General features: G+C 39.4%; 2 protein-coding genes and 1 non-coding gene across 10 annotated transcripts; 2 read left to right on the top strand and 1 right to left on the bottom strand.

Annotated features, from left to right (window-relative positions):
* Positions 1–106,278: 106,278 nt before the first annotated feature.
* Acsl (Acyl-CoA synthetase long-chain) lies at positions 106,279–379,496 on the bottom strand. 7 transcript variants are annotated; one of them, XM_067151294.2, is made up of 13 exons: positions 379,362–379,496; positions 327,376–327,455; positions 220,529–220,558; positions 207,680–207,818; positions 186,101–186,316; positions 177,200–177,377; positions 170,144–170,395; positions 169,855–170,052; positions 146,156–146,432; positions 134,540–134,712; positions 134,196–134,459; positions 132,891–133,166; positions 106,279–107,949 (listed from the first exon to the last, which is right to left on the bottom strand). In XM_067151294.2, the coding sequence occupies exons 3-13, from the start codon at positions 220,543–220,545 to the stop codon at positions 107,795–107,797; spliced, it is 2,145 nt and encodes a 714-aa protein (XP_067007395.2). In that variant the 5' UTR covers positions 220,546–220,558; positions 327,376–327,455; positions 379,362–379,496; the 3' UTR covers positions 106,279–107,794. The 7 variants fall into 7 exon arrangements, with proteins under 7 accessions (XP_067007395.2, XP_068084718.1, XP_067007397.2 ...); XM_068228617.1 differs by lacking the exons at positions 327,376–327,455; positions 379,362–379,496 and adding exons at positions 209,546–209,682; positions 284,437–284,488; XM_067151296.2 differs by lacking the exon at positions 220,529–220,558.
* Positions 234,187–480,410, top strand: icln (chloride nucleotide-sensitive channel icln). 2 transcript variants are annotated; one of them, XM_067151300.2, is made up of 5 exons: positions 234,187–234,281; positions 380,416–380,564; positions 424,011–424,178; positions 448,779–448,859; positions 478,786–480,410. In XM_067151300.2, exons 2-5 carry the CDS (start codon positions 380,534–380,536, stop codon positions 478,887–478,889), a joined length of 384 nt encoding a protein of 127 aa, XP_067007401.2. In that variant the 5' UTR covers positions 234,187–234,281; positions 380,416–380,533; the 3' UTR covers positions 478,890–480,410. The 2 variants fall into 2 exon arrangements, with proteins under 2 accessions (XP_067007401.2, XP_068084719.1); XM_068228618.1 differs by lacking the exon at positions 234,187–234,281 and adding an exon at positions 379,974–380,273.
* On the top strand, positions 371,051–371,127 carry TRNAS-CGA (transfer RNA serine (anticodon CGA)). Its single transcript has one exon. It is a non-coding gene; the product is annotated as a tRNA-Ser (tRNA).
* Positions 480,411–488,582: the final 8,172 nt, after the last annotated feature.

Genomic DNA, 488,582 nt, shown 5'->3' with positions numbered 1-488,582 from the left:
ATGCATATAACAAATGCATTGACAACAGACCGAAAAACAATTCGTTTAAAATTACGGAGTTACACAATACATTTTCTTATTTTGTTACTTTACCTTAACTTTTTCCAGGTGAAGTATCCGTTTTATAGCACTACGACAGTCGTCATCATCACCAGAGCTGTCACAGCAAATATCCTCGTCACTCGACTCCTCACTGTGGCTGTCATCTCGAAAATTTGTGGTGATATCATCCATGACTGTGTCCAATACCACGTCCCTTTTGTAATTGTCCTCTTGAAATTTTTCACACAAACCTTCCACTCCTGTTCGGTTAATTTATCCAGCTCCTCTTCCATTAAAGATTGGACTCAGCTAGTTTGAATTTTTTGTTCCTTGTAGGGAAACTACAGCAGTTTTAACATTTCCCCAAACCAGCTCTATGGGGGTGTATTGACAGAGGTAGGGTGGCAAGCGAACAACGGTATGACCCTTTCTGTCACCAAGTGTATCTATTTCGTACATTTTTGCCTTTGGCTTGACTAGTTTCAAAAGAGACAACAGCTCGACTCTGGTGTGATCGCTGTCATGAGGAATATTCCTAGGAGATAATCACGATATAATATCAGCTTTTCGTCTGTTCGTTGGAGGGATTCGTTCTAGCTGTACCGAATGGTAGCTGGCATTCTCAATTACAATCACTGTGTCTTTGATGTTCCTTTTGTCAAGAGCGTCTAAAAACTTCAAAAAGCACTCTTTAAAAACCGTAGCATTCATATCAGTGTGGTAGTCATCACTGGTTGATTTCACCTTTGGCCTGAAAACCAATTTACATTCTTGTAGAAAACCAGTGTGACTGGTACCTACGTGACAAACAATAATTCGTTCACCTTTCCTCACAGGAACTTTTAAAACTCTTGTACTCCCTCTTTCTTGCCAGATTTACCGGGCGAGTTGGCCACGTGGTTAGGGGCGCGCAGCTGTGAGCTTGCATCCGGGAGATAGTGAGTTTGAACCCCACTGTCGTCACCCCTTAAGATGGTTTTCTGTGGTTTCCCATTTTAACACCAGGCAAATGCTGGAGCTGTACCGTAACTCTCTTGGTGCCAGGCGATAGTGCGAGCACCCACCCTTTAAATTGCCAAAGCCGATCTGGTCGGCCTTTAAAAATCCAGTCGGAAGTTGCCAGAGCCGATTATATTGGCCGGCTTATAATTCTGTGATTTACGTCATTATGAGGCAACCTATAGTGACATGCATACTTTTGTTACAACCTGTAGTAAAGGGGCTACACTGTATTGTGTGCCTGACCTTGCTTTGGCAGTTCTAAGAGGGTGTTATAGCTTTCACAAGAGTCGTTTCCTGTGTTTACAAATACCGCTAACTGTTCAGTAAGGGATTGCTCCTTGCAGTGAGTGGATTTGTGACAGCAAAATGGCAAGTTGTTCACCTGATATTTTTCAGCAGGTATTGATGGTGATAAATTAATGCAGTATTTGGAATAATGCGAAGTAACGCAGATGATTTATCGGATAGCGATAGTGAATTTAGTTCAGAGTAGCAACGAAATTATACCGGACACGCCCGCGGAATCACCACAGCTAAAGAAGAGACATTTAATTGTTTCTAACGGCACTAAAGCTTCTCTGAATATGGTGGTAGATGAAACTAGTGATAACGAAGATGATGATGATGATGTCTATGGAGAACATTTTGTGGAAATTTGTCCCAATGAACCCGACAACATTCCTCAAGCTCCTGTCTCCTTCAAGGAACTTGTTGGACCTAAACACGCCCTCCGTCTGATTCTCCGCCCATATCATATTTCAATTTACTTTTCACTTTCTCTCTGCTAAACCTTATAGTCACATATAGTCCTCTATCTCACCCGGAGGTCATAGGTTCGATTCCCGTCCAGGTCAAGAATTTTCGCCTGGTCCTGAGGGTTGGTTCGAGCTTCACTCAATCTAAGTGACCCTAAGTGATTGCAATTGAGAAGATATCTGAGGGTGAGAGGGCGACCTCGGTCTTGTGTTTTTTTGCAAATATGTATATATTATACTAGCAGAAGTACCCGTTCTTCGTACGGGTTATCAGAAACTGGCTTTAGTTACTCATAATATCGGTGTGACTGACTTCATTAGATATTTATATCACTGGTGTATTTACTTAAGTACGTAGAAATTATTTGTCATGTTTGGAATTATAGTGTATCTTCTTCTTCTTTTCTTCATGGGGGCCTCTAAATATTAGTTCCTAATTATCGTCGACCGCTAAGATCTTTTGCTACCATGTTTTTCCTTCATTCCCACCTAGATATACCTGCTCCCTTCACAAAGCTGCAGGTTTAGTGTAAGTATACTTCCGCTAGATAGTACCACAAATATAAATATTATTGAATGTATTTGCTTGATCTGACATTTCGTAACTATTACAAATGATGAAGGAAATATGTGATGCATAAAATAAACTGCTATAATTATCAAGAATTATAAATCTCAGGGCTTGTCACTAATGTCACACATCATATAATGAATCTGAGTATAAATGTTGAGAAACTTTTATCTTGACAATTGTGTACAGTATATAGGTTGTTTTCATGATTACAAAGATCGTAAAAGTGGACCAAAATATCGGCACTAATTACATCAATGATCCTACTACTCCATGATTTGATAGAAAATAGTTTAAACTATAGGTAAGACTGCGTAAAAACGGAGGCTCGTCGGCAACCGCTGGTCGCTGTACAACGGAGATCTCTAGGACTATTATTTTTGTACTTCACTCCCTTTCCATCCCCACCGAAAGGAGTGCTATGAGTGTCTTACACAACAGTTTATTTTTTCCAGATTGTAAGTCATATGTGTATCAATTTTGTTTGGTAGCTATGCCCAAACGTACATGTATAATCTAGCTGCTGTAGAATCCTGGAGCTAACGTTGCCATGGTTACGGCCATTCATTTCTTTATCCGATTCCTAGAGCCGGGATAGTGTGGTTCCAATATCTCTAAAACGGTTCGTTTTAGGGCCTTAAAACATGGTTTTCGGGCCCGAAGGGTTTACCAAGTTTTGTTCTTTGCGTCAAGGTGTAATGAGCTTTGTCTCGTCCTTGTACGACAAATTCGATTTTGCCTATATTAGCCTATTATTTTTAATGTTTTTTTATCTCCCCCGTCGCCCCCCCCCCCTCCCCGCCCCCCCAATCAAATTGTTTTGAAAATAAAATACATCCTATGTTACTCACTGGCAATGTAGCTTTCTATAGGTGAAGTCGTTTTTAAAATCGGTTCAGTAGTTTTTAGTATCCGTTACAAACAAATATACAAATATTTCCCCTTTATAATATTAGTATAAAAGTATAGATTACATCCCTACACATACGGTTGCCATGAGGAAGGGCATCCAGCCGTAAAACAGGGTCAAATCCACATGTGCGACACAGTTCGCACCCACAACCCCACAGGTGGTGGGTAAAGCGATAGAAGAAGAAGATACTCATTTTAAAAATTCACCTGCTTTTTTATTCTTTCACCCCCTTAAATGGATTTTCCAAAAAGTGTGTGTTCATTTTTAAAGGAGATTCCAAGTACCGATTATAAAGTCTGTAACATCTTCATTTTTTGAGATATATGTATCCTCGTATAAATAAATCAACTCCTTCCTCACTTCTTTTCACCCCTCCCCCCTTAAGTGGATTTTCTGAAAACGAATTTGTGTGTTCTTTTATTTTTAAAGGGGATTCCAAATATCAATTTTCATGTCTGTAACATGTTAGGTTTTTGTGATTTATTGTAGATAATTTCGCTGCTGTAGAATCCTGAAGCTGACGTTGCCATGGTTACAGCAGTTCATTACTTTATCCGATTCCTGTCCCCGTAACGGTTGGTTTTAGGGCCTTGAAACATGGTTTTCGGGCCCGTAGGGCTTACCGAGTTTTGTTCTTTGCGTCAAGAGGATTAAATTGAGCTTTGTCTCGTCCTTATACGACAAATTCGATATTTTGCCTATATTAGCCTATTATTTTTATATCTCCCCCCCCCCGTGCCCCCCACCTCAAATTGTTTTGAAAATAAAATATAGCCCATGTTACTCACTGGCAATGTAGCTTTCCATAGGTGAAGTAATTTTTTAAATCGTTTTGGTAGTTTTTGAGCCTATTCGTTACAAACAAACAAATTTTTCCTCTTTATAATATTAGTATAGATATATCAACTTTTTTTTTTTAAATATATATATAATTCAAAATTATTTTTCTGCTATGTTGTCTGCATGTAGAAAATTTCTTGTCAATATTTGCCATACATCGATACATATTCGCGAATTTTATCGGTGAGTAAAATTGTCTTGTTTTTACTAGTGACATGTTTGATTTTTATTTTTTTATGTTTTTATTTTTCTCGTTCAAATTAGTTATTCTATAGAATTGTATTTAGAAATACATTATACATAATTACATATATTCTTTTGTATCGTAAATGATTTTTTTCAAAGTAGATATTGAGAGGAAGTGTGAAAATGTTTTTCGCTTCCTAAAAATAAACGTTATCTGCAACTATCAATCAACAATAATACGTTTTTAACTCTTTATATCACTCTAAACTAGTTGTTTATTCTATGCAGTCGATATGTAGAAAATATCATGCCGGTATTTGCTATACACCGGTAGATATACACAAATTTTAAAATACATGTATTCCCACTGAAAACGGCCTGGCACTTCACAGTAGTAGTGTGGAGGCGGAGCTCTGGCCTCTGAGCGGCTGACCAGATTGGCTCCTGGCTCCAAGAGAGTTAATTAAGGCCATGGCCGCTTCCTTCCCAGTCCGAGCCCTTTCCTATACCATTGTTGCCATAAGAGCTATCTGTGTCGGTGCGACGTAAAGCAACTAGCAAAAAAAAAATCATGCCAGATTCCCGTTGGATAGTAATTCTGATGAATGTAAGTCTCATCTAAGTGAAATAGAGGGGGCGAAGGGTCCTTATTCCTCAGAAGATGCGTTTTTCTCAAAACCGTTACTCTGGCTGTTACTATATCAGCTCTCTCCATTAAAAATCTTCTCCCGTTGTTTTTTTTTTTTTTATACTTCAACCCCATAGACTTCAGTATCCTTGACAATGAAGTAACTCCCCATTTAAATTTTATATCTCTTTCTAAATCACCATGTGATTTGTTCAGTGTCGGGTATTCACCCTTTATGTAATAACTGAGGAGAGTTCTTATTACATCTTTATGGAATCCGTCGATTGCCTTTGTTATACAGTTCCTTTTGATTCGTTTGTGTGGTGAAAGAAATGAGATGAAACTAGATGACTGGATACTGTCTCGCGTACTAACTTGACAAGCTTCCGACACTCTCTGCTGCACTTTTTTTTTTTTTTTGCTAGGGGCTTTACGTCGCACGGACACAGATAGGTCTTATGGCGACGATGGGATAGGAAAGGCCTAGGAGTTGGAAGGAAGCGGCCGTGGCCTTAATTAAGGTACAGCCCCAGCATTTTCCTGGTGTGAAAATGGGAAACCACGGAAAACCATTTTCAGGGCTGCCGATAGTGGGATTCGAACCTACTATCTCCCGGATGCACTGCTGCACCTTATACAGACTCACTAAAAGGCCATTATTTTCTGCTTCCTTTTGAAAATATTCATGAACATTGCTGATCATTTTTCTATCCTGGCTCCTTGTCTCCTTTCTCTTCGCCATTGTAAAATACATAGTGCAGTTATTACATACAACAACAACATAGAGCAACACAAATAGAAACAAACTAACGTTGCATCACATGCCACGAACACGCTAATCGAAGAATGCAGTAAAAGGACGCGGCAAGAATTGCACATAGAACAAGAATAATCCTAAAACAAACTCGTCAAACAAGCTCTTCGTAATACCCACACGCACGCTGTAAGACTACTCGGCAACACAGCCGTTCGTAGCACGAAGTGAACACGGCAAACTCCCCAGGCGACTGAGTAGTTCTCAGCGCCACCGCTAGACAATCTTTTGTCTGATTGGGCAGTGATATACTGCCCGCACCCCACTGCCCCTGACAGCATGTAGGCTACCCGCCATCAGAGCAGAAAAGACGTATAACTGAGTATATGTGATCAGATATTTGTAATTAGATCTGTGTAATATTCAGCAGGTATTTTTCTATTTAGACCAGTATCAACAAGAAAAATGTGCTTCAGGAAAGTTTGTTATAAATTTGAATGGCTGTTTTCAAAGGAGCAGTAACATACGAGCTGGTGATCTGTTCTTGAAACTAGAATGTACATAGATCCATGGCAGATGAGAACGAAAGTTGGCAAAATAAGTTTGTTAGAAGGATTAAAGAGAGTTGGTACAAGCAATTTAAAGGAATACTAAACCCAACTCTGACACTACCCTTATCACAATATCCAAAAGAAGTGTATTACTGTGGTCAGCAATTTTAAAGTAGGAAAAGGTGGGGGAATTCCGCCACCGTGTGCAGTACCGCCACCAGTTAAATTTGAATAACCGCGCGTCGAACATGTGCGCGAATAAGCAGACGACTACAGGGTATGCCAGTTTCCTGTAAGTAAATGTGTTTCTACTCAGAGATTAAAAATCTAAAATCGTCCTTTATCATCTTATTTTGTGACATCAAATAAACTGAGATAAGGGTAGTTTAAATTAGCAATTGTCAAATTACAGTTATATTTTATAAAAGTATAAAAGTATTTTATAATAAACTTTTGTTTTGTTCGATTTGTTGGTTAGGCAACATTTCGATTCAAAGATAGCCATGTGCTAACGGGGTAATGCCGCCACAGGTGGTGGTATTCCCCCCATGCAATATTTCAGTGGGCGCAATTATGTTCTTTTATTTTCAGCTGGCTCGGAATAGACTGAGAAGAACAAAAAAGGCTAAATGGACTGTGGAGGATTTGCCGAAAGGTATTAAAGCAGTGAATTGATGGCCAGTCTGTTGAAAGGTGTCTAAGATGTTCAACATACCCAGAACATTAGGAGATAGGCCCAAAGACAGTAAAGTAGAAAAACCTGCATTGGAGTGAAAACCTTTATTTTCTGAAGAACAAGAGAAAGAAATTCGTGATCACCTGTTGCTCTTATCACATGTTTTATGAATTTTCCATCGTAGAACTTCGTCGTCTGGAATTTGATCTGGCAGAGGCAAATGGGATTGCTCATAATTTCAAGCGGACAACAAAGGTCGCTGGTCCGGATTGGGTTTATGGTTTTTTTAAAGAGACATCCAAGGCTATCGGTATGTAGTTCTATCCATTAAAATTGCTGATGGCCGTTTTACCCTAATCGTATGGCGGAATTGCCCTCGTGCCATGGGCAATACCGCCATATTCACTGTTTCACGAACACACACTGATTACCTATAAATTCTGTATAAAAACTAATTATACGTAGTACTGCACAAACTATTTTAATAAGGAACTATATTTTGTTAAACTATATTATCACGAAGTGACATTATCCTTAAGGTGGTGCCATTCCCCCATCTTCCCCTACATATCAAGTATCATGCTGGAAAGGGCAGAGGAGACAACATTTTTATCACCACTGCAAAGAGAGTGGAAGAAAAATCAGCGTAGCTTGCTGGCTCTTAGCCATACAGCCAGGAATCTAGTGAGTTCAGCTTTTCCCTCTTTTCTCCAGACAGATGTAAGAATGGTGCCTCGTAATTGGCTTGCCATTTTCTTTGCATTCTCTTATTTTAATTACAGACATATTTGCCAAATGTATGCAGGCTAGCTCCTTAAAGAAATGACACAGGCTAGGCATTGACTGTACAACCTATACTGTCCTGCTGTCTGGCTCCATGGCTAAATGGTTAGCATGCTGGCCTTTGGTCACAGGGGTCCTGGGTTTGATTCCCGGCAGGGGCGAGAATTTTAACCATCATTGGTTAATTTCACTGGCACGGAGACTGGTTGTATATGTCGTCTTCATCATCATTTCATCCTCATCACGACGTGCAGGTCGCCTACGGGTGTCAAATCAAAAAACCTGCACCTGGTGAGCCAAACATGTCTTCGGACACTCCCGGCACTAAAAGCCATACATCATTCTTTCACTGTTTTGCTGGACAACATCCTTCTGGTGAAGATGGTTCATCTTGAGATTTTTACACCAGATAATTTCTAGTTAATATCTATTTCAAACCAACCTAAAATGGCTTAAAACTTTGTCTGGCCATTGTTTCTTAGATTATGTGACAGGCTTGTCTGTTATTGGAATTTGATTAACTGTAATTTAATGAATGCAGTTACTAAAGTTCAGAGCTTGTACTGAGTATAGACCCCTACTACCTTCCTATATGAAGCATTTAATATTTGATACAACAGCAAATACCTCTGTGCATTACTGGTTCTGGCTCTGTTTTTAGAGCAGGGTACTGAACAGTTCACTGTCTTCAAAAATTAATTCTTAAAAAGAATTGAAATTCATGAGTTGTAACAGTTCACTATCCTCGAAGAAGATGTGCATGGAAGGGATTTTATTCTGTATACTAGCTGATTTACCCGTGCTTCGCTACGGATTTCTGCAAAAGACTGCTTTTGCGATCTTTCCAACTGAACCCAACATAGGTCATTACAATAATGTCAGTAGGAATGTTAGCAATTAAAAGCAACGTTATCGTATAAAATACTCGATCAAATTTAAAACCACAAAAACCACACATTTTCTCACTTTTAACGACAGTAATACGTTGCCGATCTAACAGTTCAAATGACAGTCCTGGAATGACCTGGCCGCAGACAGTCCCGAGCACTCCTCTGCCATTATTCCTTTAATTGTGCACACTGTTCAGTCCAATCAGTGCCTCAGAGTAGGGATTGAATAGCTGGAATGCTGTGATGAAACAGTGTGTTACGTACCAGCAGTATCAGAAAATTTATGAACCAGAGGAATGGCACGTTAAAGAAGAGAGAGATCTAACTCCCCAGCTACTTTCCGCCAATATTCAGGCAGTTGAAGTTAAAAATTTCATTGTTCCGTATTGAAGAATATTACAGTTAAAATTGAAATAACTGATAAAGAGATTCAACCTATTCAATACAAAAGAATAAGAAATGTAGTGAATTACATTCCCATTTAATAATAGGTAGAAATGGTACCAGTTTCGACCCTAGTCCAGGTCATTATCAGCCGATTAAGACGAAAAACAATGCATAGGATCAGTAGAAGAGGCGATATAAAAATGAAATGGGGGTAGACACTGTAAAACTTAGACGAAGTAAAATGCAAATCACTCAAAAGAAAACAGTGCACAATTCTCTGAGCGGAAGCATAGCACACGCAGCGCTAGGCAAAGTCCCACAATGTTTACGAATAGCGGAGAACGGTTAAATGAGCCAGTTTTTAAATACTGTCAGGCATAAAGTCACATCACAATCGAACACGTACGAAGATCCTTAATCGTGCAGGAGTTGAAGATAAGTAGATCCATTGAAGCAACTTGCCAGCTCCCGGTGATCAGCGTGACACATTCAATATCAGGCACTGTGGTTTCAAATGCCAAAGTAAAATGGAGAATAGCTTGATGATCCAGTAATTTTCCTCGGTCGCGGGAAAGTATATAGATAAATATAATACAATTCAATATAATTGAATAAGTAATTGTGCTCCTATAGAATTCTTAGAACAGTTGACGTGAAAAAACAACTGTTCTAAGAATTCTGTGATAGAGAACTGTGATAGGTAAATAATCGAAACAAAAGTGGTAAGAAGTTGATTACACTTGGAATTATGTAATAAATGCATCGCGTCACCTTAATTACCTGAGAACAACACACAGTTCCAACACAATCTCCCAAAACAAGATCACACTTGATAGCAAATTAATTAATTAATTAATTTGTAGAAAATTCCAAAGAGAACGCCATGTTTCTGGATCATGATCACAAGAGAAGGCAAAATTTCCAAGGTATTGCCCCAAAAATATTAAAATAATTATTCACCAAGGCCCAGACACATCCACCCCAATCAACACTCCCCCAAAAAAAGGCAAAGAACCAACCCCCACAGTGGGCAGAAAACAATATATCATTGTAGGGGACCAAGGTACAATTCAGGGTGGTTGGAAATAACATGAACAGGGTGTATGGCATCGGAGGGTTGGTCATACTGAAAAATAATTTTATTACAAGTAATCATGTTCATATTGGTCCGTATTGACTATGTAACCTAATAACCTTTTTAGATTATAATATTTTTATGAATAAAACATCTGTTTTATTATTCTAATTTATTTTAGGATGACCCAATAAATGCTCACACATACATACTGTACAGTTCCTGTCTAAAATACAGTCTACCGGCGCCTTCGGAGAGCTGCGTGTTCAGTTCGAAAAAATATGATCAGGGCAAAAATACATTAAATATCTCAGGATAAATTATACGATGGGTATGTGAACGGGAAACGGTATCATAATTCCGAACTAAAATTCAAAATAGGGGGAAAGATGAATTTATTATCAAAGAAAACATTATTGAAAATCAAAAATAAACAAATTAATATGAAAACTTTAAAAAATATGGCTCAAATAAATACCAGAAATTCAATATGTGCCGTGCACATAATTAGCCCTAAGATTATTACAAAAAGACGGGCAATGTCCCGTTTCTTTTTTAAAATAAAAATATTTACAAAATAAAAACAACAACCTAGGGAAGAAATACACACTTCGCCTCGAGTCAATTAATTTCACAGTTCAACCACTACATATATAGCATCAAAAATACTACGTTTTTACTCAACAAAAATAAGAAGACGGCTCAGCTCTAATAATTCTTTTATATGCAACGAACTTTTAATTCAACAAAATAACATATACAAAAAATTAATATCTTAATGTCAAACGGACTGCATTCAACTTCAATTCTCTAATTTAGGATCGCATGTGAAACCAATATTACGAGTGTATAATATTATAGACATTAAGGAACCGAAGACCATTCATATATCAAATAAAGAATTTTATATTTTGACATGCAAAAATCTCCTTGTCACACAAATTAGTTTTAACCTAGCATAATAAGATGTTAAATTTAATTATAACATCATTCTATTGCCTGTATATAAGGAGTTAAGTATGATAATATGGTGTTCATTGTTTTGACTGCCAAGTTTCTATACACTTTCCATGCAGCTGATGATGGTGTTAAAAATTGTACACTGAAACATGTCCTGTAATTTGTTATAAATAATGTTGTAAACATCAGATAACAACATTGTAAACGTATTGAAAAGGTGGAACCTACTATAAGCTTATTTAATTGTGTCAACGCAGTTAAGTTCATCTTATCGAATCCTGTCGGATATCATTCAATTTACAGTTATAGGACATGCTGCGACAGAATAAAATTATGCTAAATCCGATCCATAATTAAAAATTATATATACAACACTTATCAACAAATCAATGTTCCAGGGTCTTAACTTATAGCTACACTGAATTTACTAACAGACCACTCTGTTACAAATTGGATGGTTTGAAAGCCTACTTCCCATATAAAATGAGCTCTGGCCTCATATTTAAGAACAAGTCTTTATCAACGATGACAATGACATGATCAGCAATAATACATGTATCACAATTCAATATAAACAAAACACTTCAAAGAAACCTGTAAAATTCATGCAAATAAAATAAACAAAACATATGTGTATTCTTTATCTGAAATACAAGCAATAAGATGGTAAACTCCTTCATATTAGAAAGAACACGGAACTCCTGGCTCAGCTGTTCATGTGTTGGACTTTCTCTTGACACGCCGTATTATAACTCAAGTGACACTTCTAATAACCCAGCTATGAAGCATCCTGCCTCGCAAGAAAAAGAAACTAACTAAACTAATTGGATTGGTAATTCCTACCTGAGAGATTCTAATACATCTGAGAACATAAATTAACGCTGCCATTCACTTCCCTATTCATTAAACTAACACAAAGCCTCGAACTCAACTTAAGGCATCACGATACACATTCATATGGCCTTAAATACATATTCCAATTTAACACAGCTATCATACGACATACAGCACATCTGGCCTAACACTTCGGAGTCCATGAGTTCGACTCTTATAGTATTAATGAACTTTCAAGGCAAATCAAGCCTCTCTCGCTTAACATGCAGCTAACACCATTATATTTCCCCCTTTTTTATATACCAGGCATCCACGTCCTGTATTAACACACATTGTAATCTCAGTATCAGGCTAATCTTGCCTTTTTCTCGTAAATTCATAACACAATACCAATTAGCTAGTCTTCTTTGCCAATCTAAAAGATACTAGTTCAACGGTGCACTTTCACGCTGGTTACAACTGCCATCCACTCCTGTAAAAATGCTACATGCTTTTTAAAAAAATGTTCCGTACTGAAATTTATCCCAAAACAAGCTTTAGGCTGTGCAGCCTTCTTAATAAAAGAGTCTAGATCTTATTACAAAAAAAATGGAATACACAGTTACCTCTTGACATAGCCTACATATCCTCATCTACACCTAATCATTTCCCTCTTTCCCATCTAATAAAAAGGAAATAAAATAATATATAAGAAACAGGGTTTAAACATGCATCTTCCCTGAAACATGACATTAATCTATAATAAGAAAACATAGCTCAGTCACAAAAGGACTGACATTTATAGCTAAACTACTATAGGATCGAATTAGCCTAATTTCTTCTATCTAAGCATGCCTAGAATTTTTGTTAAGATGAACTTATCTGGTGTTGTCTCAGCTTTTTCATGGTTCCAGGCCGCTATGTCTGCAAAATTATGCCATTATAGCAACAAACTGCACAGCGTTACCAAATACACTGCAGGTCCTTTCTTCTTCCATTATCTTTGAAATGTGGTGCTTCGTACACACCATTAAATTGAACCGAAACGATAACTGCGATTCGCACACATTCTTTGCATTACCAGACGCATACCGATCACAATATTTGCACTATACAGATGCAAATTACATATACGGGTTTGGAAATATCGATAGTAACTATCGTCTTAGTTATTGTCAAATCCCGTGCCACAACCACACTCTGACATACTGCATCATCATACGTGATCTTATATGTATATAGCAAAGGTAATTGCTTTATTACTGTACAATACACTTTCGTAATTACATTATAATCACTTGCATTTAGGTAATGTATTCTCATGAAATAACGTTTCAGCTTTTACAAAAATATGTATACTTGTTTGATTAAAAATCGTCACTGTAAAAGTTACTTTCATACAACACTGGCTGAATATAAGGAACACCGATCCGCATGGTTATCAACTTCAAGACAGAGTGAGCTTCCCATCTCCAGAAGCTGCTACGTTAACCAAACTTCCGGTATTAATAATATCATCAGGGATTTCACTGATGTGATGACGCCATGGCTCGGCCGCTTGCTCGGCAAAAGCACTGATTCAATAGGAATATATTTATTACTTTATTAGTTCAGAATTAAGTACTGCAACTGTCTACAGGTAGTTTTTAATGTCTAACTTGCTTCTATTTCATATCAAAAATGTGGAGTATGGCTTTATAACAGATTGCCTAATAAAATCAAGAGTAGTGCAGCACTGTAAATCTCGAAGTTGGTAAGTCGGACTTCATTTGTTCTGTAGATCCCTTCATTCCGCAATATCGCTTCCAGGGCTGTGATTGGTCTCTTTTTTTTTTTTTAATCGGCCGCTCTCAAACACTCTCGTAAATTCCCCGATTGAATCATACGGAATACCCGAGATGCTCGCTGTTGCTATGAAAGATAAGAAGTTATTTCTGAAGCCACGCGCTGCCGAGATACTGCATTACGCAACTTCTATATTGCACCATGACTCCTTCTTGTATTAAATGCACAATATTACACCATATTACCTAATTACTATTTGGGGCATATATGATATGGCACAATACAGTATCATCATCAATGTTATTTAGTGTCAAAAATTTCATTTTTAGGGTCCATATTGAATCAAGATTTACATTTAAAAATATTAGGTATAGAGATCCATCTATTCAATACTAAAAAATGTGATAATTATTACATCATCACATATCTTTATTTATTCACGTTTGTGGGGCCGGTTTCGGCAATAAGGCATGCCATCATCAGCCTAGGAAAGTATAACAAAGACATTAAAAAAGCTACTTTAACATAGGTTCTTAAAAATTATTTGTATAACTTACAGTATATCATTTTTAAAACCTATGTTAATGTAGTATTTTTAATGTCTTTGTTATACTTTCCTAGGCTGATGATGGCATACCTTATTGCCGAAACCGGTCCCACAAACGTGAATAAATAAAGAAATGTGATGATTTAATAATTATCACAATTTTTAGTATTGAATAGGTGGGTCTCTGTACCTAATATTTTTGAATGTAAATCATCATCAATGTATGGTATATACACTCACAATTCTAATCAACCATGAATGGCCACACTCACTAATTGCTGTCTATTTACAAGTCTCTCTTCTGTACACACACCAGATAGTCCCGGCCAGTTGGAATTACCTGCAGGGGCCTATTCCACAAAAGTATGGTCTTGTACATTACAAGTTACTAGTGTGGGTTCTTGTAATGTATGGAGTTGTACATTTCTGTTCCACAAAAGATTGAAGGTCTCTTGTATATTACCAGTGAATTGTTACAAGTTTTACAAGTGACAACATATCAATAAACATACTAAGCATAGCATGAATCAGCTGTTTATCTTCGTATTCCATTCGTTGAATTAGGTTATGCTTGCCTCATTTATCGTAATATCATATTTTAAGGTAAGTTATGCAGCAAAGATTCAAAGGACTAATATTTCTGTGAATTTCTTAATGCTACGATGTTAGTTTCAGTTTAATTCTTTGATGATAGGAAATTACTCCGTTATCACCCATTCTTTTCTTCCATAATCCTGGCATATATTCCACGATAGTCTCTCTCTCTTTTTTTTTTTCCAAGTTGCTTTACGTCGCACCGATACAGATAGGTCTAATGGCAACGATGGGACAGGAAAGGGGTAGGAATAGGAAGGAAGTGGCTGTGGCCTTAATGAAGGTACAGCCCCAGCATTTGCCTGGTGTGAAAACCATCTTCAGGGCTGCCGACAGTGGGGTTCGAACCCACTATCTCCCAAATACTGGATACTGCCACGATAGTCTGACATACCTTGGTCTGTCATTAGGAATCAGATGCCACTAATAACGATATTCGGCCGCCAAACTTAATTGTTACAAAATTGCAAACTCTGCATGATTTGTTAAAGTGGTGTCAAGAGAAACGAAGTTATTCATTTTGAAGGAAATAGAAAGGAGGAAAGATATTCCTTTTGATGCATTCAGTGAGAGTCTGAAAAAAGACGAAATAAATGGTTGGATGGAAATAATTTATTTGGGAAAAGCTCATGGAGCTTTTGAGGGGGAAAGTTGGACGTGTGTAAGAGATATTCTGCTCATTAATGATTCCAGGAATGTCCTTCTTGCAACATGTTTGTTCAGTATTTTCAGGCCAACGAACAATTTGAGGAAATTTTATATCATTTATTGCAGCTACCACATAATGTATTGACCTACAGACCGAAGATTTTGCCATCCCATTCATATCTGCAATACCATGGTACTAACCACCATTTCCTAGCCAATGTAGTGTTGTTAGTAACTGTTGTTTAGCAGAGAGAGATTTATTTCTGTTCATAGGATGTTTTGACCTATGCCCAATATCTATCAAAAGTTCTTCCACTTGTATTGTGCTTAACCTAAAACATTCAATGTATTCAAATACAGAGTTAAACTGGAAGTTTATTCTTCCCCTGTACAGATGGTAGTTTTAATTTCTATCATCATCACTATCACTATTGCTAGACCGCATATTTATCAAAATGTATCTGAAATAAGCATATTTAAATAGCACTAGTACATTTATATATTATTGTCCTTTCACTGGTAGAGAATACTTCCCAATTCACTAGTACTTTCGTGGAATACACCCATAAAAATTCACTGGTAATTTGTACGTATGGAGTAGTAAAGTACTGTACAACTGTAGAAAATTCTTTTGTGGAACAGAAACTCAGTTATTTGTACTAGTTACTAGAGAATTTACTCATAATGTACAAGACCATACTTTTGTGGAATAGGCCCCAGAAGGCCATAATCCTTACTTTAACTTCTCTGAGCCTAGTCACCTCATACAGCAGCTGTGTGTAGACTGCTGGATCTGAACACAGGGCTACAGGCCACTCAACACACAATGACTGTTCATTGGTTCAACTCCAGAGACAGCCCAGTAATTCAGAGAGTCGCATGCAGTGAACTAGTGATTGGCAGTCTGAGACGAGGTCTCGAGATTTCTCGAGACTACGGCAGGCACTATTTCTCGCGAGAAATCTTGAGAGCGTTGTCCCCGCATTGTGCAGCGAGCAGCGTGTCGTAAGCCTACAGGTAGTCGGAGCTGAATGCTGTTTGTGCCGAGTATGCAAATAGCCAACCACGGGCCTTCTCAATTTCATAAATACGTGTCAACGGCGTTCATTCTACTGAGGTCTATTTTGACGCAGTATAACATAATTATAAAGGATACACATTCTGGCATTGTATGCACTGGTAGGTACACGAATAAGTGGTTTAAGTACAGAACCTGATGACTATTGTAGGTACAGTACCTGGATACTAGAGGCGTGCATTATTCGAACTTGAGACGAGGCAAGATGCGCCTTGCTGCATATGCAACCACCATTACACATGAGTGGAATGTATAATCTAAAATGTTTCATTTTGGTCCAATTCTTTTGACAGGTAGGTGTACATCGTTTTCAGACCCCGCATTCAATAACATATGACCACTGCTTGTGTTTACCGATATTCGGGTGACAAAGGAAATAAGTCCTTACAATGTTATAGAGTATTCATGTCATAATTAGGTACTTCGATATATAACAGTGCAATGTAAAATTGTGTTTACTTGTACGCGACAACTTGAAGACGATGTCCGAAACGCAACGTAAGTCGTGGATGTCGGTTATTTGTAAGAGATGTCTCATAGCACAGCCCACTGTGTTGCTTATTCAAAAGAAGTAAAATACATCGGCAGAAATACTTCTGGGGTGATCCGGCACTTACAAACGCATAATATCAGTGAAGAGGAATCGTCACAGAACACCTACGGCCCGGTCTGAATCGCACGAAGCTACCCTGCCGACAACGATTGTGCAGCATGCAGGTAGGTTTACATCCTAATAACAGTTATTAACAAATTATACGGGTTATTCAGCTGAGAAGTCCACCTGACATAACTCGTGAACAGTTTAAGATACTGGCATTACTTTTGTTAATGGTATTAAGGAGCTCATTGTTCAACATGCAGTGCTTTCCTAGGCTTTTGAAAAAATTTATCGCCACACACGTTTCCATATGAGAACTGCTGATAACTATCAAATTACTGGGACGTCGCACAGCTCGCAGCACACGACAATTGGTCTCGAGAGCGTTGCCCATCACCCCTGGTGAAAGAATTGGTGCAAAGACGGGCATTTTAGATTATACGTTCCACTCGTGTAATGGGGGTTGCATATGTAGCAAAGCACATCTTCCCCGTCTCAGGTTCGAATAATGCACGCCTCTAGTACCCAAGTAGATGTACATCCTATCTACAGTTATTCACAAATTTTGCATGGTTATTCAGCTAAGATGTCCACCCCAAATAAGTCGTAAACAGTTTAAGACTGACATTATGTTTTCACTTTCATTAATGGTATTAAGGGATTCATAGTTGAACATGCAATACTTTTCCAGGCTTTTGACAAAATGTATTGGCTCACACGTTTTCATATGAGAACGTTATTTCACGCAATAACTGCCGATGATATACTATCAAGTTTACAGTGGTAGTTACTGGTACGTCGCATAGCTTGCACTACAGGTGGATCGGTGTCGAGATTCTCCCTCATAAGATAGCGACTTCCCTCGTGGACTAACGGCGTTCCTCATTTCACATAAACACACAGTACTCTCAGGTAGTACACATTCTTCCGTTTCATACGTCGTCTCCAACCCACCTACTCACTGGACTCTCTGACACCACAACAACCACAGCTCCTCATTCAGACCTCGGTGGGAACTAGCGACAGCCAACACCTCTGTCACCCTCAGTCCAACCACCGAACCCCAGCAAACTGAGTCTCACACTGACTGTACCACGAAGTCCAACCCGCGGCTAGCCTTTCTTTTTATAGACCCCTACGGGTGGGGATGCAGACGAAGAATACACCCATGGTATGCCCCGCCTGTCGTAAGAGGCAACTAAAAGGGGCGACCAAGGGATGATCGAATTTGAACCATGAGACCACTTGTAATTAGTACCATCATGCGAGGAACACCACGGATTGCCTTTATTTGCGAATAGTACCACTATGTTAGGTACACAATAGATTTGTGATTAATCGCAATAGAGGGTGAATCAGTATGTGTTTTACAGTACCTGTGATTAGTACCACTATATGCAGAAAACCACAGGCTTACATTGCCTGTGATTAGTGCCATCGTGAGAAACACTACGGGTGTGATTAGTACCACTATATGAGCAGCACCGTGGGTTTGCATTGCCTGTGATTAGTACCCACTAGGTCAGGAACACCACGGGATAGTACGAGTCCCTGTGATTAGTACACCTATGAGAGGAACTCCGTGGGTTTGCATTGCCTGTGAGTGGCGCCGTAATTTGAGAAACGCCATAGCTCTGCATTACCTGTGCGTATTACATTACCTGTGAATAGTACCACAATGTGTGGAACACCGTAAGTCTACGTTACTTATGATTAGTACCGCTACATGAGAAATACCATGGTTCTTACTTTCCTAGCGATAAGTACCATTATGAGAGGCCTTTGACCTGGATTTTGGACCCCTTTAGACAACAAGCATCATCAATTCAGGTTTGTGCTTTGGAAGCAGCCCCTTGGTCAGTATATACTATTGTTTTAAGATAGTTTCTGGGAATGTGGAGCATTGCGGATTTAATCCACACATTGTTTTAAGTTCATAATCATTGTTCATCATCTCTTTTTTTTTGTAAATTCTAGTCATTGGATTAATTTTGGAATTATTTTAAACTTTCAATATTGTGAGTTAGATCCGCTGATAATTTTAAATTCATAATCAGCCATTCATTCTTCATCATCACGTTTTGAATTCTGGTCAGTGGATGAGTTTTGGACTTTTAAATTTCATTACATTCCGTCTCATTTTGTAACATTGGGGGTTGATGACCTAAATATTAGGCCCTTTTAAACAACAAGCATGATCATCATAATCAACCTTTATATAGCTTGGTAATGGGAACTAGAACACTCGTGAAGTGGCTAGAGGCAGAACATTCCGGTTAAATCTCCAAGAAACTCACAGGTAAGTCAGCCGATGAGAACAATACACGGAAATACCAGCCATGCCTTCCAGGCCGGGAAGGAGCTCCCCGGTTGGCTGATTCACTAGTCCCTTCAGGAAGTACTGAAAGGGGCCACCACAGGCCTGGCACGTAACAATAACGTGTATTGATTAGCTGGTTGATCTACATTTTTTTCTCAAGAAAAATAATTGGAAACATGCCGTTGTCATTTTATCAGCTGCTGAAGATAGCCAATGAGATTGCTTTGCAGACTAATTCAAATGGGGTTAGTGCGGAGTTCATATTCAAACCTTTCCCCAGGCGAAGTTTTATTCTTCGACTGGTGCTCTTATTACATGTTATAAATCTCATTTTTGGTCCGTATTGAAAATTTTCAGTTCAACAACAATAAAGGTGTTTTAATTTAATCAACCTGTTCAATACTTTTATTTCCACTTATAGTGGTTACATAAATAGAATCACAGTTAAATGGGACATGTTTCACCCTCAATTAAGGGCATCTTCAGCCTAAAAACAATCAAGAGTACAACGAATATTAAAAGTAGAAGCTAAAAGTTTAGCCAGTTATTAAAATTTGGGTCATAAAAATGTGAAAAATGATACAATATATAAAGATGCTATTGTAAACACTGTCAATGATTAAACTAAAATCTTGTCGGAGACTAAAACTTCTTCCATTAAAATTCCAATTAAAACAGTTCATTTAAAATGTTAGTGGAAAACCAAAGTGGTAAAAATATAAAGCCAACGACATGAGGGCGTGAACATAAGCATAAACATGATTGTCATAAATATGTGTCCAAGGCCGCTGATGAAATTTGTCAGCATGAAGTGAGACAGAAGCATCAGTTGGAAAATTGTAAGTAGCCCTTAGCACCGTAGGTAATACTATTGGCTGAAACCATGCCAGAAAATGCCAGTAGATACTGAAATAATGTTTTCTGTAAGAGAAGGAAAAGGTGAAATAAGAAGTTGAACGTAAGGAGAGAATACGGATTACATAAATTGAAACAGATGAGGACTTACTGTTGGTTGAAAGTTGTTATTTGTTATCTACTGTTGTGTTGGTTGCTGCCCTTCTGTTGGCTCTGAGTCTGGTGTTGTAACTGTGCTGCAGAGGCGGCAGTGAACTCGTAGGGGAAGGAATAGGGTAGTGTGGAAGGTAGGAGAGGATGGGTGGAGCCAATTGTGACAAGGCTGACAAAGGGGCGGAGTCAACCGTATTGTTGGAAGTAGGCTTAATATCTGTAGGTATGGGAGGAGTATTAGAGTATGAAGAATTAAATATATTAGGTATCCTAAATTTATTCGAACTGACTTTAATAATTTCGGCATTAATTCATGTAACATACTAACGTATTCAAGAAACATAATTTTAATATAGCTTTCAGAACTACTAATACTAACCAGTCCATATTCTTTAATCATAAAAATGTTAATTATGATAAAAATCGTTATTTGGGATCAGGAGTATACAGACTCAAATGTACTCAGTGTAATTTTTCATATGTTGGACAGACTGGGAGAAGTGTTATGACAAGATACATGGAACACGTTAACTCGGAAAAACATAGGAAATACTCAGCGATGAGTTTGCATATGAGGGAGACTGGTCACAGTTTTGAATCCATAGAGAAAGACCTAGCGATAATTAGAAACATAGAAAAAGGGAGAATGTTGAACGAATTAGAAAGTTTATATATCTATTTAGATCAGACGTACAATAAGCAACAAAATCTTAATGAAACCACGGACAGTAAAAGTATGTTACATGAATTAATGCCGAAATTATTAAAGTCAGTTAGTTCGAATAAATTTAGGATACCTAATATATTTAATTCTTCATACTCTAATACTCCTCCCATACCTACAGATATTAAGCCTACTTCCAGCAATACGGTTGACTCCGCCCCTTTGTCAGCCTCGTCACAATTGACTCCACCCATCCTCTCCTCCCTTCCACACTACCCTATTCCTTCCCCTCCGAGTTCACTGCCGCCTCTGCAGCACAGTTACAACACCAGACTCAGAGCCAACAGAAGGGCAGCAACCAACACAACAGTAGATAACAAATAACAACTTTCAACTAACAGTAAGTCCTCATCTGTTTCACTTTATGTAATCCGTATTCTCTCCTTACGTTCAACTTCTTATTTCATCTTTTCCTTCACTTACAGAAAACATTATTTTAGTATCTACTGGCATTTTCTGGCATGGTTTCAGCCAGTAGTATTACCTACGGTGCTAAGGGCTACTTATAATTTTCCAACTGATGCTTCTGTCTCACTTCATGCTGACGAATTTCATCAGTGGCCTTGGACATATTATATTTATGACAATCATGTTTATGCTTATGTTCACGCCCTCATGTCGTTGGCTTTATATTTTTACCACTTTGGTTTTCCACTAACATTTTAAATGAACTGTTTTAATTGGAATTTTAATGGAAGAAGTTTTAGTCTCCGACAAGATTTTAGTTTAATCATTGACAGTATTTCCATTAGCATCTTTATATATTGTTTCATTTTTCACATTTTTATGTCCCGAATTTTAATAACTGGCTAAACTTTTAGCTTCCTCTGTTAATATTAGTTGTACTCTTGATGATTGTTTTTAGGCTGAAGATGCCCTTAATTGAGGGCAAAACATGTCCCATTTAACTGTGAGTCTATTTATGTAACCACTATAAGTGGAAATAAAAGTACTGAATAGGTGGATTAAATTAAAACACCTTTATTGTTGTTGAACTGGTGCTCTTATGCCGGTCTTAAGCTACGTGCAGATTTAACAACACCGCCTAGCAAAGCCCATTTGAATTTCCCTGTGAAATGATCTAATCAGCTGATTAAATAGCAATGGCATGAGATATCAAATTATTTTTTTCAAATTAGGTATCAGTATGACTAACCCTAATGCTTATACATCCGGTGCACATTGTTTCCGACCACCCTATAGATACACCCACTTAACAGAAAATAAAAGGAAGGTGACAGCCAACAATGTAAAATGCACAAGCAAAGTAAGTAAACATCTCAAGGCCCCACAGGAAGTTATGGCAACTCCCACCATCGTTATTTAAATAACTCATTTGTAATAAACAAAGCACGATGCAAAGGGGGAAAAAATGTAAGGTTAAAAATAAAATCCCATTACACTGAGAACGAAATGGATTAAAGCAGAGTTAACTTAAGAACATGATTTTAAAAATTTACTAATTTGAAAATAGTATTAGTACCTCATCATGGAGGTTCAATATAAGGAAAAAGATAACGAGCTTATCACCCAAAAGAGAAATTAAACCAGCTCTAACATGATCTTCTAGCACTTCAATACTTAACCAACAGGAAATGGGAAATGGATATAATAATCGAATCACATAATTTTATGAGGATGATTTACCTGGTTAAAACACTTTTGAAATTAAACATAGGACTAGTTAGACACCTGATGAAGTGTAATATGTTTTGAAACCACCAACAGGTCAATCTTTCACCATAATAAAATTCCACATTGATAATGCCAAATATAATTACAATTTAGAAAGATAAGACATGACAAAAAATAACGCGTAATAGTGGAAAACATTAACACTTCTTCGAAATAAAGGATAATAATCCATATAAGACGAATTCATCATCATCGTATTCTAAAGGCTAAACCTTATCGCCGCAGCCATAATGTCTATCTTGAGCCAGTCTCTTCAACTCAATGTAGGTCTTGCAGTTCATCTTCAGAAGCAGATTCTTGAAATAAGACCCTCTGGATCGTCCTCTATGCTGCAGAAAGTGACCGATAAATTTTATTTTCAGTTTTTCAATTTCAGTTACCAGGCTCCATTTTTTTCTCCTCTCTCTCCAAGGATTTCGATATTGCTCTTCATTTCAGTTCAACTTATCCTTTGCATTCTTCTCCAGATCCATATTTCAATTGCCTCTAGTCTTTTTTTTCCTGTTCTCCTAATGTCCAACTTTTGTAACCATACAGAAGCACGCTCCATAAAAAGGTTTTTGCAAAGGCCTTCCATGTTTGAATATCTGTATGTATGTTGACCTGCAGATGCTTTTTATTGTGAAATGCTCTCGTTGCCATTGGTATCCTTTTCATGACTTCTGATATGCTCCGATTATCAATACGGGAAAATGAAACTTATATCATATTAGACCATAACAGGAATGATGCTGTGCGGAACCAAGAGAGTGCCTCAGTGGTTACATGATATATGTCTTCGATGGAACCAGCAAAAGCTTGCAGAGGGCAGTCCTTCAGAATGTGCACGATGGTTTTCACTTTAGCACCACAGTCACAAGCTGGAGAGTCTTTCCAGCCCCACTGATTTAGAGCAGAAGCACTCCTTCTGACTCTGCAGCATATCCTGTTAAGTGAGGTCCAGGTGGAGTGAGGAAGGTTGAACTCAGGCAGCTTTGTAGTAGGATCCTTGATGTTGACAATGCCATGAGGGTGTGATTGAGACCATTCATGTTTCCATGTTTCATCAGGTTTAAAATGTGAATTAACCAATTCCTTTGCTGCCTTACAGGCAGGTTTCCATGATTTCAGTCATTTGTATCCTGATGTATTGGAAGGTAACTGTTCTTTAACATCCTGGTCCACAGTCTAACAAGGGTGCTTTGTCGTCTGATGTGAGGAGGCTGTATGTTGCTCATTAATGGTAACCATCGAATAGGAGTGGAGCGCAATGTACCAGATATAATTATCATTGTCTGGTGCAGTTGGGTATCAACCAGACTAATGTGGAAGCTATTGAAGATGATTCATATGAAGTGACATTTTTGAATTGTTGATAGAAACACCCTGAGATGCTGGCTGGGAATCTTGTACGTTGACAGTCCTGGACGCAGGAAGGACATAATGTATATAAGAAAACATAAAGGTCCAATAATACTGCCTTGAGTTATTCACCTACTCTAATTCTCTGAGTTCTGTTTTCTAGGTATATAGCTGCCCATTCAGTCACTCTTTTGTCTAGACCAATTGTACTCATTTTTGCCAGTAGTCTCCCACGATCTACCCTATCAAATGGCTTAGATGTAATTTCAAGAAATGAAATTCATTTTTTGGTTCCGTATTGACTGTATTTATTTATTTTGATTTTGGTCTGGGGCAGGGTCTTAAAAATATTGTAATGGGCCTCGTGGGCCAGTGGAGCATCATGAAATAAGGATATAGTGTCTGTTTTTGCCCAACACTGACTAGTCTTGATCACGTATTTTAACAGACCTACCGGGCGAGTTGGCCGTGTGCTTAGAGGCGCGTGGCTGTGAGCTTGCATCCGGGAGATAGTAGGTTTGAATCCCACTATCGGCAGCCCTGAAAATGGTTTTCCGTGGTTTCCCATTTTCACACCAGGCAAATGCTGGGGCTGTACCTTAATTAAGGCCACGGCCGCTTCCTTCCAACTCCTAGGCCTTTCCTATCCCATCGTCGCCATAAGACCTATCTGTGTCGGTGCGACGTAAAAGCCCCTAGCAAAATTAACAGACCTATATTTTAAGGATATTAGTATCGGATATGTCAAGTGATATTTTGTCCAATAAGTTGATAAATATTTTATGTCTCAATTGTGCTGATGATGGCTAAATAGAGCTGAAAATGTATACGTTATTATGTAATGTTTATTAATTAATCTGTATCATTCCTGGAAAGCCAAAGTATCGTAAGCGACAAACTAGAAGATGATAAAAGCGATTAGCAAGTTGAATACTTAGTTTAGCCAGTTTTGTTTTTAATTCTACTCCAGAAATGAATTTTTCACCTTATTATCATATTAGGTTACATATTTATTCAATCGTAGCGACGTCTGGTCAGTGTGATTTAAAGAAGTGCCGTGAACAGTCATATCATACCATTGTTGCCTCAGGGTCTAATTGCAGACGTATGGCAAGACTACATTGTTGGCCTTTATACAAGAGTGTAAAATGAAAAGTCTCAACACTGTTGAGTCCTCTGTAGGCAATGTGATAAAATTACATCAAATGATTTCCCGCCAAAAGTAACAACTTTAAAAAAACTGCCGCTAAAGAGAGTTCGACCCTCCAGTACTCCGAACAGCATTAAGAAGGTAAAGGATGCTGTCCTGAAGGAAAATCCACTAACTCAAAAACATTTTGCCAGCCATACATGCACATCTAAAGGTACAGTCTACCATTTAATTAAAGAAGATCTGAACCAGGTAAAGCGGCGTAAAGCACGTGGACATGCTTTGAAAGCAAGGGACGTTAAGGAATGGCTCACTAATGCCAGAAAATTACACGAAATCTATCTAGCAGGGGATAAATGGCAGTCAGTTGTTACCCTGGATGAAGCTTTGGTTTATTTGGATGACACCAATTAAGCCCCAGGCAATTTACTATCGCCCAAAAGGGCACTCAAATTTCGTCAAGGAAAACAAAAGTTTGCTAGGAGATTCATGGTAGTGGCGTAATATTCTACCCGGGGTAAACTCAGAATCCTCAGAGTGCAAAAAAAATGTGAAAATCATTGCTACCTATTTCTAGAAAAATGTCATGGACCCCTATTTTGACCAAGATATCCCTCGGCTGTATGGTGAGGATGCTCCAAATGTCTGGATCCATATGGATAAACCATACAGTCATACTGCCAGATCATCAGTCGCCTACTACGAGAGAAAAGAAGCAGAGACGTGTGTCCGTGTCATACCATTTAGTGACATCCCTGTCAAATCCCCGGATGCCTCACCAATGGATTTCTGTGCCTTTGGTCTCCTGAAAAGAGGGCTTTCTTTTAGACATCCTGCCAACTACTGAGGGTCTTTGGAAAGTGTGCAAGGAGGTGTGGGAGAATATTACTCTTCCTCTACTCTGTCGAAGTCTTCTACAGTGGAAATTGAGATGTAGGGCAATAGTTCGTGCCCCTTGCTATCACATCGAGCACAAACAGGTCTGGAGAAAAGGAATCGCCTAAGACAAAAGGTACGTCAAAATCGTCCAAACTTAAGTGGGGCCACCCTCCGTACACTACAATAAGAGAATCAAAGTGGTAATTATTCTGATAACAGTACAATATTTAGAAAGAAACATTTTTACCAGTCTGCCTCATCTGTTTGTGGTAATACATCACTGTATTGAGAGTCGTAAGTAAGGTTTAGATACTTTTCTTGTGTCGCCCGCTAATCTCCTTGTTGGACATCACCCATCAGTCGTCAGAAGTATATTCAGTTTCCACAGCAACTCACTCGCAGATTTATTCACAACTATTGTCATATCATGGTGTGTGGCCTTCAGCGAGACCTGGTGCAGATCTTTCGCTGTATAGGTGACCTCGATTAAAAGCCTTCAGTTATTTCTAATCTTCTTCCAGTTGAAGCCTAACTCTTTTACAATACTTCCGAAACTGATACAACCTCCTTGGAAACCAATCTTTTCTCCTAACACAGGTCATAATGTAGATATTGATGGAGTTGTAAAATTCATGGATTGTGTGTCGAAATCTTAAAAAATCCATTACACGCCTTTTTTGTTGCTTTGCTTTTCCTTGTGTACTAAATGAAGTTTCTTCAGTCTCATGCTGTCTCTGTTCTACTAATTCTATTTTTAAAATTTTTTTTTGCTACTTGTTTAAAAGTCACACTAACACATTGAAGGTTTTTGGCAATGTAGGGATGAGAAAAGGGCTAGGATTGGCAAGGTGGCAGCTGTGTCCTTAAGATACAGCCCCAGCATTTGCTTGGTGTGAAAATGGGAAACCATGGAAAACCATCTTCAGGGTTGCCGATGATGAGATTCCAACCCACTACCTCCCGAATGCAAGCTCACAGCTGCGCGATTACAACCTCATGGCCAAATTGCTCAGTTAAAATTCTCCTGGCCGTCCTCTAGAACACATTTATTACATCTGCTATTTTTTGTTTATTTTCAACAACTCCCTTCCATACTGTACTTGTGTTTTATTCTTTCTGTCCTCAGCTTCCTTCTTCATAAAACTATGAACACTGAACATTCTCTTGTGTTTGTCCTCTTGTTGTCGCAAACTTCAGTTTAGAATTTTCAGCAGCATCACTCACTTTGTGCACGAACGGTAGGAATATGTACTGATAATGAAACGATTTGTTTAGCTACTGACTGTGTGTCGATCACAAGAAGCAGTGCCTTCTCTTCACTTCTCACCCCTCTTCTTCATTCCACTAGTACACTAGCTGTCAATCAACAAGTGATAGGTCCGCCTGCAGGCTTTGCCTTATGTTTCAAGTCCCAAATTGATGTGTGGCAGTTATAAAACATGTACTACAGCAATGACTGACAACAATGATGAATAATGAAACTGACACATCTCACGTTCCCTCCAGAATTAAAACTTGTCACTTATGACAATCTGTACGCAAATTGTAAGATTCTAACTCAGGCGCTTAAGATGTAATGACTGGTGCTTACGATAACCTGGTGTTCTGTATATTACTGATGGTGGCTACGATAATTTCCTTTTTTACATTGTTTTTACCCTCTAGATTCATTTGACACTTACGATACTGTGCCAGCATGTGCAGTGGAGTCCGATTGACGTATAAACATCGTAACTTCAATTTTGACAAAAATGTTGCTTACGATACTTTGCCTTTCCAGGGACGATATGATTATAACACAATGTATTGAAAAGTTGGAAATTTTAATATTTTTATATTAGATAGGTCAATCACAATACAGTCCATTTGACCTCCTGAATCTAAAAATTGCTGGAACGCCCACGGATCTCAAGGCTCGTTTAGTTAGGTCATTGGTCCGGCTCCATGGCTAAATGGTTAGCGTGTTGGCCTTTGGTCCATAGGGTCCCAGGTTCAATTCCTGGCCGAGTCGGGGATTTTAACCTTAATTATTAATTCCATTGCCTCGGGGGCTGGATGTGTGTGCCGTCTTCATCATTAGAATTAATTATAGATAGGGCTCCATCCTCAAAAACACTTAGGTCGCCTATACGGCATCAAAATGAAAATTATTATTATTATTATTATTAGGTCATTCAAGGGAAAATGTCTGGAAAAGATTCCCAAGCTTTTAGGGCAACTTAAACCATGCAGTAGTGTCCTAGTTGATACACAATGGCACCATAGATACAGATATACTGTTGACATTTTCCAACCCAAGCATAAGGCTCCTGCAATCCGGAAAGATGTGTTATCCATAAAAGTTCCTATATTGGTTGAAGGAATGACTGTAAGCCAAGAGTTAGCCTCCTTCACTTGGTTTGTGCAAAACCTTGCTTGATCTACAGCTGTACAGTGTCATGGGATCAAATCAGTGTTGTGTGGATCCATACAGTGTTGATTATAATCCATTTTTTCAAGCCATCTAGACATGATGAAGGTAACTGAGAGTTGTTCAGAGTTGACCATTCCTGGAGGGCTTCTGGCAAACGGCACACCCCAACTTCATCACTGTGAATAGGAACTTGTGACTTGACAAAGTTGAAAGCTCCATAAGCTGAAGCAATAAATGCAGATAAGCATGCATCATTTGTTCTACTAATACCAAGCCCACCAGAAACTTATGGGCAAACTTGCCAAGGTCCTGTAATGAAATGTTTAAAATAGATTCAAGAGAGATTAATCATCTGTAACCTTAAATATGTTCGCGAATCAGTAAGTAACCTAACGTGGCTAGTACCTGGAGGCATCTCCGAGCCATGGGCATAGGAAAAACACATGAACAACTTCAGGTACCTGACATTCCTCTTGATGATTTAAATGAGTATTTCACAGAAGAGAAAGCTCAGTCTAATACACTTAACAGACCACACATAAATAACGTCCTAGCACCTCTCCCACAAAATTGCCCCTGCTTTGCCTTTCGTATCGTCAGCACTAATGATGTTAAATTCTTGTATTCTATTAAATCCAAAGCAAGTGGTGGTGATGAAATTCCTATTTTCATACATAATATTATTGGCGCTACTCTACCCGTTCTCACCCATATTTTTTATTACTGTCTCAAAAACGGCATATTACTGACAGTTTGGAAGTAGGCCAATGTAATTCCACTTCCTAAAAACCCAAGTTCGAAACTCCTATCCAATTTCGATTCTCCCTTCTCTCTCCAAAGCGTTAGAACGGTTGGTACATGCGCAAATACTGGAATATCTTCAGGCTCACTCTCTTCTTGACCCGCTTCAATCTGGCTTCAAGATGGGTCATAGCACAGCAACTGCCTTACTCAAAGTGACTGACGACATCGGACAAGCAATGGACGAAAGACAAGTGACAATACTCACACTCCTTGACTTCAGCAGTGCTTTCGACACGATAAACATCCAGACATTGCTGATGAAGCTCAGATCGTTTTTCGGTAATGTTGCTTTAAAAATTTTCACCGCATACTTTACAGATCATATGCAACGTGTTATAGTACAAGATACTGCTTCTCAGTGGTGACTCCAGAGGGCAGGAACCCCCCAAGGTTCTGTTCTTGGTCCCCTTTTGTTTGTCCTTTTATATTAATAACATCTCCTCTAAAATAAAGTATAATAGATATCACCTCTTTGCTGACAACCTCCAAATTTACTGCCACGTTAATATAAATGATATATTGAATGCAATAAGAGATACTAACTCCGACCTTCAACAACTCGGTGTGTACTCCAGTGAAAACTCTCTCCTCCTCAACCCCAAAAAAACTCAAACAATCATTATCGGTTCTCAGAAATTATTAAACATCATGTATAAAAATTATGCTATTCCTACAGTGACATGAAATTCCACCGTAATACCATTCAGTAAGGAAGTGAAGAACCTAGGTATGGGCCTGACTGAAACTCTTGATTGGTCTACACACGTGAGAAATACATGTAGAAAGATGTACGCAACGCTACACCCTCTGAAATGACATAAGGCAATTTTACCACAAGACGTAATGTTTGTGGGTTACTGTAGTCACGTCCTCGTTCGTGAACCATGGGCAACGGCTGAGTGGCCTAGTAAGTGGTCCTGAGAGTCGGGATACCAGTTGGTATGGAAAGGGAGTAGGCATCTCGGACATATTCTGAGTCCTGGACCTCCTTGTGCTCAGGCGGCTAGGACTATACAATCCACCGGTGGTCCATAACCTGTTAGAGGAGAGATCCTCAATTGGACTATGTGCAAGTAGGGTAGCATCCTGCTTCATCAATTTACCAAGCTCAGAACATTTTAAGCAAGCCTCGGACCTATGGGAGTAACGGAGTCCCACTCCCATTTGACAGGCGAGGGACTTCTTGGAAACAACTTGGTGAACGAAATGGAATTCTATGGGGAGTTATCAATATTAATGGGGCTTATGAAAGAAAGAAAGAAAGAAAGTAGAACTGGCTGAGTCAGCAAAAAGGATGCACCTGGATGTGCTAGGAGTAAGTGATATTCGGGTAAGGGGAGATAACGAGGAAGAGATAGGAGATTATAAATTGTACTTGACGGGTGTTAGAAAGGGAAGGGCAGAGTCTGGGGTAGGCCTCTTTATCAGGAATACCATTGCACGCAACATAGTTTCTGTTAGGCACGTAAATGAGCGAATGATGTGGGTAGATTTGTCAGTTGGAGGAATTAGGACTAGAATTGTGTCCGTGTATTCACCATGTGAGGGTGCAGATGAGGATGAAGTTGACAAGTTTTATGAAGCATTGGAGTGACATCGTGGTCAGGGTCAACAGCAAGGATAGAATAGTGCTAATGGGCGATTTCAATGCGAGAGTTGGGAATAGAACTGGAGGATACAAAAGGGTGATAGGTAAATGTGAGGAAGATATGGAAGCTAATGGGAATGGGAAGCGTTTGCTGGACTTCTGTGTTAGTATGGGTTTAGCTGTTACGAATACATTCTTCAAGCATAAGGCTATTCATCAAAGAAAGGACAATAAGTTCCACCTTTTTAATACTATATATTGTGTGAAAGTTTTACATTACAGTTAAAACATCACAACTTTTGTACATTCGGTACCGGTTTCGACAGATTCCCTGTCATCATCAGCCGAGAATAATTAAACAAAGACAAGTATAGATCATGATTCTTATGGTGTGATTACAATGGTGCATTAAAAATATACATTATATGATTAAAATAGTATATATATATATACACAAATAAAAGGTAAGTAAAATGGGAATGGTCATTATTCTATGAGGTGTACACCTTAATATTTCTAATTAAAAGGTTAATTTGTTAAAAGAAATTTTGTTCTTGTAATATATAATTAGGGCCTATAGTGAAATTTGATTGTAGGCTTAAATCTGTAATATTTTAACTTTTTGACCAGTCAATTCATTGAAGTTATGTAGCCATGTTTGACACATTAAAAAGGTAAACAAACATTTAGTCGAATGGTGTTTTATGTGGAACACCATTCGACTAAATGTTTGTTTACCTTTTTAATGTGTCAAACATGGCTACATAACTTCAATGAATTGACTGGTCAAAAAGTTAAAATATTACAGATTTAAGCCTACAATCAAATTTCACTATAGGCCCTAATTATATATTACAAGAACAAAATTTCTTTTAACAAATTAACCTTTTAATTAGAAATATTAAGGTGTACACCTCATAGAATAATGACCATTCCCATTTTACTTGCCTTTTATTTGTGTATATATATATATACTATTTTAATCATATAATGTATATTTTTAATGCACCATTGTAATCACACCATAAGAATCATGATCTATACTTGTCTTTGTTTAATTATTCTCGGCTGATGATGACAGGGAATCTGTCGAAACCGGTACCGAATGTACAAAAGTTGTGATGTTTTAACTGTAATGTAAAACTTTCACACAATATATAGTATTGAAAAGGTGGAACTTATTGTCCTTTCTTTGATGTAAATCTTGTTTCAATACGGAACCTAAATATGAAATTCTTAACGTTAAATAAGGCTATTCACCGCTACACATGGGAGGCTAGGGGTACCAGATCCATAATAGACTACATCTTAACAGACTTCGAATTCAGGAAATCTGTTAGGAATGTATGAGTTTTTCGGGGATTTTTCGATGATACAGACCACTATCTGATCTGTAGTGAACTAAGTATCTCTAGGCCTAGGGTAGAGAAAGTGAAATCTGTCTGCAAACGAATAAGGGTAGAAAATCTCCAGGAAGAGGAAATTAGACAGAAGTACATGGATATGATTAGTGAGAAGTTTTGAACAGTAGACAGTACACAGGTTCAGGATATAGAAAGTGAGTGGGTAGCATACAGGGATGCTGTAGTAGAAACAGCAAGGGAATGCCTAGGAACAACTGTGTGTAAAGATGGGAAAAGGCGAACATCTTGGTGAAATGATGAAGTGAGAGCAGCTTCTAAACGTAAAAAGAAGGCGTATCAGAAATGGCTCCAAACAAGGGCTGAGGCAGACAGGGATTTGTATGTAGATGAAAGAAACAGAGCGAAACAAATAGTTGTTCAATCCAAAAAGAAGTCATGGGAAGACTTTGGTAATAACCTGGAAAGGCTAGGTCAAGCAGCAGGGAAACCTTTCAGGACAGTAATAAAGAATCTTAGGAAGGGAGGGAAAAAGGAAATGAACAGTGTTTTGAGTAATTCAGGTGAACTCATAATAGATCCCAGGGAATCACTGGAGAGGTGGAGAGAATATTTTGAACATCTCCTCAATGTAAAAGGAAATCATCCTGGTGGTGTTGTGAACAGCCAAGCTCATGGGGAGCAGGAAAATAATGTTGGTGAAATTATGCTTGAGGAAGTGGAAAGGATGGTAAATAAACTCCATTGTCATAAGGCAGCAGGAATAGATGAAATTAGACCTGAAATGGTGAAGTATAGTGGGAAGGCAGGGATGAAATGGCTTCACAGAGTAGTAAAATTAGCATGGAGTGTTGGTAAGGTACCTTCAGATTGGGCAAAAGCAGTAATTGCACCTATCTATAAGCAAGGGAACAGGAAGGATTGCAACAACTATTGAGGTATCTCATGTATTAGTATACCAGGCAAAGTATTCACTGGCATCTTGGAAGGGAGGGTGCGATCTATCGTTGAGAGGAATTTGGATGAAACCCAGTGTGGTTTCAGACCACAGAGAGGCTGTCAGGATCAGATTTTCAGTATGCGCCAGGTAATTGAAAAATGCTACGAGAGGAAAAGGCAGTTGTGTTTATGTTTTGTAGGTCTAGAGAAAGCATATGACAGGATACCGAGGGTTAAAGATGTTCGCCATACTGGGGGACTATGGAATTAAAGGTAGATTATTAAAAGCAATCAAAGGCATTTATGTTGACAATTCGACTTTAGTGAGAATTGATGGTGGAATGAGTTCTTGATTCAAGGTACTTACAGGGGTTAGACAAGGCTGTAATCTTTCACCTTTGCTTTTCGTAGTTGACATGGATCATCTGCTGAAAGGTATAAAATGGCAGGGAGGGATTCAGTTAGGTGGAAATGTAGTAAGCAGTCTGGTTTATGCTGACAACTTGGTTTTAATGGCAGATTGTGCCGAAAGCCTGCAGTCTAATATCTTGGAACTTGAAAATAGGTGCAATGAGTATGGAATGAATATTAGCCTCTCGAAGACTAAATTGATGTCAGTAGGTAAGAAATTCAACAGAATTGAATGTCAGATTGGTGATACAAAGCTAGAACAGGTCGGTAACTTCAAGTATTTAGGTTGTGTGTTCTCCCAAGATGGTAATATAGTAAGTGAGATTGAATCGAGGAGTCGTAAAGCGAATGCATTGAGCTCGCAGTTGCGATCTACAGTATTCTGTAAGAAGGAAGTGAGCTCTCAGACGAAACTATCTTTACATCGGTCTGTTTTCAGACCAACTTTGCTTTACGGGAGCGAAAGCTGGGTGGACTCAGGATATCTTATTCATAAGTTAGAAGTAACAGATATGAAAGTAGCAAGATTGATTGCTGGTACAAACAGGTGGGATCAATGGCAGGATGGTACTCGGAATGAGGGGATAAAGGCTAATTTAGGAATGAACTTGATGGATGAAGCTGTACGCATAAACCGGCTACGGTGGTGGGGTCATGTGAGGCGAATGGAGGAGGATAGGTTACGTAGGAGAATAATGGACTCTGCTATGGAGGGTAAGAGAAGTAGTGGTAGACCAAGACGACGATGGTTAGACTTGGTTTCTAACGATTTAAAGATAAGAGGTATAGAACTAAATGAGGCCACAACACTAGTTGCAAATCGAGGATTGTGGCGACGTTTAGTAAATTCACAGAGGCTTGCAGACTGAACGCTGAAAGGCATAACAGTCTATAATGATAATGTATGTATGTATGTACGTAAAGATAAAACTACTCCAAGCGTTGATGCTACCAATACTTGATTACTGCAACATTGTCCTCATTGATGCGACCCGTGAACAAACCATGAAACGTCAACAAGCATTGAACTCTGGTCTTTGATTTGTTTTTAACTTGAGTTACAATGCTCACATAACCCCTAGCTACACATTTCTTTCCTGGCTGAAACCCGAGAGGCGACCGAAATTCCACGTACTTACGTTAATATATCGAACTCAGAAGGAAAAATCTACCCAAATACATCTCTTCAAAATTCCATTTATTATCCTCATTCCATAATTGTAACACAAGATCTGGCACTTCCCTCTCTATGCACGTCAACCACTCTTCAATATATAACAGATCCTTGGTTGTGGCTGGGTCATGACTTTGGAATTCACTCCCAGCTGCTGTCAGGAACTCAAGTCAATATCAAAATTTAAGACTGCGTGTAGAGATTACCTGTTGAATACCGCTGATTGTCCGTGTGATTGTTTCGTGTGTATGATGACGTATGATAGGTTGTCTGATTGTGGTTATTATTATTATTATTATTATTATTATTATTATTATTATTATAGTGTAATGTACATAATATTTAGCTTCTTACTCATGTACATGGATCACTTTTATGGCCATACTTATATTTCCACTTACTTTATTACTTATTGTGTTCTCTTTATGCATTGCTTATTTTTTCAGTTTGTATCTTACTTTTTCATTATGACTTTGTCTCTTATTATCCTTACACTCCGAATTTACTATTTTATTCTATTTTATTTGTTGAACTCTGCTTTCTTTCTTCATTATATGTTGTCCAAATCTGTAATTTTTAGCATATCTTTGATTTTATAATAGAATAGTACATTTCTTTTATAACTTATATGTATTATATGTAAATTAATTATGTGGTTAAGTGTAAGACAGGGCCACGACCCCTAACTTCGCCACTGCTAAAGTCAATAAATTAATAAATAAAAATATTTGAAGCTTTTCACAACTTCTAATTGACTTCCATTTACTTCAGTATTTCCTCTTCCTTCTCTATTAATAATAATGTTATTTGCTTTACATCCCACTAACTACTTTGATGGTTTTCAGAGATGCCAAGGTGCCAGAATTTAGTCCCTAAGGAGTTATTTTATGAGCCAGTAAATCTACCGACACGAGGCTGACGTAATTGAGCACCTTCAAATACCACCGCACTTAGCCAGGATCGAATCTGCCAAGTTGATGTCAGATGGCCAGCACCCCAACTGTCTGAGCCACTCAGCCCGGCCCTTCCTTCTCTTTTACCTCTCGTCATCGTCACTACTGTCTTATTTTTGTCCGCACTTATTTTCATTTTCATTCCTTTGTCTCCCAATTCCATACTGTAACTTTTTTGTTTTGTTTTTTATTTGCAATTTGCTTTACGTCGTACAGACACAGATATGTCTTACGGCGATGATGGGACAGGAAAGGGCTAGGAGTGGGAAGTTAGCAGCCGTGGCCTTAATTAAGGTACAGCCCCAACATTTGCCTGGTGTAAAAAGTGGGAAATCATGGAAAACCATTTTCCAGGCTGCTGACAGTGGGGTTCAAACCTACTATCTCCCAATTGCAAACTCACAGCCGCGTGACCCTAACCGCATGGCCACTTGTACTTCCATTTCATCTTCTCCCCGTATTACTATGTCGTCTGCAAAGAGTAAGGCCTGTGTCTCTTTGTTCCCATTTTTTGTTGTACACTGTAGAGTAGAGGGGATAATACACTTTGTTGTCGAAGTCCTGTTGCTACATTGAATCAGTTTGTTTGTACTTCTGCTCTGCCTACCTTCTTTTTCATCAATGCATCTCAGATCAGTTGCCATTGGTACACTGTCATATTTCTCAGTACCTATAAATATCATCACTAAATACTTCCTAAACTCTCATCTTTTCTCCTTCATGTTCCTTAATGCAAAAATTAGATAATAAGTTGATATATCTCTTCTAAACCTATTTTGTTCTTGCTCAGTTTCCTGTTTTACTTTCATCCTCAGTCTTCCCTCTAATATTCTCTCAAAGTTCTTTGCTATATGTGAAATGAGGGTTTCCCCTATAGTTGCTACATCCTGTCTTATCACCCTTCTTGAATACTGGGATTATCAGACACTTCCTCCAATCTTCTGGTACTTCTTTTTTTCCTCCATATCACTCGAAATAATCTATATATCCAATGTAACCCTACTGGTCCTGCTGCCTTTATCATCTCTGTAGCCACCTCGTCCACACCTGATGCTTAGCCACTTCTTCTTTATAACTCATTCTATTTCCAACATTGTTATGTCTTCATTTTTGTTTTCTTCCACCATTTCTTCATGTTCCTCCTCTTCCTCCAGTTCTATGAATAATAACAGTGAGATTATATAAAGTCTATAGTTTGAGGAAGGCTAAATCTACAATATTTCCATAACATACGAATAACAATTTAGGATTTCATTTTACTTAGTAGGTATCGGTGACAAAGTTGCCTAAAACTAGCAGGTGAGGCTCCTCTGACAGATGGGTAGTGTATTCCATAATCTACCCCATAATCTACCAGACTGAGCAATATTACATTTTAAATGCGTGGAAATCCAGAAACTCATACAACTAGACTGAAAAATCATGAAATTGAAGATATTTTTAGTAAAGACAATATCATCATGAAAATTAAGAGCTTTAAGTATGAATAACAGAATTTAACGAGAGTTAGGTTTATAAGTACATAGCTTAGCCTATAAGAAGAAAAATCAAAAGTTTGAAAAAAATATCTTCCTAGTACAATATAAAATTCACATAGTGACACAGAGTGACTAGATCCCACATCTGACCGTCTAACAAAGGAAACAGACTACAAGCAATCTCATACTAGATAAATGTTGGACTTCAGATAAATGTCGTGAGCATAAGCGCACATCCATAACCGAACAATTACTCTTGCGAGTCTCAGCATTGCCAGGTCTAATAATATGGTGGCAAGAATACGACTCACCCTATGAAATTGTCCCAGAGAAAAGAATGTACAATTTGCAAAAGGAAATAAACTTTTAGCACACCCTAACTCACAATCCAAACTTCCTACAATATAGAGGAATTCCTAGGATATAATAAAATATATGAGATGGAGAAATGAATAAATACAGGATAGAAAGGCTCAACAGCTGATCAAGGAAAATTTTCAGTTAGTCCATGAGATCCCATAATCTCCTAGTTAATTAGGAATTTAGATACTGACCAGGAACATTCCAAATGATTCCATACTCACGCAGACTCAAACCAAAGTACAGTAGATGACCAAGCCACAATACAATACATGTAACTCTCTAATAAAATTTTTAAGACAGAAATAACTTAAGGACAATGAATAGCTCTCCATCAACTCACATAAGAATGACACTATCATGAGCAAAAATAAAAGAACAACTCATATGGAAAGTTGACTAACAGAAATTTAGAATAACTGAGCAAAATACTACACATCAGTCAATTTAAATGACCACAACAATGGCAGCAGAAGCAAAATAATATCACGAGGAGAATCTTGCCACAAAGGAATAATCATCATTTTCATTTTCCCTTGTCCAGCTTCTGCCAGTTTGGGGTGTTGATGTGACTTCTCCACCATTGCCTCTCCTTCCACCACTCCTCTTCAGCAGTAGCGGCGCTATAATTGCGAATGGTCCCTCATTTCCTGATAAGGAAAGTTACAAATTTATTTTATAGGACAAGGTTGTATATTATTACAATGAACAGCAACAGCAATAACAATAATAAGTTACACAGTTTAGTTTTCAAATCTGAAAGGAATTGAAATAATAAACTTATATGGAACAAACACACACAAGGAATGCATATTCCAATTAAAGACGCTGACCGTCACAATATTAAGAAATAATCTCGTTGCTAGGACCAAATATTTTACAACTCAACCGTCCATCATAGGCCTACTTAGCAACACTGCCGAGACTTATAAACAGGCTCAAAACTTCAATATTTCGAGTTTAGATAAGTAGGCTGCCTGTGTTATTGCATCTTTGCTGACTACGGGGTTCTCAGAACTGGTTAATTCCTTTAAAAGCCTTGTTGATTGTTGTGAGTGGCAGCAAGGGATGGGTATTATTGAAACGGGTTGAAAACCCACTTTTTTCCAGAAATAAACTACTGTACTCTTATTGATGAAAGAAGGTCTTGCACTACGACGGTCTAAGTTTGGAATGACCCTCTGTAATACAAATAATACTGTGTTGTGTGCTGTAGCTTTATTAATATGTAACATCACTCTTCAGCTACTGAATTAAGAAACAGTCATGGTCCCCTCACAAGCCATGGGCCCCACCGCTCTGCTGGGTTCTTATCACCACCACTGCTCTTCAGTAATTTTATTCCAGTCCAGTTTTCCTTTTCTTATACTGTTCTTGACAGAGTCTGTCATCTTGTTCTGGTCCTTCCTCTTACCCTCTTTCCTTCTATCTTAGAATCCAACACCTGTATTGGTGTCCTTCCCTCCTCCATCCTCATAACATGTCTGCTTCTCCGTCCTATCACTCTATTTTTTCTAGCTCTATCTCTTTTCTGACCTCAACATTTCTTACTCTGTCTCTACTTGTCTTCCCTGCCATACTCTTCAAGAACTTCATCTCACTGGCCTGATATTTACTCTCATTTCTTGCTGCCAAAGGCCCAAGTTTCTGATGCATACATCAAAAGAGGAGTATAGTACATCTTGTACATTATCTCTTTACATTTCATAGAAACTTCTCTGTTCCACACTAAGTTCCTTATATTCAGGTAGAATGTATTTTCCGCTTGTACACTTCTGCTGATCTCCTTATCCACCCTTGCATCTTGCATTATTCCACTTCCCAAATATTTGAAGTATTCAACAACCTCAAGGTTTTGTCCCCTGATACTAAAGATTCCTTTTCCTTCTCCTTCTCCTCTTCTCTTTTTTGTTTTCTCCACACTGATTTTCATTCCATATTTCTCAATATTATTATTTAAAGCCTCTAGTTAGATTTTCACTTCTGTATTGTTGACTTCCGAGATCACTATGGCATCTGTAAATAACAATATTTTCATATCCCCTCCATATCTTGCCTTTGTTTCCTTTAGAATTTCATCCATAACCATTGTAAATATAAGTGGGGACAATACATCTCTCTGTCTTAGTCCAGTTGGTTTCCAAACCAATCTGTTCTCCCCACTGGAGTCTGGACAAAACTGAAACAATTCTTATACATTGCTTTCACTTCTTCCCTTGATTGCCTTCCACATCCTTTTTTCTTTCCAGGGTTTCCCCACACCTTTTCTCTATTAACACTATCGTATGCCTTCTCTTGATCAAGGAATTCTTCACCACATCTTTTCCATATGCTCACTGTTCTTCAATCAGTAGTCCCATGTTAAATATAAGGTCTATCATTGACCTGCCCTGTCGAAATCCATACTGCTCTTCTAAATTTCTTTCCACCTTTCCTCTTATCCTCCTTTCTATTATTCTCTCCAATACTTTAGCTACTTATGACAACACTGTAATTTCTCGATAATTGTCACATACCTTCCTACCACCTTTCTTAAATATTGGTATTATTACACCATTATTCCAATCATCAGGTACTTGCTTTTTTCCTCTATATACACCTCAGCAGTCTATATAAACAATATACATCAAAAGGTCCTGCTGCCTTTATCATTTCCACACATATTTCATTCATCCCTGTTTTAATCTGTTTAACAGCCATTTCCACCTCTAACATTGCAATATCACTCTCCATTTCTGGATCATCCTCATTTACCACTACATTCTCTTCTGAATTTTCTCACATTCAGGGGTTTATTGAAATAGTCTTTCTACATATTCTTATCTCCTCCAGGTCTGTTATTACATTTCCACTTTCTTCCTTCACTTGTTTTGTGTAGACTTCTTCATTTCTCTTATTCTTTATCAATCCATACAACATCCTTTTTCCACCATAAGATAACCACCAAAATAACACTGATGACGGTACTTGCTACTCTTGAATTTAACACATTATGATATGTCATTACCTGCCAGATCAATTTGCTTATTCTATCAACTTCTTCAGGATTCATTTTCACTCATAACACAAGTAAACAGTCAAACAATTCATGTATACTAATTGTCATGCGTTCAGTGTTAGAACAAAATTTACCAAATGCCAGTCGAAAGCACTGTGCACTGACATAAACATCCACAGTGAGAACAGAATAGCAACTAGGGAGTGCTACTTGGCTTAAAACACTAGAGGAAGGGTGCAGGGTAGATATGGTGGATGGAAAAACCTGTCCTACTACAATCCTAGACAGGATAACAAAAGAATGTGTGCGGTCGAGAAGACCACGGTGCAATATCGTGAGGGTTAAGCGCAGGGAATTTATTCTTCAGCCAAGAGGGGAACTAGCTGAAGCTTGTGCAGCAGGTAGGACGGTGAACATCAGAGCTGACAACTCTGAAGAAATTCCTGACAGACAAATAGTGGACTTGTCAATTCAAGACTAACTGCACTGGGAAAAAGTCATTTGTGAAGAGTCATGTCTGCACAAAAACTGCTTGTAGCAAATGCACAACCAAAGAAAACTACATATGCACTCATGTGACAAACTGTAAAGGCAGCAACACGTGTCAGAAATTTGTATTGTAATTCGTGCTAAATTTTTCATTTTTTCATTTTTCACTAAATATAATTCTTTAGATTTTTATATATTTAGTGATTTCAAACTCCATTCCTTAATCAAACATCACATGAAAGGAAGGTGGGTTATAAGTGAATGGAGAGTTGCTATAGTAGCCCCTGTGTATAAAGGAAAGGTGATAGACATAAAGCTGAAAATTACAGGCCAGTCACTTTGACATGCATTGCATGTAAGTTTTAGGAAAGCATTCTCTCTTATTATAGCAGACATGTTTGTGAAAATAATAACTGGTTTGACAGAAGGCAGTTTGGGTTTAAGAAAGGTTACTCCACTGAAGCTCAGCTTGTAGGATTCCAGCAAGATATCTTGGATTCAAGAGGTCAAATGGACCGTATTACAATTGGGGTTGTGTGGTCTCTGGTAAATGCAGCACGGGTGAAGTTTAAGGAAGCGGAAATTGTTATCAGAGGAATACTGTGTAGGATGGATACTGACTATAAGGTGATTGGGGATTTAAATGAGACTATGGAGTGGGTATGTGAGAAATTGGGAGTGAGATTTCTAGATCCTAATAGGTGGGTAGGAGATAGGGATCTGTGCTCAGATGGCCTTCACTTAAAACCACAGTGGTAAGTATAAGTTAGGAAATTTGTTTAGAAGGGTTGTAGGGAGGTACATTCAGGGAAACACGGGATGGTCTAGGGAGCGGTGATAAGGGTACAGGAATCTGGAAGACAAGTAGGAATGACATACAAATGTTAGTGTTGAACTGTGTGATATAATGGATGCAGAAATATTCTCGCGGAACTGGAGTGTGTATCGTAGAGATAGGATTGGAATGGTGGGAGGGGGAGTATTCATTCTGGTGAAAGAAGAATTTGTAAGCTACAAAAATAGTAAAAGATGACAAAGATGAAATTCTAGGTGTAAGGCTCATCTCTAAAAATAATAGGCAACTTGATGTCTTTGGTGTGTACAGACCTGGAAAGGGTAGCGCTGATGCTGATTCAGAATTATTTGATAAGATAATCAGCTATGTGAGAAACGTAATGGAAAGGCATGTGATTGTAGCAGGTGATCTCAATTTAGCAAATGTCAGTTGGGAAGGTAATGCCAATGACGGGAAGTATGACCAACAAATGGCAAATAAGTTAATATGGGAAGGACAGCTGATTCAGAAAGTAATGGAACCAACTAGAGGGAAGAATATTCTGGATGTGGTGCTGCTAAAACCATATGAGCTCCATAGAGAAACCAAAGTAATAGATGGCATTAGTGATCACGAAGTTGTTTTTGTCGTAGTTTAAAAAAATGTGATAGAAAGGAAGGTATTAAAATTAGGTCTATAAGGCAGTACCATATGGCTGATAAAACAGGCATGAGGGAGTCTTTAAAAAGCAACTGTGATCGGTGGAAAACCATAAATAAAAATGTACCTAAACAACCCCCAGCGGGTGGGGGGCGCACATGTAGGATACACCTGCGGTATCCCCTGCCTGTCGTAAGAGGCGACTAAAAGGAATGACCTAGGCGCGGACATGGATTGCGATTTGGTACAATGTGTTGGACCTCCTGTGGATGGGAGGGGCTGAATACATTCACAGGTAATCCCTGCCTGTCGTAGAAGGCGAATAAAAGGGTCATGTGGCCATGGTCCTCTCGTTATTTTTTATTGTTTTTGAGGGTAAGTTGTAGACCTATTCAAAATTTTTGATGTGCGTGCTGCTCAGAGATGGGCCTCCTACGTGTGCGACTACGCTCGAAAGCCCGCGTCAGTAACCACCTAGGAAACGGCGGGTGGGAGTGTCATGTACCCTTGCAATAGTATCCGCCTGACACCATAGGTTCCCGCACAGCCGAATGCCAGAAGGATATATTATTATTAATTTTTTTCTCTATATTTAGTGGTCTCTACACGCTATGGGGTACATGCTATTGCGGGTGACTGGAGAAAGGGAGTCCTAGTGCTCATTGCCTCAGCCATCCCGTATTAGGCATCGTCCAACATTGGACCCCGGGCAGTACCAGCTATGACCAGGTGGGTATTGCCTTGGCAGCTTGGTTCGGCTACAGAGACCCCTGATCGGAGTGCGTGGCATTCGAGGAGGATAATTTCGGGCATGGCGTTGAAACCACTTTCGCCTGCCTCCTTGGGTAATTCACTACCCAAGACTTTAACTTTTGATTCCCTAAGGGCAGTAACCTGTTGGGAACAAGCACAGCGTTTTAGTCTGGGTTCCAGCTTCCCTAGGTTCCTGGTTGCTACCAGAACCGATGGGCAAGATTTCAAGCTGGTCAAATCGATTCTTTTCAGTTGACTCATCAAAGGTGTATGCGGTGAACTTGAGGATCTAAAAAAAATGCGCAATAGTGGTTTGCTTCTGAAGACGAGCACTGTGCTCCAAGCAGATCGGTTGCTTAAGTGCGACCACTTTGGTGACATCCCTGTCAAAGTGGAAGAGCACAAAACCTTGAATCTGGTTCGTGGAGTTATTTTCCACCGTGATCTCGTTCTGAACACTGACGATGAATTGATGGAAGACATGAATCACCGTGGCGTGACACACACCCGGTGGTGCATTATGCGCAAAGTCAACGGCGAAGACGTTGCCACAGGTGCGTTCATAGTTTCCTTCAAATTGTCAGTGCTGCCAGAGAAAGTCAAGGTAACAACCTATCGTTGCGATGTGAGGCCCCGCCTCCCATGCGATGCTATCAATGCCAGAGATTCAAACACGTGGTATCTCGTTCGAATCAGTCTGTGTGTGGTACATCTGGAAGAGTAGCTCATGGCGCGGAGAAGTGCACAACTCCGTACAAGTGCACTAATTGCTCTGGTCTTCATTCTCCTGGAGATCGGAACTGTTCGACCTATCTGAGTGAGAAGAAGATCCAGGAGATCAAGACCCTGGATGGTCTTTCCTACCAGGAAGCGTGCCGTAAGTTTAATTATCTGAATGCACCAGCCAAGACACTAGACTCCAGCATGTTAGCACAGTCTCTCCCAAGTTCGTCATTTTCAACTGAAACACCTTCCCATAAGATAGCTGCGCCCAAGGCGGCAGTTGCTCCTATGAGCAACGCCGCAAAGAGAAAGAGCTCGAAGGTGGGAAGAATGCTTAATTTTTTAATAATGTTATTGACTTTACATCCCACTAACTACTTTTTCGATTTTCTGAGACGCCGAGCTGCCGGAATTTTGTCTCGCAAGAATTCTTTTACGTGCCAGTAAATCTACCAACATGAGGCTGGCATATTTGAGCACCTTCAAATACCACCGGACTGAGCCAGGATTGAACCTGCCAAGTTGGGGTCAGAAGGTCAGCGCCTCAACCGTCTGAGCCACTCGACCCGGTGAAGAATGCTTAAAAAGGTGATTAAAATCTTGTCCTGAACTAAAATATTGTTAAAAGTTTTTCTTCCAATCAAGAAGATAGAAATGTCTTTTAAGTCCCTTTCATTAACTTCTACTCAGAAGCATATTTGAAAAAGCACTAATTAACTGTTCACAGACTAATTACTTGAGATGTAATTAAAGTATAATTAAAACTTATTCTTAACTAAAATACTAATAAACACATATGTCGGCTTCCAGTTGAGGAGGTAAAATCTTCTTTTTCAAGTCCCATTCATGCTTTGCTCAAAAGTGTGTGGAAAAAGCTGATTAACTTGTTATTTTATTGCTAAAGGTGGATTCTTAGAATCTTGCAGCTTAGATGTTATTTGTTCATGAACTATATAATTGGGCAGCTTGTAACACGATCTGCAACCAGTAGAAAATAGGCAAAAAAGAATTAAAAACATTTTTTCCCAAAAGTGTTGGCATTTAGAATTATCTCTTAGGAAAAAAAGGAAGGGTATTTTGAATAGTCCCAAATTACCCGTTTGTGGATTTCCGTCTTTACTTCCCGCTATCTTGGATGTGGGTCTGTGCCAGACCCCAATACACGATTGGTAATAAAGAATTAACTCTCAAAAACACTCCTGTATGAATTACCAAGGTTGACAAACAATTTAATCAGAATAATTAGAATGACCACTAAAATACCTTGAAAATCAATGTTTAAACTTACCACCACACATATGATCACAGGTACGATAATTATCACATACTTAAAATTTCATAGTCTGAAAGGAGAACGAAAATAAGATTGCAACACGAGATAAATAAAGAAGGATAAATGCATGCAATCCTCGAAGTAAGTCAGAACTCTCAACTCTTTCAACAGATACATAAATCAGCTGGGTGACTGATAGCAGGTGTGAGTCAACACTGAGCAAGAACTTGACTTAACCCAGTTCTAGGAAACAAAATACACTCGGATCGAGATAAATTTAAACTAAATGATATATACAAAAATTTACCACTGGAAACTTTCAGAAATAAACCAACTTGAAAATGATACATGTACTGTAATAATGTAGCTTAAACCCTATGTTAATTTGTTTAGCAGAAAGCTTATCATCAACAAAAAATGTAATAAAACAGGAAGATTTTTTAAAAAAAGGATCGTGGCAAATGCCTCGCCTGCACATCATTAGCCATCACCAAAACAACCACTGGTTCAATCATAGTAAAACAGACATCTCAAAATTGTTTACTAACTTTTGGTGTATCTCTCAAAACAACATGAAAAGATAAATACCAATGGAGATGAGCGAGGTTCATGCATAAGATTTTATAACTGATTTTCTGTTAAAACCTACAAAAATTTGACTACCTCGATCAAGAGCTCAGGCATATCAACCATGCTCATAGGTACCAAAATGTACCATTTGGTAACATTATACACATGAAAAAAACAATAAAATAATAAACATTCAAACGAAACAAACAAGATACACTTAACAAGGACAACTAAAGGCAATGGGAACAGACAGAACAGGATGTGGAAGATGCAGGACAACCCTACCCAGGATTGTAACTTTGTAGTGCTCGATAATCAACTTAACTTTTGAAAAAGATTAAAAAGGAGATAGCCCACAAACATTAACGGGCACAGTTAACGTTGAAAATTAGCTCTACTGTTAAAATACACAAATTCATGGCATACTGTGATAGTCACACCCTCGCACTATATGTAGAAGTGAGAGATATTATTTTCAGTATTTTGTTGTTGTTGTTGTTGTTATTATTATTATTATTATTATTATTATTATTATTATTATTATTATTATTATTATTATTATCAGTTTTTCAGTTGTATATTTTGTCATTAATATTTGTAAGCTGGAAGGTGTCCATATGTGGTATGAGTAATTTGTTTTGTACAATGGCTGGGAAAACATTGCTATATTGAACTTGGAAAATTTGGATGAGTCATGTGTCTACCCCAGTGTTTGATGAGATGTACTTGTTGTTGTCATCAGGAAGTTCTATGAATCATGTGAATAGCCCAGAATCACATGAGGTTATTGAAGTTGTAGTCGGAAATCTCCGATGAGTCATGTGAAACACCCTAGAGTTTGTTGATCTTGTGATTGCCTTGTGACACTGGAAGAAATTCAGGGTGTGGTCTTGACGAGAGGATATACTCATGATTGGATGGCCAGGATGAATCTCGACGTATCACGTGAGAGCTGAGGTCTTTATATACTTCGACATCACAGCAGAAAGGAACCACACACTGTACGGGAAGGAAGTAGTGCGGACACACTGTACGGGAAGGAAGTAGTGCGGACACATTGTACGGGAAGGAAGTAGCGCTAACACACTGTACGGGAGTGAAACTGGATATACGGTACGGGAGTGACACTGCTGCACTATACTGGTCTGGACTTCAAACTTTCGTGGAACGTAGTCTTGTTATGTTGGTGGAAAGTGGCTGACCGACAAATTATGGAGTGCTTATGCATTGGGTATTGTAGCACTTGTGGCGGCCTGGTATTATATGTTGGTGAAAATCTCAGACTTTCCATAATTTATGTTCAGGAACAACAAGCGTGTGTTGCTCAAGCGAAAATATGTTTAAAATAAGTGTTAAAGTCAGTGAACATAGTATTCTGAGGTACAGTATCTGTGTGATATTATAAGTGCCGGTTATGAGAATCGGCAAGGCGTGTTGTTACAGAGACAGTGAAGGGTACTTATCCACATATATGTACATTGTTCAACGGACTTATCACAAATGGTGACATAGTTCTCGCTTTCGTTTTCTCACTGTTTTCATTGTTGTTGTAAATATGGAGTCTTCCAGCAATATTTTGTGTGTGTATTCTATGTATATTTTGGTGTGTTGATGAGATGCTCATTCACGGGTTTTATTGAGAATATACGTAGTTATTTTAGAATCAGTGGTGTTATTGATGAACCTAGGTGCAGTTCCTACCTATTTAGTCGTTTTCAGAAGGTTAGGTAAGGCCTGTAGCAGATGTACCAGTACGCAGCATTATGTACACGCCCTGGGAGATAAAGAATTATCATGCTCTATCTAAATTTGAGGGATCCATTCTGGTGAACTCTGGCGTCCATACAATGGACATTTCGATTAATTATTTTTATTAAGTTTTGAGTAATTTTATTCATTTATTTCAAGTATTTTATTTATTCAGTCATTTAGATTATTATTATTATTATTATTATTATTATTATTATTATTATTATTATTATTTTTTTTTTTTTTTTGCTAGGGGCTTTACGTCGCACCGACACAGATAGGTCTTATGGCGACGATGGGATAGGAAAGGCCTAGGAGTTGGTGGGAAGCGGCCGTGGCCTTAATTAAGGTACAGCCCCAGCATTTGCCTGGTGTGAAAATGGGAAACCACGGAAAACCACTTTCAGGGCTGCCGATAGTGGGATTCGAACCTACTATCTCCCGGATGCAAGCTCACAGCCGCGCGCCTCTACGCGCACGGCCAACTCGCCCGGTGTTTTTATTATTATTATTATTATTATTATTATTATTATTATTATTATTATTATTATTATTATTATTATTATTATTATTTATCAAACAGTTACAATACAAAATCTTTAAACGAACTGTTTCACTGTAGCAAATTAAAAAACACAAAATAAGGTAATAAGTACTCGGTATGTATTGTGCATATCACTTAACCTAACCTTATTTTGCATGTGTTAAACACTAACAGTTTTGTGAACTGACAGTGAACTGCAGCGAAGTGGTAGAACTTTGTAGTACTATCCCTGGACTTCTTGAAGGGTTTTAAAAATATTATTTGGTTGAACATGCAAATCCTACTTGTGATGGTATTCTACATCTTGTGGCATGTATTATCTCCAATGTTATTATGTTGTTATTTTGTTTGCCCTAAGGCGAAGATAAGTGCTTATCATTCTGAAAGTGTCACATGCCTCTTGTGCTAGTTCAAGGTTCCTTCCCTAGATGCACTAAAATGTATAGGCCTACTTTAATAGCTATCTTGGTGTCATTCTCTCTTAGAACAGCATGAAGAAATCATTAGTTCTAGATTATTTAATTTAGCCATCAGAGGGTTTCTTATCTTTCACCAGTTACCCATTGAATCTTCTTCACAGTTATGCTTAATTAATTTTTCTATCTCAACTCATCCAATCATTGTCCAAGTTTCATATTTAAGTCATAGTAAATGCACACTATATTTCCTTACCGTACCATAACATGGGGAAGTCACGACAGGTCCAGCAAGCCGGTGATATATTTAAAGTTGCTTTTAAGAAAAGGAACATTAAGCCGCATGGATATATCAGAAGACTAGCCAAAGGACTACGATTTGGAACACCGAGTGTTACAACATCAAGAAACAAAGTGGAGGAAATTGTGGATGTGATGGAGGAAAGGAAAATAGATATACTAGGCTTGTCAGAGACAAGGTGGAGAGGAGAAAGTAATAAAGAACTGAGGAATGGTTTCTGGTTGTACTGGAGTGGAAAGGAAGAAGGAAGGGGTAGTGGAGTGGGAGTAGTATTAAGAAAGGGACTGAAAGTGGAAACTAAAGGGATAAGTGACCAAATTATGAAAATATAAATATTTATAAAAGGAAAGAGCTTGGAAGTTCTTCAGGGATATGCCCCTTAGGTAGGTTGCACTCTGCAAGAGAAGGAAGATTTTGAGGATCAATTTCAGGAATAGTTAAATGGCCAGCGCATTATAGTCATGGGAGATTTAAATGCCCACGTAGATATGGACAGGAGGGGCTACGACAATGTGCTGGGACCAAAAGGTTGGGGAAAGAGGAATGATGAAGGAAAGAAATTGCTGGAGCTTTGCAAGAGGAATGGGTTGATGGTAGGAAACTCATGGTTTAAGATGAACGAGAGCCACAAGATAACGGTATAGCAGGGATTGGTCACTGAAATCAGTTTTGGACTATATGCTTTTTGACTGTGAGATGAAAAGGAACATCACAGATGGGAAGGTAATACCATCAGTGGCCTTAGAAAGTGACCACCGGTTGTTGGTAATGAATAAAGGCCGGATTATATGCACTTGCATGTTGCATATGCATTTACGTACTTAGCCCCTTTTCACCGGTTATTGCATATTTTAACTAAAAACTGGTGATAATGCATATTTTATGGGTATACACTCGAGCCTCAGATTCTGCTCGTTTGCGGGACCCGGCAGTTCTTAGATATTGCTCGCTCATGCACGTGTGCCGTTGGATCTGACTGAATATTTCTATCTTGGATCTGATTGGATATTTCCATAGGTTAGTGCTATAGAGTTTAGTGTAATATAGAATGCGTAACAAAATATAACAATAAACTGAGAGAATGTTAAAGAAATCTTTCAATTACTACAACATATTTCAATTACTACAATATTTTCAATTGAAATTATTAGTATATATTAGTCATTGATTTGTATTCCAGCATGTCAAGACAAGTCTTCATCTTGCAGGAATGCAAAAGAAAGGCCCACGACAACAACTTTTAACAGTGGCAAGTAACAGTAGCAGTGACTTAACCTCCAGAGGAAATGACAAAAATCGCTTTAACACAGATCTATGTGAAGCATTCATTGCAAGTAATATTCCTCTTCACAAACTTACAAACCCTATCCTCAAAGGATTCTGTGCAAATATTGCTTAAATCAAAATATACCAGATGAATCAACATTGCGTAAAAATTACATGCCGACAATTTATCTACATGTTCTGGAAGAAATAAGCAATGAACTCAAGGATAACATCATTTGGATTTCAGATGATGAAACTACCAACAATTGTGGCCGTTACATTGCTAATTTAATTGTTGGTGCATTCAAAAAAAAAAAAAAGCCTTCTTCTTCCTATTTAGTGGTCTGCAAAGAATTACAAAATGTAAATCTTTCTACGATTGCCATATTTGTGAATGACGGCATTAAAAAGATATTTCCAGTATCTTCTGCAGATGAAAGGATGTTGTGTTTCTCTCAAATGCTGCTCCCTACATGATCAATGCAGGAAAAGCCCTCCAAGTATTTTACACAAATATGATTCATGTGATGTGCTTCGCTCACGGAGTACATTGCCTTGCTGAAGAAGTATGATCCACGTTTGGAAATGTAAACAAACTGATTTCATCAACAAGGAAAGTGTTTCTTAAGACATCTGCTCGCATCAAGGCCTACAAAGAAAAACTACAAAATGTGGCTTTACCTCCCGAACCAGTTGTAACTCATTGGGGTACCTGGGTCGAAGTTGTGTTGTTTTACAATGAACATTTCAAGGCAATAAAAGGTGTAGTAAACAACTTTGATAGTGTAGAGGCTGTGGTAGTTTGTTAGTGCAAGGAAGCATTTAATATTCCAGTATTCAGAAAAACATTGCAGTCATTAGCAGTCATTTTTCTCATATACCTGCGAGTATTAAAAGGCTCGAAACTCAAGGTTTGGCGTTGACTGAATCTTTTCAGGTAATGGATCAATTTCATGTAGTAAACTCCTCCTTGAGGAAGAGGTATTCCTGAGGAAACTTAAAGAAAAGTTGGCAAACATTTTGAACAATAACCCAGGCTTTGAACCTTTGTGTCAAATTGATGGTTTTTTAATGGGACGGGTGAACTTTTGCCAGAAACAATAAGTGCCAATATAGCACCCAAATTCAAATACTGTCCAGTTACCTCAGTTGATGTCGAACGGTCCTTTTCCGCTTAAAAATGTTTTGAGCGATCGATGACACAATCTTACTACTGAACATTTGGAACAGTACCAGATCATTTCTGTTTACCATAGTAGCAAAATGTAAAATAATTTGTAAACGATACTTTTTCTGAATAAAAATTGCTGATAATATGTTGGTTTTTTTTAAAATATTAGTTATATTATATAACTAATCATTACTTTGTTTCTTGTTATTTGATGTTGCATATTTTCACAATTTTCATGCATATTTTAAGAATTTTTCATGCGTATTTCGAGCTTTTTATATTGCATATAATCTGGTCTTTAGTAATGAATCTCTGAATACTGAAAGAAAGAAAACATACAGAAGACCAGGCAAGGAAAATAAAAGTATGGAAATGGAAAGAGAAGGGAACCAAGGAAGAGTATCAAGAACTAATAAGGAGGAAATTACCAACAGACAAACCAAGGACAGGAGAGGAGGAAGTACTTTGGTAAAAGCTGCAGAAACATGTGGAAGGACTTGCGGAAGGAAGAAATGGAAGGAGACAGCATGGTGAAATGACAGAGTGGAAGAAGTAGTAGGGAAGAAAAATAAGACCTTTCGAGCATGGTCCCAGCAAAGAACACCAGAGACAAGAGAAAACTATATGAACAAATGGATGAAAGCTAAAAAAGTGGTTACAGAGGAGAGGAGGAAGTGGATGGAGAAGTGGACACAGATAATAAAGGAAGATAGCAAAGGCAGTTGGAAAATATTGTATGGAATGGTGAAAAATAAAAGAAAGAGTAGGCAGAGTGAAGTGGACAGAATAGAGGATAAAAATGGCAACCTAGTGGAGAAAAAAGAAGAAATTAAACTAATCTGGAAGGAATACTTTGAGGACCTCCTGAATGTGGTTGGATTAAGTGAAGAAGATTATATTGAGGAAACTGATGACAGGTGTGAGGAGAAAATGGAGGAGTTAATTTGGGCAGAAGTGGAGGAATCTGTGAAGAAGATGAAACTAGGAAAAGCACCAGGAGTGGATGAGTTAAGTGTGGAGATGATAAGAGTTGCAGAGGAAGTGGGTACACAGTGGCTATAGGGGATGATGCGGGTAGTGTGGAATGAGAAAAAAGTACCAAAAGATTGGAAGAAGGGTGTAATAGCATCCATCTTTAAGAAAGAAGACAGAAGAAAATGTCAGAACTACTGTGGTATAGCCCTGATGTGTCATTGTGCCAAGATATATGAAAAAGTACTGGAAAAGTGAATAAGAAAGTCAGTGGAAAAAATATTCAGAGAAGTAACAGTATGGTTTTTAGACAAGGAAGGTTAAATATTGACCTCATATTCACAGTGAGGCAACTACAAGAACAGCACTATGAGTATGGGGAAGATTTAGTGATGGCCTTCCGAGACATAGAGAAGGCATATGACAGTGTCCGTAGAAACAAGATCTGGGAAGCTATGAGAGCAAAAGCTGTAAATGAACAGATAGTGAAAAGGGTGAAAAATATGTATGATGGAAGCAAAAGCTGTGTTAAAGTGGAACCGAAAGAACTGGATGGTATAATTTAACAAATGGTGTAAAGCAAGGAAGTGCCCGCTCACCTCTACTATTTATAGTGGTGGTGGATGATATAATACAGAAAGCAGCACAGACCATTGGAGACAGGAGAATGAAAGTGGTGTTTTTCACAGATGATCTATTAATATGGGGAAACTGTGAGAAGAAGTGCAGGAACAGCTCAATGTGTGGGAGGAAGTTGTGTCATCTTATGGAATGAAGTTCTCAGCACAAAAGAGTGAAGTGCTGGTAATGACACAAAACAAGAACGAAGTGTATAATGGCATGACATAATGAGGGGAGCAGTTGAAAAGAGCTGAAAGCTTTAAGTACCTGGGAAGTGTAACTGAAGAAAATGGAGGAAACAGGATGGAAATCAATGAAAAAGGAAGGTGTGCAAATGGATTCTTTAAGAGTGTGGGAGTATTGATATGGAACAGGGATGTACCACTGAGATGTAAAGGTGTTATCTACAAGACTTATTTTGTGCCAATTCTGACATATGGATCAGAAACGTGGATGATGAAGGAGAGCAACAGAAGTAGAATACAAGCAGTGGAAATGAAGTTTCAAAGGTGTCGAGTAGGTTTAACAAGAATGGACAGAGTAAGAAATGAGAGAGTTCAGGAGATGGTAAATGAGGTACCCCTACAAGAAAAGATAGAAAAATCAAGGCTGGAGTGGTATGGACATGTTAAGAGAAAGGGAGAAGAAAGGATATCAAGAAAGATGTTAGAAATGAAGTTGAAGAGAAGGAGACCTAGAGGAAGACTGAGAGACAGATGGCTGAAAGGTGTAAAGAAGAGCTTTGAGGCAAGAGGAGGAAACTGGACTACAGTGAGAGAAGAAAAGTGGTGGATGGACAGAAAACAATGGAGAGGCTTATGTTCCAAGCAGACCCAACCTGTGGTTGGAAACTGCTCCAGATGATGTAAGCTAACAGACATTAAGGGGATTCTAAAAGCAAGACCAACCAATTGTAAATCTGTTTTGGAATTGAAGATTCCTTTCAAAATCAAAATCTCTTTATTTGCAAATAAGGTGTCTACCTCGGTGGCAAATGGTACACTAAAATACACTGACTGACAGAGTAAATGCAACACCAAGAAGGAGTGGTCAGAACTTTATGCCAATTGCAGGGTAGACTGACGTCACTGAGGTATGCTCATGATGTGAAATGCGCCGCTGTGCTGCGCACGTAGCGAACGATAAATGGGACACGGCATTGGCGAATGGCCCACTTCGTACCGTGATTTCTCAGCCGACAGTCATTGTAGAACGTGTTGTCGTGTGCCACAGGACACGTGCCATCAACGGAGGCATTTCCAGCAGACAGACGACTTTACGAGGGGTATGGTGATCGGGCTGAGAAGGGCAGGTTGGTCGCTTCGTCAAATCGCAGCCGATACCCATAGGGATGTGTCCACGGTGCAGCGCCTGTGGCGAAGATGGTTGGCGCAGGGACATGTGGCACGTGCGAGGGGTCCAGGCGCAGCCCGAGTGACGTCAGCACGCGAGGATCGGCGCATCCGCCGCCAAGCGGTGGCAGCCCCGCACGTCACGCCACGTCAACCGACATTCTTCAGCATGTGCAAGACACCCTGGCTGTTCCAATATCGACCAGAACAATTTCCCGCCGATTGGTTGAAGGAGGCCTGCACTCCCGGCGTCCGCTCAGAAGACTACCATTGACTCCACAGCATAGACGTGCACGCCTGGCATAGTGCCGGGCTAGAGCGACTTGGATGAGGGAATGGCGGAACGTCGTGTTCTCCGATGAGTCACGCTTCTGTTCTGTCAGTGATAATCTCCGCAGACGAGTGTGGCGTCGGCGTGGAGAAAGGTCAAATCCGGCAGTAACTGTGGAGCGCCCTACCGCTAGACAACGCGGCATCATGGTTTGGGGCGCTATTGCGTATGATTCCACGTCACCTCTAGTGCGTATTCAAGGCACGTTAAATGCCCACCGCTACGTGCAGCATGTGCTGCGGCCGGTGGCACTCCCGTACCTTCAGGGGCTGCCCAATGCTCTGTTTCAGCAGGATAATGCCCGCCCACACACTGCTCGCATCTCCCAACAGGTTCTACGAGGTGTACAGATGCTTCCGTGGCCAGCGTACTCTCCGGATCTCTCACCAATCGAACACGTGTGGGATCTCATTGGACGCCATTTGCAAACTCTGCCCCAGCCTCGTACGGACGACCAACTGTGGCAAATGGTTGACAGAGAATGGAGAACCATCCCTCAGGACACCATCCGCACTCTTATTGACTCTGTACCTCGACGTGTTTCTGCGTGCATCGCCGCTCGCGGTGGTCCTACATCCTACTGACACAGTTCAAAAACTCCAAATTTTCCACGTAGTGACATCTTCTGAGAAATTTGAAAATTAATACCGTCAATAAAGTTCAGACTTCCTCCAGCAGAGGAGTTTCAATTGGCGCACATTTTAAATTAGCGGCGTGGAGGTGTACCGCCCGGTACAGACCTCCCCCCCCAAAAGTTCCTCCAGGGGTGACACATGCAATTTGTTTGGAAAGGTCCAAGTTTTGATGTTGATATGGAGATTAATTGCAGAAGTATTTATAAGATTTTCTTAATATGGTTTGATTCAGTTTCAAAATTTTTGTTGTAACTGGAGAAGTAAAGTTTTTATGTTTTATAGAAGTTGAATTCGGAAGATAAACTTTTAATACTTGAAAGTGAAGAAAAATTTTGCAAGGTCCACCAAATATTGCTGTTGAATTCCCAAGTGCAGTAATTGCTGATAGTAATAGTTCATGTAGTTAATGTTGATTAAGTTGGATGGCCAGACCGGCCGTTGCAGCTTGCGTCCAGAGGAGGCCGCTCGGACCCCTCAAGTACCCTGAGATACCGCTCGCCCTCACTATGAGGGGAGCAGTGGTGTTGAAACACGCCACACCCGCGGTGAACATATACAGGCTGCGGGCAAGTAGCAGGTCGTGCGCCGCACATCAGCCTTGGCCGGGAGGAGAGCTCCGGCTCGCCGTGCACATGTGGTCCTCGCTGGGGAAGAGGGGGCCCTTCCTCTGACCCAGTCGCAGCACGGCGCTGCGCGGCTGCGGGGGCACTGAAACATTAAAGCTAGGCGGCAGAATTGTTGGACCATCATCATTTTTTGAGGGCACAGGCTTGGTGGAGAGGTTGAGGGGCCAGCGGCGTGCAGAAATCCATGGCCTTAATTAAGCCACTGTGTAGAGTGGAGCAGGAGGCGGGAGCGTGGTAATGGCCGTGGCAAGGACAGGATGGCAGTTTAACCGTGCGGGAGGGGTTTACAAAAAACTTACATATGAAACAAAATATTATAGAAGGGGCAGAATGCCTTAAAAGTGAAAACTCAAAAAAATATAACCTTCATATTCCTTTCACGATTATATGAAGCAAGTTAACCCAGAAATTACACCGGTTTCACCTGTGACAGGTGAACCCTAAATATCCTCTCGGTAGCTGGATTACTTAATAATAACGTAACCGGCGTCAGGAAATCGAGAATAACACACGGCCCATGAAATCTGGGGGCAAGCTTGCCCGCGGGAACAAAATTCTTGACCATCACTTGGTCGCCTACCTTCAAATTGGTGGGTCTCCGTCCACGATCATACCTTTCCCTAACCTTTTCATGAGACACTTTAAGATTGGCTTTAGCCTTCTTCCAAAGATCTTTAATGTTGTCCGGATCTATTGTCTCAGGTAGAATGTCACTCAGAGACCAGAGGTTAGAGAGCGGGGTGTTGGGAACAAACTTGAACATCAAAGAAGCTGGAGTAAATTTATGTGATTCATGAACCGCCGAATTCAAAGCAAAAGCTAACCAATGCAGGGACGTGTCCCACCTGGAATGATCTTCATGGTGATAGGCAATAAGCGCAGACCTGAGATTACGGTTAACCCGTTCAGCCAGAGATGGTTGAGGGTAATAAGCAGAAGTTGTCACATGAGAGATGGACAGGTCAAAGCAGAACTTACGAAATAAATTACATGTAAAAGCCTTAGCATTATCAGATACAATATATTGGCACGGACCGAAAGAAGCAAAAATAGAATTTAGGCAAGTAATGGTGGACTGAGCGGTAGCCAGCTTAGTCGGAAATAACCAGGAAAATCTAGTAAAGCCATCTACGCATACAAAGATGAACTTGTTGGCATTTCCCTTTGACTGGGGGAAGGGTCCTACATAATCGATATACAGGCGTTCCATGGGACGCGACGCTTGATGCAAAAACAAAAGGCCTACCTTGGTGGACATGGTGGGTTTACTGAGCAAACAAGATTTACAAGCTTTTACTAGTTCACGGATTTCACCGTCCATACCCTTCCAGATGAACATTTCACGAATCTTCTCACGAGTTTTAAAGATTCCAAGATGCCCTCCTAATGGGGTCTCATGATAGTATTTGAAGATCATAGGCACAAGAACAGCTGGAACGACAACCTTCATCATCTTATCATGCCTCGAAGGGCAACATAGAACACCATTCCTCAGAACATAAGGGACAACATGTTCCCCAGAAGAAAGGGTTTCCATTATCGGAGCCAGCGTCGGATCTTCACGTTGGTATTTCTCGATATCCCTAAAGAGCATGGGAGCATCAGTTAAGATGGCATTAACACCAGATAGTATGGACTCGGGAGGTGATGAACTGTCGACCGGTTCGTGGGTCTCGACGTCGTTGGAAAACATCCGGCTGAGTCCATCAGCGACAACATTTTCGGTACCTCTGATATGCCGGACATCGAATTGGAAGGCAGATATACGGATGGCCCAACGGGCTATACGACCAGTACGACGCGGCCTACCTAAGACCCAGCTTAAGGCTTGATTATCTGTCTCCAGGTCGAATTTGACATGTTCCAGATAGAGACGGAACTTCTCTAAGGCAAATAAGACTGCCAACCCTTCGAGCTCGTAGATAGAATACTTGGCTTCTTGAGCCGACAAGGTCCTAGATGCATAGGCGATGGGTCGCCTCCATAGTTCAGTCTCTTGAAGAAGGACTGCAGCTACTGCTGACGATGACGCGTCGGTTTGGACGATGAATTTCTTCGAGAAATCAGGCATAGCAAGTACAGGGGCATTACAGAGAGCTAATTTAAGATCTTCAAAAGCGGCTTGTTGAGAAGGTCCCCACTCGAATTTGATGCCTTTCCTACGAAGAAGGTTCAAGGGCGCCGCTCTATTAGCAAAGTTAGGAATGAACTTCCTGAAGAAATTCACCATACCAATGAACCTGGCGATACCTTTAATGTCATTGGGAGGTTTAAAATCACGGATGGCCTGTGTTCTAGAATGATCGACCGCTACACCATCAGGTGACACAATATGCCCTAGGAACGACATAGAGGGCTTAGCAAAGGCAACCTTGGACAACTTGACAGTTAACCCAGCCTTACGAAGGCGATCGAGAACTTCTCGCAGATGATCTAGATGTTCTTCAAAGGTCTCCGAAAATACGACGACATCATCCAAGTAGTGATATAAGTACTCAAATTTGATGTCGGAGAAGACCCTATCTAGTAGCCTAGTGAGTACAGCTGCTCCCGTGGGGAGCCCGAAAGGCACGCGGTTGTATTCGTGTAAGTTCCAGTCCGTGGCAAACGCTGTAAGATGTTTAGACTCTTCGGCAAGGGGAATTTGATTATAGGCCTGATTCAAGTCCAAGATAGTAAAGAACTTGGCCTTACGGAACCATGAAAAACAAGAATGAAGGTCGGGAAGGGGCACAGATTGTAACACCACCTTCCGATTGAGAGCCCTATAATCAATGACAGCCTGAAGCCTCCTTGGGGTTTCGGGACTAGAAAAATAGGTGACGAATACGCCGACTTAGAGGGCCTAATAATACCATCCTTCAACATCTGATCAATGATTTCTTTCAGAGCCTTCATTTTAGGTGGCGATAGCCTATAAGGTGGAAAACGGACGGGAATCGAATCCGTGACCTCAATTTTGTATTCAATAAGGTCAGTAACACCAAGAGTATCCGAGAACACCTCTGGAAATGACTGACATAATTTACGAATACTATCAGCCTGCTCCTCAGGTAGATGTCTAAGGTCTAACAACATCTCATCCTGGGTAGGCGAAATAGATGAACATGATACAGAATTACACTTTAACAAGGGAATTTTACAATTGGACGCAAATTTGAATGTGCACGACTTACTCTGAAGATCGAGCACAAGACCAGTGTGAGAAATGAAGTCCGCTCCCAGTATGATGGGGCAAGACAAGTGCTTAGCCACAAACAGTTTGGTTTTCCATGTGAATTTAAAAATACGAATTTTGACCTGTACAGAACCTAAAATTTCTAATGGAGATGAATTAGCCGAAACATATTGAACAGTAGATGAGCCATAGTCAGGTAATTTACAGACAGACTTCAATTTTGAATACCATTGGTCCGAAATAATTGAACAAACACTGCCTGAATCTAATAGAGCTGTTATAGGCTCGTTATTTAACTCAATCTTAAGAAAAGGAACAGGTGCGGGGGTATCCGCCGCAATCCTAAGACATTCTTTGGGGCATTCGAAAGATGGATTTGCAAATTGAACGTTCCCTGAATTCACGACCTTTTTGCCAGGGGCTGAGCCTTGAGAAGCAGAATTAGTCGACTCAGCCGAAGCCGCTAGTCACATTTTATTATTGGCATTGGTGGAATTTGCACCAGAAGTTGAGCAGGAGGGGGTGCTATTTGAGTTTGGGCAATTCTTGGTGATATGTGAGAAAGCCCCACATTTAAAACAGCCTTGTGATGAACCAGCTCCATTATTTGCCCTACTAGACTTGATCAGTGGACACTTATTGCGAAGATGGTCAGGTGACCCGCAAGCATAATATTTACGAGGTGTGACTGATCGGCGAGGTGGAGGCCGAGTATTACTAAAAGAAGGCGGGGGTTCTTTCGCAACACGCAAGGAATCAGCGTATCTCACTCCTTCCGCTGAGACGGCCAACGCTTCAAGTTCGGAGAAAGTTTGCGGGCACGCCGCGAAACACAAATATGACCTATAGGGTGGTGAAATTCCTTCTACAATAGCCTGTACAATCTGGTCTTCAGGAAAATGAAGAGCAAACACCCTAGTATAGAATTTAATATCTTGGATAAAATCTGCCAAGTTTTCATCCAAACGCTGTACACGATAATAGTACTTCTGAATGAGGGAGGACCTGGCCCTAGCCGGGATGAAGTTAGCTAGCAAGTGGGCGTGGAAATCCTCAATAGATGATTGCTCGGCAATGGCTCTTACTATTTTATCAGAGAGAATACCAATTGCATAGGGATAGATAATTTGCAAAATTTGACATGGAGAAAGAGAAAACACAAGGGCATGATCCTGAAATTCAACTAAAAATCTTAAAAAGGAAATTACTTCACTAGTGGTATTAACGGAAAACTTAGAGATACCTCTGAGCAACATTGCCAATGGCTGAGGCAAACTGCTAAACCCAGGTGACATAGTAGGTAAAGGTTTCAATGGCAAGGAAGTTAATTCAGAACGTATATTACTCAACGATGCACGGCGTTCAGACTCGTTGTCCAATGGGGCAGAGATAGTTTGAGCGGCAACGGTTATCCTATTGGCTTCTCCCTTAGGAGGCTCTTCCTCGCTACCTACATTCATCGTGGTGGGTTGATCAATTTTGGGAGGAATTTCCCCAGTTAACAATTGAGTGACCTTGCTAGATAACTCAGAAATATTTTCAAGTAGCGTACTAGCTTCCTTCTTCTGAACGTCATTCAACTTTAGAGACAACAGATCGTTAACTCTATTTGAAAAATGAAACAGCCTGGCTTGCACACGCTTAATTTGATTAGGAGAAGGATCATTTTCATCAAAAAAACTAACTACAGAGGCTAGCCCAGTAATATTCTCGACGATCGTGGAAAGAGAGTCGTCAATTTCTTTCTCTCCCAAGGTGGGGATGGAAATGGGCAATTCAAGGGACTCTCTAAGCTTGTTTGTGTCTACCGCAACCGTGCCTCCAGATTGCACATTTCTAATAGTCAATTCATAGATCAACTCCTCCTTGCGCAAGTAGTTAAGATGAAGAACATCGCGAGGGCCGGGCATAATGACAGAACAATTTTGAAAAACTCAAAAAATTCCAGCAACTGAGAAAATGGTTAGAGTTCGGATCAAAACACTGTTTAGCCGTCAAAAGGGGCTAAAATGAGACCCATTCAACCACGCTCTGCTACCACTTGTTACCGTGTTTTGGTGGTAGGTAGAGGTGAAAGAAGGTGCGGGGTGGTGAACAGGTCTCAAGCTACGAAAGTAAAATTAATTTAAAATTTAACAAGGTTATATTTTCTTTTCAAAATTAAGAAATAACAATTACGGCAGGTACAGAGTAGCAAGGCAACAACAGTTCCAATTACAGGATTTACAGGATTTGGGCTTCGAGCCCCAAATTCACAATTCTTGAGCAATTAGCCCGACTTTACTCCAAAATAAAATTTACCAGAGGGGCCGAAAACCCCGTTCATGTTCCAGAGCACTTGCTCCAAATTACACAGAAAAGCCTCCTCGAGGCATACAACACTTAATTTTCAAGAAAGAGCCCCTCGCTCTCAACTTTAAGCCTCTCAAAGGCCACACCAAACTCCACCTTCAAGTTGTCCTCTCTGGACATAGACACAGGGGTAAAATACCCAACCTACTGAGGTCTATTAAGTGAGAAAAGATTAATTACTTGACCTCTAAAATAACAATTTGAGAGGAGGCGAAGTTGCGCTCCTAATACGCTTTGTTTAAAACCTACTTGGCACTAGGCCGTTAATACAAGGGCTAATCCCATACTAAAGAGGTGACTTAAGAAGGAAACAATTTACATTAAGTCGAAGAAGAATAGGTTGAGAAAAATATAAGTTCACCTCAAAACAATATGAGTGGGAGCTCGAGAGGGTTAAGCACTCTCTATCCCAATATGTAGTTTAAAAGATAGAATAGATACAAGTTTCTTTACATTTTAAGGAAGGTTACATAATGGAAAAACTTCGGACCCGCCCCGAGAGTTAAACTGCTGAGCAAGCAAGAAAAGAAGTAATTAGTCGGCCATTACCTGGTTGTTGACTGTCGCCGAAGAAAGAGGCGCTTCCCGCCCCCTGCTATGTACTTTACACACTGAAAGATGGAACAGAAGTGGCCCGGAGACCCTAAAATCAGCAGTTTATATCCTCTCGCGGAAAGTTCGAGGCGTTAGGGGAATGAGAACACCCTCCCACAAAAACTTTATTGGGTAGGATACAGCAACATATTCAAGTTGGGGGAAGATACATCCGATTGGTCAGAAATTAATAAAAGAAATTCGGGATTGGCTAAATACAAAACAAGGGGAAAGAGAGGGGTATACAGCCAACTTAAACAATAACAGAAAGAAATTTAACAAGAAACAAACTTTTGAAATAAAAATTTCTCAAAAAAAAAAAAAAAAAAAAAAAAAAACAGTTCTTTCACTCCGCACTAGGGTGCACTATTGTTGATCTTCAGTAGTGTCCTCTAGAAGAGAAAGTTCACACTTCTTTCTACAAGTAAAACAAAAATACGTCGAAAATGACACAGTTCAAAAACTCCAAATTTTCCACGTAGTGACATCTTCTGAGAAATTTGAAAATTAATACGTCAATAAAGTTCAGACTTCCTCCAGCAGAGGAGTTTCAATTGGCGCACATTTTAAATTAGCGGCGTGGAGGTGTACCGCCCGGTACAGTTATAATAAACTAAAACCTATTGATTGAGCATGGACATGAGTACATAAACACATCAAAACACATATGCTACATCATAAGACACTAAAAATATAGCACATTAAACACATTAAAACATGGTATATTTTAAAAACGTCTATTAAAATTTGAGTTCATGTTGCGTTGCATTCATTCTTCAATCCTCTTGTAGTTCTTGTGTTGATTAAGTTGTATTAGGTGAATATCGAGAATGTTCTATGGCTGATATACTTTGTATTGGTATGTTATAAGAACTCTTGTCATTAAAATTTGAAAATTGAGTACTGTGGAATTCAACTGTTGATGTAGTCAGGTAAGATTTATATATACAGCAAGATAGGGTTTAATTTTAGAACAGTTGGTGGTGACACCTCTCTCGTGTACGCACGTTATATGGTTGTTATCTGTAAAGAAAAGCTAATATGAGTATAGCGTATGTATGAAGGAATGCCTGGATTTATGTGTGAAATGAAAAGAGTACTTACTGTTGTTGCTGTGGAGGTTGTGTACCGATATGTTTGGAGATTTGTTGTGTTCTGCTACGAGTACGTCTGGGGCTCATGTTAGCTGTGTGGAGGGATGTTGGTGGAGGGGATGGAGGAGTGGCTATTGTGAAGGTAGGGGCGGGGTTAGGTTTGTGATTCGTCGGTTTGTTATGACGTGTCTTTACTAATTTGAGATAGTAATTTTTTATTGCAGGAATGACTTTGTCAAAGATGATACTGGTTTTCTCTGTAATGTCGTTGATGTTATGATTGGGGTTAGTGTATTGATCCAAAGAAATATAGAAATCTTCGGTTATGTTGAGCAGGGGGCCCTTAGAGTTTATGTTTAATATCATCATGTCATTATTGATGTCTGTGAAGTTGTGCTTAGATTCTTCTACATGTTGGCCTATTGATGAGAAATGGTTGTGCTTTACTGCATTTATATGTTCATTATAACGGACGGTGAGTTTCTGCCTGTACGTCCAATGTAGCTTGTGTCACAGTTGTTACATTTGATGCGGTAGACACCTGATTGGTTGTATTTATTATTATTATTGACTGTTTTGGTGTTGTGTATAGTGTTGGTGCTGTTGTGTGTGGTTTTGAATACTATTTTCAGGTTGTGCTTCTTAAAGATATTAGTTATAGTATATATATTGGTGTTGTTGAAGGTAAATAGGACATAATCTTTTTTTGGTTTGGCTGTTTTGATTAATTTAGTTTTAGGTTGGGATTTTATTTTGTGGATGATTTTGTTGACCATTTCTTTGCTGTATCCATTGTATTTGGCTATGTCGTGGATTAATTTTAATTCATTATTTCGATCTTCTATTGTCATTGGGATATTGAAAGCTCTATGTATCATACTATAATAGGCTGCTCTTTTGTGTGTGTTAGGATGAACGGAGTCAATTTTTATGGTATTTAAAGTGTGTGTGGGTTTCCTATAGATCTTGTAAGATAAGTGAGTGTCAAGGTAATCCTTGTTGCTGATATATGGTATCATGAAATTTGAAGTAGTTATTGTTTAAGGCGAATTTAAGCAGAATCACGAATTCTTCTATTTCTAAGGTGCTCAAGTTACTATGGTTTTTTAGGTTAGATTCAATTATTTTGACTGTTTGTTTAATAGGATAATAAATAATATATAACTAATATAATATAATAAAACAAACTAATATAACAATATAATTATTAAATTATTGTCGTAATGGTCCACCTTTCAATACTATAATTTGCAGTGTTCTAAATTACATTAACTCGGGACTAGTTTCGGCCGGGGCTGCCCATCTTCAACCTTAATGTAAAACATCTAATAACTAAACAAATGTACATGCACACAATTGACATAAAACAAATGAAACAAATACTTGTATATACAAATTGACATTAAGTACTGGGATGAAATTATTTGTAAATAAAATAACTAGGTTCTAAATTCTTGCATCTTGAGTATGCTCATCATCGAGACTCTTTCATGTATTAATATTCACAGAACTGTTAGTTCTAACACTGCTAATCATTACTAATTCAATTGTAAATGGGAACTGGTAAATGTTGATCCCGTAGTCAATCACCAAATCTACTTGAGTGGTGTTAGCCATATACAAGTCATAGGACGCTGCTGTAAATAACCACCAGCTGACGCAGAACTACTAGACAGTGTTTCAACATCAATCAACGTAATAAAATGAGATGCTCTCATGGTGCTTGTTAAATCATGCTGAAATGTTGTTGGACATTGTCAGGGCGGCACATGAAGATGTGGTTAAAACAGATACATTGTGTCTGGTATAAAATTTGCAATTCATTGCGGTGTCCATGAAGTTAACCTGAATAAATTAGAAAAATTAAATTAATGTGTTAGTTAGGTGGCATAGGTTATATGAGACTTACCTCTCAATAAGGCATGTAGTGTGTGGCCTATTGTTGTGTGTGCTTCAGACTAACTGTTGTGAGATTCAAAGGAAAAGGAAGGGGCGGGTAAGGAGGGTGAGGCGGGGCAAGGGGAGAGGGGTGGGGTAAGGCGTGAGGTCGTGGAGGAGAGGGGAAGGTCGTCAAGGAGAGGGGGGAGGCAAAGGGGGGAAGTAAGGTGGGGCTGAAGGGTGTGGGAAAAAGGATGGCTGCTGAGGAAAGGTGCTATGAATATTATGAAAAACTGAATTATGACTTGTTGGTTTGACATTTCTGAAAATGGGAATTAGGAGGCTTTTCTGAAATTTCATTAAGATTATGATTTGGGTTGAAATATTTATCTAAATGTATGAAGCAGTTTTCGGTAATGTTAAGGAGGGGTCCTTTGTTGATGTTTTTTTGAGAATTTCCATATCTTGTTTTATGTCTGTGAAGTTGTGATTATAGTCATTCATATGGTGTCCTACAGCTGAAAATTTATTGTATTTCAGGGCATTTACGTGTTCCGAGTACCTTATATTAAAATTCCTCCCGGTCTCTCTGACGTAAGAAGAATTACAACTGTTGCAAATGATCCTGTATACTCCTAATTTTGAATAACTATTGTGCAACCGTAATCTTGATAATTACGCCTACAAATAATAATAATAATAATAATAATAATAATAATAATAATAATAATAATAATAATAATAATAATAAAACTGACACTTAATATGAAAAGGGACATCGTAAAATGACACAGAAGTGGCGGCTATACATCAAAACTTGGAAATACGATGGTAGATCATAAATACGCAAAATCAAACCAGATGCGAAGGAAAACTTACAGGCCTAATAATGACAACTAAAGAAGAGATTGTGGAAGGTGCAGGATCCCTATTAAGGTCCATGGGAAGGTATGACGTTATGGGGGAGAAAAGGTTTACGATAACTTACCCTTGACTAAGTACAGTATATTGAAAATAACAAATGAAAAATTACAAGAAACAAGTTAAATGACATCGCAACTGATACTTAACTCACAAACCAATGATGTTTAAAAGACTAACAAAATACAGTTCCACGAAACTGAAATCAAGACATACTTAGTAACTTAGTGAAAAACTCGGTTTAACATAGAAAGGTGCTGCTGCATTACAATGTATAGTTTAAAACAAATGTAGGTGAAAGAATAGATATTAGAAACAACAGGAATGTAGGGCAAACTCAGACACGTTGAATTTAAAACTTAGAAAATTACATTAAGCAAGAATATACCGAAATGCAAAAGGAATTAAATTAAATTTTTAAAAATCAGTAAACATTGAAAATAACACAGAAGTAGCACTTACCCATCAGGGTAGGGGTTTCTGAGGGGATACCTCGAGCACGACCGATCTCGAGGATGGTCAGATGGAACAGACGCCAAGAACTCGCATCATACACGCAAAGCCGGCAGACCGGAAATGGCCTAATCACAAACCACCAATCGGATACAAATTCCACTAGATTCCCGTTCTTTTTGCCAATTGAAAAGCCCGTTCTTTTGGCCAATACAATTGTATGACCATATATGGTCATTTCCTGACTTGCTGAAGCAAGAAGAATTGCATCACCTGTTTCAACATCGGTAACCACACGTGCAGTATAGGATGCCTCAAAATTAAAGTACCTTACAGAATTTTTTTTATCAGATTACAAGGTTACAATTTTTGACATACAGAATTTAAAAAAATAATTTTCAAATAATTCTTCAAGAAATTCTTCAAGTTAAAACATTCCAAATGTCTTTTCTTCATGCTTGGTGACATTAATTTAAATTATCAATTACATGAAATTTACATACAAAAAATCACTTCAAAATTAATTCTCACATCTTGCAATGTTCATTTACAGTTTCATATATCTTGATGTTTCCCTAAATTACATTTTTTTAAATTATTACAAACATATGTAAATTAATATTTCTTCCAGTTAGATAAAAAATAATCCAGCAGAGTCCAGAGTTCTTATTTCTTCATTTCTCACAATACAGCATATTACAAACAAAAATGAAATCCTGCTGTCCTTTCCTGATGACAAAAATGCAATCCTGCTGTTCTTTCTTGATGACACACCTGTCACATATTGAACTTGTTTATGGATGTGGCATTATGTAAGACTTGTGCATTCCTATTGTTAGTTATGAAAACTACTTTTACATCGTGCTTTTTAAAGATATTGGTGACTTTGTAGATTTATTCATTGAAGGTAAAGATAGAAAGGGAGGAGTTGTTTTTCTTATCTTTTTTTAGGTGGTAGAAGGGCAGTATTTATATTTATTGATTATTTTTTCTATAAAGAAACTGTTGTATCCATTGGATTTAGCTATATTACAAATAGTGTTCAACTCATTTTTGAGGTCTCTTTTAGACATTGGAACACAGAAGGCTCGGTAAACCATGCTGTCGTATGCTGCTCGTTTGTGAATTTGGAGGGGTGTAAAGAATCTTGACGGATTGTAGTGACTGTTTGGGTGGGTTTTCTGAAAATCTTATATCTTAAGTAGCTTGGGTGCCTGATAACAGGTATAAAAAATTTATTTTCTGTTCAATTTCAGATTCAAGTGTGAATTTTATGTGTGGGTCAATGTTATTTAGATTAATGAGGGTGGTAGCTGCATTTCTAATGCTCTCATCTATAATTACTATGGTGTCATCAACAAATCTTGCCCAGAAAAGGATGTTCTAAAAGTTATTATTATTACTATCAATTTTGGTGTGTTCCAAAAAATCCAAGTAAACCTCAGCTAAGATACCCAAGGCTGGCGATCCCATAGCCACTCCTTCTTGTTGATAAATAACATTATCAAAAATGAAATAGTTGTTGCTTATAACTGATTTAAGCATAGAGATGAAATCTTGTATTTCTAGTATACTTAGGCCACTGTATTTGCTTAAATTGTTTTGAATGATGGGGTATATTTTGGAGATTTGAATGCTAGGATACATGTTTACAATATCAAATGACTGGAGGGGATGAGTGGATTGGATGTTAATTTTTTTTAATTTATTGATCAGTTCTTTAGTGTTTTTGACGGATTTATTCGACAAGAAATGATAGTCTATATATATAAAATAAGAGTTTTGTTTGTACATTGCTCAGAATTTGAAAAAAAAAATGGTATATCTGTATTGGTCATGTCCACAGTAACCAGGAAATGCACTTTTTACTTTTCCGTAATGTCTGTCTGTCTGTCTGTCTGTCTGTCTGTCTGTCTGTACACGCATCACTAGAAAACAGCCAAAGAGAATTTAATGAAAATCGTTATGCAAAGTCGAGGAATAAGTCGCTACAATCTAGGCCATAAATAATATTATTCCGGCTGATAGAAATGGTAGCTTAGGGAAGGCCTAAAATTTAATTTTCAAATATTTATGTTTTTAGTAGTCCTATATTCATAAAAATGTGCATGAAAAGCTGAGGAATACATCGCTACAATCTAGCCTATGAATAATTTTATTCACGCTGAGTGAAATGGTAGTTTAGGGGAAGGTCTAAAATTTAATTTTTAAATATTTACGTTATTAGTGGTCCTATTTTATTGAACATTGGTATGCAAAGTCGGAGAATGAGCCACTACAACTTGAGCTATAAGTAATTTTATTTACACTGAGTGAAATGGTAGTTTAGGGGAAGGCCTAAATGTAATTCTCAAATAAATTGTATTATTAGTTGCCGTATCAATGAATAATACATAACCAAAGTTATAGAGAATTAAATTTCTGACCATTTATGTCTTATACATTTTTTCCGTACCGCCTATGATAACACAGATATTCATGAATTTGTATTTTTTTGCTAAGTCCATATCAACGCTGAGCCACGAGAAAATGTGTTAACAGAATTTAATGAGAATCAGTATATAGAGTCGGGGAATAAGAAACTATAGTCTAAACTATAAACAATTTTATTCATCCTGGATGAAATTGTAGTTTAGGGGATGGTGCCTAAAATGTAATTTTTAAATACCAATGTTATTGGTCCTATCGAAAAGTACTATATAAAAAGTTAAAGAGAATACAATTTCCGATCATTTATCTTTTATACAGTTTTACCCTACGGATTATGATAAGAGCGGTATTTCAGAGTTGGAAGAAAACGAAATGTGAAGGCCTATAATATCGAAAATGCATAACATTGATCAACAATAACATTACATTGACCATTGTTTATTGTGATGTTCGTTGTCTCTTATGCTGCCTCTCAACTCCGATAGATGGGATTACTGCTGCTTACCGACTACCGAGTATAACAGCCTGACTGAATATTGGCGGGAAATAGCTGGGGAGTTAGAAAACTTTCTTCTTTAGCATGCCATTCCTCTGGTTCATACATTTTCTGATGCAGCTGGTACGTAACACACTGGATCATCATAGTACTTCAGCTATTCTATCCCTACTCTGATGCGCTGTTTTGAATGAGCAGTGTGCATACTTAAGGCAGAGACTCACTTAGTGGTGGTGGTGGTGGTGGTAGTAGCAGTAGTATGGCCTGGTCTAGAATATCAATTTAGGCCTTTTCCAAATTATAGTACCACAATATTCATTAAATAACTCAAAATTCAACTCTGAAAAGAGCCGTTTCTTAAGAAAAGCTTTTCTCTTCATTTTTATTAAATTCTACATTCAATTTATTCCAAACTAGCAGTGAAGAGGGGGTTTCTCTTCTGGCTTGGAGGAAAAATTTGCCTTCAACTCAGATAGATTTTTCCGCCACCAGTGTAGGGAATTGATATTTTCCGACTCATCGGGTACTCCTAGGAAACAGAATAGTAATTGGGCATAGTTTTTGCCGTGGGAGTCTCCACTATTTAACCCTCTCCCCGCCGAAGAAAGCCGAAGAGTGTTCACAGATCACGGCTGTCTGCGGCTTGGTCATTCCAGGTCTGGAACTTTGGACTGTTAGATAGGCAGTGTAGTCCTGTTCGTTAAAAGGGAGAAAATGTGTTGTTTCATTTGAACAAGTATTTTGTAATATGAAAGCATTGCTTTTAATCGCGCCATTCCTATTAACGTCATTGTATGTTCATTTCAGTTGGGGAAACCACATCTGAGTATGTAAAAAGGCATTATCATGAAAACATCCCAACCTGATTGTGACTGATGGTATGAAATTGGGTCTACCATTACAGTAACAATTCCCTCAGTCTTCATATGAGAAAAGATGTTTGGTGATCTCCCGTCGTGTTTCTAGGGTAACGTTAAGAGCTATACAATTTAAAGACAATCTTGCTCACAACGTGTACACTACCAAACCTAGAATTCTGTATACAATGTAGAATTCCGTAGTGAAGCACGGGTACATCAGCTAGTTTATTCTTAAAAATCTTTGAACGAATTGTGATGCTTTGTGTAAATGTCTCAGTCTATAGTTAATGATCGGGGGAATGGGGATGCCGGTTTTGTGTATTTTGGTGAGGGCTTTGGCGGTGGGTACCTGGGTTCATATTAATTAATTTAGTTTTTTCTTGATTTGTCAAAAGATATGAAGTATTCTTGAGGGTCTGCTTAAGTTGAAGTTGGATTCTCCGGGTAGGGTCTTTGATTGTTGTAGAGAATGAGCTATCTTTAAAAAATTGATTTGTTTTGTTTACATATTCGTTCTTGTCCATTATGACGGTAGTGTTACCTTTATCTGCTTTCGTAATTATAAGATTATTATCATTGATTTTCTTTTTTTTTAGAGCACGTATTTGCTTTTGTGTGGGAATAGAATCTTTGTAGCTATTGTCATCATGAGTAAGGGGTGAATTACGGGAGTTAATATTGTTTTCTGGGTTGAGAATGGAGGTTAATTTTCTTCTAACTTCAAATCTTACTTCATCTTGTTTATCTGCTGGTAATTTGCTAATGGCTAATTCTGCTTCTACTGTTGTAGTGATGGCTGTGGTCAGAGTATTAAAATTGGGCCAATTGTGTTTAGGGTCCCTGGCTAAAATGGAATTTTTATCTTCATTCAGTGGTACTTCAGACAAATTTATGATCGGAGGGTGAAATTGATTGGGCATGTTAGGCCTAGTGTTTTTGTTGGTTTTTTAAGCATGGCTGTTGTTGAGTTTAGAATTCATTAACATATGCAGCTTTTTCTCTAGGGTTTGATGTTTCTTTGATAATTCAATAGATAATCTATTGTCAACTTGGGCTTGAATTAGGTTCCAGTGAGCATTCGAAAGTAAACATGTAGTTTTGAGGTGAGTCTCATATAATATATGGTTAAGAAAGGACTTTTTCTTGTACAAAAATTTGATCTCGTCTCTCAGCCAAATCTTACTTTTTTCTAGTTTGGGTTTTAGTAATTTGAAAGAGGATCGATGATTTTTAGATTTGCTTTTAAGAAAGTTTGGTGTCAAATTGTGAGCGATACACTGTTTGAGAAATTCAATGCCTTTGCCTATTTTGGCTATCTTGACTTTAAGACCTAAATATAAATAGGCTTTCTGTTTTGCCTGGTTGGCTACATAATCATAGGATATAAACTTCATGGTTCTGATCCGTATTGAATTGTAATCACAATATAATTATTAAACTAATGTTGTAATGGTCCACCTTTCAATACTATAATATGCAATATTCTAAATTACATTAACTAGGGACTAGTGTTCTGAGCAAGATTTGTAGATGACACCATAGTAATTATGGATAAGAGTATTACAAACGCAGCTACCACCCTCATTAATCAAAATAATATTGACTCACACATAAAATTCACACTTGAATCCAAAATTGAATGGAAAATACATTTTTTAGACCTAACTATTATCAGGCCCAAGCTAACCCAATCAGACAGTCACTACAATCCATCAAGATTCTTTACACCCCGAAATTCACAAACGAGCAGCATACAACAGCATGGTTTACTGAGCCTTCTGTGTTCCAATGTCTAAAAGAGACCTCAAAAATGAGTTGAACACTATTCGTAATATAGCTAAATCCAATGGATACAACAGTTTCTTTATAGAAAAAATAATCAATAAATATAAATACCACCCTTCTACCACCTTGAAAAAAAAGAAAAACAACTCCTCCCTTTCTATCTTTACCTTCAACGAACAAATCTATAAAGTCACCAATATCTTTAAAAAGCACGATGTAAAAGTAGTATAAAGCTCTTAACCCAAGATGCCCAAAATATCCGCAAAATATTTCTATTGAGGTTTGGGAGAATCATGTGGGCCATGTATTAAGTACAAGAGACACACGTCCTTGCAGTATTCTAGTTCAAACACCCACTGGGGAAGAAGACCTAGACACTGAACGGTTTACATTGAAAGAAGTAGAAGATGCTATAAACAGCTCCAAGAATAATAAGGCTTGTGGCAAGAATAATAAGGCTTGCGGTCTGGATAATATCTACAATGAACACATCAAAATTGCTTTCCCGACACTAAAAGTAGCAATAACATATGTCTTGAACCAATGCCTTCAGCAAGGAACGATTCCACGCAGCTGGAGAAAGTCCACAGTCAAAATGATATATAGAGGAAAGGGAAGCACTGAAGATCCAAATGCTTATAGAGGCGTCGCTCTCGAATGTACGATGCTAAAGATCCTCACAAAACTCTTATGTCAACGCCTGACTAGAGAAGTCGATTCCAAACTACCAGAAGAACAATTCGGTTTTAGAAGAGGGAGGAAAACGATTCAGACCATCAAGTGTCTACTGGATGATACTGAAGCAGGTACAACTAGAGCGGGAGGCAAGGTGTACACCATTTTCGTCGACTTCTCCAAAGCCTTCGACTCTATCAGCCGAAAAACCATAATGGAGAATCTAGACAGATTAATGAGAAGTAATGCAAGTCTCAAACGACTAATTCAGAACATACTGGCTTCAAATTGCACAGAAATTAGTGATGGAATAGTGAAGTCCAACCCAATTCCACAAACCACCAGTGTGCTACAAGGGGATCCACTAAGCCCAGTACTATTTATAATTGCTACGGCGGACATTATAGAATCCCTGAAGAAACAAGCATATATATGTATGCAGACGATATTGTGATTGCCTCGAGGTCCAGCGAGAAACTGCAAGAGACACTTGACGCGTTGGTGGAGTGGACAGGAGAATAAACTTCAGTTAAATGAGGAAAAGACAGTATCAATGACATTTAGGGAAGGAGGTAAAGCATCAGAGTTTCATATACATGAGAGACCTCTAAAGAATGTATCAAACTTCAAGTATTTAGGAGTCACACTACAAACTAGAGGAAATGTTTTCTCTACCCACATCAATGACAGGACAAATGCAGCAATCAGAGCCATCAACAACATACAGAATTTGAATAAGTTGTCTATCAAAACAGCCCTGAAATTATTTGACCTCAAAGTGTCACCAGTGATCACCTATGGATTAAAAATTGTATGGCCGCATCTAAAAATGAAACAGTTCGAGCAACTAGAAAAAGTGAAAACTACGTTTCTGAAAAAGGCACTATGTGTCTCGAAGTATACGCCTTCAAGGCTTGTATATGAGTTAACTCGCGAACCTTTCTACATAGAGGATCTCCGTTGTCACCTACCGCTACCATCTAAACCAACATATACACAGTTCATAGAGAAATTAAGAGCAAAGAAGAGAGACATATGGAGCGAATTTTACTCGATGGACGCAGTGATTTACAAAGACTGGCAAGGAGGAGGATATGAGCTCAGACACTTGATTACACGCTTTGCAGTACACGGATTTCTTTATAAGCTGTGTAAAACAAAGAAATTCCATCAACCAGACACAGACTGTGTATGTGAACGTTGTGGTAAGAGCTGTGAACGTTATCATGCCATGATGTGTACTTGATGGCGCGAATCGATGACAGCCTTCTGCAAAGATGACTAATGTTGTGTATTAATGTAAATATCGTATGGCCATTGGCTGCAATAAAATATATTATTATTATTATTATTATTATTATTATTATTATTATTATTATTATTATTATTATTATTATTATTATTATTATTATTATTATTAAAAGTAGTTTTCTAAACTAACAATAGGAACGCACAAGTCTTACATAATGCCATGTCCATAAACAAGTTCAATAGTTATTCAAAATCAGGAGTATACAGGATCATTTGCAACAGTTATAATTCTTCTTACGTTGGACAGACCGGGAGGAATTTTTATGTAAGGTGTTTGGAACACATCAATACTCTGAAATACAATAAATTTTCAGCTTTAGGACAGCATATGCATGACTATAATCACAAATTCACAGTCATAAAACAAGATATGGAAATTCTCAAGATCATCAACAAAGGACCCCTCCTTAACATTACCGAAAACTGCTTCATACATTTAGATCAATATTTCAACCCAAATCATAATCTTAATGAAATTTCAGAAAAGCCAAATATCCTTTTTGACCTTCTATTTCCCATTTTCAGAAATGTCAAACCAACAAGTAATAATTCAGTTTTTCTTAATATTCACAGCACCTTTCCTCAGCAGCCATCATTTTTCCCACATCCTTCAGCCCCACCTTAAATCACCCCCTTCCCCTCCCCCTTTCCTTCACGACCTCTCGTCTTGCCCCACCCCTCTCCCCTTGCCCTGCCTCTCCCTCCTTGCCCGCTCTTTCCTTTTCCTTTGAATCTCACAACAGTTAGTCTGAAGCACACACAACAATAGGCCACACACTACATGCCTTATTGAGAGGTAAGTCTCATATAACCTATGCCATCTAACTAACACAATCTCTCCTTCAATTCATTGATTTAATTTTATCTAATTTATTCAGGTTAACTTCATGGACACCACAAGGCATTCTTTCTGATTATATTAGACATGTTTGTGAAATTAATAACTGGTTCGATAGAAGGCAATTCGGTTTTAGGAAAGGTTATTCCACTGAAGCTCAACTTGTAGGATTCCAGCAAGATATAGCAGATATCTTGGATTCTGGAGGTCAAATGGACTGTATCGCGATTGACATGTCTAAAGCATTTGATAGGGTGGATCATGGGAGACTACTGGCAAAAATGAGTGCAATTGGACTAGACAAAAGAGTGACTGAATGGGTTGCTATATTTCTAGAAAATAGATCTCAGAGAGTTAGAGTAGGTGAAGCTTTGTCTGACCCTGTAATAGTTGAGAGGGGAGTTCCTCAGGGCAGTGTTATGGGACCTTTATGTTTTCTTATATATATAAATGATATGAGTAAAGGAGTGGAATCGGAGCTAAGGCTTTTTGCGGATGATGTTATTCTCTATAGAGCGATAAATAAGTTACAAGATTGTGAGCAACTGCAACGTGACCTCGAAAATATTGTGAGATGGACAGCAGGCAATGGTATGTTGATAAATGGGGCTAAAAGTCAGGTTGTGAGTTTTACAAATAGGAAAAGTTCTCTCAGTTTTAATTACTGCGTTGATGGGGTGAAAGTTCCTTTTGGGGATCATTGTAAGTATCTAGGTGTTAATATAAGGAAAGATCTTCACTGGGGTAATCACATAAATGGGATTGTAAATAAAGGGTACCGATCTCTGCACATGGTTATGAGGGTGTTTAGGGGTTGTAGTAAGGATGTAAAGGAGAGTGCATATAAGTCTCTGGTAAGACCCCAACTAGAGTATGGTTCCAGTGTATGGGACCCTCACCAGGATTACCTGATTCAAGAACTGGAAAAAATCCAAAGAAAAGCAGCTCGATTTGTTCTGGGTGATTTCCGACAAAAGAGTAGCGTTACAAAAATGTTGCAATGTTTGGGTTGGGAAGAATTGAGAGAAAGAAGAAGAGCTGCTCGACTAACTGGTATGTTCCGAGCTGTCAGCGGAGAGATGGCGTGGAATGACATTAGTAGACGAATAGGTTTGAATGGCGTCTATAAAAGTAGGAAAGATCACAATATGAAGATAAAGTTGGAATTCAAGAGGACAAACTGGGGCAAATATTCATTTATAGGAAGGGGAGTTAGGGATTGGAATAACTTACCAAGGGAGATGTTCAATAAATTTCCAATTTCTTTGAAATCATTTCGGAAAAGGCTAGGAAAGCAACAGATAGGGAATCTGCCACCTGGGCGACTGCCCTAAATGCAGATCAGTATTGATTGAAAAAAAAAAAAAATTGAATGTATTGCAAATTTTATATCAGACACAATGTAGCTGTTTTAAACACATCTTCATGTGCCGTCCTGACAATGTCCAACAACATTTCAGTATGATTTAACAAGCACCATGAGAGCATCTCATTTTATTATGTTGATTGATGTTGAAGCACCATCTAGCAGTTCTGCGTCAGCTGGTGGTTATTTACAGCAGCGTCCTATGACTTGCATATGGCTAACACCACTCAAGTAGATTTGGTGATTGACTATGGGATCAACATTTACCAGTTCCCATTTACAATTGAATTAGTAATGATTAGCAGTGTTAGAACTAACAGTTCTGTGAATGCTAGTAAGTGTTAGGTCAGGCACATCCTGCTGCCACATGAGACAGTAGACGGTACTACCTGCAGCTGCCTGGCCAAGGGTTGGGCGGCTGTTACCAAACCTAACAAACTAAGGGAGAACCAATGGCTATGGACAGAGGAGTTCACCCTTAGGGACTTGTTGAAGCCTTGTGTAGGAAATGACACATAAATTCAACAGAAAGCTGCTGCCTAGCAGATGCGGCAGGGGACTGCTAAAGGCTAAGGGAGATAACCCTGACAGAAAATCTTCTCTAACGTTAGGCCTAGCAAGTCAGTTGGAAAGTAACTGCAATTGCTTTCAACACTTATATGAGCCTCAGATGTAAACAAAGAACTCTGAGCAGATAACAGCACCCGCAGACCCATGCCAGATATGATGGCTTATAGTCAGATGTTTGGCCAGGCCTTGCGATTGTGCAACAACTCCGGAGAAGACAACATGCTCGAATAGGAACAAACAATGTACTGAATTTGACTGGGAAATGTGAAGAGTTAGTGGATATCATGGAGAGAGGGAAAATATCAATCTTAAGACTGAATGAAACTAAATGGAAAGGTAAAGGGAAGAAAGAGTTACGGAAAAACTATACCCTCTACTATAATGGTAACAACATAGAGATGAGAAATGGAGTAGGATTGATATTGGAAAAAGAGTTAGATAGTATTACAGAGATCCACTATAATAATGGGAGGATTATAAAGGCAACAGTTCACCTAGGGTATGAGAAGCTGATACTGGTGCAAGGGTATGCCCCTCAGATGGGTTGCAGTCAAGATGAAAAGAACACGTTTCTGGAATACCTAGAAGAGACCATCAGTGAAGAGAGGGTAATCATCGTTGGGGACCTCAATGCACAGCTCAGCACAGGCAGGAATGGCTATGAGTAGGTGCCCCACACACCCATGGGAGAAGGAATTCAGAAGGGGAACATCTCCTGGACTTCTGCATAAGAAACTTTTTGGTAGTAGAAAGCAGTTGGTTCAGTAAAAGAGTCAGCCACAAGATTACCCGATACAGCTGGGATGGACAGAGCAAGACGTTTATTGACTATGGCATTACAGATAAAGAAAGAAGTAGATTTGTGGCTAATCTCAAGGTGGTTCCAAGTGAGATCCTCAATAACAACCACTAGTTAATAGCAGCAGAGATTAGTAGCATTAATGTACCAAAGATAACAACCATGAAATTAACTAAAATTAAGGTGTGGAAACTACAACAGATGGAAAGAGGATCGACTATCAGGACCTTATAAGAAGACAACTGCCTACTCAAGAAGTGGAGAGTGGTGAGGTAGAGTGGACAAGATTTAACCCCTCGACGTACTTTGACGGATCTCTTTGTACTGGCTCTTGACTGCGCTCCGGTACAAAGACGGATCTCTCTGTCTGCACATAGTGTTTATTTCCGGACCTGCTCCAAGCTAGTTTCCTTTGTGAAAGGATTTGATATTAGTAAGGTAACCCCTTGACAGATGGAAGAACTGTTTTATTCCATTGATGTATTTGATAAACGCTTCTGTGCATTTATTCCGTGGAAAGAATGACCTGTATCTTTGCAACCTCATCATAAGCGAAATCATGGCTGTCTCCAAGTTGAATGATGAAGCGATTATAAGGGAATTTTTAGAAGAGAGTGGCATTGATATAGAAATAAGCGATGAAGAATTTAGTGAAAATGAATGTCAATTATAATCATTAAATTAATGTAGTAATGGTCCACCTTTCAATACTATAATATGCAATATTCTAAATTACATTAATTAGGGACTAGTTTTGGCTGGGGCTGGCCATCTTCAGCCTTAATGTAAAAATCTAATAACTAAACAAATGTAACGTACACATTTGACATAAAACAAATGAAACAAATATATACAAATTGACATTAAAAACTGGGATGAAATTATGAGTAAATTTGAAAATAACTAGGTTCTAACATCTTGAGTATGCTCATCATTGAGACTCTTTCATGTATTAATTTATATACACAGAACTGTTAGTTCTAATAATACTATCATTAATAATTCAATTGTAAACGGGAACTGGTAAATGTTGATCCCGTAGTTCATCATCAAATCTATTTGAGTGGTGTTAGCCATATACAAGTCATTGGACACTGCTGTAAATAACCACTAGCTGACGGAGAACTGTTAGATGTTGTTTCATCATCATTCAAAGTAATAAAATGAGATGCTCTCATGGTGCTTGTTAAATCCTGTTGAAATGTTGTTGGACATTGTCAGGACAGCACATGAAGATGTGGTTAAAACAGATACATTGTGTCTGGTATAAAATTTGCAATTCATTGCGGTACCCATGAATTTAATCTGAATAAATTAGATAAAATTAAATTAATGAATTGAATGTGAGAATGTGTTAGTTAGATGGCATAGGTTATATGAGACTTACCTCTCAATACGGCATGTAGTGTGTGGCCTATTGTTTGTGTGTGCTGCAGACTAACTGTTGTGAGATTCAAATGAAAAGGAAGTAGAGGGGAGGGGAAGGTCATGAAGGAGAGGGCAAAGGGGGAGGGGGAAATTAAGGCAGGGCTGAAGGATGTAGGAAAAAGGATGACTGTTGAGGAAAGGTGCTGTGAATATTATGAAAAACTGAATTATGACTTGTTGGTTTGACATTACTGAAAATGGGAATTGGAAGGTCAAAAAGGATATTTGGCTTTTCTGAAATTTCATTAAGATTATGATTTGGGTTGAAATATCTAAATGTATGAAGCAGCTTTCGGTAATGTTAAGGAGGGTCCTTTGTTGATTATTTTGAGAATTTTGTTTTATGACTGTGAATTTGTGATTATAGTAACATCAGTAACGTCAAACCAACAAGTCATAATCCTGTTTTTCATAATATTCACAGCACCTTTCCTGAACAGCCATCCTTTCTCCCACATCATTCAGCCCTGCATTAATTCCCCCTCTCCTTCACGACTTTCCCCTCCCCTCTCCTTCCTAAGCCAGAACAAGCAATTGACTGGGGAAAGATCAGAGACCTCTAGCAAGTTTACCAGGACAAGAAACAGAGTTTGAAGAGTAGTAGAGGAGGAGATGATTAAGTGCTGGAAGAAATTTACTCAAGCAGCGGCAGTATGAAACTATTGTTCAAAGTGCTAAATAGTGGTCACAGGATCACGTGCCCTCCCAATAAACATTAATATTGTAATTTTAGCTGCCTCTGTGGATCAGTGGTAGAGTGTCGGCCTCCGGATCCCAAGATAGCAGGTTCAAACCCGGCAGAGGTAGTCGGATTTTTGAAGGGCGAAAAAAAGTCCATTCGACACTCCATGTCATACGATGTCGGCATGTAAAAGATCTCTGGTGACACATTTGGTGTTTACCCGACAAAATTAATTAAATCTCAGCCATAGACGCCCAAGAGAGTTTTGGTTTACTCGGTCTGCCATCTAGTGGGCCTAGAGTAAAACGGAACGTCAAAATTGACGAGCAGACAGCCAGATGGCGTCAAATTGAAATGTCTGCACATGGTAGCTGAGGCCATACGATTATTATTATTATTATTATTATTATTATTATTATTATTATTGTAATTTTTACACCTCGATATATTAAACACAGGAGGAGACAGTTTTAATCTCATAAGGAAGGTGAATAGTACCTGAAACTACAAAATCTGTCTTCAAAATAGAGTGTAACATAGTATATATTAGCTCCCAGTCACAACCCCCACGTGACCGTAGAGCAGATGTTTAAAGTCCATGGTCTCCAAAAACATTGCCATTGACTATGTTTGTTGGAGAAAAGGCCTACTGTAATGAGATGGCCCAAGTCACAAGCAAACTGTGACCGAGAACGGTAGAAGCTAGTTCTCTAGAAAACAAAAGAAAGAAAGCTACACAGTTCACTGACTTGTATTTCCAAATGTGCTATTGTCGAAAATAATACTACAACCACATCAATGACTGCTGTGGAAAGAAAAAGGTATTTATTCACATTAAATAGATTAAAGACATTTCTGAGAAGGGCAATGGCAAGTGAGAGGTAAAAATGCATTAGTTATGATGGAGAGATTTGCTACAGGTGGATCTGACATAAGATTAATGATAAGGTAAGTCTAGGTGCGTTGAACATATTGTCTTTGAATGTTTATACTTGCATGTGTATTTTAGACTTATATATGTCTGTATTTAAAGTATAACGTGACCCTCGTACATAAAATTTCACGAGCCACCACTGATGATCAAAATCAAAAGGAATTTAGTTGAAACCTTCAAAAAAACAATTGAGGATCCTAATGGAAACCTGGCCAGGAAAGAAGAGGACATCAGAGAGGTTCTGATGAATCATTCTGATCACCTACTGAACAGGACAGAAGTAGATTAGAGAACAAAAGAACCAGCAGTTAAAAGCTACACAGAGGAACCTCCCATTACATGGGCAGAAACAGAAGCAGCCCTTAAAGCGCACAAGCATGACCCGCATGCCAATCTGTTGAGCAAGTTTCCACTGTGTTTGGACCTCGTGCGGACCGAGAACATCGTCTGTGTTTAGGTGTAGTGTAGTGTTTTGCATGCTACAATGGTGAATTAAAAATTGATCGTCGCCAGTTATTGTTATATGTATTTATTGCATCCCTTGAAAACAAAACGGAGAAAAGCGGTGGTGACAAAAGAAAACTGTATGAAGAGAGATGCAATGCTCAATTGTTAAAAACAATCGGACATGAAAGAGATGACAATTTAAATTTTTTTATGAGAATATCATCCGAGGATTTTGAATGGATACTGCATAGTATCAGGGCTATGGTTGTGAGAGAGGACACAACGTTTAGAAAAGCTATATCTGCCGAGGAATGCCTAGCTGTGACACTGCGATTTCTGGCTACAGGAGACTTTTAGACGAGTTTGCAGTACCCCTTCAAAATTTCAAAACAAGTCATTGGCATAATCATACCTGAAGTGTGCCAAGCCATTGCAGCCTGCTTAAAGGATTATGTGAAGGTATGAAATGGCGTATGGCTTTTAGTGCCGGGAGTGTCCAAGGACATGTTTGGCTCGCCAAGTGCAGGTCTTTTAATGTGATGTCCGTAGGCGACCTGCACGTCGTGATGTGGATGAAATGATGATGTAGACAACTCATACACCCAGCCCCCGTGCCAGCGAAATTAACCAATGATGGTTAAAATTCCCGACCCTGCTGGGAATCAAACTCGGGACCCCTGTGACCAAAGGCTAGCACGCTAACCATTTAGCCATGGAGCCGGACTATATGAAGGTGTTGTAATAGAACTCGTCCTTGGGGTTCCACAGAATGGGATACTTGTGGTAGTATCCCAGGAGGATAAGAGAATTATCCTGGGACAATTCCATTTCAACTTGAAATTATCTTTCACACTCTTCCTTCACTTCACTTGCACGAGTGAGATCGCATATGCATAGCGATAGCGGAAGCAGTCAGCTCATACTGTTCGGGCTACCCCACTCGTCATCAACCGTCCACACTGAGCACGAACAGAGCAAGTGGTCATTTTGAGGTACCGACAATATTTGGATCGGGCTGAGGCATGCGGATCCATTCGGTTCGCCCTGTACTCATCTGAGCAAAACTGGGCAATCACATCCTCATTCGGGACGAATGCTCAAGTGTATACGCAGCTTAAGAAGATGCCGCACGTGATTAAAACAGGAGTCCAGGGTTGACAGTGGCTACACAGGGTGCTCAATGCAGTTTGGAAGAATGACAAGGTACATGCTGATTGTAACAAGGGTGTCATTATCCCCATGTTTAAGAAAGGAAATTGCCAAAAATGCTCCAATTACTGGGGAATAACACTCCTTTCTCATGGGCTTAAGATTCTTCAGAAAATCTTAGAGAGCAACTTGCGAGTCATCTTCGAAGAGGAGCAGGAAGACTTCAGGCTTAACAGTTCCACAACATACCTAATCTTCAGTGTCCGTATGTTAATGTAGAAATATTGGGGAAAAGGCAAAGATCTGTTTATGGTTTTTCTTGATATTGAGAAGGCATATGACAGCATTGCAGGAGAGAAGATACGGGAATGCCTGAGAAAAAGGAATGTGCCGGAGGGACTGGTGAGGAAAGTTCAAAAGCTGAATGAGCACTGTACTAGCTGTGTGCGATTGGGTGACTGACATTCATCCTGGTTCCAGACCACAGGTAGAGTCCAGTAAGGCAGTGCACTATTCCCATTTTTGTGTATCACCATCATGGATGACATAATGAAGAACATCAAGAAAACCTATGGTGAATTAAATGTAATGGCTTTTGCTGATAACATTATGATCTGGGGAGAAACTCAGGAATGAGTACAGTTGAGACTCAATGAATGGAAGGTTAAGTTCCAAGAATTAAATCTCCAGATAAGCAAACAATAGTGTGCCAGGCTGAGTGGCTCAGATGGTTGAGACACAGGCCTTCTGATCCCAACGTGGTAGGTTCAATCCTGGCTCAGTCCAGTGGTATTTAAAATACGTCAGCCTCGTGTCAGTAGATTTACTGGCATGTAAAATAACTCCTGCAGGACAAAATTCTGGCATCTCGGAGTCTTTGAAAGCTGTCAAAAGTAGTTAGTGGTACGTAAAAGCAATAACATTTTATTAAAAATGGTAGTGAAGGCAATAAACAGAGAGGGATGACCAGCAACCATCATGCTAGGAAACTATCCACTGGAAAGTGCAGAAAACTTAACATACCTTGGCAGTGTAATATCTCGAGATACACTAGCCACAAAAGAGGTGGCAAATAGAGTGCAGAAGAACTCGAACTCTCGCTTTTACCACTAAGTACGGATAATCCTCTGGGATCCCGAAGTACCAACAAAATCAACCTATGGTATCAAAACCTACACCCTCACTAAGAAGGACTCATCAAGGTTGCTGGCATCCGAGATGAACCTAGATAAGTTAAGGATTGACATGGTTAGAAAGGAAGCTGGGATTGAGACATCATTGTTAGATCAGGTCAGCATGTCCAAACTGAGGTGGTAGGGCATGTAATGAGGATGGAGCCAACAAGGACAGCTTATGTTAATATAGAGAGACAAGTGGCAGGAAAACAGATGGTAGGAAGACCAAGAACCCACTGGATGGACATTGTCAAGATGGACATTGGAGATCGAGGAAGGACGTCATTAACTGCAGAACATATCTCAATAAGACAGAGTAGAAGAGGCTCGCCATCAGTACCTGGGAAACTGGAAATGTACTAAATATAATTATATATTGTATTGAATAGGCAGACCACTTGGTTATAATATTTATCTTAAATATTCACTACTTGATTATAGTCAATACGGGATTAGTATTACTTGAAATCAAGGTGTTAAAGCTTGTTACATGTAACCTCATAATCTGCAGGCCTTCAGGCTGAGCAGCGGTCGCTTGGTAGGTCACGGCCCTTGGCTGTTGTGCCATGGGGTTTGGTTTTCAGTTCTTTAAAAGTGATGAACCTCTTCTTAAAAAATACTGCACCAACATCCAGAGATCTTGAAATCTCTGCATATGAAGGAGTTTGGGCCTATCATATGATTAAAGAAAATCAAAGTTTCTGTGGAAACTACTGCTCCTCACAAGTAATTAAAGCCTATTTTCAGCCAAAATTTTCATGTGCCTGTACTAAATGTGAGGCCATAATTATGTCAAATGTTTGCACTAATGATGGGGAAAGATCCTAGGAAGCTGAGAATAACGGCCGAGAGGATTCATCGTGCTGACCGCGCGACACCTCATTATCTGCAGGCCTTCGGGCTGGGCAAGTGTTCTTCTCGAGACTTATGTCAAAGATATTGAGACTGATTCTCCTGTTATCTGATCTGTGCAATGTGCCAGTAACTGCGAGTGTAAGCTTGATAGTATATCATCAGCAGTTATTACATAAAATAACGTTCTCATATAGAAACGTGTGGGCTGATAAATTTTGTCAAAAACCTGGAAAACGATTGCATGTTCAACTATGAGCCCCTTAATACCATTAACGAAAGTGGAAACAGAATGTCAGAATTTTAAATGGTTCACGAGTTGAGATGGGCATACTTAGCTAAATAACCCTGTATAATTTGTTAACTGTAGATAAGATGTACACCTCACAGTTGTTGTCGATAGGGTAGCTTCTTGTGATCTAGACCAGGCCAGAGGTGTTCTCTGTGACTGTTCTCCTTCAGTGATATGTATTTTTAAGTGCTGGATCATCCCAGAAGTATTTCTGCTGACACATTTTACTTCTTTTGAAGAAACAACAGAGCGGACTGTGCTATGTGACATCTCTTCAAAATAATCCCACATCCTTGACTTATATTGCATTTTGGACATCGTTTCAAAATTGTCTTGTACATCATGATCATGATCATCATCATCATTTTACAGTTCCAGTTTCCCGGGTACTGTTGGCGAGCCTCTTCCATTCTGTCTTATTGAGATACATTCTGTTGTTAATGACATCCTCCAGTGTCCTTCCCCGATCTGCAATGTCCATCTTTACGATGTCCATCCAGTGGGTTCTTGGTCTTCCCACCATCCATTTCCCTGCCACATGTCTCTCCAAGTTAACATATGCTGTCCTGGTTAGCTCCATCCTTATTACATGCCCAAACCACCTCAGTCTGGACATGCTGACCTGATCTAACAATGATGTAACAATTCCAGCTTCCTTCCTAACCACATCATTCCTTAACTTGTCCAGTTTGGTTTTTTGAATTGTAGAACTAAGGAACTTCATCTCGGATGCCTGCAACCTTGATGGGTATTTCTTAGTGAGGGTGCAAGTTTCAATACCATAGGTTAAGATTGGTATGAAGTACTGATTGAACAACACCAGCTTTGATTTTCTTGGTACTTTGGGATCCCAAACGAGTGTTCGTACTTGCTGGTAAAACTGTGCGCTCTTCTGCACTCTATTTGCCACCTTCTTTGTGGCTAGTGTATCTTGAGACATTACACTGCCAAGGTATGTAAAGCTTTCCACACTTTCTAGTGGATGGTTTACTAGCACGATGTTCGCTAGTCGTCCCTCTCTATTGCCATCACTACTGTTTTGAGTTTGCTTATTTTGAGACTGAACTCCTGGAACTTAACCTTCCAATCATTGAGTCTCGACTGTACTTCTTCATCAGTTTCTCTCCAGATCATAACATCATCAGCAAAGGCCATTGCATTTAGTTCACCAGAGGTTTTCTTGATGTTCTTCATTATGTCATCCATGACGGTGATAAACAATAATGAGGATAAAGAAATAAATGTGTAACTGGATTAAAGCCACTATATATATTTTCTTAATAAAGCTGAGCTCTCTGCTAAATTGAATTGGCCTTCATCAGGGCATGTGAAGTTCTGCCTCCGACAGTGAGCAAAGGAATTTTCGAAGGAACATGAAAGTTATGACTGTGCTATCCACGGCCTACCCCACTAACTGGACTCAAGGATCATCGCGCTGTTCTGTGGTGGTTGGGAGGGAAGTTACTGATTCACCGCCCTCTGTCAACAGTTTCTTGAGTGCATCCTGCTGTGTCATGTTGGTGTTATGCATGTATTTCTGTAGTACAGGTCTCCATGTATTTGATAACTTGAAGTCGTCTTCCCTGTTGATGTTACTTGGGCGCAGCTCTATCTCTATGGCTTCCCTTACAGTCGAGCATAGAAGTTTTTTTACAGGTGCGATGACCTTCGCCTGGTCAAAGAAGATTTCATGGTCTGTACTGTAGAAATGTTCTATGGAATTCCCCGTGGAGGATGAAAGAGTGACATTCTTTACTGACCTGATGTGTTCTTTCACCCTGGTGCTAACAAGCCTTTTTGTCATGCCAATATATGAGCAACCACAACCACAAGGAACTTCATACATGCCCAGTGCTTCAAGATGTGGTTTTTCTTTGAATGGTTGAAACAGGGATTTGAGCTTCCAGTCTGTGGTGAAAACTGGAATTATATTGTACTTCCTAAGAATGCGCCCTATTCTATCAGTTATACCTGCCACATAAGGAAGGAATACTTTCTTCTTTTTACTGTAGTCCTGGTTGGTACTATCCCTGTTAGGCTCCTTGATCTTCACAGCTCGTGCTAAGTCTCCTGACGTATAGCTGTTTTTCTTCATGGATGTTGTCAGTTCTCTTAATGCACTTGAGTGGTTATCAGCGTCTGCAACATTATTCATCCTAGTAAATAACGTTCGAAGGAGAACTGCTTTTTGGCAGGGTTGTTGATGTGAGGACTTATGAAGGTATCTTTCAGAATGTGTAGATTTCTTGTACATTGCATGGTGTAGTGTACCATCGTTCTTCTTGTATTCTAACACATCAAGAAAAGGTAATTTACCTTCATTTTTTACTTCCATTGTGAACTTGATCTTACTGTTAATGGAATTTAGGTGCTCCAAATATTCATTTAATGTGTCCCTTCCATGTGGCCAGACCGAAAATGTGTCATCCACGTAACGATAGAAGCACTTAGGTTTCAATGGCACTCTAGGTAATGCAGCAGACTCAGTGTTCCATAAAAATATTAGCAGCCACTGGTGACAGAGGTGAACCCATTGCTGCTCCTTCTGTCTGTTCGTAATAATCCCCTTTGTAGTAGAAATAAGTAGATTTTAAACAAACTGCTGCCAGATTGGTCAAGTCCTCTGACAGTTACTGTCTGATGTAAGCAAGTGTTTCTTCTAGTGGTATATTAGTAAAAAGTGATGTAACATCAAGGCTTACCAGGATGTCACCTTCGTCCACCCGTGGCTCACGTAACTTCTGCAAGAAGTGTTTCGAATCTTTAACGTGATGTTCTGTCTTCCCTGTTTCTGGCTGTAATGGTTATGAAATATAGCAGGCTAACTCATGGGTCGCAGAGCCAATGGCACTCACGATTGGTCTTAGTGACACGTCATTCTTGTGTATTTTTGGGAAGCCATAAATGACTGGAGGTGCAGGGTCTGAATTTAGTAAGGTCTTCTGCAAGTGTTCTGGAAGTGTTGAGCTCTTCACTAGTCAAGTGACTTGTATATTAATTTTCTTAGTGGAATTCCTTACTTTCTTGTTTCGTACTCAGCTGTATTCATGACGACTGAAACATTACCCTTGTCAGCTGGAATTACAATTATACTATTAGCTTCTTTAAGCGCACCTTACATGTTGAAAATAAGCGAAGCCACCACGTCAAAACATGACCAAAGGTGAACTTAAAGAAGCTAATGAGTTTTGCAAAGACGAGAGTATAATTGTAATTCCGGCTGACAAGGGTAATGTTTCAGTCATCATGAATACGGCTGAGTACGAAACAAGAAAGTAAGGAATCCCACTAAGAAAATTAATACACAAGTCACTTGACTAGTGAAGAGCTCAACACTTCCAGAACACTTGCAGAAGACCTTACTAAATTCAGACCCTGCACCTCCAGTCATTTATGGCTTCCCAAAAATACACAAGAATGACGTGTCACTAAGACCAATCGTGAGTGCCATTGGCTCTGCGACCCATGAGTTAGCCTGCTATATTTCATAACCATTACAGCCAGAAACAGGGAAGACAGAACATCACGTTAAAGATTCGAAACACTTCTTGCAGAAGTTACGTGAGCCACGGGTGGACGAAGGTGACATCCTGGTAAGCCTTGATGTTACATCACTTTTTACTAATATACCACTAGAAGAAACACTTGCTTACATCAGACAGTAACTGTCAGAGGACTTGACCAATCTGGCAGCAGTTTGTTTAAAATCTACTTATTTCTACTACAAAGGGGATTATTACGAACAGACAGAAGGAGCAGCAATGGGTTCACCTCTGTCACCAGTGGCTGCTAATATTTTTATGGAACACTGAGTGCTGCATTAACTACAGCGCTATTGAAACCTAAGTGCTTCTATCGTTACGTGGATGACACATTTTCGGTCTGGCCACATGGAAGGGACATATTAAATTAATTTTTGGAGCACCTAAATTCCATTAACAGTAAGATCAAGTTCACAATGGAAGTAGAAAATGTAGGTAAATTACCTTTTCTTGATGTGTTAGTATACAAGAAGAATGATGGCACACTAGGCCATGCAATGTTCAAGACACCTACACATTCTGAAAGATACTTTGTGCCACACCAAGGTCTCCTTGGGTCGCACCATTCTATTATCGCATTCTTTGGCGATGTCAATGAAAACCAGTCTATACAGTGTTCCCTAATGTGATGTAATATTCACTTCTCTTTGACAGATGGCACTCTCTGACCATCTGAAATTGTCAAAGCATTTCTCTCTCTCTACCGAGCTCGATAGCTGCAGTTGCCTAAGTGCGGCCAGTGTCCAGTATTCGGGAGATAGTAGGTTCGAACCCCACTGTCGGCAGCCCTGAAAATGGTTTTCCGTGGTTTCCCATTTTCACACCTTAATTAAGGCCACAGCCGCTTCCTTCCAACTCCTATCCCTTCCCTGTCCCATCGTCGCCATAAGACCTATCTGTGTTGGTGCGACATAAAGTAGTTATCAATTTCTCTCTCTCGATTGATTATTCTTTTGCTCTCTCTTGGAGAGGCAACAATGTCTGGTGTGGTAAGGATTGAGACATTGGACCATGGCGTAAAAATGTATGAATTTAAATTTTATTTTGTGTGGAAATAGAGCATATGCTCCATTGGTGGAAAAATATCTAATTCCCTTCATGGGAACTTAGAATTTCCATTTGGAATTGCTAGGCAGGCATTAATTCCATTGTGGAGTTTTATCTCCTGTATGCAGTTATCAGACTGTGCCTGTTAAATAGGCTTCTGATAAGTTCACCTGCACACACCCCAGCGTCAGTGGGTAGGGTCTGACACATCCCACTGTGAAGAGTCTAGTGTCAGACCTAAGACGGAAACGCTGGTTAATAGAGCAAACGCCTGAAAAGCCATACATCGTATTTTGTGTAGAATTACTGTCCGCCCTACTGGACTCCCTGCCTTGAGTCAATATAGATTATTATATAGAGCCTACGGGTTCTGCTCTTCAAAATATAAGGTATTTATTACACATTGGGGTCTGTCATAGTTACTCTGATCTTGTGTTTTGATCTTCTGTTCTGCAGACTTTTATGTATTTAGCTCGATTGCAAACTATACAGGGTGAAGCAAAATTCGCGCACTCAGGCGTCGCAGCGCGACTCCTTACATGCCAGCCATAAAAAAATGTCTCTCACAAAAGTTCGTCCTGCGAGTATATCCGGGAGAAAAAAGGACGTTGAAGAGTGGCAGTCTGGCAACACTGTAACCACATGTAGGGTAACTACCTCTGTCAGCACATATTAGTCGTGCGGTACAATTGGTGCAGTGGATAGAGTTTTGAGTTAGCATGCAGGAGGTCGAGGGGTCGATCCTGGTTTGAGGCGTATGTTTTTTATTTCGTAAATGTAGTCCAAGTGGTATGGTATTTGGCGTCTTAATCATCAACAGCGATTGCAGCGAGTCCTCTAGAAACCATTTGCACTTACATACTACGATCCTAGAAATGCACGAACATTCGTTTTCATTGGTCAGCTTTGAAAGACGCCCTTTCCACGTCGTGAGCGTGAATTTATTCGCACAATTTCATCTAGTAGGTGCGTTACACCGTGTTCAGAGTTACTAAATTTTGTAAATATAGGATACATGTGACCTAAGAAACGGTGTCTTACTGTAATACAGTATGTAATGTCCGATGGAAATGAGCAAATATAAAAGTGCGCCTCAACCCAGGATCGAACCCTCGAACTCCTGCATGCCAACCCAAAACTCTATCCACTGCACCAACTGTACATCATGACTACTATGTGCTGACAAAGATAGTTACCCTACATGTGGCTACAGTGTTGCCAGTTTGCCACTCTTCAACGTTCTTTTTCTGCCGGATATACTCGCAGGACGAACTTTTGTGAGAGACATTTTTTTATTGCTCGCATGTGAGGAGTCTCGCTGCGACTCCCGAGTGCGCAAATTTCGCTTCACCCTGTATATATATATATTGGTTTACGCTTCACTAACTTTGTGTATTTTTGTTCTATACATGAGAATGGAAAGTGATACCGGTCAGTGTAACTGATGTACATGCATGTGGCTTCGATTTGAGACCCCTGATTATTTTTCTTCGAATCTTCGGCAGGCTGAGCTTGGTCGATATTGTTTTGGTTTGACGCTAATGCTATGCATTTCATGTTCACCTTTAAGTTAGGGTGATTATGAATTAGACATGTGGCGTGAACTGTGTGTGATGGTTAGGATTGTGACTGGATGAGCCTGGGCTATTTTGCGGCGATCCAATGTCACAGTCTGGGATTTTGTTCAAGCACAGGTGCCTGCGATCTTGTCCGTCATGCTATACGGGCGTGCTCGTATTGTGCCTTGACACTGACATTATACTGGGTTTGTTTCACTGTGGTCTCTATGCTGAGCGTGCATGTTTGTGTGGATTGTTTGTATAGATTTGTGTTATTTTCCGTCTCTCACAGGTGCTAATTTAGCTCCACAGTTATTCCTTTATTTACATTTGCTCTCTGCTTTAATTACCTGATTAGTTGTTTATTTTAAAGATTTTTCCTTTCTGTTTAGATGTGTTATTGTTAGGAATGCTTGTTGATCTCAGTAACTATGGCAACCTCTCATCCTCCTTGCTTTTGTTTTGTGTTATCTTCTGGTTTTGCTCTTTTATTTTGCTCTCTGGGGATGCAGTCTTTATGGAGCCGATTGTTGTGGCCCGTGACTTTTGAAATTATGATGGTGGCTCAAGTTTAGCATTAGCGTAGGTCCCCTTTTTGCGTGATATTCTTTTTTGGAGTGAGATGTGTTCTTTCACACGAGTCCAACTCTTTATTATGGAGAAAGGAATGCTTTATGTTATGAACTAATTCGTTGTTCTGAGAAAGATTGAGTTTGATTGCTAATGTATTTATCAAGCTTCATAACGTTACCACAGTAACCTTATTGATGTTTGTTGAAATGATGTGTGTGGTCACAAGGAAAGAGGACTGTGTGTATAATACTCTCTGGGACTGATTATGTATGTCAGTTCTTCTCTGCATTCCCTCTTTCTTTTGTTCTTTATTAATTTGCATTTTATTTGTGTTAATAAACCTTTTCATTTGATTCAATCTTTCACTGGGGGTTCATGCCTCTATTATCTCCTTCCTGTAATTTTAAGAGGCACTGGTTCAGTTCCAGGCAGTTTCTGGCCTGTTCCGACCAAGTCCACGGAGCTGAGGTAAACGAGCGGTGTCTTGATTAGCGTGGAATCACATGTGAGCACTTGATTTTGCACGATGTTACAAACCCGTATGGCACTCCACAGTAACCAAGTAGTAAGCCCCGATTATGAACGAGCAGTAAAACACTACAAGTAAAAAATACTCTTATATCTTGTTCGTGATGATAACACAAAAATAGTTCAATTTTGTAGTTAATGTTTACCTGTCTGATATTATTTTTAATGCCCTGAGGGGAATAAATTGAGACTTTATCATATTCATTTTTTACGCACTCATTCCTGGCACCTGGCTGGTGAAAATTTCTGGGGAGATCACTGACATCCTTTCCATCAATGGTTCTGTTCAGTTTCATTCAAGTAACAGAGGAGATGAGAAATATTCATGTTGTATCACAGTCACCTGAAATGGCTTCCTTTTAGCAGTTTTCACTATATCCACCCAATCATCAAATGGAGAAATTTCTTGTGGCTGGAGTGCTGTCTTTTCAACTAATCCAAATCCGAATCATTAGGAAGACAGGAACGTCCCAATTCAAGAAATTTGTGATCAATAATTTTGGTCTTATTGAGTTTTTAACATACTTCAGGAGACTTAGACCCATTTTTATATTTCGATTTTGTCCTCCACAACAATCTGAATACAAAGTAACTCTTTCGTGGTCCTTGGCAGTTGCTTCAAGATGTTTTACTACACATGTAGCCAATTCCTGCGCACCCCTTTCCACTTTGGTTTCATTCCAGATAAACATGTGGACATTCTTTGTATTGTATGAGTGACATCCAAAATTGTAACTATACCTATTTCTCCTCTTATATTGTACAAAGACACCAGTTTCAGAAATGATAAGGCCTTTTCAAGATCAAAAGTAATTATGTAAAGTGTTTCATCAGCTAAACGTCCAAGTGAAGCTCTTTATGCATTTCATACCCCTTTTCTTCCTGTCATCTTTTTCTAGGCCAGTAAGGTGCTGCAATTTGTCACAATACTGTGTCAGTATAGGGTTGCTTAAAATGAGGATTAAACTTTGACCTAAAGACATGTCGTAGTACTTCTTCATAGGAGACTTCATCTTTTTAACGTTCAATTCAGGGTGAAGAAATTTCCTATCAAGATTCTTCCTCCTAGAGTAGTGCCTCTGATAACATGGAAATTATGCAATGTGCCAAACTACATTGGAGTCCTCAATTTTCCAATATATATATATATATATCTGTGTTTACAGATATTTTGGTGAGGAAGGAAATAATTTCTTGCAATGTTCAAGAGTATTCACATCATATTAGGTAGATAATTTATTTATCCTGGTGAAGTTAGGGACAGCTGTCCGTCTTAACCAGTATCAAAATTATGTTTATAATTACATATTGAAAAGTAACCTATCATAAACTATGTAGAACTATTCAACTATACCTAACAGTAACTACTTGTACATTAAAATCACAAAAATCAAAGGGAAAGAGCACAATAATACACAAAAGGAGTACAGTTTTTAAGATATACATGCATAATAAAGTTCTAAAAATGAAAGAGAATTACTAAAAAATAGAATTATCTGGGAAATATAATTCTTTGTCCTGTAAGTTTCCACCCAACTTAAGAGAGGTACAGGGGAAGGATAAAGTAGACAAGAGGACAACAAAGTAGGAAAGTGATTATCTGATTGATTTGTATCTTTCCATTAGATATTTTGCGCATGCACTTTTAAATTTCTTGGATGCTGATATCCCTCTGACGTCTTGAGGCAGGTTGTTCCATTCACGAATTGCAGTAATTGAAGGAATTGCCATATGCTCAGGACTTGCGACTGGGTATGGTAAGGATATGCATGTTCTGAGCTCTTCTGTTTTTTTTTCATGGTGTAATAAGAGATTCCAAGATAAGGAGGAGAACTGACATTTAAAGTTCAGTACTTCAATATATGATGGTGCAATGTTTAATTGTGTCTAATTGTACGCGACAACTTTAAGACTATGTCCAAAACACATTGAAACTTGTGGATGTAGGTTATTTTGAAGAAATTCCTCATAGCACAGACCGCTATTGAAAAGAAGTAAAATAAGTCAGCAGAGATACTTCTGGGATGATCCAGCATTTAAAAACACACAATATCGCTGAAGGGGATTTTTTTTTCTCTTTTCGTGTTGCTATTTCTAGCCGAGTGCAGCCCTTGTAAGGCAGACCCTCCGATGAGGGTGGCGGCATCTGCCATTTGTAGGTAACTGCGTGTTTTTGTGGTGGAGGATAGTGTTATGTGTGGTGTGTGAGTTGCAGGGATGTTGAGGACAAAACAAACACCCAGCCCCCGGGCCACTGGAATTAACCAATTAGGGTTAAAATCCCCGGTCCGGCCGGGAATCGAACCCGGGACCCTCTGAACCGAAGGCCAGTACGCTGAACATTCAGCCAACGAGTGCTGAAGGGGAATAGTCACAGTGAACACCTCCGGCCCGGCCTGCATCACAAGAGGCTACCCTGTCAACAACTGCAAGGTATCCAGGTAGGTGTACATCTTATCTACAGTTAATCACAAATTCATCATCATCATCATTTCCCTTTATCCAGCTGTAGCCGGGTAGGGGCAAATATGGTTCCTCTCCACTTTCTTCGGTCTTTCCACCACTCCTCCTCCAACACTGTGTCCCAGTCCAGGTTTCTTTCTATAATGCTGCGTTGGATGGTATCCTTCCATCTCAATCGTGGTCGTCCACGGCCTCTCCTTCCTTGGATTTGCATTTCCATCACCTTTTTTGGCATTCTTTCGTCGCTCATTCGCTTTATGTGCCCAAACCATCTTAGTCGGCTCTTCTCTATTCTATCATTCATTTTTTCCACTCCAATTTCTTCCCGGATTTTCTCATTCCTTATTTTGTCTCTTCTACTCTTCTGTATCATACTCCTCAAGAATTTCATTTCGGCTGCCTGTATTCGACTTTCATCCTTCTTTGTCATTGTCCAAGTTTCTGCTCCGTAAGTTGTTATGGGTACGTAATACATCTTGTACATAGTATCCTTTGTCCCATAACATATTTCTTACACTATGATAGAAACAACTTCCAGCTTGAATCCTTTTACTAATCTCAGCATCCAGTCGAGCTTTCTCCATTAATTCACTCCCCAGGTATTTAAACGTTTCCACTACTTCCAGGGGCTTGTCTGCAAGTCTAATCTGACCTTTCCCTTCTTTCTCCCCTCTAGTCATAACAAGAGTTTTACTCTTTTCTACACTTATTTTCAATCCACATTCTTCAATCTTCCCATTCACCACATTCAACTGTTCTTGAACCTTCCTGTCGTCTTCTCCCCAAATCACAATATCATCTGCAAATAACATCATGTTCATTTCTCTTCCTCCATATGCTGCTTTTGCTGTTCTCATGATGTCATCCATTACTATTGTAAACAGGGTTGGTGATAGAACACTTCCCTGACTCAGCCCACTAGTTATTTTGAACCGACTTGTCCTGCCAACTTGTGTTTGCACGCAACTACAACATTCCTTATACAATGCCATGATCATTTTTATTAATCCCTGTCCAATTCCTTTTTGCACCAGACTGTCCCAAACTTTTGTCCTAGGGACACTGTCATATGCCTTTTCAATATCAATGAATGTCATCACCATATCATTCCCGTACTCCCAATGCTTTTCCATTAGTTGTCTCATAATGAAAATGGGTTCTATTGTTGACCTTCCACTTCTGAAACCAAACTGATTTTCATGTATCTGCTTCTCAATCCTCAACCTTATTCTACTTATTATGCAGGGCTATTCAGCTAAGCTGTCCACCTCAAGTTGTGAACAGTTTAAGATACTGACATTCTGTGTTCACTTTCGTTAATGGTATTAAGGGGCTCACAATTGAACATGCAATACTTTTCCAGGCTTTTGACAAAATGTATTGGCATACACGTTTCCATATGAGAATGTTATTTCATGCAATAACTAGACACGATACCATCAAGCTTACACTCTTAGTTACTGGGACGTCGCACGGATTGCAGCACAGGAGAATCGGTCTTGAGATTCTCGCGAGAGCATGGCCCATCGCTACTAATTTGAAATTTCTTCAAAAAATATTTCTTACACACTGTCACGGTTAGGTCTTGCATTCTGGAAGTATAAAAACACTCCTGCTTTCTGGCCCGTTGACCCACCCCTTTTCTTCACCCGGATCAACACAATTTGAATTAGTCCTCTTATAAACACATTCTGCCGAAAGAAATCCCCAAGAGCCCAGAAAGATCTGAAAATTTCTCTTTGCTCACAATTTATTTTAAAAGAACACTTACTTCGACCTTATTGTCTAAGGAGAAAGACCAAGGGGAAGACCAAGGAAATGCTGAATAGACTCAGTGAAATCAGATGTGGAGGAGAGAGGTCTCAAATGAGAAGACTTCCTGGAACAGAAGATGTATGCAGACAGGAAGAGATGGAGAGTGCTTGTACGCCACACCCAGGAAACTGGAGTTGGAAAATGAAAATTGACTTAATTCTACACAGCAAGTCAAAATTCTTGAATATTTTAGCAGGCACTTAATTTCCTGTCTCGTTTATGTAGGGTGTGTCAGAATTGAGAAGTCTTCATGGCATTTTTCATACAGTTTCATTCCTACTACTTTTACGCACTCACTGTGTAATATTAGCAGATTCACCTGAAATATGAATAAAACCAAACTGTTCTATGTGCATTTTTCTACAGAGTGTAAAATTAAAATCTAGTTCCACAAGTAAATATTAAAACCCTGCGAATTCTTAAAATAATTTAGGTATAACTTCCATTTTGTTTCCTAACCCAGCTTTTAGAACCTACTTAAAATCAACAATTTAGATATATACATGGGGGAAATTAGAAGAGGAAATCTCTGCCTTGTGGAGAAGAGGGATCTTCAAAGGCTAAGGGAGTAAACCCCAAAAGAAAATCCTCAGATGAGTTAGGCTTAGCAGGTCAACAGATGACTAAATTTGTACTTGCCTTCAACTATAACACAAGCCTCGGATAGAAGTTTAAAATTGGAAATGCTGATGTTCGTGCAAGTGTTAGATCAGAGAACAAAACCCAATTTGGAATAATAAATATTTTAACAATGAATGGGAAGGAAAATGAATTTATTGACCTAATGGAGAGATGAAAATTAGACATCCTGGGATTATTATTAAGTGAAGTAAAATGGAAAGGGAAAGGAGTGGATGGGTAACAGTAAAGAGAAAAGAAATTGAGTGGGATTTTTAGTGAATCAGAATGTCGAACCAATAGCTGAAGTTGAGTATGTAAATGAAAGAATTATAATAATGCACATACATGTAAACAAGGAACTACTGAAGATAAAGCAGGTGTATGCTCCACAGACAGGATGTACATGGAAGAAAAAGAAGAGTTCCTCAATGAACTGGAAACACATATTGTTGGAGATGGGATTATGATAATGGGAGATCTGAATGCTCCTGTGGGAACTGACAGAATGGGATATGGGAATGTTCTGGGCCCACATGGGTATGGCGATAGAAATGAAGGTGGTGAGAAACTGTTCGATTTTTGTATCAGAAATAACCTGATAATAAAGAACACATGGTTTATGAAGAGGAATAGCCATAAGATCAGCAGATATAGTTGGTATGGACAGTATGGAACATTCATAGATTTTATAACAACAGACCGAGAATGGGGAAGATACGTCATGAATACGAATCCCTAGTAAAAGTATGGAAGGTGATCATAGATTGATTGTGGAATTGAAACAAGTAAAACTCCCCAAAACTGTATTGAAGAAGAAACCAAAGGTCAGGATTTAGAAATTGGAGGAGGAGGAGGAGGAGGAGGAGGAGGAGGAGGAGGAGGAGGAGGAGGAGGAGGAGGATAAAAGAATGGCATTCCAAGATTGTATAAAAAGGAAGTTGCCTAACACAGAAATACGAAGTGGAGAAGAAGAGTGGGACAATTTAAGACAGACATTTGTGGAAGCAGCAATTGAGGTATGCAGGAAAAACAAAAGCAAAGGTTAAGGGAAAGGGAAAGGAGATACGAAATGGATAAGGAAACGCAAAAAAACGTATCAGAGGGATGAGAATAAAATAGAAAGGTTATATGTGGAATACAAAATATTTAAACTACAAGTAAAGAGAAGTATCAAGGAAGAAAAGGAGAAATGTTTGGGAGAGTTTACCAAAAAAATTGAGCAAGATAGTCGAGGAAATTAGAAACTATTATACAGAGTAATAAAATCAAAAAGAATAAATCAAGAAATAATCAAGGCATTAGAGAGAGAAGATGGATCCATAGTACATGACGAAAAGGGTCTTCAGAAGGTGATGGCGAGGTATTTTGAAAAACTTTATAATGAGGATGACTGCTCGGAGAAAGGATATAAATGGAAATAATAGATGGAGAAAAAGAGAACCCAATAACATGGTTGGGACTTGAATGGCCAGTGAAAACAATGACCAAAGGTAAAGCAAGTGGAAAATACTAATTCAATGCTGATATGATTAAGGCAGCAGGAAGCATTGGACTACAGTGGCTATTCAGAGCCCTCAATGCCGTATGGAAGGATGAAAGGATACCTGAAGATTGGCAACAAGGAAGCATTGTACCACTGTTCAAAGAAGGAAATAGGAAGAAATGTGAAAATCATAAAGGTATAACCCTATTATCACATGGGCTAAAAATAATGGAGAAAGTCTTAGATAAAAGACTGAGGGATATAATAGAAACACAGAGGAAGAACAATATGGCTTTAAACCAAATAGATGAACAACAGACTAGATATTTACAGTGTGAACGATAATGGAAAAACATGTGGAAAGGAGCAAGGAAATCATTTGTATTTTTGGATTTGGAAAAAGCTTGTGATACAGTTAAGAGAAAACATGTATGGGGAATGCCTACTGAAAAAGAATGTACCAAAATCATTAATTAACAAGATAAAAATGTTGTATTGTGCCATTTCCATGTGGAACGAGGGCGACAGTGTGAGTGACGACGGAGAACACGAGGCCCGGAAACATGGTGCCGGAACAGTCTGGACCTGCATTCATCTAAATACGTCGAGAACGTGAGAAAGTGAACGTGAAGACAGAGACTTTACACTCATTTTTGAGCATGAAGATGTGTAAAATTTATGTATATAATGTTAAATTTAAGCTGTGTGTAGATTATAAAGTGTATTATACAAGACAAAACCAAAGGGAATGCACACAGGATAATTTCATGTAAAGTAAAATATCGAGAGTTGGTAAGAGCGACGGTGGCGACACACATGTATCTACAGGCACTGTTATGTTCTTAAGATGAACTTGCACATCTGGATAATATACCTCTGCTCCATGTCTTTGTTCTAATGAGAAAGGCGGAATACAGAGCTTTGTCATTGTTGTTGGCTTGTTGGTGGCGTGCAGTCGATGTATGTGACGCTTGAACAAGGTCATTGTTAAAGCAAACAGATCGTGAGAATATATTGATGGAAGTTGAAGTGTATACAATCTGAGTCGTAAAAAGGAGTCTAAATATGAGACGTATATTATAAATGAGTGTCAATAGTGTTAAGTAGTAAATAAATACTAGCAGTTATACAGAGCCAAGTCATTACATGGAAACCAATGCTGTACTTGAGAAGTTAAGGTCAGCATCTTGTGAATAGTTACATATATCAAGGAGTATATGCATTGTTGAATATAATGATTCTGTGTGAATTTGGTAAACTAATGCTAGCTTATTTCATGTGTGTTCTACATGAGAATGTAATAATGGTTCCAAAAATGAATCCACATTATTATTATTATTATTATTATTATTATTATTATTATTAATAATAATATTATGGAGAGCTAAAATGTGAGAACGGGTTCCAGCCGAGACAATGGCGTGGTTACGCGGAAGGATTACCTAGACCATGCGCTGCCTACACCCTGGTCTGCAAATCAGTAATCGTCCACATATTCATAATGCTCTTTCATGGTTAATTTTATCACCTTTCTTAGTAGCTATAATGTAAGATAGTGTTAAGAAATGTCCTGAAGTAGTTCATTGAGACGTAAGAATAAGTGCAAAATAAGCAATTTGATACTGAATTATTTGGCATGTAATTTACATACACGTTTGGCGACACAGTGTTATAAATTTCACGGTATCATGTGCGTGAGTGATTATTTATGGAAGGGAGTCAACTTCGGTGTTGTTACATTATGTTTATCGTAATTACTGAAAGGTTTATGGGCTTATGCGAGCATATGTGACGTGTCAAAGTATGATCTAGGCATATCTATTGTGATGTAAATGCTGGTAACGCACAGGTAATGGAGATGTGATTTGTTGAGAGTAGTGAGATAGTGAACTTCGTGAATTCAAGGGCGAATTATTGAAGTAATTGATCGTAGCATGTTTATTATTATGATGAGCAAGAAACTACGGCATATCGTGGTATTAGAGAAGACACTGCGCCGGTAAGCAATACAATTAGTGTGAAGCTACGAGTGATAATAATAATAATAATAATAATAATAATAATAATAATAATATGAGATGATGTGATATGAATATATTTGTGTGTGCGCCAAGTGAATATTAAGTGCCTGCAATGTTGATAGTATGGTGGTAATTAATAATTCAGTGTGGTGCGATATCATGATATGCTAACGAAGCTTGTGGTGAGCTCACGTGTATTTAAATGATTTTTATAGTGAAATGTGCTGTGTAATGAAAGTCATGAAATTAATTTGAGATGTGGTAGTGAAAGTTCACCATGTAATTCGTCATGAAGAGCATGCCATTCAAATGTGTTGTGTTTACTGTGGAATCAAACAATGTTAATTAATATGCATGTTACATATGTAAGTGAGATTGTAATGTTGACGATTACTACCTGCGAGGCTATGTCGACTATTAAGATTCAATCTATTGTCACGACATGAATACCGTATTAGAGATTCACATTCCGTTATGATTTTCGGCTGGTACGGTAGCGATATGCTTGCGGCGTATAGGGAACTTGCCACACACATGGCTACGAGGATGCGCACCATGATATCCGTTAGGTTAAGAGTAGCACTTCATGGACATAGTAATTAATCATAGGTAGTGTGGATATCATGTGATGCTTTGATTTGATATGAGTATAAATATTTCTTGTTGATATATGTGTTGTTTCCCCATCATTCATGTCATCCATTAGTGCTAGGTTAAAATGATCCTTGAAGGTATGTGTGAGGATAGGCGTGGAGTTATTGTTAAGGCAAGCATCCTCAGCACAACATAATTTGAGTAGGATATAATAGTGATCATTTAATTCCAGTTTAAGTCAATCGATCCATGAAAAGGCATTATTGGCTGGACCCATTCGATGTAAATAAATGTAAAACTTATGTACGCCATGCATGGTATAAAATATGACACAAAGGTATCAAAGACAATGCAATTAAGCAAAGAATATTATCAAATAGGTTGCTTTATCCAGATAGAACATGTACAGTGAGATCTCAAAAATGGTTATCAATCCCAAGGTCAATATTAATTAATGGGTATTGAGAACTTTTGTTCATATTCACAACTAGCTTTTGGAAAGTAAGAATTATTTAAACCAATATCACTGCATTATGTTGGGGTAGAGACAGGTCAATGATTGGTTTCGATGGCAATGATTTCATGTGTTTGAAGGTTAAATGCATGCTTTGGTTTTGTATTAGCTTAGACATACTTGAATGAATAAACTGAATCCAATCCGGAATATTTCCATTCCTTCATTAGTAATTAGCTGTAAACAACCTTACCTGTAAATTCCAACCTCATGGTCACAATGAATTGTAAGATAGTTCTAATCTTAGAAACAAGGTAAGTGTTGTATGGATCGTACGAGTCATGATAATAGGGAGTATAGGCAAGATGTCGAACTGGAAACCATATTACACAGGCACGTCATGAAATCCGAGAGATACTCCACAAATTAGACTCAAGAAACCTGGTCGCCCAATATGATTCCCAACTCTACCTCCCACACCTGGCGCGATTCACCACCACTAGAGTTCAGGAACTCAAACTATCAAAGTTACGCACCAGTCCAGACACCTTAGCTAGCTGTGGCACTGTGACTCTCTGAAATAGCCCCCACAACGAGAAGAACCCGTCAAGACCCCAAGTATGCAAGTATGAAGAATGAGATTTCCACCTAATCAATACTTTATTACAAAATGTTTGAAGTTATCTACATTGAAACAGTACCGGTTTCGACCTGTAAAAAGGTCATCAGCTGTTGGTGAACCTGCTTAATAGCGATAGTACGTAAAACATTACTAAAACTAATTTAACAAGAATGCCTTATTCTAATGTAATATTACTTAAGGTATATACATACGGTACAATATGGGGCTTAGACTCATTGGAGTTCCATTCAAAAATCTGTGCTGTTGCCAACATTATGTCAAACAATATACATATGTACATACGGTGCAATAAAGGGCTTGGCTTGCTGGAGTCCCTTGAATGCCACACACTCCAAAAATTGTATAACAGAGGTTGAAAATACAGTTCCTATAGAATAGAGGATCACTGAGGTTTCGGTGTTAAGTTGAAACGTCTTTGCAGCATGTCGGCACTGAGACCAACCGTTGTGAATACACAATCAAGGTGCTTTGTTGGGCCGCAATTTTGCGGGGAGCGTGATCGACTGAGGTTCTGTAGGTTGTTCATTCTTATTGTATGATGTTGCTGATAAATACTAATTTCCAGGTTCCTTGTTGAGGCATGTCATGCTATGGATGAAGTTTTGAAATTAAAGAAAGGTTGATAGAGTCCCGTCTTATAATAAGACCCCAAGTGCAGAGGCTCATCCACGGGGGCGCGCAACACAACGGCGGGGTTCGATCCCGGATCACCGATGCCATGTGTGGGTATCATGAGTAAAAGCCGTATACAAGTGGGAAGTGGCGACTCAAACATTTTATACAAAGAAAGGTCTCAAGCAAGGAAGTGCACTGTTGCCATTATTGTTTATAATATTGATGAATGAAATCATAAAACGTGTACAACAGAGTATCAGTAATGATGAAGTGAATGGTTTGGTATTTGCAGATTATGTGATTTTGGGGAAAGGGAGAAAAGGAAGTACAAAGGAGACTGGACATTTGGAATGAAAATCTGAAGGAGTTTGGAATAGTAATTAGTAAAAAGAAAACTGAAGTCTTGCACTGTGGAAAAGAGAAAGAGAAGCTAAGTGAACATAGAATGGTTAGAGAATGTAGAACAGTTTACATATCTGGGTAGCGTTATTAATGGAAGTAATGAAATCAACCCTGAAATTAATAACAGACTAAGTAAAGGTACAACATTCTATCAACTCAGAGCTTCTATGGGATGACAAAAGTACCCAAGAGAACGAAATTAACATTATATAAAAAGTATTTTGTACCAATTGTAACATAGGGGCTAGAAACACTGGTAACTAAGAGACAAGATAGTAAGATCCAAGCAGTAGAAATGAAATTTTTTAGAACATCGGTTAAAAAGACAATAGACAGAATTCAAAATATTAAAATCAGAGAAGAGCTAAATATAGAACCGTTAGTACAGAACATACAGAAAGCAAGACAGATGGTTTGGACATGTAAAAAGAATGGGAAAGGAACGGGCAGCAAGAAGGGAATTTGAAAGAAGTTAAGGGAAAGAGACCAGTTGCAAGACGAAGAAGGTGGATGGATCAGATTTGGAAGGACATTAGAGAAGCTGGATTGCATGTGGCGGAAGTAATGGAGCAGGAAAAGTGGAAGAGGCTCATTGAACACACCCAGGCGACTGGAGTGGGACATTGATAACATCCATTTGCATTTTACCTTCATTCTGTTCATATTCGGATGACTTATCCTGACTGCGTGTTTCTTATTCTACCGGTACCTCTTCAGAATGTTCAATATCAGTATCTTCACTGCTTAAGTCCATGTTTCATATTAGCATGGACTTTCTTTACTACTGCACTGAGAAAAGGAGGGAAATTGAAACAGCAGTAGGAAAGTGCTGTACCCTGTGGGGAAAAAGGAGAACTATGGACTTAACTTTGCTTCTGAAAAGATGCTGCCTTGTGTACAGACATGCTGTTATCACAAATTTGCAAATTTTGGACTTGCACCCCTTTTGCTGAGGAGGGAGGGTGACATAACATCAGCAGTCTAATTGATAGATGCAACGAGTGACTCAAAAAATCATTTTGAAAGATCATTCACATCAGTTTATTCCTAGTAAAGTGGAATGCTCTTAACTTCACTGGAAGAATGTAACTTTATTACAAAAGCAAAGTGTAGAGGAAACTTTTGTAACATTCCATGAAAACTGTAATATGTAGATCTGCGATCTAAACAATCTACATTTTCCACTGGGCTTCATTGAAGCATGTTCCTATGTGGTCCAAGATTGAAAACTACGGTATGTTGAATTCATTGCTAGGCAAGGTTTCTTAGATGTGGATAAAGATATTGAATTATTTGATGAATTGCCATGTAACACAAGAAAAAAATAAATCTGGAATCTTTTAGTGTAAATAAATGGTTGAGAGAAATTTTCATTCATCTTAAGGACCAAATGTCTAGGCATCATCTTTCATTGGTCATTCAATACATACTTTTCCTCTTCTTCCTGAAGCACCCTTATTCAGGGAGCTCCTGGGTCAGGCTGTGAATTACCGACCTCCATCCACTTCTCGCACTTCCTTGGAGACAAAGAGATGCGCGTTGCTCTTGGGGTACTCTTTATATCTTTGTTCTGATCCATTCTGATGCTTACAATGTACAAATGCACCTGTAGAAAGGATGTTATTCCAAGTGAACAGAATTTGGAAAATAGAAAAATCTCACTTGAAAGTAAAAACTTTGCTTCAGTGCTTATTTTACTGGCCTACAAGATATTTGCTCGATAGTCCTGACATTTTACTCCAAGTATTTTTCAGAGACGGTGCTGGTGGCATTTTTCAGACATTTTAAATATTCCAAGTCTCACATCTGTAAGTGCAAGTGTGATTATGGGATTGCAAACACATAGCTTAGTCTAAGACAGCAAGATCATGATTGTCTAAGATCCTTGTGAGGAGATGACCAAAAGCAGAGATGACCCTGTACTTCAACATTTATCTTAGCATTTGTCTAGACGTGGCTGTCAAGGTAAGCTGTTTGAAATCGTGTAGGGTTTTCTCCTCTGCTCCTATGGAAGGATATGCCACAGAGTTTGGGCAGGTTGATAAAAACTCATTAATGTTGAGTTCTAATATTGGTACACAAGGACTTCGTTTATCCAGATTAAATGGGACCAGAACTGATTCGGATTATTGAAAATCCAGATAATCCAGAAAAAACAATTTTATATAATCTATTAACGTAAGTTGTACAGTAATACTTTTTTTCAATTGTATAAAAACAAATATCAGAACACTTTTCATACGTTTACGACCGTTTTATGCACTGAAATGAGTTTTTTCTGTTTTACATTTGTAAAATTATGACATTTGGCCAAAAAGGGAAAATTAATGACCGTTTTGGAAAGTTTAGAAATTTATCTTAAACAAAAAAATAATTTTGAATAAAGTTTAAATGAGAGAAATGCAGAAGATAACCCACTATATAGACTAGCATATGATCATTTAAGGAACAAAAAGAAAAACTTTAAGATCTTAAATTTACATAGTATTCTCATTCTGATCAACAAAATTTTATGTATTGTCCATTTTTACAACATTTCATAAGTTTTTTTTTACTTACTGATATGGTGTATCAGAACAGTACTACTTTGAATTGTAAAAACAAAAGATTGTGTTTTATTCTTTGATCTGACCACTGATGAAGGGAATGATTGAATTCCTGAAACATGTTTGGTTGAATAAATAATTTTCTTTCATTAATATGTGTATTAACAAGGCTGATTCAAATATAATTATTTCAAATATTTCTGTATTACATTTGTATAGCGTTAGCACGCAGCACGATCACGAAGAAGTTTTACTAACAGTCAAGGATTCTAAACAGGCTAGCAGTTTGTCCAGCTGCAATGTTGCCTCTCCAGAAGTCATTGTTTCTTCTGATGGAGCGCTGGTTTCATTTTTGAATTCAACATCAGTGAATTAATAATGCACTGCATTCAGAACCCCACCTCTGCCGTCCTGGGTATGGTTTTCCACAGTTTTTCATTCTCAATTCCAGGCGAGCGCCAGGACGGTACCTTTGATAGACCATGGCCGAATTACTTCCAGTTCCTGTCCTTAACTATCCTTGGCTGTGAAGATATTAAAGAAGAGTCTTCGCCGTAAAAGAAATTCTGTATAAGTAAAAATAAATTATTTTCAATCCGGATAAACCGGAGATCCAGATTAATGAGGGTCGGATAAATTAGGTTCTTGTGTATTTGTATATGCTTTGTTAAATGCATTCAAAATAGTTCACAAATCCTCCATATTGACCAGAACAGTATTCTTGTTTGTGTATTGAGTTCAGTAACAGAGGTCAAAGATACTAAAGTCTTGACTGTCTACTAACATGAAAGAATACCCAAAATCTATACACTATTTCCACACCCTAAACATGACTCTGAATATGAGAGAGGTAAGCGAGGAAGAAATTGGGCGTTGTAATATGCACTTAGATCATGGGATAAACAGAAGAAAAGTACATTAATTCATCCTGAAATTTATTGCACATACAAACATCTGTACATAAAACACTGGACTTGTATAAATCTATTTGCACTCATTATTTCTGAGAAGAATTCTAACTTTTATAGACCAAATATTCAGAAATAAGGACCTAGTACAATCTTCTCAATTGACATTTCAACAATTATGATATGGACATCTTTCATTCCCACATCCAAACATTTTTCCTCCCATAACCATCCCACACAAATGTCAGATTTTCATAATGAACTGTAAAATATGAAATATTTATAAATATTAATAGCACCAGCTACAGACATGTGAGATAATCCTATATACATATCTTCAATGATTCATGACCCAGTTTATGTACATAACATTGTCAGAAATAACATTAGAACTTGAAGTTATCAAAATACCATACATACTGTAAGAATATGTAGAAAGAACAAGTAATCTGAACTTACGGCTAACTTGTGTGAGAAATGTCCAGTTAGACGAGTACAAGAGGTACATGGAAGAGGTAAATCAAACTGCATGAACAACAGAACTAGCATTAAAAAGGAATATGCAATGTCTAGGAGCTACTCGAAATTCCATGTACCTGTCTTACTCATTAAAAGTCACTGGGAACAGCAATTAGAGCCTGAAAACATTCACCTCAAACATTAGGAACACATTGGAAATGTTTCATTTATACTATCTACATTATCAGAGAAACAGAACTACCAACATAATATTTATGAAAAGAATCTAGAAGTAACTTTAGGTTATGGCCTCTGCATTTCAGGTTATAACTTTATAAATTAAATTATTTACAAACATTTCATGTTCATTAAATAAATTTATACATAAATTTCTCAATTTTTAAACGATTACTAATAACAGAAAAAGGTTAATATAAAAATAGATATCACAATCTGCATTTCAGCATTTCTTGCATGATGTGATGTGAAGTACAGTGCAATTTGGTTCAATCCTATGAACCAATACAAGACTAGCTTAGAGCTAAAAATAGTCATCCAACACCACTGCTTCATATATACAATTATTCTCATGCACAGCATGAGCATACATTTAATTTCAGAGTCATTTCCTCTGAAATACAGACATTTGTAATATACTAATAAAAATAGATTAACTTAAAGAAAAAATGGGTTGTGATGGTTATTTCAAGCAAATCTTCACACCAATATAGAAGTCTTTAAATTCAGGTATTCCACAAACTAAATACAAATGTCTTTACACTAAACAAAAATACTGCTACCTGCTGCACAACACTTAAACAAGTAAGAAAAATGAACTTTCAAATCTCTGTTCAAAGGTAACAATGTCTTAACACTACAAATTAAATTTCAAAAAAAAAAAAAAAAATTTCCTTGTATTGAACTATTCACATCTTCTGGAGCACAGCCTGATGAATGACCACATTTCAAGTCTGTTCACACCTCATAAGCATTTTAGTTTGTCAGCGAATGGCCCGAAACCACTAGAATGTTTTGAAAGTGTTCGATAGGGCCTGTCCCAAGATCACGAAGCATACATACGGTTAATTTCATGTTGGTACCTTTCTTGAATGTCTTTTCTCTTTAGCTTGAATGCTGCTGTCACTAGACCCATATCTGGAGACCACACTTCAGTACAGAGTTTAACAGCTGCAGGAATTTCAAATTTCTCCAGCTTACCTGTAAGAAAGTACTGATTGTATGCCAAGTTAAGGAGACTCATTTTCATGCATTATTTTCACATTCAACAACAAGACATATTTTTAATACTTTTTGAAAAACTTTCTATAGATTCAAATAATTTTGTAATGTGTGGGGCAGAAGAAATTTAAATTCAAAAGAATACACTAAGTACACAGCATTATAAATTGTATGATATTCTTTTAAAGAATTATCTATAAAGATGCATAAGGAGAATTTTAACTTTCCCCACTTACAAATGAAAAAGTGACAAAGCAAATTTTTACATGTTCTTTGATATTCGATGTTCCAATTCACTATCAAATTTCTTCATAAATTTCCCATTAAAGGAAAAAAGATGTCATCCCCAACCTTAATTCTGTATTTTTTACATTTTTCTTCAGTTTCCATCTGAGAGCAATATCCATTATAAGGAATGTGGAAAGACAAGTTATAAATAAGTATAGAGTAACAGCTGCACTGGTTTGAAAATTTAGCAATATCTGAAACCAACTGCAATGTCAATATCTTTGCTTACAAAAGCTCAGGTACAGCAGATGCCTGCAGTTATTGCAAGTACTTTGCGTATTTTATAACTTGTTTGGTATTGAAGGTTCTACTGGCCAACTCACTGGGAAAAGCCTGTTCTAGCAGGGATAAATCCAGATGAATGCAAATTGTGCACCTTATACTTTAGTTAAATGAACTGTAATGCTTTTACTGGGTAGTGCAAATGCTGATCAACTTAATTCTGAAGGAAATTCACCTAGAAAGAAACTTTAAAGCCAATCTAAGAGGTGCAGTTAGTGGCTGGCTTTCCATTTCCAAGCTTTTTTTTTTTTTTTTTTTACACACAACTGGCTTTACGTTGCACCAACACAGGTAGATCTTACGGGGACGATGGGATAGGGAAGGAAGCGGTCGTGACGTTAATTGAGGTACAGCCCCAGCATTTGCCTGGTGTGAAAATGATAAACCACGGAAAACCATCTTCAGGGCTGCCGACAGTAGGGTTCAAACCCACTCTCCAGATTACTGGATACTGGCTGCACTTAAGAGACTGCAGCTATCGAGCTCAGTGAAAGCAATTCCAGGACTCTGCTAAGGGCCCCGTGGTTGCCAACCCAAGCTCCCAAGTTAAGAGCCCCTGGGGCCTCTTTTTGTGTCCACTTACAATAGGCAGGGATACCGTGGGCGTTATTCTACTGACCCCACCCACTGAGGGGAACATGGCTTTGTCTAAATATTGGCTGGCTCTTAAGGAAATTCTTACTATTTTAAGTCAACCCATGACTTTTGTTGACAACTCAGTACCTGATTATACTTCAGGTTCTACCTGCTAGAAGAACTCTAAAATTACATTTTTTTAAAACAGAATCTTCTTTAACAGTGGGATCATGAACGTCAATTGTCTCATTAAGTTCATAGAAAAATTTCAAGACAGAACTGAAAGGCAGTTTTCTATTTTCAGATTGTTCATTTTCTCACCCATGACTTAAGCATTTTAAGTCTTCATATTCGAACACCATTTGCTTTAGTAATACTACGGACAGACTATATGAAAATTTTTTCTTTTCTTTTATGGTGTTAATGAATTCATGCTGGGATTGGTATTTACTGTGAGTAGGGGCTGTGTGCAGAGGACAATATAATATCAGCATTGAATGAAAAAATTACAAAAGCTGAGTTGTATCACCTCATGTTATCCAGACAATGGTTAGAAATTCCAATCAAGGCTTTCACAGCCACATCAAATAAAATTGCAGCAATAAGAATATTATGGATGCTCTAATAACGCAAGAGGTTCTTACTGCTTGATTTCTTTAATAGTAAGAAATCCTGCTCATGCCAGTAGAAAGGGGAAGCATGTCTTCGGGAATATAAGAAGGAAGCAAAGAAACTCTTATGACAACCAAGTGTGAAGTTATGCTGAATACTCTTGCATTTGAAGTTAAATGCTTGACAATAGCCACAGCAGACTTCAAGAGAGCAGGAAGACTATGATTTCAAGAAAGCACATTTCAGACCAGTCTCTAAAGTTGTTTTTTAGATTGATTACATGAACCCTATGAATGGTACATTCGACACAACCAGTTACATACATACTGTTGTTACCAAGGACTAATGCTGCTTCTGGAAACTCCCATTATGAATAAAACACTACACAACACTTAAGTTTCTGTACAGAAGTGCAAAATAAGAGTATTCTCACTGCTTCTTGGGTTTATGTAAAGTGTTTCTTCATAACACTACACCAATGATAGCAATGGACAATAGCGCACACTGTGTGGTGTCCCAGGGAAACTAAAACTCAGATTTATTCTTCAATTTAAAAATATAATTTCACAAATTCCTTCTTTGAAAGAGACACCAATATTTGGAAAAGAGCTTCAATTTAAATTATTCTTAGTATAATAGGTTTAGCAGTTCCTTAAGAACTCTTATAAAAATTGCTGCTCGATTTAAACACTACTGGAACAGCTTACTATTAACTTTCTGACAGGCGTGCATATGCAGCATACAAGTATATGGTGAGCTGGTGGTATATCCCAGAAGCCAAGAGGGGAAATTCCCAATCTTAGCTATTCTCCCCTTTCTCTGAGCAGTCAGCAATCTCAGTCTCAACTGTGTAGTGAACCGACTGTTGCCTGTGTAACCTGAACCATCTGGGAGATACACGCAATCATTCTGGTAAGCTATTCTGCTTTCATCTGTTCCATTCAAATTTAGCATTAATCCAATTCTAATGAAGTCACAAGTATTGCCATATATTCAGAGGATTAGTTTGTTTCATAGTAGCTTCGAAAATAGCCGTATGTTATAGGCTAAGCATATGTGCGACCTTTCGTTGGGCTTTTCATCTTTCATTAAGTAAAATTCTTTCACAAATAAAATTTACTGTGTCCACCTATTCAATACAATTATATAATTGTTATCTTCAATACGGTACAAAATGAGATTAGTTACTTGTAATTTTAACCTTTCTCTGGTAATGTGTCGAACGAAAAGAGAATTTTCAATCTTAGCAATCCTTCAGAAGTAGGAGCCGTCAAGAACAAAAGTGACAAATATTTCTTAGATGCCAGTGCCAGGTGAAGAGCGTATCTTGGAAAGGAAAAGACAATTTGGAATCTGAATAGAGTGGGGAATCCAGCCAAGATTGTATTTTTTTGGTAGTTGCTTTACGTCGCACCAACACAGATAGGTCTTATGGCGGCGATAGGAGAAGAAAGGCCTAGGAATGGGAAGGAAGTGGCTGTGGCCTTAAGGTACAGCCCCAGCATCTGCCCCAGCCAAGATGATGGCCATGAAAACCATGATAGTGAAGTGTACAAAACCATCTGCAAGAAAAGTAAAGGTCATAGCCTCTTGGGACTGGCAGAAAACACCACTAAAATGAGGAAAGCACACAAACCATATATATTGCTCATGTATTAGGGGTCATTGGGCCTGTCAAACATGTCACAAATATCTTTGAAATGCTTATTTTCTCTTTCTATGATCCAAAGCATTGTGGAACACACTACCAAATATGTGCATTCCATAAAGGATCATTCTTGGCCAAATGATGCTTGAGAAACTGATGCTGTCGAAATGAAAGCCCTGTTCAGCCTACTCAGCTGGTATTTATCATGTCAATTGACTCAATCTCCTGGAATTGCGGAAAATGGATGACTTGCGACGAGTCATGAGTAAAGAGATTTAAATTTTTTATGAGATTCATTCAATTTAATGATAATGAAACAAAGGAGCAAAATAAAACTGACAGTTTGTCACCTGTGAGATATTTTTAAAGAATTGGCTGTGAACTGTCAAAAGTTTACTCGCTTGGTGAGAATGTTTGGAGAGATTTTGAGGAATGTTCATTTTTATTCAATACATTCCAAGCCAACCAAGAAAATTCAGGATTAAAATTGATGTGATTGTAGATGCCACAGTTTTCTATGCATATAACATGGAAATTTATACTGAAATAGCCAGAAGGGCCCTTTTCTGCCTGTAACAAACTAAGTGATGTAGTGAAGAGACTGACATCTCCCATCTTCAATGCTGGAAGAAATGTGACTTGTGATAACTGGTTTTCCGATTATATGATCGTGGAATTGGCTGGAAAAAAAAAAGTTCCTTTGTAGGTACCATGAAGAGAAATGAAGATCAAAATTCAAGCTGAACTGAAAACAAAAAAAGCATGCATCCTTACAAGTTTGCTTGCTTTCAGGAAGAAGCAAGACTTTTCTTAGGTCCCAAGGTGGAAGAGAGATGAAATACCAAGATCCAGTCTCCACTATGATGCTGCTATTGACACAAACCAAGATCAAGAAAAACCTGAAATGGTTACATTTTACAACCGAATGACAGGTGTGAACAATGAAAACTATGTAATGGGCAAAAAGTGATGTTTATAGCATTTATCACTCTTAAATGTCTTCTATCCCCTTAATCACTGTAGTTTCACAGCTCACAGTGATAATGTGGATTTGCATTTCTTAGATACACGCGTCCATCCACGCAACTTCCGAAGTAGCGCTTATTGGAAGTTAAGCATTTGCTATTGCATTTCATCTATTCCAGACTTCAGTGCACAGAAAACATCCTTAGGCAGAGCTGCCAATACAAAAGTGAAAAGTAAAAATTTATACAGTAAAGAAGAATTATAAATTTTGTAAGATTTAGACAGAGGCTAGAAGTTTGACATTGCAAAGAAATCTGATCAGTGTATGTACACTTTGCACACTACTATGAAAACTGAAAACCTACAACCTGCTTTCCAGTCATTGACCGGGTCAGGGATGTAATGAATGAAACATATATAGGCTGTTATTACAATGGGGTCGCCACTCCCAAGGTGATTTATATTAATGAGTGATAAATGCTATGAAATGATAGTGGAGAGTGTTGCTGGAATGAAAGACAGGGAAAACCGGAGTACCCGGAGAAAAACCTGTCCCGCCTCCGCTTTGTCCAGCACAAATCTCACATGGAGTCACTGGGAATTGAACCACGGTATCCAGCGGCGAGAGGCCGATGCGCTGCCGTCTGAGCCACGGAGGCTCTTGCACACTACTAATTCGAGTAAAATAGAGAAGGAAGTTTGATCTGATGTCCTTGATTTTAACAAAAATGAGAACTGTAGACAACAAGCAAATCGGAAATATACTTGTGCATGGTTGGGACAATTGTGAATAGGTGCAAGTGAATAGATCAATGCCATGTGTTCAAGCAAGATCTTCCATGTCACTTGCTTCTAAGGAAGCACTGGATGGTTACAATGTTTCAAAGAAAGAGATGGAATCATTCCCAGTACTGCAAGAGAGGAAGTGCCAGAAGTACAGGCTGGGTTTGTGGAGACTAAAGGAAGAACAAGAAGCTGCAAAAGTCCATGGTCCTAATGACTTCCTTAATCTCTATGGAACTGATTTTGAAACAATGCCAAGTCATAAATTGATGTTGGAGGGCAAAATGTATACCATACTGGTGAGAAGTTTAAAGAGAGAAAGAGCAATTCTGTGTTAAGCTCCACATGCACTGAGGAACTGCCTCTTATTATTGGGAAATAAAGGTATGCTCAAAATTATTTGAAGGAATAAGATTCACTACTATGTGAATACAACGATAATCAGAACTTAGGCAAATGGTCAAATTTATCACTTGTGCCCTTTGGAACAAAGTGAAAACCTAATGTTTTATTCTTTTAAGATTTGACTGTCACACTGACACAGGTCTTATAGCAGACAATCATTCTTCTTTTAAATCGAATATTTTAAGATGCATGAGAATTCTTTCAAGTGATGCTACCACTTAATTGCAACATCTATCTTGTAGCCTTTTATCACGGGATAATCTAGATGGCAAATTTGTTGTCGCAGCACAATGTATTGCCTTAAGAATCACATCAGCAGAAAATAGGAACCTAGTTTTAGGAGCCATGAAATGTTCAGGACACCAGAAAAAGCTTCCTTGCAACAGCTGTAATAAGGAAATTGCTTTTAAATTAGTGCAAGATTTTATCCATAAACAGGGATGAAGGAAAGTAAGACTCTCCCAAAACAGAAGAAATAGATCCAGACTTTCATAGAAAAATCAAATGCTTGAAAATGTGGACAATTATTTCATTAACAGACAGTAAGGCTATTGTGGACAAGGAGAACGTAAGAAAAATTATGACTGGTATAAGAGACTGGGTAACCGATAGGAACCCTTTTTAGAGGCAGCCCTGCCCAGGGAGTGGTGCCCCTGCCGATGCGATTCCCAGAGCACATTGAATGTGTAACATCTGGTAAAGGGTCCCAGCTCACGGTAACGAGTGAAGACCTCAACGGCAGCAAAAGCGGGGAATATGATTCAGTACAGTGGAGCTGGCGGAGAAAACCCAGTCCTCTGGGGGTAATACAGATTGAACCCACTGCCTTGTGGAATGAGGAGGGATCCTTAAAGGGTAAGAGAGTAAACCCTGAAAGAAAATTCATCACGTTAGGTCTAGCAAGCCAGCAAGAGCTTATTTATAGTTGCTTTCAAAACACATAAGAGCCTTGGAATTCATTTATCAACTAAGTTAAGATGCCAGCATGAGCAAACTCATGTCTGGGATGATTGTTTATGGCCTGATGATAGACAGGGTCTTTCAAAAATGCAAAAATCCCGGAGGGTACTGAAACCATACAGTGTCCTGTACAGCTCATTGAAATAATAGGTGCCTTTCTACCCTATTAAAATCACTTCTAAAGGTCGAGTCATTGGTAGGATAATGGGCGATGGGGATTGAGCAGCGTCCGGCCAGAATGAAACCCGCGAAAGATCGCTTGGAAAACAAAGGGAAGGTTGGACAGGAGCCAAGCTCCCGTGAAAAAGCCCTCTCAACTCGCAGACAGAGTTGGAGATATGATGCGACGCTACAATAGTCAAACACGCCCCAAGGTGTGGCCTAGTTCCCCAGGGATCCAAACTAACAGAAGGAACTTCCGGTTTTTATGCACGTTTCACGGGTGCCAACGTCGAATTTTGGCGCATAAAAATTATAAGATATTTTAATCCAGACATGGGAAAATTATGGGAAGCACACCAATGAACAGAGCTGAATTTTTTTGCGTATCCCAGACTAAAAATATGGAATACTTTACTCCAGGGATGAAAGGAGGTCACCAGATGTCCAGCCGTGACATATCGCAAACACATGTGAACGTGGAGCGTCCCCCAAGCTAAGAGTCACGCTCAAAGATGACTCCATCCCCCCCCCCCCAGATGACTAATTGAATAATTAAAGGCGGGAGTGAAATTACGTGAAAACTGCCGATCGTCGGCAGATCACATCTGGTTCAAATGAGATAGGAAAGAGAGGGTTACAATACGCACCATTTAAATGTTTTGAATTCCTGGGATGAAAGGAGCTGCTGTCCTTAATGAACTGTGAATCGCTTATGCCCATCGTCTTCCGGTGTGTAGACCATAAAGGCTGGGCTGGCCCTCACTGGAGACAGTTCCTAGCGGGTCGCTGCGAGGGGACAGCGTCTCACATAGTGCTCCAGTTTTTACAGTCCGAAACCTACTGACCGCATACTAAGACTGTGTTATTGTGTCCGTTGCAGCTGTGAAATACAAAAGCCTTTGTGAAGTGTAGACGGGAAGCCAAGCGAGCCTAGGCGAATGTGTCTGTGCCACATGTCAAGTAATTAAGCTGCGAGCATAATTTATAAATGAGTAGCGAGAGTTGGCTATGGACAATGCCGGCCTAAATGAATCGGTGATATTATAAATTGGGATCATCCAAAATTGCTACTCTAAGTCAGGGTTCTCAAGTCTCGTGAGCCACCCGCTTCATGCTGTGAAGGTACCTGCCTGTGTTTAGAACGACCTGCCCGTTTATTGTGTAAATTCTGTGTGTGTGTGTGTGTGTGTGTGTGTGTGTGTGTGTGTGTGTGTGTCACGGTAAACAGAGGACCGTGTGACGAGTTGTGGAGTGTTACCCCTTTGGATTACTCTACAATTTAAGCAGTGTGGACGAGGATCGAAGGACAGCACACCCAACTCCAGCGCCGAGGCCATGCAGCAGTAAGCTACGCCATGGGTCTCCCGTGGAAGGAAAAACCACGGCCACCAAACAGATGAGTGATGTCAAATATAAACTCTTAGCACGTCAATGTAGAACCGGTGGTAGGATGAGCTTTCCTTTGTAATACCAAAATGTTGTAAAATAATGTATGTCCTAATATGGAAATTTTATTGTTCTTGATCATGTTAATGTAAAGTTCAAGGGAGCTAACCCCCCTCCCGGATGACCCTTTTTGTTTTTTTCCTTAATGATTAGTTTATCGTGAGGGTTTCTTCTTAGTAATATGTAGAATATCCAAGCAAGTATGGGAAACAAGAATAGGAGAGTATTTGAGTTCCCCTAGGGGTGGTTGGAACAATAGTGTGGAGATCCAGGGAAAGCCATGTCTAAAGGTTGTTAGTTAATGTCCAAGATGGCTAGCATATATGCTGGGGAAACTCATGGGTCAGTCAGACAATGCATGCATAACTTACACACATAATGATGCAACAAGAGAGAAGAGATCCTGACCGAGAGGGGTACATAATTGTGTTATTTAGGTATAATTGTGAGGGACAGTTCGCGAGTTTCCCGCGATTCTTGATTATTTAACCACAAATGTGTTGGGTTTTCTTTTTTGTCTACAACTGGGACTGGGATGTGACCCAGGGAAGCCAGAGTCTTATGTATGGTAGGAATACACACACACACACACACACACACACACACACACACACACACACACACACACACACACACACACACACACACACACACACACAACTTCTGGGCGGTGAGCGGAAAGAATGAGAAGCATGGAATTGAGGAATCATGAGAGTCCTATGCCCAAGGAAAGAAGATATGCGATATGAGACGTAATGAGAGGGCCGAATGCCCCGATAGTTTTACAATGAGATGATTCGGAAGTGATGGTGCCCACAGTCGGCGCTCTACGTTAAGAATGAGAAGGTAAAGAATAAATGGGTAATTCTTGGGAATTCTGCAGCGTTTGTTGTTTGAGTCATCAGTCCATAGACTGGTTTGATGCAGCTCTCCATGCCATCCTATCCTGTGCTAACCTTTTCATTTCTACGTAACTATTGCATCCTACATCTAATCCTGCTCTAATCTGCTTGTCATTCATACCTTGGTCTACCCCTACCGTACTTACCACCTACACTTCCTTCAAAAACCAACTGAACTAGTCCTGGGTGTCTTAAGATGTGTCCTATCATTCTATCTCTTCCTCTCATCAAATTTAGCCAAATCAATATCCTCTCACAAATTCGATTCAGTATCTCTTCATTCGTGATTCGATCTATCCATCTCACCTCCAGCATTCTTCTGTAACACCACATTTCAAAAGCTTCTATTCTCTTTCTTTCTGAGCTAGTTATCGTCCATGTTTCACTTCCATACAATGCCACGCTCCATACGAAAGTCTTCAAAAACATCTTTCTAATTCCGATATCAATGTTTGAAGTGAGCAAATTTCTTTTCTTAAGAAAGCTCTTCCTTGCTTGTGCTAGTCTGCATTTTATGTCCTCCTTACTTCTGCCATCGTTATTTTACTACCCAAGTAACAATATTCATCTACTTCCTTTAAGACTTCCTTTCCTAATTTAATATGTCCTACATCACCTGCCTTCATTCGACTGCACTCGATTACTTTTGTTTTGGACTTGTTTTCATCTTGTTCTCCTTACCCAATACTTCATCCATACCATTCAGCAACTTCGAGATCTTCTGCAGTCTCAGATAAAATAACAATATCATCGGCAAATCTCAAGGTTTTGATTTCCTCTCCTTGGACTGTGATTCCCTTTCCAAATTTCTCTTTGATTTCCTTTACTGCCTGTTCTATGTAAACACTGAAAAGGAGAGGGGACAAACTGCAGCCTTGCCTCACTCCTTTCTGGACTGCTGCTTCTTTTTCAAAGCCCTCGATTCTTATCACTGCAGACTGATTTTTATACAGATTGTAGATAATTCTTCGTTCTCGGTATCTGATCCCTATCATCTTCAGATTCATAAATAGCTTGGTCCAATCAACATTATCGAATGCCTTTTCTAGATCTACGAATGCCATGTACGTGGGCTTGTCCTTCTTGATTCGATCCTCTAAGATCAGACGTAAAGTCAGGATTGCTTCACGTGTTCCTGCATTTCTTCTGAAGCCAAACTGATCTTCTCCCAACCCAGCTTCAACTTGTTTTTCCATTCTTCTGTAAATAATACGTGTTAAAATTTTGCAGGCATGAGATACTATACTAATGGTGCGGTAGTTTTCACACCTGTCAGCACCGGCTTTCTTGGGAATAGGTATAACAACATTTTGCCGAAAATCTGATGGGACTTCTCCTGTCTCATACCATCCTGCACACTAAATTAAATAACCTTGCCATGCTAGTTTTGCCTAAGGCAGTCAGTAATTCAGAGGGAATGTCATCAATTCCAGGTGCCTTGTTCCTATTTACGTCACTCACAGCTCTGTCAAACTGACCTCAAAATTGGGTCTCCCATTTCATCAGCATCAACAGCCTCTTCATGTTCCAGAACCAAATTTTCTACATCGTTACCTTGATACAACTGTTGGATATACTCCTGCCATCTTTCTGCTTTGTCTTCTTTCCCTAGAAGTGGCTTTCCATCTGAGCTCTTAATGTTCATGCACCTAGATTTCCTTTCTCCAAAGGTTTCCTTCATTTTCCTGTATGCAGCATCTACCTTTCCCAGGACCATACAGCCTTCGACATCCTTGCACTTCTTCAGCCATTATTCCTTAGCTACCTTGCACTTTCTATCCACTTGATTCTTTAATCTCCTGTATTCTTTTCTGCCCTCTTCATTTCTAGCATTCTTGTATTTTCGTCGTTCATCAATCAGGTCTAGTATCGCCTGAGTTATCTACTGATTCTTAGTTGATCTTTTCTTCCTTTCACTTTTCATGACTCTCCACTCTTCCTCTATAGTGTTTTTTCAGCCTTTTCATTTAGTCCTTGTGCAACATGTTCCTTGAAACAATCACTCACACTTTTTTCTTTCAACTTGTCCAGATCCCATCTTTTTGCATTCTTTCCTTTCTTCAATTTCTTCAACTTCAGATGGCATTTCATGACCAACAAGTTGTGGTCAGATTCCACGTCTGCTCCCGGAAAAGTTTTGCAATCCAACACCTGGTTTCTGAATCTCTGCCTAATCATAATGAAGTCTATTTGATACCTTCCAGTGTCTCCAGGTCTCGCCCATGTATACAGCCGTCGTTTGTGGTGTTTGAACTAAGTATTGGCAAGTACTAAATTATGATCAGTGCAGAATTCAACCAGCCGACTTCCTCTTTCGTTCCTTTGTCCCAATCCAAATTCTCCTACTGTATTACCTTCTCTTCCTTGGCCTACCACTGCATTCCAGTCTCCCATCACAATTAGATTCTCGTCACCTTTTACATATTGTATTAAATCTTCTCTCCTCATATATTCTTTCCATTTCTTCATCATCCGCTGAACTAGTAGGCATATAGACCTGCACTATTGTGGTGGGTATTGGTTTGGTGTCTATCTTGACGACAATTCTTTTACTATGCTGGTCGTAGTAACTTACCCGCTGCCCTATTTTCTTATTCATTATTAAACCAACTCCTGCATTTCCCCTGTTTGATTTCGTGTTGATAATTCAGTAGTCGCCTGACCAAAAATCCTGTTCTTCCTGCCAACGTACTTCACTTATACCAACTACATCTAACTTTAGCCTATCCATCTCCCTTTTCAGATTCTCTAACCTACCACAACGATTCAAACTTCTAACATTCCACGCTCCGACTCGCAGAATGTCAGTATCCATCTTCCTGATGACCGCCCCCTCTCGTGTAGTCCCCACCCGGAGATCCGAATGGGACTAGTTTACCTCCGGAATATTTTACCCGGGAGGAAGCCATCATCAGTACATCATTCATACAGAGAGAGCTGCATGTCCTCGGGAGGTAGTTACGGCTGTAGTTTCCCGTTGCTTTCAGCCGTGTAGCAGTATCAACACTGCTAAGCCATGTTGAGTATTATTACAAGGCCGTATCAGTCAATCATCTAGACTGCCGCCCTTGCAACTACCGAAAGGCTGCTACCCCTCTTTTGATGAACCATTCGTTAGTCTGGTCTCTCAACAGATACCCATCCGATATGGTTGTACCTGCAGCTCTGCTATCTGCATCATTGGGACACTCAAGCCTCCCCACCGCGGCAAGGTCACATGGCTCCCAGAGGAGGAATTCTGCAGTAAGATGAATAAACAAATGAAGTGGGCCATAGGTATGCGTCTCCGAGAAAGGAAGGCTGGCCGTGGTAATTGAGAAGAATCCAGCGTGGCCAATGAATGAGGAATAGTAGTACTAAGCGAATGACTTTTTTTTTAGTGTTTGCTCCTCGCCCTTTGCGACAAGAGAGATCCTGCCGTGCTATTGTATTAAGGCTCGAGGCTCTGAGCCGCCATACCGTGCTTGGTGGTTTGTATTAAATGGTTCGGCTAAGAACATTTCTGTCAATGATAATATCACTGTGATTTAGAAGGTAATTAATAAATGATTATGGATCCCTCCCCAATATCCGGTAATGAGACTGTAGCTAGTTTAGGGATTTTCAGGAATGTACCTCTCAGTCGGAGTCATCTAGTTCGAGCCCAGGTCAGATTGGGCTGAGGCAGAAGATACTGATAACCATGTTTTTCTTACAGGAATAGCCCCCTTTATGTATGATTTGTATATATGCGTGTGTTTAGTATTTAATGTGCATTTATTTTGAGTTCAAACAGAACCGATGTTGAACGTTGTTTTGTCTTTGTGACAGATAAGGGAAGTCCGGGGTTTTAGCTAAATGGTATGTGTGTTGTCTATGTACTATGTAAATATCTGATAATATGGAAATCATGTAGTGCAGGAACCGGTTAATTACGTGCTAAGAACAGGATGTACTATGTATAGGGACATCAGCTTATCTCACGGTGAGATAGACAGAATATTAAAGTGTAATGAAACGGTATGAACTAATGAGGGAAAGCTGGATAGTGGTCGCAAAACCTCAATTATACCTTTGTGCAGACGACCCCTTCAGGCGAGTCAAAATTTGAAGTGTCAATTATTTTCTTTTCCTCTCTATGCGGAGAAGTCATTGTATAGGGTTGTATATTTTTTTCGTATTATGTCCTATTTTGAATAAATTAGTATTCGTAACCCCCATTATATGATTCTTGTCATTTGTAGTTATGCTAAGCAGTATCCAGTAACAGTTGAACCCAGAGAATCCTACTTTCAGATTACATAAGGCTCCATTTTAAGTATTTGTTTTTTTTCCTTCTTTCGAACATACCACCCCCCAAGTGCTCGAGCTGCCGAGGCCAGCACAGAAAGTAGGAGGGGAGAGATTCAAAGCTCGTTAGGCAATTCGAGCTGCTCTTCACTCTAGTCTCATCCATGGGTGTTTACCATGTTATGTGGAGGCATTCTTATGCACAGGTCATCCATTCGAGGCCCAGAAGGGTGTAGTACTAACATGGATTGGGACCATCAACTTAGCGAGTCTCACAGGAAAATGTGAAGAACTAGTGGACCTCATGGAAAGGAGGAAATTAATGATACTGGGGCCGAGTGAAACCAAATGGAGAGGGAAAGGTATGAAGAAATTAAAAACAGTATACACTGTATCGGCATGGAAATAGATGAGGAAGGGTGTTTGTTTCATTAAGAGTAAACATCTAGAAGGAGTCTGACATTGTGTTAGCGAAAGAATAAGGCGACTGCATTTAGGGAAAGTAACTTTGGTACAGGTGTATGCACCTCAAACTGGATGTTGTCAAGAGGATAAGAACCAGTTTCTTGAGGATTTGGAAAAGTTATTAATAAGGAGAGTAATCATTATATGAGATGTGAATGCACAGATTGGAACAGATAGAAAAGGGTATGAGAATATAATGGGACCTCATGGATATGGTGGAAGAAATATAGAAGGTGAACATCTCCTTGACTTCTGTATGAGGAATGGGTTGGTGGTGAAAAATAACCAAAAGAGGAGTTCAGCAAGGAAGCACTGTCCCCACTACTGTTTATCACTTATGGACAATACAGGGTGAACAAAAAATTCTGCACGTGGTGGTCGGCATGCGGTTCCTTAAATACAAAGTAACGCCTGTAACATACTTTGTATTTATGTACATTTTCAATACGGACCTAACACGAGAATTTTAACCTGTAACGCGGTTCCTTGTCGAAATTCACGACAAAAGTTTATCTTGCAAAACCTAGTCCCACCAATAGGTTTAATAGAAATGCGAGTTAAACGAGGCTCTGGCAATGCTGTAATGGCGTGCAGCATGGCCAAGCACAGGTCGCCTGAACTGTGCTCTGCCGGAGCTGTCTCATTAGCCATAAATGCCGGTTGTGCAGACGCGCCGATGTCCGAGTCGTGTTCGCGCCAATTTTTTTCAGTTAATGTATCAAATTGTATCCAACGTACACCTCCACTATGCAATACACCATGTTCTGTCTTACCGTTACAGTTACCTTTATTTAAACATTCAAACATAACATAAACTTGTTACAGACATAAACGACCACTTTGTTTTGTCCATGGCACAAATAAAGCCAATACGTAGAACATTATAGTGGATACAGTAACATCGTCTCCAATGTGGTATAAAGAAACACAGTACAGTCTGTAGGCTACACTGGATTGCGCATTATGCTACGCACAATAATTCCATAGTGTACGTGCGATGTCCTGTCTTATCTTCACAGAGCTGGTATGTACACTTACGAGCAATGTTCCCTTCACAGCAGATGATCAAAGCAACCACCTTGCCTTTGCAAACACTTCGCCACTCGCTGGAGCATACTTTGCCAGACCCTACGCAACACACCTGCATCCACCATTGCCGATGCATAATGCAGGCCAGAACATTGGATCTCCACAACCAATCCATTTCCCTGGAAACGGTTCATTTAACCAGTTACGCACAGGCATTCCAAAGTGTGGCGGTGCACCATCATGCTGAAACCATAGCTGTCACCGAACACCAAGTGGAGCGTTTTCTAAAGCATCAGGCGAAGTATTGGCCAGAAACGTACGACAGCGGAGCGCATTCAACTTGTCCGGCAATAGGTAAGGGCCTAAAAGCACTCCTCCCACGATTCCAGCCCACAGTTTTATGCCGAAGCGTGCCTGAAAGCCACGTTCATGGGCGACGGTTGTGGTCAGACCAATAATGGCTGTTGTGATGGTTGAAAATACCTTCCCGAGTGAAGCTACATTCGTCACTCCGTATCACGTTCTTTATAAAATCTTAGTTATCTTCAACTTGTTGCAAAAGACATTTATAGAACTGTACTCGAATGTGGTCTTCTGGCTGCTGGTGTTGAGTTAACGTGTAATGATATGGATGCAGTTTTTCGTTGTGCAACAAGTCAACAACCCGTGTTAGATACCTGGAACTGCATTGCAATATCACGGGTACTTCGCAGAGGTGATTGGTGAACGGTTTCAAGAATGTCGACCTCTGTTTGTGGAGTATGTCTAGTCCTTTGACGACCTGTGTCCACTACTTGTGGACAAAGATTACCGGTTTCCTGCAGGCGTTGCTCAAGGCGACAAAAAACATTGGGATGGCGCCTTTGAGGGTACCGTACTGCATACTCACAAGCAGCAGCAGAAGCTTAGTTATTGGATGCACCCAACAGTAAAAGCATATAGATGTATTCACCATTTGTGTACTCCAACAGGAAGCTGCCCTACATGCACTTGACAGGACCAGTTATGGTTTTGCACTGCGAGGTTAGTCTACTCATGCATTCAGTTGAATGGATCACACTGTCGTGTTCGACTATTGTCGTGTGACAACAGGATGCTATGTTTACAAACGCAGTTACACGATGGAAACTAGGGACCTGACGTCGCACACCTAAAAGAAAAACTGACAGATTTGAGCCATAGCTCCACGGTGCATGTGAGTTTGATAACCCAGCAGTCTACTCGGTGAGCTGCGACGGCAGGTACAGTAGAGCGGGATGATGCACATTTCTGTATTACATTCCGATGCGCTGGAGGATGTGACAGTGTTGCCAGCTTCCTGTTTTAGATTTTTTTCCAACAGCACCAGATCAGATTTGGCTATAGAAACTTGTCTTGTGATGGGATGAGGAATCGCATGCCGACCTTCAAGTGCGGCATTTTTTGTTCACCCTGTAAAATGAAGAATGTGAAGGAAAAGTTAGGTGAACTGAACACAGTGGCCTTTTCTGATGATATGATTTAAGGGTGAAACAGAAGAGGAAGTACAGACCAGACTAGACATATGGAAATCCCAGTTCCAGGAATATAACCTCATCAGCGAGACCAAGACAGTGGCGATGGCTGTCAACAGGGAAGAGCGTCCAGCAAGTGTAAAACGAGGAGACCACCAGCTGAAGTGTGTGGATAGTTTTTCTTACCTTCGAAGTATAATCTCCAGTGATAATTTGGTCAGAAAGGAAATTACAGAGTGCAAAAGGGATCTGAATTCTACCAACAAGTAAGAACGCCTATGGAATGACTGTTCCAAAACTGGCCAAACTGATGATTTTTAACAGCTATTTCATACCAATATTGACCTATGGTATTAAAGCGTGCACCCTCACAAAAAGAGATTCATCAAGACTGCAAGAATCAGAGATGAAAATTCTTAGATCCACTATCCAGAAGACCAAGATGGATAAGTTAAGAAATGAGGAGGTAAGGAAAGAAGCTGGAATAAAGACATCCCTATTAGACCGAATCGGCACATCCAGACCACTGTGGTATGGGCATGTGATGAGGATGGAGCCTACAAGAACAGCCAGAATGAATCTGGAAAGACAGGTGGAGGGAAAAAGACCTGCAGGAAGACCTGAAACCCGATGGATGGACATGATGAAGGTTGATGTAGAATGGATGGTGGATGATCTCCATGACAAGTTTTATACAGACAGGAAGAAGTGGAAGAGGCTCATTAACAGTACCCAGGAAACGGACTGTTCAATGATGATGATTATGATGATGATGGTATAAGAGATTTAAGTGAACTGGTATCTGCCAAATTCAGGAATTACCATATTATTGAAAATAAATTTAAGCAATATTAACAACCGCAAGTATGCCGATTACCAATTTAATTAGAAAAAGGCTGCTGTTTTGGCAAAACATCCCTCATCTGCAGGGTCGGTTCAGGTCTGTGGTCTTAGTATCCTTGTTTACATGGAAGGAAATAGGACTACTGGTACAACTGGAAATTTCCTTCACTAATGAACAATACAGGAAGTAGCCGACATCATATGGGTATAAGTCACAAAATGTTTAAACAGGCAACTCTGTATACGACAATCTAAATTCTCATTTCACGAAAGGGGCATACATTGATTGTGATGATTCTGCTGCTCATTATCATTTCTTTGCTCCAGCAAGCCAGGTGTGGTTTTGTACGAGCTGCCTCAATTTTGTCCTGTCCATCCACAGATGGCGTTCGAATAGGTGACGCCCGTTTACATTTGTAATTTCAAGGTCCTTGAAAATCTGCTTCTCCCAAACATGAGGTCTTCCTCTGTCTTCCTAGGAACACTGTGGTCAAGTATGCTTGAAGATTCCTGTGGGGAGCCATTCTTTTCATGTGACCATTCCATTGCAATCTTCAATTTCAGGGCCTCCAGCACACTTCTTTCCAATCCAAGCTGCTGTCAAATATCCACATTCCTTATTTTATCCAGTTTTATTTTTCTGTAGACAAAAACAGAGGAACTTCATTTCTCATGCCTGAAGATGACTTTGTTGATCCAGTAAGTGTTGCTGCTTGCAGACCATACGTCAATATAGGTATACGATATATTTTGGTAAAGCTGCTCTTTGAAATGAACGGATATATTTCATCCCGAAGTATTTGACATACAGAGTGATAGAATTTGGAAGCTTTCTTTATTCTGTTGCTAATCTCTTGATGTACGGTATTATCCGAGGACAGAACACTAAGTACTGAAAGTTTTCTACAATATCTCTTCTCTCCATATCTCCAATTCTTCAATTAGCATCTAGGCCTACTAGACAACCACTAAAATTTGAGCTTCTTTCCTCTATCAATAACCATTATCTTTGTTTTGCTACAATTCACCTCCAATCCAGACTGAAGACTCCTTTCCTACCTGTTGCAACAATATTCAGCAAGTTCATTTTCACTGCTTGCCAAGAGGATAGCATCAGCAAAACTCAGATTCTGTGACATCTTTCCTCCAACTGACCGTCCACCATGCCAGCTGTCCAGAGCCGTTCACATATATTCCCCGTATATGTACAATAACAGGGACAATACAACCTTGTCTCACTCCTTTAGACACAATGAAGGCCTCTTGAGAAGCCAAAGTCCAGCTTGACTTGGATAGCTTTTTAACACAGCAGTTTAAGTTAGGAGGAATGTCCATTTCATGCAATGATTCCCAAAGCCTGCACCAATGAACACAAATGCTTTCTTGTACGAGGACGGTTTGAAAAGTTGTCGGAATCGCCGCTAGATGTCAATGCTAGAGCAACGAGGTTCCCGCCCAATAATCACACATCCTTTGTGAGTGAACACGTGGCGCGTCCGTGCTCTAGCTGCAGGAGTGTGGTAGTGACAACTCTTTGTTGTTCCCACGTAGTGATTTGTGACAATGGAAAAAACAGATTCGAGCAGTGATTAAATACTTTGTAAAGAAAGGTATGAAAGCAAAGGAAATTCATGCCGACTTTCAGAACACACGCGGGACTCTGCTCCTTCACTTTCAACTGCTGCCAAGTGGACCAGTGAATTTAAATTTGGTCAGGAGAGCTTGGATGATAAGCGTAGTGGATGGCCAAAAGTGTTACGACTGCAGAATTTATCACAAAAGTGCATAAAATGGTCATGGAGGATTATCTACTGAAAGTGCGGAATATTGCTGAAGCTGTAGGGATGTCTTCTGAACGGGTATATATTACATTTTAACCGAAGAATTGGGTATGAAAAAATTATCCGCAAGATGGGTGCCGCGGCTCTTGACATTGGACAATAAACTCACCAGATTGGAAATGTCCAAACAAAGTCTGGCCCGTTTTCAGTGCAACCAACAAGATTTTTTGCGCCGGTTTGTGACTACAGATGAAACTTGGGTCCACTACTATATCCCAAAGACAAAACAGCAGTCAAAACAGTGGAAACATGCTGATTCACCACCACCAAAGAAAGCAAAGGCAGTGCATTCGGCCGGAAAGTTCATGGCCTCAGTTTTCTGGGATGCAAAAGGCATTCTGCTGATGGATTATCTTCCTACTGGCCAAACAATTACGAAGCAATACTATGCAAACCACCTAGACCAACTACAAGAAAAGATACACGAAACAAGGCCTGGTTTGGCAAGGAAAAAGGTCATCTTTCATCAGGACAACGCTCCACCACACACAAGTGTTATTGCCATGGCAAAACTTCATGAACTGGGGTACGAATTGTTGCCACATCCACCTTATTCACCTGATTTGGCATCATCAGACTCATCTATTCCCCAAACTGAAAATTTTCCTCGGTGGACGGAGATTTTCTACAAGGGAAGAACTGACAGCCGAATTGGAGAGGTATTTTGCAGGCCTGAAGGAATCTCATTTTCGAGATGGGATCAAGGCATTGGAACATTGCTGGACCAAATGCATTACGGTAGTCTACAGGGAGACTATGTTTAAAAATAAAGGCAGTTCCACCGAGGTAAGATACTTAATTCTAGTACATTCCGAGAACTTTTCGACCACCTACGTAATCTAGAAAGCAAATCAACATTGATATATTGAATTCATACATCTTTACAATGAGCTGTTGCATGTTAAATGCCTGCTTTCTTGTACCTTGACCTTTAACAAAACCTACCTGTCCTGTATGAAGTTCTCTCTGGAGAAATGGCCTTAGGCGCTGGTGTATGATATGTAATAGAACTTTGCTGACATGCAAGACCAATTATTATGATTAATTACATACAGTCGTATCAGTACACTAATTTTAATTCAAAACTGGATTTCGGACTAAGGTCCATCATCAGTATTGAAATTAATTAAAACATTTAATTCCACACAAGCGTGTTGTCAAAATGAGTTAAAATAAGTTTTACAAAGTTAAAATGGTGTCCTGTTTAGATCAACAGTAAAATAAAGAGGAAAAAAAGTGTTAAAGTATGCAAACATTACATTTAAAATTACAATGATGATTTAAAAAGGTACGACATACCATAGAAAGGGCTGGCTAATCCTCACGCTCAGTTCAGAGTCCGAAAACCGGTTTTGAATTAAAATTAGTGTGCTGATATGACTGCGTGCAATTAATTGTAATAGGTACTATCATCAACACCATTACTGAGATGGCCGATATTTTATTATGATTATAATGCAAGACCAAAGCAATAGTATGATAGTTACTGCAGTCCAGTGTATATCCCTTTTTGTGTAAGGGTATGAATATGGAAGTAACCCAGTCTTGAGGGCATAATCCCTTATTCCACACTTTACTGAAAATGGATTGGAGTAAGGTAATACTCTTCATCCATACTTTCAATAATCTCACCAGGTTTGTCACTGCGAACAGCTTTGTGATTCTCTAGATATTGAACTGCCAATTTCACTTCTGTTTTCAGGATTGGAGGCTCATGATCAACACTGAGCTCATCTGATTGATAATCAGAATACAGTTGCATACAGCATTCCTGTTATCTTTTTCACTCAGAACAGCTTTTTAAAGCCGAAGTCCTTGGTTTAAATTCACATGTTATTCTCTTAACTTTGATGAAGAGATCACTGGTTTGATTCTGGAACTGGTTACTTTCAACGTGAACACATATTTAATGGATTTCCTGCCATCTAGTCCGTATTTCTTTTGTATGATATAGATGTTGATTCCCATAGGGAATCTGAAATATTTGTCCCGAATGAGTAAATTTATAATACCAATATAAATGGTCCGTTATTGGACATTATTAAACTTCCAGCCAACTCATTCCTGGGTGCCAGCGTTTTGCCCCTGTGTGCTAGGTTGGGTTCGTCAGTTGGTACCTAGCACACCTATCAAGACGCATGGCTAGTGCATACCGTGGAGGCCACTGCGTAGGCTACTTGAAGCCACCGGCAGTGCCAGTTTAGTGAACTGTATTTCTATCTGTTCTCTTCAGTCTCAGCAGCTGTTAAGTCTTGCTTTCTTTCTTTAATTTCAGAGTTTCGTTTGTCAACCAAGGTTGGTTTGTAGCAGGCGTGGAGGAAACTTCAATTGTACTAGTAATATTTGTTTTAAAGATACTCCAGCTTTCTTACACAGACCCTACATCATTGATGGAAATATTTTTTAAAATTTTTGCTACATTTAACAAAGGCTATTAATGGAATCTGTATTAATATGCTTTTTCTTCATTACTCTGAAGTTTAAGGCATAACTGAATGAAGAGGAGTACATACTGTAGATCCACAATCAGTTCCAGGATAGGTTTTGCTGTTCAATTCTTAAGATTTCCACCATTCTTTCGCTAATATAAGTATCTGGCTCTGAATGCAATCGCCAGGTGATATCCACATGTATAGAAGTCTGGGATGATTTTTGAACAGACTGTTGGAAACAACTAAATCATTACCAACAATTGTAATAGATTGCCACCTCTTATTTCTTGTACCTCGTATACAACAACCAATGTATGGTCCGAGATTATCTTTTTTTAGTGGTGCCGCCAATTTTGGCATTTAAATCCTATATATTCATCTTACGAACACTGGGAAAAATAATTCAATAATGACATTTATAGAAAACCCACATATAAGAAATGATTGAACATCCAGGCACACAAAAGAAAAATGTTCACCTTATATATGGAGCCCTTGACATCCTCTCAACATTTCAAAATGGAAGTAAGCAACATTTACAACATTGCATTCAATAATGGTTATGATAAAGAATTTGCTGACAAAAAAATTCATAAATTAAAAAAAAATAAACCCTCCACTTCCCTTGCTAAAGAACCAAAAAGAAAAGACCTTTCACCTATAAAATGTTTTCCAGATGACCAACCAACCTATTAAGAAAATTTTACTATTTCTTTCAAGCCTCCGTGGCTCAGGCGGCAGCGTGTCTCCCTCTCGTCGCTGGGTTCCATGGTTCAAATCCCGGTCACTCCAGGTGAGATTTGTGTTGTAAAAAGTGGAGGCAGGACAGGTTTTTTCCCCGGGTACTCCAGTTTTCCCTGTCATCTTTCATTCCAGCAACACTCTCCAATATCATTTCATTTCATCTGTCAGTCAATCATTGCCCCAGAGGAGTGCGACAGGCTTTGGCAGCCGGCACAATTCCTATCCTCGCTGCTAGATGGGGGGCTTCATTCCATTCCTGACCTGGTCAAATGACGAAACTGCCTGCGGATTTTCATTCACTATTGCTTTCAAAACTTGAAATACTAACTCCAATATTTTTTATAGCATACACTGTCAACAACATTCAGGGTGGTTGGAAACAATGTGAACTGGGTATGTGAGCGTTAGAGCATTGGCCATGCTTATAAATAATTTGAAAGAAATAATTACATATCTCGCACAGTTGTCATTTTATCAACTGCTGAAGTTAGCCAATCAAATTGCTTTGCAGGCAAATTCAAATGGGCTTTGCACAGCACTGTTGCTAAATCTGCATATGACTTAAGAATGGCTGAAGAGCCATGTCGAGAAATCAGCACCAAACACCAACGCACCATTGGTTTCAGCCAACTAGTGTCACCAAAGCGTATTTGCTTTGGCGTGATTCTATCAGCTCTGAGGTCCGTATTCAAACCCCTTCTCTGGTGAAGATTTATTCAGCTGGTGCTCTCATGCCAGTCAATTCTATGAATGAACATTGATTTTAACATGCCATTCCACTGTTTTTAAGGGACAATTTTAAGTCAGCCTCATGAAGGTACATATGTTTTTAAAGTATAATACATATTTCATGAATGTCAATTTATAAGAGGATTATTCTTTACCATTGTCAGCAGATGGCTTGAAACAAGTCTAAACATGCACTGACCAATTGTAACTCTTCAAGAATCAAAAGTATTGATTAGGTTGACCTTGATCAACATTTTATTTTCTAACCAATAACTGTCAACGTGGATCACAATGAAATTTGTAATGATGAGGCATGTGCAAGATTCCATTATACTTTTTTTTTTGCTAGTTACTTTACGTCGCACCGACGCAGATGGCAGATGGCAGATGGCGACGATCCATTATACTAGACACATTATGGCCAAGAATTTGTAGGTATGAAAGGAAGTCTGCAAAATCTGTAAATAGGCAGTAGGCAAGATGTAGCATGTCAAATGTGTGGAATTAATGTTCTTATTCTTTCTTTGTTCATATCTGCCTACGCGTATAAAGGACCACGTTATTTCAGCTGTCTTCTCTGGGCTTCGATCTTTGCCCAGTGCTCCTTCATTCGTTGCCGGTGTTGCTCTTTTCTTTCCTCCGTCCATGTCTTTCCCATCTTCAACTTTGGCCTTTCTTGAAAACCCTGGTGATCTTAGTTTCCTCCTGAGTGGGTTGTTTCATCTTCATAAGTGATCCCTATCTCCTGGAGGTCCCTTTCCACCTCTTTGAACCAAGTTGGCCGAGTCTTCTTATCTGGTTCGATAATCGTGTGGTTTTCATTCTTAGCAAGTGGCCATAAAATGCAATTCTTCCCCTCCACATGACATCAGAGATCTTCTGGATCTGAGTATACAGCTCATGGATAAGCGAACATTTATATTCATCTTCATCTCGGCCAAGAATTTTCTTTAGGATCTTCCTTTCTTTAATTTCCAATTTTTCTACCAAGCCTTTCTTATTCATAGCAAGGCATTCCGCTGTATACAAAGCCTCCGGTCTTATGACAGTGCAGTAATGTCGGTTTTGCATTCAAGGATATGGACTTTTTGTTGTAAACTTCTTTGGTAAGTTGATAAGCCATTTTCATTTTATTCATGCGCGACTCGAAAGAAGCTTCTCCTTCGGATGTTTGGTTCTATTCACTCATCAAGATGAACTTGCCTCTCCATTTGATTTCCCCCTGGATTATTATGAGAATAGTGAACACCAGAATGCTAGTTCTAACTAAAATGGAATAGAAAATATATTTAGCAAATTGTGATTTGTTAAACAGAAGAATGTTATAGGTAATGTGGAAAAGAGTGCTCAGTACCAAAGAGCATAAGTTTTTCATGGAAAAAAAAAAATCTATAGACTGCTGACAAGGAAAGCCTGCTGTTTTACTATCAGAAATAAAGCCTATTCCCTTTGTCACACTGGTTTCCATACTTTTGTCAGAGCTGCAGTAAATTATACTTATAAGAAGTTGTATTATTGTTTGACTTGAAGTTTTTTTGTTCATGTACGTTCAGTTTAATAAAACTAACGTCACAAAAATTATTTGAACCCCCTCCAGAAATTTATTTTGTTATAATGGAAGCAATTTCTTTTCAGTTATGTTACCATTTTCACATATTTGTTTTTTCCTACACTAGTTTTGACAAATTGGAAAACTTCAGTTGTAAATATTCATAATACTGACATTTGACTACAGCAATCTTTCAGGTGAGAAATTGAATACTGAATTTTAATGAGTCTGTAAGAGATTACATATGTTGCACTAACGTTAATAAGCAACAAATTACTCTCATACAGCCAGTATGGACCATTAGATTTGAGACTTAAAATGAACTGTCCAAAATTACTTCAGATATGGTAGGATGACTTAGCAGCCAACCTTTGATATACAAATTAAAAACTAGTTCCACTGCATGCACGATCCCTAATTTGAAATCTGTAAGAAATTCCTGAAATAGAACTTCAATTATTTATATTAATTTAAACATTTGCTCATGCCAACATACTTTTCTTTCCATGCTCTTCTATTTCTTTTATCACAGCCTTCTCCATCTCAGGGTGAGAGCACAGTTGCTCAAAGGGTAGATCAGTCAGCCCTATCCTCTTAGCAAGAGCCTCTAACTGAGCAGGACTGGGCACTATCAGAGCTACAGTGTAACTCTTTGATGAATCTCCATACACACAGATGTTCTCCACCAAAGGAGAAGTCTTGAGCTCTGCCTCCACTTTGCCAAGTGAGACGTACTCTCCTAATTGAAGTTTCACCAAATCCTTTTTACGATCTGTAATAAAAATGGATAAATGACAATTATAAGCATAAGGAATACAAAATTATTCAGCAGGGTAATATAAAGAACAAACAGGAAGAACTAATATATCACAGTAGGCAATTACCTATATGTGAAAATACTAAACTACATGGAATTTAATGATATATAGAAAGATAGGAATGCCAAGGAACTCATAATGGAAAAAACTAAATGAAAGGTTGGTGCATAAAGAGGGAGAAAGGACAAGGACAATCTCTACACAGTCATACACTACCATCTTCAAATACTTCAAATAGATTAGGCTCTCCTCATCAACCCAAGTTCTAGGCACATTTCCTCTCATACCTGATGAGCTCATATCTCAGTTTCATCAGGAGGGCAAGCTCGACAGATCTTCAGTTTTGATGTGGAAAGTGTAGGCTGACAAGAAAGCTGGATAATCACAGGAGAAAGAGCCAATGTATTTGAAGCCTGGAATGTATGAAGATATGGAGATTATTCTTGTCTTTCAATTTCTTCTTTTTCCCCACATTAACCTATCAGAGCTTTTACTATTTTGTTCCTTTCATTGCTCCTGTCTTTCTGTATAGACAATTTGCACTTGTTTATATCTTTCCATTACTTGGAAACTAGATGAAATGATTTCCTTTATACTTAAGAGAGTTCAGTGTACGAAATTCCATTACACTCCGAATTAATGAGCTTGAATGAAACCTTGTGTTGATTTAGTGTGGAAGGGTTCATATACAGAACAGGGAACTAAAGCAATCAAATGTGGACTTTAATAACTTTCACATTAGCTTTTCAGGAAAGTATGTGCATGAACAAGTTATTAAGCTATAAAGAAGAGATTTTGACTAGAAGTATCAGATGCCAGCTGAGCTTATTGGGCATACAAAGTACTAGTACTTGCATGCAACTACCTTGAATAATATGAAACATGAAACTTAAAAAATAGTGATGTGTTTCATATTGTATTGTATAACTATGCACTTAAAACTTTTTTACGTATGTTTAATAACAATGAACAAAATTAATCACCAATGATTTTTATAACACCATCAGGATGGACTTCTCCAATATCACCAGTTTTAAACCAACGTCTTCCATCTTCATCAAAGAAGTCTTCACTTGTCTTCTCAGGCATTTTATAGTATCCTGGCGATATATTTTCACCTCCAATGATTATTTCTCCTCTGGGATATGGTTTATCTGTTACCCTGTAATTGCCTTCTTCCCAGTCCACCAGCTTGATATCGCACACTGTTGTTGGAGCACCCACTCTGCCGAATGTTGTATCATGTTCTACACAGAAGAAGTTATACTTAGTAAGTAAGTAAGTAAATATTCACAGAAAAGAAACAGATGTGAAATAATGTACCTACCATCCATAACTGTCGCACATGAGGTAGTCTCTGTTAGCCCATAACCTTGAATTACTTTTACACAAAGACACACTTTTATAAGTTCATGGGTATCTGGAGAAAGAGGTGCTCCACCAGACAAAACAAGTCTCACTTTACCACCAAGTAATGCCCGAGACTGACCAAATATCGCTCTGAAACACAGTTAAAAGCAAGGTGAAGTCTATAAACTCACAAATACTGGATTGTGCTACCTGATGTGATCTAGTACCAAATATTTGGATGCATGGAATATCTCAAATTATTTTGTAGAAAATATCAATTGAAATTCTTAGTTTTATAGAAAATTTGCTCTCCTAATGGGGATTTTTTCACATGAACATAGTCTCAATCCTCATAAGAGGATTTACATTATATAAATAACCTAAATAACTTTGTTAACAATTGCAAATGTGGATGCAAGAAGCAGACAGTTCCACATTTTAATAATTCACTTTTTCACATTTCCCTATACAGAAAAAATCCACTATTTACTGTTTCAAGAACTATACAACTCCAAGTAATGGCTGAGCTGTACTGGTGTCTCATACAGTGCAAGAAACATACCACTCCAGGAGCCGTCTTGATTTTCCATCAAACTAGTTAACAGTTTGGCCACTTTGTAGCCGAGCTATCCACGTTGCATCAGCCAGCAGTCCCAGTAACTGGCACTAGTAGTAGTAGTAATGCTTTGCTTACTTGTATGTATATTAAATGTGTGAGAATGAACAACAGGTTTAGTAACAAGTAACATTATGTGCCAGGAACTGACCCCAACAGTAAATCAGGTAAAAACCATATTTGCACGAGTGACAGGGGATAATTTTAAATTATGTAAGTTTGGCTGTTTCCAAGGTCCCTTACATTGTCCAAGATAATGATATACTGTACCCAATTTTAATAAAGCTGCTGACCATATGCAGGACATGCATGTATTTTAAATATTCAGAGGAACAGACCAAGAACAGGTGAAGGCCAAAACCATGTTTCAACAAAATGCAAGGCGATTTTGAAATTACTGCTTACAAAAAAAGCTTTTTGTTCATTTCATGGAATCTGCAAGGCTAGAGTCAAATGAACAGTGAAATATTGGCAGGAAAAAATAAAATCCTTTTCCAAAATATTTTTTTTGCTATTTGTTTTACGTCGCACCGACACAGATAGGTCTTATTGCGACGATGGGATAGGAAAGGCCTAGGAATTGGAAGGAAATGGCCGTGGCCTTAAGGTACAGCCCCGGCATTTGCCTGGTGTGAAAATGGGAAACCACGGAAAACCATCTTCAGGGCTGCCGACAGTGGGGCTCGAACCCACTATCTCCCGATTACTTTTTCCAAAAGATTAGATGAAAACACGAGAATACAAGTTGACAAAAGTTCCTCAGCATTATTTACACCATTGATGAATACATAAAAACGTGTGAGTAAAAAACAGGAATAAGAATGATAATGTCTGTTATCTGTCACCTGATTTTTTTATTTTTTTTTATTTATTGTTTTTTTTTTTAACTGTACAGGTTGTATTTACAAAAATATGAGCCTGACATGTATGCACATGTGGAAAATGGTGAAAAATTCACTCCAAAAGTATTGTATGACTTTCATAGCAGTCATTTTATGAAAAAAATACAAGCTACATTTTGGTATACCAAGATTGGATACATGCCAGCAATGAGATTTTCTAGAAAATCAGCTGAAAATATAGGAAGACCCTCCACTCAATAGAAATAAAGAATAAGAAGGCTGTACATTTAATCAGAAGTGAACAGTTTTATGCAAAACTGATGTCAAAATTAAAAGCAGCTAAAGAAAAGTGGAAGTTTTATCATTTGATTTTCAACAAAGCATGCAATAACCTGCTGTACAAAGTGGTGATGTGTTTTATAGAAGACAACTTTGGCTATATAACTTTATAATATGCTCTGGAAAATAAGGAAAATTATTCTGCTCTATTTATGAAATAATTGACAGTAAGGAGGCAAAATGAGGTTATAAGTATAATTTATCATTTTGTGCAAAATGAAGTAAGTGAAGGTATGAAAACCTTTGAGTGTTCTCAGACAACTGTTCAGCACAAAAACTATGCATTGATTCAATACTTTTACCCACTTGCCAAAGGATTAAAAATATTTCATTAAATCATTCATCCCTACCTTCTATGTGACGATACGTTTGGTATTATTGAACAGGAAAGAAGAGAAAAGGTTTTATGTCCGATAGGATTATCAGGAAATGATTAAAAATACAGTACCCAAAAAAGTTTGTTGTAGTTTAAGTAATTTAAAAAAATCTTAACTTTTCACATTTCATACCCACTTCAAAAGTGTATGCAAAGGTCGATGAGGCCACTGATCAGTCGGGCTTAAGTACCAAGCCGCAAACAAAGAGTAAAAGCTAAGTTTCCACGGGCGTTAAGTTTAGATTGCAAAATTCTCAGACATCTTTAATACACATCTAACAAATTAGTTTATGGACTTCATCAGTATCACTGCTAAAGGACTCTTATTCTAGAAAGAAGTAATGGAGTGTTATTACCTGAACCAGGCGAAAAGTTATCAACGGATTACAGGGTTAAAGGAAGCTGATGAATGAAGTATGGCCTCCAGATTGTATGATTTTACAACACACTAACTGAACAAGTTACTTTGGATGCAGAAGATTAAGCAAACATTAATAATTGATATTACTGAGCAACTTCTCAGTGAGCAGCGAACAGTGCAGTAATAAGAGTTGTTTTGAAGTGATTTTGGTCAAATACTGTTTTAAAACTGAACAAAATTTCATGATTTAAAAATTCTTGGTTTTTTATTCTATAAACTCATCACAAGTTACTCCATATATTCACATATTTTGCAATTTGCTTTATGAAGGTCCGACACATAGGTACTATGGAGACTATGGAATAGGAAAGTGCCAGGAGTGGGAAGGAAGCGACCGTATATCCAACATTTGCCTGGCGTGAAAATGGAAAACCACAGAAAACCATTTTCAGGGATACCAGCAGTGGGGTTTTGAACCCATGATCTCCCAAATGGAAGCTGATAGCTATGTGATAAACTGCACAGCCATTAGCTCTGTTTGTATTCGTACAGTTTTAATTTGTTCATAAAGAGCGAGTGAATTAAGATTTTATTGGTACTCCTGGCTACAGATTTCCAGTGTTTGTACGAAAAAACAGATAGCTGCATTGTGTTTTTCATAAGTAGTAGGCAAAAGGGACGAAAGGTTCAAGAAAGTAAAATCAGTCTATGGTAGAGAAAGGTATTATTAGTCTTACTCAGATCTGATATGTTTAAAAAATATTAAGTACTTGTGTTTTTCATCCATGAAAAATTTAGAAAACTGAATCCATCTGGTTCTTGCATAGAAGTCTTAAAATTTCTAATAATACAGTGAAAATGACGAGTAATAAATGATTCTAATGGTAATCACTGCAAGTTTGCTTAAAAGCATAATGTGAAATATAGTATTTGGATCATTTTCCTTTACAATGTAATTTGATAAAACAACTGCACAGGGATGTAAACAAGAAAGATACCAGAATAAAGGAAACAAGATATGAAAGGATATTTCACAAAAACATCTGGCAACTTTAGACTCAACTCTAAAAGTCTGTTACTACACCAATGTGCCAATTTTTTCATAACTAAATATCATTCAGATTAGGGTAGAATATTAAGAGCAAACTACCACAAAGAGGTTTGTAGTATCACAGTAATGAGACTTCTCCAGCTCTATAAATTTTGAGATTGTTATGGGTATAACTATGTTATTTCAATGCACAAAATTCTGACAAGATTTATTTAGGTGGTCAGGTATCTTATATGGATACATACTGAAAGAAAAATACTGAAGCAGCATATCAGTTCTACAGAACTAGAGCATACACACACATTTCTCTACCAAGGCTTGCAAATTTCATAACCCTGCAAATGTGATTATCACCATCCATAAATATTTTTATTATGATTACTAGCTGATGTACCCATGCTTCACTATGGAATTATCAGAAAGGCTGTCTGGTTTTCCCAACCAAAGTCAACATAGGTCATTACAATGACTCCAGTATGAATTTAGTGATTAAAAGCGATGCTATTGTATGAAATATGCTATCAAAAGAACTGCAAATTTTCTCACTTGAAGGAACAGTACTACGCTGTCGATCTAACAGTCCAAAGTTGGAATGACCTAGCCGCAGATATCCGCAAACACTCCTCTGCCATTATTCTGTTAAGTGTGCACACTGCTCATTCCAATCAGTGCCTCAGAGTAGGGATTGAATAGCTAGAATGCTATGATGAACCAGTGTGATATGTACTAGTAGTATCAGAAAATTTATGAACCAGAGGAATGACATGCTAAAGACGAGATCTAACTCTCCAGCTACTTCCTGCCAATATTCAGGCAGGCTGTTATACTCTGTAGGCAGCAGTAATCTCATTTATTAAAAGATGAGTGGCTGCAGAAGAGAGAATGCCCATCACAAACAATGGTCAATGCAATGTTACTGTTTATCAATTTTATGAGCTTTCTATTTTGTAGGCCTCCACATTCCTCCGACTGATATTAGGGCATCTACTGAAAAGCGAGCCTTTCTTTCACGACTCTCCTTGTCTTATTACTCAAGCGATCGTTCCTTCATGATTTTCTCATTTTTATAATCCTCTTCACGATTTCTCTTGTCGATATGGACCGATAATGTGTTTTTACACCTTAAGACAATGACAAAATCCATGACTAACACGACTGAACAATATTTTTCCTGGAAGCAATGATCGGTGCTGATATGGGCTAAACATAATTCTAAATTCATCTAAATTCATGAATTCCGTTATTATAGTCGTCCCCCTGTGGTTGGGGGCAGTAAAATAACACCCATGGTACCCCCTGCCTGTTCAAAGAGGCTACTATATGTGGTCCCAGAGGCTCTGAACTTGGGAGGGTAGTGTGGCAACCATGGGGCCCTGAGCTAAGTCCTGGCACTGCTTGCACTTATAGTTGTGCCAGGTACCTCACTTTCATCTATCCTATACAGCCTTCCTTGGTCAACTTGTCCTTTTCTGACCGACAGTATTATGTATGGAGGCCTAGGGAGTCATTTTCTCGCCTTTCGTGGCCCTTCGTCTTTCTTAGGCAGATACCTGCATTCTTCGAAGTGTCAGACCCCTTCCGTTTTTTTCTCTTCATTAGTGTTATATAGAGGATGGTTGCCTATTTGTACTTACTCTTAAAACAATCACAATCACCACCAATCTTATCTTAGTCTGTACGGTAAAACTGTATAAGACATAAATGATCAGAAATTGTATTCTCTATAACTTCTGTTACGTAGTACTTTTTGATAGGACCAATAACATAGGTAATTAAAAAATTAAATTTTAGGCACCTTCCCCTAAAGTACCATTTCAACCAGGTTGAAGAAAATTATAGCGTAGACTGTAGTTCCTTATTCTCAAACTTTACATACCGATTTTCATTAAATTATCTTCAGCTATTTTCTCGTGATGCGCATACATACAATTACAAGGGCGGATCAAATATAAACTGGAAGTTTTTAATTTATTGCATCAACCAAAAAACACTCATACAGAGATCATTTTCCTACATAGTGTCCTGCCTTCAATACACATTTTCTCCATTGGATTGGAGAATTTTTAATGCTGTCCTGATAGAAAGAAGAGGGACGTGTGCGGAGCGAGTTGCGCACAAGCTCTTCTACACTTGCATCATCGAACCACTGTCCTAGGTCTTGTCTGAGTGGTCCAAACAAATGGTAGTCTCAGGGCAAAAAATCTGGACTATACAGAGGATGTTCCAGAGGTCTCCAGTGAATTTTCTGCAGTTTTTCCTGCTTTAAAGCTGCAGAATGAGGCCTTGCATTGTCATGGAGAAGAGTGGCATTTTGGATTGGTTACTGGTGTCGCTTGTTGCAATACGCATCTTGCTTCCTCCAAAAGTAGACGCTAATAGGCTGCATTAATTGTTCTTTGCTCATGAACAAAATCCACCAGCAAAACACCTGCAGAGTCCCAGAAAATGATTGCAAGCACCTTCCCAGCAGATGGGAGTGTTTTGGCCTTAACCGGACCTGCTTCGTCTCTTCACTGCCACTCCATGCTTGTTTGCTTCAATTCTGGGATGTAATGATGCACCCAAGTTTTATCACAAGTCATAAGAAATCCTCTCCTTCCTCTTTATAGTAACGCAGGAGTTTGACAAACTTCCTGGCGTTAAGCTTTTGTTCCTGGTTGAGGAGACTAGAAACCCACCTGACAAACAATTTTGTGAAATTGAGTTCATCTCGGATGATGGTTTGGACACTTCAGCAAGTTATTCCTATGGGTAAAACAATCTGCGAAATTTTTATTCGCCAATCTTCACCAATGTCACGAATGGCAACAATGTCTGCAGTGATGCTTGTCTGCAGTCCCCTTTCATGAGGTTCATTTTCCACAGCTTCACTTCCTGCTACAAATTTTTTAGCCCACTCATAAACTCAAGTCTTTGAAAGTGTTCCCACCCCCCGAACTGTGAGTAGAGCAGTCTCAAAATTTCGGAAGGTTTGGTGCCCTCTTTTGCGAAAATTTTTATAATGATGCGTTGCACAACAGACGTGTGCACCTCTTGCTCATTCATGGTGTACTGAAGCAGCCCAGCTCTCCACCTTCATTCGCGCGTGCAAACCCCTTCTCCAGGCACTCCCACGAACATCCCCGCAAAGCCTTGCCTCAGAATTATTAGTAACAGTACATTCATATTCTTGTTTATACTTGAACTACCTTCTTAAGTGGATTTCCTTGTTGCTGTGGACCCACCTGATACAGAGAACTATTTTATGTAAATAGATTAATAATAATGTTTTATGTCTCACTAACGACTTTTACAGTTTGAGACTCAAGTGCCATAATTTCCTGTATTGAGCCAGGACTGAACCTGCCAAGTTGAGATCAGAAGACCAGCACCTCAACTGAGGCACAAAGCGTGGCATCATGCATGAAGAAAAAATAACAACAAAGCCTTCTAGGAAAGAAATGATCACCAGATGGCAGCCTTGCATGATTGTGTTCTTCACAGCCATTGTGCTTGTTACAAATACTTCATGAAGATCTCAGAAAGCATTACCCAACACAGTTGTGTCAGAACAATCATACCAGTAATGATACATTCAATGAGGGAACAAAAATGCAAGACAGCAAGTTATTAAAAGTTTTTCAGTCTGCTGAAATACGAAACATGACACTGAATATACTTTGAACACTCAACATTCCTGTGGAAAAGAAAGTAAAACCCAGACTTATAAATGACTAAGACAATTTTCATTCTACAAAGACATCCTCAAATTCTATCGAATCACTTAACCATGCGTCTGTTTTTAAGTCATCAGCCCAGAGGCTGGTTGGATCCTCAAATAGCATCACCAAAGGTTATGCGGTTATAAGGAAACCGCAAAAACTAATGGCAGCACCAAAATGAGGCATACTAGGCAAGACAAGGAGTGAGGTCATTTGCCATTGCTTTCCTCACTGGGTCAGGAAGTGCTATTGCAGCACGACTGACCCTATGAGCAACACCTTTCGTAACACGCAGATGCACTAGTCGTGCTCTGAATGTCATTACTCAGCACCACCCATACCCCAGCAGCTTCCATATTGTCACAGCCATGGATGAGACTGGGACTTCAGTGGAAGCTACACTTTACTCTGGCCTGTGCCAAGAGATGGATACAAAAGTACTGTATCCATCAAGAAATGGCAGCAGGCAATAACCATGCGTACATACGTGCAATATTTTTTATGTTGTGTAAACTTATCAATGATTGTTAATTGGTGATCTGAACAAATGTGATTAATTATATGAATGGAAAAGTCTATTGATTCTTTAGTAAATTTGGGAAAGTTTTCTGTTCTTATAGAGAACTCTGTTCAGCCAAGAGAAGGAGGGACGTGCTTCGCGACTAGTTGTCTCGACATGCATTAGAAAATGAATGCACGATGACTGGAAGAAATACATATGCAGCAATGAACTAAAAGAACATTTACTTTGCAGGATTATTTTCAGTGACAAAATAACAGCCTACAATATGATCAAGTAGCAAAGTGCTGCCTAGTACAAATTCCAGAGTAACCTTTAGTGGGACTGAGGAATTAATGAAAATGGTGTGAAATAATGTTTTACATATTTTGAATTAGTAGCACAAAGATGGGGGAATATTTAGTGTGTACAATCATTGAGGTTGGTTTGGATTGCTTTTTTGTGATGTGTATTTCTATTGGCACTTATTTTTAATGATTCAATTTTATTATGATGTGTAAAATTATTAGATCTTTGATGATGTTTGAAATGGTCAGACCTGTGATGGAAGTGTTTCCTGAAGGCTGAATGGCAATTTTATCTACCAGGAATTTTGTGTTCTTTGTATCTGGTGTAGAAATCTAGTTGTGCTTGGCCTATATATGTGGTGTTTCAGTTTATTCTTGACATTTGAGTTCATACATACACTCGTTATTTGTGGAGAACTTCTATTGTTGAGGTTGCATTTGCTTATGTCTTTGTAGTGTGTTCATTGTAAAGGCTACTTTTCAACCTTGCTTTTTTGAAAATGTTATCCTGTATGTGTTCTTCACATAATTTATGACTGCATAAATTTTAAGCATACTTTTCTGGCATTTTCTTTATTTCTTCAATAATCTATCTACTGTGTTAGGTGGCCAGTGGTTTTCTTTTGCAATCTGCTTTATTGCTTTTAAAAAAGTTTTTAAAATCTGTTTTGCTCACTAGCATTGGAATTGCTTTTAGCTTCGTTGTATTCCGTTATGCTACTTTGTGTGTTTGGGTGGTTGGATTCATCGTCTGTGTGTGAAGTGGTTTTTTTTATATTTTGTATGATAGATTGTCATTATTCTTAGGGACTGATGTCTTTAAAATAAAATAAAAAGAAGATCTTGTCAGTTTCTGGTTCCATTGTGAACTTCATTGACCTGTGTAAAGCATTCACTGTGTAGGCCTAACAAGTTCTGAGCACTTGAGACCTCATTGTCATGTTCAATACTACATCATCTACACATTTGCTCCAGTGTAAGATCCCTTTTAGATAGCTAGTTGGTTAAACTGTTTTCAGCGTTTTCAAATTTTCCTACTGCATTGCAGACTATTTTATTACTATAAAGTCATGCGAAGTAATCTAATACAATGTTGCACATTCATTTCTTCCAAAATCATTATGATGTATTCATTTTCTAATATACATCAAGACAGAGTATAACCACGTAGCACATCCCTTAGTCTCTGCTGAACAGTGTTGTCCGCAGCACTCCCCCCTTCTGCATTCCAATGTCGAAGCAACTAGTTATAAGTAGGGAAATTTCTCAAATTTATTGAAGTATCAATAATGGACTTTTAAATTCATATAATTTGTCTCGTGTTGTATCACCAATTCACAATAGCCGACAAGTTCAAGCATCATAGACAATACTATTCACATTTATGCATTGTTAAGCAAATCTGATTGAATCTGAAGATGTTCTTGTAGAATGAAATATGTCATTCATATTGCGTTCGCTAATAAGTTTGGGTTTTTCTTCCACAGGACGAACTGGATGAGGAGTAAGGGATTTGACTAATTTATTAAGGGAAATGTTCAATAAATTTCCAAGTTCTTTGAAAAAGCACGGTAAACAATTGATACAGAATCTGCCACCTGGGTGACAGCCTTAAATGCAGATCATTGATGAACGACTAATGTTCTAAGTGTTAAATTTTGAATTTCGACAGACAGAAAACTTTAAAGTTATTGATTCGACAGTCAAAAAGAATGGCTTCCTTCTTAAGACAGAAAAAGAAAGAGGAAAATACAGAAAGGATAAATGAGAAATCAAGTGTGCAGAGAAAAAGAGGAGACTAGGGAAACAAATATGTTCACAACTACCATCTTCCATGGGCTATCTCCTCACTTTACACTTCCAGATTATCTCAACATATTGCACTTGTCACATCAAGAACGAAGACCTCATGAAAGTGGTATCTTCTAGAAGTGCGAATGTCCTACGACCTGATCTAAGAAGGCTGAAATGAAAGTTTGCTGCATACTGTGAGGAGTCTGTTCTAGAGGAACACTAACTTATTTGAATAGATTGAGCAAAATTCAATTTTGGAAGTACAGGAGGATAAAGTATTAGAGTTGCAACGTAAAGACCGTTTCAACTTCAGAATTTAAGCATGAAATTTACTCTTGTATCTTGCCATCGCTTACATCGAGCACTTTTCATACGAAACTGCAAGAGAATAATAATCCCTGCCTACATCTGTCAGTTTTTTTCATGCGACCCTATAAATATGATAAAGATACACCCTGCAGCACATGCGCCTGCTCTCAGCAAAAGGTCCAACTGTCTCCCGTAATCCACCCCTTAGTTGCAGCAGCTCTCCCCCTTGTTTGGCAAAGGGCAGGTAGGCAATTCTGGATCTTAGAGCATTTCCTAGGCTAATGAGCAGCTGACAAACGAGAACTACCCAGCAAAAAAGTTATTACTTTTTTGCCGTATATTCGGGATGTTGTGGATCGTATCTCAAAGCTCCTTAAACAATATGATGTTAAGACCATTTTTCAGCCGACTCTACAGATATAAAATGTGTTACTTTCTGCCAAAGATCTATGTGACCCTCTTAACATCTGTTAAGAGTATTAGGATACCGTACAGCTGTGGAGCCACTTATATTGGCACGACTGGCAGACATGTCAAGACTCTCCTGACGGAGCACAAAAGGACCTGTCGCCTGGGTAATAGAAGTCAGCAGTAACAGAGCATGAGCTACTTGACGGAAAGCACAAGATCAGTTACGAGGATACTGATATACTGGCCACAATATCCCACTTCCACACCCGCTTCTACAGGGAAGCAATTAAAATACACAAACATCCGGATAACTTTAACAGAAGAAAAGGGGAAGGACTGAAGCTCAGCAAGGCCTTTTACTCCCCCTTATAACTCACGGCCAAAGCCAACCAAGATCAGCATCATCACAGTCTGCCAATCAGAGGACCGACTGACCGACACGACCTAATCGGAGGCCGCACGCTCGGGTATAAATGCAGCCACTTCCCCAGCTACCATCAGCCGCCAGTGGGACAAGCAGAATACTAACGACGATGCCACAGGAGATGACTAGCACAGCAGTAGTTTAAATGCTTTGTAGGAAAGAGAAGTAGACCACGGCAGAATAGCGCAGAAGACATTCTGACTCCAGCCGTGAAAGTCTTCATACTTTTATGAATGGAATCTTACGAATTATGACACTTTTGTTAATATTCAAGAACATATGAGACATAAAATTCTACCTATTAAGCAAAATCGTGAGGCTTTATGACCATTAGAATTAAAATGCTGTTTTTGTGTTGATTTATTAACTTTCTGCATATACTTCACACACCGATTTTTAAGCTCCATAATTTTCATAAAAATAGTACGTGATATGCAAGTAAATATGGTATTACAAGTAAATATGGTATTAAAATTTCTTTCTCCAAAGTTTTAGAGACTCAGAGTTTGGAAGAAATTTTCGACAATTTGATTGTGCAATTTTCAAGTAATCCAGTACATACTTGTTTAAAAGTGGAGTGTCAAAGCCCCTCCTTGTCCACGAACGCCGATATTCGAAGGCAAAATTAAAGAGTGCCCTTTTAAAGGCACTGCCTTTCGCAACCTTGTCATTAATTCCTTTTGCAATACGATCCAGTATGAGTGGTACACTGGTCATGCAAGTAGGATGGAGCACAGAAGCATCACCCTTTGTACCACGTTTTATTTTACTAGAGCTGTCAATCATCGTCAAAGGAGTAGAATAACCAATTGAAACTCCACACAAAAGGCACACAGATTCTGAAATCAAAACAGAAGCATTATAAATAACATGGAAATATTCAAATTATATACAGTTTTATATGAAAATTAAAGTGTATGAAAGTGAGCATATTATCCCATAAAAAACCCACACACTAAGTTTTCCTCTTTTTACTCAAGTTTTATATTATGGGTAAACAAATTAGTGAAATTTTAGACATATGTTGTGCAACACCTCACGAGACATCTGCTTGGTCCCTTTAACAGAACATTAAATATTTCTATCCACATAATTTGTTAACTGCCCAAACTGGAAGAATCATAATATCTAATAAACAAAAATAAAAATCCTGGGATTTCTTATACCTCAATATTACGAATTAAATTTGTTTCAGACCTTTCTGGCCTCTTCAGTTAACTGGGGTCTGCACAAATTTTAAAATGACAATGCAGTTGCTGCTGTAATACAGGGTGATTTACCTACGATATTCACCTTAAATCTCTCTTAAACTTTTGAAGACAGCATTGTGTTTTTACAGAGAAATTATATTAAGGGGCTCTGCAGTATAGTAGACATCGCCTGTCAATACCATTTGTTGCCGAGATAACTAGGCCTACAATTAGTTTTTTTTAACTTAACTATACTATCTTCTTCAGCAAAAATAAAACCTTTTGTTTATCTTCTGTTAGTATTGTGAAAGTTTTTGATGTCAGAACTTTTTCAGGAAATTAGGGGTTTTCAAAATGGGAACAATGTCAACTATACCCACAGCTAGCTTCAGTGTGGTGGCAGGATGAGAAGTACACAGGATTTCTCAGCTTTATCAACACAACAGTATGGGCAAATGCATGGAAGTATTAATAAAATAGTTAAGTATCTCAATAAAATCTTAAGATTGTGCCGAGAACTATTAACTTGGGCCTAGAAATATTAAAGCAAAACTCTTGCCTCATCTGTTGGTATCAGGAGGTCTCACCACTAGGATTGCTCTTGTATGTATTAATAAAATTAACATGTTTTGTATGCAAGAATCTTCACATTCTTCAGTATCTTATTAGCAAAATATACCTTTCATAGTTTTTCTACTAAGCCATATAATGCACTTAACTATTTTTTTCCTTTGGTAGTATCTGGAAGGAAGTAAAATGTATTACAAATGATCTTATTCTCTTTGTCAATCCTAGCCACATACTGTAAGTTACAAGAGATTGTCATAACAGGTGCTTATCCACCGTATTTCATACCTGCCAACTATCCAAATTAACCCATTTCAGACCAATGACCAATGGATCTAAAGGCCCATTGTACTTTTGATTTTATTTATCTCGTATAATTCCATTTTTTCATATTAATGATCACTCTAATACAAAAGGGACATTCCGGAATGGATATAATTATTTTCAAGAAATGGTCCCAAGTAGTGATGGGCAGTCAGACTAGGTCTCGAGATTTCGAGACTAGCGCAGGCACTATTTCTCGTGAGAAATTTCAAGAGATCTCGAGAGCGTTGTCCCCGCATTGTTTGGCGAGCAACGTATCGTAGGCCTACTGGCAGTCAGAGCTGAATGTTGTTTGTGCCAAGTACGCGAATAGTCAATCCCAGTCCTCCTCCATTTCGTAAATTCGTGTCAACAAGCGACTAGGGCGTTCATTTCTACTGAGGTGTATATTGACGCAGTATAACAATTATAAAGGATACGCATTCTGGCATTGTATGCAGTGGTAAGTACACGAATGACTAGGCTAAGTATAGAAACGGACGGCTACTGTAGGTACACGTACCTGGATGCTAGAGGCGTACATTGTTCGAACTCAAGACAAGGCAAGATGCGCCCTGCTGCATACGAGACCACCATTACGCACGAGTCGAATGTGTAATCTAAAATGCTTGAATTAGCTCCAATTCTTTCGACAGGTAGGTGTACATACTTATCAGACCCCACATTCAATATGATATTATGACCACTGCTTGTGTTTTTTGATGTCGAAGGAAATAATTCCTTATGTTATAGAGTATTCGTGTCATATGTAAAGTTGGCATTATTACCCAACAACAACAACAGTACACAAGCAATTCCATGGAATGGAAATATTACAAGAAGTACTACTAATCTACATTCTAAATCCAGCATCATTATTCACAAATTCACACACAACTTACCGCTTACAATACTATCGGTTGAACTTGCTACTAGCTTAACACAAGTGACAAAGTTAAAACATAACTGTCCAACAACTACAACAAGAGTACAACAAGTAATTCCATGGAGAAAAAATATTAGAAGAAATACTACTAGTTTTAACATTCTAAATCCAGCAGAAAATCCCAATTTCAGCGTCTGTTCTTTACGGCTTTTACTTTTCACTTTACACTAGCACTAATCATCCTCTTAAACGATTTGATACCAGAAGATAATCTATCAAAGGCTGCTGCAGGTGATTTATTCTAATCCCTTATGATCCTGTTTACGAAGGAAAACTTGCCCACATGAGTATGCTGGTTATTATTACACTACTGTAAGTGACCATTGCCACGGGGATATTAACCACTTGCGATGTATTTGTTAATAATAATTAGGTACTTCGGTATATGACAGTGCAACGTGTAATTGTTTCTAGTTGTACGCGACAACTTAAAGACTATATCCGAAATGCAACGTAAGTCGTCGTCGGTTATATTGAAGAGTTGCCACATAGCACAGCCCGCTGTGTTGTTTATTCAAAAGAAGTAAAATACGTTGACAGAAATACTTCCGGGATGATCTGACACTTGAAAACACATAATGTAAATAAAGAGGAATGGTCACAGAACACCTCCGGCCCAGTCTGAATCATAAGAAGCTAGCCTGCCGACAAAGATTGTGAGGCATCCAGGTAGGTTTACATCCTAATAACAGTTATTAACTAATTATACTGGTTATTCAGCTAAGAAGTCCACCTGATGATGACCTGGACTAGGGTCGAAACCGGTCCCATTTAAATAGGAATGTGATTACTGCATTTCCTTCTTTTAAGTATTGAATAGGTTGAACCTCCTTTTCAATTATTTAATTTTTAACATCAATAATTTCAATACGGAACAATGAAGTTTTTATCTTTAAATGAAAGAACTCTAACAGTTTAAGATACTGGCATTCTGTCTTCACTTTCGTTAATGGTATTAAGGAGCTCATAGTTCAACATGCAGCGCTTTCCTAGGCTTTTGACAAAATTTATCGTCACACACGTTTCCATATGAGAACTCCTGATAAATATCAAGCTTACAGTCTTAGTTACTGGGACGTCGCGTCGCACAGAACGCAGCACACGAGAATCTGCCTCGAGAGCGTTGTCCATCACCCCTGCTGAAAGAATTAGAGTAAAGTCTGGCATTTTAGATTACATGTTCCACTCATGTGTAATGGGGGTTGCATATGTAGCAAAGCACATCTTCCCCGTCTCAAGTTCGAATAATGCAGGCCTCTGGTATCCAAGTAGGTGTACATCCTATCTACAGTTATTCACAAATTATGCAGGGTTAGTTAGCTAAGATATCCACCCCAAATATGTCATGAACAGTTTAAGATGTTGACATGCAGTACTTTTTCAGGATTTTGACAAAATGTATTGGCTCGCATGTTTTCATATGAGAACGTTATTTCACACAATAACTGCCAATGATATAGGGCCTACTATGAAGTTTCCAGTCGTAGTTGCTGGTACGTCACACAGCTTGCATTACAGGAGGATCGGTCTCGAGATCTGTGACGTCAGTCTCAAGAGTCTCGATCAAGAGCATTGCCCATCACTAGTCCCAAGCATGTAGGCTTTGGAGTACTGTATAACACCTGTTTCAGGTTACTAAAACAGTTTTGCAATTAATTCCAGTTAGAAAAAAAATTCTAACATGTAACTTATTATCCTGTTGTAGTAGAGAAATTATCAATAAAGTTATATCAGTGTTTGGAAGTGATATTTAATGCGCAGTTATGTCTAAATGACAAAATGCTGGGGTCGAAAACTACAAATGCTCTAAACAGTACTATTAATTACTTTTAAATTCCTTTTTATTTGCAATAAGTTACTCTTAAATGGACAGTAACAAAAAAAACATGCATTTTGTAATTATTTCTAACCTTGAGCTAAAATTTGTTTTTAAAAATCAAGAGATTGTCCAATTCAAAAGAAATCTGGAGTAACACTGTTGAAAACTAATACCTTATGGGCAGTATGTAGGCTTGGATTTATGCATGGTGCTTACAGAAAAAAAAAAAAAACTCAAAATTAATTCAAACATTAAAAAATGAGGAAACTTATGTACCTACTTTCATAACACATTATAAACTTAAGCCATTCAGAATTCAGTCTGCAAACCTATGAATAATCTGATCACCTCCCTGATCCTGTATTGGAAACAATTTTCTGTGGCCTCTTAATTCCATTCCTCTTATCTTTATATCATTAGAAATAAGAGTCTAACCGTATGTCTCCCTACCTCTCTTACCCTCCGTGATGAGTACATTATTCCTCTTCCATTCACCTTGCACGACCACCAAAGTTGGTTTATGCATACTGCTCCATTCACAGAGTTTAATCCTAACTTAGCCTTATCTCCTCATTCAGAGTACCCTCCTTCCATCATTCCCACCTCTTTGTATCGGCGATCACACTCTCTTTTCATGTCTTCTAACTTATGAATAAGATACCTTGAGTCCACCCTGCTTTCACTCCTGCACAGCAGTCCGTATGGAAACGAACCAGTGTAAAAAACAGTTTTGTCCGGGAGCAGACTTTTCTTTTTCTTTCTTTACACAGAATGCTGTTGATCACAACTGCAAGCTCACTGCATTGTCTTTGCTACACCTTCATTCCAACTCACTGTACTACCATCTTGGGAGAACACATCCTAAATACTTTAAATGATCTACTCGTTCCAGTTTTGTATTCCTAACCTAATATTCAATTCTCTTAGGTTTCTTCCTTACAGATATCATTTTAGTCTTGGAAATGCTCATTTTCATATTGTACTTACTGCACCTATTGAAGTACCAAGACACTAGATTGCAGGATTATAACACAGTCTGCCATTGAAACCAAGTCGTTGGCATATACTTAACTGCTTACTGCATTTCTACCAAATTAATTCTTGCCACTTTATACCTTGCAGTAAGTGATCCGTGTGAACTATGCACTACAAAGGTGAAGTTCTCAAGCCCTTTCCAACCGCTGTAAGTACCTTACACCAAAAACTCATTCTAACAATCGCATTTCTCCACAGCAACCTTAATGTAAACAAATGCCCGAATTGCTTTTAATCCAAAAACCAAATCCCATGGCACAACAACCACAATCCCAAATGGCCATGGCCTACCAAGTGACCGCTGCTCAGCCCAAAGGTCTGCAGATAACTAGAAATCTTGTGGTTTGCACGGATAATCCTCTCTGCCATTATTCTTCACTTTGCAGATCGGGGCTGCTATCTCACCTGCTTTCAGCAATCTATCGTTAACATCTTTTTCCTTGGTACAGTCATATCTTCTCTAGAGCTACGATATTTTAACGTAACTGTCTATTCTTCTCAAAGTATTTTCCAATTACTTGGTGCATATTGAAAATATGATCCTGACAGCCCTCTGCTGTCTGAAACCAAACGCTGGTTTTCATCAAATGTACTCTCTACCATTGATCGCACTGTCCCTTCCAAAATGCCAGTGAACACCTTGATGGTATATTGATCAATAAAATACCTCTATAGCTAGAGCAATCCTCCCCGTTTCCTTGCTTATAGATAGGGGCAATCACTGCTTTTGTCCAATCAGAGGTTACCTTACTAACATTCCATGTTGACCTTGTTACTAACTGAAGGCATTATATTTCACCATTTCAGGTCGTCTAATTTCACCTACTCTTCTTGTTTAATGAAAACAGTTTATTTACCATATTCTCCAACACTGCAACCTTAATTTCACTGACACCATTGTCCTTTTCAAGAGCTCTGTTTTTATCAACAGAAAGATTTCCTTTTAAGTTCAGATTTTGAAAATTTTCCTTCTGCTCATCCAGATATTCCCTGGGATCTAGTTCATTTCTTTTTCCCCCTCCCTTTCTAAGATTCTTTATTACTGTCCAGAAAGGTTTTCCCTGGCACTTGACCAAGCCTTTCAGGTTATTACCCAGTTTTTCCCATGACTTCTTGGATTTATAACGTGCTCCAAATTTTTCTACTATTCTACGTGATTCTACGTCTGCTACGCTCGACATGCTGCTACTAACCTCTGTGTGTGTGTGCTCTCTTCGCCCGCCCAGTTCGTACTGTTCCTGCTGTTGCCCTCCCTCCTTTCCTCCCCTACCGCCTCGCTGTGCAATGTGTACCTTCTGCTCTCGTCTTTTCTGGACGTTTCCATCGTAATATAAATAAGGCCTGCTCTGGGCTCGATCGGCGAGTTGGATGAAGAACACGACTTGTGTGGAGGGAGGATTTTCTTTTATTTACGCTAGCGGCTGGTCCGTGTGCAATGTTTCTTTTTAAATGGTGTTTATTGTTCATGATTGAAGCTCAAGGACTGCTGGACGGGTGAGCGAACTTTAAATTTATATTCCCTTGCCATACTTGAATTTATTTTTAAAGTTGCACTTCTTTATTTCATCATGCCGAAACGGCTGCTAATGACTGTTCACGCTAAAAATATTGCTAGTCTGAGCTATTGACAGTGGTGTTTTTCTTGGAACTGCATTACGATCCTTTTTTCAAAATTTGGCTTTCTATTACGTGAATAATTACTGTGATATGAACCATTGGATTCTAAAAAGACTTGGTGAACAAACGCAAGAACAGGACTAATTGTATTCATATTAACGCCTACCTTCTGTTCGAAATTTTCAATTCTATTAATGCTTGTAGGTTCCATCTTTCCTATTTCCTGTTGCCAGCCTAAGGTACTGTTCTTTTGCACGTCCTTCCCTTTTCCCCACGTTCCTGTCCCGGGTTTTTTCTTTTCTTCTACTTTTGCGATTGTACAGTGGCCAAATGCCTTTTTAAATTCTCTTATAATTTTTGTATTAATGGGTAATATCTGTTTACCGTTTTGTAGGATACTCCCAATGAAAACTTGTAAAATTCATCTTGTTTCGAGTCTAGCTGTTTTTTAAATAGCAAATAGTGTTGTTAAATGGTTGTCCCATTTATTTTTTGAAAATTAGAAGTATCTAATCTTTGAAATATTGTTGGTTTTTTTAATTATCTGTTTCACTTTCTTTGGCTTGTAAAAATCCTTCTTGGTGTTTGTGGTAATTTATTATTATGAAAAAACTGTTCCTTCTTTTTCCCTGATTTTTATCACACGCATTTCCATGTCCTTTAATTATCTGTACTTACCTCGGGTCCCTCTGAAAAAATGGACACAGTAAAATGCTTCCCTATGCGCTCTGCTAAAACCCTTCACTTTGAAACTGGAATCTGAGTACTTCTATACGTATGGATTTTTCTGGAGAGCTGTAAATCTTTTTCGTGGCATGCCATACTTGCATAGACTGCTGTTTGTTTATGTTACTGCGTTAGTCGGACTAGTGTCCAAGTTCATGACTTATATTCTTCTATGATCGTGTGTTTTGTTGGTATATCGACTTACCATTTCCACTCTGGTGTATTGCAAGATTATTCTGTGTGTACATACTTACCCAAAATACGACATCATCCCATACCCATACCCAAGCATACCATAATAACGTTACAGATTGAACGATTAATCTCTTTTGCGTGAGCCACTTGATTTCTTAGCCTTAAATCACTGCACATTCATACTTTTTGCATCTTTGGAGTAATCTACAATATGCCGTTGGGGTTGAACTATACAAATTCATTGCCAGCTCAGTTCTGATAAAAAGTGGGCACTCGTCTCCTTTTCCACTGTACTCTTCAGATATTAGAAGTTTAGGATATAGAAAAAAGAATGGGTGGCAAAGATGCTGTAATAGAAACGGCAAGGGAATGCTTAAGACATAACTGTGTGTAAAGATGGGGGAGAAAAACAATGATCAATGATCCAACTCAAACTTAAAAGAAAGGCATATCAGAAACGGCTCTAAACAAGGACGGATGCAGAAAAGATTATGCGAGTATGTGAGCTACAAGGATGAGGGTCCACTTAGATCGATCAATCAATCTACACTGATCTGCATTTACAACTGTTTACCTACTCTTTTCTTGAATAACTGCAAAGAATTACAAAATTTATTGAACATTTCCCTTGGTAAACTATTCCAATCCCTAGCCCCACTTCTGATAAATATTTGCCTCAATCCGTCCTCTTGAATTCCAACTATCTTCATATTGTGATCTTTCCTACTTTTTAAAAACACCCACAAACTTATTCGTCTACTAATGTCATGCCACCCCATCTCTCCACTGTCAGCTCTGAACATACCACTCAGTCACGCAATTCGTCTTTCTCCCATGTCTTTCTAGCCCAAACTTTGGAACATTTTCGTAACTCTACTCTTATCAGAAATCACAGAATAAATAGAGCTGCTTTTCTTTGGGTTTTTCCAGTTCTTGAATCACGTAATTGTGGCGAGATTTCCATACACTGGAGCTATCCTCTAGTTGGGGTCTTACCAGAGACTTATATGCCCTCTCCTTTAAGTCCTTCCTACAACCCCTAAATACCCTCATAACAATGCACAGAGATCTGCACTCTATTTACAATCCCATTTATGTGATTACCCCAATGAAGATCTTTCCTTATATTAGCACCTAGTACTTACAGTGATCCCTGTAGGAACTTTCACCTCATCAACACAGTAATTAATACTGAGAGAACTTTTCCTATATGTCAAACTCTAAACCTGACTTAACCCATTTTATCAACATACCATTGCCTGCTGTCCATCTCAACATTGCCCAGGTCTTTTTGCAGTTGCTCATAATCTTTTAACTTATTTCTTACTCTATACAGTATAACCATCTGCAAAAAGCCTTACCTCTGATTTCAGTTATTTACTCATCATTCATATAAAAATAAATGATTTATATACAAATAAGAAAACAAAGGTCCAATAACACTGCCTTGATAAATTCCCCTATTAACGGTTACAGGATCGGATGTTTCACCTAACTCAATTCTGAGTTCTATTATCTAGAAATATAGCCACCATTTCAGTCAAACTTTTGTCTAGTCCAATTGTACTCATTTTAGCCAGTAGTCTCACATGATCTACGCTGTCTAATGCCTTGGATAGGTCAATCGTGACCGTCCATTTGACCTCCCAAATCAAGGATATCTTACCTGACTTCTTCACTAGATTCAATTTCCTAGCAAGTTCCTTGAATTTCTTCTTGCTTCCATAACCATTTCCGACCATTTCTTTCCAACCTGCACTTCCTTCTTAGTCGCTTTACTTCTGTTATAATATAGTGGGTCTTTACCATTCCTTACCACTTTCAAAGCTACATACTGTTTGCACATTCCTAAACAATTGCTTTAAGCCCATCCCACAGTCAGTTTACATTTTTATTTACTGTTTTCCACTCATCCCAATTAGATTTTTTAAACTCCCTCATGCCTGTCTTATCAGCCATATGGTACTGCTTAATAGTCCTAGTTTAAGACCTTCCCTTCCATCACATTTTTTACGACAAAAACAGCTTTGTGATCACTAATACCATCTACAGTATTACTTCATTTTCTCTACAGAGCTCATCTGGTTTTACCAGCATCATATCCAGAATGTCCTTCCCTCCAGTTGGTTCCATCACTTTCTGATTCAGTTGTCTTTCCCAGACGAACCTATTTATTTGTTGGTCATTTGACGTTATTCACATTACCTTCCCAATTTTGGTAAAGTGAGATTACCTGCTACAATCACGTTCCATTCCGTATCGCTTCCCACATAGCTGATTAATCAAATTTTGAATCAGTGTCTGCATCACCCTTTCTAGGTCTAAACATTCCTAAAATATTAAGTTGCATATTATCTTTAGAGATGAGCCTTATGCCTTAAGATAAAAGGCAACTTGACATTTGTTGTGCTAAAAGCACAGTTCAGCCAGCTGTTGATCGTTTACTGTTGTGTAATGCACTGTACAGTGTTAACCCAGTGGTGGCTTCTTGGTTTTGAACATTCTTAAAAATTTGTAACGGATTAATTAAAATGTGTGCTAATGAAAAGGTTACAACCTTTGAAAAGAGTTTGAAGACAAAAATATTCTTTGGCCACATCCAGGACATAATGAAAATGTTGAGATTAAGCAGCCATGAAACAGGACTAGACTAAGTGCTTGAAACTATAATTTTAAGAACACAAGTGAAAAAGTATATTCCAAAGTATAACCAAATCAAATCACATGAAAAATAGTCTCTGCACCTTAGCAGATAAATACTGTGCTCTCCTGTCACCCATTATCAGTCAAGAAACCTAGAATCTGAAGCACATTTTCATATTAGAAGGTTAGAGTAATAAGGAATGAACAGGTTAGTGAAATCCCTGTATGCTACAAATGATTGACACTTAATGGCATTACTGCTAAAACTGCAAAATTTAAAAAAAAAAGTAAAATTCAAGCTTACCACCACTGGAAATGCAAGGAGAGCACAATACCAGACCTAACAAGTTTCTTTATGATTATTATGATTATGTAACTTAAATTTAAGATAAGCCTACCTACTATTACTCAAAATGCTTCAAAACTTAATTCTGAACCGAAGATATTCCAACAAAAAGAATTACACTTATGGACAGCAGATTCTTTTTACAAACTTAAGAAAAAAGCTAAGCTTGACGGGAAAAAAACAAAAAAAACCACGACCAAAGAAGCAACCACTGTGGACTTTTAAAACAACTTTCCTCACCCGAAGCACAAACAGTGTTTACTATCCAAGGCAGTCTTCTACAAGTTTAATGTAGATGAACTATCAAACTCTGAAGCCATTTTCTACACTTGTGCTCAAATCTGCAGCAAGATGAGGACATTAGGTTTGTTCCATGCTCTGTAATTTCATTTTTAACCATCTCGACTGAAGTACAAGAACTTAAATTTGAGACGTGACTTGTATAGTGGTCAGAACAAAAACTTATTTGCCATTTGCTTTACGTCATACCGACACAGATAGGTCTTATGGCGATGATGGGACAGGAAAGGCCTAGGAATGGGAAGGAAGCAGCCATGGCCTTAAGGTACAGCCCCAGCATTTGCCTGGTGTGAAAATGGAAAACCATGGAAAATCATCTTCAGGGCTGCCAACAGTGGGATTCAAACCCACTATCTCCCGGATACGAGCTCACAGCTGCGAGCCCCTAACCGCAGGACCAACTCGACCGGTGACAACACAACAAAAACTAGGCTATGTTTAGAATGCTCCACTACATTGTACACTATACAGATTAGAAACAAAAATTATATTTCCTATTAGAGGACGTTCTGATTAGGAATGTGACAAGAACTTGCTTTAGTTTTAAAAAATTGTTTTAACGTTCTTCCCAGCGGAATAAATTCTTTCAAAATTCCAGATCTAAACCAACAAAATTTGAAGTCATTTCTAGTGAAAATCAAGGATGATTCAGATCGTGGACCACCTTCCTTTCCCCTCTGTACTTAAAAACGACCCCCTTCAAAACAACCAGTGCAGAAACACAAGATTGCCAATCACCATCCTCTAAATGATCTTGCATCGATGAACCTACAATAGCATGGGGGAAGAAAGAGTTACCAAACTCACAAGAAAAATATCTTATCAAAAGGCTGCTTTTACCTTCCTGAACCAGTATATAATTGACCTACTCAAAAGCAAAGTTTGATTATGTTCATCACTTGAAGAAATGTTCAGTGGGTTTATTTCTTATTTTTATTTACGAACTGCTTTTGTCGCACCGACACAGATAGGTCTTATAGCAACGATGGGATAGGAAAGGGCTAGGAGTAAGAAGGAAGCGACCGTGGCCGAATGTATTGAATAGGTGGACACTGCATTATTCTTTTGTTATCTTCGTCAATACAGAACCTCGAAAGTGAATTTCATCACTTGCAATAGGCCAATGTATATAAGTCAAGTTCTTAATAGATTTGAACTAGCCAGCGTATCTTAATAGGCTTCACTATAAATGACAAGACATTCCTTCTTTTTGCTTAGGTTTTTGCAACATTAGTGAGCTTTTTATGTATTACATGTATAAAAACCCAATATAATGTACATGGACCAGGCAAGTTACTAAAATAACACACTTGGGGTTTTTAAAATTTGATAAAGTTTTTTCATTTTTAAAATTAGAAACTCAAGTTTTTCTGCACCCTCATCCTTCTTCCAACCCCACATGTTTTCTATATACTTATAATTTCCTTGTTGTGGAGATTATCTATACTTATTCGTCTGCAGACAGGTATCACTTTCTCTATCCTAGGCCTACAGATACTTCGTTCACTACAGATCAGATAGTGGTCACCCGGAATATCCACATAATCTTAACAGATTTCCTGAATTCGAAGTTCGTTATGATATAGTCTTGCAGACCTGGTGCCCCTTCCGTCCTGTGTGTAGTGGTGCATAACCTTATGCTTTAATAATTTATTTGTAACTGCTAATCACATACTTTTGCTTTATTTCAAAGAAACTTGCATTGAAAAAATTTGAAAAAATATGGATACTGAAATATCCAAAAAAACTAGTAAAAATAGTTCTTTTACATTTAAAACAAAGTAAAACAATAATATTTATACCAATACTTTTCATTACAATTCAAAAAGGGTCTGAACTGCTGACCACCGTAAAGTAAACTAGGCAAAAAAACAGACAGTGCTCAGTTCTTACAGTCATCCAGATTATCATGAAAGAATAGTTCTATGTATATCGTATGCCCATTTTAGTTAATTATGATGTTTATAAATATGCTGTAGTAGAAACAGCAAGGGAATGCCTAGAAACAACTGTGTGTAAAGATGGGAAAAAGCAAACAAGAGCAGCTTGTAAACTTAAAAAAGAAGGCTTATCAGAAATGGCTCCAAACAAGGGTCAATGCAGACAGGGAATTTTACGTAGATGAAAGAAAAAGCAAAACAAATTGTTGTTGAATCCAAAAAGAAGTCATGGAAAGATTTTGGTAATAACCTGGAAAGGCTAGGTCAAGGAGCAGGGAAACTTTTCAGGACAGTTGTAAAGAATCTTTAGAAAGGAAGGGAAAAGGAAATTAAGTTTTTTGGGTAATTCAGGTGAACTCTTAATAGATCCCACGGAATCACTGGAGAGGTAGATGGAATATTTTGATCATCTCAACGTAAAAGGAAAACTTCCTGGTGGTGTTGCGAACAGCCAAGCTCATGGGGAGGAGAAAAATAATGGTGAAATTACAATTGAGAAAGTGGAAAGGATGGTAAATAAACTACATTTGTCATAAAGCAGCAGGAATAGATTAAATTAGACCTGAAATGGTGAAGTATAGTGGGAAGGCAGGGATGAAATGGCTTCATAGAGTAGTAAGATTAGCATGGAGTGTTGGTAAGGTACCTTCAGATTGGACAAAAGCAGTAATTGCACATATCTATAAGGAAGGAGACAGGAAGGATTGCAACAACTATCTAGTTACCTCATTTATTAGTATACCAGGCAAAGTATTCACTGGCATCTGGGAAGGGAGGGTGCGATCAGTGGTTGAGAAGTTGGATGGAAACCAGTGTGGTTTCAGACCACAGAGGGGCTGTCAGGATCAGATTTTCATTATGTGCCAGGTAACTGAAAAATGCTATGAGAGGAATAGTCAGCTGTGTTTGTTTTGTAGATCTAGAGAAAGCATATGACAGGGTACTGAGGGAAAAGATGTTCGCCATACTGGGGGACTATGGAATTAAAGGTACATTATTAAAATCAATCAATCATTCAAAGGCATTTCTGGTGACAATTGGGCTGCAGTGAGAATTTATAGTAGAATGAGTTCTTGGTTCAGGGTACTTATAGGACTTAGACAAGGCTGTAATCTTTCACCTTTGCTGAAAGGTATTAAGTGGCAGGGAGGGATTCAGTTACGTGGAAACGTAGGAAGCATGGCCTATGCTGACGACTTTGTCTTCATGGTAGATTGTGTTGAAAGCCTGCAGTCTAGTATCTTAGAACTTGAAAATGGTGCAATGAGTATAGTATGAAAATTAGACTAAACTGATGTTAGTAGGGAAGAAATTCAACAGAATCAAGTATCATATTGGTGATACAAAGCTGGAACAGGTAGATAGTTTCAAATATTTAGGTTGTGTGTTCCTCCAGGATGGTAATATAGTAAGCGAGATTGAATCAAGGTGGTGTAAAGCCAATTCAGCGAGCTCGCAGTTGCGATCAACAGTATTCTGTAAGAAGAAAGTCAGTTCCCAGACGAAACTATCTTTACATAGGTCTGTTTACAGACCAACTTTGCTTTACAGGAGCAAAAGCAGGGTGGAATCAGGATTATCTTATTCATAAGCAAGAAGTAACAGACATGAAAGTAGCGTGAATGATTGCTGGTACAAACAGGTGGTAACAATGGCAGGAGGGTACTCTGAGAAGATAAAGGCTAAGTTAGAAATTAAATCAGAGGATAGGTTACCTAGGAAAATAATGAACTCTTATGGAGGGTAAGAGAAGTAGAGGGAGACCAAGACGATGGTTAAACTTAGTTTCTAACAATTTAAAGTTAAGAGGTATAGAACTAAATGAGGCCACAGCACTAGTTGCTAATAGGATTGTGGCGACTTTTAGTAAATTCACAGGCTTGCAGACTGAACGCTGAAAGGCATAACTGTCTATAATGATAATGTATGTATGTATGTATGTATAAATATATTTAAAAGGAAAACTGGTGGAATGCAACACATGGTAGACCAGTTTAACTGGTTAAATTGAATATTCCAACTCATGACTGCAACTGCTTCACAGCACATTTCTACTGCTTGAGAGAAGTAGTTGTGGCAGATTTTGCATTTTTTTGAAAACCACTGGTTATGTTATAGGCTTTATGTTCCACAAAGTACTTTTATGGTTTTTGGAGATACCGAGGTACTGTAATTTAGTTCTGCAGGAGTTCTTTAACATTCCAGTAAATCTACAGACATGAGGCAGACATATGAGCATCTTCAAATACCACCGGTCTGAGCCAGGATCGAATCTGCCAAGTTGGGGTCAGAAGGCCAGCACCTCAACTGCTTGAGCCACTAAGCCCAGCAAAACCACTGGTAAGTATTTGTTCAAAATGACTGCTTTGAAATCTTGATTTTAAAATAAAGGGTTCTTGTAAATTTTTATCACCTATCGAGGATCTAAAATTAGCTGTTTTAGTCACCTGACTGAATAATCGCTCTCTTTGAGTACTTGTGTGGAACTGTGAGAACACTCAGCATAACATGAGCTAATTGGTCATCTTAAGATGCCGTTGCCATCCCTTAACTTTTCAAATGATGACCACAGGAAGTCCAGTCTTGTTTCTTTCAGGATTTCCACAGGCAGATCATCTATATAAAATTCATAGAAATGGGATTGCAGTTCATTCATGGCATGCTCTAACTTAATCAGTAAAGCTGGGTACTTCGTGAAGTATTTCAATGCAGAAAATGATGGCTGGGAAATAAAATAAATTTGTGCAACTTAACCTTTGCCAACATTTCACTTTCCAGAGGGAACTTGTGTATGATAAAACTGCAAGCAGTCTTGAAATATTTCCTAACTGATGAATAGAGTGCAGATTTCCATGCACTATCAAATCTCAAAATATGCATGCATTCATGCCCTATCAAATGACTGAACATGCACAATGAACTGGAAAATATGCACAATCAAAATTCAGTTCAACATTGTTATATTTTCACTTTTGAAACACTGTACAACTAATTTCTCCATGTTTTGTTCATTAGGTTGATTAGGTGTCAATATGGAAATCTCAAAATTTATACCTTGTGGAACTATGACCCAGCTTCCGTGCCAGCGGAATTAACCAGCGATTGTTAAAATTCACGACACTGCCAGGAATGGAACCCGGAACCCCTGTGACCAAAGGCCATCATGCCAACCATTTGGCCATGGAGCCAGACACTTAAATGAAGTAACTACACTTACCCATTTATTCATCAAATTTTTGTTCATTTCATTCATTCCTTCATTAGCATGTGTATTGACGTAGTAGTAGTAGTGCAAGTCTGTTGGATCTACTCGACAAGAGCTCATGGCAAGCTACAAAACAATACGAGTGAATGCCCCTAATGCTTTTGTAGGTAGAGAATTTCATGACCTGGACCCAGAGATGACAGCAGTTTTATACACAACTGTGGTTTATGGGTATGGCAAGAGAGAAGCCAGATCTTTTACTGTGGTCATGATAAGACAAAAGGTAAGAAAAAGGTGAAGAAAGTGACAAATATAAGTTCTGGACCACTGGTATTATCAGTGTCTACTCCATCTGAAAGAGAGAAAATGCTGCAACTTCAGAGGGAGACAGCAGTAGTACAGTGCCATGAAGTCAACAATTAGTAACGAAACTCTTCAATCGCAGATAAAACCATCATGAATTAAATTAAATAGTAATACAGCAACTCTAATAGTAGCTGTGACCTGGCACAATTTAAATAGATTTCCGTGTACTACTGTGAAAGATTAGGCCTTTCGTGTAGGGACTCTCGTTACACTGACTGGTAATGGAGTGACAAGGAACGTCCGCCAAATACTTCAGCAAGAGAAATGCTGCGCAAGGTGTTTGCACCAACATCACCAGTACAGTAAGCTTTATAGCGGCCTACACTACATGCACTAGCTATGCATCTTTGTAGGTGTGTTAGTTACCAACGGATGAGCCCTAAATTGGCACAATGTGGCGAAACTCTGGCAACCAAGAAAATTGAACAAGGTATGTTGTACCTGTTGAAACATTCTTATTATGAATGAGTTCATACACTTAAAAAGTTGTTGTGAAATCTTCAGTGTGCACAAATAACCACTTGTCAAGACATTTCTATGTTTAAATAGCCAGGAGTTTGTTAACAGGATTAGGCAATAACTGATATTCATTTTAAGTATTAATTATTGTATATGTTCATTGTAATATTCAACTGAAGATGACCCAAATAGGGTCTAAACATGTTTAGACTTGATGTGAATTTTAAGTTTCAAATTTACATTGTACTGTACGGTAATGTATTGAATAGGAGCATAGCATGTGTAACTAATTATTGAAGTAATTAGGTGTCAATATGGAAATCTCAAAATTTATACCTTGTGGAACCATGACCAAATGAAAAGCATTACTATGCTATTTGTAAGATGCAATGCCCAAGATTTGCTAGCAAACAAATCGCTGTTGCTGGAGTCATTTTCGTCTGGTCCAGTACTACAGTCTGAATCACTGTCGCTCGCCACTAATTCTAATGATCGGCTGTTCTTGTACATCATCCAGCAAAGCATAGTTCTCCCAGCCAATAGTTTGTGATTTACAGTACCTCCATACTCCTAAGTCGTCTTTCTCTAATCTGCTGTTACACTGGTAAATGCTTCCCTGGTAATGTTTTCTATGCAAGTACATTACATTTTTCTCAGCAACTTCTTTTTGTACTACTCCAGATGTATTCTATTGGATTTAAGTCTTAGTGATATGGGAAAAACTTAACAGTATGCTCAGCAGATTTTAAAAGCTTTTCCACAACAAATGTTGGTAGATTTCTTTTGCCATACAATATGAAGTAATGTGCACTTTCTGGCATCTTGTGGGAAATCTTACTTTGAGACAGTCAAGCCTTCATTTTCCCACCTTTTTTCTCTTTTTACTCCTTGAAGTGGGTGGTTCATTTATTTTCTGGCTGTGATGAGGTGTGTTGTCCATAATAATAGCAGCAGCCTCAGGAATGTTCTCCAGCAGTTGGATCTGGAGTCATTTCATGAAGTTCTGACTATTCATCTCCTCATGATAGTCCCCTGATTTTGTCTAACATTAACATTAACAGTGTCCCAGGAACAAAAACCTTCCACAACGCCACCTTTGCCCAGCACTAGTCATCCTGCCAATGCTCTGATGGTGTAAGTCTGGTGGATGAAAGTTTTGTTGAGATATGACTTGTCTTATGTTTTCTCCTAATCTGTCATTTGTCTGCAGAATGCTTAGGTAATGAAATTACCTTTAATGATGTCATTTTGTTCCGACATTTTGAAAATCTACAACCAATCAAATTCAATGTTGGCCGACGATGCTCCTTGCTTCCCCTATATTAACTGCTATTTTGCACCACTGCACACAAGTTTAATGAAGTCTGAACTACCGTACTTCCTTCAGGGTATAAAGTTCCTGTATTTTTCTCTGAATAACACACTTCCTCGTGTCATTCAGTACAATGAGCTTAACACTTCGCTTTTTACCTGGGGTGCTTAATTTTATTCTGCTCTCCTATACCACTAAACTCCTTTTTGATTTTCTTTACAAAGCTTGCCACCTTGCTGGCTACCTCTGCAGCTTTCTTATTGCTTGTAAAACTGGTAAGCTAAACTGATTGCTCTCTTTCTCTGAATTGCAGAAATCTATAACATTTGCCATTATTTCTCTCCCTTGATTATGAACTACTTTATTCTTGCCAGTAAGACTGGGCATTGATAAACAGTTCCTATAAAAGGTCACCAGAGAAACACTCTTGCGCTGCTGTCACATTCGATTTTCACACCGAACAAGGCTAGCAAGCAGGAGATAGTGTGGTGCATACGAATTAACACTGGAAAAGTATTCCCATGTGTGCACCAGGGCCGTTCATTGTTGCCAGACTGTCTTCTTAACACAGAATGCACAGCAGACGAGCTACAGTTCGCCTTGAACTTTACTCTGAACGCTTATATTAGAATGCAAATAACTTATCTGTCAGCACTGTGTGAAACTAACTCCTATTGGTTGGTGCTGCACAGTGGTGTGGAAAAGACCCCCCCATCATGGGAACAAATAACAGTGGATCAAGTATAACACAAAAGGTTAAGGGACAAAGGGAGAGTTTCACATATTTTACAAGTCCTCAGCACTAAAGTTTCTATTTAAGGCACTACAGAGATCTAACAGTGTCAGCACAGTCACAGCCTGTTGATCAACTGCACTTCTGATATCAATGGTAACTCAATGCCGTGTCCTTTTCTGAAGCCAGACAAAGATGGATTAGGAGGGAAAGCTTGGTAAGGTATTCAGTAATTTGTGTGAAGTACATATTCAAGAACTGACATCTGAAGGAGAATCTAACTTTCAAGTTGTTGGATGGGTCTAACCAATATGTCTTTCTTAACAACTGCAAACACTGCATTTGCCAGGCAATAAACATAAAATATTGGCAGAACTGCTCTCAATATATCTAATCAGAAAATAGGAATGTCGTGTGTCTCATTGGATTTATTTAAGTATTTTACATATTTATCTTAATTCACATCAAAGAATTGCTCTTGCAGATAAGGGTGGTGAATTTTGAAGGAAATATCCTCTAGCGGTATGCTTTGCAAGTATTGCTCTATGGTTTTACCTGTACTTTCATATGCAATTTACTCTATTTTTGTCATTTATTTTTCATCATTTTCTGACTGCTCATTCTGCTTCTCAGAATCCTAAATCATCTGAGTCAAGCATCTATATTGTCTGTACATTTTGTAAACTAGCCATAGCAGATCTTAACTCTGATACTATGAAGAGCATGTAATTCTTACAAGTTTCTTTTGTGCATGCTTGTCAAATACTGTATTTCCAGAACCAGTATACTATCCCATGGCAAGTTATATGGCACAGTTTTAGTCCATATATACTAGGTCTCTTATTGTAATAGTACGGTTTGTACTCTAGTCCTGGGACAGGAATTACTTTAAGCTATTTTGTGACAAGTCAACCTCTAAGTACAACTTGTGTAGTCTGTGTAATGAATGCAATTCATAGCGCTGAGGGGCAAAAGTGTCATGTTTGTGCTGAGAAATATATTCATTAGGTTGTTCAATTCACTAATCTGCTTTAAAGGTCTCAGTCTCCGACTAAAACATTATTGTGCGCCGAGATAAGATTTGCTAATGCCACTCAGAATCTGTCTTATTTCAGGTGGCTTGTGTACAATCCCTATTAATATACTTCTATAGCAGTCTATAATTCAACGAATTAAATTCTGGTCGCAGTAGTATAAGAGGTAAGAAGTGCAAATATTGCATTTTAGGTGATTTCTGAAAAAATACAAATCCATGAACAATGTCAATACTGTCTGTGTAATATTAAATATCCATCAAGGTTAGCTGCTGCTGATGTCAAGTCTATGCATTCAGCTTTCACAAATTCCAATAATATGCTCACTGTTGACTTCCAGATGGACTAGTTAAGACTGCCCATGTAGGTGGCAACAAACTACCACAGATGGCTCCTCCGCTGCTCTTTTAACAACAGTCCCGTTGAAGATAGTAGGGGCGAAAGAAAAGGGGAAGGCAAGGGTTGTGGGGAGGAATGTATGTATATGGCACAAGGGTTTTCTAGTTAAAGATCTGGAACTAAGCTGTAGGAAATAAAATTTAGGTAAGTAAAATGAGCTTACATGAACAACCTGGCGAGTAGACCAATTGGCCGACTGCAGAAACTGTTTCGACGTTGTCTACGGTTAAACAATGCCTAAGTATGGCTGCTGCATTGCAGAGACATTTATCACTTAGACACTGTCTGAAACTGATGTTCAACCGGCCATGTTTAAACACTGCCAAGAACACTGTTTAACCTCAAATGAGAGGAGTGAATCACAATCTGAAGTTATGTACTATCAAACCTGTAATTTGTATTATGCTGGGACGATTCCAGGAAGAAAGGTTAGTCCGATGGCCTCTCTGTGGGTCGCCCGGTGCAAAATCACAGCAATTCATTTGACATGTACGGGGAGGTAGAGCTTAACATCTTAAGACTAACAAAGCGACAGTCCAGTAACTGTCGACTTCAATACAATTCTTGGCAACTGATATATTTTATCATACATGGGATAATTTCCATGGAATTATAGGTCACTTCGACTATATACTTGTCATAATTACTTGTCCCAATAGAGGGCTGTCACATCAACCGGGAGTGATTCACTTAAATTTACTGCCAAGTAAACACAAAGAAAACTAAAAAGTAGGTTGTATATGGTTTTTATATGGTTGTCTCACTAATTCATATAAGGTTTCAGCAACTATGTGATAGGAAATGGCAAGTTGTGGTGATTACTGTTAAAAGAGGAGGACTGCAGAAGAGCTGTGGCCATAATAACAGCCCTAGTATTTGCCTGGTGTAAAAATAGGGAAACTATGGAAAACAATCTTCAGGGCTGCCGATTATGCGGTTCGAACCTACGATCTCCAGAATGCAAGCTACATCTGTATGTCCCATACAACAGATTACTATTGTTTCACCGGGCGAGTTGGCCGTGTGGTTAGAGGCGCGCGACTGTGAGCTTGCATCCGGGAGATAGTGGGTTCGAATCCCACTGTCTGCAGCCCTTAAGATGGTTTTCTGTGGTTTCCCAATTTCAGAAAAGGCAAATGCTGGGGCTGTACCTTAAGGCCACGGCCGCTTTCTTTTAACTCCTGGGCCTTTCCTATCCCATCGTCGCCATAAGACCTATCTGTGTTGGTGCGACGTAAAGCCACTAGCAAGTAAAAAAAAGATTGTTTCATCTTCCCTTCGTCGAAGCTATTTACGAGTAGATTACACTCACCGTAACACTATAATCAACTCTACACTTCCCCGTACGGTGGCGTGTCTAGTGTCTAATACTGTATTTACGTGAATCACCGCATATTTTAAAAAAAATTGGGCACGAAATTGGGGTGCGGGTTTTATTTGTGTCAAAGTTGGCATTTTTTTAAAAATGAGCCTTCCTAAAGTTAGGGTGCGGGGATTATTCGCGTAAATACGGTATTATGAGATTTAACTTCCACCGAAAGCAATATTCTTATCTGTGGGCAAGTCATACTCATGCTTAGCCATATTTGTGTAATGTGTAAGACAAACAGCTGACTGGCATTCGATGTGTGCACCGACGAATCTCATTGATTGCGACAAGCAAGTTGCATGAAAGATTTTCAAACCAATATTGAAACTGTAAACGATATCTAGTTAAAAACCGGCTGAATATTGTTTATGCAATGGAAGACTGCTTGATTTAGAAGTAGTTTAGGTAGACGTTGTCTAAGGCTTAAAACTAGTCATCGTTTCTGCAATCGGCCCAATGACTTTCACAAGCACGCATAAATTTTTCTTGAAGTTCACGAGTTCATCTTATTCCCTGTAATCACCTTGAACTGCACTATCATGCATATTTAAATTTTAACTACCATCTTCCCTTAAAACACAGATGTGCCTGTCAAGAGCTGCATTTCTGTGGTCCTCAGATATCCCTTTCCTAATTGAAGATATTTTTCCTCACTTTTGAGGAGCTTGTTTTGCATAGCACACACACAATTGCAATTGTGGTACCGAAGGAACTTAAATGATTAGTCTTGCCATGTGACCACCTCGGCAGATTTTCAATTTCAGCAGCCTAGTGTTGGTAATCACGAGGCCGTAACATCTGATAACCTCTATTCATTCCCGTTCCTCTTATGCCCCTATTCCTCACCAGGATCTGAAGTTCCTAGTCTATCTCCACAACCTATCAATGAAAGCTGCTGGAACAAGATTTTTTTAAAATTAAATTTCCTCTTGTGTGTACTCAACCTACATATGCTTGCCCATTAAACCAATCTCTCCATACAATTCCTATCCATATAGGATTTAACAATTATTGCTTTAGAAGGAATTGAAGATCCTTCACTTAAAATTTCTCATTCAGGTTACGGGCAGAAAGAATTGCTAGTTGCCATTCGAAGGATTTTTGTGCATCCCAGCAACTGTTCTTTGGGTTTTGACAAGTATATTTACTACATCATATTGACATCTTCCTTGATCTTTCTAGTAAGTAAATAATAATAATAATAATAATAATAATAATAATAATAATAATAATAATAATAATAATAATCATAATCATATGGCCTCAGCTACCGTGTGCAGACATTTCAATTTGACGCCATCTGGCTGTCTGCTCGTCAATTTCGACGTTCCGTTTTACTCTAGGTCCACTAGATGGCAGACCGAGTAAACCGAAACTCTCTTGGGCGTCTATGGCTGAGATTTAATTAATTTTGTCGGGTAAACACCAAATGTGTCACCAGAGATCTTTCACATGCCGACATCGTACGACATGGAGTGTCGAATGGACTTTTTTCCGCCCTTCAAAAATCCCGACTACCTCTGCCGGATTCTATAAAAACTTTTGCTTTTACCTTTCCCCAAATTTGAATAATCTATGTTCATCTGCTGATTTCAGAAACATGTTTCTTTCAAACATACATTAATTTCTACAGATTTTTTTTTTCTCTCTCATCCTAGACATTTACTCATGGTGAAGTAACCTTAAATAGGCTATGTTTTAATTTTAAAAGTAGCCATTTCTACTCTAAATTTAATTCCATAAATATTTACATTTACCTGCTAGCAATTCAAAGACATGTGCTAAAGGTAAAAATCCCAGAAAGACATCATTGTCATAGATAGTGACTGCATCCGAAAAAGCTTTCAGAGTAGCCATCATATTCCTATGTGTTATTAACACTCCTTTGGGTACTCCTGTTGAACCACTGGTATACATAATGATAGCTATATCTTGTGGACCAGGAGGAACGGCAACTGGAACAGAATATAGTATATAAGCTAAGCAACACACACACATGCACAAAAGAAAAGCACAGGACTTAAATCATACTTCGAGACCACATACCTTTATTGGAACTTGCACCTTTCTTTACAATTTCTGCAAACGGAATAATCTTAATACCTTCCGGAAAATCTGTAGTATCTGCTTTCTTTAGTTGGTCTTCCATATAAATTAAAGTTTTAACTGCTCGTGTCATACCTAGAATCTTCTTGAATTTTGGTAGCAAGTCGTGAGTTGTTATGACCGTTGTAACTTCCGTTTCATTAATACCATGGGCAATTGCTTCATCTCCAAGAGTTGCATATATGGTTACAACTGAGGAAGGAAAAAAAAAAAACACTATTTCACATGACTGAATGAATACGAAGAATGAAAGATCTGAGTAAGTAATCCAATAGTTTGTGAGAAAAATTACATCTAAGTTTCTTCTCCTAGTGGTTTAATGTCTATAACAACAATAATAACAATAATAATAGCACCACAGGTACAACCGCTCCGTGCATTTAAAGCGAGCGCCTTTTAGAAGCCATCTGTACCTTGTACTTCAAACTGTGTATTGGAAGAAGTTTGAACGTTTATCGTCAGATGTGTACTGTCTACTTGGTGGGAAGATGAACAATTAATTTTCAAAGAAATTTGTAATTTCAAGGTTTTCAGAACTGAAATGTTCTAAATTCTCCTTTTGTGTTCTTCGGTTACTAGCACTGCTATCCCTTCCTCCTAAATTTTCGACCAATCAGGAATTTTGTACATTCATTTAATCAACCAATAGAATTTATGGATGTGTAAAGGGCTTCAGTCCAGAGAATTTTGGAATCTTCCTCTCTGCTATAAAAGCCGGGACCTTTTGGGCAATGTCTTTCGATTGCTCCAGTCAAGTTTTTAGTGTGTGTTGGTAGAGGAGGCAGGGAGGCTAGCCTTGTTGATCTCTGGAAGGCTCACAAGCTCAAGGTAATGGCAGACATCTTAATCATGTAATAGTCTCAGAAAGCTAACTTGAGAGGAAGGTTACAAAATTTTTTCGATATAAATTTCAATCTTTCCATGTGAATTTTAAAAATTAGTCTAAGGACTTTATTCCAATTTAGGGAATAAAGAGTGTGAACCCTCTTAATTCCTGTTCAACTTGGTATTTTGTTAACTTATAATTTCCCTCTTCCTTTCGTAATTTAAAATTTTCTCTCCATTTAGTCACCTCCGTAGTATAGGCTTAGCCTCTAACTTCGGACCATAAGCCCACATAGGGTTTTAAGAATTTTCAAGTGAACTTCAAAGGGGTGCAAGTGTTCACCTCCTAGCATTTTGGTTTAAGGCCAACATATTAAATCTTTTCTTTTTTCACTAAGGCCAGGTAGAATGGGCACTTATTGCCTCTTAATATTTACCTATTCTTATTTAAATGTATGCCTTTGCTGGGGAGATGTAGTGTTTACAGTGCACTATGTCTTCTGGTATGGGCTATATCAAATTTGTTACACTTTCATTGACCTGTCTCAGTCTCCTCCTTGGCTTTGACAATATGAAAGTGACTGAGGTATGAGTGATGTAATACCATTGCTTATGCAGCCAGTCCCTGTTATGAATGGTGTGAAAATATCGCTCATAAGGTCGGTTGGTGCATGCATTTCAGTGGGCTTGGCAGACTGATAAACAGCAATGGCTAGCTTGGTGAGGAAAGCAAATGGAAACTCATTTACCTAGTACGCCTCTTCAGTGATGCCTAGGCTATTTATGACAGCTGTTGGCGGAGCCGCAGAGGATCAAACCAGCCTTCGGGCTGAATACCCAACATACACATTTAAATGCAACTTATACCGCCGAGCGAATAAGACAGTGAAAACCGATTGTATTTGACCTAATGTAAAAGTTAAATTGTGCCTTGGAGAGGCTTGAATCTTAAGTTTAGGAGAGTATTCTAATTGTGTGGAGTAAAGAATCATTGAAGCTTTGTAAATTTTGGAGTCCAGTCTCGTAACTTGTAACTGATTGGAGCAGTAGTGCTCTTTATAACAATAACGTTTGAGCTACCTAGCTCATCTCTTTAAAAATCACTAGGTTTATTGAATCTAGGTTTTAAGTGACTTTTATAAGAGCTGAAGAGCCCCCCTTCTGTCTAACCATTGTTTAACGAAGCTTAAAATTTGAAAGGAAAAAAAAAAAAAAAAATTCAGATTTTAGAGTTTTAAATTAAGATTTGGTCGTTCTTTTCTCTGTCCACTCATTCATGCCCGCACCTTCTTACACCTTTGTGCTCCACGGTATTTCTATGTCAATAATAATATAAAAAATGGCACACAGGCTCCAGAGGACTAGAGCAGGTCTTTCAAGTTTATGCCTATGAGCAACGTGGGCTTTGCCAGGATGGGATCCTACCTAGGCTGAAAACTAATGTTGAAGCTGGCACTAACTCCAGTCCCCAAGCCAGATGAAATAATCAATTCGGGTAAAATTCCAAAGTCAACCAGAAATCAAATCTATGATCCTTTGGACCAAGGGCCAGCATGCTGACCAGTTAGCCACAAAAGGATTTTGGTGATTGAAGGAGGAGAAATGGCTAGAATTGTGAAGAAAGCAGCGATCGCCTTAACCCTTATGCTGCACATTGACTTTTACAAAAGAGAAAGGCAAAAATGAGAATTTTCAAGTCAGGTCTTTAATATGCTATGCATGTTTCAGCAAGATATAGAAACTTGCTAGAATAAAGTAATGACCATTATTGGACATTAAAAATGCTTATGGTCAACTATAGATGGGACTGTATTTTAATTTATTTTCTATTTATTATACAGAGAAGAACAATATCTGAAGAACAATGACCTCAGGCTCTGTTGTAACAGGGCAGCAGATTAGAATATTATGATTATATATAATATTTTAAACACACACTGACCTACAGTAAATAGAGTACATTCACATGCGTTGTTCTTTGCTACTCTTCCCCTATCTGAGATTTTTAATATCATTCCAGCTTCCAAGTTCTGTGTCCCATGTGGCCACATATTAGGAAACATCCAGTACACGAACAGGCATGAAAATGAGCTAGAGAACAAGTTTTACAGCAACCTTCAACTTAAATGTGTTAGAATATGCTACACGAAATGAGTGAATAAGAAATGCAGCCATGTACAATTTGTTATTGTCATAAACTGAGAGAGACAAAAAGTAAGAAATTCTTAATAGTTATATTAAAATATTTAATAAACGCATCTGCATTAGAACTACACATTTCACATAGTTGCAACACTACATTGCAATACTGCAGCACAACCTTTAACTCCACGTGGTGCTGTGCGGTGATGGCACAGCACCTGGTCGTCACCAGACAGCTGTGGTAATGCAGGAGGGGGGCAGATATAAAAGTGTTTAAATGTGCTAATATAACTTTTTGCATAAATAAAGTAGATATTTAAATTACTATTGTGTGTGTATTTAAATCATCAATATCATCAATTTACAGTTCCCGTTTCCCAAGTAATGTTGGCCTCTTCCATTCTGTCGTATTGAGATGTTCTGTTAATGACATCCTCCAATGTCCTTACCAGATTTGTAATGTCAATCTTCATGGTGTCCATCCAATGGGTTCTTTGTCTTCCCACCATCTTGTTTTCCTGCCACATGTCTCCAAGTTAACAAGCTGTTCTTGTTCACTCCATCCTTATTGCATGCCCAAACCACCTCAATCTGAACGTGCTGATCTGATTAAACAATATTGTCGCAATCCCAACTTCCTTTCTAACAACGTCCAGTTTAGTTTTTTGAATTTTGGACCTCAGAAACTTAATCTCAGATGCCTGTAACCGTGAGTCCTTTGTGAGGTGCAGGTTTCGATACCATAGGTTAAGATTGGTACGAAGTACTGATTGAAAAATCACCAGCTTTGATTTTGTTGGTACTTTGGGATCCTAGAGGAATGTTTGTACTTGCTGGTAAAAGTGGGAGCTCTTCTGCACTATTTGCCACTAGTGGCAAGTGTATCAAGATATTACATTACCAAGGTATTGAAAGTTTTCCACACTTTCTAGTGGGTGGTTTCCTAGCATGATGTCCGCTGGTTGTCCCTCTCTTACTCTTACTGGTATTACAATATAGGAAATATGCAGGCTTAATAGCCAATTAAACTCTAGCTAGTGACCTGACAATGTGCTACCAAAATACTGTTTTTCTAATTCAGAGTATAAACTGACAACGAACAAAAGAACCCTCGGCTAGTTCGATTCGCACAGCTCACGAACTCCTCCCGATCTTACCCGATAATACGAGATCAAGGAAAAGCATCAGCTGGGCTGCTTGTCAAGTAGTCAAACAATGTAGCTACAGTCAGGCTCATCAAGTGAGGTTATTCTGTTAACTTGTCAAGAAAGAAGCCATATTTTTCAGTGTCTATTTATTAAATGTAATAAACTTTCCAGTCTGTCACGAAACATGTTATTCTTTGTATATAATATGCGATTTACAGGTATGCTTATAGTGTTTTAATTTGCATTTGAAATTTTAGTGTGTCTGAGACTATGAAGTTTTTACATGAGGTTATTCTTTTGTTTCTTTTGTTTATGCTGGAAACTCAATGCGACTAGAGAAGGAAAGTGAAGTGAGCGAGTTAAATGGAAGTATCAAAAATGGCTTTCACGGCTGCAGATCTTACAATCACAGGAATAGAACCAGCTTTTTGATATTCTAACTCCATGGGGAGTAATATTTTTTGGAAACGGAGAATTCACTTCTCCTTTAGCAGGTTAGCAATCCCCATTTGCTAACACGATGGGACCATGCGCTTGGTCTGCCAGTGCTAAGCAGAGTCCTGGAGGGGCGTGCCAATCCAGCTGATGAGCGCAAATGGCACATCTGGGCGAAACTCTGCAAAATGCACACGGCCTAACTACCCAAAAGCTGGTTCTATTCCTGTGATTGTTAAATGGAACTATTTGAGATTCCAAGATGTGAACTATATTTTAAAGGAATATGCTGTTCCAATAAGCGTACGCACAGAGGACAGGACATTGGCGTAAGCCAATCAACTATGTGATTTTTGAGCGACAATACCGTTTGCTTCCTATTCTCTTGTACACTTTTATAACTAGAATTATTTAATAGTACGCTTTTATAACTAGAATTATTTAATACTATCACGCTGTTTTGACGTAAGTTTGGTAGCAGTTACCCAGGTTGAAAAATTGAAGTTTGTGTCGTAGTGGTAATCCGTGCTTTGCTTTGATTTGAATATCAACAAGGCGGCGTTTACAAAGCCTTTTTCTCCCCAGGCATGCTCGTATGCAAACAATGTAAGGACCTTTCCCTAGAGCTTGTAACATTCCCAGCTCTGTATCATATTGCCAGAATGACAGGACAGAATGAGTGGAATGAAGGAATGTCATCTAAATACACAATTTTTCAATCATTCTCTCTGTTCTGACCAATTTTTCAGAGGTACCTTCCCCTAGACGACAAGATATCAGGTTTTCTTATCAACAACTTTCGAGAATTATGGCACCTAGTCCACCGGAACCCCATCTCTTTCAGTAATCTTCAAAGATACTCAGCTACAGCCAAGTAAATTTTCTGATTTTAATACCCTGTTCAATTTCTTAAATGAAGGTACAGTTTTTTATCAACACTGTAAAATTCACTTATTTTCCGATGTATCACACCTTTCTTGAAGCATTCTGTTTCAATCCTTTTCTTGAGGACTGTTTTCTTGCCATCAGGTGTAGAAAATTATGGATGACCCTTGGCCATAGACATCTTCCCTTCCGCTATTATACATTTCACCAGTGACCTTAAAACCCACGTCGCTCCACTTGTTGAAGCCAGAACAATATAATTAAGTTTACGAACAGTTTTCTGTTCTTGTAGGAAAGCAGCTACATTATAGAGTTATTTCTCAGCCTTGTCCACTTCATGCCCATCCGTATTTGCTACCAGACTTTGAAGTAGCAGCCACAACTACACTCAAATGAGACTATCACTTTTATTACATGCTACACAGCACTATGTGCAAGATCATTTACCAATGCAGTACACCCTACACAAGAAAGGATTATAAGACTACAATTGAAGAAAGAAAATGTAAACCGACAAGAGCGTGAAAACAGATACAGAAGTGGCAACGAAACTCGCCGTGCCTTCACAGTATGCACAGTATGGTGGCCAGACAACATGTGACCCTCTCCACCACTCCTTTGTCGTCGCTCATCCACTCAGAGAATGCGGAGAAGTGAGATTTCCGCAGGTTTTTTTGATCGTTGCACGGTAATAATAGTAACTCAAAATATGAAGCATTTTCTCGGATGTGGACTAATCGAATGTTGCAGCGTAAGAGTCAATGAAGTACAGTTCCAGTATTTCTCAGGTGTGAAAATGGAAAGCCAAGGGAAACAATCTTTAGAGTTGCCTATTCAAATTCACCATGGCCCGAATGAAAGCTCATAGCTACATGAACCGAACCACGTAGCAAACTACCTCCATAGAGCATTTAAGATTACAATTCACCGAGCAGTCGTAGCGGTAAGTTGTGCAGAGCAACCGAAAGAAATGCACCACGACTAAAAATGTATCCTGAACTTCGCAATTTACCAATTCTTAGTATTGACAAGGATGTTAATATTTGTAACCAGAATGTGAAAGATTTAAAAAAAATTTTATAATTTGTATAATGGCAATACCAATAACGTTGTCTGAATAGCATTTGAATGAGCAAGTTTTTACACAATATTCGTACTCTACAAGGATACAAGATTAAATTTTCATTTTCAGCTGTTGCTTTTAACAAGTGGTTTTCACAAATATTCTTTACTGTCGGATGCCAACTTGAAAATTTCTGAAGTTTCTGATTCTCCTGTTGTGAAAGTATGCAGGAATGTAAGAATGTAATTCCTAACTAGTCAAAGAACCTTGCTGGTAAACATTACCACAATCTTATCAAAATAAAATTCTAACTATAATTTTCTTAAGTTTGGGAAATTTACATGAACATAAAATTGGTTTAATTACTGAAAAGCTCACAAATTCTCGTCAGTAACAATACTGCTAATATTAAGTGGCAACTTAAATATTTTAAATATATGCAAATTTTAGACTAGAAAATTCAGTACGAGGCGTTTTTTTCCTTAACAAGCAACTTACCAGGGATATTTTGCTTAAAACAGCCGTGAGCAGCTATGAGCCATTCTGCTCTCGTTTCAGCAAAGATAACGATATTTTTCCTAGGTTCCTGCCCAATTTCCCGTAAACCACGTCCGAAGCTTGCTGCAATACGCTCCACTTCTTGGAAGGTTTTCCATTTATATTCACCCATGACATACTGAAATAAAGTCCAAAGCTTAAAAGACAAAAAAACAAGATTGGAAGAAGCTAGAACATATGCATCCTGTGGGTTCAAACAGGTTTTGGAAAGGCATTTCGAAAGAGACTGAGAAACATTCTATCAATAGAAACCACACGGTAACTATTACTAATATTAACTAGTGAAAGCCTTACAATTATACTAAAATGGGTATCATCAGTGTGTGGACAGTTAACAGCACTGCACCTTCCAAGCACTTCTGTAAGTATACAAAATGTACATGTGAAAGTTGTCACTATAGGCCTACACATTTTCTTACATTATCCTTGCAATGAAAAATGTACCTAACAAAAACAGGTGGAATATAAGTAAATGCAACATTAATATCTAAATCTCACCAGCACAGGGGTAAGAATGACTTCACAAATAGTGGTGTTAAAGACATTGAAAATATTAAGTTGTGAATTAGCATGGGATAATGTTACGCTAAAAGCAAGTTATTGTACCACTCAATCAACTGTTATGGCAATATTTAAATTACATGTACATTAATATGCGATTGCCTTTTAACTTCTTGTTCTATACTACTTTTAACTGAAAATTTTCAGTTTCTGGCATATAAATTTTGAAGCTAGTCTTTCAATGATTGTTATATTACTAGTATGTCGTTTCCAATGGTGTCCTTTTAAATGTAACTACTAGTACTACTACTACTACTACTACATTCTATTATGAATTTTTTTTTGTATGAAATTTCATTTTAATATCATTTGTTTTTTATTTAGCTATGGCTTTTAGAGCCAGGAATATCTGAGGACATGTTTAGCTTTCCTGGTGCATATCATTCTATTTGACAACTATGGACGATCTGCATATCTGGTTGTGAGATGAGGTAGGAACAAGGCGAAACCCAGTGTTAGCACATAGCCTACTCCTGTAAAATAACACCAAGGGGTCTATCAAGGTTTAATGTCCTTATTCCAACAGACCAATAGTCATCAACTGTGTCATACGCCCTCACCTCCACATGAACTCAACGGAGAGATTTGGAATTTAAGATTCTGGCACTATATCTAGTGATCATAAATCGTATACCATCACATCTCCTACCCTGCTGGTCAACATTTTCTCCATTGAAGAACCATGGTACCACGCCACACAGGCTTTACGATTATGACCAACCTTGCCAACGTTAATGCTTGTAATCAAATCCCATTATGGTGATACATGCTTATATTCTTAGCATGACACATGTTTTGGAGCTTGCCTCATCTGTTAGGAACATTAAAAAATAAACTTGCTTTTCATAAATACAAGCCCACCTGGAGGCCAAGATTATGGCGTGAAGTATGATACTGTGGTGCACCAGTTCAAGTGCCTGTGGGGAAAAAACTTCACCTTCAGAATGCTGGCTAGCAGGGTAGGAGAGACTATTCGAGATTACTAGATTGCATGCCAGAAGCCTGGATTCAATTTCAAACCTCTCCACAGTGCTCACATGAATATGATAGTCATGTATATGACTGCCAGTTCATGAGTAATGGAGACATTAAGCCTTAAACAGAATGCTTTGTGTTATTTGACAGGAGTAGGCTATGTGCCGACATCAGGTTTCACCCTCCCCTTACATCATTGTCTTCGCACTCTACACAACACAAAGCATGCAGTCATCACACTGGACACTAACATATACATTGGCATAATCTTCACTTCTGAGGCAAGGAACAACAAACTTGTTGACCAAAGATTGTGTGCACAAATGAATTAATCCAAACCACCCACTGTTGTGGCCAACAGACTTACCCAAATGCCAGGGCATTAAGAAAAAAAATTCAATTCTGGGCACATTCAATAAGTTTCTGGGAAAAAGAAACAATGTTTGCATGATGCTATGATGTTTCCCTCACCGATCAGAGGCATAGCGTCCTCATTCAATGTAATCCCAAATCATTACAGCCTCCATACTTCCGTGCTAGCTGCACTCAGATGTGCAGCTTTTTCATATTTCCAAACACTTTTGTAATGATTGTCAGGAATAAAATACATGAAATATCAAACAGTTTATGTTAAGATTAGCATGTTCCAACTGTTTCTAATAGTAATTTATGTTTTGTGGCCACCAAGGTATCAACCAGCATACTAATAGGCTGGCTCCATAGTTCCTTGGCATTTTAAGTTGCACATTGTAGTCACTGGCTGCAACAGTAATCTGACAAGTCTCAATATTACCTGTATTTACATGTATAAATTTATTCTCTGATAAGATATGGAAGTCACAGCAGCCTGAGGTCCTCGTATCACTATTTTCACCCAGTTTTATTATCCTGAATTTTATTCTGTATGGTTTCAGTTGTGTGTTTAGGTCTGGATGTTTGATAGCTTATGCTATTGTGCTTGTTAAGTATACAGGATATTAACCTTTAAAGTTGAAATAAAACATTTGCTTACATGGTTGCAATGATATTGATAACTAAAGATTTCAAGGTTAACTTTGCATTTAAAAAAAACACGGAGTACTGTGAATGGTTCTGGGCATTTTTCTGAATCAGAATTCTTAGCAGGGTGCAATTATATGTAACAGTGTCAGTGTTTGATAGTAGCAGGAATGGACAAGATGTCATTAATGGTACTATACCGCTAAGCATACTGTGGCATGTGTTGAGACCCTATGGTGGTAGCCTTGCCATGGCGCTTGGGGGAAGTGTAGGTTAACCTTCACTATAGTACTTCCAGAATGAACCCTATTAAAGAAACTTAAAAGGAAAAAATCCCATTCAGATACATGATTTAGCATGAAATGGGCAACTAGAATTTAATTCTGTAATGTCAGAACCTTGGAAGAGAACAGATTGCGACAGGTTACAAAAGAAATGATCCTCTATAGACGAAACATCCTCAGAGTGAACAAGGTTAGGTGGTTTGACTTGTGAACTACAAACACCCGAGGGCCTCGAGTTTCTACATTCTCGAAGAACAGGAGGTTGTGCTGAATACAGATGTGTAGGATTGATACTAAGCAAATAGACAAAAGAACTTTATCAACTGGCAACCAATATCTGAAAGGCTTATGACAGCCATCTTCCAAAGTAATATTTGCAATATAACCATTATCTAGTGCCAAGTGCCTACAGAGGAATCCGATCTCTGACTTAGAGATGTGGTCTACCATTTCCTCATTGAAACTATTAAAAGAACAAGTAAGGACATTATATAGGTGACCTCAATGCAAAATGATAAACTTACTGCGCTGAAAAAACAGGAGATAAAAAATCCGCCTTGTCAATACTAATCAAAAGCTATTTAATATATCTTCAGTGCTAGGAGAAAACCTATGTGATAATATTTTTGGACATATACTGACCCGCAGCACATACATTATGAAGAGTGAGAATGCCTTGACAATATTCACAAAATATTGCACCTTAGATGACAGAACCTTACCGGCCAAAGTTCTAAGCTGTAATATTTCACATAAGAGGTTTTGCCCCAGCAGCAATGATATGTTAATTACTTGTAGATGTTTCGAGAACATATTCTCTTGTTCAGCGAAAGTACTTCACAATTTCAATGACTTGAGTAATATTAGAATAAAGTACGAGTAATTAACATATGAAATGGTTTGATTAGCATTGACAATTAAAATTGAAATAACAAAGAGGTTCAACCTATTCAATACAAAAGAATAAGAAATGCAGTGATTACATTCTTATTTAATAAGTAGAAGTGGTACCGGTTTTGACCCTAGTCCAGGTCATCATCAGCCGCTTATAACTTGAAAAACAATGCATAGGAAAAATAAAATAAAAGATTTAGTTCACTCCGGATCAGTAGAAGAGGCGATCTAAAAATGATGGGGGTAGACACTGTAAAATTCAGAATAAGTAAAATGTAAGTCACTTAAAAAAACAGTGCATAATTTTCTGAACAGCAGTATGGCACACGCAGTGTTAGGCAAAGCCTTATAATGTTTATGAAGAGCAGAGAACAATTAAATGTGCTAGCTTGTGTACACTGTCAGGCACAAAGTCATAATCGTACTGAAGCTGAAGATGAGTAGATCAATTGAAGTAACTTGCCAGCTCCCGGTGATCAGCGCGATATATTCAATATCAGGCACTGTGGTTTCAAACGCCAACGTAAAATGAAGAATAGCTTAATGATCCAATGTTTGCTTTGGTCACGGGAATGTAAGTATATACAGATACATATAATATCAATATAATTGAATAAATAATTATGATCCTGTAGAATTTTTGGAATAGCATTGACAAGGCAGTAAGTTTATCATTGAGTCAATATGGACCAATATAGACTGTTAATATGGTCAAGTTTACAATCTGAATGCCAAAGTCGGACTGAATAATGAACGACTGGAGCAAATTGTGTGTGTTAACAGACATAGAGAAAGGGATAAAAACTGAGAAATGTTCAACTTCTGTTGAATTACAACTTGGTTATAGAAGGCAAACCATACTATTAAAGGAAGACCTTTTATTTCTGTCCAAATGTTACCATCAAATCTCATGGGCAACTTCCAACCATAGTACCAAAAACCAAATCGACTACATTGCCGTGGGCAGGAAAGTTCCGGCACTCGCCGACTAACTTGAGGAACAAGAGGAGCGGATGTCTATAGTGATCACCACCTTATGCTTTCACAGTTCCAGCTGAAAAAAAATGGCAGCTCGCAGAAAATATGGAAAACTCTAATGGAAATTCAACATTGAGAAATTCAAGAATGATTCATGAAAGCAAGAATTCCAACTAGAAGTCGGAAACTGCTTTGAGGCACTACCTCCTGAAGCAGATCGAGACATCAAAACTGTATGGGATAAGAATGTTTTGTGAAGAAGTGCTAGGCTATTGAGAATGACAAAAAGGACTGGATGTCCAAAAGTACCTGGGACATTATAAAGAGAGGTGAAGAAAAGAGCACAGGGAAACCATTGACTACTGATAAATTAATTCTGAGAAAGCCAAAGAAGTTGCATGTAAAGGTGATAATTAGGAACTAAATGCAACTTAAAAACTTTTCAATCTGTCAAACATACAAGTTAAATAATCGCTTACACTAAGATACCTGTAAGAAAACCACACTATTAAAGAAAGACTTAATTTCTGTCCAAAAACCTAGGAATTTGAAATTTCCAACTTATTTTAATGAAGTCCTGCTTTGTCTCCACTCCAGCATACAATGTGAGGAGTTTGAAAAACCGCTGTTCTTTCATTGGCACAAGTTCAACCGGCTTCCAGTCCACTAAACCTCCATTACATCATGCTGAACCCCCACCCTGGTCAGACTCCATGAAATGCTGCACTTCCCTTTCAGGTATTTTATGCTTAGTGTTCCCTTAGTATTAATATTACTGGTATTTCTCGTGTTACAATTCTTTTTAAAAATATGCAAGGGTTCTAAATGACCATTTAATGATCTGCCTATTATACCAGCAATTTTTTTTTTCTGAATTAGCGAGTTATATTTTGTGGTAAATGGTGAATGATAAAGGTTAGTCTTAAATGGCAAAAGACTTCGCATAAATTCAGTGAATTTACAACAGATAAGAATATCCTAACCCCCATTCCAGACAGAATTAAGAATTAAGGAACAAGTGACCAAATTATGAAATTTGGTATTTGTAAAAGGAAAGAGCTTTGAAGTACTTCAGGTGTATGGCCCTCAGGTAGGCTGCACTGAACAAAAGGAAGATAGAAGATCAATTGTAGAAACAGCTGGATGGTCAGCACATTATAGTCATTGAAGATTTAAATGCCATGTAGGTATGGACAGGAGGGGCTACGAGAATGTGCTGGGACCAGAAGGTTGGGGAAAGAGGAATGATATAGGAAAGAAATTGCTGGAGCTTTGGAAGAGGAATGGGTTGATTGTAGGAAACTCATGGTTTAAGGAGAGCCACAAGGTAACATGGTATAGCAGGGATTCGTCACTGATATCAGCTGTGGACTACATGCTCTTCAAATGTGAGATAACGAGCAACATCACAGATTTGAAGGTAATACCATAAGTGGCCTTAGAAAGTGACAACAGAAGACCAGGAAAGGTAAATAAGGCATGGAAACTGAAAGAGAAGGAAACCAAGTAAGAGTATCAACAGGTATAAGGAAGAAATTAACAGGCATATTAGGACAGGAGAAAATTGGGAAAGATTCAAAAGTACTTTGGTAAAAGGTGTGGGAACAACATGTGGAAGGACCTGTGGAAGGAAGAAATGGAAGGATACATCATGGTGGAATGACAGAGTGAAAGAAGCAGTAGGGAAGAAAAACGATCTTTCACGCGTGGTACCAACAAAGAACACCAGAGACAAGAGAAGACCATACAAACAGATGAAAGCAAAAAATGTGGTTACAGAGGAGAGGAAGTGAATGGAGAAGTGGACACAGATGACGGAAGATAGCAAAGGCAATTGGAAAGTATTGTATGGAATGGTGAGAAATAAAAGGAAGAGTAGACAGAGTAAAGTGGGCAGGATGGAGGATAAGAATGGTAACCTAGTGGAGAAAAAGGAGGAAATTAAACTAATCTGGAAGAAATACTTGCTGAATGTGGTTGGATTAAGTGAAGATCATATTGAGGAAATTGATGACAGGTGAGGAGAAACTCTTAGGAATTAACCTGGGCAGAAGTGAAGGAAGCTGTGAAGAGGATTAAACTGGCAAAAGCACCAGGAGTGGATGAGTTAAGTGTGGAGATAAGAGGTCCAGGGGAAGTGGGTACACAATGGCTAAAAAAAGTACCAGAAGATTGGAAGAAGGGTGTAATAGTACTTATCTTTAAGAAAGGAGACAGAAGATGTCAGAACTCCCATGGTATAACTCTGATATGTCAGTCTGCTAAGATATACAAAAAAGTGCAGAGTAAGATGTCAGATCCAGACAGCAAATAACTTCTTTATTCTTCTATACCCCCACTTGGAAGAACAGCAACTTTTCACAAGAAACTAAGATTAGATCTTTCAATACAAACCTGAACATCCTCCTGTATGGCTGTGAATCACAGGAAGGCACTAAAATTACACACTAACTGTTAGTGTTAGTGAATCTCTGTCTCCAACTTGCAGAAAGGAACCAACTGACTGCTGTTTATGGTAACCCTTCTTTTATATCCCTGCTAGTGAAGTTCTGGCATCTTCTGGGAGCAGCCAGAATGAGAAAGTTTGAGTTTTGCCTTCCAGAAAATCCACACAAACACCCAACAAATGCACAATACAAGGAGAGGCCAACACATGCATGCCTTTAGGCAAGATGCAGAAATAAGGAAAAGAATGTGGGGATAGATAGAACACAATAAACAGGATGGAGCAGTAGAAAAGTCAGTCTTCAAATTGAATCCAACAGGGAAAAAAGGAAGTGTGGAAGACCTGGGAACACTTTGACGTGAACAGTTAGAGGAACTGATTGGAATTGGGTAGACATGGGATGTAGAAGACTTCACTGCAGAATGTACAAAATGGAAAGATTTCCAGGATACCATTTGCTCCACAAAGAGAAATAGGAATCATTAGATAGCCTGTTCAAGCAACAAATCTAGTGATAATCTAGTAATAAGTTCAACAATTCCATCGTTAGACATGTGGGGAAAGTGTGTGGAGGAAAGGGAACTAGGGTAGAGTGTTATCCAGCAATTAGGTTGAGGCAGATGTTGAAGAAAGAAGAGAAGGAAGAGGGAAAGGAGAAGGTGGTAGTGTTTCACGTTGGTACTAACGTGAGACAAGCAGGTATAAGTACCAACATAGTTGGGGGTGTGTGGGATCTGGTAAATGCAGCACGGATGAAGTTTAAGGAAGCAGAGATTGTTACCAGTGGAATATCGTGTAGGAGGGATACTGACTGGAGAGTGGCTGATTGGTTGAACACTTGAGATTGCTGACAAGCTTCAAAATAAATTTGTCACCTGGGCTGCATGTGTCACAGGTTTATTTTTTGTTTTAAGCCCAGGTGCTTCCTTGGACCAGTTAATATCTAATTTCAGAATCTGAACAAGATATTACGACAAGGGTTAATGTTAATCTTTCAACAGTAAACACTTCTCAGAAATTACTGAAATGTTAAATGTCACCATTATAGCTCTAATTTGTTCCTTCATATGAGGAGCTGACGTCCCACTAGGAAACCCGAGGCAACTAAATATTTCAGCACCTATTTTAGCATTTGTCACAAGGTAAGGAAAGTGTTCAATAATGCCCAAGACCCTTATTTTCCTGTTTTATGGATATCAATGGTACTAGATGCAATTCCAATTCTTCAAGTAAAAATCTGGTCAGAGTTTTCAGCAGTAACTGAATTTTAAGTTAATACAATTTATTTCACTGTCTTTCTAGAGTGAATTAACAAAGAATATTTCAAGCTTTATATTTATTTTAATGCACAGAAAACAGTTTACCCAAAAATAAAATAGTACTTCAACACCATTCAACCCTGATCAAATTAATATGGCAATGCAAAGAATCTTTTAGAAGATCCTTTGCTAGTATGAAGAGAACTAAATTGGTATGCTATATGCAAGCAACATGAAAAATCTGTAATGGTAGGATCAATGTTCTAAAACAATTCAGGTGCAAACATGTAAGAAATGAAAGTGATTTTGAAGAAGTGTGCTTTTCTTCACCGTATTTTTACTGTAAGGTAACTACAAGCTATGTTGAAAAAATCTAGTTTAACTGCACGCATGCACACACACACACACCACTCCCTACCTACCTTTAGCAGTCTTATACCCTTACCTTCTTAAAAACTCTTCCATTGGGTTGAACTTCATCCTCTTCTGCAAGTATCTGCCGTGTTCCTAAACATCTCTTGTTACCATGATGTTTTGCGACAAAAAGCAACATTTTCTCTAGAGTATCAACTCCTTCACGAAGCAGTGTTAGATGCATTTCTCCAGGACTGTCTTCACTCCGGTATGTGATTGATTTATCTTCCAAGGCTACAGGTTGTGCCTGAAATTAATTCCGTAACTGTTAGAGACAAATGAAGAGAATGCAAATTTGAAGTCAGTGTAGTACCGTGCTTCGCTATGGAATTCTACATTGTATATAGAATTCTAGGTTAGATAGTGTACACACAAGATTGTATTAAACTGCATAGCTCTTAACATTACCCGAGAAATGCGACGGGGAAGTCGCCAAACATCTTTTATGTTAAGACTGGGTTAGGGAATATTCATCGTAATGATAGCCTTCTTGCCTACCGTCAGTCACAATCAAGATGGGGAATTTTCATTATAATGGCAGACTCACTCTCTACCTGCCTTTTTACATCCTCAAAGACTGCCTTAGTGGTTCCATATCGACAGTTTTCACTTTACGAAAGTGAAATTTTAATGCATCGTCCTATTCAATACATAACATCCAACATTCAATGATGGAATTATGTAATGAATAGGATACATTAAACAATTATTTTGTAAAGTGACTGCATCTATCGAAAGACTTAGTCTAAAGGGGTCCAAAATCTAGATCATCGGCCCCTCAGAATGGTACTTATCGCTAGGAAAATAGAACCATGGTATTTGTCATGTTGCGGTACTAATCAAAAGTAGCGTAGACTCCCGGTATTGCACACATTATAGTACTACTCACAGGTAATGTAATGCGCACATGTAACACGTTTCTCATATTGCGGCGCCATTTACAGGTAATGCAAACGTATGGTGTTCCTCATAGGTGTACTAATCACAGGGACTCTTACTATCCTGTGGTGTTCCTCACACAGTGGGTACTAATCATAGGCAAGGCAGACCCACAGTGTTGCTCATAGTGGTACTAATCACAGGTACTGTAAAATTCACTCTGATTCACACACCATGTCTACTAATCACAAACCTATTATGTACTTAACATAGTGGTACTATGAGCAAGTCTAAGGACCCATGGTGTTCCCCATGTGGTAGTACTAATTACAAGTAGCCTCATGGTTCTAATTCAATCATCTCTTGGTCGTCCATTTTAGTTTTCTCTTACGACAGGCAGGGGATACCGCGGGTGTATTCCTCACCTGCATCCCCCACTCACAGGGGGATCCGTGTTTGGTCCGCGAGAGCAATTTTATTTCGCTCAAGTCTGCCGACTAGCCGGTAAGGACCCCTCCCCCCCACTTACCAGCTAACTGGGAGTACCAGCTTTGCCCCCTGCTACACCAGCGCAGTAGGTTTGTGGACTTTTAGATTACTGACCACTTAATATTCTCCACTGACATTACCATAATTACATTGTTAGAGAGTTTGTTGTAGCACATCACTATTTTCGTTTATTATGGTTCCCTCGCCAGGGTGCGAGATAAACTTGGCTTTGTGAAAGCACTGACATACCATATTTGGCAACATCTGTTTCACTGTTTCTGCGATCCAAATTACAGCATCGGGTCAGTTCAGTGGAACATACCGCTGATTCCATGTTTGCAACTATGTCATCAGTTTTCAGTAACTGATCTTAAAACAATGACATCCTGGTTCAATGGCTTAATTACACTAGAAGTATGAAACTAGAATCATGCAAGCTTCAAATTAGAAAGCAGCATTGCAGGAAGGCATGTAGCATTGTCTAGAAATAGAATGATGTTCTTGTTTTGTTGCTTCATTCAAGATTAATGACACCACCATTCTTCCATTAGGTGAGACATCATCCACGACTTCTTAGAGTTTCTACTTGTCGATTGGAGATCCAATAAATGTTTTTCAAGCATCTGGTTTGTTTTTCCTATGTTTTTTCAAGCTCTCGAAAGAAAATCGCAAAAATAACTTTTACTCTTTCTGGAGAGCTTCCCTCCTGTACATCTTTGCCCTTTCAGAGATAATGTTTTGCTACGTAGTGCTCAGAAAATTAGTCCTGTTTCATCACCATTAGCTATGTTCCAGAGTTCATAGCCTTTAATTGGAGAGGCAATTATTGAAGTCCAATCGGCCAATGTTTCCTCACTGATGTCTAGCCTCTCCGAACTCCCAACAATGTCTATTGTCTTAAAACTTTCCAACCACCCTTAGGAAGTGGTAATATCTTCCTTTCTGAAACTTTCCTTGCATGATATTTTAGCATTGTCCCCAATATCGGCAAATTTCTTGCTCTTGCACTAACAAACCATTCCCAAACAATTTTGTTTCCTCGTTGCCAGTTCCTCTGAGCTTTCGTTTTACTGGTCCATTCCCCTGTAACCACTATTTAATTACACCTTTTCCTGAATGTCTTGGTGCCAGTTCAACCATCTGCTGGTGAACTGGCTGGCAGCTACATGGGAGATAAACTACCTAGGGGTGTAAATCAGCTAGTACTTTGGCTTGCGTGCAACCACCTCCGCACAAGACCTAGGTAGCTACCCGGAGCTAGACACCGATATACAGGTTGGCTAGACTGATTATCAGCGACTTCTTGCTTTCAAGTGAGGTGCTATCTATCGTTATATGTATGAAGCTTATTTACGATAGTCTTATTTTCCTGCGCTTGCATCAGCTGATTATCACAAAAAAGCCTCAAAAGGGGAATGTTACGAATTATGGACAACAATTTACGTCAAGGTTTTGAGATTTTAATCTGAGTTTCAAAATCAATACCTAATTAGGATTAAAATCTCTAGATTACATTCTTATGCCAGTTATAACCTGTCATGTAAGGCAACGTTTTGGAAAGTATTCTCGTAGTAGATTGGTCAAGTCGCCCGCTCTGTAATAGAAGGTATGCAGGTTCTCTTCATCTTTCTAATTTACAAGTAAAAATTTATTTTCGTTCCCTGCCATTCTTAATTCTCTCTTACGCGTTTCCACACACACACACACACACACACACACACACACACACACACACACACACACACACACACACACACACACACACACACACTTCCCTATGGAGTTATTGCCTTTGAGCATTCTATCTGCAGGCTTTTGTGAATTGATGAAGTATCTCCATGATCCTCTATTTGCAACTAGCTCTGTAACCTCATTTAGTTCTACATGCTTCCATCTATTGATAATTCACATCATCCTAATGTTTAACGTTATGAAGATAAAACTGAAAGATACTGTACCTAAATGTAAAGAACTAATCAGGGTGGATATCTAGACATAGGAAGAGGAACTTGGCAATGAAATAGTTTCCAATTCCTCTTAAATCATTTACAGTAAGACATGGTAAACAACTTCTAGGGAATCTGCTACCTGGGCGACAGTCCTATATGCTTTACTACTACAATGGTTGGAATTAATCGTGGCATCACTTTCTATAAGTAGCACACATATAAAGCATTTCCCTAGTAGACATAATATTGTGATAAAAATATATTTCATTGAAATGTTTAAACAAAAGAACTTATGAATAGAAGCATACAGATGAATACAAAACTAATAATGAAAATAAATATTTGGCATAATGAAGACTCGAACCTGTACACCCCATATTACGAAGCGAACGTGACAGCGTGATAAAGACCATTTGAGATTATTTCCGAACATATTTTGATTTTATATCCTTGTACAGTTTCTTTGCAAAACCTTGACGTATAAAATATGTCCCCGATGTTGTCGATGTGAGAGTCTGATGGGACCGTTGGAACTCAAGGGAAGCATTAATGTTCAAAATCCTGCAATACAATATCGATCACTTATGATATCACACTTATCAATATACTAAGCCAATTTAAGCTGTATGTCACCAGAAATACAGCTAATAATTTTCAGCTCTCAAAACTTGCCCGGGAGGTAAAGTCTTATCAGGCCCTCGAAATGGCCGATAATTTATGCTGCCGATAGCGCTACCTGGGAGTGGTCAAACGGAAATATCATTTTAAGCGGAGGGCAAATTACGCGCTACTTTACCCGTAGGTGGTACGACCAGCCCTTCGACTCATTTTTCCAATGAAACTGCTACGATCTGCTTAATGGACAATTTATGTCACTACTTCTAAAACCTTAATTTTTGTGTTCAAATCTAAAACTATGTATTTCTTCCCTTCCATCACTTTTTAAATTACACTAACTACGGCACAAATTAAGCACACTAAATCTGACCTTTCTACGAAAACTGCACTGCATTATTAAGCAGGTAGTGCCCCTATCCTCCCAAATTCCTGCATTCCATTAATCAACAATTCATTAAGGTTACACTCTCATGGTGACTAAATTACATAAGGGATGAAGGAGGCACGTAAGTTTCCTGCTTCCAGTTTTGACCTTTCTGCATTCCTACTGTAAAAGATGTCCAAATCTCATGTAATATCCCTGTCGTGGTCTACAGACAGTTGCTGCCTTACAACCAGATGGTCCAAGTTCATTTCCTGGCCAAATTCTCCCTGCCATCTTAGATCCATTCAAATACACATACTGAAAAAGGGTTTGGAAATTTACATATTTTTCAGTTTTAGTCTCAAAATTTCCTTCCGTTTCAGTGTCAGACACGTTCCACTAAACACAGGTAAACTTGCATGAATGACTACAGCTTATCCCATTATTTCAAGGGTCGCTGGAGACACTTAGGCTCATTTTGGTTTTGGCCGGGGGTTTAAGACTGGATGCCCTCCCTGGCAAAGTATCTCAATGCATTGGCACTGCCGGTAGCTTCAAACAGCTTACACAGTAGCCTCCATGGTATGCACTAGCCATGTGTCTTGGTAGATGTGCATTTACCAATGGATGAGCCCAAATTGGCACACTAGGGCCAAACTCTGAGAACAGGAATGAGTTAGCCTGAAAATTTACAATGTCCATTAACTTTATTCATGTTGGTATTATAAAAGTACTCATTCGGGACAAATAATTCAGGTTCCCTAAGGGAATCGGAATCCATATAGTAAGTGGTATGTTCTCAAATGCCAGTGCAAAGATGGAATGGAATGACATTAGTAGATGAATAAGTTTGAATGGTGTTTTTAAAAGTAAGAAAGATCACAATATGAAGCTTAAGTTGGAATTCAAGAGGACAAATTGGGGCAAATATTTGTTTATAGGAAGGGGATTGCAAGTTATGAATCTCATTCTGTATTGACGGTTATCACTTTACAAAAGAAAATATTTATAAAATCCTTCTATCAATACAAGTCAAGTCATCTGTTAGATGAAGCAAAGTCTATACATGTTTCAGCCTAATCTCAAGGCCATCTTCAGTAGTAAAATAATGATTACATAATATACAAACAAATTTAAAATCGTAACGATGTGAAGTGACAGTGATCATGATTAGCGAGTTAAAAACACATTGAGGTACAAAGTCCTCTCGTCTAATAGATCTTGCCGACTTAAATAAAAACACTATGCTGAGGAGTGTAGTGAGACCGTCAATACTACGAATAAAACGTGTATAACATCTGTAATGAGAAAAAAAGGAATATATGAGTGGATGAAGAACAAGTTAAAATGATGTACAAAAAGAAAGCTCATATGACTTACTTGTAACTAAAAGTTGTCGTCTCGAATGGAGATGACCTTGTCGGTCTCAAGTCACATTGACAACTAAGCCTGTGTGTGGCTTACTGTGTATCTGTCTATGTGGTTGGGAGGGGTAATGGAGGGGGAGGGGCAGGGAGGGAAGGACGTTGTGATTCGCGGAAGGAGGGTGTTGATGGAAGGACGGGTCTTGTTCTAGAATGTCGGTAGTGAAACTCTTATTAATGAACTGTTCGCAGATGAGCGGGACAAAAGGTTTCCAATAAAATATTTTTCTTTTCGTTGATTTAATTTAAGTTATAGACGGGATTGTTATATTGGTCGATATCTATATATATATTCTCTAGTATATTAAGTAAGGGACCTTTCTGTTCGTAATGCAGGATCTTGAAGTCTTGATCAATTGTTGTGTATTTATGATTTTTCTCTCTACAATGTCCGCTCATGGCTGAGTAGCGATTATACTTTAGGGCATTAAGATGTTCGGAATATCTTACATTGAAACTGCGGCCTGTTTGCCCAATATACGTTGAAAGACATGATTGGCATTTTAATTTGTATATTCCAGAGTTAGAAAATTTTTTGCTGTTGACAGTATGAGAATTAAAGAACATTTTTGTATTGGTGTGAACGGTCTTGAAAGCTACTTTTAACTTGTGCTTTTTAAAGATGTTTGAAATAGGATATATTATTAAAGGTAAATGTGGTGAACTTCTCTTTGTGGGAAGATTGTTTTTCTAAGGTGGTCTTGGGTTTATTTCTAAATTTATTGAGAATTTTATTCACCAAAGCTTTACTGAAACCATTACCTTCGGCTATTGCATAAATGGTGTTGATTTCCTTTCTAAAATTCTTATGGGATAAAGGAACATTAAGAGCTCTGAAAATCATAGTATTGTAAGCTGTCTTCTTCTGTGTCCCTGGGTGTAGAGAAGTTTGGTGGATTGTGTTTGTGGGAGTGGGCTTCCTGTAAATATTACAAGAAATGGTTTTATTCTGATTGCAAGTAATAGTTAAATCGAGATAATTAAGGGAATTGTTCTCGGATTCTATCGTAAACTTTATGTGTGGATCCAGGTTATTAAGTAATTCAAGAACGGTGTTGCTGTCAGTAATGTGAGAATCCAGGATAATAAAAGTACCATCCACATACCGAGTCCAATGTTTGATCCCATTCATTTTACCTACAATGTGAGTGTATTCGAGGCAATCTACGTAAATATCAGCGAGGATTCCTGAGGCCGATGACCCCATAGGAAGCCCCTTCTGTTGGTATATGATGTTATTAAAAGTAAAGAAGCCATTATTTAATGTAAACTTGAGAATCTGAATAAACTCTTCTATCTCCCCTATGGTCAATTTACTGAATTTGGAAAGATTGTTTTTTACTATTTCGATGGTTTTGTTGACGGGTACATTCGCGTACATATTTACTATGTCAAAGGAGTGAAGGGTGTAATGTTTCGGTAACGTGAGATTTTTTATTCTATTGCAGAATTCCAGGGATTTTTTAACTGACGTGTTAGCTTGAAAGGAATAATGTGTTTTAAGAAAATTGTGAATAAATTGGGATATTTTGTACGTCGGACTACTTCTGAAGTTAATAACGGGCCTTCTGGGGACATCCGCCTTGTGAATCTTCGGTAACGCTTTCGTCGTAGGTAACTTGGGATTCATGATCAGTTTTGATTTTTCTACGTCATTAAACAAAAATAAAAGGTTCTTAATTAAAGCTTTCAGCTCTCTTTGTATTCTATTAGTAGGGTCTTTTTTTACTGCGTTAAAGTTATTGTTAGTAAAGAAGAATTGTGCTTTATTTACGTAGTCACTTTTCTCCATAACTACAGTAGCATTACCTTTATCTGCTTTAGTTACTATTAAATCGTTATCTTTAATTTTCTTTTTGAGATTGTGTATGTTGGTGACTTGTTCTTTATTGCGTTTGCCAGAACTGGTATGTTTCTGATCGAAAGATCAAAGTACCTTTCGCTTAACTTCATATCTAACCTCATTTTGAACGTCTGTAGGTAACCTATTAACCGCTAATTCAGATTCAGCCAACGTAATGATTAAATCGTCGTGGTTGAAGGACGTGTCCCAGTTGTGTTTTGGTCCCTTATTTAATATCTTCAGGTCCTTAGGATCAAGGTCAACTTGACAGGTTCACTACCGGCGGGTGAAAAACGTTCGATTCCGCGTAATTCTGCGTGTTTGGCGTTGCCTACGCTATAATACGTTGCCTACGCTATAATTAGTGATGTGCGCGAATGACGCCTGGAATCGCGAGAATCGGTTCCTACGACTCCGCGGTCGCACTCAATGTCGCATGCGAGGAATCGGTTCCCGATGACGTCACGAGAGTGTTCCGGTCGCACTCAATAGAGTGAGTCTTCCGTATATAAGTGGAGTAAACTCGAACGTGTAATATTTACTATTTCTTTTGTATACAGTGAAATGTGTAACTGGTTGTCGTGAATGAATTATGCCACATAATGAAATAACAATTTACTCTGCTAGTCTGGAAATCACATTACACATTTCGACACTGGGTGTAGCAATCGGCATTGTTATTATGCTCATACTGTATTTTCCTAATGTGGTTTTTAATTATCCCTAGTATAAACGTATAAAATATGTGGAATTAAGTCACATTTTTAATAAGTATACAACTTGTTTCCTAACATACTGGCTTCCGTTGCATTTAATTTTCAATGAACATACCGTACCACTGTCGGGTTCACTGGCTGAATGGTCAGCGCTGAGGCCTTCGGTTCAGAGGGTCCCGGGTTCGATTCCCGGCAGGATGGGGGATTTTAATCGCCTCCAATTAGTTCTTTTGGCCCAGGGACTGGGTGTTTGTGTTTGTCCCAACATTTTCCTCTTCATATTCAGACAGCACATTACACTACCATCCACCGCAGGAACACGCAATAGTGATTATATCCCTCCACATAGGGTTGGCGTCACGAAAGGCATCCGGTTGTAAAACAGGGCCAAATCAACATGCGCGATACAGTTCGCACCCGCGACCCCATAGGTGTGGGAAAAGTTGTAGAAAAATAAGAACATTTCATACTACTACTAAATATTATTATGAGAAACTCTCAGAATTACTATTTTTCTTTTCATCACTGCTTAACATTAGTTAAGGTTGTCTCCTTAGTACAATTGTATTTTGTAGAAAGAGTACTGTTATATTATGTCATAATCCCCGTACAAGTTTTGATTTAATACAATTTGAATAGTTTCAAACAGAGGATCATAGTTTCTGATGAAACTACAGTCGCATTAGAGCATATAACTCCAGGAAACTACAATAAAAGCAGGCATGGCTTGTAAACAGACCTGGTTATAAACAAAAACGAACTCACATTATAGAACACATTCGTGCTGCACGTGTTTACGTATGTGCATCATAGATGGTGCTACTAGTTCCTCGGAATCGATTCCGAAATCGGGTACCCGATTCCCCAGGCATATGGAATCGATTCTTCGCGATTCCAGTCGCAACCCATCACTAGCTATAATACAAGGCCTGGAAATAGAGCCCGTAAAACGCTATGGAAGTGGTTACACTGGAGTTCAATGCCGGGCCGCTAGGATCGCTATCTTGCCCCCTGTCTACCAGGCTCGCGCCTTTAAACGTGTTCATTACCTGAGTTGGTTGTGAATGTATTATGCATTTGTCTGATGTTATGCATTCGCAGTTCCAGTCATGGTTTATTCACTAGAAATTAAAGGTAGTGGAATTTCCTTTTACAAGTTTCCAATGAATGTTCGAAACATTATACAGAGGAAGTATTACGCATGAGATACAACTTCAAGCTGATCGAAGTAGGCCTCTGTTCCTAGGTTTTGATCCGAGTTACGTCATAAGAATCGGGCGATCCCAAAATTTGTCACTGGACATTTTTAAACTATGCTACCGTAACCGGTAATCATTTGAGAGGCATCTTCAAACTCAAATCTTAAATTAGGAAACCAACGAGGGAAATAATTTTCCCAACAAATTTCACGAAAATGAATGTAGCAAGAGCTAAAAATATTGTATTTTCCCCTGAAACAAACTCTGGTTTTAAAAGTATTGAGGTGGTTTTGTCCCGAGAGCATAAAATACAGTTTAAATTAAGCCATTTGTTTTATGGAGCATTTTATTAAATTGTTTAATGTGCATAACGTATGCAACACCTCACATGGGACATATTCAGGAACGAGAACAAACGAGCATCTTTTAACCGGGCGAGTTTGTCGTACGGTTAGGGGCGCGCGGCTGTGAGCTTGCATCCGGGAGATACTGGGTTCGAATCCCACTGTCGGCGGCCCTGAAGATGGTTTTCCGTGGTTTCCCATTTATACACCAGGCAAATGCTGGGGCTGTACCGTAATTAAGGCCATGGCCGCTTCCTTCTAACTCCTAGGCCTTTCCTATCCCATCGTCGCCATAATATCTATCGGTGTCGGTGCGATGTAAAGTCACTAGCAAGAAAAGAAGCATTTTTTAGTACTGAAGATGAACTCCTCAGTTGGTTAATTAATGATTTCCTGTCATATATTAAGAAACTTAAAATGCATTCAGAGAAAGTAAAAAACAATCATGAGAGAAATGTATCAGGCATAGATCTTGACTACCCAGCCCACTGTGGCTTGCGTAAAATACCTCATAAGTATACATTTGCATTATGCATTGACGAGGAACCTAACGAGCTATGACATCGTGCTCTTCTTCAGCTACCGAAGACGCCAAGCGGAATACAATGACATTATGGTTCGTGTGGCAAAAGAAAAAAAAACAGACTGTAAAGGCTGTTTAGAACATATCTGTTCTCCACCTACTCAAAGTCCAACATTGTGTCTTATTCGTTTTCAAGATCGAGGAGCCCTGAGATACGGAAAATCATCGTCTGTGGCACTTCTGCAGTGAACGACGGAATTTGTCACTTCCGCTACGCAGTACTTGTCCCGAAGAGAGTTACTAAAAGGTGCACGTTAATTTTTTCGAAAGACATTTTCAACAGCGAAATTAAGTGTGGAAAGTGTAAAGGCGACAAACCACCTCTTTTTCTACTATGAACATTTCTGAGACCTCTGTTAGACAACATTGCTTTGAGCCAAACAAGTAGAAAAGAGAAAGTTTCTGAAACTTGATAAGAAGCCCCTCAGAAGGAAAGTTTACCGAGCTCGATAGTTGCAGTCGCTTAAGTGCGGCCAGTATCCAGTATTCGGGAGATAGTAGGTTCGAACCCCACTGTCAGCAGCCCTGAAAATGGTTTAACGTGGTTTCCCATTTTCACACCAGGCAAATGCTGGGGCTGTACCTTAATCAAGACCATGGCCGCTTCCTTCCCACTCCTAGCCCTTTCCTGCCCCATCGTCGCCATAAGACCTATCTGTGTCGGTGCGACGTAAAGCAACTAGCAAAAAAAAAGAAAGTTTTGAAACTTCAATGACATATCCAAGCCAATGCAGCACCGCTCTATAAATAAAGTACTGTCACTACTTGCAAAAACATTCAGTTCTTTTTATTTAGGATATACTTTACTTATTGACATACGGCCATGCGAATACAAGGGGGCAAGACCGCGATCCTAGCGGCTGAACGGTGAACTAGGAAGCAACCCGTTTCCACGAGTGCATTTCAAGGCCTTGTATTATAGCGTTGCCTACGCTATAATACAAGGCCTTGAAATGCACTCATGACATGGAAACAGGTGGCATCGTAGTTCACCATTCAGCCGCTAGGATCGCGTTCTTGCCTATTGTATTCGCATGACCGTATGTCAATAAGTAAATTAATGCTAAATAAAAAGAACTGGATGTTTTTACGAGTGTTGACAGTACTTATAGAGCGGTGCTCCATTGGCTTGGATATGTCACTGAAGTTTCAAAACTTTCCTTTTGAAGGGGCTTCTGATCAAGTTTCAAAACTTTCTTCTACTACAGTAGCTCGAAGCAAATGTTGTCTAATAAAGGTCTCAGAAATTTTCATAGTAGAAAAAGAGGTGGTTTGTCGTCTTTACACTTTATACACTTAATATCACTGTTGAACATGTCTTTCGAAAAAAGACGTACAACTTTTAGTAACCCTCTTCGGGGAAAGTACTGCGTTCCGTCGTTCACTGCAGAAGTGCCACAGACGATTTTTCGGTATCTGAGGGTTCCTCGATCTTGAAAACGAATAAGACACAATGTTGGACTTCGAGTAGCTTGGAGAAGAGATATGTTCTAAATAGCCTTTACAGTCTGTCTGTTCTTTCGCCACACGAACCATAATGTCATTGGATTCCGCTTGGCGTCTTAGGTAGCTGAAGAAGAGCTCGCTGTTATCGCTTGTTCGGTTCCTTGTCAATGCATAATGCAAATATAAAATTATGAGGTATTTTACGCAGGCCACAGTGGATTGGGTAGTCAAGATCTATGCCTGATACATTTCCCTCATGATTTTTTTTTTTACTTTCTCTGAGTGCATTTGAATTTTCTATATATGACAGAAAATCATTAATTAATCAACTGAGGCTTTCAACTTCAGTACTAAATGATGCTAGTTTGTTCTCATTCCTGGAATATGTCCCATGTGAGATGTTGCAGACGTCATGCGCATGGACCAATTTCATAAAATGCTCCATAAAACAAATGGTTTATTTTTAACTGTATTTAATGCTCTCTGGACAAACCACCTCCATACTTTCGAAACCAGAGATTGTTTCAGGGGAAAATACAATATTTTTAGCTCTTGCTATATTCATTTTCTCGAAATTTGTTGGGCAAATTATTTTTCTGGTTGGCTTCCTAATTTAAGATTTGAGTTTGAAGAGGCCTCTCAAATGATCGCCGGTCACGGTAGCATTGTTTACAAAAATGTCCAGTGACAAATTTTGGGATCGCACGATTCTTATGACGTAACTCGGATCAAAACTTACGAACGGAGGCCTAATTTCATCAGCTGGAAGTCTTATCTCATGCGTAATAGTTCCTCTGTATAATCTTTCGAACACTGAACATTCACTGGAAACTCGTGAAACGAAATTCCACTACCTTTAATTTCTCGTGAATAAACCATGGCTGGAACTGCGAATGCTTAACATCAGACAAATACATGATACAATCACAACCAACTCAGTTAATAAACACGTTTAAAGGCGCTAACCTGGTAGACTGGGGGCAAGAAAGCGATCCTACCGGCCCGGCATTGAACTTCAGTGTGACCACTTCGGTAGCATTTTACGGGCTCTATTTCCAGGCCTTGTATTATAACGTAGGCAACGGTGTTTGGAGTATTGTGGGAAGCTTTTATTAAGTTATTCCACTTCTTGTCAAGAGTGCTTTGTTTTTTCGATAAAACGTTATCGAGTCTATTGGTGACGTGAGCCTGAACAAGACCAACTACAATTACATCAGACCGTAATCCAGAATAAACATGGGGGACATCGGTGTGCGATATGAGAGGTTGAGGGAAAGGTTATGCATGTTTATTTCGAGTCACCTAAAGAAAATATCACAAGTCGAACGTCATGAAATGCAACTCACTAACTCAAAATATGAATAAAGACCAAAAGTAGCATTATAGCGTATTGTAAGACTAAATGAAATTTCAGAGGGGAAAATAACGAAGGGAGAATTATTGTATCAACGTCAGGTTGAAACAGACACAGCGTATAAAATTATTTCACATATGAATCTCCGGTCAGCAAATACGATATATAGATGTCAACAAAGAACATTATTAACCTTACATGAAATACTATGTAACACCACCATTAACCACAGCCCATTATGTAAAACACGCAAACAAATTTCTCCAACAAAATTTCAACCCTCCAAAATCCACCTGTATTGTTGAGTAGGTACAAGCGATATTTGTATGATACACTTGATCATCTAAAGCACTTGTCAGCTTAAAACTCACCAGAATTGATGGTATAATTGTATTTTATATACAGTGCATAACAGTCTTGTTTGTACACCCCACTTAGCAGACAATGTCTTTATAATTTCTAAATAGTGCATAACCAACGCACGAGACTTGGATAAGTTGTTGCACAAGGTGTTTAGAACTTGATGTTAGCGATCAAAAGTCTCGGTACATAATTTTAAAAGAATAGGAGTGAAATATGTTTTGTAGTGTCCTATTTGCTTGCAACAGTCTTGTTTGTACATGTTCCCTACCTTTCATTCGTTCGGGAACGCTCCTAGTTAAATGGTGTATCTGTGCTGTGCTAGTCGGTATAGTTTTGCAGTTAGTGCACCAGGCCGTGTGTTACATAATGGGTAAAAGAACAGAGTTAAGTGACGAACTAAAAAATGTAATTGTATCTCTCGGATTGCAAGGGTATTAATCCGTGTGAAACCGGACGCAAAGTAAATAAACCGCATTCCACAATGCACTATGTGTTGAACAAATTCAGATATTGAGGAACCACAAAGAATTTGCTAAAAAAAGCAAAAGAAAAGATACTGAATAGGCAAGATGAACGTTATAATGTGAAACAAGTAAAACAGAATCCACAATTAAGTGCGCCTAAGATCCGCGTAATGGTGGAAGAAAGTACGATGAAGAAAATGTCAAGTCAGACAATTCGTAGGGTATTGTGGAAATATGATTATCACGGTAGACGACCACGGAAAAGGCCATTTGTTACTAAGAAAAACCGACAAGCCAGAATGAAATTTTACAGAGAGTATGAAAACAAGGATTTCACATTCTGGAACAAAGTTATTTGGTCAGCTTACACCAAAATATCTCTATACACTTCGGACGGAAACAGTTATGTATGGAGAAAAGTAAATACAGCCAATTAACCTGCAAATATGCTACCCACCGTAAAATATGGAGGTGGATCAATTATGATTTGGGGGTGCATATCGTTTTCTGGAGTGAGAAATAGCGAAATCATGAATGGCATCATGGGTAGATGGGGTTATTTAAACATTTTAAAGAACAAAGTCAAGCAGAGTGCTGTAAGAATGGAGTTGAGGTCTCGCTACATCCTTCAGTAAGACAATGACCCCAAGCTCACAGGTGATATTTGCAAGCAGTGGCTGATATGGAACGTACCATCGCAACTGCGAACTCCTGCCCATTTATGGGTCGATCTAAAAAGAAGGGTTCACGCAAGGAAACCTCAATCACTTGAGCAGTTAAGAAGTAGGCCTATAGTCAATGAAGAATGGGGTAAAACCGACCCAAGAGATGTGAGAAACTGGTTCATTCCATGCAGCGAAGGGACAATTCTCAAGGCCAGAGGATACTCATCAGAGTATTAAATTCAAAGGTAACAAGTGTTTTTGAGTGAACTTTTCATTTTTTCTGTAAGTGTACAAACAAGATTGTTGCAGGATGAAACGCCCGGTTTTGGTACATTGCTTGTATGTGTATTAAATTGTAAGATCACAGATCCGTTTCTTTATTATTTACATTATTTAATAGTGTATCTATTACGATATGGGCAATAAAATACAACACAATAATTGTATACAAAAATTTAAAAGTTATTTCGTTGCAATAAATTGGTGTACAAACAAGACTGTTATGCACTGTATATAAAACATAATCCTCATGTTCACTCCACGGGAAATGGGGTTAGGTTTAGTTTACGCATGTTCATTGTATAACGTTGAAAATTATTTACATCATTCTTGCACCACCGTTTAAGAATTATTTAGTCTCTAAATCATAAATTTTAGTCATGATTTCTGGGACTGATTTAATGTTCTTTGTAGTAAGGTACGTTGGCTGATAAGGCAAATGCTAGGATAGGCATCATTAGTTTAAACTTCGGAAGTTTGCGCGGCACTCGAATTAGATCACCACTTCTATGGGTATATGTCTTCCCTGACAATACATTTGATTTCAAAAATGATAAAATGACTAATCCACACAACATTATTAGTCCTATGATTCGGTTCAAAGTTTTCCTTATGAATGCTCTTAACCCAATTTTGTCTTAATACTAGGTCTTCTGGAAATGCGAACACTGAAGCTCTTACTCATCCAGGCACACAGCACATTAAACTATAAACATATTGCATAGGTAACTAAAAATGAAGAAAAAAAACTTTCAGAGAATAACACGAGAATCAACATTAACCTTATCACCACCGATATTGTTGGAATAAATAAGCTCTTTGAGAACAAATAGCTTCTTACGGCACTGAAAGATGATCTGTAACCTTCTTAAGACTATAAATATAATGTACGATTAATAATATTCAAATTTCCGTAAATATTTGGAAACAACACGGTTTACACAAATCAAAACAAACGCATGCTAGCACTCCAGCTGCCGCCATTATGGACAGTTTCGATAGGTCGGTTAAGGTCTGAGATATTGTAGTTGGTCTTGGCCTGAAAAGAAGTCCATTCGAGAGGACATAAGGTCGAAACTTCTAAATGAGTGTCGTAAAGATTGTTAAGAGCTTTTTTCTTTTGAAGGAATTTAATTTTCTCTCTTATCCAAATTTTATCCGTTTTTCGTTGAGTCGCGCGAGTTTTAGCCGTGTCTGAGTTTTCTTAGTAAATTTTAAGAAATTAGGTGTGACGTCATTGAACATTTTCTTAAAAAACATAAATCTTTACCTAATTTGGCAACCTTTATCTTCAAATTACAATATAGGTTTGCTTTCTTACTAGCCTGGATGGCGTAAGAAAATATTTATAAAATAAATATTTATTTTTATAAATGTTTTCGTTTGTAATGCGATCAGTTTTCCAAACTTATAGAATACTTCTGGTAAAGAGCAAGCAAACTCTGGAGTGTATAACGTATTGGGGTGTACCTTTGTAGAGGACAATGTACAAATTCTCTGCCGTGACAACTTGCATCTAACAGTTTTATCCAGCTCCATGGCTAAATGGTTAGTGTGCTGGCCTTTGGTCACAGGGGTCCCGGGTTTGATTCTTGGCAGGGTCAGGAAGTCCTCTGACATCCCGACACTAAAATCCATAAGCCATTTCATTTTACTTTAAGTTCTAATGGAACATGCGTCTTACTTAAACAAAAAGTGGGCAAGGAACTTTTTCCATGCGTCATCACATGATATTTTACGATGTGTATTTAAATTTAAATTACGTGATTTAACCCTTTCAGACCGTATATGCACAATTGTGCGGGTTCGTATTTTATTTATGTCTGAGCTTATGTTTTCTTGGTGCTAGACCGGACTGCAGTGCTTGTGCAGGACACGTAGCATGTACTTCAGCTGTTTTTATTTAGTACTTGACCACCAGGGGGCAGGAAGAAGAGTTTAAATATATAGTTCATTAGCAAGATGGTGGGTAGCAGTAATGCCTAAAGTCAGTATTTATTTATTGCATTCATATTAATCTAGAAGCTTTACTGAATATCAGAATATAATCAATGAAGTGTGCGAATTGTGTAGCAAATGTAAATTGTGAACTTACAACATCGTACGTAATACCATGAGGTTTTGAATGTTGATACACACCTATGTGCGGGCTAGGTTTCCTTACAGGCAATGTATGCAGGAGTGCTGGGTGCTGTCACAAAAAGGACTGAAAGCAAAACTCTTGCTGTACATGAGAAATGTATAAGATTTTACTTGTTTAAAATCTTTCCACACTGTTAAATAGAACATTTGATCATGTACATGTGCATATTCACATGTACTGAGATTAATTTTAATTTTTTATTTTTTGCAAGTAGTGAATCAAGTCCTGACACGCACACTTGTGTGGGTTCTGTTTTTCAGCCGATAGTTCTTATTTTATAAAATAAACTGTAAAAACATATTTGAGAGCATTTTAGTAAGTTTTTGACATTTTGACACCTCCAGATTTCTTTCAGGTCTGACAAGTTGCTGCTGCCAAAAGGGCAGTAAAAGCAAAACTGTTCCCCAATGTAGAAAATATAACGTTTACTTGTGTTTGAATGATTTAATCGTTTTAAATTATTCCCCACTGTAAAATAGAACATTTGATCATGTACATATGTATATTCACATGCACTGAGGTAATTTTTCTCTTTTGTAAGTGGTGAATTAAGTCTTGACACGCACAATTGTGTGGGTGCTTTTATTCAGATGTCAATTTTTATTGTGTAGAATAAACTAACAATATATGTATTTAAGAGCATTTTATTCAGTTTTCACGTACGAAAAAAAATTCACACCGCCAGTTTTCTTTGAGGTCTGAAAGAATTAACAAGCAGTCCTGACATACTACTTTTTGAATATTTTACAGAAAAGGTGGGAAGTATTACTGCCAATAATTTTGTAAGTGGCAAAGAGAATGTGGAAATGTTTTTTATAGAGTCAGAAATTGAAGGTAAGTTAGACTTTTATGAAAGTGAATTACATAAACCAACACAGACGTGATTGTCAACTCTTGGAGCTCTGGAATGTTTCTTAGGACACTAAAAAAAAAAAAAAAAAAAAACTAAAAATTCGACCCAGGATGATTTATCAAAATCGATGGATGGCGAGAGCTATTCATTTTTTAAAAATGTTCCTGCTAATATCACGACAAACTACATAGTGTAAATGAAAATGCCTTTGATGTGTGTATTGTAAATATGTCAAACCGTGGCTTCAGTGCAATGCAGCTTGTAAAAACTATCATGATCTCTCCTTACTAAAAGTTCTAAAATCATATGACAGGAATGCAGCTCTAAAGAAATTTCATCATCACATGTGGTATTTATCAGAAGAATTATGTCCTATCATTCTTTGATGATAGAAGATAAACGAATCAAAATGGTAGCAAATTTAGCCAGAGACAATCTACAGATGGAAAAGATATATATTCCTCTTTGTGGAGAATTGGACAGAATTATAAGGCAAGTTTAATTTTATCCAGATTATTGCTTATTTTAATTCATTAATACACATCTCCTAATTCAATCTGATCTCCATTTCAGTGAAATGGATAGACAACTTTGGGTCAACCAAAAACAGATCTTTTCTTGCCTGCTCAAGATGGACACTTAGTATTATTCAAGAATGTCCTTCAACACGGACAAGCAACACCTCATATTTAGAAGCTTGAAGGATAGTTATGGAGTTGAAGGCTATGAATGACTGTGCTGAAAGGGGTGTTAAATTAATGCAAGATTTTCATGGACTACTGACTGTAGATAAGGAGCAAAAGCAATTTGTGCTTTGTTGTGTTCAAAAACATTGTACACTGTACTTACATTGCCAGAAATTAACACTGAAAAAGTATCCATAAGAATAATAAAATCATAGAGTTTTAAAAGTGGAAATGTATTAAATTATAATATAAAATTAGATATTACACATGTATGAATAGTTTTTCCACTTAGAAGTACAAAATCTGGAATTCCTAACATTCGAATTTTGCACTCAAGTCGGCATGAATTAATACCGGTTTATAGAGATGAAGTTTTGTTTTTGAGTAAATTTGACCCAATGGAAGATTTAGGAGATGAACCTCAGATAATTAGTAAATTTTCTTTTCATATTTTTGCAAAATAAGGGACAACCTAGCGTACAAATTACCATATTGAATAGGTGGACAAATATGTAAATTTTTCCTGAGAATAGTTTAATCAATACGGAACCAAAGATGTACTTCATCACTTGTAATAAACCTAGCAGTCATTTCAGATGTAGGGCAAGTGAACAGAGCCACAAGAATCTCCAGAAGTGAAAATTCATTAGAAAGAAATTGTAAGTACCAAAATTTTAAAAATGGAATTCATATGCAGCAGTTTTAAGGGAAGAACCAATCTGGTGGCAGAACAGTGCAAGTGGTGTCATTGATAGGTGCCACAACCCAGCACGTTTCAAAATCACTTCAAACTTAATTTGTCTAGCGGTAGAGGGAGGCAAGTATACTTATATCTCTGCCTCGAAACTGCTTACAATAAACCAGCTGGATAAAACCTGAAGGCATACACCATTGCAAACTCTCACTGCAAGTGTCAAGTAGTCTGAAGGACTACTGAAGATTTCCAGTCAACTGGAAGCATGAACCAGTCCCTAAAACAATGTGTGGATCTAAATTTCAATGGATTCCTTTAAAGAAGGGAGGAGCCTCCGTGGCTCAGACGGCAGCGCGTCTGCCTCTCACCGCTGGATACCGTGGTTCAAATCCCGGTCACTCCATGTGAGATTTGTGCTGGACAAAGCGGAGGCGGGACAGGCTTTTCTCCGGGTACTCCGGTTTTCCCTGTCATCATTCATTCCAGCAACACTCCCCATTCTCATTTCATTGCATCTATCAGTCATTAATAAATCACTTTGGGAGTGGCGACCCCATCGTACTAATCGCCTATATCTGCTTCATTCATTCCATTCCTGACCCGGTCAATGACTGGAAAACAGGTTGTAGGTTTTCATTTTTTCCTTTAAAGAAGGATCACCCAGTCTCACTTTATTAGGTCAGCAACTGCAAAGTAAGCTTTGCAGCCTACAAGTGGCCATGACTGGTCTGTGGTCCTATGGCTCCATTCTGAGCAAGCAGAGGACTGGTGGTCTGTGGTCCTATGGCTCTGCATTCCGAGCAAGCGGAGGACTGGTGGCCACACTATATTCAGGAGACAGAGGATGCTGGTCTGCGCCATTTGTTGTCCTAAGAATGGTTCTCCGTGGTCTTCAATTCTCTTGCACAAAGGTAAATGCTGGGACAATTCCTAGTATAGGACATGGCCACCAAGCCCCTCACCTTCTCCATCCATCTCCATCACCACCACAAATCTCCTGGCCTAAAAGATGGTGTCACTAAGAGGCCTGCCTCTCCCTCCAGAGGAGGAATGAAAACAATTTGGTGGTAGTAGCAGCAGCAGCAGCAGCAGCAGTCTTTACTACTACAGGTGCTTGCTCAATTAAGATCCTGAGTTTTGAAACTTCTTACATAAGAAACAACCAGTACATTAACTTTAACCTCTTTGTATTAAGTTCCTCCAGAAATCACCTCTAAAGTACAGTATCATAATTTATAGTCTCTTCTACAATATTTGCCACCAATCCACCATTAATTTTGCCAAACACACTAGCATGGCTAAAAGGGAGAAAAAAATGTGTGCTGCAGTGGCGGAGTCCGACAACCAAGCAGGACAATGATGTGTAATATTTCTGGGATTCAGGTTAATATTCATACCTAACATACTTAACATTTTTAATAAGAAATGTTATTTTGTAACAAAAATATCATACATTTAATTATCAATCCATAACATTAACCAAAACCTCTAATTCTTTGAAAGGCAACAGGGTGCAAGTGATTACAGGATTATAAGGAAAAAATTCTTGTGACACAGGTAATTATTATTGTGTAAGATTTCATATACAAATGCCCAACACTACATAGAACAAATTTATATTAATCTTTTGATTAACATCCACCAGAATTTACAATAGAATCCAAAAACTTTGTAGCTCTCTTTTCTCAGAAATATATTTTTGGGACTTATGCACCCTTTGTTTCTGAACCCCTCAATTGTTATCCTGTGGTTTCTGTTCAGTTTGTTATAGGAATGTTCCCTGGTCACAAAACTACCTCCTCCAAAAGGGGCCATTGTAATATATATATTACACAGGTGAATAGAACTGAAAAACATTACGAAGAACATTACGAAGAGGTGGAGCACACTACAGCAAGTTTTGCATGTGGTTTATGGAAGCTTGGGCAAGAACCTTAAAAAAAAAAAAAAAAAGGTAAATTTTGCTGAAACAAGAGATGAATGGCTCAACTGCTTATTGCTTGAAGAGATTAAGGGCCTTTGGAAGGTACTAAATAGATCCCACATAGAAAAGAGGTTAAAACATATTTGGTACTGTGAAATGATTATTCTAGTCTATCCTATTCAGCTCTTTTTAATCAAGAATGAAATACCATTTTCATTTTGTGTATTTTGAGTTCTTAAAAATACAGCCTGCTTCTGAACAAAGCATATTTTTGAGACCATTTTGCAAATGACTTAAGTATGAATTTCATCAAGAAATCCACAACTCTTACCTTTGCTCTCCTCGCCAATTTTTTCTTCTGCCATGGCCTTTGGATTATTAGGTATACAGGATAAGTAATTATGTCGCATACAAAAGCTATCGCCTTTATGGCACCTATAGTGCCTCCAATCCAAAAGCTGTCCATACTCCTGTAATAATATTCAAAATATCAGACAATAGACACTGAACACTGAACAAAACTTAAGATACTAGGTAAGGATGATCACTTATCACCAAGCGAGATACCGCTTCTAAGAATTATGACAGTCACCTGATAGTAATCAGAAACTACTGATAATATTGCAGGTTATTTGATAGACACTTCTGACTAGAGTAAATAGAAGATAACATTGCAGAGAGAAACTAGCAGATTTTCTAAAATGAATGACAATGGTGAACAAAACTCAAAATACTATGCATAACAAAAAAATCTAACATTTTGTTTTGAGAGCTTATTCAACTACCAAATTGTTTTCAATATGTTAAGCAGAATAACAAACTTACAGGAAGAATGTTAATCTTTAAAACGATCTTTTATTATGGAGGCATTTTGGAGTATTAGAAACTTCTTTGGTACTGTATTACCATATACCAATCTTCTTTTAACTTTACTTTTTCTAATTACTATTTCAGAGAATGGAAAGAAAGTGAGTGGAGAGTGAAAAATGAATCATTAAAAGATGAAGAACAACAGACTTCCCTATTTACTGTATTAAAGAGGAAGCCAACTGGATATTCCATGTCAGAACTTCTATAATGCACAATTCATTTTCTTGGTCACTCCAGGTATCTCTTAATTATCATGTAATTTGACAAACCTTGATACATTTTCTGATAATCTGTTCTTTACTAAAACAAATCAAGAACTTAGCTGATCATGTTACTTCCAAATATAATTTATCAACATGAAGAATGTAAAGAGAACAACCTATGATCCACAACATTCAGCATGCCAATTCTCACAAAACCAGCTGGCATAATAATGAAGCAACATGCTTAAGCTGTATAAACAGTCTGTATAAAAACAATTATATTAAGCTTAAAATTAAGTGATTCACATCTATTTTAGATTAGATTTTTAAATTCATGTTTTGCTATATTCAGTATAAAATATAACAAACTGAATATTAATATTGCAAGAATATTAATGTGAAACTATTAGTACATGCAAAAGATCAATCCATAACTACATTTCCTCTAAAATGATTTTTTCAAAACAAATTTGTTTACAGTAACATGCCTTTTTTCTTTTCTGAAATGTGTTTGAAAAACATAGAAGATAGCCATAACAAATGTGGTCAAGGTCACTAATTTGTCCCTTCAGAGAGCAGATTGGAGTAATACATCCTTTTTAATTAGAGAGGCAAATTCTATTGATATATATAGTATGGTTATAAAAGTACACAAAAGTTTACAAAAGATCAAATGGAAATATCCAAATTTGACAACCATTCCAGAGCACATGGTGTCACTTAGTGTAGAGGCTTCAGACCAGCGTCAAATGCACGAAGTGGGCACTCCTGAACAATGCGTTGTATTGTTTGGTCCTCCACTCCAGTCACAGGCAGCAGATGTACGGAAACCCCATTTCTTTAAGGTGTGACCACACCTCCCTTGACCCGTTCTAATGCAGTTCAGCTTCGACCAGGTTTGGCATGGTAGTTTGAATCTCTCTACCTTCTTTGTAGGATCTTCAACCAGGTGAGCACTGTTGGTATATTCATTCCAACGTTGTTGCCACTTGTAGGTCATGTCGAAAGAATTGATACCTTCCAAATCAACCCAGGGTGGCTTGCGCGATTTCAAACATGTTGGTGGATCTTGCAGGGCATCATACAACAGAGTTCTTATGAGAGGTGATCTTGAGCAAGCTTACCTTAGCTGCTTTCCTCCTCAGATCTTGTGGAGCGATATTAGCTAGGGCTGGTAGCTACTGTCTGGGAGTAGATCTAACAGTACCAGTGATAATCCTCAGTCTCATTGAGTTGCACGTCAATCTTAGTGGTATGAGTGCTGTTTTCCCATACAAGGGCACTATATTCACCAGCAGAATACACAAGAGCGAGTGCAGCAGAACAGAGTATTAGCGTCTGCACCCCAGCTGCTTCCGGCAATCTTGCGGAGTAGATTCACTCGAGCAAAGTTTCCTTGATAACTTGATGCACTGTTTGAATACTAAGGACCGATCCAGAGAGATTCCAAGATATACTGGATTGTAGTTATGGAGTGCTTTGATTCCGTCAAAAGTCACATGTTGCTTCCTTTGGGCTTCTTTATTATTTAGATGGAATGCAGTAACCTCAGTCTTGTTTGGGTTGGGTTGAAGTCTCCATTTGTGGAAGTAATCTCTCAGTTTCGCCAGATCACTAGTTAGAACATTCTCACAGTTCATGAAATCTTTACTCTGGATAATTAATGCTAGGTCGTCTGCATACTGGATTTTCATGGAATCTGTATGAGGCATGTCATGGATATACAGGTTAAACAAAATTGGGGGCCAGAACTGATCCCTCAAGTAGGCCATTGTTTAGAATCTTCCACCAGCTATCTTGCACAATCAGGAACACCTTAAAGCACCTGTCAGAAAGCATGATGTTCATTAAGTGTCAACTTTTGACATGGGATGATTTCAATAAATTTGGAAATCAAGCCCTCCTTCCATACAGTGTCGTAAGCTGCTGTAAGATGCACGAAAACTGCAGCTGATTTGAGACCTCGAAATCCAGCTTCTATTACAGTTGTCAATGTTAAGACCTGGTCGCAGCAACTCCGATGTTTCCTAAAGCCACCTTGTGTGATCGGGATGACTTGATCAATGGCCTCTTGAATGTGATTTAGAATAAGCCTTTCTAGTAGCTTATAGGTCATGCTGAGTAGTGATACTGATCGATAATGAGAAGCATCAGTTCCGTCTTTTCCCGGTTTGAGGATGGCAATTATCTTAGCCTGTTTGAAAAGCTTCGGTAATTTTCCAGTTTTCAGAATTTCATTGAAAAATCCAATAAGATCTTTGTTTTTGGTCCGATGGCTTTAAGAAAGTCTGGATATATGCCATCAAAGCCAGTGGCTTTGTTTACCTTTAGCATATTCAAGGCTTTATCAAGTTCCTCAATGCACAAGTCACATAAGTAGACTGGATGTAGTTTTAGATGGGACCTCTTTATGTACAGTTCATTCTTCACAGTCCGTGTCTGTTCTTTGTCTATTTTAGTTTTTGAAATATTCATCAGTCTGGATGCAACAGCATTAGCACTCACATGTGACTGTACTTAACAACCTGGGATCTGTACCAAGTTTTCTAATAAGGTTGCAGGTTTTCCGACTAGAATGTGTGAAGTTGAGTCCTGCCGTTGTTTTATGCCATTTTTCTCTTCTGTTCTTATTCAGAGCTTTCAAGAGGTCATCAGCTGTCACATCGTCTTGAGATTCTTGATATTTGGCATATGACTCGTCGCATTCTTGGGATTATCCAGGGATGTACTTCCGGAAACCACGTGGGATACATTTCCTGGCATTTGCTTTAATAGCACCCACAAATCGTTCATAACTGAATGGTACTGGAGGAATCCATTGAACGGTATTATCTAGACCTTTCTGAAATAGTTCCCAGTTTGCAAGTTGAAAATTCCATCGAGGTTGAGGTACAGAGGTGACTAATGGAATTTCAGTACCAGAATGAATGACTGGCCTATGCTGGCTGTGTGGGAAAGACTTGACTTTTCGTTGTGTCATTTCATTATTTCCAGATCTAGATGTGATGCACAAATCAGAAGAATAATCTGCCAATTCTATTGATGAAATATATTCATGGACAATATTTTCCAACCCTACTCATTCGTATATGCTAAAACCTCTCACAGAAACTGATCAAATGAAAAAATTTGTCCATATCTGGAAGGAGTCCATTTTAATGGGAGGGGATGCCTGCATAAGGAAAATTTATCCCTTGTAATGCATATACAGTATTATCTAAAAGACTTCTTGCAAGAAATTAATATGTAGTTTTATTGTACGTTATGTTAATAGTTGCATAACCTTTAATTGGAGTCTACTCAAATTACTACTGTATATTTTACTTCAGCTCTCCACCAGTCACCTGAAATAAATGAACTCATCTAGACTAACTGGCCTTTGAAAATTTGAATGATTCATGGATCAAGATTTTTTACAATTTGTTTTGTCACACCGACACATTTTATGATTGGGATAGGAAAGGGCTAGGAGTGGGAAGGAAGCAGCTGTGGCCTAAGGTACAGCCCCAGCATTTGCATGGTGTGAAAATGGGAAACCACCGAAAACTCTTCAGGATGCAAGCTCACAGCTGCGTGGCCCTAACAGCACAGCCAACTTGCCCGGTGATCCAGATGTTGACACAGTAGTGTTCATGGGAAAGAATACTAACTGAACATTTTTCAATTTTAAATAGGATGAGATTTATCATTGTCTAGGAAAATTAAAACCTTGTTTTGTTTTATTTTCTTTTCTTAATAAAACCTTGTTTTAGTTTATTTTGTTTATAAAAGAGGCAAGCCAGTCAGTCAATTTCTTGCTTCATCCAAGCTTTTCTATTATCTCTTCATTCAACTGGTAACTTCCTTTCATCCAGTACTTAAAAAAAAAAAAGCAAGGGTTTGTTGTTTCACCTGCCATATTTGAAACATAGTAGCACAGACACTTTGGAAATGTTCCTTCTGCTACCTTCTCCTCCAAAGAACACAAAAAAAGCAGACTAGTTTGTCCACATTAACATTTTATTCCTTGTAACATGCAATAATGGAGGACATTTTCCTCTTTCTACTGTTAGATTCAAGAGCCAGCAACATCAACCAATTCGCCACAGTAATCTTGTGCCCATCTCAATTTTTCCAGCATACTTCTCAAAGCTTTAGAGAAACATGACAGCCAAGTTCTCTTATTTCCTTAGCCTTTTCTTGAATAATAGGCCTGGAGATGGGAATGTTTGTGCTTCTTTCAGCAGAACACTCAAACAGAACTTTATCAACAGGAAGACTTTTAAAGACATTTGTTTTGTCTACCGTTATCACCATTCTTGGTCATCTGTTTTGCAATTGCCGAGATTTGGCAGACTACCACGTACAGCCTAGGTACACATATTTTCAGGGAATACCTGCAGTACACTTCGTTTATGTTCACAGGTCTCCTGAAATTTATAAACCTACACCACCATGCAGTTCAATCTTCAATCTATTTGTGCTCAGTGAAAAGGTAAAAGCATACTTAGGGGCCATGGAAGAGTGTGTACCTGGAAGTGTCCATAAAACGGAGGTACTGCTATTGTTGGTATAGGAATCATCTTGCAACCAATTCTGTCTATTTAGGGGAATGTCCACACCTTAGGCGTCTGTAAGGAGAGATTTCACTGTATGAAGGAGACAGCTCCAATTTAAACGAATATCATCTTTTCTGTAAAATTCTGAAGACTTGTACACTGAAGCTAGGTCAGTAAGCGGCCCACTTCACACACTAATAAGTGAAGTACGGCTAAGTGGGGATCTACAATCAACTGCCATTGATCTGCGTTTACGGCCGTCTCCTAATAGGCATATTTTCTATAAATTGTTTGCCTAATCTTTTCTTAAATTATTTCAAACAAATTTATCAAACACCTCCCTTTGAAAATTATTGCAATCCTGTTCCTCCTCCTTTAAACACATATCTGCCTTAATTTGTTCCTTTGAATTCCTACTTCATATTATGATCCACCCAACTTTTAAAAACTCCTGTCTTATTTGTCTACTTATGTCATTCCATGCCACCTCTCCACTCACAGCTCAGAACATACAACTTAGCCAAGCAGCTCCTCTCCTCATTCTGAAGTTATTCCAGCCCCAAGTTTGCCACATTTTCGTAACACTACTCTTTAATTAAATTATATCTTTCTGATATTTTTAAATCTTATTTATCCCGAATTAGTTTGAACAGACTGACAAACCACACAGTTATAAATTAACTAATTTTCCTTTTAATCTCTCCCAGTTCTCAAATCAAGTAATCTTGATTAGGTTCCATTACAATAGAACAATACTCTAATGGGGTAGTCTTGCCAGCAACTTCAACACAATCTCCTTTATATCCTCACTACAATCCCACATTACCCTCATAACCATATGAAGAGATCTAACCTTTATTTAAAACTTTGTTAACACGATTACACCTACGCAGATCTTGTAACACCACCCTGAGGTACTTTCACCCCATTTGCCATCATACCATTGTCAGCATTCAATCTCAACACTGTTGAGGTATTTTTGCAATCTCTCACAATCCTGTAATTTATTACTCTAACAGTAGGCCTACAACATCTGCATCATTCAATCGATCTTGTATTGTCCAATAGCCTTAATTTTCATCTTGCCTCCCATGATTTACTCTATCAAAAACCTTGAATAGGTCAATAGTGACAGTCCATTTGACCTGAATTTTAAGTATCTGCTATATCTTGCTTGAATTTAAGACTGAATGCTTTCCCCAAAGCTTATAAACAAATGTGAAAGTATATAATTACAGGCCTGTCAGTTTATGTTTACTGCCCCTTCCTTTGTACACTGGGGCCATTATAGCAACTCTCCATTTTGTATAGCTCCTTCATGCAAACAGCAATCAAATATTTTAAATATGGTACTACATCCCAACCCACTGAATTTAGTATGCTCCCATAAATAATGGGAGGTTCCACCTGCTTTACTAGATTTCAACTTTGTTTTTTTGTAAATGTATTACGATAAATTTCAATATTTTGCTAGTGTCAGCCACCTCTACCTGGAGATTATCCCTATGTCCAACTATCTTTACATACTGCTGACTAAATACATCTGCCTTCTGTAAATCATAACTTTACACTCCCCTTTGTCATTTATGATTCCTGGAACCTGTTTCTGCCTAACTGAAGAGAGGTCACTTTGCAGTCTGTTAGACCAGGTTCATATTATTCGTATCACCATTTTTATTTGGTGTGCACCCTTTCCACCATCTCTCATCTAATCCTAACAAAGCCTTTCAGCAATACTTACCCTCAGTCCAATTACAAATTGGAGTTATTTCAGACCTGGTCTTTCACCAAATACAACCTGTTAACTTTTCCATTTTATAACTGATCCCAAAGAAGATTATAGAAAATTAGGAAGTTCTTGGACAGCATAAAGAAACAGAAACCTAGTGCTTAGAGTTGATTAAGAACACTAACAAATTTATTGATTAGAAGTAAATGCAGCATCCTAAGGGAACAATGAACAAAACCATCTGGGGTAGAATGTAAACAGCCTGTATAATTGAGATGGGAAACAGGGCCTGGTTGTTTCACTACCGTGATTGCCAGAAGCACAGGAATAACTAAACTAAGTTCAGCACATATCAGCTGTACTTCTGGAATGAGCATGCAGTTTCAACATTCGTCACATATATGCAGGGGAAAGTTGTGTCTAAGGTAAATATATAGGCCTATGAGATATTGAAGTGCCTACAACAGTCGTGTTATTGTTATTGTAACTGTTTGTTGTAGTACTGGTGGTGGTAGTAGTAATAGTAGTAGTAATAGCAAAAAGTTGACAATATAATGAACATCTGACAAAAATTCAGTTTACTTTCCAATGTGAAAATGTTTTTGAATTAGAAAGAACCAGTAAACTTCCATGGAAACAATAGAAATGAATCCCAGAACAAAAAATATGTAACATAGGTAATAGAGAACTAGTAAAAAAACCAATGCAGTACAATATATACAATTATGTGTCATTTGAAGCAACCCAGTCTAAGAGACCGAATGTGACCTCTCATGGTTTTTCACTTAAAATTCATGTGACAATTATCCTTGCCATCATGTCATCCTTTGTCAACTTTTCAAATTACATAGCTTTTTAAACAGACCATTTATTAAATGGCAGACTTGTATTGAACAGGTGGACTTCACACAAATTTTTAGAATTTAACCTTAGAAACTTAGCTAAATTAAATTTCAGTAAGTTCCTTCAATCTAGACCTGGGCATTATGGCAGATTGGTTAAATGAAGTCTGCATGGACATGAGGCTATTTCCTGAAAATCAAGGTCACCCGACATTAATCCTATTGAGTGCATGGATGCTGTCTAGGGATGTACGGTCCCTGAACCCTGCTGCGACCAATCTTCGTGCGTTATGGGAAGCAGTGCAGCAGTAGGGATCAGTACGGCCTCCCAACGCTTCTGGTGTCCAGTGTCCAATGCCACGCGCATGGCTGATGTAAGGGTAAAAACACTTATAAACTGCATATATTCTTTGAAGTATCATCAGAACTGTGGGACATTAAAAATAGCAGTCTGTACTTTAGACATGCTTTTTGAATTACAGCATTAAGTGCAGAGTCGGCATCCAAATAAATATACCGATGTAGGAAGTAAAACATAGTATTAAAACTGCATTAAACTGGTTGAGGTAATTCAGTGGAGATATTAGCCTTTAAAGTCTATTATCGTTTTATCCTAACTCTAGTTTTAGCAAATTGGGTTTGTACACTGTGCTGTAAGAACAGCATTTTGCAACAAACCGTTTTCCACAGCACCAGCTATTATGTATCTAGTAATTTGATAGAATTGTAAAATGCTTTTAACCGACTGCAGGTGAGGGGCAGAGACTCGTTTCTTCCATAGAACTATGCGACTAGTCGCAGAAACTAAACACAGGACTAAAAATGGCTCTTTTTGACAAGTCTTGGCAACCAGCTCCAGAAACTGGTACCATGGGACGAAAAAAAGACTCCGTTTACGAAGTCTTTATAAGGGGAACAAATTCAATAGTTTGGAAAGGTCATTTTGGATAAAAAGGTGGTGATGCTATGCATTTAGCAGATCTGCCAGGTTAGTGGCAACTTAAAATTTGTCCCAATGACCGGAGTTGCCGTTTGCTTACGTTGTAAGCAAGAGGATTGGGTATACTTCAGAGCATGACCAGTGCATCATTGTTATGAAAGGTGTTTATCATAGGGTTAGTCGTGCTATAATAGCACTGTCAGGCCCAGTGAAGAAAGCAATGGCAAACTACCTCACTCATCTTGCCTACTATGCCTCATTTTGGTGCTGCCATTGGTTTTGTATATTTTTTAACTGCAGAGCCTTTGGTGGTGCTATTTGAGAAATCAACCAGCCTCTGGGCTGATGACTGAACAGACAGATCAATGCACTGTGCTGAACAACCAAGATTAATAAAAAGCTTTTTTAAAGGGGCCTAACATCTAGGTCATCGACCCCTAATGGTATGAAATGAGAAAATGAAATGACAAATTAAAAGCCCAAAAACATCCGCTGACCACAATTCAAAACGTGAGGACGAAGAATGAATGGATGGATATGAATTTAAAACGATCGGTGGAACTGACCCACAGTGCCTCACATGCACAGAAGCTGATTTAGAACAATAGTATTACTGACCAAGGGACTGCTTCTATAGCACAATACTGAATCAATGATACTTGTAGTTGAAAGGGGTCCAAAATCCAAGTCAGCAGTCCCTCACAATGGTACTTATTGCTAGGAAAGTAGAACCATGGCATTTGTCATGTTGCGGTACTAATCAAGAGTAGCGTAGACTCTTGGTATTCCACACATTATGGGGCTACTAACAGGTAATGTAATTAACATATGTATTACAGACTTACACGGTTTTGCACATTGCGGCACTATTTACAGGGAACACAAACCTATGGTGTTCATCACATAAGGGTACTAACCACAGGGACTCTTGCTATCCCGTGTTGTTCCTCATATATTGAGGTACTAATCAGAGGCAAGCCAGAACCATGGGTTCCCTCATCCCATGGTTTCGCTCATATAGTGCTACCAATCACATGTAGGGGAGAGTGGGGCAGTTTCATACACATTCTACCTATTAAGACTTAAGAAGATTTAGTGGCTGTATTTTGGAATCTAAATGGCTAAAAACAAGTGTTACACAAACATTGTTATATTAGAAACAAGTTGGACTTACGTAATTACTCATTTAGTTAATTCCTATAAAACAATTTAAAAATATTTATAAACATGTAATTTGTATGAAAGTACCCCAATATGGGGCAGTATCATACATTGCAGGGGCACTTTCATACATGTTCTACAATATTGACAAAACATGCTTTTATACATACAAAACCACCACTAGCCTATCCTAAATTGAATTCAGTCAGATCTACAGAAAAAGTTAAGGAAATTGCTCGAGCTGTACCTCCAACCATGGTAGGCTGTGGAAGTTTAGTGTAAACATCAGCCCAAGAAATTTCACTGACATCTTTCTTTTCATGGAAAACAAATTTCTTTTTATAATTTGTACGTGAAAAGTTTGAGAAACTCTGAATCATTCATTTTCTCATCAACTTGACAAACAAAGTATTTCTTGCAAACTCAACCAGAACACAAGTCATTAAGCTCAATATTACTGCTTCTATCAAGCAGCGGTAAGCAACATCTTGGTCACTAAACTCAAGTTCACTTTCACCACTTGTTACAGCAACACTTTCTTCACTGCTTGAAGAAGTGAAGCCTACAGATTCCTTGCCAGATTTAAACAATTTTCGTCTAGGGAGATTCGAGGATGTCATCTTGTTTGGCTTTCTTTTCGTTTTATTCTTAAGCTTCATCATTTCCTCCAATCTTTCTTTTTCAGGAGTGGTGGTAGTCAGAATTCTTGACTTTCCTTTAGCTCATCCAGTGTCTTTAAGTGTTATAGGATTTGCTTTGGGGTAAGGGTGGATATATTCTGGGGGTAATTGTAGGTTTTTGAGGGTTGCCTTGGAATTGGGTGTTGGCGTGGAAGTGGGTATGTTACTGGATGGTTCTTGGACATGACTTTCTTGCCCTGAAGGTGCAGATGATCCCATTAAATCTTCCTCATGATGGGCAGGATCTGAAGATGTAGAAATTTTTGTGCAATCCTGTGGAGGGCTTGGGAGATCTGTTGTCAAAGATGCAGCAAAGTCTTTGTCAGTAAAGACAAAACGATTTGGAGACCAAAGTCCAGTCTTCCTGAATGAAGACACAATGTTGATCTTGAAAAATGACTGACTGAATGGTACATTTGTCAGTTATGGTATGTTATAAATTGATATGGTCCTTCCTGGATTTTCATAGATCCATGTATTAAATGCTTGCCTGCATCTGGTCTTAAATGGACCAAATTTGTCGAACAAGACAAGTACGATATCATCCTTAGAAGACTTGCATATCTTTTGGAGATGCTTGATGATTTCAAGAAAAGATGTTCCTGCAATCCAGCCACTAGGCCTAAGAGCCCCAATTATATCCTTTTGGCTTTAAAAATAGATATAAGGGGGTGTATGGAAGTGCCCCAAACCATTGTATGAAAGTGCCCCATAGGCAGTTATTTTACTAATCTTGCCATGTGGCTTTTCATAAGTTATGGAGACTACTGTAACTTATACATAAGTTGCAGTGAAGACTGTAGTATGATGTGAAACATGTTTCAGAATCAAACACAGTGAATCAAAAGACTTACCTAACTATTTCACAGTATGAAGATTTTTTAAAAAATCACCAAAATTAAACTTTTCAGCACAGCTTCTCGTCAACAGATGCTATGATGCTACAACTTGCACAGGAAGTAGATGAAGTCAAAAGGAGTTAATAAGAATAAAAAAGGTGGCACACTCTACCCTTAAAGGTGGGAAAATTAAAACTGTATGAAACTGCCCCTGTATGAAACTGCCCCACTTTCCCCTACTGTAAAAGCCATCGCGCTCTCTGTTCCTACTAATCACAAGCCTATTTGGCACCCAAAATAGTGGTACTATGCGTAAGTAAAAGCGACCCATGGTGTTCCTCGCGTGGTGGTACTAATTACAAGCAGTTTCATGGTTCTAATTTGATCCCTTGGTCGCCCCTTTTAGTTGCCTCTTACGACTGGCAGGGGATACCGCGGGTGAATTCTTCGTCTGCACCCCCCACCCACAGGGGGTTGCGGGTTTAGTCCGCGAGAGGTATTTTATTACCCTCAAGTCTGCTGGCAAGCCGGTTAGGACCCCCCTATCCGCCACGTGGGAGTATCACCTCTCCACCTGCTATGCCAGTGTAGTAGGTTCGTGACATCCAAAAAGAAGTCTAGGAACTGCATGAAACAGAACTGCCATCTCATCCAGCACAGTCCAAATGTGCCTTCTAAGGCTGGTTCTGATTCATTACAACTCTTGGAGGAAATCAATATAATCTTGACATTTGAAACATCTGTGCGCAGTGCTGCACCTTCAAATCCTAGTGTTTGTACCAATACGGACGAGGGAAAAATCATTGAAAATAATTTTTGTTTTGGTGCTATTGCGATAAGGTATGGATAAAATAGCCTACTTTTTATAATAAAGACTTCAAAACCATCTTAACTGTAAGTACGACTACTCTTTTGGAAGGCATTAGAAATGTTCATGGATAAAAAAATAAGCTCCAAGATTTCTGGCATACTGTATACTAACTAATCAAATACTGTGATGTGAGACATATGTAAGTATTATCTAGTGTATCTTCCTACTGCCTCAAACAATTGAGTACGCATGCTACTCCAAGTACGACAAGACTAATTTTGAATAGTCTTCTGATGTACCTTCCAAAAGTTTAACATTAATCTGCAAATAACTTGTGTGTGTGTAATTTACTTATACCATTCTTGCATGTGTAATTTACTTATACCATTGTTAAGTATAACCAAAATCAAGTAATACATGCAGAGCATATCAATTTACCAGGGCCATGCTTCTAACATGCAAGTTATGTGAAGGTTGAAATGATGTAAAAATCTGGAAAGCCAAGAGCAGAAAAACATTTTTCCTTTGCAGGCATTTACAGAGATTCACATTGAAAATATTACTCACGGATCTTCTTCAAACATGTTGACAAATTTTCTGCAATGGAAATGCACAATGAGAGGACAATTAAAAAACAATTTAATTATATTTTTCTATGTTCCAAAAACATGTGTAATAATAAACATTAGACCAAACTGTTAAACTATCCACACTTCTTGTTTTGACAACATACTCTGAATATTATTCTGAGCATCAGTATCTGAAACACTGAAATAATACAATAATTTGTTACTTTGTACATTGAAACATTCCTTTCTAGTAAGAGATTGCAACAATTATTAACAATGAAGTATAATTCACAATAACTATTTTATAATGCCAAACATCCTCTACACACTTAAATTATAATAGTATTCAGCTGTACAAATGGACTCCCTTCCCACCCCTTGAACAATCTTAAATGTAGCAAGCAATCTTACTTTACAAGGTTAAGGTCAATGAGAGTTTAACGTGGAATCTTAATCGCAGGGTCACTACTGCATTAGAACCGCAGCAGAATTTGTGAGAAGCCCGAGGCTATCTCACCCCTCTGAAATGTTAAACGCCTGAAGAGCCAGATTTCAGACCATTCTACTGCAGTTGAACGCAATCCGAATTCTACTGACAATTATAAACTCAAAACTTCACAGGAAAACTCAGCTGAATTCCTTTATAGTAACATTGTGATTTTCTTGTTTTGAGGTTGAGGAACGTAACTACAATGTCACCAACCCCAGCATTATCACTGAAATCCGTCTGTGGGTGGAGTAGTAGAGTAACACCCGAGGTAGTTCGGCCCCATGGTGTAGGGGGCAACGCGACCGCCTGTCATCCAGCGGCCCTGGGTTCGATTCCCGGCTGGGTCAGGGGGTTTTTGGTTGTAAATGATTAATATCCCTGGCCTGTTTGTGTCGTCCTTAACATTCCTTTCCTCACATTCAACACTCTTACAATTCCTCCACTCCAATTACACGCAAGTTCATATCACATTGTGCATAGGTCGATGCCCTGAACAACACCCAAGGTATACCTTGCCTGTCATAAGAGGGGACTAATAATACTATTTGCTTTACGTCCCACTAACTACTTTTACGGTTTTCGGAGACGAGGTGCCGGAATTTAGTCCCTCAGTTCTTTTTACGTGCCAGTAAATCTACCGACACGAGACTGACGTATTTGAGCACCTTCAAATACCACCGGACTGAGCCAAGATCGAACCTGCCAAGTTGGGGTCAGAAGGCCAGCGCCTCAACCGTCTGAGCCACTCAGCCCGGCAAGGGGGCTAAAAGAGGCCCAGAGGCTCTTAACTTGGGGAGCGTGGGTTGGCGACCAAGGGGCCGTTAGCTGAGCGCTGGTATTGCTTCCACTTGTGTCAAGCTCCTCACTTTAATCTATCCTACCCGGCACTTCCCTTGGTTAATTCTTTTCCGACTCCGGTTACGGAAGACTGGTGCAAATATTGAAGTGTAATTTTTTTCTGTGATCATGTTACATAGACGATGGTTGCCCAGTTCTTCCTCTTAAAACAATCACCACCACTACCACCACCACCACTGCAACGGATACAAGTGACTGCACACAATTAGAATGATTATCTCTAATTTCTTCGACGCTCATGAGGACCGAAGAACCCAGCGTGAAGTGACAACTCTTTAAAAGCACATCCGCATCAGCGTAGCAGCCCGGACGCTGCCATTCCCATCAGTAACGTCACAGTCGATCAGTGACCGCAGTCGACACGTGGAGAAGCGGTGGCAGAAGCTAAAGGAAGATTTTACAAAAAAAACATCTCAAATCTTTTAAATGCATAGCGCCTCGCCTTATCCCATACCTTCGTTACGTAGCGCGTTCCAGTGGAGACAATTAGCATTATTAGCCTTTAGAAGAGGATATTGACTAATGTCGGCAGAGACGTAATTTGGAGGGGGGGGGGGTATAAAACCAAATTTTCGTAATATTACAGAAATACATAATTCCCAAGTAGGCCTACGTTTTTCGTAACCGGTACCGTTACTCTGTTTAAGCTCAATGAAACTAATCGTTGCAAGATTGCGTAGGCTACCGTACCTTTATTATATTGATATAATTTGTATTAATGTTCAATTTTACCTCCCCCTATTTCTAGTAAAAAATGTCTAATAAGACCCGAAAAAGTGCTGACTAATGGGCGCCGAACGCCACGGACTGCGGTGGTTCTGCATGACTGTTCCGTTGATCAGATGTTCAGATTACCTACCGTACGCGTATACCGGTACGCCGAACGGTGGAGACAGTGGCGGAGGTGATTGTTTTAAGAGGAAGTACAACTAGGCAACCATTCTCTTAACATTTATCAGAGAGAAAAATGGAAAGGATCCGACATTCCGAAAATGAAGGTATCAGCCAAAGAAAGACAAGGGCTACGAAGGGCATGAAAATAAAAGGCTCCTTAGGCCTATAGTGCTGTAACACCGTCAGGGTAGGAAAGAAACAAGAGTTAACCAAGGGACGTCGGACAGGATAGATGAAAGTGAGGAGCCTGGCACCCACAGGGAGGTGCGGTGGAGAGAGTGTTTGGTTACGGTACCGTGTGTTCTAGTGTACCGTTTGTCTCGTGCGTCTCCTGTAGTTCTATTTAATGGCTGTTCTGATTAGCTGCATTCTTCAATTTTTTTAATAGCTAAATGGTAAGCAAACTCTCGGCTGCATTTATTTTATTGGGTTTAATATGTGCCAGTTTGCTTAATGTTTATTACAACATTTAAGACAATTTTTTTATCTTTATGTAGAAACTTTCTTCAGAATTCACTTAATTGTGCTTGTAAATAAAAAGGTAGGCCGATATAACATTTGTTAACTTTTAAGCCACTGTCGGCTCTACAAGAAATTTCACGGAGTGACTGCCAGCGGTAGACGAGCCTCTATTAAAAACATGGGGCATATGCATTTATTTGAACCGATTTTACTCAGAAGAGTTCTAATGCAATGTGACGCAAAGCCCCCTCGGTCCAGCAATGTGGCCTACGAAAATTCAGTGAAGAACAGGCCACTTTAAGTTCTACGATCTTTTATTGTTCAATCACTGCACGGAGATAGCAGAGAAATTTGGATTTAGCGCAGCAGAGTTGCCAAGAAAAGGCAATCCGGCGAAAATTGGTGGGAATAAAACAATTTGAGACTACTACAAAGCTACAATGCTGTTTCCTGTTATTAACATGCTTAAGAGATAGAGGCAAGAAAATAACTTCGATGTTCTCAACCATTTAAGACAAGTTCTAAATGGAAGCGAAGTAGACATGGCCAGAGTAAAATATGATTGTAAATTTTACACTTTCGGCAGCGGTTTGTTTTACAAAATGGAAGAATCCAAATATATCAAAGAAAAAGCTCACGCTTTTGTATAGAAGCGTACTGTATTTGAAAATTGTGTTCACTCATATATATATAAATTTACACAATGACTTCAGCAACCTGTGAGGTATTTTTCATGCTTGCGGGGTTTAAAAACATACTGGAGGAACACGATCGCCTAGGAGAGGTTATCTTCTTTGGCTTTTTGTGTATCTAAAGGAGTACTGATGTTGCCTTTTCAAAAGTAATGACTTCAATTTAAACCGAAAAGACGACTTGTGTAAAAGTATGATATGAGATCAGATTATGTAAAATAAAAGTTTTGTTTTTTGTCCGTATGCTTGATTCTTACTTTCACGGACAATAACAGGCCAAGCAACAGATAGGCCTATATTTGAATTGGGTTTACTTTAATTTTGTGGGAATGTTATTTACTTTACAGAGGTTTGGTTATTAAAGTTAACATATTATTAAAGGAAAGAATATTAGGAATAATTTTGTGGTCACAAAATTCCCGGAATTCCCTGCCCCCACCCCCATGCTAAAATTACGCCCATGAAGGTCTACTAATATTTGTAGAGTGAAAATCTAGCGCAGGTGGGAAAATTAAACTGATAACGGAATGTATCTAGGATATATATAGCCCCAGCATTTACCTGGTGTGAGAATGGGGAAAGCAAAGAACCATCTTCAAGGCTGCCGGCAGTGGGGGTTCAAACCCACTATCTCCCGAATGCAAGTTCACAGTTTACGTAACCCAAACCACGCAGATAGAGATTAAAATATGTACAGCAGAAGACAAAAATTTGTTGAACCGGTAAGGGAGGAAATTGACAATTTTCAAATTACACTTCAATATTTGCACCAGTCTTCCGTAACCGGCATGTAATATCCAGACAGAAAAGAAAACGCCATAAAGGCCTTTCATGAAAAACCCGTTTCAATTTGGTGTTTGTTTCCATCATTTTAAACTTCGATTCCACTATGTGCATGCTGAATTAAAAAGGTGTGTCTTATTAGGGAATTGTATTAGTCTAAGTTACATTTTTATTCTGCGAGGTCTAGATCAGTCCGCACCAGATTTTCCTGTTAAGGCATTTCAGTAAACCGTACTGCCAGCGACTCACCGCAGTGTCAGGCGGCTGTTCATTAACCTGGCATCCCTTCGGGGACCAACAGCTTCGGGCAGAAGAGTCCCCTTTGGGTGAGTGATGGGCCCACAGAGGAAATGCCACTGGAACTTGTCTTGTCCGCGGTCAGTAACTTACCCAGCACTGGACTTGGGCCGAAGAGGACTTCCTAGCAGTGCCGAAAGACTAAAAACTGGGTAGACAATGGCAGAGTTTTATCAACGAAACGGCCGTGTAACTGCGACACTCTCCAACCTTCTATGTGTTAGCGAGGCATTCAAACAAACACCACCTCTGGTACACAGGCATATATTCATTTTCAAACACTTGCGATGAAACTATCAGAACACTAGATTTATAAAAGTATAGAATAGTACCCAGGACATTCTCCATTAGCAAAATCCTAGGATTATCACAGAAGAAACCCTACTAATATTACACACATTGCAATTGCCATTCTTCCACAGATTCAGTACACTTACCAGCCATAAGGTAGTGATTGCTTTAAAGAGTAAAACAGTTTTGTCAGTCCTTTTAACACTAACGATAGGAGATAGAGCTGAGATTCCTCGAAGAATGAGGGTATCTATTACAGCTATTCAAGAGAAGTGCAAAATGTGAAAACTTAATTGCCAGGCACCAGTGGAAGCAAGTACCGGTAAGTCAAGATAATGCTACCGGTATTAGTGTTACGTCCACTACGGTTTTCTGAGGCGCAGTAATGTCTGAATTTTATCTCGCAGGAGTTCTTTAACGCGTTAGTAAATGTACCGACACGAGGCCGACTTATGAGCACTTTCAAATATCACCGGACAGAGCTCATAATGCCAGCGCTCTACCACCTGAGCTACTCAGCCGAGGTACAGTTCATAAAAATATTCTTAAGTGTAACCAGATTCTGGTCAACTGAAACGGCTTAACGTAAACTAGGATGCAAGCTGAAAATAATCGTGAATTGAAACCAGCATTTTACGGGTAACTCACACGAACTCTTCTAGTCTTCACATTACACTAACGTAGGAACTCTACGCAGGCTCACACTTATCAAATAGCCGACATACGTACAACAACGAAACCCATCAAGAACGCACATTCTGGGGTACAGAATAAATAACAGGGACACTGGTCGTCCATCACCCCTTTATCGTGACCAATTCTCGCATGAGAAACCGGACTACTAAGGTATCTTTATGGACATTTGAAATTATGACTGACTAGAAGGGAAAACTTGGAAAGGAACTTAATTTTACCAGCATTCTCATCTGATTACGTACGGAAAACTCTGGACAAGAAATGGCTATCGTGGCCGTGGATCAAGATACTGTCTTCCGGCGTATCAGCCTGCCGGCCCCGTGGTGTAGTAGTAGCGTGCCTTCCTCTTACCCGGAGGCCTCAGGTTCGATTCCCGGCCAGGTCAGGGATTTTTACTTGGATCTGAGGGCTGGTTCAAGGTCCACTCAGCCTAAATGATCAGCTAGCTGACAGATAGCGGCCCCGGTCTAGAAAGCCAAGAATAACGGCCGAGAGGATTCGTCGTGCTTACCATAGGACACCTCGTAATCTGCAGGCCTTCGGGCAAGTTGCCATCCCGCACAACATACTAAGCATTGTTTTTATTCTGAATCATATGTATACTGTATGTGAATTATATTACTGAACTGAACAACATCAGTTTAATTAACAGACTTATACGTGACCTGCAAGAAAAAGCACCTCGACTTAGCAACAATGAATAGGCCTACCAACAGTCCTTATGAGGACCAACTAATTCGTAAACTTATTTTATCAATTAGAATCTGCCAGCTTAACACAGGGAATTAGCAGAGCTAAAAGAATGCATTTATCCACAATTCTTCGTGAAATCGAAGTTTATGTTTTACTTCAAGAGACTCATGCCGACAACGAGATCCAGCTTAAAAGAGGAAGAATTTATGGGTATGATCTTGTTTGTATTCCATACATCCACAATATGGTTCTGCAACATAGGCCTACATCAGAAATATCGAAAATGTCAAATTAGCAGAGGAGAATTGTTCCAATGAAATTTCAATAATAACCACACTAACTGGAATTACTCTTCGAACAACCAAAATGGGGAAGACTTTGTAGAATTGATAAAAACAATATGCGTCTATTTGATGGAAAAGATCGTGATACCTACGGATCAGCTAGATGGCATAAAAATTCCAATCTTTGTATTGTCACAACTGATGCTAAATGAATCCCTCCTCCATTCACATGAAATATTCTGACGAGTTCCCCCCCCCCAGTCAGCATCGCCCCGTAATAGCTGAAACTGGGTTCAAAATTAAAGTGATCAGAACAATACCTCGTCCTCGATGGAACTTTCAGAAGGAAGACTGGGGAAAGTTTGCAACTCAGCTTGATAATGTGGTCAGGTGGATTCCACTAGAAGCAAATCGGTACAAGCGATTAGTTAAAGCTGTACATGCCACTGCTACGAAGTTCACACCAAGAGGCTATCGAAAGGATTACATTCCAGGATGGAGCCAGGAATGTGATCGATTATACTAAAAATCCCTTCCAAATAGAGAGAATGAAACTGCAGATGACCTTCTCCAGCAACTTGGAAATGCCCGTAGAGAAGTGGTTCGAGCTTGTTGAAAATATGAACTTTACACACAAGCAGGAAAGCCTGGAGCCTTGTCAGGAAACCTTGACAACTGTTCCGTGATTGAAAAGGAAGCTAAGATTCATCCAAATACAATTGCTAAAAGAATAGTAACAATATCTAAATAATACTCAGATATTTATACACAAAGGATTAATAAAGAATTCCATATCCTCAAAAAGAAGTAAAAGATTCAACAAACTTTGCATGCCCCATTTACTGTAGAAGTAGAAAAAGATCAACGAATGAAGACAGGTAAAGCTGTCGGAGAAGATGGAATTTGATCAGAATTCCCTAACTTCTCTGGTAAGAATACCAAGCAATGGTTAGCAAAGTTAGTCATATCTTGACTACTGGAATTCTGTAAGGAATTCAAGAAGACCAAGAACACAGCATTACGAAAACCTAAGCCAGGTGACAAACCAGAATGCTACCGTCCAATAGCATCATTAAGCTGCTGTTTCAAACCGTTTGAAAGACTTTTGCAATCTTATTGTTCCAACAATACTGGATGCAATCCATGAAGAGCAAGCAAGCTGGCTTTAGACCTGATAGAAGCTGTTAAGATAAAATATTGGCACTGACCACCTACAATGAATTATTACAAAAAGCTAAATGTATCAGCAGCATTCACAGACCTGTGTGTAGCACATGCCACTGTTTGGAGGAAAGTACTTACAGTGAATGTAAAAAGTATTCGTACGACCCCAGTTTTCGCGAGTAAAATCAGCCCTCCACTCCCTGGTAACGACGTTGTGCATACTGCTGTCGCTCTGACGTATCCCATTCACTCTTTTCGACTCAAATATTGGACACCGAGTGCATTCACACGTCAGAATGGGGCAAAAGAGTCTGGAAACTACACCCAGCGAACGAAAAGCCATCCACCTTCACAACAAGGAATGGTCGCTCAAAAGTATCGAGCGCTTTTCCGAGACAAAAAGCTACAATAAGCCTAAAACTGGACGTCCCCGGGCCCTGACCCAAGCAGACAGGCGCTTCATCTTCCGAGAAGTGAAGAAAAAACCGCGATGCAGTGCCCCGGAAATTGTTGCTGAGCTGGAACGGCGAGGTGCTAGTGCGAGCGAGTCGACAGTGCGGAAATGCCAATGGACATCCACGGACGTTGGGGACGTAAGAAGTTTTATGTGAAAAAGGTTTATCGTCCGAAACGGCTACGCTTTGCCACGGAGCACCGAAACGCAGGTCTAGGTCTTCAAAAGGACTGTCTGGACTTATGACAGCAAGTACATCTTTGGGTCAGACGGGAGCCTCCCAAGTGTGGCGGCAACCGAACACCGAGCTACAACAGCGGAACCCGATTGCTACTGTGAAACACGGGGGTGGTTCAGTGGGGGAGTATGAATGCTAAGGGAGTGGAAAATTTTCATTTCATCGAAGGCAAGATGGACCATCGAATATACATCAATACTTTGAAGCAAAATTTGCCTGCCAGTGTTGATAAAATGGGACTGGGAAGCGATGATCTTTTTCAACAGGACAATGATCCGAAACAAGAAGCTAAATATACCCAGCTCTGGTTGTTCAACACTACGAAAAGCTTTGAAACCCCTCCCCATTCCCCTGATCTAAACCCAATTTAACATTTATGGCTCTACCATGCAACAAAAATTAGGTCTAGACGAATTTCAAACATGAAATTTACAAAATGCTCTCAACAGGAATGGGAGAAAATACCTCCTTCCTTCCGTGCAAATTTAGTAAAATCAATGCCCAATCGCATCCAAGCTGTCCTAGCCGCCAAGGGCAATCCTACAAAATATTTATTTTCCACGGACTGATGGAGAAATGTACAGAAGACAGGGGTCGTATGAACATTTTTTGTTGATCCCAAAGATATGTTTCTTACATTTTTACAAGTTTGACAATGTTTTATTTTCATATTGTTTACGGAATGAATAAAGATATTTGAATATTACACGAATGATTTTCAATCCATAAACCTACATAAACGTATGAAAAATTCACTACTGTCTAAAATATGTGGGGTCGTACGAATAGTATATTTACATACTTGTAAACATAGTACCCTGCAGGAAAGTAGTAAACGTAAGTTTTCTGTGCAAGAGATTGTTCACAGTATATCTGAATAACAAAAACCAGCAGGCAGTTCAAACTAAGCAACGGTCTGGCACGAGGATCTGTTCTTGCACAACTCTTCTTCAACCTTTATTTGCACAACATGCCGCAAACCTCCAGCAGGAAATCTGGGTAAGCTGACGACTAGACCATAACCACACATCGATCCTTTACTGTGACTGAGGGAACACTGACGACTGATCTGGCCATACTGGCTATTTCAAAAAATGGGGACTACCCCAATGACAAAATCTGAAGCTTCTTCCATCTGGGTAACAAGTCTAATGACGTACAGCTTCACCACAATAGACACGCTAAATATCTGAATGTGACACTGGACAGATCCTTGACCTACCGTCAACGCCTTTTTCAGACTTCAGCTAAACCAACGGCCACTTTATGGGGCGCTCAAGCAAATTTACTCCGGACGACTGTACTTGGCCTAGTTTACTCCGTGGCTGAATATTGTGTGTCAACTATGCTCAATAGCTATCATGTTAAGAAGACTGACGTCCAGTTAAACCGGATTATGAGGCTGATATCTGGGACCATTTAATCCACCCTAGTTTACTGGTTACCAACTCTGATATTGCTTCTCCACATCTTGGGACACAAAACAGCTGAATCCGAGAACATAAGTGTGCCCAACCCAGTTATCAATCAATGCTGATATTTCAGATCATATATTCCATCACCGAATAGCTTCAAGAAACCCACAAATATCAATAGGATTGATTCACTCAGTGAACAACTTCAAGTTACAACAGAAATGGAATGAACAAAGGTCCACCAAGGTATCTCAATAATAGCAACGTGTCAAATAGCATAATAAGAGGCCCCCAGTGTTCCAAGCTACCCAGTCAGTTATGGGCCCGATTAAACCGGATACGCACATATCAAGGATGCTGTGCTGTATTGGCATATAAATAAGGGTGGAAACCATCAGCTGCCAGTGACTGTGGGTTATGAGTGTTATGACAATCTACCACATCGCCTTTGAGTGTCCTATCAGGAGCTACCTAGGCGGGAGACAAGATTTTATTGACGCGACACCCGATTTACTTGAATGGCTCAAGAACCTTGACTAATTTATAAGGGCTGCTGGAAAGTAACCATTATGAACTTTATTCATTGTTTATTCCCTATTGTGTGTAAGTCGTACGATAAACAATAAATGTTATGATTTTATAAGAATATATTTTATATCATCACCATCATCAGAGTAATAGGTTCAGGTATTTTCATCCCCGATTACTTATGTGCAAAAATGAAGGGAACTTTAAAATCACTTCTGCCCACACGTAAGAAACGTACTACTTAATTCAACACTTGTCAGAAAGAAGGAAAATAAAACTTTCTGCCCGTATTTCAATAAGCAGTGGTGTATCTACCAAGTAGATTAGCTAGGAATTTCAAGTACCGAATACAGGCCATAATCACGGACTGGTCCGAACTTTGAAACGTTTCTCATGGTCTTTGCCTTTTGATATCTCGACCCCATTCGTGGAAGAGTACGCTGGTTCACAGTACAAATCTCAAACTCGATAACATTAATGTGAAATAATACACAGCGTTACGCAATGAAAATAGCTCCAGGAACATGGTAGTCCAATCAGATACTCATCCAATGGGCGGCGAGAGGACACTAGCTATCTTTTTTGCCTCAATGTTGTATACTGGAATGCCCGTGCAGGGGCGTCACGTGGAGGAGCGAGAATCTGGCCTTGGAGCCTTCATTAACAGCTCTGAACAAAGCGAGGACATGGGCTTTACTACATTATCTGTGCACACGCCATCTTACTAACTTTTAGGAATGAAATGTTTGAAGGTGAATATTCGTGTCTATAAAACTAACCTTATAATTGTGTAACATGAAAGACCTAATACACCCACCCCTATAGTTTATTTTTTTAAACTGGAAGTTAATAATAATAAAAATATTATTATTATTAATATTATTATTACTATTATTAATAAAAAAAAATAGTATTACAGAAACAAGTTCCCAATAGACACCAACGACCGTAGCAGCACAATCATGGAGATCTCTTGGTTAATACACCGAGGTTTATATACGCTTTGCCAATAAAATTGTGTATCTGTATGTTTTAAGAAAGTTTAGACGACATTCGCTACAAATTGTCTAACTCCACAAGTTATTTTTCTAACCTCAAAACGACGGCAGTTTATTTTGCAAAGCATTTTATATTAAAGATAACTGCGAAAAATGTTATCACGAAAAAACACTGTTCTTGAGGTATACAAAGTTCGACGCTAAATCTTTCGTACGCGCGTCCGTTTTGTGTGTGTGTGTGTGGCGGAAAGTGTAGGGAAAGTTTCTTCGCAATATCATGAGAAACTTCGTAAATATAACATTTTCGTAAATATCAAGTTCCACTTTGTCATGTTGAGAAATATCTCAAGTTACGTTTAGAATATAGACAGAATTCTGAATGTTTACTTTGCATGGATATTTCATGTTACGTTACGAAATACGAATCGCTCCCTAGTCGAATCTTTTATTGCGCACTTATTCGCAGATGCGAAGATAGTCAAATTAAATCATAATCAAAGTTTCTTTTTAATGTTACACAAGGCCAAATTTTAAAATGTAATTTAGTATATATCTATATTGTCACACTAGAGAAATTTTCCACAAAGAACTTGCAGGACTATCCATGCAATGACTTCCCCTCCCTCTCTATGAACGGCTGTAGCTCACCAGGAATCATCTCTTAAGGCATTCCTCTATTATCCCCGTAGAGTGCTTTACATGTCTGCACATTCCTTGACCAGTCCGGTATCTTTAGTTGTGCCCATTATGTCTGTTGATGGAAACCAGGCACTTCAGCAGACGGATTGTCGATTAGTTCAGCCTCCAGCCATTCTCGTGCTAATTCCACTTTAGGTAGAATTCACTTTCCAGCAGTTTTATACGCCGGTGTTCTGGACCTTAGCCGCTTTCCAGATGAAGACGCCGGGCTGAGTGGCTCAGACGGTGAAGGCGCTGGCCTTCTAACCCCAACTTGGCAGATTCTCAAATACGATAGCCCCGTGTCGGTAGATTTACTGGCACGTTAAAGAACTTCTGCGGGACTAAATTCCGGCACCTCGGCGTCTCCGAAGAGAAAAAGTAGTTAGTGGGACGTAAAGTACATTTTTATTATTATTATTATTATTATTATTATTATTATTATTATTATTATCAGATGAAGACAATGTCAGTACTCAACCAACCTGTGCGATTATTGCAAAGCCCAGCAGGTGACCAGTATTCTGCTAGGCAATAAGTAACTAGGAATTTTACGTGAAAAATTTTGGTTAAAAAAGGTGAAAATGTTATAAATATTCAAACACGCCAAAACCAATTTTACATCATATAAAAGGATACACATTTCACACATGTTATCTGTTAAAAATATGCTTAAAACAAATCCCAGAACACAATGTTATTAAAATCACATGTCCAGAAAACTGCCAAAACACGTAACATTTCATTTTTATAAGTCTCGATTGAGTAAGCGGTGTGAGCGAATGTGCTGAGTGATTGCTGAAGTGTGGGGATTACGTTGGAGCTTTATCGAGTGACAATTGGAAGTTGGCAGTGCAGGAGGAAGAAGAAATCGGAATTGTGTATGAGGATGAAGGGAGAGAAAATAGGGAAGATGGCAGGGTTGCTGGTGGCGGTGGTGATGGTAGCGCTGCTTATAGTAGGGTGTGTGGAGATAAACCCAGGGCCTGGTCCAATTGGTGCCCTAGGGTGGGAAGAGATTGAGGCGTTAAAAGACTTGCTGAGGGAAGCGTGTCAGAAGGCCAATTAAAGGAAATAGAGAAAACTCCAAGGGGCTAAAGGACTTAAGGCAGTGCGTTAAGAATGAGGTGGAAGAGGTAAAAGAAAAAGTAACGAGGCGGAGATGAAAAAATGCGAAAGAAAGTTCAGTTGCTGGAGGGAAAAGTGGCGAAACTGAAGAGAAGTAGCGGACGGAAACCAGCAACGAAGGAAGAATATTTTCATATATGGAGTAGAAGCTGCGAAAGAAGATAAGGTGACACTATAAGGCGGTTGAGAAGATACAGAACAGAATGAAGATAAACTTTGAGGTGGATATTGACGGGGTCCAGAGAGTGGAAAGAGTGAAAGGGGAAGATGGCACACTAATATCTACCCTGATGGCAGACATTGTCCTAAGGAACACTGGGAACCTAATGGAAGAGAAGATATGGATGAAACAGGATATATGCAGTGAAGCGAGCAGAGATTTTAAAGTGAGACATGTGGAGAGCGAGGCAACAAGGGCTGAAAGCGTTCATTAGGGGTCAACAGTTGGTGGTGGGGAACGGAAGATTGTCAAGAGAATGGTCGGCTGATAAGTTGCTGGAAATGGACAAAAACTATCTACAGGCTGTTATGCAACCGGGAGCGGAAGGTGTAAGAAGAGAAGAGGGGGGTTCGGCTGGTGATGACGGGATAATGACCGACGGTGAGGGGAGGAGTTAAGTCCAGCGCGAAGAGTCAGCAGAGAAGACCGCAGGGGACACGAAGAGGCTGATCAACGTGCGGAGAGGTTGGAGCAACAGTGCGACACCGGTAAGTGCTGTGGTGGTGGGGGAAGAGAGAAGCCAGAGAGAGGTAACTAGTGGGGTTAGAAGTGTAAGTCTAAAGGATCTGTGGGGGGAAGAAAAGCAAAGGGCAGGATGAGAGGGGGATCAAAGAAATTGCTACGACGTCAAAAAAGGTAGAGAGCAGTGAGGAAAGAGAAGGAATGCGGAGAACTAGAAGCAAAAAGACTGATTATGCTTGTTTAAAGGGCCTAACATATGGACTGATATGAATTTAAAACTATCAGTGGAGCCGACCCGCAATGCCTCAGTCACAGGAACTGACGTAAAACAATTGTATTACTGGCCAAGGGAATGCTTCTATAGAAAATACTGAATCGATGATGTTTGCAGTCTAAAGGGGTCCATAATACAGGTCATCGGACCCTCAGTGGTACTTATCGGTAGGAAAGTAGAACCGTAGTATTTGTCATGGTGCGGTACTAATCATAAGTAGCGTAGACTCGCGGTATTCCACACATTATGGTACTACTCATAGGTAATAAAATTCGCACATGTAATACAGACCTATGGTGCAGTGGCGTATGGTGGTATCAAAACGTGGGCTACCACTAGACTTAGGTTACCCCTTTTCGATAATTGGTTTAGGGAACGTCAAGCCTTAAGCGATTTGAGCTGCAACCAATAGCCAACGGAGAAGCCTGCTGTGTTGTCAAGGCTGCTTCACAAGCTACTGCCAATACTCAACACCTGATCAATCGAGTTGGTAGCCTAAGGTTTAGCAAATTGAAGTCCAGCTTCGAGGCTAAATGGATAGAATGCTTGCCTTTGGTCCGACGGCCCCGGTTCAATTTTCAGAATCAACCCCTCATACTGTTCATTCCCATGGCTTGGGGACTGGGTGTTTATGACGTCTTCGCCATGCATTTTATCCTCATTAGGCCACCACCAATCCTATACAGATGCCATGCATTATTATTATTATTATTATTATTATTATTATTATTATTATTATTATTATTATTATTATTATTATTATTAACATCATCGTTAAATAACAATGTTTAATTTTATAGCGGCTGTACCCATCGTTCGCTGGTTAATCATCTTCCTCGGAAGATCAGTGGTGGTGTCCGACCCACGATCATGGGTTCGATTTCAACCAACAGAAGAGAACACTACACCTCAAAAATTGCATTTCATTTTAGCAGATCTACTTATAAAAATAAAACTATATTACTCTTATAACAGCAGGACTGCAGCGTCTTCCTACAAGGATGTAGAAGTAAACGCGAGTGACATACCAGCATTCCGTTAACTTTATAATTAAGTCAGAGGGATGAGGTGAGGAAGTATATACGATTATTAACGCATGCTGGATAGCAGTGGCGTTCTGACGGACCGATGCCTAGCACACTTAAGCCCCCCCACGGTCCCCGCGCCTGTAGGTACACAGCAGCAAGCCGCGTGAGGCGAGTCGAGGGGAGAAGGACAAGAGTCTGGGCTGCAATATCAGTCACCGAAGCCTTGTTCTCAGAAATACGTGCGATGTCTTTCCTTATTGCTTTCAAGGTTTGCAAATTGAACAATGTGTCAGATACTTACAATATAATGTGCTTTAGATTTCCATCGCTCGCATTTGAGGTTTGGGCTTTACTGATAACCTTGGTAGCCCTCAGTATACGCCACTGCTATGGTGTTTCGCACATTGCGGCGCCATTTACAGGCAACGCAAACCTATGGTTTTCATCACATAAGTGTACTAACCACAGGGACTTACTATCCCGTGGTGTTCCTTATACAGTGGGTACTAATCATACGCAAGGCAGAACCATGGTGTCGCTCACCCATGGTGTCGCTAATATAGTGGTACTAATCACAGGTACTGTAAAAGCCTGACCGCACGGTGCCCCTGCGTGCTACTAATCACAAACCTATTTGGTACCTAACAGTGGTACTACGCGAAAGTAAAAGCGACCCATGGTGTTCCCTGCGTGGTGGTACTAAGCACAAGTAGTTTCATGGTTCTAATTCAATCATCCCTTGGTCGCCCCTTTTAGTCGCCACTTACGACAGGCAGGGGATACCGTGGGTGTATTATTCGTCTGCGTCCCCCACCCACAGGGGGTTGTGTGTTTGGTCCGCGAGAGGTATTTCCCTCAAGTCCGCTGGCAAGGACCCCCCCCCTTTCCGTCGCCTGGGAGTATCACCTCTCCCCCTGCTACGCCAGTGAAGTAGGTTGGTGATAAAAAGACTAATACCGTGAATGTAAATATAAATAAGGGTGAGAAAAGGGGTGGAAAGAGAGTAGCAGGTAACTAGGATGTAAGATAGGCTTTGTAGATATTGAAGGGGTAGTAAGTTGGGTAATGTAGAAGTAGGTAAGATGGAGAGCTTCGATATAGTGGCTCTCCTAGAGGCATGGCTCGAAGAAGGGAAGAATTTAACATGGAAGGAATTCGTGGTAAAGAATAAAATTAGGAAGAAGCAGCAGGGAAGGAGGGGAAGAAATCCAGGGGTTATATCGTTAATAGTTAAAGAAGAGTTAAGTGATCGAATTGTAGAAATATAGAATGAGATGGAAGAGGTAATATGGGTTAGGTTTAAGTTGGCGGGAGGAGAGATTAAGGCGTGATTGGGTTTTATATACAATCCACCAAGGGGCTAGATATGAGAATGATTTTTTTGAAAGATTGGAGGAAACAAATATAATTAGCGGGAAGTACGAAGAGGATGATTTTGTTAGGGGACTGGAAAGCGAGAATAGCGAGCTTCAGCCCAGAGTATGGTGAAGAGAACTGGAGTAAAGATGGGATGTAGAAGTGAAGATAAAGGGAGGAACAGCTACGGGCAGAAATTCTAGAATTATGTGGGGTGAGCCACTTTTACATTCTGAATGGGTGGTGGAAGGGTGATAAGGAAAAATGACATTACGAATGAGGGAAGAAGTGATTGACTTTGTAACTAGTTCGGAAGATATGTTAGATAGAATAAGCAGGATTGAGGTGGTTGATTGGGTAGAATCACATCATTCCCCGGTATATGTAATCTTGAATAGGAGTGGGATAGTGAAAGGAGGGGGGGGGGAAAGGTCGCCGAGTTCCAAAGTATATATGGACAGAGGAGGGTAAAGCGAAGTTAAACTACCTTGGAGATACAGAATTTCAGATTAGGGTAGGGGTCGATGTAGCGGTTGAGGGCAATAATACTGATAGGGCTTTAGAGTTACGAGCATCCTATTAGGAGAGTGGCGGTGGAGAAAGCATGCAGGGAGACGATTAGAGGAGAGGGATGGTACAATAAAGAGTAAGGAGAAGAGGAAGTTAGTGATGAGAGCGTTAGACAAGTACAAGAAGTATGCAGGGAGGGGTTAAAGGGAACAGTTTTTCAGGTTGAGAAAATTTAAGAAAATGCTAGTAGAGAGGAAAAAGGCAAGGCAGAAGGCCCAAAGAGAAGCGTTTAACAGGGAGTGTAAAGACGGAAGGAGAGAAGGTGTGGGTGAGGGTTCATAAAATTAAAAGGGACGGAAGTAGAGCTTCAAAACCTAAACTTGCGTATGGAACATGGGTGAAGTACTTCCAGGAACTATTGCGGGAGAAGGAAGGGTGGGTAAGGGCATAAGGAGGCTATGAGGTTGAGAGAGGGATAGAGAGGTGTAGTCAGGAGTTGGATAAAATAATAAGTAAGGAGGTGGTGGAAGTGATAAGTGAATTAAAGAACAAGACTGTGGGAGGGGAGAATGAGATAAATGTTTATTGGAAGGAAGTAGCAAAAATAGAGAGTTTGGTTACATTTCTAAACAAGGTATTCGAAGGGGCGAAATTCCCGAAAGAACGGCAGAAGGGAATCATATGTCCTATCTATAAAAACAAAGATAATTTAATGATTGCGATAATAGATAAATATGTGAGAAAAGGCTCCAGAGTGTTTATAGCTGCTACAGACTTTCAGAAGGTGTTCGACACAGTGAGCAGGGAGGCCTTGTTTGAAATACTGGGGAGGGTAGGGGATAACAGAGCGATTAAAAGCATATATGAAAAAGGCTATTGTAGCATTAAGGTGGAGGAGGGAGTGGTTAGTGGACTGATTGAATCTAAATTTGGGCTGAAACAGGGATATAAATTGTCGCCATTCTTTTCCTATTGTTTATTATTGGCGTATTAGTGCCATGGGGAGGGAAATTAGGTATGTCCAGTTCTACGGGTACAAGAGATTCCAGGGTTGATTTTTGCTGATGTATTATTGTTGACAGTCTAGCCTAAGCAAGCAACGGGTGCGGACGTGCTGAATAACGAGTGCCGAGCCGTATCGGGCCGCGATTGGGATATGGCAATGGAGAACGAAAAATATAACCAAACAAACGGAGTGGATAGATATATGGGAAAGATGGGATAAGCGGTTATGGTGGCTGCGGTGATAACTGCTCCTGGTTATCAGGGGGGGGGATCAAACCCCGGCCCGAATGCTAGTGGCAGCTTCAGTTGGGAAGACACAGAAGATTAGGGAGGTGGTGAAGGAAATGGTCAAAGAATTTGGTATATCTGATCAGTTTAAAGAGACAAGAAAAGAACAGAAAGATCATGTAAGAACAAGTTAAGGAATACGGAGACTTGAAGTGGATACAAAGAAAAAACCTAAGAATCAATTACCAAGGTGAGAAGTAATGAGAACGAAATAGCAATGCTAAGAGAGAAAGTGAAAAATCTGGAAGGTGTCGAAACTAAAGAAGCAGAAACCAGCAGTCAGGAACGCATGAAGGAATGCATATTTATATATGGTGTGAAGGAAGATAAAGAAAGCAAAGTGGACATAATCTAAAGTGGTGGGCGTAATCCAGAGTAAAATTAAAATCAATTTCAGTGAAGTAGACCTAGACGACGCCGAAAAGGTAGGTAAAGCTAGAGATCATAGACCAATAAAAAAGTTATTATCGACCCTGATGGACATAGTGTTAAGAAATGCGGGAAATCTCCAAGGAGAAAACAACTGGGTCAAGACGGACATGGGAAGAGAAGTGAAAACGTGAAAATTTTAAAAAAACATTCAGTGAGAGCCGGACATCAAGGACTGCGGGCACACATAAGGGGTCAAAAGCTGGTGGTTTCCAATGGCAGATGTAATCGAGTGTGGCCAGTGACAAAACTGCAAGCAATGGAGGAGAAACTCAAGAAGGAAGAAGCCTTTGGTGACAAGACAAGAGGGAGAGCAGGCTGCAGACCGGAGGGACGAGACGAGGTAAGAGTGACCAGTGCAGTGCGGAAGCAGAAGAGCTCGGGAGGTGGAGGAGGCGGGAGTCTCAAGAAGCGCCAATGGCGGCGTGCAGTGGACAAGTGCATAACAAAGGTGAAGGTTCTAGGGACGAAATGAAAGAAAGAGAAGCTATGATTAAAGGGAGAAGTATGAGTTTAAGAGACCTGTGGGTTAAAAAAATGAAGCCACGGAAGACAAAGAGGGCAAAGAACGCACCAAAATACCAAGAAAAGAGGTAACTAAGGTAGAAGGTGAGAGGGCCATAGTAACGAGAAGCAAAAATAAGGGACAAAATGGAGACGGGCGGGAGGGCAAGTTTTAAGTAAATTGGAAGATAGGGTTTATAAATACCACAGGGGGGAATAGTAGTGTTAATTAAGGAAGAGATTAGTGAACTAGTAGAGGAATCTGCCACCCGGGCGACTGCCCTAAATGCAGATAAGTATTGATTGACTGATCATGACTGATCTAGAAAATGAGCTGGAAGAATGGTTTGGCTTAGGTTTAATATGGGAAAAGAAAAAAAGGCAGATTAAAGCTTGGCTTGTACCCACTGTCACCCTAAGAGCTCCTTATATGCAAATAACATTCTTTGAGGATGTATTATTGGAAATTAATATTCTAAGGGGGATTTTTTTGCTAGGGACTTTACGTCGCACCGACACAGATAGGTCTTATGGCGACGGTGGCCTTAACGTACAGCCCCAGCATTTGCCTGGTGTGAAAATGGGAAACCACGGAAAACCATCTTCAGGGCTGCCGACAGTGGGGTTCAAACCCACTATCTCCCGGATGCGAGCGCACAGCTGCGCGCCCCTAACCGCACGGCCAACTCGCCCGGTAAATTATTGAATTAGCAGAAACATATCCTAGGACTTCAGTTCTAGTGACTATGCATATGCAGAGCCTTTCTTGAGCAGCTGATCCTGTGTTTAAATTTCTCAACTAAGTCACATACACTGACAGAACATGAAGTCCACCAAGAAGGAGTTGTGCTAGATAAACTAAATTCGGGAAGCATATTTGCACACGCGAAAGATAATGCCTATTCATACTTGCGCGCTAGTTGACAAAGTGTGCACGAGTTAACCAAGCTAGAAGCCTTCTTACATGGGCCTGTGGTCGAACCAAATAAGAATGTAACACTGCATTTCTTACTTATTGTATTGAATAGGTTGAACCACAATTTCTTGTTTCAATTTAATTGTGATACAGTTCAATACGGAACATTATTATATCTTTATCTTTAAATAAATACTGGACTTACAGAGTTTACGGTCTGCGGAGCAATTTCCCTTGAAAGCAGGAGCACTCATCGTAATCCCAAGAATCTTGACAGTGGATTTGTATGTCAGACTGGCGATTGTACTGCAATTCATCCACAATATTCAAGAGTGCGTTTTCCAACTGCGTAACGCTCGTCCTCATATTGTTGCTGTCACCCAACGTGCTCTACAGAGTGTTTATCAGTTGCCTTGGCCTGCAAGATCACCAGACCCTTTGCCCATTGAACACATATCCAAATCCAGCATCATCCATTACCAGCATTAACCGCTGCAACAGTGCAACAGGCGTGGAACTCCATCCAAAAAATGACATACAGCACCTGTACGACACAATGCATGTATGTTTGCATGCTTGCATTCAAAATTGTGGCGGCTACATCGGTTATTAATGTACCACCATGTTGCATGTCTTCTCGTGCATAGCTGGACCCTGTGACCTGGAAACCTTCATCAAATGATAAGACAGTTGCATAGGCCTAGTCTAAATTGCATTCCTCTAAACTAATGTCTTTTTGGTGCTGGGATTTCAGTATCTGTCCGTGTATCTGAGCATGACTTGAAATTTCTTCCGGGAGCTCTGTCATTAATGTACACTGTCTTACAAATCGTTTTGTAGATTTTTAAATGAAAATAATTTCAAATGTCTTGCAAAGTGTACATTATGATCCCCTTGCTACAGTATTTCAAAAGGTACGAAATTCTGACTTAATCCTGTAAAGTTGTTAAGCTAATGACTTTTATGAGAAAGATGAACAAAAGGAAACTTTTCTATTTAAACAGCATTTGTGGGATGTTTTTGCTAGTGGTTTAACGTCACACAAACACATCGAATCATGGATCATGGGAGACTACTGGCAAAATTGAGTGCAATTAGACTAGACAAAAGGGTGACTGAATGGGTTGCTATATTTCTAGAAAATAGATCTCAGAATTAGAGTAGGCGAAGCTTTATCTGACCCTGCAACAATTAAGAGGGGAATTCCTCAAGGCAGTATTATTGGACCTTTATGTTTTCTTATATATAAATGATTTGAGTAAAGGAGTGGAATCAGAGGTAAGGCTTTTTGCGGATGATGTTTTCTATAGAGTAATAAGTTACAAGATTGTGAGCAACTGCAAACTGGATAATGTGAGATGGACAGTAGGCAATGGTATGATGATAAAAGGTGTTAAAAGTCAGGTTGTGAGTTTCACAAATAGGAAACGTCCTCTGAGTGTTAATTACTGTGTTGAAGGGGTGAAAGTTCCTTTTGGGGATCATTATAAGTATCTGGGTGTTAATATAAGGAAAGATCTTCATTGGGGTAATCACATAAATGGGATTGTAAATAAAGGATACAGATCTCTGCACATGGTTATGAGGGTGTTTAGGGGTTGTAGCAAGGATGTAAAGGAGAGGCTTATAAGTCTCTGATAAGACCCCAACTAGAGTATGGTTCCAGTGTATGGGACCCTCACCAGGATTACTTTATTCAACAACTGGAAAAAATCCAAAGAAAAGCAGCTCGATTTCTTCTGGGTGATTTCCGACAAAAGAGTAGCGTTACAAAAATGTTGCAAATTTTGGGCTGGGAAGAACTGGGAGAAAGACGAGCTGCTCGACTGAGTGGTATGTTCCGAGCTGTCAGCGGAGAAATGGCGTGGAATGACATTAGACGAATAAGTTTGAGTGGCGTCTTTAAAAGTAGGAAAGATCAAAATATGAAGATAACGTTGGAATACAAGAGGGCGAAATGGGGCAAATATTCATTTATAAGAAGGGGAGTTAGGGATTGGAGTAACTTACTAAGGGAGATGTTCAATAAATTTCCAATGTCATTGAAATCATTTAAGAAAAGGCTAGGAAAACAACAGATAGGGAATCTGCCACCTGGACGACTGCCCTAAATGCAGATGAGTATTGATTGATCGACAAAAATAAAGGGTGGATGAAGGACAAAGATAAGGCTTTATGTACAATGCAGGATGATCGATGACTTACACTTGATAGCTCAATGCAAGAAATAGAAGTTGGAAGCTTTTGAGCGATAGTAATGAAGAGATCTTTAAACAAGGAGACGAACAAAAATTTCTACGGTTGGTGATTAGAGTGGTACAGGGGTGAGAATTTAAATCGGTACTTAAGTGCGGTCAAAAGATTATGCGTAAAAAACTAAAAGAGGGAGCATAAATTTATAAAGGAAGCATGAAAAGTGGTAGAAAAAGGTTGCGTTGTCTCATGTGGATAGAAAGTGGTAAGGCAGTTGCTATGGGAGAAGCACGAGGTCACTTGGTCTTTAGTGGTATGCACGTAGCGGCTGATGAAATGTTATTGTCTCCGCAAGTGGTGGTATAATGTAATACTAGACGTGCTGACACTAGCAGGTCAAAGAAATGGACATACAAATGCGTTAGGGTCAGACCTACAGTTAATAAATGTATGAAATGCCAAGATAGCATGTTGGAATGTAAAAGGAGTCTGCGCACATAATCAGCGGCTGACGAAAGTTACGATTGTAGCAGCAAACCTTAGTAGAGTAGGTTAGGATTAAAGAGAGTAAGGTATGTAAGCAAAGTATGTAAATTTGGGCTTGCTGCCATAATCGATCAGGAGCCAGGTCAGCGGCCTCCCTTGGGGAGAGAAGTTTGTTCGTGAGTATCCTCGCGATTCTCTGGCAATCTCTAAATATCTGGTAACCACCATGCTCCACCTCGCATTAATCACTGCGGCGAGGACCCACTATTCCTATTATGCTTTTATTGTATAGTTCTGTCATTGTTAGATTAGCTTAGCTTCTCTCCAGGGTACAATCCTTGTTTAAATGGTTGTGTTATTGTTTAGTTTATGTAGTTTGTAAATTGTAAAGCTTGCTTGGGCCTGCATATGGTGTTAGTTTCTCCGCTATTAAGATCGATTAGGTTATATACAGTACGATCCGGAGAAAAATATTGTTGACGTTGACAGCTGACGGCCTGCAAAAGAGCTTGAACGAGGTATGCAGGTCCGCGAAGAAATGGTCCTATAAGATCAACAGTAACAAGATTAAGGTTGTCTGTACGAAAGAGAACAAAAAGAAACCGGGGAATAAGTGGACAATAAAAGGGGAAAGAAATAGAGGTGGTGGATAAGATTGAGTATCTGGGGATGATAAGCAGAAATGGTAGTTTGGTTGACCAAATTAGGCGAGCCAAATGGAAAAGCTAAGCTGCGCTCTCAGTAATTAGGATATTTGAAAATAAATTTCGGGGTGTAGGTTACGATATACAAAGAATAGTGTTTAACGCAGTGGTGAAGAGTAGAATGCTGTATGCTGAGGTTTGCGGGGTGGAGAAAGAGTGTGGTATATTAGAGCAGATAGGGAGCAAGTTCAGCAAGATTGTTATGGGGTTGCCATTGTGTGGCGCGAGTGCCGGGGCAAGTGTTGTGTGTAAGGAGTATATCAAAATTGACATTTTAAAAAGAGTGCTTAGTTACTGGCGCAGGTTGAGAAAAGGTGAAAAATGCTTTAGATCGAGTGGGTTTAGCTGAGTATTATAATACTGAATGGGAGAAGGGGTATTTATTGAAAACATGTGATTATGAGGGTAAGAGATATTGCAGAACCAGAGCTCGTAGCCGAATGCAGGTAGAGAGCTACCCTAAAGTTTTTTGTGAGGGTAAATCAGGTATTAAATTTGAGAGTGGCAAATGTGAATAGGGCGGTGAGAAGAGGCTTAAAATGGTGGATTTTAGGAATATACATGAATAGAGGTTGGACTAAGTTAAAAGTAAATACGTTGTGTGTATTATGTGGTGATGAGAATTTTCATTTATTGATAGTAAGAAAATGGTTAAAGAGAGACGTATATGACTGAGCAGCAGTTAAAGTTTATTTCTCAACCGTGTAATGGAGATAAGCTCTTAAAGTGGTTAGTGACAGAATGAATGTGTGCGGGGAATTTATGTAATTTTTGAGCAGAATTAGGAGTAGATGTACAGCCGCTTTAAAAGCTAAATTTCACGTGTGTAAAGTGGAGAGAGAACGAACCAGGTAGTGGGTAATCCTGACGCATGAAAGGCGTAGAATATGACTCGACTCAGTGCAGGAGAATGGAGGTCTTCCCCACCATTGGCTAACAGTGGGAAGGGAGACAGAGCATGTGTTCCCGTGGAGGGGATCCTAGTATACAGGTTAGGAGAGGGAGTAACAGTCGACCACTCACCAAGGGAGTAGGGATGTCGTTAACCTTATATTGCATTTTTGCTATGTTACCATAGTTCTGTTTTTGTTTCAGTTTTGTTTTTATGTTTTGTACTTACATTTTCTCCATAGAGAATTAGGTTCAATACTGTACAGATCTGGAGGAAATAAAGGTACTGATGTATAATGTATTTCAATTTCATTTTCAGTGAAGTTGCATTTCCGGTCTCTAAGTAAATACTTAGACATAGAAAAGGAAATGTTCAACGTCAACAGATACAAGTGATTCACATTTTGTTTGCAGTCTATTAAATGCCTGTTTGTTGCAATATCTTCAACATCAATGTTTTGGGCTAAGCTCTGTTGTATCTGCTTTGCAATACCATCTCGTACTTCCTTCATATCCATCACAACAGCCAATTTAAGAAATTTCATATAGCCCTCTTATTCTTCACAAGTTTTCCCTAGCTATATACTGCATAACGTGATTGCGTTGTTTTTTTTGTTTTTTTGTATCAATTGTTATTGATATATCACATAATGCACCTCATAACTGACACGTCACTGAATACCATCAGCACTAAACTGTTTAGTAGTATCACGTGTTTTCTCGGCGTTCCTTTTTTGTGTCAGCATACTCGATACTGATAATTACTACAGTAATAGCAAATAGCGTAATACACTGCACAACATCTAAAACGACGCACCAGGAATGCATTGTCCGATGGCGATAAAAATCGGTGGATGTGAGGAACAGACATAGAACAAACAATCAAAAGTGCAGAAAAAATTGAATGATTTATTGCAGAGTTAGAGCGTTACAAAGTGAGGACGTCAATAACGTGTTGGTCCACCCCTGGCCTGGATGCAAGCCGTCACTGGACGTGGCATAGACAAAGTTCCCGGATGGTGTCCTGCGGAATTTCGTGCCAAATTGTCTCCCAACTGTTGGGCTAAATCTGAGACATTCCGGGATATTCGCAATCGCCTTCCCATGACGTCCCAAATGTGCTCTATGGGAGAGAGATCCGGCGACCGAGCTGGCCGAGGAAGGATAGGGTAAGCTTGAAGACAGTTCACAGCAACACGGTGCCGAGTGCGGCCGGGCATTATCCTGTTGGAAAATAAGGCCTGGATGTCGCTGAAGGAACGGTAACACAACCAGCCGTAGAATGTCATCAACATACCGCTGTGCTGTCAGTGTGCCAGGAATGACTACCAGAGGGATCCGGCTATCAAAGGAGATGGCACCCCAGATCATCACCCCCCTGTTGTGGGGCTGTGTGGCGTGCGATAGTCAAGGCAGGATACCCACGCTGGCCTGGACGTCTCGAAACACGTCTGCGGTTGTCAGGTCACCGCTGGAAACGGGACTGTCACTAAAGACTATACGTCCCCAGTCAGCACAGTTCCACGTTGCTCGAGCGCGGCACCACTGTAATCTGGCTTGACGCGAACATGCGTGAGTGGTAAGCGGAGTAACGGGCGTCGCGAGCTCATATTCCTCTCGCTCAGGTCTCTATTGATGGTCAGACATGTGTGCGGGTCACACGCTGGATCGTCGATGACTCCGGTGCTGTGACAGCTGTTCTGACAATCTGTCTGCCCGTGCTGTTGTGGCCCTCGGTCGACCACTGCCGTTCTGACGCTGATTCCTGTCGTTGCTAACCCACGCTTGCCAGCATCGTCTGATCGCCGCATCACTTCGACCCAATGTCCAGCCACAGCTCTATTCGACCAACCAGCTTCTTTCAATCCGATCGCATGACCTCTTTCAAACTCTGACATCTGCTCGTAATGAGCACGAATCCTTCGGCGTGGCATTCTTACAGCCGACGTTAAGATAGCGCAGTCGAATGCAACAGCTACTTTGAGCATACGCTTCAGAATCGCCCCTTATACCCACCTGCATGCGCAGTTCGGATGCACGGGAGCTCCCACTACTCATTCATTGGACACGAAACGTTAATCCTTTGCATGTTCGGTCCGAATGTCTTTGCAAACGTCATTTCCTTACAATCGGACAAACTTCCTGGTGCGTAGCTTTTTTTTTGTGTGTGTTATAGAATATATATATTGCAAGCTGCTTTACGTCGCACCGACAAGGATAGGTCTTATGGCGACGATGGGATGGGAAAGGGCTGGGAGTGGGAAGGAAGCGGCTTTAAGGTATAGCTCCAGCATTTACCTGGTGTGGAAATGGGAAAACACGGAAAACCCTCTTCAGGGCTGCCGACAGTGGGGTTCGAACCCACCATCTCCAGGATGTGAGCTCACAGCTACGCGTCCCTAACCACACGGCCAACTCGCCCAGTAGCGTAATATTAAGGTATTTGCTAATAGGACAAGGGCAGGCACTACACAGTCTAGGGCGTATTCTGAACTGTCACCTAAATAATAAGCAGATAAAGTAGCCGACGATGGGCGGCAAGGTAATAGTTCAACAATCACTAGGTTCGTATTTAAGCTAAGCTTAAGCTCCCGGTTAATGTAGTATAGGGAGCCCCGATTCTAGCGATGAACTGAGGAACTACATACAACAAAGCTTCAAAGATGAAATATTCGGCTTTTAATTTCTTAACGAAAAAACTGCGGAAAAAGAGCCAAAAAAATATTAAAGTGGAAAAAGCGCTGACATTAAGAAAATGTACAAAAAAAAAAAAAAAGTGCAACTAAAGGACAGGTACGGGTGTTCATTTTATGTTCTTTGCAAGGAAAGGTCATTTGGGCATTTTAATAGTGGAAAAAATAAAGGTGCAGCATCTAACATTTTTTTTTCTATTAGCAGGAAGCAAGGGCAAAACCGATCACTTATCAGGATGTGTACTTTGTATTTTTCTTATCGCCGGTGAACGACCTTCGGTCGGAGGATTTAAGAATACTACAGGCAATATAATGCATATATTTAGTTACAATGAATACCATTCAATAAGCCTCACGCTTACTTTCTGTGCAAGATATTGAGATAGTTTGCGAATATTTACGCAACCCTCTAGCGTTATTCAATAGTGGTTATTGAATTACTGAGCTAAGTTATCCTTTTTTTCATGTTTTCTCTTATTCAAAATGAAGAACCATGGAAAGGCTGACCTTGCCCACTTCAAACTATTTTCGAAACGAGAGTAATTCATTTTTCAGCAGAAATCAAATATAACACGTACATTCCTGTGCTGGGCCCTGAAAGAGGAAAGAAGGGAAAATTATGACATGTCTATTCAAAAACGATTAGCGAATATTTATCACGGCTGCGCCACTACTCAGTTTCTAGACGATGGCGATAGCATTTCCTGTCCAAGGACCAATAAGACGAGATTGCCAGCCCCTGAAACAATAACCCAAGAAGCAAACCGAAGGGCTGTGTAAAGAAAAGGGAAGGGAAGTTTGCCGTCGCTGGCCGAAGTACCAGCAGGCAATCATCCCCTCTTAACTCTAATCGGAAAGGTAAAAGGAAGACGCCCGACCCTTGAACGGATGACTAGGCAAGAGAACAACAGTTTACCAAGGTAGGTCCTGAGGAGCCTGTGATCGCCAACTCATGCTCCCAAGTTGAGAACCCCTTGCGAAAGATAGGTTAGCGTGGATTCATTCTACGTCCCTATGCACACGGGATGAAGGAATGAAAGAAAATGTTATCAAAACTTATACCGAGGGGACGGGAAAAGTAGTACTGAGCACACAGGTGGAACAAGTGTAAGAAAGTATTCCAGATAATGAATGAATGGGCTCGGACCTTTGGGTACACTCTGCAGCCAATGTGCTGCTCCCAAGTCTGGCATTTGCAAGGTCGCAAGCAAAAGGACGATTGAATAGGATAAAAGGGTGAATTGAAGTGTCAGACTTTTCATTGGTACAAGTGTCGGAATTATTTTTATACATATAACTTACTTCAATACTTTACGTATATTCTGCAGATCCCTCTTGGTCAGTATTAGAGTCTCTGGATCTCAAGATCGCGGCAGAGGATGTCTGATTTTTGAAGACCTGTAATAAGTCCATTCGATACTATGTGTAACAATGTATGTAAAAGATCTCCGACGACTTATTTGGCGTTCACACGACGAAATTAAACATTTGGCCAAAGTAAAACGGAACATCGAAATCTACGTGCAGGCAGCCTAAATGGAGTCAAGCTGAAACCAAAAGGTCTGGACATGGTAGCCGAGGACATACTATTTTTATAATCTGCACCCGTCAGAATATAAAAAAGCTCTAACATTTTTGAATGGTTCAATGTAACCCAATGCATTGACGTTACTGGACACGTCTGTCAGTAATCTTAAAATGAGCAATTTCGGAACATTAATTTTATCCTTCGGCTATGCAGTACGGAGAGGTAAGGACATATTCGTACTAAGTTTAGATTTTTTTTTAAAATACGCACATGGTAAAGGACTGAATAAAGGGAAGAAAACTTATTACTGGGATTCGAATCTCCTCTATGATGAAAGCCAGCAGCTAAGCCAATGCGCTAATCACTGGTTCGAGCAAGTTGCGAGAGAAGCACCAAACACCGCCGTGAACACTGAGAAACCCTCTGAATCCAAAACAGAAAATTCTAGTTACGCCAAGATGAATGTTTTTAGTCAAGCTGAGACCAAAAGTTGTGGATGGTCGAATAAAGTTCGCTGACACACACCTACAGGTCAATGCTGAATCATGCTGTGGTTATCCATCATTCCAAAATTAATAGGAGTTCGTAGCTAACTACGGTTACAGTACGGTTCTTCGCCAAGGAACAGACTAGTTTTGAAATACTGGCAAGGTTATTTCGTACACATCAAAACTGTTAGTGAACTAGCATTTAAGCAAACAATTACTTTTAAATGAACTCTGAAAGAGAAACTTTCAACACAAGTGACAGCATACGTCGAATGTAATCAATCATCTCAGCGTACGATTTGTGTTACTCTAATGAAGTAACATTTGATCAGATCATCCAAGAGACACTTTAAAACTACATTGTACGGTACAAGAAATAACAAGCCGCCTTGTACGTGACGTACACTTTCTCTTGTGGTGTAGCACAGTAAATATTTTTTTTAACTCAACCGTACGAAAACTGGCCGGCAAAAAAATAATTTTATACATTATCGGAACGAGAGGATATTCCTGAACTCTGAATATTTGGAATCCTACCATCTGCACAATATGATCATCCTATTACAAACTAGGATTTTGAAAGACTGCCAATTTTTGTGCTGTTGAGTGTACAGGTTTTGCGGAAGTTACTACGGAAAATATGAATCGCCGCAAGACGTTAGCATTATACTGTACGTAGATTTTACTTAAAGACAGGCCTACACATCTTACCCCCAACAAAACTGCATCGATAATGTATCGACAGTTACGAGATTGTCAACTTTCGTAGCAGAACTAATCCATACCTGAATTCCAACTTCTTCAGACATTAAAAGCAGAGGCCTTAAAACTGCTTTAATAGAAGTGTTAAGATTTCAAGTCTCCTGACTGGCTTCGTTTCTGACTAAGTTTTATTTTCTCAACCGAGTCCTACTTGAGGCGGAGAAACCTATATGGATGCTATTTACCTTTTACACAATACTGATGTCTTCAGGACATCGCAGTGTACCTTAAGATGTTTGTTGAGATTCTAGGACGGCACAGACATTACGGAAGTACTCGTAAGTGTTGAAACAATTGCCAAGTGATTTGTGTTATTACCTGCAAATCTCTCATTAACCGAAACTTATAGGTGGTGGTGATTGTTTGAAGAGGAAGTACAACCGAGCAACGATCCTCTATATAACACTAATCAGAGAGAAAAATGGAAGGGATCCGACACTTCGCAAAATTAAGATATCGGCCAAAGACAGACAAGAGCCACGAAGGGCGTGAAAATGAGACTCCCTAGGCCTCGAGTGCTCTAATACTGTTGGGGTCGGAAAAGAACAAGAGTTGATCAAGGGAGGTCTGATAGAATAGGAAGTGAGGAGCATGGCGCAAGTGGAAGCAATGCCAGGACTCTGCTAAGGGCCCCGTGGTCGCCAACCTACGATCCCAAGTTCCGAGCCCCTGGGGCACCTTTTCGTCTCCTCTTACGACAGACAGGGAATACCGTTTGTGTTATTCTAACCGGCACCACCCAAAGGGGGACGAAACTTGAATGGGACTTTACGACGTTCTGAACAGATCCCCTAGAATTAAAACCAACTCAAATTTTGAGTCGTTAGACACATTAAAAATTCCACTAACTTCTTGCTGGGAGATTTTGCTTCATTTCAGCCTTTCAGCGTTCAGTCTGCAATGACAGACGCCTCCACCAATCCTCTACTTGCAACTAGCTTTGCGGCCTCCTCCAGTTCGCCACCTCTTACTTTTAAACCATTAAGAACAGTAACCATAGTTGCTTTAGTCTCCATCTGTACAAATTACAGATTTGTTGGTTCTAGAATTATGTCTCTGAATGTATATTTAGTTTGTTTATTTTCTTTTTGTAAAAATTCCATATGAGGGGGTCTAACCCCCAGTAATCCCCCCACCCCCCACCCTTGGCTATGCCCCTAGGTTTATAATGGTGTAGTCAAGACTAGTCTATTCAGCGGGGAGGTCATGAGTATGTCCAAGAGCTCCAGAGAAATCTGCATGGTATGCCTGTAATCACCGGAGCTTAGGACTAATCCGTTCCACATTTTCCTATACACGAAGAGAGAAAGAATGTTGTACGCAGAGCCTGGTCCGTTTTATTCTACGCCAATTAAATTAACAGCAACTCCCCTATATTCACGGATTTTCTGCTCTATCTGCTACTTCACTGCCAGAGTTGCTGCGCAAACTAACTGATCTCTCGCTTCGGTGTTCATCACTAAAGTTCTGCGTTCCATGCTGTACGAGCTATTACACGCAGGCGCACAATGCTGTCGCCATGACCCCGATGAAATGTTCCTTTATGGATAGGGGTACAGAATACATCTATGGTATTCCCTGCCCGGCGTAAGAAGAGACTAAAGGGGAGAATCTCCAGAGACTCAGCTAGGGTTCCGTGGTTGCCAAACCACGCTCCTAAGGAGAGTCCGGCATTGCTTCCACTTTTGCCAGGTTCCTAAATTTCATATTTCCCATCAAACCTCTCTTTGTGAACTATTGTTCTCTTCCGACCCCAAAGGAATTAGGTTTGGGAGACCTAATGAATATCTCGTTTTCATACCTTTCGTTTCCTTTAGCTTTCTTTTTCCAGACACCTTCATTCTTCGAAAAATTATACCTTTCATTTTCACTACCGATTAAAGTTAAGGGATAGTACCTTACTAGTAACTGTACTTCCTCTTGAAACCACCACCACCAATGTTGTATTGCTAGAGCCATGTGCCGTCAAAACGTATTTCCGTTGTGCGTACATACCAATGAAGTTAATGACATTGGTTATTTGATCACCTTATTTTGTAATACATACCAATATTTTAAGTAAATATTCTATTCGATTAATTAGCCATGCACGAAGTTCGGGCGGACGTTAAACCAGCCTTGTCGAATTACGTAAGTCTACCAGTTTCTTTTGCAGCCGACGCAGTTCTTTTCTCTTTGTGGCATTCGAAACACCTGTTAGCGCCCATCTGAACTGAAAGTTCATTAGGTCGAACATGTAGATTAATGACTCACTATAAAACAATTACAGTTTTGTTAATGGAAATATCCACGTGTTTTTGTAAATAATTTTCTACTTTAGCGGTAGAGAGAAAGATACGTGGACGTTCATAGGAAGAAAAAGAGTTCTAATAGAAGTCTAAAGAAGCGAGAAGGAACATATTTAAAGAAGTCTACTGATGTATCGAGGCTCTCCGTCTTTTCTAGGACTTACAAAAAATTGAGAAGACTCATCCATTTTCAGACAGCATTCGCTTGCAGAGAGGAAAAGAACTGGGAAATTTAGATTACAAGGAAGTGGTTACTACGAGATGGAGACTCAAGTGGCAAACAAACCGAGGAAGTTATCGCAATATTCTATACAAATTCCAAAGGAACCGATAAGCGGTTCGGAACTACAAGGTTTGCAGCTATCATGGCGCAGGAAGTTGCTACCGTGTGCAGACATCTCTATTTGACACCATCTGGCCGTTTGCTCGTCAATTTCGATGTTCCGTTTTACTCTAGGCTTATGAATTTTATCGGGTAAACACCAAATGTGTCACCAGAAATCATCTACATGCCAACATCATACGACGGAGTGTAGAATGGACATTTTTCCGTCCTTCAAAAATCCAACTGCCTCTGCCGGGTTTGAACCCGCTATCTTGGGATTCAGAGCCCGAAACTACCACTGATCCAGAGATCGGCATTGAATCACCAGAATGCCCGAATCTTGCCGAAGAGAAAGGATTCGTACCGGCAACCCTGAGCAGAGGTAGACGAACCAGGTGTACGTGGAAACAATGCTAAACTATATAGTCTGGTTAAGTAGTTGGCACACGTCTGAAGTTATGAGCCCCTGAGGGTGGAGTGATAGTAATTTAAAGGAACAAACCGAGAGCAAGCCTTAACGGCCCATTGGTGTTTTCTATCATAGATAGCAACGCCACAAAGTTAATACGACACGAGTTTATAACAAAACAATAGCACCAGCCTACTACATACAGTCTCATGTCAGCTATGCAACTAACCTGGCACAGTACGAGAATACTTAGCAAACTTGCGTAACGGTGTTATACAATCAACCTACATGCCGGAAGTCTTACAGACTTGAAAACAAGCTTCTAGGTTTCTTACATACAATGTTCAACACGAGTAAACAAAATACCAGAAACATAATGAATATAGCACACCCACTTTGAAGGTAGGGTTAAGGATCTCCTGCACAATTACACAACTTTTGTAGTAAATGATCAGAACGGCTGTAGCTTCCTCTGTACACAACCTGGCAAAGTAGAGTTTTTGAAAGGAACTATAATGAACGACTATATCAATTTAATGTGGAGTTAATAAATACTATCATTACTGAAGACTTTTTCCAGAACAGAATACTCTTGATATTTCTTTAAAATATATCCAGTGACTGATCGAGGATCGTGCGACGAGGAAAGAAATCGCACGCATTCGTGACTAAAAATAGAGGATAATGCAGAAGTGTCCAAAGGGTACAGCGGATGTAAGCATCGCACGCGGGTCAACACTACCTTACTATGAGGAAATATAAGTATCACCCAAGAAGCATTCAGCTCGCGCCCTATTCACGGTCGAAGTCCATGTCTGTCAAAGTCCCGAGCACTGAAAATATTGCCCGGATCACAGTAGTTTTCCTATAAAATAAGATTTTTCACCACCAAGAGGAGAGGTATAGGGCCTACACTTTTAGACAAGAGCTCAAGCACGACCGGAAGGAAGGAAGGAAGGAAGGAAGGAAGGAAGGAAGGAAGGAACATCAGATTTGAGGTTATCTACACTTTGCCAATAAAAAGAGTCTACTATGTTTTTAGAAATGGTAAATTAAAATTCGCTTCAAACTGTCCTAAATGTAGATTGCCGCTTTCCTAACATCTTAGCAAAATGTGTACTGGACAAACATATTGGACAAGAAATGTTATATCGGAAGGGCATAACACGGAATAAGATATACAAAGTTTACCACTACCGGCTATTCTTTCATACGAGAGTCCACTCGGACTTGAGGTCGGCAAGTGTAGCCTACATTGGGTCCGACTCATTGGCTGAATGGTCAGCGTTGAGACCTTTGGTTCACCGCGTCCCGGGTTCGATTTTAATAGCCTTTAATTCTTCTAGCCCGGGGACTGAGCGTTTGTGTTTGTCCAAACACTTTCCTCTTCCTATTCGGACAACAACACACTACACTACACTACCAACCACCACAGATAAACGCAATAGTGATTACATCCCTCCATACAGGATTGGCGTCAGGAAGGACATCCGGCCGTAAAACAGCTCAAAATTCACATGTGCGACACAGTTCGCACCCGCGACCTCACCGGTGTGGGACAAGCGGTAGGAAAAGAAGTGTAGCTTACATTGGAAAGTTAATAAAACTGAAATTTTCCCGTTCATAAACGGCTCTTCACGACCGGATTGCAGGAGACTTAAAACAATACGGCATGTCGTTTGTTTAAGTGAATCTTATAAAGTAAATTTGTTTCCTAACTTAAGTAGCAAACTTGTGATTCACGAATGAAGAGTATTCAACTGACCGGGGGAAGCCACAGCTATGGTGACACCGATTACGTTGAAACTTTGGGAGGTTGATCTCCGCCAAAAATAAAGGCATACGTGTCCGAGGGTTTGTAGCACTGGCCCTTATTTAACGAGGAAATGGCCCTTTAATATCAACAGCCCGCATACCTGTTGGCAATTTGCGAGCGACTACTTTTAGCACCGCTGGGCTAATGGTCGTCGAATCATTTCTAGGCCTGAGAAGAACGCCGTTATAAGTCTCCAGTTGTATTTGCTGGACATTAATGGTCAGATGGTCTATTTAGCGTATGTTCTAGTGTATGAATTTATTGAGGGGGGGCCTAAGAGCCGGAAAGCCTAAATACAGAGATAGGAGGGAATACGAGAATAATGGCTGTTCCTTGAACTCTGACCACTGAACCTAGTCCAAGCCTCTCCGTAGTAAGAAACGAGCTAGAAAGACAGTCTTTCTGACTCGATAAGCGAGAACGTGCACGAAGAAGAGGTCAAGGTTTACTAACTATCTGAATATTTTAAATTTCTACTGCGTCTGGTCCTAATTAAGAAGTTTAGCCGACCATAATCATCTTTCCAATTTTCGCATCTCAGAATTACGCAAAATCATATCATTTGATACTCGCAAGCATATGAGACTTATTCTTAATCCCTGAAATGAAACTCGTTAACAGGAGTGAAGTACTTTCACAGCACTTCTAGAGGTAATACGGACAGCATAGTTAATGACACTACAGATAGGAATACTATACGCGAACCTTTTCTTGAGCCCTGAGCTCCCTAGTGCTGGATCGGTAGACCTCTGTTATCTTCGACATCCATATTGGCAACCTTTGAAACACGAACTATGCATCGCTGTGAGACATCTGGCGTACACTTTACGAACTAGTACTGATGTTTACACAGCAAAGCCAAACTATATAATTCATGCTAGGAACAAGATTCGCATCGAAAAATGTTCTATAATGTTAAATAATGTATGTGTGACAGCTGTTGGCATAAGATAAATGTTTAGAAAATTCATATCGATCGATCATATTATCGATTCAATTCAGATTTCATTTCCATCCAGTTGGCAGTATAACCGGAACCGTCAGTGCTCCCTCCTTACACCTCACCCCGTAAAAATCGGGCTCAAGAAAAAGTTCGCGTATAGTACGTACTATTTTCGTCTTAAGATGTGCAGAAATTGTGGCACGTTGCCAGGAAGCTAATAAACATGTTAACGTAATGTAGAATTTCGTAGCATAAAAAGCAATATTTACATCCCATCGATCGGCTTGTGGAGAGAGAAAATTCCAATCACTATACAAGAATTCCAGCAGAGTTGGCGCATTTTTATATTTTTTGTTATATATCCGTAAATTTATTTTTCAAAATTGTTGCAAACTGATTGAGCATAATTTGAAGATATTTACATTAGATTAGAGATGAGCAAAACATGGGTAACTGAAAAATGGGAGAAAGGAAAGAACAAAAGAATTGTTGCCATAGATGTTTTCACGGCCTGTACTTTTAGACATGATACTGTATAGGCTTTTGGGCTTATGCCGTGTCAAGAAAATAAGGTGAAATTCTTTACGTTTCGCAGAGAACTGTGCTCTGCGTCATCAGAAGAAAATGACTGTCCACGAAAAAGGCTTCTTAAACAATAATTGTTACGTCAGCGGCGTCTCTCCTTGGAACCCGGTATAAACGCCGGAAGTAAAATAATCAAAAGCAAAATCAAATTTAAGCTTATTTCCTGAACATTAATATAACTGATCATTAGAACATAGGCTACTATATGACAATATTATATCTATAAAATTTAATAATTCAAGGATTAAAGAATTAACTCATAATTCACATTAATCATATTTTAGTTTCAATTTCTATGAATGTGCAATAGATTCTTTCCGGGAATATGCTTTCAACGACCCGAAAAATGACACGTGCAAGGGCTGAAAGGCATGAGTGCAGAAGGGAGATCACCGTTATCAACAGCTGTCCGAAGCAACTGCGGTGAACTACTATGAGAAGCGTGACCATCTAAAATTAGAAGGGCCTTTCCTGGTGGCTTTTGTTTTAGGAAACTATCCGTGAACCACCTGTACTTATGTACGATGACTGGATTCACGCAGACGTCAGAACCACGAAGCAAGCCATCAGCAAATTCCGGTTTCTTGTTTACACCCCGAATTATCAAAACAGGAGGCATAAATTGGCCTGAAGCAATACAAGCCATAACAGATTTTCGCCTTTCTCTCCTGACAGATTTGGAACCTATTTTCGTTATCACAGAATCAGCTTGATTGTTAGTCTGCACTCCAGACTCATCCATGGTAAAAACACTGGTCTATTAAATGAATTTGTATTTCTGAAAACAATAACATTTTATATATTAACAATAATGTTAACGAAAGCAATAAAATTCAGTTATGCATTTTAAGAATCTTGAGACAATGCTGTCTGAATAGTATTACAGGTTTGCAGATCACTTAGGATTTTTTTAACAAGTTGCTTTACGTCGCACCGACACAGGTATTATGGCGACGATGGGACAATAAAGGGCTAGGAGTGGGAAGGAAGCGTCCGTGGCCTTAAGGTACAGCCCTAGCATTTGCCTGGTGTGAAAATGAGAAACCACGGAAAACCATATTCAGGGCTGCCGACAGTAGGGTTCGAACCCACTATCTCCAGATTACTGGATACTGGCTGCACTTAAAGACTGCAGCTATCGAGCTCAGCGAAAGCAATTCCAGGACAAAAAAAAAAAAAAAAAAAAAAAACAGTGTTCACCGCTGTCTGCCCGAGCAATTTCTGCTCTGGCAATTGGCATGTTAGAACACCACGTAGTATTGTTCGTGAAAAGTGAGAAACTGTGCCATTTTACATTTAATTGAACACTTAATATGATAGCACTGCTTTCAACCGGGACTTTCCACTCTTGTTAATATTTTATTCTGACAAGAATATTGGCGTCACTGTAATGACGATGAGCAGTGTCGAGTTATGTTTACGTCTGTTACAGAATCAGAAAAATTGAAGGGTGGATTTTAATAAAACTTGGCATTGAAGTTTAAGAATAAGGTCGAGCAGGATCTTAGCTATAAGCAAGAGGGGTGTTTCAGAAGGGGCCTAAGGCTTAAAACTATTTGTCTCTTATGGTTGGTTTTACGTGAGAATAGCTCATGGCGAATTTTGTTCAGTACCTTTTACAGATACAGTGAAAAAATAAGGGATCAGTGGCAATCTTATGAAAATTGCCAAAGAGCTGGTAACTAACTCGACAGACTGTAGAGAGTTGCTGTAGAGATCTTTCCAAGAACGTCTAGGCTTTGTACAACTGTACGTACTTTAAAAAATATTAACCGGATATTTTGCTCTTTTATACCAGAAGGAAGACATCAAATCAAGATAATGCGAATATATATGAAACTACAAATGACCACAGCAACGAAGCGAGTACGTCACGATAAGCCGCTAACAGGGAGATACATGCTCACTTAAGTGCTTCAGAATATTGAGAATATGAGGGGTGGACAAAAATGTAATCACACACATCCCAAGTGATTGTCCCGTCAACGGCAGGTATTACAACTAGTGTACTGTATAAACCAAATCACTATCAGCTGCAGATCAGTAGTGATTGATAGAACAGATTCCCAAAGAAAATTGTTACAGTGCATTAAATTGAGAATTTTCGGAATGTTCACAACACTTTCCACTAAATTGCTGCCTGGGAGACTGATTACCTCGGATCGAGTAGGGGTATTTCAGTCGCCTTGACAAAGAATACTGCAATGTATTCGAAACGTCGGCAAACTACGTGATGTACAGACAACTACAACACGGTTCAACCCGGAAATTAAATAGTCGTCCTGCAAAGTTTACAACACTGCTTCGTTACTTCGATCAGAAGTATGGCGTGTTTGACTCCACTTTTGCCTTCTCGAGTTTGAATGATTTTTTTTAATTTTTTACGAAGTATAAGTAACATCTCTATCCAACGTCGAATCCACTTCGAAAATCACTAGAACTTCTTGCTACAAAATGGCCACATGCACCACGCCACAGACTAACTTTGGAGTCAAAAGGTACATCCGGAACGCTGCTCCAAAAGGAGCCATAACCGGCTTCTTTGCACTTTCAAAGATCGTACCTTTGGCAATGGTTATGCTATGTTTAGTTGAAGCTAGATGGCAGGACAATTCCGTATTGTGAAAATTCGTGCTCATGACAATAACATGAAAATTCGTTCAGATCGAGAACGAAAGAATTGCGGGACAAATGACGTCCCGCATTCGGCTTGTCACCCTAGGGATGCGTCAAGCTTTATCTAAAACTAGCTGCAGTACCCGTTATTGACGGGACAATCATATAGAATGTGCCAAGTTACCTAATTCCCTAGCTACTTTCCGCGAATACTCAGGCATGCTGTTTTACTCGCGACGCAGCAGTATTCCCATCTATCGGATATGAGTGACAGCAGAAGAGAAATCACATCACAACAATGGTCAATGTAATGCTTATAATTTGTATGAGCTTTCGATATTGTAGGCCTTCATATTTAGTTTTCTACCGACTGTGAATACCAGAGCATCTAATACAAAGGCAGTCCCTTTCGTGACTCCCTCTTTTCTTCAAGCGATCGTTCCTTTAAGACTCAGTTTTTATAATCATCTTCTCGTAAGTACGAACATAGTTTAGGATGTGTGGGCTCTGGTAAATGCAGCACGGGTGAAGTTTAAGAAAGCGGAGATTGTTATCAGTGTAGGAGGGATACTGAGTGGAAGGTGATTGGTGATTTAAATGAGACTATGGAGTGGGTATGTGGGAAACAGATTTCTAGATCCTAATGGGTGGGTAGGAGATAGGGACCTGCGCTCAGATGGCCTTCACTTAAACCGCAGTGGTACATATAAGTTTGGAAATTTGTTTAGACGGGTTATAGGGAGGTACATTCAGGGAAACGGGGTGGCCTAAGGAGCGGTGATAAGGGAACAGGAAGTCAAATAGGAATGACAAAAATGTTAGTGCTCATCTGTAGAAGTAATATAAAAAAAAGGGATAGAATTAAGTAATTTAAAGGATAGGGCCTATATGCTTAACAGATATAGTTGAATCATGGCTGAGAAATTATATAATGGATCAAGAAATATTCTCACGGAATTAATGTATTGCAGAGATAGAATAGGAATGGTAGGAGGGCGAGTATTCATTCTGGTGAAAGAAGAATTTGTAAGATACGAAAAAGTTTAAGGCGACAAACATGAAATTCTAGGTGTAAGGCTAGTCTACAGATAATAGGCAACTTGATTTCTTTGGAGTGTACAGACCAGGAAAGGGTAGCCACTGACGTTGATTCAGAATTATTTGGTAAGATAATCAGCTTTCTGGGAAACGATATGGAAAGGACAGTGGCGGCTCGTTTGGGAGGCGCTAAGGCGCGCGCCCCCCACGGAGTTCCATTAAATTAGGGAATTTTAATCTTAAATGTTAACAAGGAAAATATTTTACTACTATTATCAAGGGCGCGAATTGTACTGTACTGCGGCCCGATGCGCTGCTAGCCCTGCGAAGGAGGGCGCCAATCAGAGGCACAGTAGAGATGTGCTGTTCTAACGGAGATTCTGGCGCGTTTCTGCCGCGGCCTATCGTTGCAGCCAACCTACCCGAAACATTGCTGATTTGATTTATATTTAACAGGGGTCAGTTTGTGACATTTCTCTCCTAAAACTAGGAACTGTTTTACTGAGGCACTTACCCGAGTTAAATTTGCCGGTATATATTTAAAATAGTCATGTAATTTTTAGGATTATTAACTAACGAAACGAGTAACGACTGTAACTACTGTCTCCTCGCACTTGAATCATGTTGGCGATACTCACTGGAGAGCGCGATGTTTAGCTGTGTGTTGATGAATGATCTCGTGAGTTGATTGACGAGGTGAAATTAGGAGAAAGGTTGTGATTTATATGTAGGCTTAGTGTTATGTTTGCACTTCGTACAGTATGATTACCGTCGAACATATTGAAGAAATAACGTTTTCTTCTCTTTCTATCGAAAAGAAAGTCAAACAGGAGTGTGGTAGGCCGACACCAGATTTCTCATTGAAAAAACCGGAGACCCAAGGAAAATGAAAATAGGGCTTTTCAAAGAGAAATAAATTCTGACGTATATAACAAGAACGCGCGGATATGTGGAAGTGATATCTCAGAAACCTTTTACTGCATTCCTTGTCTGCTATTCTCCCGTTCTAGGAAAGGAGATAAATGTATCACCACAGGGGTGATATCAATAGTACCATGGACTCTGAAAAGCTTGGTAAAGTCAACAATGTCGTGTCTTGTTTGAGTGATCACTACAGTGAAACTATTCGTAAACACAATTCAATCGTGGACAAGAACAGGCAAATAATAATAATAATAATAATAATAATAATAATAATAATAATAATAATAATAATAATAATAATAATAATAATAATAATTATCACAATCAAAATAACTGCATATGCATTGCACCGTATAGTGTTCGAAGTGTGTATCTTGATAACATGTTTTGAAGAACTTGAGATATATTATGGAATTATGAAACTAAGACGCGCGCCCCCACTGCTGATATCCACGAGCCGCCAATGGGAAAGGAACGTGATAGTAGCGGGTGATCTCGATTCACCAGATGTCAATTGGGAAGGTAATGCGAACGACAGGAAGCATGACCAAGAAATGGCAAATAAGTTAATATGGGAAGGGAAACTGATTCAGAAAGTTATCGAACCAACTAGAGGAAAGGAGATTCTGGATGTGGTGCTGGTAAAATCACATGAGCTCCATAGAGAAACCGAAGTAATAGATGGTATTAGTAATCACGAAGCTGTTTGTGTAGTAAACAATAAATGTGAAAGAAAGGTATTAAAATTAGGACTATTAGGTAGTACTATATAGCTGTTAACACAGATATGAGGGAGTTTTTAGAAAGTAACTATGATCGGTGGAAAACTGCAAATAAAATGTAAACAGACTCTGGAATGGGTTTAAAGCAATTGGTGAGGAATGTGAAAATAGGTTTGTACCTTTAAAGGTGGTAAAGAATGGTAAAGATCCACTATATTACAACGGAAGTAAAGAGGCTACGGAGGTGCAGGCTGGAAAGAAATAGAAATGGCTGTGGAAGTAAGGAGAAATTGAAGGAACTTACTAGGAAATTGAATCTAGCAAACAAGTCAGCTAAGGATAACACGATGGCAAGCATAACTGGCGGTCATACAAATTTTAGTGAAAAATGGAAGGGTATGTATAGGTACTTAAGACAGAAACAGGTTCCAAGAAGGACATTCCAGACATTAATGAACAAGGGGAGTGTGTATGCGAGGATCTTCGAAAGGCAGAAGTATTCAGTCAGCAGTATGTAAACATTGTTGGTTACAAGCACAATGTCCAGATAGAGATGCTAATAGTAAAGAAGTATTAACATTTACTTATGACAACCGACATTTACAGTAAGACACGAAAGTTGAAATCTAGAAAACCAGCTGGAATTTATAAGGTTTCGGGGATATACTATAAAGACAATGGTTTGGGATATAGTACCATACCTGAAGTACTTATTTGATTGTTTGCATGAAGGAGCTATACCAAATGAATGGAGAGTTTTAGTAGCCCCTGTGTATAAAGGAAAGGGCGAGACGAAGCTGAAAATTATAGGCCAGTCAGTTTGGCATGCATTGCATGTAAGCTTTGGGAAAGCATTCTTTCTGATTATATTGGACATCTGAGAAATTAGTAACTGGTTTGATAGAAGGCAGTTTGGGTTTAGGAAAGGTTATTCCACTGAAGTTCAACCTGTAGGATTCCAGCAAGATAGGACTATAGCAGATACCCCGGATTCAGGTCAAATTGACTGTATCGCGATTGACTTAAGGCATTTGATAGGCAGATCATGGGAGACTACTGGCAAAAATGAGTGCAACTAGACTAGAAAAAAGTGACCGAATGGGTGGCTATCTTTCTAGAAAATAGGACTCGAAGAATTAAAATAGGCGAAGCTTTATTTGTCCCTGTAATAAGAGGGGAATTCCTCAATACAATATTATTGGATTTTTGTTATATATATATCAACGATATGTAAAGAAGTGGAATCAGAAGGCTTTTTTGCAGATGTTATTCTGTACAGAGTAATGAATAAGTTACAAGATTGTGAGCAACTGCAAAATGGCTTCGATAATGTGAGATGGACAGTACGCAATGGTATGATAAACGGGGTTAAAAGTCAGTTTGAGAGTTTGACAAATAGGAAAAGTCCTCTCAGTTTTAATTACTGTGTTGATGGGGTGAAAGTTCCTTTTGGGGATCCTAGGTGTCAATATAAGATCTTCATTGGGGTAATGACATATGATTTTAAATAAAGGGTACAGATCTCTGCACATGGTTATGAGGGTATTTAGGGGTTGTTGTAAAGATGTAAAGGAGAGGAGATGTAAGTCTCTGGAAAGACCCCAACTAGAGTATGGTTGCAGTGTATGGGACCCTCACCAGGATTACTTGATTCCAGAATTGGAAAAATTCAAAGAAAAGCAGCTCGATTTGTTCTGGGTGATTTCCGACAAAAGAGTAGCGTTACATAAATGTTGCAAAGTTTAGGCTGGGAAGACTTGGGAGAAAAGAGACGAGCTACTCGAATAAGTGGTATGTTCCGAGCTGTCAGTGGAGATGGTGTAGAATGACATCAGTAGAAGAATAAATGTGAGTGGTGTCTTTAAAAGTAGGAAAGATCACAATATGAAGATAAAGCTGGAATTCAAGAGGATTAATTGGGGCAAATATTCGTTTATAGGAAGGAGAGTTTGGGATTGGGATAACTTACCAAGGGAGTTGTTCAATAAATTTGCAATTATTTAAGAAAAGGCTAGGAAAAACAATAGATAGGGAATCTGCCGCCTGGGCGACTGCCCTAAATGCCGATCAGTAACGACTGCTTGATTGAGAAGGAACAAAAAGAACAGCCACGAAGGCTGTAAAAATGAGACTCCTTAGGCTTCGCAAACCTAATACCGTCGAGTTCAGAAAACAAGGGTTGACTAAGGGAATTCTGATAGGAAAGGAAAACCGTCTCACTTCTGCTTTCCCTTTACTTGTCCGGTTATGAGCCCCTTGGTACGATTACTGAAAGTGAAAAGAAAGTGGATATCTTGAACGGTTCAAGAGTTATTTGAGGCGGACAACTTAGCCGAATAGACTATATAGTGCCTGGACTGGGTATGGGCATCAACTCTACGGAGCCCAGGTCCCTTCAGCTCACCTGAAAGATAATTTAAGAGGAGGCGCGGGGGCTCAGTGAAGACAATGTCGAGGCTTTCGGAGTTTAACTTCGTTCGACTCCTACGAAAGATCTCTACATCAATTTCTACAGCAGAAATGTAATTCTGATCAATAACAGATGAGTGCTCATCGAAGCTTGACAAGTTGATTTACCGATGAAGTTAAATATTTTCCAAGATATTGGCTCTAAGTTTCCATCTTTCCAAGCAGAGAAAACGACCATTATGAGAAATCGCAATGCAAAAACTGGCAAAAAAAGCAGAACGAGTATGCCAGATCAACTGGGAAGTACGGAACAGGAATAAGAAGAATAAGTAAAAGGGGGTTCGGGCTTGTGCAATTAGTGGTTCGTAACAAGGTAACTACAAATATTCGGACATATTAGTTATATCGCTCGTGGGTTGCAATAGTGGCACAACTTAAAAAAAAAAAAAATCGGAGGTATTGCAGACATTGTCCGTAAATTGCCGTAAACTCCCAAGATAGTCCAACTATAAAAACAATTGCAGCAAGAGACACACTGGTCAACATCTAAATAGTGGCTTCGGCAAGGGTAATGAAGGCGCAATTTTAAGTTACATTTTAATTAAATTAACTAATTTATCTTAGAACTTTATTTTTTGATAGTTTATATATGCACGAACAAAATGCATCTCCCGTTAAGAATAAGGATAAAATACACTATCTTGAATCCAGGTGATGATCTTCAATACTAAACCTATCTTGAAGCCAAATGTGGGGAGTGACAAATTTCTGAGAACTGAAATGAGAATGAAGGTCTCAGCGCCTATGAATACCGCTTAGCTTACACACCCACGGATAATGAAGAACTTAGTACAAACAGTCCAGAATCTACTTAAACACAGAATTCAACATTTAACAACTTTGGTTAGACTATGAATGCGGCAATACTGGATAGCACTCTTTTATTACTAGTGAATCTGGAGGGGCAATAGTAATTAGCTGCCTTGGATCCGACGTCTATTAGATAACACTCCAGACACAAAAGAACACGATAAACCTCGATCGATAGACTATCATCTTTTAAAAATATACTGGGATCGTCTTTAGTACAAAGTGCACGAAACACATGGAGCCTAACGTCTTTCCCTGATAAGGTAGATGTGAGGAACTTTCCAAACGTGTCCCAGTTACATCAATTCTGGGTCATTCTGGCCTCAAAACACTCAAAGCCGCTAAGAGTACGGCTGATAGTCCGCTGCAATGGTGGGGTATAATTCGTGTATGTTTAACAAATCTCATTTCGTTGCCCCTTTATCTGTTGAAACATTCGCTTAAGACATATCCAATTAGAACGAATGTGGAAGCGTATATACAAACTAAAATACTTCATTCGACAGGAACACTTACTTTGAAGTTCATTAGTCTATTTACAGCATCAAACGAACACTATATAGCCTGCATGTTTTATCAACAATTTCACTAGCAATGCCAGACTTCGATTCATACATGTTATACTTCCATAAACGATTGAAGAAAACTGGCAATGAGCATTTCCAAACTGACATCTGAGAACTGTGTGTCTGTCCTATCGAACTGAACATGACTGGCCAAAGGTTGCAATTGGTCTATGAAAGATAGGCATGATAAAACTTAAAACTATCCACACATTCCATCGCTTCAGTCTAGAGTTCTTTGACCTGACCTTCATTAGAACTGCAGACGGGAAGAAAGTGTGGGGCGGGCTAGCTAAAGAAGCAATATGGATGGACGGACATTCGATACTTGTCCCAACAATAGAAAGTTTTTCACCTTAAAATAGGCCTATGTTGCAGGCAGTGAACGTCTGTTACTACCAGCTGGTACTATTAATTTCCTTTTTTTGCTAGTTGCTTTATGTCGCATCGACACAGATAGGTCTTATGGCGACGATGGGACAGGGAAGGGCTAGGAGTGGGAAGGAAGCGGCCGTGACCTTAAGGTACAGCCCCAGCATTTGCCTGGTGTGAAAATGGGAAACCACGGAAAACCATTTTCAGGGCTGCCGACAGTGGGGTTCAAACCTATCTCCCGAATACTGGATACTGGCCGCACTTAGGTGACTGCAGCTATCGAGCTCGATGCTATTAAATTTCCGCATCATGCTAGGTGTGAATGTTTCCTTAGATAAGTTTCCTTCGAAGGTGTGTTCTATTAAACGGCAGATTAGGGGCCAGATATAAGACATTCAAGTATGCAATTAGATACTAAAACAATTAAGTAAATACACATGCCAACTTCCTACAAGAGTTCTGAGCAAGGAAAGAAGACTTTACAAGGAAGAGAGGAATGGAACGGTCTGACAAGTACGGGAAAGCGCCGACTCTTAACCAACGTTTATGGCGGTTATGAATGATGCAAGGATGTTATATTCATTCTTTCATTCCTATTTTTGACAAATCATGTACGAGTTACACCATTCACCAGATAATGAACATAGACGTTAGCATATCTACAAGAAAATCTAGATAGGACACTAAGATATTCATATTAACTTAATTTTCAAGTTAACTTCACAAAAACAAGCGCTAGAACACGAATGTGAATGTCAGCACTGAGAAAAAGTTCTTGTCTCCTTCTGACCTACCTTAAAGACCAAAGAGAAATCTTCTGGCATCAACTGCGAACTACTGTAATGACCCAATAGTTTAACATTCTTACTCGTTTACACCACAAGACATTATACCCTTCAACATAAATAGATTAAAAATTGCCATTTAAACCGATATAGCATCGGTGGTAACTTTTTAAATTAACTCTGCACAGGAGCGATAGAACTACCGACTAGTCAAGAATAATGCATCATGGATGAGTAGACCGTACAGTCAGCGACTCTACAGGGGCGAAGCGGAAGAGCTTTAGTTGCGTGCCGGTCCCTCGGGGGAGGAAGTGCCACCGAAAACCAGCAGGCAGCGTCTATTCTCCACATTAGGAGCGGCTGCAAAATAAGTCTGTTCTCCAGGTTAGGGGCGCACAGTGGGCAATTTCTAGCATCCAGCCGGCCAAAAATAATATTTTCAACCCTTGTCTTTCGTGCGCATTTTCTGCGAGTCGTGTTTATAAGACTCTTGGGTACAGTAATTAAGTATTGAAAAGTCGCGCTGTCTGATTATCTAATCTCACCGAAGGCCTAAAGTGGCTCTCCTCCGTTAGGGCATCATATTCTGGCGAGGCGAGCGCGCAGTTATGAGGGCTCAGTAAAGACGTCGGAACTAAATATTTCTTTAGCTTACAATGTGGTTATATTAGATGAAGGTATATTTTTAGACAGTATGTAGCATTTTCTGAAAATTACTATATTGTTGTCCGAAACATGCCCTTAAAATTCAGGTTACACGGTGTCCAAGCGCTATCTAATTTTACAAATTTGAGCTGACTTTCAAAATGGATTGCCTTTGATTTCCGCAATGAAAGTCATTTGGAGGAGTTATCCATACTTTAGTGAATAGAAAACTGACTTTTTGCTGCGACCAGGCGCGACCATGAGAGTAACTTTTTTCAGAAGCCATGTACTCTGTAACCCGGAGGTCGGTTTTCGAGCTGTTGAGGAACAGCAGGGAATATAAGCGGAACGATGATATTGCGAATGTTGTAATTGAACATTTAAGCTTTGATAATTGTTCCGAAGATATACCCAAGTCAATAAGGAAATCTGTCAGTATTTTGTGTGCTAAAATCTGATCACGCTGGACAAAATATAGTAGAAAAGGGACAAATTGCTTAAGTACGATGAAAGTTGGTTCGAGCAGAGAATGAGCCTTGCAAAAGGACGTGATTACAATGTCAGGATGAGTCTGCCATTACCCTACTATAGCTCATTCCATGGTAAGAAAACAGTACTGCTCTTATGACAACAGGATTGCCATATCGAACGGCTCCACTCAACGCCATCACGGGAAAACGGCGGCACATAAATTTGTGAAATTTAGTATGTAAGTTCAAGACAAAAGGCTGAAAAACTAAGCTACAAATTACTTTTATGAACTGAAGGGGACGTGGGGTTTACAGGGGCCACTTTTGGTTTGTACAGAATCAGAGGTAAACTACGGCACATAAGAAACCTCAGCACTGAAATATAAGGCAAACTGCGAGAGAAAATAGACAAATAATTTTATGGACTTGCATTTAATACATTTATCCAGACAATAAAAGCTAGAAAACAGACGCAGTAAATAAATACTGCAGATGACTACAAAAGATCACAGTATTAATGTTAAAGAAATAAATCACACACGTAGGCTTATCGCATAACTCTCATTCAACTCAATACATTTACGCACTGATTTAAAGCCTAAAGTACACACGCAATAAATACTGTAGATGACTTCACTACAGAAGTTCAGGGAGGAAACGCGTCTATTGGTTGATATCCGAAGCAAAGTGCTGGCAATACTAATGATGGAAACCACTAGAAGATTCTTCAGAGAGGCTTCCATTTCTGCGGATATTATTGGAGTAGATATAAATTTAATAAACCATCTACTTGCCATCGTATAAACTTTTTCGTGTGGGTATGCCATTGATAAAGTGACATTTGGCATGTACGCAAAGGCAACTATACAATTGTACTTACAAAAATACAAAACGTACTACATGCCTGTAACTTTGAACAAACTCTGGGGTCATGGCACTGTATTATACCTATTGGACACCTCTGACGAAGCCCAGGAGACCAGGAATAAAGATAATAGGAAACCTTCCAGAAAGACACAAATACTGACCTTCTCCACAGGCTGCTTATATCATCGGATCCTTATATTACCAGCTTAGGGAAAACAAGGAGGAAGTTGATTACGCTTTCACGAGGAGTGCTTTAACTTACTGTCTGAGCCTCCTGTATCTGGTTCTGCCGAAGGAGATAATTAAAGTGACGATAGCGATTCTGATATAACTGCATCTAATGAATACACTGTTTGGCAAGTGCGTGTATTCCTGTATGTTTTTAAATATTCTAAACAGCATGTCTCACTATTAACATCTATTTAATTTCTTAAAGATATAACGAAAAATGATTAAAATTACAAAGATTACCAATTCTATTCCTGGCGTAGTAATTTGTTCTTTGTACTTGATTGACCACACAATTATCTCCAATAATAGCAGTTACATACTAAGTTTCATGTAAATCGGTACATTAGTTTCCGAGATACGATTTTTGGCCGGCTAGATTCCTGAAATTACGCACTGTGGGGCGGCCTCAATGAAATCTGGCAGTTACGTTTGGTTGTGGCGAGCCCCTCGTAGTAATAGCCCATATGAGGCGTCGAAGTGACTCAGAACAAACATCTAAGGGGTATCCCAGAGACGACGCGCATCTGTGTCTAAGGTAGTGCGAGAGGTGGATAGAGGTCAATTATCCACAGCACGACCCATGAGCTCCTTTGATAATGTGACTAGAACTACTGAAAGCAAGTACCCAGACTATCGAAAAGCTAGCAGGAGAGTTTGAAATAAATGTTCCTAATACGTTGTCTTTTCTATGGACAAGAGAATAGGCAAACCACAACATTGCTCTAAATTAAATTTTGAGCAGTAGATAATACGTATAATAACTCCGGCACTTTAAAGAGAAAGTGCATCAATGAGTTCTAAATTACAGATTTTTAGGATATATTCCGTTATTCGTAAGTTATGCAGTTTTCCTCCGTGAAAATCCTAGCAGACAATGATTTGAATTAAATACTAGTATTCAGAAATTCCAGTTTTTTTAATAACCAACGCGAATCATTTATGACATGGCGCAACCCAAATAGCATGATTGACGAGTTCCAGATCGATCACGTAGCAATAGAGACAGCACCGCTGCAGCGTTATGACCGTCAATGTGCTAAGAAGACAACGGACTGGTGAAAACAAACCAGAGGCCACTATAAAAAAGACCAATGATCCCTAGATTTGATGTAACCAAACTTTAAACTGACAGCACAAGCTACCACGAGAAACTGAACCATAATGACAGGATTAACACCACTGCCATGATAGCAGCGGCTCAGATGATCCCCTATAGACCTAAGGGAAACGAGCACACATAGTGGTCCAGCGAATGCGATGAGGCTATCAAGGCCAGACGACTAGCATGGGTTAAATGGAACCAACATAAGAACGAAACCAACCTACAAGCCTTTGTTACACAACGGAAACTACTTCCAGTATCCTAAGAGGGGCAAAGAGGAAGCACAACAAAGAACTTATCAAGCAAGCAGAGGATGACTTTGAAAGAAACTACGGAGACCTATACAAGGGCCTCAGACAACCTAGTTCGTTCCCCCTACCTTACACTTCCAGAGAGTAGACGGATCACTGTGCCTCAACGACAGTGAATGCACACTAAGACTCCAGCCAACTACTTCCAAGCACTCTTTAAATGCCGAAGAACCTGCCCAACGATTCCCAGTGAGAGAACCCATAATCCAAACACCGAGCACATACCTCCAACATACGAGGAAGTTTTAGATCATAAAACGTTTCACGAACAATAAAGCCTCTGGGGAAAACTGGATAATAGCATATAGGTTGAAACAAGTCTGAGAAACCTTCAGGCACATACACAAAGTGATACTTTATGAGCTAGTGAGGGGCTCCCAGATGACTGCACTTCAAGAGTTACCCACCCGACCCACAAGAAAGGGAACAAAACAGACCCCCGGCAACTACACAGGAGTATCTTGCGGTCACGAAATATTTTCCAAGATACTAGAACAGCATGCAACGCGGCAACTGGATAACAAGTTAGAGGAATACCTAGCAGGGTTCAGAGCATCGAGATCCTGTACTGAACAGATACAAAACCTCAACAGCATCCAATATGTTAAAGAAAGAAAAATAGTTAAGCAGTGGGTAGTTCCTTAATCGACTTCCAGAAAGGTATAAGACTCCGTGGATAGAACAATTCTCTTCAAAACCTTAAGGGAAGTAGGAATTGACTCAAAAAACAATGGTTGGCGCAACCCACTCTGCGAAACACCACTTCCAAATTAAAGTTTAGACAGCTCGCTGAGGGCTTCACAATCATAACAGGTGTGAGGCAAGGAGATTGGATCTCCTGCATATTATTTAACTGTCCCCTGAAAAAATCATGGAATGGACCAAATCCCTGCCAGTGCACACCAGTATTAAGAATGGGGATCGCCCTTTAGTGATCTGACCTTACCAGCAAACTACATGCAAGAGGCTACTAGGCAACTCCAAACACTACTCAATAGCGGTTAAAACAGGTCTTCTGATCAATAGCGGTTAAAACAGGTCTTCTGATCAATATCTGAAAAACAGTTTATTACCAATATAAAATATGCCTCTAGAACGATGAGTGATACCAAGCATATCAAGAGAGCCAAAACTGCCATGTACCTTTGAGAGCGGATTTCAGAAGACCTTAGTGAAAAACTATTGCTCTCGAAGAGACAAGGCATAATCATGCTTGCAGAAAACTGTACGCCTCAAAACATTTATCGATGAATGTCAGTCTTTAAGACACTACATTGCAATAGACAGACAATCATCTATGCAGCAGAGTGCCTAACTAAGACGACCCCACCAAGAGCCCTCGAAGTACAAGAAAGGAAGTTCCTGAGAGAGAAAAGACCAAGGGTCCTATCAGATGAAAGGTGATGGTACAAACCAAACCGTGAACTCTTACTAACACCTGGAAACCATCACACATGCCATCAGAAAAAGACTTTGGTTTCTACAGACACTTATAAAATGGACTCTTAGAGTTTACCCTATATATCTCTTCAAAGTAGCCAGCACGCGTAAAGCCACTGGATTCCTGTGGATCCAGGTAGAGAAGGATCCCTGAGAACTTAATATTTATCATGCCATAATTAACAGAAGTAACTACCGTCCAACTATTAAAACCACACCCTTCCTAACATCCCTTACAGAAGCAAACCACAATGAGGTCAGGAAATGATCCGAGGAACGCAAGATAGAGTTCAACAAGCAAATGGATTACTGGGCCAACATAAAAGCTCAAGGTACCAAGAAGAAAGCAGAAGTTAAACTTATCAGCAAGAACACCAGAAGCGACAAACATTAACACAGCTAAAGCAAAAGCACCGTGATCCTCAGGCAATCCAAATGAACTAGCAATAGTAAGTACGGTCTCCACTACCGTGAGCAAGCATTTTAATATTAAGCGATTTAGGCTGCCTGCGCATCAATTTTGACGTTTCGTTATATTCTACCAGATGTCAGAGCAACGGATCTCTATTGGATCTATAGCCGAGTACAAGTGCAGGCAACTTCAAAAATAAAAATACATGAGATTCTCCGACATCGTAAGAGTTTTAAACAAAGGATTCCATAATTCAAAAGTTAAGGGACAAGGAAAATTATGGGAAACAAACTTGTCTATTTCAAATCAGTTTAAGACAGTAAGGACCGAAATCAAATCGGCAATTAAATCAGCATACAAAAAGAATATATTGAATCTATAGAACTGGGTATCTTCTTTTCCTACCGCTTTTCCCACATCGGTGGGGTCGCGGGTGCGAACTGCGTCGCACATGTGGATTTGGCCCTGCTTTACGGCCAGATGTCCTTCCTGACGCCAACCCTATATGGAGGGATGTAATCATGATTGCGTGTATCTGGTGGTTGGTAGTGTAGTGTGTGGTGTGAATATGAAGTGTGTTGGGACGGACACAAACACTCAGTCCCCGAGCCAGAAGAATTAATCAGAAGCGATTAAAATCCCCGACCCGGCCGGGAATCGAACCCGGGACCCTCTGAACCGAAGGCCAGTACGCTGACCAGCCAACGAGTCGGACGATCTACAGAACTGGGTATAACTAATACCCAACTTTCTCGGCATGAATTAGAAACAAAAGGAAGAATAAATTTATATATTTTGCCACGACAGTAAAACATTCAACCATGACCAAGACATACTGTTGCTGAGGCACTATAGACTTATTCTGAATCAGTTTATTCTACTAACAAAAAGCCAGATACTGCATTCTTAGCGATCTATCACTCGCCATCGACACCCTGCATAGACGAAGTTACCTTACATGAGCTTAAGTAGGATACCTATAACACAAAACTGAAGCTTAAACCATCAGCTGGTCCAGATCACATCTCGCTTTACGTAATTTCCTTTCTCGTGCTTAGATTCATATTTGTAAATTATCATTTAAATGTGTCATGATATTCACTTACAGTATACGTTAATGTCGCATATTTACAGATTGCTATTTTTAGATACCAATTGTTGTAAAATATGCCACTCCATCTTTTACGCAATCCCATATTGCAGAAGAATAAATTATCCTCCGGTCTTTATTTTCTAACAAGTCAGAGGGGAAAGCCAATCAGATCATTTGTAAAGCTTCAAATAGGCTATACTTTTTAAAATTTGCTTTACGTCGCAACGATACAGATCTTACGACTACGATGGGTTGGGAGTGGGAAGGAAGCGAGCTTAGCCTTATAAGATACAGCCCCAGCATTTGCCTGGTGTAAAAATTGGGAAACCACGGAAAACCATCTTCAAGGCTGCCGGCAGTGGGATTCGAACCCACTATCTCTCGAATGCAAGCTGAAAGCGGCTACTTTCTCGGCGTTTCAAAGAGAATGATCTACTGTTAAATCATGATCATTAGTTTTATTTATCAAGGTTTCTGCATAGTAGTTAAGACTGAAGGTGAAAAGAGGCACGCAACGGAAGTAATTCTTTTTTAAACTATGTCTTTGAGAATTAAGTTAGGCAAGCGTCCTTGTTAAGAACAAACTGTTCGTCTGGAGTCACGCACAGAATCATAACACGTGACTGGAACCTAACCTGTAGGTTCAACAACGCAAGTCATTCTCCCAAGGTTAAGGGAAACAGTTATGTTATTTTAAAACTAGAAATATTGTGGGATTTTAAATTTTAGGTTTAAAGACAAGCTTTTCAACTGAACCTACACAACATGTCACACTGATCTCTAGGGCCACAGTCAACCCACAGAGCTAAGGCAACGCGAAAGAAAAAATATTACACACTGCTTACAAAAAAAAAAAGAATTCCTCTTGAGAAGAAACTCAAGTACACTGGTGAATGGCACCCAAAATTTTGTATATGACACGTTCTTCGCAATTTCCCCTCCCATCACTTTCGTCATATGCCACCTGAAGTCTAGTTGCCAGATGTACTGTTCTGTCAGTATCTCGTTTTGTTCCGCGTAAGGTGAACGATGTAAACAGTACATCGAATGTTCCGTTTTTCTTTTTTAAAAAATATCGCGGCAAAGAGCGAAATAGCACGATTATGATAACATACAAAGTATTTTGTATTTTGACCAAAGATCAGTCAGTTGAGAACAGCTCAGTGCAGTGCCGGTTCTAGTGCGCTTATAGAGAATGTAAAGAATTGTGGAATCAATTTTGGTTAGGTGATTCGCACATTAAATAAATGGAATGATTTGTTTAGTGGAGAAGTTACGATCTGTGAAAATTATTTTAAACATGTCTATGAGGTTTACTGATTATGTATGTATATGGTTTGATTGTCGTGATTCTAATGATTTTGCGTTGATGCACTGAATAACCTCCTCTGCGAACCATGTGACCTTGCCGCGGTGGGGAGGCTTGCGTGTCCCAATGATGCAGATAGCCGAGCCGCAGGTGCAACCATATCGGATGGGTATCTGTTCAGAGACCAGACTAACGAATGGTTCATCGAAAGGGGGGTAGCAGCCTTTCGGTAGTTGCAAGGGCGGCAGTCTAGATGATTGACTGATACGGCCTTGTAATAATACTCAACATGGCTTAGCTGTGTTGATACTGCTACACGGCTGAAAGCAACGGGAAACTACAGCCGTAACCACCTCCCGAGGACATGCAGCTCTCTCTGCATGAATGATGTACTGATGATGGCTTCCTCCCGGGTAAAATATTCCGGAGGTAAACTAGTCCCCCATTCGGATCTCCGGGTGGGGACTACACGAGAGGGGGCGATCATCAGGAAGATGGATACTGACATTCTGCGAGTCGGAGCGTGGAATGTTAGGAGTTTGAATCGTTGTGGTAGGTTAGAGAATCTGAAAAGGGAGATGGATAGGCTAAAGTTAGATGTAGTTGGTATAAGTGAAGTACGTTGGCAGGAAGAACAGGATTTTTGGTCAGGCGACTACCGAATTATCAACACGAAATCAAACAGGGGTAATGCAGGAGTTGGTTTAATAATGAATAAGAAAATAGGGCAGCGGATAAGCTACTACGACCAGCATAGTGAAAGAATTATTGTCGCCAAGATAGACACCAAACCAATGCCCACCACAATAGTGCAGGTCTATATGCCTACTAGTTCAGCGGATGATGAAGAAATTGAAAGAATATATGAGGAGATAGAAGATTTAATACAATATGTCAAAGGTGACGAGAATCTAATTGTGATGGGAGACTGGAACGCAGTGGTAGGCCAAGGAAGAGAAGGTAGCACAGTAGGAGAATTTGGATTGGGACAAAGGAACGAAAGAGGAAGTCGGCTGGTTGAATTCTGCACTGACCATAATTTAGTCCTCGCCAATACTTGGTTCAAACACCACAAACGACGGCTGTATACGTGGACGAGACCTGGAGACACTGGAAGGTATCAAATAGACTTCATTATGATTAGGCAGAGATTCAGAAACCAGGTGTTGGATTGCAAAACTTTCCCAGGAGCAGACGTGGACTCTGACCACAACTTGTTGGTCATGAAATGCCATCTGAAATTGAAGAAATTGAAGAAAGGAAAGAATGCAAAAAGATGGGATCTAGACAAGTTGAAAGAAAAGAGTGTGATGGATTGTTTCAAGGAACATGTTGCACAAGGACTAAATGAAAAGGCCGAAGGAAACACAGTAGAGGAAGAGTGGAGAGTCATGAAAAATGAAGTCAGTAGGGCTGCTGAAGAAATGTTAGGAAGGAAGAATAGATCAACTAAGAATCAGTGGATAACTCAGGAGATACTAGACCTGATTGATGAACGACGAAAATACAAGAATGCTAGAAATGAAGAGGGCAGAAAAGAATACAGGCGATTAAAGAATGAAGTGGATAGAAAGTGCAAGGTAGCTAAGGAAGAATGGCTGAAGGAGAAGTGCAAGGATGTCGAAGGCTGTATGGTCCTGGGAAAGGTAGATGCTGCATACAGGAAAATCAAGGAAACCTTTGGAGAAAGGAAATCTAGGTGCATGAATATTAAGAGCTCAGATGGAAAGCCACTTCTAGGGAAAGAAGACAAAGCAGAAAGATGGCAGGAGCATATCCAACAGTTGTATCAAGGTAACGATGTAGATAATTTCGTTTTGGAACATGAAGAGGCTGTTGATGCTGATGAAATGGGAGACCCAATTTTGAGGTCAGAGTTTGACAGAGCTGTGAGTGACCTAAATAGGAACAAGGCACCTGGAATTGATGATATTCCCGCTGAATTACTGACTGCCTTAGGAGAAACCAGCATGGTAAGGTTATTTCATTTAGTGTGCAAGATGTATGAGACAGGAGAAGTCCCATCCGATTTTCAGCAGAATGTTGTTATACCTATTCCCAAGAAAGCCGGTGCTGACAGGTGTGAAAACTACCGCACTATTAGTTTAGTATCTCATGCCTGCAAAATTTTAACACGTATTATTTACAGAAGAATGGAAAAAAAAGTTGAAGCTGAGTTGGGGGAAGATCAATTTGGCTTCAGAAGAAATGTAGGAACACGTGAAGCAATCCTGACTTTACGTCTGATCTTAGAGGATCGAATCAAGAAGGACAAGCCCACGTACATGGCATTCGTAGATCTAGAAAAGGCATTCGATAATGTTGATTGGACCAGGCTATTTATGATTCTGAAGATGATAGGGATCAGATACCGAGAACGAAGAATTATCTACAACCTGTATAAAAATCAGTCTGCAGTGATAAGAATCGAGGGCTTTGAAAAAGAAGCAGCAATCCAGAAAGGAGTGAGGCAAGGCTGCAGTTTGTCCCCTCTCCTTTTCAATGTTTACATAGAACAGGCAGTAAAGGAAATCAAAGAGAAATTTGGAAAGGGAATCACAGTCCAAGGAGAGGAAATCAAAACCTTGAGATTTGCCGATGATATTGTTATTTTATCTGAGACTGCAGAAGATCTCGAGAAGTTGCTGAATGGTATGGATGAAGTCTTAGGCAAGGAGTACAAGATGAAAATAAATAAGTCCAAAACAAAAGTAATGGAGTGCAGTCGAACGAAGGCAGGTGATGTAGGGAATATTAGATTAGGAAACGAAGTCTTAAAGGAAGTAGATGAATATTGTTATTTGGGTAGTAAAATAACCAACGATGGCAGAAGTAAGGAGGACATAAAATGCAGACTAGCACAAGCAAGGAAGAGCTTTCTTAAGAAAAGAAATTTGCTCACTTCAAACATTGATATCGGAATTAGAAAGATGTTTTTGAAGACTTTTGTGTGGAGCGTGGCATTGTATGGAAGTGAAACATGGACGATAACTAGCTCAGAAAGAAAGAGAATAGAAGCTTTTGAAATGTGGTGTTACAGAAGAATGCTGAAGGTGAGATGGATAGATCTAATCACGAATGAAGAGATACTGAATCGAATTGGTGAGAGGAGATCGATTTGGCTAAATTTGACGAGAAGAAGAGATAGAATGATAGGGCACATCTTAAGACACCCAGGACTTGTTCAGTTGGTTTTTGAAGGAAGTGTAGGTGGCAAGAACGGTAGGGGTAGACCAAGGTATGAATATGACAAACAGATTAGAGCAGATGTAGGATGCAATAGCTACGTAGAAATGAAAAGGTTAGCACAGGATAGGGTGGCATGGAGAGCTGCATCAAACCAGTCTATGGACTGATGACTCAAACAACACGCACTGAATAACTCGAGAAAACTCACCTCAGTTCAGCAAGTTTTTAAGTTAGTGGAAACACTTGGTTTAGAGGAAAAGCTGAATACGGATGACTGTTCAGAAGTTCCTGAAATACGGTAATCAATTTATTTCCTGAGGAGGGTGGTACTGGTAAAAAGCTACAAGTAACTCTCCAAAGTAAAACAATACCGGAGAGGTGGGTATATATATTACACGTTAAATTGACCCAGAAAACCTTAAGAACATTTCGATTGTACTCATGGTTGTGTTCAGTTTATTTCCATCGAATATACTGGCAATAACAGCAATGAAATAAGAGCTATGACAAACAGAAGCGCTATAGATTTAATAAAAATTAATTTAGTGCATTTCAACTATGCTAATTTTAAGGAAATTCATGAGAAAGACTTGTCGAATAAATTGTTGCAAAATTGCACCTTCAAATGCCAAGTACTCGTAAAATTTACATTTTGAACTAAAGCCTAATGCATTATTAGGTTCACGCTGGTTTATTATAACTGGTATATATTAATATATTCCTCGTCTCTTTTCTCATTCATTACATGTCCATGGTGTTTTATTTTTGCACTATATGGTAAAGAAACTGAAGCGTTTCTTATTTACCATCTGGAAACCTGACAACTCTAACCTAAAGTGACGCTGAACATACTGCAAAGTTCGCGTTACCACGCAGATGGCCGTCGTAGTAAATTAACTACGTTAGCGATGTGGTACGCAGTCACGCCCGAAACCCAAATTGAAGCAATTTTGTTTAGTTTTTTTTTTTTTCAATGTGTGATATTTTGATTTGGACAGTATAAGAGAGATTTATTCCATTCCATGCATAATGAGTATAAAGATTGCATAATTCACTAACGTGCGAGAGGGACGCTTTGAGCTCATCTAGGCTAAACGTCTATCTCAAATGAGGTTCAGAGTAGCTATTAATCGCCAGTCTTACAACTTCATCAGGTCCGAGAGCCATTCGGGGACAGGAGTCAAATGCTAAAAGTCGTGTACAGTACTCAATACGTATTTTCAGTTGACGAAACTACTTTAGAAAACCTACAAGAATGTCACTGGCTTTACGTCCTACTAACTGTTTTACAGTTTTCGGAAACTCCGAAGTGCCGGAATTCAGTCCCGCAGGAGTTTTTAAGAACCAGTAAATCTCCCGAAACAAGGCTGATGTATTTGAGCACCTTCAAATACTACCGGACGGACCCAGGATCGAACCTGCCAAGTAGGGGTCAGAAAGCCAGCGCCTCAACCGTCTGAGCCACTCAGCCCGGCAAAATCTACAAGGAACAGAGCCTAGAACAACGGGTACCGTACGGTAACAGCATCTAAGTGATCTAATGAATTTTAATGACATTCAAATTTTCATACAGAGTTGATTGCCCTTTCACACCTGAATGATGGCAAATGGTACCTGTAAATTCGTACCACAATCTGCTGGCCAAGCGCCAACCAAAACTACATACGGAGAACACTCCGTTCAGTCCGCACAAACACTGCAGCCCGGTCTAACGCGAAGAAAGCATCGAACACGCTCAGAAATGAACAACTAACGCGCACAACTGTGCACACATTGACAGGGATAAGAAAAAAATGAGATCTATTTTTAATTCCGAAATCCCCCTGTTTTACAACTATCCCAGACAAGACTATTTCCTTTACGTCGCACCGCAGATTGGTCTTACGACGCCGATGGGACACACTGCTAGGAGTGGGAAGGGATCGACCGTGGCTTTAAGGTACGCCTTGGTGTGAAAATGGGAAACCACAGTAAACCTAACGAGGAATACTTCATTTTTCTTTGCAAATACCATATATTTTAAACTATTTTCTTGTAAATTTCGATAAGAGAAACCCTTCTTTCAGGACCAAAACTTCATACTGGCCTTCAGTGTCGGTGTCTTTTCGGAAAATTAGTCTAGGGGTGACTATTGAGAAAGTGAACGGTTACAGGGGGAAGGTAATCAGTTTCCGTACGTTACGAGCTGATAACTACCAAAATATATTTGTTTTGCACAGTATGCTCGAAACCGCAGGAACACTTTCTAGACTTTCTGTATTTGTTTTAAGTCATACCGACTCTGGCCACATGGCGACGATGGGACAGGGCAGGGCGAGCACTAGGGAGGAGAACTACCGTGGCCTAACAGCCCAATCATTTATTAGGGATAAAAATGGGAAACCACGGAAGAGCATCTTCAGAGTTGCCGACAATGGGGATCGAACCCATCTGCAGAGTGCAAGCTAACTGCTACATGCCTTGAACCGCGTAACAAACCGTTTTCAGACTTTCAGCGCACTTCTAGTTCTGAGCGCGCATATTCGAGCACTGTATTACGTAAAACATCTTTTTAAAGTTAGATGCCCCACAAATTAATTCTGAAAGCACTAACTTAAACACAGATTTAATTATACGGTTAAATGAACACTTCACCTGTCAACGTTTAATTGCACGATACAGAACATTATAAATCTAAAAGAGAAACCTTAACAAAGCGGAGGTTAAAAATCCAATACGAAACTAAATTATGGTGCTGTTTCACGCAATGGCTGCATTTTGTACTACTTCAACCGACTGACTGATACAGTATATTCCAGGTACGCCAGTGATTTGTTTAAAATTACAATTTGCTTCACGTCACAAAGGTCTTATGACGAGTGGGAAGGAAACTGCCGGGGCCTTAAGGTACAGCACCAGCATTTGCCTGGTGTGAAAACGGTAAACGACGGAAAATTATCTTCAGGGCTGCCGACAGTGGGGTTGAACCCACTATTTCCCGTATGCAAACAACTGCGCGCCAACGGCCAATTCGTTCAGTAGGGTCTGAACTTAGAAGAAGCAGCTTTTTATATTCAAATTATCCCACCCCACCCTAGCTGAACAATTTATGTTTTAAGCGAAAAATCGAGACAAGAGCTGATGAGGACACTTGTGAGACAAGATCAGTTTTTCTTTTCTAGTATAAGCTTAACATTTGTAAACGCATCTCTAAGTTATGTCTCTATTATTTTGACTATAAAACCAATGTCATGCCATAAATACCTTACAAACTACCAGTTCAATTTATAAATAATGCTGATGGCATTCAGTCCCACTAACTACATTTACGGTTTCCGGAGACACCGAAGTGCCGGAATTTAGTTCCATACGAGTTTTTTTTGCCAGTAAATCTACTGACACGAGTCGGACGTATATGACCAACTTCAGAGAATACCGGACTAAGCCAGGATCGAACCTGCCAAAGTGGGGTCAAAAGGCCAGCGCTAGGAGCGCGCCTCAACCGTCTGTGCCACTCAGCTCGGTGGTTCAGTTTTTTTGTATGTATGTATGGATGTGTCGTACGTACGAAACATGTGAAACCTGGAGCATATACTTTTATAAAACTCGGCATGAAAAATTGTGTTGACAGATATTGGGCTAATTGGCATTACGATATTAAGGGGAGGGCTAAGAGACTTAAGAGATGAATAACCTAGGAAATGGTACCATTCTATGTTTCAAATGTACGATCTGGGGATCCGGAAGTCTGCACTACCATGAATCCTCAAAAGGAAGCCCCTGGAACTAATCAACATTACACTTACTGAATACTGTTAACCGATACGTGTTCTTCCGTTTCTACTGCTACTCACCTCCAGTAGATGGCGCGACAGCCCCGAAGGGCCTTGGCCTACCAAGCGACCACTGTTCAGCCCTCAAATCCAGGTAGAAAAAACCCTGGCCGGGAATCGAACCGGGGCCTCCGGGTAAGAGGCAGGCAACCTACCTCTACACCACGGGGCCTGCGAATACCGTATCAAAACAGCAATACATTTAAATTATTTTCCTGTAAATGCTAACGGCAACAACTAGTAGGCTAAGCTATCTTAGAATTGCAAATGCGATTTGAGGAATCGAAAGCCGGCTACTTGATAGGACAAATGTCATTCTGAGTCTAGTTTTCTTGTTATCTCCTATATTTTAAATTTTCTGTTACAAACTGTGGTAGCAAGACTTAAAACTTCCACAATTACACTGAAGTCTACGCCGTAAAGCATGGTTTTAAATCAATTTGGAATTAGAAGAAATTCATTATGCCAGATACTATTCATATTTTAAATGAAGTAGGTATGTATTTAATAAAACGGGAAATGATTGTGATCACAGGGACAATATGAGGAGGCAAATCCAAACTTCTGCTTTGCTTTATTATTTGATGAAGCAGTAGAAATTCATACAATGCCAAGGTTTTGGCCAATTCTTTTCCCTTCAGAGTACGAGTAAGTCCTTCAACAAAGATGCAACAAGACATTATCGTGGATGCAACAAACCTCCTGTCTCCTTCCTTTGTAAACGGCATGCCTTTAACTTTTATCCTAATACAGTAACCACGTGATACTCTTAGCAACTAAATTCACAACAGTATTACAATGTTCTTTCGGTTTCACTCTGTGGCATGATAATCTGCCTCCCCACCTTTCTCTTCATCATGAACTGAAATTGTCCTTCCAGTAACTATTCCAACAGTCACCCATCTCTATCCCGATTGATATGTTTGTTCACTTATCTAGTAATATTTTATGTACTTCACTTGATGCAAGTAGAGGCCACTCTTGCATTTCCCTTTCCTTTAAATCTTAAGCACCAATATTTTATTGTTTTCCTTCCACTACATTTCTTGTCAAATGCCACGAGAGGGGTTATTTATTTTAACAGTAAATACTTCAGTCTCACTTCGTAAACTCGAAAATGCCCAATCGACTGTGCCACGATTCTATCTCAAAACCTTGAGCATTAGAGGCTACGCTCCTGGTGAAGCAGACATGTCTGAACATTGCTATTAGTAATAAACAGTCTTATCAGTCAACTGTCATTATGAGCAAATGTATTTGAGCGGATCTGAAGACTCACTTTCAAGATAAAAAGAACTATGACAAATTCTCTCAAGCATACCGCAACTAACATTCCACTAGGAATATAGCATATACGTACGCTCAACGTCTATCGTACTAGCAATACATACTACAAATACAAGATACTTAAAACCATTTTGGTTTAATCAAAAATCATTACATGAGAGAAAAAATGCAGCTGTGATTTAAAATTAGCTTGCAACATCCTAGAAGATAAATGCATCAATTGTACGAGTGATCACTGAGACAGTATCTACTGACCCATTGGCATCTGTCTAACACGACCTGGGGCAATGTATTATCAGACAGAATTTTGCCGTTTGACCTTGAACTGCACCTTGCGATGGCCTGATCATGCCGCCCTAGTTATGGAACATTGTGACACTTACATGGAAGAGCGCTGAGTTGCTCGAAAACCGCGTGTGTGTGTGTGTCTGTGTGTGTGTGTGTGTGAGAGAGAGAGAGAGAGCGAGCGAGCGAGCACGCGCGTAAACGATTCTCTTAAGCAAAGAAAGACTTGCCGTAATAAAACCTACACATACGAACCGCCGCAGCTATAAGGTATGGACAGGGCGCAGAATTTCACAAAGGCTAGGCTTCATTTTTCAATAGGTATCTTACATATTTCGGCCGAGTCTAGTTTTCGGCTACGTCAATATCAGATTTACTGATGTTCCTCGACATTTATCATTAAACATTACGATAAATACTGTAACATAAGCAACTTTGCTGTTTGATCCATGAGGATTCTCTTCTAAAGTATAATCACATTAGTACTAGTACGCAAAAGTGGTCCGCATTTTAAGCTAAACCACATTAAACCATCTTGCAAACATATAGAAAGTAACACTTCGTAAGAAAAGGCTTATTAGTGCACACCCAAATTAGATTTAATATTCATTATGTCAATTTCAGGTCAAACTAAAATATATCGGCGTAAGAGAATCTCTGGGATGCTCTGCAAAGGCAATATAATTTTAAGAGTTCCATGGAGCTCTTAAAACTACTGATGTGGAATACTACTTTTAATGTCTAGTCCACGTGATTTAACATACTAGTGAAATTATGGAAAGAGAGAGACCGGGAAGGAATTAATCCTTATGAACTGAAAGCTTACAATCCATGAAACTAATGCTCCATTTGACTGGATTGCCTTGAATGATAATTTCTAGTACTTGTTACGGTTAAACATAGTAAGCTGTAGTTCGAACCTTGTCACGATAATGCTGAATTCCGGAAAGAAATACTACTATACGTTAACCACATTACGAAAATGGCACCTCAAATTGTAGTTACCTGGAAGACGATGTGCCCTATTTAGAATGCACGACCTCGCTATCGGACCACACAACCTCTAGTCCCGGTAGCCGACAATCACTATGCAATACGAGCACATAGATCAGTGCTCTGCGCTGCGCTGCTCTCTGAAAGTCACGTGGATAAAGAAGATCGCCTACGTCACGTACAAGAGCAACGGCCAATCCTGACAGATATCTCCCTCCCCTACAGTTTCTTATGATTGGCTGCGTCCTGCGCGCGCTCAATCCTTTTGATTAAATACCAAGTTACACAGACACTTCATGGGTAGCCACGGTACTGCACTGACCGATTTTGACTGCATGTTGAATGGAAGCCTTAAACATAAAGAAAAAGACCACTTTGTTTCAAATATTCCTGAAACAGACGATTCTAAATCTCAATTCACCCAAAACCGAGCCTTCCTATCCTACTAATATTCGTTATGTTCTACTCTAAATGGTGGTTGTTGGCTGGTAGTTTACACCAACACATCAAAGGTTCTCACTGACGCAAGGACGGAAAACTGTTACTATTGGAAAGTTGCCTTAATTTAACTACAATCCGAGCATTTGCCTTGTGTGAAAATCGGGAAATCATCTTCAAGCCTGCCGATGCTGGTATTCGAACCAGATATCTCCCGAATGTACTCTGACAGTTACGCGATACGGACCGCGCGGCCAATTCGTTCGGTAAAGTTGTATTAAAATTACGATATGGAAACAAGGAATAATGAAGCTTTAAACACATCCACACACAAAGAAGTATCCAATGAACACTGGTGTTTTACAACCGCATCACAGTAACTTCATATTAAAGCCTTTAGACTTTTAAGGTTATTTCAAACTGACTGTAATGTCTGCTCCAAACAAAACACCTTAACCAACAGCAGTGTTGCCAATTTAGCTATTTTATAGCTAGTTATACCTACCGTATTTTGAAAAGTCATTTGCCACAACATTTTGATTTTAGCTATACATTTCCGTTAAGTTGAAAATTTTGGTTTTCTCCCGTGTTAATACTTCTATTTACGATTCATGGAATTTTTAATATTGTAAGTGTGAAATAAAATCAAAGTTGTTTCATTTAAGATTGCATGTAAAACGCGATAACCATAAACTGGCCGAACTGAACCTACTTTCGACTTTTGTATACCTTATTCTGACTCGTTATTCTCATAGCTGAGGAATTGTAATCCTATGACTTAGTTACATCTCCTGACTATGCTTCTCCATTTCAGCTGATCTGCTGCTCTGGTAGAGATATGTAGAAGTATTCTGGTGAAGCATTTAATCTGGTCCAACCATCTAATAGCTGTTCTACCTCTAGTCCGCTTTGCGTCTACCTTTCCTTGGGCAAATAGTTCCTTGGCGACGAATCACATGCCGAATGTATTGTAAAATATGACGTCGGTACATTGTGAATAGCCTGTCCAGAATACCTAGTTCATTTCCAATGGAGAAAGATCTTTTGGCTGACTAAGGAATGTAGCATTCAATGCCAGCACCACATTTCAAAGGCGTCTATCCAATTTATATCTGATGCCTTTATTGGCCATGACTCAACATGGTACAGAAAACGGTTCTAGGACATCTCGTACCACCGGATATTTCGTACCACTTGACTGGCTGATTACCTGCGAAGTGTCAGTTAATGACTTGAAAATATTTAGGAGAGGACATCCCGTACCACTTGAAAGAGTGGGAAATATTGCAAAGTAAAAACGATATCCTACTGCATGTATTCATTCGTATTTCCATTGTCCACTACTGGTGCAGAAGCCACCGCACCGTGTGACCACTACTGATGTTAACTTAACTACGTCGGTCGTACTGATCTGATTGGCACACGTGTTAATTCTTATCTCGAATCCGTCATTCGCGGAAATGTAGCTGCTTCCACCTTTAATAAGTAGTTTCCTGTTTCCGCGCGACCTTCAAGCACATATCGTCCAGTTTATCAGAATCTTTTATTTTACTTAGTTAATATTCACAGTAATAGTAATATTATCCATCCTTGAGCTCGTCAGGCACATTGCGCCCGAGCACTATATATTTTTCTATTGTATTGTTTCGTTTCAGGATTTATACTTAAAAAATCGACTTTCTTATGATAATATTCACGTAAACGTAAGTGATAAGTATAAAGGGCAGTTATTAAAAAAATATGAAGTTTTCTTCAGCAAATACAAATTATTTGTTTCTGATTTCTAAAGTGAATCTGTCAGGCTCATTACACCCGCTGGCGTGGAAATGAAATTCAAATTTCATATCAAGTGGAACGGATTGTCCTGGCGTAAATATTTTAGGATTACAGGAAAACCGTTCGCAGGTAGATAACGACGTAGGTGGTACGAAATATCCTCAAAAATCAAGCGGTACGAAATGTCCGGACACCACAGAAAACTGCCGAACACCAGCGTTTCCGTAAGTTGTTTCGTAATCTGTTAATCAGATCCTAACCATTGAGTTTCGGGCGATTGCTATACGCCGCTTTGTATCTGGCTCACAGCTACCGTGGCTAAAAACAAATAACCGAAGGCATATCAATTCATTAACGACTTCATTTGTGGCGGGAAATATTGTAACTGGAGTGCATTAGCCAAAACGAGAATCATTAGCTTTTTTTGTTTTTTGTTTTCATGTTTATCTCCAGTCCAAAATGATCATTTTCAGTAGTGATCAGCTGGAGAATGCACCGAAGTTCAGCAGCATTCTTGGCTATTACAATAGTATCGCTGGCATATCGCAGACATTTTTTGTTAGTGGTTTTACGTTGCACTGACACAGTTAGGTCTTATGACGACGATGGGATAGGAAAGGTCTAGGAGTGGGAAGGAAGCGGCCGTGGCCTTAATTAAGGTACAGCCCCAACATTTGCCTGGTGTGAAAATGGGAAACCACGGAAAACCATCTTGAGGGTTGCCGACAGTGGGATTTGAACCCACTATCTCCCGGATGCAAGCTCACAGCTACGCGCCCCTAACCGCACGGCCAACTCGCCCGGTATATCGCAGATTAATTAACTTCTGAACTCCTATCAAAATGCGCCCTTCAAACTTCTTCAAACTACTACTTATAAATTCGGCATAGGCATTGAATAGTCTTGGCGACAGAATACAACTCTGTCGCACGCCCTTTTCGGTGAAGGTTTTTGATTTATTATTTTCTACCCGGGAGATTCCACTTCGTGCGCCAAAATGTTTTTACACCAGGTATCCAATATGCTTAAAGACTCCCATCTCAATGAGCACTCTCCACAGATTACTCTTTGGACATATTCCAACATGTTTTTTGTTATCAATAAAGCATAGCAACATCGGGTGTTAAATTCGAGCTTTCTCTGTAAGTTGTCGCAGAGTGAATACCGGGTCTCTTGTGTCTCTGTCTTTTACAAATTCTGCTTTTTCATCCGGTATCTGGCACTCTAGATAGTTTTGCAGCTTGAATAACTTCCTTTGTACGTGATATCAGGGAAATTGTGCGATAGATCAGATATTTCACCGTGGAACGGAATAAAAATGGATTGTGTCCACTGTCTGGCCAAGAGCTTGTGCACTAAATTTTGTTCCAAATGTCAAGAATATCAGATCCATCATCACAAAGCGCTTGAAGTACTCCAGAACTGATGTTATTGGGACCTGGCGCTTTGTTCGCCAGTAAGACTTTATTAAGTGCTTAACTTTAGTTTTATTGTATCTGTTTTCCGTTCCTCTCCTGATATGTTGGTGCTCTTCACTGTAAAGTTCAATACAATATTCTTTCCATCTTCCCATTACTGACTATCTCCCAAACTATATCTCCATGTTTATCCTCGATCGACAGGCTCTTCGGTTGCAACTCCGTGTAATAGTTTGATATTTTTAAGAGATCAAGCGTTTCACTATGGTACTGATGCTCTTGTACCTCCCTACAGATTTTCTTAACATTCATATTCTTGATGTGCACTTTGATTTGCCACCTGCTTCTGGCTTTGTATGATTTCTATTTCAAGGTTGCGGATGACATCTGCTTGAATCTGATTTCTCAATCGGTCTCTAAGTGACTACCACGTATACAATCGGCGTGGGTGGTGTTGGAGCAGAGTATTTGCCACTATTAGATTGTTTTCTTGGCAGAACTGCAGCAAATGTTCACCACGTTTATTCCTCATGTCCAGTCCAAAGTGGCCAACCACATTCCTGAACTGATCGTCAGCTACTGTGCTTCCGATCTTAGCATGCATATCACTGCCGATAAAATTTATCGATGCCTTCGTCTGATACATCTGTTGGTTGTGCATATACTTGTGGGATATTTATGCTGAACGCCGTCGATTTGACTATCACCGTCATGATCCTGTCGGTGACAGGGTTGTACCCCATCACCAATCCTCTGACTGATTTACGTTCCAGTACGGCAACTCCGTTGAAACTTGGGGTATCGTTTCCTGGGAAATAAACGGTATTCCCAGATTCCGCGGTGAATAACTATTACTAACAGTTTTAAGAGAAAGTGCAACCATCATTCCGTGGTGAAGTGTCCTGCATCTCTCCAGTGGGCCTCTGCTATTCCAAGGAAGTTTAAGTTGTGGATCTCTGCCTCTTTCTCGACGATATGAAGCTTAGCAAGTTGTGGACTATGGTAGACATCGAACATTCCATGTGCCTATTCGAATGTTGGTGCAGATATTCATTTCATCATAAGTGGCGCTTTTCAAAATAGTTTCCCTCGAAGATCCGATTGGGGAACTATTTAAACCTCTGGAACATTTTACAGAGAATGAAGCCATAAGTCCTTTGATATATCATATGATTCTCTTGGGATTCCGTAACAGGTATTTAATGGAGTGGTTTCCCGTCGCCTTCTCTATCTTATGCCGTTGGCCATCTAGTAGCTCTTTCACCTTCACAGGCAAGAGGATGCCCTAGATCACTACATGCTCATCTGACCTCGGAGGAGACCGAAAGCACTTGGTAGAGGGAGGCCACTTATACCGGTGATCACTCTGTCAAAGGACGCAGTTTAACGTCATCCCCAGATTTTTGTGCCAAAATCAATAATACGAGGTGTTCGAAAAAAACAAATTGTATGTTCCACAATGCAATAATCTTATTCCTTTAAACTAAAGAACCAGAAAATGTGTTTTAAACTCAGATAAGCTCTCTGGATATCCAGTACTCGCACACCATGTTAATAACAAATATAACTTTGGTATTGGGCTAGACCATGTGGTTATTTCCTTGTGTTCTTGATGATATAAACTAAGCAACAAATAAATATTTAACCAAATTCAAATTAAATAATGTGCAAAAAATCCTGAATAAACATAATGCTCGGTCACACATATCAACGAAAAACTGCCTATATTCTCTATGCATAACGCGGTGCTGGTGATTATTGTTTTAAGAGGAAGTACATCTAGGCAACCAACCCTTTTGAACACTAATGAGAAAAAGGGAAAAGTCCGATTCACTGAATGAAGATACGTATTGACAAAAGGAAGGAAAGGGGCATTAAAGGTGTTGATATGATCCCTAAGCCTCGTAAACCTTGTAAAACATTACGCATTGAATGAGTTAGCTTTGCGGTGGGCCATGGTAGCTGATAACTTGCATTCGGGAGACAGTGGGTTCGAACCCCACTGTCAGCATCCCCAGAGGTTTCCCATTTTCATACCAGGCAACAGCGTCATATGCACTCATTCCATGTTAACACTGCACAGATATTCGGAAACTCATTCCAGGCTTTTGGCATGCACTCTAGTGATTATAAATTGTAATAATACTAACCACTCCTACCCTGCCGGCTAACATTCTGACTTAAAATTATTTTCTTTCGAATCAGCTAACCACGAGGTCGGACCATATAGACATGATGCCTTAACGTTCATGGCCACCAGGCGGGCATTTGGGAGATAATTGGTTCGAACCCTATTGTTGGCAGCCTGAAAGATGGTTTTCTATGGTTTCCCACTTTCTCACAAGGTAAACATACCTTAATTAAAGCCTCGACCGCTACCTTTCTTTGTATCCCACCGTCATCGAAAACTCCCACGAGTTCGTGCGACGTTATAAAACGCATCTTCATTGCTTTCGTTTTATCAGAATACAGTCCGGCTCCATGGCTAAATGGTTAGCGTGCTGGCCTTTGGTCACAGGGGTCCCGGGTTCGATTCCCGGCAGGGTCGGGAATTTTAACCATAATTGGTTAATTTCGCTGACACGGAGGCTGGGTGTATGTATCGTCTTCATCATAATTTCATCCTCATCATGCATGACGCGCAGGTCGCCTATGGGAGTCAAATAAAAAAAGACATGCATCTGGCGAGCCGAACTTGTCCTCGGACACTCCCGGCACTAAAAGCCATACGCCATTTCATTTTCATCAGAATACACAGTCACGAGGTACAAATATTTTGCCATCTTGGATACAGCTCACTGTGTGGATCAGTGGTAGAGTGTCGAAGTCGAGATCCCAACATCGCAGGCCGAAACCCAGCAGAGATAGTGGGATTTCTGAAGAGCGGAAAAAAAAAAAAGTCCACTTGACGTACAATGTCGGCACGTAAAAGATCTCCTGGTGACACATTTGGTGTTTACTCAACAAAATTATATATCAGCTGTAATATAGATTGCCCAAGAGAAATCCGGTTTACTCTGCTGTCTGGAAAGAGTAAAATGGAACGTCGAAATAGACGCAAAAGCAGTCTACATGGCACCAAATCGAAATTCCTGCAAACAATAACAGAAACCACACGGTTATTAGATTATTATTATTATTATCATCATCATCTTGGATAACAAAAGAACCGAAAAACAGCAAAGTAATCAGTGGACCTAGTCCATATAGACATTTAAAACCCATTGGATATCGCACCTGCGTTATATTTGAGCAGCCATATTAAAGTCCCGTGAGTTCCGGACTTAGCTCGACTTATATGGCATTTGTCTTTGACAGAATATATATAATATTGTTTTACATGTTGCTTTTAGGTCACACCGACACAGAAAGTTCTTATGGCGATGATGGAACAGGTAAGTACTAAGAGTGAGAAGGAAGCGACCGTGGCCTTAATTAAGGAATAGTCCGAGTATTTGCCTGGTGTGAAAATGGGAAACCATGGAAAACCATCAACAGCGCTGCCGACAGTGGGGTTCGAATCCCTTAACTCCCGAATGCAAGCTCATCGCTGCGCGCTCCTAACCGCAGGCCAACTCGCTCGGCGGCAATTAAATTCTACAGGCGGCAAAATATTTTTAATTTATATTATGGTACGTACACCCTTTTGGATTTTAAGTCTTCAATTGTTAGTCATTAATTACTTCTCAGAGTCCGCCTCTGTGGTGTAGTGGTTAGCGTGATTAGCTGCCACCCCCGGAGGTCCGGGTTCGATTCCCGGCTCTGCCACGAAATTTGAAAAGTGGTACGAGGGCTGGAACGGGGTCCACTCAGCCTCGGGAGGTCAATTGAGTAGAGGTGGGTTCGATTCCCCCCTCAGCCATCCTAGAAGTGGTTTTCCGTGGTTTCCCACTTCTCCTCCAGGCAAATGCCGGGATGGTACCTAACTTAAGGCCACGGCCGCTTCCTTCCCTCTTCCTTACCTGTCCCATCCAATCTTCCCATCCCTCCACAAGGCCCCTGTTCAGCATAGCAGGTGAGGCCGCCTGGGCGAGGTACTGGTCATTCTCCCCAGTTGTATCCCCGACCAAGAGTCTGAAGCTCCAGGACACTGCCCTTGAGGCGGTAGAGGTGGGATCCCTCGCTGAGTCCGAGGGAAAAACCGACCCAGGAGGGTAAACAGATGATGATGATGATGATGATGATGATGAATTACTTCTCAGAGCAGCTTCGTGGCTAACTGGTAGCATGCTGGCCTTTTTCAAAGGGGTCTCGGGTTCGATTCTCGGCCAGGTCTGTGATTTTATCTCCACTTGGGAACTGGCCGTTTGTGCTGTCTTCAACATCAGTTTTCATACTAGGTCGGGCCCCATCTTTACAGTCGCGCAGATAACCCGTGGGATCAACTCGAATTACATTTTTAGGCATTGGAGTAAAGTGCTGCACGTCGTTTATAATGGGAATTGTCTGAGACGGTAATGAAATACATACTGTTTCCTTAATTAAAACGAAACATCAAACTGCTCTGATACATTTGGGCTACTTAGTTTTCCTGTCGAAAGATGTACGTTGTTACGAAGGGGTACATTCAGTACCTACTTCAATGTTAATATACTTGATCAGCGTAGAAGACACAAGCGTTCCAATACAATTCAAGTAGAAACTTAAACCGTTTATTGATTTTTAAGTTGAGCCAAAATCAAACTCACTGCAGGTCAACACTATGTTTGCCAATGAGTTTACCTACACCCACAGCCTAGTGTATGTAAGACAAAAATAATGAACAGAGTATTAGTCGACCGCAAGGATTCATTCAAAATATTTTATTCCTAACAGCAGGAATAAATTCAGTGGTAAACCCTCCACCCCCTTGATCTCTATTCCTTGCTAAGAAAAGGAATTAGGGATTGGGATCATTTACCAAGGGAGATGTTTGATCAATTTCTGACTTCTTTGAAATCATTTAAGAACCAATAGGGAATCTGCCATCTGAGCGAGGGTCTTAAACACAGATCAGTGGGGATTTATCTAATTGATTGATTGATTGATTGATTGATTGATTGATTGATTATGTTATCAGACAAGACTATTAGGCCTACTTGCTTTTATATACACGTTACTGCAACGCTAGCAATGGTACAACGCGTGACGAATTTGATCTTTGGACGAGTCACGCGACTCATGGCACGGGGGCAGACGGTGCAAGGCTTGTGCACAGGACAAAGTACGTTTCAATTACAGAGCGCAGCAAGGGTGAATGATGATGATGATTCAGTATTACCGAGAAAGTAAAGCGCCGATAATTATATATTAACAAGTGAGCTATGAAGGATTCATGTGCCCACTTTAGAAGTAATTTCTTTACCCGAAGGCAAACAACCACTATTTTATACAGTTCGTAAACAATGTGAGCTACGATACTAATTGAAAAAAAGCTCTGTGATAATTATGTAAGTGAAACCTTCTTGGTAATATAGATCCTGGATTTAAGTGATACTGATATTTTGAGAAGACTGCGTTGTATTTAATGTTGAGCAAACGGCAAATATTTAAATTATTTATGTATTTATTCATTCATTTACTCGTGTAAGAAGTGATAGATGCAAGAAGGAATCAAGAGGTAAACAAAGCTGAATACAGGAATAAAAACATAATAATAATAATAATAATAATAATAATAATAATAATAATAATAATAATAATAATAATAATATTTGTTTTACGTCCCACTAACTACTTTTTCGGTCTTCGGAGACGCCGAAGTGCCGGAATTTAGTCCCGCAGGAGTTCTTTTACGTGCCAGTAAATCTACCGACACGAGGCTGACGTATTTGAGCACCTTCAAATACCACCGGACTGAGCCAGGATCGAACCTGCCAAGTTGGGGTCAGAAGGCCAGCGCTTCAACCGTCTGAGCCACTCAGTCCGGCTAAAAACATATTAAAATGTATACTGCACAAGTAGTAACAACGTATATCAAAAGCATAATGCTAATTTTATATCTATAACAGTGAAGATAAAAGGACAGAAATTACAAATTCCGGTTAAAAGGAAGCGAGGCTAAGAGTGCAAAAGCATACTAGTAAAACAAGGGACAATGCTGGGGAAGAATGAAATGAAATGAAATGGCGTATGGCTTTTAGTGCCGGGAATGTCCGAGGACAAGTTCGGCTCACCAGATGCAGGTCTTTTGATTTCACACCCGTAGGCGACCTGCGACTATATCTTAACAGACTTCGAATTCAGGAAATCTGTTAGGAATGTACGCGTTTTCCGGGGATTTTTCGATGATACCAACCATTATTTGATCTGTAGTGAACTTAGTATTGCTAGGCCTAGAATAGAGAAAGTGAAATCTGTCTGCAAACGAATACGGGTAGAAAATCTCGAGGACGAGGAAATTAGACAGAAGTACATGGATATGATTAGTGAGAAGATGCAGTAAGAGAATGCCTAGGAACAACTGTGCTTAAAGATAGGAAAAAGCGAACATCTTGGCGTATCAGAAATGGCTCGTCCGACTCGTTGGCTGAACGGTCATCGTACTGGCCTTCGGTTCAGAGGGTCTCGGGTTCGATTCCCGGCCGGGTCGGGGATTTTAACCTTAATTGGTTAATTCCAATGGCACGGGGGCTGGGTGTATGTGTTGTCTTCATCATCATTTCATCCTCATCACGACGCGCAGGTTGCCTACGGGTGTCAAATATAAAGACCTGCACCTGGCGAGCCGAACCCGTCCTGGGATATCCCAGCACTAAAAGCCACATGAATGACATTTCATTTTTTCAGAAATGGCTCCAAACACAGACAGAGAATTGTACGTAGATGAAAGAAACGGAGCAAAACAAATAGTTGTTGAATCCAAAGAGAAGTCATGGGAAGATTTTGGTAATAACCTGGAAAGGCTAGGTCAAGCAGCAGGGAAACCTCTCTGGACAGTAATAAGGAATCTTAGAAAGGGACGGAAAAGTAAATGAATGATGTTTTTGGTAATTCAGGTGAACTCATAATAGATACCAGGGAATCACTGGACAGGTGGAAGGAATATTTTGAAAATCATCTCAATGTAAAAGGAAATATTCCTGGTGACGTCGCGTATAACAGAGCTCATGGCGAGGATGACAATGGTGATGGTGAAATTACGCTTGATGAAGTCGAGAGGATTGTAAATAAACTCCATTGTCATAAAGCAGCATGAATAGATTTTATTTTTTATTTTATTTATTTATTAGCTGAGGCACCTGAGCTAAAGCTCGCTGTGGTGCAGTGCATTCTAATATTATGGCTTCAGAGTATTTATGAAGTAAATTAATACACTCCAGTAATACAAGTTTGATACATCAAATCAGTTAATAGTAATTTTGGTTACATGAATAGAGCTAAGTACTACATATCACACATAAGTTACGTTAGTTTCACAAAATATTAATATATCCTATAAAATAATCATATGTACTGGTATATGTTTTGTTTTATATAATTGAATTGTTTCATAATGATACACTGTAAGAGTAAACAAGCAGTCACACCAACTACTAAATATACAAGAAAGAAAATGTAAAAGTCAGTTTCATAATTCGTTAAATTTTTTCTACTTAAGATAATTATTTAACTTCTTTTTGAACATTTTTATTGAAGAGGCGTTCTTTATATCTTCCGGCAGTTTATTGTAGAGACTAACAGAATAATGCCATAAGGAATTAATTCCATATATATTTGAATGGATGACAGTGCAGTGGATATTATTAGCATTTCTTGTATTATAATTGTAAATTACTGAATTTGTTTTACATGATGTATTTGAGTGTGCCAAATTACGAATAATTTTATATATCATAACCAATGAAGATCTCTGTCGTAGGCTATCAAGTGAGAGAACATTACACAGTCTGTACAATTGTTCAGTAGGAGTTAACAGAGGCAATTTAAAAAGTATTTTCAATGCTCTTTTATGCAGCATAACAACTCTAGTGAATAATTCCGTAGAACAACATGCCCTTACATGGATCATATAAGTAATATGGCTTTCAATTAGCGCTTGGAAAACACTTTTCAATCAATCATGAGAAACTTTGTATTTCAGTCTATTTAAAATGCCAATAGCTGGGGCCAGTTTGTCACAGATAGATTCAACATGATTCTTCCACGTTAGTGATTCGTCAATAATTAGTCCAAGAAATTTAGTGGCCTTTACTCTAGGCACTGATTGCCCAAAAAACGTCAAGTGTAAATCTAAAAAATAATTACTTTTAGGTTTATGAAATAAAATATAATTGGTTTTTGTCAGATTGATTGTAAATCGATTTTTACAGAACCACGTTTCAATTAAATTTGCATCATGCTGCATATTTTGTTCAAGTTCTTGAATGTTATCACCGGTATAGAATATATTGGTGTCATCTGCAAAAAATGATAATCTACCTCTGAGATGTAAGTTACCAATATCGTTAATAAAAATAAGAAAAAAGTAACGGTCCTAACAGTGAGCCCTGTGGGACTCCGACTGAGATAGTTTGGTAATTACTGTTGGTAGACTGATGGCATTAGACCTGAAATGGTCAAGTATAGTGGGAAGGCAGGGATGAAATGGCTTCATAGAGTAATAAGATTAGCATGGAGTGTTGGTAAAGTACCTTCAGATTGGACAAAAGCAGTAATAGCACCTATCTATAAGCAAGGGAACATGAAGAATTGCAACAACTATCGAGGTATCTCATCGATTAGTATACGAGGCAAAGTATTGACTGGCATCTTGGAAGGGAGGGTGCAATTAGTGGTTGAGAGGAAGTTGGATGAAAACCAGTGTGGTTTCAGACCACAGAGGGGCTGTCAGGATCAGATTTTCAGTATGCACCAGGTAACTGAAAAATGCTACGAGAGGAATAGACAGTTACGTTTCTGCTTCATAGATCTAGAGAAAGCATATGACAGGCTACCGAGGGAAAAGATGTTCACCATTCTGGGGGACTATGGGATCAAGGGGTAGATTATTAAAAATCAATCAAAGGCATTTATGTTGACAATTCGGCTGCAGTGAGGACTGATGGTAGAATGAGTTCTTGGTTCAGGGTACTTACAGGGGTTAGACTAGGCTGTAATCTTTCACCTTTGTTGTTCATAGTATACGTGGATCATCTGCTGAAAGTTATGAAGTGGCAGGGAGGGATTCAGTTAGGTTGAAATGTAGTAAGCAGTCTGGCCTTTGCTGACGACTTGGTCTTAATGGCAGATTGTGTCGAAAGCCTTCAGTTTAATATCTTGGAACCTGAAAATAGGTGCAATGAGTATGGTAGGAAAATCGACCTCTCAGAGACTAAACTGGTGTCAGTAGGTAAGAAATCCAAGATAATCGAATGTCAGATTGGTGATACAAAGCTGGAACAGGTAGATAATTTCAAGTATTTAGTATGTGTGTTCTCGCAGGAAGGTAGTTTATTACGTGAGATTCAATCAAGGTGCAGTAAGGCTAATGCAGTGAACTCGCAGATGCGATCAACAGTAGTAAGAAAGAAGTCAGCTCCCGGACGAAACTATCTTTACATCGGTTTTTCCTCAGACCAACTTTGCTTTACGGGAGCGAAAGCTGGGTGGACTCAGGATATCTTATTCGTAAGTTAGAAGTAACTGACATGAAAGTAGCGAGAATAATTGCTGGTACAAACAAATGGGAACAATGGCAGGCGGGTATTTGGAATGAGGAGATGGAGACTAAGTTAGGAATGAACTCGATGGATGAAGCTGTACGTATAAACCGGCTTCGGTGATGGGGTTATGTGAGGCAAATGGAGGAGGACAGGTTACCTAGGAGAATACTTCATTCTCTTAAGGAGGGTAAGCTAAGTAGAGGGAGGCCAAGACGATGGTGGTTAGACCCAGTAGCTAACGATTTAAAGATAAGAGGTATAGAACTAAATGAGGCCACAGCACTAGTTGCAAATAGAGAATTATGGCAACGTTTAGTAAATTTTAAGAGGCTTGCAGCTGAACGCTGAAAGGGATAACGGTCTATAATGATGTATGTATTAAATGATTAATTTTACTTGGTAACATTCTGATGATGTTCAATCATCTACCCTACCTTCAACCAATGTGAACTGAGTTAATGGTATACACCTTTATGAAAAGCAGATTACTGTTCTTTTATTTGAAAAGCTGGTGTAGTTGAGTGAATAATGTTTCATGAGCGTGATTTATTACGTAACAGTGACACAGAAAGTTGACACGCGAAACCACTCGGTGCCTCCGTCTTATAGTTTTTGTAAATAGATAAAAACGGTGAAAATTTAAGGAAATAACCATGCCAGGAACAGCAGACAGCTGCTCAAATACAATTTGTGAAACATGCGACAAGAAGGTCAGAGATAATGATGATGTATCGTTGCTATGTGATGGAGCTTGCGAGCGATGGCACCACAAGGACTGTGTAGGAATGAGAACAACTCCCATGGATGTGTGAAAAGTGCACATGTTAAAATCATCAAGAAAAATAAGGCAGATGTTAAGAAAATTTAAGACGTCTCTCAAAATGGATTTAATTATAAACTTTTTCAAAAATCAACTAGGTGCAACGATCGAAAGGAGATTTAGACAATCGTTCATCAAAGAAAACTAACACACATTACAGAGGCAGCAAACAGCAAAAGGAAAAAGCAAGGACTCCAGAAGACTCCAGTGTAGAGGAAATTAACAACCCAAAAAAGTACCCGGCTCAAAAAACACCGGACAACGAAACCACGAACAACATAGAATTGGAGGATAGAACCAAAACAGAGCATCGGAGGAAGGAGGAATCTCCACCAGCAGACACAACTACAATGAAGACCACACAGAAGACAGCAGCACTCACCACCAAGGCCACCAGTAATAATCGGCACGAAGACCTACATGCTGGAAACAGGACTGCGTGGCTGTACTTAGGACTTCTGTATAAGAATGCGTCGAAAGAAACCGGGATCCGTTTCCTGACTAAAAATGATACTGGAAAGGACATCACATGCGAGGATCTCAATGCCACAGGTAACTTCCAAGCGTTCAAAGTTGGAATGCCTTTGAAGTGCCTTGATATTACAGGGAACCCCGAAGTTCTGGCCAAAGGGAGTAATTGTGAAGAGATTTCTATTCCGGAGAGGTTATTCCCAATGACAAGAAGATTGAGGGTATCTCATGTAAGACAATTAAAGTCATGTCGTGGAACTTTGAGGGAATACGAAACGCACTGCCATACGTACCACAAGAGGCATTACAAGACACCGACGCAATACTTTTTTACCGAAACATTTCTCATGAAACCGCTGGGGCTGCAAGGATTCCACGCCACACATGCATACGCCAGATCAACGGAAGGAAGATCTGCAAGAGCAATCACTTGCTTCCTGAAAGGAACATTGTGAGATTCTGAGGTAGTGCTCAAAGGGGAAAATACAACCGACTCGGTCACGTTGATAGGTATGTGCATTCCGCCAGGAGTACCCACAGAAGACATAAAAATTTCGTGTGGCTATTCTCAGCCGAGTGCAGCCCTTGTAAGGCAGAGCCTCCGATGAGGGCGGGCGGCATCTGCCATGTGTAGGTAACTGCGTGTTATTGTGGTGGAGGATAGTGTTATGTGTGGTGTGTGAGTTACAGGGATGTTGGGGACAGCACAAACATCCAGCCCCCGAGCCCTTGGAATTAACCAATGAAGGTTAAAATCCCCGACTCGACCGGGAATCGAACCCGGGACCCTCTGAACCGAAGGCCAGTACGCTGACCATTCAACCAACGAATCGGACACAGAAGACATAATAGAGACAATATATAAAGTTACTGAATGGACCAGAAATGAGAAAAATGTCATCCTCGTTGGAAATATAAACTGCCGAATCGACAAACCCAACACTAAAACGGACTTTACCATGGACACCCTAGATGAGGAAGGTTTCAGACTTGTGAACAGGAAAAAAATACCAACGTACATGGGACCAAATGGAACTAGTGCAATCGACCTCGTTTTCTACAGAGGAATCAGACTACAGATAAACAAACAAGGACTATGGACAGCCCCCATAAGAAAACACATCCCAATAGTCACAGAGTTTTTCACACAAATATCTCATGCAACAGAAAACATTAGTATGGAAAACCGATCCTCCAGGAAGCTGGATTACGACGTGCAGAAACAAGACACCGGAGAAATTGAAAAGACATGAGAACTGGCAGAAAATGAAAACCTCGCGATACGGATGTCAATAAAATTAATTCACACAGCCACCAAGCCAAGGAGAGGAGGCGGCATTCACAAATATGGTTCGACAGGGAATGCTACACGGAGAGAAAAGAAATACTACGGGCTCTAGATAAAGCCAAAACTTATATTATTATTAGAAAAGCGCACGAATGTGCATTACAAAGATCATTGACCGTTTTAGTCTTTGCTATAGTCGCATAGAGATTTGTTGTTGTTTTTACATCTTGTGATGTGATACATGTCACAGAACTGATCACACAGAGAACATTCACATTTTTCATTTGGGTCGTGATAAGACATATTTTTACATATTTTATGGTGGTACCCGTGTACTGCTAGTTTTATTATCACATGTCTTAGCTTCTGGTTGGCGTTCGTCCAATTTCGATCCAACATGGCATCTGTGCTGTAGAACTCTAGCGGAATTTCTTCTCTCTTCTTCCGCCTCTCCGCTAGGTGTGCTTCTACATTCATTGTGGATGGCAGTGGTAGTTTAATCCTCAGTTCTTCAATAAGAAAGGGTTCCCGTGCTAGTTCGTATGTTAGGCGGGAACGCGTGTATTTTGAAATGCCCATTATGGTCTTTAGGAATTTTGCCTTAACTCCTTCTATGGTGGCCAGGTCTCTCTTTGTTAGTCTTTCCCATATCAAGTGGATTCCATAGGTGAGTATTGGTAGGATCGTTGTGTCAAATAGGCGCATAGCTGTTTTTAAGGATAACTGCTGTAGATTGTTGATGTCGTACATGGCTTTCATGGCTGCAATTGCTTTGTCTTTTATGTGTAGTCTGAACGTCCCAGTAGTCTGTAAGGTTATTCCCAGGTATTTGAATGAGTTTACTATTTCCACTTTGCCGTCTTCGTATTCTATGTTGTCGTTTGCTGCGTTTCGTCCGCCTTTCCGAAAGACCATCTGTTGAGTTTTTTTCCAGTTTATTTTCAGGCTGTTATTTCCTGCCCATTCAGCCAGCGCTAAGAAAGCGTGTTGGAGCTCTTCCTTCTTTGTTGACCCTAGGACCATGTCGTCTGCATATATGTAGATCACTGCATCCTTTGCTCTTTCTCTGATTGCTTTTGTTACGTCCGCGGTGGCAATATTGAATAGTATGGGGCTGAGTGGGTCACCTTGCAGCACTCCATTAGTTTGGGTGATTTCCTTTGTTTTATGGGTCGCATCATCTATGGTGATCTGGTTGTATGCCAGAATATTTCTTATTAGAGCTGTAAGGGGAGTATTTCCAGCCATAGTTTGGAGTTTTGACATTAGTATATTCCTGTCTATTATGTCGAAGGCTTTTGTATAGTCTATGAAGACTGCATAAAATTTTCCTTTGTGAAGCCGTTGTGCTTCTTCTATGTCACTGAGTAGGTTTTGGATTGCATGCAGGGTTCCTCTTCCTCTTCTAAATCCAAATTGCTCTTCTGGCATTTTGGGGTCTACTTCTTCAACTATCCTGTTGGTTAGGATTCTTGTTAGCAGCTTGAAGATATTGCTTTCTAGAGCGATTCCTCTGTATGAGTTTGGGTCGCTGGTTTCACCTTTCCCTTTATAGAGGGTTATAAATGTTGATTTTCTCCATTCATCGGGAATATTTCCTAATTCTAGGCATTTATTAAACAGTTTGGACCATATTTCTGCTAGATGCTGCGCGGATTCTTTAAGGTGCTCATTATAAAACCCGTCTGGTCCAGCGGCTCTTTTGCATTTTGTAACTTTGATAGTGTCTAACACCTCTGCTTTGGTGATGGGAGGTATCGCTTCAAGCTGGTTGTTGTATTCAATTTCGTACGCCGCCTGTTTCCTTGCATTGTTGAGAATATGAGTGAAGTGCGTTTCCCAGGTTCCTATTTCTACGTTGCTACTTCTTGATGATCTTCTGGGTCTAATGGCTACATATGGGTCTTTTATTGCTTCTTCAGCGGTTTTTTCACCTTCTTTCTCTATGTATTGATTGCGTTTTTGTGTTAGTAGGTTCTTGTAGTATTTTCGTTTTTCGCCATATATTTGTAGATCTTCTGGTTTTGACGTTATCTTGGCTTTATGCAACGCATTTAATGTGATTTTTCTTTCTGTGTAGCACTCCTTGTCGAACCACGGTTGAGCTTTTCTTGTGTTCATTTTGTGGGTTATACTTGCTTTTAGCATATTGTTGATTGTTGCTAGGGCTTTGTTTAAATCACTTTCTTTGATTGCCTCTTCTGCTTCAGTTACATTTCCTAATGCTCTCTCTAGTTCTGCCAAGTCTATCTTTCTGGATACGGTGATTTTTTCATTTGTTGTTATAACTTTCTTTGGAATCTTGAGTGAGAATTTGGTCTGTATGGGGATGTGTTTTCTCAGCGGGGTTACTGGTGAAGTCCACAATCCCTTTTGTTCTAGAATGTGTATATCGTCTCCTTTATGGAATACCAAGTCGATGGTGCTACTTCCATTGTGGGCAAAGTAAGTTTTATGTTTTGGGTCATTCACTAATTTGAAGTTTTCTTCATCAAGAAATGTGAGGACAGCTCTACATTTCATGTCGGGTTTGTCTAGTCTGCAGTTCATATCTCCTGCTAGTATGATATTTTCTTCTGTGTTTGGAATTTTCCTGAAGGAAAGCGTTAGGAGCTCCATTATTTCTTCTATGTCTGTGTTCGGGCTTATATAAATGCCTATTACAGTGAACTTGATTGTTTTTGCAATTATTAGATTTTCTTCTGTATGTAGGGTCTTCATGGGTCCTATCCATGGTTTGTAGTAGATAGATACACCTCCTGATGGCCTTCCTTCTGTTGGTTTCCTTGCTAGGGAGTGGATAGAGTAGAATCCTTGTATGTCTATATGTTTCGTGAGGAATGTTTCTGTGAGGACTAGTATGTCTGATGTTTGTAAAGCCAAAACTTATAAACGGCGAGAAGACCTAACCCACAACGCAGAGAAGAGGAACAAATACAAACAACTATTTTTTTTTTGCTAGTTGTTTTACGTCGCACCGACACAGGTAGGTCTTATGGCGACGATGGGACAGGAAAGGGTTAGGAGTGGGAAGGACGCGGCCGTGGCCTTAATTAAGGTACAGCCCCAGCATTTGCCTGGTGTGAAAATGGGAAACCACGGAAAACCATTTTCAGGGCTGCCAACAGTGGGATTCGAACCTACTATCTCCCGAATACTGGATACTGGCCGCACTTAAGCGACTGCAGCTATCGAGCTCGGTCAAACAACTATTAAAGAAAAGAACAGTCCACATGGAGAAAGAGCCACAGGTGGAAGAGGAAGCTAAGGCCGATCCCTTCCTAGCACTACAGAAGAAAACCCCACTCACTATAGGAGACATACCAGTACAAAAATAGGAGGCACATTTCACATAGCAAAGCAAAGTCATCTCCGTACAGGCCATGTAGGCCCTTGGAGTGGTGGAAGATAAAGGCTTCCACTATTCGTAACCTTGGCACGTGGTGGGATAGAGTGGTTAGCTCTACGCCCGGCCGCCTTTGCCCCCAGGAATTAACCTGGTGCTTATTTTTGGTGTAGGCTGGGTGAACCTCAGGGCCATGTGCACCTCCGGAAGTGGAAATCTCGTTTCTTAAATTTTACGACTTCCTAACGGGGATTCGAACCCACGTCCTTCCGGGGCACATTTCACAGGTATTTTAAATAAACAACAGAGAGACGAAGCATATGGCATCTTTACAACAAACAGACATATGCACAACCCAATAACAAAAGAAGGGGTACAGATAGCAATAAAACATGGGAAAAACAAGGAGGCTGCGAGAACAGATAATATCTTTCATGGATATAATGCAAGATCTCTGGGTGGATTTAATGAACAAGTGTCTTGAAGTAGGGAAGATACCTGAAAGCTGGAAAACAACTATGAAGATTCTGTAAAAGGGGAAAGGAAACACCGCTATTCTAAACTCGTTCAGAGGAGTAGTATTAGAAAATACTACATTGAAACTGTTTACGAAAATCCTCAACAAGAGGCCCCTAGTGATAACCGACCAATAAATATCAGAATGCCAGTTCGGCGTCGGCAAAGAGAGAAGCACCCTTTAAGCTGTTACTTACCAAATGCAGCAAATAGGGAAAGCGCTAAGACACCCCAGAGGAAAGTACGGCGTGTTAAATGAAATGAAATGTCCGAGGACAAGTTCGGCTCGCCAGGTGCAGGTCTTCTGATTTGACACCCGAAGACGAGGATGAAATGATGATGAATACGACACATACACCCAGTCCCCGTGTCCGCGAAATTCATCAATTATGGTTAAAATTCCCGACTCTGCCTGGAATCGAACCCGGGAATCCTGTGACCAAAGGCCAGTACGCTAACCATTTAGCCATGGAGCTGGACAGTACTGCGTGGTCTTCGTAGATGTCAAGAAAGCTTTTGACCTGAAACAGGGAAATACTGATGGGGAAACTAAAAGGGAAGATAGGAAACGACCACCCTATAACGAGAATACTAGAAAAAGTTCCGCGTATAATCACGTCCAAATAAATAACAATGTCGCAACATCAAGGAAAATCACTCGAACAAATAACGTGCTGCAGCTATACCCAATCAGTCCTACATTGTTTAATATCTACACGGCAGACGTCACGGAAATAAAAACAGCAGAATCGAAGGCAACTATAATCTTATATCCAGACGATATGGTGTTCGGCTCTAAAAGCAAGAAGAAAGCATAAGTAGTAATGGGGAACGTTTAGGTGACTACTAGCGCTAAAGGTGGCGAAACATATGGCGGTGTGCAGGCCATGCTGGTATAACTAACGCGCGACTGTATTGTTGATTGACGGAAAATATTTATTTGTCTGTATACTAGGTATTTTAGCACTAATCTATATATACATCTAGCAAGATACCCGTGCTTCGCTAGGGCTTTAAACTGAAAGTTTCCATTCAAGGTTTTACATTTTGGAGAGCCCACTGTCAGCTGAGCCTGTAAAATACTCCCTCAGTTCGTACGTCAAACGGTTTTGGGGAAATTATTATTTTCTGATATAATATTAATTTGAACCCCATACGGAAGAATTTGAATGTTTTAATCCCCATCTTATTTAACATCTAGAATGTAAAAGCGACCAACCTGTGAAATTTTGATTTTATTCGTCGAACACTAATGGAGGAATGAATACATTTTTAAGGATTGAATGTTTTTAAATATTTATTAACATCTAGTATATAGATGACCACCCATCATTAAAAAAAAAAATTAAGTTCGTACCTGAAAGGTTTCGAAAGAATAGATATTGTGTTTTTGAGAGGCAACCATCATCTAAACCCCTTAGGTGAGAAATATTTTGAAGTATACGATATTTTACACCTAGGACATAAACGACAACCCTTCTCGTAAAATTACAACTTTGTACGTCACACGGTTTTGGAGGGATGAATAATTCCGTTTACGGAGCTAACACCCTTCGTTTTCGAGATATAAGCATCCTCAAACAAAGAATTCAATTAATTTATGCCCTCTTAATTGGATTTTCCTAAAAGAAAAGTATACGTGTTTCTTTATTTATAAAGGAAATTCAAATTACACATTTTCATGTCTGTAACATCTTCAGTTTTTGAGATACAAGTATCCTCACAAAAAAAAAATTCAACCCCCTTTTTAGTCCTTTTTACAACTCCTGCCCCTTAAGTGTTTCTTTCCGAAAACAAAAAATACGTGATACTTTAAAAATATTAAAAATACCAATTTTCAAGTCTGTAATATGTTCATTTTTTTTTAAGATATACTGCAGATATGCTCATTTTAAAAATTCACCCCCTTAAATGGATTTTCAGAAAACAACTTATGCGTGTTCCTTTACTTTTACAGGAGATTCCAATTACCAATTTTTCACGTCTGTAACTTGTTATGTTTTTTAGATTTACTGTAAATATACTCATTTTAAAAATTCACCCCATTTGTCACTCATGTTCACCTCCTCCTCCAAAAACAAAAAAACACGTGTTTCTTTATTTTTAAAGGGGATTCGAATACCAATTTTCATGACTACATCTTCAGTTTTCGAGATATGAGTATCCTCATAAAAGGTATTCAACCACCTTTTCACCTTTTTTGAAACAAATAAATACATATTTCTTTATTTTTAAAGATGATTCCAAATACCAATATTCACTTCTTTAAACTGCTAAGTTTTTGAGATATAGATACACTCATTTTAAAAATCCCCCCCCCCCCCTTTTCACGTCCGTAAAGAAGGAATGTCAAAAAATCCTCCCTTAGTGAGCACCTACATTGTAATATAAATGTATCTCCATAATTTCATTTCTTTACGCCCAGCAGATTTGGCTCGGCGATGGTTGGTCAGTCAGTCAGTTAGTCAGGTCAGGTCAGGTCAGGTCAGTCAGGACATGCTATCTAGATGATCTGTCACAATTCTCATCACACTCATCATACCCCCATAAATTGTGGTGGCTGTTGAAGTCTCTAATTATTGTTATTTTCTGTATGTACCAGCATAATGGAATCTGGCCAATTGATTGTAGGTGGCTTATGCACATTGGTTATCATATCACAACATTCTGCAGTTGTATAGATGGGGAGTAGAAAGTTTGATTCACAATATCATAGTTCACTATATCTTTCCTGACCAAAACGGCAATGCCATATTTAGGATGATTTACTGCTGTAGTTAATAATTGGTATCTTGGAATTTCCCCCCCACAGTTCAGTTGAAGGTCATCTTCTGTATAAGATTCCTAAAGCACAACTACATCCACGGAGTGATCCAGAAGGATTTTGGATAAGTATTCACTTTTTGCCTTACTGATGCCTTCGATGTTTAGTTAGCAAATTGTTAACTGAGAGCCAAAGGTTCGGGTATGGAAATGCGAGTCTTCAGAAGGACTGTTTTTATTATTAAGTTGATTTCTCGATTGTCATAGCCGTGAGGCCCAGTAGGGCAGCAAGGCGGCATCTTATTGTTGTTATTGCTCTATTAACACCACCCAGAGGACACGTGTAGGGTACTTCAAGGTTATACCTACGGGCGTTGAGCAACGTTGTCCCCCGACATAAAAATGTTAGTGTTGAACTGTAGAAGTATTGTAAAGAAAGGGATATAATTAAGCAATTTAATAGATATATACTTACCAGATACTGTATTAGGAGTAGAATCATGGCTGAGAAACGATACATAATGGATGCAGAAATATTCTCATAGAACTGCAGTGTGTATCGAACAGATAGGATAGGAATGGTAGGAGGAGTATTCATTCTGGTAAAAGAAGAATTTGTTAAGCTATGAAAATATTAACGATGACAAACATGAAATTCTAGGTGTAAGGCTAGTTTTTAAAGATAATAGGCAAATTGATGCCTTACGAGTGTACAGACCGGGAAAGGGTAGCGTTAACGCTGAATCAGAATTATTTGATAAGATAATGAGATATGTGGGAAACGATATGGAAAGGAATATGATTGTAGTGGGAGATCTCAATTCACCAAATGTCAATTGGGAATTGCGAACGACAGGAAGCATGACCAACAAATGGCAAATAAGTTCATATGGGAAGGACAGCATAATCAGAAAATGATGGAACCAACTAGAGGGCAGGATATTCTGGACGTGGTGCTGGAAAATCAGATGAGCTCTGTAGATAAACCGAAGTAATAGATGGTATTAGTGATCACGAAGCTATTTTTGTCGTAGTTAAAAGTAAATGTGATAGAAAGGAAGGTTATATAAGGAGGACTATCAGGCAGTACTATATGGCTGGTAAAACAGGCATGAGGGAGTTTTCAAAAACTAACTATGATCGGTGGAAAACGGTAAATAAAAATGTAAACAGACTCTGGGATGGGTTTAAAGCAATTGCTGAGGAATGTGAAAACAGTTTGTACCTTTAAAGGTTGTAAGGAATGGTAAAGACCCACTATATTAAAACAGAGAAGTAAAGAGACTAAGAAGGAGGTGCAGATTCGAAAGAAACAAAGTTAGAAATACCTGCGGAAGTAAAAAGAAATCGAAGTAACTTACTAGCAGATTGAATCTAGCAAAGAAATCAGCTAAGGATAACACGATCGCAGGCATAATTTGCGGTCATACAAATTCTAGTGAAAAATGGAAGGGTATGTATAGATACTTTAAGGCAGAAACAGGTTCCAAGAAGAACATTCCAGGAATCGCTAACTGACAAGGGGAGTATGCATGCGAGGAACTTCAAAAGGCAGAAGTATTCAGTCAGCGGTATGTAAAGATTGTTGGTTACAGGGATAATGTCCAGTTAGAAGAGGACTAAAACTAAAGAAGTATTAAATTTACCTATGATAACAACGACATTTACAATAAGATGCGAAACTTAAAACTAGAAAAGCGGCTGGAATTGATAAGATTTCAGGGGATATACTAAAGACAATGGGTTGGGATATAGTACCATATCTGAAGTACTTATCTGATTATTGTTTGCATGAAGGAGCTATACCAAATGAATGGAGAGTTGCTATTAGTAGTATTAGCAGACCCTGTGTATAAAGAAAAGGATGATAGAATTAAAGCTGAAAATTACAGCCCAGTCAGTTTGATGACATGCCTTGCATGTAATCTTTGGGAAAGCATTCGTTCTGAATATATTAGACATGTTTGCAAAATTAATAACTGGTTCGATAGATGGCATTTCGGGTTTAGGAAAATTTATTCCACTGAAGCTCAACTTGTAGGATTCCAGCACGATATAGTAGATATCTTGGATTCAGGAGGTCAAATGGACTCTATCGCGATTGACCTGTCTAGGGGTGGATCATGGGAGACTACTGGCAAAAGCGAGTACAACAGAACTACAGATCAGATGTAAGGCTTTTCAGGCGTTTGATCTATTAACCAGCGTTTTGTCTTAGGTCTGACACTAGACTCATCAGAGTGGGATGTGTCAGACCCTACCCACTGACGCTGGGGTGTATGTAGGTGAACTTATCAGAAGCCCATTATAAGAGGCACAGTCTGATAACTGATAGTCTGATAACAGTCTGTACAACAGAACTAGACAAAAGAGTGACCGAATGGGTGGCTTTATTTCTAGAAAACAGATCTCAGAGAAATAGAGTAGACGAAGCTTTGTCTGACCGTGTAATAATTAAGAAGGGAATTCCTCAAGGCAGTATTATTGGACCTTTATGTTTTCTTATATATATAAATTATATGAGTAAAGAAGTGGAATCTGAGATAAGGCTTGTTGCGAATGATGTTATTCTGTATAGAGTAATAAATAAGTTACAAGATTGTGAGCAACTGCAAAATGACCTCTACAATCTTGTGATGTGGGCAGTACGCAATGGTATGATGATAAACGGAGTTAAAAATCAGGTTTGTAGTTTCACAAATAGTAAAAGTCCTCTCAGTATTAATTACTACGTTGATGGGGTGAAAGTTCCTTATGGGAATCATTGTAAGTACCTAGGTGTTAATATAAGGAGAGATCTCCATTGGGGTAATCACGTAAATGGGATTGTAAATAAAGGATACAGATTTCTGCACATGGTTATGAGGGTGTTTAGGGGTTGTAGTAAGGATGTAAATGAGAGGGCATATTCGTCTCTGGTAAGACCCCCAACTAGAGTATGGTTACAGTGCATGGGACCCTCACCAGGATTCCTTTCGAGAATTGGAAAAAATCCAAAGAAAAGCAGCTCGATTTGTTCTGCGCGATTTACGACAAAAGAGTTGGGTTACAAAAATGTAGCAAAGTTTGGGCTGGGAAGACTTGGGAGAAAGGAGACGAGCTGCTCTACTAAGCGGTATGTTCCGAGCTGTCAGTGGAGAGATGGCGTGGAACGACATTATTAGACGAATACATTTGAGTGGTGTCTTTAAAAGTAGGAAAGACCACAATATGAAGATAAAGTTGTATTTCAAGAGGACAAACTGGGACAAATATTAGTTTATTTTAGGGATTGGAATAACTTATCAAGATGTTCAATAAATTTCCAATTTCTTTGAAATCGTTTTAAAAAAGGCTAGGGAAACAACAGATAGGGAATCTGCTACCTGGGCAACTGCCCTAAATGCAGATCAGTAGTGATTGTGAAAACCATCGCCAGTTAACACGATTGAAAAATATTTCCATTTAACAATGCTTGGCGTGGATATGGACTAAGTAACAAAAGTCTAAGTTCATTATTGTATTATCGTAGTCGGTAGGGTAAAACTGTATAAACCGAGCTCGATAGCTGCAGTCGCTTAAGTGCGGCCAGTATCTAGTATTCTGGAGATAGTAGGTTCGAACCCCACTGTCGGCAGCCCTGAAGGTGGTTTTCCATTTTCGCACCAGGCAAATGCTGGGGCTGTACCTTAATTACGGCCACGGCCGCTTCCTTCCCACTCCTAGCCCTTTCCTATCCCGTCGTCGCCATAAGACCTATCTGTGTCGGTGCGACGTAAAGCAACTAGCAAAAAAAAAAAAAAAAAAAAAAAAAAAAAAAAACTGTATAAAACATAAATGATTGGAATTTGTATTTTACAGAACTTTTGTTATGTAGTACTTTTCAAAAGGACCAATAACAGGTATTTAAAAAATTAAATTTTAGGTCCCTTATCCCCAACTACCATTTCATCCAGCGTGAATAAAATTTATTTATTTCCTGGACCGAAGCACCTTATTCTCAGACTTTACATACCAATTTTCATTACATTCTGTTCACCCATTTTCTCGTGGTTGGGCGCTGATTTGGACTTACCAACAAAAATAAAAAAATTCACAAATATTTCTATCTAACCTGTACGGTAAAAATGTACACGACATAAATGATCAAAAAAACTTAATTCTATGTAACTTTAGTTACATAGTATTTATTGATAGGACCATTAATAACATAATATTTGAGAATTAAGTTTTAGGCCCTTCCCTCAACTACCATTTCACTCAGCGTGAAAACAATTATTTTTAGCCTAGATTGTAGAGCTTCATTCACGGACTTTACATACTGATTTTCATTACATTCTCTTCAGCCGTTTTCTCGTGATGCGCGTACAGACAGACAGACAGACAGACAGACAGACAGACAGACAGACAGACACGACGGAAAATTAAAAAATAAATTTCCTTCTTACTGTAGTCACGTCCGATATAGCAAAACCATTCTTTTTAAATTCTGAACAATGTACAGACAAAACTCTTATTATACAGGGTTATTCACCTAACATGTTACACGGAAATAACTTTTTTTTTTTTGCTAGGGGCTTTACGTCGCACCGACACAGACAGGTCTTATGGCGACGATGGGATAGGAAAGGCCTAGGAGTTGGAAGGAAGCGGCCGTGGCCTTAATTAAGGTACAGCCCCAGCATTTGCCTGGTGTGAAAATGGGAAACCACGGAAAACCATCTTCAGGGCTGCCGATAGTGGGGCTCGAACCTACTATCTCCCGGATGCAAGCTCACAGCCGCGCGCCTCTACGCGCACGGCCAACTCGCCCGGTGAAATAACTTTTAAACCATTAAAGATATCGACATTCTGTTTTCATATTCGTGAATGGTCTTTTAAAAATGGGGTGTTTCTCAGTCTCATGGGTTGATTAATAACCGAGATATTGGTATTAACGCCATATTTTTAAATAGAAAGGCGCAAATTCATACAGCTGGCCTGAAAGTTCAGCTGCCTACAAGTTCAAATATGCAAGTAGTTTCAAAATCGGACAATTACTTTTTGAGATATAAATAAGAACAGCACGCGCGGTTTTGCATGCCGCATCTGACGGCGTGAAGTCGGACAAGGACATATTGACGCGCAAACAGTTTCCTGGGAGTGAGTTCAGCTTCAGAATGGATACCAGGCATGTAAACATATCGTACACATATGATGGGTTTGCAAAGTGTGTACGACAGGCGAACTCATGACAGGACAGGTAGGGTTGATGTGATGTGTTTAAAAGGAATAAAGTAAGTACTTTGCCTTGAAAGGAACATAACGAAAGTTATCCCACTGTTGGCAGCCCTGAAGATAGTTTTCCGTGGTTTCCCATTTTCACACCATGCAAATGCTGGGATATACCTTAATTAAGGCCACGGCCGCTTCCTTCCAACTCCTAGGCCTTTCCTATCCCATCGTCGCCATAAGACCTATCTGTGTCGGTGTGACGTAAAGCAACTAGCAAAAAAAAAAAAAAAATTAATAAATAAATAGCGATTGCATGACAACATCCACATTTTAAAATACTAAGTTTACTCCAGAACAGTAATGCATATACAGTCGCACTTCCAGTAATGCATCTTCTTGTTCGGGTTCCTCTCCAGACGTACGTGATTAAGACACTCGAAGGGGTACAGATAACAGTTGTTGTTATTTCATTTCCGGGGCTTGGACATCGTGGTCGTGTAGCCCCATGTGCTTGGGTGTGAGTGTGTGTGTGTACTGTATGTCTGTTAGAATGTGTCTGATAACCTGTGTTATTGTGGTGTCTGTAGTACTGTACTGTATTTGTAATTCCCGTGAGGAATCGGGACGGAGGCGTCCGTTGTCGTAAGTAAGCAAGCAACCATCCCGACATTTGCCTGGAGTAGCGGTGGGAAATCACGGAAACACTTCTAGGATAGCTGAGATGGGTACCGAACCCACCTCTTCCCCGTTTTGCATCACGAGGCTGAGTGTAGCCCGTTCCAGCCCTCCAACCAGAATTAAATTGCTTATCAGAGCCGGGAATTGAAACCGGACCACCGCGGCGACAGCTACGAATGCTAGCCGCTACACGTGATTAAGAAACTCGACAGGCTGCGGAGAAGAGTGGCTGTTTGTTGTTATTTCATTTCCAGGCTTAGACAGCGTGGTCATGTAGCCCCGTTTGCTTGCTTGTGTGTGTGTGTGTGTGTGTGTGTGTGTAGTACAAAGCGCACCTCGTTTTGTGCTGGGTTATTTCAGGCGAAGGAGCAGTGTTACCAATGCTGGATTATTTGGGTTGGGATAGGTTAGACATTAGGAGACAAACAGCTCGACTGATTTTGTGGGATGTTCAGAGCTGATCGTGGTGAGATGGCAGCAACACTATTATTTATTTATTTATTTATTTATTTATTTATTTATTTATTTATTTATTTATTTATTTATTTTACACGCATTAATCTCTGCGGAGCTCAAGCGCGACTGTAGTAGCGTGCATTCGGGAGAGCGCAAGTTTGAGTCCTGCCTCGCCCAACCTGAAAGTGATTTTCATGGTGCCCCATGTTAAACACCAGGCAAATGCCGGATAGGTACTTTTGGGATAGGCCACGGCCGACGTCCTTTCGAAATCCTTCACATTCCCATCCGCGGGGAAAAACGCTAAACTGAGCGCAACCTATTACACATGGATGTCAAAACAACAAAACAAAACAAAGCAGAAAAACTTTAATCTCCCTTCCCCATTGTTTGTTTGCCAGCCATACAATAACGTGTCACACCAAGGGTATGTTAGGGTACATCACATTATGTTTACAGTACATGCCTGGTATCCGTTCTGTGGCTGAACTCACTCCCAGGAAACTGCTTGCGCGTCAATATGTCCTTGTCCGACTTCACGCCGTCAGACGCGACATGCAAAATTGCGCATGCTGTTCTTATTTATATCTCAAAAAGTAATTGTCCGATTTTGAAATACTTACATATTTGAACTTGTACGCAGTTTAACTTTTAGGTCAGGTGTATGAATTTGTGCCATTCTATTTAAAAATATGGAGTTAGTATCAATATCTCGGGTATTAATCACCCCATGAGACTGAGTAGCACGTTATTTTACGAGATCCTGGATATCATTTACGAATATGAAAACAGAATGCCGATATCTATAATGGTTTAGAAATTATTTCCGTGTAACATGTTAGATGAATAACCCTGTATATACATAGATTATAACATTACCAGTTAGTTCATTTTTTAGAAAAAGCACACTGATGACAATTTTCAAGTACGGAAAACAAGAAACAGGCCAACTTCACATCTCTGTGCTTCGGAATTCAGTAAAACTGGAGGTGCCCTATTATGATCACGATATCAACGATCATCCAAAAATACAAGCCTGTTTTTATTTAGAAAACATGAAAATTCACTTCATTTCATCAATCAGGAGGGAAGGAAACTCAGAATTATCAATCTGAGAACTTTCTGGCAAATCAAATTCACTACATCTTTTTGTCTTCGACCTTCTTAGCCCTTCATTTTTAAGATGTTTAAAAAGAACGTTTTCTATTGTCAGCATACCTTGTTTAAAAAAGGTCTATAGCATCAAGTAGACGGTAGTAATTATAATAGTCCTTTTCCGTCTGGGGACGTCCACTCCTGAGCATCGGCCTTCCCCAGTCTTTTCCGTGTTCTTTCATGAGCAGTCCGCAACCAGTTTACTCCGGCGCAACTCTTTATATCGTCGTGCCAACGGAGTTAACGACGTCCTACACTCCTCGGGATTGCTGTAGTACAACAGCATAGGAGCCGGTGTTCCTTCCGGAGAAAGGCCTCATGAATGGCGCTCTACTGTCTAACATATGATAGGTGGCAGATCGATGAGAGCGAAAATCACACTGGTAGTTATTCAGAAGACCTCATTCCTCCAAGGCACCGGTTCAACATCCTTTCAAATACCTTACAGAGGCCATTTGTTAGGCACACTGGCCTATGGCTATCCAGGACCGTTGGATCTTTACATGGCTGGGGAATTGGTATTACAACAAGTTCACGCCATTCTGATGGAAATTCTCCCTCACTTCATCTTCTATTGAACAGGGTGGGGATATCATTGAGACATCGGTCATTCCAGTGTTTCAGCATTTGATCAATAATTATGTCGGCTCAGGAACCATCTTCCTCGACAATGCGAGCGCATTCTGCGATTCCCACTCCGTGGAAGGCACGTTATTGGAAAACGTAGTAAATGCGGCAAATGAGAGGTGACAAACATATGCCTCGCGCTTAATAGGCAGAATTTCAGGGTCGTATCCCCCTGAGCTGGACGTATTTGCAAAATATGTCGCGATGTGATCAGCAATGACACGAGGAATAGTAACTATATCTGCACTGATGGAAATTCCGAATACTGAAGAAATGTTCCGGACTCCGATAATACGGCGCAGTTTTGTCCCCACTTGTGATGATGGAGTACGTGCCGTCATGTAAGACACATACCTTACCCAAGTAGATTTTTTGCTCTCTCGAAACAAGAAAAGTGCTTTAGCGAAAAGGCGTTTAAACGCAATATTTTTGGCTATCGGAAGATTTCGACGGTCCACAATGGAACATGTTTCCGGCGAGGGATGCCAGAAGAGGATGGTATTGTTTCCTCTGTAGCAGCCAGAATTCCAGTTGTAATGGAACAAACGTGGTCGTAAACAGACCCCAGCACCTCATCGACCATCGCTGCGCGTTTCGAACATTCTGGTCAATTTGCCCGCCGAAGTAACCAGCGCTTCGTTCCTTCGGACCGCTTTTTATTAAAGAATGTGAGATGTATCAGGAAGTGGGTACGATCACAGGGATCATCGAGTACTTGCCACAGTAACAGGGGAATTAGCACATAGCTGCACAAGGTAACATCCAAGTGGGAGAATGTGCCATGTGCGCTGCTGAGGTCTGTAGGCTCCAATGTGTTGAGCACACAAAGATCGAATTGGTGGAGCAATCGCTCATGAATCCACCGGGTAGCGTAAGACGTAAGAGAACCCCAGAGGCTCTTACGGGCGTTCATGTCTCCCAGCAACAGGAAAGAAGATGGTCAGTGAACGATCAAATCTTTGAATTCGTAAATGTGAAGACCGTAGTCCGGCCGAAAGTACATGTTGCACACCGTTGTCATTACGGGCAACGCAGCAACTCGATCCTTGGAATAAATATGGCATCCTCTCATAGTCAAGTCGTGTCAAGGTCTCAGATGAAATTTCTGTAGACAGACTATATCGTAGCCAGCAGTGGCGGCCGCTGAAAATAATGCTAAGTGTGCTACAGTCTAAAATTAAAAAAAAAAGCAATAACAGAAACTTACCTAATGCCGAAAAATGAAATCCATGCGGCGCTCCTTCTTAGTGCAGACATTTTCTATCACTTTGATGTTGAAGCCTTCTACAGATAACACCGTCTTGTTTTCGATGGACAACATTGTAAGTGCAGTGGTGCGTTCCTGCGACATGGTGTTCCTTAAGAGTGAGTTTATTCTTGTCAGTGATGAAAAACATATTTCGGGTTCTGCTGTCGTCACTAGAGTTGTAATCAGAATTTTGAGTAACTTCGTTACTTTCCAGAACGTATAATGCGGATTGTGTGATAGTATATGCTGAAATTACGGAACAGAGCCTTCAGTGTTTCTGAAGTCCTGCCTCTCACACAAAACGCGTATTTTGTCCTCAGCTTGTTCTTACACAGAGCTGAATAATATTGAACTGCTGCTTCGAGTTCCTATTCTGGAAAGTTTTCGGAGTAGTCACAGAAGTTGATTGAGTTCAGTAAATTCATTGCATCAAGATGATTTAATGAACTGAAGCGATGGTGAGCCTCTTGTGTAATTCTGTCACACCACTTATATTGCGTCAATCTGCCTGCCTTTCATTTTCTTTCCCTTTAAAACTAATGAAGATTCTTTTTAAGCATGACTCTGATCTGCCTCACAATGCATAAGAAATTAGGCATTGCATTCCTTGCATTTATTGCATATATCTACAGTATCTTAATTGTAACTGTTTTATATAAGGTCTATCTGTAGCATTATTTTGCTAAAAGAAGCCATCGAATTTCGTTCAGGCCACAGCCCGATAATTTGGATTTAAGAATATACACATGTTGTAATTGTTGTTTATTGTCATAAGTATGTATATACTGAATAAAGAGAGGGGTCCAGAAGAATGTAGACAATCTTTGATAGTCAATATTAATGGAACACAATGGCATACCGTAACAATTCTTGCACGGGGGGAAGGTTATTTTGTGTGTTCAATGTGACCCCCATTAGCAGGCAAACAACGTCGATGCCGCTGAACTGCTGACCGAACTACGGCTGTTAGTGCTGCCGATAAAAAAAATGGCGTATGGCTTTTAGTGCCGGGAGTGTCCGAGGACATGTTCGGCGCGCCAAGTGCAGCGCCCGCAGGCGACCTGCGCGTCATGATGAGGATGAAATGATGAAGACGACACATACACCCAGCCCCGTGCCAGCGAAATTAACCAATGATGGTTAAAATTCCCGACCCTGTCGGTAACCGAACCCGGGACTCCTGTGACCAACGGCCAGCACGCAGACCATTTAGCCATGGAGCCGGGCAGTGTTGCCGGTGTGATAGCCACACAGGACGCCTCGATGGTTTCTCGTAGCTCGTACAGTGTAGCTGGCTTCTGTCGATAAACTTCATTTTTCAAGGTATCTCATAGGTAGAAGTCAAGAGGTGTAATGTTTGGAGACCGTGGTGGGTACTCAACAGCTCCCCTTCGACCTATCCATCGTCCAGGTAGATTTTCATCCATGTAGGCTCTGACATCTCTGTAGTAGTGAGGCGGGTAGGTAAAATTTATCATTTCCAAACACCTCTCAGATAGCAAGTAAAATCGATGTTTGCAGCATATGAAGATACATCTCAACAGTTACGGTACCTTCAAAGAAGAATGGGCAAATGAAACCACGGGATGACATGCCACACAACACATTAACACCAGGTGGATTAACATGTTTGTCGACGTGAACGTGGGGATTTTCAGGAGTCCAGTACACGCAGTTGTAGCGGTTTACAGTACCGTTCAGTTTGAATTACGCCTCTCAGACCAGATAAACATCCCTGCAAACCGTTCATCCTCGTGAACCATGCCTTCAAACCACTCGCAGTACTACATCCTTCGATCCGGGTCGTCCTCGTTCATAGCGAGCAGCGATCTTGAAATGTACACTTTTCACTTTGCAGCCTTCAGAATTCGTCGTACGGTTTATAAGCTTACCCCGCTTTCACGTGCACCCTGATTCACATAATTTGGAGGTGACCTAGTACAATGTTGATGTTTTTGGTCGGCCAGACCTTTTCTAATGCACATCCTGAACAGTACCGTCGGCCTAACATTTATCCCCATTACGATAAATTGTTGTACGTGTTGGTGGCTGAGTTCCGTACACATTACGTCATTGCCGTTGTACCTCCATCATGTTTTCGTACGATCAGTACCACTTCAACACGGCCTTGCGTTGCTCAAACGACAATCTTAATTCATTCATGCTGCACTGTCATCTACTGGGAAACGCGCCAGTGTTGGGAAAACAATGGACTACGCTACCGTGCAAGAATTCCAGCGATACGTATTAGCTATCGTACCTGCTTTCGACAGGTCGTCCATATAGGTGGTGGTTCAGATAAATGGAGAAAAGCTATCTGATTCGCCGCTGGAGAGAAAGTATGAATGTGGCGGTCTATCTATTAAAGGGCAAGTTTCTTAATAAGTAAAGTATTACCCTAAACGTAAGAGTTGTTTAGAAGGTGTGAAAAACGTTGTGGGTGCAACTGAGTAGCTTGCAGATATTCGTTGTGTTAGTGGAAGGGATATATTTCTATTAGAGAACCTCAGCATAAATGTTTGGGTCACACCACTTGGAGCATTTATAAGAAAAGAATTCGAGTGAAAGCAACGAACAAAAATACAGCTTCACCCCCTTCCAGTACTGGTTTAAATATCGGATTCACTGATATTTCTGTGTACTGTCCTTACTCTCAGGCACGTACCGGTGCCCTATTTCTCAAGAGCATTATCGGCACAATTTTAAAGCAATTTCACATCTGTTTGGCGTGGCAGGTGCAGAAACAGAATTGAGGAACTCAACTGGATGATGAACTGCATCGTCGTCGTTCATGACCGAGTTAATGGACATATATTTCCTCTCTTCTCCCGGAATTCGCGTATGTTTCCCCGATTTATTTCTGCGACCTGCCCATATTTCGGAGTCGAAACAGCTCATTCACAAAGCCATGTATTTTGAGCACTATGGATTTTGTAAATATCTTGAAAAACACTATCAGTTAAATTATCCGGAGACTGAACGATTTTCAGTGATAGCTGATTGAATTCTTGATCTCCCTGAGCGCCAAGTTGCACGCGCATGATGGTTGTAAAAAAAAAAAAAAAAAAAAAAAAAAAAATCTCAATCGACGGCCACAAGCAGGATTTCTTCAGTGAAGTTGCACTTAGTCCTCTCTCGTCTCGCCCTTTACAATTAGGCACCGGCAGTGTCAGATTGAGGTCTCCCGCGTCCCCAACTCCTCTCTGCCAGACAGAGGCTGTTCTAGTCTGCAATGAAACCCCACTAGATGGTGTGTCGTGTACATTTTCACTCACGACCTGCTTTGGGACAGATAAAACATTGTAGTATCGGGAATAGTAACCTTTCTACTATATAAAAATGTGCCAGAATTTACTATTTCCCCTCTGGTTGTTACAAAACATTCTTTGATAAGATTAATACAACAGTAAGACGAAAGAAACAAGTAAAACATCTAAGATGTAAATATTTGCCATATTATTCATCGTAAAAATAATAAATTTGCAAGAGTTTAGAGAAGGCGGCTATAATAATATCTATTTCCACGTAGAAAAGATAACCGATACAATGCGGAAGAGAAGGATTGCTTTCTATGGTCAAGTAACAAGAATGAGCCCTGCAAATTCAACCGAGCGGATCTTCTTCTGCTTCCAAGAAGCTGAAAACAGGGAAAGCGTGGACCGCAGAAAGAAAGGAACAACACCGCCAACGGATGCGGGAGTAGTGGGCAAATGTTTAAAGCCCAGGGAAGGAGACAGTTGAAACGGCGTGGTCTTTAGTTGGCCGGAACGAGACGAATGAATGAATAGTAATAATACCATATGGCTACAGCTGCCACCAACTGAGCTATTTGCATGGCAATTCCGACATTCGTTCTCATTACCAGGTGGTGCTACTGCAGTAACTTAACAGCTACTGTATTTACATAACATGGATTCTTTCCGATGTCGACACGAACATAGCATCTTCACAACTAGGTCGAGATCGAACCCACAATTTTGGGTACAGGAGCTAGCACACTACTCACATGACTATCAACTACCAACATAGGCAAGACAGCTAATGTTCGACCTGAAAAAGCTCATCAGAATGGAATTACGAAGTAGTCTGGTGCCAAATAATGCTTATGGTCACAAGACTTGATAACAAGCATTACTCTTAACATGCCAAACATATTATCAAATAATTTCTAAAACTGTCGATCTCAGTGCAGCAGTCTGTTAGTCGTTGGTCTTCTGTTGCTAAGTCAGCGAGTTCGATTCCAGTTGAGATCGGTAGCATTAGAGGGCATTTAAAAGCGACAATTATGTGTTGTTAGCCTCCAGCACGTTAAAGAAACACTTGGAGGACGAAATATCGCCATCCTGGCGTCTCTAAAGAGCTATAACAGTTAAAGGGACGTTAAAAGGTATTTTTTCATTCCAAAACCGGTTTCATTGGTTAAAAAATTTGGAATATAATCTTCCTCCAATACACGACATTGCAAAAGAACATCTTTCCAACCATTTTAAGTAGAAATGTCAGAACTGCTACAGATGAGAAAGCCGAAGAGTTCCAGACACGAAAAACGTTTCTTTCTCCTCCATAAAATGTTACGGGTACCTTGAAAGGATGGGTTGCTACCTCTCAATCTAACCACGCATCCACGGGAAAAAATAAATAGGCAATTCTGACACTAATCCTGTTTCATTTCTTTACTGATGGTAAGATATATGCTACGAGAAAATAAACTTTTCAGTTTATTTCCGTTCATAGTTGCAATATTTCATATATGCTATCGTCGGTACCATCTAAAACTAATGAATGTAAAATTCCCACTATCCAATAGAAAAAAAACAGGACAATGCGACATTATAAATCACTTGGCTTCAATTTTACGTGGTCGATCTTATAATTGTCGTAGTAGCTTTAATTTAACTATATTAGAATAAATATTCCTTACTACATGCTGCAAATACATTTTTAACTAGTTACCAAATATGAGGTGGCAAACTCGCGAATATGCTATTTACGCTTCCTAAATTTCAAATTATCTCACAATCCCCTGGTTATTCTCCTTTTAACTCTACAAATAGTTGATGGTAAATAACAATTATAGCCACAAAACTCGAAAACAACCATTACTCTTCACTCACCGTAGTTCTTTCGCAAAAAGGAACATAAGACAGAAAGAAATAATGAGAACACAAGCTCCATACATCTATTCCCACAAATATGATTTATCAGGTAACAGTGGTTCCATCAGGTTACTTATTTTCTGTGCTAATAGTTTGGTGAGTATTTTAAATGCCACCGACTCCAGGGCTATCCCTCTGTAAGATTCTGGTTTGCTTGTGTCCCCTTGTCCTTTATATAGCATCTTTATGACTGCCTTCCGCCATGCATTAGGTATGTTACCAGATTCCACGCATTTGTTCATTAGCATTGTCCACACTGGTTCTAGGTACGGTAATGTAGCTTTTAGATGCTCTGCGCAAAGTCCGTCTATTCCCGGTGCCTTGTTTACCTTGCTTGTTGAGATGGCCTTTCTCACTTCCTCACTTGTGAAGATTGTAGTTCTTTCTATCACTTTCCTCTCCTCTAACTTCGGTCTGGTTTCCTTAAGGGCTAACACACCTCTCATATGATTCTCCCAGGTCTCCATGGGTATGTCTGCTGGAAATCGCGGCTGCCGTGGTCTGAGTGCCTTATAAGGGTTCTTCTCAGCATCCTTTACAAGCTTTTCGTCTTCCTTTGCCCTAAATTCCCGTTTTTTTCAGCATTAGTAGCGCCTTGAATTTCCTCCTCGCTGTCTGGTAGCATTCCAGGTCTCTTTTGTCTTTCGTTCTCCTAGCTATGTGCAATTTTTCTAGTGTAATTCGCCTTTCAATGTAACACTCCCTGTCGAACCATTTTTTCGCTTTCCTGGTGTCCTCCCTTGGTGCATTTCCTTCTTCGATGAATTCCGTTATTCCTGCTATGGCCTCATCCAGATTTCCCTCGCTGATATCTTGTAGTATGCGTGGTATCTTACTAGTGTTCTCCTGGAGCATATATGGGTCCAACCTGATGAACAATTTGGATTCCGGAAAGCGAGATCCACCCTGATAGCGGCGAGCTGCCTGCTAAAGGACATACAAGAAAGAACACAAGCCCACGGGAAGAAGTATGTAATCTTCATTGATTACACCAAAGCATTTGACACTGTCAATAGAAGGAAATTAATCGAGAAACTGGAAAGCCTCGTCGGACGATCGGATATGACGAATTTAATAGCTAATATACTAGTGGCAAACCAAGTGCAAATCAGTGACGGGGTATCCCAATCAGACTGGATAGATCAGACCATCGGAGTGCTACAAGGGGACCCCTTGAGCCCTTTATTGTTCAATGCGCTGACCCAGGATCTCCCTACAAAAATCAAAGAGGGAGCACAAAATGTAAGCATATACATACATGCGGATGATATGGCACTAGCCGCTGATAACATAAAAGATTTGCAAAACGGAATGGAGCTTGTCACGCAATGGGCGGATGACAACGAGCTAAGGATGAATCTAAAGAAGACAGAATTAATGGTATTCAGGAGAGGAGGACACTTATCGAAAGGTGACTACATTGTATGTGGGGGACACACATTAACACCGATAAACCAGTTCACGTATCTAGGGATAACACTACAAGTCTCCGGGACGACCTTCTCAGTACACATAAAGAAGAGATTAGCTGCTGCACTTAGAAGCATAAGTGAAATCAAACATCTGCAAAGAATGTCGCTGGAGACGGCCATGAAACTTTTCCAAGTCAAGGTGCTACCAACGCTCACATACGGATTAGAAGTAATATGGGAGTACCTATCATGTAAACAGCTACGAGATCTGGAAAGCATGAAACCGAGATACCTTAAGAGGGTCCTAGGGGTATCGAAATTCACCCGATCCCGGTACGTATATGTCTTAGCACGGGAAACCTTCTTGATAGAGGATTTAAGAGTACAAATGCCTCTACAGCAAACTCCGGCATACGAGGAGCTGTTACGAGAACTACGGGAGAAAAGGGACTCGATCGAGGAAAGCTTTTACAGTACAGACGCACTGATAAATAAGGATTGGATGAAAGAGGAATATGAGTTGAGACATTTGGTGACACGCTTTGCAATACACGGCTTTCATCACCGTATCTGTGCCAAGAAGTCCTACCACCGGGCCAGCCAGGAGTGTGTATGTGTACTGTGCAAAGAACAGTGTGATACATATCACGTAATGAAGTGCATGAAGAGAACAGTCTCTCTGAAGCAATTTTGCTCTGAACAAAGTGCTCCTTAAGCGAATTGTAATTTAATTGATGTAATATGTAAATTTTGCACATTGTGCGCAATAAAATTTATTATTAAATATGATTTATTTAGTTATTTATTCCGTTTAAAGCCATTAAAGACTACTACTACTACTACTAGTCCTGCAGCGAGGCCCAGCGCGCAACACTTCAACCCCAAGGACTCCGACAGCCCAGCCACGTACTGGCCCAAAACATTTGTCTCATATTGCCCACCGCAGTCCGTCGTACTCTTCGGGCTGAGTGGACCCGGAGTAGACTAACCTTGACTACTTCCCCGCAATAACGCGTGCGCTGTGCACAACGAAATGTTCAGATCGCTCACTATACGAATTCTCGTATGTTAATAACAAATTCCAAAGTAGGCTAATCGCAGTTCGAAATAAAACGATAGAGATATCTCGTGCTCTGAAATAATAATAATAATAATAATAATAATAATAATAATAATAATAATAATAATAATAATTGTACCGGGTGGTACACCTCCACGTCGCTAATTCAAACTTTGCGCCAGTTGAAACTCCCCTACTGGAGGAAGTCTGAACTTTATCTAATGTGTTAATTTTCATGTTTCTCAGAATATGTCACTACTTGGAAATTTTGAAGTTTCTGAACTGGGTCGTTTTCGATGTATTTTTGTTTTGCCTGTAGTAAGAAGTGTGAACATTCTCTTCTAGAGGACACTACTGAAGAACTACAATGGTGCACCCTAGTGCGAAGTGAAAGAACTGTTTTTTGGAGAAATTTTTATTTCAAAAGTTTGTTCCTTGTTAAATTTCTTTCTGTTATTGTTTAAGTTGGCTGTATAACCCTTTCTTTCCCCTTGTTTTGAATTTAGCCAATCCCGAATTTCTATAATTAATTTATGACCAATCAGGTGTATCTTCCTCAACAGGGATATGTTGCTTAACCCTAGCCAATAAAATTATTGTGGGAGGGTGTTCTCATTCCTGAAACGCCTCGAACTTTCCGCGAGAGTATATAAACTGCTGATTTTCGGGTCTCCGCGCCACTTCAGTAACATCTTTCAGTGTGTAAAGTACGTAGCAGGGGGCGGGAAGCGCCTCTTTCTTCGGGCAGCAGTTCATCCACAAGGTAATGGCCGTTTAATAACTTCTTTTCTTGCTAGCTCAGCAGTTTAACTCTCGGGGCAGGTCCGAAGCCTTTTACCATGTAACTTTCCCTTAAAATGTAAAGACACTCGATATCTATTCTGTTTAATTATAAATTGGGATAGAGAGTGCTTAACCCTCTCGAGCTCCCACTCATATTGCATTGAGGTGAACTTATTTTCTCAACCGTAATGTAATGTAAACTGTTTCCTTCTAAAAGTCTCCTCTTTAGTATGGGATTAGCCCTTGCAGTAACGGCCTAGTGCCAAGTAGGTTTTATATAAAATGTGTTAGGAGTGCAAGAACGCCTCCTCTCAAGTTGGTATTTTAGAGGCCACGTAATTAACCTTTCCTTACTTAATAGGCCTCAGTAGGTTGGGTATTTTTACCCCTGTGTTTATGTCCTTAGAGGACAACTTGAAGGTGGAGTTTGGTGTGGCCTTTTATAGGCTTGAACGTTGAGAGCGGTTTGCCCTTTTTGAAATTTGGTTCTGCGTGCCTCGAGGAGGCTTTACTGTGTAATTTGGAGCAAGTGCTCCTGGGCATGAATGGGGTTTTCTGCCCCTCTGCTGAAACTTGTTTTGGGGTAAAGCTGGGCTAATTGCTCAAGAATTGTGAGTTCGGGGCTCGAAGCCCAAATCCTGTAAATACTGTAATTGTACTTTTGTTGCCTTGCTACTCTGTACCTGCCATGCTTGTTATTTCTTGATTTTGAAAAGAAAATATAACCTTGTTAAATTTTATCTTAACTTTAATTTCGTATTTTGAGGCCCGTTCACCCCCGCACCTTCTTTCACCTCTGCTGTTCCACAGATACCTCGGAATAATAATAATAATAATAATAATAATAATAATAATAATAATAATAATAATAATAATAATAATAATCTGGCAATTAAGAAAAGGAAATTCTTAGTCCCAATCTCAAAGATGGTGTTTACAGACTTCGAAGACATTTAGAAATTTACACCCATACCGAAAAGATTTCACGTGTAATCCGAAAAAGAAGGATAACATTTTACGCTCACCTCTTCAGACTGCTAGTTAGAAGAATATGTAAATATGTACTTCAGAAGTCTCAAAATGATTCCTCCTTGGTTGGTGGAGATCGATAAGGATCTTTTAAAGCATGGAATCTCAGATACGGGCATTCAACTCCGTGCACCACTCAAACACAAACTTAGGTTCACCAAGAAGAAGTCCCAACTCGACTGAAGCATGTCCATTCTGATGCAGGGAAGAAAGCACGCTCCGAAAGGATGAAAACCTGATGGACCCGCAAGAAGACAAACAGCTGAAATCTCGTGGTCCTTAGTGGCCCTAACGATGAACAGTAATAATGATTATAATTATTGAACACAAACGGAAACTTTATTAGAAATTCACATATCCATCTGCAATTGGCATCAAGCTGACTGAAAATGAAACTAAGTAACACGAAACATATTCAAGGGGCCTTACTCGCGTTTAACTCAAAGTAAGTTACAATACAACCATGGCGAATATAAGAACAAGTGTGAGGACTCCTCGAGTTCAAGCGTGCCCCGCCAGGCGGCGCCAGAGTGGACAAGCTCCACAGTACCGATCAGCTGGTCTTAGGAATGATACTGATAAGTACAGTATATACTATACACTTAAAAAAAACAATGAGAGATTACAATTAAAATACAACGGCAGGATACAATGGAAAAAATCGTGGATGGAAATAAGAGCTACGGCCTTCATCATATATTGCAGAAAGCACACGTTACTGGAGTGTACCTACATATACAGAATGTCTCCTGGAGTAACATTTATCCTTGCATAAACATGAACAGGTTGCAACCAATTATGCATAAAAAGTACGAACAGAAACGCTAGTGTGTGATTTGCAAGCAAGTTCTTCTGGAAGTCTGGTATGTGTGTGTGTTTACCTAAATCAAGTAAGTAATTCGTCTTTATTCGTGGCGAAGTTAGGGCTCAAGACCCTCTCTTACACTTAACCACAATATTTAAAATAATTAACGTACATATAATATTTAAATACAACAAATCTTTTTAAAATAATATGGTACTAATAGAAAATTTGGAGATTGTAATAAAAAACGATTATAGAATGAACAACACGACAATTAAGTGTACATGATAATAAATATAAAACTAACACTAGTGATAATAAGAGACGGAATAATCCATCTACTTTATGGGAAAAACTATTTAACTGGATTTCTTCTCTTAGCTTAACTTCATCAAAAATAACATCGTAACGTGAATTATCACTCTTTTCATCCTTAAGAAAATCTGAAATGGCATTTATGTTATGCGTATTAACTCCATAAGGGCACTTAAGCCCTTTTACAAAGTTTTCTCAATTGACTTTCTGAGGGCAGAGACAATGGCGGAATCCTTTCGGTGATTTTTCTTACCAATAAACTCTCTAAAATGAATTAAATTGTTGTATCTCATTCTATTAGAAGATTTCACCTGGCATTTCTTAAGCATGGTGTCGATTATCATCTTTTCCTTCTTGCTAAGGTGTTTGTTATCTCTATAATTAAATGACTGCGTATTTCTAACCCGCTCCTCCAACAACAAATTCATTCTCAATTTTTCTGAGTTCAGACTGGACCTAGCTGGAATTAAATTTCGATTAGCAATTTTTAGGCACCTTTTGAGCGATAATATTGCCTTTCCAGCATCAGAAAGTACACTAGAATTACCCAAATTTTGATCAACATTAGACTGACCTTTTAATTCACCGAACCCGGGGCCTCCGGGTAAGAGGCAAGTACGCTACCCCTACACCACGGGGCCGGCTGTTTAGGAACTGAAAGCAAAGAAAATTCAACTTATTCACTGAAATATCTCGCACAGTAACATCTCCCGCACTTTTCTATACTCGGCTTGCCGGAACTACAGGAGCACGTGTTGGATATAATCGCTTGCAGTGTCCGATTCGTTGGCTGAATGGTTTGATTCCCGACAGGGTCGGGGATTTTAACCTTCACTGGTTAATTCCAATGGCCCGGGGGCTGGGTGTTTGTGCTGTCCCCAACATTCCTGAAACTCACACACCACACACAACACTATCCTCCACCACAATAACACGCAGTTACCTACACATGGCAGATGCCGCCCACCCTCGTCGAGGGTCTGCCTTACAAGGGCTGCATTCGGCTAGAAATAGCCACACGAAATTATTATTATTATTGTCGCTTGCAGTGTTTGCAGTGGCGCGACCACAATCTACCAAGCTTTATTGGCTGCGTCCTCACACTTGATCTTAACTGAAATGACGTGCAACATGCCAACAACACAAACCTGAACACTGTTTTTACTTAGTGTGCTTAGTTTATTGGTCAATGATTAATGATGGTGGAATTACTGCGAATGAAAAGAACATCAACATTGTTTGGGTGTAGAAGAGACCGTCGTGCGTTGAGAATGATGCCCGCTTAACTGAAATTTTTCTCTGCAGCTGCATTTGACGCTTGCATACATAACTTTTATGGCGATTTGGCAAGGTTGTAGATAGTTTTGTCCATGTGTTCTCCAATAGGACGCTCTATCTTCTTCCATTACACAATTTTGGTTTAAATATCTTTCCAGCTCATTTGTTCGAGTGAGACCATCATCAACATCAGCCCACGAAGCGAACTCATTACTTTGGAAGGCTGTAGCATATTCGTGGAGTTCCAGGACCATGGAAGATCGGAATGCTCATCATTCACGCACGCCTCGTTCATCATAAGGCTTATATACCTAATCAAAAAAAGAAAAAAATAATCAATTACAACCCTATGTAAATCAGCATCAAAGTGCGTCACGTAAGGTGAAAGTATTACGCAAACTGAGGCTGCTAACAGGGGAGAGAGGTGTAACAATTGGTAAATACTGTACAATCTCTATGCTATTTTCATACAAGAAATTTGGAATTAGTCAGAAGCAAAGTGAATACTTAGACTGATGGTTCCTGAACACACTATTATCCTGAAGAACACGTTAAGTCAATGCAAGTTAGTGCATTCCGTTTCCAAATCGCATCTTTCATTGTCAGATATAATTTTCAGGGCGAAATGGTGCCCGTAGGAACGTCGCCGCCTTATGGTACTTATGAATGATGAACTTTTCTTCCATATACGATTTGATGTGACTGCGCAAAAGTTATATTTTAGAGGCGTCCCCAGTATGAGGCTGAGTCAGATGTAGGAGCGTCATTTTCCATGGTAAGACAAGGTGATGTGTGGGTGACTTCTCGCATTCTAATTCTTTTGATGCTTCCCCGTTGGGCTGTATCTTACGTACATTGTGTATCAAGATCGCCACATGGAACGAATTTAAATTGCCTGGTATTTCAAATGGCAAAGCCGAAGCATGTAGTAGGCTAAGTAATATCACAAATACATACCTTAAGGAGTGCGATCAGTTTGTTCATCAGCCTGATATCGACTCCATCCAAATGACTTGCTTGTCCATTTACAGAAAGTTTCTCTCACAAAGCCGAATACTGACACAGTGCAGATTCTAGCATCATTAAACGAGTGTTCCAGCGAGTGTCATGGGATTGTTGCAAAGATATTTCAAGAGCGCTTACTAGGCCACTTCGTTTTACGTATATAACAAGTCCTTTCGTCACAGACATAAGGGCACCAATGCGAAGGCAACAAACTGACATAAACTGGGTACTGAACGCATTTCTTACCACCATGTTGAGCATATGACAGGCGCAATTCAGTCCTGTATAATCACGCAGTGCGTCGATTATATTGGCATCCTGATCAGTTCCATTGTAAACGGCACGTCTTTTAGTAAGAATTGTCTGGAAACCTGGTCGTGAACAAGACACGGGACTTGAGTTCTCATTTAACAAAGTAAGAAACCGTGCACGTTACGTTACATCTCCACATATCCGTGGTGGCTGCGCATTCCATTCTACTCATAGGGTTGAGTACGTCCAGCATAATTTAATCTCGTAGACGTTTAGCTCTTCCTGCCATATGTAGGGACACGGTTGCGGATACTTCTCCATACACAGCTCCAGTGTCAAACAATGTCTGACCAAGAGCCAGAAAGCTATCACCACCAAATGTCTCACATGACCTTAAGTCTCAGGCACTCATACCAGCAACAATGAAGTCCTGAGCAGATTTAGTAAGACAATTTTTTTTCACGGAAGATGATTTGTTGTTATTACGCATGGATGACGAGAAATGTGCGACGTACCGCTCAACACTTCAGAGTGTGCACAAAGTTCACCACACGTCGTACAGCACATAAAACGAAAGTCTTTCCCATCACCGTCAATTAGAGGCTTGAATACCGAACAAATACGACTTTTAAGGTTCGGATCCGGTTCAGAAGTCTTGCATTGTCTACTTTCTACCTTTTCCCTTACTTCACGTTTTCTTGCTACGGTTTCCTTTCTTTTGAAACCATAGTCCGCATTCATTTCAGAAAACAGGGCATTTTTTTTTTTTTTTGCTAGTGGCTTTACGTCGCACTGACACAGATATGTCTTATGGCGACGATGGGATAGGAAAGGCCTAGGAGATGGCAGAAGCGGCCGTGGCCTTAATTAAGGCACAGCCCCAGCATTTTCCTGGTGTGAAAATGGGAACCACGGAAAACCATCTTCAGGGCTGCCGACAGTGGGATTCGAACCCACTATTTCCCAGACGCAAGCTCACAGCCGTGCGCCCTTAACCGCACGGCTAACTCGCCCGGTTTTCTCCTTTCATATACTAAACTGTATAGTAGTTCAGATCGGCCCGTGTTTCTTAAGTTCGAACCTTTTAAAGCCCAATGCCGAAGCTTTTGTCAGGTTTTACATGTGGGCAATTACTTCCTTGGTATCAAACCTCCATATACGATTTGATGTGACTACTACTAGTAATAATAATAAATTGTTTTCATTCCTTCCCTGAAGGGGGAAGCGGGCCTCTTGGTCTGTGGCGATGGAGATGTGTGGAGAAGGTGAGGGGTTTGGCGGCTGTGGCCTATACTAGGAACTGTCCCAGCATTCGCCTTAGTGCAGAATGGAAACCATGGAAAACCATTCTCAGGACAGCCGACTGTGGGGACCAGACCCTCTCCATCTCCCGAATACAGAACTGTCGGACTATAGACCAGCCGTGGCCCCTTGTAGGTCGAAGTCTACTTTGAAACATTAAAGATCATGTTAAATAATTGGTAAATTTTTGGAATACATCTTTTGCAGCCCAGGATCACTGCATTCCTTCCTTGGCAACCTGCCGTCTTTCCGGCGTCAAACTACTGTTCTGCTTTTGTTCATGGAAGCCCTTGAAGTCGGAACTGTGCTCGATTTGACATGTCCTCTCGTCTTAGTCCAGCTTTGAAGGAGTCCTTCCTCACCTTCTGGAACCACTTGTCAGAAACTTTAAATCTACTATCAAGTAGAAGGAATGAGTCTACCCCTCTCAGTTTTTGTTGTTGCTATCACATCTGACATCATCTGGGTAGTTAAATGAAGGGGTATGTTATTTAATATCTGTTCAAAAATGTCTGTATAACGGAGTACACTGCGGAGCAATTTGTAGCGAGTAAAGTTAACATTCTGGTTGGTAGCAGTTCGTGTAACTGTACGATTGTTTTCAGAAGTGTTTGTTGCTGGGAAGTAAAACGGTTGCACAGCTAAAATATATGTTCTAGATTCTCCAACAATTCTGTCACATGTACAATATGGGGTGTCGGCAACATGAATACGAAAAAGATGATTGATTCTGATTATGGTTGTGATTCGAATTCCATTTAGTATTAGTATTAGTATTTATTTATGAACAAACAGGCTTTCCGCCCCATTACATGTTCACAATGCAATAAGACACAATATTAATAATTATAATTAAAAAAAAAGATAATAAAAAATAATAATAAAATAATGATAATAATAATATAATAATAATAATAATAATAATAATAATAATAATAATAATAAAAAAATAATAATAAAATAATGATAATAATAATATAATAATAATAATAATAATAACTAAATACATAATAATATAATAATGATAATAGAGATAATAGGAATAAATAATAACAAAAATGATAACAATTCTGTAGCAGTCCTCGGCTCGAGGATCCAGCCGACTCATCACTTGTCCTTATGCCTACAGCAACTTTCGTCACATTCATTTTCCCTGACATACTCCCGATCAATACCAAAACATCGACAGTCAGCACTTACATTCTAACCAGCCACAACACAAACAAAAGTCCTCCACGTTCACAACAATAAATAACACAATCCTAACCCAGCAGAAAATCATAATAACTTACAATCGAATTACAACACTGGTCTCCCTCCACACTTACCTTAAATACCACTTTTATTTCAATGCATTACTACCTCTCATGTTGCAACTAGTCCATTATTTAGCCATGCTTGATCTCATTTTAAAACCCAAGCCATGCTCAGCATTACATTTGCTATCGCAACCACCACTCATTACGTGTCCTTGTGGATTCAGCACATACGTCATCTTCATTGTCCTCTAACTTACTCTCTGTCCATACCATAACAACCAACATTCCTCAATTGCCCTTCAATCCATCATACACTACATTTACCCAACCCGCACTTAATACAATCATCTCTCCAACTCCAAAAGTTTCAGCAATAAATTAAACCATCTCATTACCAAACCATCTTCGCCTATACCAACACTTCTCCCACCCCACATTTTGTTTCAATCGATAAATCTAAAATAATTCAGCAATAAATAAACCATCTACATACAAACTCCCGGATTCAGATACCACCTCTTACCCACAATTTCCATTCCAGATCCACCTCATATACCTTCCACAATACACCACTGAATCTAAATTTACAACATCTCAGATTTACCAAATAACACCGCTTAACACCGCTTCTCACCATATTTCCACCATAGTCCTCAATAACTGCGACCCTTTTATACCACCACTTCTCCAACACCTCATTTCAGCAATATGACACATCTTAACTTAATCGTATCTAGATACCAGGCCATCTTCACCTTAAAATACCAAACACTCATATACCATCTCTTCACCAACACCACATTCCAATCTCTACCATCCAAAACTCTTGTCCCTCTTAACACTCACTTAGTTAGCATTAAATAACCTCCTACCAAACCAAAAGCTAATACATCTACCCTTCAATACCAACACATCGCTTCATATACCACCTCTCAATCTCATACCACACTATCATGCTATCCTCTCTCTTATATACATCAACAATAAATATACCACTTCCCCATTGCCACATTTCAGTCTTCACAAATAATTCACCTAATAAATTTACAGTGAATAACAATTACTGACATATCATAAAACTTACCAATCAGCGTCAACTCCAAATATCACAATAAATATATCACTTCACCCTTACCACGTCTCAGCCTTCACAAATTATTTACCCTATTTCAGTCTTCACAAATAGTTACCATCATAACCTAATAAAATTACAATGAATAACAATTACTGACATATCATAAAACAAACAGACCATGCCATCCTGTCCTCTTATCCAACTCCCCTAACTAAATACTCAGTCCCTATATACACTAAACCATTAAAATTTTAACCTACTATCTCCTTCCCTTATACAGATAACTATTCTACCCCCCTATTCCCCTGCCCACCCTCTAACTCACTCTCCTTCATTTTACTCTCGCAGGCCTTTTTTGTCGCACAAAAATACCTGTTCAATTCACCCCCTTTTTCCCATTGTTTAAGAATCCATCTCAGTATTGCGTTCTCATCCCCTCTCCCCAGTATTTCCCGATGCTCGGCACTCAATAATCCATGTCTTAACCCCCTCGTTCCCTCACAGTCTCTTAGCAAGTGAAACTCATCATTCACATCTCCACAAAGTACACACCTTGTCTTATCCCTGCCCTGTAACCAGCCCTTATTCCTTGGCAGACCTAAAAGCCACCACATCATCCCATATCGATTTGACCTATCGACGTATCTAATATTCAACCCTGCTATCTCCTCTATTTTCGTCAAAACAATCAGCGAATTTCTTAGTCTGCTTTCCCCCAATAATTTCTGCCTATGGATATCCCTAATTCTCCTTTCCAGTATTTTCATCCCTCTCACTTCTGTCTTTGACCAAACCTCCCCCCACAGGTGCCCTAATCCTATCCTCTCTAAATATCCTTTTATTTTTTCTAACCATCCACCCTTATACATGCTCTTCAATTGCTGTACATATGCAGCCTGTAAAACTCTCCCACCTTCCTGTCTTTTTAAATTCATCCAATATCTAACTATTCTTTTCACACCCTCTGATTCCAAATCCTCCCCACACATTAATTCCGCCCCTACATTTGCTGTACACCTCGGTAAGCCCATCACTAACTTAGCAAAACTACTAACAATCTTTCTTAGTTCCTCTCTTTTTTCATCCAGCCCCCAAACTTCTGCCCCGTATAATACCCTCCCCACTATTACCGACCTGAACACGAGTCTCAGTGTTTTGTAACTGATCCCCGGGAACTTGAGTATCAAATTTCTGACTGAGGCTAAGGCTGCCAAGCCTCTATATTTCATTCTTTTGATCTGGTCACTCCAAGTTCCTTTATCATTAAAAATAACTCCTAGATATTCCAGCTTCCTTACCTGTTCCAATCTTTCTCCCTGTATTACCCAATTCCCTTCCATCTTTCTTCTTTTGTTCACCTGTACTATCAATATTTTAGACTTATTTACATTAATTTTCAATCCCCATTTCCTCGCAAATAGCATCACTGACTCTAAGGCCCTATTCATCGCCCCTGAAGTTAACGTCATCAATAACACATCATCCGCAAATATCAGTCCTGGCACTTCCAAACCATTAATTACCGGTACAGCCCAATTTCCTGCCCCAAACCCCTCTAGAATATCGTTTATAAATAAAATAAACAGTATGGGCGATAACTTGCAACCTTGTTTTAAACCCACCTTGGACTCTAATGGTCCACTCATTCTCCCTTCTCCCAATTTTACACAAAACCTGACGTCCCTGTATATTCCTTCCACTGCCCTCAACATCTTCTCCGAAATCCCTAGCCTACCTAATTTCTCTCGTAGGGCCTCTCTATTTACCTTATCAAAAGCTTTCTCAAAATCTATTGCTGCTACATAAACCGTACTTCTATTCATATTCTTATACTTTTCTAAAATAGTCTTTACTATCATTATATTATCCACTGTTCTTTTCTTTTTCCTAAATCCCCCTTGGTAATCTGTCAAAATTCCATTTTCTTCCGCCCACCCACTTATTCTGTTCGCTAGCACCCGAGTATATATTTTACTCAGAGAATCCAACAGAGATATACCCCTATAACTGTTCACATCGTTCCTACTACCCTTTCCCTTGTATATAGGGCATATGATTCCTGTTTCCCATTCCCTAGGGTAATTTCCTCCCTCGAATATCCTATTGAATAGTTTCACCATGCCCTCTATCATTATCTCATTTTTACTAATTTCCTTCCAAAACTTATTATTTATACCATTACACCCCCCGGCCGACTTCGCTCTGGCTCTGCTTATCACTCCCCGGATTTCCTCTCTTGTGATTTCTTTATCCAAGTCATAAATTGCCACTCCCCTATTACTCCAAATTACTTCTTCTCCCGAACCTCTCCATCTATCACCCCCCTTTTTTCCTAGTAATTCCTCGAAGTGCCTGACCCATTGCACTTCCTCAATACTCGTTCTCTCCATATTCCTTCCACCCTTAATAATTCTATTAATCTTATCCCAGACTCTCTCAAAATTGTTAGTCTTACAGTCATTATTTATGGCTTCCATTTGTTCCTCTAACCACGTCTTTTTTGTCTCAGAAATTTTCTTTTTATACTCCTTCCTCAATCTACAGAAAAACTCCCTTTCTTGGCTTCCACCTTTCCTTCTATATTCTCCTAAAGCGTCCATCACCCTCCTCCGCAATCCTTCACACTCCCTATTAAACCATTCTTCTCCCTCTTTCTTATTTCCTTTTCTAGCTTTCACCTTCTGCGCTATCATCTTTATTGGATGTAGCAACAATTCCAAGGCTTTATCAGTATCATTCTCTTCTAACGCCCCTTCCCACCCATATTTCAGAAGATGTAACTCCTCCTTTACTACCCTATTCCAATCCCGGCCCACCTTCTCTGTCCATTTGTACTTATTATAACCCCTCCCTCGTTTATCCTTTGTCTCATTTTCCTTCATTGTACGCTTCTCTACCTCTCTTTTCAGCATAACCCTCACCGGGAAATGGTGTGACTCAATCCAATCTCCTATTTCCATACTTACAACTTCCTCAATCATCCCTTCCGAGCTCAGAACCATATCTATCACACTACCCCCTTTCTCCGTAACATATGTCAATTTCCCCGTCCTGTCACCCTCTATCCACCCATTCAGAATATACAAGTTTCCCACAGCACACATCTCTAGGAGCTTCTCTCCATAACTATTTGTAATTTTGTCCTCACTCCTTCTGCTTTCTAACAAACACATTCCATCCTCCCTACTATAAATTGGGCTCTGTTCTCCTATTCTCGCGTTCCAATCCCCAAATAACAACATATCCTCCTCCCCTGGATACATTCCCCTTATCCTACCAATATCCACCAATAACTCTTCAAAAAAATATTTATTTGCATATTCTGAATTACTAGGATGGCAGTAAACAAAAGCTAGATTTATTTTCTTCCTCCGTCCCTCTCTCTCTCCCAAATTCAATCTCAGCCATATGGTTTCCATCATATCGGTCTCTATATCCTCTACTCTTTCACTAATTTCTTCCCTAATTAGAACTATCATCCCTCCTGGTGCTCGTCCCTTATTCCTCTCTTTTCTTCTATATTTATATTTTATCTCAAACCCCTTCCATGCAATCTCCCTCCCTGATTCCAACCACGTCTCTAAGAGTGCCACAACATCGAAACTTTCAATTATTTCCCTAACTTTCTTGTTTCCTAATTTGCTCCTTACTCCTTCAATATTCACATATCCTATCTTCCAAAATTGTTATAACTTTCCCTCCCTCCCTTCTAGGTCTCCCACTCTATTCTTACTTCTAGTATTTATCGACCTCTCTCCCTCTGTATCCTCCATCCCTTTACGTACTTTTCCCCATATGTCTTTTAAGCTCTTACTCCTGACTTTACTCATAAGTTTTTTACCTTCTTGTCGATCTGTCTCCTCTTGACCTTTCTTTTTCGCTACACCACTGCACCCTGCACTCACCTCTTCTTGCTGCTCACCCCCACTCTCCCCCTCACTATTTTGGACTTCTGAATCCATCTCCCTTTGTCCTTTCTTACTCACTGCACCACTACACTCTCCTCTCCCAGTTTCTTGCGGTCCACTCTCACCGTCCACTTCACTATCTTGGTCTTCTGTCTCCCGGCTGCACTGCCCATTCTCTTCCGAGATGCCCTGCTCTCCTGCCACGTCCCTCCTCCTCTTCTTTTCTTCTTTCTTCTTCCCATCTTGCCTTGACCTCTCACCACTCTCAACCCTCTCGTTTTCGTCCATTTCCTTTAGCTTAGAAACTGAATGAACTCTGACCCATCGCCCGTTCGTCACCTCCAACCTCAGACCTCTTATTCGGGCCTTTAGCCCCTGGTTCCTCGCTCTCCAAAGGTGCCTATTCAAGATCTTCGCGTTTTCACTTCCTTCTCTTCCCATGTCTCCTTTCACCCCTATTTTCCGCCCTTGTAAATTCTTGCTGTTTCTTAACACAGAATCTGCCATTAGGGTTGAGAACAATGTAACCCTAATTGGCCTCCGACCTTTGATTCTACCAACTCTCTCTACATCATCAATGTCTACCTCACTAAAGTTTACCTTCATAACATCACGTATAGCTTCCACCACCTTAAATATCAGCTCAATCTTGCTCTCTCTCGCCCCTTCCTCAATTCCATATAAAAATATGGCTTTTTTCAATCTCTCCTGCCTGTACCCCTCCGCTTCTTTCTTCATCTTCATCACCTCGTCTTTCAGATGCTTCACTTCCCCTCTCAATAACTCGATTTCTTTCTCGTTATTGACCACTCTCCTGCTCGATTCCTCTGTCTTCGTTTCAAGCCATTTCTTCATGTTCCCTATCTCCCTTCTCTGCTCCTCCATCATGTCCTTTATTTCCTGCACCTTATCCCATTGACACTTTTCCTGCATCACTTCACTTACGACCACCCTGAGTGCGGCCAAATCCTCCGTGCTATATTTTCCACTGGTATTTGGGCCTGGGTTTACTTCCACCCCCCCAATAACCAGTAACACTGCTATCACTGTCACCACCAGCACCGCTTCACTCATTTTCAATCCGTCCGTCACCAATCCATTCCTGACCTCCTTCTTCTGCCTTGCCTGCCATTTCCCAATAGCGGCCCGGTACTGTTCAATGCCAACCATGTTTACAGCACGCACTTCGCTACGCAACCTCTCTCCTCGACTGCTCGAGCTAGACTGGAATTCCATTTAGAGAACCATGCTTCGACGGTGGATGAGGCTGTACCTGGGAATAATAATGCCCACGCTGTTGTTTGGATACATTCCACTCTTCATTCCACATGGCATCCGCTCGTCGCTTAGCCCTAGAAGTGAGGTGCGGTGGATGCAAGGTACATCTCAGAGGTTTGGCCTGATTCTGCCGCTTGTTTGGCGAAGTTGTCCACATATTCGTTATGGGTGATTCCGCTGTGGGCTGGTATCCATGAGAATGATACGACAGCTGTGTCGGTAATGTCGAGACCTATTAACGGATATCAAAGTTGCAGAAGTTCACTCATTCACCCACTTTGCCTAGAAGGAAAGAGATTCCCAAACAATACGGCGATTCTGAAGATATTCAGCTGCGCAGTTTGGTTCAGTTAAATAAAGGTGGAGATGTATATTCTTTGCAATCGTAGACAACATTGTTATTATTATTATTATTATTATTATTATTATTATTATTATTATTATTATTATTATTATATTTTTTGCTTCCCGTTTTGCTTAAAGTAGCAGTTTCTACTTGGGAGTGCTGCAAACAAACACAATATTTTTACAATTCGACGAAGATAATGTAGAATCTGATCGCCTTTGCTTCACAGAAGAATGCTTCATGAATCGCTGCCGAACTAAGGAAAAATAATTAAGAACTGAGAGGACATTATCAACCACTTCAAGAAAGTAGTTCATCTTAAAGATTTGCTTTCAGAACTGTTCAAGTTTTCTTTTTAAAATAATGACGACAATTCCCGTGACAACGTCAACAACTGAGAAATCCTTATCAGACCTTAAAAGAATTCAGACTTATTCGCGTACAGCTACAGGAGAGTAGAGTTTAAAATCACTGAGCCTTCTGCGTATACATAACGAGGCTGCTAAGGCGATAGATCTGAAGAAGGTAGCAGATAATTTTATATCAAGAAATGAGTTTAAAAAAGGGACATTCCTTCAGAGAGCTACATTTCCCAATGGAGACTGTTAAACCAAGCAAGTGGCTGCACGGTTTGCGTCACGTAGCTATCAGCTTGCATTCGGGAGATCACCGGGCGAGTTGGCCGTGCGGTTAGGAACGCGCAGCTGTGAGCTCGTATCCGGGAGATAGTGGGTTCGAACCCCACTGTTAGCAGCCCTGAAAATGGTTTTCCGTGGTTTCCCATTTTCACACCGGGCAAATGCTGGGGCTGTACCTTAATTAAGGCCACAGCCGCTTCCTTCCCATTCCTAGGCCTTCCCTGTCTCATCGTCGTCGTAAGACTTATCTGTGTTGGTGCGACATGAAGCAAATTGTAAAATAATAATAATTTATTATTTTAGCCGGCCCGTGGTGTAGGGGTAGCGTGCCTGCCTCTCGCCCGGAGGCCCCGGGTTCGATTCCCGGCCAGGTCAGGGATTTTTCTCTAGACCTGAGGGCTGGTTCGAGGTCCACTCAGCCTACGTGATTAGAATTGAGGAGCTATCTGACGGAGAGATGGCGGCTCCGGTCTCGAAAGCCCAGAATAACGGCCGAGAGGATTCGTCGTGCTGACCAAACGACTTCTCGTAATCTGCAGGCCTTCGGGCTGAGCAGCGGTCGCTGGGCAGACCAAGGCCCTTTCAAGGGCGTTAAGTGCCGTGAGGTTTAGTTTTTTATTTATTATTTTATTATTTAGCGTATGATGAATACAATATTATATACAATATGTACAACTACCACCTCAAGTTCATAACTTAAGTTCCATATCAAAAGTTGAGAGCCAGAAAAGAGCTTCGCTTGAGACACAGTGTAAGTCCTCTACAGAGCCTCTATAAGCACGCAAAGGACACTCAAATGGTATGTGATCCACTGTCTGCTCCTCTTCTCCACAGTCACATTGCGGTGATGCCTTCCATCCCCATTTGAAGAGAGTGGCTCCACATGTACCTTGGCCAGCCCTAATTCGGTTTAGCGTCCTCCACTGCCGTCTGGGAAGGGAAAAACCATCTGGGCACTTGCAGGGGTTCTCAATGATGTGATGATGTGGTAAGGAGGATTGCTGTTGCCATTGTTCCTTCCAGCAGTCCGATACATTAAAGGTGTCCTTTAGATTCATTGCAGTACGCCAAGAAGGGTGTCTGGATTTCAGTCGTTTAGCTGGAGAAGCTGCTATGTCAGAATGAATAGGGAGGTGAGGATTGTTTTCTATTTTCTTCCATAAGTTAAGCAGTGACTGTAATCTTCTTGGAGGTGGTATGTGGCTTAGGGTGGGAAGCCAGTGTGTGTTAGTTGGTCGGATCCATCCTGTAATGATACGCATTGCTTGGTTCAGCTGGGTGTCTACTAGTCTAGTGTGAGCACTGTTAAGCCACGTTGAGCAGCAATATTCAGTGACAGAATAAGAAAGTGCAAGAGCAGTGGATCTCAGGATTTGAGCATTAGCACTCCAGGATGTACCTGCCAGCTTTTGAAGGATGTTATTCCTCCTCTTGATCTTGGCTGACACATTATAGAGGTAATTCTTGGAGGTCAAGGAACTGTCCAGGGCGACTCCAAGGTATTTTGGGTTACTACAATACTGTAGATTCTCTCCTCTGAATGGTATGGTTGGTTTGTACCCAGCACTTCTATTCCGCAAGTGGAAGGTAGACACAACAGTTTTCTGAGGGTTTGATCTAAGGTTGATCTGCTGAAAGTAACTGTCTAGAATCTTTAAGTCTGATGTAAGCATCGACTCAGCCTCATCGAAGCGTTGGTGTTGGGCGACCAATGCGATGTCATCTGCGTAGATGGGTTTTCTGGATTTGGTTACTGGAAGGTCATATGTGTACAGGTTGAACAGAAGAGGGGCCAATACAGAGCCCTGAGTGAGTGCACCATTTATCTTATGTACTTTACTTCTGGAGTCTTCTGAAAAAAAAACTGATAGTACCTATTACTCAGCATGTTACTGAGTAATGTGGAGAGTTTCAGTCAAGGGATGACGCTGATAAATTTGAGAAGGACCTTATCTTGCCACACGGTGTCATATGCAGCTGTCAGATCTAAGAAGACAGCCGTGCTTACCATTTTGTTCTCAAATCCATTTTCAATATGGGTAACTAGTGCTAAAACCTGTTCTTCACATCCTCGTCCAGGGGACCACTGTTGTTCATGTCCGTAGGTTTAACCTTAAATTACCCTACACATGTCCCCCGGGTGGTGCTAAGTGAGCAACATCAGAATAAGATGAGACCGAACTGTCGTATACGATCTCTCGGTCAAGGAAACGGAGAAGAAACACACCTAGAGGCCCTGCTCAGGGCCCTCAAGTTCGTAACAATAATAATAAAAGAAGAAGAAGAAGAGACAGTTAAGGCGGTATCCTCGTGGTAGAGCTTTTCAGATTTCATTTCATACAGTAAAATGACAGTTATTAATAAAATGTATTTGTGAAGCAAGTTCTACTTTCTGTTTACCTGAGAATATTATTGAAAATTCTGTGAATAATAATAATAATAATAATAATAATAATAATAATAATAATAATAAAATAAACTCTAGAAAAAATAATCTGAGAATTCGGAGTTAAAACCAAATTGGCACACCTAACCCGTGAAATCATCACAGACACCATATCAAAAGTAAAATTGATGGGTGAAATATCTAAATTATTCAGAATAAATAAAGGTGTAAGGCAAGGTGATGGCTTATCTCCACTCCTCTTCAACTGCGTCCTGGAGAAAATAGTAAGAATCTGGAATGAAAAACTGAAAGAACACGAGCTATCACCAATAAAACAAGGAAAAAGAATAGAAGTGTTGAAATAAACTGCCTAGTATTTGCAGATGATTTTACCATACTTTGAGAAAACCTGACAAACGCAGCAATACAAGTCAATACCTTGGAAGAGATAGCCAACAGAATAGGTTTAAGAATTTCTGTAGAAAAAACAAAATTTACGACAAATATAAAAAGTGCTTTAGAATATCTAATAACAGAAATTGGTCGAATAAATAAGATAAATAAATTCAGATATTTGGAAGAAACAATTCACGAAAAGTGTTTGGAAAAATCAGCTGTAGAAGAAAGGATACTTAAGATTTAAATAGCATACGGTGTAACCAGGAATATCCACAACAAAAGGTGTTTATCTAAAAACCTCAAAATACAACACTACAACACAGTAGTCAAACCGGAATGCCTATACCCGGGTGAATGTCCAGTACTGAATTACAAGCTGAATAAATTAGAAGTACTGGAAAAAAAGATTATGCGGAAAATATTCGGTCCGCTAAGAACAACAGAACTCTGGAAATCAAGAAATAATGATGAAGTATTGTACCGGTTACGACCTGTACATGGCGTATTTTCTGACGAGTAATTGTACTTCATCATCACGCAAGACATTCAGAGCGAACTTGGTTTGCTTACGTTCGGAGGAGCGAGCAGGCGAGCGAACGACAGCTGTGTGCGTGACGTAGCTGCAGGGACAGGATAGACTACTCGCCTGACGCCACGTGTAGCCTGCATGGCCTGATATGTTCTGGATATGAACGTCACGCCTTCGCGGACATTCGATTGATTTTTTTTAAACGTCTGTAATAGTAACCGCAGCGACTTGAGCTATACATCACTTTGAAGAGGATAACATAAACGTCTCAAATTGTGAATCTCAAGTAAATCCGTCGAAGGATTCGCGAGATAATTAGCCTCAAAGAGATCACGTTATATGATGACGGAAGAGCCCCAAACTGAATATAAGCTGAGCTCACTAGGCCCGATCAGACAGTCATAGCTGGGTGTCCAGCCTGACTCTCCACGCTGCAGTGTTCGTCGAAGTGCTGACAGAGACTATCTTCGAATATTCAAAGTCTTCATATGGGACTTAAACTCAGACAGTCGTCTTGAAATTATAAATTGTGCGCGTGTGAACTCTAATGTATAACAAAGTCTTTATAATGAACATTGAGTCTATCAGTTTAGTTGAACTTGTAATGTTTGCGTGTGATGAAGATCAAATTATTCAAAGTCTTTATATAGTAGACTTATTTTTTTGCTAGGGGCTTTACGTCGCACCGACACAGATAGGTCTTATGGTGACGATGGGATGGGAAATGCCTAGGAGTTGGAAGGAAGCGGCCGTGGCCTTAATTAAGGTACAGCCCCAGCATTTGCCTGGTGTGAAAATGGGAAACCACGGAAAACCATCTTCAGGGCTGCCGATAGTGGGATTCGAACCTACTATCTCCCGGATGCAAGCTCACAGCCGCGCGCCTCTACGCGCACGGCTATATAGTAGACTTGGATTATACACGTCAAGTTGAACTTTTAAGTTTTGCGTGCGTTGGAACTCTGATTATGACAAGTCATGTATTGGACTTAGGTGACAACAGTTGAGTTGAACTTATATTGTGTGCGCTTGTAGAAACGTCTCGATATAACTTACTTTCGTTCTTGTAGAACTGAGTTTATTACCACGTTGCCTGTGTGAAACTTAGCCTCTGAACAAACATGTCATTAATTACAATGTGACACCACTACGTTATACTATTAACTGTGACATTTATACAATCTCAGTCAGCATAATCTCCTTAATGGACAAGTGTGTTTATGAAAGTGTTCGAACTTTTACATGAATGTTAATGCAAGTTACCATAATTGTGTGCTACGACACCAAGGTTTCACTCCGAACTCAAACTGTGTTCTTTATCCAATTCAAACAAAATTGTGTATTATTTCTTCTGAACAGTGTATAAATTGTTTGTGTGTAACTGACAGCAGTGTCTTTGATAAACTCTCGAACAGTCACCTATTTTTTTTGAATGTCAAGTGCGCCTAACAACGAACTGTACTTTTCATTTCTACCTTAGCTCTTCGTCAAAATGTTTAGTATTATTTCATGACTGACAGCAGTGTCTTTGACAAACTCTAGAGCAGTCATATATTTCTTTCAACGTCAGGTGCTACTTCATTTAGTGGAAAATCACCACGAACTGTGCCAAGTGCGTGAACAATTTTTAGTTTCATTATTTCTATTCATGACCTGTGCTTTATTTTCTTCCAATATCGATGCTACCCGCATCTTCATCTTTAGTGAACTTATAAATTCTATCTACAAGATTACGAGTGAATTCGACGGCATATCCCAACTATATTACATGAAACAGTGTTGTTAAACCAAAGTGTCGGGGGACTGTGTAAATTTGGACACTCCTGTAAGTTATGTGACGAGTGATTACCCCGCAACATCGTCGGATATCGTCGGAGATCGTCCAGAACGTCGAACGTTCGAGACTCAAACTCATATCAAAACGACCTGGGTGTTCCGGCCTTATCTCAACATAATATTGGCAACTTCCAGAACGTGTTCCACCCCCGTTCAGCCTGGTGAACTGGGAACACGGGTCATCAAAAGGCGATGTTGAAGGCAGCGACTATCAACAGTAAGGTGATGTGCAATTTGAATAGCATTTTCTGAATAAAAAAACTATTATTCAATCTATTTAAAATTTTTCTTGTAGATAGGACCCTACCTCCTGTACCAACCCCTAGCTAGAAATCACCCAGTATTGCCCTGAGAACTACTTCGTGCTAATTCTTATATTAATTCATGAAGTCGGGCTATTTTCCTGGTACAGTATATTGTAACGGTTCAAATCCCGTTACAAGCATTCATCTGTATTATTATTATTATTGTATCTGTATTATTATTGTTGTAATTGTCATTATTGTTTGATTCAAATCTATAATCTGATTTCGCTATGTATTAATTAATTAATTATCGCTTGTTTTATTGTATTCAATTTATTGTGAATATATATGTGTTAGCATTAAAATCATGCAGAGTGAGGCTCTGCCTAATATCAGATATGGATATGTTTTGTGAAACCTTTTGACATTGCAACATATGGTGTTATTGTTAGAGTAAACGTCGAGCCATCGCTCTGTCAATGTATGCATTTAGCGACGAGATCATATTTAGGGAACTCCTAGAGTGCCTTAGGCTATTTCATCTCAACATGTACCATTTGTAGTTGGGTAGGAGTGACATCATAGTTATTTTGAGACATGATGAGTGATGTCTATATATATGGGCTGTACCCTATAGCGGCAGTCAGTTGGATAGTTCAGTTGGTTGGAAGGAGATGAATGGAGAGACTTGCCATGAAGTCAAGAGGAGTCAATTGGAAGAAGACGAATGGGGAACAGTGACAGGGATACGTAATCGTCAGTGAACAAATTGATTATATTATATTCGGAGTATATTTAGTGCATCTGTTCGGTCGAGGTTAGGTGTCAGTTCGATGACAGCCGAATGCTGAGTCGCCGTAATGCAGACTAACAGTTATTACTTGTAAAGTTGATTGTGAAGTGTGAATATAATTTCAAGCCATACTATATCTCGTTTTTTTTTTTTTTTTTGAAACTAAAAGGAATTAGACTTGAAATACCTACAGCTGATTCCGATCAAAAGGATTTCAAATTTAATACCTACAGTTTCCTTCAGTTTTAATGTCAGAGTTTTATATTATCTTTTGAATTATCGCAGTAAATCTCACTAGTTAAAATCAGTATTTAAAGAATATATTTTGTTTAGAATCAAATAAATTCATTGTTTCATTTCAATACGTAGATCAGATAATCTCACATTTTAATGGGGAAACCGAACGCCAATCTCCTTTTCCCAGAACCTATAGGTTATGCTGTCAAAGTAAGCTTATTACCTCACACCCTAGAGATATTCAAGACTCTTATTCTATTATCGTTACATGTATTTGTAGCTGGCACCCATCAACAATTGTATGTGTAAGTAATCAGGTAAGTACTAAGTGTGAGTACATAAACTGATGAATGAGTATTTTATTTCATGAATATTTTAATATTGTGTCTCATTTTAATTCAGTTTCATACTTTTTAATCAGTGAGTAATAGTCGTCCGCCTTTGTGGTGTAGTGGTTAGTGTGATTAGCTGCCACCCCCGGAGGCCCGGGTTCGATTCCCGGCTCTGCCACGAAATTTGAAAAGTGGTACCGGTACGAGGGCTGCAACGGGGTCCACTCAGCCTCGGGAGGTCAAATGAGTAGAGGTGGGTTCGATTCCCACCTCGGTCATCCTGGAAGTGGTTTTCCGTGGTTTTCCACTTCTCCCCCAGGCGAATGCCGAGATGGTACCTAACTTAAGGCCACGGCCGCTTACCTCCCTCTTCCTTGTCTATCCCTTCCAATCTTCCCATCCCCCCGCAAGGAGCCTGTTCAGCATAGCAGGTGAGGCCGCCTGGGCGAGGTACTGGCCATCCTCCCCAGTTGTATCCCCCGACCCAGAGTCGGGAGCTCCAGGACACTGCCACTGAGTCCGAGGGGAAAACCGACCCTGGAGGGCAAACAGATAAAGAAGAAGAAGAAGAAGAAGAGTAACAGTCACAATATCGGAACATAGAAAACATAACAGAAATAATACGGAAGAAGCGATTGATATTTTTTGAACATATACAGAATGGATAACAAGAGGGTCAACCAAACAGATCTTCAAATATCTTTAGAACAACAATTAAACAACAACGTGGATTCTTGAAGTCGAGAAAGATTTGGAAATAAATAATATAAGAGAAAAGAAGAAGCAACAGAGAGATACATTTTTGGAAAGAAAGTGCTAAAATGGAAGGATTTCAAGGTAGGAAGGGGAAGAAAAAGGATCAAAATGGTCCGAAAAGAGTAAAAGGAGACATAGTGACAAGATGGAGTACTGGAGGAAGAAGACGGAATAGCAAAGGATGAAGCATTGACATTTGCACGTGATCTCTAGAAGGCCCCAACAGAAAATGAAATAATAATATAATAATAAACACCCGCGGATCAACTGAGGCAAAAAGGTCTGCAGTCAACGGTCTCGATGGCGGATATTTCCCAACGGCTGAGAGGGCGGAAGAACTGGTTCTACGGCTAACAACCGTAGTTCTAACCAAGGACAGAGTAATCTGTCCCACCAAGCATTACCATGAGGTAACATTATGCATGATGGAAACACTTTCAAGGAAAACTACCCCAGGTGGTACCCAGCAATGGAAATCCACCGTCGCATCAGGCGGCGCAAACAAGCCTTCGGATTCTGGGGAGCTTGTACCAACATGCAAGATGTAGTCGGAGCCATCTGGTAGCCAGACTGATGACGTACTAACGACAAACACGACTAACCTAAAACTAAATCTAAGGACAAAGAAACATCACTATTTTGGAACTATCAACATACAGACTCTACTTAGGACGGGGAAATTAAAACGGACTTTGGATGAAATGGAAAATCAGAATATTCTAATACTAGCAGTGCAAGAGACGCGTTTTACTGATATTAATACGTTTGATTCAGAAAATTATAGAATCTTTAAGGGTAAACTTGGACGAAAAATTGGAAGAAATCTGCAGCAACTTGGCACAGCATTTTGTGTAAACAAAAGGGTTATTGACTCCGTAACGGACTTATCTTCTCCTTCTGATAGACTCTCACTCTAACACTGAAATGTGCAAACAAGAGATACACACTATTCAATGCACACGCCCCCATAAATGAAGACAGCAGAAATAATCCTGATAAGTGAAAATATTCTGGGATCAATTGGAGAATGAATTGCTAAAGACGCCAAGCAATCATGTCAAAATTCTGATGGGTGATTTCAACGCGCAGGTTGGGAAAGAACGTCAGTTCCGAAAAATAGTAGGTGGTTATCCAGCTCACACCAGAACAAATACGAATGGGAAGAGACTTATTGACTTATGTGAGACATTCGATCTTAAATTAATGTCCACGTACTTCAAAAGACTGCCAAGGAAAAAGAAAACGTGGTGCACTCCACGGAAAGACCTAGGTGAATATCAACTGGACCATGTTGCAATTTCAAGGAGAAACACTAAAGAAATTATGAATGCGGTAGTACGGAAAGGAGCCAATCTTGACTCTGATCACTTCTTGACCCGCATAAAATTCAAGCCGTTACCGCTAAACAAGAAGAGACTCTCTCCGAATGCGTCAATAAAAGTAAACCATGAAAAACTTCAAGAAAACAGAAACGACTTTCAAAGACGTATGCGGGAGAAGAAAATAGAGACTTGTGAGGATATTCGAGAGAATATGGCTAATATAGCTAAGGATGTTGCACCATTGCGACGAACTCGCAGACACCGATGGTGGACTACAGACTGTGATGTAGCAATTGATAGGAGAGCTGCAGCCTATAAAGCATGGTACGCAGATAAAACAGAAGATAAATTTGAGACATACAAAGAGGTACGCAAACAGACAGCAAAGATCCTCCGGCAAGCCAAAAGGAATCAAATATCTGAAGAAATTCGAAGTATTGACACGGAATTTAAGAAGAACAATACTAGAAACTTTTATAGGACCTTTAAAGAGCACATACATGGATATCAACCGTCTACCATGGGATTTCCAAGGGAAGATGGAAAATTGGCAGTGAATAAGAATGAAAATTGTGAGATATTAGCTACATATTTTGAGAAATAGTTGAACTGTGAAAAACCTAAAAATAAATGGCCAAAAGAGGATCCAAAGCAACGGAATGAAAACTCAATACCCCCTGATGAAAAAGAACTCCGTGAAATAATTACAGACTTAAAGAACAACAAAGCTGCAGGGGAAGACTGTCACAGCAGAGATGCTGAAAAGTGGTGGAGAAATCGCAATAACAATTTTAAGGCGAGAAATGGAAAAGATATGGGAAATGGAGGTAATCCCCGAAGATTGGAAAAATGCTATCATTCATCCTCTACACAAAAAAGGTGATAGAGCAGAAACTAACAACTACCGCGGCATTTCCATCACACATGTAACTTATACGACACTCTCTAAAGCACTACAGAGGAGACTTGTGGAACAAGTGGATCACCAACTAGGCGAGTATCAAGCGGGATTTAGGAAGGGAAGATCGTGCGTTGATCAAATCTGGAGTCTGAAACGTGTACTAGAGAATCATCTCTCAAAGGATCTGGTAGTCGTTTTTGTAGACTTCAAAAAGGCGTATGATTCAGTCGACAGGGAAGTGCTATTCAATATATTAGTGGAATTTGGAAATGACGCCAAAACAACAGCAATTATTAAGCAGACTTTAACTGGGACACATTCAAAAGTTAAGTTGATGGGAGAGAACTCCAAGCAGTTCGAAATTAAAACAGGAGTCAGGCAGGGTGATGGATTGTCGCCAATTCTTTTCAACTGTGTGTTGGAGAAGATTATCCGGGAGTGGGAAAAAGAACTGGACAGAAAAGGATTACTTAACCAAGTATACATTGGAGGGTCAAAAAGTGGTGTCATGATTAATTGCCTTGCCTTTGCTGATGACGTTGCGCTGCTATCTAGGAATACTGACAGAGCAATAGAACAGCTGAATGTACTAAAACTACAAGCAGAAAAAGCAGGACTACAGATTTCTTTCGAAAAAACTAAATATATAACAAACACCAAAACAGCCCCTCGGTACCTGAAGACAGAACATGGTAAAATAGAAAGAGTTGATAGCTTTAAGTATTTGGGTGAAATAGTGCAATTGAAAACAAATGAAAGAGAAGCAAACAACACCAGACGGGAGAAAATGGCTGCGGCTTTTCGTAGGACATATCCTATATACAAGAAGAAAACCATCTCCAGACGAGCTAAACTAAGGCACTACAATATAGTGATTAAAACGAAATGTCTGTATGCTAGTGAATGCCTCCAAATGACAGGAAAAGCGGGACTGAGAGAAGCTGAGAAATTTGAAAGAAAGATCCTTCGCAAAATAATGGGTCCAAAGATTGTGGATGGACAGTATAGGCTGCGAGGAAGAGAAGAACTTTACCGAGACAATGAAAGGCTGAGTCCATGAGAAAACGGAGACTTAAATTCTATGGGCATTTATTTAGAATGGATGAGAAGAGACTAACGAAAAGGATTTTCACAATACTAGACAGCAGACCTAAAGTGTCGGACAAATGGTTCAGGGAGGTGAGAAAGGATCTCAGACAGGTGGGACTAAATTCAGAAGACATCTCAAACCGAACAAAGTTTAGGTCAGTGATCGACAGATTTAAGGGATTCCATGACGAACCAAAACTTAACCGTGGGTGGACGGAAGAAAGAAGACAGGCTGCCAGAGAGAGGATGCTGAAGTTCTGGGCTGTGAGGAAGGCTTCCAAAAACATGTAATTGTTATCTAACGTGGTCTCTAATGGCCGTAAACGAATATATAATAATAATAATAATAATAATAATAATAATAATAATAATAATAATAATAATGTCGTGTGGCAATTTCTAGCCGAGTGCAGCCCTTCTAAGGCAGACCCTCCGATGAGGGGCATCTGCCATGTGTAGGTAACTGCGTGTTATTGTGGTTGAGGATAGTGTTCAGGGATGTTGGGGACAGCACAAACACCCAGCCCCCGGACCACTGGAATTAACCAATGAAGATTAAAATCCCCGACCCGCCCGGGAATCGAACCCGGGACTCTCTGAACCGAAGGCCACTACGCTGACCATTCAGCCAACGAGTCGGACAGAAAATGAAATAAAAATAATAATGTTATTGGCTTTACGTCCAACTAATTACTTTTACGGTTTTCGCAGAGGCCGAGATGCCGGAATTTAGTCTCGCAGGACTTCTTTTACGTGCCAGTAAACCTAGACACCTTCAAATACTACTGAACTAAGCCAGGATCGAAGTTGGGGTCAAAAAGTCAGCGCTTCAACTGCCTGAGCCACTCAGCCCTGCTACGTAAGATTCGTTCAGAAAATGCATTTGGCAAAATGTTCTATTATTGTTTGTTTGTTTTTGAGTGAATATTGTTAATGTATAGGAATGTTTGGATTGATAGTTATTCATCATTCCACATGCCTGTGTTCATGATAATCATGCTCCCCCAATAATTACCCGAAGTTGGCGCGCCTGGCGGAATAGTCGGAATGAGGAGATAAAGGCTGAATTAGGAATGAATTCTATGGACGAAGCTGTACAAATAAACCGATTTCGGTGGTAGGGTCATGTGAGGAATGGAGGAGGTCAGGTTACCAACGACAATAATGGACTCGGTCATGGAGAGTAACAGAAGTAGAGGGAGACCAAGACGACGATAGTTAGACTCAGTTTCTAATGATATGAAGATAAAAGGTAAGGGACTAAACGGTGCCACTGAGATAGTTACAAATACAGGATTGCGGAAGAGTTTAGTTCATTCAAAGAGACAGAATTCTGTCAAAAAGCCGGCGTCTCAACCGCCTGAGCCACTCAGCCCTGCTACATAAGATTCGTTCAGAAAATCCATGTGACAAATGACAGAATTACATGATCTGTAGGCTATTAAGGTCTAAACATTTTCGATGCGATTAACGTTCGTGATGTTCTTAGAACGCATGGATATCTCAGGGTTAAGAACAAACGGAAAGGCATAACAGTCTATAATGATGTATGTATGTATGTATGTATGTATGTATGTATGTATGTATGTATGTATGTATGTATGTACGTACGTACGTTGCTCAACAACGGAATGCTTCAATACTTCCTGGCAGTGACCACAGCCAATAATTCTCTCTTCCTGAAACTAAAATGAATTTATCAAAATGTACATTTTTAGCGGAACTTGTGATAATGGACTGAAATATGAAATTATTCAACAATATATCCGTCCTTAAACATAACAGTAAAATATATAACATTATTATTACCATTTATTTATTTATTTATTTATTTATGTCATGCCTTCTTTTCGTCGCCGTAAGACATATCTGTGTCGGTGCGACGTAAAGCAAATAGCATGCCTTCTTTGGTGGCGAAGTTAGGGCTCACGGCCGTCGTTTACACTTAACCACATAATAATAATAATAATAATCGTATGGCCTCAGCTACCGTGTGCATACATTTCAATTTGACGCCATCTGGCTGTCTACTCGTCAATTTCGACATTCCGTTTTACTCTAGGCCCCCACTAGGTGGCAGAGCGAGTAAACCGAAACTCTCTTGGGCGTCTATGGCTGAGATTTAATGAATTTTGTCGGGCAAACACCAAATGTGTCTTTTACATGCCGACATCGTACGGCATGGAGTGTCGAATGGACTTTTTTCCGCCCTTCAAAAATCCGACTACCTCTGCCGGGTTTGAACCCGCTATCTTGGGATCCGGAGGCCGACACAAACTTCAGATAATTTCATAATCGAAAATGCTAACCACATTCATACAAACTGGTTATACATTTAATCCGTAAACTCGGCAAGAGGCTAACGAGGTGCATTTCCCAACCCTAATTGGAAGGGAAATCCTTACCTTGCACCAGCCACTTGAAAGGAGGGGTTATATGTTGATGAACGATGCACACGTATTGAGAGTTTAGAAGTCGATCGTGTGTTATGTTCATGAGAGGAGAGTAAATTAAACTATGAGGATGGATACTCGGGTTTTCATTCATTCAACAGACAAAATACGAGAGTTGCAATGTGAAGATATCATAGTTTGTCGATTTTTAAACAGGTGAGTATTTTATAATAGGGGAGATGTGAGTTGAAAATTGAATTGCAAAGAATAAAATCTAAAACACGAATTCTGCAATTTGAACGTTTGTTCCACGGCGACATCAATTATTATTATTATTATTATTATTATTATTATTATTATTATTATTATTATTATTATTATTATTATTATCCAACAATTCGAACGACAGAATTCAGTTCTGACATGATCTGTAGGTTATTAAGGTCTAAACATTTCCGGTGCGATTAACGTTCTTGACGTCCAGCCCCGCGGTGTGGGGGGCAACGCGTCCGCCTGTCACCCGGCGGCCCCGGGTTCGATTCCCGGTCGGGTCAGGGGTTTTTAATTGTAAATGATTAATATCCCCGGCCTGGGGACTGGGTGTTTGTGTCCTTAATATTCCTTTCCTCACGTTCAACACTTTACACTTCCACCATTTCCAAATACACGCAGGTTCACAACATATGGTGGAAAGTAGGGGCAAAAGATCTTAGGTCGACGCCCCGAATAAACAGCATTAAGAAAACCGTTCTTGATGTTCTTAGAACGCATGGATTTCTCTGGGTTAAGAACAAAATTCATAACTATGAGCATCATCCCTCCGCATGTATCAGTAGTTTGTGTATAGGCGGTGGTTTAAGCTTGACAGGAAAACAAAATTCCAGATCTCGTATTATAGCAAGTTCAGAAGCATATTAATGTCCTTAAAAAGAATCCAAGAGAGAGCAGATCATCAGTAACACTCGTCACAAATGAAACTAATAACGTAAATGCTTGCTGGGGCCTATTCCACAAAAATATGGTCTTGTACATTGCAAGTTACTAGTGTGGGTTCTTGTAATGTATGGAGTTGTACATTTCTGTTCCACAAAAGATTGATAGTCTCTTGTATATTACTAGTGAACTGTTACAAGTTTTACAAGTGACAACATATCAATAAACATACTACGTCATAGCATGAATCAGCTGTTTATCTTCATATTCCTTTCGTTGAAGTACAAGGTTATGCTTGCCTCATTAATCTTAATATCGTATTTTAAGTTAAGTTATGTAGCAAAGATTCAAAGAACTCTAATATTTCTGTGAATTTCTCAATGCTACAATGTTATTTTTCAATTTATTTCTTTGATGATAGGAAATTACTCCGTTATTATCACCCATTTTGTTCTTCCGCGATCCTCGCATATGTTCCACGAGTCTGACATACCCACCTTGGTCTGTCATTTGGAATCGGATGCCGCTAATGACGACATTCGGCCGCCAAACTTAATTGTTACAAAATTGTACACTCTGCATGAATTGTTAAAATGGTGTCAAGGAAAGGAAGTTATTCATTTTGAAGGAAATAGAAAGAAGGAAAGATATTCATTTCGGTGCATTCAGCGAGAGTCTGAAAAAACAAGACAAAATAAAGGGTTGGATGGAAATATTTGATTTGGAAAAGCTCATGGAGCTTTTGAGGGGGGAAAGTTGGATTAATGATTGGAATTACTTGGAATTAATGATTCCAGGAATGTCCTTCTTGGAACATGTTTGTTCAGTATTTTCAGGTCAAGGAACAATTTGAGGAAATTTTATATCATTTATTGCAGCTACCACAGAATGTATTGACCTACAGACCAAAGATTTTGCCATCCCATGCATATGTGCAATACCATGGTACTGACCGCAACTTCCTAGCCAAAGCAGTGTTGTTAGTAGGCCTAACTGTTGTTTAGCAGAGAGAGATTTATTTCTGTTCGTAGGATGTTTCAACCTATGATAAATATCCATCAAAAGTTCTTCCACTTGTATTGTGCTTAACCTAAAACTCTCATTGTATTCAAATAGTGTTAAACTGGAAGTTTATTCTTTCCCTATACATACGGTAGTTTTCATTTTCATTACCATCACTATCACTTCTGCTAGACCACATATTTATCAAAATGTATCTGAAATAAGTATATTTAAATAGCACTAGTACATTTATATATTATTGTCCTTTCACTGGTAGGGAATCGTTCCCAATTCACTAGTAAATTACAAGTACTAGTACTTTTGTGGAACATACCTATAAAAATTCACTGGTAATTTGTATGTATGGAGTAGTAAAGTACAACTGTAGAAAATTCTTTTGTGGAACAGAAACTCTGGTATTTGTACTAGTTACTAGAGAATTTACTTGTAATGTACAAGACCATACTTTTGTGGAATAGGCCCCTGGTCAGTCTCCTAACTTACTTGGCTGCTACACAGTTCGCCATAGCCCGAAATAACAGATCGCACTAAGAATAACTTCCATGAGGACTGGAGATACCTTTGGCACCGAAGCGAAAGGTGAACATCACTCGAATTCATAACAGTTAATAGGACTATCACACTTTTTAGTCCACAGAAGGTGTGATAACACGTCGAAGTTGGACTATATTACCGGAGATAAAACACTGAAATTGATCTACATTACCTGTCTCCGTTTTTCTAGATTTGAAGTTAAAACACGAAATGTCAAGTTGCCTTCAAAATAAATTGCGCGGATTTGACCCTGTTTTACGGTCGGATGCCCGTCCTACCGCCCTTCCTATGTGTGTATCATTGGAACAAACATCCAGTCCCCAAACCAGACGAATTAACCACACACGGGAATCGAACCAGGAAGAACCAAATACAAGACTGATCATTCAATCAAGGAACCGAACTACCTTCAACACGAATTATAGTGGAAAACAAAGATGATAAGTATAATGAAGACAAAGGGTGAAATCATACATCATCCCAGAACAATAAGCAAAATCACTATCTAGCACAGCCCTGCTGGTGCTGCTATTGAATAATCCACAGGATGTATCTACGGATCATAGTGCGTTATTAATTCTTTCTCAAAAATACACTTCCAAATAATAATAATAATAATAATAATAATAATAATAATAATAATAATAATAATAATAATAATAACGATGATGATGATGATGATGCTTGTTGTTTAAAGGGGCCTAACATCTAAGGTCATCGGTCCCTAATGCTACGAGATGGACGACATAATTTGATAATTAAAATTTTAAAATGTATCCACTGATTAGAGTTTAAAATAAATGGTGATAACAATGATTATGAGATTAAAAATCAGTGGATCTAATTCACAATGCCTTATTTTCTAAAAAAAAGTATAGAAAATAAAGGTGATAATGGAACAAGGCAATGCCTGGTAGTACAGATATATACAAGATTCATGTTAGAAGTTAAAATAACACATTAAAATACGCAAACACGAACTAAAATAGAGGCAATGGGATAAAAGCGCAGTTAGCACAAATGCACTAAGACAAAGGACATTATCACACACGATAAAAAAAGACTACTATCCCTCATAAAACGGATGACGAGGTCTGTTGACTGCTCGTCATCTCGCAGGATGATGGAGATGGTACTCGGAAGTATTAGCTTACGGCGCAGATCGACCAGGTCCACGCACTCCGTAAGGATGTGTACCACGGTAAGATGATAGCCGCAAGTACACACCGGAGGGGTTCTCCTTTCAGTAAATGGGAATGCGTTAGGTTAGTATATCGTGGCCGATCCGAAAACTCTCTGAAATTAGAAGGCATACAGGGAATTCATCTTGGGCGCAAGGGACAAAACTTGGAAATTAAATGTCTGGCTTTTGCTGATGATCTTGCTCTCTTAGCTCAAAATAGAGAGGATGCCCAAAGGATGCTGGAGCTTCTTCATGACACTGCGAAGAAAACAGATCTCAAAGTCTCCTATGAAAAGACGAAGTAGGCTACATAGGCTACATGGAGTACCGTCATCAGGGAGAGAAAAGCATGGAAATGAAGTGCGGAAAGGTTAGAAGAGTAGAAAAGTTTAAGTATTTGGAAGAACTGATTCAACCCAATGGACTAGACAAGGAGGCAAACAAGGAAAGAGCTAGAAAATTGGAAGTAGCCTACAGACTGACACAGAACAGGTACAATAAACGGGCAATATCCTACAAAGCCAAAATTAAACACTACAATGCTGTTGTAAAACCAGAGGGGCTGTATGGTTCGGAATGCCTTATATTAAATAAAAAAGGGGGAAATTAAAGAAATTGAGAAGGAAATAAAAATTCTGAGGAAAATTCTTGGACCTCAGAAAACGACGGATGGTACGTGGACGAAAAGGAGAAACGAGGATCTCTACAAGTATTCTGAAAAGATCACGGACACAATGCGAAAACGAAGACTGAAATTTTACGGTCATCTCGTCAGAATGAATGACAACCGCCTGACTAAAAGGATATTTAAATATATAATTGGATTGAGGAGAACAACGAAATGGGTGGAGGAGGTTAAGAAGGACGCAGAAGAAATTAAAATAACACCAGAATTGATCCTCAACAGAAAGAAATTCAGAACTCGAATTGATGACCACAAATTTCATGAAGAGCAGCAGAAGAACAGGCCCAAATGTGTAATATCTGAGGAGCAGAGAAAAATAAGGAGTGAACGAATGAAGAAGTTCTGGGAAGAGAAAAGAAGAAGACTGGCCAGAAAGCATTAAGTTTCACGCGGTCCACAGTTGGCCAAATTCGGAAGCAAGAAGAAGAATTTATTGAATGTGTCTACTAGAATTTGTGTATTTTATTGTTATGTGCCATCTCTCCATTCTTATCTTTTAGCATAAGTGTTGGCGGTTAATATTTTTGAAGTTGTTTACTAAATATTTTATAGTAATCCCTAAGAATTTGTATTTTTGTGACCTATTTCTATTTGTTCAATAATGTTTTTCTGATGTTAACTGCTTGGTAAATTCTTCATACGATGTTTCTGTTTTCTGACTTTGATAATTTAACCATGCCTGATGTCTACTTTCAAATGCTTTATCGCATACCTCATTCCACCATTGATGCTTTTTCCTTGGACTTTGCAAGGTTATTTTCTCAGCTATGTCTTTCAGTTTCGGGATGATCTCTTCTAATTTATCTGTTTTATCAATGTCTCGGGTTAGTTCTTTATACTGTTCATTGTGTATTAGTTTATGGGGATCATAAACTTTTCTCAATTTACATTTTGATTTTGGTTTACTGATGTAAATTTAATTTTGATTTTCACTATGTAATGGTCAGACTCTATGTATATTCCTCTACGTACTTTAAAACATTTTGGATTTCTTTATGATAATTCTTTTCTATACAAACATGATCTAATTTTCATTCTCCTTTTCTCCAATCTGGGTATTTCCATATCTTAAGTTTTTATTAGGTTCTCTCATAAAATACCTAGATTTTGATATATTATGGTTTCTACAAAAATCTATCAATCTTATGCCATTTTTATTGGTCTGTTTTTGAGCTGGCCGTTTTCCTATTATGTCCCTGTATCTCTTTTCTGTACCTAATTGTGCACTGAAGTCGCCTATTCAAATTATGGTATGATTTTTATTTATATTTGTCAATGTTTGATCCAGGAAGTCACAGAATTCATCCACCTCTTCTCTGGCTTTTTTCCTATTGTTTTTATCATTTGTAGGAGCGTGGGCATTAATTATTGTGTAGATTTTATTCGATGCCTTTATTGTTAGCGTTGCGAGTCTTGGGGATTGTGCCTGAAAATCTATTATCGAATCAATTATTTTCAAGGTGACTATTAATCCTGTATCAATTTGTGGACAGTTCCTCATCACTCTTTCTCCAGAGATGCCTTTTTACACTCTATAGCCTTGAGATTCCATGGATTCCTGGTCTGTATTCCTCATTTCTTGAAGTCCTGCAATAAGGATCCTTTGTCTAGTTCATTAGTTAGGGTTTTTAATTTTCCTACCTGTGCCAGAGAGATGATGTTATATGTTGCTAAATAGTTTTTCTGTTTCAATATTAGTCTTTGGTTTAGTCGTTGGTTTGTCTTGGGTATTTTCACATGCACTGACTGACCTGACTCATCTTTTTCAAGCGATTGCCCACCGTATCCGAATGCAGTCTTCCCTGGCTGGTACCAAGCGGTGGAAATTTACCGAAAAGATTTCCGTCGATTCTTGACTGTCAAAGGCATAGCCTTGGATGGAGAAGCTCCGAGTTACAAATATGGTTGTGAACCATAGACCCGGGCGAGTTGGCCGTGCGGTTAGGGGCGCGCAGCTGTGAGTTCGCATCCGGGAGATAGTGGGCTCGAATCCCACTGTCCGCAGCCCTGAAGATGGTTTTCCGCGGTTTCCCATTTTCATACCAGGAAAATGCTGGGGCTGTACCTTAATTAAGGCCACGGCCGCTTCCTTCCCATTCCTAGGCCTTTCCTGTCCCATCGTCGGTATAAGACCTATCTGTGTCGGGGCGACGTAAAGCAAATAGCAAAAAGTGAACCATAGAGGTTGCCTCAAGATGTTCTCTGGCTGTCATTTTACGGCACTGAGCCAACCCTCCTTTATCCGGGCTTGGGACCGGCAACAGCAACTACTGAGCTACACAATCCACCCAGTAGGTACTGCAGGCGTGCTTACACTATATTATTATAGCCTAAAAGTTTTACAGGTTTGACACATTAAAAAAAATTCTTGTAGCCACCCAACATGAAAATATTTCTGTATGCTTATTAAAATTTATGGCACTCGTGTTTCATATTTAATAGTAGGTTCTTATTTATATATTATACGTGAATTTAATTAATTTACAACTAGCACTTACAGATTATTTTAAACCACTACATAAGAAGGTAATTTGTTTATACTGTAATTTTTATAATATTTTGAATTCACAAACTTACCTACTGTATATCCAAACCACGCATATTTAATTTACCATTATTGAAGTATGAAAATGAAAATCCATAGCCTGTTTCCAGTCATTTGACCGGGTCAGGAATGGAATGAATGAAGGCCCTTTCTAACGGCGAGGATGGGAATTGTGCCGGCTGCCGAAGCCTCTCGCACTCCTCTGGGGCAATGATTAATGAATGGTTAATGAAATGAAATGATATTGGAGAGTGTTACTGGAATGAAAGATGACAGGGAAAACCGGAGTACACCTAGAAAAACCTGTCCCATCTCCGCTTTGTCCAGCACAAATCTCACATGGAGTGACCGGGATTTGAACCACGGAACCCAGCAGTGAGAGGCCTGCGCGCTGCCGCCTGAGCCACGGAGGCGCTTACTATTGAAGTATACATTTTTTTCACTTCGCTATGTTGGGTCAATTCACATATTTTGACCACTTATATTGTCATTTTCAGTTCCTTATTCAAGTCTGTCTGTCTGAATTATTTTTTCAAGAAATGTATAGATGAGAACTTTCGCCCCCCGTAAGTTGTCTCCTGACATAATCCTATTAGAAATCAAGTTTTGATATTCACTTTTCCTAAATGGGAAATGTTATACTTTCTGTTCGTATAAAAGAAACTTCAGTAAGGAAAGGTTAATATTTCATCAATCATGTACACAAATAAATGTATAAATATTATGATTGTTGTTGTGATCATCAATCCATAGTCTGGTTTGATGCATCTTTCCATGCCACCCTATCCCGTGCTAATTTTTTTCATTTCTACGTAATTACTATATTCTACATCTGCTCTAATCTGCTTGTTATATTTATACCTTGGTCTGCCTCTACCATTCTTACCACCTATACCTTCCTCGAAAACCAAATGAACAAGTCCAGGGTGTCTTAAGATATTGTGTCCTATCATTCTATCTCTACTTCTGGTCAAATGTAACCAAATCGATCTCCTTTCACCAACTCGATTCAGTATCACTTCATTCGTGATTCGATCTACCCATCTCACCTCCCGCACTCCTCTGTAACACCACATTTCAAAAGCTGATATTCTTTTTTCTTCTTTCTTTTTCTTTCTGAGCTGGGTATCGTCCATGTTTCACTTCCATACAATGCCACGCTCCAGACGAAAGTCTTAAAAAACAAAAAAAGTATTTCTAATTCCTATATCAATGTTTGAAGTGAGCAAATTTCTTTTCTTAAGAAAGTCCTTCCTTGCACCCTAATGAACATATTTAACAGCATATGACGGCGCCTACGAGTGAACTGGCGATAGCCGGCTTGTGTACCGTAACCATATTTCCTGCATCACCTGACTCGTTCGACTACACTCCATTGCTTTTGTTTTGTACTTATTTATTTTCATCTTGTATTCCTTCTCCAAGACTCTGTCCATACCATTCAGCAATTTCTCCTTCTGTGACTTCTCGTTTACTTTGTACTTCTGACACGATAAATAAATAGCAATTTCTCCAGATCTTCTGCAAGACTCACATAAAATAACAATATCATTGGCAAATCTCCGCTCCTTCCATTGTGATTCCGTTTTCAAATCCCTGTTTGAATTCCTTTACCACCTGTTCTATGTAAATATTGAAAAGGAGAGGGGACAAAAGTGAAGCCTTGCCGCACTCCTTACTGGATTGCTGCTGCTTTATCAAAGCCCTCGAATCCTATCGCTGCAGACTGATTTTTGTAAAGAATGTAGACAATTCTTTCGCGGTATATGATGCCGATCACCTCCAGAATCACGGATAGCTTGGTCCAATCAACATTATAGAATGCCTTTTCTAAGTCTACGAACGCCATGTACGTGGACTTGTCCTTCTTAATTCGATCCTCTAAGATCAGACATTAAGTCAGGATTGCTTCACATATTCCTACATTTCTTTTGAAGCCAATCCAATCTTCCTCCAACGCAGTTTATGTAGGAAATTTAACTACAGTAATTCATTACGTCTACTTACATACGTACCGGCATATTGTTGGATAAAATCCATTTAAAATCAATTTATCTTCACACTCCAATGAACTATAACACTTCACGTAACTAACACACTGAATAAATAAAAACTATAAATTGAAGCAATGTATATAGTTTATAACGTTTCCATAAAAATTGCGGGTGTGTTTTAATGTTAGAATAACTCGCCAGATCACGAACAAACTAACTATTAACAATTAAAAAGTTTACAACATTGATATATGCATATTTTAACCACATACCTCAAAAGACATCATAACAAAATAACTTAAAGAAATAGTAAACACCATAGGAAAGTATGAACTTCTAATCATAGCAGGCGATCTAAACTGTCGCATAGACGTACCAAATCAGAAAAAAAAAACAAAAAAAAAACTGGTGATAAAATACCTAGAATCTGAAGGACTTGTACTAGTAAACAAACAAACAAACAAACAAACAAACAAAACTCACACAAATTTGCCACAATGATCACAGTATCACACAATAGATCTCCTCTTCGTAAACCATAGAATCAATGTCGTAGGTCGACATCCTAACTGGTATAAAACCTTCAATTATTATGTTTGACATATTTTAATTATATTTATTAAATGCTAAAATATCTTTTATTAAATGTTAAATATGACTAATACATGGTTTCCCTGTAAATATATATTATAACTTTGTATAACCTCAAATAGGCCCCTATGTATTGTGTACAGGTTTAACCTCAAAATCTATATAGTCGAAAGCGGTAGAAAACTCTATAATGTTCGTATATTATATTTATTTTACTATAATTTGGTATATATGAAGGGTTCTGGAAACTTACTGTGAGGTTTATTATCCAGATACATATAGAGACATGAGGAATGTTGGAGAGAGTTCCATGTGTATTGGTAAACAGTAACGAAAGTTTGAGTGTTCCATTCGACCAGCTGGTCGATCGATGTTTCGAGTGCGTTCCATTAGAGTGTTGTTAAGAACCTGTCCAGAAATCGATAATTCTAGACGGTTGAGCGAACAGTATATATATCGAACTGTCAGTCAGTGAGTATGTCAGGTTGGACTCGAAGGCAAGTGATGGACTGCGAGTGACTGTTGGGCTCCGAGGTGGAGTCGGTGAGTCAGTGTTATTGATATCTGTACTTGTCAGAATCGATTTCAGGGTACTCCGCTATAAAGTGTTGTAGTCAATCAATCAATCAATCAATCAATCAATCAATCAATCAATCAATCAATCAATCAATCAATCAATCAATCAATCAATCAATCACTACTGATATGCATTTAGGGCAGTCGCCCAGGTGGCAGATTCCCTATCTGTCGTTTTCCCAGCCTTTTCTTAAATGATTACAAAGTAATTTACACAAGTGAACGTGTTCTCGTGTGATATTTGTTGTTGTTTGTCCAACCCTTGTCCCGTTTCCCTACGGGGTCGGGTATGAGGTGAGATGAATCAATCGTGGAGGGTTTTAATGACTGGATGTCCTTCCTGACGTCTCGTGCGATATTTATTTCCGTCAAAATCGCATTTGAGAACGATAAAGCTCACACAATAACACAGGAGATGATTCGCCAATGAATCCTTTTCGAAAACGTCTACCAATCAACATAATTGCACTAGTAAAACACTTCCAATAACAACAAGAAAAACAGCAGGTGAAGACAAAATACAAAAGAGCAACCAATCTAGAAGCTTCCGGAAAATCACTCCAACACTGGAAAATATCCAATACGATATCACCAACTCAAAACGATATCATCAAGGCAACATAAATGAGGCAGCACAATGGATAGAACTATACCGATACGACTGGGAGTGGTAAAGATTGAAGAAAGGACAAGGATCACGAATGTCACAAGGAAGGGAGGATCTCATGCATCTTGTGAAACAAAACAAGCCCTAGTACCCAGTTTCCGTGGTGGATGAAATAGCCAGGAGGCATGGACATAACGTTGTTCGCCTTCCACCATACCATTGCCATTTTAACGCCATTGGACTGATTTGAGCCCAAGTGAAGGAATATGTAACTGTGAATAATCGACTCTTCACAGCTTCGGAAGTTGAGTTGAGGCTTCTTTGGGGAGCCGTAGGCCATGTAAGTGCGGAAGACTGGTGCAACATTGAGAGAGACAGTATCACAGACGATTGTGTTGAAAACGGAATTATCTCGTTACGGTCAAGCGAGAGTGAAACCTCAACACACGATGACTATGGCGTTAGCGACTCAGAAATGAGTGGTGTATTCCCTTCGTTGGATTTTTCCTTCCTTAGGAGAAATTGAATCGATTAGCAACGAGAGCTCTTCTAGATGGTAGGTAAAAATTTCACTTCATTTTATCGAGTTTTATCTGTTCGAGCACTGATCTATTTTTATCTTATAGCCTTATCCTAAATATGTTATGTGTTATTGTTAGTCTTATGTGAGTTATGTTTGTTGCTACAAAGAATAATTGATTCTAGACTTATATTCGAGTATATACATTTCTGTTCGTGTTGCGTCGTGAATCAGCTGTTTGTACTCATTACAATTTGGCACCAATGTCTGACTTCCGGTTAACTGTCAAGTCGAAACCCATAGCAACGGAACTATAGCGGCCCCTTTATTCCGCTTTCCTTTCTTAGTAATTGTCATTGGAAAAAAAAAAAAAAATCCACCCCACGAGATCTACAGTATTTGCTTCTGTCCAACTACTGCCACTACCAGTTACAACAACAATAATAATCTTCTTCTTCTTCTTCTTTTCCTACCGCTTTTCCCACACCTGTGGGGTCGCGGGTGCGATCTGTGTCGCACATGTGGATTTGGCCCTGTTTTACGGCCGGATGCCCTTCCTGACGCCAACCCTATATGGAGGGATGTAATCACTATTGCGTGTTTCTGCGGTGGTTGGTAGTGTAGTGTGTTGTGTGAATATGAAGAGGAGAGTGTTGGGACGGACACAAACACCCAGTCCCCGAGCCAGAAGAATTAATCACAAGCGATTAAAATCCCCGACCCGGCCGGGAATCGAACCCGGGACCCTCTGAACCGAAGGTCAGTACGCTGACCATTCAGCCAACGAGTCGGACACAACAACAATAATAATAATAATACATAATTTAATATTCATAGAGCACATCGGAGTTAAACATTTTTGTAAGCACTTTTCATGCATTTGTATTATTCCAAGATTTTGAATGTTAGCTATTACAACTTGCGTATAAAAAACAACGGGTGCATGTGCAGTTATTGGAATTGAACAAATTTGTTCATTTCACTACATACTTTTTCATTCATTAGTTCTTTAGCTGCGGCACATGTGTTCCTTTTAGTTCTTTTAAAATGTTTCCAAAAAATGGGGGGGGGGGGGGACAGAAGAATAAAAATTTGCACGGTTCAGAATTCGGTAAATCTGACACTGATTTAGTGTGAGAGATGAGCTTGAATTTGTTACGAAAGCAGACCCAGTCTTGGTTGGATCTTTCAAACAGTAACGCGCAGACCCACTTTCAGCTGCAGTCGAGACCGATGCTTCGTCTTGATAATGTATTTGCGGAAAATATTAACTCACGCAAGTAACTTGAAGCTTAGGGTATTAACACTTCCATTGCTTTTCTTGATAAATTGGGATATTCATTCCGAATATGCACCCGAAAATTTTCAAGGGACTTTGATTTCAATTCATTTCAGTTTTCCGTCACTTGAGAGTTCTATTAGCTCCTCCTGTTCTACTGTTTGAAAGTGGGCTGTTACGTTTGTATCGAACGGACTGCGAATCTAGTCATACTCAGATGAAGTTTCTGGAAATTTATCCTCGAACTGTTGACAAAAGTTTTCGAGATGTGCTACCGATATTAGATTAATTTTACCAAAATCTAACTCATTTTTCTCCAGAAACTCATTCAGACAAGAAAACATCTCGCAGTTACTTATGTCCATCTCTGTTTTCCAAAGCTCATGTTTTCTCTTAAACGCAAGCACTTTCTCACTTAGAAAGATGATATTACTATTTCGTTCTTGAAGTGATGCGTTAAGATCTGTTTCTCAAACACGTCAGCCAAACAGCACAATGCTGGAAGCCATTTTTCATACAGAAAGACAGCTGAGAGTGTAGAACTGCTAACATGAACGAAGTTCATTCTTCAGCTCCACAAAGTGATGAAGGACTCGACCACGAGACAACCAACGTGTGCAACAAAAGCGAATCATGTGTAAATCCCATCTCCTCGAATACATAAATAAATAAATAAAAAATAAATAAACTGGAAAATAGCCTACTGTTTCAAGCTCTTGCTTCCACAAAATTTACAACACTGACTCCAATGGTTCGGCACTTCATTGATTTCCGGTTTTAATACTTTTGAAGCCAACGCCTCCCTGTGTATCAGGCCATGTGTAATTTTACAGAAGTATCAACGCTCATTTTTGCTCTGAACCCCTTTTTAGTTCCAGTAAATGCCGCCGCCCTAACGGTACATATACCAACACAATCTGTCCATGGCAGATTGTTGTCAATAAAAGAAAAAAAGGAATTCACAAGAGAGAAAATATCTTCGCCTGTATTCCTCCCTCTCAGAGCTTTACAAAATAGAAAGTCCTCGTGCATTCCATTTTCATGACAGCAGCGTAAAAAGCAAGAAATTGGGCACTATTTACTATACCAATACACTCGTCAAGTTGCAGGGCGAATTTTGGGCTATCAGAAAGACGTGGTAGCAATGGATGTTTTTAATGTCAGAGGCTATTGTATTAATACGACGAGCCCCTGTATCATCTGAGAGTGATATAGACTTCCGACACTCGCCAAACTCTTCTCCATACATAATCGTGCACATTTACACGGCTGCGGGAAGAAGTAATTTCTCACATGATATGTGGTGAATTGGATTTTGCGATTAAATAGGATACCTCTAAGGATACTTTTAGCGCTTTCTTAGGAACTGTTACCTACTTTTCAAAGAATCTGACATTTCCTGTTACCTATTGCTCATGACGCTTAAAATTATATGGGTAACTTACATGCTCTGAATATCTTGACCCTAAATTTAGCTGTCGTTGGTTAAAATCTCAGAACAAGGAACGCATTGAGGTCGTTCCTGATAATTCAAAAGAATGCTGGTAAGGCCTAATGTCAGATAACCATCTTGATATTAACACACTTCGATTCTGGGTGTAGAATTAATGCTGGTCGTGGGAACAGAAGCAGACGCGGAAGAAGGATGTATTTTGAACCTTCGAGGACTAGCGTATGGGTTATTTTGACCCGAGCCGTTAAATTTACTTCATATCTCCATTATGAACAACCCTTATTTTCTATAGCTTTTAGTATCTTCCTTTTTGACCTTGAACTACACACTGCACGTCTTGGCAAATAAATTCTGCTCCCCGAGGTGAAGTTATTTCGTTCTGTTTTCTCCTGGGTCAAAAATACCCACGGCGCCAATACTGGCGTAACTTTCTTCCTGGTGATAGACGTTATCTCCAGTCTCCATCGCCGGTACTCACTGTTTCTTCAAGTAATAGCGAAGATGGATTGGAAAAGAGAAAAGCACGCATTAAAAGTATAATTGATGAAGTTTTTTCAGAAGATCATTCGAAAGAAGATGTTGGACTCGTGAGCAGATGTTGCCCGCTTACGATATTTTTTTCCATGTTAAACTTTGCTGGTATAAACTCCTTTGTTATCTATCAATTGAAGAACCCTCAGAAAGTAATCAGACTAACATTTCTGAAACAGTTCTCTGAAGAAATGGTTCTCGATCATATGAAACGCTGAGCACTTAATAAACAGCCTTCCTCGTTCAGTCGAAAAAGACACTTCCTTGCTCGGACCTCCACCGAAAAAAATCCCGAACCATATGTTAGTATTACCCCACTGATGTGGACAGGAAAACGAACAATGAAAGTTACAAGTGTAAAACTATGATCCGTAAACAGCACACGACCGCTATATTCTATCAAGGTGCGCAACGCCCTATTGAAAATGAGTCACACAGTGAAGTTTGGACACGTCACAGGAAACATATACTGACTTCAGACAGATTACTGAATAAAATGTAACCTGCCTCTTTCAAATAAAATACACTGCTGTTTGTTGAAAGTGATACAGCAAGAACGAGAGCTGTGATCACAATGCAATTTATTCCACATATTAGGGACATGACAAGACACAAATGATTACTATTACAGAACTGTACATGCACGGAGACCGTGGAAATTCAGTACGTCGTAGCGCCATGCGCTGCAATCAGAGCCGCTAGACGTCGTGGCATGGAATCAAAGAACGCCTAAATATCCTGCTGGGGAATACCCTGCCACGCGGTTTGTAGGCGCGTCCATAAATCATCAACAGTGGCTGCAGGAGGACCTGAACGAACAAGGTGCCGACCGACCATATCCCAGACATGTTCAATGGGTGACATCCGGCGAACGGTCAAGCCAGGGAAGCAGTGGTATCCGTCGTTCTTCGAAGAAGGCTTGCACATTCCTCGCCACATGCGGCCGGGCGTTATCCTGCTGGAATATGGCGTTTGGAACGGCCTGCAAGAGGTGCAGTGCCTCGGGCTGTAAAACCTCCCTGATGTAGCTGTTCAGATTGCCCTCAAGACGTAGCAGGCGAGATCGCATGTTATAGGCAATTGCGCCCCAAACCATCTCACTTGGCGTTTGTTTGCTATGCCGCTCAACAATACAGTCTGCCCGATGGCGTTCACCACGGCGGCGTCTAACGCGTATGCGCTCATCACTGTGGGACAAATTGAAGCGGGACTCGTCCGAAAACACGACATTTTGCCACTCAGCCCACCAGTGTCGGTGTTCACGTGCCCATTGCAGTCTAAGGCGTTGGTGGTTGCTGGTCAATGGAAGCCGGCGCAATGGCATGCGTGCCACCAGTCCGGCCCTCAGAAGACGGCGTCGAACCGTCGATGCAAACATCCCCACACCCGTTGCAGTGCTCCAACGTCGAGCCAACACCATGGACGAAGCTGTTCTGTTCATTACGGCCAAGCGGACAAGATGGCAGTCATCTCGCGCTGTGGTCACATTGTGTCGTCCAGTACCCTGTCGGCGCTCTGTACGGCCCTCTTCTCTCCACTGGTTCCACATACGCCTCACTGTTGAAGCAGCGTTCCCTGTACGAGCCGCAATGTCACGGAACGACAGACCCATCTCCCGGAGCCCTACAATTCTGCCCCGCTCGAACGCACTCGCATGCTGATATTCCCTCCTGTGATGTCGGCGAGGCATGGTGGCACCGAGGTACACGTTTCCACTTCGTATGACGGCTCCGCACTGACTGAGCGTTGCGTAACACTACCCTGGCCGGTCACACACAGAGGGGCACTACTGGGCCTACGTGCACGTCATCTCTCTGCAATTTAAATCACTTATTATGGTTCCACTGTTCTACACGTCTTCTGATTTTGGCGTGTTCCAGACCACTGCTTCCGAGTGTTTCACTTTCTACAAACAGCAGTGTATTTTAAAATTTAGGAAAAATCAAAACTACTACACGGGTACAATAGACCAGGCGCCAGTCTTCACGGGTTAAAGTCGAATCTTGTTCCTTATTAAGGCTTGGTTGAAATCCGAGTCGACAATGGCAGAAATAGAAGAATCTCTTATTGTAGTATTGCAAGGAAGTGGCAGTCACGTTGTCAAGCGGCTTATTGTCATAAGTGGTTGGTAAGTGTTTGGTAAGGAGTTACCGCTGCGGGGCCTGCGGATGGCGAGTGAAAGGGTGTGTGCGAAACGTTACTCGCTCTTTTTCTCAGATTTTCTGCTGGCAGGATCTACAGGCGAGTTCTTGTGACATAAGGCAGCAAAAGTACGAGTTTATTAGTCTTAAATGGCGGTAGGAGAGCTTCCTGCTTCCGTTCATGGAAATGAGAACCTGAGAATTGTAATATCCATGGGCGCCCGCAAGAGGAGGCAAGGGGGGGCACTTGCCCCCCCCCCCCTGGGATTCCAAAAATGTTGATGTTCAATTGTTTAATATCATACCAGATTATTTCATAAACTGAACTTACTGACAGTCATCTAGCATCTGTTATAACTGGAAATTTCTGTAAACAATTTAATGTTGCTGACGTTATATTGATTTTACATTCAAGAAAATTGTTAATGTGCCCCCCCCCCCCCCCTGGAAAAGATCCTGTAGGCGCCCATGGTAATATCTGTTCACGAAGTTTGTTACAGAATATGAAATATAAATATTTAAATCACAGACGGCGCAACCTGTATTACTTCTGCGCCCCCTCCCCCCACATGAAGGACCTCTGCTAGAGAAGACCGAACGGTTTGCATAGAAAACACGGAGACCACTTTCCCGCAGAAAGCAGAAGAAAACCGAAATTTGATTGAATTTAATGGGCTCAAGAAGAGAAGAAACTACTGGAAGCTGACGTAAAGGGCAAGGTTAAAAAGGAGAAAGAAGCATGGAAGCACATAAAAGTGATGAGAGCAAGCTCGATAGCTGCAGTCGCTTAAGTGAGGCCAGTATTCAGTATTCGGAAGATAGTGGGTTCGAACCCCACTGTCGGCAGTCGTGAAGATGGTTTTCCGTGGTTTCTCATTTTCACACCAGGCAAATGCTGGGACTGTACCTTAATTAAGGCCACGGCCGATTCCTTTCCACTCCTGGCCCTTTCCTCTCCTATCGTCGCCGTAAAATCTATCTGTGTCGGTGCGACGTAAGGCAACTTGTAAAAAAGTGATGAGAGGACCAGCGGAATAGTTATCTATAGAAGAGGAATTATGTTATGCAGAGCATTTAAAAAATAAACTGAGCTGGATTATTAACGAAATACTCGCTCTGACACCTGAGGAAAGCATTGCAAAAGTAAGGAATATAACGGTGGAAACATCAAAACCGAAAAACAAAAGTCTTGAAAGTGTGTACTCCGAGGAAATACAGGCTATACATATACAATGAGTTGGAAAAATACCACACAGTAGATACCGAGACTAATAACTCGTGCCCATTTCTTTTAAAATTACAGTTTTTCCGATTATGAGTAAGAAAAAGGAGTTCGTCTTCACTGCACAGAACGGTAAGACATACCCAGTTATTTTAAATAATATATAACATCGTTTCCACATTTTTCATCTCCGAATGACCAGTTACAATTTCTCAACTACCGGGCGAGTTGGCCGTACGGTAAGGTGCGCGTCGGGAGATAGTGGGTTCGAACCTCACTGTCGGCAGCCCTGAAGATGGTTTTCCGTGGTTTCCCCTTTTCACATCAGGCAAATGCTGGGGCTGTACCTTAATTAAGGCCACGGCCGCTTTCTTCCCACTCCTAGCCCCTTCCTATCCCATCGCCGCCATAAGACCTACCTGTGTCGGTGCGCCGTAAAAAAACATCTTAAGTTTTCAGATAAAATTATTCTTATCAGCTTCTTGAGCTTCCGTTCCGCAGAATGCTAAATATATTAGTAGACTTACGAAAGTAATTTTTGACCATTTGAAAAGCCCACTGCAAAATATATCAATGATGATTAATTATGTATAGAAATAAGATTTAGTGGATGAATATTGATTTTTCACGACCGCACTGTAATCGAAACAGACTTTCAACGTATTAGGTCGTGTTACGTACATGTAGTACGTGTTGAAGAGATGTTAAGTACAGAACAAAAATGGCCAGCCGGACACCAGTGGGATCCGAACCCACAACCTCCGGGAGGTTGACATGCCCCACAACGGGCGACTTAAGCGCACTCTACAGTGTGCTAGCAGCAGTGCCACACCTGTAGCTCAGATCCTTTCAAACAGAACACAGATGGCCTAGGCCACCATAGCTCAATTGGTAGAGCAACCGACGCGAAATCGGGAGGTTGTGGGTTCGGATCCCACTGGTGTCCGGCTGGCCATTTTTGTTCTGTACTTAACATCTCTTCAACACGTACTACGTGTACGTAACACGACCTAACACGTTGAAAGTCTGTTTCGAAGATTTAGTGGCATTGAAGGAAAGAAGTTTCAGAAATTCACAATCGTTTTCAATCCCCACCTATTTTCACTGGGAGAAACGTCGTCGTTTGGCTGTCATTAATTTACGATTCTGGTTCAATGAAGAAACCAGCAACCAACTACTTTATTCCTAATATTGTCTAGCGGACTATGATCTGTGCCACACGCTGACGCGATTCGCAATGTACGTGTTCCACCATCGCGTTTGCAAGAAAAAGTGTTTCCTCACTCCGGACGAAACAGTGTGATCGGTATCATGCGCTATGGTGTCACCAGAGACGTACACCTATTTAGCAAATGACATGGGATAGTCACCTAATAACGTGTGGCGTCTCCTCTGGCCCTGCGAACTGCAGTGAGACGCCGTGGAAGTGAGTCGACAAGTCCCTGGTAGTCCTCTGGACGCAGCTGACACCAAATCGTTTGAGGAGCGGCCATCAATGCTGGTCTGCGCCATACACGGTGCCTCCCATCGGCATGGTGCAGTTGAAATCGTGATTCGTCCGACCATATCACGTTACGCCATTGTTCCAGTGTCCATCCCTGGTGACTGGCGACAAAAGCACGTCGTTGTGACCGATGACGTTGGGTTATCCATGGCACGGAGCCTGCGTTCCAGGACATCCCAGATATGCTCCATAGGGTTCATATCGGGGCTCCAGGGTGGCCATGGCAGTCGTTGGACCTTCGCTGCATGTTCCTAGAACCATTCCCGGGCGACGTAGGAGCGATGTGGCGGCGCGTTATCATCCTGAAACACTGCAGAACCGTCTGGGCGCTGGAAGGCCAAAAATGGGTGGAGATGGTCTCCGAGCAGCTCAACATACCGCGTGCCATTCAAAGTCTCTTCCAGAACAACTAGGGGGCCCATTCCATACCAGGAAAATGCACCCCAGACCATAACAGAGACACCAGCGTCCTGGACCACACCTTCAAGGCAGGCGGGATCCATCGTTTCATGTGGTCTGCGCCATACACGGTGCCTCCAATCGGCATGGTGCAGTTGAAATCGTGATTCGTCCGACCATATCACGTTACGCCATTGTTCCAGTGTCCATCCCTGGTGACTGGCGACAAAAGCGCGTCGTTGTGACCGATGACGTTGGGTTAACAGTGGCACCCGTGTGCGGCGCCGGCTCCCATACCCCATTGAACCCATGTTCCTACGGATTGTCCACTGGAAGACGTGTCTAGCACGGCCTGTGTTGAATTGAGCCGTGATTTGTTGCACGGTTGCCCGTCTGTCACAATTGACAATCCGTCTCAGATGTCGCCGGTCACGGTCATCGAGGGTGGCTGGACGGCCGGTCGTTCGTCTGTTGTGGACGGTGACACCCGCATTCACCCATTCACGATACACCCTGGACACGGTTGATCGTGTGAAGCCGAATTCCCGCACCACTTCCGAAATCGCACTTCCCATCCGTCGGGCACCGACCACCATACCCCGTTCGAACGGTGTCAGCTCACGATGACGTTCCATGTTACACCTGTCACATGCACAGCCACTGCTCACAAGGTCTCCTATACAACTGCCGCTGGCACAGGGGACGTGTGGTACGCAGACAACACACCTGCGCATCAGTGCTCCGCTATCCTATGACATTTGCTCAGTCAGTGTATATCCCTAACACAACTTTGTAGCGACTAAATTGCTATATGAAGAACATCTATGCACGTTGTGTGCTTTTCTCTTATTATTAATCTTGTCTAGTAAGCCTATGCACTGCTTTAGGTAAACACACAACCTTCAGTAGTGCTTTTTGAGGATATAACTAAGCTCCAGAATGATAACTAAATATGGTAATCTAAGTTTTATATTCAAGACTTGCGACATCCCGAGTCAGAATAGCTGCTATTAGGGACTGAGATCGAACTTCTGTTCTCCGAACAGTCCACTTATCAATCCTCTAGCTTCATTCATTCATTCATACATTCATTCATTTTATAGAGCTATAATTGAAGGGGCACTTAACGCGTAAGCCTAGCCACCTTTAAAAGACAAAGAAGATGGGGCACTGATGGAGGAAGCCAAAATTCCTTCTGCACACTTGTACCCAAACATGCGTTGCAAGCCTTCGCAGGTGAGTTTTCTCTTCGTCTCTACAGTCTATCTGCTTATTACCTTTCTTAAAACTATACCAGGTAAAACAAACTCATGTTTGAAAGTTTTAATTGATAACGACCCAGATTATGGTCTGGTAACTCATAAATAAGTAGCTACAGTGTCCGTCAACAGTTTAAGGACACCCCTTGAAAACCGAATGTTCTAATAATGTTGTTTGCTTTACGTCCCACTAATTACTCTTACGGTTTTCGGAGGCGCCGAGGTGCCGGAATTTAGGCCCGCAGGAGTTCTTTTACGTGCCAGTAAATCTACCGACACGAGACTGACGTATTTGATCACCTGCAAATCCCACCGAAATGAGCCAGGATCGAACCTGCCAAGTTGGGATCAGAAGGCCAGCGCCTCAACCGCCTGAGCCACTCAGCCCAGTCCGAATGTTCCCTCCTGTCCTTCAAGTAATGCAGAATCCCATATTGTTCCTATATTGATCAAATGCTCACAAGTGATTTTTTTTGTTGTTACCACAAATCAAAATCTCAATATTTAGAATTTTGGGTGATAGTAAGATACTTCTTTTATAAAAACACCTTTAAAATTAAATACTCTTGTTGGAAAAAATCAATTACACTGGAATGGGTGCAGCTGTACCACTGCGTTTTTGAATGGGTATAGATATACCTATGAGGATTCCTGTGCAGTTACCACTTCTTATTTTTACCAGTTGTAAAGGCCATTTCACACAATCTGATTCAGATTTATCTTCTTCTTCTTCTTATTCATCCAGTGAGAAAAATCGCCCTCTTCTAAAATTCTCCTGCATTTAAAACTCGCGGCAAATGAACCTGGAAGTGTCACGGTCACTTAGATTTTAATCTCAGGAGTTGGTAAACCTGGTCAAATAGCTGATTCCCTCCTTTTCAAACGATCACGGTTGGTTTTGTTGGAAGATTGTATAGGTTAGATCGATTTTTCTGGAAGAGCTGAAAATGGGGAGAAAATCAGTGAGTACGGATGTGAAGTGGCAGATTATTGCGATGTAGAGGAGTGGCTTGAGCTATAGGCAGATTGCAGAAAAGCTTGGAGTGTCAAAAATTTGTATTGAACAGGCAATCAACAAGTTTAAAGCGCCTGGTACCGTACCGGTACTGGATTCTTCCAGATAAGGTAGGCCTAGGTTAACCTCCAACAGAATTGACCGCAAAATACATCGTAGAGGTAGTTTACCTGTTCTTTTGCCTAAAATTAGAGATTCTTCGCATACCGACATCAGTCCAGAGACTCTAAGACGCCGTCTGAGAGATTCCGGGTTGATGTCCTGAGTAGCCTTGCGCAAGCCTCTGTTAAATGACTTAGCAATGAAGAGACAAAGGATGTGGTGTTTCCAGAGGCGCAACTGGACGAATGAAACATGGCGGGGATGTGTTTTATCTGATGAAAGCCGATTCGAATCGAATCCTAGACAAGTGCGGGTAAGACGCACTAGAACAAAGAAGTATCTGCCAGCCTGTCTTGCACCTGCTGTTCAAGGAGGAGAAGAGGCAGTGATGAATAACATTTGAAGGTCCTGGAGAACTCTACATAATTGATGGTACTGTTGACAGTCAGAGATAAGTGCAAATCTTAGGTGAAGTCATGGTTCCACCTGTCACTAGGCTAATGGGAGAACATTTTCTTTATCGACAATACAATGCTCCCTCTCACCGGAGTCTCTTTACTATGAAAAGGATCAGGATATCTAATTTCTACCTTCGCCAGCACGTTCTCCTGACCTTAATTCGATAGAGGATCTATGGCATTGAAGTTGGCGAAGAGGAAGCCCAAATCCAAGGAATATCTGAAGCTAAATCTAGCTGGCTTGTGGCGAGGGGTCACCATCCAACATCCAGGACTGCAAGAAGTTAACCGACTCCATGCCATACCGAGTAAGAGCATGCCGAAAAGCCCAATGAGCAGTGGCGTATTGAGGGCTACTGAGCCTATCAGTGAAGCTCAAACCTCAAATTAGAACGATGGAAATCTAAAGCACATTACAATGTGGCACGCCGTTCCATTTACAAAACTTGAAGAAAAAACCCCCCACCTCATATGTATTTCTCAGAGCAAGGCATCAGAGATTGACGCTGCAGCCAAAGCGCTGCGTCCCTCTCCCCTCGACTCACCTCGCACGGATTGCTGTTGTATGTACGACAGGTGCGGGGACGAGATAGGTGTGCTAGGTGGTGATGGGCAATCTGAGACGAGGTATCGAGATTTCTCGAGACTAGCGCAGGCACTATTTCTCGCGAGAAATTTCGAGAGATATCAAGAGCACTGTTCCCGCATTGTGTGGCGTGCAGCGTGTCGTAGGCCTACCGATAGACGGAGCTGAATGTTGTTTGTGCCGAGTATTCAAATAGCCAACCACAGGCCTTCCCCATTCCTACAAATACGTGTCAACAAGCGACTAGGGCGGTCGTTTCTTCTATCGAGGTCTATTTTGACGCAGTATAACATAATTATAAAGGATACACATTCTGGCATTGAATGCAGCGGTAAGTACACGAATGAGTAGGCTAAGTACAGAAACTGACGCATACTGTAGGTACACCTACCTTGATACAACAGGCGTGCATTATTTGAACTCCAGACGGACTAAGATGCGCCTTGCTGCACATACAACCACCATTACGCATGAGTGGAACGTGTAATCTAGGACGCCTGAGTCTGCTCCAATTCTTTCGACAGGTCGACGTACTTCGTTATCAGACCCCACATTCAATATCATCTGACCACTGCTTGTGTTTACCGATATTTTGGTGAAGAAAGAAACATTTCCTTACAAAGTTATAGAGTACTGGCGTCATAATTAGGTACTTCGGCATATGACGATGCAATGTGTAATTGTGTCTAATTGTACGCGACAACTTTAAGAAGATGTCCGAAACGCAACGTAAGTCGTGGATGTCGGTTATTTTGAAGAGATGCCACATTGCACAGCCCGCTGTATTGTTTGTTCAAAAGAAGTAATATACGTCAGCAAAAATACTTCTGGGATGATCCGGCACTTAAAAGCACATAACATCAATGAAGGGGAATCGTCACAGAACACCTCCGGCCTGGTCTACATCACAAGAAGGCAACAATTGCGAGGTATCCATGTAGGTGTACATCCTATTTACAGTTATTAACAAATTATAAGGGTTATTCAGCTAAGATGTCCAACTGAAGTAACTCGTGAACCTTTTAAGTTACTGACATTGTGTTTTCACTTTCGTTGATGGTTAATAGGCTCTTGACAAAATTTATCGGCACACACTATCAAACTTACGCGCGTAGTTATTGGAATGTCCCGCAGCTCGCAGCACAGGAGAATCGGTCTCGAGAGAGTTGCCCATCACGCCTGTTGAAAGAATTGGAGCAAACTCGGGCATTGTAGATTACATGTTCCACTCATGTGTAATGGTGGTTGCATATACAGCAAAGCACAGCTTGCCCCATCTCAAGTTCGAATAATGCACACCTCTAGTATCCAGGTAGTATGCATCCTATCTACAGTTATTAACAAATTACACAGGGTTATTCAGCTGAGATGTCTACCTCAAATAAGCCGTGAGCAGTTTAAAAGACTGACATTCTGTTTTCACTTTCGTTAATGGTATTAAGGGGTTCATAGTTGAACATTCAGTACTCTTGCAGGCTTTTGACAAAATTTATTGGCACACACGTTTCCATAAAGAACGTTATTTCACGGAATAACTGCTTTTGATATAGGACTACTATCAAGCTTACACTCGTAGTCACTGGGGCGCCCCACAGATCGCGGCCACAGGAGAATCGGTCTCGAGATTCTCGCGAGTCTCAAGATCTTTGACGTCAGTCTCGAGAGTCTCGAGCGAGAGCACTGCCCATCACTAGTGCTACGCTTCGCCCCGTCAGATCGCCACTGCTAACTACTAGTAGGCCTATACTTCCTCACCTCATACTTCTGATTTAATTATCTAGATAACAGAATGCTGGTATTTCATTCCCATTTACTTCTACATCCTTGTAGGAAGACACTGCAGAGCTTCTGTTATAGGAGTAATGTAGTCTTTTTTTTTTTGGATAGATCTGCTGTAATGAAATGTAATCTTTCAGTTTTAGTGTTCCCTTTTTTTGGTTGGAATCGAACCTGTGATCATGGGTCGAACACCACCGCTGATCTCCCGAGGAAGTTAATAAACAGGTAAACGAAGGGTACGACCACTGGTAATGCTGTAAAATTTCAAATGTTAATTTAATACAAATAATAATAATAATAATAATAATAATAATAATAATAATAATAATAATAATAATAATAATAATGCATGTCATCTGTATAGGCTTAGTGGTGACATAATAAAGATGGAATGAATGGCGAAGACGTCATAAACACCCACTCCCCAAGGCAGGGGAATTAAGAGTACGAGGGGGTTAATTATAAGAATTGAACCGGGACCACCGGAACAAAGGCAAAGCCAGACTTTAATTTGCTAAATATTAGGCTACCATCTCCACTGATCAGGTGTACAGTATTGGTAGTAGCAGAGGCCAGGGCAGTAGCTAGTGAAGAAGCCTTGACAACACCGCAGGCTTCTCCGTTGCCTATTGGCTGCAGCTCAAAATGTTCACTAACCCATCCATCGAAAAGGGGTAACGTACAGTATGTCTAGTGGTAACCCACATCCTGATTCCAGCATACGCCACTGCAAAGGAGGTCAGCATGTTAGCAAGTTTCAGGAATTATTGTAGAATTTTTCAATAAATGTGTTACTAGAAAATCTGAACTTTGTGCCTCTTAATGGTGTCCTTAAACATTTTACAGACACTGTATACAGTACTGCTTCATCTAGAAAAATTCTGCAGCATTTAAATCACACAACGTAGCTAAGTTAACCAGCAGTTAAGTGAAGTGAAAGGAATGATGGGCATGTCAGAGGTGTTTTCAAGTATTATAAGAACACACATTTTTCTAGCTTACAGTGTAAACAAAAGTTTTCCTGGAAGTCTACTTCCAACGTTTCACGGTTTCTTCCGTTTCAGTGCAAGCAAACTGTCAGGTAAAACAAACTTATGTTGCATTCAAATTTTTAATTGATAACGTCCCAAATTACCGTCTGATAATTCATAAATGTTTAGCTATATAGAATTGCTTAATCTAAAACTTTTCTGTGGCATGTTAAGCGCACAACGTACAGTACACTACTACCAGCAGTAAAATGCAGTGAAAAGAATGATGTGCATACCAGCGGCGTTTTCAAGCATTCTAAGTACACACATTTTTGTACCTTACAGTGTAAAATAAATTTTCCTGGAAGTCAAGTCTTATACCAACATATTTAACGGTTTCTTTCGTTTCAATTCAAGCAAACTACGATTCACATTCCGAATATTCACAACCAAAGGGGAAATCTATGTTGAACCCATACAATGTTACGATCTAGTATAATGTGTAATTACGGACGAAAGAACAAGAATATCCCACGACTTATGAACTCAAATTTGATTTGTAGCTAATGATGATCATACAATTTCTAAACTAGGCTACTCATCAAGCAGAGATATAGCCTAGATATCATAATATTTTACAGTTCTACTGTATACTCACAAACGGAGGGAAAATATGGGAATTATGAAATGTTTAATGAACTAAAACATGTCACTGCATATACAGAACTCGCAATAATGTTTTATATGACTTTACAAAGCATTATCATACGATGTCAATCTTACAATAACGAAAACAACTAAAAACTTACCCTTACGTAACTATCAATACAGCAAAATACCATATGCACTTCATCGTACAACACTCATGCTGCACAAAGATATAGGTTATATGAAAATCAACACGTTTCATACAAGTAATCCAACTGTTGCTGGAAGTATAGAAGTTTACGAAAGAAGGTGAAAAAGGCATTTCCTCACTTTAATGACATGGTTAACTGCAAAAATATGTTTACGTATAAACATGTCAAAAATAAAGGAGTCATATCTTAAGAAAATAAAGTTACCTGTATGAAGGAGTATTTCATAATGCTATCTGAATATATGTACTTACTATTACACGAGTTGAAACCAATCCAGTTAAATCACGACATCAAGAACATAACATGGAGATATGCCTGGTGAGCAGTACACCCACAACACCACCGGTGCAGCGGCCGTATATTTAAGCCGACACTCTATCCAATCACAAACGGAGTTTCAGAGGGTGGGCAGTGGCGTGATTACTGACGTAGTACATGTAAAACACACGACGACTGCTCAGTAGCTCGATCAATGAACTACTACATTGCAATGCGCAGATGCACATCGCTTGGTACCTAAAGAAGAGCAGAAACCCGCGAAAGAATACTCAGCATGATACAATACGATTACTGTAATGCTTACAAATTAAATTCGAACGCAAATAACTTATACTTCAAACACGAAGTTAATAGCAAAAATGCTGTTGGCATCCGATTTGCGTGGAAGCGCAATTTGATTATCATTTGTTCTCTATGAGTGAGCTCTTTTTTTTTTTTCCTAATGTGTTGGACACGAGGTTTGTTAACAAGTTAACCAACATAACAGCAACAACATTCAAAGATGCACCATTTAAATATAAACAAGTTGTAGCATTTGTTGTTGTTAAGTCATGTTGCCTGAATGCTGCGGGTAACAAACTACATGCGAAGTGAGTGTTCCGTGTGTGGGAGAGGAAGGAAGTGTATCAAGTTTGATTTGAGATGAACAGTGGTTGAAATTTAAAATGTATTTTATTATTTGTCTGTGTAATTGATTATACAGATTCATATTGTTCGTTACGTGCGCTACCTTAATTTTAGTCCCATTTAGTGTAAATTTCAATTATGGTTGTAATCAGTAGTTTTTCACCGCCAACGGAAGGCATTAGACATGAGCAACCATTTACTACATTATTTATAGGTGACAGAGAAATTGGCAAAGGAACACTTTTCATCACAGAAAGGTTAGTTATACAAGAAGACAACCAAAAGAAACTGTAAATGTATTGGGCTGGTGAAACTAATTACAGTCGTAGAGACAGTATTCATAGTCATTTTAGAAGAATGTGCATCCCGTTTATTTATTGTGCGCGCTATGTTTTTCAGCCGGCTGTCCTGGGTGAACAATTGTTCTGGGCAAGGGTTTTCCCTGGAGTATCCTCACATTGCTCTTCATGCTGTGTCCCGAGATCTACAAGCTCATCCCCACGAGTGCCTTTATGTTATGGTGGACACCAAAATAGATGGAGAATCAGGTAGGTAAATCTAATGTTGGGGTGTTTTTAACTTACTGTCACCAACATTCCTGTAACACACACCACACACAAACTATCGTCCACTACAAAAACACACAGTTCACATACATGGCAGATGCCGCCCACTCTCGGAAGGCCTGTCCTACAAAGGCTGCACCAAGCGAGCCAAACATGTCCTTGGACACTTCTGGCGCTAAATGCCATATGATAATTAAATAAGCCTAAATAAATAAACAAATATTATTTGGTAGCACTGGACAAAGCATTATAGATGGAGGCTCAGCACGGGGTGATGCTATTTTGTTGTTAGTTCCTGATAGTTTAATAGGAGCGTCATTAGGTGCTATCTACTGTTGATGGAACTGTATGTTTGTAGTGGGAGAGGGCCAACACCTATTGGTTTGCACATGTTCTGACTAGTGACAGAAAACCTTCAGGCCCAGTTTATTCAACCTCATTTAACATTTAACTGCCTGTTAAAATAATTTAACAGTGAACTTAACCAAATTAGCATTTAATCAACATTGGTTAAGGTATTAGTTCAGCCCGTAAGCCACCATATTTCGAATGTTACAAGTAAGTGCAATTAGTGCAATCTTACTTGGAGAGCGTCTCAGAGGAGTAATACTGATCGCGTGTAGACTGGAATGATGGAATAAAGGACATTACTGAAGCAGATCCGGATTTCCTGATCTGCAAGCGTCAGTACTGCAGAGTGGTAGGGATCCTGACAGTTCTACTGACCGGGTGAGTGCGTTCGTCATTATTTCTGTCAGTATTAACGGAACAGCGATGAACGACAAATGTGTTTCTCACCAAGGCCAAGTAGAGGTGCTTGTGGAACTGCCAAGTAGGCCTATCGCAAAAGTTTATCGAGCTAGGCCTATATGAAACGCAACACAATACTTCACGTTTCCACAACTGCTCTACTGGTGGAAACTGGTGACATTATAGCGGAAAACTTTAGGCCTAATTAAATCTTCCAAATTTCTACCAGTTGCAAGATACCTCAATGTCACTGCTAATCTCTCTCTGCCACCGATAAAATGGTCCGCATATTTGTATTTTGCCTTAATAGAAAAGGCTCTACCATTCCTAGTAATTTCGCAAAAGTAGGCCTACCTCAGTCATTCGAAGATAGTTCTGATAATCTTCTGCTTCGATATAGCCTATTGTGTTTCCCTCAACAACTTCATATGAGTCCGCCTCTGTGGTGTTGTGGTTAGTGTGATTTTAGCTGCCACCCTCGGAGGCCCGGGTTAGATTCCTGGCTCTGCCACGAAATTTGAAAAGTGGTACGAGGGCTGGAACGGGTCTACTCAGCCTCGGGAGGTCAACTGAGTAGAGGTGGGTTCGATTCTCACCTCAGCCATCCTGGAAGGGGTTTTCTATGGTTTCCCACTTCTCCTTCAGGCAAATGCCAGGATGGTACCTAAGTTAAGGCCACGGCCCCTTCCTTCCCTCTTCCTTGTCTATCCCTTTCAATCTTCCCATCATCCACTAAGGCCCAGGGGCGAAGCGTCAGGGGAGACAGGGTAGACAGCGCGTACCCTTAACATTTTGTGAACGAAATATTGTCTAGTTAATACAATTATTTTTAGAACATTAATTATTTCCACATTCGTGACATTATTGTATTCCCCGCTTTACTTATTTTCATCTCACTTCGGCAGTGCTAAGGCTCGCGTCAGTTACACGAAGCACGTAGGCGAAAGTAGACGCTCTCTATTCTGTGTATATTCCCGTTGATTTTCAAAGCTTTCAGATAGAGCAACTCTAGCGCTATCTGTAGGTGCTGACTGTGGAACTAAGACTTTCCTATAGCAAGATTTCTCCGCCCAGTAGACAGACTTACCAGCGTCTCTTCTTGCTCTCATTGGCTAGTTTAAGACCTCGGTTATAAAGGTGTTCTTATTGGCCACCATCTCAGACCTGCTTTTAATGTAAATAATTTGAATTTACTTTATTATAACACACGTCTAAAAATAAAATAATAGTATTCAAATATGAAGTTAGCAAACTTACACCTAATAAATGAATGACAGCATCAAAACCCTTCAAGGACATGTATTTTCTTGCCTGCCAATATTAGTTACGTTATTATAACCCCAACAACTATTGGTTTAGGCTACATTCTTAATAATGAATTTCAGAGTGTGCATACGGAAACAACAAAATTGTTTGACTTGATGCTGTATATTCCGTTAACGCTAGTTTCTAGTGAACGCGCTATGCGGCTCCATAGCTAAATGGTTAGCACCTGGCCTTTGGTCCAGATGGTCCCCGGTTCGATTCCCGGCCAGGTCTGGGATTTAACCTTCATCGGTTAATTCCAGTGGCTCAGAGGCTGTGTGTGTGTATGTCATCTTCATCGTTAGAATTCATCATAGGTAAGGCCACATTCTCAAAGACGCGTAGGTCGCCTATACGGCGTCAAATTGAAATACCTGCACCAGGCCTCCCCGGAGGCCACACGCCATTATTATTATTATTATTATTATTATTATTATTATTATTATTTTATTATTATTATTATTATTGTAGTGAATGCGCTATGAGTGCCTTCAAACAAATTAAAACCTATTTAAGGAATTCGATGACCAACCAGAGACTGTCTAACTTGGGAACTCTAGTTATATAGAGGAGGAACTGCTGTGGCATCTTAGCAAGACGCCTGACTTCAAGACAAGAGTAATAGATACATTTCTGAAATGAAGGATAGGCAGATTGAACTCATTTACAAGAATATTGTTTAAGATGACTTGTACGAAAATCTATTTATTTCTCGTATTAAATCTACGTAACAATGAAATATATTACTATTCGTTTATTCTAAAAGTATGTTGTTATTTGACAACTCCTGCTGCCTATTTAGTCTAGGCGTATATTCAAAAGTAAAACGAGTGCATGTAGGATTATATTTTGTTATAGGGTTTGTCTTAGTTTCAGAGTCATTAATATAATATTGAATACAAATTTGCTTTCGTCAAAAAAAGTCCATAATGTAGTATGATTAAATTAGTTTAAATAAAAAAATCTCTGTCTACCTCCTGACTTAGTTCATGCTTCGCCACTGTTAAGGCCCCTGTTCAGCATAGCAAGCGAGGCCGCTGGACGAGGTACTGGTCATTCTCCCCAGTTGTATCCCCAACCCAATGTCTCACGCTCCAGGACACTGCCCTTGAGGCGGTAAAGGTGAGATCCCTCGCTGAGTCCGAGGGAAAAACCAACCCTGGAGGGTAAACAGATGATGAAGAAGAAGAAGTTCATATGAGACTACTCTTCTCTTCTCGTTTACGTTTAACACTGAGTTTTGTGCAGAGTGCTGGTATGATAGCTACACATGCCCGTCTTTTACGATCCATTTTGATAGAATACCGCAATTTCAAGTTATATTGACGATTATCGACTTTTTGTTTGTAAAGTGAGAATACCGCAATTGTAAGCAAGTGCACTAGTACTGACCTAAATATTGACAGTAATAATGATCATGTAAGGTCGCTACAATATTGATGCGTACTGTCAGTATTGTTGACTCGGTATTACTGACCCTTTTTTTGCTATTGGCTTTATGTCGCACTGACACAGATATGTCTTACGGCGATGACGGGACAGGAAAGGGCTAGGACTGGAAAGGAAGCGGCCGTGGCCTTAATTAAGGTACACACCGAGCTCGATAGCTGCAGTCGCTTAAGTGCGGCCAGTATCCAGTATTCGGGAGATAGTAGGTTCGAACCTCACTGTCGGCAGCCCTGAAGATGGTTTTCCGTGGTTTCCCATTTTCACACCAGGCAAATGCTGGGGCTGTACCATAAATTAAGGCCACGGCCGCTTCCTTCCCACTCCTAGCCCTTCCCTGTCCCATCGTCGCCATAAGACCTATCTGTGTCGGTGCGACGTAAAGCAAGTAGAAAAAAAAATAAGGTACAGCCCCAGCATTTGCCTGCTGTGAAAATGGGAAACATTACTGACCGTGTAGGGTCTGCTAAAAGAATGCAACTTTTAATAATAATGTTATTTGTTTTACGTCCCACTAACTACTGTTTTACGGTTTTCGGAGACGCCAAAGTGCCGAAATGTTGTCCTGCAGGAGTTCTTTTACGTGCCAGTAAATCTACCGACACGAGACTGACGTATTTGAGCACCTTCAAATACCACCAGACTGAGCCAGGATCGAACCTGCCAAGTTGGGGTCAGAAGGCCAGCGCCTCAACCGCCTGAGCCCCTCAGCCCGGCAATGCAACTTTTAGGAAGATGTTCTACGTGAACATGTCCAAGTGTAACGAATACTCGTTCCTATAGGGATATCTTTTGATGACCAATTCCTAGCATAGTATTCCACAAAGGTTAAAATACCTCACAATTATTGTAATATATGGGTTCTTGACAAAATACAGTGTTATTCAATCATCAGCACAAACAACCCTAGTTCGTGTCAGTCATCTCATTTCTCACTTCTAATACTCAATTTCTTCTTTCATTTCGTCATAGCACATACTTCCATTCAAATCATCTTTTATTTCTTTCATATAACAACTCTATATCTCCTTCATTACTAATTTCAACTTGTATCTCTTCTTATTATTCTGGACTCTTCACATAAAAAACCTCTCTTGATGCACAAGTACTCTTATTCTCATGTATTCTCAACATCTTAAATTATAACAACATTCCTTCTGTCTGCCGATATTTCCATATCTCATGACATTCTACCTTATAATAGCAATGTATCACCTACTTGTATTATCTAAATATATCAACTACATTCATATCAACCCATCATTTGGAATCTATACAACATAAAATATTCTTCTTATAAGAATTTCAAATCTGCTGTGGCATAACATATTTGGATAATGCATTACTCTAACTGGGTTTTGGTTATATTTTGTAGATGACTAGGTATTCCCTTTATATCGATATATACAGAAATCACTCGCGAGAATCTAACATAATATAGGTTATTTTGAAGATTATAACAACAACAACTGATATGGCCTTTGTAATAATACTCAGTATGGCTTAGATGTGTTGATACTGCTACATGGCTGAAAGTAACGGGAAACTACTGCCGTAACTAACTCCCGAGGACATGCAGCTCTCTCTGTATGAATGATGTACTGATGATGGCTTCCTCCCGCGTAAAATATTCCGGAGGTAAACTAGTCCCCCATTCGGATCTCCAGGTGGGGACTACACGAGAGGGGGCGATCATCAGGAAGATGGATACTGACATTCTGCGAGTCGGAGCATGGAATGTGAGAAGTTTGAATCGTTGTGGTAGATTAGAGAATCTGAAAAGGGAGATGGATAGACTAAAGTTAGATGTAGTTGGTATAAGTGAAGTACGTCAGCAGGAAGAACAGGATTTTTGGTCAGGTGACTACCGAATTATCAACACAAAATCAAACAGGGGAAATGCAGAAGTTGGTTTAATAATGAATAAGAAAATAGGGCAGCGGGTAAGCTACTACGACCAGCATAGTGAAAGAATTATTGTCGTCAAGATAAACACCAAACCAATGCCCACCACAAAAGTGCAGGTCTATATGCCTACTAGTTCAGCGGATGATGAAGAAATGGAAAGAATATATGAGGAGATAGAAGATTTAATACAATATGTAAAAGGTGACGAGAATCTAATTGTGATGGGAGACTGGAATGCAGTGGTAGGCCAAGGAAGAGAAGGTAATACAATAGGAGAATTTGGATTGGGACAAAGGAACAAAAGAGGAAGTCGACTGGTTGAATTCTGCACTGATCATAATTTAGTCCTTGCCAATACTTGGTTCAAACATCACAAACGACAGCTTTATACGTGGACAAGACCTGGAGACACTGGAAGGTATCAAATAGACTTCATTATGATTAGGCAGAGATTCAGAAACCAGGTGTTAGATTGCAAAACTTTCTCAGGATCAGATGTGGACTCTGACCACAACTTGTTGGTCTTGAAATGCCATCTGAAGCTGAAGAAATTGAAGAAAGGCAAGATGGGATCTAGACATGTTGAAAGAAAAGAGTGTGAGGGCTTGTTTCAAGGAACATATTGCAAAAGGACTAAATGAAAAGGCTGAAGGAAACACAAGAGAGGACGAGTGGATAGTCATGAAAAATGAAGTCCGCAGGGCTGCTGAAGAAATGGTAGGAAGGAAGAAAAGATCAACTAAGAATCAGTGGAAAACTCAGCAGATACTAGACCTGATTGACGAATGACGAAAATACAAGAATGCTAGAAATGAAGAGGGCAGAAAAGAATACAGGCGATTAAAGAATGAAGTGGATAGAAAGTGCAAGGTAGCTAAGAAAGACTGGCTGAAGGAGAAGTGCAAGGATGTCGAAGGTTGTATGGTCCTAGGAAAGGTAGATGCTGCATACAGGAAAATCAAAGAAACCTTTGGAGAAAGGAATTCTAGGTGTATGAATATTAAGAGCTCAGATGGAAAGTCACTTCTAGGGAAAGAAGACAAAGCAGAAAGATGGCAGGAACATATCCAGCAGTTGTATCAAGGTGAAGATGTACAAAATTAGGTTCTGGAACAAGAAGAGGCTGTTGATGCTGATGAAATGGGAGACCCAATTTTGAGGTCAGAGTTTGACAGGGCTGTGAGCGACCTAAATAGTAACAAGGCACCTGGAATTGATGACTTTCCCTCTGATTTACTGACTGTCTTAGGAGAAACCAGCATGGCAATGTTATTCCATTTAGTGTGTAAGATGTATGAGACAGGAGAAGTCCCATCCGATTTTCGGCAGAATGTTGTTATACCTATTCCTAAGAAAGCCGGTGCTGACAGATGTGAAAACTATCCCACTATTAGTTTAGTATCTCATGCCTGCAAAATTTTAACACGTATTATTTACAGATGAATGGAAAAACAAGTGGAAGCTGAGTTCAGAGAAGATCAATTTGGCTTCAGAAGAAATGCAGGAACACGTGAAGCAATCCTGACTTTACATCTGATCTTAGAGGATCGAATCAAGAAGGACAAGCCCACGTACATGGCATTTGTAGATCTAGAAAAGGCATTCAATAATGTTGATTGGACAAAGCTATTTAAGATTCTGAAGGTGATTGGGATCAGATACCGAGAACGAAGAATTATCTACAATCTGTATAAAAATCAGTCTGCAGTGATAAGAATCAAGGGCTTTGAAAAAGAAGCAGCAATCCAGAAAGGAGTGAGGCAAAGCTGCAGTTTGTCCCCCCTCCTTTTCAATGTTTACATAGAACAGGCAGTAAAGGAAATCAAAGAGGAATTTGGAAAAGGAATCACAATCCAAGGAGAGGAAATCAAAAACTTGATATGTGCCGATGATATTGTTATTTTATCTGAGACTGCAGAAGATCTCGACAAGCTGCTGAATGGTATGGACAAAGTCTTGGGTAAGGAGTACAAGATGAAAATAAGTCCAAAACAAAAGTAATGGAGTTCAGTCGAACGAAGGCAGGTGATGCAGGAAATATTAGATTAGGAAATGAAGTCTTAAAGGAAGTAGATGTATATTGTTACTTCGGTAGTAAAATAACGATGGCAGAAGTAAGGAGGTTATAAAATGCAGATTAGCCCAAGCAAGGAAGAGCTTTCTTAAGAAAAGAAATTTGCTTACTTCAAACATTGATATAGGAATTAGAAAGATGTTTTTGAAGACTTTCGTGTGGAGCGTGGCATTGTATGGAAGTGAAACATAGACGATAACTAGCTCAGAAAGAAAGAGAATAGAAGCTTTTGAAATGTGGTGTTACAGAAGAATGCTGAAGGTGAGATGGATAGATCGAATCACGAATGAGGAGATACTGAATCGAATTGGTGAGAGGAGATCGATTTGTCTAAATTTGACGAGAAGAAGAGATAGAATGATGGGACACATGTTAAGACACCCAGGACTTGTTCAGTTGGTTTTTGAAGGAAGTGTGATGGTAAGAACGGTAGGGGTAGACCAAGGTATGAATATGACAAGCAGATTAGGGCAGATGTAGGATGCGGTAGTTACGTAGAAATTAAAAGGTTAGCACAGGATAGGGTGGCATGGAGAGCTGCATCAAACCAGTCTATTGACTGTTGACTCAAGCAGCAACAACACAGTCTCAACACTTGGACTACAAATGATATACTCAAAATAACCTCTACCAAACTACATATTTTTATTTAATAAACTTATCTCTTTTCCTTCGCTTTTGGAATGATTTATGTCCCATTAATTCTCCGCTGCTGGGGGCGATCGTCGTGCTGTGTGGCTGCCTATGCAGACGTCATCTGCGGGGTTGGTCTCTCACGGTTCTGCTCAGGTTATTCCAGGTAGTCTGTCGCCCATCTTCTTAGAGAGCCATCATCTTGACCTGCTCAATTACAGAAATAAAGAACATGTATGAGATCAGCTGATGCATGTGGATAATAGCAACGCCTTCTAATTTAACAATTATTTTTCTCTTAAAATTTCTTTACTCAATCTCTATTTCTTATCAGACCTGCAAAATGTCTGCAATAATCTCAAATTATATATTGTATGTTGTGTTTGTATTATAAAATTTCTAGCGATGATATTGCGTTATTCCGGCTTATTGATTCTTTGATTGATACAATTTTCTTGGCGTCTTTAGGCTGGCTGGTTTCCAAGTCTTATTAAACATTTAAGATGAAAATAACGTGTTTTATGTTTATATATTGCTATATTTTGCATTATATCGATGTATTATTGTAGCTAATAAGTGCTTATGAAATTCTCTTCTTTTCTTGGTACTTTTATGTGATTAAATTCGCTTCTTATCTGCGTCACATCAGCTAGCTAAGCTTGTCAGTTATTTTTCTACAGTGTTGGGTCTTTTAACAATCCGAATCCCCTGTTTTTGTCTTTTTTACTGCCATCATGATTATATACATTTCGACATTGCATCAGTCTGAACTTCTGTGATATTTAAATTTAAGAATTTCGTTTTAAAGTCCGCATTGAACCGAGAATAATAGATAAATTAAAAATCTACCTTTTCAATACTAATATTAAACTAAATAAGTTATAGCAATTACTTGGAATTAGTTTCGACGCTGGTGCATCATCTTCAGCCAAATATGAGAACAGGCAATTGTAAATATACATATCATTATTAAATCAATGCACATATAAACACTCTTAATATGGGACTCGAGTATCTGGAGAATAAAACTTCAAATAATCACAATTTGAAAATCTTGAAGAAGTCACGATTAGAACGACACTTAAAACAATATAATTCTTTTCTCTCAAGTTAGAACTTGTAAACTATTGAGTTCGACTTAGAACTGTGGGATTCCCAAATAAATAAAAAGTCTTGTCATAAATGAAATGTTATACAAAGGTCGAACCACAAATAGAGTTTCTCTGTAAATATTAGTCATAATTAGATTTCCCTCCATGGGAATTTAGAATTTCCCACTTAGGCCTAATTATTTTACTCAAGGTGGAATCTTGAAAGTCCTGAGTTCTGTTCAGAGTAGGAATATTCTCAATTTAAATAAAAGGTCTTGTGACAATTGATCAAAAGCAGAAATGATGAAACACGTATAAAGTTTCTTTATAAACATTAAAATTATTCTTGAAAAACAAACTGTGAACAGTCGTCTGTTTTAAATGTTGTAAATTGTTTCTGTGGGAACTGTATTAAGCTGTGGATAGTTTCCTTTAATTTGAATATTGAAATCTATTTAACCCTCCAAGTGATACGTAAAAACCTCTTAAGTGGTAAGGGGCTGTAACGTCTTCGTACAAGTTTTTTTTAATTCATAAAAGATACAAAATGACAGTAAAATATATCATATTACATATCTTTCTGTTCAGTATAAACTAGAGAATGTGATTATGTAATAATATTGGGTACATACCTTGATTCCATTTTATTGGGGGTGGTGAATTACAATTTTTCACTTTTGAAAAAAACGATTTTTCAACTTTCACTGTACGTAGCTTCAAAATTATAACAGACCGAAACCAAAGGTAAATGTATAAAATGTTCACCATTTTATTAGCAACAAAAGACTTAGAGTACATATTTACCGTAAATTTTTTTTTTTTTTTTTTTGCTAGGGGCTTTACGTCGCACCGACACAGATAGGTCTTATGGCGACGATGGGATAGGAAAGGCCTAGGAGTTGGAAGGAAGCAGCCGTAGCCTTAATTAAGGTACAGCCCCAGCATTTGCCTGGTGTGAAAATGGGAAACCACGGAAAACCATTTTCAGGGCTGCCGATAGTGGGATTCGAACCTACTATCTCCCGGATGCAAGCTCACAGCCGCGCGCCTCTACACACACGGCCAACTCGCCCGGTACCGTAAAACTAAAGAACAGAAAGTTATGGACAAAAAAACCAAAACTATGTACATCTCCTCTTCGGGCATAATTCTTTACTTCGAGTCACTTGCAAGAGTTTTTCTTTTTTCCTTCCCTTTACTATGGGCCTGTAGAAGTGTTTCATCTTATGGTAGCAAGTAGAATGAATGCCACAATTACACTTATGGCATCAGAAGTTGCTTCGCTTTCTTTTTATGGCAGGATCTTCTGAACAAACTATGCATAATCTCTCTTTTCGCCCAGGTACCTGTTGAGTACAGTGTTCATCTTGTTGGCTGAGTTTTGGATGTTCAGGGTGAACTCCATCTGCTAAATCTAATACAATGTAGTCAACATACTCATCTCGGTCTATAGGCTTATCTGTATTCTTAGAATACAAAACAAATGCAACAATAGAACACTGGCATGCAGGGTGACGCTTCGAGCGACTGACGCTAAGATTTGTTTTAGACTCTATATAAGCAAAAAAGGAGGGTATAGTGAAATATATGCTATTTTTTTGTTGCTATTTTGCTTTACGTCGCACCGACACAGATTAATCTTATGGCGATGATGGGATAGGAAAGCTCTAGGAATGGGATGAACCCACTATCTCCCGATTACTGGATACTGGCCGCACTTAAAGCGACTGCAGCTATCGAGCTCGGTTGAGGGATATGCGTAACATAAGAAAGTGTTATGCATAATACGAAAGATAGAGCTGCAATTTGGAATTTTGTTATTAGTAAGATGTAAAATAAGAAAATCAAACAAAATTTTTGGTTTTTCGGAGATGTCATTTAAATTTAGGCGAGCATTAAAATAATGGTCCAAGTGAATGTAACAATTTTCCATAGCACCAAGCAAGGGACCTTTGTTTATGACCTCCAATATCTCAATATCTTGATAAAATTCAATGAAGGTATGTTAAGAATCCTTCATATGTTGGCCTACTGCAGAAAATTTGTTATATTTAATTGCATTAACGTGTTCTGCGTACCTGATTTTGAAGCAACAACCTGTTTGGCCTACATATGAGCAAGAACAGTCATTACAGCAAAACCTACAGACTCCTGATTTCGAAAAAGTTGCCCTTATTAATAGAGGAGGGGTTGTGGTAAATATTCCAATTTCTGTTGTTAGTACGAAAAGAAATCTTAACATTGTGTTTTTTGAAAATATTTATGACTATATATATATGTATACATCGAGTTGAGCCTCTATGGATTGCGTGGTTATTATTATTTATTTAGCATATGATGCTACATTTGACAATCGACTATTAACAGGCACAAAAAAAACCCCACTATATACATTATATATATATATATATACAAATTCCACATTAGAAAGGTTAATGTGTGGGGTGTTTCAGTCTCTTAGAGACGAATGTCCAGCTCTTCCAGCCAAGAGAGTGCCTCAGGGGTCACTCGGTGAATGTCCTCGATGGAACCAGTAAAAGCTCGCAGAGGGCAGTCCTTCAGAATGTGCAGGATGGTTTGCACTTCAGCACCACAGTCACAAGCTGGAGAGTCTTTCCAGCCCCAGCCCCACTGATGCAGAGCAGAAGCACTTCTTCCTACTCCGCAACGTATCCTGTTGAGTGTGGTCCAGGTGGAGCGAGGAAGGTTGAACCCAGGCAACTTTGTAGTTGGATCCCTGATGTTGACAATGCCATGAGGGTGTGATTGAGACCATTCGTGTTTCCATATTTCATCTGGCTTCAAATGTGAATTACCTAATTCCTTTGCTGTCTTCCAGGCAGGTTTCCGTGACTTGAGTCTAATTACGGCATTTTCATCTGTATCCTGATGTATTGGGAGGTACCGAGCTCGATAGCTGCAGTCGCTTAAGTGTGGCCAGTATCCATTGTTCGGGAGATAGTAGGTTCGAACCCCACTTTCGGCAGCCCTGAAGATGGTTTTCCGTGGTTTCCTATTTTCACACCAGGAAAATGCTGGGGCTGTACTTTAATTAAGGCCACGACCGCTTCCTTCCCAGTCCTAGCCCTTTCCTGTCCCATCGTCACCATAAGACATATCTGTGTCGGTGAGATTTAAAGCCAAAAGCAAAAAAAAGGAAGTATTGGGAGGTAACTGTTCTTCGCTATCCTGGTCCACAGTCTAACAAGGGCGCTTTGCTGTCTGATGTGAGGAGGCTGAATGTTGCTCAGTAATGGTAACCATTGAATAGGAGTAGAGCGCAATGTGCCAGATATAATTCTCATTGTGTAGTGCAGTTGCACATCAACCAGTCTAGTGTGGGAGCTGTTGAGCCATACAGAGGAGCAATATTCAGCTGGTGAATATACTATTGCTAGAGCAATTGTTCGTAGTGTGCATGAATCGATGCCCAATGAAGTACCAGCTAATCTACCCAGCAAGGTGTTATGGCTTTTAAGCGTAGCAGCCAGTTTCTCAAGATGGCGTCGATAGGTTGAGGACCTGTCTAAAATTCCACCAAGATATTTTGGGTTGGTATTACACTGCAGTGTGTGGTTTTTAAACCTGATCGTAGGTTGATGGTTTGCCAGCCTGTTATTTAGGTGGAACATAGCTACGTCTGTCTTTAGTGGACTAGGTTTCGGGTGCCATTTTTTGAAATAATCATCCATCGTGTCAAGGTCTTGGGATAGAATGTCTTCTGCTTGATTGAAGTCTGTTCTTTGTATGGTGAGGTTGATATCATCTGCATAGATGAACTTGTGAGATACAGTTTCTGGGAGATCATGGATGTATAAGTTGTAGAGAATGGGAGACAAGACTGATCCCTGTGGCCAGCCATTATTAAGTTTATGGACTCTGCTACGGACATGGTCTGTATGAATTTGGAAAAATCTGTTACTGAGCATATTTTTATCAGGGTGAAAATTTTAAGACATGTTATAGTCCTGATGAGTTTCAAGAGAAGGCCTTCTTTCCAAATGGTGTCATAAGCAGCCATGAGATCAAGGATCACAGATAGATTTTTCATTTTCCTCTCGAATCCTACTTCAAGGAAGGAAGTCAAAGTGAGAACTTGATCACTGCAGTCTAGACCATGCCGGAAACCAGCTTGTTCAAGTGGAATAAGGTGTTCAATTGCAGGAGATATTCTGTTGAGGATCAGTCTTTCTAGAAGCTTATATGTAACACTGCGTGGTAACAACCAACTTCATTTTAGTGTCTAGGCCTTGTTCTTGTTCTGGCTTCGACTTCCTGCCAGTATCTTCTGAACCCAGCCACAAGTGCCTGTTTATGCTCTTCAGACAAAGGTCCTCTCCATCTTCTGGAAGTTGATGCCATTTTGAAACCTTGATAGTTGTTCACCAACCTTCTGAATACGTTCCTGTCAGGAATTTCTTGGTCTGAAATACCAATCTACCTCAGATCTTTTTCGCATTCCTGGAACCATCTCGGGCTTGTTGCCTTAGATTGAATAAAATTCCATATTCTTTTTGTTAGTTGATCATCAGTCATCATCAAGAGATGACCATAAAATAGTAGCCGTCTCTTCTTAATTGACGCTGTGAGAGGATCTGTCTTGCTGTACAAATCCTCATTTGGTCTCATTCGCCATTGTCCATCAACCTGTGTATTACCTTGGTTTTTTTGTAGTATCCTGTGCTCTCTTTTTTCTAGCCGGTCAGCTTGACCTTTACTACTTTAGGTCAAAGTTTCAGATGCATATAATCCTTCAGGTTTTACAACTGTGTTTTTTAATTATAGATATTCTTTGTCATTTTGTATGCCTGGTCTAACTTCCTTATCCTGAAATTCCTGACTCGACTGATTTTTTCCAGGTCCATCACAGATGTTTGTCATATATTTTGTCTTGGAATAGAAATCTGGAGTGCTACCTTTTCAGCAACTTCTGACAGCCTATTGATCTTGTTGACTGCTGAATCTATGTTGTTAGCAAAAATGGCCAGACAATCCACAAAGGCCAGGCAGTCAGCGTACACACCTTTGTGCTTAGGACGATTTCTGAACTGATCTTCCTTTGTTTCTTCTTGGTCTAACAACTTCCTCCAGTCGCGAATGACTTTACGAAACACAGTTGAAGAGGAGTGGGAATAGTCCATTTCCCTGTCTCACACCCGTTCTGATTGTAAACGGTTCTGAGATCTCATCCATAAATTTTACTTTCGACACTGTGTTCGTTAGAGTTTGTTTGATCAAAGTTCTTGACGTATCGTCCACTCCAAACTCTTCCAAAATATTCATTAATGACTCGCGGTTAGTGAAATCATATGCTTTCTGAAAGTCAACAAACAGAACCACGTAGCTGTGTCCTCCTGTCTTCTTGTACCTGATGATGCTCTTCAGGTTAAAGATCTGTTCTGGGCATGAACAGCTTTTCCTGAAACAAGCCTGATATTCCCCAATCTGTTGGTCACAGATTGACGCAGATTGATGAGTCTTATACCATTTCTATTAGTCATTTTGTGAACAGGATAGTTTCCATTTGTTGATCTGAATTGTGGTTCTATTCCCAGCTGAGCGTTAAAGTCACCTAATAAGATCTTGATGTTCTTAGAGGGTATTTTCTCCAACTGTTCTTCAAGAAGGTCCCAAAACTGTTCGACTTTCTCAGGATTACGTCTGTTGTCCTCATTGATCAGTGCATGCACATTGATCAGTGTGTATCCTTTGTTACTGCAGCTGAGAGTTAGAATGGAAAGTCTCTTAGAGGGGCTGAAGAAGTCCACAATTGAACTGACAACCTTCTTATGAACAACAAAAGCTGTGCCAAGGAAAGGCATGTTCTTACCTATTTTCATAGCCCTTTTGCCTTTATAAATCCTATACCCCTCAATGTCCATTATGTCTTCATCTAGGTATCTTGTTTCTCAGATGACTAAGATAGTTATGTTGTTTTTGTCCATCATCATCGTCAATTCTGTGCGTTTTCCCACTTTCAGTAGTGAATTGACATTCAGCGTCCCAAAGTAGTATTTCTCTTTTGTCTTGAATTTTGTATGTGTAGTAATGTCTTCAAAGCATCTTGGTTCAGGCTCCCTAGAATCCACAGGCCTGATTGCATTCCTAGGAGCAGTAGATTCCTTCAACGAGGTACTACCTGGGGTAGTGTCCTTTTTGTGACAATATTCCATGATGCTTGGTTGTTCAAACCTGTATGGGTCAGAAAACTCCTTCCCAAAAGTAGAACCAAGGTTATAAGCCTCGGATCTCAATAATAGGCTGCTCCTCTGGAGTCAGACGCCTTTTGCAGCCGCTAACTGAAGAACACGCTGCTGAATGAAGATAGTTCATCTGCTTTATCGGCCGTTGGGACTTGGTTGTCATCTTCTGCCTTCCAAACCATTGACTATCTTCACCGCAACACTGGTAGGGACCCTCGCAAGGTACTACCAGCTGGGCCAGTTGGACCAACGTTTTTTAAAGAGGTGTTACTCCTCTAGGACTTTATATACATCTTTGTTAAAAGTAAATGTTGAAAACGTAACAGGCTTTGGTTTGACTCTTGGTAAGGTGGTTTTAGGACAAAACCTAAATTTGTTAATTATTCTTTCAATAAAGGCCTCTTTGAAACCATTAGCTTTAGTGATATACTATAAAGTTATTCATTCTGCTTAATTTCGCTGTGGGTAATTGCATTTACTCTGGCTTGATTGAATATTACTTCTGGAATAGTGATGATGATATTTACATACTTAATTTCTATTTCAGTGTGACTTTGCATTATTCCATATTGTCATCTTCACTCTCTGATATATCACGAGGCTTAAATATACAGTAATTTATGATGTTATGTCGTATGTGTGTTTTTTTATGCTTGTCTCGCAATGTCTTTGCTGTCATATGGTCTGCTTATCTTCGCTTAACCTGACTCATTTCTGTCGTCCGTTTCATACTCGAGCTCAGAGTAATGATTTTCTTCGGATACTTATAACATGTTATTTGGTATATGTTCCTAGTTTACCGGGTGAGTTGGCCGTGCTTGTAGAGGTTGCATCCGGGAGATAGTAGGTTCGAATCCCACTATCGGCAGCCCTGAAGATGGTTTTCTGTGGTTTCCCATTTTCGCACCAGGCAAATGCTGGGGCTGTACCTTAATTAAGGGCACGGCCGCTTCCTTCCAACTCCTAGGCCTTTCCTATCCCATCGTCGCCATAAACCTATCTGTCGGTGCAACGTAAAGCCCCTAGCAAAAAGAAAATGTTCCTAGTCTTCTTTATAATACAGTTTTAGGTTCGCTGCATTGTGAATGCTCCCATAAGTACCGTTCATGTTTTATACCTCATAAGCATTGTTTCCAAATACTCTTTTGATAATGTAAGGTCTGTCATAATTGTACGAACTTCAAGAATATTTTGGCCGATACATTTGAATTTGGTGATTTCCTTATCATTACCAGATCATTTTCTTTTAAGGGCGGATGGAATCTTTTATTCTGCATCGTCTTCATTCTTCTTTTGGACTGCTTCTCCATTCTTTCCCTGACCATTTGATTTATTTCTTCGATACTAGGTCTTGTTTCCTATACCTCACCTAAAATTGTGTCCCATGGTCTACTTTGATATTTGTTGCTGTGAACTACGCTGGGTATCTGCCTGGTGGATTCGTGGATTGGGGAATTTATGCTCTGTTTAATTATCTTAATAATGTCTATCCACTTCCAGTGGCAGTTTCCACAATAAATACTGCAGAATTTGGATATTTCTTTCATACATCTTTCCACTGGGTTCGATGATGGGTGTCTGACCGAGCATAGTATGTGCCTAATACCTAATTCTTGCATAGCTTTGCAGAATTGTACAGATGTAAATTGTGTATCTCGGTCCGTTAGTACTTTACTTGGTTTACCCATTTTTGGCGGTACATTTTTCACTAGGCATCACAAGACCTGTTTAGAATTAGCCCTCTAGATCGGTTGCAATGATATATGTTTTGAGAATGCATCCATAATGACCACGATAAACTTTTGCCCTTTTCTTGATACATCTATCTTGGCTTGGTTGGCAGTATGGTGATAGGTTGGTGTTTAGTTAAGAAGGTATTGTGTTTTGCTCTTTGACAGATGTCACATGTAATTGTATTTTTAACCGTTCTTCTTAACCATTTCCATGTGAATCTCTTTAGTATGGTTTGTGTTACCTTATCGATGCCTCCATGGGTATTCTATGGGTATGCCAAATAATCTCTTTTTGCAGCTTCTTTGGTACACCAATTTGTGTTTTATTTCAGTTCTGATCTACATAGCTCGTCAGTATCCCATTTCTCATTACATATACCTGTATTATTCCTGATTCTCTCATGTTGTCAGGGCTGTCTTCTAATGTTCTGATTTTGCTAACTGGATTCTCATCTAACTATTGTAATCTGTTTATATTTCGTAATTAATCTAGCAATTCCTCATCTTGTTCTAGTTCTATCTGTTGGACTATTTCTCCTTGTTTCATTGTGTTCCGACTTTACGCATCTGCCAATACGTTATCCTTGCCGCTGCAGTGTTCAATTTTTAGTTGGAATTGCTGTGTGACTAACATCCATCTCGTTACTATCTCGCTTGTCATGGCAGCCTTCAATCCGAAAATAACGCTTTATGGTCTGTTCTTATAATTACAGGACACCCATATATAATCTTTTTCCATTGTTTCAATGCATAAACTATTGGTAAGAGTTCCTGTTCTGTTGTCGTATAATGCTGTTCATGTTTTCTCAATTTCCTACTGGTGAATGCCAAATATGTAAGTCTTTTAAGATGTTTCTTTTCCTCTTGGTATAAATATGCTCCTATTCCAATATTCGATGCATCCGACTGTATAATACATTCTTTCTCGTAATCTGGTTAGCCTAGCTTTATACTGTTAAGCATTCTTCATTTCCAGAAATGTCTGTTCATTTTCTTCATTCCATTTCCACCTGATGTTTATTTTTAGGAGCTCTTGCAACGGTGCTGCTACTTTGGTGTATTCTTCACAATGGTCCACGAAAAATTGCGTCATCCCTAGAAATTGACTTACTTGCTTTATCTTTGTTAGACGAGGGAAATCACATATCGCTTTTATTTTTATCAGGTTAGGTCGTATCCCTTCTCCATAAATTACGTGTCCTACGAATAATATCTGTGCTTGACAGAACTTTGACTTTGCTAGGTTTATCTTAAAACCTGTGCCCTTTAAGTTTTCTAGGAGTTTTGCTAACTTTTCAGAGTGCTCTTTAAATGTTTGCATTGCGAATACCAGATTGTCTACATAACATGTTACATAATCCTTCACCTCTGATGTTAAGTTTCTGTCCAAGGCCCTTATCAGCTTGGCACAGCTATTTTTAAGTCCAAATGGTAGCCTTCAGTATGCATATGTCTGGTTGTTAAACATGAATCTGGTAAGCAACCTCGATTTTTCTTCCAAGACAACATGATGGATTGATGATGTGAAATCCATGCTAGTAAAATATTGCATGTTCCAGAATTTCTTTACAATGTCTTTTATTTTTGGCACTTGGTTGTATTCTGAAATTATTTTTTGTTTAGTTTTCTATCATCTAAGCACATTCTTAGGCTTCCATTACTTTTTCTTACTACTACCAAAGGATTGAGATACAGAGTAGTTGTCTTAGTTATACCCTCAGATAACATCTCTTGTATGATTTCTTTGACTTCATGGAAATATTTTTCTGGAATATCATACATATATTTTTCCCCTATATGGAGTCCAATTATTTACTAGTAATTTATATTTAAAATTTGGGATTCACTCTGGTTTATTCTTTAAAATTTCTGAATATTGTTTCAAAATTTCATATAGTTTCATCTTTTCCATTGACGAGATTTCAGTTTCTGCAATACTCTTCCATATGTCTGTATTTTTATCTTATTCTTTTTCAATGCTCATGATCCTTTCAATAGTACTCTCTTTGTTTTGGGTATCCTCTCGAAGATCCTGTATATATTTCTTATTCATATACTCTTTTTCCTTGAAATTTCGTTCTTGCCTGTCGTCATACATTGGTCTTTTTCTGTAGTTGAATCGATTTCTGTTCCCTTTAAATCAGTTGTTGGGTGTATAGTACGGTATAAATCTAGTGTTTGAATTATACCTTTCATAAGATTGTCTCTTTTACATTGGCATCTATTCTGCTCTATTCTCCCTTCTCGTTCGTAACTTCTGGAAATGCCTCTTTGTTCCCTGGTGCGTTTCTACCAGTATTCTCCTGTGCTATCATATTTATTACCTCATCATTATTTGAGTTGCGAATGACTCCACTCATAGGATGTATTGCCGTCATGTCCAACTGTCTCACCGAGCTCGATAGCTGTAGTCGCTTAAGTGCGGCCAGTATCCAGTATTCGGGAGATCGTAGGTTCAAACCCCACTGTCGGCAGCCCTGAAGATGGTTTTCCATGGTTTCCCATTTTCACACCAGCCAGATGCTGGGGCTGTATCTTAAGTAAGGCCACGGCCGCTTCCTTCCCACCCCTAGCCCTTCCCTGTCCCATCGTCGCTATAAGACCTATCTGTGTCGGTGCGACGTAAAGCAAATAGCCAAAAAAAGTCCAATTGTCTCATATTTTCCATGTCAACTGCTGATTCCACATTCACAGTTGCTAGTCATCTTTGCACCTCTGGTAGAAATTGCTTCTGGATCATCTTGATTTCCTCTAGTTTACTAAGTGCTGCATCCAAGTCTTGAAATAAAGAAATCAATGAAACTGATATGGAAAGTATTCACTAAATCTTTTTTGTCCAGTCAGTGTGTATTTTTTTTCATATAACTCCAACCTTAGATTTTGCTGAATTTCGGAGTTCCAAAATCTCCTGAGGAATGCAATCTTGAATTCATCATAGTCATGGAAACTGTACTTCAATGCTTGGTACCACATTTTAGGATTCGAGTCTAAATGCTTCTCAGTTACGTGCAATTTCTTGTCCTCAGGAATCCTATATTCCCTGAAGTATTCCTCCATCTCTGTTAGGAATCATTTTGGTGACATGCTTGCGGTGTTAGGGTTAGTCCTATCATCACATGTTTTAGCAATATTTATAATTGCAGGATTTTCGTTGTTATTGTTCCCCGTTATTACGTCGCTACTATTCTGGTTCGATTCGGCTGTAAATGTAGGCGTTGTTTCCTTCTCGTTGATTTGGACTTCAATTGCTCTTTGCCTTTCGTTATAAATTGATATGACGGATTTCGTCGCATGGCTTTCCATTCTTATTTCTTGGATTTCCTTCCGAATCTTTCTTAATCCTCCTTCCGTCTTGTCAATCCTTTCTTTAGCTTCGTTTTTATTGCATTCCATCTCTTCTTTTATGATGTCGAATTTATCTTCGATCTGATCACTAGCTACAATGAAATCCACCTGCATCGATCTGTTTGTGATCTCAATTCCTTCTTTTAATTTACTTATTCTCTCTTGACATTGTTCCTATTCTTCTTGCAAATTCATTTTCAATGCCTCGATGTTCTCTGTCAGTTTCTTTATCTCTTCTTCTTTCAAGCTATGGATATAATTCCCTGCTTTCTGACAATTCTTCTCTGATTTTGTTGACCTCTTCATAAACCTCTTTATTTTTACTCTCCATAATCTCCGTCATTTCACTGCGCAGGTTTATAATATCAGTCTTGACATCCGTGATTTCCGACCTGATTTTCCCGGTTTCTATTTTTATAATCTCTTTTTGTCTTTCTTACATGTTTCTCATTTCTTCCATCTGCTTCAGTTGTAGGTCTTCCTGCCGTTGCTGTCCCTCTCTCATGTTCTGATTTCAATTATTTCATCTTGTTTTTCTTGATCTTCTTACCTTTCATTTCTCTGTTTTTCAATAACTACCTGTTGTTTCTCATCCAGTTTTCTAATCATTTCCTTGAGGATTTCTAATATTCCCCTTTGCTCTTCCTTCGTCTTTTCTCTCTCTTCCTGGTTACTCTTTATTGCTTCATCCCTTTTCTCCTGCTCCTTCTAGTATTCCTTGTCTGATTAAGGTTTGCCATCTCTAAATTTGTTATTTCTCTAATTTTTCTCGCAATACTTTGAAAATTCCTAAGTTTGCTCTAATGTCTTATGCTAAACTTATCTTAACTACTAAGTACTTTTATTAATCTGTATTTGTTATGTGATTGGGTAGACTATCCGGAATTCCCCTTATTGAACTACATAAAATCCTTCCAGATCTTGAGATAATCCATGTCCTAAGTATATTATTCAATTCTAGCCCATTTCAATGTGATCATTATAAAAGGAATTAACATTTTATAATACATCTTCCTAATTTTATCTCATAGATTACTAAAATTTATATTTTATTCTACCATTTTCATCTAAATTTTGCAAGTTATTGTCTATTGCCGTTGTAAGCAATCTTTTTCTTCTTTCTACTCCAATATCGGGTTTCATAATTTCTTTGTATACTCCAGGTTACCTTTTGAGTTCCACGGTGATGCATTATAATTTTTTATCTCCATGTCTTCTTTTCGAGCTCTGCGTTGAGTATCATATTTTCTTTTTACCTCTGTCTTTCTTCTTGCCTTCACGTTGTCTTTCAAGTCCCACGTTGTGGTGCCATAATTTCTTTTTATGCCCTCCCCGCTTCCAGGATGGGTCACGTAAAAGAAATCCCGACCAATCTCTCAGGGTTCGTGGATGTATAGTTGTTTTACGTAGGGATCAGGAAGAAAACCGATACGCCGAGTAGTATTTTATCTCCCAATAGACTTGATGGACGTCTCCATCTGACGTATCCATGGTTCATGTGATTACCCGTTAATTCATCGCCTTAACTCTAATTCTACTGTAGAAAGCTATAAATAAGTTCTCAAGTAAATTTTAACTACTATTATTTATTAAGAAAAATCAGAAGCTTGGAGGAGAAAAATGAAATAATGATAATAAAATTCAAAATCAATTAATTACTTAACATTTGGTGAGTTGAAATTATTCTTTAATGATCACATTATTCATTTCATATTTTTATCATCATTGAAATGTGCTAAATATTCTTCATGTTTACAACCTTCATAAAATAAAATTGTTAATATATGGTAAAAATTATGGTTACATTACGGCATTACATCCTTTGTAGCTAACATTCACTGTTCATCGCAATATTCTCACTTGTTCATGGGACACTTTGCTGCAATAATGTTTACTAACCCTTAGGTTGGATTATCTCATGATATTTTTAATACATCTTAACATAAGTCTCCGTAAAAGTGATAAGTTTCCTATTAGTTTCAGCAAGATTACTTTAAATCAATCAAAATTATAATATCTGTCTGTCTGTTAGGTCATCAGCCCAGAGGCTGGTTGGATCCTCAAATAGCACCACCAAAGGCTATGCAGTTATAGGAAAACCACAAAAACCAGTGGTAGTACCAAAATGAGGCGTACTAGGCAAGACGAGGAGTGAGGTAGTTTGCCATTGCTTTCCTCACTGGGCTAGACAGTGCTATTGCAGCACAACTAACCCTATGAGCAATACCTTTCCTGACACTCAGGTGCACTGGTTGTGCTCTGAATGTCATTACTCAGCACCACCCATACCCGCGCAGCTTCCATATTGTCACAGCTATGGATGAGACTGGACTTCAGTGGAAGCTACACTTTGCTCTGGCCTGTGCCAAGAGATGGAAGAAAAAGTACTGTATCCATCAAGAACTGACAGCAGGCAGCAAAATTATCATATCATTTAAAATCATATCTTAAAATAACTTTCCTATATACACTAAAGTAATCATTAAGTCTAGCATGGTATTCACAACCTTAAATGAGTCTAAATATAACTATGTGATTTCATGTGAGTCAATTAAAATATTTGGGAAAGATTACTTTGAAGACATTGTACGATATCAGTTCATCTACATTCTTTTATACAGTAGCAGTGATCCTTCATGTTAATCTAAGTATGCCATCATCAAGTTAAAAGAATGCAACTTTTCAGAAGATGTTCTACGTGAACATGCCCAAGTGTAACGAATACTCTCGTTCTCATAGGGATATCTTTTGATGACCAATTCCTAGCATAATATTGCAGGAAGGTTAAAATACGTCACAATTATCGTAATATATGGGTTCTTGACAAAACACAATGTTATTCAATCATTAGCACAAAGGACCCTAGTTTGCATCAATCATCTCATTTCTCACTTCTAATATTCCATTTCTTCATTCATTTTGTCATAGCACATACTTCCATTCAATTCATCTTTTATTTCTTTCATAACTCGTATCTCTTCTGATTATTCTGAAATCTTCACATAAAAACCTCTGTTGACGCACAAGTAGTCTTATTCTCATGTATTCTCAACATCATAACACATTGCGGACGGGAGATGAATTAACTCGTCTTCACGAGACTTGTACGTTCGGTGACATGTCAAAACTTCTGAAACTAGCTGGTGGTCAAGGTTACTAGAATCTCGGTGTTGAAGCTTTTTTTTTTATTCCATGCTAGCTTTGCTTTATGTTATTCATCTGTTTTATGATTCATTTGCTAAGTTTTTCAACCTCATGTTTACATCTAAAATTTAAAAATTTCATGCTTGTTCCGTATTGAATAGAGAAATGTACAGTATTAAATAGAACGAAGGATCCACCTTTCGATACTCTGTTATTATGTTGAACCAAATAGAAGTTACAACCTGTTCATTTGGTACCGGTTTCAACACTCTTTCTGTCTGTGATCATTGTGTTATGTGTTTTTAGATCGTTATGACTTAATTTTTGCACTGCTTTGCTAATTGGCTGATGACGACACTTCATATGTGTTGAAACCGGTCCCAAATGAACAGGTTGTAACTTCTATTTGGTTCAACTTAATAACACAGTATTGAAAGGTGGATCCTTCCTTCTATTTAATATCATGTTTACATCGGTCAAGTAGCTATGAGGTGGGTAAGATAGCGCTTCCTAGACTGAATACGGTCTTAGTCGCAGGCGAGATTTGAATTCACGCGGATAAGTATTTGGATTGCCCCAGTGATGTTCTAGTCGAAATTCCATCTACAAGAATGAAACAAAATCCAACCAGAAAGTGCAAAGTGTCTTCCAGCAATGGAAAACAAAGTGAAACAAAGTACACTTGCAAAAGTTGTTGTGTGCCCCTTCACAGAGGACATTGCTAAACAGCCTACTACACCAGGAAACATTACTAGGACTCTTACCAAAGGTCTCCAGTAATTTTCACCATAATCAGTACAAGGTTGGTGAAGCTAGACTCATTTGTTTATGTGCATGCACTGTAGCAATAAGTTTCACAGAAAATGGCCGGGCGCAGGGGTCGAGCAGTGTGATGAGCATCTCGTCCGCAATGTGTTAAGTTATAACAACATTCCTTCTGTCTGCTGATATTTCCATATCGCGTGACATTCTACCTTATAATAGCAACGTATCACCTACTTGTATTATCTAAATATATCAACTACATTCATATCAACCCATCACTTGGAATCTATACAACATCATAAAATATTCTTCTTATAGGAATTTCATATCTGCTATGGCATACCATATTTGGATAACGCATTACTCTAAAAAAAATTTTAAAAATAAGAAATGCTATTTTTTCGGGCGTCGACCTAAGAAGGTCTTTTGCGCCCACTTTGCACCATATGTTGTGAACCTGCGTGTATTTGGAAAGTGCGGAAGCGTAAAGTGTTGAATGTGAGGAAAGGAACATTTTTAGGACAATACAAACATCCAGTCCCCAGGCCAGGGATATTAATCATTTACAATTATAAACCCCTGACCCGGCTGGGAATCGAACCCGGGGCCACCGGGTGACAGGCGGATGCATTGGCCCCTACACCGTGGGGCCGGACACGCATTACTCTAACTGGGGTTTGGTTATATTTTGTAGATGACTAGGTATTCCCTTTATGTCGATATATACAGAAATCACTCACGAGAATCTAACATAATATAGTTATTTTGAAGATCATGACGACACAGTCTCAACACTTTAACTACAAATGATCTACTCAAAATAACATCTACCAAACTACATATTTTTATTTAAGAAACTTATCTCTACAAGTACTTATCTCTTTTCCATCGCTTTTGGAATGATTTATGTCTTGTTCATTCTCCTCTGCCGGGGGCGATCTTCGTGCTGTGGCTGGCTATGCAGATGTCATCTACGGTGTTGGTCTCTCACGGTTCAGCTCAGGTTATTCCAGGTAGTCTGTCGCCCATCTTCTTAGAGAGCCATCATCTTGACTTGCTCAATTACAGAAATAAAGAACCTATATGAGATCAGCTGATGTATGTGGATAATAGCAAGGCCTTCTAATTTAACAATTATTTTTCTTTTCAAATTTCTTTACTTGATCTCTATTTCTTATCAGACCTCCAAAATGTCTGCAATAATCTCAAATTATATGCTGTATCTGTTTGTTTTATAAAATTTCTAGCGATGATATTGCGTTATTGTTTCTTTGATTGATACAGTTTTCTTGGCGTCTATAGGGTGGCTGGTTTCCAAGTCTTATTAAGCATTTAGGATGAAAATAACACATTTTATGATTATATATTGCTATATTTTGCATTATATCGATGTATTATTGTAGCTAATATGTGTTTATCAAATTCTCTTCTTTTCTTGATACTTTTATATGATTAAATTTGCTTATTATCTGCATCACGTCAGCCGCTAAGCTTGTCAGTCATTTTGTCATTCTTCTACAGTGTTAGGTCTTTTAACTATCCAAATCCCTTGTTCTTTGTCTTTTTCACTGCTATCATGATTATATACATTTTGACATTGCATCAATCTGAACTTCTGTTATATACTATTCATTCTGCTTAATTTCGCTGTGGGTAATCGCGTTTACTCCGGCTCAGTTAAATTTTCACTTCTGGAATAGTGTAATGGCGCAATACTGTGTAGGCGGGATACTGACTGGAGGGTAATTTGGGATTTAAACAAGACTGGAATGGGTATGTGGGAAATTGGGGGTGTGATTTGTAGATCTTAATGTGTGGGTAGGAGATAGGGATCTACGTTCAGATGACTTACACTTGAACCGCATTAGTACTTATGAGTTAGGAATTTTTTTAAAAATGCTGATGATGATGTTTGTTGTTTAAAGGGGCCTAACACCTAAGGTCATCGGCCCCAGTTGATTTTGAAGGATTATAGGGAGGTACATTCAGGGAAACTGGGTAGACTTGAGAGCGGTGATAGGAGTATAGGAAACTGCAAGTCAAGTTAGGATGACATAAAATGTTTTCGTTAAACTGTAGAAGTATTGTGAAGAAAGGAATAGAACTAAGTATTTTGATCAGTATCTACGTACTGTATATTGTACTAGGAGTTGGATCATAGCTGAGAAATATAATGGATGAAGTAATTTTCTCATGGAACTGGAGTGTTTATCGTAAAGGCAGGATATGGTAGGAGTATTCGTTCTGGTGAAAGAAGAATTGGTAAACCACAAAAATGTTAAGAGACGACAAACATGAAATTCTAGATGTACAGCTCATCTCTAAAGATAATAGACAACTTGATGTTTTTGGTGTGTACAGACCTGGAAAAGGTTATGCAGATGCTAATTCAGAATTATTTAATAAGATAATCAGCTATGTGGGAAAGGAACGTGATTGTAGCAGGTGACCTCAGTTTACTAATGCGAAAATCTCTGTAGATGGTATTCAAATTCAGACAGACAATTCTGGGCAAGTCACTTTGGGGAGGATGAGAGGGACGTGAAAATGAATCTGAATACCATATATCTACTGAGATTTTTGAAATGGTAAACTAGGTGTGTGTTGGTTTACAATACACCTTCAGAAGTTCCCTCTATAGAGTTTGAAATCGTCGTCATCGGCGGCTTTAACTTGTTTCCGAGTATTTAACTTCTTCCAATAAATTCACTTCTGTCTGTGGATGTACTTTCGATGGTTGAACAGACCAATTCTAGCATCAAATAAGCGTCCACATAGATAGCACAGAATTGTTGGATGCGGACGTTGTTTTTCTGCACGGAGTTTTTGCGCTTTCCTCCTGGCCTCATCACATCTGCATTGTTCCCCTTCAGATGGATTGTCAGCAGCAGGGATGGTCTGGCACCAAATTGTACGGTCTTGAGCAAGCGTGTCCCACGTTTGTGGATCGAGACCTGTCATCTTCATAGTGTGCATAAGCTGGTCCTTGTAATGCCTTATGAAGGCTCCACGAGGTCTGGTGCCAGAACAAAGTTCACCGTACATGATTTGGCGTGGAAATCTGGCATCACTCATCCGACAGACATGGCAATTCCATCTAAGCTGATGACCAATGATGGACGATTCTATGCTCTTGGCATGCGCTTTCTCAAGAACAGCAATGTTGGTGGCATATTCTTCTCTTTCGATTCTAAGGATGGATCGAAGTTTTTGCTGGTGGAAATGCTCAAGGTTTTTCAAGTCGCATCGTTAAAGGGTCCCAGATTCACAACCATACAGCAATGTTGTGATGACAACAGCGTGGTACACCATCAGTTTCATTTTACGGTTAGGTCTTTATTCATAAACACCCGGTATGATAGTCATCCAAATGCTGCATGGGCAGCACCAATTCTCTTCTCCAGATCTTGCTGACAGTTACAATGCACAGATACAATACTACCAAAGTGGAGTACCCGAGATGAAGATGTTGAAATGTGGAAGGGTTGTGCCTGGTGAAGGTTGTGCTAGGACGTTGGTCTTTTGAACGTTAATGGTGAGACCAAAACTATCACAAGCACTCTTGTAGCAGTTAACTGACTTGCAATTCCTCTGGTGTGAGTGTAGGTGATGCAGCATCATCTGCATGCAGCATTTTGATTACCTTTGTAACCTGGGGAACCTTCGTGAGCGAAGTCTTGCTAGTTTGAAAAGCCCTCCATCGAAATGATACGTAACATCCATACCTGGGTTGTCCGTAGAAGATGCATGTAGCATGGCAGCCAAATATAATGCAAATAGTGTTGGAGCAAGCACACAGCCCTCTTTCAGTCCATGAGTAATAGGAAATTCATCCGAGATCCTATTCTGATGCGGAACTTGTCCGGTCATGCCATCATGGAGGGCCTGAACCAGATCAACAAAACGCTGAGGACAGCCAAAGTGTTTCAGTACCGACCACATAGCAGGTCTTGGAACAGAGTCAAATGTCTTTTCTAGGTCATAGAAGACTAAGAAGAGAGGATTCTGTTGCTCTCTGCATTTTACCTGAAGTTGCCTTGCACAGATGATCAGATCAGTTGTGCCTCTGGGAGTTCGAAACCCACACTGGGACTCTCAGAGATAACCTGGAGGCGGTTAAACAGAATTATTGTGAAAATTTTACCTACAATAGCTAGTAGTGATATACCGTGATAGTTACCACAAATACTGCAATCACCTATCTTGAATATTGTCATGATAGTGGTATGTTTTATTTTGTTGGGTAACCCTCTGACCTTCCACATTTTGAGGATGAGAGTGAAAATCTCACTATTGAGTAATTGACCACCAGCTTGAATTAACTCCAGAGTGTAAAAGGAAGAAGGTAGCGTGCGATAAAACAAAAGTATCAACCGAAGTGATATAATATAGTATAGAGCTTAAGCAAAGAGGTCATAAGAAAGGGAAGCTTGGATGATAATGATAATAATAATAATAATAATAAATTATTAAACCATGGAAACACGCAGTAAGAAGGAGCTAGGCCAAGAGGAAAACCAAAAATTAACAATATGGATAGAATATATTTAACAATCAAACATAGTAACAAGATAAATAAATCGAAGACAAATTTTAACAAGTGGTGAAAGATAAATATGTAAAACTTGAGAAAATTAGAAAAGTGTGCCACATTTACAAATAGAATTTCCGAAAATCATGTAAGAAAAGCCTATTGAACAAATACAAGCTTACATACAGAAACTGAAAAATGAAAAGTGGGAGTAAAACCTGAAAGAAAAGAAGTACGAAAGGAAGGGGAAAGGGAAGTGGGATAAGGATCAGAACAGGGAAAGGATTTTCTTCACCGGGTATTACTATGTTACAAGAACAGAATTTACAAATAGCATACGTCTTAGAAGACAACTGAAGTGATTACAAAAAATTTATATTGTCCGTAGTGCAGTTCGTGTAGAAGTGCAGTCTTTCATATGAGCTTTTAAAATAGAAAGTATTAAGTCGGCAGAAGAAAAGATCAGCAGGCAGGTGGCCCAGATGAAAAATTAATGTCCAAATAATGATAAGTCTTGCTCACCAATTGTTTGAAGATGTACAGTCCAGATGGAATTGACATAATACAAAGCAGCACGGTTTTTTTGGTGCTCCACCACTCCGAGACGAAAGCAGATTCCAATTGTGGAGCAGTGGAGTGGGAATATGTAGGTGTGTAGAAAGATCTAAAAAAGTGAGGAGGCTACAAGCCAGCAAGTTCGAGAAGCATATCATCACGTGTCCGGTAGGTGAGCACGCCGCGCACAGACAGCGGAGAAGGCGAAGCGTAGAGAGGACGATGTCATAGTCACATGATGAATGGCACAGCCAGAGCACAGGTGAGCGGAGTAGTAGAATGCGTGAAGCAGCGGCGACAAGATCGAAGAGAACAGCAGCATGCAAGGTGGGGAATACGCGTAGTATATTCGGCGATCGTAACAAGAGGGATGCGATCTGGGCCAGGTGCCTTTCTGGGTTTCAGACGATTGAGAGCTGCACTGAATTCTTGGTAAGTTGGTGGAACTGCCATCCATGGTTGTTCGGGCTGTTGAGGCACGTCACGAAGAAAGTCTTCATCAGCAGTGGAAGGGCGATTTAGAAAGATGGAGAAATGCTCCTTCCAATGCTTCAGGATTTCATGGCTGTTGGTAAGAGTGGTAGATTTATTGGCAGTTTTCAGTGTACCTGTTGAAGAGCGAGAGGGACCATACAGCTCTTTTATTCCTGGGTAAAAGTTTCTCAGGTTCCGAGCATCAGAGAATTTTTGAAGTTCCTGAGCTTTCTGTTGCCACCAGGTATTCTTGATTGCTCTTATCTTTGTCCCTAACATGTTCATTTAAGTTCTAAAAAATGTGCGTACTTTGTGTTGGAGGATGGATCTTGAAGATGGGATAGATATGCTTCCATTTTTGCATTGATGAGACACGAAATTTCCCTATTTTTGTCATTAAATCAGTCTTGTCTCTTCTTCTCTACAAACCAATGGTTTCCTCAGCTGACTTCGTGATTATCTTCTGCAAAGTGGCCCATTCTTGCTGAACGTCATTTGTGCTAACTGGGTTAAATGTTAGCTGTACATTTATTATATTTGAAATTCTGTGGCAAAGGACTTATCCTGAAGATTAAACATGTTAAACTTTCTTCTGGTCAATATTTGGAGATGCCCAGGTGGTTTATGGCATATGGAGATCCTGAGTTGGCAAATAAGGAGTTTGTGATCAGTCCAACAATCATCAATATGTTGTTCTGGTAATAAGTAAGTCCTCCTTCTCACAATGCTGTGTTATGACATAATCAAGAATGTGCCAATGCTTGGATTGATGATGCATCCACGTGGCCGTGAAGCTGTTAGGCGATCGAAACTGAGTGTTGGTGATGAAGAGCTCATATTCTGCACATAGACAAGAGAAGCAGGGTCATGGGAAGGAGAAAAGGGAGGAGGAAGTAGCTTCTGCAGCTATCAGGAAAGATAGGGCTGACCAGGAGGGGAGGGGATCAAATTAGGTGGGTAGGGTTGACGCTCTGGTCATGGGGGATTCCATCGTTAGACACGTGGGGAAAGTATGTGGAGGAAAGCGTACCAGGGTAGAGTGTTATCCAGGAATTAGGTTGAGGCAGATGTTGAGGAAAGTAGAAGAGAGGGAGGAGGGGAAGGAGAAGGTGGTAGTGTTTCACGTTGGTACCAACAACGTAATGCAAGCTGATATAAGTACCAACATAGTTGGAGATGTGTGGGATCTGGTAAATGCAGCACGGGTGAAGTTTAAGAAAGCGGATATTGTTATTAGTGGAATACTGTGTAGAAGGGATACTGACTGGAGGGTGATTGGGGATTTAAATGAGACTATGGAGTGGGTATTTGGGAAACTGGGAGTGAAATTTCTAGATCCTAATGGGTGGGTAGGAGATAGGGATCTGCGCTCAGATGGCCTTCATTTAAACCGCAGTGGTACGTATAAGTTAGGAAATTTGTTTGGAAGGGTAATAGGGAGGTACATTCAGGGAAACGGGATGGCCTAGGGAGCGGTGATAAGGGAACAGGGAACTGGAAATCAAGTAGGGATGACATAAAATTGTTAGTGTTGAACTGTAGAAGTATTGTAAAGAAAGGAATAGAATTAAGTAATTTAATTGATATATATTTACCAGATATTGTAATAGGAGTTGAATCATGGCTGAGAAATGATATAATGGATGCAGAAATTTTCTCACGGCACTGGAGTGTGTATCGTAGAGATAGGATAGGAAGGGTGGGAGGGGGAGTGTTCATTCTGGTGAAAGAAGAATTTGTAAGCTACGATAAAGTTAAAGATGAGACACATGAAATTCTAGGTGGAAGGCTCATTTCTAAAGATAATAGGCAACTTGATATATTTGGAGTGTACAGATCGGGAAAGGGTAGCACTGATGCGGATTCGGAATTATTTGATAGGATAGTCAGCTATGTGGGAAACGACATGGAAAGAAATGGGATTGTAGCGGGAGATCTGAATTTGCCAGATGTCAATTGGGAAGGAAATGCGAATGACAGGAAGCATGACCAACAAATGGCAAATAAGTTAATATGGGTAGGACAGCTGATTCAGAAAGTGATGGAACCAACCAGAGGGAAAAATATCCTGGATGTGGTGCTGATAAAACCAGATGAGCTCTATAGGGAAACTGAAGTAATAGATGGTATTAGTGATCATGAAGCTGTTTTTGTGGTAGTTAAAAATAAATGTGATAGAAAGGAAGGTCTTAAAAGTAGGACTATTAGGCAGTACCATATGGTGATAAAGCAGGCATGAGGCAGTTTCTAAAAAGTAACTATGATCGGTGGAAAACGGTAAATAAAAATGTAGACAGACTCTGGGATGGGTTTAAAGAAATTGTTGAGGAATGCGAAAACAGGTTTGTACCATTAAGGGTGGTAAGGAATGGTAAAGACCCACCTTATTATAATAGAGAAATAAAGAGACTAAGAAGGAGTTGCAGACTGGAAAGAAATAGAGTTAGAAATGGCTGTGGAAGTAAGGAGAAATTGAAGGAACTTGCTAGAAAATTGAATCAAGCAAAGAAGGCAGCTAAGGATAACATGATGGCAAGCATAATGGGTGGTCATACAAATTTTAGTGAAAAATGGAAGAGTATGCATAGGTACTTCAAGGCAGAAACAGGTTCCAAGAAGGACATTCCAGGAATAATTAATGAACAAGGGGAGTGTGTATGTGAGGATCTTCAAAAGGCAGAAGTATTCAGTCAGCAGTATGTAAAGATTGTTTGTTACAAGGATAATGTCGAGATAGAGGAGGAGAATAAGGCCAAAGAAGTAATAAAATTTACATATGATAACAATGACATTTACAATAAGATACAAAAGTTGAAAACTAGAAAAGCGGCTGGAATTGATCAGATTTCTGGGGATATATTAAAGACAATGGGTTGGGATGTAGTACCATATCTGAAGTACTTATTTGATTATTGTTTGGTCGGAGGAGCTATACCAGATGAATGGAGAGTTGCTATAGTAGCCCCTGTGTATAAAGGAAAGGGTGATAGACATAAAGCTGAAAATTACAGGCCAGTAAGTTTGACATGCATTGTATGTAAGCTTTGGGAAGGCATTCTTTCTGATTATATTAGACATGTTTGTGAAATTAATAACTGGTTCGATAGTAGGCAATTTGGTTTTAGGAAAGGTTATTCCACTGAAGCTCAACTTGTAGGATTCCAGCAAGATATAGCAGATATCTTGGATTCTGGAGGTCAAATGGACTGTATCGCGATTGACCTGTCTAAAGCATTTGTTGGGGTGGATCATGGGAGACTACTGGCAAAAATGAGTGCAATTGGACTAGACAAAAGAGTGACTGAATGGGTTGCTATATTTCTAGAAAATAGATCTCAGAGAATTAGAGTAGGTGAAGCTTTATCTGACCCTGTAAAAATTAAGAGGGGAATTCCTCAAGGCAGTATTATCGGACCTTTATGTTTATTATATATATAAATGATATGAGTAAGGGAGTGGAATCGGAGGTAAGGCTTTTTGCGGATGATGTTATTCTCTATAGAGTGATAAATAAGTTACAAGATTGTGAGCAACTGCAACGTGACCTCGAAAATGTTGTGAGATGGACAGCAGGCAATGGTATGTTGATAAATGGGGTTAAAAGTCAGGTTGTGAGTTTCACAAATAGGAAAAGTCCTCTCAGTTTTAATTACTGTGTTGATGGGGTGAAAGTTCCTTTTGGGGATCATTGTAAGTATCTGGGTGTTAATATACGGAAAGATCTTCATTGGGGTAATCACATAAATGGGATTGTAAATAAAGGGTACAGATCTCTGCACATGGTTATGAGGGTGTTTAGGGGTTGTAGTAAGGATGTAAAGGAGAGTGCATATAAGTCTCTGGTAAGACCCCAACTAGAGTATGGTTCCAGTGTATGGGACCCTCACCAGGATTACCTGATTCAAGAACTGGAAAAAATCCAAAGAAAAGCAGCTCGATTTGTTCTGGGGGATTTCCGACAAAAGAGTAGCGTAACAAAAATGTTGCAATGTTTGGGTTGGGAAGAATTGAGAGAAAGAAGAAGAGCTGCTCGACTGAAAATGAGACATAGCTCTCATAGTGCATTGGCACTGCTGGTGGCTTCAAGTAGCCTATGCAGTGGCCTCCACGGTATGCACTAGCCTTGCGTCTTGGGTGGTGTGCTAAGTCCCAACTGACGAGCCTAACTTAGCACACGAGGGCGAAACGCAGGCAACCAAGAATGAGTTAGCGGGAAAATTTATAATGTCCAATAACGGACCATTATATTGGTATTATTTTAAGTGGTATGTTCCGAGCTGTCAGCGGAGAAATGGCGTGGAATGACATTAGTAGACGAATAAGTTTGAATGGCGTTTATAAAAGTAGGAAAGATCACAATATGAAGATAAAGGTGGAATTCAAGAGGACAAACTGGGGCAAATATTCATTTATAGGAAGGGGAGTTAGGGATTGGAATAACTTACCAAGGGAGATGTTCAATAAATTTCCAATTTCTTTGAATCATTTAGGAAAAGGCTGGGAAAGCAACAGATAGGGAATCTGCCACCTGGGCGACTGCCCTAAATGCAGATCAGTATTGATTGATTGATTGATTGATTGATTGATTGAAGCAATAACATCATTATTTCTTCTTCTGGTCGAAGTTTGCTGAATTGCTCCTCTCTCTCCTATTTGATTCATATATTTTTATTTGTGATTCAATCAAACCCTCTCTCATTGAATATTCTTCTGTAGCACCATATTACCATGGCTTCCATCCTCTTTCTGTACCAGTTATTGTCCATATTTCTCACCCATACAATGCTACACTCCACACAAAAGTCTTCAAGTATATCTCTCTAATACACATTTCTGTGTTTGAAGGGGACAAATTTCTTTTCCTAAGAATGACATTCATTGTCAACAACAGATAGGGAATCTGCCACCTGGGCAACTGTCGTAAATGCAGATCAATGGTGATTGATTGATTCTGCCTTCATTAGTTATTTGATTCCCCAAGTAACGATAGGGTTGGCATATTTTGAGTTATAAATACTGCAACACTTACTGTAATCTGAATTATGAAAACCAGGATGACTGTGGTAATATAGTTAGAATAATAAATAGTATTGTTAATATTAAGAACATACCGTATTACTTCTTTGTAATATCCAGTCATTTATTTGGGGCCGATGACCTAACTCTTAGGCCCCTTTAAACAACAGGCAGCAACAGTCATTTATTCTAGTAACAGCCAAATAATAATAGTAATAATCCATTTTCCTCGCTCAGCCCGTGCCGGGTTGGGATATTTGTGGCGCCTTCCCATTTTCCTCTATCCAGCCACCATTGTTCTTCCTTAACTCTTTCCTAATCCAGGTTTCTTCTAATTACTATTCTTGATTGTTTTCAGCCACCTTAGTCTGGGTCTCCCTCTTGCCCTCCTTCATCCTATCTGTCTCCATCATCCACTTCAGCATCCTTCCCTCTTCCATCCTCTTTAACATGTCCAAACCATTTGTGTTTATTCCTGGGGCTTTTCCACTCTGATTTTCTTCTTGATGTCGTCATTTCTCATTCTGTCTTTTCTTGTCTTTCCTGTCATACTTCTTAAAAAATTAATTTCACTGGCCTGAATCTTATTCTCCTGTCTTGTTGTCAGCGTCCAGGCACTGCATATGTCAATATTGGGCAGTAGTACATCTTATACATCACCTCTTTACACATCATTGGTACTTTCTTCCTACACACCAGATTTCTCACACATTGATAGAATACATTTCCCTGTTGAGTCATTTTACTGATCTCCATGTCCACCCATACACCCTGCATTAATTTGGTTTCCAAGTTGTTCTTGTAGATCTCCACAATTTCAAGATTCTGTCCCTTTATTTTTATAATTTCTTTCTCCTCTAGTCAACACCATTGTCTTACTTTTTTCTGCACTGATTTTCTTTCCATAATTTTCAATACTCTCACTCAGTATGTCAATTTGCCCTTGTACTTCCTCTCTGTTTGCTCCCCACACTACAATGTTATCTGTAAACAGCATTACTTTTAACTCTGTGTCACCGTATCCCATATTTTTCCTTCGTCTGCTTCACAATGTTGTCTGTAAGCACTATAAGAAACAGATCAGATGTAAGGCTTTTCAGGCGTTTGCTCTATTAACCAGCGTTTTATCTTAGGTCTGACACTAGACTCATCAGAGTGGGATGTGTCAGACCCTACCCACTGACGTTGGGGTGTACGCAGGTGAACTTATCAGAAGCCCTATACAAGAGGCACAGTCTGATAACTGCATACGGGAGATAAAACTCCACAATGGAATTTATTTATTATTTATTTATTTATTTATTTATTCATTCATTCATTCATTCATTCATTCAGGATCAGCAACATGATAACGCCGAATTACAAAGATCCGAGCTATGTACAATAGATATAAATCTAAAATTAATGATATATAAATATTTACAAAGAACACAAATATACACAATAAAACTGTACAATCATATATGATACATATTTACATAAACAACGATATAAACAAAGAAAAATACATTTACAGTAAATACAGGAGCAGAACGGGAAAGAACAAGAAGGAAAATTAAGTTATATTAGAAATATCATGACAGAAGGAAGGAAACGTTACGAAGATGTTTAGGTTCATGTTGATGGATGATGTATTAAACATTGCTGGAATACGTATAGAAAGGGACCTTTGGGTGAGAGAAAGCCGGGAGTAAGGAATATGGAATAGGGTCTTCATTCTGGTACTACGGGATGGGACGTGGAGGGGGAATAAGGAAGCTAAATCTGGAGACCTAAATAGACCATTAGCTGCTTTGTATAGCAGCTTTAGGTCGGTTACTTTCCTCCGCGCAGAAAGTGTCTTGAGCTTCAGTTTCCCAAGCACTTGGATAGTGCTTAGGTTCCGACATGCAGGGACCCTGGCTCTGACGATAGCACAGAAAAAAGATTGTACATGGTCAAGGTGGCAGAGGTTTGAAGAAGCAGAAATGGACCAGACTGGAGAGGCGTATTCAACAATAGGTAAGATACAGGAAACGTAGAATGCTCGGAGGGCATTTACATCTGTGATGTCAGAAAACCTGTAGAGTAAACCGAGGAGTGACATAGCACGTGAGGTAACCCTGTTTATGTGCGAGACAAACAACAATTTACTGTCAAAATGCACTCCTAAGTCTTTTTGATTGTCAACAAGAGCAATCGGTTGGTTCAGTAGGTGATATTCTTGTAGGACGGGGGATTTACGAAGTGTGAACGAAATGGTGGAACACTTGGAGGGATGAGGTTTAAGACGCCATGTAGTACACCAACCTGACAGTGAATCAAGAGCATTTTCTAATTGGATTGTATCTGTAGGAGAATCGATCTGCTTGAAGATTTTACAATCATCTGCAAAGAGCAGGATTTCACATGAATGGTGGGAAACAGTATCGATAAGGTCATCAATAAAGAAGGCAAAGAGAATTAGACCTAGGACACTACCCTGCGGGACACCAGGGAGGGTGGTGGTGGGAGAAGACCTGCATCCATCAAGGACCACGCGCTGTAGTCTTTCGCTCAGAAAGCTATTAATTAGAGCTAGGAGTCTCCCATGAACGTTAAACCGTTCAGAAAGTTTGTGTGCAAGAAGCGTGTGATCCACGGTATCGAAGGCCTTCGCGATGTCGATGTAGCATACATCAAGTTGAGAGCCCGCATGGATGGCAGACGTGGCATGATGGAGGAGGATAGCCAAGTTAGTTACGCAGGAGCTTCCAGGAAGGAAACCATGCTGCTGAGGGGATATATATGGAATTGTAAACGCAAGCAAATGCTGATGGATGATCCTTTCACAAATGATTGATAAAGCAGGTAATATAGAGACCGGGCGATAATTTGCGATATCCGACCTCTGTCCACCTTTAAGAACGGGTGTGATATAAGCAAGTTTCCAGGAGCTCGGAAAGTAGCCGACTGAGAAGCACCGATTGAATATCACACTAATAGGGTATGAAAGACTTACTGCTGTATTCCTAAGGAAGATAGGACTGAGACCATCAGGACCAGTGGGTTTATTTTCTGACAAAGACGAAAGTAGGGAGTACACTTCAGATTCAGTGGTAGAAATATTACTGCCCGCCTATCAATTCTGAATGAAAATTTTAAGTTCCCAAGGAGGGAATTAGATATTTTTCCACCAATAGAGCATTGTGGAGTTTTATTTCCCATATGCAGTTATCAGACTGTGCCTCCTATATAGGGCTTCTGATAAGTTCACCTGCATACACCCCAGCGTCAGTGGGTAGGGTCTGACACATCCCACTCTGATGAGTCTAGTGTCAGATCTAAGACAAAACGCTGGTTAATAGAGCAAACGCCTGAAAAGCCATACATCTGATATCTAATTCCCTCCTTGGGAACTTAGAATTTTCATTATAAACACTATGAATAACAGTGGTGACAGCACAATTCCTTGTCGTAGTCCAGTTTCATTCCAAAACCACTCTGTTCTCCCCACATGTTTCTGGACACTGTTGCAACAGTTTCTGTACATTGCTTGCTCATTTTCTATTATTTGTTTTTCATATCCTTTCCTTTGCGTTACTTTCCATACCTTTACTGTGGGCACGCTATCGTAAGCCTTTTCTGAATTAAGGAATGTCATCAGCATGTTTCTTCCATATTTCCAATGTTTTTCTGTTAACGGCCTTATACTGATGATGGAATCTGGTGTTCATCTTCCGTTTTGAAAGCCATATAGCTCTTCTCGTCTTTCCACATTTATTATTCTCTTTTTTGGTATGGTATTCTTTCAAATACTTGTGATTCCTCAACAATTATCACATATCTTGTTGTCCCCTTTCTTAAATATAGGTATTATCACTTATATACTCCAGTCTTGCTTGCTGCCATTTCTTGATGGATACAGTACTTTTCTATCCATCTCTTGGCACAGGGCAGAGTAAAGTGTAGCTTCCGCCGAAGTCCCAGTCTCATCCATGGCTGTGCCAACATGGAAGCTGCTGGGGTGTGGGTGGTGCTGAGTAATGACATTCAGAGCACGACTAGTGCATCTGAGTGTTATGAAAGGTGTTGCTTATAGGGTCAGTCGTGCTGCAATAGCACTTCCTGACCCAGTGAGGAAAGCAATGGCAAACTACCTCAGTCCTCGTCTTGCCTAGTACACCTCATTTTGGTGCTGCCATTGGTTTTTGCGGTTTCCTTATAACCGCTTAACCTTTGGTGGTGCTATTTGAGGATCCAACCAGCCTCTGGGCTGATGACCTAACAGACAGACAGACATACTCCAGTCATTTGGTACCATTTTTTCTTTCCAAAAGGGCCGATGACTTTAGATGTTAGGCCCCTTCAAACAACACGCATCAGGCACCAACATAATTCTTTCCCAATAAATCTAAATGGCGTGTAGAGCCATTATAGACCAACAGGTCCTGCTACTTTTATCATTACCACACACAGTTCATAATCTATACATACATCTATATAAAAATCGACGTGTGTGTCCGTCCGTATATTTCACCTTGCAGCCAAAACTTCCCCACTACAGACCACTGGTATTTGTGTGTGGTGGTGTCTTCAAGACTCCCGTTTTGCACTATGGTAGTTGCGTGTCGGTAATTGTGGTGGTGTGGGGGATATGGGGGTTGACATTGGCAGACTACATATAAAAATAGACGTGTGTGTTTGTATATTTCACATTGCAGCCACAACTACCCACCGCAGACTACTGGTGTTTGTATGTTGAATTAGCCTCGAGTCTCCCATTGTACACTATAGTGGTTTTGTGTCGGTAGCTGTGGTGGTGTGGGAGATGTGGATCTTGAAAGTGGCTGACTTTGTCATTGAATGTATTAAAATGAGTGAGAATGTACCATATGGTAACACTTATCAGTGTTTGTTTAAACTGGCTAAAATGCTACATTTTTAATGCACCATTGTTGAGGCTATAATGGATTACTCTTTGAGTGTTGTGCTACACAGGAGAATAACTTTTATTCCAGTTTGAAGTTTCAGACGTGTTCGTCTGGTGGTAAAAGTGACACAGCCCAACCACACATAGAAAATGAATGCCTGGTTTGCGTAAGTGTAAAATACTACCAATTGCTTGTGAACATTTTACTTATTTTATACTGGATATGTACTCCAGAAACATGATCTTACTGTCCTATAATATAAGTTTACTAAAATACCAGTTTCTCTTGCTCCTGGGACATGCGGATTTTTCCCGTTATCATACGGTAATGCGAGCAGGCTATGGGAAACAAATATTGTTAGCATATGTACAGGGATGTTATTTATTTCCAGGCCTGGCTGTACATTAGAAGAGGTCGTTGAGATGGCCTACATGGATAATCTTGATGCCAGTATGATATACAGGGTTATTCACCCAACATGTTACACAGAAATAACTTCTAAACCATTATAGATATCGGCATTCTGTTTTCATATTCGTACATGGTACCCAGGGCCTTGTAAAATAACGTGCTACTTAGTCTCATGGGGTGATTAATAACTGAGATATTGATACTAACTCCATATTTTTAAATTGAATGGCACAAATTCATACAGCTGGCCTAAAAGATCAACTGCGTACAAGTTCAAATATGTAAGTATTTTCAAAATCAGACAATTACTTTTTGAGATATAAATAAGAACAGCATGCACAGTTTTGCTGCTGCATCAGACGGCGTGAAGTCGGGCAAGGACATATTGAGGTGCAAGCTGCTTCCTGGCCTTGATTCCAGCCACAGAATGGATACCAGGCATGTACTGTTAACATAATGTGATGTTGCAAGTGATAAAACTCATTGTTATCCGTATTGAAGATGCTGAATGTAGGATGCTAAAATAAAAGGTTTGTTTTGTCACCTATTCAATACATATGAATTTTACAATTTAGGAATTTATTATTGATTCCACTTGAGACATGTTTTGCCCTTCATTGAGGGCATCATCAGTCAAATTATCTCCTCAAGGCAAAAATCAGGTACCTGGTTAGTAGTTGACATGCACAATAATACATATTATTAATACATTACAATACATTACCGACTGAGCCTCCTTCATAGTCCACCAATACTCATCAACAATTACCTCTCAGCGACACATCAGATAACTTCCACTTCATACAATAAAACTTTCATCAACACGCCAGAACCCAGCGCACATCGGCACAAATATGGCGTGCCACCACGGCTCCTCTTCACAGTCAGAATGAGAAGATGCCTCATCCCAGCTACAACGCTCTGACTTTGCAGTTACCGTATACATTCTAATCTCTCCACCGCAGTTCACAACACAAGCAGCTCTATTCTATTTCACCAGACCAGCAACAAAAAACAATAACTTCATCCCGAGGTCCGTCATACTTTTTTCCACAGAACAATATCAATTTAGTCTCACCGGCATCTCACACCGATGTCTTCACATAACATTCGAAGCTACAGAAGTCAACTAAAAGAATAAGCGAAAGTTTCAACCCGCAACATATTCCTAATAAGTAATTACCTACAAATAACTGTCATCATTGTTGCCATTCAAACGCACTGAATACCCATGAGTCTCCATCCACACTGACCACCGTACCAATCTCGGTGCTGCAACCAGACAACTTTCAGCTTGATGCCTATAAAACCTCATTTGGCTATGGAATATTTCCCTGCCCCCGGTGATTTTAACTAAGATAAACCACTCTGCATATTTCTGAAATGTCAATGCCACATTCTTCTTACAACCTTTATAACAACAGGACGCATTTGGTACTAGATTTTTTATATCCTTGCTCACCAAGCTGCTCTTGTGTAAATATGTATATAAATTGTTAAAATCTCATCTGTTCAAGTGGACAGTGTAAATACTGTATAATTACCAACCATTGACATTAATTTTTTGGTTACAAACATTGACGTCGAGCACTACACCCTTTCTCCCTTGATTGTTATAATGTAAATATTTTTAAAACTTTATATTTTTCTATGATTGCGTCAATTGTTCTCCAGAGCACCACTGCCGAACCCTACTATTTAATTTTACGCATTGGTGCCGACTTCTTATTCTATAAACCTATATGTTCAACCATCACTATTGTACAACTGTTTTTCATACTTAATTTTTGTAATGTGTATTAATAATATGTATTATTGTGCATGTCAACTACTAACCAGGTACCTGATTTTTGCCTTGAGGAGATAATTTGACTGATGATGCCCTCAATGAAGGGCGAAACATGTCAAGTGGAATCAATAATAAATTCCTAAATTGTAAAATTCATATGTATTGAATAGGTGACAAAACAAACCTTTTAGTATCCTACATAATGTGATGTACCGTAACATACCCTGGGTGTGCAACGTTATTGTATGACTGGCCAACACATAACGGGGAAGGGAGATTGTATTGTTTTGTTTTGACATGTAATAGGTTGCGCTCAGTTTAGCATTTTTTTCTCACGGATGGGAATGGGAAGGATTTGGAAAGGAAGTCGGCCGTGGCCTATCACAAAGCTACCTATCCGGTATTTGCCTGGTGTTGAACATGGGACACCCTGAAAATCACTTTCAGCTTGGGCGAGGCATGACTCGAACCTACGCTTTCCCGAATGCACGCTACTGCAGTCGCGCTGGAGCTCTGCGGAAATTAATGCGTGTAAAATAAAACATAAATAATAGTGCTGCTGCCATCTCACCACAATCAGCTCTGACCATTTACTTTTCTAGAAGGAGGTCTTCCGGTGTTTTGTATTATATTTATTTCTCAACTTATAGAGTAGTATGAACTGTACACTACAATCAGTGACAATTATAGCTTTCGTTATGTTCCTTTCAAGGCAAAGTACTTATTTAAACACATCAACCCTTTCTGTCCTGTCATGTGTTCGTCTGTCATACACACTTTGCAAACCCATCACATGTGTATGAGGTGCTTACATGCCTGGTATCCATTCTGTGACTGAACTCACTCCCAGGAAACTGCTTGCGCCTGTCATAAGAGGTGATTGGCATTGCTTCCAATTACTTGTTAGTCTCCTCCCTATCAGCTTTCCTACCTGATCTTCTTTGGTCAGCTCTTGTTCTCATCTCATTCCAACAGCATTGTTTGTGTGAGGCCTGAAGTGTTTTTGCCCTTTGTAGCCCATCCCTATCTTTGGTGATGCTTGCATTCTTTGAAGGGTCGGACCTTGTTCTCTTTCTCTGCTCTTGAAACAATAATCACCACCACCACCTCATTAAAGAATCTATTTTGAACATAAAAATGAGCTCAATCTTAAAACTGATGTACCAGTATTTAAAAGGCATTAACTTGTAGGAAGTATAAATATAGGTATAGAATGAGAACCTTGTGCGATGGATGACACCAAATATTTTTCTTGCTTAAAAATTGCTTAAAAATGGGTACCTTGCATGATGGAGGTCTGTTCTTCAATTGAACAGAAGAGTTTTGTGTTTCATATTTATCATTGTGTTTCCTTTTTCTCCAGAGATATGTGGTGATGATGTTGGTCAAGATGGAAGTGGAGATGAATCTGATCCTGGAATGACGGAACTGAGATTTGTCCCAGATGATAAAGGAATGTTAGATGCCATGTTTCATGCAATGAGTGAATGCCAGGCTCTACACCCTGATCCTCAAGACAGCTTCTCAGATGGTAGGTTTTAGAGAAAGTATTAAGGGACAATTTGTATAAAAGGAGATTGTTTTAATTCTAGGTTATTCTTGTTGTTACTCACTCTGATGGAGTCTTGTTTCACTTCTTTTTCTCTTGCAATGAGCCACCTCGGAATGAAATGTAAGTTACTCCTGTACTTGTAATATGCAGAGGAACTGCATGTTGAACAACCTTACTCTTACAGTTAAAGATCATCATAAGAGGTAGAAAGCAGGTGCAGACTTAATGGCCTGAAATATTTGTGCAAACTTGTTTGTAAAGGATGTACTGAAATATTCTAGGAAAACCATAAAATATGGGGAGAAAATGTAAAGTATGTCAATAGAAGAATTGTTCTGATAGTGTTAACATATTTTTCTCAGGAATCAAAAGACAAATTCATAACCAATTTTCTTTACTCTGGTTATGGGACTCTGAAAACCATGTTTGGTTTTTGAGAACATCATCTCTAAATTCATGCCTCTAAAGTTCACCCATTTTTGGGTTTGGTTTCCATGTAGATCTGTAAATTCTGTGGTTATGTCCATACAATCATGTAATACTGCAAGCTTGTTGGTTGTGCCTATTTCAAGTATGGGTCACAACCAAGTGACATCATCACTGGCTTTTCACCAAGGTCGGCTGTGGTTCAAATCCTAGCAAATGCATGTGGGATGTGAGGTCATATGGTTCATATTGCATGTAAAAGTGGGAGTCCCTTGAACCTGGTTATGTCAAGTCATAAAACCACAAACTTCTTTGCCTATTTCATGTCTTGTGGGACCTAGCATGAAATGTAAAATGCATGCATGGTTCACATGAAATTTTAAAAGGAGTTACAATCTCATTAATATGTCCCTTAAAACAGCAGTGTCCGCAGGAACTGCCATGAAACTTGACTCAAGACAGGAATGCGAATAGAGGGCGAGGTAGATAGCCCGACATGACTTAATGCAGTGATGGATTCATTTAATGCAATATCATAATCTCAACTTTCAAGGTTATAAACTTCATTATTGGTTCCATATTGAATGAAGATTACATATAAAATAAATACAAAGTTTAATCCACCTACTCAATACTTTACATAAATTGCGATGTTTACAAAAACATTACAATAAGTTACGAGGTACTAGTTTCAACCCTGTATGGGTCATCAGCCTGGCCAAGATACATATGTATATGCCAAAGTCTTAAAACAGAATTACACAGTGGAATGAAATATAAAAGAATGAATTGAGTATATGATGGAATGATGCACATAAAATGGTGAATCTATGAACTGTTATAGATGTAACAATGTTATGTTTGTCAGTGACAAATAAAATCTTTAGAGTTATGTCATGTATAATTAAACTATATGAATATTTATCATACAATTATAATAAAATGGAATAAAATGAGCTCTGTTGACGAATATTCTAAAATTGCACATTTAAAATCTAATATGCCGGTTTTAAAGTGAAATCCAAATGCTTCTATTAAGTTCTAGAAGATATAAAGTTCAACATTGGCGCAAATTTCATTTTTATCCCGTATTGGCATCAAGTCGACCAAGGTTTAGGTTGAAGGAAGAATCCCACCTTTCAGTACTTATTTGCTTTTTATGGCAAGTGTTTTAACTCAATATGAATGAACATTTTATCTCATCATCATCATCATAATAAGTGTTTTTTATTTCATATGTGCCAATTTTTGTATCTTTATACATGTTTTTACCTGAAGATGTCCCAAATCAGAGGAACGAAACATGTACTTTTTTAGTTATTTAACTAGACTTTAAGCTGGAATAAGTTTGTGATTACATAGAATAGCCAAAAAAGCAAATGAGTATTGGAAGGTGGGATTCTTCCTTCAACCTACAGTAAACCTTAATTGATATCTTCTTCTGTAAAGTTTGTAAAATGTTTTTGAAGAAATTCTTCTAACTACATGAAAAGTTACTTCTCGCAATAAATTTTTATGAAGAATATATTACATTTAGTGTAATTATAAATTACCATATTTATTCGATTATAAGCAGACTCCCTGGAAATCAAAACTGAAAAGTTTTAAAAAATTCAAAATTATGATTGAAGCATAGCAATTTTCCACCATTTAATTGTTTAGTCACTCATCACCATCAGATGATTCAGATCATCGTCACTTATTTCTTTGTTACTGTCTTCGTACAGAGTGCTGTCAAGCGTATTCAAGATCAAACTCTTTTAAACGAATGACTGATGATTTTTCACGTAATATTTGGAGACAGTGCTAGAATTTCAAAAGCTTCAGTTACTAGAATTGTTAGCAGAGTTTCTGCAGCAATAAGATCCATGAGAAGAACGCTTAGTATTTTCTTCAGTAGAAGAACATCAGCATATTTTCTACGACTTATCTGAAATATGCCATTTTGCTGGTGTTTTCGGTGTAATAGATAGTACACTCACGAGAATCCGATCACGTGGAGACAATAAGAATGAAATAAGCTGCTGTCGGAAGGAGTACTTTTTCTGTTAATGTTCAAGTGATTTATGGTCCTAACCTCCAAATCAGGGATGTAATTACAAGATGGCCAGGTTCTGTAAATATCAGCAAGTCGGTTTGGAACGATCTATCTACAGTATATATAAAAATAGATATTGTACCAGGAAAAGTTGACTGTTAATAGCATGAGGCCTTTCTAAGGGGTACTGAGTCCTTAGGAGATGGTACAGAGAGAGGATGGCAAGGCGAAATAAGATATATTACGTCTTTCATTCCTTTATTTCATTCTTTGGAATGCCCTCCTATTGTGTCGCCAAATAATGAATATTTAATTGAAAATAAATCCTCTTTCTCCTTTTTTTTTTTTTTCAACAGAACATCGAAATTAATTCAAATGAAATTTAACTGAATAATATTTCCCAATTTGATATGTCCATCATATTCTTCATGTCATAAATCAAGAATGTTGTAAATAAATGAGAAATCCTAAAGTCTCTCTCTCTAGGGGTATTTGCGATTTCATATTTACACTTCCTACATGAATTGAGTAAAGCAAATTTCTTCTCGAGAACACGTTAAACTTGAAATCAAATCTAGTCTTTTAAAGTTCTGAGCACACGTTATGAAAAATATGGCAAATTTGGAGTTTATGTTATACTTTCACCACGAATAGTGCACTTAATTGATACCTCAAAGTTCTAATAAATGGGAGTATACGGGAGCACTTTGTTGTTGAAAGTCTTTCTTGGCTTGGAAAACGTTAATACTGTTCAAGTAGAATATTAATTAAGTAAACTCTTTAATGTTCTTTGTTCGTAATGACTTAGTTCATAAAGGTCCTGCTTAAAGTCAGAATTTAATGGAAAAGCACTGACATCACCTGATATATGCCTTCTCGAACAGTAGAAAACCACTCTGCGAACAGCAATCTGGGATTCGGCTGTCAGCAGGCCCCAAGCTGCTCCATGGTACTACGCCCCTGGAACCATTCCCGTGTAGTACCAAATCTCCGTCGATCTCCGCCGTTTTACGTCGATCTCCGTCGTTTTACGTCGATCTCCGTCGTCCTACGTCGATCTTCGCCGTTCTACGTCTGTCTCCATCGTTTTATGTCAATCTCCGTCGTTCTACGTCGAAAACGTGCACTATTTGATTTTGCACAGTTATCACTGGTGACTCTTTCACAATTTATCACCATTCACTTCGATGAGAAATACGTCGGAGCGAGTCTTTTATCGTCTATCACGATCATGAGAAATATCGTTTTCGGCACAGTTCATCTAACCACTTACTGCTCACTGTTCGTAGGGTTAAATTAACTTACATTTGGAACACAGTTTGTAATTGCTCAACTTCACAGCAAAATAAATAAGCGACTCTCTCTTGTAATACCTCAATTATTCAAGTATAAGTCCTATACTTCACGATAACACTGGGTACACAGTTAGTCCACATGCATTAATTTTAAATAGCACAGCCTGTTATGATGACGCGCGAACAGTTCTTCTACACAAATGACAGTGTTCTAGGCTCCCAAGACAATCAAAGTGTTATAACCTACACTCATGAAATTCAAAGTTCAAATAGTCCAAGATCATTACCATGCGAAGTATTTATGTTAACCCCAGGTTGGTTACGGTTATTCACACGTCAACTAAGATATTTACTAAGTGTCAAGTACAACTGTTGCTGAATACTATAAGTCTTTAAGACTTTGAAATTACACACGTTCATTTTCCAAGTCTGAATATCAGACGAATTACAAGTCCCACAATGTACAGGTTACTCACTGGTATCGCAGAGACTAAGTATCAACTAGCCATCAAAACTTTCTAAGTAGTGCAAGGTCCGGTCGCAGGAATACTTGGTTCGACGCGCGCAGCGTGATATACTAGCCAGCTGTGAAAGAATGTAGACTTGACGCGAACTCGATGTGAAATTGGTGCGAACTCGACATGAACTGAATTGCTGTGGCCTGGCGCTCTGCTTATATTCAGTACGGCTCAAGGCTGCTTGCTACGTCACAGAGATGAAATTGGCTTATATCTTTAGAATGCCATGACGGAATTTACTGAAATTAATATATGTTTGTATTTGGAATATGAGCTACATGATGATACATGTCTCATGTCCGAAACTTAAGCGGCTGAAAAGTTAGGCCTTTTCTTTCTAGTACCTTCGATGGAGAGGCATGTAACATGTGATATTGACGTCACCTGCAGACTCGTTGCTCGTGACGTGTCCAGCTCGCTACAAGGAGCTTCGCCTTGCGCTAGATGTCGGACGCATGAACAGATATTATTGCCGTCCCTTTTTCATATGTTTCGGCAACAATAAAACAATGTACAGGGCTGGAACAGTTCCCGGTACAATATATAGATATATTGTCACAGCAACATTAATTATCGAAGTATTTCTGGTGCATACGAGCGCAACTCGTAACAACAGCTGTACAAGAGGTTCGAAAAGACCGTTGTGCGCACACAGGTGACGGATGTAGCGGCTAAGCACGCGACCTGCTCGCTGATGGAAAGCCAACCAAGGACATATATTCCTTCCTTCTCATTATTTACAGAACCGAATGTGATACAAGAATTTCAATTACATCATCGTGTAGCCCATAACAATAGAGGTAGAATACCAAATTTCATTAAAATCGACGGTGAAGATAGAAGATTGACGAATCAGAAGCCACGATGCCCAGGCTACGGTATAAAAGGAGTTGGTTGAGTTAGCTTAAATCAGTATTTGTGTGTATTCCCAGCTTAGTGACAGAATAGACTCGAGGTTTTTGAACTGTGTTCGCTAAGTAAGCTTGGTGCATTAGAACAGTGCATCGTACGACAATCATTTCATTTGTGTTTAACTGTGTTAATCTTCTTCTTTCATTATGAACTGTGATATTCTAACTTGAATTAACGTCGACAAATGTATCGAGCGACAATCATTTCATTTATGTTGAACTGTGTTAATCTTCTTCTTTCATTATGAACTGTGGAACTTGTAAATTCTACAAACTATGTTAAGTGAAGGTACTAATTTGCAAAATGTACAGTGCAGTAAAGAAGTGTCATACCAGATCTCATTGACATTCTGTGCAGTGCCTATACACTTCTTTACTCCCTTCATGGGACCGAAGTGGAATTAAATGCTAAATCAATAATTCCTCAATGCACGTAATCGATCATCAGGCGTCAGACTCTCGGGTTTCGATCTTCATCGGACCTTCAAGACCTGTCAACTGCCGTGGGATAACATGGTGCCATGGCGCTGAGAGGAGATCCATGGTAAGGGGGAAGGAGTCCGGCAACACCGATGCCTAGAAACAGCGTCACTTCCAACCACTGTTTGGACTTTCTCAAATCATTCCTTCACATCTGTAAAAGGTGATATATTTTTTATCTAACTTGAATAAACAAAGACTTAAATCTCAAAAGAACTTATTCAAATACCCTTCTCTCTGTGGTTCCTAGCATGGACTTTATATGCCCTGGCGTCAACCCATGCTCTCCGTTCCTATTACAATATTATATATATATATATACATAGGTATAAAAATGGAAATGAATTAATGAGGCACTTCTAGGCTTCTCAGAAACAACTTAGTACCAGAGAAGCTGATGCCCTCAGGATCCCTGGAAAAATAAAAAATCTCAAAATTCCCTGCAGGGTCATGCTGGAAGGGCTTCAAATTTTGGGCTCAGCGTAAGAATGCAGTCATATATATTTATCGAAAGAAATAACCTATAGGTTTTGTGGGCTTAAAAACTTTCAGCAAATTCCTAATTTTTACCCCCTTCCCCCCAAAACGAGATGATGGCACAATCTGCCAGACTGACTAGAAGATTGAAATTTGGCAAAATTATAGCTTTTAGCCAATTGGAAAAATTCTAAAATGTTAAAATTTTTCTATTTTTATGCCCGAAAAATATCTAAATTTGGAGGCAATTTTAATGACGGTGCAGACCTTCCTTTTGAAGTATTTGATGGTTAAACGGTAAGTCATATCACAAAACGGATGGCACAATCTTTGTTCAATTTGGAGTGATCTACAACTTTGGTCCTATGACTTTTTGTCTATCTCTCTCTCTTATATGCTAGATTTGGCTGTATTTCTCGATCGTGTGTAAATTTTTACATGTATATTTCATAGCTTGACACACGTATAGTAAAGATAGAGTCATCAAACTTGGCATGCACATTGACAAGATCGATGGCCATATGCAAGCCAAATTTCATGATTCTAGCTTCCATATCAGTATGCAAAAAATAATGTAAAGTGTTAAAAATGTACCCAAATTTCACCCCATTCAAACTTTCTAACTCAATCTAACCCATAAATAGAGAAGATAGGACAAAATGTCATAGGATCTACCATGTATATCACTAAAAGGGGCATCTGATTTTTCAATCCATTTGTCGACATGACGTACCGTTGAGCAGCATTTAATCTGTAAATTAATGTCTGCATAACCCTTTATATATCGATCTATATTCGTTGAAGTCAGTTTGTATTATTAATACTTTACAAATTGATAGTGACTGTCAGCAGGAGGACATCTCCTGTTGTAATCAATTCGCCCCAAATCTACTTTGACTGGAGTAGGAATGGGGCAGAAGGGAAGGTGTCTGCCATTATAATGAAAGCTCCTCAACTGGAATGTGTCCAGAAGTAGGAAGGGGGCCTGCCATTGTAACAAAGACTCCCCAAATCAATTGTGACCAACATTAGTTAAGGGGGCCTGCCATAATAATGAAACTTCCCAACCCAGTTGTGAATGGCAATAGGCAAGTGAGCCTGCCGTTATCATCACAACTCCACACCTTGCACCTTACATGGGAAAGAACATATGGGGTCCTCCCCATGGCATTTCTTTGATAATGCTGAGAGACATGCTATAAATCTCACCCACCATGTGTACAGTAATTTATGTAGAAATCTGTATACAATGTAGAATGTAGCGAAGCACGGGTACATTTGCTAATATATAACAACTCGCATATCAGATGTAATAAGTTGATGACTATTGATAAATATAATCATAAATACAAATATATAAATAAAATTACTCAAAAACTTAATAAAATTAATAAGCATAATTAACCGAAATGTCCGTAGTATGGGCGCCAGAGTTCACCAGAATGGATCCCTCGAATTTAGATAAGAGCATGATAAACTTTATATCCCAGGGCGTGTACATAATGCTGCGTACTGGTACATCTGCTGCAGGCCTTACCTAACCTCCTGAAAACGACTAATTAGGTAGGAACTGCACCTAGGTTCATCAATAACACTGATTCTAAAATAGCTAACTATATTCTTAACAAATTCCGTGCATGAGCACCTCATCAACATACAACATTATACATATAATACACACATAAAATATTGCTGGAAGACTCCATATTTACAACAACAACAACAATAATAATGAAAATCGTGGGAAAACGAAAGCGAGAATTAAGCTACCATTTGTAGATAGTCCGATGAACAATGTACATGTATGAAGATAAATACCCTTCACTGTCTCTATATTAATTCGACTTACCGATTCTCATAATCGGCAGTTATCACATCACACAGTTACTGTACCTTGTACTACTGTGTTCACATATTTTAACACTTGTTGTAAATATATATACACACGTCTGTCGATCCTCAACATAAATTTATGGAAAGTCTGAGATAGCTTTCACCAACATATAATGCTAGGCCGCCACAAGTGCTACAATACTTAATGCGCAAGCACTCTCCACAATCAGCCACTTTCCACGAACATCACAAGACTACGCTCCACGAACGTTTGAAGTCCAGTCCATTGCAGCCGTGTCACTCCAGTACCGTGTATCAGCACTACTTCCTTCCCGTACCTTTACAATCACCTCTTACAATCTCTCTGGTTGCCGCCGTATGATCAACCGTTATAGACATCAACATCCCCCTCCTCTCAGATGATACGTCTGGATTGGTGCTTGCCAGCCAATCATGAGTGAACCTCTTGTCAAGACATGCCCTGAACTTCTCCTTTCTCCCAAGAGATAAACAAACACTCGGGAGTTTTACATGAATCACCAAACTTCCCTGGTACAACAACAAGCTCATCTCATCAGGCTGGGATATATACATGACTAATGGAATTTCCTGACCCAAGTACATCAACAAACACTGGGGTAGCCAGATGACTCATTCAAATTACCAGAGTTATTAAAGCAATGTTTTCCCACTCGTGCAAAACAAATTACCCATACCTACATATGTGGATATCTTCCAGCTTACCAATATAAATGGCAAAATATATAAATGAAATACTAATAATAATAATAATAATAATAATAATAATAATAATAATAATAAATCGAATACTGACAATAATATCTCTAACTTCTACATATAATTCGGAGGTGTGATATATGTACTATCACACAGAGCACAGTTATAAAAGGATCCCGATAGGTATTTTGAACCACACTTTTTTTCCCCCCTGAAATACGACCTCAAAAACCATTAAAATGTGGCACACATCAGGACACAAAACATTTTGGAAAGGTGAGAGAGGTCTGTAAAAGACTGTTTCCCATTCTTAGCTGGGGAATGCGAATAAAATGTTGAGACAACCTGTTTACCATGTACCACTTTTGACCATTAAAAGTTGCCTTAAGCAATCATTGTATCGACTAGGTGGAAAATAAATAAATACTTAATTGTGAATCTATTGAAGTGCGATACGGACCATGAAGCTGATTTTATGTAATACAACCTGTTTATGTCGACTTCAGATGCCTTGTTTTACACCCCACTGTCGGCAGCCCTGAAGATGGTTTTCCATGGTCTCCCATTTTCACACCAGGCAAATGCTGGGTTGCACCTTAATTACTGTATGGCCATGGCCGCTTCCTTCCCTCTCCTATTCCTATTCCAGTGTCACCATAAGACCTGTCTGTGTCGGTGTGACGTAAAGCAGTTGTTAAAAAAAAAGTTGTTGCATTGGAGTGTGCTCAAAAAATGCTTTGTTCTGCCACTGCCTTCTAATTTCGCACTGTCTGTAATTTTTATGAGAGTTAGCAACTTGTTAGCTAATAATTCTCAGGAAAGTTTGAAGAATGCTGTTAAACAAAAATGTTTTGAGAGCTGAAATTGGTACCAGTTATAGGTTATGCCTTTGCTAGAAAAATACAATGAACCTCTCATGACATGTACTTTTTTGTGGATCAATTCAGACAGTGAATTATTTGATATTTGAGTGTCCAGTGTTTGAAATTAGAAGATATTTTTTACAATACCACTTGAATGGTTGTAACCGGGAACTTTCTAAACTACTGTATCCTGTATTCAAGAGGCAATGTTGTTATGTGCAGTTTCTAACATTCATTAACAAAATTTTTTGTGAGCTAAATTTATAAGAATTCTCCTTGTTATGATTTGAAACTATAACCCTAATATGCCTTTGGTGAAATAGGATTCCTGTGTTGTTTTTTAAATATTAAATAACAATAAATAAATAAATACATATGTATATATAGCGGCATGAGCTGGAAGTACGTACATCCTAAATTCTGCTGCCTTCTAAGTGGTACTTACAGAAAAATACTATATTTAAGTGAAATGAATGATTTTTTTCCATTCTGGGATATGAAAACACACTGTCTCCACGGTTAGTACTGCCCGCATGGTGGTGATGATCGTTTAGGCGTTCAGGCTAAATGATCGGACACCATGGTTAGCCGGATCAAGTCCTGTTGATTAAAAAAATACCAACACTAGAATGTTGGCCTCCAGGTTAGGAGGGATGGTGGTGTGCATTTTCTAATCACTAGATTGCGTGCCAAAAACCTGGTACAAATTCTATAACTTTCCGCAGTACTCACGTGGAGTGAGGGCATATGATGGTGATTTGTCTGTCGGATAGAGATGTATATATGATGTCGTTCATTTTATCTCATTAACTCCCCTGGTGAGGTTGACGCCAGGAAGGGCATCTGGTCATACAAACTCTCTGCGAAGATTCGACTTATTTCATACCCGACCCCGTATGGGTTGGACATGCAAGTTTGAGAAATGACATCTTAACAAATGTTGATCTTGGATGCTTCGTTGTAGGTAAATGAAATGGCGTATGGCTTTTAGTGCCGGGAGTGCCCGAGGACAAGTTTGGCTCGCCAGATGCAGGTCTTTTGATTAGGCGACCTGGGCGTCGTGATGAAGATGAAATGGTGATGAAGACAACACATACACCCAGCCCCCGTGTCAGCAGAATTAACCAATTATGGTTAAAATTCCCAACCCTGCCGGGAATCGAATCCAGGACCTCTGTGACCAAAGGCCAGCACGCTAACCATTTAGCCATGGAGCCGGACTTCGGTGTAGGTGTTTCTAAGGTAGAGCCATGTTTTGGCTGAGGTGGAATTTTGTGTGCTTGGTTCTTTCTCGTAAAATGCCTTTCATTCAGTGAGATGAGGTGGTCATTTTGTTAGGGCTGATGGTACTGTCGAGATTCAAGAAAAATATGATTTCAAAAAATATTCTACGATATTCTCTTGGTCGTTCTTTTCATTCAAGTAAGAGTACAGTGTTTTACAAAGTAGAAATTTTTTGCGCAAGAAACAAACAAATTAACATCATCAACCAATAGGTTGTAAATAGTTAGAAAGATGACAAAATAACGTACATTACCATTGACTCCATAGTGTGCGATGATATTATTGAAGTTAATAAAGCTGGTTTGTGCAATGTAATGAGATTGAATCTACTGAAGCTAGATAAAAATATTGTTTCTGAGGAATTTCAGATGGCCTCAGCTTCAGGAAGAAAGTGTTTTATTCCAAGAATAGATGTAGCACCTGTGAATATAGGCAATTTCCTCGATAAATTTAACCTTCTCTCATATGGTTTGTAAGGAAATACCATAATACCTGTTTTGATTCTATTCAGATGCCGTATAAAACCTGGAAAGTGTAACATTTATGCATAAGATGAATTAATAGCCTATTTAGAATTTCAAGTTACTTCATAGATGCTGTAGTAATTTCGACTGTCGAAGACAGGCTGACGTACTAGTTCGTATATCTTTAACAACTGTTGATGAAACTGGTCCTGAGTCTATATTATGGTGAAAATTTACTTGCGCAAGCTTCTGGCATTATTTTTCGGAACATTTTCCTATTGCAGTAATGAAGGGTGTAGTATTCTTTACAGCCTGTGTTAATGATACATATTCTAAGCCAAGGGGCATTTTTTGAACCAAGAAAAAGTTAAAAAAAGGTTGCTTACAATCTGGTAAATATGGTATATTTGCATGATATATTAAATAAATGGGACATTTTTCTTTTAGGATATACCTTAACCTACAATAATAACTTATATCTAACATTTGTGTTTTTACTGTCAGGCGTGAAATATCTGGACAGATCTATCTACTTAAAAGTAGACAATTATGTCAAATGACTATCGTCAACTTATGATTTATGGCTAGTCTTGCATATAGGGTTGTTCAGAATGATTGCCAGGGTTTCAGCAAATCATAATACCCAGTGCAATTGATGTAGGAATATTAATTTTGTTTTATTATGCACTGTAACTCAGTCTTTTTAAATATCTACATTACAAATGCTCAGTATGTGTGCCTTTTGTCACTCTACAAATGTCTACTTGATAGTCCATCTCTTCCCACACATACCCCAAAATGTCAGTGGTAATGTTTAGGAAGGCTGCTTCATTTCCAGAATATTCACCGGTAGAGAAGGAACACATATCTCCAGCAAGCCTGTTTGTGCTTGTATTTTGCATTCCATTCCAAAGTTATTCTGTGTTCAGTGATACAGTGAAGGGCAATGAATATTTGTCGTGAGATAGTCTACGTATGGATTAGGAACATAATCATGTGAAGTTGACTAGCGTGGTGCATATTTGTCTTGTGGTATGGTTATAGATACTGAAGAAGTCGTGAAATCTCTGACTAATGAAGACAAAATTAAAATCCAGAAAGTGGACAGGCAACTGCATGTTTCAACGATGGCACGTATGTTGAAACTTGCACCTTCGAGTTTGTTGGATTGAAGATGATGGTCAAAGTCATTCTCTCGCATATGGCCAAGTTTAACCTCCAAATAATTCATGGCGGAAGAGTATGACCAGAAAAAATGTTTAATAACCCACTGGTAAAAATATAAGGCTTCAGCTGACATTTGTTTTTGAAAGAATGTGTGATCTGCAATAATACACTGATACTGTTATGGGCCCCAGTTGCAAATGTTTTATACTTTTTGTCTCATGTTTTACACACCTTTCAATGCACTGTTGTTATTTAATAATCCCCAGTGGGAAAGGTTTTCATATTTGTTTTCTCATCTTGTTCATGCTTTTTAATACTCTCATCTCATTTTTAGAAATGGTAGATAGCCTATATCTTTTACTTTACCCATACATACACAACATAAAATGCATGTATATCGAGAAGAAAACAAAAACATATCAAGTGTTTACATATAACTGTTGGATAGTTTTTATTTGTGTATTCAACAGTACATTTTCTTGCTTAACACATTCTCTTTCCTTGTCGCCTGCAGAAACATCCTAATGACGTTTTACTGAAGAACTTAACATCTGAAATCCGTCATCCACTCTGTGCCATATTTTGGGGTGTATTACATTCTTACTTAATTTCAGTACATAGCATTAAAATTAAGCCATCGGTAACTTCAGCCTTTATTTCTAACGAGTTAACTACTGCTGTTGGCCATGTTATTTACACGTTTATTATGGAAACATGTTCTCTTTCATTTCGAATTATGTTTGCAGAACAGCAGTCAACGAGTATTGCCGGTTCTGATTGACTCCAACATCGCCTTCAAGTTTGATTGTCGATTAGAGAGCTTGCTAGTGGACATAGCGAAAAAACTATACTGAAGACCATCAATTACATTCATTATAATCGCTGGAGTGCATAAATATTGATAACGGAAATACAGTATAATGCACGCTTAATCGCTCGTAATAATGGATGCATAAGTGATTGGGTTCTCACAATAACCAAAGGATAGTTACAGTTTAATATAGGAATTTTCAAGGTACAGAAGAAAACTGTCGTTACAATGGAGTTCTCGCTATATGCTGTACTCGCTATTGCAGACTTCTACTGTATTCATTTTGACCGTCACTCTTAATTCTGTCCAAATTTTCTCTTCCACCATCACTTTCTAATGTTTCAAAAAGTATGCTGTCTTCAGTGCCATCAAGGGCATTACTAATACTGCATTTCTTGAATGATTTCATGATGATTTCTTGTTTCACCAATTCCCAAGATGACTTCACCCATTCACATACTTGCCCGATTATTGGTCTCTTAATTGTGGCTGTCCATTCATCCTGCATGAAGAATTTGAACAGCTTGTTAACACCTTCACTGCCAAAGATTCTGAGGTGATTTAAATGCCCTATGCCAGACATTTCTAAGGGAGATTTGTCCTAGTTACAAATAAAAATGCATATAATGAAAAGTAGCACACATAATGCTATGAAAGTTACTTTCAGTAATGTTTAAAATCAGCTGAAAGCAATTTCTGAGCATAGCTTCATTGAATATGGGAGTATCAAACATGTTTATTGACCATCTGACTTAGGCTTTTTTATGATGCTGGTCATCATCCAGAGTCCTAAAAATGTTCTCATCTCATCCAAAGTAACATGCCTCCAATTATCATACCTGCAGTATTTCGTAAACGGTCTTTCTACTGTGCTCAAAAATTGTTCCACGTATCGGTTAGTTTCTGTCACAAGAAATGAGAGAAACGCCAGCATGAAAAACAGCATGAAGCATGCCGTGCAAGATTGATCACACCTGCGTTCCTTGAATAATTGACCATGTGTCCAAGTTGTGGTGTCTGACCCTCATCTGAATCAACACCAGATATATCCTGCAAAAATAAATCATTACATATTGCTGGACCTACCTCATCAGATTCAGCACTTGCGACTTCATCAGATGAATCATTCTCTTTTTGATCCACATAAGGCAGCAAATCATTTACCGACTCATCATCAGCATACACTTCTTCTAACATAACCTTTATATCGCTTTCCTGCAAGTAATCCGCACTTTTATATGATTTATAGGCCATTTTACAAGAGCTCAAAAACACTTGACTAAGAGCAAACACGGTTAGTCAGCAAGTGAAGATAGCACGTGTTTGGGTGTAAACAGGGAGTCACTTTATGAAGAAATGTGGTCCGCATGTATATAGATTGATATGTTGATCCTTCATTTTGAATCTGTGAAAGACTGCATTTAGGTGACATCTATGGGAACTACAGTCAACTATTTGAACATACGCGCTTAAATGTCAGTCAACGTATTTGGCGCTGAGTGAGTTAATTGATACATCCAGTGGGTGCAACTGACTTGTGAATCCTTGTGGTATGATTGCCAGTTGAGACTTCCATGTCCTTTACTCTTCTCTTAATATTTTATTGCGTGTGATTTGAACAGGTCATTCTCAAAGACAGCTGGCTTTTTCAGGAAGCCGCCAGTATGTTCACCTCAGACCTTAATTCTATTTTTATCCATCTGTTATATTTTCTTGAATGTGAAGAATCCTTGCAGAATGTTATATTTAGGAACATTTTTCCTCTTAAAAATGACCATAGGAGTGACAGTTCAAACTGAGTTCTTTTTTTGAGCATTGATCCCAAATGTCTGGATGTCCACAATTTTAGTTTTATATTCAACTGGCTTTTTTTTTTTTCAAATCCTTATTGCCGATCCTCTTAATTTCACCTCTTGTGAATAATATTTTTACACTATAAGGGAATATCTTGACAGGTGGCATTGTGTAACTTTTTCAAAATACATTACAGCTCTGTTCATGTTTGTGACCCAGCAATACAGCCAAGATTTAAAAAAATTCCTTTCTCTCCCACCCTCTGGTCACTACCCCTACTGCTCTTTACCATTCGGTAGCTTGTCCAAGGTCATAGTATTACAAGAATTTAATTTCTCAGTGGCAAATACCTATAGACCTTCTGAGCATAAGATGCAGTGAAGTTTCAGACTCTATTTTCTGGGGAGAGGGGGGGAACCTGTATTCATGGTCTGAAAAATACAGTATATAATCTAATGGTTAGGGATGAAATTGTAAAGGAGACAAAGGAAGCATATAATGGGAATAGGGAGATAAAGTTATTATCATTTGCAGTTGATATTGTGGTCGGGGGAATGAACAGCAAAAAGTACAAGAACAACTTGGTGCACTGAATAAGAAAATTAAATATGGTATGAAAATCAGACCACGGTGATATCAAGAGGAAAAGACTAGGGGGAGGCATTGTGAAAATTGGTGGTCAAAGTCTTGAAATTGTTGACAGTTGCAAATACCAAGGGAGTAATTAATGCAGAATATAAGGCTGGACATGGAAATTAGCGAGAGGGTGCAACAAGGTAATGCATTCTACCAGTGTGTAAGAGACCTTGTCTGGAATAAGGAAGTACTAATGAAATGTAAAGAGATAATGTACAAATTGTATTATGCACAGTATCGACATATGCAGCTGAGACCTGGACAACGACAAATAGGGAGGAGAGTAGCCAGCAAAATTAATTACCTAAGAAGTGTTATAGGAAAGAGTAGGAAAGACAGATTGAGAAACAAAAATGTGAGAAAGGAGGTAGGAATGGAAAACCTAAATGAGAGATTTGATAGGAGTACACTAAGATGGGTTGGACATGTAAAGAGGATGGAGGAGAAAAGAATACCAAAAAAGATGATGGAGATGAAGTTTGAGGAAAAGAGAGCAAGAGGAGACCTAGAACAAGGTGGAATGATTCAATAAAGATGAGTGCAAGAAGAAGAAACCTGGTCTAGGACAAAATGATAGAAGAGGAATAGAGGAAGGTGGAGAAGTGCCATAAATGCCCCAACCTGGCAGGAGCTGGATAAGGGGAAAGGTATGTCTGTATGTATGTACACGCATCATGAAAAAATGGCTGAAGAGAATTTAATGAAAATCAGTATGTAAAGTCAGAGGATGAGCCACTTCAATCTAGACTATAAATAATTTTATTCACACTGAGTGAAATGGTAGTTTAGGGGAAGGCCTGAAATTTAATTCTCAAATATTTATATTATTAGTGGTCCTATCGATAAATACTACATAATTAAAGTTATATAGAAATAAATTTCTGATCACTTATGTCTTATACATTTTTACCTTACCAGCTATGATAACAGAGATATTCATGAATTTGTATTTTTGTTGCTAAGTCCATATCAACATCGAGCTACGAGCAAAAGGGTAAACAGAATTTAATGAAAAATCGGTATGTAGTCAGGGAATAAGAAACTACAGTCTAGGCTATAAATAATTTTATTCACCCTGGATGAAATGGTAGTTTAGAAGAAGGCGCCTAAAATTTAATTTTTAATTACCTATGTATAACAAAAGTTATAGAGAATACAATTTCCGATCATTTATGTTTTATTCAGTTTTACCATACCAACCATGGTAAGAGTGGTATTTCAGAGTCGGAAGAAAACTAAATGTGAAGGCCTACAAACTAAGATAAAATTCTAAAAGAATTTTGTTGTATAAAGTCCACACTTTTCAATACACGTTTGCCATTTGAAAAGTGGTCTGTCTAAAAAGCACATAGGACATGTTTTGACCTAGCCTAGAGGTCATCATCAGCTAAAATAACATAAAGAAGAACAAATACAAAAAATAGTGATACATAAAAACTTGAGATTGATTGTATTACACTATTTATGTATGAATATTTTTTTGCTCCACAATTACAGTATTCCTGCTACCAACAGTATTTTATATAATGTTATAAGGAGATGGCTATTTAAGGCCTGTGGTCCCCGATGTTAATGAGAAAAAAGCCTGCTGCATAATATCTTAAAGCAACCAGAATCATTGCTTCTGGCAAAATAGCATTATTTTGTGCAGTTGACGTTTTAAATGAATCCTTCTTTGACGCAAGACAATCCTTGCTGTACGCTTATGAAGGATAAATCCATTAAAAAAACTCTGTTAAATCTGATTTTCCAAAATTGTACGGTAAACTTTTATTGGAATGCGTTTTCTTAACCTCAGTTTCACATCAGAATAACTATTTGATAATTGTTAAACTAATATTTTTTAATATGTTAAAGTGTTAATATAACATAGCTTGTGAATTTAAAAACATGTAAAGAACCTCCTTTTCTATGATAAGTTAAAATGTCAGAGGCATATCTTCAATAATAAGAAAGTTAGAATGATTTTACTGAAACATTGCAATTTCTTAAAAATAAGCCTGGTTTTCTTCGCATACACCACCTATAAGCGACTGGTACTAAAAGGGTTAATATAAATAGCAGTTAAAACCTACAATGTAGAAGGTTTAACTTTGAACCAAGTTTGAACTTGATACAAAGTTTAAACCAGTGTTAGGAAAATGGATGTTAGATTAAACTCAGACTTAAACCAGATTGAAATAAACCTATTTTAAACTCATTTGGAGAAAACGGCCCTAAGCATCATGTCAGTTTTATCAACAGACCCCATACTTTCATTGTAATCTGTGGTACATGTGTTCTTCTTTATCAGTTCCTTATTTATTCGATCCAGTTTTTCAGCTTGTGTCATACTGTCATCATGCATCATAGTTAAGATTGTCACCTCTCGCTTGGGAGCTATTGTGTTGTTGGTGTGATATGACTCTACATCTACTTTCTTCATTTTTTTTACTAAATTGAGGCATTTCTTTTCTATTTTGTTGTACAGTGCCACAAGCTCTCTCTTTTTTTTTTTCAGCAGGTCAAACAAAGTTGGGTTTGTGTACCAGCTGTCAACAAACATTGAATGACCCTTTGCTGGGTAGGGATGCAGTAGAGTGAAAACAACATTATCTGACATACCTAAATTGAAAGTGTCCTCGATCTCACTGCCTCTGCCAGTGTAAACAAGGAAGTCCAAAATATACCCTGTCTCAACATCACATAGCATGAACAACTTTATTCCAAATCAGTTAGGTTTTGAAGGGATAAATTGTTTGAACCCTAAACGACCTTTGAAGGCCACCAGGCTTTTCATTGCACAACTTCTGAAATGGTGGAACTTTTTCTTTGAAAATGCTTCTGACATGATCAGTGAAAGGTTGCAGCTTACATAATTCATTACCGTCTTTAGCAAGAGAAGAGAAGCATGCTGAGAATATTTCATATCTATTTCTCAACATAATTCGCGCGAAATATTGGAGTGTGAAGGAGACCATTTGAAAACCAATATTTCTGTATAGGAACCTTTTTTGTCCTAGTTATGAGTATTGTCAAAGCAAAAAAACACATAAATCTCTTCCACTGTATGATTACCCCATGCCCATAGCGTTGATTTAGGTGAAAAGGGGGTATTTTTCAATCATCTGTTTGTAGTAACTGATTCAACTATAAACTGCGCTATTAAGTGAGTTAGAAAGCACAAGAAAAAGTCAATCTCCGATGAATTATCACAAAGACTTCTTTCTGTGATTCCAAAACTGTTATCATCAAAATCGTAAACAACTGGGAAAAACATACCTGGTAACAACGAAAATGGAGATGCTTTATGATGTGCGATGCCTTCGTCCTTTTTGCAGCATAAAGTGACAGTTCTTCACCAGATTCATCACTAGCACATTTACTTACACTTTCTTGGTGTTCAGTATCACCCGTAATATATTTACTATTTTTGTCTTCAAAAATATCCTCTTTGGAATCACTACTTATAAGATAACATTCAATTTCATTGTCTACAAGAGATGACTGTGTACTGCGAGATGCCATGATGGCTGCAATATAGCAGGAAAGATATTACACTTCAACAAAGATGAAATAACATCCTGTCGCTTTCAAAACGCAGAAAGGAGTAGTGTATCTGCAAGAGTAACCTCTATGAACATTTCTGCAGAAATCAAAAGTGTGACACTATATCTCGTACACATATGGGATCGGCAAAGTAAGCAATGCTACAAAATGTATATGTACGGGTTTGGTGAACAAGGCACAGAGTTCTGAAACGTATATATACAGGTTTGGCAGTGATTGGGGTAAATGTATATATGTAAGCACAAAGTAATTTGGGATTTTGACTCAAAATTATTGTTCATTTTGTGGCAGATCAGTACTGTGTATAGGTAGGACCCTGCGCGGATATAGAAAATATTATCCGCATCCACACTTCCTTCATCCGCACCCGCAAATGGTTATCCACGGATATTGGAAATATTTAACTACAGTATATTACACTCAAGGTATTGAAATGGATAGATCTGTTAACATAATACAATAAGTCTGATACCTAGCATCAGAATCTCTACAGTCACCGGTTTATGAGGCATTTCCACTTGCGACAACTACCAACGTATTGTCCTTTGCTCCTTCCTTCCATTAATTAGTTAGGCTTAGGTCAGATTTACGACTGTATGGTCTCAAGGCTCTTTATATATCACCATTATCCCACATCACTGTCAAGGGTCGCCTAACCACCAGCAAAAGTAATAGTATACTAAAGTGAAAATCAATAAACTTCATTATTTATAAATTATCAGCAAACTTATCCACCCTGCCATACAGTTTGCATCCGCCAATATACTAACTTAGCGGATAAATCCGCAGATGTCCGCATCCGTACAGGGCTCTATGTATAGGCACCTTGGGCCCTGAGGCATATTTGAACACAATGAGGAATACTCAGCACCAAAGAATTCAACTTGTTTTGGGTCAGATTATCCCACTCATGGATAGCTTCAGTCAGTTGCTGAATGTTAGGCGGAGGATTAGGACAGTGGGCCGTTGTTCCCTTCAGTTCAATGCCATGCATGTTCAACACAGTTCATGTGTTAGCCACAGCATTCACTGTATGCCATGCTTCTCAAGGGACTGATGACCATTCCCGATACCCCTCCCTGCAGACCGCCTTCTGGTTTCTATTGTTGTCACTTCGATCGTATTTCGTTTTACACCAATATCACTCACACGGATAAACTTAGGGCCATCGAGTCCTTGAACACAGGGCAACCTGTGGCAGAGAGGGAGAGAGACAGAGGGAAACAAGAAGCTTCTCATTCACAAACGAAGATATTTTCAGAGAAATCCAACTGCTTCAGCAAGGAAAAGCAGCAGGGAGTGATCAAATTACTGGGGAGGTATTAAAGACAATGGGGTGGTACATAGTGCCTTATTTAAAATTTCTCTTTGACTATGTCATAAATAATAGTGTAATACCAAAGGAATGGAAGGAATCTATAATAATACCAATTTATAAAGGAAAGGGTGATAAAAGGAAACCAGAGAACTACAGACCAATCAGCCTGACCAGTATAGTTTGTAAAATTCTGGAGAGTTTAATATCGAAGTACATCAGAGGGATATGTGATGATAAAAATTGGTTCATGAGGAGCCAGTATGGATTTAGAAAGAAATTTTCTTGTGAGGCACAACTGGTGGGATTTCAGCAGGACATATCAGATCAGTTGGATTCAGGAGGTCAGTTAGATTGCATAGCCATAGATCTTTCCAAAGCCTTTGATAGAGTGGAACATGGAATATTATTAAAGAAATTGGAGGGAATAGGATTGGACGTAAGGGTTACACGCTGGATAAAAGCATTTCTAAATTCAAGGGTTCAGAAAGTCAAAGTAGGAAATAATGTATCTCAGGAAGAGAAAGTTTGGAAGGGAATTGCACAGGGTAGTATAATCGGTCCGTTACTTTTCTTAATATACGCAAATGATTTAGGGAACAATATAACATCAAAAATAAGATTGTATGCAGATGACATAATTGTTTATAGAGAAATAAACAACATTGAGGATTGTTCAGAATTACAAAGGGACCTTGAAAGTATCCAACAATGGGTTGAAGAAAATAATATGAAGGTTAATGGAGGCAAATCAACTGTTACAACTTTTACAAACAGGAGCTTTAAAACTGAATTTGAATATACTTTGGATGAGGTAGTTATCCCAAAAGATGGCAAGTGCAAATACTTAGGTGTGAGATTTGAAAGTAATTTGCACTGGAAGGGTCATATTGATGACATTGTTGGGAAAGCATACAGATCATTACATGTCATAATGAGGCTACTTAAAGGATGCAACAAAGAATTAAAAGAAAAAAGTTACTTGAGTATGGTTCGTCCATTATTGGAATATGCAAACAGTGTTTGGGATCCTCACCAAGAATACCTAATAAAAGAAATAGATAGTGTGCAGAGGAAAGCAGCAAGATTTGTAACAGGGGATTTCAGGAGAAAGAGTAGTGTATCAAAAATGTTAAAGGAACTTGGGTGGGAAACTTTAAGTAAGAGAAGGGAGAAAACTAGACTTACAGGATTATATAGAGCCTATACAGGAGAAGAAGCATGGGGAGATATCCGTGAGAGGCTTCAGTTGGAAAATAATTATATCGGCAGGACTGACCACAAATATAAAATTAGAAGGAATTTTAGCAGAAGCGATTGGGGTAAATTTTCATTCATTGGGAAGGGTGTGAAGGAGTGGAACAGTTTACCAGGGGTAGTGTTTGATCCTTTTCCAAAATCTGTACAGATATTCAAGAAGAGAATAAACAGCAACAGAGAAAATAAATGAAATGTTAGAGGGCATTCGACCAGTGCAGGTTATTGTATATAAAAAAATGTGTGTGAATAAATTAATTCCATCCCCTGGTCTAAGGAGTTTGGACAGCCAAAGTAGGGGACTGCCTGTAGGGGTGAAGTACAGTGGGGACTTCGAGGGCCCTGGGACCGCTACGGTAGCTGTGAAGGCCCTTCAGGAACTCTGAAAAGTGGTGGCAAAAGGGGCTCTGGTTAAGACGCAGCAGGTCGTTATGCTACTTAGGATCCAGAACGGGTAAAAAAAAAAAAAAAGTAAATAAATAAATGCAATGTAAATATTAATGTTATACCAGTTGTATAGTATCATTTGAAGTAATTCCACATACTGTATATCAGTTGACTATATTTGTAAGTAGGACAGGATATATTATAAGTAGAATTTTGTAAACAATATAAATTTATTAAGGATGAGCTGTGTGTTTAATAGAAAACATTGTTAGCGTAAATTGTATAATATTGTATGATAGGAAAAATTTTCTTCTCTTGTTAATTTAATATTTAGTGCTTGACAATAATGTATTTTAGTGTACCATTTGCCACCGAGGTAGACACCTCATTTGCAAATAAAGAGATTTTGATTTGATTTGATTTGATTTGATATCTCCTTCCTCGTTTTACCTCATACAGTGCATCATAATCTACAACTTTTTGAACTATAAGGGTCAATTATTCCACTAGATCCTTGGTACTGCTTCACGCATCATCCTCTGCCAGTCTCTTCATGGGAAAATCAAGGAGGATTTCCTCGCTACTGAACGTCTCCAGCCCCTGATCTGGTGGATGTTCATTGATATCTTTCTCCTGTGGAACCATGAAGCAAGTCTACTTGACTCACTCCTGCACTGCCTCAGCTCTAATTACAGTATCCATTTCATTTGGCAGATGCCTCACTTTCCTTGAGGTTAGCCTCTACTTCCAGAATCAAAACCTCTGTACACTCTGTACACGTCAAACCTACCAACCATCAGCAGTATCTAAATTACAACAGTTTTCACCCATATCACACAAAACAATCTCTTCCATTTAGCCTTGCTGTCTGGGGCAAACATAGTTGTTCAGCTTATAACAACAATCACCACCACCTCCACCACCACCACCACCACCACCACCACCACCACCACCACCACCACCACCACCACCACCACCACCACCACCTGAGAGAAGCCTTTACTGCTTGGGGTTACTTCATCCAGTTGATTGACCGTCATATCACCTGGGCCATGAAATCTGTCCCCAGACTCCCTAAGCAATCTGACCCTGAACCCTTCATGACCACATATTATTCTGGTCTACACAAAATCAATTGCATTCTGAAACAAGCATTCAATCTTCTCTCATTCTCACCCTACACCTGGGATCTTCTTCCAAAAAGCCTGCCCACAGTCACATTCAGGCACTTACCTAACCTCAAAAACAGGCTCACTCACTATGAACCATACCAACCTCCACCCCTTTCTGGCTCTGTCCCCTGTGAACACAGCTGCTATAAGACCTGCCATTTGCTGGGCTGAATGGCTCAGACGGTTGAGGCACTGACCTTCTGACCCCAACGTGGCAGATTCGATCCTGGCTCAGTCCGGTATTATTTGAAGGTGCTCAAATACGCCAGCCTTGTGTCGGTAGATTTACTGGCACGTAAAAGAACTCCTGCTGGACTAAATTCCGGCACCTCGGCATCTCTGAAAACCGTAAAAGAGTAGTTAGTGGGACGTAAAGCAAATAGCATTATTATTATTATTATTATTATTATTATTATTATTATTATTATTATTATTATTATTATTATTATTATTATTATTAGACCTGCCATTTACGAAAAGCATCACTTTTACCAGCAACATCACCAACAAGTCTAATCCCATACGACTGTTTTTCATCCAACATCATCTACCAGCTTCACTGCAGACTTTGACCGTGCCCAACTTTCTACATTGGCTTAACTAGCAACACATTATCTAAACATACGTGCAACTTCCGCAGTACGTACAAAACCCCTACGATGGTACTTCCTCTCCCCATTCACGCCAGGCATCATCAAACTACATTTGACAAATGTTTCACAGTTGAAGTCTTCAAACATTTACCCCCAACTTCCCATCCCCTGGGCCTTAGAGATTCCGAAGTTTCGGATCAACTAGTGCTCAGGTGTAGGGAAGCACCTAGCTGTAACATTAGATAACTGCTCCTTTTTTTCCATTCTCTTGTCTGTCTGTCCCCTTTATCTCACAAAGCATCTACACTACTTACTAACAATGACTTTACTATTATTATTCTATCCTCCACTGATGAAGGCTGCAGCCGAAAATTTTGGACTCTTGTCTTTCTTTCATGCATACTCTGTCCACGCAGTCTTAAATTGTAAGCCGCTGCTCTCAATCTGTTTCCCTGCCTTAGTGTTGATTAACACTGGAACTTTTTGCAGCATTTCTGAATTTTGATTTAATTAGTATTGGCATTCAGGCGGTTAATTTATTTGTGTTTAGAAGATTTGAACACTTTTCCAGATGATGAAATATATGAAGATGCTGATGATGAGGAAGGGGAATACCAACTTGGAGGTGGAGATGCAGCTATCATCATAAATTGTAAGTACATTGCTCTTGTGATGGTTACACAGCATAGTTTCTTGGAACAGTTTTGAATTTGATATTGTGTTCAGATTTTTCACTCCTTTGTAGATTAAAATGTTATACCCAAAATTATTTTAACATCATGGTTACCTATCCCATTATTTTCTGTGCAGAAGAGATTCTTTCTTTCTGTGTATAATACTGTTTTTACTGGTATGTTTCGTTCTAGGGTCAAATTGGTTATCTGCTTTCTGGATTAACTGTGATGGTCTAGAAAAATCTAATGGCCTTGGGATTGTTGGAATTCAGTTTCGTTTAATAAGTGGATGCTTACAGTATACAGTACTTTTTTAAATATATTTATTTATTTATTTATTTAATTAATTAATTTCAAAAATTCTGTATAGAGTTCTCCAAGTTCGACCCTGTGCTGCGTGTATAGATCAAAACCAGGATACAGTTATAAATACTAAAACAAACTAAAACTAAACTACCCTAACTATTTCTATGTAAAACGTGAGATAACATATGTAACCTGTAAACAGGCGGTTACATAACCCGCAGGTCAAAACAAACTTAAGTTAATCGGCAACATCAGCACTCGGCAAAAAATCTATAACGGAAGAATTGTTACGAAACCTGTAATCATTAGGTTACGTAACAAAAGAAAGAAAAAGCAACCTTGTGTTGACCCACATCTAAACATTCATCTGACAAAGTCAGCTTGTATGGTATGGCAACAAACTACTCCATGCTGACCTTATCAAAACATTACAAACCAGAGTGCACATGTTCCAACTTACTATTCTTCTTGAGCTGGCCTCCTTTCTGTTTAAATTCCAGACCACCTGTGCGACTACGTAAATACTTCTTGCTCTTCCAAAGCCTATTGGTTTCAACACTTATTTCTCTTATCCTTAACTGTGTTAGCATTCAATACCTTTCACTTTTCTTAAACATAATTTTTTAACTGCACATAAAAAATTTATTCAAGTTTCCTTCACTGTTTCACTATCCACACAAAAAAATTTCGCTCATCATTAAGCCTGCATAACTCCTGTTGTTTAGCACTTAAAAACATTCCTCTCAACTTCTCTGTTTCCGTACAAAACCCTATTAAATGAAGGTCATCAGTCTTATCCCTACACAAGATACACTGAGAGCTCTCTTTACTCCTAATCCATCCTTTGTTTCTATACAAACCCATAAGCCACCATGTTAAACCGCTTTTCATCCTTCTACCCCATATCTTATATTTATCTTGGAGACTTGGAATACCTTATAGAATAGACTGAACGAAGCTCTATCCCTACATACTCCTATCATTCTTTGCGTTTGTATATCCTTGATTCTAGCTATCATAGCCCTTGGACTTCTACTATCTTTACCCTTTCATATCTCTAGTCAAATATAACCCATACCCAGATTCTCGACATAGGTTTTAATTAAAGTCAAAGAAATATTCATGTTTATTTAATTCCACCTATTCAATACATAAAGAGTGATTTTAATTAAGAATGACATCTTATGAAGTAAATTGTAGGGACATGTTTTGCCTTTTTTTTTTTTTTTTTTTTTTTTTTAAGGGCATCTGCAGCCTTAATCTCAAACCTGAAAGATAATAAATCAGGATCCTGTTTGTTCTTAATTGTAGTTTTTTAAGATAAATTACAAATTATAAAAGTGAGGATGATGTAGGTACATGCGTCAAAAAGTGAGCGAGAGGGATGGCAGTAGTTAAGATATTCTTATTATAAAGCCTTTATGAAGCCTTACAAACAGTCGTTTCATATACTTTTATGAATGTCCTTATCTAAAAATGTGATAAGTTGCATATTAGCAGTTCTACAAGAACACAATTATTGCTGCGTCAAATCTTGTTAAACAGTACCCTGTATTGGTAGAGGGCATAAGAAATAAGTTTGGAGCCTAAACAGTTCAATCTTTAGAATAATGACAAAGAAAAATGTTTCTGATTACTCCAAGTGGAGGCTAAATAAATTTTTAAGCTAGTTTGTAGTTAATCTTTTGTGATGAGACAATTCTGCCGACTTCCCAAATTACGCTGTAGGAGCGAGGGAAATTCTTGATAGTAAGTAGCCACAACTATAAAGTTCTATGAGAACATAGTTGTTGAGGCATTAGAAATCAAATTAGAGCTTAAACAGTTTGATCTTTAGAATGATGAAGAAAAGTATTTCTGATCACTCCAAGTGGGGTTTAAAGTAAAATTTAAAGTTGTTAGTTTGTTGTTAATCTCGTGTTAATCTCTTCCATTTTCCCCCTCTGATTAATGTTAATAGAGGATGGTTGCCCAGTTGTACTTCGACCGAGCTCGATAGCTGCAGTCGCTTAAGTGCTGCCAGTATTCGGGAGATAGTAGGTTCGAACCCCACTGTCGGCAGCTCTGAAAATGGTTTTCCGTGGTTTCCCATTTTCACACCAGGCAAATGCTGGGGCTGTACCTTAATTAAGGTCACGGCCGCTTCCTTCCCACTCCTAGCCCTTTCCTGTCCCATCGTCGCAACAAAGTACTCAATGTGGATTATGTTTGCAACAGAATAATTAAAGTTCAGTTAATGATGGAAGGAAATATCCTTGATATAATCCAGGTTTATGTTCCTCATATATGTTGTGAAAGAGATGAAAAGAAAGAGTTTATCACTAAACTGGAGGATCCTGTAAATCTAACAAGACTATGATTATAGGAGACTTTAATGATAGAGTAGGATATGAAACCGTTATAGGAAGCCATGGAGAGGATCACAGAAATGATGAAGGGGAGTTGTTATTAGGCATGTGTCTGAGAAATAAATGGATCATTGGTAATGGATGGTATAATAGTCACAAGTATACCAGATACAGTTGGAACTTGTAACAGAAATTCATAATTGATTATACGAGTGTAATAATAACGGAAGAAATCAGAAGATGCTTGACAGACATGAAAGTGATACCAAGCATTAATCCTGACGGTGACTACAGACTATGGGTGGGGACATTGATGAAGTTCAGAAGGGGTAAATATGGGGGGGAAAAGACAGGCAAAAATCAAATGCTGGAAACTAAAAGATAGAGAAATCCAAGAGATATATAGGGAAAAGGTTAAAACTCAACTTCCTAAAAGATGAGAGGAAGGATGTTGAGGAAGAATGGAAAAGATTCAAGCAGGCTTTAGTCAAAGCAGCAGAAGAAACCTGCGGAAGAACATCAACAAAAGTCAGACACAAAGAAACTCCATGGTGGAATGAGAGAATTGCAGATGCAGTCGAGAAGAAGAAGAAGAAGAAGAAGGTTCAGAAACAGAACGGAACATAATAGAGACAAATGGAAACGACTAAGCAGAGCAGCAAGGAAAGTGATAGCATTGTCTAAAAATATGTCCTGGGAAAAATTTACAAAAGAGATAGAAGAGAATTCTAAGAATGACAAGAAAATATTATACTGCATATTAGGTAACAGAAGGAAGCAAAAAGAAAATACATCAAAAGATATAAAACCTGTGTGGGAAGAAAAATAAGTTTTGAAAGTATGGAAAGAATACTTCCAAAATCTATATAAAGGACAAAATGAAACAAATGAACCCAAGGAAATAGATGAAGATAAAATAAATATCACCATTACAGTGGAAAGGACGGATAAACGATCAGATGAAATAGGATGAGAAGATCTACAAATATCGGATGTAGAAAAAACTGCATTAGAAATGAAAAATGGCAAAGCTCCTGGAATAGATGACATCACAGTGGAATTGATAAAAGCTGCAGGACCTATTGGAATACAGTGGCTGTATAGAATAATGAAGATAGTATGGACTGACAGAGATATTCCTGATGATTGGACAAGGGCAATTATTGTACCTATTTTAAAAAAGGTAATAAGGCACTTTGTGAGAACTACAGAGGAATAGGATTACTGTGCCATAGCATTAAGATTTATGAAAAATTAATCTTACAAAAAATCAAGAACAAGATAGATTCACAATTAAGAGAAGAACAACAAGGATTTAGACTTGGAAGATCAACTATTGATGCCATATTCACAGCTAGACAAGTAGTAGAAAAGAAATGGGAATTTGGGAAAGACATTGCAGTTGCATTCATAGATATACAAATGGCTTATGACATGGTTAGAAGAGAAGAGATATGGCAAGGGCTGAATAGAATAGAATTGTCAAGAGAAATGCAATTCAGAATTAGAAACATGTATAACAAATGTCTGGACTGTGTTATAATAGATGGCAAAAAATCAGAATGGTTTAGAACTGACCGAGGAGTTTGACAAGGAAGTGTACTTTCACCAGTGCTCTTTAATATAGTGATGGACAACATTATGTGGAAAGTTCGCCAAGGGTCAACAGCAAATGATATGAAAGTCATAGCATATGCAGGTGATGTAATGACATGGAAAGAAAATGAATAAAAATTGGAAGAACAACTAAATACCTGGCAGAGGGCAGTTGAAGAAGCAGGAATGGAAATAAGTTTAATGAAAAGTAAGGTAATGAAAATCAGTAAAGAAAACAAAAAAATTAAGGATGTTAGGTGTAATGAAAAAAATTCTTAAAGAAGTAGATGCTTTTAAATACCTAGGAAGTAAGCTAACTGGGAAAGGAAAAATCAAGGAAGAAATTTCGGAGGGGATAGGAAATTGCTCAAAATTTTATTACTGTGTATCAGACATAATTAGAAATTGGAAAGTACCTACCAAAACAAAAATCATTATATATAAATCGTATTATTTGCCAATATTGACCTATGAATCAGAATGTTGGACTTGGACAAAAAAATATCTGAGTAGATTACAAGCAACAGGGATGTGCTTTCTGCGAGGGATCTTGGGTAAAACAAGGAGAGACAAGATATGAAATGAAACCATACAAAAACACTGTACAGATCAACTCTCTAAACTAAACTATGGAGAGAAATAGACTGAAATGGTTGGCCACGTCAAAAGAATGGGACAAGAAAGATTAACAAGAAGAGCTCGGGAATGGACAGAATCTGGAAGAAGACCACGAATAAGATGGAGGAACCAGGTGGAGGATGACGTAAATCGGAGAGGACTAAAGTGGCAGACAGTGATGAATGATAGAATGTGGGGGAAAATGAGAAGATTGGAAGAGGCTCTGTGAACGGCCTACATGAGCAGAAACGTATCAGGAAGAAGAAGAAACACCAAACGTGTCACCAGAGATCTTTAACATGTTGACATAGTACGACATGGAGTGTTAAATGGACTTTTTTCCGCCGTTCAAAATCTGGATACCTCTGCCGGTTTGAACCCAAACTATCTTGGGATCTGGAGGCTGACACTCCATGACTAATCCACACCACTACAGTTCTTTAGTTTATTGATTATGGTAGTGGGGGGCGTATGGTTCAGCATCAAGAACTACGCTGAACCTTTTAGATAGTATAAACCCTAAAGGAGTTACGTTGGCAGCCAGAGCATTCTGTGCTAGTCTGATCACTAGTCTATTCGCTGAATCAGGAGTTCCATCTTTAAAAAAATATGGCTGTGGATACTCCTCACATACACTGTCAAATTTCGTGAAATGCTGCAACATCCAAGCTATCAATACCTCTCTGATACCGAATACCACCAAAGATATGAAAACTGGTCGAATGCTACACGACCAGTTGGGATTCAAATTGGTAGCTTGCATTGTGATTTGGATGTAGCTATCGACGGTTGTCTTTAATGTACCCCTAGCAAGGCACCTCTGTGGCTATTTCTACAACCAGATATATGGCTCGATCTACTCCGTTGACCTAAGGTGAAAACGGATGCCCTTGTTCATCCAAGGTATTTTGGTGACTTCGTTCACCAATATCTGGACATGGGACTTGTCTTCATGGACGGTTCTAAGATGGAGAGATCATGTTGATTCTGGAGAAAGCATCCTATTTGGCAAAGAGGAAGGCTGCATTTGTCATATTCCCATGCTGTCTGAATCTCCTGATGCTGCTTTTCTTTCATCATATGCACAGTATACACATACCTTCTTTCTTCAAGAGGTAATTTTGTGGAGATTGTTGTATACAAGGAACACGATATACAAAGCACAACATAAAAGTTTATTAGTTTGTAAATATTCACACAGTATGTACAAAAATGAACGAAATTTGACTTGCTGCTTGAAGTGCTGTACACGTTAAATAACAACATAAACTAGTTGACTGATGGTCAAAGAAGTATTTACATTTGTACACTTGGATTTTTATATGTACGATATCTATCTTGATGAGATAGGATGTCCGAAGGAATGAATGTCTGTGATAGCTGATGACTATCTGTAGTTTGGAGAATTACAAAGGGAACTCAGATCAAAGTTCCTAAGTGGCAGAATGCTAGGCATTCGGTGATACGGGAGGCAGGATAACTTGAGGCGAAGATGTCCTGAGGTGAAACCTCCCGATCAGAATTAGACCACCTGTTCAGTACACGTTTTTAAGAGGGTACCTCCGTGTCTGACATACGGTGTAGTCTGATCGCTGGATACTGCTGAGTGCCTGGAGTGGAGAAGACGTCGCGAAATTTATACATGCTGGCTGACGTCACACGATTACATCAGTGCGCTGCAGTCCACACCTCGTGGTATCGAGAAGAGTCGATGCGAGTGCAGGTTGTGGAGCTTACAGGAGGCGAAGGACACACACAACAGAGATTTTTGGCAGAAAGGGTTGACAGTGGTAATGATCGTTTGCGACCAAGACGCTTCCTTGATGAAAAATAATTCATCACCTCTCTGTAGATGGCAAATCTAAAGTTTCTTTGAGTATGACCCTATCTGGAAGGTGCTGGTTGATTGGTGTCATATGATATGAAACTATTCACTGTTGCAATGTTCAGTGCAAATCCAAAAATATACCTTCACCATTTCACAGTTTTCCTTCCCAAAGTGTAGTGAGATCTTTTTTGATCTGATCTATCTACAACCCACATGTACTTTTGTGTATCTGTCAAATGTCAAAGGCCACAACGCTGTAATTTATTCATTTATCTTCCCGTTTTTTTTTTTTACTTAACTGTGACAGGTGGATTACAGTTTCAGGAAATAGCACAATGTCCTTGTCATGCCAAACCATAGCTGTCACATCAGCACAGATGTCCTTGCCATGCCAAACCAAAGCTGTCACATCACCCACCTGAACTATTGTACTTTCTCCCCATTTCAATTTCAGAGATTTAGGATTTTTTTAAAGTTTACCTGGTCACTATTTACGATTGGGTCTTATAGTTGCACATGCATGTAGTCCATTGTCATATAAGTGTTGTTGTAACCCCACAGACAAGAAGAAATTTTCAAAATAAACATGATGATAAATTCATGACAACCTGGTTTCCCAATAGCTGGTTTCCTTAGTCATGTGTTCATGTCTGTACTCCATTCACTAGCAAAGGTTCTGATCATTTGTGTACCCCATGCATTTTCCTTGGGAATTTTAACCCTCTTCACTGCTAATGCCTGTTGGGAATTCAGTGTACCATGTCACAGGACATAAGAGATATGAACCAGTTACCAAATGGTTTAGGAAAAAATGGATGACTCGTTTACATTATTAAGTTAATTATGCCATAAATTTTCCATAACTAATTTTCAGACACTCTGTATATTGCTTCCTGACATTGCATCGTTTGAATAGGATCATCACCATATCAATGGCTAATTCACTGTCTGGATTGTATTTGTACTGGAAGCTGTCCATTATTTGCAAAAAGTTCTCTTTGAAACATGTCATAACAGGGATCATCTCTGGTTTTTAGCTGTCTTAACGTCCACAGTATGAAAATATTTTGTGAAAATATTTTATCTCCTATATATCATTCAGTTTTTATTACTTAATAATAATAACAATAATAATTGTACCGGGCGGTACACCTCCACGCCGCTAATTCAAACTTTGCGCCAGTTGAAAATCCTCTGCTGGAGGAAGTCCGAACTTTATCTAATGTATTAATTTTCAAGTTACTCAGAAGATGTCACTACTTGGAAAGTTTGAAGTTTCTGAACTGGGTCGTTTTCGACGTATTTTTGTTTTGCTTGTAGTAAGAAGTGTGAACTTTCTCTTCTAGAGGACACTACTGAAGAACTACAATAGTGCACCCTAGTGCGAAGTGAAAGAACTGTTTTTTGGAGAAAATTTTATTTCAAAAGTTTGTTTCTTGTTAAATTTCTTTCTGGTATTGTTTAAGTTGGCTGTATTCCCCTTTCTTTCCCCTTGTTTTGAATTTAGCCAATCCCGAATTTCTTTAATTAATTTACGACCAATAAGGGGTTTCTTCTTCAAATTGGATGTGCTGCTTAACCCTAACCAATAAAATGATTGTGGGCGGGTGTTTTCTTTCCTGAAACGCCTCGAACTTTCCGCGAGAGTATATAAACTGCTGATTTTAGGGTCTCTGCGCCACTTCTCTACCATCTTTCAGTGTGTAAAGTACATAGCAGGGGGCGGGAAGCGCCTCTTTCTTCGGACAGCAGTTCAACACCAAGGTAATGGCCTTTTAATAACTTCTTTTCTTGCTAGCTCAGCAGTTCAACTCTCGGGGCGGGTCCGAAGCGTTTCCACCATGTAACTTCCCTAAAATGTAAAGACACCTTGTATTTATTCTATCTTTTAAACTACATATTGGGATAGAGAGTGCTTAACCCTCTCGAGCTCCCACTCATATTGTTCTGAGGTGAACTTATTTTTCTCAACCGATTCTTCTGTAACAGTAATGTAAATTGTTTCTTTCTTAAGTCACCTCGTTAGTATGGCATTAGCCCTTGCATTAGCGGCCTAGTGCCAGATTAGGTTTTTAAACAAGTGTATTAGGAGTGCAGATCGCCTCCTCTCAAGTGGTTATTTTAGAGGTCATGTAATTAACCTTTTTCTCACTTAATAGGCCTCAGTAGGTTGGGTATTTTACCCCTGTGTCTATGTCCTTAGAGGACAACTTGAAGGTGGAGTTTGGTGTGGCCTTTAATAGGCTTAATGTTGAGAGCGAGTGGCTCTTTCTCGTAAATTGAGTGTTGTATGCCTCGAGGAGGCTTTACTGTGTAATTGGGAGCAAGTGCTCCTGGGCATGATTGGGGTCTTCTGCCCCTTTGTTGAATTTCTGTATATCGTAAGATTGGGCTAATTGTTCATGTATTGTGGGTTTGGCTCTCGGAGCCCATCCTGTAACTCTGCAATTGTACATTCTCGAATAGTGGCTTTGCTACTCTGTACCTGCCATTCTTGTTATTTCTTAATTTTGAAAAGAAAATATAACCTTGTTAAATTTTAAATTAACTTTAATTTTGTAGCCTGAGACCCGTTCACCCCCGCACCTTCTTTCTCCTCTAACTACCACGGAAATCTCCGTCACAAGTGGTAGCAGAGCGTGGTTGAATGGGTCTCAATTTTGCCCCTTTTGACGGCTAAACATTGCTTTGATCCGAACTCTAACAATTTTCTCAGTTGCTGGAATTTTTTGATTTTTTCTGTTTCAAAATTGTTCTGTCATCATGCCCGGCCCTCGCGATGTTCTCCATCTTAACTATTTGCGCAAGGAGGAGTTGATCTATGAATTGACTATTAGAAATGTGCAATCTGGAGGCACGGTTGCGGTAGACACAAACAAGCTTAGAGAGTCCCTTGATTTGTCCATTTCCATCCCCACTTTAGGAGAGAAAGAAATTGACGACTCTCTTTCCACGATCATCGAGAATATTACTGGGCTAGCATCTGTAGTTAGTTTTTTTGACGAAAATGATCCTTCTCCTAGTCAAATTAAGCGTGTGCAAGCCAGGCTATTTCATTTTTCAAATAGAGTTAACGATCTGTTGTCTCTAAAGTTGAATGACGTTCAGAGGAAGGAGGCTAGTACGGTGCTTGAAAATATTTCTGAATTATCTAGTAAGGTCACTCAATTGTTAACTGGGGAAGTTCCTCCCAAAACTGATCAACCCGCTACGGTGAATGTAGGTAGCGAGGAAAAGCCTCCTAAGGGAGAAGTCAATAGGAAAACCGTTGGAGCTCAAACTATCTCTGCCCCATTGGACAACGAGTCTGAACGCCGTATGTCATTGAATAATGTACGTTCTGAACTAACTTCTTTGCCACTGAAACCTTTACCTACTATGTCACCTGGGTTCAGCAGCTTGCCTCATCCATTAGCAATGTTGCTCAGAGGGATCTCTAAGTTTTCTGTTAATACCACCAGTGAAGTTATTTCATTCTTAAGGTTTTTAGTTGAATTTCAAGATCATGCCCTTGTTTTTTCTCCTTCTCCGTGTCAAATTTTACAGATAATTTATCCTTATGCAATTGGTATTCTCTTAGATAAAATAGTAAGAGCCATTGCCGAACAGTCATCTATTGAAGATTTTCATGCACATCTGCTTGCAAATTTTATTCCTGCTCGCGCGAGGTCATCTCTGATTCAGAAGTACTATTATCGAGTACAGAGATTGGATGAAAATCTGGCTGATTTCATACAAGACATTAAGTTCTATACTAGGGTGTTTGCTCTTCACTTCCCTGAGGATCAGATTGTACAAGCTATAGTGGAAGGCATTTCACCATCTTATAGGTCATATTTGTGTTTCGCGGCGTGCCCACAAACCTTTTCTGAACTTGAAGCATTGGCCGTCTCAGCGGAAGGAGTTAGATACGCCGATTCCTTGCATGTCGCGAAAAAACCCCCTCCTTCGTTTAGTAATACTCGGCCTCCACCTCGCCGACCAGTCACACCCCGTAAATGTTATGCTTAAGGGTCGCCTGACCATCTTCGCAATAAATGTCCATTGGTCAAAACTAGTAGGGCAAATAATGGAGCTGGTTCATCACAAGGCTGTTTTAAATGTGGGGCTTTCTCACATATCGCCAAAAATTGCCCAAATTCAAATAGCACCCCCTCCTGCTCAACCTCTAGTGCAAATTCCACCAATGCCAATAATACAAAATGACTAGTGGCTTCGGCTGAGTCGACTAATCCCTCTTCCCGAGGCTCAGCCCCTGGTAAACAGGTCGAAAATTCAGGGAATGTTCAATCTGCAAATCCATCTTTGGAATGCCCCAAAGAGTTTCTTAGGATTGCGGCGGATACCCCCGGACCTGTTCCTTTTCTTAAAATTGAGTTAAATAATGTGCCTATAACAGCTCTATTAGATTCAGGCAGTGTTTGTTCTATTATTTCGGCTGAATGGTATGCAAAATTGAAATCTGTTTGTAAACTTCCTGACTATTGTTCCTCTTCGATCCAATATGTTTCGGCTAATTCATCTCCATTAGAAATTCTAGGTTCTTTACGGGTCAAAATTCGTATTTTTAAATTTACATGGAAAATCAAATTGTTTGTGGCTAAGCACTTGTCTTGCCCCATCATATTGGGAGCTGACTTCATTTCTCACACTGGTATTGTGCTCGATCTTCAGAGTAAGTCGTGTACATTCAAATTTGCTTCCAATTGTAAAATCCCCTTGTTAAAATGTAATTCTGCATCATGTTCATCTATTTCGCCTACCCAGGATGAGATGTTGTTAGACCTTAGACATCTACCTGAGGATCAGGCTGATAGTATTCGTAAGTTGTGTCAGTCGTTTCCAGAGGTGTTCTCTGATACTCTTGGTGTTACTGACCTTATTGAATACAAAATTGAGGTCACGGATTCGATTCCTGTCCGTTTTCCACCATATAGGCTGTCTCCACCTAAAATGAAGGCTCTGAAAGAAATTATCGATCAGATGTTGAAGGATGGTATTATTAGGCCCTCTAAGTCGGCGTATTCTTCGCCTATTTTTCTAGTCCCGAAACCCCAAGGGGGCTTCAGGCCTGTCATTGATTATAGGGCTCTCAATCGGAAGGTGGTGTTACAATCTGTGCCCCTTCCTGACCTTCATTCTTGTTTTTCATGGTTTCGTAAGGCCAAGTTCTTTACTATCTTGGACTTGAATCAGGCCTATAATCAAATTCCCCTAGCGGAAGTGTCTAAACATCTTACAGCGTTTGCCACGGATTGGAATTTGTGTGAATACAACCGCGTGCCTTTCGGGCTCCCCACGGGAGCAGCTGTACTCACTAGGCTGCTAGATAGGGTCTTCTCCGACATCAAATTTGAGTACTTATATCACTACTTGGATGATGTCGTCGTATTTTCGGAGTCCTTTGAAGAACATCTAGATCATCTGCGAGAAGTTCTCGATCGCCTTCGTAAGGCTGGGTTAACTGTCAAGTTGTCCAAGGTTGCCTTTGCTAAGCCCTCTATGTCATTCCTAGGGCATATTGTGTCACCTGATGGTGTTGCCGTCGACCATTCTAGAACACAGGCCATCCGTGATTTTAAACCTCCCAAGGACATCAAAGGTATCGCCAGGTTCATTGGTATGGTGAATTTCTTCAGGAAGTTTATTCCTAACTTTGCTAATAGAGCGGCGCCCTTAAACCTTCTTCGTAGAAAAGGCATCAAATTTGAGTGGGGACCTTCTCAACAAGCCGCTTTTGAAGATCTTAAATTAGCTCTCTGTAATGCCCCTGTCCTTGCTATGCCTGATTTCTCAAAGAAATTCATCGTTCAAACCGACGCGTCGTCGTCGGCAGTAGCTGCAGTCCTTCTTCAAGAGACTGAACTAGGGAGGCGACCCATCGCCTATGCATCTAGGACTCTATCGGCTCAAGAAGCCAAGTATTCTATATATGAGCTCGAAGGTTTGGCAGTCTTATTTGTCTTAGAAAAGTTCCGCCTCTATCTGGAACATGTCAAATTCGACCTGGAGACAGATAATCAAGCCTTAAGCTGGGTCTTAGGTAGGCCGCGTCGTACTGGTCGTATAGCCCGTTGGGCCATCCGAATTTCTGCCTTCCAGTTCGATGTCAGGCATATCAGAGGGACCGAAAATGTTGTTGCCGATGGACTCAGCCGTATGTTTTCCAACGACGTCGAGACCCATGAATCGGTCGACAGTCCATCACCTCCTGAGTCCATACTATCTGATGTTAATGCCATCTTAACAGATGCTCCCATGCTCTTTAGGGATATCGAGAAATACCAACGTGAAGATCCGACGCTGGCTCCGATAATGGAAACCCTTTCTTCTGGGGAACATGTTGTCCCTTATGTGCTGAGGAATGGTGTTCTATGTTGCCCTTCGAGGCATGATAAGATGATGAAGGTTGTCGTTCCAGCTGTTCTTGTACCTATGATCTTCAAGTACTATCATGAGACCCCCTTAGGCAGGCATCTTGGTATCTTTAAAACTCGTGAAAAGATTCGTGAAAGGTTCATCTGGAAGGGTATGGACGGTGAAATCCGTGAACTAGTTAAGGCTTGTAAATCCTGTTTGCTTAGTAAACCAACCATGTCCACCAAGGTAGGCCTGTTGTCTTCTCATCAAGCGTCGCGCCCTATGGAACGCCTGTATATTGATTATGTAGGACCCTTCCCCCAGTCAAAGGGAAATGCCAACAAGTTCATCCTTGTATGTGTAGATGGTTTTACAAGATTTTCCTGGTTATTTCCGACTAAGCTGGCTACCGCTTAGTCCACCATTACTTGTCTAAATGCTATCTTTGCTTCTTTCGGTCCGTGTCAATATATTGTGTCTGATAATGCTAAGGCTTTCACATCAAATCTTTTTCGTAAATTCTGTTTTGACCTGTCTATCTCTCATGTAACTACTTCTGCTTATTACCCTCAACCATCTCTGGCTGAACGGGTTAATCGTAATCTCAGGTCCGCGCTTATTGCCTATCATCATGAAGATCATTCCAGGTGGGACACGTCCCTGCATTGGTTAGCTTTTGCTTTGAATTCGGCGGTTCATGAATCTCATAAATTTACTCCAGCGTCTTTGATGTTCAAGTTTGTTCCCAACACGCCGCTCTCTAACCTCTGGTCTCTGAGTGACATTCTACCGGAGACAATAGACCCGGACAACATTAAAGATCTTTGGAAGAAGGCTAAAGCCAATCTTAAAGTGTCTCATGAAAAGGTTAGGGAAAGATATGATCGTGGACGGAGACCCACCAATTTGAAGGTAGGCGACCAAGTGATGGTCAAGAATTTTGTTCCCGCGGGCAAGCTTGCCCCCAGATTTCATGGGCCGTGTGTCATTCTCGATTTCCTTACGCCGGTTACGTTGTTATTAAGTAATCCAGCCACCGAGAGGATATTTAGGGTTCACCTGTCGCAGGTGAAACCTGTATAATTTCTGTGCTATCTTGCTTCATATAATCTTGAAAGGAATATGAAGGTTATATTTTTTTTGAGTTTTCACTTTTAAGGCATTCTGCCCCTTCTATAATATTTTTTTAATATTTAAGCATTTTTGTAAACCTCCCCCGATTAGTTAAACTGCCATCCTGTCCTTACCACGGCCATTACCACGCTCCCGTCTCCTGCTCCACTACACACAGTGGCTTATGGGAATTAAATAAATATCTCCACGCCGCTGGCCCCTCAACCTCACCACAATGAATGTACCCTAAAATCATTCTGGTCCAACAGAAATTCTGCCGCCGAGCTTTAATGTTTCAGTGCCCCCGCAGCCGCGCGGCGCCGTACCGCTACTGGAATAGAGGAAGGGCCCCCTCTCCTCCAGCGAGGTCGACCAGTGTACGGCGAGCCGGAGCCCTCCTCCCGGCCAAGGCTGATGTGCAGCGCACGACCTGCTACTTGCCCGCAGCCTGTATATGTTCACCGCGGGCGCGGCGTGCTTCAACACCACTACTCCTCCCATAGTGCGGGCGAGCGGTATCTCAGGGTACTTGAGGGGTCCGAGCGGCCTTCTCTGGACACAAGCTGCAGCGGCCGGTCTGGCCATCCAATTTACTCAACTACATGGACATTTACTATCAGCAATTACTACACTTGGGAATTCTACTGCAATATTTGGTGGACTTGGAAAATTTTCTTCACTTTCAAGTATTAAAAGTTTTTTTTCTGAATTCAATTTCTACAAACATAAAGACATTACTTCAACAGTTACGACAAGAATTTTGAAACTGGATCAAACCAAATTTAGAAAATTTTATAAATGCTTCCGCAATTAACCTCCATACCAACATCATAACTTGGACCTTATTTTCAAACAAATTTCATGTGTCACCCCTGGAGAGACTTTTGGGGGGGGAGGTCTGTACCGGGCGGTACACCTCCACGCCGCTAATTCAAACTTTGCGCCAGTTGAAAATCCTCTGCTGGAGGAAGTCCGAATTTTATCTAATGTATTAATTTTCAAGTTACTCAGAAGATGTCACTACTTGGAAATTTTGAAGTTTCTGAACTGGGTCGTTTCCGACGTATTTTTGTTTTGCTTGTAGTAAGAAGTGTGAACTTTCTCTTCTAGAGGACACTACTGAAGAACTACAATAGTGCACCCTAGTGCGAAGTGAAAGAACTGTTTTTTGGAGAAAATTTTATTTCAAAAGTTTGTTTCTTGTTAAATTTCTTTCTGGTATTGTTTAAGTTGGCTGTATTCCCCTTTCTTTCCCCTTGTTTTGAATTTAGCCAATCCCGAATTTCTTTAATTAATTTACGACCAATAAGGGGTTTCTTCTTCAAATTGGATGTGCTGCTTAACCCTAACCAATAAAATGATTGTGGGCGGGTGTTTTCTTTCCTGAAACGCCTCGAACTTTCCGCGAGAGTATATAAACTGCTGATTTTAGGGTCTCTGCGCCACTTCTCTACCATCTTTCAGTGTGTAAAGTACATAGCAGGAGGCGGGAAGCGCCTCTTTCTTCGGACAGCAGTTCAACACCAAGGTAATGGCCTTTTAATAACTTCTTTTCTTGCTAGCTCAGCAGTTTAACTCTCGGGGCGGGTCCGAAGCGTTTCCACCATGTAACTTCCCTAAAATGTAAAGACACCTTGTATTTATTCTATCTTTTAAACTACCTATTGGGATAGAGAGTGCTTAACCCTCTCGAGCTCCCACTCATATTGTTCTGAGGTGAACTTATTTTTCTCAACCGATTCTTCCGTAACAGTAATGTAAATTGTTTCTTTCTTAAGTCACCTCGTTAGTATGGGATTAGTGTTTGCATTAGCGGCCTAGTGCCAGATTAGGTTTTTAAACAAGTGTATTAGGAGTGCAGATCGCATCCTCTCAAGTGGTTATTTTAGAGGTCATGTAATTAACCTTTTTCTCACTTAATAGGCCTCAGTAGGTTGGGTATTTTACCCCTGTGTCTATGTCCTTAGAGGACAACTTGAAGGTGGAGTTTGGTGTGGCCTTTAATAGGCTTAATGTTGAGAGCGAGTGGCTCTTTCTCGTAAATTGAGTGTTGTATGCCTCGAGGAGGCTTTATTGTGTAATTGGGAGCAAGTGCTCCTGGGCATGATTGGGGTCTTCTGCCCCTTTGTTGAATTTCTGTATATCGTAAGATTGGGCTAATTGTTCATGTATTGTGGGTTTGGCTCTCGGAGCCCATCCTGTAACTCTGCAATTGTACATTCTCAAATAGTGGCTTTGCTACTCTGTACCTGCCGTGCTTGTTATTTCTTAATTTTGAAAAGAAAATATAACCTTGTTAAATTTTAAATTAACTTTAATTTCGTAGCCTGAGACCCGTTCACCCCCGCACCTTCTTTCTCCTCTAACTACCACGGAAATCTCCGTAACAATAATAATAATAATAATAATAATGCATCTGAATGCCTTATCCTGTCCGAGAAATGTTTTCTTGCGGATTTAGAGAGGAAAGAAAGAAAGATCCTACACACCATACTTGGTCCAAACTACAAAAATGGCATCTACATTAGAAAATCCAGGCAAGGAGTATACTCTAAGATAGAGAAGATCACGGACACAATGCGTAAAGGCAGAGTTCGCTTCTTCGGTCATATACAACAGATGATCGACTCTCGATGGACGAAACGTATCTTCAGTATATTTGACGCAAAACCAAAAACGGCAATGCCATGGTACGTTAATGTCAAGAAAGATCTTAAAGAACTGGGCCTACAAGCAGAAGATGCACAAGACCGAAATCTTTTCAGAGCAGCCATCAAGACTTTTGGGACTTTCCGGGACGAAAAACGGGCAACTGGTGCTAAATGGACAGAAGAACGTCGTGCTAAACACAGTGAGCTAATGAAGACGATGTATATCAAGCGAAAGGTGAACAAATGCCAGAATGTAAAGTGAGGCTTATCGTGGTCCCCAGTTGGCTGATTAGCGAAGTTGAATGAATGAATAATAATAATAATAATAATAATAATAATAATAATAATAATAATAATAATAATAATAATAATATCATATGGCTTCAGGTGCTGTATGCACACATTTTAATTTGACACCATCTGCTGTCTGCTTGTCAGTTTTGACGTTCAGTTTTACTCTAGGCCTACTAGATGGCAGATGTTCAGACTAAACCAATAATCACGTGATTCTGGAAGTGGAAAGATGCCCATGTATATAAGAACTCCAATGTAAGCTTGCATTTCCTCTGAGCAAGTATCTTCTCATTGTATATCTATTTTACTGCAATGTGCTTGTTTGAATGCGTGGTATTTGTGCAATTGACTGTGTCATTGAACAAGTTGTCCCCTCCTAGCTTATGTATAAATAATAATATATTTCTTGCGATCCTCTTTCAAAATTATCAACAGGTTCAACTTCTGTATACATATATATACAGTAGTGGTCAAAATAATAGAGCCACATGGCAAAGGTTTGGAATAAAGTGCAAATTTATTACTAGACATGTTTGTACTATGATGGAAACAAAATTTTACGTTGTACAGGAACCATTACAACAGAGTCACATTGTACCACAGTCAGTTATATAGATAACACAACTCAAACTAATCAATAATATTCAAAAGAATACCAGACCACAGGGTCAAAAAATACAGCCAATTGACACAAATATTTTGTACTTGATCTCAGTCGTATGAAATTTACAGGAACAGTCATTTTTGCATAGGAGTGCATTAGTACTTCATGGGGTAACCCTTATTTTTGAGGATTGCCCTGCACCTCTTACCCGTAGAGACGACTAAACACCTGCATTCGTCGCTGCTGATCGCATACCAGGCTCTCTGGATTTCTTCCCAAAGTTTATCTAAAGATGTAGCTTTTGAGCGGTCAATTCTCTTGTCTACGATCTCCCATAAGTTCTCAATGGGTGATGCACCAGGGGATTGAGGTGGCCACTCTAATACTTTGATAAGGTGATCTTGAGAAAACTGCCTTATGATCCTTGCAGTATGCTTTGGATCGTTATCATGCTGAAATTTCCATTTCAGCGGCATTTCCTCTTCAGCATAAGGCAGCATCACATTTGCCAAGATGTCTTTGTACATTTCTGCGTTCATTATGCCGTTGATACGGTGTATTGGACCAATGCCATACCAAGAAAAACATCCTCATACCGTAACACTTCCACCACCGTATTTCACAGTTTTTAAAGTGTACTTGGGATTAAATTCCTGGTTTGGTGGGTGGCGCACAGACTTTTCTGTCTGAGGCAAACCTATTATACTTGGATTCATCGGACCCAAGGATGTTCCTCCACCAAATATTAGGTTTTTGTTCATTTCTCCAGGCGAAGGCCAATCTTTTCCGAACATTAGCTTTTGAAACATGTGGCTTCTGTCTCGCAATGCGCCCATTCAATTTTGCGGATCTCAGTCGTCTTTGAATTGTTGAGGTTGATGGTTGAACATCATTTTTGTCTCTCAACAAAATGGCTTTCAGTTGTGGTGTTGACAAAAATGGGTCTTTCTTTACTTCCCTAGTGATGAGTCTGTCTACGCGAGTAGTAGTTACACGAGGTCGCCCCCTGTTCTCCACCTGCGGGTTTGTTTGTTTTACCAGTCTAATGGCGTTCTGGACGTGTTTTCGTGAAACGTGTAAATCTTCGGCTATTTGATTCATGGTCATCTCACTTTTATCTGGAACATTACTATACGCTCATCATCACTTGTATGCTTTGCTCTGCCCATCTAGAAGAATGTAAACAAAACCAAACGTCAATTTAAATACAAAATAATATTGTGTGGAGGTTTGTTGACAAATAATATCGCTAGCCCCCAAAACAACTGCAAAACATCAATTTGAACAGGACTTCTTTAATATGGTTCTATTATTTTGACCCATAAGATTCTTACCTTTATGCCTCTTTTCGCATGTCTAGCTCAAACGCTTCCTTTCGCACTACTACAGATAGCAGCGACGTCTTCCCTGATGTTGTCTAAAAGAGACTGACAACACGATACTCGTGGAGATTTTGCGAACTAATAGATATCCTAGTTCTTAATCCCGTCAATAGAGGTGGCTCTATTATTGTGACCGCCACTGTATATATCAAATAAGAGTTTTGTCTGTACTCTGCTCAGAATTAAAAAGGAATGGTATTTCAGTATGAGCCGTGTCCACAGTAAGGAGATGCAATTCTTAGGAGAAGGCCTAAAATTTAATTCTCAAATATCTATGTTATTAGTGATCTTGAAGTAAGTATAAATAACCAATCGATACTTTATTATTGCCTCAGGCAAAATTGAATAAAATTAAAACTTACAGGACCGAGCTCGATAGCTGCAGTCGCTTAAGCGCGGCCAGTATCCAGTATTCGGGAGATAGTAGGTTCGAACCCCACTGTCGGCAGCCCTGAAAATGGTTTTCTGTGGTTTCCCATTTTCACACCAGGCAAATGCTGGTGCTGTACCTTAATTAAGGCCACGGCCGCTTCCTTCCCACTCCTAGCCCTTTCCTGTCCCGTCGTCGCCATAAGACCTATCTGTGTCGGTGCGACGTAAAGCAACTAGCAAAAAAAAAAAACTTACAGGACATGTTTCGACCACTTAGTGGTTCTCTTCAGCTGTATAAATAAAGAACTGAAAAGAAAAACATTATGACAATAAGCACAAATAAAAGTTCTTTGGAGACTCCTTTGATAAAAATGGAGGCCATCAGAATAGGTCATCTTGCCTCTCGTTCTTGTTTGGAAAAGATGTTTATTCTGCGCTGTCTAGAGGGTCTGTCTTTGAGCGCGACCTGGTGAAGTAACGATGTGATACAGTTTGACAGTTCATGGTAAGCTCTGGAGAGAAGGGAAGTTGAGTTTTATCGTCATCTAAAATAACGTGAGGGAGGAGGGAGATTGGGCTGTGCTTCTGCGATGTCGTGTTTGATTATATCTCTTGTTCGTCTAGTCTGTTTCATGTCTACCCATTCTAAGTATTTGCTAATATTCTCATATAAGATGTTTTTATGCTCGTTGTTTTCGTTGAGATTCTCTTCACTGTTTTCCAATTTATCAAGAACGATGTGGATGTTTTCCAGGTTGTTCATAAGATTACCTTTATTTATCATACAGATAATTTGAAGGTCCTGTTTTATATTGGTGAATTTGTGGTTGGACTCTTTCATATGGGATCCCATGGCAGAGAATCTTTTGTATCTTTCAGCATTGACGATAAAACTCAACTTCCCTTCTCTCCAGAGCTTACCATGAACTGTCAAACTGTATCACATCGTTACTTCACCAGGTCGCGCTCAAAGACAGACCCTCTAGACCAGGGCCTCTCAAACGCCCAAAATCTCACGCGTGCAGAGCGAGGCGCAAGAGCTCCGTGCACTGTGCATCGGTGTCGCTCGGTATGGCTCGGATCAACGCTTCGTCTCTGGGCTACTCGGCTCTACTCGGCTCGACTCAGCCCGGATTTGGAGCGCTACGGCGCAAGTGGGGGAGAGGGAGACAGGCGGAGCGAGCGAAAGAGGCGTGAGGAAAGAGAGAGTTAGCGCTATTGCTCCAAATCGAGGAGTGGGGGTCTGCACTCTGGTCAACCAAGCCAAGTCGTCTTTTGCACCGTGCACAGTGCATGCACCACGCGCATGCACCCTGAGAGGCCCTGCTCTAGACAGCGCAGAATAAACATCTTTGCCAAACAAGAACGAGAGGCAAGATGACCTATTCTGATGACCTCCATTTTTATCAAAGGAGTCTCCAAAGAACTTATTGTCATAATGTTTTTCTTTTCAGTTCTTTATTTATACAGCTGAAGAGGACTACTAAGTGGTCGAAACATGTCCTGTAAGTTTTAATTTTATTCAATTTTGCCTGAGGCAATAATAAAGTATCGATTAGGTGGTTATTTATACTTACTTCTTGATTAAACATCGATATGGTCATGAAATGGACAACTTGTAATTAGTGATCCTATCGATAAATACTACATAACAAAAGTTATAGAAAATACAATTTCCTGTCATTCATCTCTAATGCAGTTTTACCATACTGCCTTTTATAATGGAGATTCATGAATTTAGACTTTTGTTGCTTAGTCCATATCAACGCCGAGCTTCGCTAACATAGAAATATTGTTGAAATGAAATGGCGTATGGCTTTAAGTGCCGGGAGTGTCTGAGGACAAGTTCGGCTCGCCAGATGCAGGTCTTTTGATTTGACTCCCGTAGGCGACCTGCGCATCATGATGAGGATGAAATGATGATGAGGACGACACATACACCCAGCCCCCGGGCCAGCGATATTAACCAATTAAGGTTAAAATTCCTGACCCTGCCGGGAGTCGAACCCGGGACACCTGTGACCAAAGAGCAGCACGCTAACCATTTAGCCATGGAGCTGGACAGAAATATTGTTAAATCGTATTAACTGGTGGTGATGTTGGTTTTCATCTTAACCCATTAGCGCCCAGAAAAAAAATGTTCCTACTTTAATTATATTTTAATTAATTTGTGATGGTTAGGGTATACGAATTGGGAAAATAACACAATATTTTCAAACAAGAATTTATTTTACAAGATATTAGCTGATACCATATGGTATCACTGGGCGGTTATACTGCTATCATTGTACAGGGTACAATAAATTGTTAATATTGTTCCAACCTGTTAACACAGCTCACTGAGTATGGTATGTAGCAAAACATGTTACGCATAAGCCTACATATCATTTCAGACACATTGTTCTGCCGAATGACTTGCACCCTTCACTGGCACATCATCTCCTATTGCAGTTTGCAACAAAGTGATTTGAGTCCATCAAATCTCAAAGCTGGCATTGTATTTCGGGCAACACTTACTCTCCCAGGAATCTTTTTTGGGACACAATAGCGTTTTAGATACACTTGAACAACTTGAGCAACTTCTCTATGGAAGTCAAGTTATGATGTGCCCTTGTAGTCAGGAGGAGGGCAGGGAACATCAACACGTTCTAAGTCACCGTCAATCCATTCATAAATAGCTGGATTGGCTAATCTTTCTAGAATCCACTCAGGAGCTTGTTTTTCAGGTTGTTGTTGTTGTTGTTGTCGCTGTTGCTGTTTTTTTTCCGTAGGCTGCATGGATGGTGAGAAAGTACTAGAGGAAATTTCAAGGGGTTCATAATCTCCTCCAATATGTTCGTTGTTTGCTAAGCGTGTTTCAGCTGCAGCACGCAGCTGACGTTCAGTTAGGTTATGAACCATTCCTCCCTCATCTTCATTGGTTGAATCTTCATCTGTGTCAACATTACCATCCGGTGGTTCAATGAAAATATCCTCAGTCTGATGTCCTAACTCATCGTCTGCTTCCAATATATCCATCACTTCTGATAAGGTCAGCCCACCCCTGGACTAATAAAAGATAAATATGTAATCAACTACATTTACCACATAAGTAACCTTTGAATGTACGATATAATATTTTTAAAATTACTGTATCAACGGCTTGATATCATAAACGCCCAGTGATACCATATGGTATCACGCACTTAGAGGCATTGCTGTGTTGTCACAAATAACATTGTTGAAATTCAAATGTTACAGAAGGTTTCTTTGATTCATCGTCAATGTTATAATATGCTGATTAGAACGGAATAATAGATAATAAGGGCAATATTATACTTACACATTTCGAACGTTCAAGATTTACACACCAGAGAATCACACCTGAATTCATGCAAGCGCTCCCGTCAACAAACCACTCGTAAGTGTCGGAAGCTTCTTCAGGCGCATGCGTCACTTCAAGCCAAAGAACGTATAAAGCTCCAACTAAACCCCTCTTGCGACTCAAGCCAGTACCAGCTCAGTTAAACTTCTACTGTCTCCTGATACCATATGGTATCAGTGGGCGCTAATGGGTTAAGGTGAAAAACCGCTTGGTTATCAGCCCCTATCAGTGTGGAAAATTTTGAAGATTATTATCAAAATGTGGAAAAGATCATGAAGGAACGATCGCTTGAAGAATGAGACAAGAGGAAGTCACAAAAGGAGGAAGAAGGACTCTCTATACATCGGATGCCCTAATATCACAGAGTTGAAAGAAAACTAAATGTGAAGCCCTACAATATTACATGTTACAATTCTCATCTTGGTCCTATTGAAATGTACGTTAAGACAAAGAATGTTACAAGTGTTTATTAATTTCCACCTATTCAATACCAAGTGAGTTATATTTTATCATACTAAATATAGGGACATGTTTTGGCCATTACATGGGCATCATCAGCCTTGAACTCATACCTGTGGGATAAAAATCAGGATCCTGATTGTTCTTAATAAAAGTTTTGAAGAGAAATGTACATATCATAAAGTTGAAGATACTTTTTTTAACATTTACATACTAAAATATGTATAAAAGATGAAAGAGTAGGGTGACTGCTGTTACAACACTCTTACAATAAAATCTTTTTTAAACCTTACAATGCTTAAGTGCGGCCAGTATCCAGTATCAGATCAAAAATTAGATGTATGGCTTTTCAGGCGTTTGCTCTATTAACCGGCATTTCGTCTTAGGTCTGACACTAGACTCTTCAGAGTGGAATGTGTCAGACCCTACCCACTGATGCTGGGGTGTATGCAGGTGAACTTATCAGAAGTCTTTTATTAGGCACAGTCTGATAACTGCATACAGGAGATAAGACTCTACAATGGAATTAGAGCCCGCCAAAATTTTTGATCTGATTTTGATATGCTCTATTGGTGGAAAAATTTCTAATTCCCTCCATGGGAACTTAGAATTTCCATTTGGAATTGCTAGGCGGGCATTAATTCCATTGTGGAGTCTTATCTCAACGTATGCAGTTATCAGACTGTGCCTAATAAAAGGCTTCTGATAAGTTCACCTGCATACACCCCAGCATCAGTGGGTAGGGTCTGACACATCCCACTCTGAAGAGTCTAGTGTCAGACCTAAGACGAAATGCTGGTTAATAGAGCAAACGCCTGAAAAGCCATACATCTAATTTTTGATCTGATTTTGATATGCTCTATTGGTGGAAAAATATCTAATTCCCTCCATGGGAACTTAGAATTTCCATTCAGTATCCAGTATTCGGGAGATAGTGGGTTTCGAACCCCACTGTCAGCAGCCCTGAAGTTGGTTTTCCATGGTTTCCCATTTTCACACCAGGCAAATGCTGGGGCTGCCACAACGGCTTCCTTCCCATTCCTAGCCCTTTCCTGTCCCATCATCGCCATAAGACCTGACTGTGTCGGTGCGATGTAAAGCCAATAGAAAAAAAAAAACACCTTACAATCAGTCCTTATTTATAACTTTTAGAAATGTCCATGGCTAAAATTGTGATATCAAGTTGCATGTTATAAGCTCTACATGAACACTCTTTTGGTGCGTTAAATGGAACCTTGGTTAAAGGCACTCCATAATGGTTGAGGGCATAAAATGTTAAAGAACAAGAAAAGCTTAATCTTTGGATAATGATGTAGAAATGTGTTTTAGATCACTCCTAGTGGAGGTAAAGTTAGAATGTAAATCTGTTAGACTGTTGTTAAAGTTGTTAATCTCGTATGTTAAGGTGAATCAACAGTCTTCTTAAAGTTTGTTGTAGAAGCGTGGAAGGGTTTTTGACTGTGTGTAGCCGTATTTATCTTAGCTTGAAGGTGTGACTGCGGCTTCTTATATTTATTTATTTATTTATTTATTTATTTATTATTTTATGCCTTTGTATGTGGCGAAGTTAGGGCTCACGGCCCTCTCTTACACTTAACCACTACGTACAGTACATAATCACATACTTTAGTAAAATAACATTAGCAGACCCTAGGAGCTACTTAAATTTATGGAGTAATATTATAACAGATTATAATTGTTATTTTTAATGATTAATATTATCTAGCCTATCTACATCATCTAACAATAGTTCTAAATTATAATTGCACTCATACACACTAACATTCATACAAGCTGGTCACGTATTTAAGAGGAAATCTCGACAAGACCGTTTAAATGAGACTGTTGAAGTGCTATTACGTATACTGACAGGGAGTGTGTTCCATAGCCTTGCCCCAGACACTTGGAAAGAGTGGCTGTATACATATGAATGATTAACTGGTATCATAAGGGTAGAAGTCGATCTGGTATTATGTCCATGGAAAGATGAGAGGAAGTTAAAATGTGAGGATAGGTATTCAGGTGTAGATTCGTTCAGAAGTCGAAAAATTAGTGTCGCAGTATGTAAATTCCTTAGTTGATCAATTTTCAGCCAGGATAGCTTCTCATAATAAGGGGAAATATGTGTCCTAAAGTTCAAAGAAAATATAAATCGTATGCAAGAGTTCATTGCCCTTTGAAGTTTCATAGTTTGTTCTGCAGTTGCATCGGTTAATACGACATCACAGTAATAAATTATTGGAAAAATGAGGGTTTGAATAAGTTTTATTTTCATGCTGTGTGGAAGAATGAATTGGTGAAGAGATGCATATACTTTTCTGCAGACACTTGTTATATGGTCATTCCAGTTTAATGTGTCTTTCATGACAACGCCTAGGTTTTTTACAGACTTCTGAAAAGGTATAGCTTCACCACAGAGCATGAGGTTAGGCTGCTGTATGATGTTTAGCATATTTAAAAGTCTAGATTGTCCTATTATGATTGCTTGCGTTTTCTTCGGGTTAATTAATAGGCAGTTATCTTTAGCATACGAGCTAATTGAATTTAAAGTAGAGTTCATATGGTGGATTGCTTTGTCAATGTCAGGGACCTTAAAGTGTGAGTATATCCGAAGATCGTCTGCATAAAGATGATAGTTGCAGTCGTTCAGATAAGAAGAAATGTCATTAATATAGATTAAGAATAAAAGAGGTCCAAGAATAGACCCTTGGGGAACGCCAGATAGCTTAGTCCTCCATTCTGTAGTCTTCATGTTTGATACAACTTGCTGTCGCCTGTTTTTGAGGCATGAGCCCAAGAGCTGAATAGCAGAATGAGCCATGTGAAGTTTTTGTAACTTAGCTAACAGTATGTCTATATTTACAGTGTCAAACGCACTGCTAAAGTCTAGAAGGATAAGTATAGTCAGTTTTTGTTCGTCCATAGCCCGTCTAATGTCATCCGTGATTTTGATTAGTGTAGTTGCAGTACTGTGTCCTTTCTTAAAACCAGACTGTGAAGGATCAAGTACAGAATGTTTTTCCAAGTATTTAACAATTTGTGTATGCATTATCTTCTCCAGAACCTTAGAAAGTGCTGTGAGGATGCAGACAGGTCGGTAGTAAGATGCATTGCTTGCAGGAGAGATTTTTGGGACAGGCACAATGAGTGCATCTTTCCATTTAATAGGGATTTTGCCTGAAGTAAGACAGGTATTAAGTAAATGCGTAAAAATGGGCAGTATTATGTCGATTATGTAAGTCACAAATGAAATGGGAATTTCATCAGCTCCTGTTGCGTGAGATTTTATTGAATTAACTTCCCTTCTTACTTCATGTTCTGTAACGGTATCAAATTCGAATGCAGGACGGACTGGGGATTGTTGCCTTAATATATTGTCAATGGTGTTTTGTACTGTCGTTGTGTCAGGAGTTAGACGTTCCATGGAGAAATATGTATTTAGCTCATCAAGGGACACCTCGGGATCAGTATGCTTCGCAAGTGGTTTGCCAATACCCAGTGACCGAAGTTGTCGCCATGTGGAACCAGTGTTAATGTTTTTGTTTAAATGCTGGAAATAATTAAATTTCTTATTACGAATTACAAGCTTAATTCAGTTTCCAAGAACACGGTACTGCTCATGTACGTCAGCTAGTTGAGTCTGCTTATAGTGTCGGTGTAGTGCGTCTCGTTCTTTCATCATAGTCTTAACATCAGCAGTCAGCCAAGGGCAGGGTGGACGTGTTACTCTCATAGAACGCTTTGGTGCATGTTTGTTGTACAATTCATGTAAATGGGAATTAAATATTTCCACTTTCTTGTCAATGTCACTCTTCATCATTATGTCATTCCAGGGGCAGAGTTGTGCAACGTGTCTCAGTTCTATTAAATTCATCCTTTTAAAGTCTCTAAACGTTACATATTTCGGTCGGTACTTCGGCACGCGAAGAGAGTATGCTAAGTATATGAGGTCATGTTTAGATATGTCAGGAACAGGTACTTGACCGTGGTGAAGGATTTTTTGAGGGTTATTTGTTATTACTAGGTCTATGAATGTATCAGCGGAAATAGTGGAAGTATGGACATGGTGGGTGGGTTTAAGGGGTAATATAGTCATGTCACACGATTTAAAAATATTTTGTAGTCGTGAGGCGTCGTTGTTCAGAGTTAATAAATTGGTGTTAAAGTCACCAAAAAGTATCACGTGCTCGTATTACGGTAGCAGTCTCAGTAAGCTGTCTTATAAGTCATGGAAGTCTCGCCCTGCGTCAGGAGGCCTATATAGTACTCCTACAAATACTTTTACAGAATTGACAAGCACCTCTACGAACATATATTCAGGAGCCGTTTTTACAGCAGGAGTAGACGTGTGAACAACTTTACTCTTGAGCATTGATTTACAATATAGGGCGACCCCACCACCTTGCCTGTTCGTCCGATCATGCCTGTGAATATCATAGCCCGATATGTCAACCATGCTTGCGGGAATCGAACTACGGAGCCAACTCTCGCTTACAGTAGCGATATGAATTGGACTGTCTTCAAATATCATCTTCAGTTCGTCGAGGTGAGCAACGATGGATTGGCTGTTGACATACGCACACAACAGGGCGCGATTAAATGACATCATTACAAGATATTAGAATCATTCCGTATTGACGGTTTTCACTTTACAATGGCGAAAAATGAAAGTATCCTCCTATTCAATACATCATATATTCCGTCATATTCCGTTTACTCCGTCTAATGACGGAATATATGATGTATTGAATAGGAGGATACTTTCATTTTTCGCCATTGTAAAGTAAATGACATCAGTTCCTTCTCTAAAATGGTATGGGTAGAATAGGAAGTAGAAAGTGTTGAGGAACGGTCAGTGGCAGGTCGTGTCCTTCCAGACGTATGTTCCGGTGAAAGGGCTGTGGAGAGAGAGTGTTGGGGGTCTGTCCTACGGAGGAATGCTGGGGGGTGAGGGAGGGAGCAAGGAGGGGGACTTTTAATAGCACTTCTCAACTCAAGCATGCTAACGGAATGTGAAACATGCGGCTTACCTTAATTTCCTCGTACATACAGTGGCCAGCTGATTCACACAAACACACACACACATTCACAACTATGCACTAAATTAAAAAATAAGCTACACAGAATGCACATTGTTCATATGTCGCTTTCACCGTATTGCCTGATTAGTGATTGTAATTCCGCGAGTGAGTTCACTTGGAATTTCTTGCCGGATACGTGAATGATTATCCTTCCGTCTTAGCTGTATGTGTTGCGCAGTCCAAAAGTGTCTCGTGCCTTATTCAAGATTACCTTTCTCAGCCTAGTGAGGGATTCAGTTATAAGTAGTTTGGAGCCTTTCAGCTGTCGCTTAGCGCGCCAAACTTGATCCCGCTGGTGGTAGCCGAGGAATTTTATTATGATAGGTCGATTACCCTCGGTCACTACGTCCGCAGTCGATCTACATTGGCGTCCCAGTCGATGACAGCGATCGATGGAGTCCATGGACAGTTCGATTTTCAGGTTATCACGGAGAGTTTCAATGACCTTTTCACAGATGTCCTCATTAGGCGTCTCACTCACTCCATGCAGAAGGAGACAATTACGCCTACTGTACTGTTCCGCTTTGTCACTCCGAGCCTCCTGAATTTCCAGTCGTTTCTCGATATCTTCGACATTGTCTTTCAGAACAGAGAGTTCAGCACAGATGGAATTTCTAAAAGTTCGGAAGTCCGCTTGAAGCACAGTCAGAACATCGCTGGGGTTGGTAGCACTGCCAGTGGGAGCAGGCATGGCTTCCTCCAGGCGGGCTTGGAATCGAGCCATTTGCTTTTCGAAGCCTGTAATTCTTTCCTTCACTTCTTTGAGGGTCATAGTTGCACACACGATGAGATGGTATCCTAAACTTTCGAATTACACTCACTCGCGATTACGACTTGCTAGCTGTCTTGCAATTTAGGCAGGTGAGTTGCGGAGCACACTTACACGCGTCTAGCTCTCAGCGCCATATAGCAGTATATTGATAGTCGAAAGGGAACATTCAGGTTTTATGTAGATTAGAACTTGGATGTTGACTTTTAGGCCTACTACTTAGGAATGTGTGGTGTATTGTCTGTAAAGAGAGGAGAGTAAAATACTTAGGAATAAAATTAAAGAAAGGATGAGTTTAAAAACGTTGTGTGTATAATCACTTACCCCTTTGAATATTATGATGTTGATCAGTTGTGTGTATATTCACTTACCCCTCCGACTGTTATGATGTTGGTCAGTTGCTTTGGCAGCGTTGGTATGACTGACAACTGTTGTATTGGAGAGTGATATTTGATTAATCTTAGCCACAAGTTGCTCACCAATAATGAGCGACACTGCATCACACAAACAAGGTTTGACGAGTTCCTCTCCCACAGTGTGTGGTATTTTGTTCATAGCAATGCGATAAGCAATTTGATACGAAGCTTGAAGACACAATTCAGTTGCCTTTTGTACATTTCCTGTGGAATTCAATCGCAAAGACTTCAGAACACTCTCTTCTCTTAAAAAAAGGAGGCTACCATAAATGTTAAAGTTTTTTTTTTTTTTTTTTTCAACTTTGGTTCTAGATGTATTAATAAAGTTATATGCTGTTTGCAGCCTCAGGTTTTGCACCTGCTTCTAATGGTGTTAATGCTGAGGAAGAACCTATGGAATTGGAGGTGGGTCAATTTGAAGATGCTGAAGGTGAACCTGATAACTGAAAGAAAATACATCATGCCATTATCACAATGCTGAACATGAGGTGAATCTGAGGTTTTGCTGAAGGACATTCCAAGAAGTGAATTGGAGAAAAGTGAAGCAGCTTTATTTTAGTGTACAATAAACTTAAGTTATTTATTTTGTACTTGTACTGTGCTGATCATAAGGAAAACAAAGTCCATCTTAATACTGTGTTATTGTAATGCAGTATATATTACACACTCATTTATAGATCTTAGTGAAAGATGATCCAGCACACATACACACACATGCATTTCACTTTCTTATTTTGGATAACTACAGTGCATAACTCCCTGGACCAGATACCACGTAATTTTAAAAAAGAAATCCCACAGAAAGCGTAGGAATCTATTTTTATATAAATATATATACATGTGTGTATGTGTGTGTGTAATATGTTAGTCATATAATGGCCACATCATGTGTTCATTTGTTATTTGCATATTTTACAAATTTTCAATATGTCAGAATGTTTGTTCAGTCCTACATTTAGTTTAGATGTACTTCTTATTCTTAACTTTTTTATTCCATGCACCATTTTGAAGCAGCAGCTAAGATAGTCGTTGCTACAGCTTACTGAATCTTTGAATTTCTTGAATGTTGTATTTTGATTTATTTATTTACTGTAAAGATAGAGAAGAGTTGTATTCTTTCCTATATTTTAACTGCAGTAAAAAATAATTATTTCAAATGCCATATTTCATTTTAGACTATATGCATTTACTGGTTTTTATCCTGAAGCAGCCATTCTGGACAATATTCTCAATCCCAAATTGTGAGAAAATTTGGATATCAAACAAATTTGGAATCGATGCTAGCCCTTGGGGATTAGGATTTGGTATGAGAAGTACATATCTGTGTGGTGCAATAGAAAAGGTTCTTAGTATAAACTCTTAAAGAAACAGTAGCCAATTGCCAATCATAATGACTTAAAATTAGAAAATGAGTTTTGTGAAGGATGTCTAATGCCTTGATGATTCATAATCCTGCTGCTCTGGTTATGATTCACAAACTAATGCAATAGTTTTTCAGAACTATGTAGGCTAATATATGTTACAATGTGTTTTTTTATTTATAGCAAATTAATTGGAAATTATAAATTTATAATTTCTTCAAAAAGAGTTTCCTAATTCTGAATAATTATGAAGATATTGCCACTTTATGGTGTGGAAAATCAAATGCCTGCCTTTCATTTTGAACCAGTGAATGTATATACAATATCAACAGCTTGAAAGATGACTGATTAGAATCTGAAAGATTGAATGCTTCAATTGCTACTTATCTGGGAGAATTTTTTCTAATATCACTTGAAGTTTTCAGTTAATCCCAAAGCATGGAATTATGTATTTATAAAAAGTAAAATAAAAAGACTGTGCCCAAAAATACCTTCATTTTAACATAAAAATGACTGAATTATATATAAACATTAAAACTTGCAAACATCTGTAGTAAATATTAATGTTGTTTTACTTCTTAAATAAAGAGATGGTTTGACCATTTTAGTTCCCAGCAATACTTTTGTCCATATTGTGTATTGTTACAGAGACAGTATATATATATTTTTGAAAAGAAAGAGGAAAACCGGTTGTATATCAACAAATCTTTAAATTTTAATATATGAGGGTAATCCCAAAAGTAAGGTCTCCTATTTTTTTATAAATACAGAATTCTGTTCCTGTGGCTGTTGGTCACAATATTGTGAAGAGTGTTTCCCGCGCTCGCATATAAACATGCACACGCTGTGCTGAGGCACTCAGTCTTGGCTTGGCAGCCATTGAGAATGGAGCTCCCGTTGGATGTTACTGCGAAGTGCGCACAGTTATTCAGTTTTTTAAATCTAAAAGGTACTGAACCGATTGAAATGCATTGTCAATTGACAGAAGTGTATAGTGAGTCGTGCATGGATGTCAGAAATGTTCGTAAGTGGTGTAGAGAGTTTGCAGTCGGTTGGACTGAAATTCACGACAAACAAAGGAGTGGGAGACCGTCAATTTTCGTCGAGACAGTCGTGAAGGTTGAGCAAATCGTGCGTGAAGATCGGCGGATCACCCTGGATGATCTCTGCACTTTGGTTCCTTAGGTTTCCCGAAGCGCCGCTCACAGAATTTTAACGGAAAAGTTGAAATACCGGAGGTGTGTGCAAGATGGGTGTCACGCATGCTGACTGAAGACCACATGCGCCAACGAGCTGATTCTTCTGGCGCATTTCTTCAACGCTTGGCAGCCAAACAGGACAAAATTTTGGGCTCAATTGTCACGGGTGACGAAACCTGGGCATTCCACTTTACACCGGAGACCAAACAACAATCACGCCAGTGGCGGCATCCCTCTTCGCCAAAGCCGTGGAAATTCAAGCAAACTCAGTCTGCCGGTAAAGTCATGACAGCTGTGTTTTGGGATCAAAAAGGGGTATTATTGGTCGACTTTATGCTCACTGGGACCATAATTAACGCTGACAGGTACTGTGAGAACCTGAAAAAACTCAGACGGGCAATTCAGAACCGGAGAAGAGGAATGTTGAGCAAGAGCGTAAACACACTCCATGACAACGCTCATCCACATATCGCCCGGCAAACCGTTGCTCTCCTGCAACAGTTTCAGTGGAACATCATCACCCACCCTCCCTATAGTCCCGACTTGGTGCCCAGTGACTATCACTTGTTCCCTAAGTTGAAAGAATATTTGGCTGGAAAGCGATTCAGCACAGATGCTGAGGTGAAAGATGAGGTTCACAACTTCCTGAACAGCATGGCGGTGAGCTGGTATGACATGGGCATACAAAAACTGTCACAGCATCTACAAAAATGCTTCGACCGAAATGGTGATTATGTAGAAAAATAAAAATTTTCAAGCTGTAAAATGATGTAAACCATTGTAGAAATAAACATGTCTATGTGTTTATAAAAAAATAGGAGACCTTACTTTTGGGATTATCTTCGTAGAACTAGGTTTTGAATTCACTTTACATCTCAGATATTATCAATTCAGCAGTGGAAAATTTTTCAAGGAGAAGAGTGAATAAAACTTGAACTGCTAGAGGAATCTACTGCATGGATATCATCTAAAACTAATATAATTTGAATGCACTTTATAAGAAAAAGTAAACTGTAGTAAAAGAGATTTATTTTTTAAACCAATATATATTAGTTTACTCTTTTCATTCAGTCTGAGAGTTAGTGATAGAAATACGATATACAGTAAAACCTCATTAGTGCGTTCCTTATTAACACATTTCCCGTTTAGCATGTATTAAATCTATTATTATGTATTAAATCGTATTAAATCTATAAAAATAACTCGTATCGCATCACAAATTTACGCTATTACCACTTAGTACGGTCCCATTTTTCCTTGCCCTGAAAATGTAATTTGTCATCCCATATGAAAGAAATGTGATATCCAACACGGGTACTAGCCGTCGCCACAGTTGCATGATTACAGGGAAAATGCCTTGAATGCCTTGCTTGCCGGTTAGCAGCAAGATTGCTGAAAAACAGTGAGCCTGTTTGTGCTTGTATTTCACATTCCATTCAGAAGTCAGAAATTTATTTTGTGTTGAGTGGTACAGTGAAGTGTGGCAAATATTTGTCGCGTGATACGGTACACTATATCTGGATTAGGAACATAATCATGTGAAACTGACTAGCGTTGTACATATTTTTTCTTGTGGTAGCCTAGTTATGGATACGGACAAAGGCATGAAATTCGTTACTAATAAACACAAAATTAAAATCCGTCAGAAAGTAGTCACGTCCTAGTTCGTGAACCATGGGCAACGGCTGAGTGGCCTAGTAAGTGGTCCTAAGAGTCAGATACCAGTTGCTATGTAATAGGAGTGGGCATCTCGGACATATTCTGAGTCATGGCCCTCCTTGTGCTCAGGCGGCTAGGACTATACAATTCACCGGTGGTCCATAACCCGTTAGAGGAGAGATCCTCACTTGGACTATGTGCAAGTAGGGTCGCGTCCTGCTTCATAAATTTGCCGAGCTCAGAACATTTTAAGCAAGCCTCGGACCTATGGGAGTAATGGAGTCCCACTCTATTTGACAGACGAGGGACTCCTTGGAAACAACTTGGCGAACGAAATGGAATTCGATGGGGATTTATCAATATTAATGGGGCTTATGGAAGAAAGGAGGTAGAACTGGCTGAGTTAGCAAAGAGGATGCATCTGGATGTGCTAGGAGTAAGTGATATTCGGGTAAGGGGAGATAACGAGGAAGAGATAGGAGATTATAAATTGTACTTGACGGGTGTTAGAAAGGGAAGGGCAGAGTCTGGGGTAGGGCTCTTTATCAGGAATGCCATTGCATGCAGCATAATTTCTGTTAGGCATGTAAATGAGCGAATGATGTGGGTAGATTTGTCAGTTGGAGGAATTACGACAAGAATTGTGTCCGTGTATTCACCATGTGAGGGTGCAGATGAAGATGAAGTTGACAAGTTTTATGAAGCATTGAGCAACATCCTGGTCAGGGTCTACAGCAAGGATAGAATTGTGCCAATGGGCGATTTCAATGCGAGAGTTGGGAATAGAAATGAAGGATACGAAAGGGTGATTGGTAAATGTGGGGAAGATATAGAAGCTAATGGAAATAGGAAGCGTTTGCTGGACTTCTGTGCTAGTATGGGTTTAGCAGTTACGAATATATTCTTCAAGCATAAGGCTATTCACCGCTACACATGGGAGGCTAGGGGTACCAGATCCATAATAGACTATATCTTAACAGACTTTGAATTCAGGAAATCTGTTAGGAATGTACAAGTTTTTCGCGGATTTTTCAATGATACGGACCACTATCTGATCTGTAGTGAACTAAGTATATCTAGGCCTAGGGTAGAGAAAGTGAAATCTGTCTGCAAACGAATAAGGGTAGAAAATCTCCAGGATGAGGAAATTAGACAGAAATACATGGATATGATTAGTGAGAAGTTTTGAACAGTAGAGAGTAAGAAGGTTCAGGATATAGAAAGTGAATGGGTGGCATACAGGGATGCTGTAGTAGAAACAGCAAGGAAATGCCTAGGAACAACTGTGTGTAAAGATGGGAAAAGGCGAACATCTTGGTGGAATGATGAAGTGAGAGCAGCCTGTAAACGTAAAAAGAAGGCTTATCAGAAATGGCTCCAAACAAGGGCCGAGGCAGACAGGGATTTGTACGTAGATGAAAGAAACAGAGCGAAACAAATAGTTGTTGAATCCAAAAGAAGTCATGGGAAGATTTTGGTAATAACCTTGTAAGGCTAGTTCAAGCAGCAGGGAAACCTTTCTGGACAGTAATAAAGAATCTTAGAAAGGAGGGAAAAAGGAAATGAACAGTGTTTTGAGTAATTCAGGTGAACTCATAATAGATCCCAGGGAATCACTGGAGAGGTGGAGGGAATATTTTGAACATCTTCTCAATGTAAAAGGAAATCATCCTGGAGGTGTTGCAAACATCCAAGCTCATGGGGAGGAGGAAAATAATGTTGGTGAAATTATGCTTGAGGAAGTGGAAAGGATGGTAAATAAACTCCATTGTCATAAGGCAGCAGGAATAGATGAAATTAGACCTGAAATGGTGAAGTATAGTAGGAAGGCAGGGATGAAATGGCTTCATAGAGTAGTAAAATTAGTGTGGAGTGTTGGTAAGGTACTTTCAGATTGGACAAAAGCAGTAATTGCACCTATCTATAAGCAAGGGAACAGGACGGATTGCAACGACTATCGAGGTATCTCATTGGTTAGTATACCAGGCAAAGTATTCACTGGCATCTTGGAAGGAAGGGTGCGATCAGTCGTTGAGAGGAAGTTGGATGAAAACCAGTGTGGTTTCAGACCACAGAGAGGCTGTCAGGATCAGATTTTCAGTATGCGCCAGGTAATTGAAAAATGCTACGAGAGGAATAGGCAGTTGTGTTTATGTTTCGTAGATCTAGAGAAAGCATATGACAGTGTACCGAGGGATAAGATGTTCACTATACTGGGGGACTATGGAATTAAAGGTAGACTATTAAAATCAATCAAAGGCATTTATGTTGACAATTGGGCTTCAGTGAGAATTGATGGTAGAATGAGTTCTTGGTTCAGGGTACTTACAGGGGTTAGACAAGGCTGTAATCTTTCACCTTTGCTGTTCGTAGTTTACATGGATCATCTGCTGAAAGGTATAAAATGGCAGGGAGGGATTCAGTTAGGTGGAAATGTAGTAAGCAGTTTGGCCTATGCTGACGACTTGGTCTTAATGGCAGACTGTGCTGAAAGTCTGCAGTCTAATATCTTAGAACTTGAAAATAGGTGCAATGAGTATGGTATGAAAATTAGCCTCTCGAAGACTAAATTGATGTCAGTAGGTAAGAAATTCAACAGAATTGATTGTCAGATTGGTGATACAAAGGTAGAACAGGTCGATAATTTGAAGTATTTAGGTTGTGTGTTTTCCTAGGATGGTAATATAGTAAGTGAGATTGAATCAAGGTGTAGTAAAGCTAATGCAGTGAGCTCGCAGTTGCGATCAACAGTATTCTGTAAGAAAGAAGTCGGCTCCCAGACGAAACTATCTTTACATCGGTCTGTTTTCAGAACAACTTTGCTTTACAGGAGCGAAAGCTGGGTGGACTCAGGATATCTTATTCATAAGTTAGAAGTAACAGACATGAAAGTAGCAAGAATGATTGCTGGTACAAACAGGTGGGAACAATGGCAGGATAGTACTCGGAATGAGGAGATAAAGGCTAATTTAGGAATGAACTCGATGGATGAAGCTGTACGCATAAACCGGCTTCGGTGGTGGGGTCATGTGAGGCGAATGGAGGAGGATAGGTTACCCAGGAGAATAATGGACTCTGCTATGGAGGGTAAGAGAAGTATAGGGAGAAAAAGACGACGATGGTTAGACTCGGTTTCTAACGATTTAAAGATAAGAGGTATAGAACAAAATCAGGCCACAACACTAGTTGCAAATCGAGAATTGTGGCGACGTTTAGTAAATTCTCAGAGGCTTGCAGACTGAACGCTGAAAGGCATAACAGTTTATAATGATAATGTATGTATGTATGTATGTATGTATGTATGTATGTTAGTGGACTGAAGTCCGCATCTTTAAGCGTGCAGATGTCGCAAATGTTGAACTCGCACCTTTGAGTTTCGTCTCGATCACTTGAGTTGGTCGAAGTTTTGTCGACTTCAAAATGGCGGCCAAAGACATTCCTCCCAGTCGCACACGGTTGAGTGTAACCTCCAATTCACTGTGTAAGAGTGTGACCAGAAAATAATGCTTAATAACCCACTGATCCGAAATGAAAGGCTCCTACTAACATTTGTTTTAGAAAGATGCAATAATACTTCCGATATTTTTATTGGCCCTGGTGTGTTTTATTGTCTGTTGTTTATTACACTTTTCAGTACACTTGTTATTTCTTAAGCCCCGGTGGAAAAGGTTTTCATATTTGTTCTCTCGTGTTTTTTCACACCTTTTAATACTTTCTTCTCATCTTTAGAAATTGTAGATATAATTTTCACTGTACCCGCGGATAAACGGCGTGAAATGCCATGTCAAAAAAAAATTGTATCTAGTGTTTACATATCCTGGTTGGGTAGTTTTTATTCGTATATTCAGTAGTACATTTTCTCGCTTAACACGTTCTTTCTCCTTGTCTCCTGCAGAAACATCCTAATGAGATTTTAATGTGTTTGTTTAAGCTTACTTCTTAACCTTTCCATTGCTGAGATAAAGTCTCTTTTGTAAAAGCCCCTTGCTGAATTATTTTTTATAACTGACATGGATACTTAAACATAAAAAATAACATGCGAAAACCAGAGGATCTTGATTTCTTGTCTTATATTATTACACTGAGTATGGAAGGTCCTAAGCTGATCCACATTGAAAATAAATGAAAATCCACAGCCTGTTTCCAGTCATTCGACCGAGTCAGGTGAGGAATGAATGAAGCCCCCATCTAGCGGCGAGGATAGGAATTGTGCCAGCTGCCGAAGCCCATCGTACTTCTCTGGGGCAGTGATTAATGAATGACAGATGAAATGAAATGATATTGGAGTGTGTTGCTGGAATGAATTCTGATAGGGAAAACCGGAGTACCCGGTGAAAAACCTGTCCTGCCTCTGATTTGTCCAGCACAAATCTCACATGGAGTGACTGGGATTTGAACCACGGAACCCAGCGGTGAGAGGCCGGCATGCTGCCGCCTGAGCCACGGAGGTTCCGAAGCTGATTCACTTTCTCAAACAAAATATAACTACACTATGTCTGATAAATTCAAGGTTGTCCAACATAAAAGGCCAACATCAGAATAATAATGAGAGAGCTCAACTTACATGTTTTTGGTGGTTACAGAAGGTCCTAACTGTCCAATTCCCTGAAAATAGTTTTCCGTGGTTTCCCATTTTCACACCAGGCAAATGCTGGGGCTGTACCTTAATTAAGGCCACGGCCACTTCCTTCCCACTCCTACCCCTTTCCTGTCCCATCTTCGCCATAAGACCTATCTGTGTCGGTGCGACGTAAAGCAACTAGGGAAAAAAAAAAAAAAAACTGTCCAATTTCAAACACAAATATGTAACTACACTGAATACAATAACTTCAGGGATGCCCAACTTGAGTAAAAATATATCTAAAATATCTAGATTTTACAGTAAAAAGTATTATTCAAGATTAATGCTAAAAATGCATTAAAAATTCCTATGCATCTTGGTATGACATCACTTAATCAAAAATGGTCCAGACCAGTTAATCAAGGGTTATCCAAAATGGGTCATTCCAGAAAAGCAGCTGGTCTATGTTTCAAAGTGCATGTCTTTGGAAGTGTTTCGAGTAGTGTTTTTCCACCCCTGCAAACGTGATTTTGAACTCTGCAGCATTTTCTCCAAGACAGACTCGCAATATTTATTTGTTTCATTTGGTATTTCCTGCATAAGAACGAGTGAAAATAATGATTAAGAAATATCCTAAGCCATTGGTTCATTCTGTAACAGCCCACCTGGTGGCCATGATTATTAAGGCGCTGAAGTCTAAACAGTCTGACACCGAGGTTAGCCGGTTCGAGTCCCGTTAGTCGATAAACTTTTCACCATAAGAATGTTGGCCGGCAGGGTAGGGGAGGTGGTGGTATACAATTTCTAATCACTAGATTGCGTGCCAAAAGCCTGGATTAAATTCCAAACCTCTCTGCAGTGCTCATATGGAGTGAGAGCTGTTGATGGTGATTCGTCTGTCGGATGGAGACGTTAAGCCTTGAGCAGACCCCTTGGTGTCATTCGACAGGAGAAGGCTATGTGCCGGCACCAGATTTCACCCTCTCCCTACTATCATATATCACGTCATTCATTTCATCTCATTAACTCCTCTGATGAGGTTGATGTCAGGAAGGGCATCTGGTCATAAAAACCGGCCATGACAGATTCATCTCACCTCATACCGGACCCCGTAGGGAAACGGGACAAGGGTTGGACAAACAACATTGGTTCATTCTGTAACAGACCTACAGCAGTAATACTACTTGCATCATCAAAATTGTGAAAAATACTAGTTAGTTTTTGGGTCTGTGTCAATATTTATTATAAAATTTGTATGTTTAGTACATGTCTCAAGAGATGGCCCACTCTCTTCATCAGCAAACTTGACATCTCAAAACAAAATTCCTCATTTTCTAAGATCTATTAATACTTCCCCCCC

The sequence above is a fragment of the Anabrus simplex genome, chromosome 7 (assembly GCF_040414725.1).
Source record: "Anabrus simplex isolate iqAnaSimp1 chromosome 7, ASM4041472v1, whole genome shotgun sequence".
NCBI lineage: Eukaryota > Metazoa > Arthropoda > Insecta > Orthoptera > Tettigoniidae > Anabrus > Anabrus simplex.
This window is presented reverse-complemented; position numbering and strand designations above follow the sequence as displayed.

Excerpts from the sequence above, each read along its gene's own strand:
- Acsl (XM_067151294.2), bottom strand. Across the intron at positions 186,317-207,679 it reads AATTGGCGAGGAGAGCAAAG|GCACAACCTGTAGCCTTGGA; the intron begins GTAAGAGTTGTG and ends AATTAATTTCAG. Across the intron at positions 134,460-134,539 it reads ATGTGCGACAGTTATGGATG|AACATGATACAACATTCGGC; the intron begins GTAGGTACATTA and ends TCTTCTGTGTAG.
- icln (XM_068228618.1), top strand. The coding sequence starts at position 380,155 with ATGGTTGTAATCAGTAGTTTTTCACCGCCAACGGAAGGCATTAGACAT. Across the intron at positions 380,274-380,415 it reads ACACTTTTCATCACAGAAAG|CCGGCTGTCCTGGGTGAACA; the intron begins GTTAGTTATACA and ends TATGTTTTTCAG. Across the intron at positions 448,860-478,785 it reads TGCAGCTATCATCATAAATT|CCTCAGGTTTTGCACCTGCT; the intron begins GTAAGTACATTG and ends TGCTGTTTGCAG.